At 42.8% G+C, this 470269-nt stretch overlaps 4 protein-coding genes across 20 annotated transcripts; 1 reads left to right on the top strand and 3 right to left on the bottom strand.

The window, feature by feature from the left end:
- Positions 1 to 46042: 46042 nt before the first annotated feature.
- LOC129823984 (vasoactive intestinal polypeptide receptor 2-like) lies at positions 46043 to 99209 on the bottom strand. Of its 3 annotated transcripts, none has more exons than XM_055883202.1 (14): positions 99121 to 99209; positions 68730 to 68835; positions 67149 to 67201; positions 66666 to 66779; positions 61198 to 61289; positions 53273 to 53370; positions 52912 to 53044; positions 52413 to 52563; positions 51828 to 51888; positions 51478 to 51547; positions 50750 to 50841; positions 49161 to 49287; positions 48984 to 49025; positions 46043 to 48566 (listed from the first exon to the last, which is right to left on the bottom strand). In XM_055883202.1, exons 2-14 carry the CDS (start codon positions 68774 to 68776, stop codon positions 48393 to 48395), a joined length of 1254 nt encoding a protein of 417 aa, XP_055739177.1. In that variant the 5' UTR covers positions 68777 to 68835; positions 99121 to 99209; the 3' UTR covers positions 46043 to 48392. The 3 variants fall into 3 exon arrangements, with proteins under 3 accessions (XP_055739177.1, XP_055739175.1, XP_055739174.1); XM_055883200.1 differs by lacking the exon at positions 99121 to 99209 and adding an exon at positions 84427 to 84965; XM_055883199.1 differs by lacking the exons at positions 67149 to 67201; positions 99121 to 99209 and adding an exon at positions 84427 to 84965.
- LOC129823983 (zinc finger MYND domain-containing protein 11-like) lies at positions 97884 to 119099 on the top strand. 5 transcript variants are annotated; one of them, XM_055883195.1, is made up of 17 exons: positions 97884 to 98067; positions 101715 to 101850; positions 102977 to 103136; positions 103650 to 103673; positions 107981 to 108004; positions 108349 to 108510; positions 108991 to 109068; positions 109427 to 109519; positions 112593 to 112680; positions 113027 to 113082; positions 113234 to 113311; positions 113456 to 113574; positions 113720 to 113984; positions 114243 to 114347; positions 114488 to 114763; positions 115560 to 115745; positions 116223 to 119099. In XM_055883195.1, exons 2-17 carry the CDS (start codon positions 101720 to 101722, stop codon positions 116343 to 116345), a joined length of 1968 nt encoding a protein of 655 aa, XP_055739170.1. In that variant the 5' UTR covers positions 97884 to 98067; positions 101715 to 101719; the 3' UTR covers positions 116346 to 119099. The 5 variants fall into 5 exon arrangements, with proteins under 5 accessions (XP_055739170.1, XP_055739169.1, XP_055739172.1 ...); XM_055883194.1 differs by having other exon boundaries at positions 114240 to 114347; XM_055883197.1 differs by lacking the exon at positions 103650 to 103673 and having other exon boundaries at positions 114240 to 114347.
- Positions 119100 to 133358: 14259 nt separating this feature from the next.
- On the bottom strand, positions 133359 to 412914 carry LOC129823982 (disco-interacting protein 2 homolog C-like). 11 transcript variants are annotated; one of them, XM_055883182.1, is made up of 38 exons: positions 412526 to 412914; positions 255653 to 255730; positions 248331 to 248441; positions 246567 to 246719; positions 242263 to 242478; positions 233598 to 233732; positions 230406 to 230525; positions 229959 to 230156; positions 219730 to 219821; positions 211220 to 211330; positions 199499 to 199622; positions 196167 to 196276; positions 185877 to 185979; positions 184734 to 184798; positions 184173 to 184266; positions 183754 to 183873; positions 179356 to 179470; positions 176354 to 176493; positions 173289 to 173425; positions 172717 to 172925; positions 171617 to 171731; positions 170144 to 170345; positions 169265 to 169374; positions 165206 to 165286; positions 164168 to 164291; positions 163259 to 163380; positions 162875 to 162986; positions 159874 to 159983; positions 158330 to 158460; positions 157175 to 157343; positions 156773 to 156943; positions 154894 to 154923; positions 151533 to 151594; positions 148751 to 148808; positions 146296 to 146370; positions 145671 to 145845; positions 145430 to 145553; positions 133359 to 134352 (listed from the first exon to the last, which is right to left on the bottom strand). In XM_055883182.1, the coding sequence occupies exons 1-38, from the start codon at positions 412602 to 412604 to the stop codon at positions 134100 to 134102; spliced, it is 4734 nt and encodes a 1577-aa protein (XP_055739157.1). In that variant the 5' UTR covers positions 412605 to 412914; the 3' UTR covers positions 133359 to 134099. The 11 variants fall into 11 exon arrangements, with proteins under 11 accessions (XP_055739157.1, XP_055739158.1, XP_055739159.1 ...); XM_055883183.1 differs by having other exon boundaries at positions 169274 to 169374; XM_055883184.1 differs by having other exon boundaries at positions 242272 to 242478.
- A 9537-nt stretch (positions 412915 to 422451) lies between these two features.
- On the bottom strand, positions 422452 to 469264 carry LOC129823981 (la-related protein 4B-like). The gene is made up of 17 exons (XM_055883180.1): positions 468742 to 469264; positions 464441 to 464574; positions 443517 to 443670; positions 437491 to 437658; positions 436302 to 436380; positions 434846 to 434982; positions 434490 to 434593; positions 432921 to 433031; positions 432593 to 432646; positions 432067 to 432279; positions 431681 to 431790; positions 431163 to 431435; positions 430830 to 430857; positions 430291 to 430461; positions 429901 to 430064; positions 429476 to 429584; positions 422452 to 428753 (listed from the first exon to the last, which is right to left on the bottom strand). Exons 2-17 carry the CDS (start codon positions 464519 to 464521, stop codon positions 428430 to 428432), a joined length of 2280 nt encoding a protein of 759 aa, XP_055739155.1. The 5' UTR covers positions 464522 to 464574; positions 468742 to 469264; the 3' UTR covers positions 422452 to 428429.
- Between the last annotated feature and the right edge of the window lie 1005 nt (positions 469265 to 470269).

Here is a 470269-nt window from a genome sequence, read left to right as displayed (position 1 = left end):
AGGTACTCTTATCATGAGGTACTCTACAGCAACGAAAAATACAGATGAAAACTCTCTAGGTAGATAGTGTGGTCTACAGCTTATCATGAGGTACTCTACCTCAGGTGAGCAATATCTCAAGACTACCTTAATATTAGACATCGCGCATCAGCTGTTATTGACAAATAGACACAAACCCCCACCTCTTGTCTTACCGGACGTAGCTGTTCTGTCCTGCCGTTGGATGGAAAATCCAACCAACTGTATATTCGTGTAGTTGTTCAGTCACGACTCGGTGAAACATAAGATATTACAGTTTTTAATGTCTTGTTGGTAGGATAGTCTGGAAAGGAGCTCATCCAGTTAATTCTCCAGTAATTACACGTTGCCAATAGAACGGATGGTAGAGACGGGTTACCTACACGCCAACGAATTCTCACAAGGCACCCTGATCTCCGGCTCCCTGTATTTCCTTCTTTTCTTCATGTGAATGATGGGGATTTGGGCCTTGTCTGGGAGCAGCATTATATCCTTCGCTTCAGACTCATTAAAGAAATATCTTGATCCAGTTTGAGGTGAATAATCGCTGTTCTGATATCCAGAAGCTCTTTTCAGGCATAAGAGATGGTAGCATCAACATTATGTACAAAATAAGTTACAAACAATGCAAAAAAACACACAAAATAGCACAATTGGTTAGGAGTCCATAAAACGGCAGCCATCCCCTCCCGCGCCATTATGATCAAAAGGGTTCTTCGGCTGTCCCCATTGGATAACCCTTTATGGTTCCAGGTAGAACCCTTTTGGGTTCCATGTAAAACCCTCTGTCGGAAGGGTTTTACATGGGTTCTTCAAAGGGTTCTCCTATGGGGACAGCTGAAGAACCCTTTAAGTTTCTAGATAGCACCTTTTTTCTAAGAGTGTACACATGTTGGATGTAACATTAACAAGTTCGCTCATTTTGGAGTCAGTCTCCTAAAGAACATTTAAAACAATATTGTTATGAATTATGCAACCCAATGAGGGTAGCAGCGGAGCACAGCAGAAGTGTAGAGGAAAGATTCCATCTGCCTGCCTGTAGGCCTACATTTATTAGGGGTTATTTTATGGAATTATAGAATCTCTATGGGTTCTTTCCTATCCATTGAGGGTTTCCTGGTAAAACGCTGCATCCTTTTCAAAGGAAAATGTACTGTGTTCATCACTGATCTCTGTGAGCAGTTCAAGGGCCCTGTGACTGATTGAATTGGAGTTCATTTTATCATAGCTGGAGGGGTTGTCTAGTAGTGTGTGTGTGTGGGGGGTAACTTTTGTTTGGCACAATTTAATGGGGATTGTTTCCATAAATAGTAAATTAGGCTGTGGAGTGTGTGTGTGTGTTACTAGATTGCCTGTGGGATGAAGGACCCATTCTTTATTAAAGAAAATAACAATGTGATTAAATGCAATAGGACACTATTAGATCTTTCACTTCTGTGTATTAAACTGTCGATGACGAGTGAACAATTACACAAGTAGACAACACTGTTTCTCACATTGCAATTGATGAATGTGTTCTGTGCTAATTCACAGCACAATGCTCATGAGAACATGATGCTGTGGGAACCGTACTGAGCAGAAAATGCAAAAAAGTTGCCAGCAATAAAAGTAAGTTTCTAATGTAAGTAAAAGTGTTGCTACTGGAACAATGAGAGTCACATGGTATCTATATGGAGTTCTATGGAGACTCACCACGTGACAGTGAAAGACATGCTAGGCATTCCCATTCGAATTCCATTTTAGAAGATACATCACTTTTCTGTCAGTATGAGAGAGATTATCAAGCTGAATAATGAATAGAGAAGTTTTCTGAAGGACAGGCTCTGCACATAGACCATCTCATACATTTTATTTAACTGTCATAAGTGTAACAGTCCTGACCTATTTATGTTAGTTTTTATGTGTTTATGGTCAGGGCGTTAGTTTTGGGTGGGCAGTCTATGTTATCTGTTTCTATGTTGTTTTTGGTTTGCCTGGTATGGCTCTTGATTAGAGGCAGGTGGTTTGCGTTTTCCTCTAATCAAGAGTCATATTTAGGTAGGGCATTCTCACTGTTTGTTGGTGGGTGATTGTCTCCTGTGATGTCTTCGTCGTTGTCGATGTGTTATTCACTTTCGGAGCTGTTTGGCTGTTCGTGTGTTTTGATGTAACGTTCCTGTTCGTGAGTTTACGTTTGTGATGTGAGTTTATTGTTCAGGTTCCGTTCTACGTCGTTTTGTTATTTTGTAAGTTTGTTAAAGTGTTTTTTTTTTTCGTATTGCCATCTTCATCAGTTCATCGTTGTTATAAAATAAAAGATGGCTTATTTCCCTGACTCCGCATTTTGGTCTGAAGATCCTTCTCTCCTCACCTCATCCGAGGATGAGGAAAGCGACAGCCTTAACAGAATCACCCACCAACAAACAGAGACCAAGCGGTATGGGAATGCTCGACGGCGCAACAAGAACTTCTGGACTTGGGAGGAGATCTTGGACGGTAGAGGACCTTGGGCTCAACCAGGGGAATATCGCCGTCCAAAGGAGGAATTGGAAGCAGCGAAGGCTGAGCGGCGCTGGTATGAGGAGGCAGCGCGACGACGCGGTTGGGAGCCTGTGAGTCAGACCAAAAAATTTCTTGGGGGGGGGCACACGAGGAGTGTGGCAAAGCCGGGTAAGATACCCGAGCAAACTCCCCGTGCTTACCGTGGAGGTAGAAGGCGTCGTACTGGTAAGAGACCGTGTTATGCGGTAGAGCGCACGGTGTCCCCAGTACGCGTGCTTAGCCCAGTGCGGGCTATTCCACCTTGCCGCACTGGGAGGGCTAGGTTGGGCATCGAGCCGAGTGCCATGAAGCCGGCCCAACGTATCTGGTCTCCAGTACGTCTCCTCGGGCCGGTGTACATGGCACCAGCTTTACAGGTGGTGTCCCCGGTTCGCCTGCATAGCCCAGTGCGGGCTATTCCACCTCGCCGCACTGGCAGGGCTACGGGGTCCATTCAACCTGGTAAGGTTGGGGAGGCTCGGTGCTCAAGAGCACGAGTCCTCCTTCACGGTCCGGTAGACCCGGTGCCACCTCCATGTACCAGTCTTCCGGTGGCAGCCCCCCGTACCAGGCTGTCTCTCCGGGTTCTCTCTCCTGCTGTTTCCTCCTCTCCAGCGCAGCCGGTGCCTAGACCTCGCACCAGGCTGTCTCTCCTTCTCCTCCCTACAGAGCCATCCGTCTCCCCAGCGCCATCTGAGCCATCCGTCTCCCCAGCGCCATCTGAGCCATCCGTCTCCCCAGCGCCATCTGAGCCATCCGTCTCCCCAGCGCCATCTGAGCCATCCGTCTCCCCAGCGCCATCTGAGCCATCCTTCTCCCCAGCGCCATCTGAGCCATCCGTCTGCCAGGAGCCTGCAAAGCCGCCCGTCTGCCATGAGCCTGCAAAGCCGCCCGTCTGCCATGAGCCTACAGAGCCGTCAGCCAGACAGGAGCCGCTAGAGCCGTCAGCCAGACAGGAGCCGCTAGAGCCGTCAGCCAGACAGGATCTGCCAGAGCCGCCAACCAGACAGGATCTGCCAGAGCCGCCAACCAGACAGGATCTGCCAGAGCCGCCAACCAGACAGGATCTGCCAGAGCCGCCAACCAGACAGGATCTGCCAGAGCCGCCAACCAGACAGGATCTGCCAGAGCCGCCAACCAGACAGGATCTGCCAGAGCCGCCAGCGAGCCATGAGCAGCCAGAGCCGCCAGCGAGCCATGAGCAGCCAGAGCCGTCAGAGCGCCATGAGCAGCCAGAGCCGTCAGAGCGCCATGAGCAGCCAGAGCCGTCAGAGAGCCATGAGCAGCCAGAGCCGTCAGAGAGCCATGAGCAGCCAGAGCCGTCAGAGCGCCATGAGCAGCCAGAGCCGTCAGAGCGCCATGAGCAGCCAGAGCCGTCAGAGCGCCATGAGCAGCCAGAGCCGTCAGAGAGCCATGAGCAGCCAGAGCCGTCAGAGAGCCATGAGCAGCCAGAGCCGTCAGAGAGCCATGAGCAGCCAGAGCCGTCAGAGAGCCATGAGCAGCCAGAGCCGTCAGAGAGCCATGAGCAGCCAGAGCCGTCAGAGAGCCATGAGCAGCCAGAGCCGTCAGAGAGCCATGAGCAGCCAGAGCCGTCAGAGAGCCATGAGCGTCGAGAGCCGTCAGCCTGCCATGAGCGTCGAGAGCCGTCAGCCTGCCATGAGCGTCGAGAGCCGTCAGCCTGCCATGAGTGTCGAGAGCCGTCAGCCTGCCATGAGCGTAGAGAGCCGTCAGTCTGCCATGAGTGTCGAGAGCCGTCAGCCTGCATGGACCTGCCAGAGCCGTCCAGCCAGGACCTGCCAGAGCCGTCCAAACAGGACCTGCCAGAGTCCTTCAGCCGGGATCTGCCCCTTGTCCCGGTGTTGCCCCTTGTCCCGGTGCTGCCCCTTGTCCCGGTGCTGCCCCTTGTCCCGGTGCTGCCCCTTGTCCCGGTGCTGCCCCTTGTCCCGGTGCTACCCCTTGTCCCGGTGCTGCCCCTTGTCCCGGTGCTGCCCCTTGTCCCGGTGCTGCCCCTTGTCCCGGTGCTGCCCCTTGTCCCGGTGCTGGTCCTTATCCTGGTGCTGCCCCTTGTTCCGGTGCTGCCCCTTGTCCCGGTGCTACCCCTTGTCCCGGTGCTGCCCCTTGTCCCGGTGCTGGCTGTTTATTTTGGGGAAAGTAGTTTTAGGGTGGTCAGTGGAGGGGGTAGACAGAAGAGGGGAGTGACTATGGTGGTGTGGGGACAGCGTCCTGAGCCGGAACCACCACCGTGGTCAACTGCCCACCCGGACCCTCCCCTGGACTTTGTGCTGGTGCGCCCGGCGTTCGCACCTTGAGGGGGGGGTACTGTAACAGTCCTGACCTATTTATGTTAGTTTTTATGTGTTTATGGTCAGGGCGTTAGTTTTGGGTGGGCAGTCTATGTTATCTGTTTCTATGTTGTTTTTGGTTTGCCTGGTATGGCTCTTGATTAGAGGCAGGTGGTTTGCGTTTTCCTCTAATCAAGAGTCATATTTAGGTAGGGCATTCTCACTGTTTGTTGGTGGGTGATTGTCTCCTGTGATGTCTTCGTCGTTGTCGATGTGTTATTCACTTTCGGAGCTGTTTGGCTGTTCGTGTGTTTTGATGTAACGTTCCTGTTCGTGAGTTTACGTTTGTGATGTGAGTTTATTGTTCAGGTTCCGTTCTACGTCGTTTTGTTATTTTGTAAGTTTGTTAAAGTGTTTTTTTTTTTTCGTATTGCCATCTTCATCAGTTCATCGTTGTTATAAAATAAAAGATGGCTTATTTCCCTGACTCCGCATTTTGGTCTGAAGATCCTTCTCTCCTCACCTCATCCGAGGATGAGGAAAGCGACAGCCTTAACAATAAGTCCTGTACAAAATACATGAATGCATTACTTTTGAATGCACTACACTTTATCTTTGTATTTTTGATGACAAAATTGTTATCTTTACATTGACTGTAGCCTACATTGATCACCGACAGTATTACTTTACTAATTATATATGTATAACATAAAAGGAGGAACATCAGAGTATAAAGTACATAGTCCTGAATAGGGTTGCAAAATTGGTTTTCCAGAAATCCTGGTTGGATGATTCCGGATTTCCTGTTTATTCCCTCAGTGTAGGATAAGGGCTTGTAAGTAACCAATTAACTGTAATAACATTTGATTTGATTTAGATTTGATTTAACTCCAGGAACATGCAACCAGGATTTCGGGAAAACCAGGGAAGTTATTGAAAGTTCCAGGAATTTTGCAACCCTAGTCCTTTACATTGGTTATTCTAAAACCAACTCATCTCTCCATTACGTATTCATCTTTCTACCAAAGAACAATGCCAATGTAAAAGTCAACATTGGAGATTCAGTCTTGCAAACTGCATGTATGATAATGGTGAATGGGAAGCTTTTCAAGAATACAGAGTAGCATGACGAGCATTCAGACCTCATGGGGACAGTAATGGACCGTATGAGTTTTAAAGGTGCAATCTCTGATCTGGGAATCTGTCCAATGCTCATTTAAATTATTGATATACTCATTGATTATTGAAGAATATAACTTCAACTGCCCCATGCTTACGCAATCATGAAGCCAAAATATAAGGTTGTTTACCTTTACGGTTTGTAAACAATGTATTTAAAACCAATGTACAGTATATCTTCATATTATGAAACTAGGATACTTAGAAACTACTGTATAATGTTGATGTATTTGGCAATCAGTCCTTGAATTCATAACTCCTTCGGTTTCCCTAGCAACTGCATGTTTTGGGCTCCCTGTTCATGAGACTCGTTAGCTAGCTACTTTTTCGCTGCCTGCCCAGCTGATAAAGGCCTAATAAAACATTTTCAATAGTAATTGAAGACTGAAGGGCGCATGTTACTGTTGGGAGAAGGAGTGGAAGGGGAGAAAAACATTCAAAAACATACAGTGGGAGGAAAAAGTATGTGAACCCTTTAGAATTACCTGGATTTCTGCATAAATTGGTCATAAAATGTTATCTGATCTTCATCTAAGTCACAACAATAGAGAAACACAGTCTGCTTAAACTAATAACACACAAACTGTAAGGATTGACGCAGGAGATGAGAAGCAGGTACAGGGAGTGAAGGTTTAATAGCTGACGGACATGAAACAGAACAGGAACAGGTACAGGTACAGGAGATGAGAAGCAGGTACAGGAGATGAGAAGCAGGTACAGGGAGTGAAGGTTTAATAGCTGACGGACATGAAACAGAACAGGAACAGGTACAGGTACAGGAGATGAGAAGCAGGTACAGGAGATGAGAAGCAGGTACAGGAAGTGAAGGTTTAATAGCTGACGGACATGAAACAGAACAGGAACAGGTACAGGTACAGGAGATGAGAAGCAGGTACAGGAGATGAGAAGCAGGTACAGGAGATGAGAAGCAGGTACAGGAAGTGAAGGTTTAATAGCTGACGGACAGATATATACAGGGGGTAATCAACAATGTGATGGAGTCCAGGTGAGTCCTATGAGCGCTGCTGTGCGTAATGATGGTGACAGGTGCGTGTAAAGAAGGGTAGCCTGGCGCCCTCGAGTGCCAGAGAGGGGGAACGGGTGCAGGCGTGACAGTACCCTCCCCCCTCTAGGGGCACCACCCGGCGTCCCACCTGAGCAAGCCTGGCAAGACAGTTGAGGCGTGGGAGCCTGACAATCCGGCTGAGGTGTGAAAGCCTGACAATCCCGCTGTCGCGGAGAAGCCCGATGGGCCGGCTGAAGCATGACGTGATGTGGGAACCTGCCGAGCCAACCGAGGCAAGGAAACCTCTCGAGCCAGCTATGGCGTGACAGCCAGACGAGCCAGCTTAGGCACCCCCGGTTCCATCGGCGGCGGAATCCAAGCCCGACGTCACCAACGAAACAAAAAACTCATGGGCAGGCTGAGGCATAGGAGCCCAACAAGCCGGCTGAAGCATGACGTAGGATGGGAACCTGCCGAACCAACCGGGGCAAGGAAACCTCTTGAGGCAGCTAGGGCATGACAGCCCAATGAGCCAGTTTAGGCACCCCCGGTTCCATCAGCGGTGGCCCCCAGGTCCGACATCACCAACAAAACAAAACAACAAAAAAACAAAAAAACTCCCTGATGCTTCTTGTAATGGTGTCCGCATTCTGTAAGGAAGCAGGTACAGGGAGTGAAGGTTTAATAGCTGACGGACATGAAACAGAACAGGAACAGTGTCTAGACAGGAACACATAACAACAACTAATGCAGACACAGGGAACACCAGCGAGTAACAGACAGATATATACAGGGGGTAATCAACAATGTGATGGAGTCCAGGTGAGTCCTATGAGCGCTGCTGTGCGTAATGATGGTGACAGGTGCGTGTAAAGAAGGGCAGCCTGGCGCCTTCGAGCATCAGGGAGGGGGAGCAGGAGCAGGTGTGACACAAACAATTATAATGTTTCATGTCTTTATTGAACACACCATGTACACATTCACAGTGCAGGTTGGAAAAAGTATGTGAACCCTTGGATTTAATAACTGGTTGACCCTCCTTTGGCAACAATAACCTCAACCAAACGTTTTTGTAGTTGCGGAACAGACCTGCGCAACGGTCAGGAGGAATTTTAGACCATTCCTCTTTACAAAACTGTTTCAGTTCCTCAATATTCTTGGGATGTCAGGTATGAACTGCTCTCTTGAGGTCATGCCACAGCATCTCAATCAGGTTGAGGTCAGAACTGACTGGGCCACTCCAGAAGGTGTATTTTCTTCTGTTCAAGCCATTCTGTCTTTTGGGTCGTTGTCCTGTTGCATCACCTAACTTCTGTTGAGCTTCAATTGGCGGACAGATAGCCTTACATTGTCCTGCAAAATGTCTCGATAAACTTGGGAATTCATTTTTCCGTCGATGATAGCGAGCAGCAAAGCAGCCCCAAACCATGATGCTCCCTCCACCATAGTTTACAGTTGGGATGATGTTTTGATGTTGGTGTGCTGTGCCTTTTTTTCTCCACACATAGTGTTGTGTGTTCCTTCCAAACAACACAACTTTAGTTTCACCTGTCCACAGAATATTTTGTCAGTAGCGCTGTGGAACATGCAGGTGCTCTTTTGCGAACTTCAGACATGCAGCATGTTTTTTTGGACAGCAGTGGCTTCTTCCATGGTGTCCTCCCATGAACACCATTCTTGTTTAGTGTTTTACGTATTGCAGTCACATCAACAGAGATGTTAGCATCTTCCAAAGATTTCTGTAAGTCTTTAGCTGACACTCTAGGATTCTTCTTAACCTCATGGAACATTCTGCGCTGTGCTCTTGCAGTCATCTTTGCAGGACGGCCACTCCTAGGGAGAGTAGCAACAGTGCTGAAATATTTCCATTTATAGACAATTTGTCTTACAGTGGACTGACTTTTAGAGATACTTTTGTAACCCTTTCCAGCTTTATGTAAGGCAACAATTCTTAATCTTAGGTCTTCTGAGATCTCTTTTGTTTGAGGCATTGTGAATGGAATTTATAAGTTTAAATTAATGATTAGAATATTCCACCCCGAAACCATATAATTGTATGAAATTGATTAGAATCATAAAAGTATTATTAATGATGTGTGTAGTCTTAGTCAGTAAAATTATAATAAAGGATGTGTGTAGTTTTAGTCAGAATTAGGGTGAAACAATATATCTGTACAATATGTCTTTACAGTATCTTAAACACAGACTGTCTGAGCAAAATTTGGTGCCAACCTTGGCTAGGGGCCACTGAGAGATTTGGGAGAGGGCAGTGAGTACTCCCTAATCTTGAGGGAGGACAGGGAGTGCTTCCCACGGTCTCCCTAATCTTTGTCGGCTGGGTAGTGATACAGTATGTGCGTAGGATACCTACTGTTCGTGTGTATGTATGTGCGTATGATATCTGCTGTTTGTGTGGAAGTATGTGCGCCGCTATAAAATGGATGTCTTTGTATTGTGGACTTGAGAACGTTCTCGTGAATAAACTGTACTAACCTTTTGCATAAGCTGAGTCTTTGACTAATTATTATTAAATCCATGGTCTTACAAACCTCGGGGATTGGTCAAAGCTATTGATTGATTGTTATTATCATTGGGATTGAAAATTCTTGTGACAGGCATGGATCACATCAGGCAATGCTTCTTGTGAATAGCAAACTCCAATTTTGTGAGTGTTTTTTATGGGGCAGGGCAGCTCTAACCAAAATCTCCAATCTCGTCTCATTGATTCGACTCCAGGTTAGTTGACACCTGACTCCAATTAGTCATTAGGCTAGGGGTTCACATACTTTTTCCAACCTACACTGTGAATGTTTAAATGATGTATTCAATATAGACAAGAAAAATACAATAACGTGTGTGTTATTAGTTTAAGCACACTGTGTTTGTCTATTGTTGTAACTTAGATGAAGATCAGATCAAATTTTATGTAAAATGTATGCAGAAATCCAGGTAATTCCAAAGGGTTCACATTATTTTTCTTGCCACTGTATGTCCTCCTAAAACTGCTTATAACTAAAATAACTCAGATTAAAATAATTATTGTACTGCCCTTTCCTGTGGACTGTTGCTCGTGTCCGGTCCTGTTCCGAACTTGACTTTCACTCCTGTTCCTGCAGGAATCCTGTGGGACCCACAAGACCTGTGGGAGTCCTGTTCCCATGTCAACCTTTAGTGGTTACCTTTCTCCAGCCTCAACCCTCAGCTTCATTCAATATAAAACCAAGTTGTGGGGCTGCAGTTTGGCTGCAGATTGTGCCTTTAAAGTTGGTTTCCATCCTGCTATAATCAGTGCTTCCCCCCTGCAGAGTGATGTCTGGAAAGGCACCCTGGAAGATGATTGAGAGGAGGAGTGCACACTATGATCTTTACCTGATTTGAAATTCAGTATTCAGATTTGGACCTACAGTACTACTGCAAACCTAGAGGTCCATATATGTAAATGCTTCTGGATATAAAAAAAAATGTCATATTGTTTTATTCTACATGCTATATCCTAGGCTGAAATAGCAAGCTGGAGCTATTCCACTGGTTGCTGATGCTGCCCCCCCCCCCCCCCCTCCCCTCCGCTGCCATCTGCGATCAGCAATATTATCCAGAACAGCCCCCTGCTGCTTATGAGATCCAAATCCCTTGGGATTTAGGGCCCTGGCTGCATCACAGTCTACGTCCCAAATGGCACCCTATTCCCTATGTAGTGCACTACTTTTGACCAGAGCCCTATGGGCCCTGATCAAAGTAGTGGTCTATATAAGGAATAGGGTGCTATTTAGAACCAATGGCAGCGTTATCTATCACAGAAACCAGGAGTCTCTCTGACTGTTGAAGAGTCTGAGAAGGAAACGTCTGAAAAGTCTCTCAAAGTTCTATTCCCATTTGGAATCTAACAAAGTGGTTGGATCTCATGTTATCATGAACTGGAAGATGTCTCAGACATTGTTCCTCTTTGTCAGTCCAAATTGTGTCAGACAGTGTTCCTCTTTGTCAGTCCAAATTGTCCAAATTGTTTTGGCAAACAGTTTTTGGCACTTTGAAATTCTGTAACATGGCCAAAGCCTAGCCAACAATAGTGGCAAGTGTATACTACAACATGTTAACATCATCAAAGTCATAATGGGTTGCACCAGTAAAAAAGTTGGTCTTAAATGGTTTGCATAGATTCTAGAATTTACACTTCCATGAAATTGGCAGCAATGTCTGTGTGCAGCGAACTGTGTAGACACAAAGGAACACACTCTCATTAGTTCATAACATATTTTCACAACAAAGAATGGCCTAGTTAGGAAACACACTCAATGTGTACATTATTACATGATAGAACAACATGTACACTGTCACAGCGTAGCTCTTCCTTCATCATGCCCAAAAGTAATTTTCAAAAGTAATTTCTCCCCCAAATGTTATTCAAGTTATTAAATGTACACAACCAGGTAGTTTTCAACTGCCATCTGAAAAGGAAAGGAAAGTAAAAGTGTAGATAACCATAGCTAATTGAAAGTCCATTATCCAAAAGTGCTGTTATGTGTGCTGTAACTGTGACCCATGTGCATGACCAAAACGACCTCTTTTGTATCACTGTTAAACCACTTAGGTTAATGGAACTTGCTTTTGTTCCGGAACTTGATTTTTTCTTTTGTAGTTTAGTCTTTTGTTGCTGTTTGTGAAACACATGACAATTTAATTGAAGTCCAATTTCACACATTTTCCAGTTGAGTGGAAAATATCTTGCAAGTTTATTACCAAAACATTACATTTTGGGAAACAAAAGTTCCTCCCACAAAGCATGACATGGGCTTTCAATAGATCATTTTTTAGGTCATCATGTTCAACGCAGAACCATTTTATTACATTTTATGTTAAATTAATTTCCTGTTTGAACCACTTACCATTTCAAGCAGCTATGGTCTATGCAAGCTTACACAGCACATGGTGATTATGTTAACTAACCCAGTCAATTGTGTGAAAAAATGTCTTCAGCAAATTCAGAGTGAATACATTCCATGTGTTAAGTGTTTCTTTAGAGCAAAGCACTCAATATAGAGTAGGGCTGTAGGTTTCCATCAGGGTACTACTTTCAGCCTCATGCTGAGCATTGATTTCTTGTGAAGATAACCACATTTTTTTTATATTTGATGATACAGTATATAATGTCTACTGCTCAGCATGACTGAAGAAAAGTCGATGTGAGTGACGTTCATGATGAAGGATAGTTTTCTCAATTTCAGTTTCTCAATATCTGCAGGAGATTTCTCAATGTCAACTGAGCTACCCACAACCCACAACAATACCCGAGGGACGGTATTCTGTTACACTTTAATCTCAGGCTCAACACCCAGAACCAAATCCACTAGTTACAAATAAAAGTTCCCTCCAGGAAAATAAAGTTATTCTAGTCTATAAGGGACAAAGATTTTTCCACCTTGTATGATATACTGATTCTATTTCACAATGTTCCCTCCAGGAAAATAATGTTATTCTATTCTCCACAGAATAAAGAGTTGTTAAACATGCACAGTAAATATTAACATTTTAGTCATTTTGTCAGGATTGTGTGCGGAGAAGTATCGGAGTCAAGCGCAGGACACAGGTGTTGAGCGAAACCACAGTGTTTTACTCAAAATATAGGCAAAAGTTCCACAAATGGAAATAATCACAAACACACACGTAATCATCACAACCACTAATGCACAAACAATCACAGACAAAACAGAAATGAAAGCCAGAGGGTTAAATAGGGAACATGATGGGGGAATTGAAACCAGGTGTGTATAATACAGACAAAACTAAACTAAACTGAAAAATGGATCGATGGTGACTAGAAAGTCGTGACAGTACCCTTCCCTTGACGCGCGGCTCCAGCAGCGCGACGACACCGGCCTCGGGGACGACCCGGAGGGCGAGGTGCAGGGCAATCCGGGTGGAGATGGTGAAACTCTTGTAACATGGACGGATCTAGAATGTCCTCCACCGGTACCCAGCATCTCTCCTCCGGACCGTACCCCTCCCACTCCACGAGGTACTGAAGGCCCCTCGCCCGACGTCTAGAATCCATGATGGCCCTTACGATATACGCTGGGACCCCTTCGATGTCAAGAGGGGGCGGAGGGACCTCCCGCACCTCAGACTGCTGGAGCGGACCAGCCACCACCGGCCTGAGGAGAGACACATGGAACGAGGGATTAATACGGTAATCAGGGGGGAGTTGTAACCTATAACAAACCTCGTTCAGTCTCCTCAGGACTTTAAATGGCCCCACAAACCGCGGACCCAGCTTCCGGCAGGGCAGGTGAAGGGGTAGGTTTCGGGTCGAGAGCCAGACCCGATCCCCCGGTGCATACACCGGGGCCTCACTGCGGTGGCGGTCGGTACTCGCCTTTTGTCTCCTGATGGCCCGTTGTTACCGCACATGGGCAGCGTTCCAAGTCTCCTCTGAGTGCCGAAACCATTCATCCACCGCAGGAGCCTCAATCTGGCTCTGATGCCATGGTGCCAGGATGGCTGGTAACCTAGCACACACTGAAATGGTGATAGGTTGGTAGAGGAGTGGTGGAGGGAGTTTTGGGCCATCTCCGCCCAGGGGATGTAAGCTGCCCACTCCCCCGGCCGGTCCTGGCAATAGGACCTCAGAAACCTACCCACATCCTGGTTGACTCTTTCCACCTGCCCGTTGCTCTCGGGGTGGAAACCTGAGGTAAGGCTGACCGAGATCCCCAGGCGTTCCATAAACGCCCTCCAGACTCTAGATGTAAATTGGGGACCCCGATCAGAAACTATATCCTCAGGCACCCCGTAGTGCCGGAATACTTGGGTGAACAGAGCCTCCGCAGTTTGTAGAGCCGTAGGGAGACCGGGCAAAGGAAGGAGACGGCAGGACTTAGAAAACAGATCCACAACGACCAGGATCGTGGTGTTACCCTGCGACGGGGGAACAACCGTCACAAAATCGACCGATAGGTGTGACCACGGTCGCTGTGGAACGGGAAGGGGTTGTAATTTCCCTCTGGGCAGATGTCTAGGTGCCTTGCACTGTGCACATACCGAACAGGAGGAAACATAAACCCGCATGTCCTTAGCTAAAGTGGGCCATCAGTACTTCCCAGCAAGGCAGCGCACTGTCTGACCGATACCAGGATGACCAGAGGAGGGTGACGTATGAGCCCAACAGATCAAACGATCGCGGACATCAAACGGAACGTACATACGCCCAGATGGACAGTCAGGTGGAATGGGCTCTGAACGTGACGCCCGTTCGATGTCCGCGTCCACCTCCCATACCACCGGTGCCACCAGGCGAGAGGCTGGAAGTATGGGAGTGGGATCTGAGGACCTCTCCTCTGTATCATACAGCCGGGACAGTGCGTCTGCCTTAACGTTCTGGGAACCTGGTTTGTAGGAAAGGGTGAAATCGAAACGGGTGAAAAACATGGCCCACCTTGCCTGGCGAGGGTTCATTCTCCTCGCCGCCCGGATGTACTCCAGATTGCGGTGGTCAGTCCAAATGAGAAAAGGGTGTCTAGCCCCCTCAAGCCAATGTCTCCACGCTTTCAGAGCCCTGACAACAGCCAGCAACTCCCGGTCCCCCACATCATAGTTTCGCTCCGCCGGGCTGAGCTTCTTCGAAAAGAATGCACAGGGGCGGAGCTTTAGTGGCGTACCCGAGCGCTGAGACAGCACAGCCCCTATCCCTGCCTCGGACGCGTCCACCTCAACTATGAATGCTAAGGAAGGATCAGGATGAGCCAGCACGGGAGCTGAGGTAAACAGAGCCTTCAGGTGACCAAACGCCCTGTCCGCCCCAGCTGTCCACTGCAGTCGCACCGGTCCTCCCTTCAGCAGTGAGGTAATGGGAGCCGCTACCTGACCAAAGCCCCGGATAAATCTCTGGTAGTAGTTGGCAAACCCTAAAAAAACGCTGCACTTCCTTTACCGTGGTTGGAGTCGGCCAATTACACACGGCTGAATGCGGTCATTCTCCATCTCTACCCCTGACGCTGAAAAGCGGTACCCTAGGAAGGAGATGGACTGTTGTGAAGAACAGACATTTCTCTGCCTTGACGTACAGGTCATGCTCCAACAGTCGACCAAGCATCCTGCGCACTAGGGATACATGCTCGGCGCGTGTAGCGGAGTATATTAGAATGTCATCTATATACACCACTACACCCTGCCCGTGCAGGTCCCTGAAGATCTCATCCACAAAGGATTGGAAGACTGATGGAGCATTCATTAACCCGTACGGCATGACGAGGTACTCATAATGCCCAGAAGTGGTGTTAAATGCTGTCTTCCACTCATCTCCCCCCTTGATACGCACCAGGTTGTAAGCGCTCCTGAGGTCCAATTTTGTGAAGAAGCGCGCCCCGTGTAATGACTCGGTCATACTGGCTATAAGTGGTAGCGGGTAACTGTATTTTACCGTAATCTTATTTAATCCGCGATAATCAATACACGGGCGCAAACCTCCATCTTTCTTCTTCACAAAAAAGAAACTCGAGGAGACAGGTGAGATGGAAGGCCGAATGTATCCCTGTCCCAGAGATTCAGTGACATATGTCTCCATAGCCACCGTCTCCTCCTGTGACAGAGGATACACGTGACTCCTGGGAAGTGTAGTGTCTACCAAGAGATCTATCGCATAATCCCCCGGTCGATGGGGTGGTAATTGAGTCGCCTTCTTCTTACAGAAGGCGAGTGCCAAATCGGCATATTCGGGAGGAATGTGCATGGTGGAAACCTGGTTTGGACTTTCCACCGTAGTGGCACCTAAGGAAACACCTACACACCTCCCTAAACACTGACGGGACCATCCCTTGAGAGCCCTCTGTTGCCACGAAATAATCGGATCATGAGAGGCCAACCAGGGAAGACCCAACACAACAGGAAACGCAGGAGAGTCGATCAGGAAGAGACTAATTCTCTCCTCGTGATCCCCCTGCATTCTCATAGCGATGGGCGCTGTGACCTCCCCAATCAGCCCAAACCCCAAAGGACGACTATCTAAGGCATGTACAGGGAAGGGAACATCAACAGGAATAATAGGGATCCCTAAGCTATGAGCCAAAGAGCGGTCAATAAAGTTCCCAGCTGCGCCTGAATCTACTAGCGCCTTATGCTGGGGATGCGGGGAAAACTCAGGAAATTCTATAGGTAACCACATGAGTGCAACAGAAGGCTCTGGGTGAGTTCTGTGCCTACTCACCTGAGACGACCCATCAGTGCTCCGCCTGCTACCTCGACTTCCAGGAGAAACACCCCAGCACCGGACAGCAGTGTGCCCTCTGCGTCCACAGTTGGTACATGGAGTGGTTCCCCCTCTGGTCTCCCTCCTATCAGCCCCTCCCAACTCCATAGGGGTTGGATCCAAGGAGCTGGGTAATGGAATGGACGGACCCCGATCTAGACGCCCGCGGGAGGCCAACAGGTTATCCAGCCGGATAGATAAATCCACCAGCTGGTCCAGGTTGAGAGTGGTGTCCCTGCAGGCTAGCTCCCTACGAACGTCCTCTCGTAGACTACACCTGTAATGATCGATCAGGGCCCGCTCATTCCATCCCGCACCAGCGGCCAGAGTACGGAAGTCCAGGGCGAATTCTTGAGCGCTCCTCATCCCCTGTCTTAGATGGAACAATCGCTCTCCCGCCGCTCTCCCTTCAGGTGGATGATCAAAGACTGCCCGGAGCGGCGAGAGAAGTCATCATAGTTATCCCGGGTAGAACCTTCTCTTCCCCAGATGGCGTTGGCCCACTCCAGGGCTTTACCAGTCAGACAGGAGATGAGGGCGCCCACCTTCTCGTGTCCCGAAGGGGACGGATGAACAGATGCCAGGTAGAGCCCCTGGCACCCGGCTGCTGTTCCGTCATACGCTCCTGGGAGCGAAAGCCGAATCTCACTGGGTCCGTACGATGGAGGGATGGACGGTGGTGTAGGTAGAGGTGCGGGTGGAGGTGCTGGGGTATGATATACTGGGAGACCTCCTCTCTCCCATCTGTCCATTGTTTGCAGCACGCGATCCATGGCTGTCCCTAAACTATGCAACATGGTCGCGTGCTGTTGAACCTGCTCTCCTACTGGGAGAGAAGGGCTGGCTGCGCCTGCTGACTCCATTTGAGGTCCAAGATTCTGTCAGGATTGTGTGCGGAGAAGTATCGGAGTCAAGCGCAGGACACAGGTGTTGAGCGAAACCACAGTGTTTTACTCAAAATATAGGCAAAAGTTCCACAAATGGAAATAATCACAAACACACACGTAATCATCACAACCACTAACGCACAAACAATCACGGACAGAACAGAAATGAAAGCCAGAGGGTTAAATAGGGAACATGATGGGGGAATTGAAACCAGGTGTGTATAATACAGACAAAACAAAATGAAACTGAAAAATAGATCGATGGTGACTAGAAAGCCGGTGACGTCGACCACCGAACACCACTCGAACAAGGAGAAGGGCCGACTTCGGAAGAAGTCGTGACACATTTAGCTGACTCTCTTATCCAGAGGGTCTGACAATAGTGAGTGCATACATTTTCCTATTTGTTTCATAGTGGTCCCCCATGGGAATCAAACCCACTATCCTGGCGTTGCAAGCACCGTGCACTACCAACAGAACTACACAGGACTATTTAAACTTTTGCACTTGTCTTTATTTTGCTGATCTGTAGCTGCTTTATTGAGGAAAGTTTTACTGTAACTGTGATATCTGGTTGTCATACCTTGCTACCTTAAGATGAACGCACTAACTAACCATAAGTGGCTCTGGATACGAGCAACTGCTAAATGACCGAAATGTAAATGTATACTGTTCCTTTAGGAGAAAATACAGTTATTCTATTATAAACCGAATAAAGAGTTGTTCACCATGTATGATATACCATTGGCAGTCGGTGCCTTTTAAGATGAGGGAGGACGTTATTTTTTATGATCATGGCCTTATTTCTATTACAGGATTTTGGATGACTGTCATTTATATCCCATTCACCCAGTTCAATGTAACAGTGATAGGTTTAGGCTACTATACGATACTCAAATTTTCCCTATACCCATCATGAGGTTGCTACAACCTAGCTTATGAATGAAAGTTTACAATGTAAGTGCACACAGGTCGAGATAACATTTTTAGTTGACAGACAGTGACACATGGACAGACAATGACACATTCAATACCACCTTGCACACTCTTGCCTGCATCTAGCTGATCTAGGGTGTAATCATTAGTCCAACAGTTACAAACAAGAGTTTCTATTGGAAAAATGCAGGTATGTTTATCCCCGTTTCGTTCCGTTTGCTTCCGTTTAAGAATTTATTTTCAACAGAATCAGCTAAATGAATACTCCCTGATCATGCACAGTTCACTTTCATGGCAGCCACATTGTATTCCTACGTTGTATCTATGTGCTCTCCTCCTCTCACCTTTTCCGTTCGTTTTGGACTTCAATGCACAACACATCAGCTGTATGTGACCAAGAGAAAAAAACATTTCCAAGCCAAACCATATCATAACTGCTACAGACAGCCTACATCATTGTCACCATATTAGCTAAAGTCAGTCAATATAGCTAATAGAACTAACGAGTTAGTAAACCCGCTACAATAATGCAGTAACGTTACAGTGTACAGTCAGTAAGCAGTTTAGCACTTACACAGGCGGGCCCCGGTGGCAATACATTTGTTCATTTTGGAAGAAATTAATTTGTTAAAAACTTTTAAACTACTGTCCTTCTCTCTCTTTGAGTCAACTACTCACCACATTGTATGCACTGCAGTGCTAGCTAGTTGCAGCTTATGCTTTCAGTACTAGATTAATTCTCTGATCCTTTGATTGGGTGGACAACATGTCAGTTCACGCTGCAAGAGTTCTGATAGGTTGGAGGACTTCCTACAGAAATTGTGATAATCACTGTGTAAGTCTATGGATGGGAGTGAGAACCATGAGCTTCCTAGGTTTTGTATTGAAGTCAATGTACCCAAGGGAGGACAGAAGCTATCTGTCCTCCAGCTACACCATGGTGGTACCCTACAGAGTTCTGTTGAGGCTACTGTAGACCTTCATTTTAAAACAGTGTGGTTTAATCAATTATTTGGTGACATATGAATATATTTTGTATAGTTTTATCTAAAAAGTATAACTTTTGAAATGTTTTACAATTTTTATTTCTATTAAATTTACTGAGGAAGATGGTCCTCCCCTTCCTCATCTGAGGAGCCTCCACTGTGATATACTGATTCTATTCCATAGGTCAACCAGGGGTGAAGGTAGCTATTTGGGTGGCAGGTAGCCTAGTGGTTAGAGAGTTGGGCCAGTAACCGAAAGGTTGCTAGATTGAATCCCCGAACTGACAAGTTAAAAATCTGTCGTTCTACTCCTGCACAAGGCAGTTAACCCACTGTCCCTAGGTTGTCATTGTAGATAACAATTTGTTCTTAACTGGCTTGCCTAGTTTAATGAAGGTTACATAAAATATATATTTTTTAAAAGGTGCTTACAATATAAGCCATGGTCTATACAATCTTATGCATTCAATAATTATACTTTTTTTTTGATTGGCATGACTGATGGATATTCTACAGATATAGAAAAACATACTTTTGACAATAAGATTTCCAAGAGGAAATTTTGCAACTGAACTGCCCACAATCCACAACAATGCTTCAGGGAAGGGCATTAGTTACACATAAAGAATAGACTTGTTCACCATGTCATTTCGTTCCATTCCATAGGTCATTGTGGGATGAAGCAGTAGTGATCTGTCCCCCCCTGTGTTCAGTTGCTGTATGTGTGCGTCCCAAATTACACTATTCCCTATGGCCACTGGTCAAAAGCAGTGCACTATATACGTAGGGGAAATAATGCCATTTGGGACGCAAGCTATGTGGGTGACAGGGTTGAGTTAGTGTAGCTGCAGGGGCCAGTACAATGGGATAATCAATGGCCATGGGCTGGTCACATAGACACATAGAGAGTGATTATATTGACCCTTCACACTTTCAATGACATACATCATCTACATTAGCCCTCATTTGGAAGTCTTTATCCTGCTACAGTATATTTTTCTGAGAAAGTCATATTTCTGGCTGATGTATGATTATCTGGTAAGATCATGTGACTCAAAATCAGTAGAACTGTGGGTTATTTAGTGTAGCAATGGGGTAAGGGGACACATCCCCACCACTCTACCCCCTATTTGATGAAATTGTCAGTTGTCCCAACTTTTATTTATAGCCAGCACAATTAAGTCAATGAATTCCTGTGGAAAATCCAATAGGCGTCCCCCAGCCACTGAAGCCTCTCATGCAAGGTGACCTGTGCATCAAATGGCATATAATCTAAATCAAAATCTGACACTTAACCGACAGCAGTTAGACAAGATTGACCTCTGTTACTGTTAAATCGCACTGAGAGATGTTCACCAATGTTTTCATGTTTTTTATTTTACACATACTGTTCAGAATTCATTACAGTTAAAATGCTATTTTTAAAACCCCACCTAAAGAATCAGTCAGTTTACTTTCATTAATGCATGTTTCTTGATGACTTCATTTTGGACCAAAAGAGAAGCTAACTAAATGCCCTAGATTTTAAATGCCCTAGGTCAACGTATCCATTGACCTCTGACTATGGTTGCAAAGGGAGGGTATATTACTGGTAACTTTCAAATGTTAACAGTAAACTACCAGAATTATTCGTATCTTTCAAGTTTAGGGGGGGAATTTATCACAAGACAACTAGTGGCCTTTTGGGGTACTCTGGCCCTCACATGTAAAATATATAAAATAATCAAATAAGATGAGTTTAAAATAAAAAATTGAATGTAAAATCTGTAAAACATTATCCTAAATATTAACCATCAACTTAGTGAATACCATTGGTGTTTAATATAAGGGTTTCAGCATGCGATATCTTTAGCATTTTTTAGCACACTTATTTATTTACTTTCATATGTTTTTGTTGTTAATGTTTTGGCGCCAAACTGGTGGCAGTTGTAAAAAAAAAGTTAATCATTGGAAGAGTTGCAGTGTTAATTGAAAATAATGCATTGTTGATTAAATGCTTTTTTTTATTAAGCTACTGTATTTTCTCTTAAACCATATCGTCTATTGTCACTAGAAACCCATGAACAATATAGACACAGATATAAAAATGTAATACTATATATTAATAAACATTTTTTAGTTATTCAAGTATAAATGACCAAAGTTACAATAGGTTGCCATAGATAACATGATAATTAACAAAATTACTGAATGCTCTGGTAGCTTTTGCAACCCTACATCTGACCACTAATTTATCCAACAGCACTCTGTGACTGTGTCACAAATGGCATCCTATCCCCCCATAGGGCTCTGGTCAGAAGTAGTGCACTATATAGGGAATAGGGAGCCATTTGGGACACAATCTATCTGAACACTGCAGCAGGTCCCCCTATTCACTAGAACATATTCATCACAAGAAGCAACCCTGATGGGAACCATCCTTTCTCTGGCTCAGCCACAGGGATAAATTGCTCAATAGAAATTAAAAAGAAGGTACACACAAAATACACTGGTTGAGCATTCACTCATCTGGAACCACTCTGGAGCCTGCTTAGAGAGCATCCTGCTCAATTGAAGTCTAGGGCTTTCATTCTGACGACAAGGGGGCACAGAAATGATTTTAGATAAAGGAGGAAAACAGATTCTAATTCCTTATGGTTAAAGTAATTGAACACAGCATTACGTAAGAAGTTCCCTAGATAGTGCACTACTTTTGACCAGAGGCCTGTGGGTAGTGCACTAATAGTAGTGCACTATATAGGAAACAAGGTGCCATTTGGGACGCAGACAATATCTCATTGTATACATTACTGTTAGGTTCTACACTGTATAGTCATGTGTGTATGTTAAAGTGTTGTGGACGAGACTGATAAAGGAGGATGAGTATACATAAATAGGTTTATTCACACTTTCCATTACACAAATACACTAGAGCAGTTCATGACATGTCAAGCTATGAATATGAACTGTGTTCCTGTCTATTTGTCTTGTCTGAATTGTATATTGTACACGTTAGAGGCAGAGTCGGTTAGTATGTGGTTCTCCTCACCCACGCTGTATCTAATCATTGCATCCTCTGCTGTATAGCTTAGCATTATTTATCTGATTATAAATACAACCCCTCGTGTTGTTGTGCCCTGGTGGGCAGGTATGCAGATCCAGCTGAAGAACAAGTGAAACAATTCCGAAAGGAGATTAATAATATTGCTTTGAAATTTGTATGCTTCCATCCTTAGATGCTCACGTGGTATCTCAACAGAATGGACCTGCTTGTTTGCCAATCATTACGTATGTCCTTTAGAGTTTGACATGTAATGTGCTTTATATTCTTATGTCCTCCAAAGATACTGTACGTTACAGCATTTCAATGACATATTAATAAGTATTTTCAGCTTCAGCAACAAATGATCACTAATGTCTTTGTCGATTGGTGTCTGAACCTAACCCTAACCTTAACCCCAATTTTAACCACACTACTAACTACTATTTATCTTTTTACAATGTGATTTTAAACCTAACCCTAACCTAACCTAACCATAACCTTAAGTTTAGGGCTTCTGAGTGGCGCAGTGGTCTAAGGCAATGCATGTACATACTACCTCAATCAGCCCGACTAACCGATGCCTGTATATAGCCTTGCTACTGTATATAGCCTCGCTACTGTATATAGCCTCGCTACTGTACATAGCTTCGCTACTGTTATTTTTCACTGTCTTTTTTACTGTTGTTTTTATTTCTTTACTTACCTATTGTTCACCTAATAACTTTTTTTGCACTGTTGGTCAGAGGCTGTAAGTAGGCTGTAAGTAATTTCACTGTAAGGTCTACACCTGTTGTATTCGGGCGCACGTGACCAATAAACTTTGATTTGATTTGATCTCAGTGCTATAGACATCACTATAAGACCCTGCTCAGATGAGGAAGGGGAGAACCATCTTCCTCAGTAAATGTAATATAAATAAAAATTGTAAAACATTTCAAAAGTTATACTTTTAGTTATACAAAATATATTCATATGTTACCAAACAATTGATTAAAACACACTGTTTTAAAATGAAGGTCTACAGTAGCCTCAACAGAACTCTGTAGGGTACCACCATGGTGTAGCTGGAGGACAGATAGCTTCTGTCCTCCCTTGGGTACATTGACTTCAATACAAAACCTAGGAAGCTCATGGTTCTCACTCCCATCCATAGACTTACACAGTGATTATGCAATTGCTGGAGTAATTCCGCAAATTATCTATTAGGCAGCAAGCCACAACGGTAACCTTCCAGATGCTCAGTAACCCTGCTACCAGCGGCGCTTCTCCCCAGCCTACCCCGGCTTCACAAGAACCCTGCTTACTTCCCCCGGAGCGCCACGCTGGTGATCCAAGAATCTGCCAGGCATTTCTCTCCCAGTGCTCCCTCGTCTTCGAGCTGCAGCCTCTTCGTTTCCCTCGGAGGGCACTCGCCTGGGTTACGGTGCTGTGGGAGCAACAATCCACCGTTTGCCTCAGTCAGGAGGACTTTGTGGTGGAGGTAAGAAAGGTGTTCAATCTCCTGATCGACTGGGCTACTGGTTCTATCTTGGGTCGACGCCTGTTCTGCCACACGCATTGTCTGAAGTCAGTGCAGTCTGCCCTGGGACATCTTCCTGTGGGCTTGGGAAAATCCTCAGAACGGTGGAGTACCAGGACCTCCGGGAGGTTTCCACAAGGCCCGCACCACATCTCTTCCTCCGCATAAACCCTATGACTGCACTATCGACCTTCTCCCGGGCACAACACCGCCCGTGTATTGACTACCGGGCCTTAATAACATCACGGTTAAAAAAACGTTACCCACTACCACTTATATACTCGGCTTTCGAGTCTCTCCAGGGGATGACTATCTTCTCGAAGTTGGACCTTCGGGAATGCCTACCATCTGGTTCGGATATGGGAAGGAGACAAATGGAAGACAGCCTTTAACATGTCTAGCGGGCACTACGAGTACCTTGTGATGCCATTGTTCCAGGCCCTGGTCAACAATGTGCTCCGTGACATTGAACCGGTTTGTGTTTATCTACCTCGATGACATGCTCGTTTTTTCCCGTTCAGCTCAAGAGCACATCCTCCACGTCCAACAGGTCCTCCAACGTCTCCTGGAGAACCAGCTTTTTGTGAAAGCAGAGAAATATGAATTTCATTGCTCCACCATCTCCTTCCTAGGATACATCATAGCTGCAGGAAATATTCAGATGGATTCTGACAAGGTGAGAGTGGTGGTGAATTGGCCTCAACCCATGTTAGTCAGTCGCCGTACCTGGAAGGGAGACCCGGTCCGCTCTTCTCAAGACCCCCTCCTGGTATTGACGACAGGCGGACCGCCACTGGACCCCTGCTCCCCGTTACCCTCTGCCCAACACGATATGGCTTTCCACTCAGAATCTGCTGTTCGCCTTCTGTTACCCCGCACCCTCCATATACATCCCACTTTTCATGTGTCTAGGATTAAACCTCTGTCTCACAGCCCTTTATCTCACTGCCCCCTGTGTTATAATAAATATCTGAGATTCAAACTATCTGCCGCCTGTGTCTGCATCTGGGTCTTATCCTGAACCATGATAGACTAAATAATTGCATGTCTCTTATGCCCCTGCAAACCAGTCGGCATATGCGTCATCACACTCCCTCATCTGATTGGTCGAGTAGGTGGGCCTTCTGACTTTCACTTTGATGCTTGGACTAGTTTTATTGGGGTTAGTTAACGTCTTTGGGGTAGGGGGCAGTATTTTCACGTCCGGATGAAAAGCATGCCCAGAGTAAACGGCCTGCTACAAAGCCATAAAAGCTAGAATATGCATATTATTAGTATATTTGGATAGAAAACAATCTGAAGTTTCTAAAACTGTTTGAATGATGTCTGTGAAAATAACAAAACTCATATGGCAGGCAAAAACCTGAGAAGAAATCCAACCAGGAAGTGGGAAATCTGAGGTTGGTCGATTTTCAACTCAGCTCCTATTGAAGATACAGTGGGATATTGGTAATGTTGCACTTCCTAAGGCTTCCACTAGATGTCAACAGTCGTTAGAACCTTGTCTGATGCCTCTACTGTGAAGTGGGGCCGAAGGAGAGAGGAATGAGTCAGGTCTATCATGACCTGAACATGCCCTGACCATGCGCGTTCACGTGAGTGCGAGCTCTGTACCATCGCACTTCTGAAGACAATGGAATACTCCGGTTGGAACATTATTGAAGAATTATGTTAAAATTATTCTAAAGATTGATTCAATACTTCGTTTGTCATGTTTTTACGGACTGTAATATAACTTTTTTTACTTTTCATCCGTACTTTCCGCTGGACCTGCCCGCGCGTCGTGAGTTTGGAGAGTGTACTAAACGCTAGAACAACAAGGAGGAATTTGGACAAAAATGATGGACATTATCGAACAAAACAAACATTTATTGTGGAACTGGGATTCCTGGGAGTGCATTCTGATGAAGATCATCAAAGGTAAGTGAATGTTTATAATGTTACTTCTGACTTCTGTTGACTGCGTAATATGGCGGATATATTTGTGTCTTGATTGGCCTCTGAGCGCCGACTCAGATTATTGCATGGTTAGCTTTTTTCGTAAAGCTTTTTTGAAATCTATCTTTAAATCTATCGGTTGCATTAAGGAGAAGTGCATCTAAAATTCCATGCATAACAGTTGTATCTTTTAGCAATGTTTATTATGAATATTTCTGTAAATTGATGTGACTCTCTGCAAAATCAAAGGATGTTTTGGAACTTCTGAACGTAAGGTGCCAATGTAAACTCAGATTTTTGGATATAAATATGACCTTTACCGAACAAAACATACATGTATTGTGTAACATGAAGTCCTATGAGTGTCATTTGATGAAGATCATCAAAGGTTAGTGATTAATTTGATCTATATTTCTGCTTTTTGTGAATCCTCTCTTTGGCTGGAAAAATGGCTGTGTTATTCTGTGAATAGACACTCACCTAACATAATCGTTTGGTTTGGTTTGCTTTCGTCGTAAAGCCTTTTTGAAATCGGACACTGTGGCTGGATTTACAACAAGTGTATCTTTAAAATGGTGTAAATACATGTATGTTTGAGGAATTTTAATTATGGGATTTAACAAATCAAAATATATTTTATTGTCACGACTTCCGCCGAAGTCGGCTCCTTGTTCGGGCAGCGTTCGGCGGTCGACGTCACCGGCTTTCTAGCTACCGCCAATCCACTTTTCATGTTCCATTTGTTTTGTCTTTGTTTCACACACCTGTTTTCAATCCCACAATCACCTGTTCATTATTTAACCCTCTGTTCCCCCCCATGGTTTTTGTGAGTGATTGTTTATTTGTATTTTCAGTCGGTCATGGTGTGCGTGTATTTGTTACTTTGTATATTTTAATTTTTGAGTAAAGTGCGTTTGATTACTCATATCTGTTGTCCTGCGCCTGACTCTCTACACCAGCTACACCTAGGACCCATTACATTTATATTTGCCATTCTTCAAAGTAGCCACCCTTTGTCTTGATGACAACTGTCACGCTGGTATAAAGAATTTGGAGACAGGTGCAGAAATACATCATCTGGGTTTTTAATACACCCAAAACAAACACGTATACAAAACACTGTGATGTACCCAAACAAAAGAGCGAGGGTAAACCTCGTAGAACGACACGGGACGAGACCCGTAATACACAATGCACAAAACATGCAGCACAGGCTGAGACAACAAATAGGTACTCACACCACCAAGGGACATGGGAACAATAATCAACAGCCCAAAGGGAAATAAAGGGCACATTTATACAAACACAATCAGTGAGGAATTGGAACCAGGTGTGCGTAATGACACAGTTCGGTGCAGCCTAGAATGCCGTTGACGTCGACCTACGGAACTGGTGAACAGAATGAGCAGCAGTACCGGGGGGATCCGTGACAACAGCTTTGCACACTCTTGGCATTCTCTCAACCAGCTTCAGAATGTAGTCACCTGGAAAGCGTTTCAATTAACAGGTGTGCCTTGTTAAAAGTTAATTTGTGGAATTTCTTTCCTTCTTAATGTGTTTGAGCTAATCAGTTGTGTTCTGACAAGGTAGGGGTGGTATACAGAAGATAGCCCTATTTGGTAAAAGACCAAGTCCATATTATGGCAAGAACAGCTCAAATAAGCAAAGTGAAATGATAGTCCATCATTACTTTTTTGTATTTTTTATTTTTATTTCACCTTTATTTAACCAGGTAAGCTAGTTGAGAACAAGTTCTCATTTACAACTGCGACCTGGCCAAGATAAAGCAAAGCAGTGTGATACAAACAACAACACAGAGTTACACATGGAATAAACAAGCGTACAGTCAATAACACAATAGAAAAAGAAATAGGGAAAAAAAGTCTATATACAGTGTGTACAAATGGCGTGAGGAGGTAAGCAATAAATAGGCCATAGTAGTGAAGTAATTACAATTTAGCAAATTAACACTGGAGTGATAGATGAGCAGATGGTGATGTGCAAGTAGAAATACTGGTGTGCAAAAGAGCAGAAAAGTAAATAAAAAGAGTATGGGGATGAGGTAGGTAGATTGGGTGGGTTATTTACAGATGGACTATGTACAGCTGCAGCGATCGGTTAGCTTCTCAGATAGCTGATGTTTAAAGTTAGTGAGGGAAATATAAGTCTCCAGCTTCAGCGATTTTTGCAATTCGTTCCAGTCATTGGCAGCAGAGAACTGGAAGGAAAGGCGGCCAAAGAGGTGTTTGCTTTGGGGATGACCAGTGAGATATACCTGCTGGAGTGCGTGCTACGGGTGGGTGTTGTTATGGTGACCAGTGAGCTGAGATAAGGCGGAGCTTTACCTAGCATAGAATTATAGATGACCTGGATGAATATGTAGCGAGGGCCAGCCGACTAGAGCATACAGGTCGCAGTGGTGGGTAGTATCAGGGTCTTTGGTGACAAAACGGATGGCACTGTGATAGACTGCATCCAGTTTGCTGAGTAGAGTATTGGAAGCTATTTTGTAAATGACATTGCCAAAGTTGAGGATCGGTAGGATAGTCAGTTTTACGAGGGTATGTTTGGCGGCGTGAGTGACTTTAATACATAAAGGTCAGTCAATCAGGAAAATTTCAAGAACTTTGAAAGTTTCTTCAAGTGCAGTCTCATATACCATCAAGCACTATGATGAAACGGGTTCTCATGAGAACCGCCACAGGAAAGGAAGACCCAGAGTCACCTCTGCTGCAGAGGATAAGTTCATTAGAGTTTCCAGCCTCAGAAATTGCAGTTCAAATAAATGCTTCACAGAGTTCAAGTAACAGACATATCTCAACATCAACTGTTCAGAGGAGACTGCGTGAATAAGGCCTTCATTGTCGAATTGCTGCAAAGAAACCACTACTAAAGGACACCAATAAGAAGAAGATACTTTCTTGGGCCAAGAAACACGAGCAATGGAAATTAGACCGGTGGAAAACTGGCCTTTGGTTTGATGAGTCAAATTGGAGATTTTTGGTTCCAACCGCCGTGTCATTGTGAGACACAGAGTAGGTGAACGGATGATCTCCGCATGTGTGGTTCCCACCGTGAAGCATGGAGGAGGTGGTGTGATGGTGTGAGGGTGCTTTGCTGGTGACATTGTCAGGGATTTTCACTTAACCTCTCTTGGGCACGTGAGACGGTAGCGTCCCACCTCTTCAACAGCCAGTGAAACTGCTGGGCACCAAATTCAAATATAGAAATACTCATTATAAAAATTCAGAAAATAAAACATATTTTACATATGTTTAAAGATTAACTTCTTGTGAATCCAACCACGGTGTCAGATTTAAAAAATGCTTTACGGCGAAAGCATACCTTACGATTATTTGAGAACATAGCCCACTAGACAAATCATTACAAACAGTAGCCAGCCAAGTAGAACAGTTACACATGTCAGAAATAGAGATAAAATGAACCCCTTAACTTTGATGATCTTCATATGGTTGCACTCAGCAGACATTAATTTACTCAATATATGTTCCTTTTGTTCGATAAAGTCTCTTTATATCCAAAAACCTCTGTTTTGTTTGCGCGATTTCTTCAGTAATCCACAGGCTCAAACACAGTCAAAACAGGAAGACAAAAAAATCCAAATTGTATCCGTAACAATCATAGAAACATGTCAAACAATGTTTATATTCAAATCTCAGGTTGTTTTAGCCTAAATAATCGATAATATTTCAACCGGACAATAATGTCGTCAATTTAAAAGGTAAACAAGAAACGCACTCTCAGTCGCGCGCATGAAAAAGCTCTGTGACACTTTAGGGTCCACTCATTCAGACTGCTCTTACTTCTTCATTTTTCAGAATACAAGCCTGAAACAATTTTAAAGACTGTTGACATCTACTGGAAGGCATAGAAACTGCAATTTGAGTCCTAAGTCAATGGATACTGTAATGGCATTGAATAGAAAACTACAAAACCAAAAAAAAAACTACTTCCTGAATGGATTTCTCCCAGGTTTTCGCCTGCCAAATCAGTTAAGTTATACTCACAGACACTATTTTAACAGTTTTGTAAACTTTAGAGTGTTTTCTATCCAGATCTACCAGTTATATGCATATCATATCTTCTGGGCCCGAGAAGCAGGCAGTTTAATTTGGGCATGCATTACATCCAAAATTCTGAATGCTGCCCCCTACCCTGGTGAAGTGAACCAGCATGGCTACCACATCATTCTGCAGCGATACGCCATCCCATCTGGTTTGCGCTTAGTGCGACTATAATTTGTTTTTCAACACGACAATGACCCAGCACACCTCCAGGCTGTGTAAGGGCTATTTGTCCAAGAAGGAGAGTGATGGAGTGCTGCATCAGATGACCTGGAATCCACAATCACCCGAACTCAACCCAATTGAGATGTGTTGGGATGAGATGGACTGCAGAGATGAGGAAAAGCAACCAACAAGTGCTCAGCATATGTGGGAACTCCTTGGAAATGCATTCCTCATGAAGCTGGTTGAGAGAATGCTAAGAGTGTGCAAAACTGTCATCAAGGCAAAGGGTGGCTACGTTGAAGAATCTCAAATAAAAAATACATTTTGATATGTTTAACACTTTTTTGGTTACTACATGATTCCATATGTGTTATTTCATAGTTTTGATGTCTTCACTGTTATTCTACAATGTAGAAAATAGTAAAAATTAAGAAAAACCCTTGAATGAGTAGGTGTGTCCAAACTTTTGACTGGTACTGTAATAATCTATTTCTGTTACAGTTTAAGAAATAGCCTACTACATACTATCCAGTTGCAAGTGTTTTGGTGTAATGTAATCCCGGACCAAAACCCATGAAAATGTAGAGATAAATCAAACTGATGTGGGATGTGTTCCATTGTGTAATCGATCATGATAGAAGGGAACAGGGCGTGCTGACCGGTACTGTATAGGGAGTAGGGTGCCATTGTTGATAACAGGATGATGGGCTGCCTCTTTCTCTGCTGTGTTGTGTGTGGGTGGTCAAGTAGGAGGGCGGGGGGGGGGGGGGTTGCTGGGCAACATGGATACTTCTATTACCTTATGATAGGGAAGAGATTATGGTTGATTCCCAAATGGTACCCTATTTCCCTAAATAGTGCACTACTTTTGACCCGAGTCCATTGTGCTTTGGTTAAAAGTAATGCACGATATGGGGAATAGGGTGCCATTTTGGACATGTTTGTCACAGTATTCTGCCAACCTTGTCAACCTTGACACAAAGGCATGATGTGTTGTGCTGTGCCCACCACAAAAATAACCTTATCCTACACAGTGAATGAATGAGGACACTGTGTAGTAGAAAGCTCTCACTAAAGGTCTTACGAAATGTCAAATTAAATCAGAGTGTTTATACAGTTCATTTGATTTGACTGTAGACTGAAACCACAACTATAAGCAACAGCCTTCCAGAAACCTTCACAGAACATTTTCACGGAATATGGTTACTGTGGATTTAACCATTCACACACAGAAGATAATGGATCTGGCTGCAGAATTAATGCTGTCATATGCAGTAACTGTCATTGTTTTTTTATTTAGATAGGTAAATGCATAGCATTATCCTCAACAGTAGGTTTATTCTTTAATTTCACTTAATAATTTTTCATTGTTTCAAGTGGGATCTGAAGCCCGGTCCTGCTCGGGAAGAATAACCAACTCTGTGGCAGGAAATACACTCTCTGCCCAGAAGAGACACAATTGTGTTATATTTAGTAACATGGTAACAAAACAGCACAGGTTGTATACAAACTTTTACAGATGCACCATTGAGAGCATCCTGTCGGGCTGCATGACCGCCTGGTACGGAAACTGCACCGTCCGCAACCGCAGGGCTCTCCAGAGGGTGGTACGGTCTGACCAACGTGTCACCGGGGGCACACTGCCTGCCCTCCAGGATATCTACAGCACCCGAAGTCACAGGAAGGCCAAGAAGATCATCAAGGACGTCAGCCACCAGAGCCACGGCCTGTTCACTCTGCTACCATCCAGAAGGCGAGGTCAGTACAGGTGCATCAAAGCTCGGACCGAGAGACTGAAAAACAGCTTCTATCTCAAGGCCATCAGGCTGTTAAAATAGGCACCACTAGCTGGCCCTCGCCCAGTACCCTGCCCTGAACTTTAGTCAATGTCACTAGACAGCTACAACCCGGTTGCTCTACCATGCACCTTAGAGGCTGCTGCCCCATGTACATAGTCATGGAACACTGGTCATTTTAATAATGGAACACTGGTCACTTTAAATAATGTTTACAAACTGTTTTACCCACTTCAAATGTATATACTGTATTTTAGTCAAGGCCTATCCTTTTTAACTATTGCTGTACATACTATTCTTCAGATATACTACAGTATGTATTCTATCCATGTACTGTCCATATTGTCTACACATAGCATCACATAAAAAATATATATATATATATACTGTATTCTCCGGACTTCAACATTGCTCCTTCTAACATTTCTATGTTTCTTAATTCCATTCTTTTACTTTTTAGATTTTCGTGTATTGTTGTATATTGTTAGATATTACTGCACTGTTGGAGCTAGGAACACAAGCATTTTGCTGCACCCACAATAACAACAGATAAATATGTGTAATTGACCAATAAAAGTTGATTTGATTTGATAACATTAGGCATACATCTCCATTCAGAGAGGTGAGGAGAGGAGTCCCTTAAAACGTCCATACGTACTGTACCATCCAGAAAAGGACTGGCCATAAGGCATTTTGGGCAAATGCCAGATAGGTTGGTCCATCTTTAGCCCTTTGGGCATGTCCTTTGTAGCTCAGTTGGTAGAGCATGGCGTGTGTAACGCTAGGGTAGTGGGTTTGATTCCCGCAACAACCTATATGTAAAAAATAATAATAATAATATGCATGCATGACTGTAAGTCGCTTTGGATGTCAGTGTCTGCTAAATGGCATATAAAATAAATTGGGTGTTTGGTGCAGAATGTATGGCTAATAATAGGGGCCATGTTCCCAGTCTGTCCCTGCCACCCACCCATAGAATACTGTCCCACAAAGACATATACATTTCAAAGCAATGTCAGAATGTCCCAGGTAGGTAACCACATACTTGCATAATTAGTGTGTGATTGCATGGTTGCTATCGTTTATCTTCCCTTACAATTACCCCGTTTTAGAGCTTTGAAAAGGTACAAATGTGGACCCTTATATGTTCTACAGCATGTGCCTGGCAAGACAAATGTTCAGACCAATTATTTTCAGTGAAAAAATATTTTCCCTGGAGATACCAACAATGTTATTTCTGAATGAAAACCACTGAACTGTTCACTCCCCGAAGAGCACACACTGTGCAGAATTATCAAAACCAAACAAGGTACAAAATATGTTCCATTTTAAATTATAACCAGGGACAGAAATAATTGTCCATGTACAGTATGTATAGACTGAATAATGTAAGACGTTTGAATTAAAACACTCTACATGTTTAATGACTCAGGACTTGGATGAGGGACTAATGTTTCGATGGGGTACAAAATAAAGACATTTCTGACTGAAATGATGCTAATAAATGTGCAGGTAAAATTGTGTGTAGGATTTGGGGATGTAACTCCCTGCACCACAAGTGAGAAAAGCATGCTAGTGGGCTTGTTAACCCTTAATTTTCTAATAACTGACGTTTCTCTCCCTATCTTATGTGGGGGTAAAGTTCCAATGAAGAGGAATGAGAGGAAGGATAGCAGAGTCTACTCCCTCCACCTCAACCCCCTCCATCCCTCGGCCTCATTGGATTATATGGATTAGAAGAGAACAGATGTTGATCAGAAATCAATGCGGTGTAGAGCTCAATCCATCATTGTGGAGGCAGATGGTCTGGCATGGACACTGCCATCTGGGACAGCAGTGGCCAAAAATAAAACGTAATACCTTGAATATAAAGTCACAATGACATAACGAGCATCAGTCAAAATGTACGCATGTACTGTATGTCAGCTCGTGGACGATACGATAAAGTATAGCTTGTACACTGCCCGAACAATACCAAAAAACGGTCACATTTGGGCTCAACTTTTGTGCTAAGGGAAGGGAACACTACAACATCTTTGTTCTCCAACCAAGATGCATGGATTGAGGAGCAAACTGAAGTAAAGAGGAAATTCAGCGACTCTTGGAGTACAGTGGAAGTTGATAAAATAGCTTATTTATCATCCATGGCACCACTGGGCTCCCCTCAGTTTAACTAGCAACACAATGATTGATAATAAATAATAATCGTTTGGTGGGTGCTTATTTGTCCTATTTCATTGGAATTTGAAAATGTGTTTTTTTGCATATCCAACTCCCACTGAGACACCCTCAGAGAGTATGATTGACAATTTAACCTCTTAGGGTGCTTGGATACTTGTGAGCCCAAAAGATGTACCCAAACGTTGAGTGGAAGTTAATTGAATATATCATAGTAAAGACTGGAATGAAATGAATGAAACAGTATGAAATACATGACTTAATACCATTCCATTTGTTCCACTCCAGCCATTACTATGAGCCTTAATTCCATTCCATTTGTTCCACCTCAGCCATTACTATGAGCCTTAATTCCATTCCATTTGTTCCACCTCAGCCATTACTATGAGCCTTAATACCATTCCATTTGTTCCACTCCAGCCATTACTATGAGCCTTAATACCATTCAATTTGTTCCACTCCAGCCATTACTATGAGCCTTAATACCATTCCATTTGTTCCACTCCAGCCATTACTATGAGCCTTAATACCATTCCATGTGTTCCACTCCAGCCATTACTATGAGCCTTAATACCATTCCATTTGTTCCACTCCAGCCATTACTATGAGCCTTAATACCATTCCATTTGTTCCACCTCAGCCATTACTATGAGCCTTAATACCATTCCATTTGTTCCACCTCAGCCATTACTATGAGCCTTACTACCATTCCATGTGTTCCACTCCAGCCATTACTATGAGCCTTAATACCATTCCATTTGTTCCACTCCAGCCATTACTATGAGCCTTAATACCATTCCATTTGTTCCACCTCAGCCATTACTATGAGCCTTAATACCATTCCATTTGTTCCACCTCAGCCATTACTATGAGGCTTAATACCATTCCATTTGTTCCACTCCAGCCATTACTATGAGCCTTAATACCATTCCATTTGTTCCACTCCAGCCATTACTATGAGCCTTAATACCATTCCATTTGTTCCACCTCAGCCATTACTATGAGCCTTAATACCATTTCATTTGTTCCACCTCAGCCATTACTATGAGCCTTAATACCATTACATTTGTTCCACTCCAACCATTACTATGAGCCTTAATACCATTCCATTTGTTCCACTCCAACCATTACTATGAGCCTTAATACCATTCCATTTGTTCCACTCCAGCCATTACTATGAGCCCATCCTCTGATGTAGCCCTTTCCTGCAGTCAAATGACCTAGTGGCCTCATGAGTGGAATGTTATTCATATTTTTCATAATTTCATAATACATAGATAAAATAAAATAAAAGTGTTTGTTATATTTCAGTCTTCTGTGATATATATAAAGTGTAATATTGGGATGCAAACTCAAAATGTTATATATTTGAACTCTATATCTGACATGGTACAGGTGTCATGTGTACATGTGTGTGGTGTATACTTTCGTTTCAATGTAGATTTGTTTAAGACTACCAAGAAACACCCTGTGTGACCCTGATTTCGGTTTAAAGTAACTGTCCAGTGTTTCCAGATTTCTCTGAAATATTACCTATAATTAATTACAATATGAATTAAATCGTTTTTCTTCCCCAAAAAATGTAATTCATTATGTTAAAAAGCTGCTTTTCTGTGTTGGAATGGTTTTCGCGTACCCCATCATCAGAATGGTGTGGACATAAACTAGTCATTACAAATATTAATGCGAGTAGACTGCTGACTGGCCAACTCAGCCAATGAGCCAACATGACATTATTTGGGTATGAGTTAACACTACATGAACTTTACATTAAAAGTCATATTTTCACTGGAAAGTTACTTTAGCGTGCCAACAACCACCACTACGGGGAACATTGTATGCGTGGTAACAATGTTCAGGGCAGATTAGACTTAGTTACAAACAGACATTGATCTATTATGCTGAAACGTAGCAGACACATGGTGTTCTATCTAGGGTTAATCCCATAAACGAAAGGAGAGCTCCAACTAAATATAACAATTAGCATTTTTATATTTTAGTCAGTTAGAGCAGATGCTACTTTTGGAGCAATTAGCTACATATACAATCAATGCATTCAATGTTGATATTTTCAACACATAAAATGTAGAATAGTTTAGTTTTACCATAATGGTATCTATCAACTAAATAGGAATACATCCTATACATCCTGTACCTATGATTTGCATTATGTGTGTGGGTGAGGGAGTAAAAGGTAAACTCCTTATGCTGGTTGCATCCCAAATGGCACCCTATTCCCTAAATAATGCACTACTTTTGACCAGGGCCCATGCCTTGGTCAAAAGTAGTCCACAATATAGGGAATAGGGTGCAATTTGAAACACATCGACTGTATATGATTAATCAGAGAGCATCTATGTATACACTGAGTATACAAAACATTATGAACACCTGCTCTTTCCATGACACAGACTGACCAGGTGAATCCAGGTGAAAGCTATGATCCCTTATTGATGTCACTTGTTAAATCCACTTCAATCAGTGTAGATGAAGGGGAAGAGACAGGTTAAAGAAGGATTTTTAAGCCTTGAGACATGAATTGTGTATGTGTGCTATACAGAGGGTGAATGGGCAAGACAAAATATTGAAGTGCCTTTGAATGAGGAATGGTAGTAGGGGAATGGTAGTAGGTGCAATGCAATATTAGGAAGGTGTTCCTAATGTTTGGTATACTTTTGTTTCTTTTGTATTACAAAATTGAAGTTGAAAACAACTGGTTCATGTCACGTTCCTGACCTGTTTTCTGTTGTTTTTGTATGTGTTTATGTAACGGATGTGAAATGGCTAGCTAGTTAGCGGGTGCGCGCTAGTAGCATTTCAATCAGTTACGTCACTTGCTCTGAGACATTAAGTAGGGTTGCCCCTTGCTCTGCAAGGGCCGCGGCCTTTGTGGAGCGATGGGTAGCGATGCTTCGTGGGCGACCGTTGTTGATGTGTGCAGAAGGTCCCAGGTTCGCGCCCGTGTAGGGGCGAGGGGACGACGGTTTAAAGTAATACTGTTACATTTAGTTGGTCAGGCCATTAGTTGGGGTGGGCATTCTATGTTATGTGTTTCTATGTTGGGTCAAATGTGTTGCCTGATATGGTTCTCAATTAGAGGCAGGTGTTTGACGTTTCCTCTGATTGAGAACCATATTAAGGTAGGCTGTTCTCACTGTTTGTTTGTGGGTGATTGTCTTCCGTGTCTGTGTATGTCGCACCACACGGGACTGTTTCGTTTTCGTTCGTGTATGTAGTCTGTTCCTGTTCGTGCGTTCTTCGTGTTTATGTAAGTTCACATGTTCAGGTCTGTCTACGTCGTTTTGTTGTTTTGTAATTTTCCAAGTGTTTTTCGTGTTTGTCTTCGTCTTTCAATAAATCATCATGTATTCATCACCCGCTGCGCCTTGGTCCGCTCATTCACCACAAGACGACCGTTACAGTTCAATTGTCCAATACTCAATCTTCCCTATAATTTTGAATGCTCTCTGGAATTGGAACGATAACAACATAATCAATATGTCGTTATCTCTCATTCCCAGAGACCTCCATCCAAAACCATCCATCCAAAACAATTGAAAATACCCAATATTTATATATATACTGTATATATATAGATGAAAATGACAGCAAGAAGAGATGCTGTCTGGAGGATTGAGACTCCGTGGCAGTTAAAGACCTATTGAGGTTAATGCCGTGTGGCATACTACATGTCCAATGCGGCCATGCTGATGTGACAATACCATGTCGTGGTCTGCATCCCAAATGGCACCATTCTCCCTATATAGTGCACTACTTAAAAACATTTTTTTGGGTTATTTAGCAGACATTCTTATCTAGAACGACTTGCATGAGCATTTTTTTATGTGCACTATATAGGGAATAGAGTGCCATTTGGGATGCAGACATGGTCTCTGCAGTGATAGGCAGAGAATGGAGATATCCACCACCAAGGCTATAACTATTGTACATATGATGACACAGAGGTCCGCACCGCTGTCCTTATTATAAGGGGTCTCAACTTACTGTTGAGAGTTAGAATAGTAGAATACACAAGGTGCAATTTCGAAACTGCAGTTTTACTCTTGTTACTGTATATGTCACTGAATTAGCCCATGTCAGTTAAAGCATTTAGATTGGTAAATTAGTGTACTTAGTTTAGCCAGCTATCTAAACTTGTAGTAATCATGGCTGAATTACCGACCGGACCACGCAGGGCATGTACCCAAGGGCCCGCCTTTCATTCTCACTCAGATATCATATTAACATGGCATAAGTTATTGGAAAATGTGTAGAATTGCAGGAAATTTGCTGTGAAACTGAAACAAAAAATAAAAAATTGTTATGTAAAGCAAACTTATTTGTTTGCCATACGTTAATAAAATACTTTTCTGCCATCAGATCCCTCAGTATGTATTAAATTATAGTTTTTAATTCTGGTGTTGAGTTAATGTGTAGCGACTTATTGTATAGCTAATAGGCGATGTGTTTGTAGATTGGCTGAGGTGAATGAAGCTACATTTTTGCATGTTTTTCTATTCTCCAAATAGCATTTTAGTTTTTAAATGTATAGAAATGCAGTAAATGGGGCCACCCGGGTGGCGCAGTGGTCCCCTGTGGGCCCTGGTCAAAAGTAGTGCACTACATAGGAAATAGGGTGGTATTTGAAATGCAGACTACATCCCCTTGGTATCAGCAGTGTTAAAGAAAGCAGCAATAAAGGCAGAGGGAGTTCATTTTCTCCTCTTTGCTGAAGACATCAAAGTCAGCAATGGCACGAACACAAAAACCATTGCCCTTTAATTGAATTAATCCTAGTGCTGAGGGAAACTCACCCAACCCAACTCCAGGTGTGTGTGATGTATTACATAGATCTGAATAAGCATTACTTCTCCATGATTCTACGTTCAGCTTGTCCCCCAGTGATTATTAGCAAAGCAAACATCACACAGTACAGAGGACTCCCGCAGTGTAGCATTGGCACATGTGAATTCCAAGAATTTCCCCTACCCCCCAGATATATTGTCTGTGTCCCATATGGCACACTATTATCTACCTAGTTCAGAATCCTTTGGGCCCTGGTCAAAAGTAGTGCACTACATAGGGAGTAGGGTGTCATTTTAGCCTCAACCACAGTGTCTGATGAAATCCCTCTTTGGCTCAGTATCTATGAAGTATACTCAACTGGTATAAAGGGACATCATAGCTCTGTACACCCCACCTCTTTCTGCTCTTGGATAAATAGATTGTGGGGGTGTAATGGAAGCCAATTAACTCATACAGATGTTGGATCTTAATTTGATCACCCTGTTGCAGGAGAACTTTCCTGCATAAAGGACATTTTCAACTTGCAGTGTATTTTAGGTTTAAAAAGGATTCTGAAGTTTGTAATTTCCACTTTGAAATTTCAGACTTGATTTTCCCTGCGAAAAATGTATCAATCGCTACAAAAATGTCCTTTAATTATAATCCACATAATAATTCACATTTCCTGGATTATTTTCCTGCAGTAGAAAACTGGCTCAAATTAAGATCCTACACATGTATATGTAAATTAGATTTACATTAGTATATTCAATCCAAAAGGATCAGAGCCATATTTAAAAGGACCATATGAGTCACTCACTAAAAGGTGTTAAGAAATATGAAATGTATTTTCAATAATTCAACCATTAGGACCAGAACTAATTTAAACCTTGTGTAGTTTGTCATGCACAATTATACTTCTAAATGATCAATGTAGTACAGTAATATTTCACGTTATCAACTTTGTACTGTAAGGCATATATTTAAAATCAAAGGCATCAACATCAGAGATTCCTTAATGTTCTGAAAGCACTTTTCAGAATTACAATTTATTTTAGCTTGTTTGTCTGATACATGAGAAGGAAATGCAGGGGACAGCTCTTTAATAGTTCTGTGATAAGCTGTGTTGATATGTTCACTTAATTTACTCTGTGTGTTTGCAACAAACCCACAGCACAGATTATAGGCTAGGCTTCCTTCCCTTATGTGGAAAGAGATTGTCTGCATCCCAAATCCTAATCACTACATTGTGCACTACGTTTGACGAGAGCCTTATGGGCCCTGATCAAGTGCACTTTGTTAAGGAATAGGTTGCCATTTGGGACTTAGACATTCTAATCTGCTTTTTGACTGAACCCATCAATATGTAAACACTTCCCGTCGCTATGGCCTAATCAGGAGGATTGTAATACTATAAATAAATATGAATCTGTCCATCAGGGCAATCAGCCACGTTTGTGTCAGCAGCAGCTAAAAAGGCTTGGAGTGTGAAATGAATGAAGTCACTTGCCCATTTCTCATTACCTGGCCCATGAGTAAAGCCTAATTCCAATTTCTTGACATAATAGTATACTGTATATTGTTAATTGGGTGGTTTGAGCCCTGAATGCTGATTGGCTGACAGCTGTGGTATATCAGACCGTATACCATCGATATGACAAAACCTTTATTTTTACTGCTCTAATTATGTTGGTAACCAGTTTATAATAGCAATAAGGCACCTCAGGGGTTTTTGATATATGGGCAATATACCACGGCTAAGGGCTGTATCCAGGCACTCCGCTTTGCGTCGCGCTTAAGAACAGCTCTTAGCCGTGGTATATTGGCCATATAGCACACCCTCTCTGGCCTTATTGCTTAGTTATACTGTAGATGCAGGGATGATATTTAAGGGTTTTGCTGGATTCCTGGTGTTTTACAGTGATTTTTCTCAACTTCCACCTCTGCATAAGCAAATTGGGCAGATATATTGTTATGCAATGATATTTCCATAAAGTCTCCACAATTGCACAGGGATGCTTATTTTCCTGCTCATTTCTATAGAACGAATGGAGGGAATGGACTGGTATAATGTGTTGAGTTCCATTGCATAGTATGCGTCCCAAAATGGCAACCTATTCCCTACGTAGTGCATTACTTTTGACCAGAGCCCTATCAAATCAAATCAAATTAGATTTGTCGCATGCGCTGAATACAACAGGTGTAGACCTTACAGTGAAATGCTTACTTACAAGCCCTTAACCAACAATGCAGTTTTAAGAAAATAGAGAGATAAGAATCACAAACGATTAAAGAGCAGCAGTAAATAACAATTGCGGGGCTATATACAGGGGGTACCGGCACAGAGTCAATGTGCAGGGGAGACAGTGTCGAGATAATATGTACATGTAGGTAGAGTTATTAAAGTGAATATGCATAGATATAACAGTGAGTAGCAGCAGTGTTCCGGGGGGGGGGGGGGGGGGGGGCAATGCAAATAGTATGGATAGCCACTGGCGCTCCGGTACTGCTTGCCGTGCGGTAGCAGAGAGAACAGTATATGACTAGGGTGGCTGGAGTCTTAGACCATTTTTAGGGCCTTCTTCCGACACCGCCTGGTATAGAGGTACTGGATGGCAGGAAGCTTGGCTCCGGTGATGTACTGGGCCATACGAACTACCCTCTGTAGTGGCTTGCGGTCGCAGGCAGTGATGCAACCTGTCAGGATGCTCTCGATGGTGCAGCTGTAAAACCTTTTGATGATCTGAGGACCCATGCCAAATCTTTTCAGTCTTCTGAGGGGGAATAAGTTTTGTCATTCCCTCTTCACGACTGTCTTTGTGTGCTTGGACCATATTAGTTTGTTGGTGATGTGGACGTCAAGGAAATTGAAGCTTTCAACCTGCTCCACTGCAGCCCAGTTGATGAGAATAGGGGTCCTCCATTTCCTGTAGTCCACAATAATTTTGTCTTGATCACGTTGAGGGAGAGGTTGTTGTCCTTGCACCACACTGTCAGGTCTCTGACCTCCGCCCTATAGGCTGTCTCATCGTTGCTGGTGATCAGGCCTACCACTGTTGTGTCATCAGCAAACTTAATGATGGTGTTGGAGTCGTGCCTGGCCGTGCAGTCATGAGTGAACAGGGAGTACAGTAGGGGATTGAGCATGCACCCCTGAGAGGCCCCTGTGTTGAGGATTAGCGTGGTGGATGTGTTGTTACCTACCCTTACCACCTGGGGACGGCCCGTCAGGAAGTCCAGGATCCAGTTGAAGAGGGAGGTGTTTCGTCCCAGGGTCCTTAGCTTAGTGATGAGGCGGCAAGGTAGCCTAGTGGTTAGAGTGTTGGACTAGTGACTGAATGTTGCAAGATCGAATCCCTGAGCTGACAAGGTAAAATCTGTCATTCTGCCCCTGAACAAGGCAGTTAACTCACTGTTCCTAAGCCTTCATTGAAAATAAGAATTTGTTCTTAACTGACTTGCCTAGTTAAATGAAGGTAAAATAAAAAGTGATGAGCTTTGAGGGCACTATGGTGTTGAATGCTGAGCTGTATTAAATGAATAGCATTCTCACATAGGTTACTTTTGTCCAGGTGTGAAAGGGCAGTGTGGAGTGCAATAGAGATTGTATCATCTGTGGATCTGTTGGTGCGGTATCCAAATTGGAGTGGGTCTAGGGTTTCTGGGATAATGGTGTTGATGTGAGCCATGACCAGCCTTTCAAAGTATTTCATAGCTACAGACGTGAGTGCTACAGGTCGGTAGTCATTTAGGCAGGTTACCTTAGTGTTCTTGGGCACAGGTACTATGGTGGTCTGCTTGAAACATGATGATATTACAGGCTCAGACAGGGAAATGTCAGCTAAGACACTGGCCAGTTGGTCGACGCATGCTCGGAGTACACATCCTCGTAATCCATCTGGCCCTGCCACCTTGTGAATTTTTACCTGTTTAAAGGTCTTACTCACATCGGCTGCGGAGAGCGTGATCACACAGTTGTCCGGAACAGCTGATGCTCTCATGCATGTTTCAGTGTTACTTGCCTCGAAGCGAGCATAGAAGTTATTTAGCTCGTCTGGTAGGCTCGTGTCACTGGGCAGCTCTCGGCTGTGCTTCTCTTTGTAGTCTGTAATAGTTTGCAGGCCCTGCCACATCCGACGATCGTCGGAGCCGGTGTAGTACGAGTCCCCAGCCACTAGGAGCACCGCCTCTGGATGAGCGTTTTCCTGTTTGCTTATGGCGGTATACAACTCATTGAGTGTGGTTTTAGTGCCAACATCGGTCTGTGGTGGTATGTAGACAGCTACGACAAATACAGATGAAAACTCTCTAGGTAGATAGAGTATCTCATGATAAGCTGTAGACCACACTACCTCAGGTGAAAATAGCATGGTTGGTTAAGAGCCGATAAGACGGCAGCCTTCCAGCGCCAACACATTGGCGCACCTGTGGACATCCAACCCTCTGTTGCATTATATCCGTTTCAGAAATGTTGGTTGCCATGATCAAAATATGTTCTAAATGTCAGCAGTGAACTCATTGGCTGGTGTTTTTCCAAGATATTAACTGACCCCTCAAGCATGTTGGGACTGAGTCAGAGACTACAGCCGGCAAGTTGTGGGGAATCAATTACCTAGACAGGTCCAGGTGAATACTACCTAACAGATGGTCTTCTGCAGTGGCGTTCATCTGTTCATTCATGTCATGTTTAAGAATAGTTTTACAACTAATTAAATTGGGCAATTCCATCTGTAATACAGTAATATTTTCCCTTTGGAGTAACCAAAATACACACATTTTTGTCAATGACCCAAATGCAGGTAATTAAACAACATTCATATACATTTAATGATGTATCTTATTTAACATAAAACATCTATTTGGGAACTATGAACAGCACAGTACTTTCTAAGTGAAGGGAACTTGTGCCTCTGCATTTGAGAATCAACTTTCTAAGTGAGGGGAATTTGTCTGTGAATTTGAGTTTGTTTGAAGAGGATGAAATAAACATGCGTATTTGTGGTAATCCCTAAAGCATTTTTCCTCAAGTGCAGATAAGCTTGAGTGATGGTATTTGCCACCTCCCCCTCTTACAGTTGAATTCTGAAGTTTACATACACTTAGGTTGGAGTCATTAAAACTCATTTTTCAACCACGACACAAATTTCTTTTAACAAGGTAGAGTTTTGGCAAGTCGGTCAGGACATCTACTTTGTGCATGACACAAGTCCTTTTTCCAACAATTGTTTACATTCAGATTATTTCACTTATAACTCACTGTATCACAATTCCAGTGGGTGTGAAGTTTACATACACTAAGTTGACTGTGCCTTTGAACAGCTTGGAAAATTCCAGAAAATTATGTCATGGCTTTAGAAGCTTCTGATAGGCAAATTGACATAATTTGAGTCAATTGGAGGTGTACCTGTGGATGTATTTCGAGGCCTACCTTCAAACTCGGTGCCTCTTTGCTTGACATCATGGGAAAATCAAAATAAATCAGTCAAGACCTCATAAAAAAATTGTAGACCTCCACAAGTTTGGTTCATCCTTGGAAGCAATTTCCAAACGCCTGAAGGTACCACGTTCATCTGTACAAACAATAGTACGCAAGTATAAACACCATGGGACCATGCAGCCGTCATACCGCTCAGGAAGGAAACACATTCTGAAGGAGACGCGTTCAGCAAAGGACCTTGTGAAGATGCTGAAGGAAACAGGTACAAAAGTATCTATATCCAGAGCAAAACGAGTCCTATGTCAACATAACCTGAAAGGCCACTCAGCAACGAAGAAGCCACTGCTCCAAAACCGCCATAACAAGCCGGACTACGGTTTGCAACTGCACATGGGGACAAAGATCGTACTTTTTGGAGAAATGTTCTCTGGTCTGATGAAACAAAAATAGAACTGTTTGGCCATAATGACCATCGTTATGTTTGGAGGAATAAGGGGAGGCTTGCAAGCCGAAGAACTCCATTCCAACCATGAAGCACGGGAGCGGCAGCATCATTTTGTGGGGGTGCTTTGCTGCAGGAGGGACTGGTGCACTTCAAAAAGAGATGGCAACATGAGGATGGAAAATGATGTGGAAGCAACATCTCAGGACATCAGTCAGGAAGATGAAGCTTGGTCGCAAATGGGTCTTTCAAATGGACAATGACCCCAAGCATACTTCCAAAGTTGTGGCAAAATGGCTTAAGGACAACAAAGTCAAGGTATTGGAGTGGCCATCACAAAGCCCTGACCTTAATCCTATAGAACATCTGAGGGCAGAACTGAAAGTGTGTGCGAGTAAGGAGGCCTACAAACCTGACTCAGTTACACTAGCTCTGTCAGGAGGAATGGGCCAAAATTCACCCAACTTATTGTGGGAAGCATGTGGAAGGCTACCTGAAACGTTTGACCCAAGTTAAAGAATTTAAAGGCAATGCTACCAAATACTAGTTGAGTGTATGTAAACTTCTGACCCACTGGGAATGTGATGAAAGAAATTAAAGCAGTGGTAAATAAATAAAGTGGTGATCCTAACTGACCTAAGACTGGACATTTTTACTAGGATTAAATGTCAGGAATTGTGAAAAACTGAGTTTAAATGTATTTGGCTATTGTCTATGCAAACTTCAAAATCCAACTGTACATTACCTGTTTGCAATCATTCCTGAGGAGCCTCTTGTTTTGTCTCTGCTGCTCGACATCCTTGAGTGTAGCCAGTAATGTGGGAGGTTCACTCAAGCTGTAAGGAGGCTTCTCAACAGCTTTGAGGATGAAGTACAACAAGATAACTTTTAGACTGACGGTCACAACGGAAAAAGAGCAGAAAAGTGCTCCGCTCCACCCATTACATTTTCTCTATCCAATTTCTCCAGTATGAGTTCACTGTTATGAGTTTACATTTTACCTTTAAGGTTAGAGGTCTCCATATGTGGCTCAAATGTATGCTTAATAATGATATTTGGCCTGAGGCCTCTCATTCTTCATCAAAGCTTTGATACAGATATTTTGCCATAATATTTTCCCATAATGAACCCCTTCTCCTTTTGAAGAAATTAAACACACTCATTCATATATCCCATCCTCTCATATCCCAAATGCAAGAATACAATCAGGAAGTGTAGAGAAATAGTGACTCCAGTGTGGATCAGTGGTTGTTTCTTTCTTGGACAGCATCTTCTCTTCCAATTAGTGCTGCTGCCTCCGCCCCGGAGCAGCTCTGTCATCTCAGATCATCACAGCTCCTCATCTCAGAGTCAGCGACACGTTCAGCTAGCATCCCCGAATCCTGGCTTGCGTCCGAATTGGCACCCTGTTCCAAAAATAGAGCACTACCTTGACGCACAATAAAGGGAATAGGGTTCTATTTGGGATACAGTCCTGGAAACTAAAGTAAGCTAGAGCTCTGACAGTACACCGTCTATGAACCAGCAAAAAGGCCAATGTTTAATCAGAGAACATTTCTACTGTACAATAATAACAACGTTTATTTCAGAACTAGTCTCATCAATATGTAAGTCATAAAAAGGTTAAATATTGAAGGTCAAGTTTATTTATCATGTGCTCATAACATACATACCCAGACATTAAACAAAGCATCATTCAAAAGCATGTTGCTAATACATAAAACTGTTTGTTATGCAACCTTAGAACATGTCCACTGTATAGCGGTGAGAATTCAGCTAATGGAAATATCTCTTGACCATAAAGGCAAAAATACATTTTGTTCTCATAAGGACATCAATACATAGCCTGGTTCCAGATCTGTTTGTGCTCTTGCCAACTCCATGGCGGTCCATGTAAAGCCAATGACAATGCGTATGACACTTGGCATGACAAGGAGTTGGCATGAAAACACAAACAGACCGGTGTTCAGGCTCATCAATACAAGGATACATCACTAATGTTCACAAAATGAACACATTAACTGTGGTAGCTATGACATTACAGATATTACTCCACTTCTCCATCTCCTTGGATCTTTAATATACACACATGATGCACCCTAAATGGCATCCTATTCCCTATATTGTCTACTACTTTTGACCAGAGATGGTCAAAGTGGTGCACTATGTAGGGGATATTGTGCCATTTGGGAAGGAGACAGCAACAGAATGTAGAATAAAATAACTCTAAGATGAAATAGCAAGTATTAGGCACTGTTAACATTTTGATTGACTACATCAATGACAAACATGCAAAAAACACAATCCCGGCAGATTTCTACATGGCAAATACATGAGTTCGCTCAACATTTGAAATCTCTTCGGAGATCAGGGAATAATAGTACATCTGGGAGGATTTTTCTACGAAATACAAAAGATGACCGTGTTGGAGCCTAGGTCTCCTTCTAGTATGACCTCAAGTCTAAACATTGTCACCTTGTCAGTGGAAACACCTTTGTGAGGGAAATGCCAAGGTAATCAGCAGTCATTTCCTGTCTGTCTTCCATATCTACACGAAGCACCTGAAATCACAGTCTGGTTCAGGGTCAGTTTGTTCAGCCGGATGGATGTGTGTATAGCAGTCCAGACAGGAGCATGGATCTACCACAGAACTCATACCTTGAGTTCAAATTGAAATAGACAGCATAGGTATATAACTTACAACAGAGATAGCTTTGGTTGGTTGTCTTAGTGAGGAATTAACACACACAAAAGCATAACATACTGTAAAAGATAAAGAGGAAAATTACATTCACATGATACAATACTAACAAGAGATTGTTCATCAATCATGTTGTGGTATGACATTCATGGTGTCTTTGCAGAAAATAATGCTGAGTAATATCTTACAAAATGACATACCAGTACTTTAGACTTTGCGGTATACAATGGTCCTTTACAATTCATCTCCTCTCCTACCTGCTCATATTGTACTTGTTCTCAACTATCTCATTTAAGTATCTATATCCATTTTAATCCTCTCGACGGTAATACAAAGCAACATGTCAAATGTACGTACTGTATATCTATCTATACATCTTTGTCATGACAATCCTAGTCTTCTTGTAATCATGTTTGACAAAATTACATCTACTAGAACCCCAGTTCAGTTCGACAACACATTGCTTAATTGTTTAAACAGCAAATGAACCATGAAGAAAACTAAATCTATGCTACAGTTATTTTACATTTACGAAAGTAGATACAATGTTTGACAGTCAAAATGAAACTATTGTTCATTTGATTCCATAAATCGCTCTTACCATTTAGTTCTTTTCACTCTGAAAGTCATCACAAATGACTCAAACGATATTATCAATGTCCCAAATGGCACCCTATTCCCTGTTTAGTGCGCTACTTTTGACCAGGACCCATAGGGCTTTGGTCAAAAGTAGTGCACTATATAGGAAATAGGGTGCCATTTGAAACTCAAATATTAGCTTGAAAGACATTGTTCATTTAGACTAGTTTCAGAACACATGGGTGGAGGGCTGCATGAGGTCATTAAGCACAGTGTGAAATCCATTTCACCACAGAGGGAGAGGGAAAGAGAGAGGGATAGGGAGAGGGAGAGGTATACTAGCCATGCACAGCACTTCTCCCTGGCATCCATTAATGAAAGGTGTATTTAAACTAACCAATGAATTAAAAACATTGACATTACTGCAGACAGACCAATTTATTCATATCTGTTAAAAATACCCTGTTACGACATCTGCCAAAAGTTGCAGGCACAATAAAGGGTACAGGTTTAATAGACAAACTCGTTAGAAGATCCTAGAGCCATTTCAATAATTGTTCTGCCAATACTGTGGGCCAACCTAACTATTTAGTGCCCACAACTGTAGCCTTTGCTTGCTGTAGTGTGTATTTAGGCCAATACCAGAGTTTTGTAGGGTTTTAATGGAGACAGATGCCTCTTTACCCACAGCCCTCACAGTACAGTAGTCTCTGTCTGCAGGAAGGACTGGGTACGACAGTTACGTTGGAACTGAGCCATGTTTTCTGAGCCGTTTCTGGAGGCATAAGTGTTGTGCTGGGTGTAGTTTCTGGCCATATGGCAGTTGAGGCATATACTCTGCCATTTTCTCTTCAGTTCCCCTTGAACCTGAAGTAGGAAGATAAATATCTTAGCACAAAGGGAAAACTAGTCGACATCTGTCAATTCATAGCTATACTATATAATGTTTCAATATAATTCTGTCCTCGTCGATTTACTACAATGAAAAGGAAGCAGACAACATTTAAAATGTCAATGTTTATCAACTGCTAATAAAAGACATCCCTAATTAGACTGTAAACATTTCTTTTAATCAGTTAAAACCTTGTTTTCCAAAATAGCTTTCATAAAAGCCCCCACTTTTCTTCCCAAATTGACCCAAGGAAGACACTGTCAACACTGATTCACTATTCATTTACACTGCTATTTGTCTTCTTCATTGAGCCATTAGTCCCAAGGCAACCCTTTAATTCCAGAAAAAAAAGAAGCAACAATTAATTCAAGAGCTTAAAGACAATGGCTTACCTCACTGTTTAAGAAACAGTACAGGATGACAACCACCAGGCCCTGCCAATAGAACATCAACAGAAAATCCTCGTAAATGAGAGACAACCAAAACCACAAACAATTCCCAACAAAACTGCCAAATATAGCCAGAAGATATTAATTCTGATTAAATGATGCAAAAATGATCAGTTTTACCTGAAAGGATCCGATAGCGAGGTCAAAGAAGATTTTGTAATCTGCCATGGATTCATTGAGAGACACAAAGACAACGTAATGGATGCCAAACAGAGGGATCAACAGGAGAGTGGATTTGGCCAACCTCCTGAAAACACACACAATATTACAGAGATACCGTATGCAGGGGACCTAGAGACTACACACTGTTATATTCAATAATATACTGTATAATAGAATAATAATTGCTGGTTATACGTCCACAAAACGTTGGTACCGAAACGTTGGTGTTTACTCATTTAAATTATTGGGAGCATATAGTGTATGCGACTTTCTTACATTTTTTGTTGAGTTGGAATTTCTCTCACTATTTTGGGTGTGCGTCCTCATGCTTTTTTTGTACATATACACATCAATGGAATACGTAAGGGATAATCAACAAGGGGCTGTGCCAGTGCATGTCAGGCAGTGGAGGCTGGTGAGAGGAGGACGGCTCATAATAATGGTGTGTAACAGCTGGAATGGAGTGAATGGAATGGTATCAAACACGTGGTTGATGCCATTCCATTCATTCCATTCCAGCCATTATTATGAACCGTCCTCCCCTCACCAGCCTCCACTGATGTCAGGTCAACATCACACCTGGCATCATGGTTCATTTCCACACTCCCATGTTGATGATCTCTTTACATAAAGCATGTCTGGAGTTTCTCTAGAAACCATAAATATGCAGCTCAATAACGTGCAATGTGTATAGAGCGGCATAGAGAATATCCTACCAACAAAAGGACACCCAAAATAATCCGTAGTCTTTATCTAAGTTTTTACCCAGCATTCCACAGCCACAAGAGCGGTCATTTAGATTTACATATATTCTTAGGGATATATTTCTCTGAAGAGGCAGCATCTAGCCTTTCTAAAACCTCAACAGACTGCACAGATTACAGAGTGTATTACTCCCTTTTGGTGACACTACCCATCTGGCCGCTGAGAATTTCCTCAGAAGATTTTCAGGGAAGCAGATAGTCATCAGCAGACTGGTCTGAACTCAGGGATGGCTTTGTGCTGCAGTGAGAGTAAAGGCTGCATCTCAAATGGCCCCATTTTCCCTATATAGTGCACTACTTCTTACCAGAGCCCTTTGGGCCCTGTAAGGAATAGGGTGCCATTTGAAATACCTCCTAAATCGTTAAAGGATACTGACTGCCAAGTGCCAACCTGTGATTCTTAGCACTAAGGTGGATTATGCTGTACCAGTAGACACCAGCTCATCCAGTCTTAGCATCACCACCCGCCACTTATCCCTTAAATCCCCTCGCTGACGAGATGGGAATATTTCTCCCTGAAGGCAAAGGCGTACTGTGATGACCACCTCTATAGCTTAGCCTGAATCTTGTGTCACTCTGCAGTCTGCACTATAGAACACCTTCAGGCTGCATGTCTTTGGCCTGAGAAGGCAACTAAAATACTACATGTCAGTGGCATGCAATTGTATACTGTGGCATTTAAGTGTTGTGACATAGGAATGTCGATACACTCCATTGTTGAGTACTCATTGTCTTTTGCCTGAGTGCAGTAACACATGCCTACTTGGGTACAACGGCACATACCTGTATTGTGACTGGTCATTGCCACCCACATCAGGACACCTCAGTTTCTGAACCAGGATTCTTATAATACTGATGAACAGGAGGAAGTTCACCTGGAAGCCAGTCAACAGACATGATATATAATATCATATATTATCATATAAATATGACACATATTTGTATATTTAGTCGAATGTGTTCACTGCATTTGAAGGGCATTTAGGTCATCTATAACCAGTAATGGTATACATTTGAGGGAAATGTGATGTAATCAGATGAGAGGAAACAGTAGAAGCCGTTACATATAAATCACTTGCTGTAAATAAGTATGTTTGGACAGGAGAAATGTCAAAAAAGCCAGGATCAACCTTGAATTATATCCAGGAACTGCATTAATTCACATGCATGCAAAGTAACTACATAAATGTAGCATGCTCTTGCTATTACAGTCCTATCAGCTCCCAGTATGCGCTAGATTGACAGATCTGAATATTCTCTGTCTGCATCCCAAATGGAAACCTATTCCCTTTTCAGTGCACTACCTTTGAGCAGGGCCCATAAGGCTCTGGTCAATAGTAGTGCACTGTATAGGGAATGGGTGCCATTTGGGACGCATCCTCTGTATGACATTTACTTATCTGGTGGACACCTGTTTAGTTAATGCCGGGATATAGCAGCAGTTGGATCCTGCATGTGGTAAAGGGAATTACAGCAGCAGCAATGGGTCAGGATAGATGTTGGATACCCACCATGATGGAGATTCCTATGGGCACATTGATCACCCACATTGGGATTGGGTTATCATTCTGTTCCCAGCAGCTGAAGAAATAGGAAAAACCTATATGAGAATGTTAGTGAACACGTTCCATGCATCCCTGCCCATACTAACCTAAGCACAGCACGTTGTACTGGTCAAAATGATTTGAGCATTAAATCAAAATGAAAAAGGTTGCCAAATGCTTGATTAATTTGATAATCACATGAATCTGAAGTCACAAATTATAACATGCAAACCAAGACAAACATCAGTCTGGCAATCACATAGGAAAATAATCCAACACATCAATCATGTACATTTATGATTTCCAAGGTAACTCACCCAGTATCCTCATAATAAACCCTTGCAATAGCCCATGCAGAAACAAACACTGTTGGGATTCCTGAAACAGAGAGGAGAATACATCTGAAAGTATAAATGGATTGAATGTACTGTATGTTCCTCACTGTTGTTGATACATTGCACACAGTATATATTAATGATTATAAACTGGGTGGTTTGAGCCCTGAATGCTGATAGGCTGAAAGCTGTTGTATATCAGACCATATACCACGTTGCGTTGTGCATAAGAACAGCCCTTAGCCGTGGTATATTGGCCATACAACACAACCCCTCGTGCCTTATTGCTTAATTATAAACTGCGTGGTTCGAGCTCTGAATTCTGATTGGCTGACAGCCGTTGTATATCAGACCGTATACCAAGGGTATGACAAAACATTTATTTTTACTGCTCTAATTACGTTGATAACCAGTTTATAATAGCAATAAGGTACATCGGGGGTTTGTGATATATGGCCAATATACCACGGCTAAGGGCTGTGTCCAGGCACTCGCGTTGCGTCGTGCAGAGAGCAGTTCTTGGCCATATACCACACCCCCTCGGGACTTTTTGCTTAAGTAGCTTACCCCAGCCAATGAGAAGATAAACAATGAAGTGCCTACTTTCAGAGAAGATGACAATCAGCAGCATATGGAGGTAGAGGCCCTCAACCAGCAACCAGAAGAAGTTGGCCATGATAAAGTAGTGAAAAATCACCAGGCTCGCCTTGCATCCAATCTGGAACAACATTGTAGTACATCACTTGTGCTGCTATACAAAGACAAATTACCAGACACTCAACACAAAGAACAAACGTGTGTGTCTATATGGAAACTAAATTCCATGTCCTTATTCTGATACACGAAGAAGTGGAAAACCCACATTTCTAAAGTATACCCACACAAGTGAACTGAAGGTACAATAACCAAAATGTGTGTCCAATGGAAACTGAATTCTGTACCTCAATCTTTAAGAAGAAGTGAAAGAAACATGTTTCCAACAAATCTATACAAATACTTATCAGTCTGAATTGTGAATTAACTATAAGAACCAGAGATATGCAGGCTGATAAACATCCTGGCTCACCAGTGAAGGCAGCTCAGAACACTGATTGCTGCGAGAGAAGAGGATGTCGTCCTTCACAAGGACCGCCACCGCCCTCAGGATGAAGGAAAAGAACAGGTTGAGGTGAATGTAGTTCCTCGTGCAGTGGAGTTTTCTATAGAGGAGGTGGCAGAGGTAATTATTAATCAGAGGATCTCTGGTGTGTCGATCCAATACCCTGCTGCTCTGAACAGAGGGTGTTCTCTACTGTACGTAACTAAGTCTGTGTCCCAAATGCCACCCTATTTCGTATATTAAGAACTAATTATGACCAGGGCCCTTGGTAAAAGTAGTGCGCTATATAGGGAACAGGGTGCCATTTGGGATGCATCCTAACTCTCACCTGAATACACAGAGGATGGCGCTCCCGGTTGTGAGGGCGATCAAAGACAAACTGTGGCCCAGGGTGTACAGAGTCTTCACCACCATAAAGAAGACCAGCTATAGGAGAGAGAACAAACAGTACAGTTATTGGCAGTATCAAAGCTGTATATATTCAATTCAATTAAATGTAAAAAAAACTATGGGCAATTACTTCACCAACATATATAGAAGACAAGTTAGAATAAAGAACATGTGCAAGTCATGTGCAATATCAACATTGTGTGTACTTTCAGAATGTACTTGATCCTAACATCAAATGAATAACAAGGAAGGACAGATTATAGGTTGTAATAGTTTTTAAACATCCTCAGCAGGTAAACATATCATTACAAATACTAAAACATTCTTCCATGAGACTGGCATGCGTCAGCACATCCAAGACCTTCAATTTTATCAATCAATCAAATGTATTTAATAAAGCACATCAGCAGTTGTCACAAAGTGCTTTACAGATACCCAGACTAAAATCCCAAAGAGCAAGCAAGCAATGCAGAGGCAGAGGCAGAAGCACAGTGGCTAGGAAAAATCCCCTAGAAGGCAGGGAAAAAACCTAGAGTGGAACCAGGCCCAAGGGGTTGCCAGTCCTGTTCTGTCACGCCCTGATCCGTTTCACCTGTCTTTGTGATTGTCTCCACCCCCTCCAGGTGTCGCTTATTTTCCCCGGTGTATTTATCCCTGTGTTTCCGGTCTCTCTGTTGCCAGTTCGTCTTGTCAAGTCAACCAGCGTGGGTTTTCCCGTGCTCCTGCTTTTTCTTATCTCTCTTTTGCTAGTCCTCGCTGTTTTGACCCTTACCTGCCTGTCTCTGAACCCGCCTGCTGGACCTTTCTGCCTGCCCTGACCTCGAGCCTGCCTGCCACTCTGTACCTCCTGGACTCTGACCTGGTTTTGATCTTTTGCCTGTCCACGACCATTCTCTTGCCTACCCCTTGGATTATAATAAATATCAGAGACTCAAACCATCTGCCTCCCATGTCTGCATCTGGGTCTCGCCTTGGGCCCTAATATCTTCTGGCTGTATAGCGTAGAGATTTGAGTGGTCATTTAAGGCCAAATTGTTTAATAGATTAATAGATGAACAGTAGGGTTAGATAATAACTATGATGGCTATAGAGGGTGCAACCCTTCAACGCTTCAAGATTCCACGTCAGTTGGCTTTTCATAGTCAGGGATTCAAAGTTTCAAAAGCAGCTTTCTATCTTTAGAGAAATTAAGATAAACATTTGGGAGAAAAACATGTACCAAGCATTACTGTCAGAAATAGCCTTCCCCTGAGAGGTGGCACTGAGTGCAGTCATGTCAACCCACTCAAAGAAAGATTTACACGTTGATTCAAAGGGATTTACTATGTCATTAAAAGGACCTGCGTGAGCAGAGGTAGGAAAAGCAGAATCATTGAGACATTTACAGACTCCTTTTCAGAATCACAAAAGTGTATTGTAGAGATGGGCGAAAAAAGTGCTTCTACTGCTAAATCATTTCAACTCGCTCAAAGAGTGATTCACAGGTTGATTCAAAGAGATTGAAATCTGTTAAAAGGTCCTGTGTGAATCTGCTCTCTAATATTGTTTCCCCAGGAAATGTGTCAAATGTTTGATTTCCACCCTTTTACCACTGTCTAATGAAAAACAAAGTGACTTTCTTGAAAACGTCAGACAAGGACCCTACCAACCTACCAACACTCCCAGTTTGATGCAGGGCCAAATGTACATTATCTTACTAAAACAATTATTCTCTCTAAAAGCATGGAGAGAGCTCCTGTTCTGCAGCGACCTCTTCTACACCTGCACTTCACACTATCCATTGCTCATTGTTCTTCAAAACGTGCATGCACGCACACATGACATTTGATATCACATCAGTCCTTGTTTTAAGTATTCTAAAATATACAGCACATTTGAACATCACATCATAAGTGGCCTTCAAATATAACTATAAGAAAAAGTTATCCAGCCAAAGTTGAGGTTACAAAGCCTGGTCCCAGATCTGTTTGTGCTCCTGCCAACTCCACTGCTGCCATTTTGAATTTGTATTTATTATGGATCCCCATTAACTGCTGCCAAGGCAACAACTACTCTTCGTAGGGTCCAGCAAAATTAAGGCTGTTACAATAAATATACAGTGCATTAGGAAAGTATTCAGACCCATTCCCTTTTTCCACATTTTGTTACATTACATCCTTATTCTAAAATTGATTAAATAAACAAATTTCCCTCATCAATCTACACACAATACCCCATAATGTGAAGGTGAAAACTGTTTTTATTTCATTTTTACAAATGCATTAAAAATAAAGAACAGAAATACCTTATTTATATAAGTATTCAGACCCTTTGCTATGTGACTCGAAATTGAACACAGGTGCATCCTGTTTCCATTGATCATCCGTGAGATGTTTTTACAACTTGATTGGATTCCACTTGTGGTAAATTCAATTGATTGAACATGATTTGGAAAAGCACACACCTGTCTATATTAGATCCCACAGTCGACAGTGTATGTCAGGAATTGTCCGTAGAGCTCTGAGACAGAATCGTGTCGAGGCACAGATCTGAGGAAGGGTACAAAAACATTTCTGCAGCATTGAAGGTCCTCAAGAACACAGTGGCCTCCATCATTCTTAAATGGAAGACGTTTGGAACCACCAAGACTCTTCCTAGAGCTGGCCACCCGGCCAAACTGAGCAATCGGGGAGAAGGGCCTTGGTCGGGGAGGTGACCAAGAACCTGATGGCCACTCTGACAGAGCTTCAGAGTTCCTCTGTGGAGATTGAAGAACATTCCAGAAGGACAACCATCTCTGAAGAACTCCACCAATCAAGCCTTTATGGTAAAGTAGCCAGACGGAAGCCACTCCTCTGTAAAAGGCACATGACAGCCTACTTGGAGTTTGCCAAAAGGCATCTAAAGGACTCTCAGACATTGAGAAACAATATTCTTTGGTCTGATGAAACCAAGATTGAACTCTTTGGCCTAAATGCCAAGCGGAAGTTAGGCATCATGCTGTGGGGATGTTTTTCAGCGGCAGGGACATGGAGACTAGTCAGGCTTGAGGGAAAGATTAACGGAACTAAGTATAGAGACATCCTTGATGAAAACTTGCACCAGAGCGCTCAGGACCTCAGACTGGGGCGAAGGTTCACCTTCCAACAGGACAATGACCCTAAGCACACAGCCAAGGCAACGCAGGAGTAGCTTCGGGACAAGTCTCTGAACGTCCTTGAGTGGCTCAGCCAAAACCCGATCAAACATCTCTGGAGAGACCTGAAAATAGCTGTGCAGCAACACTCCCCATCCAACCTGACTGAGCTTAGGAGGATCTGTCAAGAAGAATGGGAGAAACTCTGTAAACACAGGTGTTCCAAGCTTGTAGCGTCATACCCAAGAAGACTCTGTAATCGCTGCCAAAGGTGCTTTAATAAAGTACTGAGTAAAGGGTCTGAATACTTATGTAAATGTGATATTTCTAAAAACCTGTTTTTGCTTTGTCATTATGGGGTATTGTGTGTAGATTGATGAGGGAAAAAACAAACAAATATATCCATTTTAGAATAAGTGGTCTAAAAACTTTCCTAATGCACAGTATATACAATAAAATGTCACAATACATTAAGTGTGTGCCCTCAGGTCACTACTCTACTACCAAACAACACAATCTCTATGTGGAAGTGTGTGTATGGTGCATATATTATCATGTGCGCGTGTCTGTGTCTCTTCACGTATCTATGCCCGTCATGAAACGAGAGATTTCAACCTCTGTGAATACCGGTGAACCTCGTAAAATTGCATGTTTTCTGTTTCATATGTTCAAAACCCGAGCCCTCCCTTAGGCCTACTATGATGAAGGCTGGTTCAACAGCAATGCTTGTCTTTTTTATCCTGACGATTTTATGATATCATTACATTTTACATAGTTTTTATAAAACCTGCTTGTTTTTCGTTTAATTTTATTACAACCTAACTTATTAGAATATTTCACCTTCCTGGTTTAATGGTGACAACGTCCGCGGCGCGCTTGCAACGCAACTTCTGGAGATGTGTGAATGCGATCTGATCTGTAAAATGGTTCTGATTATGTTCATTAAACAGGCCTTTTTGGGAGCAGCATAACGGTGAGTGGACATTCCCCCTATCTATATATATTGGATCTTTGTCCAGCAACTGTGAAAAGTTTGGAGGTGCATAAAACCCTCCATAATCTGCGTTGTTTTAATATTATATGCCCAGAGGGAGAAATGATGGTGACATACTATAGCCTATTTAAAACTAGTTGTTATTTTGTTTAGAATTTGATTCAAATTATTTGTTCTCTTTTTAGGCCTTATCAATCATTAATTTAATCTTGCTTATTGCCAATGTTTTTCATGTCCATGCTCAGCCATAATCAAATTTACAGTAGGCTTAGCCCTTATATCAGTGTGAATGCTATTGAAGCCATGTAATTACTTAGAACAGTGTGGTCTGCAAATGGATTCAAGTTAATGTATTTAGCAAAAATAGGTCTACCTTTAGTTTTTTTGTGTCTGTAAGCCATTTAACAAACTATAACAGACTAACATTGGAATTGGAGCTGATTCCAAGGCAATACATAAAAGACTAAGTACACAACTTGAAGCAACCACATATTTTGCCATGGAGCACTTTCTGATTGGTCAGTGAGGGGCCCTTCCTCGACAAACCCACAAATTCATCAAAACCCACCCCTTTCACGCCAATGCCAGCAAATTAGCCTATTATTGTGAAAGTAGCAAAAATACATTTGACTCACCCCTGAACCTATAACGCTACCTCCTGTGCTTAGATTTACCATTGTGTTAGTTTTGTTAAAATAGAGCCCTTTATATCTTGTATGTTTGTTACATAGTACAGTTTCTCCTTTTTGTTCAGTTTAGTAACATGATTTCTCAGTTTACAGTACATTTACCAATCGGTTGTGCATTTTCTTAATGGGTGCATGCTTATTAGTAACTGAAATAAGAGATTTCATAAACATGTCACGTGCAGTGTCTTGTTGCTCCTTATTACACACCACAGACCAGCAAATATTCTTTACATCTTCAACGTAGGAATCACTACAAAACGTATTGTATGACCTCTTATACATTATATTAAGCCCAGCCTTTGGAACTTAGTTTTTTCTAGATATGACTACAATATTATGATCACTACTGTACATCCAATGGATTTGGATACTGCTTTGGAGCAGATTTCTGCAGCATTGGTAATGATGTGATCAATTTAATTCCTGTGCTGTTTAAAAATACCCTGGTAGGTTGACTGATAACCTGAACCATGTTACAGCTTTTTCTTGAGTGGATGGCTTGATGAAAGCCAATTAATATTTAGGTGATCTCTCTCAATGTCAAGCCAAACACAAGGAGTGACAAGGAGTTGGCATTATAGCATAAACAGACTGGCACTCGGACTAGAGGTTACATCCCAGAAGAGGGTTCCCAAAGAGCTTGCACTGTATTGGTAATGTCAGGGGCATCGTTTGGTACTTCTTGCCCCTCCACCAATTTCAAGAATTCCTGGCTTCACTACAGTATTGCAGGCATTGCAAAAGTTCTGAACTCTCTGTGTGAAACAAGTCATAGAGGAAACATGTGTTCCTATCTATTTTTCATAGTGAGAGAAGATGAATTTTCCATTCCGAAAGATTGGACATCGCCTTAACATGGGCAAACAGGGGGAAAGGCTTGGGTGAGAGTACAGTTGGTGAATTTCACAGATTAATGGCCACTCGGTTAGAGAAAAACATTTTAGTGCATTAAATATTTAAGAAAGTAGGAGTTTTATTGTCATTTGGAGATCAGTAGAGTGCCACCGGTGGCTCTGTGATCCAGACCAGTGGGGCCTCTTAGATAACCTCCAAGAGAATAGAGCGCAGAGAGCACAATAGGCTGTTCGAGGTCATTCCTCAATCTGAATGAAGCAAGTGAATCGTAGGGAATTGTGGCTAGCAATTTAACTACAGTCAGTTTGCCAAACAAGAATTACTGTTGGTAGTATTTTTTAAATTACCTTAAATTAATGGGTCATTTGTGAGTTTGATTGCTCTTTTTTGGGGGCTTATCTCTGGTTCAGCTTTCTTCAAAGAAGATTGCTCTGATCAAATGCTGGGCAGTGGAATAGCAGTATGAATCATCAGTCTTCTTAATTTTTCCTCCTGGAACATTGCTGCTACTTGGCCTCTTATTAACATCTGCTGTATTGGGCCAACCAGGAGGACAGTAATTTGGAGTCCGTGTCCCAGATGGCATCCTATTCCCCACAGGGCTCTGGTAAAAAGCAATGCACTATATAGGAAATATCAGGGTGCCATTTGAGACACACGTGGTACAATGTTCAGATTGAGGAGACAGCTGGGTGCCACGGTGAACAGGATTTTTTATTTAGCTTTTAAGGCGCCTGTGTTTCATCTGTATTTCAAGGCATCAGGTGTAATTGAGCACACGCACGCACACACACACACACACACATAGAAAAACACACTACACCAGACCGAGGACAGAATTTCCATGCACTTAGCAAAGGGTTATACGGCTAGTTTTCATTATCAGCATGAGGGCCTTCACACCCAGAAATCAGAACAAACTAAATCAAATGTTATATTACATAAAAACAATCGAAAATCACTCACACAAGAACATTGTCATGTTCTTCTCTTTAATGTACAATGTACCAATACCTTGATTAAAATATCTGATATATGATAGACTACAGTGTTGTATTTCCAAACACAGCTACTTGCATGTCATATCATGTAATGTTTCTTGCTCAAACTTTGAACAATGATACAACACCAGAGACCAGACCTAGAGATCTAGAACACCAGAGAGGCCAGAGACCTAGAGATCTAGAACACCAGAGAGACCAAAGACCTAGAGATCTAAAACACCAGAGAGACCAGAGACCTAGAGATCTAGAACACCAGAGAGACCAAAGACCTAGAGATCTAGAACACCAGAGAGACCAGAGACCTAGAGATCTAGAACACCAGAGAGACGAAAGACCTAGAGATCTAGAACACCAGAGAGACCAAAGACCTAGAGATCTAGAACACCATAGAGACCAGATACGTAGAGATCTAGAACACCATAGAGACCAGATGCTTAGAGATCTAGAACACCAGAGAGACCAAAGACCTAGAGATCTAGAACACCAGAGAGACCAAAGACCTAGAGATCTAGAACACCAGAGAGACCAAAGACCTAGAGATCTAGAACACCATAGAGACCAGATGCTTAGAGATCTAGAACACCATAGAGACCAGATACCTAGAGATCTAGAACACCAGAGACCTAGAGATTTAGAACACCAGAGACCAGATGCCTAGAGATCTAGAACACCAGAGAGACCAGATGCCTAGAGATCTAGAACACCAGAGAGACCAGAGACCTAGAGATCTAGAACACCAGAGAGACCAAAGACCTAGAGATCTAGAACACCAGAGAGACGAAAGACCTAGAGATCTAGAACACCAGAGAGACGAAAGACCTAGAGATCTAGAACACCAGAGAGACCAAAGACCTAGAGATCTAGAACACCATAGAGACCAGATACGTAGAGATCTAGAACACCATAGAGACCAGATGCTTAGAGATCTAGAACACCAGAGAGACCAAAGACCTAGAGATCTAGAACACCAGAGAGACCAAAGACCTAGAGATCTAGAACACCAGAGAGACCAGAGACCTAGAGATCTAGAACACCAGAGAGACCAGAGACCTAGAGATCTAGAACACCAGAGAGACCAAAGACCTAGAACACCAGAGAGACCAGAGACCTAGAGATCTAGAACACCAGAGAGACCAGAGACCTAGAGATCTAGAACACCAGAGAGACCAGAGACCTAGAACTCTCAGAGAACATCACCCTGGTTACCTTATCATGCTTTTCCTCTGCCCCACACACACGGGTTATTTGGGGAAAAACTTCAGACCATCCGTCCTCTGTACAGTTCTTACTTATGTTTCCTGTGGGTAGGAGAAAAACATTGCTTTTGTCAGTTAAATGTTTGTATTGCCTCATCTCTAAAATACTTATAAATGGTTATTCCTTTCATAAATCATAGTCAAAGAAAATGTTTTTTTTGTAGACACAATTATTTGATTTCTTTGGTAAGTGAGTCTGATGAATGATATTTATTCTGCTAAGATGATCCTCCTTTGTATGCCCACTCAAGTCAACCAAAAAAGTTTGTGTGATTTGCTACACATGGCTTCACACACAACCCTAAGTGGTTGCTCAGTGGCTGTGATTCCATTTTGAGCAGGACGCATGGTGGCTTCCATTAAAGTTTCATTCAACTGGTTCTTGTTTACAGTGTTGTCAAATTATTCTAAAAAAACATTCAGACAGTCTTCTCAAGAGCAAATAGATAACATTTTCAGAGTTTTTTCACAAAAACTTCTCTCTCTCTCTCTGGGAAGCGAAAGGGTTCCATGTTTAATTCAAAGAAGCCTTTGACTTCGTCAGTTGTGTACTGAATGAACCCAGATTCTAATGTCATGTAATGTACTTTGCCACACACTATTTAGGACTACAACCACAGGCCTCTTTCTTTCTCCACTCCTTTGAATGTCACACTCCATCAGTCTACTCTACACAGACCCTGCCACAGCAGCCTACCTACTTGTAGGCTTGACGGGTGCTATAGGGATCCCAGAGTTTTCTGTTACAAATACATCTTCCAAGCCAATTTACATGCCCAACTCATCCTCTCCAATTCAATTTCACACAGCTACATTTAGTCGGAGGTATCTTGAATGTGGGGCGTTCATCATAAGACTGGAACCTGTCTTAATGTAAATACAATGATCTTACAGTAATCTATCATACTCTTTGTCTGGGTAATTAGTTTATAATGAATGAAGTGTCAGTACAGATTCGTCTAGACTGTCACCAGTAGTGATGGGTAGGACGAGAGCTCCACAGAATCCTAGGCTGACACATGGGCCATTGGAGATTGTGGAGTGAGCAGACATGATTAATTTTGCCTCTAGTCCATGCAGTGCAGAACATACTGTATCATTCTTGGCTTGGTGCAATTTGGCTTGGTGTAATTCACCATGATTCAATTAAGAATTTTGCCATAGTATATAGGCTACAAAAGAACGATAGACAGTGCATTTGGAAAGTATTCATACCCCTTGACTTTTTTACAGCCTTATTCTAAAATTGATTACATTGTGTGTCGATTGATGAGGGAGAAAAAACAATCTACACACAGCGGCAGGTAGCCTAGTGGTTAGAGCATTGGGCCAGTAACCGAAAGGTTGCTAGATCAAATCCCCGAGCTGACAAGGTAAAAATCTGTTGTTCTGCCCCTGAGCAAGGCAGTTAACCCACTGTTTCTAGGCCGTCATTGTAAATAAGAATTTGATCTTAACTGATTTGCCTAGTTAAATACATTTAAAAAACCACACAATAACCCATAACAACAAAGCAAAAACAGGTTTTTAGAAATGTTAGCTAAAAGACTCAAATATCACATTTACTGAAGTATTCAGACCCTTTACTCAGTACTTGTTTGAAGCACCTTTGGCAGCAATTACAGCCTCGAGTCTTCTTGGGTATGATGCTACAAGCTTGACACACCTATATTTGGGGAGTTTCTCCCATTGTTCTCTGCAGATCCTCTCAAGCTCTGTCAGGTTGGACGCACAGCTATTTTCAGGTCTCTCCAGAGATGTTAGATCGGATTCAAGTCCAGGCTCTGGCTGGGCCACTCAAGGACATTCAGAGACTTGTCCCGAAGCCCCTCCTGCATTGTCTTGGCTGTGTGCTTAGGGTCGTTGTCCTGTTGGAAGGTGAACCTTCGCCCCAGTCTGAGGTCCTGAGCGCTCTGGAGCAGGTTTTCATCAAGGATCTCTCGATACTTTGCTCCATTCATCTTTCCCTCGATCCTGACTAGTCACCCAGTCCCTGCCGCTGAAAAACATCCCCACAGGATGATACTGCCACCACCATGCTTCATCGCAGGGATTGAGCCAGGTTTCCTCTAGAAGTGACGCTCGGCATTCAGGCCAAAGAGTTCAATCTTGGTTTCATCAGACCAAAGAATATTGTTTCTCATGGTCTGGGAGTCATTTAGGTGCTGTCATGTACCATTAACTGAGGAGTGGCTTCAGTCTGGCCACTCTACCATAAAGGCCTAATTGGTGGAGTGCTGCAGAGATGGTTGTCCTTCTGGAAGGTTCTCCCATCTCCACAGAGGAACTCTATAGCTCTGTCACAGTGACCATTGGGTTCTTGGTCACCTCCCTGACCAAGGGCCTTCTCCCCGATTGCTCAGTTTGGCCGGGTGGCCAGCTCTAGGAAAAGTCTTGGTGATTCCAAACTTCTTCCATTTAAGAATGATGGAGATCACTGGGTTCTTGAGAACCTTCAATGCTACAGACATGTTTTGGTATCCTTTCCCAGATATGTGCCTCGACACAATCCTGTCTCGGAGCTCTACGGACAATTCCTTCGACCTCATGGCTTGGTTTTTGCTCTGACATCCACTGTCATCTGTGGGACCTTATATAGACAGGTGTGTGCCTTACCAAATCATGTATAATCAATGGAATTTACCACAGGTAGACTCCAATCAAGTTGTAGAAACATCTCAAGGATAATTCATGGAAACACGATGCACCTGAGCTCAATTTCGAGTCTCATAGCAAAGGGGCTGAATACTTATGCAAATAAGGTATTTCTGTTTTTATATTTGGAATATTTTCAAAAAACTTGTTTTCATTTTGTCATTATGGGGTATTGTGTGTAGATTGCTGAGGATTTTTATTTTATTTAATACATTTTAGAATAAGGCTGTAAAGTAACAAAATGTGGATAAAGTCAAGGGTTCTGAATACTTTCCGAATGCACTGTATACTTGGGGCCCATTTTTGTTTCTGGCTTTCAATGCGCTCCAACTGTAGAAAATCTACATTACACTGGTCTGTGCACCTCTGTAATTCTGTGAAATTAGGAACATTGGTCTGGTGTGAATCCAAATCCTGAAAATGGTGAGAGCTCTACCTGGAAAGATGCACACATAACATTGTAGTGTAGCTGTAGCAGTGGCTTGTATTCATGGAAAAAAAAACATACATAATAATTTATCTTTCATCTCGCTGTGTTTCATAAATGTACTTCAACTCGCAAGAGTTGAAGTACACATAAATCAGTACTATGGACAGCCACATCATATTTAGCTTGATTGGACTAAATTGTTTTTGGTATCTTTTAGTAGTCACTGTATTAGACTAAGCAGAGGTGATTAGATGATGTTGAAGTGGTGCTGGAATAGCGGTTCTATATCAGTAGTTGTTAAGTAGTCCAAAAATGTTGGAAACATTAACTTGCTTGACCACACTGTAGGTCATGTAACTGTTTGTTTCATGCAATATGCTTTGTGGACTTCACCGGTTTTGTGATTAAAACAAAGGTGTGGTTGAATATATTCTTCCACTGTGTCTTCTTATTGTCTTGGCCTTAGGCATATATATCACGGTCACAAAGCATATGAACTAACAGGTTATAGAGCAAACAACGCAATTATCACAACACATACAGTACTAGTCAAAAGTTTGGACACACCTACTCATTCAAGGGTTTTTCTTTATTTTTACTATTTTCTACATTGTAGAATAATAGTGAAGACATCAAAACTATGAAATAACACATATGGAATCATGTAGTAATCAAAAAAAGCATTAAACAAATAAAAATATATTTTAGATTCTTCAAGGTAGCCACCCTTTGCCTTAATGACAGCTTTGCACACTCTTGGCAATCTCTCAACCAGCTTCACCTGGAATGCTTTTCCAACAGTCTTGAAGGAGTTCCCACATATGCTGAGCACTTGTTGGCTGCTTTTCCTTCACTCTGCGAACCAACTCATCCCAACTCATCTCAATTGGGTTGAGGTCGGGTGATTGTGGAGGCCAGGCTATCTGATGCAGCACTCCATCACTCTCCTTCTTGGTCAAATAGCCCTGGAGGTGTGTTGGGTCATTGTCCTGTTGAAAAACAAATGATTATCCCACTAGGCGCAAACCAGATGGGATGGTGTATCGCTGCAGAATGCTGTGGTAGCCATGCTGGTTAAGTGTGCCTTGAACTCTAAATAAATCACTGAGAGTGTCACCAACAAAGCACCATCACACCTCCTCCATGCGTCACGGTGGGAACCACACATGCGGTGATCATCAGTTCACCTACTCTGCGTCTCACAAAGACACGGCAGTTGGAACCAAAAATCTCAAATTTGGACTCATCAGACCAAAGGACAGATTTTCACCAGTCTAATCGCTCGTGTTCCTTGGCCCAAGCAAGTCTCTTCTTCGTATTGGTGTCTTTAGTAGTGGTTTCTTTGCAGCAATTCGACAATGGCCTGATTCAAGCAGTCTCCTCTGAACAGTTGATGTTGAGATGTGTCTGTTATTTTAACTCTGTGAAGCATTTATTTGGGCTGCAATTTCTGAGGCTGGTAACTCTAATGAACTTATCCTCTGCAGCAGAGGTGACACTGGATCTTCCTTTCCTGTGGCGGTCCTAATGAGAGCCAGTTTCATCACAGCGCTTGATGGTTTTTGCGACTGCACTTGAAGAAACTTTCAAAGTTCTTGAAATGTTCTGCATTGACTGACCTTTATGTCTTAAAGTAATGATGGACTGTTGTTTCTCTTTGCTTATTGTAGCTGTTCTTGCCATAATATGGACTTGGTCTTTTACCAAATAGGGCTATCTTCTGTATACCACCCCTACCTTGTCACAACTGACTAGCTCAAATGCATTAAGAAGGAAAGACATTCCACAAATTAACTTTTAAGAAGGCACACCGGTTAATTGAAATGCATTCCAGGTCACTACTTCATGAAGCTGGTTGACAGAATGCCAAGAGTGTGCAAAGCTGTCATCATGGCAACGGGTGGCTACTTTGAAGATTCTCAAATATAAAATATATTTTGATTTGTTTAACAATTTTTTAGTTACTACATGATTCCATATGTGTTATTACATAGTTTTGATGTCTTCACTATTATTCTACAATGTAGAAAATAGTAGAAATAAAGAAAAACCCTGGAATGAGTAGGTGTCCAAACTTTTGACTGGTACTGTATGTTGTAATATGGCTTTTTTTCTGGCTTGGCTTCCCCGGTGATTTTACTCACGCGCCGCTACTGAGCTGTAGTCATTACAGACAATATGAGAACATTGCTTGAGGAAAATCTCAAACATCTCTAACATTTGCATGATGTGGGACACAACACTTACAGAAATCCACCCAGAAATGTGACTTTGACATTGATATTGAAATTGGAATTCATATATGAAGAAAACTATAGGCTACAATACTGTACCATTTCTGCCAAAGAATGTCTTGAGCACTCTGGGGCATTCTCTAGATACTGTCTCTCCAACCTCTGCACGGCCCCAACATGCTATGTTATCCCAGATAGCTTTGCATCCCGCTCCTGTCAAGAGATTATGCAGCAGAGTTTTAATATAAATACAACGATTCAAGACAGTTGTTTGTTTGTCTCATCTTTGTGAAATTTGTAGTTGCCTACCTCATGCAACAATTTCCCAAAGCAAATCTACTTTGCCATAGGGGATTCAAGACCATACCCTCACCCTACAAGTTGTTCATTATGGATAGCATCATACTGTAGCAGTATTGAATATGATAAATGCCTCACATACATAGTGTTTGCACAGCATACAGTGCAATAGGCTCTTTCAGAATGAATGATAGTCCATTAGGCTACTGGTACTATGAAACTCTATGATAGACTCTCCGTGTGGGGGTGAAGTGGCTAAATGTGTGAATCTATTTGTCTCACCAATGTCAGGAGGAAGGCCAAGGCTGAGAAAGCCTTTCTCTGAAACTTGACTCCTGAAATATTTTGTTATTAATTAAACAAAAGGGTGTACAAAGGAAAATGGCATACAAAGGAAAAGTCCACAAAATACGATATTTATGTGTTTTTTTTCATTAGTCCACTTTTGATACAGTCCCAAAATGTTTTGCATGTCAGCAGTCAAGTTTTCAAGATATTGGACATTCAAAAAGCAAAGTGTCACTTGCCACATCTTAGTTGTAAAAATCGAGCGCTTAGCCTTAGCCCAGTAAAACATAGCTCGCTCCCTTCCAGAGATAGAGACAGAAGAGAAAGCCTCCATCTGTAAATAACATAGCTAGCTCTATAAAAAGAAAGCTATTAACATCAGATAGAATTAATGACATTAAAACACATTGTGAAAAACGGACAAAATAAATACATATTCACGATGTGACCCACATGAGTATCTCTGCACTCTCTTAGTGGTATAATATGTGTCTCTCAGTGTCTCAAATGGCACCCTATTCCATTTATCGTGCATAGGGCTCTGGTGATATTATTTCAAGTGCAGCTCCTGCTTTTTGGTATCTCCATATCGGTGATACAGTGTATGACAATGGCAGTGCAATACCACACTATAAGATAAAAATGTTGAGCATATTGCCACCCACAGTGTTTACTGGCGCTAACAAACACCGATTTTTAATGCAAAATGTTTCATAATTATATTAGCCTAGGGCAACTGATGCATGAAAACCCTGCTCCCTTTAATGTTGACCTGGATGCTCTCTATGCTTTCGAAGCACAGTTGACTTAATTGGTAAGAGTACGACGCTAGCAACGTCAGGGTTGTGGCTTCGATTCCCGCTGGGGCCATCCATACGCTTTGGATAAGGTGTCTGCTAGACAGCGAATATTAAATTAATATTACACAAACACAAGCTCAGAAATATACACATTGTTTTTGTGTCGGGACTCAGAAAGAAAGCCAAAGACTGAGTGTATTGTCTTTGTAACGTACACTAATTCCCTTGACAATTAACATTATTTCTCTACCCAATTAGTTTAATTTATGTAGCACAGCCTAGGCTATAACTCACAGTAAAGTTTCAACATAGTAAGTCTGCAGCATGGTGGGGCTTGCAGGCATAACGTTTTGTAGAATGATCATAGGCATGAGTTGTAGAACCTTCAACATGTTCAGCATCTACTTCAAGATAGGTAAAGTGCAAGCTATTCAGATTTGAAAGGAAAGTGACAATACATCAAAGTTTGTGGTCACAATCTGAGTTGTGATGCTAATCTGGACTAAGAAACGATTGAGTCTTCATTTCATTTGACAGAGGCATTGGGGAGTAGCACATGGGATTCACTTTCCATTACTTTCAAAGGCACTTGAAAAGATGAGATTTCACATATTCTTTTAAAAGTTTCATAAAAATAATCTTGCACCATTCACCAAAATATGCAGTCTGTTTCCAATCCCGGAATATTCGGAAAATCTATTCACAAACCACGGTTTATCTTAACTGTCAGATGAGGAGATAAATGTGAAATCAAAATATGCCGTGATGGTGTCACCTTTGGAGGCATTTGAAGATTCTTGTTCCCTCAGCTTCACAAGACATTCCTCCTGGTCTTTCTCAAGCTCCAGAAGGAAGTTACATGTTGGATGTCTTCCACTCACCTAATTAAAAAGAAATTCAATGTTTGATTAACTTGAATTAACTCATCCTTAGATGTTAGTATTTTAATTGGTCAGTTGTGTAGTAGAAAGAAAGGTGTACAGTGATTACATTCATGCACATTCATATTCTGAATTCAATGAATTATTCAAAGGACATCGTATCTTATAGGCTTGCAGAATGGCACGCAAAGACCAGTGAACAAGACATTAATCTAACTGGCGTGCCGCGGGACAAATCTGGCCGGGGGCATAAAAGACTGTAAAAATGTCATCAAATCAGCTCCAAGTGATTTTCATTTTGGGAATCTGTTCCAAAGTATTCCGACGTATAATAGAGAGAGATTTCGTGATTGTATACAAATGTAAGCAAGGTTTGAAATGATTATGTTTCAGTCAAATATTATATCTGTTTGGGCTACTTGCGGTCTACAAATGATTTGTAATTATATTCCGGCCCCCCTGACCATCCACTCGGCCCGCGGCTGAATCTAGTGGATGATCCCTGGTCTACAGCATCACGTATCATGTTTAAGATGCTTTGACACTGTATCTTGTTTTAAATTGTTTCAAAAATCATGGCTTCTGAGCACTGAATTTCCGCCTTCCTAACTATGTGCGAAGTTGAGACAAGGAATAAATTAATAAAATAATGAGTAGGTTTACTGGAGAGGAAAGATTCCCCTTATATTACAGATATAATCAAATTGATGTGATTTTTTCCATGAGTAAATAAAGGTTAAATAAAAAATAAAGTAAATGGAGAGATGGATAGAATAACCAACATAATGGCCTCCTGAGTGGTGTAGCGGTCTACAGACCCGGGTTTGATCCCAGGCTGTGTCACAACCGGCCGTGACCTGGAGTCCCATTGGGCGGCTCAAAATTGACCCAGCGTCATCCGTGTTAGGGGAGGGTTTGTGTCGTCAGTTGAACGGTGTTTCCTCAGACACATTGGTGCAGCTGGCTTCCGGGTTAAACGAGCTGGTGTTAAAGAATGTGTATTGGCGGGTCATGTTTCGGGGGACGCATGACTCGACCCCGAGCCTGTTGGGGAGTTTCAGCGATGAGACAAGAGCCTAATTGAAATTCTGAGAAAGAAGGGGATAAAAAAGAATAACCAATGTATTTACACGTCATGAATTTGCACTCTAAATATTCTGTGTAGGTTGGTGGTTATGGAACATAGTGTAGTAGAGAATTCCTCGACAAACACCTTGTAACGGCAGATTTCCTCCTCTTCGTCTGAAGAGGAGGTGTAGCAGGGATCGGACCAAGACGCAGCGTAGTTAGTGTCCATGTTTTAATAATAATCAACTGAACAAGACACAAACAAAATAATAAAAGTGAATCTAACCGAAACAGTCCTATCTGGTGCAATGAACACAAAGACAGAAGACAACCACCCACAAAACAAGCCACCTAAATATGGTTCCCAATCAGAGACAATGACAAACACCTGCCTCTGATTGAGAACCATATTAGGCCAAACAACAAACCCAATATAGAAACACAATATATAGATAACCCACCCAACTCACGCCCTGACCACACTAAAACAAAGAAAACACAAAAGAACTATGGTCAGAACGTGACACACCTTCAGCACCCTAAATGGGAACTGTATACATTCCATAGATCCCCAAGGGTCTCAGACGTCTGTGTGAGAGAGTGTGTAAGTATGTTACCGACATGTTAGTCTCTTCAGGAGGAGTCAAGTGCAATACAAAGGTGATGATGGACTGAGTGTGAAGAACATAATAGTCAAACTGGTCAGTGTGCTGCAGGAAGAGAGTGGCTTGAAAACAAACTGTATGTCAGAATTAACTTTTGTTTCCCGTTAGTCTTTTTCTGCTAAACGCACCCAATCCCTGCCAGGAGAAACAAGTGGCATGTGTCAGAAAGGGTGAGAGCCACACAGTATGACACAGAGAGCGTGCCTCAGGGGGAACACACACACACAGTACGGCATCAGGCAGCAATGTCTATAAAAAGGCTACAGAAGCGTTAACAAACAATCAGGGGCACCAAGCGGAAGAGAACTCGCACTGGGTCAATGGGCCCTTAATGCTTTATCCCAAATGGCACCTTATGCCGAACATAGTGCACTACTTTTGATAGTACACTATACGGGGAATATGGGTCCATTTGGGACAGAAATAATGACTGATATGACCCCTGGCCTCTGTTAAGGCAAACACACCTACTGTATCTACACTGACAGTCCAAAACGCATCCAAAGAAACTACATCGCACTGTGGAACTGACTGGCAACTGGTCCTTCTGATCGTGTCCCAAATGGTACCCTATTCCCTACATAGTGCACTACTTTTGCCCAGAGCCTTAAGGGCCCTGACCAAAAGTAGTGCACTACAAAGGGAATAGGATGTCATTTGGGACGTACATCCCCTTTCTCTCCTCTCCCTTCAGGCCGAGAGAAACCTTAAAGTCAGTGTCGTCATTTTAAACAGAATGTTTCCCCTGGCTAGCTAGGATGGGCACTGAGGACACTGCTACCTTTCGTGAGTATACGGTCTCGTGTGAGCAGAAATAATCACTCTGACTTGGGACTCTCACAGCGTTGCCCAAAATGGAAGAGATTGCCAGGTCAGTGGCTGGGGCATGCATCTCTGTGAGAGTTAGTGACTCACTCCTAGCATGCTAAAGGGCCTTTTAAATGAGGTTGCACTCAGCACTCAACCACTAATTACTGGTTTCACCCAGCGTCAACTCGGCTGTCACTACTAATGTGTGTGGCCTTAGTTATGTTAATGCAGCAATCCTATCTATTTTTTGCAAAACCAAATATTTTTTTTAAACGCTTCTTTGCTAAAGCAAATTGTGGCAGACAGACATATTCATTGAAAGGCCATTGGCGTTGTAGGATATTGCTATGATTAATTTCTAGTATTCTGTCAGAGAAAGGAGATGCAGAGTAGATACATTCCAAATGTAATATATCTTAGTAAATGCAACTCAACGCAGACTTTCAGGCTAAAATGTGAAAGCCTAAACTTCTAATATTACTACTGTGTATCCCACAGCTGATTTTGTAACTAATGTTAAAAACACAAACACTGGGGACACACAGTAAGCCTCTGTAGCTTTTTATTTGATTATCCTTTATCCAATATTGTTATGAATCGAATTGCAGCATAATATGTTCCATACAATAATATCAAATAAAACCCTAATATTTACCTCTTTCTCCTAACAGATAAATCAGTGTCCAGTGATCCTGTTTAAAACGGTTTATATCTGTCTATAACCAGATGGACTTGTGAACCCAAGACTGGTATATAATATATAATAATATATGCCATTTAGTAGACGCTTTTATCCAAAGCGACTTACAGTCATGCATGCATTTTACGTATGGGTGGTCACTAACCCACTAACTCACTACCCACATACCGTATTCAATCTGTTATAATTTGATGAAAGGCAGTGTCTAGACCTTACTATTTTCAGGGCCAGATTAACAAACAGGCTCGCAGATCACGTGCCTCTACCTCCAGGGGTCTGCCAACCAAATGTTTTTTCGGGGGTTGTGGGCCTCATGGAGGTCGGGGACCCTCAGGTAGCAATATGATAGCAAATTAACTATAATCGCAGGAAACTAGCTTAAAAAATTCTAGATTTTCTCAGCCTCATGGCAAAATATGAACAATGCATGAGATGAGTGATAAAACAGACCATTTTTCTCTCTGAATCACAGCAAAAAGTGTAGAATAGCATGATAAAACTTTAACATTTTTTTCAACATAAATTGTCTTGAAATGCAGGAAGTTAGCTGTTTTCCTGAAAAAAATCCCTCTCATCAATGAGATAACAGCGCACTGACTATTGAATGAGACAGAATTACTGTGTGTGTGACGGATCCAATGTACTTTATACTTGGGAGTCAGGAACATATCATTGCAATAAGCAACCACTTCAATGTCATATACAGGTTAATTGCGCATATGAGGCAGCTGTTGATCTTGATCTGTTGATTGAGTTACAAGATAATTATGAGCTTTTGCTAATGACCTGAAAAGAGTCCACTTGGAAATGAAAAGAGAAGGCCTATTACCACATCTGTTTTGGCAACAGTCTCTGTAGATGCCTACAGACAGTGCATACAAATTATGCTCAGATAGGTATTTCTGTACAGTACCATATGTCCTTCTTTTCATGTATTACAAAGGAAGCACTGCGTTGTATTAAACATTAATACCTACTGTATAGACAGCCTATATTATACATTTTATTTAACGAGGCAAGTAGTTAAGAAAAAAATATTATTTACAATGACAGCCTACCCCAGACCAATTGTGCGCCACCCTATGGGACTCACAGTCACAGCTGGATGTGATACAGCCTGGATTTGAACCAGTGACTGTAGTGACACCTCTTTCACTGAGATGCAGTGCCTTAGACCGCTGTGCAACTCGGGAGCCCAAGAGCTTATCAAGAGCTTCCATACTTGGCTCAACATACAGTGCTTAAGTATTTCTAAGACATTACTCTACTGTATACAGATGGGGTGTACACACAAAATATGTATAGCTAGACAGACTCCATCTCTTATCTAGAGGTTCTGAAACTTTCCTCAAGTTTGTTCCTGCTTAGTCATTACATTTATTGAATTCAATGTATTAAATATATTGAATTCAATGTATTTCAGACAGTCCCACTCATCAAAATTCTCAGTAGCTACTGAAATTGTTGAATCTCTATAACCCATATTAATATGGGATAAATGAATGATTATTCACTCTGCTCTGCTCATATCTGGTTGATGGAGAAGAAAAGTTATTACACATCAAATATTCAACCTATTTTGAGAGAAGGGGTTCATTTGCCCTGGCAAAAAGTCCTCTAGCACTTTCATGATACAGTACAGTTTCTTTCCCATGTTGCCCTAATTGCACCATAACAAACCAACAGTGATTAGGCTGGGGCACATAGGCTGTGTTTACACAGCCAGCCCAATTCTGATATTTTTTCCACTAATTGGTCTTTTCACATCAGATCTTTTTCAGAGCTACTCTGATTCATGAAAAGACCAATTAATAAACATGAAACATAACATTAATAGACAAGAACAGCTCAAGGACAGAACTACATATAATTTAAAAACGGCACACATATCTATACATACACACAATATCTAGGTCAAATACGGGAGAATCTGTTTTTTGAAACTCGGTTTGATGTTTATTTGAGCAATATGAGATGGAAGGAAGTTCATTGCAATAATAGCTCTATATAATAATGTACACTTTCTTGAATTTGTTCTGGATTTGGGGACTGTGAAAAGACCCCTGGTGGCATGTCTGGTGGGGTAAGTGTGTGTCAGAGCTGTGTGTAAGTTGACTATGCAAACAATTTTTATATTTCAGCACATTAATGTTTCTTATAAAAAGAAGAAGCGATGGAGTCAGTCTCTCCTCAACTCTTAGCCAAGAGAGCCTAGCATGCATAGTATTTATATCATGATTACAATGAAGAGCAAGACCTGCCGCTCTGTTCTGGGCCAGCTGCAGCTTAATTAGGTCTTTCTTTGCAGCACTTGATCACATGACATGACAATAATCAAGATAAGACAAAACTAGAGCCTGCAGGACTTGCTTTTGGAGTGTGGTGTCAAAAAAGAAGAGTAACTCTATGGACAGACCTCTCCCCATCGTTACAACCATTGAATCTATATGTTTTTACCATGGCAGTTTACAATATAAGGTAACACCAAGTAATTTAGTCTCCTCAACTTGTTCAACAGCCACACCATTCATTACAAGATTCAGCTGAGGTCTAGAGCTTAGGGAACGATTTGTAGCAAATACAATGCTCTTAGTTTTAGAGATGTTCAGGACCAGTTTGTTACTGGCCACCCATTCCAAAACTGACTGCACCTCCTTGTTAAGGGTTTCAGTGACTTCATTAACTGTGGTTTCTGACATGCATATGGTTGAATCATCAGCATACATGGACACACAGGCTTTGTTTAATGCCAGTGTTAGAACCAGTAAATTACTTTGGCTTCCCTCCAGGCCTGAGGACAAAGACATTCCTCTAGGCTTTGATATGACAGATAGGAGTGGCTATAGAGTCAGCTACCATCCAAGTTGTCAATGCCAGGAAGTTTGTCATTATTGATCAATATCAATAATTTTTCCACCTCTCCCACACTAACTTTACAAAATTCCAAGGTGCAATGCTTTTTGTTCATTATTCATTTTTTTATGCATAAATATGATGGCTCACTGTTCATTGTTGGCATTTCCTGCCTAATTTTGCCCACTTTGCCAATGAAGTAATCATTAAAATAATTGGCAACATCAAATGGTTTTGTGATGAATAAGCCATCTGATTCGATTAAAGATTGAGTTGAATTCGTCTTTCTGCCCATAATATAAATTTAAAGTACTCCAAAGTTTTTTCCATCATTCATTATATCATTGATCTTGGCTTAATACATAATACCGTTTCTTCTTCTTTTTGTTGAGTTTAGTCACATAATTTCTCAACTTGCATTAAGTCAGCCAGTCAGATGTGCAGCCAGATTCCTTTGCCCCAACTCTTTCAACCATATAGTTTTTCAATTCCTCATCAATCCATGGAGCCGTAACTGTTCTAACAGTCCGTTTCTTAACAGGTGCATGTTTATCAATAATTGGAAGAAGCAATTTAATAAATTCATCAAGTAAAGCTTCTGGATGCTCCTTATTAATCACATCAGACCAACAAATATTTTTAACATCATCCACATAAGAGTCGCAGCAAAATATTCTGTATGATCTCTTATACACTATTTTAGGCACAGCTTTTGTAACTTTTGATTTCCGGGCAGTGGTGTGTATTCATGGATGCCAAGGGAAGCCAGGCTTCCCCAAATATTTCACCAATTGTAACGGTCGTCATAGTCGTTCTCCTCTTCAGACGAGGAGGAGCATGGATCGGACCAACACGCAGAGTGGGTAGTGCTCATGATAATTTATTAAATCGAAACTGAACACTAACATGAAACAAAATAACAAAATGAATACAACCGACAACAGTCCCGTGTGGCACGAATACAAACACGGAAACAAACACACACAAAACACACGTGAAACCCCGGCTGCCTTAGTATGATTCTCAATCAGGGACAACGATTGACAGCTGCCTCTGATTGAGAATCATACCAGGCCGAACACAAAATCCCAACATAGAAAATCACACATAGACAAACCCACCCAACTCACGCCCTGACCAACTAACTATAAATACAAGTCAAAAGAAAACAGGTCAGGAACGTGACACCAATAAATAAATACAATTATAATTAATTTCTCTTAGTATCTCTCTGTTTTCATAATATTCCGTCAATTCGCAAGTGGCTGAAATCATCTGAGCAAGGGAAACAGCGCCCGTCTGTCTCAGTATGGGAACCCATGTATCTGATAGAGTTATCTGATATAACTTTTTGCAGCCGTAGCATTTGATTGATTGATGCCAGCAAGCATTTGGCTCCCCTTGAAAAAACATTTTATAAAATAATTAGCTGAACTCAACTGTGAGTTGGGGGGTGTTTTGCTGCACCAGCACAAGGGAGGCCAGTTTGGATTTGGCTTCAGACCAATCAAATGACTTCCTTTGCAAAACGTCATTTTCAGAAAAAAGTTTCTGGTCTGCTTGTGTTGATGTCCTACAGTAGCTAGCCTGCCAAATCGTCCCTTTCCTAAGCCATGGATGGAGATTGGGATTTTAACTTGTGTTTTTGACTTAATTCTCTGTACAGGCCAATGCCGATTCTGATCTACCTTTAACTAAATATGTTGTGCCACTGGCCTGAGATGATTGAAGTTCAATGCGTAGCCTAGATGTAGCCTGGTTGGCTCACATAAACTAGCTAGCTATCTAACATAGCTGGTTCATTGTTGCCCATGCAAGGAAGTCAGGCTAGCAAGCATTTTAGCTATGACAACAAAAACTAAAAGTGTACTGTTTGACAGAGCCAGTGGCGACCCGCCATTCAGGGCAGGTGGGGTAGAGCCCACCTGTTTAGCATGTTTTGCATGTTATTTTCGCATTAATACGTGTCACATATCAGTTTGCAAACAATGAAAAAAAGAAAATAATTGAGTTAAAAAAGCTGCATGCAAACATGGTATTTTCTTGAGTAAGGCAACTCCAAAATGCTGGCGTTTCAGCCTAGCTCAGTGCTTTCCGTGGGAGTGGGGCAGCCAGAGGAAAATATTGAGTGTATGGTTTGGTAATGTTCTCTAGTTTCGCCATGATTGGCTCAGTGGTCTGTCACTCATGAGGACATTACGTCACCGCCAAATCTATGGGGAGAGCTCAAAAATTCAAACCCCTTGGGTGCTGCCATGGAGTTACATTAGAAGTGCCCATCCAAGAAGCCTCAAAGTCATTGGCCACAGATAAAAAGACATCAAATCACGTTAAATACAGTGCCTTCGGAAAGTATTCAGACCCTTTGACTTTTCCACATTTTGTTACGTTACAGCTTTATTCTAAACACATTTTTTTTTAAATCTCTCAATCTACACACAATACCCCACAATGACAAAGCAAAAACGGATTTTTAGTATAAATAAAAAAATATCACATTCACGTAAGTATTCAGACCCTTTACTCAGTACTTTGTTGAAGCACCTTTGGTAGCGATTACAGCCTCGGGTATAATACCTTGGGTATGACGCTACAAGCTTGGCGCACCTGTATTTTGGGAGTTTCACCCATTTTTCTCTGCAGATCCTCTCAAGCACTGTCAGGTTGGATGGGGAGTGTTGCTGCAAAGCTATTTTCAGGTATCTCCAGAGATAGATCAGGTTCAAGTCTGGGCTCTGGCTGGGCCACTCAAGGATATTCAGAGACTTGTCCCGAAGCCACTCCTGCATTGTCCTAGCTGTGTGCTTAGGGTCATTGTCCTGTTGGAAGGTAAAACTTCACCCCAGTCTGAGGTCCTGAGTGCTATGGAGCAGGTTTTCATTAAGGATCTCTCTGTACTTTGCTCTGTTCATCTTTGCCTTGATCCTGACTAGTCTCCCAGTCCATGCCACTGAAAAACATCCTCAGAGCATGATGCTGCCACCACCATAGGGATGGTGCCAGGTTTCCTCCAGACGTGACACTTGGCATTCAGGCCAAATAGTTCAATCTTGGTTTCATCAGACCAGAGAATTGTGTTTCTCGTGGTCTGGGAGTCTTTAGCTGCCTTTTGGCAAACTCCAAGCGGGCTGTCATGTGCCTTTTACTGAGGAGTGGCTTCCATCTGGCCACTCTACCATAAAGGCCTGATTGGTGGAGTGCTGCAGAGATGGTTCTCCCATCTCCACAAAGGAACTCTAGAGCTCTGTCAGAGTGACCATTGGGTTCTTGGTCACCTCCCTGACCAAGGCCCTTCTCCCCGGTTGCTCAGTTTGGCCAGGTGGCCAGCTCTAGAAAGAGTCTTAGTGGTTCCAAATGTCTTCCATTAAAGAATGATGGAGGCCACTGTGTTCTTGGGGACCTTCGATGCTGCAGAAATGTTTGAGTACCCTTCCCCAGATCTGTGCCTTGACACAATTCTGTCTTGGAGCTCTACGGACAATTCCTTCAACCTCATGGCTTTGTTTTTGCTCTGACATGCACTGTCAACTGTGGGACCTTATATAGACAAGTGTGTGCATTTCCAAATTATGTCCAATCAATTGAATTTACCACAGGTGAACTCCAATCAAGTTGTAGAAACATCTAAAGGATGATCAATGGAAACAGGATGCACCTGAGCTCAATTTTGGATCTCATAGAAAGGGTCTGAAAAATTATGTCAATAATGTATTTCAGTTTTTTCTGCTCATCGGCCATTAGACATAAACATTACACAACAAGTTGGAAATCGCAAATTCAACAATGAGGGGTTTGGAAGGAATCAATGGCTAACTGCAAGCATTGCAAAGCTATCACAAGCCTGCTATTCAGTGGAGTGCATGTGTGGTCCATGTCTGGGTTTAAGGGTCTCTTTTCCAAGCTTAAAAAGGATAAACTTTCAACATTGGCCACGCTTTCAATCCAGCATGACTTCTGCCACAACTGGAAACTCGGAACTGGGAAATCTCAGACTTTAGTGAGTTCAAGACAACAAAAAACGAGCTCCGACTGGGAAAATAAGTTTTGAAAGAATTCCAAGTCTAGAGCTCCGACCTGAAGATTACTAACATCATAATTCGACATTGTTTTTTTGTTGTTGTTCCCAGTTGTCTTGAAAGCACAATAAATCCAGAGAATGACAGACTTTGATGTCAAAGTTTGCCCTCAAATTACCACTGTGTCACCTTCCTGTTGAAGTGAGCACTGCAAAACAATGTGAGTCCAAAAATATATTGTATGCTGATGCATGTAATATGCCAGGGAGATATGTATAATGTACCTTAGAAAGAAATGCTCAGTGTATGTTGTGTAGTATGCTGTTAGTAGCCCATGTGCCTCACCCTAATAATTCAGTCCCTTTTCCCCTCATCATTTAGCCTACTGTTCTGACTTAATGGTACACATGTAGCCTATAGCCTGTTTTAGAGAAATGTCATCATCAAATATTGTAAGAGCTTTCATTGTCAGCTTATATGCCCCCTTTAGTTATCCTGCAGTTCTGACTTGGTGTACAGGGAGAATACTGGAAGAACAGCCCATTCTATCACTGTGCATTTCAAAAGTGCTGAACAAAGTTATATTGACTACGTCTGTCCTAGCTCATGTCTTAATCGAAAATACGGATTGCCTCTTATCCGCTGAACGTCCTGTTATGTCATAGTTTGTACATCTCAATTGTCAATAGGAACCACATTTGTTTAAACAAGTCAGCCATATCAGCTATGTTTTTTTTAGAGGCTGAATTAACTGTTTCACTGCCAGACAAGGCTACGCTGATAGCCATGTGTTGCGACGGTTGTTGGGACTCTGCTGTTGGGACAGCTTTATGTAGGCCCTAACAGTTTTTGGGCACCGTTTGTCACCATTATACTCCAACAAATGTATTGTAAATGTTGTGTTGTGTAGTGGCTTTGCTGGCATGCATCTAAAAAAAATTGAGTTTGCCCCACAAAGATTTACATACTAAAATCTCCACTGGACAGAGCCATAGACCATTTTGCCAACATGAAGAGAGGAGGATGGCATTGACGTTGAACTAGTCTACAAATACTGTAGGGTGAGTCAACATTTTTTGCTTTACTTGAGGGCGAACACACCCACACACAGACATACATACAGTTGAAGTCGGAAGTTTACATACACCTTAGCCAAATACATTTAAACTCAGTTTTTCACAATTCCTGACATTTAATCCAAGTAAAAATGTCATTTTATGTCCGTTAGGATCACCACTTTATTTTAAGAATGTGAAATGTCAGAATAATAGTAGAGAGAATGATTTATTTCAGCTTTTATTTCTTTCATCACATTCCCAGTGGATCAGAAGTTTACATACACTCAATTAATATTTGGTAGCATTGCCTTTGTTTAACTTGGGTCAAACATTTTGGGTAGCCTTCCACAAGCTTCTCACAATTAGTTGGGTGAGATTTGATTTGGCCCATTCCTCCTGACAGAGCTGGTGTAACCGAGTCAGGTTTGTAGGACTCCTTGCTCGCACATGCTTTTTCAGTTCTGCACACAAATTTTCTACAGGATTGAGGTCAGGGCTTTGTGATGGCCATTCCAATACCTTGACTCTGTTGTCCTTAAGCCATTTTGTTACAACTTTGGAAGTACGCTTGGGGTCATTGTCCATTTGGAAGTGTAACGGTGGTCCTCCTCCTCTTCAACCGAAAAGGAGGAGTAGTGATGGAACCAAGGCGCAGCGGGTTGTGAACACATAATTTATTTAAAGAAAACACGAAAACACGAACTCGACTATAAACTAACAAAACAACAAACGGTGTAGACAGACCTGGAAGACGAACTCACATAAACACGAAGAACGCACGAACAGGGAAAAATAGACTACACAAAATGATGATGTACAAAACAAACCGAACAGTCCCGTATGGTGCGACAAACACTGACACAGGAGACAACCACCCACAACGAACACTGTGAAACAACCTACCTAAATATGACTCTCAATTAGAGGAACGCCAAACACCTGCCTCTAATTAAGAGCCATACCAGGCAACCCATAAACCAACATAGAAACAGAAAACATAGAATGCCCACCCAAACTCACGTCCTGACCAACTAACACATACAACAAACTAACAGAAATAGGTCAGGAACGTGACAGGAAGACCCATTTGCGACCAAGCTTTAACTTCCTGACTGATGTCTTGAGATGTTGCTTCAATATATCCACATCATTTTCCATCTTCATGATGCCATCTATTTTGTCAGTGCACCAGTCCCTCCTGCAGCAAAGCACCCCCACAACATGATGCTGCCACCCCCGTGCTTCACGGTTGGAATGGTGTTCTTCGGCTTGCAAGCGTCCCCCTTTTTCCTCTAACAATAATGATGGTCATTATGACCAAACAGTTCTATTTTTGTTTCATCAGACCAGAGGATATTTCTCCAAAAAATACGGTCTTTGCCCCCATGTGCAGTTGCAAACTGTTTTGGAGCAGTTCCTTGCTGAGCGGACTTTCAGGTTATGTCGATATAGGACTAGTTTACCTGTGGATGTAGATACTTTTGTACCCGTTTCCTCCAGCATCTTCACAGGGTCCTTTGCTGTTGTTCTGGGATTGATTTGCACTTTTTGCACCAAAGTACATTCATCTCTAGGAGACAGAACGCGTCTCCTCCCTGAGCGGTATGACGGCTGCGTGGTCTCATGGAGTTTATACTTGCGTACTATTGTTTGTACAGATGAACGTGGTACCTTCAGGCATTTGGAAATTGCTCCCAAGGATGAACCAGCCTTGTGGAGGTCTACAATTGGTTTTCTGAGGTCTTGGCTGATTTCTTTTGATTTTCCCATGATGTCAAGCAAAGAGGCACTGAGTTTGAAGGTAGGCCTTGAAATACATCCACAGGTACACCTCCAATTGAATCAATTGATGTCAATTAGCCTATCAGAAGCATGATATTTAGCAACATTGATTGGACTAAATAGTTTTGTTGTATCTTTAAGTTTGTTTTCAGTGTATTAAACTAAACATATATAGCCTTGTTGATTTGATGTTTAAATGATTAAGTTGAAATGGTGCTGGAATAGCGGAGGCAGCGCTCCTGTTGTCTTTGTGCTGACTTGCAGTAACTCCTTGGTTCTAAATCAGTAGTTGTTTAGTAAACTGTCGAAAACATTAACTTGCTTGACCATATAACTGTTTGAATGCAATATTTGCTTTGTGGACTTCAGCGGACAGATGAGGCTTTCCGGTTTTGTGATCAAACAAACGTGTAGTTGAATTTATTCGGCCACTGTATGACTGTTGTCTTTTTGTTGTCATGGCCTTATTGTATATCATGGTGGCGTATGAATTTATGGTTGTAGAGCAAACAATGCAATTATCACAACATAGGTTGCATATGGCTTTTTTAATGGCTTGGCTTCCTTAGTGATTTTACCCACACACCGCTACCGTTTCCTGGATATAGCCCCTTTGTGATCACTGCACCAATGGGTACGGATACAGCTCTAGAACAAAGTTCTACAGTATTAGTAAAAATGTAATCAATACATGTGGATGATCTTGTCCCTGTAGTGTCTGTAAACACCATGGTAGGTTGATTAATAACCTGAACCAGATTATAGGCACTGGTTACTGTGAAACGCTTCCTCTTGAGCGGACAGATATTCAGGTCCCCAAGATAGTAAACATCTGTGTTTGCATCGTATATACTATCAAGCATTTCACACACATTACTTAGATACTGACTGTTAGCACTTGGTGGCCTATAGCAACACCCCAAAATAATAGGCTTTAGATGAGGCAGGTGAACCTGCAACCACAGCACTTCAATAACACTTGACGTGAGATCTTTCTAAGCATTACAGGGATATGGCTCTGAACATATAGAGCAACACCTCCCCAATAAGCATTCCTGTCTCTTCTATAGATGTTATATCCTTGTATTGATACTGCTGTATCATCAAACGAATTATCTAAGTCTCAGAAATGGCTAATATATAAATGTTATCTAATGTTACCAAGTTATTGATTTCTTTAACCTTATTTCTAAGGCTACATATATTAATATGGGCTATTTTCAGCCCTTTCCTGGGTAGCTCCGAGATAGACATAGTCTGGAGCGTTTCAGGTGACCCATATTATTTGTGCCTCCAAACAATGTAAAAATCGAAGTCTATACCTATAAAAGTCTGTAAGACCATGCAGACAGTAGAGTCAGACTGTCCTATTTAACAAATTGTTCAGAGGTTAACAACATCCTGTGTGAAAGGCATTCTATCATAGAGTTGCATATAGAATCTGTTTGGGTTCTACTTTCTACGTTGTTGCAGAATATGGTTAAAAATAGCTGTATTTCACTCTCACGAGTCAAATCATTACATCAGAATCCACTGCATCATAGCTCACACCGAACGGTTGTTATATCTTGTTCTGATGGGTATAAGCTTATTATATGCACTATAGGACCAGGCATCCATTCACACCTGTGTCCCATTTACACTGCCACACATTGGGGGCACAGGCAACATAAGCACAGCAATGGGGAAATTCAGAGCATCCCGTGAGGGGAGGATGATGAGGATGCTATTTAGCGGAAATATGAAATTCCCTAGACTATCATTTGCCCTGTAAAGAGCACTCCAATGACAGATTCATGGCAAAATGAGATCTTGATGCTTTGAATAGCACAAGCCTATTCATTACTGCTACAGCTGTAGGATCTTAATGTGATCACCTTGTTGAAGAACTTTTCTGCAGTGCAGGAATTGTAAAAGTTGTAGTCTATTTGAGGTTTAAAAAGGCTTCTGACGTTTGGAATTTCCACTGACATTTTTTACTTGATTTTCTCTTAAGAAAAATATATCAACCCCTATAAAAATGTCTATTAACTAGACTCCACATAATAATTAAAATGTTCTGTTGCTGCAGGATTATTTTCCTGCTGTAGCAAACTGGCTCAAATTAAGATCCTACATCTGCCTGTGTTTATACCATATCTCTTTGACTGTGAAAAATGCTGCATGCTTAAATCAAGAGTTCAACTTCTGTAAACTGCAGAGAGCAAATTGGTGTAATAAATGAGAGTAAACAAGTAGAACATTGTACCCTAGGCTACCCTATATGGACAAAAACCTCTTCTTACCAAATCCATCGTAATGCCACACATTTGTTAGTTTATATTTTCAAGCAATAGAAAGCCCTTCTCTTCATCCTTGTGCACATTTTATAATCATGCATTTTTTTAACCTTTATTTAACTAGGCAAGGCAGTTAATATTAAGAAAAAAAATCGTTTTTTCAATGACGGCCTAGGAACAGTGGGTTAACTGCCTGTTCAGCGGCAGAACGACAGATTTGTACCTTGTCAGCTCGGGGATTCAAACTTTCAACCTTTAGTTTACTAGTCCAACGCTCTAACCACTAGACTACCCTGCCGCACCAGGGGATAGGCTTAAACAAAACGAAATATACAGTAAAAGTACTGTTGTATTACTTACCACTGACAGACACGTTGATAAAGACAGAGTAAAAACAATCAAACTTCTCATATTTAATTCATTGGTCGCCTGCCGGACTTCATTGACGAGAGGTCACAATCCCATTCAAGTGACTAAAAGGGTTTTTATGAAGAAGAAAATAATCCAATATTCCAAGTTAAAAATAATTAAAACCAACTATGAAGTTAGTTGAAGGAATGAACCTTGAAAGGCTTTGATTTGCCAAATCCAAATACTTGATAAAGAGAGAAACACGCACTGCTTGGTTGTCCGCGCGCAATGTTTTGGCATCACTTGGCACTTCGTCTGGTCTTTGGGAAGAAGTCACAGGTCTGCAGCAGCGGTGTCAAATATTACATTGAAAGCTTTACTAAGTCCCGAATCACCGAACTGAGGCTCAAATGCAGAAATTCCGTTTCCTTGAAGCCATCGAACCAGAGTACCATCTGCACGTACGGAACAATTGTGTGCTGGTAGGCTACAGCAGCACTGGCGTCCGTGGAGTAATGCTTTCTCCTTATGAACTTTGAAATGACTGAAGCCAGCTCTGTGCTGTTACGCAAGTCAAAAAACCCGTGAATTATATTGACCTATTGGAGCACATGTTACGCTATTACCGTGTTAGTATGGAGGGTGATCCGTGCCATTTCGAAAATGCTTAAATGCTCAATTGAAATGTAAAATTATAAATGCATTTATATGTTCATATCAGTATGCATGATTCATGACAATGAAATTCTAATGTTAAAAAGAAAATTGAAAATGGCTAATTTAATATTGGAAATGGTTCATGGAAATTCTAAATTAAAATGGGAAATGGAAAACAGAAAATGGTTAACAGAAAATGGTAAAAAGAATTTGCAAAGTGAAATGGAAAATGGCTATTTTCATTTTCAAATTGCCCAATTTAGCATTTTCTCTTTTTATTTTAAACGTTAATTTAAATTGCTTCCTGGAGGCCTTAACCAGAGAGCAACAGGACACCACCATGCAGTAATGCATCCTATGTGCATTGATTTTAGACTAGTGTAACTGACATGTTTCAAACCTGGTGTGCTGTACACCAGAAGAACATTTTAGCCTGCCAAGCCAAAACCTAGGCAATTTAGCTTGGGGAGCTAATGCAATTTGTCTGGTCCCTGGCAAAGTTACTCAACATTAGGCAAAGTTACTCATCACATGGTCACAAATCACTTCTTCCTGGTTACTTGTTTGCATGATGAGTAACCTTGCTTGATACCTGAAGAGTTGCATTGGCTATAGGCTTTGGTTTAGCAGGCTAATGTGCTCTTCTGATGTGCAGAATAGCCTTGTTTGAACCCTGTCAGTCATATTTGTTTCGTGGCTCAGCTGGGTCTCTGAGGAAGAGGTCAAAAGATGGTGAATCTTGACTGAGGTGGTTCAGTTACCACACATGCATGATGAGTAGGCCCTACCTTGTCTGAGACCTGAAGAGTTGCATTGGCTCCGTGAGTCAATTGCTAGGCTTCAGTTTAACAGGCCTATGCTTTTCTGGTACACAGGAGACCTGTTTACACTAGTCTAAAATCAATGTACAGAGAGCCCGCCATGGCTAGGATGTACTATTACATAGGGGTGTGTTGCTCTCTGGGTTCACGCCTCCAAGAAGCAATTTGTATACACTTTTGAAAATGAGAAAATGCTTAATTGGGTAGTTGGAAAATGAAAACAGACACTTTAAATTTCATTTGTAAATGCACATTGCATTGTAAATGCACATTGCATTTACAATTTTCTGTTTACCATTTGGCTTTTCAATTAACCATTTTCTATTTTCATTTTAACTTTGCAATTTAATTGTGGCATGACTCATGCACACTAATATGAAAAGAAAAATCAATTTCTCATTTTCTCATTCAGCATTTAAGGCAATGCTTTTTCAAACTGGCACTGTTAACCCTCAATATGCCAGATCATATGTGAGAATAAAATTTGATATTTTCAAATATAAAAGCCATCATATTTATTCACAGAGGAGGATGCATTTCATTGCTCAATTTCATAGCGTCGATGAAATGTATCCCCATATTTTGCAATCGATTCCACTCCACAGAGGCAGATGAGTGTTCTGTTTGTGTGACCTGGACTAATCTCTAATATGATTGGTTTGACCCAGGTGGAGAACCTGGAAATCAGAAGATGCACACATTTTCTCCAGTGGTAAAGGATGCAGTACAAAGGGAGGTTATTTCATTTGAAGGCTTGTCAACAGTCAGCACATCTAGACACCAGGGGGACATTTCAGTCATTTCAAAAGTTTGTTTCTTTGAAGTGGAGCGCTTCTCATTGAAAAACTCCAAAAGAGCTGAACAGGTAGACAAGACACTAACCTTACATCAGTCACCATAAAAAAAAGGAATCCTAAATGCCTGACCAACCACCTTGCATTGGTTGAATTTCAATTTGAAGACTTTGTTGGCATTCGATTCAATGCTCTAATTTACACACCTGTCTGTCAATTGCATGGGGACTCTGGAATGGCTCCATTAACTGTGCTGTGTTTGTAATGTCCAAAATAGTCCCCCCCACAAAAAAGACAAGATGTGAGCATGAAAGAGAACATTCAATCAACTAAAGGTTAGCCAGTCTGTAACCCACTGAAGGCTCAAACATAGAACTACACAAATTCTCCAAACTGTGTGTGTTATCTAATGTTTATTTTATACACGTAATTAAGCAAGGATAAGTTATAAATCACAGGAGGCCCAAAAAGTAAGATAGAGTAAGTTCAGTGAGTGGAATCAAATAAACTGCTGTTATTCTGTTGGATGGCATTTCACCACTGAAAAACAAGAAAGAAACAAAATACAAAACCATAAGAAGGAGCTCAATGCCATAATGACAAATAAATAATTAGTTGTAGTGCTTGATGGGACAACATTAAATCCAACAACATACAGTGGGGTCCAAAATTATTGACACCCTTAATAAATATGAGCAATAATGACTGTATAAAATAAATAATTTAAATACTGAGGTATATTGTATGCTCCAAAACATTTTGAAATTGTATTATTTTATAAGCCTACTAAGAAAATTGCTCAGAGAAAGAGATTGTAACGTTCTTCGTCGGGAGAAAGTGTGGAGAACCAAGATGCAGCGTGGTAAGCATCCATTTTAATAAGGATACTTGAAACAACAAACAAAAACAATAAAACGACAAATGAACGAAAACGAAACAGTCCCATATAGTTAACACGAACACAGTAATAGGAACAATCACCCACAACCCAAAACAGGCTACCTAAATATGGTTCCCAATCAGAGACAACGACTAACACCTGCCTCTGATTGAGAACCATATCAGACCAAACACATAGAAATAGACAAACTAGACATACAACATAGAATGCCCACTCAGATCACACCCTGACCAAACAAAACATAGAAACATACAAAGCAAACTATGGTCAGGACGTGACAGAGATTTTGTGTAACAATAAATGTTTTTTGTTTTTTTTTCATAAAAAGGTAGGGGTCAAAATTATTGACACCCCTAAAGATTCTTAAAAATTACTTGGATGCATTTGCTGTTTTGTTTTTTCAGATAATTTTGTGCCAAATAGAAATTAGTGGTTAAAAATGTATTGTCATTTTGGAGTCACTTTTATTGTAAATAAGAGTATGATATGTTTCTAAACACTTCTACATTAATGTGGATGCTACCATGATTACTGATAATCCTGAATGTATCGTGAATAAAGAAGTTACAACGAGTAAAGAAGGGTCAAAGATCATATCCCCAAGACATACTAACCTCCCCTGTTATTGGTAATGGTGAGAAATTAGTATGTCTTGGGGGTATGATCCTTGAAAAAATATTACTTGTTTAACAAAATATTTCTCTGAGCAATTGTATTAGCATAAACTCATAATTTCCCCATGTATTTATTTTGTATACAATATAGCTCAGTATTTGAATGATTTATTTATACAGTCATTATTGCTTATCTTTATCAAGGGTGTCAATAATTTTGAACCCCACTGTAAGAACTGCGTTTTACTCATATAACCCTTCCTTAAAAAGGAGGAAAACTTGACCCATTTATGGAAGTAATATCTTCCCCTGGGAAGAGAGGCAGCTCAGGGAACGTTGATCCTTTCCTCTCTGTACCATCTGGTGTCATGGCTGGAAGGAGTTCTTTGCTGTCTTCCCTTGTTCCTAAAGTTGAACACTTTCCCCCAAATCTAAGGATTTTTTCTCAAATCTGTGTGAGTGCTGTTTAGTGGTCCTGAGACAAAAATACTATGGCATTAGACTAAACGTTTTGTCGACTTGTCATTGTCATTTCATATCACATGACTAATGTATTTTGTTGCTTTGCATTATTCACTGCCTTGAAAAGCTTTGTCAGTTAGTTCAACAATATCTTCCCATGATGAGGTACAGTGTATGAACATATTCACCTCTCCAAAATGTACTTAAAATAACTTTTCAGGTTTCTAGACTAAACATTCGAATTAACCCTCCTCCAAGTCAGGCAAACTTCCAATTCAGACTCCTCTCATTTTAGAATGTATCCATTTTATATCAAGCTGCCATTTACGTACAAGCTGTATACTATTCTCATCAATTGAGTCTCGGTACCTTGGAAGCAGATTCACAAAATGAGCTAGCGCAAAATGTAATAATAAATGGCTAAGTATGTAGCTAACAGAGCTAACATTCCAAGCTGGTTAAATGTTTATTTAAGCAAAGTACTAAACCATAACACCCTTTAATCATGTATTTAGACAGTTCTCTTGCATGATATTGAGTAAGTATACCAGAAGTCTGGGAGAACACTATATTATCTACTAAGTTAGGTCCACTAAGGCAATGACCAGTCCCCCTGTTAATGTAGGAAGATTGATGATTCCCTGCCATGGTAAACATAGTACCATTTGTAACTGTATGACGTCTCTCACCTTCTCTAAATGTGTTTTGATGTAAATATAGTAACTAAATATTACTATACAGTCAGATGTTTTAATTTACTGCATAAAACACACCTGGGTGGTGACCAAAAATGTCTGATAAGTTCCAGCATCCAGACAATAGTTTGAAATAGAGCAATGTAGACAGGTGACTAATATGAGACCTTTGTCTGCACTGATAAAGAGTTGAAAGATTACTTTAAAATATGCAGCTGGGCTATATCCCAAACCATTACACTTTGGAATGAGGAGGTTTCACTCATGATATGTGTTTTGTTTAACTTTTAGTAATTAATCGCAAACCTCACAGAGTGAATGCTGGATCATGTGTGATCCAGGGGCTCCTGAGTGGCACAGTGGTCTAAGATTCTGCATCTCAGTGCAAGAGACGTCACCTGGTTTGAATCCAAGCTGCATCACATCCGGCTGTGATTGGGGGTCCCATAGGGCGGTGCACAATTGGCCCAGCGTCGTCCGGGTTTGGCCGGGGTAGGCCGTCATTGTAAATAAGAGTTTGTTCTTAACTGACTTGTCTGGTTAAATAAAGGTCAAATAAAATAACTGTGTGAATACTCCACCTGGGCTATAAATATTTGGAGCCATACCTTCATAAAACTATAGCTAATTTAACTAGTGTATTTAGCTTGCTGTAAAGGGGAATGAAAGACTTTTGTACACCAGGGAAAGAAAAATTATATTCTGAGTCTATCACATTGAGATAAATTGTGAAAGGTCCTTGCAAGGGTCAAGAAATGTTAAAAGTTTTAAAGTCACATGAATTGTAAATATTATGTAAAATAATGAGCTGTACTACAGGGATTCAACCATCCCAAATAAAACAATGCTGAGTGATTTTTATATCATCATGATAAAATTAATTTCCATTGCGTCCCTCGTACTTAGGCTTATTGTTACGAGAGCAAGCAATGAAGGCCTGCTATTCATGTTGGGAAATATAATGAATGTGCTTTTTCCTCTACGAAAAAAGAAAACAAAGAACATTTCCTTTATTTCAAAGCAGTGCAGACATAGCTACAGTATCAGAGGCCATGGAAATAAAATACTTCTGAAGAAACCTTGAGAAAGGAGTAGGTACGTAGCTGCCCTTCAACATAGGAGGTATTCATCTGAAATGGTCAGACAAACATAGTGACCATCATGAACAGACATGTGGGCTATGTAGAGCACTGACCGTATAAATACATACACAATTTACATAATGGATAAAAAAAAAAACTGGCCAAAATCCTAAATTCAATTAATTTTCACTTAGTCATGCATTGATGTAAATGGGAGATATCTATGGTAGTGAAAATAAGATTGCCACTGAATAGCTCAAATACTCCCAAAGTTTGTGACTATTGCCTGTGTAAGCACTGATCGCTATAGCTTGTAGTGGTGTGAAATTATTTGCAGACTTTCTCTACAATGCAATAGATTTTGGAACATAGAGGTTGTGGAATGAGCAATACAGACCTCTAATGTGTTAACCTAGTGAAGTGCAGAGGATGTCATCACCACCACAGGAGGTTGGTGGCCCCTTAGTTGTGGAGAACGGGCTCGTGGTAATGGCCGGAGTAAAATAGGGGAATGGTATCAAATACATGGTACCATTCCATTTGCTCTGTTCCGTCCATTATTATGAGCTGTTCTCCTCTCAGCAGCCTCCTGTGTGTCAGTCTGACTTTTGAATGAAGTCAAATTCTTCAAAAAACAGATACTGTGTCTCCTGCTTAGTGCTTTGTTTACACCCTCTAACATCAATGTTAAAAATGATTTGCATGTTTCCTAAGTGCTATACACCTTGTTTAGAGAGCGAGGTAGTGGCAGTGTTCTGACCCTAAGTGCTATGATAGAGCATGCCCATGACCCTAACTCGTACAATAAATTCCCTGGTTTTCCCCAAATCCCGGTTGGAGTATACTCTGAATCAGGAGGGATTAAGCAGAAAATCCGGAATCCTACAACCAGGATTACTGGAAAATGTTGCAACCCTAACCTTGATGCTTCAGCTACACTACACCCATCGCATTGCATTTCCATCAGCATCATGTCAATGGGACGTTCTACCTGCTACACCAGAAACCAACCAAAACCAACCTCATTATTTCAATTCCCAAGATAGAATGAACGTCCCATCGAGAATCGAGAATTGACGATTCTTATAGATAGTATAGATAGAAGCTTTCATTGATTTCAAAGGAAGCATTCCCTCAATGGCTGATGACTGTAGTGTAGCAGGGCCGTTATACTGTCACTCCAAATGGAGTGCCATGACAGTCTGAATAGTATTACACTATTCCGTAAAACTATGATGACTTCGCAATGTGAACTGACCAAACGGCTTATATGAAATTCATTGTTCATTATCAAATTATAAACTTTGAAACTCTGCACTGCAGAATACAAATGACTTGACTTGTCAGCCAACAGAATAATTTAACACTCCAGTATGACTTACTACAGGGTTCAGTGTTTACTGAAACACAGAGCCTTTTTCATTTTCTATTGTCCTGTAAGAAAAGTGTTGTGACAAGTTTCGTTTAACATGTCTTTCTCACAAACGAGCTGAGCACAAAGTGTAGCACTATGTCAAGTAATACTTGTTTCCTTGTAAGGATAGAGGGCTTCTGAAAGACCCATAAATACTAAACAGACTGGGTTACCATTTAAGCTGTGTGTTAGCGTGTGCGTGTGTGTATATTTGTGTGCGCCTCAGTCAGACATCTCTGAATAGTATAAGGGGACACAACTGAAACACAGACATATGAATGTCAAAGAGATTACTTGAACTGAGTGGTAACCCCCCTCCCCCCCAAAATAGCTTTTGAATCAAATGCTATTGATGAATATGTCAGTGTTAATATGAAAACTGTGTACTAAAGACTCTGTATGAGTTGAATTTTCCTATCTATTTAGTCTGTTCAAATTGCTTCACTTTCTGCCCTCACCCACCTGCCATGTGAATGAGAACGTGTTCTCAATTTGCCTACCTGGTTAAATAAAGGTGAAATAAATAAAAATAAAATAAAATATGTGGCTGTGTGAATTAGAATATACTGCAGTTCACCATACCTCTAAGTATACAGTTTTATGTTGTTTGTTTTCATGTATACAGTATCAAGCTGATGAGAGCATGATTCATGATGAGTTAATGCAGGCTTTAGGATGTCAGTCTGTTTAAAATGCTTTCTATTTTTTTTTTACAAACTAGTATTTGAAACGTTCTTAAGCGTAAACATAAACATTCTGTTCATCCCATCCTCGATGGAAATAAAAAAGACATACATGCTTCCCAAATGAGTTAGGAGATTAACAGCAACGGTCTTTACTGGAATATACATAGTAACACTAATACTTATTATCTTGAAAGATAAATTCAAGTTTGTGTTTTGTGTTATGAACGCAAGCAAAATAACAGAAGTGGCCATAGCATTCCTAATCAGTGATATGGGGGGGGGGGGGGGGGGGGGGGCTGTTCAAAGAGCACAAACATGGGGATAGAACAGAACATGCTTTTACAAGCTGTGTTGCCAGAGGAAGACACTTCCACCAATAATGGGCCTGACCATGGAGGCAGGAACCTATAATTAAAATAAGGGAACTCTGTTCTATTAATTCTAATTCTATGGGTATGACCAGAAAGAATGTCAGGGATGGGGTTGCCATGGGATCAAAGAAAACAAAGTGAGTAGATAATCTACTCACCACCAATGGTTTTACGTCAAATAGCTCATACAATAGCACAACGATTCTGCCTGCACATATTTTATTTTCACAATGTCCTTTCCAGCACAGTTATGCATAATCGGGCCAGCCCAGTGCAGCTCAGCTTGGCCCTACAGTGTGAGTCAGGCTAAAGACTGGCTGGATAATGTCTTCACCAACTGCAGGGAGAGAAAGAAGATGTTCACCTCACTGCCAGGCCAGGCACATGAATCTGAGACTGGGCACTTGAATCTGACATACTGTAAGCATTAGAGTGAATATATATTCACCAGAAGAGGTTGGTAGCACCTTAATTGGGGAGGACGGGCTTATGACACTAGCTGGAGCGGAATGGGTGGAATGGTATCAAATACATCAAACACATGGTTTGCCATTATAATGAGCCATCCTCCCCTCAGCAGCCTCCCATTTATGATGACTGGGCCCAATCACCCAGTTTCACATTGATGTCAAACTCATTGATGGCAGATTTAAGTATTCAATCTATTACAAGTTGTCTGGAGTAAACGGTTCCTGTTGCAAAATGTTTTTGACTAATAATTACACCCCAGGAGTTTATTCAGTCGGATCCCGTTGCAAAACGTTTGGTAACAGACATTTACATTTTTACAACTTAGCAGACACTCTTATCCAGAACAACTTACAGTTAGTGCATTAATCTTAAAATAGCTAGCTGGGACAACCACATATCACAGGCATAGTAAGTGCATTCTTCCTCAATAAAGTAGCAAAGTCAGAGCTGGAAATGGGGGGGGGGGGGGGGGGGGGGGGGGGGTTAAATGTGGAAGACACATTTCAGTTGAATGCATTCAGTTGTACAACTAACTAGGTATCCCCCTTTGCCTTTCCTTTTATTTCTATCTGAACATTCCAAAACGTTGTGTCCTGCTGAACGTGCCCCATGTGCAGTGTAATGTATGTCATTCAGTGTTACTATATCGCCGCCCAGTGGTGATTGATTATTGCATGAGAACCCCCGTTAGTTTCGTTTTGAAATAGAAGGGCAATTCCATGATAACAGAGTGATGCTAGGACAGATCTTCCACATGTATGTCTATCTTTGCATCTGAGCTGTTCTTCAAGTAAATGTGTTTTTGTAAAATATTGAGTGGAAATTAATTGTGCGCCGCCCTATGGGACTCCCAATCACAGACGCAACAACTGGACTGAACAATATAACTAATATGGCTGAGCTTGCTTTATGCATGGTTGCATTGTGTAGGCCTTTGCATCTGCAATTTAAAAGTTACTCAGACAGTATGTCATCCTGCTTGTGTTGATCAATTAATTCAGTCAATCATTTTGTATTGAAGATGTCTAGGTAGCTTAGCCAACTGAAGTTTTAATATAAACCAAATTTGTGCTGTAGTCCAGTAGATCAGCTCGACAATTGTTCGATTAGGTATAGAAGAGTGAGATTTGGCACAATTGTATAATTGTTCGTGCTGAACAAAACATGATATAGTGCCAGTTTGAGATACTTGGCATAGAAACAATGTTATTTACCATGTTTGTACGTTAAAATTATTATAATAAAAAGTTTGGTTGTTTTTATTTAATAAAGCAATAAGGTTGCTTTGACATTAAACACAATACAGAGGGTTGCAAATTACTCTCATATTACATCAGTCTTCCTTTCCAATTTACATTTCACCCAGAGTTTGGCACTTTTAAACTCATGCAGTTGAAGAAAGGATCTCCTTTAGGGTCATAAACAAAATGTGAGGACATACAGTTCTATTATGTCTCTTCTGGTATTTAAAAGGACATTGTGGCTGTTGTGAACTTACTCTGTTGGCTCTTATTATTTCTCATATCACATCTCAGTTGAAATCAGCAGTTGAAACAATAATAAAGCGTCCTCCCTGCCACTGTTTTGTTAAAAAGCTGAGGGATGGGGTTGGAGAAATGTAACCACTCTCAAATTGATAGACATGTAGTTTTAAGGCTATACAGTGTTTGTTAACATTTACTGTCCTGATCTATGCAACATGAATAGATGGAAATCATTTCCTATATATGATCTACTATCTTGAAATATCGACTTAGTATCCAAGATGTTTGACTTACAGTACCAGTACACATATGGCAAAGGGTGTCTACTTTGAAGAATCTCAAATATAAAATGTATTTAGATTTTTTTAACCCTTTTTTGGTTACTACATGATTCTGTGTTATTCCATAGTTTTGATGTCTTCACTATTATTCTACAATGTAGAAAATAGTCAAAATAAAGAAAAACCCTGGAATGAGTAGGTTTGTTCAAACTTTTGACTGGTACTGTATGTATCTTGAAATGTCGACTTACAATCTCAAAATTCTTAGATACACTAACAAAATATTGAGATTGTTCTATCTGTGGAGATACAGTACTATGAGACATACATTTCCCCAGATGTATAAATATGAAGCATCTGTTTGGCGTTTCCACTCACAACCAAATATGGTAGTGAGAGGAAGCCCTCCTCTTGCTGGCATTGGGAGAAGATGGAACGAGATGGATATTGGCCAACATTCTCCAAATGTTCTCATCGATGATACATTTGATCTCAATACAGTTTTCTGTTCCCAAAACTAGAACTAGTTATGAACAGATGGAACGAGGTTTTATAGATTTTATCCTTTGCAAAAGTTTTTTTTAAATCGCGTTGTTTAGGAGTGCAAAAGAGAATTTTGTTATTGCACACGCGCACTTCACAGAGGAGGCGTTCCCTAACGGAAATATACAGATGTTTGCTAGAACGAGCCAATATGATCTCGCTATCTCGTGCTTGGCTCTGCCCACCTCCATGCCTATGACTCATTTGTTCCCATCGGAAACGGCTGGCTGTGGTGTATCTTGGTTTAGTTATACAAATCTTCGTTATCTCATATTTTGGGGGGTGGCGAGAATAAGCTTCCATAGTTTTTGCATAATATCTTTAATACCATTTGTATGTAATTATTTCCTGATACGTTGCAATGTACACTGCTCAAAAAAATAAAGGGAACACTTAAATAACACAATGTAACTCCAAGTCAATCACACTTCTGTGAAATCAAACTGTCCACTTAGGAAGCAACACTGATTGACAATAAATTTCACATGCTGTTGTGCAAATGGAATAGACAAAAGGTGGAAATTATAGGCAATTAGCAAGACACCCCCCAAAACAGGAGTGATTCTGCAGGTGGTGACCACAGACCACTTCTCAGTTCCTATGCTTCCTGGCTGATGTTTTGGTCACTTTTGAATGCTGGCGGTGCTTTCACTCTAGTGGTAGCATGAGACGGAGTCTACAACCCACACAAGTGGCTCAGGTAGTGCAGTTCATCCAGGATGGCACATCAATGCGAGCTGTGGCAAAAAGGTTTGCTGTGTCTGTCAGCGTAGTGTTCAGAGCATGGAGGCGCTACCAGGAGACAGGCCAGTACAACAGGAGACGTGGAGGAGGCCGTAGGAGGGCAACAACCCAGCAGCAGGACCGCTACCTCCGCCTTTGTGCAAGGAGGAGCAGGAGGTGCACTGCCAGAGCCCTGCAAAATGACCTCCAGCAGGCCACAAATGTGCATGTGTCTGCTCAAACGGTCAGAAACAGACTCAATGAGGGTGGTGAGGGCCCGACGTCCACAGTTGGGGGTTGTGCTTACAGCCCAACACCGTGCAGGACGTTTGGCATTTGCCAGAGAACACCAAGATTGGCAAATTCGCCACTGGCGCCCTGTGCTCTTCAGACGAAAGCAGGTTCACACTGAGCACATGAGCACATGTGACAGAGTCTGGAGACGCCGTGGAGAACGTTCTGCTGCCTGCAACATCCTCCAGCATGACCGGTTTGGCGATGGGTCAGTCATGGTGTGGGGTGGCATTTCTTTGTGGGGCCGCACAGCCCTCCATGTGCTCGCCAGAGGTAGCCTGACTGCCATTAGGTACCGAGATGAGATCCTCAGACCCCTTGTGAGACCATATGCTGATATTTGCACATTTGTGGCCTGCTGGAGGTCATTTTGCAGGGCTCTGGCAGTGCACCTCCTTGCACTAAGGCGGAGGTAGCGGTCCTGCTGCTGGGTTGTTTCCCTCCTACGGCCTCCTCCACGTCTCCTGATGTACTGGCCTGTCTCCTGGTAGCGCCTGCATGCTCTGGACACTACGCTGACAGACACAGTAAACCTTTTTGCCACAGTTCGCATTGATGTGCTATCCTGGGTGAACTGCACTACCTGAGCCACTTGTGTGGGTTGTAGACTCCGTCTCATGCTACCACTAGAGTGAGAGCACCGCCAGCATTCAAAAGTGACCAAAACATCAGCCAGGAAGCATAGGAACTGAGAAGTGGTCTGTGGTCACCACCTGCAGAATCACTCCTGTTTTGGGGGGTGTCTTGCTAATTGCCTATAATTTCCACCTTTTGTCTATTCCATTTACACAACAGCATGTGACATTTATTGTCAATCAGTGTTGCTTCCTAAGTGGACAGTTTGATTTCACAGAAGTGTGATTGACTTGGAGTTACATTGTGTTGTTTAAGTGTTCCCTTTATTTTTTTGAGCAGTGTATAAAGCACTTGCCATTGCTATGTAATCTATTGAGAAGTATTGATAATGTGACATAAAATGTTAATTGGTACCTGTACAATACCTGTACAGGTGGATATTATATATTTCTTTCAACATTTGGCCAGATGCCCGTTCTAATACTAAAAAAAAGTGTACTCTCAAAAATTGCCTCACAAAAATAACAAAAACAAAAGAGGACGTGTCAAATCGTAATTCCACCACTAGAGTTCTCCTGTGTAAAAATCTGTCCTGCTATTTTAATGTTGGCGCTGTGTTTACCTCTCCCCAATCCTGTGCTGTGTGGCCAGGCCAGCTGGACGTAAACCTGACCATAATTCAGACAGTCTAAACTATCCCGGAAATACTAATGTAAAGTATCTTACATTGAATCCTTCGCGGATTTATACAGTGACGTATATTATTAATACTGTAGTGACGGTAAGTTGGACATTTATTTAATATAAAATGTATTACTTAAATTAACATATTACGGTTAGCTAACCGCTAGCTATCTACTGTAGCTGTACCTGTTATGAACATGGCGCGTTCTGAAAACAACGATTCTAACTAACATTCATTTTCTGTAGTTGCTTTGTTACTGTCTAACAACTATATTTTATTTGTCTACGTGGCTAATAAATGCATGTTTGAAAGCTTACGTTAAATAGCTAGGTAGCTCCCACAAAACTGCTTTGCTTTCCAGATCCTACTAACTAACGTTAGCTAGCTTGCTAACAATTATGTTGTCGAACCATCTTTAGGTTGATAGCTTCAGCAGTTTATAACAAACCATGATTATTTAGGTATTTTAACTAACGTTTTGACAAGCTTTCTTTGACACACGCTTTGGAGATTACTCTAACCAAACGTTAACTAGCTAGTTAGCTCCCTAGTACTAGCTAACTATCAAGCTGACAACATTAGCCAGCTAGCGGATTGGGAACTACCAGTTAGCTAGTTTGGTCGTGTGGCCTTGGACGCCTTTGTTGAAATATCCACGGACTGTGTTGAATACCTAATCCGGATATCAGGCCAGGGATTGGTCTGGGGAAGAGAAGGCACATTTACCCGCTGGCCCCAACTACACTATCAATGTGCGAATAGTTGGTCAGATAAAATGAAACCACAGCCACGACAAAGCTCATTAATGCATTCATGTATCCAATAAGATAATCCTTTTTTTTTTTTTTTTTTTTTTTTACATCTTCAAAATAGTATTTATTAACAAAGTTTTAGCTAGCTCATCAGCATTTTCATTCACAGGACCTCTCCTTTAGGATGTCTCTCGCATACTATTATTCATGTTGAGTTTGACACGCGTATTAGTGGATTGATTGTTTGGCTAATTTGCCCATACTATATACACAGTAGATATAATTTATGTCTGCCTCTGTTGAGCACTGATTCAGTGGAATGCATGATTCATAGCTCCATTTGATAAACAAAGGCTCTAAATAATAAAGTTGATCTTATTGCCACTACTAGACCTACCTTGTATGATTTATAAGCTCTGGATTTGATGATGGGAGTGTTGTGCTCCTGGACACCTAGCAGCCTAATTGATTGGGGGGTGTAGAACCTCTGTAGTCATGACATTATGTAGTGTCAGTCCCTAGACGGAGGTGTGTTCAGGTAGCAGCTGTGAGCAGTTGCTGTTACCTCTGGTTGCATCCCAAATGGCACCCTATTCCATATTTAGTGATCTACTTTTAACCAGGGCTTTGGGTTAAAGTAGTGCACTATATGGGGAATATGGTATTATTTGGGACGCTACCTTTGTAAGGTGGCAGCGGATGTAGAGTTGGAGCACAAAGTAGTGCCCTGGCACCAAGGCACAGGTGACTCTTATTAACACCTACTCTGGTTTGCATTGCATGGGATATCACATCGCTCACTGTCACCTCTACTCCTCTCAGTTCTTATTCACCTTCTCTCAGCAGGCTGCAAGTCAGACATTGGAAGAGACATGATATTACAGTGATTTAGAGTCTGTCGTCAATCCTCAGGTTTGCAAGGAAATGTGATTTTCTTTTTGTGAAATTTTTGCCCCAAGATAAGCCTACTGCGGGAGTGGTATAGGCCTGATATTGAACTGTCTTGCTAAGGCGTACGCATTTAATTAAATGTTTAACAGATGCCCCTCTTAATTTAAAAGAAATATATATATTTAAACGTTGGTGTGATTATAGGAAACATAATGTTTTCAAGCTTCCTGTAAAGAGATACTCAACCATTAGGTGGTGGATAAATGAAGACGTCTTCCTAAGGCCGTTTACACCATTGGAAAAAATGGTCAGTTCCGGTCTTAACGGGGTGTCTCTCCCATAGGCACCAATGCGATAGCAGGTTGGTCTGGTCTGCTTAGTTTATTGATTCTATATGAACCATAAAAAATGTGCAAGTGGGATGTCTCGCTTCCTCTTCAACTTCCTCTTGGATTATAGCTGAACTATGCCTCTTTGAGCCTCCAATAGGCTAAAATCTCTTGATTAGGTTGTTAAGTGTTGAACTAAGATTGCTATAGTTTTTTTAACAAGAAGGTCTACATTTTTAGAGAAGTGATTCACTCGCTTAAATCACTTTAAAAAGATATATATATAAACGTAAACTCTATGTATGCTTCACGTACAAGATGACATGATTATTGTAAGCAGTGGATGTGCGGGGCCTTAATTTGTGAAATTTGGCTCACATTTCAATATCACATGCTTTTTAATTTGACTATGACCAATTGAAGCGAAATATGAAGTAGGCTACATGATATCTATTTAGGCTATTTCCTCCTGTCTGGCCCAATGAGGTGCCAAAATGTTCAGTAAACTGGTGTGAACAGTTAGTAAACCGTGCACATAATTTTGTGCTTTGGTCTTTAAATGTTAGTTGAATAATTTTTTTTATGGATTTGCATTCTGTTTGTGAAGTCTGTGGACTAACATTAGCATATGGTTAGCTTGGAACAGAAGTTTTTTTAAATTGACATTTTACATTTCAAAGTAACTTTCAGTGTAAAAAACAAACCGCTGGAGGGCGTCTTTAAGAAGAATAAAGTGTAAAATTCTCTGTATCTTTTGCAATAAATTTTTTTTTTGGGGGGGGGGTATGTTTTTCTTCCACTGAATAGCCTAGAATATGGGTAGGCAACCCTGTTCCTGGAGTGCCGCTAGGCACCACACCTGACCAACTGAGCTAATTGCGGCACTCCAGGACTAGGGTTGCCTACCCCTGGCCTAGAATCTAGATGTTGGCCATTTCTACTACAGCTCCCTAAGCGCTGATTCTTGTTACATTGCAGTGTTTAAGGGAATGATAAACAAAGCCCAATAGAACTAGACTTGGCCATACATAATAGTGTATTTTAGGATTACATTTAGCAGAAACTCTTATCCATAGCTACTTACAGGAGCAATTAGGGTTATGTGCCTTGCTCAAGGGCACAGCAGCAGATTTTTCACCTAGTTGGCTTGGGGTGTCTAACCAGCAAATTCTTGGTTACTGGGCCAACGGTCTTAACCGCTAGGCTACCTGCTGACCATGGGAAGCCCCCTGTGTCACTCGCATGATCATTGGAGCTATGTTGTGTCATGGACAACGGACATCTATTAGGCCAGTCAAAGCGCGTTTCTGGGGTCAGGCCTTTCTGACATGGGAATAGACATAATTTTTGTTGTCTTGATTGGGTTGACCAATCCTGGTCCTGGAAGGCTTTGGAACCTGCATATTCTTGTTGTTTCTTATCCTGAATAAATTCTTATCCTGGCTGTTTAAGCTTGGAAGATGGCTAAAGGTAGCGTGATGGAACCATCCTGATCGCTGCGTTCACCGTTCTGTTTTCGTCAGTGAAATAGAATGGTGAACGCAGCGATCAGGATGGTTCCACCAGGCTAGGCTGGAGGTGTAGTTTACCCATGCTCTCTATAGGTGGTGCGCCTTGATGAGGATTTCTTCACTTGAGCTGAGAGGGGGAAGAAAAACAACTTTCGCTGTTCATTTCCTGATCTGAAATTAATGCATTCCAAGTATGTTCCGCAGTGTTTTTAGAAGTAGCCTAATGGTTTGAAACATTACTTCTCTCCCATTCCTTGCAGGTGTCATGAATAAAGAGATCATGTCGCGTGTGGTGAAGAAGAGGCAGGCGGATCCAAAGGTGGTCCAGTACGTGTGGGCTGCCATTGAGGTCATCCGCAACCAGAAACAAATTGCCAACATGGACAGGATCTCAAAGTAAGTATTCCAGTCATTCTAGTTCTGTTCCAAGATGCTTAGAAAGTGGAGACGTCACAAACGCCCCCAAAAATAGTCTGAAATATTAGTGGAGACACCTTGCCGTTTTGTAGACAAAATGATGAGGTGTGTCCAGTTGTTTACATTTGTGATGCACCTTCTATGCATATTCACTTTCAATACGTATTGAGTTTGGATTGATGGATGAATGGTGGTGGGTCTCAGCCACTCTGCTTTCAGGGTCATGCTTGATCAATAGGTGAAATGGTTTCATCGTTCAATACTTGACATTAAATTCCTTTTGCTTAATGCCATTCAGACCATAAATTATTTCAACCAACCTATATTGCAGCTTCCATTGTAGCACCTATATTAATATTTTATTTATTTAGACTGATTTAGGTCCTATTATATTGTTTTATGATATGTGATTGTCATGTAATATTCTTACAGTCTAATCTAAATTCATTCATGCTGAAACCTATGCCTGATCAGTCCTTATTTTCAGTTAATGGAATAGGAATATGGCTAATTGGGATCCTCTGGCAAACAGAGAGCCTTGGGAGTTGTCCACGAGCAGAATGAATGACACAGAGTGGCTGTTGTCATGGAGATAAAGCGATGAAATTCAATGGCAGGCACTGCTGAACTGTCTTAATGTCTTAAAATACATTTTGTATTTGAATGGATGAGGTGGTGACAGAGAGAGTCCAGGAAAATACAGTTTAATATGAAAATGAAGGCAGTTGGTACAGGAGGGGAGGTTGTGTTATCTCTTTACATTAGATGTGGAAAGGCTTTGTCTGTCTGCAGAACATAAAACGGTTGGCGGCACAGTCATTTGTGGTTTTGTCCCAACTAGTCCATGTAATGGGTTGCACTGTGATGATGTGGTGGTCCCAATGCAGGTAGCAATATTTTTCTGGGGGCTAGGCCCTACTTCAAGATTCAAAATTGGATATCTTTGGCACTCTTGTCTGCTTCTGTTTTGTTCTATTCTCACCCATTTCCTTGTGAATTGCATATTTGGCTGCTCCTTCTGAGGTGAATGGGTTTCTCCTTGGTTGAGTTGTTAGAGAATGCAGGCAGGCAGAGGCAGTGATGTTGGTGTGTTGTGCCTATGCAGGTACCTGAGCCGTGTGTTTGGCATGCACCCCAAGGAGACAGCCAGGCAGCTGAGTCTGGCAGTGAAGGATGGCCTGGTGGTGGAGACTCTCACTGTGGGCTGTAAGGGCACCAAGGCCGGCATTGAGCAGGAGGGCTACTGGCTGCCTGGAGACGAGCAGGTAAGAGAGGGGTTTTACCCTGTAGTGATAACCCAAACCCCAGCAGTCCTTGCTGGTTTCTTCATCATCAACACCTATTTCTCCTATCTCCCTCAGCAACACCTCTATGGTTCAGAAGAAAATGTACTTAGTTCAAGGAATTATCCCCTTTATTCAATGTTTTTACGTATTTTATTTGTAAGGTGTTGTTTGTATATCTGCTATGCTAGACAACTTAATAATACTTCAGTCATTCAGAGGTGCTGTGAACTATAACGCTGAATTCAGCATTGATTATAACGACCTGGTGATTCAAGTCATGCTGCTCCCTTACCAATTTGTATGTGAGGCTGACTCGTTAAAGTCATAGGTATGATGACCATGCACACATTCCTTTAGTACTGTAGCTCTGCTATGCACCAAACACACTGGCCCCACACAGTACAGTCAAATTTGCACTACTCAAAGAGAACTCAATTGACTAGAGCAGCAGGACTTTAAACACTGCTTTCTGGATCACTTGCAATCACACAGGAGCCGAAGGCCGAAGGAAGCAAGGTAAGGATGCATCGTTGTTTTCTAAATTTTTTATCTCAAATTTATTTTACTAACATCATTCCGCTTCAAATCACTTCTGCCACTTCTGCAGCGCAATCTGGGATTTGATGGAATCTTTTTAGAGCTGCATACTCTTTAACATAAAATCAGAGAATAAAAGACTAATTTAATTATCTGTTTAAAAATATGATTTCTAAAGTATTTTCAGTTGTAATGGTTAAACATTTACGTCACAGCCAATAGTTTTAACACAAGAGATGCTGAAAAGCTTCCAGAAAGCCCAGTGTAGCGCTGTGTCTCGGTGGCCCAATTTCTTGCGGAATGGATCAGTCACTTCCTTTAAATATTTGCTCGCTACTTATCTACACATGTAACGTTGCTTTAAAAATAGCGAAAAAAACTAATAAACATTGCCAGGGTTCCACACAGTGAAAGCTGTTGTCTTCATGGCTTTGTTTGACACATACTTCAAAATAATTCTCCAAAGAGAGAGTCTCTGAAGAAAAAGTTTCAGAATCATAGTAGCACATTTCAATGTCCTGTCTTTTGTGTGAAATGACCAGCAATGCCAACATAGCCGCAGGTTTGTAGCAAGCATATATGATGTATGTAGTAGATGTAGTTTTGCTGATGGTGGTAGCAGTAGTAACTCCTCAGGGAGGGGTGTGTACCTTCATTCCTCTGTGTGTTATGATCTCTGTGACTCCAGCATGACTTTGGTTTGATGAACAGGGGGTATGGTGGTGTGTTGTCTATACTATAGCTACATCCCAAATGGACTCATATTCCCTATGTAGTGCACTACTTTTGACCAGGGCCTATGGGGGTCCCTGGTCAAAAGTAGTGCACTATAGAGAATAGGGGGCCTTTGGGATATAGCCTATTTATGCCTGACTGTCCTTAGAAATGTTAGCTGACTGATTTCATAGGTCAGCATCGCTGATGTATTGTGTATCTGAAGAATGGTGACGTAATTACAGTACATTATGAAGTTCTGTTGTCTCAAGTGCCTGGATTCAATCCAACTGTCATGTTTGTGTCCTTGGAAGTGACCAGGGCTTGCATCCCAAATGGCACCCTATTCCCTATATAGTGCACTACTTTTGACCCGGTCCCATAGGGGGATAGGGTGCCATTTTAGACGCAATAAATTTCTTTCCTCCGCAACAGCAGCAGTATTTGTTGATATTCCTCACCATTGATCATAAACTTACATGCTGACCAAACCGGCACCGCGCGTGTGTCTGTGTACGCATGCTGGTTTTGTCTATCCACACCAGATGTGTTCATGATGCGCAGGTTAAAATACCAAAACCAACTATATTCATTTGGGGACAGATCAAAACACAAATGAAACATTCATGACCATTTAGGTAGCTTGCTGTTGCCAGTTAATTTGTCTTGGGAGACTTTGGGTTGTTATTTTAACTGAAATTCATATGGTCCTTTTTTGTTGTTGCTGGATCTTTGTAGAATTTTGACCCATTTTGAGTGTTACAAAATTGTGTGTTTTCTACTCTGATAATTAATCCACAGATGAAAAGGAGAAACCTAGTTTGTTTTTGGTAAATTTTCTTGTTCAGATTTTAGATGGAGGTTGGCAACCAAATTTAAGGTACATTACCGCCACCAACTGGACTGGAGTGTGGACCTCGTTCATACAGTAATGAGTAGATGAGAGTGGTGGAAAAACCAATGAGTAGATGAGAGTGGTGGAACTTGCAGCACGTCAAGCGCCTAAAATAGAACCAAATTCTATTTTAGCGCCTGGTTACGCAGACGCGCCCAAGCAGTTTGGAGGAAATGATTGAATAACATATTTGTGTAAATTTATCTTGCAACACTCGCTCACGCAACATGTCCGGTTTGGTCAGCATGTTAGAGGATCAACCCTTGATTAATACGTTCCAAAGTAAATAGATAATGGACCAAAGTCAGAGTGGATTTAATCCAGGCACGCCCATTATTATTATTATTTAGACTCTTCTTGTTTACGATATTCCATATCCTGAACGGTGCATCTTATCTCTTGTTTGGTCAGTTAATCAGAAAAGAGTGGCAGAATGGCTTGTTGATGGATGTGTTTGAGGTGAAGCTCAGTGGGGAAAGCCAAATAGCACCATTTTCCCTAGTTAAAGCACGACAAGGGCCCATACCACTCTGATCAAAAGTAGTGTACTTTTATATATGGAATAGGGTGCCATTTGGGACACATACAGTGTCTTCATGTCTGGCCTTAGCTAGTAGCTTCATGGTTATGTATTGTGAATGCAGGGAGGGCAGTGTGGCCTGTATTTGTAATAATCTCTACAGCTTTCCTGAGAGGAATGGGTATGTGGTGTGTCTATAGGGAGGTTGGCTCAGCTAGCCTGCTGCAGTGCAGAGTGCTGGTGCCTGCATAATGTCACCCTATTCCCTATATAGTTCACAAATTTTGACCCGGGCCCATAAGGTTCTGGTAAAAAAGTAGTGCACTATGTAAGGAGTAGGGTGCTATTTAAGATGGATCCCTGGGCTGGCTTATGTAATAGATGGACCTGTGCTTCCAGGCACATCTCTGCTCAGCCTGCTTTCTTTCTGCCTGGCGTGTCCCAGCTTGAGACTCTTGACAGTGTTATTGGGGTTGGGAGACAGCATGAGCCAAACTGGGTCGGCCCTACGGGTTCTAGCTAGCACCTCCCCTCACAACCCCTCTGCTTTTGTTGACCATTTTAGACAAAACTCATTCTCCCTCCTAAAAGTTCCCCCTCTGTTGTTTTAGGGAGTCAATTATAACAATTCTACAAAATAGATATAATTGCTTTGGTTAATAATGTCAATAACGTATGATATATGTGTATAAAAAATGATATAACTGTCCCTTGTGTTATTATACATGTGCAACAGCCTTATGTTTTCTTACATGAGGATGTTGGATGTCCTTCACTTGATTTCATCTCTGCAATAACCACCACACTGTAACATCAGGCCAGTATGGTGGGGATATTTAACACTCCAAGTGAGGTAGGCAATGTTACACTGTAGGAAGCATCATCAGACAGTGCTTCCCCATAGGCCTCACCTTTTTGAAGTCACAACCTTTTCATTCAGAATACAATAGGACAGGGACACAGCATGGACAGTGAAGTGCCCTTCTACACTTGACTTGACTGTGCAGTGGGACTGGGCCAGGCGCATCTAGCAGGGCTGAACACCACCAACAGACTAGGTCTCAACTGGAAAGAGACATCCAAAATAGCCCTGGACAGGAAAATATATGGAGGGACCTTGTGGAGGCCTTGGTGGGGTGAGGCCTAAATAAAAACGAATTGCCTCTGGCAGAGCTTGCTTCACATCAGGCCCTCATAGCCCTCTAGGCTGGCAATGGCACTGCTGCCGTTTATGCACTCTCCTTTTGTCCTTTATGACTATTTATGGCGCTGTGTGTTAGTTTGGGCTCCTCTCTGCTCCCCTGTGATGGAGTGCTCTCCAGCTCACTGGGTTTAAACAGAGCATGTGCAACAGAGGCTGGATAGAGTTGGAGGGAAGGACACTAGGATTCTGCACTGATGGAGTGTAGTAGGTTAGGTTGTCCTGAGTTAACCACCTCAACTAGGATGTTTTTATTCCTTCATCTGAAAGAATGGGTTTTGTGGGAAGGTGTAGGCTAGTTGTTGACATTTTGCAATAAAAAGTCCTTATTCACTTCCTTTACCACTCCAGACTATGAGGAGGTTGTTGGTTTGAATCCCAGGCAGGCAGATGTTTTCTAGCTCTATGCGTCTTAGTGAAACCTGTAACAAGACTATAGTAAATCATGAGTAATGCTTTGAGCAGCAGGTTCAGGTTGGCAGGAATTTCCCCCACCCTTCCCTAGCTTCCATCAACTTTTCATGCATGCACGACCACATCAGGGTTTAATATGAACTTTGGTTACTTCCTAAATGGCACCCTATTCCCTTTATAGTGCACTACTTTAGACCACAGCCCACCAGGGCTCTTGTCAAAAGTTGGGCACTATATAGGGAATAGGGTGCCATTTGGGATGCACTCTTCACCTAGCCTCAGAACACAGAGGGGGAACTTTAGTTGATGTGAAATATCACAGATATGTGTGCTAATAATTACATTCCAGTAAGCAATCGTTTCCGCAATGGTCACACATTAGCCTTAGGCCTGTATACTCTCATCCTTCCTTCCAAAGAGGTTTATTTAAGAGATTGCCCTTTAAATAATTGGATTGCACGGGGGTTATGCTACACAATCCACTGTACACACACTGTTTATTTGCTAGTTAATTAATCAATGATGGGGGTGTTTAATTGCAGACGGAGAGCGAGCCACAGGAGGAGGTCAGTCAGAATTCACTAACTAAACATTCAATAACTGTTGTTGTCAGATAATGTTTGTATAGGCTACCAGTAAAAACTTGATTGTGATTTTGAAAAGTTTTTATTTAACATTTATTTATACAGGAAGTCCAATTGAGGTCAGAAGACCTCTTTTCCAAGGGCGACCTGGATATAAGATAAATATGCATAGATCAAAGAACTATGATGTGATGTGTGTTGTGGAACAGCTGGTGAAGTGGGTCCAGGAGTGGCCCCCTGGCTGGGGGTGTAGACTAGTCTCCAGCAGCCCAGCCGTCAGGTCGGTGCGGAGGGGGGCACCGATCACTGTGCTCCGTATGTTTCAGGAATGGGAGGCAGAGAGCCACGACTGGTATTGCTTCGAGTGCCACCTGCCCGGAGACGTGCTGGTGTGTGACAACTGCTTCCGTGTCTATCACCTCAAATGCCTGTCTGACGAGTACAAGCCCCGGGACAGCGGATCCAACTGGCAGTGTGTGGTGTGCAGGGTAGGTACTCCATGTTAGGCTAGACAGCACCAGCAGACCATGTCTGGGTGTAAGCCAGACATATAGTACCTTTTATCAAATTACTCAAATGTATTATCTAGGCCCATAATTGATCATGCTGTTTTTCACTTATTAGATAAATATTATTATTTTCATGGGACCAGTACCATCCCTGTGTCTTGTCTCCTGTCTTGTCTTGTCTGCTCTGTCTCCTGTCTTGTCTGCTCTGTCTCCTATCTTGTCCGCTCTGTCTCCTGTCTTGTCTGCTCTCGCTCTCTCTTCTCTCTCTCCACTGTGCTGCAGGTGGTCTATTTAATCCTTTTATTGTTGGGATAATTTATGATATGCAATATACTGTACACAGTCAGCTCTCATCAGTTATAACCACTGCTGGTTTGAATAGAGCGCTGGATGGGTTACAGCATCATGCTGAGCTCTCTCTTGCTCTCTCTGTCTTTTGCTCTCTCTCTCATTCTGCAGGGTAGTAAAAAGAAGAACCTGAACAAGCAGGAGATGTGCAAATACCTGCGTTTTATCATTCAGCGCATGAAAGAGAGGGTGAGTGTTCCATGGAACAGCTAGTTTTGTGTTCAGCGTAGGTATGTAGGGCCAGGCTGTGGCACTGGTTCCATCCCAAATGGCACCATATTCCCTGTATTATGCACTACTTTTGACCAGCCTTCCCATAGGTCTCTGGTCAAAAGTAGTGCACTATGTAGGGTATAGAGTGCCATTTGGGACTTACACACCATATTGAATCAGAGCACTGCCATGTTTTATATCACTTTATATCACTCAAGGCCAGTATAATCTTCAACCACAATGGCCTGGGTTGACTCCAGCCCCCCGCCTCTTCCTCCTCCTTTTCGTCCATAAAAGTGATATTAAATCTTTTTTTGGGGGGGGGGGCTTGCAGGCCGTGGACTTGAACAAGAAAGGCAAAGACACTAGACACCCGATGTACAGAAGGCTCATCCACACCGCGCTGGACGTCACCAACATTCAGGAGGTAACTAAGTGGCCTTAATACACTGCTGAACACAGGGTTTCACACTGTGGATCTGTCCCAAATGGTACCATATTCCCTGTGTAGTGCACTTCTTTTGACCAGAGTCATTTGGGAGGCATTGCGGATTTCACACTATTATTTAGTTATGGAAGACCGAGCCAAGACCGAGACTAAAAAACAGCTTCTATCACCAGGCCATCAGACTGTTGAACAGCCATCACTAGCCGCCTACCAAGTGACGCAGAAACTCACTCACACAAAGCACACACACAAGCTATCAATAACATGCATACCTCACTCACAAACACGCACTCGCGCACACACACAGCCGACGCTGCTGTCCCATGTTATAGAGGAATTATACCACTGGACACTTCCCGTTTCACACTATTTAAATCCTGTATTCTCCACATGGTTCATTCTAACATTTCTACTACTGTACATTGGATTTTAGTTACACTGTTTATGCACACTGCATTTGTATGTTTATGCTGGATTCTTGACAGCTCACTCTCATATATTTACTGCTGTACATATCATTCCTAGTATATCTAGTGTAATTGAATCGGTGTATAAATTGCATTTTGATTAGTTTTACACTGCTATTTGGGTTGTTAATTAGATTCGTTACGATGTTTCTTGAGTGACATTTTAAAAATGTTTAATTATTTGTGTGCTTGATTTGACATTTTTACTGCATTGTTAGGAGCTAGTAACATAAGCATTTCACTGCACCCGCTATAACATCTACCTAACTGTATATGCGACCAATAAACTTTGATTTGAATTCCCTGCCCTTTGAACCTTTCATGATATATTGTATACTGTTGAATCCTTTAGTTTATCCAATGTCGAATGTAGGTTACTGTCCGAAAAAAACAATGTCCACTGACGTCTTCTGCCATCCGATCTTCCTCATGTTGTTCATAATGTAGTAAGGATCCCATAGTTGTCTCAAATGGCACCCTATTCCTTCATAGTGCACTATTTTTGACCAGGTCAAAAGTAGTGCACTACAGTGCATTCGGAAAGTATTCATACCCCATGGCTTTTTCCACATTTTGTTACATTACAGCCTAATTCTAAAATGGATTAAATAGTTTTCCCCCTCATCAATCTACACACAATAACCCATAATGACATAGCAAAAAATGTTTTTTTAGAAATGTTTGCACATAGAATGGAAATATCACACTTACATAACTATTCAGACCCTTTACTCAGTATTTTGTTGATGTACCGTTGTTGGCGATTACAGCCTCGAGTCTTCTTGGGTATAATGTTAAAAGCTTGGCACACCTGTATTTGGGGAGTTTCTCCCATTCTTCTCTGCAGAGCTTCTCAAGCTCTGTCAGGTTGGATGGGGAGCGTCGCTGTACAGCTTTTTTCAGGTCTCCAGAGTTGTTCGATTGGGTTCTGGTTGGGCCACTCAAGGACATTCAAAGAATTGTCCCGAGGCCACTCCTGTGTTGTCTTGGCTGTGTGCTTAGGGTCGTTGTCCTGTTGGTCCTGAGCGCTCTGGAGCAGGTTTTCATTAAGGATCTCTCTGTACTTTGGTCCGTTCATCTTTCCCTCAATCCTGACTAGTCTCCCAGTCCCTGCAGCTGAAAAACATCCCCACAGCATGATGCTGCCACCACCATGCTTCACCGTAGGGATGGTATTGGCCAGGTAATGAGTGGTGCCTGATTTCCTCCAGATGTGACGCTTGGCATTCAGGACAAAGAGTTCAATCTTGGTTTCATCAGATCAGAGAATCTTGTTTCTCGTGGTCTGAGAGTCCTTTAGGTGCCTTTTGGCAAACTCCAAGTGGGCTGTCATGTGCCTTTTACTGAGGATTGGCTTCCATCTGGCCACTCTACCATAAAGGCCTGATTGGTGGAGTGCTGCAGAGATGGTTGTCCTGGGAGGGGAACAGAGGAACTCTGGAGCTCCATCGGGTTCTTGGTCACGTCCCTGACCAAGGCCTTTCTCCGATTGCTCCATTTGGCCGGGTGGCCAGCTCTAGGAAGAGTCATGGGGATTCCAAACTTCTTCCATTTAAGAATGATGGAGGACACTGTGTTCTTGGGGACCTTAATGCTGCAGACATTTTTTGGTACCCTTCCACAGATCTGTGCTTCGGAGCTCTACGGACAATTCCTTCGACCTCATTGCTTGGTTTTTGCTCTAACATGCACTGTCAACTGTGGGACCTTGTATAGACAGGTGTGTGCCTTTCCAAATCATGTCCAATCAATTGAATTTACCACAAGTGGACTCCAATCAAGCTGTACAAACATCTCAAGGGTGATCAATGGAAACAGGATGCAACCGAGCTCAATTTCAAGTCTCATAGCAAAGGGTCTGAATAATTGTGTAAATAAGGTACCGGTACATTTGTGTAAATTTCTAAATACCTGTTTTCACTTTGTCATTGTGTGTAGATTGATGAGGAAAACATGTAGTAATTGAATCCATTTTAGAAAAAGGCTGTCACGTAACAAAATTTGGAAAAATTTAAGAGGTCTGAATACTTTCCGAATGCACTGTATATAGGGAATAGGGTGCTATTTGGGACTCGGGCCCCCCATGTTGTTTAGTAAGGGTCTGTGTAAGGGCATGTCAGATGTAGCCCCAGTATAAAGCTGTGATTGTGTAGCCGAGGCTACAGGCTATCAGATTGCCTCTCCTCACAGCGAGGGGGTCAGTGAGGTCTCCTCTGCACTGTGATCACTGGTGCATTCCGCCGGCCAAGCCCTGCCTGCCAAATAGGCTGGAAAACAGCAGAGCACTCCCTGCCACTGGCCAGGGATGTATTGATTAGTGCACAATGTATCAAAACGTTTTGCAACAAAACAAAAAATAGTGTTTCTTATTGGAGATGTTTAGTTCCTCCATGTTTCACTCCTTTTGGTGTCTAGTGAATACGATCTAGGCCTCTGGAAAACAGCACTTGGGTCTGCCCTGGATGTGTGGTGCACTGCCCTCCTCTGATCTCTTATGGTACTGCAACCACACCACAGCCGCCTCTGCCCTGCCCAGTGTGAATAGGCCTCTTTGTGCTCTCTCTCTCGCTCTCTCTCTTTTGCAGAACCTCACCGAGGGGAAATACAAGAGCTTCGACGAGTTCAAGGCAGATGCCCAGCTGATCGTGCACAATACCGCCATTTTGTTTGGAGGTGGGGGGGCATTCACAACCACTCTGTTATCATGGCTGCATCCCAAATTGCACCCTGTTCTCTTTATAGTGGACCATAGGGCTCTGGTCAAAAGTAGGGAATAAGGTGCCATTTGGGACATATCCATGAAGAGCATATTGCTATCAGATTTCTCTCCTATTATTAATTGCAGCTGTAACATAAGACTGTATAGTTGTTGCAGAAATGTAATTTTAGTAGGACCAGGTCTGTTATTGGACAACCAAGGCTCTCTTCATGTAGTTGAAATGCTGTTCTTGTGATGGCATTTTCAATAGAACAAAGTCTTTTTAAATGTACTTGTTAACAAAACCTGTTTTTGCTGCAGTGCATAGTGACCAGGCTGAAATAGCACGGTTGCTCTACAGTGACACATGCCATGAGGTAAACAGTAAAAAAAAAAAATCCGCACTAGATATCATTTTCAGCACACAATGACATTTGTATTGCAGTATTCTAGGTGGTTGTGTCTGAGTGGCACGGAAGCTGTTATTGCTCTCTATTCTCTTAATTTAATCTCTCTCTCTCTCCCCAGTTAAACGAGTTAATGCTATGTAAGAACTGTTTCTACCTGTCCAACGCTCGACCTGACAACTGGTTCTGCTACCCCTGTGTGAGTATGAAACTGTATTGGCTTCAATGCCCCTGTGGATTTGATTGTTGAAGCACCACTATAGCCCCAATAGAATTGCCCTGAGGGGATAAAGAAAGTTGATTGAATTGTATGTATTATCTTTGCTTGTGCTTGTTGTTGCAGACTCCTAATCACGAGGTGGTGTGGGCTAAGATGAAGGGCTTTGGCTACTGGCCAGCCAAGATCCTGCAGAGAGAGGACAATCAGGTGGACGTCCGCTTCTTTGGCCACCAACACCAGAGGTCATTCATCACACTGGGCACTGAGCTGTATACAGAAACACAGTCGATCATCTTGCGCTTCTTATCCAGAATCTCTAGTTGTAATATCCCCATGGAGCTATGAGGGAGGCCCTGGCTGCTCTGACCCTTGTCTCCTCGTCTCCAGAGCGTGGATCCCGGCAGACAACATCCAGGACATCAAGGTTTCGGTGCAACAGCTGCAGGTGAAGCGCAGCGCGGGCTGGAAGAAGGCCTGTGATGAGCTGGAGCTATCCCAGCGTTTCCAGAGGGAGGGCCGCTTCTGGAAGACCAAGATGGTGGAGAGGCTGGAGGAGAGGACAGGAGACGGAGAGGAGAGGCTGACAGAGAGGCCGGAGGAGGCCGAGTCCTCCATCTCCTCCACCAGCAACACCAACGAGCAGGTCAAACATGTACGTATGCTGCGCTGCATTTGCCCCTCTCTCTCTCACACTCACACACACATTGCGGTTTGCATATAGGCCCACAGCTCACTAACGGCTACTCTGGTATGTATGTTTAGCAGCGCCACCTAGTGGCTGATTGATATTACAGGGCCTGTATTTTAATGGCTCTAGCTCTGATCGTTGCCGTAGTGACAGAAACAGTGTATCTAACAGAGGTGTTAGAAATCTGTTAGATACTGCAGTTCTGTAATTTCTCCACAGCAGAAAGCAGACAGACAGGCAGACCGAGACCGACAGACAGACAGTCAGGAGCCTAAAGCAAAGAAGAGCCGTCGCGGTCAAGCTCCGGATCCCAAAGAGGAAGTCAATGTAAGTATCCTTACACACTGCTGTTGTATGGTCACCTCAGCCATTGTATTGCTATAGTGTGGGTTTTATTGTGTTTGTTTTAATGTGTGTGTGTCCATTTCTCTATCTCTCACCCCATCTCCGTCCCCTCTCTCCCCCAGGACCCGGAGCCTGAGATAGAGGCTGTGAGCAGCAGCCAGGAGATCCCCGTGACGACTCCTCACCAGCCAGAGAAGCTGTCTGTCTCCACGCAGACCAAGAAGGCCTCAGCTGCCTCGCCACGCTGCCTGCACCGCAGCACCCAGACCACCTCTGACGGAGCCTGCCAGAACATGTGCCACGAGAAGTACACCAAGATCTTCAACGACGTCAAGGACATGATGAAGGCCGACAACAAGAGGGAGACTGAGCGTGTGGTTCGAGAGGCCCTGGAGAAGGTGAGGGACTGGGGGATTGAGACCGACGGGGGTTTTGAGAGGCCCTGGAGAAGGTGAGGGACTGGGGGATTGAGACCGACGGGGGGTTTGAGAGGCCCTGGAGAAGGTGAGGGACTGGGGGATTGAGACCGACGGGGGGTTTGAGAGGCCCTGGAGAAGGTGAGGGACTGGGGGATTGAGACCGACGGGGGGTTTGAGAGGCCCTGGAGAAGGTGAGGGACTGGGGGATTGAGACCGACGGGGGGTTTGAGAGGCCCTGGAGAAGGTGAGGGACTGGGGGATTGAGACCGACGGGGGGTTTGAGAGGCCCTGGAGAAGGTGAGGGACTGGGGGATTGAGACCGACGGGGGGTTTGAGAGGCCCTGGAGAAGGTGAGGGACTGGGGGATTGAGACCGACGGGGGGTTTGAGAGGCCCTGGAGAAGGTGAGGGACTGGGGGATTGAGACCGACGGGGGGTTTGAGAGGCCCTGGAGAAGGTGAGGGACTGGGGGATTGAGACCGACGGGGGGTTTGAGAGGCCCTGGAGAAGGTGAGGGACTGGGGGATTGAGACGTGGGGTCTGAGTGAAGCTGGGGTTGTACCAGGAGTGGCGAGGGAACCTGGAGACTGACACCTAGAAAAGCTTTTATTGAATTATTCTTCAAGAAACGAAACCAGCTAAAACATGAGTATACGACATGTATCAAGGTTTTAACCTGCACTAAAATGACAGTAATAACCTCTGATCCAACCCCCCTACAGTAAGTTCAGAATATGCTCCTGAGCTGAGGGTCATTCTCTGTGGTGTGTCTCCAGTTGCGTTCTGAGATGGAGGAAGAGAAGAGGCAGGCGGTCAGCAAGGCGGTGTCGGGGGCCCAGGCTGAGATGGAAAGAAAGTGTAAGATGGTGAAGGAGAAGTGTAAGGAGGAACTGGTGGAGGAGGTGAAGAAGATGGTGGCCCAGCACAAACAGCTACTCTCCACCACCAAGAAGAAGCAGTGGGTGAGTGAGACCTTTCTCTTTCCCTCGTTCTCTACCACACACAGCTCAGTCTGTTAAAACCAGTGTCTCACTCATTGAGACCTAATGGGCTAAATCCATAATATATTTGGACATGCAAAGTTTTTACATTGTGTTAGCTACATTCAGGGCAGGGCAAAGGACACCACTATCTAGCTAAGATTTGCCCCACACCCCACTACCAAACTAAGCACATCCTTGACCTTTTCGGATTCTTAACTCCATAACCACAAGTACATAATTAGAGCAGTACTAAACATAGTAAAATATAATGTATCAATTGAATATGACAATGACTGAACAACAGCAAGTTAGTTATTGTAATATTTGCATTCACAAACTCTCATGGTAATTTAAAAAAAATCAAAACCTAAGGAGGTACTATGTCAGTTCTGAGTCTGACTGTGTGTGTGTGTGTGTGTGTGTGTGTGTGTGTGTGTGTGTGTGTGGATTGTCCAGTGTTATAACTGTGAGGAGGAAGCCATGTACCACTGCTGCTGGAACACCTCCTACTGCTCCATCAAGTGTCAACAGGAGCACTGGCACGCTGACCACAAACGCACCTGCCGTAGGAAGAGATGAACAACCGCGCCCCCTATCCTAGCTCGCCTTCCCATTGGCTCGCCCCACTGTCACTCACCCAACCACACCCCTACCTGCCTTCCTGAACACTTTGTGGACCAAATCTTTGCGCAACGTCTGAAAATATGGTCTCTTCATTTTATTTCATTACATTATTATTTAATATACCCAGTGTATTGATTTGCTTAGTTTTTTTCCGAATCAAGACCATGACTCGAATGCATAGCATGGTATGATTTTTTTTTATTGTGCTAATTTGACCTATGTTGGAGAATGTGTTATTTAAGTTTGTAATAACCAATGAGCATTAACTGAATACATTTTATTACCTGAATTTTTTAATCACTTTTCTTACTGTAAATGTTTAACAATTAATATTACAGTTTTAAACCGTAAGTACTATTGCAATGTTGAATAAGCTCTGCTTTCATACAGAAAATATTTAAAAAATGCTATAAAAAAAACATGAGGACAAGAAACTGCAAAACGGTAAATGTAGATGACCCATGAACATTTAGCGTGATTTTATCACGAACATAGTATGGTGAACAGCACCTTTTTATTGTTTTTACATGCATCTATCATCTTCAAGTCACTTAAAACATCATTGGGAACAGGGTTATGAAGTCGGCTATAAAGAAGCTGACAAAAATCTTCCGTTTGTTATTATGCACATTTTGGGTTGACTTTTTGAATACATTGTAATTTTTATGAATCAAAGAAAAAGTAAAACATTTCTTGGGGGAATATAAAGCAATCTTTACTGAGCTGGATCTTAGAGAGGTTCCTTCCTAATTTGACAGTTTGCACATTTAATTTCTTTTCATAACCCAAATGCTTGTAATATTGCCAAAAACAACATTTGTTGAACCTTATCTTAACAGAGAAACTATGTTGAGTGCTGTTTTTTCCCCCCTCGTTAGATTTTTTTGGTTGGCATCAGCGTCATGGTTATTGTGATGTTCACTGTAAGTACGCTTTTAGAATACTCAGTGACTAGTTATGAGACTTTTCACTGCATATGCTGTAGTTGGTGGTTAGTTTCTGTTTTTTCAACACCATCCTCATATTCTGATTAAAGAGATGTGCATGTTTGATAGTTTCACATTTTTATTACTAGAAAAAAAGCTTGCAGAGTATTTTGGTTTCCCATAGACAATGAATACGGATGGACCAATATAAAATATATGCAAATATGAATGATCAGGCTTATCTTTTAGTCATTTTTATTTTCCTCTTACTGGAGTCTGAATGGTGTGCAATGTTATTATCCTTTTCTTGACTTGTCTTGGATCATTTATTAAAGGGTAATGTAATTGCCAATTTTATTTAGAACAGAAGTACTAACCAAGAGGCTACTTGGGAAGTCAGACAATATTGGAAGTCCATGTGACTGTTTCCTTAGTTATGAAGAGCCGACTGAACAGAGGAAATGTCATCACCTGCATTCATTCATTTTATTGCCTAGTTTTGGACACTCGGTTTTCAATGATGGCAACTCTCTTTTCCGTTAGCTCTGACAAGTGCATCACTTTTCAGAACTAACACAATTATTTGTATTAGTTAGAACAATATGATTTATTTTTCTTTTTTTCAATTTATTTTTATTTTTCCTTAACCATATTCTATGTTTTGTCATTTTTCAATCAGAGAAGCAGTGTAATGTTTAGAAGTAATTACCAAACTGCTTGATTTGGGACATGTTTTAATTATGTTCTCAGTTTAACCCTGATGCACTCCCTCAGGAGACCATGAACAGAATCACGCATGCCCAGCACGAATGCCACAATCTCTTTCTCTCAATCTCTCATGGCGTTCTTAACAAAATCATATTCTGTTTGTCATGGTTGCACTACATGTAAATAAACTTGTTCTCTTACACCATGTAATTCTCATGAGATTATAAACTACATACACACTGATGGTACAGTCTAATGGAAGTTATTTACATGGCTGAGGTTTGCAACTCTAGTTCCCCACTGGCGCGCTGCCCTCTAAGTGTAAGGCTAAGAGAGAGGACTAATGTAATTGGGAAATTAAGCTATTTATAAACATGTTAAGTTGAAAACCAGCAGAACCCTGCAGTTGTCCCCTCACATATGGCCAACTGTCTATCTATTACTGCAGTGACGGACTGTCCAGACCTCAACCACTGCTCTTAAAAACATACACGTTTGGTCTTCATTCTTACAAACACTTCTTTGTCTGCACTTTGGAAAGTGTTACATAGCGGGTTAAATCTAATTTGTGAATTTTATCGGCTTACTTCTACTACAGTATGTATTTTATATTTGTCCATCCCTGTATGATGATCATTTGTGATATTTTCCCTATGTGGAAATATTTTGATGTCATTCCAATTTGTGTAAAGTATTTCTGGTAACTTGCATGAGTAAGATGTGTGTATTACAGTCCTTTTTTCATGTTAAAAGACAGTTGCACTTCCTGAAAATGATGCAATATGACAATGATATTTCCTTTTCCTCTGAAATTGCAGTCTAGCAAATTTTCTCACCATTTAATTGATTAAACACTAACTTTTTTGGTGAGGAAAAGTAAAGTTTACTGTCTCACCCATGACTACATCTATAAGATTCTTTGACCTGGTCAACTTTTTCCCTGTCCATATGCACACTATTAATAGTGGCTTAACATTTTTTTATACTCCCGGCATTTTGTTTTACGCTTTAGCTAGCAATATGTATATACATATATTCTATGTGCTAACATGGAGAAATAAATGTATCAACAAGTTCATGTAGTTCGAGTATTCGTTTTGATGTCCATCGGGGGATAACTCGGTAACTATGGGCCCCGGTCAAAAGTAATGCATTTTGGGACTCAGACAATATACTCAATGAAACCTTGAAAAGGTTTGAATGTTTACAGGGTAAGACATACTTTTTTTTTTTTTTGGAACTAAGAAAGTACTTTTTTTGATCAGTAGAACAATGTTCACTGTGCAATAAAAATAAACTCAATTTCAGATCTTTTCAAACATACTTTCTCATATTGTTGGCCTTACCATTGAACAGGATTCAATCCGATCAGTGGTAGATCCCCGTAAAGGCGCCTTTGATATTTTAAATTAGATTGAGCCAACATACAGTGGCTTGCGTAAGTATTCTATTTTGTTGCCTTACAACCTGGAATTAAAATAGATTTTTGGGGGGGGTTGTATCATTTGATTTACACAACATTCCTACCACTTTGAAGATGCAAAATATTTTTTATTGTGAAACACAAAATCGGAACTTGAGCATGCATAACTATTCACCCCACCAAAGTCAATAATTTGTAGAGCCATCTTTTGCAGCAATTACAGCTGCAAGTCTCTTGGGGTATGTCTCTATAAGCTTGACACATCTAGCCACTGGGATTTTTGCCCATTCTTCAAGGCAAAACTGCTCCAGCTCCTGCAAGTTGGATGGGTTCCGCTGGTGTACAGCAATCTTTGTAATGCCACAGATTCTCAATTGGATTGAGGTCTGGGCTTTGACTTGACCATTCCAAGACATTTAAATGTTTCCCCTTAAACCACTCAAGTGTTGCTTTAGCAGTATGCTTAGGGTCATTGTCCTGCTGGAAGGTGAACCTCCATCCCAGTCTCAAATCTCTGGAAGACTGAAACAGGTTTCTGTCAAGAATTTCCCTGTATTTAGTGCCATCCTTCAATTTTGACCAGTTTCCCAGTCCCTGCTGATGGAAAAACATCCCCACAGCATGATGCTGCCACCACCATGCTTCACTGTGGGGATTACATTTTTACATTTTAGTCATTTAGCAGACGCTCTTATCCAGAGCGACTTACAGTAAGTAGAGTGCATACATTTTATTAAATTTCTTACATACTGAGACAAGGATATCCCTACCGGCCAAACCCTCCCTAACCCGGACGACGCTATGCCAATTGTGCGTCGCCCCACGGATCTCCCGGTTGCGGCCGGCTGCGACAGAGCCTGGGCGCAAACCCAGCCCAGCCTGGGCGCGAACCCAGAGACTCTGGTGGCGCAGCTAGCACTGCGATGCAGTGCCCTAGACCACTGCGCCAGCCGGGAGGCCCAGTGGGATGATGTTCTCGGGGTGATGAGAGGTGTTGGGTTTGCGCCAGACAAAGCGTTTTCCTTGATGGCCAAAAAGCTACATTTTAGTCTCATCTGACCAGTGTACCTTCTTCCATATGTTTGGGGAGTCTCCCACATGCCTTTTGGTAAACACCAAATGTGTTTGCTTATTTTTTTCTGAAAGCAATGGCTTTTTTCTGGCCACCTCCGTAAAGCCCAGCTCTGTGGAGTGTACGGCTTAAAGTGGTCCTATGGACATATGCTCCAATCTCTGCTGTGGAGCTTTGCATCTCCTTCAGGGTTATCTGTCATCTCTTTGTTGCCTCAATGATTAATGCCCTCCTTCTGTTTGGAGAGCTCCTTGGTCTTCATGGTGCCGCTTGCTTAGTGGTGCCCCTTGCTTAGTGGTGTTGCAGATTCTGGGGCCTTTCAGAACAGGTTTGTGTATATATACTGAGAGCATGTGACAGATCATGTGACACTTAGATAGCACACAGTTAGACTTTAACTAATTATGTGACTTCTGAAGGTAATTGATTGCACCAAATCTTATTTAGGGGCTTCATAACGAAGGGGGTGAATACTAATGCACGCACCATTTTCCTTTTTTTTTTAAACAAGTTATTTTTTAATTTCACTGTGAAAGGGTGTGTGAAGGGAATTACGTTCCGTTTACGCGCACAAAATCTGGGCCATATTGTACAATCCAGGTGTGCAAAGCTCTTTAGACTTAACCAGAAAGACTCAGCTGTAATCGCTGCCAAAGATGATTCTAACATGGATTGACTCAGGGGTATGATTACTTTTGTAAATTAGAAATGTATGTACAGTTGCAGTCGGAAGTTTACATACATTTAGGTTGGAGTCATTAAATCTTGTTTTTCAACCACTCCACAAATGTCTTGTTAACAAACTATAGTATTGGCAAGTTGGTTAGGACATCTACTTTGTGCATGACACAACTAATTTTCCCACCAATTGTTTACAGACAGAATATTTCACTTATAATTCACTGTATCACAATTCCAGTGGGTCAGAAGTTTACATACACTAAGTTGACTGTGCCTTTAAACAGCTTGGAAAATTCCAGAAAATGATGGCATGGCTTTAGAAGCTTCTGATAGGCTAATTGACATCATTTGAGTCAATTGGAGGTGTACCTGTGGATGTATTTCAAGGCCTACCTTCAAACTCAGTGCCTCATTGCTTGACATCATGGGAAATCAGCCAAGACCTCGACAAGACAAAACTTGTAGACCTCGACAAGTCTGGTTCATCCTTGGGTGCAATTTCCAAACGCCTGAAGGTACCACTTTCATCTGTACAAACAATAGTACGCAAGTATAAACACCACGGGCCCACACAGCCGTCATACCGCTCAGGAAGGAGACGCGTTCTCTCCTAGAGATGAACTTACTTTAGTGCGAAAAATGCAAATCAATCCCAGAACAACATCAAAGGACCTTGTGAAGATGCTGGAGGAAACGGGTACAAAAGTATCTATATCCACAGTAAAACGAGTCCTATATCAACATAACTTGAAAGGCCGCTCAGCAAGGAAGAAGCCAATGCTCCAAAACCGCCATAAAAAAGCCAGACTACGGTTTGCAACTGAACATGGGCACAAAGATCGTACTTTTTGGAGAAATGTCCTCTGGTCTAATGAAAAAAATCTAACTGGCCATAATGACCATTGTTATGTTTGGAGGAAAAAAGGGGGATGCTTGCAAGCCGAAGAACACCATCCCAACCGTGAAGCACGGGGGTGGCAGCATCATGTTGTGGGGGTGCTTTGCTGCAGGAGGGACTGGTGCACTTCACAAAATAGATGGCATCATGAGGATGGAAAATTATGTGGATATATTGAAGCAACATCTCAAGACATCAGTCAGGAAGTTAAAGCTTGATCGCAAATGGGTCTTCCAAATGGACAATGACCCCAAGCATACTTCCAAAGTTGTGGCAAAATGGCTTAAGGACAACAAAGTCAAGGTATTGGAGTGTCCATCACAAAGGCCTGACCTCAGTCCCATAGAAAATGTGGGCAGAACTGAAAATGCGTGTGCGTGCAAGGAGGCCTACAAACCTGACTCAGTTACACCAGCTCTGTCAGAAGGAATGGGCCAAAATTCACCCAACTTATTGTGCGAAGCTTGTGAAAGGATACCCAAAACGTTTGACCCAATTTAAACAATTTAAAGGCAATACACTCAATTCGTATTTGGTAGCATGTAAACTTCTGACCCACTGGGAATGTGATGAAAGAAATAAAAGCTGAAATTAATCATTCTTTCTACAATTATTCTGACATTTCACATTCTTAAAATAAGGTGGTGATCCTAACTGACCTAAAACAGGACATTTTTACTCTGATTAAATGTCAGGAATTGTGAAATCTGAGTTTAAATGTATTTGGCTAAGGTATATGTAAACTTCTGACTTCAACTGTATTTTATTATGGGGTATTGTATGTAGGAAGGTGAGGAAAAATAATCTATTGAATCCATTTTGAATTCAGGCTGTAAGACAAAATGTGGAAAAGTCAGGGGATATGAATACTTTCTGAAGGCACATATGAACGTTGTTATAGTTGATGCATTTTGTAATACATTGACATATTGAAAACAATTTACATATCTTCAGATTAGATGTTCAGGTTTCATTTATTTTATTTTTATTTTATTTAACTAGGCAAGTCAGGTATGAACAAATTCTTATTTACAATGACGGCCTACCAAAAGGCAAAATACGTCCTGTGGGGACGGGGGCTGGGATTTAAAAAAAACATAAAATATAGTACAAAACACACATCATGACAATAGAGACAGCACAACACTACATGAAGAGAGACCTAAGACAACAACATAGCAAGGCAGCAACACCACAACATGACAACAACATGGTAGCAACACAACATGGTAGAAGCCCAAAACATGGTACAAACATTATTGGGCACAGACAACAGCACAAAGGGCAAGAAGGTAGACAACAATGCATCACACAAAGCAGCCACAACTGTCAGTAAGAGTGTCCATGATTGAGTCTTTGAATGAAGAGATTGAGATAAAACTGTCCAGTTTGAGTGTTTGTTGCAGCTTGTTCCAGTCGCTAGCTGCAGCGAACTGAAAAGACAAGGGATGTGTGTGCTTTGGGGACCTTTAACAGAATGTGACTGACAACATGTGTTGTATGTGGAGGATGAGGGCTACAGTAGATATCTCAGATAGGGGGGAGTGAGGCCTAAGAGGGTTTTATAAATAAGCATCAACCAGTGGGTCTTGCGACAGGTATACAGAGATGACTAGTTTACAGAGCAGTATAAAGTGCAGTGATGTGTCCTATAAGGAGCATTGGTGGCAAATCTAATGGCCGAATGGTAAAGAACATCTAGCCGCTCGAAAGCACCCTTACCTGCTGATCTATAATTTATTTCTCCGTAATCTAGTACCGGTAGGATGTTCATCTGAATCCGGGTTAGTTCGGCAGCTGGGGTGAAAGAGGAGTGATTACGATAGAGTAAACCAAATCTAGATTTAACTGCTGCTTTGTTATGTGCTGAGAGAAGGACAGTGTACCGTCTAGCCATACTCCCAAGTACTTGTATGAGGTGATTACCTCAAGCTCTAAACCCTCAGAGTTAGTAATCACACCTGTGGGGAGAGGGGCATTCTTCTTACCAAACCACATTACCTTTGTTTTGGAGGTGTTCAGAACAACGTCAAGGGTAGAGAAAGCTTGTTGGACACTAAGGAAGCTTTGTTGTAGAGCATTTAACACAAAATCTGGGGAGGGGCCAGCTGAGTATAAGACTGTATCATCTGCATATACATGGATGAGAGCGCTTCCTACTGCCTGAGCTATAATGGTGATGTAAATTGAGAAGATCTTGGGGACAGGAATGAGCCTAGGGATACTCCCTTGGTGACAAGCAGTGGCTGAGACAGCAGATTTTCTGACTTAAAACCTCTTTGGGCTGCAGGGGCAGTATTGAGTAGCCTGGATAAAAGGTGCCCATTTCAAACGGTCTCGTACTCAATTCTTGCTCGTGCAATATGCATATTATTATTACTATTGGATAGAAAACACTCTCTAGTTTCTAAAACCGTTTGAATTATATCTGTGAGTAAAACAGAACTCATTTTGCAGCAAACTTCCTGACAGAAAGTGGAAAATCTGAAATCGATGCTCTGTTCTAGGGCCTGCCTATAAATGTCCTTGATATTTATTAGTATACATGCACTTCATACGTCTTCCACTAGATGTCGACAGGCAGTGAGAGAAGAAATGGAGTGTATAACATGATCTGAGGTCGAATAAAAGCTCTTGGAATGACGTGACCGCAATTTCCTGTTTTCTGGAACGCGCGAGAAGTGACCTGGTATTGCCTTCTGTAAAGCTGTCGTTATAGACGACTAATATCTCCGGCTTTGATTTTATTTGATACATGTGACAATATCATCGTAAAGTATGTTTTTTCAATATCGTTTTATTAGATTATTTAAATTTTTTCGGGACGTTAGGCGTGTTGCTTTGCGTATGTTCAGGAAGGAGAGCTTCGCGCCACTTTGCTAGCTTTCCGTGCTAATTGACTGGAGAAGAGGACATTCTAAATCCAAACAACGATTGTTCTGGACAAAGGACCCCTTGTACAACATTCTGATGGAAGATCATCAAAAGTAGGACCCATTTTATGATGTTATTTCATATATCTGTCGTACATGTGTACTAGTAGTTTGCGGCCAGGTTTTGGGCACGCTCTCGCCATAACGTAAACTGCGTATCGTAATGAAGTTATTTTTAGAATTCTAACACTGCGATTGCATTAAGAACTAGTGTATCTATCATTTCCTATACAACATGTATTTTTTAGTAATGTTTATGAATAGTTATTTGGTCAGAATATGTGAGTGTCAGAAAAATATCCGGACGTTGTGGGAAAAAGATGCTACGTTAGCGCAATGTATAACCACTGATTTCAGCTCTAAATATGCACATTTTCGAACAAAACATAAGTGTATGTATAACCTGATGTTATAGGACTGTCATCTTATTAAGCTTATCAAGGTTAGTCAAACATTATATATCTTTTGCTGGTTTGTTACGATCGCTAACTTTTGCTGCTGGGGAATGGCTTGTGTTTCTGGCTATTGTGGTAAGCTAATATAATTCTATATTGTGTTTTCGCTGTAAAACACTTAAGAAATCGGAAATATTGGCTGGAATCACAAGATGCCTGTCTTTCATTTGCTGTACACCATGTATTTTTCAGAAATGTTTTATGATGAGTATTTAGGTATTTGACGTTGGTGTCTGTAATTACTCTGGCTGCTTCGGTGCTATTTCTGATGGTAGCTGTGATGGTAGCTGCAATGTAAAACTGATTTATAGCTCAAATATGCACATTTTTCGAACAAAACATAGATTTATTGAATAACATGTTATAAGACTGTCATCTGATGAAGTTGTTTCTTGGTTAGTTTGGTGGTTCTTGGTTAGTTAGGTTGGTTTTGTGCATGCTACCTGTGCTGTGAAAAATGTCTGTCCTTTTTTGTATTTGGTGGTGAGCTAACATAAATATACGTGGTGTTTTCGCTGTAAAACATGTAAAAAATCGGACATGTTGGCTGGATTCACAAGATGTTTATCTTTCAAATGCTGTATTGGACTTGTTAATGTGTGAAAGTTAAATATTTCTAAAAAATATATTTTGAATTTCGCGCCCTGCACTTGAGCTGGCTGTTGTCATAAGTGTACCGACGTCGGGCTTGCAGCCAGAAGAAGTTATTAATACACTGCAGTCTTTGAGAGAGGTAGTTATCAAACCAGGCCAAAGACCCCTCAGAGACACCAATACTCCTTAGCCGGCCCACAAGAATGGAATGGTCTACTGTATCAAAAGCTTTGGCCAAGTCAATAAAATAGCAGCATAACATTGCTTAGAATCAAGGGCAATGGTGACGTCACTGAGGACCTTTAAGGTTGCAGTGACACATCCATAACCTGAGTGGAATCCAGATTGCATACCAGAGAGAATACTATAGACATCAAGAAAGCCAGTCAGTTGATTATTGACAAGTTTTTCCAACACTTTTGATAAACAGGGCAAAATAGAAATAGGCTTATAACAGTTAGGATCAGCTTGATCTCCCCCCTTAAATAAAGGACAAACCGTGGCTGCCTTCCAAGCAATGGGAACCTCCCCAGAAAGGAGAGACAGAATAAAGAGGTCGGATGATAGGGGCAACAACCTTAAAGAAGAACGGGTCTAAACCATCTGACCCAGATGTTTTTGGGGGTCAATTTTCAGGTGCTCTTCTAGCACCTGGGACTCAGTGACTGCCTGCAGGGAGAAACTTTGTAGCGGGGCAGGGGGAAAAGAGGGAGAAGCATCGGGGATAGTCATATTATAAGGGGTGGGAGATGAGGAAATGTAGGACGGGCAAGGAGGCATGGCTGAGTCAAAAAGGAATCCTGACTTAATGAAGTGGTGATTAAAGAGCTCAGCCATGTGCTTCTTGTCAGTAACAACCACATCAACTTTAAGGGACATGGGCAGCTGTGAGGAGGAGTGTTTATTCTCCAGGTCTTTAACCGTTTTCCAGAACTTCTTGGGGTTAGACCCACAGAGAGAGAACTGCTCCTTAAAGTAACTAACTTTGGCCTTCCGGATAGCCTGAGTGCACGTATTTCTCATTTGCCTGAACGAGAGCCAGTCAGCCTGAGTATGCGTGTGCCAAGCCTTTCGCCAAATGCAATTCTTGAGGTGGAGTAACTCTGCAAGATCACGGTAGAACCAAGGGCTGAACCTGTTTTTAATTATAATTTTCTTTATAGGGGTGTGCTTGTTAACAATACCACTGAAAATATATAAAAAAGAAGGTTCTATACCATTTTACAGAGACCAGTTCATAAAGTTTTTTATCAAGTCTCTATGACAAATCAGGACAGGTCGTTTCACTGAGCAGCCATTACGAACACAGGCTGTAAAACAGTGATCACTAAGGTCATTACAGAAAACACAAGACTGATACCTATGAGGATTATTTGTGAGGATAACATCAAGAAGAGTAGCCTTTTCTGGGTGTTTGGAGTCATACGTTGTGGGATTGGTAATAGTCTGAGAAAGGGAGTCCCATTGCTTTAGGACTTGGTCAGGTGGTTTAAGCATGTCCCAGTTTAGGTCACCAAGCAGGACACATTCAGACTTAGTGTAAGGGGCCAGGAGAGAGCTTAAGGCAGGTAGGGTACAGGCCGGTGCTGATGAAGGACGATAGCACCCAGCAACAGTCAACAAAGAGCTATTTGAATGTTCAATACTTAAAACCAGCAAATCAAATTGTTTGGGAACAGACTTGGTGGAGACAACCGAGCACTGAAGGTGATCCTTGGTAAAGATTGCCACTCCCCCACCTTTGGAAGATCTGTCTTCCCGAAAAAGGTTATAACCAGAAAGGTTAACATCAGTATTCAAAACACTCTTCCTTAACCATGTCTCAGTAATGACCAACACATCTGGATTGGAGCTGTGAACCCACAGTTTCAATTGATCTATTTTAGGTAATAAGCTTCTAGTGTTAATGTGCAGAAACACAGGCTTTTACGAGAGCAGAAATCAATGAATCAGATATCAGAGCAGAAGTCAGAATTGGGGCTAGCAACAGTAGATGGGCCAGGGTGTACATGCACATTTCCAGATATCATCAACAGTAATACAATCAAGGCACGGCAGAGGACAGGGAGAGCTCTGCAGTGCTGATTTATGACATCTGAATGTGCATCAGATGGCAACAAGATCATATTGTACAGCAATTTCATCAGGTAACATGACTACAGAGCCGGCGAGAGGTGTTTAGAATGGGATAGGAGGCCAAAAGTCTGTGTAACCAATAGAGAGTTAAACAAACATAGTCTGTCCCACGGTTGGGTAAAGAAAGTTCGTAGTCAACAAAGCATGATGCAGGAGTCATGAGGCAAAGAGCAAAAAAAACAACAATTTAACGACTTGGGGCTAGCCATTGTAAGTTCAGAGTCACTCGCCCCAACAGTGCATGTGTGCTAGAGGCGAGTGAAAGTTCGGGAGAGAGGGAAGGGGGGGGGGAGGGGGGGTCAGACAGGTTGGAGACAGGCCAGGGCAGACGGTGAACAGATCGCCAGGTGGAATCCAAGCAGCAGTGCAGCAGGTGATGGGAGTAGGTGTATTTTTTTTCAGGAGGCAGATTTCTTGTAGAAAATACCAGTGGGTGGTCTTTTAACAGCAGGAGGGGGCTTCAAGGCCTCTGGATCTGGGTGGCGTAGCCTGCCATTTGATGGGCTCAAAGGCTTTGACACCTCTCGCTTCAGTGCTAACTGAAGTTGTAACTCTTTGTCCTAGCAAAGCTTGGTAGCCTGAGCATTCAGTTCTTATTAAGTAAAATATATCATTGTAATTGGCTTTTGAAAGTAATAAAAAAGAGCTTCAGACTAAGCATTACTCACTCAGCTGCAGGTTGGATGGTGTTTTCAGGTCTCTGCTTGTTTGCCAGAGCGTTTGATGTACAGTTTGGGAATAATAATCATTGGGTGTAGGAAGCATTCCAGGTAATTCCAAGTAAATTCCATCCAAAAAATCAGGTTGTAGGTTTGGAGTTTTGATTTGGAGTGAAGGTTATGTTGCTTAGGGTAGCATCCTGTATATGTCTCTGACAAAAAATCGAAGTTTGTCTAACTCTAAATCTATCTATTTTTTAAAACATGCTGAACAATGTGGGAGGTCATCTGATCATGACCTCTCTCTCCTCTCTCTCTCTCTCTCTCTCTCTCTCAACACTTTACTTGACAGTGTCATAATATGGCCATAACACTGCCATGACCTGTATTTACACCTGTTGTGACATATATTGTGTTGTTTTATGGCACCTACATAAGTGTCAAAACCAACATTTATTCAAATATTTTTTTCCCCGCCAAGAAGTTTCCTTTCGTTTGAAAGTTTGTTTCTTAAAACCTTAGTTGTAATTATTTACAGTCATGTTTTTTTCATTATATTTTAAGTAACTTTCATGAAGGATTATGACCCTCCTATGTCATTTAAATTGAACTTAGACCAAGAAAATACACTTTATGACACTGTCACGAAGCATTATGACCATCCTGTGTCACTTTACTTGGACTAAGAAAATACACTTTATGACACCGTCATGACCATCATAATCATATAAGACAGGCCTATAATTTATATGCCCTTGTATCAGTCATCAGTCAAAAAAAGGGTGTCTTGTCCTGCTCCTGAAATCGACTCCTGCATTCATCCCAGTCATCAGCAACAGGGCATTTGGGTAGGTACAATTACAATGGTCATTGAATATGGTCAATAAAATATAACAATCATACTGTTGACACAAAAGCTATGGTGTAAAGGAACCTTTTTCCTTGTGTGGTGGGTTTTAACACTCTTATGTAGGTGTCATAACCAGCCATAAAATAACTACCGTGGTACTGTTGTTCTTTTTTTACACTCTTATGTAGGTGTCATAACCAGCCACAAAATAATGCAATATATGTCACAACCGATCTAAATATATGTGTGCATGACAGTGTTATGACCATATTATGACAAGTTATGTCAGCTGTTATGACATGACATGGTTAAGATCGTGTCATATACCATGTTATGACACTGGGTGTCAAGTGTTACCGATGTTCATATGGGTAGACCTGTGTCCAGCTTTCATAATAGGAATGGCTCAGATATATACCTCTTCAATGAAAGCCACCGAATAACAGCAGTGTACCAGATGGATTTGAGACAAGTAGATTTACAGCACTGTGATGAGTATTGGATGGGAAAATGATACTTTTTCAATGAGCAGATACGATAACCACTTTATTTATTTCTTTAGCCCTTTTTCCTCCCCAATTTTGTGGTATCCAATTGGTAGTTACAGTCTTGTCCCATCGTTGCAACTCCCTTACGGACTCGGGAGGCGAAGGTCGAGAGCCATGCGTCCTCCGAAACACAACCCTGCCAAGCCGCACTGCTTCTTGACACACTGTTTGCATAACCCTTAAGCCAGCACCGTACAAGTTGCGACCGTGTCAGCATACATGCGCCCGACCCGCCACATGAGTCGCTATAGCGCAATGGGACAAGGACGGCCGGCCAATCCCTCCCCTAACCCGGACTACGCTGGGCCAATTGTGCGCCACCTCGTGTCTCCCTGTCGCAGCCGGCTGCGATGCAGTGCCTTACCGCTGTGCCACTCGGGAGGCCGGTTAACCAGTTTAAAGTGTATCTGAGCAAAGCACATACTCATCTCACAGTTACTTTGTAAATATCCACAAACTGTACCCTGTTCACTGTGACGATTGTTAAATAAAATTCACTGACTTTGATGAGATAAGCCTTTCACAATCTAAATATACTACACGTGTTAATCCTCAGAAAAGTGGCAAAACAGAACAAAGTTCAGATGTGCACAGAATGCTCTATTGAAACAATGACTGACTCAGTATGTTATTTTGCTTCAACCATTCTTGGCTACATAGCTTTTTAAAAGTCATAAATCGTAACAGAGCAACCTGATAGATGTATTCATTAATCTAGCTGTTTATACCTTGGTGTTATTGAATACTAATTTCTGATTGGCTTGAAGGGCATTCGAGAGCGTGCATTATTTAAGTGATAAGTGATTTTATTGGGCCGGAAAACCATGCCAATATATCAACCAAACACAGGCTTCGACGGCATTATCCCTTTTATACAACAGGTTACCAACCTATTCAAATAATGATTGATATATTTTCATTAGCGTTATTTGGATGAGTTTATTCATACCATCTCATCCTTCCACTGGATATAGTCCAAACACACATCTAGGGTTGCTACTCAAGCCAACTGGTCATTCTTTCTATTGGTTCGGTTGCCAGAGTGGACCCAGTCGTTAAGTCTTTTTGTTCTGCATCTATGGACACGACCCGGTCGTTTGTTCTAAATATGTCGCTGCCATGATGATTGGCAACATTATTATCCCTTGCTTGCCAGCTAGCCAACTTTTGCTAACAGTTATGTCAAACAGTGCTGCCAGAATAACAGCAAAGTAGCAGCATTTCCATAAGCTGTTTTCTAGTGATGTTTATTTGGATACATCCATAACCTTCATTACTATGGGACAGCTGGAGATATTGAATGTCAGAGACAGACAGCAAGGTTCATACAAATTTCCGCTATTGAAAACCAACTGCTAGTTTAAAAGAAATGGGAGATAATGTCTAGATGCTTTTTACAGTGGAGATAAAAGTAAAAAAAATTGTCTGGCTGGGCTGATGAAACAGTGGTTGCGCAGTCATAGCTTTAGCAGGTGGTAGATTGTGTATTATAAACTGGGTGGCTCGAGCCCTGAATGCTGATTGGCTGACAGCCTTGGTATATCAGACCTTACACCATAGGTATGACAAAACATTTATTTTTACTGCTCTAATTACGTTGGTAACCAGTTTATAATAACAATAAGGCACCTTGAGGGTTTGTGATATATGGCCAATATACCACAGCTAAGTGCTGTGTCCAGGCACTCCGCTTTGCATCGTGCTTGCGAACAGCCCTTAGCCATGGTATATTGGCCATATATCACAAACCCTCGAGGTGCCTTATTGCTTAAATAGACACTGGCTGGAATGCAGTTTTAACCAATCAGCGTCAAGGATTAGACCCACCCGTTGTATAATTCCCTATAATGTATGGTATAATTCAATTAAAAGGGATCATAGCTTTCACCTGGTCAGTCTGTCATTGAAAGAGCAGGTGTTCTTAATGTTTTGTATACTCAGTGTATGTAACATATCTAATATGCTTGAGCATACAATAAAATTACATTGAGATGAAACCTCAGTGAAACAACGTGTACTGCTGCAAAAATAAACAAACAAATGTCATTTTATAGTCAAAATCATTGAAATATTTATTTAACTGAAAGACTTATGCCAACTCAGTTAAGACATTTAATCTTTAAAAACATGTCAGGGTCATCCTTGCCAATAAAAAAAAATGCTGTGTAGAAAGTGCATTTAATGATTCTAACGTTTTTAACTAAAACATTCTTAGCCTTGAACTTTAACCTTAAATCATGTATGATTCCCCACAGATGAGGTTTCATGCTCCCCCAAATCTGTTAATCCACCTTGAGTTGCTCCAACATGGATTCCTTTAAAGGGTTTCTGTCAAATTATTTTTTTCCCTTGAACTTTTTCATAATTTTTCCCTCTGTGACATCAATATAGGAGCCCTGATTGATCTCTCAATGCAAAAATATGAAGGACTAAACTTTCTATTTACAATTCTGGTGACCATCTACAACCTGTTGTTTCAGATACAAGTGTGACACGCCAGCACAGACATATTCATTATCATCATTCCCACCAGAGGTGTTTGTACCATCCTCCACACACACACACACACACACACACACACACACACACACACACACACACACACACACACACACACACACACACACACACACACACACACACACACACACACACACACACACACACACACACACACACACACACACACACACACACACACACACACACACACACACACACACATAATTTCTCCAAAATTGCTTTAGATCCTTTCAGAGCTCTTATTTGTCTGCGTGCAGTTATTGAGAGAACAGTCTGAATCCTTATATTCCTCCCCTTTATGTCCTTCAAACAACGCAACAACTTCAGCTCTGTCTACACCATGCAAGTGAGAAGTACTGCATTTCAAATGTTTTCATTGGTGAATCCTAGGTCTTTTAATTAATATAGATCTATATTTGATATACTTGATGTGATACTATTCACTCAAGGTAATACAATGCTTTGTTTTATATTAGCAAATATTCAAGATTAAAACATTCTTGAATGTCTTCTCTCATACTTCTAAAGAGAACAAAATAAATTAAATCCGTTTTGTACATACTTACATGATATGAAATAACGTGTTTTCCTTTAATTGATGTATAATGATATTGAACAGAACAGAGTAAAAGATTGCCTAGTTAAAATAATCACACTGGTTCCCCTTGTAGTCGGGACAGTTGTTACAGAAAAATAAATGTTTGCGCAGAATTAAAAACTTGGTTGAAAAAATGAACCAACAAACATAAAACAACTTATTGTACTTCATATTGTAAAGTTCAAGAACAACATTGATATGTCCTGTATCAAAACATATCTGTATTTGTAATGATTGATATCATTAAAAAAGGTAAACATAAAATACCATTTGCCACAGTTTGTAAATATTCTTAAAAAATACCCAAACCTCTTAGAGGGCAGATTAAAAAAACAAGCGACTTCAGCAATACTCAACATGAAAATATATACACACTTACTTCAAAAGCAATAACCAAAAAAGCAAGAATCTGAACTAGACTGGGACTCTGCTATCTCATCATCTACACATGGAGGTCCTCCCATTCCAATCCAACACTTCACTAACCCGTCACCTGACAATTTTAGGTGCTTTTGTTTTTAGCAACAACGTCACACAAAATCAGCGAGCGCCTGGGTCTAGGGACTCACGTCCTCTTCTCATCTCTCTCCCTGCTCTTGTCAGAGACCAGAGGTCCTGTTGCATTGCAGTATGTACATAAAGCACTGTCTGTCCATACAAGGCCTTGTCTATGGTCTAGTAGGTCTACAGATGGCAGGTTATAGGCTACATGTTATAGGCCACATATATGGGGTCCAGCTGGTCAGCCAGGAAGCCATCCCGGAGGTGCATTCTCTGCTTCTCTCCCCGAGAGTTGATGGGGATGACCCCAATGTCCACCACCACCACCACTCCCACGATCAGGTAGTGTTCCTCCAGAACCACGTTGGTCACCAGGGGAACCAGGTCCAGAGCCTCCTGCTCCGAACCATCCAACTCCACCACCACCACCAGGAGGTTGGTCCAGGTGAACACCGCACTGAAACAGAGTACTTAGTCAACATGATACTGAAACAACATACAGTACTTAGTCAACACCACACTGAAACAACATACAGTACTTAGTCAACATGATACTGAAACAACATACAGTACTTAGTCAACACCACACTGAAACAACATACAGTACTTAGTCAACACCACACTGAACAACATACAGTACTTAGTCAACACCACACTGAACAACAACATACAGTACTTAGTCAACACCACACTGAACAACAACATACAGTACTTAGTCAACACCACACTGAAACAACATACAGTACTTAGTCAACACCACACTGAACAACATACAGTACTTAGTCAACACCACACTGAACAACAACATACAGTACTTAGTCAACACCACACTGAAACAACATACAGTACTTAGTCAACACCACACTGAACAACAACATACAGTACTTAGTCAACACCACACTGAAACAACATACAGTACTTAGTCAACACCACACTGAACAACATACAGTACTTAGTCAACACCACACTGAACAACAACATACAGTACTTAGTCAACACCACACTGAAACAACATACAGTACTGAGTCAACACCACACTGAAACAACAACATACAGTACTGAGTCAACACCAAACTGAAACAACATACAGTACTTAGTCAACACCGCACTGAAACAACATACAGTACTGAGTCAACACCACACTGAAACAACATACAGTACTTAGTCAACACCACACTGAAACAACAACATACAGTACTGAGTCAACACCACACTGAAACAACATACAGTACTTAGTCAACACCACACTGAAACAACATACAGTACTGAGTCAACACCACACTGAAACAACAACATACAGTACTTAGTCAACACCAAACTGAAACAACATACAGTACTTAGTCAACACCACACTGAAACAACAACATACAGTACTTAGTCAACACCAAACTGAAACAACATACAGTACTTAGTCAACACCACACTGAACAACAACATACAGTACTTAGTCAACACCACACTGAAACAACAACATACAGTACTTAGTCAACACCACACTGAAACAACATACAGTACTTAGTCAACACCACACTGAAACAACAACATACAGTACTTAGTCAACACCACACTGAAACAACAACATACAGTACTTAGTCAACACCACACTGAAACAACATACAGTACTGAGTCAACACCACACTGAAACAACAACATACAGTACTTAGTCAACACCACACTGAAACAACAACATACAGTACTTAGTCAACACCACACTGAAACAACAACATACAGTACTTAGTCAACACCACACTGAAACAACAACATACAGTACTTAGTCAACACCACACTGAAACAACATACAGTACTGAGTCAACACCACACTGAAACAACAACATACAGTACTGAGTCAACACCACACTGAAACAACATACAGTACTGAGTCAACACCACACTGAAACAACATACAGTACTTAGTCAACACCACACTGAAACAACAACATACAGTACTTAGTCAACACCACACTGAAACAACATACAGTACTGAGTCAACACCACACTGAAACAACATACAGTACTTAGTCAACAACACACTGAAACAACATACAGTACTGAGTCAACACCACACTGAAACAACATACAGTACTGAGTCAACACCACACTGAAACAACATACAGTACTTAGTCAACACCACACTGAAACAACAACATACAGTACTTAGTCAACACCACACTGAAACAACATACAGTACTGAGTCAACACCACACTGAAACAACATACAGTACTTAGTCAACACCACACTGAAACAACATACAGTACTGAGTCAACACCACACTGAAACAACATACAGTACTTAGTCAACACCACACTGAAACAACATACAGTACTTAGTCAACACCACACTGAAACAACAACATACAGTACTTAGTCAACACCATACTGAAACAACATACAGTACTGAGTCAACACCACACTGAAACAACATACAGTACTTAGTCAACACCACACTGAAACAACATACAGTACTTAGTCAACACCACACTGAAACAACAACATACAGTACTTAGTCAACACCACACTGAAACAACATACAGTACTGAGTTAACACCACACTGAAACAACATACAGTACTTAGTCAACACCACACTGAAACAACATACAGTACTGAGTCAACACCACACTGAAACAACATACAGTACTGAGTCAACACCACACTGAAACAACATACAGTACTGAGTCAACACCACACTGAAACAACAACATACAGTACTTAGTCAACACTACACTGAAACAACATACAGTACTGAGTCAACACCACACTGAACAACATACAGTACTTAGTCAACACCACACTGAACAACAACATACAGTACTGAGTCAACACCAAACTGAAACAACATACAGTACTTAGTCAACACCACACTGAACAACAACATACAGTACTTAGTCAACACCACACTGAAACAACAACATACAGTACTTAGTCAACACCACACTGAAACAACAACATACAGTACTTAGTCAACACCACACTGAAACAACATACAGTACTTAGTCAACACCACACTGAACAACAATAAAGTACTTAGTCAACACCACACTGAACAAAAATAAAGTACTGAGTCAACACCACACTGAAACAACAACATACAGTACTTAGTCAACACTACACTGAACAACAACATACAGTACTTAGTCAACACCACACTGAAACAACAACATACAGTACTTAGTCAACACCACACTGAAACAACAACATACAGTACTTAGTCAACACCACACTGAAACAACATACAGTACTTAGTCAACACCACACTGAAACAACATACAGTACTTAGTCAACAACACACTGAAACACCAACATACAGTACTTAGTCAACACCACACTGAAACAACAACATACAGTACTTAGTCAACACCACACTGAAACAACATACAGTACTTAGTCAACACCACACTGAAACAACAACATACAGTACTTAGTCAACACCACACTGAAACAACATACAGTACTTAGTCAACACCACACTGAAACAACAACATACAGTACTTAGTCAACACTACACTGAAACAACATACAGTACTTAGTCAACACCACACTGAAACAACAACATACAGTACTTAGTCAACACTACACTGAAACAACATACAGTACTGAGTCAACACTACACTGAAACAACACATACAGTACTTAGTCAACACCACACTGAAACAACAACATACAGTACTTAGTCAACACCACACTGAAACAACAACATACAGTACTTAGTCAACACTACACTGAAACAACAACATACAGTACTGAGTCAACACCACACTGAAACAACATACAGTACTTAGTCAACACCACACTGAACAACATACAGTACTGAGTCAACACCACACTGAAACAACATACAGTACTTAGTCAACACCACACTGAAACAACAACATACAGTACTTAGTCAACACCAAACTGAAACAACAACATACAGTACTTAGTCAACACCACACTGAAACAACATACAGTACTTAGTCAACACCACACTGAAACAACATACAGTACTTAGTCAACACCACACTGAAACAACAACATACAGTACTTAGTCAACACCAAACTGAAACAACAACATACAGTACTTAGTCAACACCACACTGAAACAACATACAGTACTTAGTCAACACCACACTGAAACAACATACAGTACTTAGTCAACACCACACTGAAACAACAACATACAGTACTGAGTCAACACCACACTGAAACAACAACATACAGTACTTAGTCAACACCAAACTGAAACTACACATACAGTACTTAGTCAACGCCACACTGAAACAACAACATACAGTACTTAGTCAATACCACACTGAAACAACAACATACAGTACTTAGTCAACACCACACTGAAACACCTACATACAGTACTTAGTCAACACCAAACTGAAACAACATACAGTACTTAGTCAACACCACACTGAAACAACATGCAGTACTGAGTCAACACCACACTGAAACAACAACATACAGTACTGAGTCAACACCACACTGAAACAACATGCAGTACTTAGTCAACACCACACTGAAACAACATACAGTACTTAGTCAACACTACACTGAAACAACATACAGTACTTAGTCAACACCACACTGAAACAACAACATACAGTACTTAGTCAACACCACACTGAAACAACATACAGTACTGAGTCAACACCACACTGAAACAACATACAGTACTTAGTCAACACCACACTGAAACAACAACATACAGTACTGAGTCAACACCACACTGAAACAACATACAGTACTTAGTCAACACCACACTGAAACAACATACAGTACTTAGTCAACACCACACTGAAACAACAACATACAGTACTGAGTCAACACCACACTGAAACAACAACATACAGTACTGAGTCAACACCACACTGAAACAACATACAGTACTTAGTCAACACCACACTGAAACAACATACAGTACTTAGTCAACACCACACTGAAACAACAACATACAGTACTTAGTCAACACCACACTGAAACAACAACATACAGTACTGAGTCAACACCACACTGAAACAACATACAGTACTGAGTCAACACCACACTGAAACAACAACATACAGTACTTAGTCAACACCACACTGAAACAACATACAGTACTGAGTCAACACCACACTGAAACAACAACATACAGTACTTAGTCAACACCACACTGAAACAACAACATACAGTACTGAGTCAACACCACACTGAAACAACAACATACAGTACTGAGTCAACACCACACTGAAACAACAACATACAGTACTTAGTCAACACCACACTGAAACAACATACAGTACTTAGTCAACACCACACTGAAACAACATACAGTACTTAGTCAACACCACACTGAAACAACAACATACAGTACTTAGTCAACACTACACTGAAACAACATACAGTACTTAGTCAACACCACACTGAAACAACATACAGTACTGAGTCAACACCACACTGAAACAACAACTTACAGTACTTAGTCAACACTACACTGAAACAACAACATACAGTACTTAGTCAACACCACACTGAAACAACATACAGTACTTAGTCAACACCACACTGAAACAACATACAGTACTGAGTCAACACCACACTGAAACAACATACAGTACTGAGTCAACACCACACTGAAACAACATACAGTACTTAGTCAACACCACACTGAAACATCAACATACAGTACTTAGTCAACACCACACTGAAACAACAACATACAGTACTTAGTCAACACCACACTGAAACAACATACAGTACTTAGTCAACACCACACTGAAACAACATACAGTACTTAGTCAACACCACACTGAAACAACAACATACAGTACTTAGTCAACACCACACTGAAACAACATACAGTACTGAGTCAACACCACACTGAAACAACAACATACAGTACTTAGTCAACACCACACTGAAACAACAACATACAGTACTTAGTCAACACCACACTGAAACAACATACAGTACTTAGTCAACACCACACTGAAACAACATACAGTACTTAGTCAACACCACACTGAAACAACATACAGTACTGAGTCAACACCACACTGAAACAACATACAGTACTTAGTCAACACCACACTGAAACAACATACAGTACTTAGTCAACACCACACTGAAACAACAACATACAGTACTTAGTCAACACCACACTGAAACAACATACAGTACTTAGTCAACACCACACTGAAACAACAACATACAGTACTTAGTCAACACCACACTGAAACAACATACAGTACTTAGTCAACACCACACTGAACAACATACAGTACTTAGTCAATACCACACTGAAACAACATACAGTACTTAGTCAACACCACACTGAACAACATACAGTACTTAGTCAATACCACACTGAAACAACATACAGTACTTAGTCAACACCACACTGAACAACATACAGTACTTATTCAACACCACACTGAACAACATACAGTACTTAGTCAATACCACACTGAAACAACAACATACAGTACTTAGTCAACACCACACTGAAACAACATACAGTACTTATTCAACACCACACTGAACAACATACAGTACTTAGTCAACACCACACTGAAACAACAACATACAGTACTTAGTCAACACTACACTGAACAACAACATACAGTACTTAGTCAACACCACACTGAAACAACAACATACAGTACTTAGTCAACACCACACTGAAACAACAACATACAGTACTTAGTCAACACCACACTGAAACAACATACAGTACTTAGTCAACACCACACTGAAACAACATACAGTACTTAGTCAACAACACACTGAAACACCAACATACAGTACTTAGTCAACACCACACTGAAACAACAACATACAGTACTTAGTCAACACCACACTGAAACAACATACAGTACTTAGTCAACACCACACTGAAACAACAACATACAGTACTTAGTCAACACCACACTGAAACAACATACAGTACTTAGTCAACACCACACTGAAACAACAACATACAGTACTTAGTCAACACTACACTGAAACAACATACAGTACTTAGTCAACACCACACTGAAACAACAACATACAGTACTTAGTCAACACTACACTGAAACAACATACAGTACTGAGTCAACACTACACTGAAACAACACATACAGTACTTAGTCAACACCACACTGAAACAACAACATACAGTACTTAGTCAACACCACACTGAAACAACAACATACAGTACTTAGTCAACACTACACTGAAACAACAACATACAGTACTGAGTCAACACCACACTGAAACAACATACAGTACTTAGTCAACACCACACTGAACAACATACAGTACTGAGTCAACACCACACTGAAACAACATACAGTACTTAGTCAACACCACACTGAAACAACAACATACAGTACTTAGTCAACACCAAACTGAAACAACAACATACAGTACTTAGTCAACACCACACTGAAACAACATACAGTACTTAGTCAACACCACACTGAAACAACATACAGTACTTAGTCAACACCACACTGAAACAACAACATACAGTACTTAGTCAACACCAAACTGAAACAACAACATACAGTACTTAGTCAACACCACACTGAAACAACATACAGTACTTAGTCAACACCACACTGAAACAACATACAGTACTTAGTCAACACCACACTGAAACAACAACATACAGTACTGAGTCAACACCACACTGAAACAACAACATACAGTACTTAGTCAACACCAAACTGAAACTACACATACAGTACTTAGTCAACGCCACACTGAAACAACAACATACAGTACTTAGTCAATACCACACTGAAACAACAACATACAGTACTTAGTCAACACCACACTGAAACACCTACATACAGTACTTAGTCAACACCAAACTGAAACAACATACAGTACTTAGTCAACACCACACTGAAACAACATGCAGTACTGAGTCAACACCACACTGAAACAACAACATACAGTACTGAGTCAACACCACACTGAAACAACATGCAGTACTTAGTCAACACCACACTGAAACAACATACAGTACTTAGTCAACACTACACTGAAACAACATACAGTACTTAGTCAACACCACACTGAAACAACAACATACAGTACTTAGTCAACACCACACTGAAACAACATACAGTACTGAGTCAACACCACACTGAAACAACATACAGTACTTAGTCAACACCACACTGAAACAACAACATACAGTACTGAGTCAACACCACACTGAAACAACATACAGTACTTAGTCAACACCACACTGAAACAACATACAGTACTTAGTCAACACCACACTGAAACAACAACATACAGTACTGAGTCAACACCACACTGAAACAACAACATACAGTACTGAGTCAACACCACACTGAAACAACATACAGTACTTAGTCAACACCACACTGAAACAACATACAGTACTTAGTCAACACCACACTGAAACAACAACATACAGTACTTAGTCAACACCACACTGAAACAACAACATACAGTACTGAGTCAACACCACACTGAAACAACATACAGTACTGAGTCAACACCACACTGAAACAACAACATACAGTACTTAGTCAACACCACACTGAAACAACATACAGTACTGAGTCAACACCACACTGAAACAACAACATACAGTACTTAGTCAACACCACACTGAAACAACAACATACAGTACTGAGTCAACACCACACTGAAACAACAACATACAGTACTGAGTCAACACCACACTGAAACAACAACATACAGTACTTAGTCAACACCACACTGAAACAACATACAGTACTTAGTCAACACCACACTGAAACAACATACAGTACTTAGTCAACACCACACTGAAACAACAACATACAGTACTTAGTCAACACTACACTGAAACAACATACAGTACTTAGTCAACACCACACTGAAACAACATACAGTACTGAGTCAACACCACACTGAAACAACAACTTACAGTACTTAGTCAACACTACACTGAAACAACAACATACAGTACTTAGTCAACACCACACTGAAACAACATACAGTACTTAGTCAACACCACACTGAAACAACATACAGTACTGAGTCAACACCACACTGAAACAACATACAGTACTGAGTCAACACCACACTGAAACAACATACAGTACTTAGTCAACACCACACTGAAACATCAACATACAGTACTTAGTCAACACCACACTGAAACAACAACATACAGTACTTAGTCAACACCACACTGAAACAACATACAGTACTTAGTCAACACCACACTGAAACAACATACAGTACTTAGTCAACACCACACTGAAACAACAACATACAGTACTTAGTCAACACCACACTGAAACAACATACAGTACTGAGTCAACACCACACTGAAACAACAACATACAGTACTTAGTCAACACCACACTGAAACAACAACATACAGTACTTAGTCAACACCACACTGAAACAACATACAGTACTTAGTCAACACCACACTGAAACAACATACAGTACTTAGTCAACACCACACTGAAACAACATACAGTACTGAGTCAACACCACACTGAAACAACATACAGTACTTAGTCAACACCACACTGAAACAACATACAGTACTTAGTCAACACCACACTGAAACAACAACATACAGTACTTAGTCAACAACACACTGAAACAACATACAGTACTTAGTCAACACCACACTGAAACAACAACATACAGTACTTAGTCAACACCACACTGAAACAACATACAGTACTTAGTCAACACCACACTGAACAACATACAGTACTTAGTCAATACCACACTGAAACAACATACAGTACTTAGTCAACACCACACTGAACAACATACAGTACTTAGTCAATACCACACTGAAACAACATACAGTACTTAGTCAACACCACACTGAACAACATACAGTACTTATTCAACACCACACTGAACAACATACAGTACTTAGTCAATACCACACTGAAACAACAACATACAGTACTTAGTCAACACCACACTGAAACAACATACAGTACTTATTCAACACCACACTGAACAACATACAGTACTTAGTCAATACCACACTGAAACAACAACGTACAGTACTTAGTCAACACCACACTGAAACAACATACAGTACAGTAAGTACTTAGCTAGCTACTCACATGTCAACAAACATTCAGTACAGTACTTAGTTTATCTACGGCATTTTAATTGGTCAACATTAACAATTTGAAATTGGACAAAATCAGCATGATATTTGAACAGAAATTACATTTGTTTAGATAGAATGCCCATAAAGTGGTGAGCTACGCCATCCACCCACCAGAACTACAAATCCTCAAGCAATTTTTCATGGTGCTGAAACACGGGATACAGGCAATACACTAATTACAGTACATTCGGACAGTATTCATACCCCTTGACTTTAACCACATTCTGTTACGTTACAACCTTATTCTAAAATTGATTAAATCGTTTTTCCCCCTTAATCTACCCACAATACCCCACAATGACAAAGCAAAAACTGTTTTTAGACAAAAAATAAAAAGAGAAATATCATATTTACATGAGTATTCAGCCCCTTTACTCAGTACTTTGTTAAAGCACCTTTGGCAGCAATTACAGCCTCGAGTCTTCTTGGGAATAACACTACAAGCTTGGCACACCTGTATTTGGAGAGTTTCTCCCATTCTTCTCTGCAGATCCTCTAAAGCTCTGTCAGGTTGGATGGGGAGCGTCGCAGCACAGCTATTTCCAGGTCTCTCAGAGATGTTGGATCGGGTTCAAGTCCGGGCTCTGGCTGAGCCACAAGGACTTTCAGAGACTTTTCCCGAAGCCACTCCTGCATTGTCTTGGCTGTGTGCTTAGGGTCGTTGTTCTGTTGGAAGGTGAACCTTCACCCTAGTCTGAGGTCCTGAGCGCTCTGGAGCAGGTTTTCATCAAGGACCTCTCTGTACTTTGCGCCGTTCATCTTTCCCTCGATCCTGACTAGTCTCCCAGTCCCTGCAGCTGAAAAACATCCCCACAGCATGATGCTGCCACCACCATGCTTCACCGTAGGGATGGTATTGGCCAGGTGATGAGTGGTGCCTGATTTCCTCCAGATGTGACGCTTGGCATTCAGGACAAAGAGTTCAATCTTGGTTTCATCAGACCAGAGAATCTTGTTTCTCATGGTCGGAGAGTCCTTTAGGTGCCGTTTGGAAAACTCCAAGTGGGCTGTCAGGTGCCTTTTACTGAGGAGTGGCTTCCGTCTGGCCACTCTACCATAAAGGCATGCGCTGTCAACTGTGGGACATTATATAGACAGGTCTGTGCCTTTACAAATCATGTCAAATCAATTGAATTTACCACAGGTGGACTCCATTCAAGTTGTAGAAACATCTCAAGGATGATCAACGGAAACAGGATGCTCCTGAACTCAATTTCGATTCTCATAGCAAAGGGTCTGAATACTTATGTAAATAAGGTATTTGTTTTTGCTTTGTCATTAGGGGTATTGTGTGTAAATTGATGAGGAAAATGTTTTATTTAATCCATTTTAGAATAAGGTTGTAACGTAACAAAATGTGTAAAACACTTTCTGAATGAACTGCCTTATGAAATTAGTTACAGTTCTCACCATTCTGTGATGCTCTTGTGTGTCCTGATGACGGAGGTCTCAATGTCGATGGGGTGATACCTCATTCCCCTCAGCTCCATGGCCTCATCCAGTGCCCCCACAACATACAAGGCATCGTGTCGCTCTACGCGCGCACACGCAAATACAAACACTTCAGACAATGTATGTTGACCTCGCCAGTAAAACAGTGAAAGTATGCAGTAATAAGTACATTTGGTAGTGAAGGGCACAGTTAACGTACCCCCACTGGCATCGGTCAGTTCGGTCCTCCTGAGGAAGCCCAGGTAGCCGGTGCGGGCCCAGATTGTCTGTGTGTCTCCAAAGCTCAGACGGGAATTAAAGTGATCTGACTGCAGTGCCTCGTCTCCATACACCGTGAAGTAGCCGCTGGCATTGTGTCCACTGCATACCCAGATCTGTGAACAACAACAATTCCATTTTTTTCTCCCATTGAGGACAACTTTTGAAACAAGTGTTTTAATGTTGTCATGTGCTATCCTCTGGGATCCATTACACGTCTAGTTGTATTATTTTTACCCAAATCAATTCAGCCAACTCTGCTCTGGACTTCTATTGTAGTGCATCTGTCCACAGACCAATCCAGCGATAACTGTGTACTTTTAGACCAATTACATAACACTTACTGAACTTAGCATTAGACTGGATAGACCGAAGATATTAATGTGTGTTGAAGTTATGTGGACTGGCTCTTTCAGTACACAGAGAGATACTATTGTAGTTTAGTCTAATGAGAGAGTACACATCCAATGAGGTATGACACAAAGTAAAGAGAGAGACTGTTTTGTAGCCTGATGTATTGTAGTTTGTATGGATTCTAATGAGAGCGTGATTATGTCTGAGCCGACCTCTCCAAGGTGCGAGTCTCCCAGTGGTCCCTTGGTCTCCGGGTTGGCGATGATAATTCGAACACCAGGTAGAATCTGATGGCAATAAGGATGAGACAATTAGTGATTTCATCTCTCCACTCCTCTCTCCCTTTCACTCCTCTCTCTTTCTCTCCCTTCAGCGAGGCCATTTATATAACAAATTTACCGCCGAGCCCTGAGTAGAGTGGACTGAAATGGCCCACTCGCTCTCGCACAGTATGTGGCCCTAATTCCCTTAATAGTGCCTATGGCTCTGGTCATAAGTAGTGCACTATATAGTGCCATTTGGAATACAGATAGAAATAAAAGCCTTATTATTGAGTGACAGATCTCCTGGCTGGTCCTTTTGAAAGATAGAGCAGAACGCTGTTCGGGAACGGAGCACAATTAACCCTCACATAGGGCGGTCACAAAATTTTGTCAGCCAGTGTTTGTTAAGCAAATGACTGCCGGTCTCATGGTAATTGACCGTTAATTGATTAACAAACACATTTAGCATCTCCTGGCATCCACGCATGCCACTGATGCAGACATTTGGAACATCTACATTTATTAGACAAAAAGTCTAATAAATCCATGTAATATAGCCTATACCTTCACAATAAATACATGATTTAGACGGGTTTAAAGAAACATGATATGAAGAAAATCTAGTAAATTTCAGAAGAACAGAATAGCATACTCAGGATGAGTAGTAACAGACATCTCAACATCAACTGTTCAGAGGAAACTGCGTGAATCAGGCCTTCATGGTCAAATTGCTGCAAAGAAACAACTACTAAAGGACACCAATAAGAAGAAGAGACTTGCTTGGGTCAAGAAACACGAGCAATGGACATTAGATCGGTGGAAATCTGTCCTTTGGTCTGATGAGTCAAAATTTGCGATTTTTGGTTCCAACCGCAGTGTCTTTGTGAGACGCAGAGTAGGTGAACGGATGATCTCCACATGTGTGGTTCCCACCGTGAAGCATGGAGGTGGTGGTGTGATGGTGCTTTGCTGGTGACACTGTCAGTGATCTATTTAGAATTCAAGGCAAACTTAACCAGCATGGCTACCACAGTATTATGCAGTGATACGCCATCCCATCTGGTTTGCGCTTAGTGGGACTATCATTTGTTTTTCAACACGACAATGACCTAAAACACACCTCCAGGCTGTGTAAGGGCCATTTGACCAAGCAGGAGAGTGAGGAGGTGCTGCATCATATGACCCGGCTTCCACAATCACCCGACCTCAACCCAATTGAGATGGTTTGGGATGAGTTGGAGCAGAGTGAAGGATTTTATTTTATTTTAAACTAGGCAAGTCAGTTAAGAACAAATTCTTATTTACAATGATGGCCTACCCCGGCCAAACCCTAACTCGGACGACGCTGGTCCAATTGTGCGCCGCCCTATGGGAGTCCCAATCACGGCCGGTTGTGATACAGCCTGGAATCGAACCAGGGTCTGTAGTGCCGCCTCTAGCACTGAGATGCAGTGCCTTAGACCGATGCGCCACTCGGGAGAAGCGGAAAAGCAGCCAACAAGTGCTCAGCATATGTGGGAACTCCTTCAAGACTGTTGAAAAAGCATTACTCATGAAGCTGGTTGAGAGAATCCCAAGAGTGTGCAAAGCTGTCGTCAAGACAAAGGGTGGCTACTTTGAAGAATCTAAAATCTATAATATATTTTGATTTGTTTAATACTTTTTTGCTTATGATATGATTCCATATTTGTTATTATTCTACAATGTAGAATTGACTGGTATACTAAAAATGATCTGTGACATTTGTTTTGATTTAGAATGGACCATTATCATACACCTCTCTCGAAACAGGGGCAGGGGAATTGTTTTTATCTATGCACTTAAATAGCGAAAGTTGTGAAATAAATATAATAGGCCTAGCCTATAGAAAGCTGATGGGATCCTCCTTTTTTAAATAGAGGCCATCACCCTGTTTTCTCACGCAATTGCATAGCCTATAGAAATGTTGTCCAATATGAGCTCATGGGCTCTCATGAAGTGTTTGATTCGATTTTTGATTACATTTGCATTGATGTCAGAGTCATTAGAGGGATAATAGATTGCTGAGTACCAGACAGTTAGCAAGTTTGGTAGGCTACTAATGAACATCAATAATATCAGAGCTTGGATAAAACAAATTTCTGTGACTAAACGGTCATGTGGAATTTGACTGCCTTCATGACACGCGACCGCCGGTGTGGCGGTAATACGGTCACCATAACAGTCCTACTCTCACCTACACTTCCTCAATTATGGGGACGGGTTGCTGTGGAAACTAACTACACGATTAGACTAATCAAAGCACAGCACAAACAAACAGTTTACACTAGTTTAGTCTCAGTGATATAAATACTTCATTGTATAGTTTGTCTATGCAAATGACTACCATTTGTTTATTCATTCAGCTAGACAGGCAGGGACTCACCTTTCCAGATTCCATGAGTGGTAAGCTGTGTGGAGACCCTCTCTCTACCAGACGAACCCTGTGAGGGAGGAAGGGATGAAGTGAAGAGTTACTGGGCTGCTGAGTCAATGCTGTGTTTCTGTCCCAAATGGCATGCTATTCCCTATATAGTGCCCTACTTTGACCAGAACCCTATGGTAATAGGGAGCCATTTGAGACAAGCTCTAAGAGTACAAGACAATTCCTTTTAGTATACAAATTATACTGAACTTTCAACACAAACACAATAGCTACATCCCAGGGAGGAGAGCAGTGGTGGAAACAAAAATGACTGTCTAGAATTGCACAGTGTGTATGTGAATAGCTGTGGGCTGTATATTTGGAAGCTGTGGGCCCAGTGTGAAGCATGTTGTTATGTGTCCCTGCCAGGGCAGGACGGGCATTTGTTTTCTGTAAGGTGACACGTTTTTTCCCCACAGGCCCTCTTATTAGTGCACGCACACACATTTTTTTAATACTATAACCGCTGGGCCTCGAGGCTAATGAGCAGTCATTTCAATTGCAATATTCTAGCAGTGGAACTACTACATTTCATACATGCTATCGCAAAAATGATTTGGTTGCGTTTACGAATGTCTTAGGTAACAGAATACAAAAACAAATATTTCAAATAAAACAAAAGCATTTATTAGTTTACTGTAGGATATATATATATATATATATATTTATCACTATCGGCTGCAGGCTGGGGCCTATTGATCTGTTGATTGGGTGTGGGATGTTCTAGGATGATACACTACCCAGACTCACTATTCTAACCCCGGGCCGTCTTTCTAATCTTAAAGTCAAACATTGTACACTCACTATTCTAACCCCGGGCCGTCTTTCTAATCTTAAAGTCAAACATTGTACACGCGTGTCACAAGGAATGTGTCTGGCTCCAACTTTTATGCATTGTGAAACTATGAAATGTAAATGGCCACCGCAGAGGTAATGGGTCTTCAATGTCATGTCAGCATGGTCTAAGATATTGTTCTTGTTTGTGAGCAACATTTCGTTGGCATAGATGACATACTTATGATTCTGAAGAGCTTCTATTTATCATATTTAGGCAACTGACGGATAATATACTATGGAAAATTCACCACCAACTTGATTTACTATATACAGTTGAAGTCTGAAGTTTACATACACCTTATCCAAATACATTTAAACTCCGTTTTTCACAATTCCTGACAGTTAGGATCACCACTTTACTTTAAGAATGTGAAATGTCAGAATAATAGAGAGAATGATTTATTTCAGCCTTTATTTCTTTCATCACATTCCCAGTGGGTCAGAAGTTTACATACACTCAATTAGTATTTGGTAGCATTGCCTTTAAATTGTTTAACTTGGGTCAAACATTTTGGGTAGCCTTCCACAAGCTTCCCACAAAGTTGGGTGAATTTTGGCCCATTCCTCCTGACAGAGCTGGTGTAACTTAGTCAGGTTTGTAGGCCTCCTTGCGCGCACACGCTTTTTCAGTTCTACCCACACATTTTCTATGGGATTGAGGACAGGGCTTTGTGATGGCCACTCCAATACCTTGACTGTGTTGTCCTTAAGCCATTTTGCCAGAACTTTGGAAGTATGCTTGGGGTCATTGTCCACTTGGAAGACCCATTTGCAACCAAGCTTTAACTTCCTGACTGAAGATGTTGCTTCAAAATATCCACATAATTTTCCATCTTCATGATGCCATCTATTTTGTGAAGTGCACCAGTCCCTCCTGCAGCAAAGCACCCCCAGAACATGATGCTGCCACCCCCGTGCTTCACAGTTGGGATGGTGTTCTTCGGCTTGCAAGCCTCCCTCTTTCTCCTCCAAACATAACGATCGTCATTATGGCCAAACAGTTATATTTTTGTTTCATCAGACCAGAGGACAATCTTTGTGCAGTTAAAAACCGTAGTCAGGCTTTTTTATGGCGGTTTTGGAGCAGTGGCTTTTTCCTTGCTGAGCGGTGTTTCAAGTTATGTTGATATAGGACTCGTTTTACTGTGGATATAGATACTTTTGTACCTGTTTCCTCCAGCATCTTCACAAGGTCCTTTGCTGTTGTTCTGGGATTGATTTGCACTTTCGCACCAAAGTACGTTCATCTCTAGGAGACAGAATGCGTCTCCTTCCTGAGCGGTGTGACGGCTGCGTGGTCCCATGGTGTTTATACTTGCGCACTATTGTTTGTACAGATGAAGGTGGTACCTTCAGGCGTTTGGAAATTGCTCCCAAGGATGAACCAGACTAGTGGAGGTCTACAATTTCTTTTTCTGAGGTCTTGACTGATTTCTTTTGATTTTCCCATGATGTCAAGCAAAGAGGCACTGAGTTTGAAGGTAGGCCTCGAAATACATCCACAGGTACACCTCCAATTGACTCAAATGATGTCAATTAGCCTATCAGAAGCTTCTAAAGCCATGACATAATTTTCTGGAATTTTCCAAGCTGTTTAAAGGCACAGTAAACATCGTGTATGTAAACTTCTGACCCACTGAAATTGTGATACAGTGAATTATAAGTGAAATAATCTGTCTGTAAACAATTATTGGAAAAATTACTTGTCATGCACAAAGTAGATGTCCTAACCGACTTGCCAAAACTATAGTTTGTTAACAAGAAATTTGTGGAGTGGTTGAAAAATGAGTTTTAATGACTCCAACCTAAGTGTATGTAAACTTCCGACTTCAACTGTAGCTAAGTTTTTTAATAATTGATGATAACATAGTTAAACATGGATGTTCTGATAGGAGCATGCCCTTACCTGTCGTGCCTCAGTGCCCTCATGTCCACATACACAGTAGTTGGGTCTGGTCCTGAAGTACCCTGCAGAATGACAACATGCCAGGGTTAGTGTCCGAGCTAAGATGTCTGTTACACTACATTACCACTAACACAGTACTATTAGATGCTACTAGCATGTTAGTGGTCAACAAAAAGCCTACAGTTCACACCGGTTGCAAATGGAAGCTTTGAGACAAGTCCAACAAACAATACAATGAAGAAACTATTCTACAAAAGATTCATACTGGGCTACTAGCTACAACACTCAAACTGAGATCACGGTGGTGGAAGACAACGATGAAGAAGCATGAAGGCATTAAAACTCAACCAAAAGAACAGGACAGAGCAGAAGTCAAATGACAAAGTGCATCACAAAACAGTCAGAGGTCATATCCAGTATGATCCACATCATGCAAACAGAAGGAAACCACAAAACGAAACAAAAAAATATTTAGTTTTTTTAAAGAGGAAAGGGGGGGAGGGAGGTGTGAAATCCACTGAGGGGGGAGAAGAGAATACAGAACCAGATGGAAGGAGCAAGAGAATAGAGTGGAGGTGGGCATGGTGATATACTGAATCATGTCTGAATGGACACTTCAAATACATGAGCATACACAATCTGCATTTGTCCCTTTCAATAGAACGTAGAAGGCTTTGAAACCTGATAGTTCTGTAGAGGCTTGACTGGCCAGACACGAGACACCAAGCCCACAGTAGAAAACCCACAGGCAGACAAAACAACCTAACGTCAACATACATTACACCAGGCACATAGGCACCAACTTGAACAGTAGTGTGTGTGTGTGTGATAGCAATAGTATATTTATATCTTATAGGTTATTGAACAACTAAATAACTAATTGGAAGAATAAAGAGAAAACAAACGCAGAATCTCAATTGCATTTCCTTGATTCCCCTTTTCCCAGCCCTCCCCAGCCTAGCTCTGGTCCAAGGCATTACGTGCGGCTTGCTGATGCTGAGCCTTCCTCAACACACTGGACCAGACCTATCCCCAATCCAGCCCCCTCCCCTCCCCAGGCAGATTGCATTACACCCGTGATTCAGTAGCATGTATTAATAGTGTGGCAAAGGCTTCGGCAGAGGAAGCAGCACCACCCAACACCCACCACCATAGCAGAGACAACCATAGAGCTGCACATGCTAGACTGATTCAGACCAGCCATAGACAGCCAGCCATAGAGCTACACATGCTAGATACGGACTCAGCCCAGAGCACAAGGCATCATCATAAAGCAGTATGGCAGTCACTCAAATAATACTCACTTCAAAAGTCACTAGTCACACCAAAAGTCACTACAGTCACTCCAACCTATACCCAGTCCTACTAATGTAGGACAATACTAAAATACTTATTATATAGCAAATACTGCAATCATACTACTACTAAACTTGTCCAGATGTGCTTTAGCCAACTATACTGAACAAAAATATAAATGCAACATGCAACAATTTCAAAGATTTTACTGAGTTACAGGTGCCGTGCATTATCATGCTGAAACATGAGGTGATGGCGACGGATGAATGGCACAACATTGGGCTTCAGGATCACATCACGGTATCTCTGTGCATTCAAATTGCCATCAATAAAATGCAATTGTGTTCATTGTCTGTAGCTTATGCCTGCCCATATCATAACCTCATAACCCTCTGTTCACAACATTGACATCAGCAAACCGCTAGCCCACATGACGCGATACGGGTGGTCTGCGGTTGTGAGGCCGGTTGGACATACTGCCAAATTCTTTAAAACGACATTAGAGGAGGCTTATAGTAGAGAAATTAACATTACATTCTCTGGCAACAGCTCTGTTTGGACATTCCTGCAGTCAGAATTCCAATTGCACGCTCCCTTAAACTTGAGACATCTGTGGCATTGTGTTGTATGACAAAACTGCACATTTTAGAGTGGCCATTTATTGTCCCCAGCACAAGGTGCACCTGTGTAGTGATCATGCTGTTTAATCAGCTTCTTGATATGCCACACCTGTCAGGTGGATGGATTATCTTGGCAATCGAGAAATGCTCACTAACAGGGACGTAAACACATTTGAGAGAAATAAGCTTTTTGTGCATTTGGAACATTTCTGGGATATTTTATTTCAGTTCATGAAGCATGGCACCAATACTTTACATGTTGCGTTTATATTTATGTTCAGTGTACATGGCAGTACAACACCAGTTAGAAGAGTTGGCTAAAGCACATACCGATTTGGACCAGGCTAGTACTACACTACAATAGTTCCACAAGGCTAGAGTCGTATGGTGTTGCTTAACAGTTCCTCCGTAGTTAAGAAGTTGTATCCCCTCTCCAGCTCTCTAGGTCTCAGACAGACAGTCCCTTAATGCAGGATTTCCCAACCCTCTTCTGGGGCCCCCACAGACGTTTCACATGTTTGGTTTAACCATAAACTGACACACCTGATTCAATTAGTCAAAGGCTTGATGATTAGTTGACTAATTGAATCAGGTTTGACAGTTTAGGATTAAAACAAAAATGTGAAACATTGAGGGGGCCCAAGGAGAGGGTTGGGAAACCCTGCCTTTATGTGTAATATTGAGAAGCAGTCCGAATGAGCTGTGGCAGTATTTATCCCAAACTAGAGGCCACAATTGACAGTTGCCTCAGCACAGGTTAATGTTTCTGTACGGCAGAGTTTTAATATTAATGAGCTGACCTTTTCTAAGTGCTAAGTGCTTTGCTAAGAGTCTCAGATGGCACCTTTAGACAATAGAACAGGAGTAGGCAACCCTGGTCCTGGAGTGCCACAGCACTTCATGTTTTTGATTTAACCAACTTTGAAGACCAGGTGTGTTGAATTTAGGCAATCACTGAACTATTCAAATTAGCTCAGTTGGTCTGGTGTAGTGCCTACCGCTGCAGTAGAACAACTTGCTGCTACACAAAGCCTGCATCACAAATGGTACCCTATTTCCTATATATTGCACTACTTTTGACCAGAGCCCATTGTGCCCTGGTCAAAAGTAATGTGTCATAGGGTGCCATTTGGGACTCAATCTATTATAGCTCCCCAGAATGGCCACGGTTTTCTTTTCCTATCCAATTAAATTAGTCAACATCACCATACAGAGAAGCTCTCAATCAAACCCTGTGAGCACAGTCTTTCTCTTACAAATCCTGACCCCTCATAAGCGGCTAAGGAGACTTGACCATAGCTGTGCCTGGCTATGCTACTGGTCCTGTCCCCTACCCGATCCCCCCTGCCCTGTCCCTCCTACCCTGTCCACCCTATCCCTCCTGTCTCCTGCCTGCTTGCAACACCTGATGAAGAGGGTGATTAGGGAACATGAAAATCCCCTACCTGGTCAGCAAGCTTCCCCAGCCTGTGAGGCTATAGCAGCAGCAGGAGGAGAAGAGTGAAGAGGAGGTAGGAAGGAGAAATTAGGGGGTGGAGGGAGGGGGGGTGAAGACAAAACCAAGTATGAGATATGTGGGTGGGGTTATGCAAAATAACAGAGGGGGACGAAAATGTCAAATATAGAAATGGAAAACATATTTTTTTGAGAAGCAGTCTTAACTAATAAGAAGCTATGTTACAAACTTGGCTTATTAATAGCCAATAGATCAATGTTAGGTTAGAACATTTAAAATACAATAACAGTTACATTTACATGATTACATCCATGTATTCTCAAGTTAAGAAGCATGTGTCAGAGGTAGCCTAATACCTTATTTACAATAAAGTTTAAAAGGGAAAAATCTATACATTTTAAATAATTATGTTAAATACAACAAACATTTTAAACAGGCTTCTCGATTGGGCTTTTTATCGATCCATTCAGATTTCATTGGTTGATGGAACAGATATGTACACCTGAAACAGGTGCAAATGGTATACTTATCACTATCTCATTGACATTTGAATAGTAAAGCTTACAATTTGATACTATTTAAATAATAAAGCTTGCAAAATAAGTTGAATCATGTAAAAGAATGAGCAGGCCAAAATGAAAGCATGACATAGCAGCATGTGCAATGCTTATGGACAGCGGTGGTCCAGAGACATAGGGTACGTCCCAAAAGGCACTCTATTCCCTATATAGTGCACTACCTTTGACCAGGACCCATAGTCATGCACTATTTAGGTAATAGGTATACGCTGGGCTGTGTCTGGTAATTGGCTGTTGTTTTTATGAAAAGCAGAGCAGTAGAGAGGGTGAGATATGTACAGGATATCTATGTATGTTGGCTTTTCATCATGTAAACCCTGACAGGAGGATTATTACTGTAGGCCCTATGGCGTGTAGCCAAATACCTGCTGGGAAAATCTCAACACTCCAAGATGCAGAGGAAATCTCAGACATCCCCATTTTCAGCTAGATCAACTAGCATTATTGTACAACCCACTTTGTGCATACCAAATAGAACCCTATTCCCTATATAGTGCACTACTTTTGACTAGAGCACTATGGGCTCTGTGTATGTAGGGAATCGGGTGCCATTTGGAACTCACTGAAGCCAGTGTAGAGAAACATGGAATTCCCAAGCCCCCCAAAAATACAATTCTGCCTGCATCATGACCAGATGTGGAGAAGACTTATCTTGGAGAAATAACCTGTGTTGTGTTTCCAAGGTATCATGTTTCTCATCAGAACCGCATGGCTGTGCGTGTGTGTGTGTAGGCTCACAGAGAATACTGTTGCTTCTCAGGTTAAGTCACACAAATACAGACTAATGACTATACTCCATTAAATTAAATCAGATTATTTTCTCCTACCCCAAAAAACAAACAAACCGCAAAGCAACTAGTGAGTTAACAATGTCTCTAAATAAAACAAACAACTAATTTCCAACCTGAGGAATAGGCTATGCAAACGATACTGAAGGCAGAGAGAATGACAAGAAACAGTAGCAAGCCTTTCAACTAACACAAGACTACAACAGAGCCACAATAGACACCCACTGGCTAACATGTATGAAAGAGCATGTCGTCTACTGTGGGTAGAAACATTGATAATAATATCCATTCAAATGTGGGATGCAGACAGAGCTTTCCTTTTTATTCAGTCTATCAGAGTTCCACTGGCGACAGAGTGGGGGACAGACAGAGACGGCACCCAAAGACTCAATGCCAAATACTGAGCTAAGTAAGAGTTGCACATTTTATACAACTTTTTGAGGGACAGAGAGGGCATGGGGTTTGTGGACTAGAGCAGAGAGGTGGAAGGGACTGACTGTACCTGCAGACAGATGGCCAGATTGACTCTGCAGCCGAACGAGGTGCTGACTGCTCGTGGGTGAAGGCCCAGGTCTTTGAAGAGCTTGGAAAAGGACTGAGTCAGAGCTATCCTGGGTCTCTCCTCTGCCACCACCACACACGTCCTGACCCGCGACAGGTCCAGACCTCGAGACTGATGAAGGGTGAGGGACAAAACAAAATGCATTAAATTGGATCAAACCAGAACTAACCAGGTAAGATGAGTCTGGGCTGATGGACTAGATTGTAATCAATCAATAAGTCAATCAATATTTTTACATTAGAGGTTGTCACAAAGTGTTTTACTTTCAGATCGTCACATTGCAATAACATTTGATCTTATCTAAGTATCCTTGTTGTGGTGATTTGGCGGATGGATACTAACCTTGAGGGATTCGGTCTGCAGGCCCAGGCCCTTGGTGCACAGCTCCATGACACTGTAAGAACAGAAAGTGTCCCTGACTTTGTATTGGCTGACAGCCAGCAGCCACAGAGCAGGGTTCACCTCCAACTCTGAAGGCGGGATCAGGATGGACTGGTGGCCGGAGTACACACTACAAAGTACACACAGGAGACAGAAAATATGAGCTTACAAATACACATACAGAGAGTGAATACACAAAGGTTACACAGAGTGAGTACACACTACACACAGGAGATGGAAACGGAGTTCTACACTGAGCTTCTACACATAGCCTGTGTGCACATAAACTTAACATAAAAACGTTACTCTTCACACCAGTGACATGAGCCATTATGTACTTCCGACCACTACCAATCTAAACAACACACTTCACTACATTATGTATTCAGTGGCACCATTTACAATGCAGGGCAGTGCCATTTCATCAAGGCCGAACCAACCTCTGTAGTGCAGCTAGCCAGTAGCTAGTGCATTATACAAAATATAACAACTAGGGCTAGCTTTGCATAGGCATCAATCAGAAACACTCCCAATCTGAAACACACGCCCGCCATATAAAACAGCTTTGTTCTTCAGCAAGGGCCTGGTTTCTGTACAGCCCCCCACTGATCATATTTCCATATGAAGATTTCACAAGTTGAGTGACGCCATGCGTCAGAGAGCTTCCACTGGGAAGGCAAATAGAGAGCCAGTGGAGAGTGGAGCAAAGCAGCGTGTTGATACATCATCACAAGGAGACGGACGGCGGGCTAGGCTAAACACAGCAGAATAATGATACATCATCACAAGGAGACGGATGGCAGGCTAGGTAAAACACAGCAGAATAATGCATAAGGCTGCATTGGGTCCCCCCCTCCACCAGGGTGAACATAGCAGGGTTTCTTCAGATCAGAGAGGTACAGGGGTAGCTGTGTGTGTGTATGTGTGTGTGTGTGTGTGTGTGTGTGTGTGTGTGTGTGTGTGTGTGTGTGTGTGTGTGTGTGTGTGTGTGTGTGTGTGTGTGTGTGTGTGTGTGTGTGTGTGTGTGTGTGGACAAAGCAGAGCTAGATGTGTGTGTGTGAGGTGATGAGTGGGCAGTGAAGAGGTTAGGAGGGTCCATCTCTCTCTCTGTCTCACCTGCAAAGGCACCAGATGACGAAGCCCAGGCCGCAGTAGGGGTCCAGACAGATAGCCACCTCACGGGAGGGGTACAGCTCACACTGCAGCTTGATAGAACGGCAGAAGGCACTGGTGGCAGTGTGAGACATCTACACAGTCGGGAAGACAAGAACAATCACATACGGATTACAAATGTAGTTTTATCATTCTACTTGGCAAGAGTTGGGGTCCTAGCCGATCGCTGTCCTTGTCAAGCCAAACATGACAACCAGTGACAAGGAGCTGGCATGATGGCTCATACAGACTGGTACTCTGACTAACTTGGGTACGACACAAACCAACAAAGACAGGCTACATATTGGTATCATTTGTACCCATGCTGTCATCTCATGTGCTTTACTAAATAATAGCCATGTAAACAAATGAAGTACAACAGGACCGTGTTTCAGTCATTCATTAAAAAAGTTTCAATTGAACCGCATGAGAATTAGGAAACGCATTCTAGGAAACAATTCATCCAAATATTGTCATGAGCTGCTACTGTGAGTACCACTGCCTGAATCCTTCATCTTAATGAATTAAATGGCAAAACAATGACTCAACACAAGCGGCTGTATATACGGTGGGTTAATGCTGTCAGAACTGTGTGTGTGTGTGTATCCTCTCTAGTAGATATAAAGCTGTTATTGTCCATTTATTAAACAGTAGTTCCACTCCAGCCTGAGACCTTGTTAAAGTGCAATCCCAGCTGCATCCCAAATGACACCCTATTCCCTATATAGTGCTCTGGTCAAAACTAGTAGGGAACAGGGTGCTATTTGGGACCCAGACCAGTGGTAGGAGCAAACATATATTCACAGAGGCCCAGATTCAGGGTTTTGTTATGGTAATTGGTGTACAGCACGAAATACATTGTTATTTAGCATTGCTGAACATACCAACATCCCAAAGATGCTATTTTGTTTTAGTAAACTACATAAGAGAGCCCCACACACCATAACAATTCTCACCCACCACCTAAGGCAACATTATTCTTCAATGTGTTTATAGCAGGGGGAGGAACAGAATAGACAATCGCCTCTTGTTGAAGATTAATACTCGCTTACAAAACAGGGAGAAAATCCACTCAGCCTTAGTCCACTGAGGAACTGATAGCAAATGTCTTCCCTTATTGACCAGTGAAAAGATAAATCTTTCACAAGATGCTGTTTCACAGGATTTCCTACTGAGCTTCGTCAGACAGTCAAAGGTTTCAACAAGGCCAGATTAACTGTGAACAAGACCTTCCATTGTATGTGTTTGGATCTGTGGCGCCAAGGAGAATAGGCATTCTGAGTGAGCACTGTGCAGTACAGTGAGAGATTCAGCTATTCATCCACAGCAGAGGGGGGCTGGGATCAATAACTGCTTTCATGTTTTTGAAATGTCACCACTATCTTTTCACTCAGATGATCACGTTCAAAGTGTTTTGTAACACAGCTTGTTCCTGTTCCACTTCATATGCTTTTAGAGATATCAGCCTCCCTGATAGGAGAACCACATTCTGGTTAGAAGTGGTTTACCTTCACTCCTGCTAGCATCCCTGTGGTGGACACACTGAAGTCCAGGTAGGCCAGTGTGTCTGGATTGGAGGGCTTGTACAACAGAGGAGGTTTCTTCTTTGGCAAATCATCTAGAGGAGCGAGAGAAAGGAAAAGACCACTGTTATCACCAATACCATCATACAGTACATTTGGAAAGTATTCAAACCCCTGGACTTTTCCCACGTTTTGTTACATTACAGTCTTATTCTAAAAACTATTTCATTAAATTGTTGTATTTTTTTCAATCTACACACAATAACAAAGAAAAACTGTTTTTTAGAAAGTTTTGCAAATATATATATATATATATATATATACATATATATATATATATATATATATACACAGTGGGGAGAACAAGTATTTGATACACTGCCGATTTTGCAGGTTTTCCTACTTACAAAGCATGTAGAGGTCTGTAATTTTTATCATAGGTACACTTCAACTGTGAGAGACAGTTGAAGTTACAGTTAAAACAAAAATCCAGAAAATCACATTGTATGATTTTTAAGTAGTTAATTAGCATTTTATTGCATGACGTAAGTATTTGATACATCAGAAAAGCAGAACTTAATATTTGGTACAGAAGCCTTTGTTTGCAATTACAGAGATCATACGTTTCCTGTAGTTATTGACCAGGTTTGCACACACTGCAGCAGGGATTTTGGCCCACTCCTCCATACAGACCTTCTCCAGATCCTTCAGGTTTCGGGGCTATCGCTGGGCAATACGGACTTTCAGTTCCCTCCAAAGAGTTTCTATTGGGTTCAGGTCTGGAGACTGCCTAGGCCACTCCAGGACCTTGAGATGCTTCTTACGGAGCCACTCCTTAGTTGCCCTGGCTGTGTGTTTCGGGTCGTTGTCATGCTGGAAGACCCAGCCATGACCCATCTTCAATGCTCTTACTGAGGGAAGGAGGTTGTTGGCCAAGATCTCACGATACATGGCCCCATCCATCCTCCCCTCAATACGGTGCAGTCGTCCTGTCCCCTTTGCAGAAAAGCATCCCCAAAGAATGATGTTTCCACCTCCATGCTTCACGGTTGGGATGGTGTTCTTGGGGTTGTACTCATCCTTCTTCTTCCTCCAAACACGGCGAGTGGAGTTTAGACCAAAAAGCTCTATTTTTGTCTCATCAGACCACATGTCATTCTCCCATTCCTCCTCTGGATCATTCAGATGGTCATTGGCAAACTTCAGACGGGCCTGGACCTTGCGTGCGCTGCAGGATTTTAATCCATGACGGCGTAGTGTGTTACTAATGGTTTTCTTTGAGACTGTGGTCCCAGCTCTCTTCAGGTCATTGACCAGGTCCTGCCGTGTAGTTCTGGGCTGATCCCTCACCTTCCTCATGATCATTGATGCCCCACGAGGTGAGATCTTGCATGGAGCCCAGACCGAGGGTGATTGACCGTCATCTTGAACTTCTTCCATTTTCTAATAATTGCGCCAACAGTTGTTGCCTTCTCACCAAGCTGCTTGGCTATTGTCCTGTAGCCCATCCCAGCCTTGTGCAGGTCTACAATTTTAGCCCTGATGTCCTTACACAGCTCTCTGGTCTTGGCCATTGTGGAAAGGTTGGAGTCTGTTTGATTGAGTGTGTGGACAGGTGTCTTTTATACAGGTAACGAGTTCAAACAGGTGCAGTTAATACAGGTAATGAGTGGAGAACAGGAGGGCTTCTTAAAGAAAAACTAACAGGTCTGTTAGAGCCGGAATTCTTACTGGTTGGTAGGTGATCAAATACTTATGTCATGCAATAAAATGCAAATTAATTACTTAAAAATCATACAATGTGATTTTCTGGATTTTTGTTTTAGATTCCGTCTCTCACAGTTGAAGTGTACCTATGATAAAAAATTACAGACCTCTACATGCTTTGTAAGTAGGAAAACATGCAAAATCAGCAGTATATTAAATACTTGTTCTCCCCACTGTATAAATAAAAACGAAAATATTACATTTCCGTAAGTAATCAGACCCTTTACTCAGCACTTTGATGAAGCACCTTTGGCAGCTATTACAGCCTTGAGTCTTCTTGGGTATGATGCTACAAGCTTGGCACACCTGTATTTGGGGAGTTTCTCCCATCTCTGCAGATCCTCTCAAGCCCTGTCAGGTTGGATGGCGCTTGGCATTCAGGCCAAAGAGTTCAATCTTGGTTTCATCAGACCAGAAAATGTTGTTTCTCATGGTCTGAGAATCCTTTAGGTGCCATTTCGCAAACTCCAAGCAGGCTGTCATGTACCTTTTACTCAGGAGTGGCTTCCATCTGGTTCAAGAGTGACCATCGGGTTCTTGGTCACCTCCCTGACCAAGGCACTTCTCCCCGATCGCTCAGTTTGGCCGGGTGGCCAGCTCTAGGAAGAGTCTTAGTGGTTCTAAACTTCTTCCATTTAAGAATGATGGAGGCCACTGTGTTCTTTGCCTCAAAACAATCCTGTCTCAGAACTCTACGGACAATTCCTTCAACCTTGTGGCTTGGTTTTTGCTCTAACATGCACTGTCAACTGTGGGACATTTTATAGACAGGTGTGTGCCTTTCCAAATCATGTCCAATCAATTTAATTTACCACAGGTGGACTCCAAACAAGTTGTAGAAACATCTCAAGGATGATCAATGGAATCAGGATGCACCTGAGCTCAATTTCGAGTCTCATAGATTTGTAATAAATGTGCCAAAATGTCAAAAAATATGTTTTCGCTTTGTCATTCTGGGGTATTGTGTGTAGATTGATGATGAGCATTTTTTATTTAATCCATTTTAAAATAAGGCTGTAACGTAACAAAATATGGAAAAAGTTAAGGGGTCTGAATACTTTCCTAATGCACTTTAAGTAGATGATAAATTATATTTATGACATTGTCATTTGTCTCGATTGGTCGCAAGATCTTTGAATCGGTGTCTGTTGTAAAGAAGTTGTGAGGAAAAAGTATTTCTTAAGACCGTGATGCAGAGTGGGTAAATGTAGTCTCTTACCTGTGTCCAGGACAGGAGGCCAGGTTCTGACGTCCACTGCTGCCGACGCCTCCTTCGACCTCAGCAATTTACAGATCACCGCTGTGGTCATCATACACGCCGAGCGGCTCACCTGGGGGCACACACACGTTAGGAAAGACACACACGTTGTGACACAAACCTGTTAAGACACCCAAGCACATGTTCAAACACACACGCATGTACGCACCTGCACACGTGCACGGTAAAATGCTCCAGAAATGGCTTATAAGTGAGAGGGGAAACTCCTGCTCTAATATCACCTCCTACATGGTGCGTCTCCATCTACATTTTCATTTCCCTTCTCCAAATAAAGGTCAGTTGTGATGCGATGACTTGATACATGGATGTCAACGAGGCACTTACCTCTACGATCATCTTCACCGTGGGCAGAGTGGTGGCGATGTTCTGGGGGTGCGGAGGTCGCACGGTGATTGGCACACAGCCCGCGTACAGGCACCCGTAGAACGCTGCTATCAGGTCAATCCCTGCATGAAGGACACAGAGAGAGGAGAGGAGAGGAGTGAAGGGGAGGGAAGACGAGTCAAAAGGCGTAAAAAATATTAGTCCCCGTCCCTCTGTCCATGAGACCCCGTGCTGAATCAGAGCCAGCTTTCAGACAGACAGACAGCTGCACTCTCAGGACAAGGTGTAGAATTGAGCTGGCTGTCCTAGAGACAGTTAATTGAATGGCTCTCAGGCAATCACCCTTGTCGGGATTTGTCCTCCTTGACTGAGTTTCTTCATTATGGACCTATGGTTCACTCTGAACGCTTGAATGTCTCTGGCTCCCAAATGCTGATGGAGTTCCAAATTAGAGTTCTACCTTTTAAAACCTGGAACATTCAGTCCTGTCTCTCGCCAAAGGCCTTAAAGATGGATTTGTTTGCGTCACACTGTGTGTGCCATTAAAGATCAGCACAATCTTGCTGGAAGTACTATTCTATCATAGTGGGATGTGGCTCAGGCCCTCTTGTCTTGTCAGCACTGAATGCTTCTAGGTTGATGAATGATAACAAGAAAACAGAACCTATCCCATTTGCGCACCAGTGGGGTGTAGATGTTTAGATGTGTTTTTATTGTAGCGACATGATGGGACGGAAATCTTAGCTTAGTTTATCATCGCTAATTTATGCTGTATGGATGAGGTAGGCAGCTAACCGAAAGGTGGGAATGGACAGGGACATGTTGATGTGATGCACAATAACTGACAACACACAAACCCAGTGACAGACATGTCGTGTGTGTGTGTGTGTGTTTGTGCACCAGACATACCAGGGGGGTAGACGAGCGCAACGTGATCCCCGTCCTGCAGGTGTCCTCGTTCCGCCAGCATGGTAGCAATCTTCTCTGCTCTCTTATGCAACTGGACACATGACAGCGAGCTGGCTATCGTCCCCTGTAGTCACACACACACACACACACACACACACACACACACACACACACACACACACACACACACACACACACACACACACACACACACACACACACACACACACACGAAAATACACACACAGAGAGAGAGAAAGAAAGAGTGACAGAGAGATACAGAGAGAGAAACAGAGAGAGAGAGAGAGAGATAAAGAGACACAGAGAGAGAAAGAGATAAAGAGACACAGAGAGAGAGAGATAAAGAGAAACAGAGAGAGAAACAGAGAGAGAGAGAGATAAAGAGACAGAGAGAGAAACAGAGAGAGAAACAGAGAGAGAGATAAAGAGACACAGAGAGAGAAACACAGAGATACAGAGAGAGAAACAGAGAGAGAGAGAGATAAAGAGACACAGAGAGATACAGAGAGAGAAACGGAGAGAGAAACAGAGAGAGAGAGAGATAAAGAGACACAGAGAGAGAAAGAGATAAAGAGACACAGAGAGAGAGAGATAAAGAGAAACAGAGAGAGAAACAGAGAGAGAGAGATAAAGAGACACAGAGAGAGAAACAGAGAGAGAGATAAAGAGACACAGAGAGAGAAACACAGAGATACAGAGAGAGAAACAGAGAGAGAGAGAGAGATAAAGAGACACAGATAGAGATACAGAAAGAGAAACGGAGAGAGACAGGCAATCAGAAATGACCACAGATACAGTGTCATGCAAAACTGCTGAATCAATACTAGATAGCAAGAAAATTATGATTTACAGTCAACATTTTCAATGGGTCTTTGATAGGGCTACTTCAAATAAAATCCTGATGTGTTTCTCTAACAGCCGGCAACAATGCCGACTATTTCAGTTGCTACTGCTATGTTTACAAAACATGTTAGGAGTCAGATGTGAACAATCACAATACAGACAGGCCACACCTACCCTTGAGTTGAGCAGTGTGTAAAGCACATGGTCTGGAGTGGTCTGGGCCCTCCATTGTAACACTTCAGAGAGAAAGAGGAACTAAAAAAATAGAAAGAAAGAGGAAAGTAAGCCTGTCGCTGGATGGCCAGGTCACACCAAGAGGGGACATTCTGTCTCCGTGTTAAAATCAGACAGGAGGACAACCAGGTGTCACAAATCACACCCTATTCCCCGTTTGGAGTGCACTACGTTCGCCCAGGGCATGCATAGGGCTCTGGTAAAAAGCAGTGCACTGTATAGGGAATAGGGTACCATTTCAGCCTAGGAGAAAGGTACAGTAATTATAACCAGTGCCGGGGTTGAAACTTGTCTGCCATTTCACAAAACCTGTTAGCCTTTTGAGGAGAAGATGTTACAGTCCTTTTCATATTAGAAGGTGACACGCTGAGTTCTTAATAAAACATAGCATTCTTGCAGCACAATGAACTGCACTCATAATATTTCAACACTGAGGGAGAGAGAGACAGAGAGAGAGAGACAGAAAGATAGAGGGAGAGAGAAAGGCTAGTCAGCACACAACACATGAGCTCCATATTGGTGCAGCAGATATAAAAGACAGTGTGAGGAGTGAGAGAAGGGGACAAGCGTGTCTCAGCTTATGCATTTTTCAAAGTTTCATCCGTGCGGGCAGTGGAGGAGTAAATAGAGGTAGTGTAATTCATACCAATTGCAGTTTGGATCTGTGGGAGGCACCGAGCAGGACAGTTAGGAGTCTGTAGTGTAATGCCTGTCTTCAGGCCTGGTTTTATATATTTATTATTTATTTAAATTTAATATGCACCGTTTTAATCCACCGGTCCAACTGCTACAGATAGAAGATCACAGACAACAGGACTTACAGTACTTCGCTGCTCTGAACACCAGGGCCTGAGCAAAATCCACCCACCAACAACAGTCATCTTAGCATGTGTGTCTAGTTCTTGAAAAAGGCTGTGAAAATTAGAGCTGTTGAAAGTGTTTAGTTTTACACTAGGGCTCTTGTCATTAAGTAGGGACAGATGTTGTCCTGTTGAAACACAGTCATTTGATATTTCCTGTCTAATTCCATAGGAAAGCCTATTTTCAACAGACACACAGAACAGACTACTTCCTGTGAACCCCGGCAATGTTCCAAATCGCACCCTATTCCCTATATAGTGTACTAATTTTGACCTGGGCACATAGGGCTCTGGTCAAAAGTAGTGCATTACAAGTGAGGGGCTGCCTGAGACTAAGTGAATCCCTCTCTGCACCCACACAAACATTAAGACAGGAACTTATTCCAGTCTGCCAACGCCTCAACAACATTAGGAAAATATGAACACTTTCCTGATGAAAACATCACTCAGGAACTTGCTATTAGCCCAGTGGATAATTTAATAAAACCAATGTATTCTGTTCGCTCTGGTCACAGGAAACCGTCCCACTACTGTAGAGGGGAAACTACATATCTCTGGATCAGTAGGTGACCGAGAGGCCCAAGATTCATCCCAATTGGCACCCTATTCGGTATATAGTGCACTACATTTGACAAGAGCCTATAGGCTTGGGTAGTGCTCTACATAGGGAATAGGGTGCCATTTGGGATGCAAACCCGGTATTGTCAGAGCTGCGACAGCTAGAAGACAGAGACTGATAGAAAGTGCTGAGCTTTGTATTGAACTGTGACGACCCACCCTCTCCTCTGAGATTCCCCCAGTGCTCCAGTGAAGCCTGGCCTTCCGCTCAGTACAGAATAGTACAAAGACCTTTTGTCTTTAATCAGCCCAGGCAGTCAGTGTCTGTCTGTAACTCAGATTCCAGGGCCTAGATTAGAATCAGCAGAGAAGAGCTTCATCTGTTAGTTAAAAGAGTCTGTGACTCCAGAGTTTAAGAGGATCCGCTGTCATGATCAAAGTGGATAGCTTAAGAGTCTTTAGTGTTATGTGACGAGGTGGTCAGTGGTGTACGTTTTCAGCAACATGAAGTTTACCACAAAGTATTAGTTACCCTAGCAACGCTCATGTTGCATACATTGTTAAAACATGCTAGAGCAGCAACCATTACCTACCACACATGGCTAGACCCCCCCCAAAAATCACAACATTTTATATAAGGGACATTGAGCTACGGAGAATAAGAAAAACCCATTCACACAGAGGGCCTGATTTTCAGATGGATGAGCATACAGATAGACAGAAAGGTGATGACGAGAGAGAAGCAGCAGAGATAGTATTATGGTTTGGTTGGCATGCTGAACAGAACAGAGGAAGGGATACAGACTGATGGTTGCTAGGGGGATTAGATCATATGAAAGGGTACATGAACAGTCTGAGTCAGAGGAATCCAAGCCACACCACAAACAATGTCTGTGTCCCAAATGGCACTGTATTCCCTATATATATTGCACTACTTTTAACCAGAGCGCTATGGGCCCTGGTCATTAGTAGTGCACTATATAGGGAATAGTGTGCTGTTTGGGATACAGACAATGTGCCCTGTCCTCCTGAGGGAAAGTACAAACAGAAGAAATCTGTGTGTGTTGTGTTGTCACAGTCGTTTGCCTTGTCACTTCACATTAGAGAGCATACTGCCCAGCGGCAGCCAGATGGGGTAATTGATGAGATTTTTCTGAATTAGAGGAAGTAGAAATCAATTCTCTCTCCGCTACGGCTACCCTCACCGTCGTTCAGCGCCACCAGCCAGGCACTACACATTCCTTTATTAATAATGACTTTCCACACCACTGCCATGGTAAAAGAAAGTGCTATCAAATCTAGTCTGACAAATCACATAGCTACACACCCTTACGGTTTGTACACCTCTGTATTGACAGGGGTTTCGTCCTAAATGGCAGCCTAATCCCTTTGTAGTGCACTACTTTTGACCAAAGCCGTATGGAACCTAATCAAAAGTAGTGCACTATATAGGGAGCCATTTCAGATGCACTCAGGTTAGTCCTAAAACCCTGAGGGAAATGTTCTGTTTGAAGGTAAAGTGAATGAAAACAACCAACCAAGACAACACAATCCTTCACCCAGACTCCGTTTACTAGTCTGATCTGCCATCCACTATGTGGCCTGTCTTGGGAAAACCTGACCTAAATATGAAGTCAGGGCTTAGAGAAGCCCAGACCACATCCCAGTCTGTGGGATGTTGATGAAGGGATTGTTCAAACACTCCGTAGAAATAGAGGGGAAGCAATGGAGACAAGAAACCTGGAAGCCTAGTGTCAATACATAGAACCTCTGCGAGAACACACCAAACTGTGTACCAAATGGCTCCTTATTCCCTATATAGTTAGTGCACTACTTTTGACCAGGGCCCATAAGGATAGGGTGTCATTTGGGGTGCAGTTAATGGGTACACTTAAACACCCTAATATTAGGTATCTCTGCGACAGAGAGGCTATGAAATCGAAGTGAAATGTCTTACTGTGCCTACGAAATATATCTTAAAGTGGCCTATCTCTGTGCTGCTTTTAAAGGATTTGTTCCATATTAGTCCTGTAACCACATCCGTCTACTGTTACCAGTACAGTTTTAGCCTTTAAATTGAGTCTAACTCAGAGTGGATCTCAAACAATACATCTGACTGGACTGCAGAGCTATGGGGCTGTTGTCGGTATTGCTCCGTCCATATAAATGCTTAGGTATTATGAATGAAAGAATAGAATTAGAGAGATCATTTATAGAAAACAGAGGATGTGACATTCAAATGACTTGAGGAGACTACAGATGAACAATGGTTTAACTACCACTACACTTGTGTATAAGGGGTCAAACGAGCGTAGACGGTCAAATGAAACATGAAGAACGTGCCAGATTAAACCGGGCCAGGATGTGTCCCAAATGGCACCCTATTCTCTATACAGCGCACTACTTTTGACCAGGGACCATAGGGCTCTTGTCAAAAGTATTGTACTATGTAGGGAAAAAAATGCCATTTGGGATGCATCATCAGATTCAGCTAGTGGCACACAGTCGATGGTTTAATGAGTGTGTTGATGTAGATGAGTGTGTTGATGAAAACCAAGCCCTCAGAGAGCCACACACACACCTTTCTTGCCTGATCATTGTCTTCCATCTGGCCCAAGTCCCTGCCACTAGCCTGGGCAATCCTCTTCCCCGATACCAGGTTCCCCACCATCACAGAGGCAGGCCCGATCTCTGAGGACAGAGGCATAGGGGTCAGACATACATAACTACACACACACACACACACACACACACACACACACACACACACACACACACACACACACACACACACACACACACACACACACACACACACACACACACACACACACACACACACACACACACACACACAGGTGGTCTATATCCCTGGCTGTGATCTGTAGTGATATACACTGGCTCACATTGTGTGTGTGCAGTGAATTCCCCAGAAGACATTTACAGTGACAGGGTGGGCTGAGATTGACCTTGTGTTCAGAGGCAAGTGGAACTGAATGGGTGGGTCAATTGACTGGAGGATTCTACTCTGACAGAGTGCCTTTCAGACAGAAATGGCCAGAGAAACTTGTGCTGTAAAGGAAGATCTATCTAGGAGGAACACAGTCCAGAAACTAATGGAGAGAGGTGACAGCTGAGATACGGAATGGAATGTGTTGGATCAGATGGGAAACATGTTACAATAGTCATCGGACCAGATTACAATACACTCCCTGTACAGTTCTCAATCTGCATGATCTTAGTTGTACACCTCATCCAGCGTAATAAACACATATGAAGAAGTTGAAATAAATGAATGTAGATATCTCTATCTCCCTATCAGTACAGGTTTTTAAAATAGAAATCTAATATACATCTAAGTGAATCTACTTGCAAGTTCTGCACTGACTTCATTGCACCCAATAAAACCACACAAACTAACGATTTCTATGTTGTGCTATGTTGTAACATAGTGTCTCACCTGGTTGTTTCTGCCGGGGCTTGGGCAGGTTGGTGACACAGGTATGAGGGCACATGAGGACGTTGCAGGGGTGCAGGGAGCCCTCCAGGAACAGCTGCTTGCTCTCTGACAGGTGGATTCCCCCCAGAGGGGTTTTAGGAAGGGTGTTGGAGGGGACCAGTGCCAGGCAATACACCCCCACCTGGTGGATCCCATCTATGGCCTGTATGGGGAGGGAATGCATGGGAGTGAATGAGAGAAAACCCACGGGCCACGAGCGTCAACGGCGCGTCAAATGAGTCTATTTGTCTTGCATCACCGCAGAGCAATGCTGGTAAAATGACCTGATAAACTGTCAGAAAATAGACTGTTTGTGCATTGTTACGTCTGGAGTTGTGAAATGTGTCTATTTAGTGTTGATACGTTTAACTGCCAGTGCCAATATTATGTTTAGGCTAGTGCTTATGATACACGGTGTAGCAATGCAACGACATTGTATAATTTATCAACTGGATTGTGTTTCGGAATTATAGATCATGTTGTCAATTTCATTTCTTGACAGTCGGCTATCACTGTTTTAGCTTACAGCCGATTTGGTTGATGACGTTCAAACAGGGTGCATGGTTAGTGAGTGCCTTAGAATAATTGTTATGATCTCCGCTATGCTAAGTAGACTAAAGATGTACTTGAAAATGTATTGGACTGTAAGATATGGTTTATCAGTCAAATAGGATACATATGAAAACAACTGCCTACCTGTGTTGATGTCAACCATAGGCATATAGCCTAGGCAGGCTACGGCTGGAAAACTCAAGGAACTCCCGTTTCGAGAAAGACTACAACTGTTTACTATGGATGTTCAAGACAATTACAGTGGCATATGCTACGCACTGTATCTGAATTGACACTGTCACACAAATGTTGATGGACATCTTCCTGTGTGGTCTGGGATTTAGGGTGATGTGTGCCCCATAGGCCTCTGGTCAAAAGGAGTGCATTATATAGGGAATAGTGTGCCATTTGTGACACAATCAGATAGACCTACAGCAGTAAAGACATACCATATATCGCCTGTATGTGGAGGAACAGTGATTGTTAGTGTTTGAGACATTCAAAGTACGGCTAATGGGCAAATCCTAACTGCCACTTAAGTTAAATTCTCACTTGGTCTCCCATTGACATCAATACATGAATAAATGAATATCCGACTTAAGTGGAACTAGGTGATTAGATTTGGCTACATAAAAGTCGTAAAGAAAGTACAGACATCAAGGCCATGTGTAACTGGATCAAGAGAGAGAGAAAATGTCTTTGTTTTTACTGCAATTATAAAGCTGCAGAAAGCTTTAATAGTGAACCACAGTCTCTTTAGCAATGGACAAGAACATAGAGGGCTGGGTTACAGTACAGGGCTTTAAATCAGTCTACTGGTGTGTGTGTGTGTGTGTGTGAGTGTGTGTGTGTGTGTGTGTGTGTGTGTGTGAGTGTGCATACCTGCAACACTCTACTCATCCACTGAAAGCTGTCCTCCTCTGTAGAATCAGGTCTCTGCTCTGCCACCACCACAATCCTCTCATCATGTAACACAGTGATGGAGAACACTGCTATCCTGGAGCACAGAGAGACAGGAGACCGACCATATAATTACATATAGAATGACTTATATGATCTCTATGAGACCAACACTGTTAAAACACTGCTATCCTGGAGCACAGAAAAACAGTGAAACAGACCAATACTGTTACCAACACAGCATTAGCAGAGACACACATCATCAGTCAATCAGCTACAATCACCATACTGTATTCATTAAGTAGTGTCAGGAGTTTTACCACTCCATTTGACTTGATCAAGAAATATAATCTATATCTAGGGCCCAGAGTCTATTCTATAACCTATATCTAGGTCCCAGAGTCTATTCTATAACCTATATCTAGGGCCCAGAGTCTATTCTATAACCTATATCTAGGTCCCAGAGTCTATTCTATAACCTATATCTAGGTCCCAGAGTCTATTCTATAACCTATATCTAGGTCCCAGAGTCTATTCTATAACCTATATCTAGGGCCCAGAGTCTATTCTATAACCTATATCTAGGTCCCAGAGTCTATTCTATAACCTATATCTAGGTCCCAGAGTCTATTCTATAACCTATATCTAGGGCCCAGAGTCTATTCTATAACCTATATCTAGGTCCCAGAGTCTATTCTATAACCTATATCTAGGTCCCAGAGTCTATTCTATAACCTATATCTAGGGCCCAGAGTCTATTCTATAACCTATATCTAGGTCCCAGAGTCTATTCTATAACCTATGTCTAGGGCCCAGAGTCTATTCTATAACCTATATCTAGGTCCCAGAGTCTATTCTATAACCTATATCTAGGGCCCAGAGTCTATTCTATAACCTATATCTCGGTCCCAGAGTCTATTCTATAACCTATATCTAGGGCCCAGAGTCTATTCTATAACCTATATCTAGGGCCCAGAGTCTATTCTATAACCTATATCTAAGGCCCAGAGGCTTACCTGGTTAGGTCACATGTTCAGAAAAACTCCTGTCGCTATATACACAACAAATGGATTAGAACCCACCTCCCCCTGTAGACAAACTTCATGGGCTCCACAGCCAGGGCTGTAGCCACGATGTCATCAGCGTTGTGCCGCCTTCCCCCCACCACCATGAGGCCGTCCATCTTGCCAGCGATGAAGCACAGCCCCCCAGGACCCACAAAGCCCAGTAAGCCTGTCCTGGTGAAGGGGTACTCACTGATGGGAGCCCCAACACTGTTCATGGGGAACACCTAGAGTACACAGACACACACACATACACACACATTCGTTTATCACACTCATAAAAACCTGCAATACACACACAAGCATCACACACAATCCCTGAAATTCAGGTGGATAAAGTGATGGTTAAATTAGCCCAATGGCTAAATAAAACAAATGAATGAATGAACTAACAAATCACATAAGGGTGCAATTCCATTAAATGAGTCTCTCTCCACTAATGGATTAAAGTGCACTTGAGGAATTGTGAATGTGTTTTTCAGACTACGGAAGCAACAGCAGTTTTTAGAGTCAATCCCCAGGAGCTTCATTCGTCCCTAGCCAGGACCCAGGGGTAGCTCAACCCATAGCCCCATGCTGTTATACCTTACCTCAAAGGTGTTCTTGGTCATGCCTGAGAGACCGTAGTACGACGTCCCCGTGGCGACAGAACACACACACAGCTCCCCGATCTCATCTGTTTTGCATAACTGCGGAACCCCATCTGGTTTCACGACGCACACGAGAGCTGCAAAAAATTCAAAAGAGGGAAAAAAGAGGGGAGAGATTGAGGCCAACAGTTTATTAGCAAATAGCAGAGAGAGAGAGAAGAGAGTTTGGAGAAGTGGACCAGCTACCTCCCCTGATCCTGATCAAGCCAAGTGCACTTCATTATATAGTCACTGTATTACTCTGCAGCACATAGCTGAGGAAACTGAGGGTGCGTCCAAAATGGCACCCTTTCCTGATTAAGTGCACTACTTTTGACCAGAGCCTTATAGTGCCCTATATAGGAATAGGGTGGCATTTGTGACGCAAGCCTGGTGTGTTCAGAGGTGGAGAGGACAGTAGAAAGGTGTTGGGTGCTTCATGACCACATCAACACACTTCCAGGAAGCCCTTAACAGACGGTAGGTGAAGTGGTTACGTTCCCCCTTATCTGTCGCTGGTAGGAGACAGGTTAAGACAGGGTTAGGGAGGTGGTAGGGAGGGCCTGGGCCCCTGGGTCATGGCTGCAGGGTCTCTGTGTGGGTGTAGAGGTCCTATATAGACTACTATTAGAGCAGTCAGACACTCATCTGGGCACCACATGCAGGGGAAGATGTGACCCTCTGGTCTCTAGAAACCACGACACACCCTATTTCCTTATACACAGTTGAAGTCGGAAGTTTACATACACTTAGGTTGGAGCCATTAAAACTCGTTTTTCAGCCACTCCACACATTTCTTGTTAACAAACTATAGTTTTGGCAAGTCTGTTAGGACATTTACTTTGTGCATGACACAAGTCATTTTTCCAACAATTGTTTACTGACAATTTCTGACAATACTTCCAAAGTTGTGGCAAAATGGCTTAAGGACAACAAAGTCAAGGTATTGGAGTGGCCATCACAAAGCCCTGACCTCAATCCCATAGAAAGTTTGTGGGCAGAACTGAAAAAGCGTGTGCGAGCAAGGATCCTACAAACTTGATTCAGTTATACCAGCTCTGTCAAGAGGAATGGGCCAAAATTCACCCAAATTATTGTGGGAGCTTGTGGAAGGCTACCCGAAACGTTTGACCCACGTTAAACAATTTAAAGGCAATGCTCATAAACACTAATTGAGTGCATGTAAACTTCTGACCCACTGGAAATGTGATGAAAGAAATAAAAGCTGAAATAAATCCTTCTCTCTACTATTACTCTGACATTTCACATTCTTAAAATAAAGTGGTGATCCTAACTGACCTAAAACAGGCAATTTAAACTGAGTTTAAATGTATTTGGCTAAGGTGTAAGTAAACTTCCGACTTCAACCGTAGAGCCCAAAGTGCTCTGGTCAAAAGTAGTGCACTATGTAGGGAATAGGGGGCAATTTGGGAGTCCCCCTTTGTATCCAACCCTCCCACTAAGTCAGATCACAATAAAAACACTCCTAGAAAAGTAGGCTGCTCTTCGCTGTGGAAAGCTCAGATTAAGCTTTATTATACTTTTACTTTGTATGGGTCAATATATTTACTTTATACGTGGTCTTGCCGGTCACTTATGAGGCTTCTGTGTGTAATGCCAGGATTTTTGAATGGAAAACAAGATTCCATTAAATGGAAATGGAAACTCATTATCGGAATAAATAATAACTTCTGCTGTATAACAAAATGTGGATATCAAAGGAGTCATTTTTGGCTGAATCAGGCATACATCAAGTTATTGTGTGTGTTGGTGTCTGGTAAATTCAAAGCATCTACGCACATTCTGTTGTTTGTTATAATGCTTTCTATCCTTGTTAGGGGCAAAAGTCAGACATAAATCTGTGTTAGGGGCATAAATCAGACATAAAGCTGTGTTAGGGGCATAAATCAGACATAAAGCTGTGTTAGGGGCATAAATCAGACATAAAGCTGTGTTAGGGGCATAAGGCGGACATAAAGCTGTGTTAGGGGCATAAGTCGGACATAAAGCTGTGTTAGGGGCATAAGTCGGACATGAAGCTGTGTTAGGGGCATAAGTGTCACGTTCCTGACCTTATTTTCCTTTATTTTGTCTTTGTTTAGTATGGTCAGGACGTGAGCTGGGTGGGCATTCTATGTTATGTGTTTCTATGTTGGGTTCTTTTCAATTAGCCTGATATGGTTCTCAATCAGGGGCAGGTGTTTTACGTTTCCTCTGATTGAGAACCATATTAAGGTAGGCTGTTCACACTGTTTGTTTGTGGGTGATTGTTGCTGTGTCTGTGTTTGTTGCACCACACGGTACTGTTTCGTTTAGTTCGTTCTTTCCTGTTCGTGTGTTCATTGTTATATGTTCTCAAGTTCAGGTCTGTTAACGTCGGTTTGTTGTTTTGTCATTTATCAAGTGTGCTTCGTGTTCGTCTTTCTTCAAATAAATCATTATGTCGTCATACCTCGCTGCATATTGGTCCGATCCTTGCTCCTCCTCAGACGAGGAGGAGAACGACCGTTACAATAAGGCAGACATAAAGCTGTGTTAGTGGCATAAAACAGACATTAAACTGTGTTAGGGGCATAAGGCAGACATTAAGCTGTGTTAGGGGCATAAGGCAGACATTAAGCTGTGTTAGGGGCATAAGTCGGACATAAAGCTGTGTTAGGGGCATAAGGCAGACATTAAGCTGTGTTAGGGGCATAAGGCAGACATTAAGCTGTGTTAGGGGCATAAGGCAGACATTAAGCTGTGTTAGGGGAATAAGGCAGACATTAAGCTGTGTTAGGGGCATAAGGCAGACATTAAGCTGTGTTAGGGGCATAAGGCAGACATTAAGCTGTGTTAGGGGCATAAGGCAGACATTAAGCTGTGTTTGTTATACGGTTGCATAATCTCTAGTAACTTTCCAGAAATTCCCAGGTTTTCCAGAAATACATGTTGCAGGTTACCGGATTTCCTTCCTATTCCCATCTGATGCTGGGAATCTACCAACCAGGATTTCTGGAAACCTTGGCATTTCTACCCTTGCTTACCTCCTGGCATGGCGGTGCCCACGTCCTGCAGGGTGAGAACAGACAGCTTCTCCTCAGAGTCCACCCTGATGACCCCGTGACTCAGACCCTGCATGGACAGTACTCCTCTCCCCGGGGGCTGGTTACTGTCGTCTGTCGGCCTATTAAGAAGATGATTACTTTATTGTCCATTTACTTAATGAGCAACAGAAATGTGTCTTCTGCATATCTCATTGACCCTGGTAGACATACGCATTCAGTAGATACCTATATGGTCGTTCTATATGAATTTAGTACATACCTATATGGTCGTTCTATATGAATGCAGTACATACCTACATGGTCGTTCTATATGAATGCAGTACATACCTACATGGTCGTTCTATATGAATGCAGTACAAACCTACATGGTCGTTCTATATGAATTTAGTAGATACCTACATGGTCGTTCTATATGAATGCAGTACATACCTACATGGTCGTTCTATATGAATTTAGTAGATACCTACATGGTCGTTCTATATGAATGCAGTAGATACCTATATGGTCGTTCTATATGAATGCAGTAGATACCTACATGGTTGTTCTATATGAATGCAGTACATACCTACATGGTCGTTCTATATGAATTCAGTACATACCTATATGGTCGTTCTATTTGAATGCAGTACATACATACATGGTCGTTCTATATGAATTCAGTACATACCTATATGGTCGTTCTATATGAATTCAGTAGATACCTACATGGTCGTTCTATATGAATGCAGTACATACCTACATGGTCGTTCTATATGAATGCAGTACATACCTACATGGTCGTTCTATATGAATTTAGTACATACCTATATGGTCGTTCTATATGAATGCAGTACATACCAACATGGTTGTTCTATATGAATGCAGTACATACCTACATGGTCGTTCTATATGAATTTAGTACATACCTACATGGTCGTTCTATATGAATGCAGTACATACCTATATGGTTGTTCTATATGAATGCAGTACATACCTACATGGTCATTCTATATGAATTTAGTACATACCTACATGGTCGTTCTATATGAATGCAGTACATACATATATGGTCGTTCTATATGAATTTAGTACATACCTACATGGTCGTTCTATATGAATGCAGTACATACATATATGGTCGTTCTATATGAATGCAGTACATACCTACATGGTCATTCTATATGAATTTAGTACATACCTACATGGTCGTTCTATATGAATGCAGTACATACATATATGGTCGTTCTATATGAATTTAGTACATACCTACATGGTCGTTCTATATGAATGCAATACATACCTATATGGTCGTTCTATATGAATGCAGTACATACCTACAAGTTCGTTCTATATGAATTCAGTACATACCTATATGGTCATTCTATATGAATTCAGTAGATACCTATATGGTCATTCTATATGAATGCAGTACATACCTACATGGTCGTTCTATATGAATTCAGTACATACCTACATGTTCGTTCTATATGAATTCAGTAGATACATATATGGTCATTCTATATGAATTCAGTAGATACCTATATGGTCGTTCTATATGAATTCAGTAGATACCTATAGGGTCGTTCTATATGAATTCAGTAGATACCTATAGGGTCGTTCTATATGAATTCAGTAGATACCTATAGGGTCGTTCTATATGAATTCAGTAGATACCTACATGGTCGTTCTATATAAATTCAGTAGATACCTATATGGTCGTTCTATATGAATTCAGTACATACCTACATGGTCGTTCTATATGAATTCAGTAGATACCTATATGGTCGTTCTATATAAATTCAGTAGATACCTATAGGGTCGTTCTATATGAATTCAGTAGATACCTATAGGGTCGTTCTATATGAATTCAGTAGATACCTATATGGTCGTTCTATATGAATTCAGTACATACCTATAGGGTCGTTCCATATGAATTCATTCACTTTTTGACCGCACTCTTTTTATTTCAACAAAACCTTCCATACATGTTTGCCCATGGTAGAAGTGGTCAGAAAAGGGGTGTGGTCAAAAAGTGATTCATCTAGAAGGTCAATATACACAGAGAGCTTGGGTTCAGAACCAGGGTCAGCCACAGTGTAGTGTCACTATCACCAAGTCCAAAAATACACATCCACCAATCAAAACCTTCATCCCATTCAAACAACAGCCAATTAGAGGGCTAGAGCTGTGGCTGTTCCCGGAGCTCAATGCCCATGGGACAACGGAGGGTCATCAAAAAAAACAGGACAACGCCACAATGGGGGTGCTTTCATTAGAGTTACTGCGTGTGTGTCCGCGCGTGTGTGTCCGCGCGTGTGGGTCCGCGCGTGTGTGTCCGCGCGTGTGTCCGCGCATGTGTGTTCGTGCATGTGTGTTCGTGCATGTACTTCTGTATGTGTGTTCGTGCATGTGTGTTCGTGCATGTACTTCTGTATGTGTGTTCGTGCATGTACTTCTGTATGTGTGTTCACGCATGTACTTCTGTATGTGTGTTCACGCATGTACTTCTGTATGTGTGTTCGTGCATGTACTTCTGTATGTGTGTTCGTGCATGTACTTCTGTATGTGTGTTCGTGCATGTACTTCTGTATGTGTGTTCGTGCATGTACTTCTGTATGTGTGTCTGGGCAACAGAAGAGAAACTGCCATATGTTTTATTGGCATGACGTTTATTAGATGTGTGAGTTTGAAACTGTGTTTGCTGGAAATAAAATAATGTAATTGCCACAGTACCCGTAATGGCAAGATGCATGTGGCGCACACAGTGAACATTTTACAGTGTCATAATCAAAAGCAGGGAGTGAAATCTCAAATTACAGGAAAAAGTTAATTACACTTGCCCTCGTTTGTGTAAGCAGTGGCTATTTGAAGTTGAGCTACACTATGTAACAGATGGAAGAAAAAACACTGACCTTGAAATACCACAGGACAGCAAACGTAAGAGTTTTTGTTTTAAGAGCATATAAGTTAATACCAACGAGAGTGTGTGTGTGTGTGTGTACCTCCTGATGGCTACAGTGAGGGCCTCTGGAGAGCTGGCACAGGGACAGATCACCTCCGGCTTCAGCCCCTTACTCTGGAAGACATTGAGGAAAGCATCACACGACGAGATGGACCCTGAGAGAGAGGAAGAGAGAGGGGAGAGACAAAGAGAGAGGGGGATGAGAGAGAGAAGACAGAGAAAGATAAGTTAAGAGTCAATGTTGAAGAACAAACAGATACCCTAATCCTGACACTACAGACTGACTTATTGACAGACTAGCTCATTCAAATTTAAGTTGTGCGGTTTTCCAGTGGGTTGGAAGCAATAGATTTAGCTCCTGTGCGAGAGGAGGAAAACTCCATTATACCAATCTAACATGTCAGCATTGTTTGATTATATGGACAACTGTTGCAGCAGGTTAATTGCAGGTTAATTGCTGTAGCACAGTTGATTTGCTCCATGCTTGCACTGCTTGTCAGCGCCACCAGAACCCTGTCAGGCTGAGCTCAGATGCTGAGCACACATACTGTTCATTATCAAATGACGTTATCGGATTTCACTGCCTTCCGTTACCAGATCTCACTGCCTCTACACCATTCTAACCCATTTGTTCCTTTCAATTATATTCTTTAGATTCACATTTATAAGGCTGGCAAAGAACAGCATTACTCAACCCTTACCCTCCCATAGCTACAGTTGAAGTCGGAAGTTTACACACACCTTAGCCAAATACATTTAAACTCAGTTTTTCACAATTCCTGACATTTAATCCCAGTAAAATTACCTGTTTTAGGTCAGTCACCACTTTATTTTAAGAATGTGAAATGTCAGAATAATTGTAGAGATAAGGATTTATTTCAGCTTTTATTTCTTTCATCACATTCCCAGTGGGTCAGAAGTTTACATACACTCAATTAGTATTTGGTAGCATTGCCTTTAAATTGTTTAACTTGGGTCAAACGTTTCAGGTAGCCTTCCACAAGCTTCCCACAATAAGTTGGGTAAATTTTGGCCCATTCCTCCAGACAGAGCTGGTGGAACTGAGTCAAGTTTGTAGGATCCTTGCTCGCACATGCTTTTTCAGTTCTGCCCACAAATTTTCTATGGGATTGAGGTCAGGGCTTTGTGATGGCCATTCCAATACCTTGACTTTGTTGTCCTTAAGCCATTTTGCCACAACTTTGGAAGTATGCTTGGGGTCATTGTCCATTTGGAAGACCCATTTGCGACCAAGCTTTAACTTCCTGACTGATGTCTTGAGATGTTGCTTTAATATATCCACATCATTTCCATCCTCATGATGCCATCTATTTTGTGAAGTGCACCAGTCCCTCCTGCAGCAAAGCACTCCCACAACATGATGCTGCCACCCCCGTGCTTCACGGTTGGGATGATGTTCCTCGGCTTGCAAGACTCCCCCTTTTTCCTCCAAACGTAACAATGGTCATTATGGCCAAACAGTTCTACTTTTGTTTCATCAGACCAGAGGACATTTCTCCAAAAAGTACGATCTTTTTCCCCATGTGCAGTTGCAAACCGTAGTCTGCCTTTTTTAATGGCGGTTCTGGAGCAGTGGCTTCTTCCTTGCTGAGCGGCCTTTCAGGTTATGTCGATATAGGACTCGTTTTACTGTGGATATAGATACGTTTGTACCTGTTTCCTCCAGCATCTTCACAAGGTCCTTTGCTGTTGTTCTGGGATTGATTTGTACTTTCGCACCAAAGTACGTTCATCTCTAGGAGACAGAACGTGTCTCCTTCCTAAGCGGTATGACGGCTGCGTGGTCCCATGGTGTTTATACTTGCGTACTATTGCTTGTACAGATGAACGTGGTACCTTCAGGCGTTTAGAAATTGCTCCCAAGGATGAAACAGACTTGTGGAGGTCTACAATTTTAGCTGATTTCTTTTGATTTTCCCATGATGTCAAGCAAAGATGCACTGAGTTAGAAGGTAGGCATTGAAATACATCCACATGTACACCTCCAATTGACTCAAATTATGTCAATTAGCCTATCAGAAGCTTCTAAAGCCATGACATAAACAGCTTGGAAAATTCCAGAAAATTATAGGCACAGTCAACTTAGTGTATGTAAACGTCTGACCCATTGAAATAGTGATACAGTGAATTATAAGTGAAATAATCTGTCTGTAAACAATTTTTTGAAAAATTACTTGTGTCATGCACAAAGTAGATGTCCTAACCGACTTGCCAAAACTATAGTTTGTTAACAAGAAATTGGTGAAGTGGTTGAAAAACGAGTTTTAATGACTCCAACCTAAGTGTATGTAAACTTCCGACTTCAACTGTATCTTAAGCTATACAAATGTAGCAGTGGTACGTAGTGTTAGTTTTTACAGCACCAGTGGTAGATTACTGTAATGGTTCCATGGCAGGTGCTTGGTCAATTATATATTGGTTACATTATACTTCATTACAAGTCCCTGTAGTCGGAATCAAGACTAGAGTTATAAGACTACTTAGCCTAGGTGACAAAGGGACATTCTATGAGACCTGCATCATGAACATGGACAGAGTTACAGTACTATAGTTCTACACAATATTTTACCCCATCTGATATATTTCTAGAATTCATTTTTAGAGAGAGAGAGAGAGACAGAGAGAGAGAGAGAGAGCGAGACAGAGAGAGACAGAGAGACAGAGCGAGACAGAGAGGCAGAGAGAGAGAGCGAGACAGAGAGAGACAGAGCGAGACAGAGAGACAGAGCGAGACAGAGAGAGAGAGAGAGGCAGAGCGAGACAGAGAAAGGCAGAGCGAGCCAGAGAAAGACAGAGAGGCAGAGCGAGACAGAGAAAGACAGAGAGACAGAGAGAGACAGAGAAAGACAGAGCGAGACAGAGAGACAGAGTGAGACAGAGAAAGACAGAGCGAGACAGAGCGAGACAGAGAAAGACAGAGCGAGACAGAGAGGCAGAGAAAGACAGAGAGGCAGAGCAAGTCAGAGAAAGACAGAGAGGCAGAGCGAGACAGAGAAAGACAGAGCGAGACAGAGAGACAGAGTGAGACAGAGAAAGACAGAGCGAGACAGAGCGAGACAGAGGAAGACAGAGAGGCAGAGAAAGACAGAGAGGCAGAGAAAGACAGAGGGTCAGAGCGAGACAGAGAAAGACAGAGCGAGACAGAGAAAGACAGAGCGAGACAGAGAGCCAGAGCGAGTCAGAGAAAGACAGAGATGCAGAGCGAGACAGAGAAAGACAGAGCGAGACAGAGAGAGACAGAGCGAGACAGAAAAAGACAGAGTGAGACAGAGAAAGACAGAGCGAGACAGAGAAAGACAGAGCAAGACAGAGAAAGACAGAGAGGCAGAGCGAGACAGAGAAAGACAGAGCGAGACAGAGAGAGACAGAGCGAGACAGAGAAAGACAGAGCGAGACAGAGAAAGACAGAGCGAGACAGAGACAGAAAGAGACAGAGAAAGACAGAGAGGCAGAGAAAGACAGAGAGGCAGAGAAAGACAGAGCGAGACAGAGAGGCAGAGCGAGTCAGAGAAAGACAGAGAGGCAGAGCGAGACAGAGAAAGACAGAGCGAGACAGAGAAAGACAGAGCGAGACAGAGAGAGAAAGAGCGAGACAGAGCGAGACAGAGAGAGACAGAGAGGCAGAGAGAGGCAGAGAGAGGCAGAGCGAGACAGAGAAAGACAGAGCAAGACAGAGAAAGACAGAGAGGCAGAGAAAGACAGAGATGCAGAGAAAGACAGCGAGGCAGAGAAAGACAGAGCGAGACAGAGCGAGACAGAAAAAGACAGAGTGAGACAGAGAAAGACAGAGCGAGACAGAGAAAGACAGAGCGAGACAGAGAAAGACAGAGCGAGACAGAGAAAGACAGAGAAAGACAGAGAGGCAGAGCGAGACAGAGAAAGACAGAGCGAGACAGAGAGAGACAGAGCGAGACAGAGAAAGACAGAGCGAGACAGAGAAAGACAGAGCGAGACAGAGAGACAGAGTGAGACAGAGAAAGACAGAGAGGCAGAGAAAGACAGAGAGACAGAGAAAGACAGAGTGAGACCGAGAGAGACATAGCGAGACAGAGAGAGACAGAGAGGCAGAGCGAGACAAAGACAGAGCGAGACAGAGAGAGACAGAGCGAGACAGAGCGAGACAGAGCGAGACAGAGAAAGACAGAGCGAGACAGAGAGAGACAGAGCGAGACAGAGAAAGACAGAGAAAGACAGAGCGAGACAGAGAAAGACAGAGAGGCAGAGAAAGACAGAGAGGCAGAGAAAGACAGCGAGGCAGAGCGAGACAGAGAAAGACAGAGAGAGAGGCAGAGAGAGACAGAGAGAGACAGAGAAGCAGAGAGAGACAGAAAAAGACAGAGAGACAGAGAGAGCAAGAGAGATGCAGAGCGAGAGAGAAAGACAGAGAGAGACAGAGAATAAAGTAGTGTGGTCTTACAGGGGTTGGATCCATCGGCCACCACCAGCATGCGTAGTGAGCTCAGGTTGATGTCCCTCTGGTCCTTGTGGGCCACCAAGGCCCAGTGCATGTCCCTGGACTTCACACATGCCACCTTTGCTGTGGGATGGATCACATCATGGGAAGGGTTAAGGACAGACCACATGAAGAAAAAAAAGAAGTCAATCAGTGTGGTCAAAATGCAAGTTCAATATTATTCAGAAGATATCCCTTTTGATGTTACTCCAATGTTATCGGTCAACATGCTAACAGTGAAGTAACACTTTCAACTGTACATGAAACCATCCTTACAACCAAGTAAAATGCAATATTATTAAACAGTATCAATTGTCAAATACACATGTATCTACAGTATATTAGCTGAAGCTTGAGTGAATGGAGAGATGGTGAATCCAGACCTTTGTATTGGCACACTTTCTGGATCCAGGACAGTGGGTTGACCTTCATCAGTGAGTAGGGTATACTGATAACATGCATCATGTTCATCACACTCTGCAACAGGAGAGACACATTCATCAGAGCCGTTATTACATGTAAGTCAAGACTCAATCAAGACTGGTAATTATCAGGATTTTTCTAGGCTAATTAGGAAAACTGATATGAGATCTCATTGGTTAAAACACTGATTAATTAGTGTATGCACTATGCATCCCAAACAGCACCCTTTCACCTTTATAGTACAGAGCCTTATGGGCCCTCGTAAAAAGTAGTGCACCCTATAGGTAATAGGATGCCATTTGGGATGCAGACTGTATTGCTCTAACACAACAGAGACTAAAGTCCCCGTGGCTACACATTAGAATATATTCACTGTTCGTTAGAATTGGATTTGGGAGAACACATTTAAACAGTGGTAAAAATCCCCTCTGATAATATAATTCCCATTTCAAAATGGTGCTCAAAGAAAACATAGTAAGAATATAATCATCTTTAACGAGCCCTCTAAGCCCTGTCCTCACCGTGAGAATACCATGCCACAGCCCCACGTCCTTCTTAAAGTCTAATACATTCACTATGGTCTCAGCTGCAGGGGAGAGAGAGGCACAGAGAGAGAGAGGCACAGAGAGAGAGAGAGGCACAGAGAGAGGCACAGAGAGAGAGAGACACAGAGAGAGAGAGGCACATAGAGAGAGAGGCACAGAGAGAGAGAGAGGCACAGAGAGAGAGAGGCACATAGAGAGAGAGGCACATAGAGAGAGGCACAGAGAGAGAGAGGCACAGAGAGAGAGAGAGGCACAGAGAGAGAGAGGCACAGAGAGAGAGAGGCACAGAGAGAGAGGCACAGAGAGAAAGAGGCACAGAGAGAGAGAGGCACAGAGAGAGAGAGAGGCACAGAGAGAGAGAGGCACAGAGAGAGAGAGGCACAGAGAGAGAGAGAGGCACAGAGAGAGAGAGGCACAGAGAGAGAGAGGCACAGAGAGAGAGAGAGAGAGAGAGAGAGGGGCACAGAGAGAGAGAGAGGGGCACAGAGAGAGAGAGGGGCACAGAGAGAGAGAGGGGCACAGAGAGAGAGAGAGAGGGGCACAGAGAGAGAGAGAGGGGCACAGAGAGAGAGAGAGGGGCACAGAGAGAGAGGGGCACAGAGAGAGAGGCACAGAGAGAGAGGCACAGAGAGAGAGAGGCAAATAGAGAGAGGCACAGAGAGAGAGGCACAGAGAGAGAGAGAGAGAGAGAGAGAGAGAGAGAGAGAGAGAGAGAGAGAGAGAGAGAGAGAGACACACACAGAAACAGAGACACAGAGAGAGACACAGAGATAGAGAGAGAGACAGAGAGAGAGACACAGACAGACACAGAGAGAGAGAGCGAGACAGACATAACAGAGCACATCAGAGTTTAATCCAACATAGACATATCAAACAGTAACCCTGATACATGACATGTTAGATTCTATGTACGCAATGCATGATCATTACTGTGAGAGATGGGGTTTAGATCAATGACTGTTGTGAGAAGCACAACACCCAGACAAGTGAAAGATGGAGAGAGAATCCAATTGTAATGAAAAAGTGTATCTCTAATGCATGTTCTATGTCTCCCATAGCAGAGTGTTAGTGCTATGACTTCTGTAGAATGTCTTATCGGAGAGGGCTGCAGAGTCCCACCTTCTGTGTATCCACAGGACTGGGTGAGGGCCTGACAGTGAGTCAGCAGAGCTATCCTCATCACCGTCACTCCCAGCACACTGCCATCCTTACACGTCTTATACTGCAAGTGAGCAGGGAAGAGGTGAGGAGAGAGAGAGACAGAGCGAGAGAGTGACAGACACACACAGAGAGAGAGACAGAGAGCAGGCGTTAGGGTGCTGTGTATCACAGTCACAAAGCAGCAACACAGACCATCATTACACATATGATGTATTGCCCATTATTTCCCCTACCTACTGTACGGTCATGTTGCTAGACGCCACCTGCTAATTACAGTACAGACAAACCATGGCTCATTTCAAACACTGCTTATAAAGCCACTCTACTGTTATATATCTGATTCATTATCAGTCACTACTATTGAGAATACCCATAATGCCTCTTAGCAGATGATGTTGTTCTGCCTACTTTTTACACACATCCTGGGGTAGGGCAGTGCTACTGCCATGTTGTGAAACTCAAATTCTGCCTTTAACAATCAGGCAGTAACATCCTGTCTCTCAGACCAGACACATCCCAGTCTTAATAGACACACCCAGTACTAGATCTGAGGACGGGAATGACAGTCTTCCCTCTAATAAAGCCATGGTGCTGTCTAGGCTAGGCCTCCTCCAGTCAGTCTGGTGAACGACCACAGGGCTAGCTTAGAAACACACAACATAAACACTGTCAAGACTACACAGAGGTCCAAGAGAGTGGCGTAGGCAGTCAGTGTCTTGGTATGGGACACAGGCTTGGTTCCATTTCTCACCCTAGCTACTTCTCCTAGCACCTGTCAGCATCAGCCACTGCCTGACTGAGCACAGAGAGAGAGAAACATATTTGTTTATTTATTTTTCCTTCTGTACTTGAACTATTTGCATATCATTACAACACTGTTATTATTCTCATAATATGACATTTATAATGTCTTTATTCTTTTAGAACTTTTGTGAGTGTACTTTTGTGAGTTATTGTTTATTTCACTTTTGTTTATTATCTAGTTCACTTGCTTTGGCAATGTAAACATGTTTCCCATGCCAATAAAGTCCTTAAATCTAATTGAAATTGAATTGATAGAGACAGAGAGCGAGCATTCTATCTGTCTGTTTGAGGGTACCTCCCAAAATGCATCCTATTCCCTACATAGTACACTACAGTAAAAGGCAGGGCTGTTCAAATCTGGTCCTGGAGGGCCAAAACACTTCTGGTTTTTGTTTCTACCTGGTAGTTAATTGCACTCACCTGGTGTCCCACCTGGTGTCCCTTGATTGAATCAGTCCCTGATTAGAAGTTGAGGATGAAAACCAGAAGTGTTTTGTTCCTCCAGGACCAACATTGAACAGCCCTGCTATATAGGAAATAGGGGACCATTTGGGACACTCTGGAATGAATAGTTGCAACTTTCAATATTCACAGTATATTTTATCTCAACCTAACTAATGGGAGAACAGCACTCGACATTTAGATGGATTATACCATTGATTTTCTAATCTGCTCTAAGAGACAGGGAGATGGAACAAAATTATTTAAGGTGGACTGCACTTCCTGATCTCGCCTCATTTTAGACTTGGTTCATTAAGAAATGCTAGCAGCCATGACTGAATAAAAACGTGAGTTGGTTTCGAGGTGTGGTTTGATGTGGGTGTCTCGAGTGTGTTCGCAGGTGGGAAGAGTTAGCCAAATTATTTAGGCAATTAGCTTCAGTCGGCTGGTGTGCGACCATGGCAAAGTTAGTTTGACTTTGGATAGCCTATCTCTGGGGATAGTTAGGGACCATCAAATTACACAATGTAAATGGGACAATATTTTCATGTTGCACATCTTTTAGTTGTCTGATTAAATGCTTTCAATATTTGTATAAGAATTTCTACAATTTATAATTGGTTTGAGGTTTTTAAGTCATTGACATTTTTAGCTATTGACCTTTTAAAGTATTGTCCCTTGTGCATTGGTCCCTAACTAGCCCCATAGGGATATCATATGTCAAATCAATTTTACCATGGGCATTACGATAGGGTCACGTGCAGCTGCGCTACGAATGTATGACTACTTGGGTGCTGCCAGCTGTGGGCAGGATTAAAATAAACCCAACACAAGAAACCTGTTGTGTTACCCTTCATTCCGTGACACCATTTTCCCCCCTATCATCTCGCAAATCTCAGTTTTGGACGAGACTAACTTTATGATCAAAATGATTCTATTTACACTTTGTAGTCAATTTTTGAACGATAATAAATGTTTACGACTCATATCAATGCCACATAGGCGATTTTCAAAACAAGAAGTTGCTTTTTAGGGGCAGTCGCTCTTTAAAAGTTAGACAGTCATTAGGCTAAGTCATTATAACAGACCTTCATGCTCTATATCTTACAGACTATCTGAAGTAGTATTACATTGAGAAGAGTGCTAAATAGCATATCCAGATATCTGCTCAGCCTTACATATGTCTAGTGATGCACGACTACGAAAACAACCATGTCTAAAAGATTAAGTCCAGAACAAAATATTTCTGGAGACATTTTCCTTTGTAGAATTGACGAGGAAATTTCTTGTAAGCCATTGCTGAACATTTTTCTTGTAAATGTCCATTTGACTAAGGAGAGGACTAGACAAATGTGGGGACTGAGTAGGAAAGTACCTTGAGTAAGCCAAAAGTACCAAAAAGGTCAATACCCATTACTGCAATTTTGGATTCTGTCTAGACAAACAATGGACCCATCCCAAATGGCAACCTATTCCCTATAAAGTGCACTACTTTTGACTAGGGCTTTGGTCATATGTAGTGCACTATATAATACTGTAGAAAGACACTTTATTGTCCATCCAGGATAGACATTTTTCTTTGGCATCACCTTCCATTAAAAGGATCACATACACATACATTCTCACATCATACACATTTAAACCAGTCATGTTGCATACACTAAAAACAGAGGACATTGATACATTCACTCACAACTGACCGCTGTCCCAACTGCACTGGATAGATAAGTACATATGCTGTCAAAATGTACTTTGCATTTAGTAGTCCAACAGCACAAGGAACAAATGAATGTTTGAACATGTTCTTCTTGAGCATGCGCATTCTGAAGCGCCGGCCAGAGGGAAGACCCTTTAACTGAGGGTGTAGAGGGTGTGAGGGGTCACCAATGACAGCCAGTGTCTTCTTTTTGGTTGCCTTGCGGAACAGACTGCTCAAATGTGCCTGTGGTCAACTAATTACTTTGCTGGCTGTGTTTACTATTCTGGTCAGTTTTCTTTTGCTCCTCACACTCAGATTACCATACCAGACTATCATATTGAACGTGAGGATGCTCTCCACCAAGCTGCTGTACACCCCCTCCAGAACATCCTGACTGACCCCAAACTCCTTAAATTTCCTACAATACTATAAAAATAGTATGCACTCTCTGTAAAACTCAGCTTGTTCAATCAATTTGTGTCCTTAGGTATTTGAAACACTCAACCACCTCCACTGGTTGGTCATTCAGAGAGAGTGGTTGGGACACTGGCAAGTTGTTGCCATTGATGATCAGCTCCTTTGTTTATTCCACATTGATGTGGAGGCCACTTGACCGGCACCATTCTTGAAGGTTGTTGGTCTGTTTAAAATAGCGGTCCCCATCTGATGTAGCACCTTTAAAAAAAGAGTCCTACCAGAGCCATGTCATCCGCGTACTTGAAAAGGCTCACATTGTTTCCTTGGATCTTCATCTCATTAGTGTAGATAGAGAACAACAACGGTAAAAGGACACACCCCTGGGTGTGTTCAGGGTCAGTTCATCAGAGAGGGCCCCATTCATGAGGACCCTCTGTGGGAGGTCAGTTAAAAAGTCCTTGATCCAACCTGCGAGGCCTCCGTTAACATTCAGGTCCAGTAGTCGTTTCAGCAGTGTGTGTATTTGTATTGTCTTCAAAGCTGAACTAAAATCAATAAATTAAATGTGTGCATATGATTTAGCATGTTGAAGGTGACTAGCCACCATGTTCACCAAGGTCAGGGTACCTTACAGGGTAAGGTGCTTACTAACAACCCTGTCCATGCATTTGGCCAGAAGGGGCGTGAGGGCCACAGTTCGAAAGTAATTTGGTGATTTGGCCCCTGACTTCTTAGGGACTGGTACAATGGTCAACACCTTCAGGAGTTTGGCACTGTGCAGGTGCTCAGCAGGAGTTTAGCACTGTGCAGGTGCTCAGCAGGAGTTTGGCACTGTGCAGATGCTCAGCAGGAGTTTGGCACTGTGCAGGTGCTCAGCAGGAGTTTGGCACTGTGCAGGTGCTCAGCAGGAGTTTGGCACTGTGCAGGTGCTCAGCAGGAGTTTGGCACTGTGCAGGTGCTCAGCAGGAGTTTGGCACTGTGCAGGTGCTCAGCAGGAGTTTGGCACTGTGCAGGTGCTCAGCAGGAGTTTGGCACTGTGCAGGTTCTCAGCAGGAGTTTGGCACTGTGCAGGTGCTCAGCAGGAGTTTGGCACTGTGCAGGTGCTCAGCAGGAGTTTAGCACTGTGCAGGTGCTCAGCAGGAGTTGAAACAGTCATGTGAAGACTCCCTTGAGCTGGTCGGCGCAGACCTTCAGTACCTTGCCCTGTAGACCGTCTGGGCCCGTTGCTTTGTGTGGCTCAATATGTGACAAGCATGAGGCCACCTCGCTCTTTGTTATGTGAACAGGAGAGGATTTGGGGATGCTCTCACATATTTGTTTACATTCATCTTTGAAATCCACGGTGGCAAATCTTTCATAGAAACAGTTAAGGTCATTTACTAAGGATGAAAAGTCTGCAGTTGTATTGTTCCCTCTTTTCCTTTCCATTGCATTAAGCCCTTCCCATGCTTGTCTTGGATTGGCTGGACAGAACCTCTGCTCCACTTCATCCTTGAAGTCCTTTTTAGCTTTACACATTTTTTACCTGAATTCAGTTTCTTTCCCCGTTACAGCATCAGTATCTCCTTTCAGGAAAGCAAAATTCCTTTCATTGATGCACATTTTCAAGTCCTTAGCTACCCAGGGCTTGTTTTTGGGAAATACTCAGAAAGTTTTAATGTTAATGACAGTATCCTCACAGAACTGGATGTATGATGTGATGCTGTCAGTCATCTCGTGGGGATCCCTGCACGAGTCAAAGAACACCCCACAGTGTGATGTTAAAGCAATCCTTGAGCTCCTCCCTACTCTCCTCTGTTCACACCTGAATGGATTTCTCTACAGGTTATTCAAATTTCACCTGCTGACTGTATCTCGTTATGGTCGGATTTCCTGATGGGTGCTCCGCACACTGCCTTGTATGCGTCCTCTATGTTGCCATAACACTGGTCCAGGATGTGAGTTGAGCGAGTTAGACAGGTGACATACTGTACTGTTGCAGAGTGGGGAGGTGCCCAGAAAGGGAGAGCATATTAAAATCCCCAAGCACAACTACTGTCTGGTCAGCTGATCGTAAAAGAGCAGCATTGAAACAGTCTGTAATCCTGTCAGCAGCTTCCTTATTGTTAGGTCCAGGCACATAGACCAGAGTAATGGTAATCTGTCCAAACTCGCGTGGACGATAGAATGGCCTGAATGATACAACAAGAATGTGTCTCTGGTGCACACTTGTTCAATCACATTACACTGCGTGGCCCAAGTATTATCTACAAAGATACATAGCCCCCCGCCTATTAATTTATGTGACGTTGTTTTGTCTCCATCTGCTCTAATGACAGTGTATCCATCAATGTTCACATCAATATTGTCCTCCTTGAGCCACGTTTCTGTAAAGCAGATTCAATTACTTCTCCTAAAGTCCCCTTCAAATTTAGCCCTTGCCGCTAACTCATCCAGGTTATTATTTAGTGACCGCATATCTGACAGGGTGGTCACCGGGAGCGGGTGACAGCTTCCCCGCCTCCGTAGTCTGTTCCTAACACCACCTCTTGAGCCTCACCTTTGCTTGGTTTCCCTTTTTGACTTTGTAGAACAACCATCAGGCAATGCAATGCTGTTTTGGAGAAAGTGAGTTTTATCTCAGAAAGAGAGCAGAAACGCAGGGGAGTAGGTGATGGTGGTTGATTTACTAATGGAATCCATACAACCTCCGGTAGGGATTGGAAAGTTTTCCTCATATTACACCGATTAGGATTAAGAAGGTCACACATGCCATGTACAATCCACTTTCAAACTTGCAACTCACTTGGATTTAGACAAAACAAAATTGAGCGATATAACTATAAACAAATAATTCACACAGATGAGCTCAGGGTCTGGCTCAGTGCCGCGTCCCCAATGGTATAGGGAATAAGGTGCCATTTTGGATGCAGACAATCCTGGTTTTCTGCTCTAATGATGTTCCATCATCTTCTTCTCTCTATTTAATTCTGATGTTTTCACTCACTTCACAATCAACATAGAATATCTACGCCTCTGGTTTAATTACCGCCTGGCTGCATAAAAAGAGCCAAAGTAAATGAAGACAAAATCACATTATCTGACTGGATTGACTGGTCTCGGGCTTCTTGCTAAATGGCACCCTATTACGTTTATAGTGCACTTGTCACGCCCTGGCCTTAGTATTCTTTGTTTTCTTTATTATTTTAGTTAGGTCAGGGTGTGACATGGGGAATGTTTGTGTTTTGTTGGTTTTGGGTGTTTTTATGGTAAAGGGGTTGTTGGGTATAGTATATGGGTTTGTGTGGAGTACATGTGTCTAGTGTTGTCTATGTATGTTTAGTTATCTAGGAGAGTCTATGGTTACCTGAATGAGTTCCCAATTAGAGACAGCTGATTTCGGTTGTCTCTGATTGGGAGCCTTATTTAGGGTAGCCATAGGCTCTCATTGGTTGTGAGTAATTGTCTATGTCAGAACGTTTGTAGCCTGTGTGTGTAAGTGGACAACGTTATTTAGCTTCACGGTCGTTTGTTGTTTTTGTTCGTTTTGTTAAAGTGTTTCGTGTCGTGTTTATTTTTTCGTCATCTTTAAAAAAATAAAAGAAGATGGCTTACTTTCCAAAAGCTGCGTTTTGGTCCATCAATCCGCCACACGATCGTGACAGAATTTCTCACCATTATAGGACCAAGCGGCATGGAAAGCGGCAACAGGACCTACCTACACAGGATTCATGGACATGGGAGGAGATACTGGATGGTAAGGGGCCGTGGGCTCAACCGGGAGAATATCGCCTTCCTCGTGAAGAGCTGGAGGCAGCTAAAGCCGAGAGGAGGCGATATGAGGAGGCAGCACTGAGACAAGGCTGGAAACCCGTGAGTACAACCCAAAAATTTCTTGGGGGGGGCCTTAAAGGGAGTGTGGCGAAGTCAGGTAGGAAACCTGCGCCTACTCCCTGTACTTACCGTGGAGAGCGAGAGTACGGGCAGACACCGTGTTACGCAGTAGAGCGCACGGTGTCTCCTGTACACGTGCATAGCCCGGTTCGGTACATTTCAGCTCCACGTATCGGCCGGGCTAGACTGAGCGTTGAGCCGTATGTCATGAAGCCGGCCCAACGCATCTGGTCACCAGTGCGTCTCCTCGGGCCGGCGTACATGGCACCAGCCTTGCGCATGGTGTCCCCGGTTCGCCTACATAGGCCGGTGCGGGTTATTCCACCTCCCCGCACTGGTCAGGCGACGGGGAGCATACAACCAGGTAAGGTTGGGCAGGCTCGGCGTTCAAGGGAGCCAGTACGCCTGCACGGTCCGGTATTTCCGGCGCCACCTCCCCGCCCCAACCCAGTACCACCAGTGCCTCCTCCACGCACTAGCTATATGGTGCGTGTCTCCAGCCCTTTACCACCAGTGTCTAAACCACGCACCAAGCCTCCTGTGTGTCCCCAGAGTCCTGTGCGTCCTGTTGCTGCTCCTCGCACTAGCCCTGAGATGCGTGTCCCCAGCCCGGTGCCACCAGTCCCGGCACCACGCACCAGGCCTACAGTGCGCCTCAGCCGGCAGGAGTCTGCCGTCTGCACAGCGATGACTGAACTGCCCGTCTCCCCAGCGCCATCTGAGCCATCCGTCTCCCCAGCGCCATCTGAGCCATCCGTCTCCCCAGCGCCATCTGAGCCATCCGTCTCCCCAGCGCCATCTGAGCCATCCGTCTGCAATGAGCCTGCAAAGCCGCCCGTCTGCCATGAGCCTGCAAAGCCGCCCGTCTGCCATGAGCCCACTGAGCCGCCAGCCAGACAGGAGCCGCTAGAGCCGCCAGCCAGACAGGAGCCGCTAGAGCCGTCCGTCAGACAGGATCTGCCAGAGCCGCCAACCAGACAGGATCTGCCAGAGCCGCCAACCAGACAGGATCTGCCAGAGCCGCCAACCAGACAGGAGCAGCCAGATCAGTCAGCCAGCCATGAGCAGCCAGATCAGTCAGCCAGCCATGAGCAGCCAGATCCGTAAGCTAGCCATGAGCAGCCAGATCCGTCAGCCAGCCATGAGCAGCCAGATCCGTCAGCCAGCCATGAGCAGCCAGATCCGTCAGCCAGCCATGAGCAGCCAGATCCGTCAGCCAGCCATGAGCAGCCAGATCCGTCAGCCAGCCATGAGCAGCCAGATCCGTCAGCCAGCCATGAGCAGCCAGATCCGTCAGCCAGCCATGAGCAGCCAGATCCGTCAGCCAGCCATGAGCAGCCAGATCCGTCAGCCAGCCATGAGCAGCCAGATCCGTCAGCCAGCCATGAGCAGCCAGATCCGTCAGCCAGCCATGAGCAGCCAGATCCGTTAGCCAGCCATGAGCAGCCAGATCTGTCAGCCAGCCATGGGCCGTCCCTCAGTCCGGAGCTGCAGTCCCTCAGTCCGGAGCTGCAGTCCCTCAGTCCGGAGCTGCAGTCCCTCAGTCCGGAGCTGCCATTCCTCAGTCCGGAGCTGCCATTCCTCAGTCCGGAGCTGCCATTCCTCAGTCCGGAGCTGCCCCTTATCCTGGTGCTGCCCCTTACCCTGGTGCTGCCCCTTACCCTGGTGCTGCCCCTGACCCTGGTACTGCCCCTGACCCTGGTACTGCCCCTGACCCTGGTACTGCCCCTTACCCTGGTACTGCCCCTTAGTCCGGAGCTGCCCCTTAGTCCGGAACTGCCCCTTCATGCAATGGGGTTAATGTGGAGGGGGGTCGTTTGGAGGAAGCCTAGGAGGTGGTTAGGTACTGTGGTGACGTGGGGACCACAACCAGAGCCGGAGCCGCCACCGTGGATGGAAGCCCACCCAGACCCTCCCCTAGACTGTGTAATGGTGCGCCCGGAGTTCGCACCTTAAGGGGGGGGTTATGTCACGCCCTGGCCTTAGTATTCTTTGTTTTCTTTATTATTTTAGTTAGGTCAGGGTGTGACATGGGGAATGTTTGTGTTTTGTTGGTTTTGGGTGTTTTTATGGTAAAGGGGTTGTTGGGTATAGTATATGGGTTTGTGTGGAGTACATGTGTCTAGTGTTGTCTATGTATGTTTAGTTATCTAGGAGAGTCTATGGTTACCTGAATGAGTTCCCAATTAGAGACAGCTGATTTCGGTTGTCTCTGATTGGGAGCCTTATTTAGGGTAGCCATAGGCTCTCATTGGTTGTGAGTAATTGTCTATGTCAGAACGTTTGTAGCCTGTGTGTGTAAGTGCACAACGTTATTTAGCTTCACGGTCGTTTGTTGTTTTTGTTCGTTTTGTTAAAGTGTGTCGTGTTTATTTTTTCGTCATCTTTAAAAAAATAAAAGAAGATGGCTTACTTTCCAAAAGCTGCGTTTTGGTCCATCAATCCGCCACACGATCGTGACAGCACTACCTTTGACCAGGGCCCAGGTCAAAAGTAGTGCACTATATAGGGGAAAGGGTGTCATTTGGGAAATACATTTTGTCTCCCATACAGAAGAAACAACTGAATATCCAATCGCCAGACAGACAATGATAATCAAACCCCATGAAGCATGTTGATCGGCAATCACAAGCAGATCGATTGACAACTACACCAAACAAGTGCTGTCTGCAGTTAGCCTAGACATCCCTATGAGAGCTGTGCACTTAGCAGAGCATATAATACATGATCTAGCTGTAGTTAACCAATAACAGCAACACCTTTCTTCGTATTATGAATGATTCATATAATCAATATAGACTTCAGTCAATCCAATCACTCTGTGTTGTCAAGAGTGAGATACTTGTTAAACAGACCCAGGGGAATAGCAGTCAAAATCAATGGGAGAAGAAACCAGACAGCAAAAACAACATTATTGTGGTGATGAACTTTATCTTGGTACAAGGTGGGAACATCTTGAAAAACATTCACGTCGTTGCACAAGCAGTCAAAGACATAACAGATCTGTGTGTTACCTCAATATAGGCTGTGTCGTTATTTGCATCCTTGATATGGGGGAACCAGTCTCTGGGGGGTTTGGATAAGTGCTTAGATTCAGTCACAAACCACAGTAGCTTTGGCCAGCCTGGACGGAGAGACAGACAGATCAAAGAGAGGTATTAGGACCAAGACAAAAGAAAAGACAATCAAGGCATTAGAGAGCCAGTCACAATCTGCCATTTAATGTGATGTGATTTTGATTTGATTTATTAGGATCCCCATTAGCCGAAGCCATTGGAGACAGCTAGTCTAGTGATTACCCTGAAGCGATCAATGAGCACTCATCCCGATTGATGCTGGGTTTTGTGTCCCTACTTTATGTAGTGCACTACTTTTGACCAGGGCCCATTTTTGGGAGGCATCCTGGGCCTGACCCTGGCTGTGTCCCAGTACAGTATGTAGGGTTTCCATAGCCAGCCCTCTACTCAGCCCCGACTTATGTCATCAATGCTAAAATAATAGCTTTAAATCCACTGGTTGGCATCATGTTTCTATTTATAAAGCCAATACTGAGGAATATGCACAATGGGGCTCCCGAGTGGTGCAGCGGTCTAAGGCACTGCATCTCAGTACTAGAGGCGTCACTACAGACCCTGGTTTGATTCCAGGCTGTATCACAACCGGCCGTGATTGGGAGTCCCATAGGGCGGCGCACAATTAGCCCAACGTCGTCCGGGTTAGGGTTTGGCTGGGGTAGACCGTCATTGTAAATAAGAATTTGTTCTAACTGACCTGCCTAAAATGAAAAAAATGAATTACACTGAGCTCTCGCTCCCTCCCTCATCTCTCTTTCTCTCATCCCTCTCTATCTGACTTCTCTGTTCCCCACACAGTGGGCCATTCTATATGCAGCTACTGTGTACTAAACCATTCTACATTACATGTAGCTACTGTGTACTAAACCATTCTACATGACATGCAGCTCCTGTGTACTAAACCATTCTACATGCAGCTCCTTTGTACTAAGCCATTCTATATGCAGTCTGTGTACTAAACCATTCTATATGCAGCTACCGTGTACTAAACCATTCTATATGCAGCTACCGTGTACTAAACCATTCTATATGCAGCTACCGTGTACTAAACCATTCTATATGCAGCTACTGTGTACTAAACCATTCTATATGCAGCTACCGTGTACTAAACCATTCTATATGCAGCTACCGTGTACTAAACCATTCTATATGCAGCTACCGTGTACTAAACCATTCTATATGCAGCTACCGTGTACTAAACCATTCTATATGCAGCTACCGTGTACTAAACCATTCTATATGCAGCTACCATGTACTAAACCATCCTATATGCAGCTACCGTGTACTAAACCATCCTATATGCAGTCTGTGTACTAAACTATTCTAAATACAGTATGTGTATCTCCAAAATATCTTTATTTTTTAAACAAGCCTTAGAAAGTTGGTTGCAATTTCAGTTTAATCCACCAGAAAGGACGGAACAAATAGTACAACAAATATTGTGGTTAAATTCAAATATAGTAATTGATTAAAAAAAATGTATTTATCGAAGAAATAAAAAAAATAAAAAAAGGTATAATTTTTGTGAATGATATCATAAATAGAACTGGTGGAGTAATGTCACACATGCAGCTAACACAGACATATGGAAATGTCTGCTCTACCCAAAATTACAACCAATTAATTGCAGCATTACCACAAAAATGGAAGAGGCAAGTAGAATAGGAAAAAAGTAAGGAACTTGTATGTCGGCCCTATATTAAAGAACATAAATGGTTAAAGAAAAGTGTGATAAATAAAAACATATACCAATTTCATTTAAGGACCAAAAAACTGACAGGTGTGCCATATAAATTGCAAAATAGTTGGGAAGAGATTTGATGTACCCATTCCATGGCACATGGTTTATGAATTGATACGCAAAACAACGCCGGATTCAAAACTTCGAATTTTTCAATTTAAATTACTATACAAAATTCTTGCAACTAATAGAATGTTATATATATGGGGGATACAATCTTCCCAGCTCTGCAGATTCTGCTGTGAGGAGGCAGAGTCATTAGATCATTTATTTTGGTATTGTCCATATGTAGCTCGTTTTTGGTCACAGGTCCAGGAATGGCTGAAGAATTGCAACATTTGCCTAGAACTAACGCTACAGATAGCAATACTGGGGGAGTTGAAAAGCCATAGTCAATCAATCAATAATATAATAATTATATTAATTAATAATTTAGCAAAAACATTTATTTTTAATTTACAATCTATAGAATCTATGAGAATAGGAAGGTTCAAATCTTTTGTGAAGCATCACAGCACAGTTGAAAAATATATGGCAAATAAAAATCCGAAATGGATGATGTTGGAAGATAGATGGGAAGGGTTGAGTGGAGCTGAAGGGTGGGACTAATAACAAGATAAACAATGTAAAGCATATGGGATCTGTGAAATGTATATAGGTTCGGAGCTTTTGTGAAAAAGCACAGTTACAAGAGGAAATCAAATCAGAAATAGAGGAAGGACTAAGAACAAACAAGAGAGAACTATTGTAAAGTAGACTGTGTCTGTAAAATGGGTATAAGATGTATAAATTGAAGGTAAAAGCAGAAGTGTTTATCAGTTTACTCCAATTGGGGGATCGTGGTAGGGTTTGAGTGGAATAATAATAAAGGTATATTCTTTAAAAAAGTATGTGTATGTGTATAGTATAGGTATGTGTATGTATATATGTGTATATGTATGCATACGTGTATGGATATATATATTTACCCCAAAAAATATGGGGGATTGGAAATGATGCAGACAATTACATTGGAAGCAACATTCTTTCCGCAATATTAAGCTGATCCACCCCTAAATTTTTATTTTATTTTTTAAATAATAATAAAAAAATACAGTATGTGTACTAAACCATTCTATATGCAGTCTGTGTACTAAGCCATTCTATATGCAGTCTGTGTACTAAAACAAACCTGCCCTCATATTTAATCACATGTCTCTTCTGCCTGCTTATCCTTCCATTCCAAGTCTCTCTATTTGTTTTGGAGAGGAGCAATAAAATCACCAAACTAAAAACCTGTTTGATATCAGTGTTTCATTTCAATAAACCCTGGTACTACAGAACCTTGTGCCGCTTTAGACACAATAAAATATAATTCCTAGAATGGTTATCCCTATTCAAGTCAATGAGTCTGTGATGGGTGACCAGACAGCAATATTGGAATTCTGTTTTTGTGGATGTAGTATCTTATGAAAACCATCTGACACAGAATCATATATGACAGGACCACATCATGCGGTGGTGCGTCACATGCTTTGACACAGTTGCTGACCTTTGAACTGTGGGATCTCCCCTGTGGTGCTCTTGGGAAGGCCTTTATGGCAGGCGTCACTCGTCAAGGCAACCGTCACCCCACAGCTCCCCAGCAAAAAGCCTATCTGCTGGCTCCCTGCATCCTGTAGAGGAAGAGAGAGAGAGAGAGAGAGAGAGAGAGAGAGAGAGAGAGAGGAGAGAGAGAGAGAGAGAGAGAGAGAGAGAGAGAGAGAGAGAGAGAGAGAGAGAGAGAGAGAGAGAGAGAGAAAATGGTCAAAAGAGGAAAGTCTCAGGCAATATTGCTTTTGCTTTCATATTGCACATTAATTATCCTACCGTTCACACACATTACGTGGTCCCCCCCCTCTCTGACAGTGTGTGTGGGCGGAGGAGTGAGCCCACACCAGCTCATATGGAGGAGATAACCCTGCAGCCCTGAGCTAGGGGGTTTCCTATTCTACACTACAGTATGCAGCCTTTCTGTCTCAGATCCCATCTCTCTGCTTAAACTGGGCCCATAGGCCTGCCTGCCTGCCTGCCTGTCTTCCTGCCTTACGGTCTTCCTGTATGCCGGTCTTCCTGCCTGCCGGTCTTCCTGCCTGCCGGTCTTCCTGCCTGCCGGTCTTCCTGTCTGCCGGTCTTCCTGTCTGCCTGCATCAGCTGAACCTGAGTCAGCAGAATATCTAATTGAGCCGGGATGAAGGGAAACAGACGGAGATGGGAAGAGACAGTAGAGAGAAAGCAGAGAGGGATGTGTGAATGTGTGTGAGTAAGCAAGATGGGGAAAAGGTAAAGAGGGGAGGGAAGGGTGAAGGGTAAAGGGGGGAGGGAAGGGTGAAGGGTAAAGGGGGGAGAGAAGGGTGAAGGGTAAAGGGGGGAGGGAAGGGTGAAGGGTAAAGGGGGGAGAGAAGGGTGAAGGGTAAAGGGGAGAGGGAAGGGAACGGTAAAGGGGAGAGGGAAGGGAACGGAACGGTGAAGGGTAAAGGGGGGAGAGAAGGGTGAAGGGTAAAGGGGGGAGGGAAGGGTGAAGGGTAAAGGGGAGAGGGAAGGGAACGGTAAAGGGGAGAGGGAAGGGAACGGTGAAGGGTAAAGGGGGGAGGGAAGGGAATGGAACGGTGAAGGGTAAAGGGGAGAGGGAAGGGAACGGTAAAGGGGGGAGGGAAGGGAACGGTAAAGGGTAAAGGAAGGGAATGGTGAAGGGTAAAGGGAATTGTGAGGGAAGTAGTGAAGGGTAAAAGGGGAGGGAAAGCTGAGGGAAGCGGTGAAGGGTAAAAGGGGGAGAGAAGGGAAGGGTGAAGTGTAAAGGGGGGAGGGAAGGGTAAAGAGGGGAGGGAAGGGTAAAGGGGGGGAGGGAAAGGTGAAGGGTAAAGGGGGAGGGAAGGGTGAATGGTAAAGGGGGGAGGGAAGGGTGAAGGGTAAAGGGGGGAGGGAAGGGTAAAGGGAAGGGTGAAGGGTAAAGCGGGGAGGGAAGGGTGAAGGGTGAAGGGTAAAGGGGGGAGGGAAGGGTAAAGAGGGGAGGGAAGGGTAAAGGGGGGAGGGAAAGGTGAAGGGTAAAGGGGGAGGGAAGGGTGAATGGTAAAGGGGGGAGGGAAGGGTGAAGGGTAAAGGGGGGAGGGAAGGGTAAAGGGAAGGGTGAAGGGTAAAGCGGGGAGGGAAGGGTGAAGGGTGAAGGGTAAAGGGGGGAGGGACGGAAAGGGGAAAGGGAAGGGTGAAGGGTAAAGCGGGGAGGGAAGGGTGAAGGGTAAAGGGGGGAGGGAAGGGTAAAGAGGGGAGGGAAGGGTAAAGGGGGGAGGGAAAGGTGAAGGGTAAAAGGGGGAGGGAAGGGTGAATGGTAAAGGGGGGAGGGAAGCAATGAATGGTAAAGGGGGGAGGGAAGGGAAGCGGTGAATGGTAGGGGGGAGGGAAGGGTGAGGGAAGCGGTAAAGGGGAGGGAAGGGTGAGGGAAGCGGTGAAGGGTAAAAGGGGAGGGAAGGGTGAAGGCTGAAGGGGGAGGCTAGTTACTCCTCAACTGGTGATTTTCCTTCTCTTGAGTTCCATCACAGTCGAGTGTGTGTGTGGGACGACTATGTGTGAGCTACTGGCTGCATGCAGACTTGAGAGGCAGTGTAGTCTTATAGGCATAATTTATAATATATGCTATTTAGCAGACCCTATTATCCATCTTTCCATTCTACTGTTACTTCAATATCTAGAATTATTCAAACTGTTTTGTTGAGACAAATGTTAATACACCCTGTTAAAGTGAATGCTTTAAAGCAGGGGTACTACTATTTGAGAAGGTCCAATGACACAAATTTCCTAGGTGGCAAAGGTCCGGATGGATATCGTCCTTTATCGGCGCTGTGGTACAGCGTAGTAACAAAAATAGTCATCTATGACTGAGGAAACATGTTGTTTTATCAAATGTACATTAAATACATTAAATGAGATTAAGAATTTGAAGTAATTACAATTTATTTTGAATGTAAACATATGTAACATCGCATCAACATAGCTGAAGTACAAAAGTGGTTGCATAATTGTCTATGCACTGTGAACCAGTGTACATGACCTTTGAATAAAAAAATTATATATATATTTAAATGAAATAAAGTGCATGTTTTCTGGAGAACAAAGGAGAGGTGAGCAAAAATAATAATCTGATTAATCCACATGTCACGTTCTGACCTTAGTTCCTTTGTTTTGTCTTTTGTTTTAGTATGGTCAGGGCGTGAGTTGGGTGGGTTGTCTATGTTAGTTTTTCTAGGATTTTCTATTTCTGTGTTTGGCCTGATATGGTTCTCAATCAGAGGCAGCTGTCAATCGTTGTCCCTGATTGGGAACCATATTTAGGTAGCCTGTTTTCTGTTGGGTTTTGTGGGTGGTTATTTTCAGTCTTTGTGTGTCTGCACCAGATAGAACTGTTTCGGTTTTCACTTTGTTGTTTTGTATTTTGAAGTGTTCACTTTCATTAAATAAGATGAACACTTACGACGCTGCACCTTGGTCCTCTCTTTCTCCCGACGACAACCGTTACAGAACCACCCACCAAAAAAGGACCAAGCAGCGTGGTAACAGGCAGCAGCAGCAGGAGCAGCGCTATAAGGAGGAATGGACATGGGAGGACATTCTGGACGGCAAGGGTTGCCACACATGGGAGGAGATCCTGGCTGGAAGGGATCGCCTCTCATGGGAACAGCTGGAGGCAGCCAGGAGAGTGGAGGCAGCAGCTTTCCAGAGGCGTCCCTCAGTCCTGTGGGCCCATTTATTAGGGTTCCCAGGCCAAGGTCGGCGGCGAGGGTCGCAGCTCAAAAAACGCTACTGAAGAGGTCTAAGACAATGGTGGAGTGGGGTCCATGTCCAGTGCCAGAGCCGCCACCGCGGACAGATGCCCACCCAGACCCTCCCCTATAGGTTCAGGTTTTGCGGCCGGAGTCCGCACCTTGGGGGGGGGGGGGGGGGGGGGGGGAGGTTTACTGTCACGTTCTGACCTTAGTTCCTTTGTTTTGTCTTTTGTTTTAGTATGGTCAGGGCGTGAGTTGGGTGGGTTGTCTATGACAACCGTTACACCACAGAACGTCACTGTGGGCCATGTAATATTCATGTAGAAGTCACTCTGGGTCTTGCCCTGCATTAATGAGAGGAATTACCCTTTGTCTCCTGCCAATGCTTTGAACTTTGGCAAAAATGGTGTGAGAGCAACTCAGACACTGGTGCAGGTGTTCATTGGTGAGCCTGGTGCGGTATTTGATTGTAAGGGAGCTGCCCTACTTGTGGAGAAGGCTGATTCACAGCTGTATGTGGAGTCAAACATGGTCAGGATGTACAGTACCAGGAAAAAGTTTGGACACAGCTATATATCAAAACTATGAAATAACACATACAAAATCATGTAGTAACCAAAAAAGTGTTAATCAAATCAAAATATATTTTATATTTGAGATTCTTTAAAGTAGCCACCCTCTTGGCATTCTCTCAACCAGCTTCAATTGGAATGTTTTTCCAACAGTCTTGAAGGAGTTCCCACATTTGCTGAGCACTTGTTCGCTGCTTTGCCTTCACTCTGCCAAAACCATCTCAATTGGGTTGAGGTCGGGTGATTGTGGAGGCCAGGTCATCTGATGCAGCACTCCGTCACTCTCCTTCTTGGTGAAACACAGCCTGGTGGTGTGTTTTGAGTCATTGTCCTGTCCTTAGTGGGACTGTCCAAATGATAGTCCCACTAAGCGCACACCAGATGAGATGGTAAATCTCTGTGGTAACCATTTTGGTTAAGTGTGCTTTGAATTCTAAATAAATCACAGACAGTGTCACCAGCAAAGCACCCCCACACCAATCAAACCACGTCCTACATGCTTCACGGTGGGAACCACACATACGGAGATCATCTGTTCACCTACTCTGCGTCTCACAAAGACATGCAGGTTGGAACCATGAATATCAAATTTCCCAAAGGAATCCCAAAGGAGAGAATTCTACCGGTATAATGTCCATTGCTCGTGTTTCTTGGCCCAAGCAAGTCTGTTGTTATTGGTGTCCTTTAGTAGTGGTTTCTTTGCATCAATTAGACCATGAAGACCTGATTCACGCAGTCTCCTCTGAACAATTGATGTTGAGATGTGTCTGTTACTTGAACTCTGTGAAGCATTTATTTGGGCTGCAATTTCTGAGGCTGGTAACTCTAATGAACTTGTCCTCTGCAGCAGAGGTAACAATGGGTCTTCCTTTCCTGTTACGGTCCTCATGAGAGCCAGTTTCATCATAGTGCTTGATGGTTTTTGCGACTACAAATGTTCAGTATTGGCTGACCTTCATGTCCTAAAGTAATGATGGACTGTCATTTATCTTTGCTTAATTATGCCATAATATGGACTTTAACCAAATAGGGCTATCTTCTGTATACCACCCCTACCTTGTCACAACATAATTGTTTGGCTCAAACACAATTAAAAAGGAAATAAATTCCACAAATTATTTTTTTAAAGCACACCTGTTAATTTAAATGCATTCCAGGTGAAGCTGGTTGAGAGAATGACAAGAGTGTGCAAAGCTGTCAAGGCAAAGGTTGGCTACTTTGAAGAATCTCAAAAAAAGTGTCCAAATGTTTGAGTGGTACTGTATATTACCAGTTTCTGGAGAACAGGGACAGCTGCAGGCACCATCTTTCCCCAGAAAGTGACAGGGCCACAATCACTAGCCTGCGCCTTCAAAGACACATTTTTTTCCAGCTCAATCAACTCCATTTGCAGTGATGCAACATCTACCCATCTGAAGATCTGTTTTGCTTCTTTGTGACCAAGAAGGGGGTTTGGATGTTCTCTTCCAACAGTGAAGTCATTAAATCGAGCCTTGAAGTTATCCATCAGCTTCTGGATGAAATCAACATGGTTGGGAACATCTTTGTCTCCCTGCGTTTGCACCAGAAGATTGGGGAAGTGGACAAGTTCTCCCTGGAGATCATTCTTGAAAAGCTCTAATTTCTTCTGGAAGGCCTGTACTGCTGTTAACATATCACACACCCTACATACAAAATGCCTCGTAGCAGATGGTGTTGTAGGGATGATGCTGCGCTCAAAAAGTTGATCAGTTTCATAATCGCTGTCATGACTGTCTATCGCTGTCTGTTTTCCCAGGCACACAGGACAGGGCAGGGTGGTCCTCTTTCAAACGTGCAACCAGTCCCCTCCCTCTTCCCATCATGGTTGGAGTGCCATCTGTGGTGATGGAGACCACGGACTTCAGATTTCTCCCCCTTTTTGTCAGCATCCCTTTGATGACCTCATGGATATCCCCACCCCGTGTATGTGCTTCTAGATTTGCTAAGCCCAACAGCTCCTCACAACATTTCTTCATTGTTTCGTTATAAAATCTGACAAACACCAGAAGCTGGGCATCAGTGTTATCGGTTGATTCATCCACAGCTAATGAAATGCATGGTGCATTCTGAATGGTCTCATCAAGTTGTGAAGTTAAATCTTCAGCTAATATTTCAGTTCTCCTCATTGCTGTGGAATGTGACAGTGCGGATCTGTTTCATCTTTTCCCTGAGCTCATCTTTTTGTTTACCTTTAAGCAAGGTGTCAGCAACTTCTCATATGCATTCTTTTACCAACTCATCGTCTGAACATGTATCCACAGTGAACACTCCATTGCATGTTGTTGGCCTGTCAGGGAATTGACAGGGACTTTAGTAGACCATTCATATTGGGAATTGAGTTGGTGAATCTTGTTTGTTCTCACCTCCGTGTTCAGGGGATACATCTGATCAAATTTACTATGCCTCGTGTTATAATGGCACTTAATATTGTCACTTTTCACAAGAGCTACGGACTCAGTGCACATTGGTTTTGTGCTAGTTGCAGGGAGAATGAATAAATACTGTTCTGTCCACTCATCTTTAAATATACGATTTTCAGAGTTTTTATTTTTTATTTTTAACAAGCCATATTAACAAAGATGCTGGTAACTAAGCTCCTATCTGTGACATGTACAGTAAACTGCGCTCAAATCTTTCTGATTCTTTTTGTCTGCTTGTCCCAAGGTTCCTCTGAGGATATTTGGATTAATGTGATTGGGTAAGATGCGGCCTCTTGTATTTGCATATAACCACACGATTGGATTAGACGGGTCACTAGTAGAGGTGGGCGTTGCTTCGAGAGAGAGCAATAAAGAGAAGTTGCTGAGTTAAAGAGGCCACTGCGCCCGGTAGATTTTTTAAAGCTGTCTAAAAAATTATGTACTGACTTTTATAACAAATGCGATGTTGTCCGATCCGAATAGACCCTTCTCTGGGTCCGGACACGGACCGCCAGTTGAGTTTAGCTGCATTAACTTAAGAATCTGCCCCTTTTCCCCCCAATTTTAGCCTAAAATGACATACCCAAATCTAACTGCTTGTAGCTCAGGCCCTGAAGCAAGGATATGCATATTCTTGGTACCATTTGAAAGGAAATACATTTTTTGTGGAAATGTGAAAGGAATGTAGGAGAATATAACAACAACCGTTCTTTTGTATTTTTTTGTAAAATCATCTTTAAAATGCAAGAGAAAGGCCATAATATATTATTCTAGCCCAGGTGCAATTTAGATTTTGGCGATATTATTCCAAAACTAGATGGCAGCAGTGTATGTGCAAAGTTTTAGACTGATCCAACGAACCATATGTTAAAAATGTTCTATCAAGACTGCTCAAATGTGCCTAATTAGTTTATTAATAACTTTTCAAGTTCATAACTATGCACTCTCCTCAAACAATAGCGTGGTATTATTTCACTGTAATAGCTACTCTAAATTGGACAGTGCAGTTAGATTAAAGGTTGTTTCCTTTTTGTTATGCAGCTTATTTTAGAACATTTGATCCCACAGAGGGGCTGATATCCGTCTGATTTGTACAATTCAGAGCCTTTGGTGTACTGTATGGCTCCTATCTCTGTATAGTACTCAGATATCTGATACCTCCACATACTGTAAAAGCAAGACAATTGTGTCAAGTTGGCTGGATGTCCTTTGGCTGATTGGACCATTCTTAATACACGGGAAACTGTTGAGCATGAACAACCCAGCTGCCTTGCATTTCTTGACACCAACCGGTGCGCCTAGCACCTACTACCATACTCTGTTGAAAGGCACTTCAATCTTTTGTCTTGCCCATTCACCCTCTGACTGGCACACATACACAATCCATGTCTCATTTGGCTCAAGGCTTAAAACTCATTCTTTAACCTGTCTCCTCCCCTTCAGCTACGATGATTGAAGTGGATTTAACAAGAGACATCAATAAGGGATCATAGCATTCACCTGGTCAGTCTATGTCACGGAAAGAGCAGGTGTTCTTAATGTTTTGTACACAGTGTATACAGTGCCTGTAAATTGCTGAAATGCAATTGCTTGCTATATTTTCCCATAATTACTGCAGCATAACATAATACAATGTTATGAGAACATTTTACATTTACATTTTTGTCATTTAGCAGACACTCTTATCCAGAGCAACTTACAGGAGCAATTAGGGTTAAGTGCCTTGCTAAAGGGCACGTCGACAGATTTCTTACCTAGTTGGCTCAGAGATTTGAACCGCCGACCTTTCAGTTACTGACCCAGCGCTCTTAACCACTAGGATACCTGCCGCCCGTAACACTAATAACCACTAGTATCTGAGCATGATACCAGTGATGTTCTCCCACAGAGAGTGGAACTGCAAAGTCTTGTTTAATAATCCTATTGGATCCAGCTGCTGTGGAGACATCATGGCCGTCCTGGTTTCTCTATGGCCCCCTCCAGAAATATTACCCTATGATAACTGTAGGTAAATTAAGCCTTGTCCAAGCCAGAACAGCCCATAGTGCAGGAGCCTCTCTCTCCTGTTTCTGTAGCTTGAGGAAGCTTTGATGTAAAAGTACACCCCTGGAAGAGGACACTTGCCCACAACTGTGTTAATAAGCCAAGTTACTCCCCCTCAGCACAGAGCTGTCACGTTCGTCGTATGAATCGGACCAAGGCGCAGCGTTGTATGCGTACATTCTAGAGGTCGACCGATTAATCGCAATGGCTGATTAATTAGGTTTCAAGTTTTCATAACAATCGTAAATCGGTCATTTTGGACGCCGATTTTTTATTTATTTTATTTAATTGAACTTTTTTTAAACATTATTATTTAACTAGGCAAGTCAGTTAAGAACACATTCTTATTTTCAATGACGGCCTAGGAACGGTGGGTTAACTGCCTTGTTCAGGGGCAGAACGACAGATTTTTACCTTGTCAGCTCAGGGATTCAATCTTGCAACCTTACGGTTAACTAGACCAACGCTCTAACCACCTGCTTTACATTGCACTCCACGAGGAGCCTGCCTGTTACGCAAATGCAGTAAGCCAAGGTAAGTTGCTAGCTAGCATTAAACTTATCTTATAAAAAACAATCAATCAATCATAATCACTAGTTATAACTACACATGGTTGATGATATTACTAGTTTATCTAGCGTGTCCTGCGTTGCATATAATCGATGCAGTGCGCATTCGCGAAAAAGTGTTGTTGCTCCAACGTGTACCTAACCATAAACATCAATGCCTTTCTTAAAATCAATACACAGAAGTATACATTTTTAAACCTGCATATTTAGCTAAAAGAAATCCAGGTTAGCAGGCAATATTAACCAGGTGAAATTGTGTCACTTCTCTTGCGTTCATTGCACGCAGAGTCAGGGTATATGCAACAGTTTGGGCCGCCTGGCTCATTGCGAACTAATTTGCCAGAATTTTACGTAATTATGACATAACATTGAAAGTTGTGCAATGTAACAGGAATATTTAGACTGATGGATGCCACCCGTTAGATAAAATACGGAATGGTTCCGTATTTCACTGAAAGAATAAATGTTTTGTTTTTGAGATGATAGTTTCCGGATTCGACCATATTAATGACCTAAGGCTCGTATTTCTCTGTGTTATTATGTTATAATTAAGTCTATGATTTGATAGAGCAGTCTGACTGAGCGATGGTGGGCACCAGCAGGCTCGTAAGCATTCATTCAAACAGCACTTTCGTGCGTTTTGCCAGCAGCTCTGCTGATTATGAATTCAAGCCTATCAACTCCTGAGATTAGGCTGGTGTTACCGATGTGAAATGGCTAGCTAGTTAGCAGGGTGCGCGCTAATAGCGTTTCAAACGTCACTCGCTCTGAGACTTGGAGTAGTTGTTACCCTTGCTCTGCATGGGTAACGCTGCTTCGAGGGTGGCTGTTGTCGATGTGTTCCTGGTTCGAGCCCAGGTAGCGGCGAGGAGAGGGATGGAAGCTATGCTGTTACACTGGCAATACTAAAGTGCCTATAAGAACATCCAATAGTCAAAGGTATATGAAATACAAATCGTATAGAGACAATATAGTCCTATAATTCCTATAATAACTATAACCTAAAACTTCTTACCTGGGAATATTGAAGACTCATGTTAAAAGGAACCACCACCTTTCATATGTTCTCATGTTCTGCGCAAGGAACTTAAACTTTAGCTTTCTTACATGGCACATATTGCACTTTTACTTTCTTCTCCAACACTTTGTTTTTGCATTATTTAAACCAAAATGAACATGTTTCATTATTTATTTGAGGCTAAATTGATTTTATTGATGTATTATATTAAGTTAAAATAAGTGTTCATTCAGTATTGTTGTAATTGTCATTATTACCAAATAAAAAAAAATATATATTATTATTATTATTTTTTTTTTTTTAAATCGGCTGATTAATCGGTATCGGCTTTTTTGGGTCCTCCAATAATCGGTATCGGCGTTGAAAATCATAATCGGTCGACCTCTAGTACATTCTTTATTTTAATAAGAATGAACAAACTAACCAAAATAACAAAACGACACGTGAAGCTATACAAATGAGTGCTGACAGGCAACTACACATAGACAAGAACCCACGAACACCAAAGGGAAATGGCTACCTAAATACAGTATGATCCCCAATCAGAGACAACGATAAACAGCTGCCTCTGATTGGGAACCATATCAGGCCACCATAGACATACAAATCACCTAGACCTACAAATACCCTAGACATACAAAAAAAACCTAGACAATACAAAAACTAACATACCCACCCTAGTCACACCCTGACCTAACCAAAATATAAAGAAACAGAGATATCTCAGGTCAGGGCGTGACAAGAGCGGGGACATATCTTTAGTCCTCCTCTATGAATAAAAATCTGAATGTGTCCTAAATAGCACCATATTCCTGTGGGACCTGGTCAAAAGTAGTGCACTACATAGGGAATAGGGTGACTATTTGGAAAACAGCTTCATCCAGAGAGAACCAAATGCTCCCAAATCACTTCCCCCTGTTGATCACCCTCCAGTTACCAGGATGACTTCAGCTCCAGCCTCACTGCCCAAGTCTGCCTCTGTCTGACTGGCCCTGTTGGAGAGAGTGGCTACATCCCAAATGGCATCCTATTCCCTATATAGGACAGAACCTGTGCTCTGTTTGTCCCTGTAGCATAGGACACATCAATGTGCTACTGACTGCTATCTCTCTGGATGTTCTCCACCTCCCCCAGACCTCCTCTACCCCAGACCTCCTCTACCCCAGACCTCCTCCCTATGGCCAGGATTACATGAACCACAGAGCCAGAACTGGTCAGGGCAGGCAGGCAGACTGAGTCACATTAGGACGTGAGCTGCATCATAACAGAAGAACACACCACCAACTTCCAGGAGCCTCCATTCTTTAGTATTTTCACTATTTTTATTTAACCTTTATTTACATCGATTTATTCTTATTGAGATCAAATCTCTTTTACAAGACTGACCTGTTCACTAGTCAAAAACGCCCCCTAGTCTTCTGGTTCTACACACTGTGCGGCCAACAGCTATTCTCCACTCTGACCTCCAACTTCATCAACTTCACTAGAGAAGGGAGCTCCTGACTGATCTCCTGACTGCATGGGCCCAGATTTACATGGCTACGGTATCTCTGCTCTTTCTCTGTGTGACGACATGACTGTTGGACAGCCTACTGTAATTCTGGACACTGATATGAAGAGAATGAGTCCTATCACCGCCGACCTGGGCTCTGGTCAAAAGTAGTGCACTACATAGGGGATAGGGTACCATTTGGGACACACTTTATGTACTAAAAGGGGAACTCCACCTGTCCTTCCTGTCATGCGGCTGGCCTCAATGACCGAGGAGGACACACACATACACAAGTGTGTGTGTGGTGTGTGCGCGCTTGTGTGCACGTGTGTGCGGCCATACCTTTCTCGTAAGTGGCACTTCAATTGGCACAGGGACAAGTTCGGCCAGTAGGCATCCGTAAAAGGCAACCATGAAGGCAGCCGGGTCGTTGTTGGGAAAGACCAGAGCTACCTGTGGACAGATAAATCACATCAAGGTTAGACAAGTGGTCATTATATAACAGTAATGGGAAATCACCCACTAACCCACCCATATACAATTGGTTAGGTTACCAATAGATATCCTCTATATGCATTCTGACTTTAAAGGTGGTAGGTTTATGGAAAAAGTGGAAAAAGCTCAAACATGGTTTGCTTTCTGACTTGAAAGAAAGGAGATTTTAGTAAAGTGGAAACACTGTAAATTTGTTCTTATCGGTTAAGAAGCAGCAGAAAATCTGTATGTCTGTCACGTTCCTGACCTATTTCTGTTAGTTTGTTGTATGTGTTAGTTGGTCAGGACGTGAGTTTGGGTGGGCATTCTATGTTTTCTGTTTCTATGTTGGTTTATGGGTTGCCTGGTATGGCTCTTAATTCCGCATACCACCCTGCATACCACTGCTGGCTTGCTTCTGAAGCTAAGCAGGGTTGGTCCTGGTCAGTCCCTGGATGGGAGACCAGATGCTGCTGGAAGTGGTATTGGAGGGCCAGTAGGAGGCACTCTTTCCTCTGGTCTAATAAAATATCCCAATGCCCCAGGGCAGTGATTGGGGACACTGCACTGTGTGTAGGGTGCCGTCTTTCGGATGGGACGTTAAACGGGTGTCCTGACTCTCTGAGGTCATTAAAGATCCCATGGCACTTATCGTAAGAGTAGGGGTGTTAACCCCGGTGTCCTGGCTAAATTCCCAATCTGGCCCTCAAACCATCACGGTCACCTAATAATCCCCAGTTTACAATTGGCTCATTCATCCCCCTCCTCTCCCCTGTAACTATTCCCCAGGTCGTTGCTGCAAATGAGAACGTGTTCTCAGTCAACTTACCTGGTAAAATAACGGTAAAAAAAAAAAAAAAAAAAAAAAAAAATTGAGGCAGGTGTTTGGCGTTCCTCTAATTAAGAGTCATATTTAGGTAGGTTGTTTCACAGTTTTCGTTGTGGGTGGTTGTCTCCTGTGTCTGTGTTTGTTCGCACCATACGGGACTGTTCGGTTTGTTTTGTTATTCGTCATTTTTATGTGTAGGCTATTTTCCCTGTTCGTGCGTTCTTCGTGTTTATGGGAGTTCGTCGTCCAGGTCTGTATACACCGTTTGTTGTTTTGTTAGTTTAGTCAAGTTCGTGTTTTCGTGTTTTCTTTAATAAATCATGTCTTCAAACTCCGCTGCATTTTGGTTCAATCCCTGCTCCTCCTCTTCGGATGAAGAGGAGGAGGAAAACCGTTACAGAACCACCCACCGATCCAGAACCAAGCGGCGTGAAGTCGAGCAGTGGCCTGCTACACAGGAATCATGGACTTGGGAGGAAGTATTGGAGGGTAAAGGACACTGGGCTCACATTGGGGAATATCGCCGCGCTCGTGAGGAGATGGAAGCAGCGAGAGCCCAAGAGCGGTGGTATGAGGAGGCAGCAAGGAGACGTGGCTGGAAGCTCGAGAGGAGACCCCAAACATTTCTTGGGGGGGGGCTAAGAGGTAGTGGGCCAAGGGCAGGTAGGAGACCTGCGCCCACTACCCAGGCTTACCGTGGAGAGCGGGAGTACGGGCAGACATCGTGTTACGCAGTAGAGCGCATGATGTCTCCTGTACGTATGCATAGCCCGGTGCGGGTTATTCCACCTACCCGTACTGGTAGGGCTAGATTGGGCATTGAGCCAGGTGTCATGAGGCCGGCTCAACGCGTCTGGTCTCCAGTGCGTCTCCTCGGGCCGGCTTATATGGCACCAGCCTTACGCATGGTGTCCCCGGTTCGCCTACATAGCCCGGTGCGGGTTATTCCACCTCCCCGCACTGGTCGGGCGACGGGGAGCATTCAACCAGGTAAGGTTGGGCAGGCTCGGTGCTCAAGGGAGCCAGTACGCCTGCACGGTCCGGTATTTCCGGCACTACCTCCCCGCCCCAGCCCAGTACCACCAGTGCCTACACTACGCACCAGGCTTCCAGTGCGTTTTCAGAGCCCTGTTTCTCCTCCACGCACTCTCTCTGTAGTGCGTGTCTCCAGCCCAGTGCCTCCAGTTCCGGCACCGCGCACTAAGCCACCTGTGCGTCTCCTAGGTCCTGTGCACACTGTTGTTTCTCCCCGCACTCGTCCTGAGGTGCGTGCCCTCAGTCCGGCACCACGCACCAGGCCTATAGTGCGCTTCGAGAGGTCAGTGTGCCCTGTCCCTGCTCCCCGCACTAGGCTTGAAGTGCGTGTCCCCAGTCAGGTGCCTCCAGTTCCGGCACCACGCACCAAGCCTACAGTGCGTCTCAGCCGGCCAGAGTCTGCCGTCTGCCCAACGGCGCATGAACTGCCTGTCTGCCATGAGCCTGCAAAGCTGCCCGTCTGCCATGAGCCTACAGAGCCTTCCGCCAGACAGGAGCAGCCAAAGCCTTCCGCCAGACAGGAGCAGTCTGAGCCATCCGTCTCCGCAGCGCCATCTGAGCCATCCGTCTCCGCAGCGCCATCTGAGCCATCCGTCTCCCCAGCGCCGTCTGAGCCATCCGTCTCCCCAGCGCCGTCTGAGCCATCCGTCTCCCCAGCGCCGTCTGAGCCATCCGTCTGTCCCGAGCCATTAGAGCCGCCCGTCTGTCCCGAGCCGTCAGAGCCGATAGTCAGTCAGGAGCCGCTAGAGCCAGTCGTCAGTCAAGATCTGCCAAAGCCGCCAACCAGACAGGATCTGCCAGAGCCGCCAACCAGACAGGATCTGCCAGAGCCGCCAACCAGACAGGATCTGCCAGAGCCGCCAACCAGACAGGATCTGCCAGAGCCGTCAGTGAGCCATGAGCGCCCAGAGCCGTCAGCCAGCCATGAGCGTCCAGAGCCGTCAGCCAGCCATGAGCGTCCAGAGCCGTCAGCCAGCCATGAGCGTCCAGAGCCGTCAGCCAGCCATGAGCGTCCAGAGCCGTCAGCCAGCCATGAGCGTCCAGAGCCGTCAGCCAGCCATGAGCGTCCAGAGCCGTCAGCCAGCCATGAGCGTCCAGAGCCGTCAGCCAGTCATGAGCTGTCCCTCAGCCCAGAGCGGCTATTTATTCAGAACTGCCCCTCAGTCCAGAGCTGTCTCTCTGTCCGGAGCTGCCTTTCAGTCCGGAGTTGCCCCTCTATCCTGAGCTACCTCTCTATCCTGAGTTACCTCGCTATCCTGATCTATCCCTCTGTCCTGAGCTATCCCTCTGTCCTGAGCTATCCCTCTGTCCCGGTGCTGCCCCTGGTGTCGATGTTACCAAAAGGAGTTAGTGGATGTAAGATGAGGGTGGTCATTCATAGGGGGAAATGTAAGCTGGGATTGACTATGGTGGGGTGGGGACCTCGCCCGGTGCCTGAGCCACCACCGTGGTCAGATGCCCACCCAGACCCTCGCCTAGACTTTGTGCTGGTGCGCCCGGAGTTCGCACCTTATGGGGGGGGGGTTATGTCACGTTCCTGACCTATTTCTGTTAGTTTGTTGTATGTGTTAGTTGGTCAGGACGTGGGTTTGGGTGGGCATTCTATGTTTTCTGTTTCTATGTTGGTTTATGGGTTGCCTGGTATGGCTCTTAATTAGAGGCAGGTGTTTGGCGTTCCTCTAATTAAGAGTCATATTTAGGTAGGTTGTTTCACAGTTTTCGTTGTGGGTGGTTGTCTCCTGTGTCTGTGTTTGTTCGCACCATACGGGACTGTTCGGTTTGTTTTGTTATTCGTCATTTTTATGTGTAGGCTATTTTCCCTGTTCGTGCGTTCTTCGTGTTTATGCAAGTTTGTCGTCCAGGTCTGTATACACCGTTTGTTGTTTTGTTAGTTTAGTCAAGTTCGTATTTTCGTGTTTTCTTTAATAAATCATGTCTTCAAACTCCGCTGCATTTTGGTTCAATCCCTGCTCCTCCTCTTCGGATGAAGAGGAACCGTTACAATGTCTGAAATCTCATCAATCATTGTAAACTGAGGCGTTTTAGGTCAGTGTTGTGATGACAAGGTCCCAAATCAGCCCAAACTCCAAAATCTCATAAAATATGACAACATACTAAGATATGAAAGCATGCTGTTAACATTATCCCATGAGCCCAATGAAGTCAGCCTGTTGAGGGAGTTTCTTTTCACCCACTGACAGATGATTGGTGATGTCTAAACCTGGTTCAAAAAGAGGGCCTTTTCTCCTCAACACTGGAGTCAGAAAATGAGTTTGGTTGCTTCCCAAATGGCACCATATTCCCTATAAAGTGCACTATTTTTGAACAGAGCCCTATAGGTCTTGGTCAGAAGTAGTACACTGTAAATAGAATAGGGTGCCATTTGGGACGCATTCTTTGTCTACAAAGGGGCCGATTGAGCGTCAGCTGCAAGGCAGGCAGCCTTATCAGAACGGTGGGATGCAGACCTCTCACTGAGCATCTGGCCTCTCTCTCTCACTATCTCAATTCAATTCAAAGGGCTTTATTGGCATGGGAAACACATGTTTACATTGCAAAAGCAAGTGAAATAGATAAACAAAAGTGAAATACATTTTGTTTTTTAACAGTAAACATATCTCTCTCTCTCACACACACACCTGATGTTATCTCCTCTAGACACTTTCATCTGCCTAATGCAGCTCTCTCAGCTCCAGCAGGCCCCAACAGAGAGGAGCAGATCACACAAAATTACAATGCTTCTCAACACAAAAAAAGACAACTTCCTAGATGCTAAATCTCATGTGTGCTTAGTGCTTCGACTTGATCAATGGTGGAGTCCTTGTTATCTGGTGTTACTGCATGTTGGATCAGATGTGTACCCGGCTGCATGTCTGGCCTGGTGGTAGGACTGATAACAGTGTGTGTGTGTGTGCTCGATAACAGTAAATGTAGTCCTAAGTGCTGTTAATGGTTCCCATGTTGGACAGAGAACCATACTGTAGCCCTGACTGAACAGCATCTGGGGGTGGAAGAGTGCACCTCCCTGGATGGAACACAGTACCACATTACTGCATGTCCTTACATACAGTCTCAAATGGCACCCTATTCCCTATATAGTGCACTACTTTTGACCTGAGCCCCATGGCTTTATGTGCAATATAGGGAATAGGGTGCCATTTGAGACAGTCATTGACCAGGCCCGGTCGTGTTCAAAAGGATAAGGTTACTATAGCTAGCTACAGCAGGTAACCTTACCTGTATTTAAGAGCGTTGTCACGTGAGGAACAGTTAGTTGTTAAACAACTCCATGCTTTCCTTGAATTCCCTTTTCCATACAGACTGTGTCAATACAAACACCTGTCATTTCTGGGTGCTGTAAAATCTTTATTCAGAGCGTTCAATGTCACCCTGAAAAAAGCTTTTTCCTCTATTTCCGTGCGAGCCGTGACACATCTCATTCTGATAAACATCCACGCAGCTCTGGAGGGACTTATTATAGGCTTCAATAAACTCTTTATGGAACGTCTAGTCAATGCTACTTTGTAATTTACAGGGAGGGGGTGGGAGAAGAAACATTCTGTACAGTAATTAACCACTCCTCTAGTTAACAAGGAAACACTGGCATGACGCCAGCTTGATTGCGTCCCAAATAGCATACTATTGCCTTTATAGTGGACTACTTTTGACCAGGGCCCATATGTCCTACCAAGCAAGCAGAGGGGAATAACCCTACCTAGATGAAAGGAACAAAGCAACATCCTCATAATAGGATGGATGACGAGGAGACTTGGCGAACACAGATTGGAACAATATGGAAAGTTTATAGTTCTTCATTACAATCCTCTACTCGTAATTCAAAGCTGGCGACATGTTGTGTTAATGTATACCGTGAGTTGTAAATCATGGCAGTAGTAAAGATGGCAGTGGTAAAGATGGCAGTGGTAAATATGGCAGTGGTAAATATGGCAGTGGTAAAGATGGCAGCGGTCGAGACAACAGTAGTAAAGATGGCAGTAGTAAAGATAACAGTGGTAAAGACAACAGTAGTAAAGATAATAGTGGTAAAGATGGCAATGGTAAAGACAACAGTATTAAAGATGGCAGTAGTAAAGATGGCAGTGGTAAAGACAACAGTAGTAAAGATGGCAGTAGTAAAGATAACAGTAGTAAAGATGGCAGTAGTAAAGATAACAGTAGTAAAGATGGCAGTAGTAAAGATGGCAGTAGTAAAGATAACAGTAGTAAAGATGGCAGTAGTAAAGATGGCAGTAGTAAAGATGGCAGTAGTAAAGACAACAGTGGTAAAGATGGCAGCGGTAAAGATGGCAGCGGTCAAGACAACAGTAGTAAAGATAACAGTAGTAAAGACAACAGTAGTAAAGATGGCAATGGTAAAGCCAACAGTAGTAAAGATAACAGTAGTAAAGACAACAGTGGTAAAGATGGCAATGGTAAAGCCAACAGTAGTAAAGATAACAGTAGTAAAGACAACAGTAGTAAAGATGGCAATGGTAAAGCCAACAGTAGTAAAGATAACAGTAGTAAAGACAACAGTGGTAAAGATAACAGTGGTAAAAATGGCAATGGTAAAGACAACAGTAGTAAAGATAACAGTAGTAAAGACAACAGTGGTAAAGATGGCAGTGGTAAAGATGGCAGCGGTCAAGACAACAGTAGTAAAGATGGCAGAAGTAAAGATGGCAGTGGTAAAGCCAACAGTAGCAAAGATAACAGTGGTAAAGACAACAGTAGTAAAGATGGCAATGGTAAAGCCAACAGTAGTAAAGATAACAGTAGTAAAGACAACAGTGGTAAAGATAACAGTGGTAAAAATGGCAATGGTAAAGACAACAGTAGTAAAGACAACAGTGGTAATGATAACAGTGGTAAAAATGGCAATGGTAAAGACAACAGTAGTAAAGATGGCAGTGGTAAAGACAACAGTAGTAAAGATGGCAGTAGTAAAGATAACAGTAGTAAAGACAACAGTGGTAAAGATAACAGTGGTAAAAATGGCAATGGTAAAGACAACAGTAGTAAAGATGGCAGTGGTAAAGACAACAGTAGTAAAGATGGCAGTAGTAAAGATAACAGTAGTAAAGATGGCAGTAGTAAAGATAACAGTGGTAAAGATGGCAGTAGTAAAGATAACAGTAGTAAAGATGGCAGTAGTAAAGATAACAGTAGTAAAGATGGCAGTAGTAAAGATAACAGTAGTAAAGATGGCAGTAGTAAAGATAACAGTAGTAAAGATGGCAGTAGTAAAGATAACAGTAGTAAAGATGGCAGTAGTAAAGATAACAGTAGTAAAGATGGCAGTAGTAAAGATAACAGTAGTAAAGATAACAGTAGTAAAGATAACAGTAGTAAAGATGGCAGTAGTAAAGATAACAGTAGTAAAGATGGCAGTAGTAAAGATGGCAGTAGTCAAGATGGCAGTAGTCAAGATGGCAGTAGTAAAGATAACAGTGATAAAGATGGCAGTGATAAAGATGGCAGTGATAAAGATAACAGTGGTAAAGATGGCAATGGTAAAGCCAACAGTAGTAAAGATGGCAGTAGTAAAGATAACAGTAGTAAAGATGGCAGTAGTAAAGATAACAGTAGTAAAGATATCAGTAGTAAAGATGGCAGTAGTAAAGATGGCAGTAGTAAAGATGGCAGTAGTAAAGATGGTAGTAGTAAAGACAACAGTAGTAAAGATATCAGTAGTAAAGATGGCAGTAGTAAAGATGGCAGTAGTAAAGATAACAGTGGTAAAGATGGCAGTGGTAAAGATGGCAGTGGTAAAGATGGCAGTGGTAAAGATGGCAGTGGTAAAGACAACAGTAGTAAAGACAGCAGTAGTAAAGATGGCAGTAGTAAAGATGGCAGTAGTAAAGACAGCAGTAGTAAAGATGGCAGTAGTAAAGATGGCAGTAGTAAAGATGGCAGGAGTAAAGATGGCAGTAGTAAAGATAGCAGTGATAAAGATGGCAGCGATAAAGATGGCAGTGATAAAGATGGCAGTGGTAAAGACAACAGTAGTAAAGATGGCAGTAGTAAAGATTGTAAAGCTCTAAAAGGAGAGTGTACAGTAACTCTCAGATACAGTCATGATAGATAACATAACAGTGGCCAGAGAAGTACCTAATCCTAGGCCATGTCCTGAGCCTGAACACAGAACATTAAGCCTGATGGCTGGTGCTTATCTTGGATCCTGGGGTGGACATGATGCTGCTTGCTGCTGGGTAAGATTCACTCTGCACGTAGACAGACGCTGGAGCTCAAGCACAGGCCTCCCTTCCTCCAACTCTCCATCATTCCTTCCCCCCCTCAACCATTCCCTCTCTCCCCTCAATTCCACCCTCCCTCGCGCCTCCCTTAATCCATCCATCCCTCCATCACTCCCACCCTCCTTCACCCATTTTCTCCCTATCCTTCCTTCACTACATCCCTCTATCCATCTCTCCCCCTTCCCTCCCCACTCCCCAACTCCATCCATTCCTTCCTCTCTCCCTCTGTTATTGATTACCTCCCTCCCCGTACTCACCCGGTCTCCAGGTCTAACCATAGGTTCCTGCTTGCTCCCCAGCTTGTGGAGGATGTTATAGGCCACCTTCATACTCCGGACCCAAAGTTTTCCTACAGGGTTAAATCAAAATAAACACTGGTCATCGATCTGATTCAGAGGCTATGGACCCAGGGCAAAGATGACAGCATCACTGTTATAGACCCACTCCAAACAACCTGAGGAGGAAGAGGAAAGAGAGGGATCACATCAAAGAGCAGCATGGGAAAAAATACAATGTAGGTTGCTTGAATAGATAATGATCGAAAAGCACAAAAAACACACTGACGTTTTTCTTATTCAATCTTCAGTACATTGTGGGGATGTCTGGTTGTATTGGTTGGTAATAATAATCAAGTTCCAGGTAACTAGAACCTCCCTTTTTGGATGGTGAACTAAACGTTATTTTGAGCCAAGTACTTAACATTTCTCGGAACAGACTAAAGCTTGAAGAAAAACGTTTGTACTCATATCAGTGAGAAAGGAAACGACTTGCCAGCGTTGTATTCATTAGAGCACAACATAACAAAATGTTTTGAAATGTTATGCAATGGAAATCAAAAATGAGCATTTCTTATTGGACAAGTTCAGGTAGTTTCTCCAAGTTTCTTCCATTTGGTGCCTAATGAACACGACACAGCTCTGATCTGCCTGGTTACGGTAACAGTTCTCCAGATGCTGAGAGGAAGAGAGAGCTGAGGTTGTTCCTTTGAGGACTGAGGTAGCGTGGTGACAGTGTGTCTGGTCCTGTTTGCATCTCAAATGGCACCCTATTCCCTTTATAGTGCACTACTATTAAGGGGCCCTATGGACCCTGGTCAAAAGCAGTGCACTATTAGGATATAGGGTGCCATTTGAAAGAGACAGACTTTCCTTTGAGTGCTGACTAACTGACTCAGTGGTGACATGGGGACTCCGTGACATCAGACCTGGCACCCTGAGAAGTGAAGAGTCATTTTTTGGCTGTGTCGTACCTACACTGTGTTTACACCACACCCAACTCCTGGTTTGCCTAAACATGGTCAGGTGTGTGTGTGTGTGTGTGTGCACACGCATGCAACTTCTCTTTCTGTCAGTTTGGCGTTTATTTCTTTCAGAGATTTCTAGGTGATCTCAGCTCTGCAAGCTCAGTGGATCTCTACTGATTCAATCTACTGTATGGATAGACATTTCAGCCTACAGTCCTGTGAAGGTGTACAAAAATAACATTTCAGCTAGCTTTCCCTCTGGAATAAAAAAAAACAGTACACTATTATTTTGATCTGGATTATTATATAAACTACTTAGCTTGGGAGCTTGAGTTAAACTAATGAGAGCATACAGCATGACTTAGGCATTATCACCATTATCTTTATTAATGGACCATAGACAGTGAATAATGGAGAATATTACCTTCCTAGATACGGAGCGCTATGTTTCCATGATCACTGAAGCACCCCAGTCAACAGTCATTTTATATTTAAATTACATAGGCCCAAATGGCACCATATCCCCCTACTTAGCACACTACTTAGGACACTACTTTTGACCAGGGCTCTGGTCAAAGCAGTGCACTATATAAGGAATAGGGTGCCATTTGGGATACAGACCTGGAGGGAAATGTTGTTATATCATGGGGCTGTGATCTCTAGTCGGCCCATCGTTAAATGAAATGATCCTAATCTAATCATTTATCTAAGGATGGCTTAAATGGATACCACTCTTTCTACAATACATAGTGCTCATTTGTAAAGTATGGGATAGATATTGACTACAGTCCCACTGTTTAACTGCAGTGCAGTGTGTGCATTTAACTAGCCAATTTCTGGATGATAAATTCATGTAATTAAAAATATGACATTTTTGGACCCAGCGACACTGATTAGGAGGAATGAATCTTATCTGTACTACGATAAAGCTATCATGTAGGAGTTGAGGAATGAATCCTATTTGTATTACGATAAAGCTATCATGTAGGAGTTGAGGAATGAATCCTATCTGTATTACGATAAAGCTATCATGTAGGAGTTGAGGAATGAATCCTATCTGTATTGCTATAAAGCTTTCATGTAGGAGTTGACGCTGTAAGCAAAAGGACCTTGTCCTCGTCATGAAGCCTCACAGAGAAACCAGAGAAATTAACAAGAGAGTAGAGAGAATGAGGCACAGAAAGGAGAGCGAGAGAGAAATAGTAGAGAGAGTAGAGATAGTAGAGAGAGTAAAGATAGTAGAGATTAGAGCATGTAGACAGAGAGAGAAGAGAGTAGAGAGTGGAGAGAGTAGACATAGTAGAGAGAGAGTAAAGATAGTAGAGAGATTAGAGCGTGTAAACAGAGAGCAGATAGAGAGTAAAGATAGTAGAGATAGTAGAGAGTAGAGCATGTAGATAGAGAGAGAAGAGAGTAGAGAGTGGAGAGAGTAGACATAGTAGAGAGAGAGTAAAGATAGTAGAGAGAGTAGAGCGTGTAAACAGAGAGCAGATAGAGAGTAAAGATAGTAGAGATAGTAGAGAGTAGAGCATGTAGATAGAGAGAGAAGAGAGTAGAGAGTGGAGAGAGTAGACATAGTAGAGAGAGAGTAAAGATAGTAGAGAGTAGAGCATGTAGATAGAGAGAGAAGAGAGTAGAGAGTGGAGAGAGTAGACATAGTAGAGAGAGAGTAAAGATAGTAGAGAGATTAGAGCGTGTTGTGACGGCCCTGAATTTTTCTGAACCGTCTCAGTGCTCTCCTTCCAATAGGGCGCTTCCCCTTTAATTCCCAATTAAATAGTGCTTCTCCTTCCAATAGGGCGCTTCCCCTTTAATTCCCAATTAAATATCCAGCATCAGCTGCGCAAAAGTGGGGGTTGTGATGGAGACGTGAATGAGGATGTGTTCAAAGCTTCTCTATTCCGTTTGTTTTGTTGCCTTTAAAAGTGTGTTTTGTAGCCTAATAGCAAGTCTACCCAGGATCAGATCCACTCTTTGCGTCCGTGGACTACACCTCTCGGTTGTTCTTCGTGGCCTTTCTCCGCTGGAGATCTGTTGGCAGATTGGATTGTCTGACTGACCAACTGACTACAACCTTTTTGTATACGGTATTTCATTTGTTTTGGTGTGATGTATACCGTGATGATTTATGTAGTTAGTTGTAGTTGAGGACTTATTAAGAGTTGATACGCTAGATGGTTGTGTGGTAAAATAATTGTTATTTTGATTGTATGATTTGATACTGGGTTTACACTACACTTGTATGAACGGACAAACATTGCGTGACTAAGGTCACTTGAATTCCCTGAACTTCTTTACCGGACTGGACTCTTTTTAGGCCCGAGGTACAGGACATTTCTGGAGGAACCAGAGCTCATTATTTGTTATGTGTGTGTGATCATTTATGTTGGTAATACAACCCACACAAAAGAATACAGTTGTTTTTTAAGTTCTTTCCAAAGTTAAGGGTTTATGAAAAGTGTATTTCCATCCTGACTTTTACATAAGTCCTTTTGTATTGGTGTAGACTTGACGGACCAGATGGGACTCATTCCCTCCCAAACCAAAAGGAGAAACCAATGTTTTCTCTGGTAGGCACAACCTACCTGGCACCCCTATAAATAAAGAGAGTAAAGATAGTAGAGTGAGGAGAGAGAGTAAAGAGAGCAGATATAGTAGAGTGTAGAGAGAGATAGTAGACAAAGATAGTAAAGACAGTAGAGACAGAAAGTGAGAGAGAGAATAGAGATGGTAGAGAGTGTAGACAGAGAGAGAGAGCGAAAGGGGTATTCCCAACTTTACGCTGGGAATTATTCTGGGTGAGGGAGAACCCGCAAATATTACTGCCAGATATGTATATGATTGCCATAGCCTGAGGGACATCCCATGACCACTCATTCCCTGAAGTATTTATATTGTATATAACTGACAAGTAATACATAGTGGAACCATCATCCATGTTGTTATTTATTTTCCATTCTTTATTTTAATTTATTTAATTACATTTATTGACCAAAGATTACACACCAGCAGTACTGCTGTACCAGTATACATGATTATACTGTATGTACTATTATTATTACTACTAAAATGAACTGTATTTCAATATCCTCATTTCATTTTACTGAATTGCTGTACCACTATACTGCTTTGGCAATATCTACGAATTGTATTTCATGCCAATAAAGCAATCTGACTTTGAGTAGAGAGAGAAATAGATGTAGAGAGAGGTGTAGAGAGAGAGAGAGAGAGAGATGTAGAGAGAGAGAGAGATGTAGAGAGAGAGAGATGTAGAGAGAGAGAGAGAGATGTAGAGAGAGAGAGAGAGAGAGAGAGAGATGTAGAGAGAGAGAGAGATGTAGAGAGAGAGAGATGTAGAGAGAGAGAGATGTAGAGAGAGAGAGAGAGAGAGAGATGTAGAGAGAGAGAGAGAGAGAGATGTAGAGAGAGAGAGAGAGATGTAGAGAGAGAGAGAGAGAGAGAGAGAGATGTAGAGAGAGAGAGAGAGATGTAGAGAGAGAGAGATGTAGAGAGAGATGTAGAGAGAGATGTAGAGAGAGATGTAGAGAGAGAGATGTAGAGAGAGAGATGTAGAGAGAGATGTAGAGAGAGATGTAGAGAGAGAGAAAGAGATGTAGAGAGAGAGAGAGAGAGAGGTGTAGAGAGAGAGAGAGGTGTAGAGAGAGAGAGGTGTAGAGAGAGAGAGAGAGAGAGGTGTAGAGAAAGGTAGAGGTAGAGAGCGAGAGAAAGTCCTGTTGGGGGAGGACGCAGAGAGCTGTGGGTTGGCAGCGCACTACATTGCTGCCTGCCATAAGTTGAGGGACAGTGTCTGACAGACCAATCAACCAGCACATGTCCTCTACTGTATGCTTATTGTTATTGTTCAATGTATGGTTATTTTGAACCTTGGTTATTGTTGTTACTGACAATTTTGATTCTCAATCTTGATTCTTATTTTCATATTGTAAATATCCAAAGTAAGCTTTGGCAATACGTACATTGTTGCATCATGCCAATAAAGCAAATTGAATTGAATATAAAACATTTTTTGAGAGAGAGTAGAAAGAGAAATGGGTAAGGTAAGAAGAGCACGAGAGAGAGTAGAAAGAGACTACAGACAGAGCGAGAAAGAGAGAGAGACGACAGAGACTCACTCAAAGTTCACTTCAGAGAGTCAGATTAAGATTCAGCACTGCACACTGAAGACAGAGTTGTTCACACAGCACAGGGCCCAGTAGCCCTCTCTCACTCGACCAACCGTCTCCTCCCTCCCAGAGAGCTGGGCCTCGAAGCTAGGCTCCTGACACCGGGTATGCTGGCTGCAGACATTTCACAGTCTGGTGAGCACTGTCCAATCAGCCACCTCACTTTATAAATCAATATGTTCACAGCGACAGCCATACAGACAGAGCAGACTGACAGACACTGCACTAGTTCCATTGAGGCCTGATTTGGGCTGCATGATGGTGCTAACTGACTGGGGTTTTATGGCTACATCCCAAATGGCACACTATTTTCAATATACTCAATATACACTCAATATACACTACTTTTAACCAGGGCCTTAGTTCAAATTATTGCACTTTAATAGGAAATAGGGTGCCATTTGGGAAGCAGCCTATGTTATTCCTGTGGGGGATGCTGCCTATCTGCCAGTCATGTCTCCATGACTCAGTTAGCAGCAGGTGGGGAGCTGGGACATGGTGTGCAGGATAGTCTACGGTTACGCCCCAAATGGCACACTATTCCCTATGTAGTGCTCTACTTTTGACTACGACCCATAGAGATCTGGTCAAAAGTAGAGCACTATATAAAGAATAGGGTGCCATTCGGGACTGAACCTACATGTCATTTCATTCTCACAGCTTCACAGGGGTCCCTCCCCAGAAGTTCTAAATTCATAAAAGTTAGTGTACTGAGGCAGAGCTTGTCTCTCCAAATAATTGTACACCCCTCGACCACAAACAATTTTTTTTAAGTGGGACTTGGGAGAATAACTTGAATCTAAGTAAGCAGAGAGGAATAGTCTGAGTGTCTAGTGTCACAGTATTACAATGCAGGGCTGCAAACATAATGCGATACATTTCTCGATTGCCACTGATTTACTAACAAGAGTGGATTTAACTTTTCATATTTTAAATATATTACAATACACTTAACTTAAAGACCTCTAAGTGAGAGACGAAGTATTATACCACTGAACTAAATAGCTATGTAAATGTGTGGGTCCAGTGTGGCTCCGTTGGTAGAGCATGACGTTTGCAACACCAGGGTTGTGGGTTGGATTCTCACGGGGACCAGTACAGAAAAAAGTATGAAAATGTATGCTCTGGACAAGAGCATCTGCTAAATGACAAAAATGTAAAATGCACAGTACCAGTCAATAGTTTGGACACACCTACTCATTCAAGGGTTTTTCCTTATTTTTACTATTTTCTACATTGTAGAATAATAGTGAAGACATCAAAGATATATAATAACACATATGGGATCATGTAGAAAACAAATCAAAATATATTTTAAATGATTCAAAGGAGCCACCCTTTGCCTTGATGATGTATTATACCACTGACCTACTGAGCTAAATTATCCAAAATGGCGTAGCAGTCAGACGTCTTTGTCCTTATTGTCGTGTCCCATGTATATATCTTTTTATATTTTTATATTTTTCTTTGCATATCTTTTTATATTTAAAAAAAAACTCAACTTCAAAATACTCTCCTGCAACCCGCCTCACCCAATGGGGTGTGGATCTGTTTTTTTCTAAAGTATTTTGATTTACCTCGGAACCGGACTACCCCAACAGAAGCTAGCCAGCTCACTAGCTAGTAGTCAGCTAACCACTGCTAGCGGTCATCAGCTAACCTTTAGCTTGGAAAGCTCTTGCCAGTTTGTACAACGCGATTCAAACCAGAGCATACCAGACCTATTTTCTCTCCATATCCCCAGATTCCTACCGCAAGCTCTGAACCTTTTCACTTGGATCATCGCAGCTAGCTAGCTGCAATCCGAGTGACTACTCCTGGCTAACGTCTGTCCCGAAGCATGCACCAATTAGCCTGGAGCTAGCCCATGCTAGGCCCATCTCTCGGCTAGCTGAAGAGGCCCATCAGCCACTCCTGGGCTACAATTCCCAGACCCCTTCTACTGCCAGTACGGGGTATGGAACCCCGCTGATCCTTCACGACTGGACTACTGACGTAATCTGCTCGAGGGGGTTCTCAACTGGCCCCTCCGTCGTGACGTCCCCTGAATGCCCATCTGCTAGCCTGCTAGCCACGGCCCGCTAGCTGTCTAGATGATATTGGACTGTTAGCTGAATAGATCCATCGGACAATTTCTTGGGCCACTATACCTATTTTGCCAATTGCACTTGGACCCGTGCTACTTGGAACCCTACTAATCCATCAAGACTGGTCTATCGACGTCACCGCACGTGGAGGCTAAAACAGAATTTCCTCCGTCGCGACGTCCCTCTAAGGCTCTTCTGCTAGCTTGCTAGCCCCGGCCTGCTAGCTGTCTGAATCGCGTGTTTCCAGCCAGCCCAACCAGTCACTGGACTCCTATGATCACTCGGCTACGCATGCCTCTCCCTAATATCAATATGCCTTGTCCATTACTGTCCTGGTTAGTGATTGTCTTATTTCACTGTAGAGCCTCTAGCCCTGCTCAATATGCCATAACCACCAATGTAGTTCCACCTCCCACATATGCGGTGACATCACCTGGTTTAAACGTCTCTAAAGACAATATATCTCTCATCATTACTCAATGCCTAGGTTTACCTCCAATGTACTCACATACTACCATACCTTTGTCTGTATATTATGCCTTGAATTATTATGCCTTGAACATCCTGTGGCGTTCTGCATTAGCATCGAATAGCCCCCGTGATATGCAACTTTTCAGGGAAGTTAGGAACCAAAATACACAGGCAGTTAGGAAAGCTAAGGCTAGATTTTTCAAGCAGAAATGTGCATCCTGTAGCACAAACTCAAAAAGTTCTGGGACACTGTAAAGTCCATGGAGAATAAGAGCACCTCCTCCCAGCTGCCACACATGCACTTGTGGCCTGCTGGAGGTCATTTTGCAGGGCTCTGGCAGTGCACCTCCTTGCACAAAGGCGGAGGTAGCGGTCCTGCTGCTGGGTTGTTGCCCTCCTACGGCCTCCTCCACGTCTCCTGATGTACTGGCCTGTCTCCTGGTAGCGCCTGCATGCTCTGGACACTACGCTGACAGACACAGCAAACCTTTTTGCCACAGTTCGCATTGATGTGCCATCCTGGATGAACTGCACTACCTGAGCCACTTGTGTGGGTTGTAGACTCCGTCTCATGCTACCACTAGAGTGAGAGCACCGCCAGCATTCAAAAGTGACCAAAACATCAGCCAGGAAGCATAGGAACTGAGAAATGGTCTGTGGTCACCACCTGCAGAATCACTCCTGTTTTGGGGGGTGTCTTGCTAATTGCCTATAATTTCCACCTTTTGTCTATTCCATTTGCACAACAGCATGTGAAATTTATTGTCAATCAGTGTTGCTTCCTAAGTGGACAGTTTGATTTCACAGAAGTGTGATTGACTTGGAGTTACATTGTGTTGTTTAAGTGTTCCCTTTATTTTTATGAGCAGTGTATATATATTTTTTTTTAAATGACAGCTTTGCACACTCTTGGCATTCTCTCAACCAGCTTCGCCTGGAATGCATTTCAATTAACAGGTGTGCCTTGGTAAAAGTACATTTGTGGAATGTCTTTCCTTCTTAATAAATTTGAGCCAATCAGTTGTGTTGTGACAAGGTTGGGGTGGTATACAGAAGATAGCCCTATTTGGTAAAAGACCAAGTCCAGCTAAAATAAGCAAAGAGAAATGACAGTTCATCATTACTTTAAGACATGAAGGTCAGTCAATCTAGAAGATCAAGAACTTTGAAAGTTTCTTTAAGTGCAGTCGCAAAAACCATCAAGCGCTATGATGAAACTGGCTCTCATGAGGACCGCCACAGGAAAGAAAGAGCCAGAGTTACCTCTGCTGCAACGGATAAGTTCATTAGAGTTAACTGCACCTCAGAAATTGCAGCCTAAATAGATGTTTTACAGAGTTCAAGTAACAGACATATCTCAACATCAATTGTTCAGATGAGACTGCGTGAATCAGGTCTTCATGGTTGAATTGCTGCAAAGAAACCACTACTAAAGGACAACAATAATAAGAAGACACTTGCTTGGGACAACAAACATGAGAAATGGACATTAGACCAGTGGAAATCTGTCCTTTGTTCTGATGAGTCCAAATTTAAGATTTTGGGTTCCAACCGTCGTGTCTTCGCGAGACGCAGAGTAGGTGAACGGATGATCTCTGCATGTGTGGTTCCCATCGTGAAGCATGGAGGATGACGTGTGATGGTGTGGGGGTGCTTTGCTGGTGACACTGTCTGTGATTTATTTAGAATCCAAACTTTTGACTGGTACTGTATATGTCAATGAAAAAACTACAGTAAAGTCACTGCACCCGTGTTGTGCCACAGTACAGTACATTTACTTCAACAAGTATTTTTCCACATAAAGTACTTTACGTTCCTCGTGTGGCTGTCATTAATAGCATTAATATGCTTAAGCAGCAGGTAGCAGTATTGTTTGGTGCCTGTCTGTACTTAATAAGGTTGGTGGGAAGGCTGAGCATGAAGCAGCACCGAATAAAGGAAAACCTCCTGAGTACTCCACTGCAGCACTCATGGCTTTGTGTCCCAAATGACAATCTCTATTCAGTGCAAAACTTTTGACCAGGGCACATAGGGTTCTTGTCAAAAATAGTGCACAATATAGGGACTATGGTGCCATTTGGAATGTACCCATGGAATCAATCACAGTTATGGAGTCTCTCAGTGGATTGTTAACATATCCAACAGTAAAAGTGTTGCTGCTTCACTCACAGAATAAATAAACAGTCCTGGATGGCTGGGTCATGGTATTATTATGGAAGGCAAAGCTATAGGTCAACATTATAGAAGAGAATAGGACACTTTCATTACTGTTATAGAACACACTTTCATTGCCGTCTCTCTGGTGATTTGTCTTTAGTGTTTCAATAGCAATCATGTGCCGTACTATCCAATTCTTTAGATGAGTGTAGCGGGCTGTGTCCTTACTGTTAAGTTTGAATGATAGACGTGACCACTGATGTCAATAACCCGAGAGTCAAACACTAACAATAACATATCATGTGAGTGACGCACTGCACGTACTGTGTGGACATAACACCTACCGTAGGTTAAAATGTACAGTGGTTTTCCGTTGGTGTCCATAGTGGTGAGGCATGGGGCTTTGGGAGAGATGGTGCCCCACCTCTGCAGGGCAGCCTCCAACGACGGGGGCCAGTTAGTGACCACCCCTAGCTGCTCCCCCCTCATCGCCAGCATCTGAGCCCCCTCCGCTTTGGGCTGGTTGGGGTCAGGCTGTTGCACTGGAGCATCACAGGAACAACGCAATGTTTTAGATTTTAACGTGGCAAAGAGGTTTTCAATTAATAACAACTTTGCTTATAACCTGTAATAATATAATAACATTCTGTATTGTAACAGCAAATTCATTGAGTTTTTACACATTCAGAAAATCAACCTTCAGAGGTCTTGGGTGCGTCCAAAATGACTCCCTGTGCCCTATATAGTGCATTACCTTTGACCAGAGCACTATGGGATGGATGCCTTCTTACCCTCTAGAAGTTCTTCAAAATCGTCGACAAAGAATTCTCTTAAGGGAGGCCGTTTGGGTCTCTTCAATGTGTTGACTAGCTGCTGGATTTTGGCTGACACTCGGCCACCTACTGGAACGCCTGTAAGGGTCACACACACACACACACACACACACACACACACACACACACACACACAGATCAATACACACACGTAGAAAGTTCTATACTTCATGGAAACTTCTATACGTCTAATTGGACTGGCAAGGCCACTTTTCCAAGTCTTCAGAGAGTAGACAGCCACACTTCACTGGGCAATATCCAAATTGTCTTCTCTACTGTCTCAAACCCCTGCTTAAGTTTCAATGACACTATCCCCCTGGCCATTTCTCTTATCATATGAGGTCCAGAGGCTGCTGGTTTTCTGTTCTACGTGAAAATTAATTGCACACACCTGGTGTTCCAGGTCTAAATCAGTCCCTGATTAGAAGGGAACAATGGAAAAATGCAGTGGAACTGGCTTCGAGGTCCAGAGTTGAGTTGGAGGGGATAAACCTTCATACGCAGCGGAGAGTGTCAAAGTTAAGGGTTAAACCGTGGATAGAAAGCAATACAGATGAACACACAGTAAAAATCAGTCCTGACCAAAGCTGATTTCACAAAGAAACTAAATCTGTGTAAAGCACGATCACTGCGTAACCTGTGTTAGGCTATATATATCAAGTAAAAAGAAAAAAAAAGAAAAACGAAACATTTTGAATCTCTAAAACACAAGTTTGGCCTTGGTACTGAGGGAGAAAGGTGCAGTTCTTTTCAGAGCCTCCATGAGCGTTGTAGTCCAGTAAACCCCATCTGTAAAGCTTGGGACTTGATCTATCAAGCAGACACTCGACGACGTGTGCTCTGTGCGCTCAACAAATCTATTCCTCAGCACTATTGACTGGAGCATCTGATGAACAGATTTGTCTGCGCGATGCCGTATGCCTCAGGAGAACAAATTAAAATAGCAGAGAGGCCCACATTGGCATACTCCATGATCTGACCGCAGCTCATTCATAACAAATGTCAGAATCCATTTTGGGTTTGCTTTTCAAGCGTCAGATGCATTTTATTCTACTTCCTCAAAGGATTTGAATCACCTCTGATATGTAAAAGAAAGCTTCCGAAAGTGAGCCATCAAAAGTAATGTACTGAAAGAGAGAATAGTAAATAAATATATGTGAGTGATGCGTCTGTGTAAAAAGCGGAGTTTGAATTTCACTGCTCATATTTAAGTAATTTCTGGTGTCTGTTGCAGATCTAACTGAAAAGTTATGTGACGCCAAAAATCAAATCAAAGACGATGAAAATAGTTATTCTTGTGTCGTTCCATTCACAACCAAATTGAACTGTAAAAGGCATAAAACTGTAAAACATTATGTATCAGTTGTTGTTTTCTTAAATGCTGCTCCCAAATCAAACTGACATGACACCATGACACAGACATATCAAATCAAACTGACATGACACCATGACACAGACATATCAAATCAAACTGACATGACACCATGACACAGACATATCAAATCAAACTGACATGACACCATGACACAGACGTATCAGAACAAACTGACATGACACCATGACACAGACGTATCAGAACAAACTGACATGACACCATGACACAGACATATCAGAACAACCTGACATGACACCATGACACAGACATATCAGAACAAACTGACATGACACCATGACACAGACATATCAGAACAAACCGACATGACACCATGACACAGACATATCAAATCAAACTGACATGACACAGACATATCAGAACAAACTGACATGGCACAGACATATCAGAACAAACTGACATGACACCATGACACAGACATATCAGAACAAACTGACATGACACCATGACACAGACATATCAGAACAAACTGACATGACACCATGACACAGACATATCAGAACAAACTGACATGACATAGACATATCAGAACAAACTGACATGACACCATGACACAGACATATCAGAACAAACTGACATGACACCATGACACAGACATATCAGAACAAACTGACATGACACCATGACACAAACATATCAGAACAACCTGACATGACACAGACATATCAGAACAAACTGACATGACACCATGACACAGACATATCAGAACAACCTGACATGACACAGACATATCAGAACAAACTGACATGACACAGACATATCAGAACAAACTGACATGACACCATGACACAGACATATCAGAACAAACTGACATGACACCATGACACAGACATATCAGAAGAAACTGACATGACACAGACATATCAGAAGAAACTGACATGACACAGACATATCAGAAGAAACTGACATGACACAGACATATCAGAACAACCTGACATGACACCATGACACAGACATATCAGAACAAACTGACATGACACCATGACACAGACATATCAGAACAAACTGACATGACATAGACATATGAGAACAACCTGACATGACACCATGACACAGACATATCAGAACAAACTGACATGACACCATGACACAGACATATCAGAACAAACTGACATGACACCATGACACAGACATATCAGAAGAAACTGACATGACACAGACATATCAGAACAAACTGACATGACACCATGACACAGACATATCAGAAGAAACTGACATGACACAGACATATCAGAAGAAACTGACATGACACAGACATATCAGAACAACCTGACATGACACCATGACATAGACATATGAGAACAACCTGACATGACACCATGACACAGACATATCAGAACAAACTGACATGACACCATGACACAGACGTATCAGAACAAACTGACATGACATAGACATATGAGAACAACCTGACATGACACCATGACACAGACATATCAGAACAAACTGACATGACACCATGACACAGACATATCAGAACAAACTGACATGACACAGACATATCGGAACAAAGAAGGGCTCAGAGCATGATAAATACAAACATGACCCCAAAATACCCTTCACTGTCAAGAAAGACATGCACCATGAAAACAAATTTAGGTCACACACACACGGTCATGAACACACACACACGCATGCACGCACACACACACACACACACACACACACACACACACACACACACACACACACACACACACACACACACACACACACATACACATACACACACTACCCCAACCCCTGTATATACTCACCATCTCCGGTCTCCATGAGCTCTGCGTTGCCGTACTTGGGCGTGGCCCTGGATGCTGTCGTGGAGCCCTGGGGTCTCTCCACCTGTATGGAGTCTGTGGTGTAGCTGGTGACATCTGGAGGGGTAGAGTGGTTCTCTGGATGTGAGGAGAGGCAAGGTGAAGGAAGCCTGTTACTGTTAGTCCCCCCAGCCCTCAGCCCTATAGCTAAACAAGGGCCACAGGCTGCCACAGCTAAGCCAGCACAACAGTGAGGAGAGGAGGGAAGAGAAGGACTGCCTCTCAAATGGTACCCTACTCCTTATATGGTGGACTACTGTTGGACACGGCTCATACATACCGGATCCGTATACGCCCTGGTCAAAAGTAGTGCACTATATAGGGAATATGGTTCCATTTGGGATGCAACCTAGGATGGGAGGAGGCAAGGGTCCAAGGACACAGGGCACACAGACGGACAGACGGCGGGAGGCCACAGGGGTTAGTCAGGTCAGGAGGCGCAGGCATCCAAACAGGTGTCACCGGGTGCAGAATAGACAGACATAGACAATGGTTAACTCCAGTAAAAGTCGATCTGAGGAAGGAGAGTGATTGATATGCTGCTGTGCTGGGTTTCCCTTGGTACTTCTACAGTTCAATAGACCTCAGCCCTTATCAATTGATCTGTTTTAAAATCATAGAGAAAAGTGTTTCATGTCACCTCATTTTTCATTCAAGGAGCCCTCTTGCTAGTTTTCCTTTGAACTCTGATTTGAGGTGTATGAAAACAGTCAAAATCCATCCACTCCACAAGGGATGTAACTCTGCAACCACCCAAACACTATGTTCATCTTTATGAAAATGTCATCTAACTTTATCTAAGATGATAGATGATTGAGATCGCTTGGGCCATTAACCAAAAGGCCGGTGAGCAAGGCAGTTAACCCCCAACAACAACTGCTCCCCGGGCGCCGATGATGTGGACGTAAATTAAGGCATCCCTCCGTACCTCTCTGATTCAGGGGTTAAATGCCCGAGACACATTTCGGTTAAATGCATTCAGTTGTGCAACTGACTAGGTATCCCTATACCCTTTCCAAATATTTTGTCAATGTTACACTTGTGAACTAGGCCTTTAGCTTCACATACGTCTCTGCTACGTGTGTGAGGTTGAATGTGTGGGAGCACACTGTAACATATACAAATATCTATGACAACCGTGTCAAATACTAATGCTGTGAATTAAGTTGTCCAAGCTGACACTTGCATGTCCCCAGGCCACCGGCCTCTCAGTCAGATTGTGATAAAAGGGGAAATATGGGATTAAAACAACAAAACAAAGCGGCCACCCGCTAGGTTTTTGGTAAACAGCTGAGAGACGGAGTAAAACAAGCTTATAGTTTGGGTTACAATGGGGTAAACAAATTGAACTAAGCTCATGATCATTAAAGCATTTACAAGTGATATTCTTGTCCAAAAATATATGTACCAATCCAAGATTGTCCCAGTACTGGAGCTGCAGGAAATTTGATGCACTTCATGAAACTATGTTTGTAATCATTACCGCTCCTTCTTCAATCCCCTGGTCATAACATAAATGCTTCAACATTACATCATTGATGCAACACTTCCGCCTCTCCCTCTCTCTGAGACATCCCACATGTGACATCTATCCTTAAATTCACTGTAAAAAATAAATCATTTTTACTCTCCATCTCCCACTCGACATGTATCACTTTTCAGATTCTTTGAAGTGCCAGACGTTTTTGAAAGTCTAATCATGCCGTGAATTCTCATTTTCTTCCCATCATACCGCCTGGACAATGTCGAAAAGCATCAGCCGTTACTTTTCCCCTGCTAGATTTAGATTCTGATTGAAGTGGATGAGCGTGTGAAATCATTCCAGACACAATTTGTGAAGAGAAACCACAAGGAACTTCCTTCATTGTCTTTCCTTTACATTCCTAGTGCTCCGGCTCAATCGCTCAGCTTTCCACTGTAAAACACTAGAGCCCCAGTCAAGGACCATACATAAGCTAAAGTGGATCAAACACCGGTACTAGCTAGCCATAGCACTCATCTATAAGGGCCAGTAACCACAAGTATGTGAGAGCAATATCATTCATAGACCATCATACTGTCTGCTATGAGTAATCTTCCTTTCAGTGATAATTCATCATGTTAGATGAAGATGTCTATGGGTGTGTCCCAAACAGCACTGAATTCCCTATTTAGTGCACTATTGAGCACATAGGCCTTTATGATAAGAGCTTCCCAAAGCTGATTTAACTTTATTTATTTATGGACAAAGAATGTGTCATCACCTTACATCAATTCCCATAGGGCTCTGTTCAAAACTAGTACACTATATAGGGAATAGGATGCAAGTATATATTCTTACCACCAGTGTCCGTGTGAGGTTAGATAAAGAGATAAATGAGAGAGGGAAAGCGCTCTAGAGCCCACTAGGTTAAACAAGGCTCGCATTGACAATGTTAGACCAAGGACAACATTACTGCCGCCCCCACTTAGCCTCTTCCTTTCTCTCTTTACCTGTCTTTACCCTCTCCCCCTCTTTCCCATCCTCCCTCCCCATCTCCCTCCCTTTCTCTCACTCCCTTTCTCAACCTCCCACTCTCTGACTGTTTCAAACCTGGCGAAATTGCCTCCCGAGTGGCGCAGCGGTCCAAAGCACTGCCTCACTACAGATCTGGGCGTCACTACAGGCCCTGGTTCGATCCCGGGCTGTAGTGACGGCCGCGACTGGGAGACACATGATACGGCACCCAATTGGCCCAGCGTCATCTGGGTTAGGGGAGGGTTTGGCCAGCCAGGATGTTCTTGTCGCTACAATGCGATGGGACTCCTGTGGCGGGCCGGGCGCATGCACGCTGACTATGGCCGCCACTTGTACGGTGATTCCTCCGACACATTGGTGCGGCTGGCTTCCGGGATAAGCAAACAGTGTGTCAAGCTACCAGCTGCAATAACAGAGGTTATTGACACTTACATGCGACTTCTGCTATCAGAATATGAAGTTAGCATTGAAAAGTCGCCTTGTTGTCTGATTGTGTTCAGATCTGGCTGACCACTTCAGGAGGTGGTCAGGGATGCATTGTGTGCGGATTTCTAAAAGCTCACACAGTGGTGACGTCATCAGCACTCCTCTCACAAGTCACCAGAAAACTTGTGTTTTGAGACGAGAGGCATCTTTTCATTATAACGTTGGAGGAAATACGTTCCTACCGTGTGAGGAACATCTTTGCTGGCCTCATAAATGCTAGCTAATATTAAGAAAACATGTTTTTGTTTGGCTAGAGTTATGCTAACCTGTTTGCAATCCCTTTAGCGTAGCTTCAGAGGTTAGCTGGCTAGTTAGCTACAGTAGTTAGCAACTGCCATTGTTGTTGTGTTATCTTATTTAGCCTATTTCACTGTTTGCATACTGGCATTTGAATATAGCGCGGGAATAGGGAATCCGGACACAGTAGACACATTTAAATGTAGGTGTAGATGCATGACACTTTTGGAATTCCATGATCAGACCTCAATGATCAGAGCTAAAGCTGCATGATCAGAACTCAATGATCAGAGCTAAAGCTGCATGATCAGAACTCTATGATCAGAGCTAAAGCTGCATGATCAGACCTCAATGATCAGAGCTAAAGCTGCATGATCAGAACTCAATGATCAGAGCTAAAGCTGCATGATCAGAACTCTATGATCAGAGCTAAAGCTGCATGATCAGAACTCTATGATCAGAGCTAAAGCTGCATGATCAGAACTCTATGATCAGAGCTAAAGCTGCATGATCAGAACTCTATGATCAGAGCTAAAGCTGCATGATCAGAACTCAATGATCAGAGCTAAAGCTGCATGATCAGAACTCTATGATCAGAGCTAAAGCTGCATGATCAGAACTCAATGATCAGAGCTAAAGCTGCATGATCAGAACTCTATGATCAGAGCTAAAGCTGCATGATCAGAACTCAATGATCAGAGCTAAAGCTGCATGATCAGAACTCAATGCTAAAAGCTAGATGAACTGTCAAGCCTAGACACGGCCAGAATGCTTTCTCCAGACATATTGATATTGCATTTCCTACCAGCAGCTCAAGCATGCTAATGATATAGGAAGGGGTGCTCCCTGTACATAACAGCTGTTTACCTGAGCCAGAGTGAACAGACAGACACTGGCCAGCAGTACTAAGCAGGCAGTGAGAGACTAAGGCTGTTTCCCAAATGGAACCCTATTCCACTACTTTTGACCAGCGCAATATAGTGGACTATATAGGGAATAGGGTGTTATTTGGGATTATAAACAGTGTACAAAACACCTTCCTAAAATTGACTTGCCCCCCTCTCCTTTTTTAGCTTAACACCTACAGAAACAATAATGAGCTATAGGGAATCCAGTGACAGCTAGACTACAGTACACTACGGCAGGCAGAGAGAGAAACGCTGAACTGCAATGGAATCTATGGGTCGTCACATAGGCTGCGTTCCAGGCTGACTACATTGCGGACGCATGCCATATTTCACAATGCATGGAAAGGTGCATCGTCTGCAATATAGAACGCAACCATAGACTGCAAAACGTCATTCCATTAGGAGTGGGAACCCCTTCCAGAATGATGTTAATGGTTGCTGTGGTGTTCTCAGACGTTGATCAATGGTTGATTATAGTCTGTTTGTTTTCAAGAAATTCATCTACTTCTACCTGGGGGATTGTAGAATCCTTTTCTTTTCTCTAGTTGTTACATACGGAGGGATAACTCATTTCACTAATTCACTCTCACCGCCAAATAGTGCTGTTGGAATAATTGATGTGTTCAATCAAGGCATTCTTCAATGCTGGTTCAGTGGGTTCTTTAAGCATCGAACAAAGTTTTGGCACTGAAAAATACAACTCAAAGGGCATTTTAAACAGACTACTTAAAACAATGTGGCACCTGCCTAAAGCTCAGATTCAAAGTGTACCCTCCCGACTACCCAATAAAAAACTCAGGGATTGGGAGAGCAGGGAGTGTCTAAAATCAAACAGAACATACATGTCAACAAGCACCACCTCCACATAACTGGAGCAACCATCCATCTGCTTTGTGTCAAAGACAAAAAGCATTCTTGAACATGTAGTCTCTTATCTTGCCCAGCAAATAAATACATGTATTTCTCACCATTAGATCAATAAATATTTCACAGCCATGAAAGCAACCAAAACTGCTTTCTAGACCTTACCTGTTTCCTGCAATATTGATGTTGATTTTCCATCAACACCGTGGCTCTCATTCACAAAGGGTAACCCACACACTCAGATTCATACGATCACAGTACTCATTAGCCAAAGCTATCCATGGGTTAGCATCACTTCTCTTCTCCCAACTTTTCACACAACTGTAGCTAGAGCAAGACACCACTTTGACATTGAACGCCACACTTGATCATCAGAAAGCAAATGGGTGCGGGGCAGTGGCTAGAGCAGGGCAGGGAGGGGTTGACTGCCCCCTTGCACGGTCTGGGATAGTGGGATACTGACCCTGCTTCTCCAGGGGGGGCTGCTGCCAGACGAGCTCCGATCCACCTGATCCAAACTCACAGGACCGCCTCACCACAGGACCAGGACCTAAATTCCCATTCTCTACTGTGACTGGGGCTGGTGTGCCCAGGAGACCTGGGGCCTTCCTAGTTTTTCTCTTCAGAGAGAGGTGAGTAATGGGCCCTGCGTGTGAGGGGAAAACCTGAACCTTAAATCCAGACTACGGCAACCACACAAGGCCAAACCAAGTCACTACTGTAGCCAGATGGAGGGAAGACACTCTGCAGGGTCTCTCTACAGGAGGCATCAGCCATATGGAGGGGAAATATAATATGTGTTTCAAATGGCACCCTATTGACTTTATAGTGCACTAGTTTTGACCGGCTCTGGTCAAAAGTAGTGAACTAAAAATGAAATAGGGTGCAATTTAAGACACATCCATAGATGAGGGTGGGGGCGAGGGGTATGGAGAAAAGCAACTTATCTACACGGGCAGGCAGAACCACACTGATGGGAAGGGAGGGAGGGAGAGGGGATGAAGGGAAGAAGGAAAATGCTTTTTCTTTAGCCTTTTAAAAAGCCAACACACACACACACACGGGAGTTGGTTTGTTTTGGCCTCTAATGGGAGCCAAGAGGGAAAACAGATCTGTAACCTTCACACACACAGGAAAGGATATCCTCCTCTGAAATACACACCTAGCGGAGAGAGACACACAAACATCATGCTATGTTGTGACAACAAAACGCTATTTGATTGTCATGGAAACACCTCTGAAAACCAAGGATTTAGAGTTACTCATAAAGGAGTTACTCATAAAGTTACTAATACACAACTATACAGTTTGATGGAATTAAATCTAACTATCAGAACGACTGGATGTTGACAAGTGTTTTGATTGACAGATTGCCAAAATAATCTAGTGATTGATTGACTAACTCTTAACTGTCTTACTGACAGGCTGTCATAGTACACATCAGGACTGTAAGTGGTGTTCCATTACATGTCAACTATACCTAATAACTGATACATGATATCACATTTCCTAGTTCAGTGAAAGTCTACATCTACCACAGCACGAGTCCCCAGTTCTTCCAGTGCTGCTTCAAAGTGTCCCCAAACACCAGATAAACATCACATCTCAGTGTTTAAAATGTCTCTTCACTGAGTACAAGAAGCCAATCAGCAGTTGGCTACTAGCGGTGTCTGCAACCCAACTGTCATGGCACCCTACTCCCAACACTGTGCATTACTTCAGGCTGTCTGCTAGCTGTGTCTACCTGACGGGAGCCTCTGTGTGGTGTCTGTTCTGTGCTTTGTCTCTGGTAGCCATCAAACCTGTGTCAGCAGCATGAAAACAAACGAGCCACTAGAACAGTTTACACAGACAACATTGGAGAACAGTAGTTCGTGGTCATAGCTCTTCTAAGTATGGTTGTTTTGTTATTTTGTCCTTCAATTGACATGTATTATGCAGTGACTACAACTAAGGGGTTAACTAAATCTAGGGTATAAGAAGATAAACAAAAGTGAGAGCTTCTCTTCGTGAGGAGGATGGGCTGCATGCAAGTAAAAAGAAAGCAAATATTTCCACACAGGAAGCATTGCAGGCTAGTGTTGTGTGCATGCCTTAGGGGTTGGAACATTAAAGGGAGGTACAGGATAGGTGAGGGGTGATGTCAGCAGCACACACACATAAATATACACACACGAGTGTACACGCACACACACGTGCACACATACATACCGTGGGGGTGTTGATAGAGCCAACAACAGGGATACTTTTTCCACATTTTGTCATGTTACAGCCTGAATTTTTATTTATTAAATTGAGATTTTGTGTCACTGGCCTACACACACAATACCCCATAATGTGAAAATGGAATTATGTTTTTTTTAAAGTAAAAAATTACTTAAAAATGAAAGGCTGAAATGTCTTGAGTCAATAAGTATTCAACCCCTTTGTTATGGCAAAAAAATGGCTTCACAAGTCACATAAGTTGCATGGACACACTGTCTGCAATAATAGTGTTTAACATGATTTTTGAATGACTACCTCGTCTTTGTACACCACACATACAATTATTTGTAAGGTCCTTCAGTCGAGCAGTGAATTTCAAACACAGATTCAACCACAAAGACCAGGGAGGTTTTCCAATGCCTCGCAAAGAAGGGCACCTATTGGTAGATAGCTGACATTTGAATATCCCTTTGAGCATGGTGAAGTTATTAATGACACTTTGGATGGTGTATCAATACACCCAGTCACTACAAAGATACAGGTGTCCTTCCTAACTCAGTTGCCGGAAAGGAAGGAAACCGCTCAGGGATTTCACCATGAGGCCAATGGTGACTTTAAAACCGTTACAGAGTTGAATGGCTCTGACAGAAGAAAACTGAGGATGGCTCAATTACATTGTAGTTACTCTAGAATACTAACCTAAATGACAGTGAAAAGAAGGAAGCCTTTACAGAATACAAATTTTCCAAAACATGGATCCTGTTCACAATAAGGCACTAAAGTAAAACTGCAAAAAATGTGGTGAAGATATTAACTTTATGTCCAGAATATAAAGACCTATTGTTCGGGGAAAATCCAACACATCACTGAGTACCACTCTTCAAATTTACAAGCATGGTGGTGGCTGCATCATTTTATGGGTATGCTTGTCATCGGCAAGGACTATGGATTTGTTTTAGGGTAAAAACAGAATAGAGCTTGGCAGAGGCAAACATCTGAGAAGAAAACCTGGAATGTTTAAAGAATAATGTGCAAATATTGTACAATCCAAGTGTGAAAAGCTTAGACTTATCCAGAAAGACTCACAGCAGTAATTGCTGCCAAATGTGATTCCAACATGTATTGTTGTGAATACTTATGTAAATTAGATATTTCTGTATTTCATTTTCAATAAATTTGCAAACATTTCTAAAAACATGTTTTCACTTTGTCATTATGGATTATTGTGTGTAGATGGGTAAGAAAATAAATACATTTGATCCATTTTGAATTCAGGTTTTAAAAATTAGGAATAAGTCAAAGGGTATAAATACTTTCTGCAGGCACTGTAAGTAAGACAAACATACCCTAACACACAGCGGTAGATACAAGCAGGTAAGTAAGTTTATAGTTGAAGGGTGGGTTTGTTTACCTGACTTACCGAGGTGTGTCTGGCCCATGACGTCTGCTAGCCGGCTGGCCGCCCCGCTCCCTCCGCTCTGCGTGGAGGAGGAGGAGGTGGTGGAGGAGGTTGTGGAGCCGTGGATGGCCCTGCTGATCCAGTTCTCCATGTTGATGCTGCCCTGGCTGGAGGTGGGCGTGCCCTCACCCTGCATGGAGCCCTCTTCCTCCGAGCCTGACGACGTGTCTGGAGAGAGGGGGGAGTGGAGCAGAGAGGAAGAGAGGGTTTACGACAGCAGGGAAAAACACACACGAACATACATACGCACGCGCACGCACGCACGTGCACACACACACACACACACACACACACATACACACACATACACACACATCTGCATGTCACTGTCGGACATTTGCACAACAAATAGAGACTAAACTCTGTCATGGCACTGAGGGGATGTCCCCTCCCCCCTAACATACCCCCTCCACACCTGATTCAGAGGGGTTGGGTTAAATACGGAATACACATTTGGGTTGAATGCATTCAGTTGCTTAACTGTCTAGGTATCCTCTTTCCTATTCCCCTCCTCCCCACCTATACAGTGGATACAGGTGTGTCCACAGAAGGCATGCCAATCAGAGAGTTGACAGACACCTGATCCTGACTGAGGGGGAGAATGGCTTCCTTCCACAGTATCAGAGTCAGACTGAAGGAACACTACAGCCCCTACAGCCCCCTACTGCCCTACATAACCCTACACCCCCCTACTGCCCTACAGAACCCTACATAACCCTACAGCCCCCTACTGCCCTACAGAACCCTACAGAACCCTACTGCCAGCTACAGAACTCCACTGCCCCCTACAGAACCCTACTGCCCCCTACAGAACCTTACAGAACCCACAGCCCTAGAACCTCTCACCATTAGGCTGATTCACTGCCATGCACCCAAATCCACTGCAACACACAGACATAGTCTCAGCACAAACACTGTTAGCTCATCCACTCTGTTCTGTTACTATCACAACTCCTCACCCAGGGATGTTTTTAGCTCTACTCTGTCGTAGTGGCTCAGTCTGGGGATGAGTGAGTGGGATTCTTTGTGTGCTTTATTTTGCATATGTTTTGCATACTGTGTCAAGACAGGGCTGTCTGCCTGTGGGCCGGGCCAAGGGAGGGGAGGATGTCTGTCTGAGGGATGACGACTCATTTCTGAACGAGCTACTGAGAGAGATAAACAACAGAGGTGTGTGTGTGTGTGTGTGTGTGTGTGTGTGTGTGTGTGTGTGTGTGTGTGTGTGTGTGTGTGTGTGTGTGTGTGTGTGTGTGAGATACAGTGGCCTCAAACCTGAAACATTATTGACCTTTTCTAAAAAAGAAAATCTGCATGGACTAACTTTGTAAAAGGTGTAAATTTACTTAATGGGTTTTATGAGTGGACATAAAATATAAGTTTGTCTTTTCTTGGCCAGACTAAACCTACACAGTAAATGTTCAAGATAAATGCTAGTATAGATTGCTCTAATATGCCCACTGTCTTTCCTTGTGACAGCAGTGAGACAGACGGTAACCTTTGCTGGGCTGAGGGAGGTCTCCTCCAGCATGCAGCATACTGTATGCTAGCTCAAACTATAGAATTACATACAAATTATAGGATCTCTATGGCTCCAACACCCTGCAGGCCACTGGGGTTTCATCTGCCCTCCCTCTCCATCTGCCCACAGGGATGTCTGCTGCAACCAGTGAAATTAAGCCAAAAGGGGGTAGACTAGGGCAACAACACTGGCAGCTCTGCCCCGCCATTGTCCATTTGCCACATAGAACGCTGTCTGATTGGCCAGCGCTATGTAGAGTGCTGCCTGATAGGCCAGAGGTGTTGGTCAGTATGCAGTGTCAGTCCCATTGGTGACAGCTGTCAGTCAGCAGAGCTCACACCTGGGCTCTCCTATGTTGTTGACACTGGGACAGATAAGAGTGTGTGTGTATATCCTATATAGCACAGGTGTCAAACTCATTCCACGGAGGGCCGAGCGTCTGCGGGTTTTCGCTCCACCCTTGTACTTGATTGATGAATTAACATCACTAATTAGTTAGGAACTCCCCACACCTGGTTGTCTAGGGCTTTATTGAAAGGAAAGACCAAAAACCTGCAGACACAAGGCCCTCCGTGGAATGAGTTTGACACCCCTGCTATATAGCATCCTGTTTTGAAAAAAACTACCCATGTATACAGTATGGTCTTAATACAGTACTGGACGTCAGCATTTGATTCGCCGGTCCCGTGCGCCTTCAATGTTAATTACTTTGATTATGCTTCTTCTGCTGAGGCTGATAAGGTGTTGTGGTGTTGTGATACTGTGCGCACACACACACACACACACACACACACACACACACACACACACACACACACACACACACACACACACACACACACACACACACACACACACACACACACACACACACACACTTAGATGGGAATAGAGGCAGTGGCTTTTGACAAGCTGGTCAAAACTGGTGCACTATATAGGGAATAGGGAGCTATTTTGGGACACAGGCATGTACAAAAAAAAGCGCAATACTAATTACTTACAAAGACAGACAAGAAAACAAATAAGGAGTGGAGTCCATATCGGAGTTGGCAGGTTGTGGAGGAATAGTGTGCTCCAACGGAATACTGCTGCTTGCCTTGCTTGGTATGATGGGTGTGTGTGTGGGAATTTTTCCCCACATGCACCCAGCCTTACAGGCAGTCAGGCACAAACAACGCCAGCGCTCTGTCACTGTTCATTCTCCCTCAAGGGGCTGTTCGCTCTGCATAGAACAATTGTGCTTCCTTATAAGAACTGTGCCTGCCCTGCTCACTTGGAATCATGTGAAAATGTGCTTGTGGCGATTCCTAAACGCATGTCAATCGTGTGTGTGTTCAGTAAATGAATCCCTGTAGAAGCCTCACTCCCAGCCTTCAGCACTAATGCAAATAAGATGGTCTCATATCGCTGTCACACACACACACACACACCTCTGTCCACGCCACTCCATAACACAGCCCTCTCTCAAAGACACTGTCCACTCCCTAAACCCCTGGCTGGGTGGTGGTATGCCGTGTTACATTACTATAGCTATACAGTACAAGACAGGCGATGATGTCAACACCTTATTGCTGTTGTCAGTGATTTAGCACACAGCCAGATGTTGGTTAGTGGGATACGGCAAAGGGAGAAATGAGCTCTAGCATCTAACTTGCTAGTATTATTAACCATATACTCCTTCTATAAGCTGAGCATAAGAGTGATGGAGCAAAAGAGTCCCCTATTCTCTATTTAGTGCACTATGCGCCCTCCGGAGCCCTGGTCAAAATTAGTGCACTATATAGGGAATAGGGTAGAATTTGAGATGCAACTGAAGTCTGTAGTTCAGCTCTTATTTTCGCCAAGGGTCTGAAAGAGGTGACTGAAATTGATGGCAATCATAATTATCCTATGGAAGAAGGTCAAAATGGCGGCTCATCAATCAACTGTTTTTAGCCAGCATGAGCAACAGCTTCAAGTCGAGTGAACCACTCCCATGGTCATCTATGACATCATGTCAGTACTAGCTTCTTTCTGCCCTTAAATCATGTGGTCCTGTCACTGACAGACTGGGGACGTTTTATCTATGATGTCTCTGGAGTGCCATCAACTCTGGTGGTAAAATACTACTGAACTGAAGCGTTAAATTGCTGTTGTATCTAAACGGATGCTATCCTAAAAAACACACATACACTGAGTATAACAAAAATGAGCAACACCTTCCTAATATTAAGTTGCACACATACACAATCCATGTCTTAACTGTCTCAAGGCTTCAAAATCATTATTTAACCTGTCTCCTCCTCTTCATCTACACTGATTGACGTGGATTTAACAAGTGACATCGATAAGGGATCATAACTTTCAGCTGGTTTCACCTGGTCAGTCTCATGGAAAGAGCAGGTGTTCTTCATGTTTTGTACACACAGTGTATACTTTTCTACTCTTCCTGATTGACTAGACATCAGATTAAACACACACATTGGTGACACTGAATGAGTGAGTTAGTGAGGGGGAGGAGCAGGGACAGAGACAGGCTGGAGGCATATTCACGCCTCCGGGATGAAGATTCCCCTAGGTACAGATCTAGGATCAGTTTCCGCTCCCCCAATCCTAACCTAAACCATAAGTGGGAAAAATGCAAAACTGACTAAAGATCACGACCAAGGACAATGTCACCCTACATCAATATTCAGGCGTACACACAAGCCACACACATACACAGTGCAGTGGAGCAGTCCCAGGCTGCTATGATTACCTTGGTGTCCTATATGTTCCTCACCTGGGGGAGTGTAGGCATCCATTGAGGACTGCACGACCAGGGAGCGACGCTTGGAGGGCATGGGTACTGCCATTTTACCACGCTCCTTCTGTTTGGCAAGAGCCGCCTGCACAGCCTCTGTGTGGACATCTGCAAAACACACAGCGCAGGACAGACTTGTTGGAAGACCTGGCACGAAGATCAGGTTTATTGCGGGACAAATGAAATGAGTCTGTGGAATGTATATTTCACTAAACAATATATACTGTATATAATTAGAACAAGGACAACAATTACAGTATATATTGTAGCTAAAGTATATTATTTTAGAAAAACATAGGCTTAGAAGATTAGGATGAGATAATCACTGTGAATGTAGCCGAAATACCACTTCAGAAGTTCCACAGTGTATGTACAGTAACAAGCAACGTTGTTCATTTTCGATACTCTCAAGGTGGTAGTTGTCTTCTTCTACACTGGGGACTTCACCGCTGTTGGCTTCTCACAAAAGCAAGACGACATCTCACTCTAAGTGGACTAATCTAACCAAACAAGAGGCTGATAAAACATTGTGCCATAATGTAACTTATAAAAGATCATAAAGAAAGAGTTCGGTTTTAGTGAGGAAAAACTTTTGCCAGTAACCTATGCCCTTTATGTCTCGATGCTTTAGTGGCCCTGTTTAGTAATGGCCATTGAGAACAGACTCTGGCTGTATCCCAAATGGCAACCCATTCCCCTTATAGTGCACCACTTTGACCGGAGCCCTATGTACTCTGGTCAAAAGTAGTACACTACAAAGGGAATAGGGTGCCATTTGGGATGCACACAACGACTTTGTGGTTGTCATGTATTCTTTAATTCAACATGAATCCTGTTTTATAGGGCTGTACCCTAGGAACTTGCATTGGCTGCTCCCTCTATGTCTGGGTCTGAATAATGTCTCCAGACAACTGAGGTTTGATGGGAGATCATTGTGTCCAGCCGTATAATAGGCTATTCATAAGAGCACCAATAGCTGTGTGTAAGGCTAAGCACTGGTAAAATACTACAAAAACCATGATGCAAACCAACAGGAAGTATGGTGCCATTTGGGGCACAGAAATGTGTTTCTAAGACAAAGCTAGAACACAGTGCCAGAATCTGTGGCTGGTATGTTGAAGCTGTCTGCAGACCACAGAAATGATTAGCCTTTTGATATATATACTGTATATGAATATATATAAAAAGAGAGGTAGATAAATATATAGAGAGAGAGAGAAAGAGAGAGCGAGAGTGAAATAGAAAAAGAGAAAGAACCTGGGGGTGAGGGGGGAGACAGAGATGGGTGGGTGGGTGGGTGGGTTGGTGGGTAATGAAGCAAGTGGTTCATTGGTCTAAATAGGAGTGATAAACAGCATTGGGGTGGTAAATAAAAAAGCTTTTTTTTTATGCATTTAGCATTAATAGTGAGACTAATAAAAATCAAAGCTTTTGATAATCCAAATGACTTATGTTACCACAAACCAAATGTAATTTAGTGTTTAAAATGCAGTTCTCCATTAGTGCTCCTGTACTGTCCTACAGTAACTGCCAAGTTGCTAACTGTACTTCAGGAAGACAACTCACAGAGCTTAATGTACAACCAGGTGCATGGTGAAAAAACTACAGCACACTGGTAATATTGGGTTTTTCTAATTTGTATTAAGTTTCCAACTGTATACCATGAGCTTGAGGTTTGTGTTACTGTTTGTGATGTGTTGAAAGGTGTTTCTGGCGTACCTGATCTGTAGCGTTCGTCCCGGGAGCCAGAGGAGCGGCGGCGGTGGTAGCGAGAGGAGGAGCCGGGGGTGACAGGAGTTCTCCTCTCGTGGGGCACAGAAGGGTCCATCCCTTGGGGGGAGAGGGAGAAGACAGCGTTAACTACAGTACAGCCTGACCACCATCAGCACTCTACCTGGTACTACAGTACAGCCTGACCACCATCAGCACTGTACCTGGTACTACAGTACAGCCTGATCACCATCAGCACTCTACCTGGTACTACAGTACAGCCTGACCACCATCAGCACTGTACCTGGTACTACAGTACAGCCTGACCACCATAAGCACTGTACCTGGTACTACAGTACAGCCTGACCACCATCAGCACTGTACCTGGTACTACAGTACAGCCTGATCACCATCAGCACTCTACCTGGTACTACAGTACAGCCTGACCACCATCAGCACTGTACCTGGTACTACAGTACAGCCTGACCACCATAAGCACTGTACCTGGTACTACAGTACAGCCTGACCACCATCAGCACTGTACCTGGTACTACAGTACAGCCTGATCACCATCAGCACTCTACCTGGTACTACAGTATAGCCTGACCACCATCAGCACTGTACCTGGTACTACAGTACAGCCTGACCACCATCAGCACTGTACCTGGTACTACAGTACAGCATGACCACCATCAGCACTGTACCTGGTACTACAGTACAGCATGACCACCATCAGCACTGTACCTGGTATTACAGTACAGCATGACCACCATCAGCACTGTACCTGGTACTACAGTACAGCCTGACCACCATAAGCACTGTACCTGGTACTACAGATCAGCCTGACCACCATCAGCACTGTACCTGGTACTACAGTACAGCCTGACCACCATCAGCACTGTACCTGGTACTACAGTACAGCCTGACCACCATCAGCACTGTACCTGGTACTACAGTACAGCCTGACCACCATCAGCACTGTACCTGGTACTACAGTACAGCCTGACCACCATCAGCACTGTACCTGGTACTACAGTATAGCCTGACCACCATCAGCACTCTACCTGGTACTACAGTACAGCCTGACCACCATCAGCACTGTACCTGGTACTACAGTACAGCATGACCACCATCCGCACTGTACCTGGTACTACAGTACAGCCTGACCACCATCAGCACTGTACCTGGTACTACAGTACAGCCTGACCACCATCAACACTGTACCTGGTACTACAGTACAGCCTGACCACCATCCGCACTGTACCTGGTACTACAGTACAGCCTGACCACCATCAGCACTCTACCTGGTACTACAGTACAGCCTGACCACCATCAACACTGTACCTGGTACTACAGTACAGCCTGACCACCATCAGCACTCTACCTGGTACTACAGTACAGCCTGACCACCATCCGCACTGTACCTGGTACTACAGTACAGCCTGACCACCATCCGCACTGTACCTGGTACTACAGTACAGCCTGACCACCATCAACACTGTACCTGGTACTACAGTACAGCCTGACCACCATCAACACTGTACCTGGTACTACAGTACAGCCTGACCACCATCAACACTGTACCTGGTACTACAGTACAGCCTGACCACCATCAGCACTGTACCTGGTACTACAGTACAGCCTGACCACCATCAGCACTCTACCTGGTACTACAGTACAGCCTGACCACCATCAGCACTGTACCTGGTACTACAGTACAGCATGACCACCATCCGCACTGTACCTGGTACTACAGTACAGCCTGACCACCATCAGCACTCTACCTGGTACTACAGTACAGCCTGACCACCATCAACACTGTACCTGGTACGACAGTACAGCCTGACCACCATCAGCACTCTACCTGGTACTACAGTACAGCCTGACCACCATCAACACTGTACCTGGTACTACAGTACAGCCTGACCACCATCAGCACTGTACCTGGTACTACAGTACAGCCTGACCACCATCAGCACTCTACCTGGTACTACAGTACAGCCTGACCACCATCAGCACTGCAGTTTTTACACTTGTTTTTGGATACTATTTGTTCCTGCCAAAACCAGCACCTGGATCTATATACACTGCTGTGCACAGAGGTTTCTCTTTCTTTTGTGCACGACAGATACTAGCCTATCATAGATGGAATTACTAGCATATAGTGGTGTAGTATATAGTAAAAGGATCAAATGAATAGATGGACAAGGAAAATGAATTCATTATACTGTCTGCATCAAACCAAGTATGAGTATTATTTATTCTGACGGGCACCCAAACTCAACTTAATTTCACAATAGACTGTGAAATAACTGGCATTATTGGACATTATTCTATTTTGTCTGGCAAGGGATTGTTAGGCTCAGTTTAAACGGAGGGTCCCAGCAATTAACCCTGTTTCCTATTCAATCTATCAGGGGACTGGTTCCCTCAGCCTCTCATTCTAAGTCCCAAATGGCATCCTATTCTCTACATAGTGCACTACGTTTGAGCAGAGCCCTATGGGCCCTGGTCAAAAGTAGTGCACTATATATGGAATGGGATGCCATTTGGGACACAACCAGCCTCTCATTGTCAATTACAGCACAGTGGCAATCAGCCCCTAAACCTGAACCTCGGCATGGAGCTCTTGGGATGAGATGATTTTCAGTGTAAATCCTAGGCTGTGGACACACAGAAACCAAACAAACACTCACCAGTTACTTTAATTTACAAACTGTTTGCAATTGTTCCAGTCTTAAAGACAGTCTGCTAGCTAGACAACACAAGCTAGTGATCTATGACTGAAGCTATAACGGTACATTACAGCACAACCACAGAAGGTAAATCTCAAGTTCACAACAAAGAAACACTGAGCCACTCACTTCCCAGTCCTCAACACCACAGTCCTCAGCACCACAGTCCTCAACACCACAGTCCTCAACACCACAGTCCTCAACACCACAGTCCTCAACACCACAGTCCTCAACTGCTCCAAGCAGCAGTCTGAGCAATGCAGCTTGTTATACTGTAGGTAAGTGCCCCATAAAGTGGATTACTTTCTGTTGGGCTATAACAGCCATTGGTTTAGAACTGAGAGACATGATAGATGCAGGATACCATTCCCTCTTTCTCCCTGTCGATCGAGAACACTCAGCCCCCCCCCCCCCCCCCCCCCCTACACACACACCTTGAAGGAAATCAATCTCAGTCTCATCTGTTCTCCATCTGCCTTACACAGGGATGCTACATTCAATAAGACGCTCGATGGAGGAGTCTGATCTCAATAGTGCTGCACTCGTCTTCTCCACTGACAGTGTTATTCAGGAGGACTATCTACTGCGATGCTGAAATAACAACATACGTAGATTGGGAAAGATTTACAAAAGGTGTTTTACGCACAGAAATCCAAGCCTGAAGAATTTTCTAAAGCCAATGTGCAATGTAACATTGTAACCCTTAAGGGAGTCACCTATAATAGGGTTTGAATTAGAGCTACCTGTAATACACAGAGATACTGGGTGTTAGATAATGGTTTACTGCCAGACAACACTCCATAAACCTAGAATGGCTTGAGTCGAGGCTAGATAGAGAAAGTTTGTTGCTGGTGGTGTTCTAAATGGCAATACACATGCATGTACAGAAACACGCTCTCTGATACAGTAGTACTAACTTAACCTCGTTTTTGGGAAATCCCTGATGAGTGTACATCTTACAACCCCATTAAGTCCGTTTGTAATGGGCCTTCCCTTCCCAATCAATATTGGATTTCCATTTGAGACCAGTACAGTATCGGTTTTATGTATGTGCTCAGACTTTTCAGACTCACTGTGGTGCACTGGGCTAGAGACGAAACAACCCTTACACTACTGGTGTAACAGTCTGCTGTCTCAGCCTTTTATCGACTTCAGACAAGCGTGATGCGAATGCCTGGTCTCATGGGAGGGTTGCAAAATTCCGGTAACTATGCCAACATTTCCAGGTTTTCCAGAAATCCTGGTTGGAGTCTTCCGGATTTCCTGTTTATTCCCTTCTGAATTCGTGATTTTTCCAAGTGGGAATTTGGGGAAAGTTACTGGAATTTGTAATCCTAATCCTAGTTCGCTTCACATTACACTGACCTTTCTAACTGTTCTGCAGTGGGAGTGTGGACTAGTGGTTATTACAATCCTGAGTAACGTTTCATCTTCCAATGGATTAATAGTCAGCGGCCAAAATGGCCCCCTATTCCCTATATAGTGCACTTCTTTTGACTAAAGCCCTATGAGCCCTGGTTAAAATCAATGCACTCAGAATAAGTGCACTATAAAAGGAACATGGTGCCATTTTAGACAAAGCCATGGACAGATCCGCCTGAATACTAAGACCCACAGCCTTTGGAAGGCATGAACAGCACTGAAATGAATGTGCTATCTGCTGCTGTTACACCTGTAACACTACGGTATGTTTACAGGGAATGTGATGGCTCTGTTTTAGATGAGAGATTTTACAGCACTTAGCTATCATAGAAAACTTAATGGGGCATAGCTCTTTAGTGAGCAGGTCTTGTGTTCAGAGGGCCATAATGTGACGAGCTACAGGAGGTAATGTGTAATGGAGGGCCTCATGTTCATTATCCATGTATTTTTATGGGCACAATGAGTGGACATGGGGGCATCTTTTACACTAGCCATTTTTTTTACACTCTCGGCTAATTTAAGACATAGTATGCGTCCCAAATGACACCTTATTGCATTACATTTTACTTATTATATTCAATGGGATATAAAGCAGGAATCCGCATGTCGTGGGCGACCCTATGCCACCCCACTTCTTGTATGCCGTTTTCACTTTGAATGAAAACAAGGGGGCTGAGGCCTGAGATGCCTTGGGATGGCCTTCTGGGCAAGGTGTGTCTTTGCGTTAAATCCGGCCTACTCGAATGACCTTGTTGCAATGGCCTCGGAGCAATAGCAAAAGTAAATTGCTTGCTAACAAACACAGAGCCGACAAAGCCAACAAGCTAGATAACTTGTTTGCAGATAAGCTGTCTTTGTAGCAAGAACCAAATAAACAAGTATCATTATTGGTTCTTGGAATTGAATCAACTCGACACCAAAAGAGAAAAAGACTGCTCATGACCAATCCAGAAACATTGGAATTCATTTTGAAAGGTGGAAGAGTGACACCAAAATGACTACCGTTCTCATTGACTGGTAACGTTAGGTACCGGTAAGTGTTGGGTTGCGTCTTTAACTTGCTAGCTACATTAGCGGTTAACCTTGGTATGTTCAGTGTTCAAGCTGATCGGTGAAACCCGCATGATGTAAAAAGTGTCTAGGTTAGGCTATTTGATCAGAGAAACCCGCATGATGTAAAAAGTGTCTAGGTTAGGCTATTTGATCAGAGAAACCCGCATGATGTAAAAAGTGTCTAGGTTAGGCTATTTGATCAGAGAAACCCGCATGATGTAAAAAGTGTCTAGGTTAGGCTATTTGATCAGAGAAACCCGCATGATGTAAAAAGTGTCTAGGTTAGGCTATTTGATCAGAGAAACCCGCATGATGTAAAAAGTGTCTAGGTTAGGCTATTTGATCAGAGAAACCCGCATGATGTAAAAAGTGTCTAGGTTAGGCTATTTGATCAGAGAAACCCGCATGATGTAAAACGTGTCTAGGTTAGGCTATTTGATCAGAGAAACCCACATGATGTAAAAGGTGTCTAGGTTAGGCTATTTGATCAGAGAAACCCGCATGATGTAAAAACGTGTCTAGGTTAGGCTATTTGATCAGAGAAACCCGCATGATGTAAAAAGTGTCTAGGTTAGGCTATTTGATCAGAGAAACCCGCATGATGTAAAAAGTGTCTAGGTTAGGCTATTTGATCAGAGAAACCCACATGATTTAAAAAGTGTCCGTCTCATTACATCGTCATACATTTTATCTCCAGCCTGTAGGCTACAGAAAAGGCCACATACTCTTTCTACCATATTCTATATCTGCTACATTATTTATGTTCGATTTCTTTTTGGCAGAACGTTGGTGGAGCTCCAGCAGCACCCTGGAGAGGTGCCTGGGAATGGACAAGCAAAATATTTTGTGCCCCTGCCTTTGAGAAAATGGGCACTGCTTATCAGTGTGCCATCAACGCTCACCTAAAAAGCCCTTATCTTATGCCACCGGTTGAGAGATACTGTCATTGTTTTGGGGCAGAATTCTGTGAGGCTTTATGTGTTGTTTTTGGAGGTGCGTCTCGGTCAGTTTAACTCCGAAAATGACGCCCTCGTCAATCTGCTGCCGCAGGCGGCCACATAATCCTGCCTAATGAGCGGGCCGGCCGTGTGTAGACACCATACAGCATGATATTCAATTACACTCACACTTAATCTAAGCGGTCTGCTGCCATACCTGCTTACCGTTCATGCCAAGTGGCCTAGATCTGCTTGGATTCAATGTATGGGCAGTTAAAATACATATTTAAGACACATTTCACAGAATAACAAATGGGTCAGCCTCTCCCCTTCCATCAGTGGGTGTTTGTCCCAAATTGCACCATATTCATATAACACTCTGGTCAAAAAGTAGTGCATTATAGGGAATAGGTACCATTTGGGACACAGACCCTCATTTGATCATTTAAATAGATGTTGGGGAAACAACAATTCACAAAGCATTCACAGAAAATGCAGTTGAGGCCATTTTTATACAGTACTCTGTGAGAATGTACACATATACGCTTTGTCACTGGTGTCTTCTGGGTCAATAATGAGCCATTCTTCTGACAGGATTTATTTTCCAAAATGGCCGATTGGATAACAACATTTTGACACTGTAGAACATCCCAGACATCAGTTAGAGGAATATAGTTGAGCTGAACTGCAACCCACACATTCACTAAAGTAAAGTTCTGTTTAATTTGGTGCAAATGGGATGAAATGGAAAATGAATGAAAACAAATTGAAAACTGAAAGAATGTCACATCCACTGTTCCTCTGTCTTTTGTTAACTTGCATTACCTCCAAGTGAAAACATGATTAGTTAGGCTAGGTCTGTAAGATTGTATTAGTTAAGTTTAACTATGACTAAAATACATAAGCAAGAGTTAGGCCCTTGTATATTTCAACTAATAACAAATACATCAGTCATTTCTCCCACTAGACTTGAATCTATATACACCCAGGGAGGGCAGAGAATCTGAGATTATTGTTGTGTTAGACATCAATCTTTTGGTTTGAGGTATGCAGTCTATATCACAAAACAAAGACCTCTATTCCAGAGTCAGATTAGCCCAGAACTCTATTCCAGAATCCATCACTGTTTCAGATTAGTTGAGACAGACACGGTTAGTGTTTTGATAGGAGGAGTGGTATTTACCTTTACCTGGTGCCTTAGGGAGGAAGGCCCCAATTAATTTGGACCTCTTCTTTTCATAGCCTTTCTGTGTGATGTCACCTGCCAAAGGAGGAGAGGAAAACTACCGTTAGTGAAACTGAAGTGCGTTCTTATTTCTTTCTCTATGGCTCTTATTCAGATCTGCATGCTGTTACTGCTACTGAACCACAATATCCATGGCATCAGCAGATGACAGTATACAACATGTTAAGCTGTTTGGTTAATCGCTGCTACGCTTTGTCTTTTTTTATGCTGAACAAGGAGCAGATGGTTGTTCAGAGCTAGGTTGGACAAACAGGAAGCGACAGGGATAGGGAGGAGGGGGTGAGAAACAAGGAAGGAGAGAAGTACAGGTTGGGAAGTAGCTAGACAGCTAGCTGGAATATGCAGTGCATGCAGTGACTTTAGTGAGTGTCAGTAATGAATGAGACAGAGACCCAGCTGCCAGCATGTATACCCATCAAGGCCTGGCGCCCTCACTGCCCTGGCCATCACACAGGTAATTAGGAGGGGATTGGCTGGGGGCAGGAAAGAGGGGGATAGGAGAGGGCCTGGCTGGGGGACGGAAAGATGGAGAGAGGAGGATAGGAGAGGGCCTGGCTGGGGGACGGAGAGAGGGAGAGGGGGATAGGAGAGGGCCTGGCTGGAAGACGGAAAGATGGAGAGAGGAGGATAGGAGAGGGCCTGGCTGGGGGACGGAGAGAGGGAGAGAGGAGGATAGGAGAGGGCCTGGCTGGGGGACGGAGAGAGGGAGAGAGGAGGATAGGAGAGGGCCTGGCTGGGGGACGGAGAGAGGGAGAGAGGAGGATAGGAGAGGGCCTGGCTGGGGGACGGAGAGAGGGAGAGAGGAGGATAGGAGAGGGCCTGGCTGGGGGACGGAGAGAGGGAGAGAGGGGGATAGGAGAGGGCCTGGCTGGGGGACGGAGAGAGGGAGAGAGGAGGATAGGAGAGGGCCTGGCTGGGGGATGGAGAGAGGGAGAGCGGGGGATAGGAGAGGGCCTGGCTGGGGGATGGAGAGAGGGAGAGAGGAGGATAGGAGAGGGCCTGGCTGGGGGACGGATTCTACGTATGTCACAACGATTTATCGATACATATGCTATGATGCTGGTAAAATTGTCTCCCGCACCGACAGTGCTGGTCATAAAAAAAGCCAGCTAGCTCATGGATGCAAACAATGTTCTTCCCCAAATACGTAGCAAAACGACCATCTGTTTCAGTAGCTATAGTTAGCTAGCTAAATAATTGCTAAGAATAGCTAGCTAACTATATAGCTAGGTGTCATCATCTAAAATAATCCAGATTTTTAAGACAAAAGACCATTTGTTAATTTGACAAAAAATCTGTTGAAATCACACTGGATGTATAATACTTCAGAATTGCATTGGGGGCATACACATTTCACTGCACAGCCTTACCTATGGATTGTGGATCAATGACATCTGGGTATCAGTCTACTCAGTGACACCCAGAGAACATTTGCGTCGTAGCTCTTATTGCAGGACTCTGAAACAACTGTGATTTGAGTCATATTTATTGTCAACCTATGTGTATTGAACACTATTCCTGAGGAAAAACAATACTGCATGGATGTTGGAGTCTGATAACTCTGAGGAGGAAGTTGGGAAAAAATATCTTGGGTATGGACTAGACGGATACCCCATTTCATTGATCCCCAACCTTAGGTAAAGCTGTTCAGTGCAATATGAATGTCATTGCACACAATAGGCTGACTGGGGAGGTGATTTCACACAGTCACAGTCCCGTGATAAGAGCTACAACGCTAATATTTGTGTAAACTCTTCACAGTTGTGTTCTGTGGGTGTCACTGAGTAGACTGATACCCCATTTCATTGCTTTTTCCAACCTTGTTTAACATGATCTAGTCTAAATATGGCATGATTCCACCAATAGTAACCTTCTGCATCACCTTCAAAGAGGTTATTTTATTTTGAAGGCAAATCGCAAAATCCACTTGCGCCTAATCCTTATTGTGGCTAGCTTCACAACACATAACCCGGTCCGGTCGAGCCTCACTAGCCAGATGAAGCTAGCTGGCTGCTCATAACGTTAGCTTTGGGCAACAGGGTTAAGTAGCTGGCTAGTTATTTATTTTCATGAACTGAAGTTCAATTTCAATAGGCAACTAACAAGTGGCTACCTAGCTAATACGTACTCACAAGGATTCCTAAATAATTGCTAAGAATAATGAAAATGACTGCAGTTCCTACTGGTCATTGTTTTCAGGCTGGTTGTATTGGTGCTAACTAGGTACCAAGCTAAAGCTAGCTAGCTACCCCAGATGTTGTGATCGAACAAATAAAGCATTATTACCAACGCGGTATTGTAAACACATCGTTCATGGCCGTTGTTTGCTTGCTTGCAGACTTTTTGTACAGCTTTGACAGCGCTACTGAGAGTAGTGGTGGAGCTTGGCTTGCATGTGCAATTCAGAACACACAACATTCTACAGTATGTTATTGACGTGTCTTAAAAGCCTATTTTTTTTTGACACGCAAAGACCCAAACGGCGTTCCATAGTATGTCATGAAGCTAATAGCAGTGAAAAATAGTGCACTTCGTAGTGTGTACCGGTGTTCGAACATTTGCGAAAGTCAAGTGCAATGAATTCCATTATCTTGGCGTTAATGGATTTCACCTTTAAGTTGTCTTACTCTTTAAGTTGTCTTATTCTTACTCTTTCAAATGACTTCTCGACTTGTTGACTGCTCGATCCACACAGCAGACATTGTGGGCTAGGTTAGGAATGCTGTGTTGCACATATAGCACAACATTTGTACCTACGTTATATAGGTATGCACGTCAGCTTTGACATCGGTTTTGCACACCGGTATTGAACTAGACATCGGGCCGATACCGATGTTGGCATTTTTAGCTAATATCGGCCGATTGCAATATGATAATCGATATATCGTGCATTCCTTATGATATATACAATGCATTTGGAAAGTATTCAGACCCCTTGACTTATTACATATTTTGTTACATCATAGCTTTATTCTAAAATGTATTAAATCACCCCCCCCCCCCCCCCCCCCCTCAATCTACACACAATACCCCATAATGACAAAGCAAGAGAGGGGGAGGGGTTATAAAAATAAAACTCTACAAACTTGGCACACCAGTATATGGAGAGTGTCTCCCATTCTTCTCTGTAGATCCTCACAAGCTCTGTCAGCTTAAATGAGTAGCATTGCTGCACAGTTATTTTCAGGTCTCTCCAGAGATGTTCGATCGGGTTCAAGTCCGGCCTCTGGCTGGGCCACTCAAGGACATTCAGAGACTTGTCCCAAAACCACTCCTGCATTGGGTGCTTAGTGTGCTTAGTGTCGTTGTCTTGTTGGAAGGTGAACCGTCACCCCCAGTCTGAGGATCTGAGCGCTCTGGAGCAGGTTTTCATCAAGGATCTCTTTTCCGTTCGTCTTTCCCTCAATCCCGACTAGTCTCCCAGTCCCTGCCGCTGAAAAACATCCCTACAGCATGATGCTGCCACCACCATACTTCACTGTAGGGATGGTGCCAAGTTTCCTCCAGACATGACGATTGGCATTCAGGCCAAAGAATTCAATCTTGGATTCATCAGACCAGAGTTTCTCATGGTCTGAGAGTCCTTTAGGTGCTTTTTGGCAAACTCCAAGTGCGCTGTCATGTGCCTTTTACTGAGGAGTGGCTTCCATCTGGCCACTCTACCATAAAGGCCTGATTGGTGGAGTGCTGTAGAGATGGTTGTCCTTCTAGATCACATATGTCAGAGTCAAGGCCCGCGGGCCACATCCGGCCCGCGAGAAGGTTTTTTACGGCCCCTGGGATGATCTTGATTTATTATTAGAACCGGCCCGCAGACCGCAGCAAGCCGGCAGCCCGCAGATCTTTTACACGCACCAATACTACATTTCCCACAATGCAACGGTGACGCACCGAGCAGTAGGCTGCTTCATTTCAATATTTATTGGCACAGCAGTCGTCAGCATCACAGTAAAATTAACTTTCAGATACCCATCAAAAATGGCAAAACGGAAGGTGGACACTGAGAACCGGGGGTTTCAAACAAGGTGGGAGTCGGAGTATATGTTCACGGAGGTAGCTGGAAAACCTGTGTGTCTTCTGTGTGGAGAAAGTGTGGCGGTACTGAAAGAGTATAATCTGAGACGACATTATGAAACGAAACACGCGGACAAAAACAAGAATATGGACATGGAACAAAGGCTACAAAAGGCAGAGGAATTAAAACGAGGCCTCAAATCTCGACAGGCTCTGTTCAAAAAAGCCAAATCACAAGGCCAGGCTGCTGTCAAGGCCAGTTTTATTTTGGCAGAAGAGATCGCTAAATCAGCCCGGCCATTTACGGAGGGGGATTTCATCAAAAACTGCATGATTAAAGTTTGTGACGAAGTTTGCCCAGAAAAAAGGCAACTCTTTTTAAATGTGAGTCTGAGCAGAAACACCATTGCCGAGAGAGTAGACCAGTTGTCCATCAATCTAAAAGAGCAGCTTGTGAAAAAGGTAAAAGATTTCATTGCATATTCCTTGGCTGTGGATGAGAGCACCGACATTTCTGACATTGCCCAGTTGTCAATTTTCATCCGCGGAGTGGACTCCAGCCTAAGCGTGACAGAGGAGTTTTTGGCTTTACGTCCTATGCATGGCACAACTACGGGGCATGATTTGTATGAAGAGGTGTCAAGATGTGTAAATGAGATGGAGCTGCCTTGGGAAAAACTTGTGGGTTTGAAAACCGACGGAGCACCTGCGATGTGTGGACACAGGAGCGGACTGGTGGCGAAGATACGGGAAAAGATGCAAGAGGAAAACGCGACAGGTGAGCTGACAGCTTATCATTGTATCATACACCAGGAAGCGTTGTGCGGTAAAGCCTTGAAAATGGAGCATGTAATGAGCATCATCACGCGCACAGTTAACTTTATCAGAGCCAAAGGTTTGAATCACCGCCAGTTCAAGGCATTTCTGACGGAGTTAGAAACGGAGCATGGTGATTTGCCTTATCACACAGAGGTGCGATGGCTAAGCCAGGGAAAGGTGCTTCAAAGATGTTTCGAGCTTCGTGAGGAGATTTGTCTGTTCTTGGACAGCAAAGGGAAAGACACAACACAACTCCGAGACGAAATGTTTCTGTGTGAAATGGCTTTTCTGTGTGACATTACGAGTCATCTGAATGCAATGAACTTGCAGCTGCAGGGTCGGGATCATGTCATCTCTGATATGTACAGTACAGTGAAGGCATTTAAAACCAAACTGACTCTGTGGGAGACGCAGATGCGGAAAGAAAATTTGAGCCACTTTCCCAGCTGCCAGACCATGAAAGAGAAGCTCTCTACCAGTGCGTTCCCGAGCGCACAGTTGGCTGATAAAATAGGTATGCTTGCCGCTGACTTTCGACGCCGATTTGCTGACTTTGAAGCACAAAAAAGCAGGTTGGAACTGCTCGGTAACCCATTTGCTGTTGACGTGGAAAGCTCACCACCAAACCTCCAAATGGAGTTGATTGACCTCCAATGCAATGATGCACTGAGGGCAAAATATGCGGCAGTGGGTGCTGCGGAGTTCGCCCGTTTCCTCCCCGACACAATGCCCCAGCTGCGCATCCAGGCTGCTCAAACGTTGTCTATGTTTGGCAGCACATACCTGTGTGAACAACTGTTTTCTTTGATGAACCTGAACAAAACATCACACAGAAGTCGACTTACTGCTGAACACCTCCACTCAATTCTGAGGATTTCCTCAGCTCAGAGCCTTACCCCGAACATTGATGAACTTGTGGAAAAGATGGGACACCACCAAGTATCACCCTCAACCTCAAACAAGTGAACATTACTGTGCAATCACATATTTAGAGTTTTTACTCAGTTCAAGTTTAAAAGTTAAAGTTTAATATTTGTTTTCACTGCATGTTACTTCTCCTTAAACAAAGTGTTGTTTTTGATTAATAGATTTTTGCACTTTATTTTATTGTATTTCAATCCAATTATATTTTAAAAATATTTCAGTTGAGTGGATGATAGAAAATTGCTATTATTGTTTTTTTCTTTGAAGTAAATTTAGCCCACTTTTGCTAAAATAGAAAATATAGGCTACTGATGGTGCCTTGAATACCGGTTTCTTTCATTTAATGTTCATGTTATGGGGATTTTTATATAAAGGAAATTTGTCTTTTGTGTCTGTTGAAAATTAAAGATTACTGACAGAGCCATAAGAAAATATTGCTTTATTTATCTGATCATATTGGAATATATTTGTTAGGTTTTCAGTAGGTTCAATTAGGTTCACTAGACTATATGCGTCATTTAAAAATTTTTCAATGAACATTCGAACAGTCCGGCCCTCGGCTTGTAGCTAAATTTTTTATTTGGCCCTCCGTCCATTTGACTTTGACACCCCTGTTCTAGATGGTTCTCCTATCTCCACAGAAAAACTCTGGAGCTCTGTCAGAGGGACCATCTTGTTCTTGGTCACCTTCCTGACCAAGGCCCTTCTCACCTGACTGCTCTAGGAAAAGTCTTGGTGGTTCCAAACTTCTTCCATTTGAGAATGATGGAGACCACTGGGTTCTTGCAGAACTTGCAGAAATTTGTTGATGCCCTTCTGAAGATCTATGCCTCGACACAATCCTGTCTCGGAGCTCTATGGGCAATTCCTTCGTCATGGCTTGGTTTTTGCTCTAACATGTACTGTCAAATGTGGGACATTATATAGACAGGTCTGTGCCTTTCCAAATCATGTCCAATCAATTGAATTTACCACAGGTGTACTCCAATCAAGTTGTAGAAACATCTCAAGGATGATCAATGGAAACAGGATGCATCTGAGCTCAATTAAGAGTCTCATAGCAAAGGGTCTCAATACTTATGTAAATAACGTATTTTTGTTTTTATTTTTTCATAAATTTGCTAACATTTCTAAACACCTGTTTTCACTTTGTCATTATGGGGTATTGTGTGTAGATTGATGAGGTAAAAAAAACGGTACTGAATCCATTTCAGAATAAGGCTGTAACGTAAGAAAATGTTGAAAAAGTCATGGGGTCTGAATACTTTCCGAATGCACTGTATTTCTGATAACATCTACCAGAAAAAGTATTAAAAGGTTTCTAAAGGCCCCTCTTCCATCTGTTTATCCAGAAATCAAAGCCTTTATTTATACCTATCTTTTAAGATGGAAAATGGCTGAAAAATGCATCTATGCCTTAATTTCCCGAAAAGAAAGACTCCTAGCATTCATTTGACATGCACCTATGAACATCACATGTTGGTGCTCATGGGTCCTTTTCGATGGAAATGCCCATAGGCTACACTGCAAAACAACCACATACAACAAAACCCACTTTGCAGCCTCTCACTCACTCACTCACTCACTCTCTCACTCTCTCACTCTCTCACTCTCTCACTCTCACACACACACACACACACACACACACACACACACACACACACACACACACACACACACACACACACACACACACACACACACACCCTTCTTGGCACGAGGCACTGATATTCGGGGAAGTGATCCAAGGCGAACTGAAATTAACTTCTTCTCCAGCTCTGGATTTGAGATTTCCTGATGATCTGCCTGATGCAGGAAAACAGGCAGACAGAGACACAGATCGAAAGACAGGCAGACACAGACAGACCTGAGATTACGGGGGTGTCTGTCTGTCTGTCTGTCTGTGTGGAATGGAGCTTGTTTGATGGCTTTAGTACATTTACACAGCCAGCTTTGGGGCGAAGCTCTGTTTAAGCCAGTGAGAGAGAGCTCAGTCTCAAACGGCTTTCAAATGGCACCATATTCCCCTATGTAGTGCATTACTTTTGACAATGGCCCATAGGGAATAGGGTGCCATTTGGACCACAGACTCAGTCGTGTCCTCCAGAGTAGGAGAGAAGACAGCAGGAGACAACGAACATGAGGCGGTCAGAAGTTTACATACACTCAATTAGTATTTGGTAGCATTGCCTTTAAATTGTTTCACTTGGGTCAAACGCTTTCGGTAGCATTCCACAAGCTTCCCACAATAAGTTGAGTGAATTTTGGACCAATCCTCCTGACAGAGCTGGTGGAACTGAGTCAAGTTTGTAGGATCCTTGCTCGCACACGCATTTTCAGTTCTGCGCACACATTTTCTATAGGATTGAGGTCAGGGCTTTGTGATGGCCACTCCAATACCTTGACTGTGTTGTCCTTAAGCCATTTTGCCACAACTTTGGAATTATGCTTGGGGTCATTGTCCATTTGGAAGACCCATTTGCGACCAAGCTTTAACTTCCTGACTGATGTCTTGAGATGTTGCTTCAATATATCCACATCATTTTTTCCCCTCATGATGCCATCTATTTTGTGAAGTGCACCAGTCCCTCCTGCAGCTAAGCACCCCCACAACATGATGCTGCCAACCCCGTGCTTCACGGTTGGGATGGTGTTCTTCGGCTTGCAAGCCTCCCCTTTTATCCTCCAAACATAACGATGGTCATTATGGCCAAACAGTTCTATCAGACCAGAGGACATTTCTCCAAAAAGTACGATCTTTGTCCCCATGTGCAGTTGCAAACCATAGTCTGGCTTTTTTATGTCGGTTTTGCAGCAGTGGCTTCTTCCTTGCTGAGCAGCCTTTCAGGTTATGTCGATATAGGACTCGTTTTACTGTGGCTATAGATACTTTTGTACCTGTTTTCTCCAGTATCTTCACAAGGTCCTTTACTGTTGTTCTTGGATTGATTTGCACTTTTTCGCACCAAAGGACGTTCATCTCTAGGAGACAGAACGTCTCCTTCCTGAGCAGTATGACGGCTGCGTGGTCCCATGGTGTTGATACTTGCGTACTATTGTTTGTACAGATGAACGTGGTACCTTCAGGTGTCTGGAAATTGCTCCCAAGGATGAACCAGACTTGTGGAGGTCTACACTTTTTTTCTGAGGTCTTAGGCTGATTTCTTTTTATTTTCCCATGATGTCAAGCAAAGATGCACTGAGTTTGAAGTTAGGCCTTGAAATACATCCACAGGTACACCTCCAATTGACTGAAATTATGTCAATTAGCCTATCAGAAGCTTCTAAAGCCATGACATCATTTTCGGGAATTTTCCAAGCTGTTTAAAGGCAGAGTCAACTTATTGTATGTAAACTTCTGACCCACTGGAATTGTGATACAGTGAATTATAAGTGAAATAATCTGTCTGTAAACAATTGTTGGAAAAATGACTTGTGTCCTGCACAAAGTAGATGTCCTAACCAACTTGCCAAATCTATAGTTTGTTAAGAAATTTGTGGAGTGGTTGAAAAACAAGTTTTAATGACTCCAACCTAAGTGTATGTAAACTTCCGACTTCAACTGAATATTGCTAATTTCCTCTTTCTGCAATTGCTGGATTTTATGGATCTTAACTCCAACTCGCCGATGTCCACAGATTAACCCATCTTTCCCAGCATTATACTATTTAGCTATTTATTTTTGCTATAGATCCCTTCATGACTGATGCCTTACGAAGGTCTTTAACCTCCCTATTTGTAACATTGGCCTAAAAATGTATACTTTTCCCAATAGTATAATGCTGATTGACTGATCATGGTTTATCAGATCCTCTAACAATAACTTGAACCCAAATGTGAGCCACCGATGGACAATAACAGAAAATAGGCTCTATTGATTCTTTCTCCTGCTACAGCTGTTTGTCAGAACCCATCTGAGAGACATCTTTAGCTCAAGCCTCTGAGCTGAGAACCAACAGCACAATGAAGAGGTCCCTTGTCCATAGAAAAACATGACTAAGCTGTTCTTTTGACAGAAAGAAGACAATGACATAGATGGTGACAATTGACATATACACTTAGTGGTTTACTAGGCACACCACCCCATTCAAGAAAATGGTTCGCTCCTACAGACAGTGAGTGACATTGCCGTGGTTTCTATATAAAGCAGGCAGATAGGCATCGAAGCATTCAGTTACTGTTCGATTGAATATTAGACTGGGCAAAACGAGTGACCTAAGCAACTATGAGTTTGGTATGATCGTCGCTGCCAGGCGCGCCTGTTCCAGTATCTCAGAAACTGCAGGCTTCCGGGGCTTTTCATGCACAAAATGGTCTAAGGTTTACCGAGAATGGCGCGACAAACTAAAAACATCCAGTCAGCGTCAGTCCTGTGGGCAAAAACAGCTTGTTGATGAGGTCAAAGGATAATTGCAAGCTAACTGGCGGGCCACAAACAGGAAAATAACGGTGCAGGAAAACAGTGGTGTGCAGAACAGCATCTTGGAATTGAAAACTCGTCGGTCCTGGTCACGGATGGGCTATTGCAGCAGACGACCACACCGAGTTCCACTCCTATCAGCTAAAAACAAGAAGCAGCTCCAGCGGGCACATGACCAACAGGTGTGGAACATCGCCTGGTCTGATGAATCCCGGTTCCTGTTGCATCATGCTGATGGCAGAGGATTTGGCGTAAGCAGTATGAGTCAACGGTACAGGCTGGTGGCGGTGGTGTAATGGTGTGGGGAATGTTTTCTGGGCACAAGTTAAGTCCCTTGATACCAATTGAGCAACACACACAGGCCACCCTACTACATAATTACTTTATAAACCCTCTATGCATATGGTTTTAATCACAACTTACTTTTGGAAAGAATAATTTGAAATAATTAGCGGCAAGTTTAAGTACAACAGAGACTGAAATACTTAACACTAAAATATGCATACAGTTCCCTACAGTGTACAGTACAGTGACTCACTCTGCTGATTTTTATATTTAGTAAGCTGCTTCATGCTATGAATAATTTAAGATATATACTGCACTATGACTCAATCCATCCAATCCTTATATTTCATATTTCCTTTCAGAGACTCTCACTTTCAGATAGATGTTCCTTTGGTTTCTAAAATACTATGCACCAAAGTGGTCATATAAGAGCAAGAACATATAAGTATGCTAGCATCCTCAGAGTCAATTGCAGGGTGAGGCCAGAGTAGCCACCATACTCACAGTGCTAGTTTTGGCTCCAACACATGAAATACTTATTGCAGAGGAAATGGTGAGTTGGCTAAAGAAGCCCTACCTGCGTTTTAGTGCTGACAAAGGTTGTAACCCACACCGCTACGCTAAACACACCCATTATACCTGCTTTCTTTGCCCAGGTTCTTAAAATTAAAGCTCACTTAGTTTATTTTCATAGGAGACCCACAACATGTGTAGAAAACAGTAAAATACTATTTGAACAGAGTGTAGGAGGAAGAGGAGGAGGAGCAGGAGGAAGAAGATGAAGGGGAGGAGGAAGGGGAGGAGCAGGAGTAGAAATGGCATGGTCAGCCTGCCTCCCAGAATCCAGTCCTCTCCCAGGAATGTTTATGTAATGCTTTTATAGCACAACGGGAAGAACTCATTTCTCTCTCCCTCGGTCTCTCTCCCTCCCCATCACGATGATTATCTACACTGGATGTAATGGGGGAACAATAAAATCAGCACCATTTCCCTTTTTTTATTTTGTGAGAATGTTGCTGGCATGTAAAGTGGCTGTTTTACTTGCTCCTGACCAATTATGCTATTTTGTGTTTTTTTTTCATGCTAATTATACTATTTTGCCTCTACCCTCTCTTCTAATGGCAAATGTACTAGAGAACAAACTAGACGAGCTCCGTTCGAGATTATCGTATCAATGGGACCTGAAGAACGGTAATATCCTATGCTTCATGGAGTCGTTTAAGAAGGAGGACATGGTTAATATAAATCTGGTTTCTCTATGCATCAGCAGAACAGAAAGGCAGTGTCTCGTAAACTCAAGGGTGGGGGTGTGTGTCTCTTTGTTAACAACAGCTGATGCGTGATCTCTAACATTAAGGGAGTCTCTAGGTTCTACTCGCCTGAGTTACAATACATCATGATAAGCTGTAGACCATACTATTCACCAAGAGTTTTCATCTGTATTTTTCGTTGCTGTCTACTTACCACCACAAACTGATGCTGGCACTAAAACCGCACTCAACGAGCTATATTTTTTTTTCAAATTGTTAATTACTTTGTTTTACCTTTATTTAACTAGGCAAGTCAATTCAGAACAAATTCTTATTTACAACGACGGCCTACCCCGGCCAAACTTGAACGACACTGGGCCAATTGTGTGCCGCCATATGGGACTCCCAATCACGGCTGAATGTGATACAGCCTGGAATTGAACCAGGTACTGTAGTGATGCCTCTTGCACTGAGATGCAGTGCTTAGACAACTGCGCCACTTGGGAGCCAATTGCAGGGCCATATAACAACAAGAAAATGCTCATCAGAGGCAGCTCTCCTATTGGCGGGTGATTTTAATGCAGGGAAACTGCATGTTACCTGTGCAACTAGAGGGACGCATACAAAGAGGGACGCATACCTGTTCACACAGAGACGCATACAAAGCTCTCCCTCCATTTGGCGAATCCATAACTCTATCCTTCGGATTCCTGCTTACAAGCAAAAACTCAAACAGGAAGTACAAGTGACACACTCAATTCGGAAGCGGTCAGATGAAGCAGATGCTAAGCTACAGGACTGTTTTGCTGTCACAGATTGTAATATGTTGTGGAATTCATTCGATAACATTGAGGAGTGTACCACATCAGTTACTGGCTTCATTAATAACGTACAGTACATATCACAACCAGAAGCCATGAATTACAGGCAACATCCGCAGTGAGCAAAAGGTTAGAGCTCCGCTTTCAAGAAGGATTTGTCATGACACACCAACACAGTCGTGAAGAGGGAACAACAATGTATATTCCCCCTCAGGAGGTTGAAAAGATTTGGCACTCAGATCCTCAAAAATGTCTATAGCTGCACCATTGAGAGCATCTTGACTGGCTACATCACCACTTGGTATGGCAACTGCTTGGCATCTGACCCGAGGACGCTACAGAGAGTAGTGCGTATGGCCCAGTACATCACTGGGGCCAAGCTCCCTGCCATCCAGGACCTCTATACCAGGAGGTGCCAGAGACAGGAGCAACAAAAATTGTCAAAGACTCCAGCCACCCAAGCCAGAGACTGTTCTCTCTGCTACTGCACAGCAAGTGGTACCAATGCACCAAGTCTGAAACCAACACGACCCTGAACAGCTTCTACCACCAAGCCGTGGGACTTCTAAACAAGACAACTAAATAGCTAATCAAATGGCTACCCGGAGTAGCTGCATCAACCCTTTTTTGCACTAACTCTCTATGCACACACACACACACACACACACACACACACACACACACACACACACACACACACACACACACACACACACACACACACACACACACACACACACACACACTTAAACTAACACCCCAACACACATAACATGCACACATGCATACTGACGCCGCACACACACACACGCTGCTGCTATTGTCTATGATCTATCCTGTTGCCTAGTCACTTTACCCCTACCTATATGTACAGTACATAGCTACCTCAATTACTGGTACTCCCTGTATATAGCCATGTTATTTTTACTCTTTATTTGGATTTCTTATTCACTGTGTATTTATTCTTCGTACCACTATTTAAATGTTTTATTACATTTTTTATCTTGTCTTTAACTCTGCATTGTTGTAAATGTACCCATAATTAAGCATTTCACTGTTAGTCTACACCTGCTGTCTACGAAGCATGTGACAAATAACATTTGATTTGATTGATTTGATTAGGCGCTGCTAACTGCTGTTGCCTTTGCTGCCTGAGCCTCACTAACACCCCTTCCCTTCAGCTCCCCGGCCAACCCAGGCTTATATCATATGTACAGTACAGAGGCTTACTGTACAATAGATTAGGTCCCTTAGTCTGCGTCCCAAATGGCACCCTATTCCCTAGTGCACTACTTTTGACACCGTCTGTCTGTATGATTACAGCAGACAGGCAGACTTAGATAAGAGAAGTGCAGGTACACAGTCCACACAGCTGGAGCCCCTCGCATAGGGTCTCTCACCGCAAGGGGCCAGGGCCCCAGAATCCCATTAAAGACCCTAGGCTGGCCCATCCTTTACCCATCCAGACTGTGCATATACCCAAACACACACACACACACACACACACACACACACACACACACACACACACACACACACACACACACACACACACACACACACACACACACACACACTACAGTCACACAAAAGCGGGACCAACTAAAAAGTGAAAAAGCTAAGCCACCAAAAGGAGAAACACCAGTTCAAGAATGCCTGCTTAGCTGCAATATTGTGGCAATAAAAATATCAAAAGATGCAGAGGACTACAAGTACCATGCTAATCACAGTGTTAGCACTCAGTTATATGATTAAATATTCATGTTGTTGTTGCACAGCATACACCTCGGTGATGGTTGATATTTGAAACCCACAATAAATTATACTCACCAAGCATATGCATATCCAGCCCAAAAAAATGGGACACAGGTGTTGGTAGTGTAAAATATATGTAGATATTAGGACTAACTAATAACTATCTATAGCTCCGTTTACAAAGCGCCATGCTGCCCTGTACAGCAGAGCTCCTCTGTCTCTCTGTATTCCTACCTGAAGCACACAGCCACTCCACAGGGACAATGAAAATACTAATCTAGCGCTCAGGCAGGCAACGCAGGAAAACAATCCCCTTATTTGCATTTCACAATACATGTAAACATTTCAAAAGGAATCCCCTTCTGCCTTGTGTGTGTGGCGCAGCGGTCTAAGGCACTGCATCTCAGTGCAAGAGGTGTCACTGCAGTCCCTGGTTTGAATCCAGGCTGCATCACATCCGGACGTGATTGGAAGTCTCATAGGGCAGCGCACAGCGTCGTCCGGGTTTGGCCGGGGTATGCCGTCATTGTAAATAAGAATTTGTTCTTAACTGACTTGCCTAGTTAAATTACTATTTAAAAAAATGAAGTGCCTTTGCAACTAGTCACACTACACCAAAGATTATCTATTATATTGACAAGATAGCAGAGTGACTAAGGCTGGGCGATTTGACCCCAAAAAATCGGATCTAGATTTGTTTTCAAATGTATGTATTAGAGATTTTAAAAAAAAGAAGTTTTCTCTAAATAAGCATTGTCATACAATTAAAGTTAAAACACACTGCATTTCAAACAGTCAGCAATAATCTCATGAATTTAAGGCTTCCACAACTACGAGACCCACTAATAATTTACTGATTTTATCAAAATAATTTAATCTGCATGTTTTTGTTGTTGCAAGAAACCACTGATCTGGCTTTCAAGTCTGCCTATGAAAATGCCCTTTTTTGTTACAAATTTAACTAGAACCATGCATAATGCACAACAAGAGAAGAGACAGCTAGTATAACAGTCTTTGGCTAGAATGCTGCTAGCAGTACGTGGTACCCCGATGCCGCATTGTGAACCAATGTTCCTTGATACTCTCGTTTTAGTAGTGTCTGCTCTGTGTGCAATTTGAGTAGTTGAGACATACAAAGGGTATCGTTAGAATAGTTAACTTCTCTATTACAGTAAAATAATGTCTCAATGTGTTTGTGTCCATATGAACCATTCTGTTGGACCAAAAATGGGAAGGTGCACACAGCGCAGAAGGAGCGAAAGAGACGAGACCAAAAATACAACATGAGTGGACATAAACGCCCATAAAAACAAAAAATAACAAAACCTTGATTCTTGCGATACAGGCATTTGGAATATACCGCAAAAACACATTCAAATTAATTCAATATATCGCCCAGCCCTAAGAGTGACCGCTTTAACGATGGAAATGCATGTCCTGAATGAGTGAAGGCACATGAGATCAGGTGGGTCCATTCTAGCCAATGAGAGGGCTGATACGCGTGTGAACAACAGGCACAACAAAGTTGTTTTTCTCAAAGTTGCTGAAATGCCACATGCATCCATTTATATCAGTGCATTTGTTAGAGCCTAAACATCATGAAACTTCTGTTGGATCAAATAAGCCTCACTTAATTAAACACTCTCATAGACCTCAATACAAAAAGGGCTTATCTCACAGGACAGATGTTGGGCGGAGTAAATCATCTCGCTTCGCCTCTTCCTCGCTGATTACACACACACTGTTTGAGCCAGATGATTGGTTGTCAATTAGCTTTCCCTTCTTTGCTTTACATTCAAACCACTTTTTCTTGAGGGGGTTTAATCCAATCATTAAAGAGTCAGTCTGCACCCCTCTAAACCTTTCCAGTTGGAACAGTCCAACCCCAACCTGCATGCCCAAACATGCTATACCAGCAACATCAGCAAAAACAAACAAATTGGTATTTGTTGGCGCAGGCCATGGCACCATGGCGACAGAGATCCTATAGCTTGCCCCTGGGGAGGCCTGGGGAAATGAGGACAGGGCACTGCTGGAGCTCTCTGGTGGCTTGGATTAACAACAATGCATACAGCAATTCAGTTTTTAGCTGCAGATGTGTACAATATCAAATAAACATTATTATTGAACAAACTACGGGCAACTATGCTAGAGGGCAGTTTTTTTCCATCTTTGTAACATTGCAAAAATCTGAAACTTTTTGTCCAACAATTATGCAGAAAAACTAATCCATGCTTTTGTCAATTCTAGATTAGACTACTGCAATGCTCTACTCTCCGGCAACCTGGATAAAGCACTTAATAAACTTCAGTTAGTGCTAAACACGGCTGCTAGAATCTGGACTAGAAACCAAATTTTTTATCATATTACTCCAGTTCTAGCCTCTGGCTTCCTGTTAAGGCTAGGGCTGAATTCAATGTTTTTCTGCTAATCTAAAAAGCATTACATGGATTTGCTCCTACCCATCTCTCCGATTTGGTCCTGCCATACATACCTACACGTACACTACGGTCACAAGATGCAGGCCTCCTTGTTGTCCCTAGAACTTCTAAGCAAACAGCTGGAAGGAAGGGATTTCTCCTATAGAGCTACATTTGTATGTAATGGTCTGCCTATAAATGTGAAAGACACGCACTTGGTCTCGACCTTTAAGTCTTTACTGAAGACTCATCTCTTCAGTAGGTCCTATGATTAAGTGTAGTCTGGCCCATGGGTGCGAAGGTGAACTTTCGAAGACGTTCTGCATTGACCGTAAGATGGATGAATTCCTAGTGAGGTTGAGCTTGTAAGTACAGTGAAAGACTGTTATTTGATATAATAATACTGATTTCCTGACTTCAAGATTTTCCTGATTTCCCAGGCTTTATTTTAGCCATTTCAGATTGCATCCCAAATGGCACCCTATTCCATTTATAGTGTACTACTTTTGATCAGAGCCCATAGTAGTGCACTCTAAAGGGAATAGGCTGCCATTTGGGACGTAGCCTGAGTGTTAATAGTTATTATTTTCAGGACATCGTTGGGATACAATGGGCTTTGGTAGTGGTGGTGGGAGAGGGGAACCAACATACGGAGAGAAATTCATTCCATTATTAAAGTCCAATTCATTCCATTATTAAAGTCCATGCATTACGAACATACCCATTCTGTCAGATCTCAGTCAGCACAGTGTGATCAGTGAAATCGCACAGTGTGATCAGTGAAATCCAGAGAAAAGACACATTTCAAATTGGTGCACACTTCACTTACTACATTTACAATTCAGGGGTCAGGAAAGTCCCATGGGGGAAAATGTATGAGTCAGCAGACAATAAGCCAATAAATTAGGTCAAGAGGTCAACTCTTCCCCAGACAGAAAAAGATGCCATCTATCTTCGTAACTGAAGAACGAATATACACTGAACAAAAATATAAACGTAAAGTGTTGTTACCATGTTTCATGAGCTGAAATACACAAAAAGCACAAAAAGCTTATTTCTCTAAAATGTTGTGCACAAATATTTTTACATCCCTGTTTAGTGAGCCATTATTATTTTCCAAAATAATCCATCCACCTGACAGGTGTGGCATATCAAGAAGCTGATTAAACAGCATGACCATTACACAAGTGCACCTTGTGCTGGAGACAACAAAAGGTCAGTCTAAAATGTGCAGTTTTGTCCCACAACACAATGCCACAGATGTCTCAAGTTGAGGGAGCGTGAGATTGGCAAGCTGACTGCAGGAATGTCCACCAGAGCTGTTGGCAGAGAATGTAATGTTAATTTCTCTATCATAACCCACCTCGAACATCGTTTTAATGGACTTGGCAGTACATCCAACCGGCCTCACAACCGCAGACCACGTGTAACCACGCCAGCACAGGACCTACACATCTGGCTTCTTCACCTGTGGGGTCGTCTGAGACCAGCCACCCAGACAGCTGATGAAACTGTGGGTTTGCACAACCGAATAATTTCTGAGCAAAATGTCTGAAACCGTCTCAGGGAAGCTCATCTGCGTGCTCGTCATCCTCACCAGGGTCTTGACCTGACTGCAGTTTGGCGACGTAACCAACTTAAGTGTGAAAATGCTCACCTTCGATGGCCACTAGCACACTGAAGAAGTGTGCTCTTCATGGATTAATCCCGGTTTCAACTGTACCGGGCAGATGGCAGACAATTCATATGGCATTGTGTAGGTGACCGTTTTGCTGATGTCAACATTGTGAACAGAGTGCTCCATGGTGGAGGTGGGGTTATGGTATGAGCAGGCATAAGCTACAAACAATGAACACAATTGCAATTTAAATGCACAGAGATACCATGACAATATCCTGAGGCCCATTGTCGTGCCATTCATCCGCCGCCATCACCTCATGTTTCAGCGTGATAATTCACGGCCCCATGTCGTAAGGATCTGTACGCAATACCTGGAAGCTGAAAATGTCCCAGTTCTTCCATGGCCTGCATACTCACCAGACATTTCACCCATTGAGCATGTTTGGCATGCTCTGGGTCTACATGTACAACAGCGTGTTCTAGAGGTCGACCGATTAATTGGAATGGCCGATTAATTAGGGCCGATTTCAAGTTTTCATAACAATCGGTAATCTGCATTTTTGGACACCGATTATGGCCGATTACATTGCACTCCACGAGGAGACTGTGTGGCAGGCTGACTACCTGTTATGCGAGTGCAGCAAGGAGCCATGGTAAGGTGCTAGCTAGCATTAAACGTATCTTATAAAAAATAATCAATCTTAACATAATCACTAGTTAACTACACATGGTTGATGATATAACTAGTTTATCTAAATAGGCCTGCGTTGCATATAATCGATGCGGTACCTGCTAATTTATCATTGAATCATACCCTACTTCTCCAAACGGGTGATTTAACAAGCGCATTCGCGAAAAAAGCACTGTCGTTGCACCAATGTGTACCTAACCATAAACATCAATGCCTTTCTTAAGATCAATACACAAGTATATATATTTTAAACCTGCATATTTAGTTAATATTGCCTGCTAACATGCATTTCTTTGTGTCACTTCTCTTGCAACAGAGTCAGGGTATATGAAGCAGTTTGGGCCACATGACTCGATGCGAACTGTGTGAAGACTAACAAAGACAGCCAACTTCGCCAAATGGGGGATAATTGAACAAAAGCACAATTGTTGCACAAATGTACCTAACCATAAACATCAATGCATTTCTTAAAATCAATACACAGAAGTATATATTTTTTAAACTTGCATATTTAGTTAAAAGAAATCCAGGTTAGCAGGCAATATTAAACTAGGGAAATTGTGTCACTTCTCTTGCGTTCATTGCACGCAGTCAAGGTATATGCAACGGTTTGGGCCACCTGGCTCGTTGCTAACTAATTTACCAGAATTTTACGTAATTATGACATAACATTGAAGGTTGTGCAATGTAACAGGAATATTTAGGATGCCACCCGTTAGATAAAATACGGAACGGTTCCGTATTTCACTGAAAAAATAAACGTTTTGTTTTCAAAATGATAGTTTCCGGATTTGACCATATTAATGACTTAAGGCTCATATTTCTGTGTGTTATTATGTTATAATTAAGTCTATGATTTGATATTTGGTAGAGCAGTCTGATTGAGCAGTGGTAGGCAGCAGCAGGCTCGTAAGCATTCATTCAAACAGCACTTTCATGCGTTTGCCAGCAGATTTTCGCTCTGCTTCTAGCATTGGGCTGTTTATGACTTCAAGTCTATCAACTCCCGAGATTAGGCTGGTGTAACCGATGTGAAATGGCTAGCTAGTTAGCAGGGTGCGCGCTAATAGCGTTTCAATCGGTGACGTCACTCGCTCTGAGACCTTGAAGTAGTTGTTCCCCTTGCTCTGCAAGGGCCGCGGCTTTTGTAGAGCGATGGGTAACGATGCTTCGAGGGTGGCTGTTGTCGATGTGTTCCTGGTTCGAGCCCAGGTAGGGGCGAGGAGAGGGACGGAAGCTATACTGTTACACTGGCAATACTAAAGTGCCTATAAGAACATCCAATAGTCAAAGGTATATGAAATACAAATGGTATAGAGAAAAACAGTCCAATAATTCCTATAATAACTACAACCTAAAACTTCTTACCTGGGAATATTGAAGACTCATGTTAAAAGGAACCACCAGCTTTCATATGTTCTCATGTTCTGAGCAAGGAACTTAAACATTAGCTTTCTTACATGGCACATATTGCACTTTTACTTTCTTCTCCAACACTTTGTTTTTGCATTATATAAACCAAATTAAACATGCTTCCTTATTTATTTGAGGCTAAATTGATTTTTATTGATGTATTATATTAAGTTAAAATAAAAGTGTTCATTCAGTATTGTTGGAATTGTCATTATTACAAATATATATATTTTAAAATCGTACGATTAATCGGTATCGGCCTTTCTTGGTCCTCCAATAATCGGTATCGGCGTTGAAAAATCATAATCGGTCGACCTCTAGTTTGCATGCTTCCCTGACAAGACTATTTTTTTCTAGATCATTGTCAAGTAATTCATATCTAACTGATGAATGTAGGATGAGAACACGAGTTATGGTTAATCCACAACGTTGTCATCATAGTAAAATATTAAAAGTGTGTCTGTTCCTGTTGACATTGAGACGAAAACTTTGGTGCCTCAATTTGAGTGGTCACCTGTCAGTGAGTGGAGGTGGTAGTCTGGGTTTAGGCTGAAGGGTTAACCAGAATTCAGCCACAGCAAAAAATTGTTAACTCACAATGGTTTCATTGCTTGTTATTAGTGGTTCTGTTCAGTCAGTCAATCAATGCTGCTGTCCCCTTAAAGGTTCTCCATCAACATGACTGCTGCCTGTGAATAGAAAGATGAGCCATCATTACAAACTGGGCCATATCCATTAGGGTACACCTTAGAAAAACAGAGTTGTTCTTATTGAGGTAGTCCCTGCCCGTATCGGTCCTGTCATGATGTTGCCTGCTTGGGTACTGCAAACCCCATCCCCCTCTCCCTGCCTCTCCCTATCCACCACAACCCATGCGGTGATCACAGAGAGATGTCGTAAATTCCTGAGAATCCCCCCACCACAAACAGTATTAAGAGAGAGGGTAAACTTTCAGGACAAAGGAATTCTCTTCCACCTCACAGAACTTGGGGTACGAACATATTTCATATTCCTGCAAAAGTATGAAAGATCGGTGGACAGTCCAGCTATGAACCGGTCCATTTGTCACCACGTGGGAAACTCATGTGAGACTGTGGGACCACATTACCATACCGCTGTTTATATAATAACCTCAGATATGAGGTTTACATCTGTGTGTTGTATAAAATGAATGAGTGAGTATGATACTGTTTGTATAATTGTGTAATATGATTTTGAACTGTTTAATGAAGGAAAATACAACTCCCTGTTGTATTTGAACTAAATCCAAGGACCGCCCCTGAGCCAGTTGGGTCAGAGACCATGGTACCACCCCTCTCTGCTATCTGAATAAAAGTCAACTTTAAGAAATTACCATGGAGACCATGCTTTTCTCCATTAGGAGGAGAACGAAGGTTAAAGTACCATTGGTGCATCTTTAACCATACCACGTGGTTAAACTCTTAAGACGAATGAGAACGAGTCTTTGATATTGACTACTAGTCTGCAGCTAGGAATTCGGTATCATTGAACGCGAAGAAAGACGACCGCCGAAACATCCATTCTATAACGAATGTGACTCTGAACTCTCCACAATAACTCCGACAGAAGGAACTCCAACAAAACGAACTTCTCTCCAACGATCAAGACAACACACCGAGCGTAAATATATATATATATTGATTGCAATTGTTCCCTAATGAGTGAGCGTTCATGTGTAAGGATTAGCATGTCAATTGTTATAATTATGGACTCTGTAGTGAATTCTTAGTCGAACGCCATTTTCCCTTTGTCTAACAGCCGCCATGCCGGTTCAGCCCACTAGGGCATATTTTCTCCTATCATTTCATGTAACTATTTTAAGTTTGTTTGTTTGTTTATGCATTTCTGTGAATTAATTAGTTAGTAATAAATAAATGATTTAAGACAATTGATGTATGGATGACTCATAGTGAAGACTGGGTTTGTGCAGATCAACGATTTACGACGTTTGGAATGAGACTGACGTGAGGTAGAGTAAATAAATCATTAATTAGAAGACTATTGATCAGATATGAAAATATCTGAAAGGTTATATTGGGAAATTATAACTTTGTAATCTAATAACTTTACCTGGTGCCCTCGAATTCATAGTTAATTAGTTACGTTATTACTCAAGTGATAGCGTAATCCCTAATTACAGGAATCTTTTAGTCTTCAATTTAACGATAGCAAAGACACGACAGTCCACTTTCTTACGTTTGGTGCCTAATGATTATGACCCCCATATATTAGGTAATGTGTGTCCAAAGCCAAGGCTGAAAAGCAGAATGGTGATTTCCTTTATAGTTGACGAAGCAGAGAGTTGAGTAATGCTGAGGTTGAAAGACCGGTCAGAGTAGCTCATAGGTTACATCCCAAATAGCACCATATTCCCTACATAGTGCACTACTTTGGACCAGATGCCTAGTCAAAAGTTGTGCACTATACAGGCAATAGGGTGTCATTATGGCCCTGGTCAAAAGTATGGGCTGTGGTCAAAAGTAGTGCACTATATAGGGAATAGGGTGCAATTTGGGATGTATAATAGTTTGCTGTACAGACAGGGCAGGTAAGGTGAACTAAGTGAATGAACCCTGCTCGACTCAATCAGCTGTGTGACTGACTGTGTTGAACTGCAGTAGAGGTCAGGGAAGGAGAAACTCAAGACACAGCTGCACTGTAAGAACCTTGGTTAGGGGGGGCCATACAGTCTGACTGACACAACTCTGTGTGTGTGTGTGTGTTATGAGAAAGAGCATGCACACGAGAGCGAAAGAAACAGAGAAGGGGCAATGTTGGTGCATCCAGATCCCCAGTAAAAGATCAGCCGTCTTGCCAAGGCAAAGATCTGGTGCTTTGCCAGGGCCACATAGCAACTGACAACGCACGCACGCACGCACACACGCACGCACGCGCGCGGAGACACACACGACCCAGAGGCCAAAGTCACTGCTACAAGTCACAAGAGAGATGCCTCACGTCACCAACTGCCAACAGCCTATGAATTACAGCAGCACTATCCAAAAGTAGCATAGCTGTGGTAGCACCTTCCAAATGGAGCAGAAGGTAACACCCTAATAATGGCCGTTGGGGTCCTGCTGTGGCTTTGTATTCACATTCAACACAAACACACGCTGCTCCTATCGGAGGGCAGGATGGCACCCGATTCCCGATATAATGCACTACTCTATGGGTCCTGGTCAAAATCAGTGCACTAAAGGGAATAAGGTACTATTTAGGATGAGCCCAGGTCTCCTGTACTGTTACAGGCCGTAAACATTAATGGAGTCGGAGCATAGTGCTCTGGTGTTAGTGCTATCTGGAGAGGAGACAGGACTGTGCAGACAGGACTCTGCTGGTGACTGCTGCACACTGCACACTGAACCAGCCCAACTGAATAGCTCAGCCATGGTTAGTGTCCCAAATTACACCGTTTTCCCTATTTAGTTCAGAGTTGAGGCAGTTGCATCCCAAATGGCACCCTATTCCTTTTATAGTGCACTATCGGTGGCTCTGGTCAAAAATAGTGCACTATATAGGAAATAGGGTGCGATTGGGAATGTAGACATTGCCAGAGAGGGGAGGTTACAGACGAGAGGACATTGTTATATAGCCAATAACATCATCCCCAGGCTCATGTGCTACCATATACACCGTATACACAAACAGAGAACTGGCTGGGTGGATGACATTATACAGGAAATGACCGCCAACAGTGCAACATGTGACTGCTCCATGGCATTTTGTGTCACTGGACTGTGATAGAATAGGTACTTAGGTAGAATCAAAATACAAACTAATCACCATTCAGTATTTGAGAGGAGTGGTGGTGGGCTTTATTGCGAGAAGTACTTTTTAGACTGATGCTATGAACGAAAGCTACTTTAGTGAAAATGAAAATGTGTGGTAATACCCTGTAAGGGCTCTAACACACCGACAGTGTTTACCTGCCGAGAGTACTTGTGAACTGAGTGCAAACTGATTTGACATGTAGCTATCACGCAAAATTGTCGGCAGTAAGACATCAACAGCGCGCTCGGTAGACAAACGGGAGAATGTCTATGATGTGTGCAACCCTTTAGACCATTGGGCTTAACCATGGGGGTCAAACAGGCTCCAAGCTCAAACTCAGATTCAACAGACAATGGTGATACTTAAAGAGACAGGCATGGCAACACAGCAAACTGAAACGTTCACTCAAAATGACCATTGTACTAAAACAGCATGGACAACATGACATTGGACAACAGGACAAAACTACAGTAACCAAGATCAGAGCCACTAAAGGATTAGGGTGCACTTACAGTGCAGCCTGCATCAACTCTCAGGAGAGCCTCTCCAACTGTGGGTTGGACTATGGTTCATATTCAGTTGTTTCAGTATACAGCATGGAAGAGCACCTGGTGCATCTAGTGACTGTAGTACTATATCTGCTAGACAAGTAGGCTTGTCCTACATGATGCATGATACCTTCCCACCCAGAACACCAAATACAAACCTCTTAAGAGGCTAAATATATGGAAACAATTGAATGGTGGACATATAATCGAATAGTCCAAGATGAGTATATCTGCCAGCTCATTGATTTCATTTCATGGCTGAAGAAGGAGGGTTAGAGTTCTGCAGATGTAAGCAGAGTTACCATCTCTCTCCTCTATGTGTATTTGTGTGTGTGGTGTGTCTGTGGCGTGGTTTGTGGTGTCTGTGTGTACACTACAGGCCTAAGGAGTAGCCCCACTGGGTAATGAAGTTGGCTAGCATGGCATGAAACCTCGTCAGGAGTGGCTAACTCCCTCAGCTTATGCTGCTTTGTAATATTCCTTTAGCGGACCGCGCTAGCTCCACACACAGAGAGAGAATCAGAGGCTGCATGCCAAATGGCACCCTTTACCTTACATGGTGCACTACTTTTCACCAGAGCCCAATGGACCCTGGTTTAAAGTAGTGTACTACATAGGGAATAGGGTGCCATTTGGAACAGAATCAGAGAAAAGCCTCTGTTAGTAATCCCGTCAGTAAAGCGGCGTGTGGCATTAGTTATATAGACCCAGGGGTTCTCTCTAGGCCTCTACTACTTTATATAAAACATCTATCTGTCCACATCCAAAATGTTCCCTTGCACACAGAGAGCAACGCAGAGAAAAGAGCAAAACTTATTTTTCCTCCTTGTGGGAAATAAAGCCAAAGTAATCACTGAGTCTGTGATGACACTGGATTCTATGTGACAGTCTTTATATGGAAAGTCTGAGTTATTTTGTTAAGCGCCATCGAGTGCAGCGCTGTTGTTTCATACCGTCAAAAAGAATCCGCTGTTTGTTTTTATTCTAGGGCAGCGTTTCCTGAACTCGGTCTCCAGGACTCCAAGGGGTGCATGTTACCTGTTTTGCTACACAGCTGATTCAAATGATCAAAGCTTGATGGTTAGTTGATCATTTGAATGAGTTGTGTAATGCTAGGGCAAAAACCAAAACATGCACCCTTTGGGGTCCGAGGACCAACTTTGGGAAACCCTGTTCTAGGGAATGTTGCATCAGGCACAGATTTGGAGGTCAGTATTAGTTTGGGATGGAAGATGCGTTTTGACAAAGTGGTAGCACTACACATTCATACACCATTAAACATCTGTGACAGGGTTCCATCTCACTTCGCTCTGTATAGTGTGTGTTTAGGCGCAGTGCTGAAAGTGCTTAGAGAAAGAGCGAACTGACAGACAGTCCCACCCATGTGGTGTGTGTTTGATTGATGGTAGAGAACCAAGGCATTGAACTGTGGAGCAGCGCTCTGCCACAAATTGGCCAGCGCAGTCAGCTGTAAACAAACAGCATCAACACAGGATGCTAACACAATGTGTTAATACATGGAACTAAGTGCATACAGTGCCTTAGGAAAGTATTCATACCCCTTGACTTATTCCAAATGTTTTTGTGTTACAGCCTGAATTCAAAATGGATTAAATGTGATTTTTTTCTCACCCATCTACACATAATACCCCATAATAACAAAGTGAAAACATGTTATTAGAAATTGTTGCAAATGTATTTTAAATGAAATTCAGAAATACCTCAATTATATAAGTATTCACACCCCTTTGCTATGACACTCCAAATGGAGCTCAGGTGAATCCAATTTTCTTTGATCATCCTTGAGATGTCACTACAACTTGGAGTCCAGCTGTGACCAATTCAATTATTTGGAGATTTAGAACGAAACCCGCCTGTCTATATAAGATCCCACAGTTGACAGTGCATGTCAGAGCAGAAATTATACCATGAAGTACAAAAAAACTGTCTGTAAGATCGTTGAGATATAATTGTGATGAGTCATAGATCTGGGGAAGGGTACAAAACAATTTCTAGGAGTGTTGAAAGTTTCCAAACGCACAGCAACCGGGCAAAAAGGACTTTAGTCAGGGAGGTGACCAAGAACCTAATGACCACTGACAGCACTACATAGTTATTTGGCTGAGATGGGAGAAACTGCCAGAAGGACAAAAGTCTCTACAGCACTTCACCAATCTGGTCACGACAGCACGCCTGGAGATTCTGTGGTCTGATGTGACAAAAATTGTACTCTTTGGCCTGATGGCAAAGTGCTATGTCTAGAGAAAACCAGGCACAGCTCATCATCCGTCTAACGCCATCCCTACCGTGAAACAGGGTAGCGGTAGCATCATGCTATGGGGACTGGGACTGGGAGACTGGTAAGGATAGAGGGAACAATGAATGGTGCCAAATACAGGCAAATCCTTGATGGGAACCTGCTTCAGACCTTAGACTGGGGCGAAGATTTATGTTCCAACAGGACAATGACCCCAAACATACAACCAAAGCAACGCTGGAATGGCTTCAGAACAAGAATGTGAAAGTCATTGAGTGGCCCAGCCTAAGCACAGCCTTGAATCCCATTGAAAATCTGTGCAAAGACATGAAGATTGCTGTCCACCACCCCTCCCGATCTAATTTAACAGAGTTTGTGAAAATCTGCAAGGAAGAATGGTAGAAAATCCCCAAATCCAGATGAATCAAAACTGAAACCAATATACCCAAGACAACTCAAAGCTGTAATCGCCACCAAAGGTGCTTCTAAAAGCATTTCATTTTCAATACATTTGCTAAAAAAATGCGGACTTTGTCATTATGGGTCATTGTGTGTAGATCGGTACGAACATAATCTACTTAATCCATTTTTAATTCTGGCTGTAACACAAAATGTGGAATAAGTCAAGGCGTATGAATGAGTTTGTGCCCCAAATAGCACCCTATTCCCTATATAGTGCACTACTTTTGACAAGATCCCTTTAGACACTGGTCAAATGTAGTGCACTAACTAGGGAACATGGTGCCTTTTATGATACACTCGGAGGCTTCAACCACAGCAGGCCAGATTAGCTAGTTCCAGAGGTAATAGCCTCACGCCCATCACTGCTACAGTGACCTGTGAGTGGGCCATTCCAGCCTGTATGGGGATTCATTTAAACCTTGACTGGAGATGTAGGGCAGGTTGGGTTTCTCTGAAACAAGGTAGCTCACTATGCAGCTTTCCGTCTTTGAGCTCTCCCAGCAGCCATTTTACACTCCACAGTTGCGGTCCAAACCAGTGTATTGTAATACTTTCCAGTCAGTTTGGTTGAGAAATGTAGAAGGAACAACACCAGTAGACCATTGATCCCTCCTGCCCCAGGTTTCATAGCTAGCTAGGTCTTCATACATAGGCACACTATAGCATAGGCACAATATGGTTACGTCCCAAATGGCACCCTATTCCCTATATGGTGCACAACATGTTCAAAAGTAGTGCACTAAACAGGGAATAGGGTGCAATTTGGGACGCATACACCTCTAGACTAATACCAAACATATTTTCATAAAAGAGTTGGTAAGATTTTCTGCAGTGCTTGGTAAGGCCTCGTCTCCTGCCTCCACCCAACATAGGGCTCTGTCTTAAATGGCACCCTGTTCCCTACATAGTGCACTACCTTTGACCAGGGCCCACAGGGTTCTGGTCCAAAGTAGTGTACTATATAGGGAATACGGAGTCATTTGGGATATAGCCCAGGTTTCAAGAGAAGAAGAAATACCACTTCGAAACAATGTGGTTTTAATTCGTTAAGATGGAGGCCCCTGGCACCAAAAAAAAACTCTTCACTGACCGACGGCAAGCGTTTCAGATTGGTGAAGACTTGTTTATTAATGTTTTATCCCTCTTCTTTTTCTCATCTCTTCTTATCGCGTCTTGTTGCGTTTTCCTCGGGGTGCACTTTGAAGTGCCTGGCTGGGACTGTGAGATGTGATGCGAGATGATGTGCCATGAAGTAATGGAGGTCTGATATGTCTGCGTCCCAAATGGCACCCTATTCCCATTTCTACTGCACTACTTTGAACATAGCCCTATGTCTGTCGTGCACTACAGTGCCCACCACTAATATTGGCACCCTTGGTAAATATGAGCAAAATGGGCTGTGATTTTTCTTTTCTTTGCTGTTTATCCCTCTTGGTCTTTCATTCACAATATTCACAAAAATCGAACCTTTAACTCAAGTAAAATGATTGAAAAAAATAAAAGTGAAAAATATATATATTTTTTTCTCTGAAACGTGTGGCACAATTATTGGCACCCCTAGAAATTCTTAAATCTAACTGAAGTATATTCCCATTCATATTTTATGTTTTTAAATTCACCTGAGTGATTAGGAACACTTAGGTGGTAAACCATGACTTCCTGTTTCACTGGGGTATAAATATGAGGTGACACACAGGCCAAGTTAGCATAGTCATCCATCACTATGGGAAAGACCCTTGGAATGCTGTAATGATAGTGACAAAAGGTTGTTGAGCTGCATAAATCAGCAAATGGCTATAAGAAAATAGCTCAACAGTTGACAATACCCATTTCAAATCAAATCAAATCTTATTGGTCACATACACATGGTTAACAGATGTTAATGCGAGTGTAGCGAAATGCTTGTGCTTCTAGTTCCGACCATGCAGTAATATCTAACAAGTAATCTAACAATTTCACAACAACTACCTTATACACACAAGTGTAAAGGGATGAATAAGAATATGTACATATAAATATATGGATGAGCGATGGCCGAAAAGCATAGGCAAGATGCAGTAGATGGTATAGAGTACAGTATATACATATAAGATGAGTAATGTAGGGTATGTAAACATTATATAAAGTGGCATTGTTAAAAGTGACTAGTGATACAATTATTACATCCAATTTTTTATTATTAAGTGGCCAGAGATTTGAGTCAGTATGTTGGCAGCAGCCACTCAATGTTAGTGATGGCTGTTTAACAGTCTGAGGGCCTTGAGATAGAAGCTGTTTTTCAGTCTCTCGGTCCCAGGTTTGATGCACCTGTACTGACCTTGCCTTCTAGATGATAGCGGGGTGAACAGGCAGTGGCTCGGGTGGTTTTTGTCCTTGATTATCTTTTTGGCCTTCCTGTGACATCGGGTGGTGTAGGTGTCCTGGAGGGCAGGTAGTTTGCCCCCGGTGATGCGTTGTGCAGACCGCACTACCCTCTGGAGAGCCTTACGGTTGTGGGCGGAGCAGTTGCCATACCAGGTGGTTATACAGCCCGACAGGATGCTCTTGATTGTGCATCTGTAAAAGTTTGTGAGTGTTTTAGGTGACAAGCCAAATTTCTTCAGCCTCCTGAGGTTGAAGATGCTCTGTTGCTCCTTCTTCACCACGCTGTCTGTTTGGGTGGACCATTTCAGTATGTCCGTGATGTGTATGCTGAGGAACTTAAAACGTTACACCTTCTCCACTACTGTCCTGTCAATGTGAATGGGGGGGTGCTCCCTCTGCTGTTTCCTGAAGTCCACGATCATCTCCTTTGTTTTGTTGAGGTTGAGTGTGAGGTTATTTTCCTGACATCACATTCCGAGGGCCCTCACCTCCTCCCTGTAGGCCGTCTCGTCGTTGTTGGTAATCAAGCCTACCACTGTAGTGTCGTCTGCAAACTTGATGATTGAGTTGGAGGCGTGCATGGCCACGCAGTCATGGGTGAACAGGGAGTACAGGAGAAGGCTGAGAACACACCCTTTTGGTAGCGGGCCGTGTCGGTGTCACTGTATTGTCCTCAAAGCGAGCAAAGAAGCTGTTTAGTTTGTCTGGGAGCAAGACATCGGGGTCCGCAACGGGGCTGTTTTATTTTTGTAGTCCGTGATTGACTGTAAACCCTGCCACATATCTCTCGTGTCTCAGCCGTTGAATTGCGACTCTACTTTGTCTCTATACTGACGCTTAGCTTGTTTGATTGCCTTGCGGAGGGAATTGCTACACTGTTTGTATTCGGCCATGTTCCCAGTCGCCTTGCCCTGATTAAAAGCAGTAGTTCGCGCGTTCAGTTTTGCGCGAATGCTGCCATCCATCCACGGTTTCTGGTTGGGAAAGGTTTTAATAGTCGCCGTGGGTACAACATCACCGATGCACTTGCTAATAAACTCGCTCACCGAATCAGCGTATACATCAATGTTGTTGTTCGACGCTATCCGGAACATATCCCAGTCCACGTGATTTAAGCAATCTTGAAGCGTGGAATCAGATTGGACGGACCAGTGTTGAACAGACCTGAGCATGGGCGTTTCCTGTTTTAGTTTCTGTCTATAGGCTGGGAGCAACAAAATGGAGTCGTGGTCAGATTTGCCGAAAAGATTAGTCTTGTTAAAATCCCCAGCTACAATAAATGCTGCCTCGGGATATGTGGTTTCCAGTTTACATAGAGTCCAATGAAGTTCTTTCAGGGCCGTCGAGGTGTCTGCTTGGGGGGTGATATACACGACTGTGATTATAATCTAAGAGAATTCTCTTGGTAGATATTGCAGTTGGCATTTGATTGTAAGGAATTCTAGGTCAGGTGAACAAAAGGACTTGAGTTCCTGTATGTTGTTATGATCACACCACGACTTGTCAATCATAAGGCATACACCCCCGCCCTTCCTCTTACCAGAGAGATGTTTGTTTCTGTCAGCGCGATGCGTGAAGAAACCAGGTGGCTGTATTGACTCTGATAACGTATTCCGAGTGAGCCATGTTTCCGTGAAGCAGAAAATGTTGCAATCTCTGATGTCTTTCTGGAAGGCAACCCTTGCTCGGATTTCATCTACCATGTTGTCAAGAGACTGGACATTGGCAAGTAGTATACTCGGGAGCGGTGCCCGATGTGCCCGTCTACGGAGCCTGACCAGAAGACCGCTCCATCTGCCCCTTCTGCAGTTGTTTTGGGTCGCCGGCTGGGATCCGATCCATTGTCCTGGGTGGTGAACCAAACAGAGGATCCGCTTCGGGAAAGTCGTATTCCTGGTCATAATGTTGGTAAGTTGATGTTGCTCTTATATCCAATAGTTCATCCAGGCTGTATGTAATGAGACTTAAGATTTCCTGGGGTAACAGTGTAAGAAATAATACATAAAAAAAAAAAAAATACTGCATAGTTTCCTAAGACCGCGAAGCGAGGCGGCCATCTCTGTCGGCGGCGCCGCCGGATTTCCACTATCAGGGAAATAATTAAGAAGTTTAAAGCAACTGGAGAGGTTAACAATCGGCCTGGAAGAGGACCTGTGTCTATATTGACCCCACACACAATGAGGAGGATGGTTTACGTGGCCCAAAGATCTCCAAGGACAGAAAAATAGCCATGCAGAAAAGTACCTCATCCCCACTGTGAAGTACGGTGGTGGATCTTTGATGTTGTGGGGCTGTTTTTCTTCCAAAGGCCCTGGACAACTTGTTAGGATTAATGGTATTATGGACTCCAAGTACCAGCAGATATTAAATCTAAACCTGACTGCCTCTGCTAAGAAGCTTAAACTGGGCCATGGTTGGATCTTCCAGCAGGACAATGATCAAAGCACCTTAAAATCAACACAAAAATGGTTTACTGAACACAGAATCAAGGTTTTGCCATGGCCATCCCAGTCCCCTGACCTAAACCCCATAGAAAACCTGTGGGATGAGCTGAAGAGGAGAGTCCACAAGTGTGGACCTCGGGAATCTGAAGGATCTGGAGAGATTCTGTAAAGAGGAATGGTCTCAGATCCCTTGCCGAAACTAGAAGCACAATCATTTCGCTACGCTCGCATTAACATCTGCTAACCATGTGTATGTGACCAATACAATTTGATTTGATGTGTTCTCCAACCTCATTACACATTATAGGAAAAGACTCAGAGCTGTTATCTTGGAAAAGGGAGGTTGCACAAAGTATTGAATGAAGGGGTACCAATAATTGTGGCACACATATATTTGAGAAAAATATTTGTTTTATGATAATAATGAATTTATTATTTTACTTTAATTAAATGTTCAATTTTTGTGAATATTTTGAATGAAAGACAGAGAGGATAAACAATAAAGCAATTTTTTTCTTCAGCGCGTTTTGCTCATATTTACCAAGGGTGCCAATATTAGTGGAGGGCAATATATATATGGAATAGGATACCATTTGTGACGCAGACATAAAAAGGCTGATGAACAGCCTCCAGAGCCACAGAACCTTATAGCTGAAGAGGGAAACACTGAAACTCCCTCAAACTCCCTGTTCACACTCTGCCTGATCCATAATAAGACATGACCCTGTACCACCATGAATATATAAAAATGGAGGGACATGGAAAGAGGAAAGTTTAATCTCCAGCTTAACCATGATACAAATCCAACAGACATAACTGTGAAGTAAATAAATATTTAAAAAAGCCAACAAGAGCACAGAAACATGTTGAAGATTTTCTCATGACTTTATAAAGACATTCATTTCTGTGTCTTGGAAGACGAGGGAGGGAAACGTGTGAACTGGAGAGAATGTGCCTCTCTCTGCTCACCACAGCATCATCTACAGGGGTGCCAACATTCTTCAGCAGCCATTTTACTGCTCAACCATAGCGATCAGGCCAAGGCAATGTTGTAAATTCAGCTGTATCTGATTTCTGTCACTGTGGAATACAGAAGTATTGGAGGCAGAGTATAATAACATCAAACGTCTAACACCCATACCATCAGGGTATGTGACACCCATACCAACAGGGTGTTTAACCACAGTAGAGCACTATTCCGTTGTCCTGATCATCAATGCTGTCTAAAGTGGGACTTATCTACCCATCCCTCTGCTCAAAGACAGAGACGGAGTGAAAACAGGATCTCTAGTTAATTCACAGAGTTGAAGAATGAGCAGCTATTCCGTTCTCCTGATCATCAAATGCTGTCCAAAGTCCAACTTATGAAATTAAATTAAATGTTTTGCCACGAACACAGTTTACAGCAGGTATAAAAAGTGCAGTGAAATGCTTATAGGCTAGCTGCCTCAACATTGCAGTACAATAATCAAATATCCATATTAAAGAGTCAAATAAAAAGATAACAGGTTATAGAATTAAGCAATACGCCACGAGGGGCTGTGGTATATGGCCAATATACCACGCCTAAGGGCTGTTCTTAGGCCCGGCGCATCACGGGCTCAAACTGGGTGGTTTGAGCCATGAATGCGGATTGGCTGACAGCTAAGCTAAGGACCCTGGGACTAAACACCTCTCTGCAACTGGATCTTGGATTTCTTGACGGGCCGCCCCCAGGTGATAAGGGTAGGCAACAACACATGTGCCAAGCTGATCCCCAACACGGGGGCCCGTCAGGGGTGCGTGCTTAGTCCCCTCCTGTACTCCATGTTTACCCACAAATGCGTGGCCAAGCATGTCTCCAACACCATCATTAAAACTCTATTTCTTGAACTGCATTGTTGGTTAAGGGCTTGTAAGTAAGCATTTAACGGTTGTATTGGGCACATGTGACATATACAATTTGATTTGAAGTGTGATTCATCACTTCAGAGAATGCATTTCCACTGCTCCAGAGTCCAATGGCGGAGAGCTTTACACCACTCCAGCTGATGCTTGGCGTTGTGCATGGTGGTCTTAAGCTTGTGTGCGGCTGCTCAGCCATGGAAACCCATTTCATGAAGCTCCCGACGAAAAGTTATTGTGCTGACATTGCTTCCAGAGGCAGTTTGGAACTCAGTAATGAGTGTTGCAACCGAAGACAGACCATTTTTACACGCTACTCGCTCAGCACTCGGTAGTCCCCTTCTTTGAGCTTGTGTGGTCTAACACTTCACGGCTGTTGTTGCTCCTAGACATTTCCACTTCACAATAACAGTGCTTGCAGTTGACCAGGGCAGCTCCAGCAGGGCAGAAATTTGACAAACTGACTTGTTGGAAAGACAGAAGGTGGCATCCTATGACGTTGCCATGTTGAAAGTCACTGAGCTCATCAGTAATGCCCTTCTACTGCCAATGTCTATGGAGATTGCATGGCTGTGTGCTCAATTTTATACACCTGTCAGCAACGGGTTTGGCTGAAATAGCCGAATCCACTAATTTGAAGGGGTGTCCACATACTTTTGTATATACAGTATAGTGAATGACTGCTACAACTGTATTGCCAAATATAAAGTGGGTAGTGTATTGGTCACGCTGTTGAATAAATTGTTTATTTAATAGAACAGCAGCATTGACTGTGTGTGTGTGTGTGTGTGTTGGATGTGTGGAGTGTAGATAGCAGATAGTCTCTAAGGTGCAAACCGGTCTGTCCAACTCAGGGACAGAAAAGACAAACAGAAGGACCTCTAGTGATTCACAGGACTGAAGAACATTGAGCATCTTGACAGGACTGTGCTGATGAAATAAACACACATGGCCTCGCCCTCTGGAGTGGAGACCTGTTGTGGCACGTGCCGGGTCAGGCAGGGTGGAGCAGGATGCATTCTGGGGCCATGTCCCAAATGAAACCCTATTGCCTATGGGATGCAGCCTGGAGCTCTGGATTCCTGAGGTTGGATGCCGTCCACTGCTCTGGACCCCAGAGGCTTCCTTCCTGGGCTCCACTGACTGACTCGACCAGAGCTGGTGCCGAGCGAGCCGAACCTACATCAATCTCCCTCTCCAACTCCCCTGATTGAGTTACTGTGGCACCTGGGGGTGCATGTGTCCAACACTGCCCTCTGTCATTGGAGGGACAGAGAGTGTGAACGCTTAAGGATGGAATGGGTGTTTGGATATGGCTGTACAGGCTTGAACGAGAGGGCTGCAATAGATTGAGGTATTTCTTGCTACCTTGATAATGAAGTGTCTTAAGCTAAGACGAATTATACATTTTTGCACAAAAGATGACCAATGTGTGTACCTTATTAAAATAACTGAGACCAGTGTCTGAGACCATTTCACTGACCCAAAACATTCTCACTCAATCCAAACTGTGTACCCCACCCAGAAACTTTACACCAGACCTCCTTTACCCTCCATAAAGACGAATTGCTTCTCCTCCTCCTTCCCAGCAACAGGACAGAACCCATCATCTCACTGATCATTTACATATAGATGAGTCCATTAGAAGGTTCTCTCAGAAGAGACCCGGAACCTTCCAATCGGTTTCACTTAAAATAAATATGGATGACACAAATTTAGTCAAGGTAAATAAAATAAGACGGGGGAAGGGATGAGGTTGTGGGTGAGGGATGAGATGGAGGGTATATATGTTGCAATGCTAGCCAGGCAGGCAGACAGACAGACAGGTTAGTTAAGCTGTGAGGGCATGGGGGCAACAGGAGGGAGTAGGAGGTGAAAGGTCATCAATAGTCATAGAACCAGTGCTAATGGAAACTGAGACTGGCTGAAGCTCTAGTCTGAAGGCAGGGCTGAACCTCTAGTCTGAAGGCAGGGCTGAACCTCTAGTCTGAAGGCAGGGCTGAACCTCTAGTCTGAAGGCAGGGCTGAAGCTCTAGTCTGAAGGCAGGGCTGAACCTCTAGTCTGAAGGCAGGGCTGAACCTCTAGTCTGAAGGCAGGGCTGAACCTCTAGTCTGAAGGCAGGGCTGAACCTCTAGTCTGAAGGCAGGGCTGAAGCTCTAGTCTGAAGGCAGGGCTGCAGCTGCCATGTTCAGTTATGCTTCCTCCAACGCTGTGACTCGAACCCTGTCAGCTGCTCTCTCCAAATGTGGCAGCTCTAATCTCACTCTGATGACCCACACACACAAGCATCACGTTACAGTACACTCACTCCTCAGAGGAGGGGCAAGAGGAGAATACTAATGAAGATAAACAAAAAAGAGGGAAAAGTTATTTCTAGAAATTTTTACATTCCAAATGGGACCTTATTCCCTATATAGGGTGCCATTTTAAAAGCATCCCGAGTATGGGAGTTGAAGCCGTCAGAACGGACGTTGATGCATGAGGAGTGGGTTAGGAGGCAGACTATAGGTATTGATGTAAATGGCAAATGAAGAATGATTAATGAAGAATGAACGAATGTTTTAGCCAACAGGAAGCAGCTGAAATTCAGTCCATTGATAACGTTTCACAGGTATGTCAGTTGGGATAAAATGTCAGTTGGGATATTCAAATGCACAGTAGACGGAAAAACAAACAACCAATCTGTCTCTCTCTCTCTCTGCGTACAAGATTAGACATTATTCTGGCTGAAAGAAAGCCTCTAATTGTCTGTGATGCCTGGCAAAGCCAGAGTTCACCTATTCGTGGTGAGGATATGCAAAAGATGCACCTTGTCTGCGTACAATACTGTATGGTGTATGAGGTGTGACTTACACTATAACATTGAATGATCAAGTTTCATTCACATAATGATAAACCAATATTAGAATCTACCATATATTATCATGTCATCAATATCAATCAGCGTTATGAATCCGATTGAAATGAGTTAGTCGCACCTACGGAAAAAGAGACTGATCCTTTATCACAGGGCCTGGGTAATCACTTTAAGTGTAGTACAAATCATATCGCAGAAGAACTCAGCAATATATTTTCCTCACTGAAACAATCGCCTCTGATGGCTGGGCACTCTAAATCAAGAGATGCCAATATCAGTTATGTCTCAGAGTCTGACAGAGGAAGCCTTGCCCGCTATTCCATCGGGTCTGAAATACAGAGAATCGATTAGGGGCCGAGTCTCAAATGGCACCCTATTCCCTAATAGTGCACTACTTTGACCAGAGCCCTACGGGTCCTGGTCAAAAGTGGTGCACTATGTGGTGAATAGGGTGACATTTGGGATGCATCCCCCGGTCTGGCCTGGCAGCCCTTTACACAATGCTCTCCATTAAGGGACCCACTGGCACACAATGGACTAAGCAGTTTCAGAAGGCCAAGATAAAGTGGGCTGGTGATTTAAACAGTAGCGGGGAAACGGAGCGAGTGTCGTAAAGCTAGGGACTAGGGGACGAGCAGGCAATGAACTGGGCTCTAGGCCCACTGTGTAGGTAAGACTCATAGGCTTCATTCCAAATGACACCCTATTTCCTATTATAGTGTACTTCTTTTGACCCTATGAGCCCTGGACAAAAGTAGTGCACAAATAGGGTGCCATTTGGGATAGAGACCTCATCTTCAATCCTGGTTAGACAACGGGACCGCTGGACAGTCTGCTCTTTCCCTGACACATTATACGGCTTCCGCAACAAGGAACAGGAAAGGCTTTGGTGAGAGATCCTTACACAAGGATTGATGTGACTCGTTGCTTTGCAATATCCATGCATCTGTGTACAATAACACCCCTGCAGAAGATTTGGCGGAGGAGGGGAAAAAGAGCAATAAAATGGAATTATAAAGACAAGCTTCCTTCCAGGCAGGAAGTGAGAGGAGATTTGATGGCAGGGGAACACATAAACCTGTAGAGGAGAGAGAGGGAGAGAGCGAGAGAAATAGAGAGAGAAAGAGACTCTAGTCACAGAAACAGGCCCTGGGACAGATGATAACGATGACGTGGAAGCACATTTTCAGATGACTCCTCGGGCCAGCAGGCAGCCAGGCAGCAAGGCAAGCAGCCAGGCAGCGAGGCAAGCAGCCAGGCAGCAAGGCAAGCAGCCAGGCAGCGAGGCAAGCAGCTCCAGCTTGAGCAGTAAATACAGCCAGAAACCAAACCCCCAGCGAACACACTCACAGCCAGAACGCCTGGGTTCTCTCTCCTCTTCCTATCAACCTCCCAACGGTTTTAATATAAGTTTCCCATTCTGTGGGTACAAGCATCCCACGCACCCCCGGCCCAAGTGGGACAGATCCCTTTTCATGTTGTCGTTTTAATTTGATGTGCGATGTCAGAAGGAGAGCGGGGGAGCCGGGCGTCACAGGAGTGTTTCAGGTTTCATTCTCTACGTGTAAAATGCCTGGGAGTGTCTCTCCCTCCGCAGTAGGGGACAGAAAAACAGAACACTGTGCCCGGACTCTTGGATGGTTTTGGTGGAGATTTTTGGTTTTGCTTCACCGATCCATCTGGCAGGGGCTTGTCCCATGGGGCTCTGCAGTGTAAATTTATTTTTACAGCTCTGCTACACTCACCCAACCAACCCCCCGCTGAGGATCAATATGCACATTTGCTACCAGGGGAGGGAGCGAGACGGGAAGGGTGACACAGCAGAGAAATAAAGAGTCAAAGAGAGAGAGAGAATGGCCTGGTATGTCAGAAAATGCAAGCTCACAGTGACACACAAATTATGCAGAGCTCTGAGCATCACAGTCTTTCTAACCACAGTCAGATATCCTCCTACAGACTATTGATCTTAGGAAAGGCATGTCTAGTGGGCAAAGCCTGCATGCTCCCTGTTAGAGAGCTGTACTGTAGATTCATGTGAAAATACAATTCCCTGCTACCAGCTTCCTCTATAAGGGAGAAAACAGACTGTGCCAAAGAACAGTTCTTAGCAGCGAATGGCCATCCGATCGTCTTTGAACACAGAACATTGGCTGTCATTTTCTGTTCATTTCCCAACGATTCTACATATTAATAAAATCGCCAACACCCAGCAAGTGATCTACGTGCCATGGCTGAAGATGGGTTGGTCTGACTGTGCTAAAAAAAACCTGGCTCACAGGAGGGGCTCTATGTCAGGTTCAGAAACAAACAGCTTTATCGATTCCACTGAACAATGGCGATGTTTTGGTGCATTATTCACAAGCCGAATGATTTCTAAACCCCTGTTTCGGAGTCTGACAGATATTTATAACCAAAAACAAACACAATCACACACAGCTAAACTCCACTGGCCAAAGAATCGCTGTCATAGTAACCATAGGGCTCTGGTCAAAAGTAGTGCACTATATTTTGGAATAGGGTGCCATTTGGGACACACTCATAATGTGACTGGCTGGCAGACCCCGGGGCTATTTCTGTTGCCTCTGGGATAAGGGTGGAGAGAAAACAACAAAACAAGTCATTAGTCAGAATTAAACAGAAGAGGCTTTTATCAAAGCACATGAAGGAGATCGGAGACAAGACTAGCGTGTTAACATATCATTGTCATCACAACATGCTAATGACGAACAACATACAGCGTCAGCCTGTGTTTGTGCTCCCTCTCTAAAACAGATACTACAATAATACATGCACCTTAGCTGGAGCTCATTGTTCAGCTCCAGATCCACTATGAGAGGGTCCCAAATGGCACACTATTCTCTATATAGTACATCACTTTTTACCATGGGCCCTGATCCAAAGTAGTGCACTATATAGGGAATAGAGTGCCATTTGAGATAAAGCCCGAATGAGCACATTGTTAAGCACAACTCTGCATTTCCTCTCAGGCGTTAAGCTGAGCCTCACAGAGCCACTCACTGTTAACCTACTCTGGTAAGGCTTATACAGCAGTAGGGGACTAATGAGGGAGTGATGGAGACGTAGCTACATAGCTCCAGCAGGTGTATCTCACTGATCATCCCTAAAGCCAAAACCTCATTTGGACGCCTTTCCTTCCAGTTCTCTGCTGCCTGCGACTGGAACGAATTGCAAAAATCTCTGAAGTTGGAGACTTTTATCTCCCTCAACAACTTTAAAAATCTGCTATCCGAGCAGCTAACCGATCGCTGCAGCTGTACATAGTCCATCTGTAAACTACCCACCCAATTTACCTACCTCACCCCCCATACTGCTTTTATTTATTTACTTTTCTGCTCTTTTGCACACCAGTATCTCTTCTTGCACATGATCATCTGATGATTTATCACTCCAGTGTTAATCTGCTAAATTGTAATTATTCGATTTATTGCCTACCTCATGCCTTTTGCACACATTGTATATAGATTCTCTTTTTTTCTACCATGTTATTGACTTGTTTATTGTTTACTCCATGTGTAACTCTGTGTTGTTGTCTGTTCACACTGCTATGCTTTATCTTGGCCAGGTCGCAGTTGCAAATGAGAACTTGTTCTCAACTAGCCTACCTGGTTAAATAAAGGTGAAATAAAAAATAAAAAAAATAAAATAGAGGCAATAGAGAAAGTGGCCAATAATTATCCAACTGCAAGAGTCAATGACTGCTTCCAAAATGGAACCCTATCCCCTACATAGTGCACTACTTTCACATCTCCAATCCAAAATCAAATCTAGAATCGGCTTTCTATTTCGCAACAAAGCTCCTTCACTCACGCCGCCAAACTTACCCTAGTGAAACTGACTATCCTACCAATCCTCGACTTCGGCGATGTCATCTACAAAATAGCTTCCAATACTCTATTCAGCAAACTGGCTGCAGTCTATCACATTGCAATCCGTTTGGTTAGCAAAGCCCCTTATACCACCCACCACTGCAACCTGTATGTTCTAGTCGCCTGGCCCTCGCTACATATTCGTCGCCAGACCCACTGGCTCCAGGTCATCTATAAGTCTATGTTAGGTAAAGCCCCGCCTTATCTCAGCTCACTGGTCATGATAACAACATCCACCCGTAGCACGCGCTCCGGCAGGTATATCGCACTGGTCAACCAAAAGGCCAACACCTTCTTTGGCCGCCTTTCCTTCCAGTTCTCTGCTGCCAGTGACTGGAACGAATTGCAAAAATCGCTGAAGCTGGAGACTTATATTTCCCTCACTAACTTTAAACATCAGCTATCTGAGCAGCTAACCGATCGCTGCAACTGTACATAGTCCATCAGTAAATAACCCACCCAATCTACCTACCTCATCCTCATACTGTTTTAATTTACTTTCTACTCTTTGCACACTAGTATCTCTACTTGCACATCATCATCTGCTCATTTATCACTCCAGTGTTAATCAGCTAAATTGTAATTACTTCGCTACTATGGCCTATTTATTGCCATACCTCCTGTAACGTCCTGACCAGAGTTCTTATGTGTTTTGCTTGTTTAGTGTTGGTCAGGACGTGAGCTGGGTGGGAATTCTATGTTGTGTGTCTAGTTAATCTGTTTCTGTGTTCAGCCTAATATAATTCTCAATCAGAGACAGCTGTCAATCATTGTCCCTGATTGAGAATCATATATAGGTGGCTTGTTTTGTGTTGGGGATTGTGGGTGGTTGTTTCCTGTCTTTGGGTTTTGTCTGCACCAGCTAGGACTGTGACGGTTAGTTTGTTTTGTCATTTTGTATAGTGTCTTGTTTTTGTGTTAATTAAATCATGGAAAATTACCACGCTGCACATTGGTCCTCAGATCCTTCTCGCCTCTCCTCGTCTGAGGAGGACGACGACGACTTAGACTGCCGTTACAGAACCACCCACCAAACTCGGACCAAGCAGCGTGAGTACGAGCAGCAGCGGCCCACTACACAGGAATCCTGGACATGGGAGGAAATTCTGGAGGGTAAAGGACACTGGGCTCACATTGGAGAATATCGCCGCTCTCGGGAAGAGATGGAGGCAGCTAAAGCCCAGGAGCGGTGGTATGAGGAGGCAGCACGGAAGCGTGGCTGGAAGCCCGTGAAGAAAAGCCAAACATTTATTGGGGGGGGGGGGGGCTAAAGGGTAGTGTGGCGAAGGTAGGTAGGAAACCTGCGCCCACTTCCCATGCTTACCGTGGAGAGCGGGAGTACGGGCAGACACCATGTTATGCGGAAGAGCGCACGGTGTCTCCTGTACGTGTGCATAGCCCGGTGCGGGTTATTCCACCTCCCCGCACTGGGCGGGCTAGATTGAGCATTGAGCCAAGTGCCATGAAGCCGGCTCAACATATCTGGCCTCCAGTACATCTCCTCAGGCCGGTGTACATGGCACCAGCCTTACGTATGGTGTCCCCGGTTTGCCAACACAGCCAAGTGCGGGTTATTCCACCTCCCCACACTGGACGGGCTACGGGGAGCATTCAACCAGGTAAGGTTGGGCAGGCTCGGTGCTCAAGGGAGCCAGTACGCCTGCACGGTCCGGTATATCCGGCGCCACCTTCCCGCCCCAGCCCAGTACCACCAGTGCCTACACCACGCACCAGGCTTCTCCAGAGCCCTGTTCCTCCTCCACGCACTCTCCCTGTGGTTCGTGTCTCCAGCCCAGTGCCTCCAGTTCCGGCACCACGCATCAAGCATCCTGTGCGTCTCCAGAGCCCTGTACGCACTGTTCCTTCTCCCCGCACTCGCCCTGAGGTGCGTGCCCTCAGCCCGGTACCACCAGTGCCGGTACCACGCACCAGGCCTATAGTGCGCTTTGAGAGTCCAGTGTGCCCTGTTCCTGCTCCCCGCACTAGCCTTGAGGTGCGTGTCTCCAGTCCGGTACCACCAGTCCCGGCACCACGCACCAGGCCTACTGTGCGCCTCAGCAGGTCAGAGTCGGCCGTCTGCCCAACGCTGCCTGCACTGCTCGTCTGCCCAGCGCCGTCTGAGCTGCCTGCACTGCTCGTCTGCCCAGCGCCATCTGAGCCATCCATCTGCCCAGCGCCATCTGAGCCATCCGTCTGCCCAGCGCCATCTGAGCCATCCGTCTGCCCAGCGCCATCTGAGCCATCCGTCTGCCCAGCGCCATCTCAGCCATCTGTCTGCCCAGCGCCATCTGAGCCATCCGTCTGCCCAGCGCCATCTGAGCCGCCCGTCTGTCCCGAGCCATTAGAGCCGTTCGTCTGTCCCGAGCCATTAGAGCCGTCCGTCAGTCAGGAGCCGCTAGAGCCGTCCGTCAGTCAGGAGCCGCCAGAGCCGCCAGCCAGTCAGGAGCCACAAGAGCCAGTCAGGAGCCGCCAGAGCCGCCAGCCAGTCAGGAGCCGCCAGAGCCGCCAGCCAGTCAGGAGCCGCCAGAGCCGCCAGCCAGTCAGGAGCCGCCAGAGCCGCCAGCCAGTCAGGAGCCGCCAGAGCCGCCAGCCAGTCAGGAGCCGCCAGCCAGTCAGGAGCCGCCAGAGCCGCCAGCCAGTCAGGAGCTGCCAGAGCTGCCTTCCAGTCATGAGCTGCCTTCCAGTCATGAGCTGCACTCCAGTCATGAGCTGCCCTACAGTCATGAGCTGCCCTACAGTCATGAGCTGCCCTACAGTCATGAGCTGCCCTACAGTCATGAGCTGCCTTCCAGTCATGAGCTGCCTTCCAGTCATGAGCTGCCTTCCAGTCATGAGCTGCCTTCCAGTCATGAGCTGCCCTACAGTCATGAGCTGCCACTCAGTCCGGAGCTGCCACTCAGTCCGGAGCTGCCATTCAGTCCGGAGCTGCCAGTCAGTCCGGAGCTGCCATTCAGTCCGGAGCTGCCATTAGTCCAGAGCTGCCTCTCTGTCCGGAGTTGACTCTCTGTCTTGAGCTACCTCTCTGTCCTGAGCTACCTCTCTGTCCTGAGCTACCTCTCTGTCCTGAGCTACCTCTCTGTCCTGAGCTACCTCTCTGTCCTGAGCTACCTCTCTGTCCTGAGCTACCTCCTAAATTATGTGGGGGCCTTGGGGAAGATTCTTAGGCCGAGGTCGTGGGCGAGGGTCGCAACTCAAAGGACGCTAAGGAGGGGGACAAAGACAGTGGTGGAGTGGTGTCCTCGTCCTGTGCCGGAGCCACCACCGCGGACAGATGCCCACCCAGGCCCTCCTCTTGAGTTTTAGGGGTGCGTTCGGAGTCCGCACCTCAGGAGGGGGGTACTGTAACGTCCTGACCAGAGTTCTTATGTGTTTTGCTTGTTTAGTGTTGGTCAGGACGTGAGCTGGGTGGGAATTCTATGTTGTGTGTCTAGTTCGTCTGTTTCTGTGTTCAGCCTAATATGGTTCTCAATCAGAGACAGCTGTCAATCGTTGTCCCTGATTGAGAATCATATATAGGTGGCTTGTTTTGTGTTGGGGATTGTGGGTGGTTGTTTCCTGTCTTTGGGTTTTGTTTGCACCAGCTAGGACTGTGACGGTTAGTTTGTTTTGTCATTTTGTATAGTGTCTTGTTTTTGTGTTAATTAAATCATGGAAAATTACCACGCTGCACATTGGTCCTCAGATCCTCCTCGCCTCTCCTCGTCTGAGGAGGACGACTTAGACTGCCGTTACACCTCCTCACGCCATTTGCACACACTGTATATTGACTTTCTTTTTTTTCTATTGTGTTATTGACTGTACGCTTGTTTATTCCATGTGTAACTCTGTGTTTTTGTTTGTGTCTCACTGCTTTGCTTTATCTTGGCCAGGTCGCAGTTGTAAATGAGAACTTGTTCTCAACTAGCTTACCTGGTTAAATAAAGGTGAAATAAAATAAAAAATTAAAACTTTTGATCAAGGTCAATAGGCATCTGGTCAAAAGTAGTGCGCTACATAGGAGATAGGGAGCCATTTGGAACACAGTCCATTGACATAATCAGGAGGTGAAAATTAGGCTAATTTGTCAAGTTACTAGGTGAGAACTTGACCCTGCTAGGAACTTACAACAAAGAAAGGAAACGGGGGTTAGCTGTTAGCACACTGCTATGTACACTTGTACTGTATATGGTATGTGTACCTCTGTGTTCCTGATGATTATGTAACACAGGAACACGCCTGTAACCCAAGGCAGGAAATAATGTAAGAGTCCATCTGCTGGCCTGTGGGGTCTCGCAGTTAGTGCGGTAGGCCCCGGCACACATGCTAGAGTCGGCATTGGGTTTGAATCCGACTCAGTCAGACAGACAGAACCCAGACGAACAGATGTGCACTGATGTGTACATTAGTATTTGTAGGCCTCTTTATTCATGATGATAAGGCTATGTAACCTGAGACAAGAAATCCTATAGGAATCCGTCTGTTTGAACAGACAGACAGGTGCGGGGCAGGGGGTTGGGGGGTCCTGCTGTGTGTATGGATAAAAACAGGATGCTCAGACAGAACACAGAGGGAGAGGGACTGAGGAGTCTGCAGTCAAGACATCCTGCCAGAGACTGACACTCCGAAACACACACACCACCGACAAATACACACGCAAGCAAGCATAAACACACGCACGTTTTTGTGGTCACAGTCTCTGCTGAGAGAATGTTATTCTCTCTCGCTGCATCCCTTTTTTGGGCCAGAGTGGAAATACCAAAGGCAGCAGGGGTTAGAGACTAATAAATTACTCCACTACTGTACATACACAACATGTTGTGTTGAAACAGTTCACAGCAGGAATCTATGGAGTCTATGAACCAACTCTCCGCATGAGCTGGGGAGTAGGGAAGCGTTCCAAAAGGCACCTTATTCCCCATGTAGTGCACTACTTTTGACCAGAACCCCTGGTCAAAAGTAGTGCACTACATAGGAATAGGGTGCCATTTGGGATATGAACTAGGTTTAATAGCACAGCCGAAGCACCACATTTCCAAGTGAGATGACTATCAGACCCCTGAACCCACCTATGTGAAATAAACCCATTAACACCCTTTAGTCTCATGTTAATGTCAACTCAGCCAAGGGCTAAAACAACTGAGCTATTGTGATCCCACAGCACTGCAGACAGTGTCACTATCAAACACAGAACAAAATATACAGAAACACACACACTATGTTAACCGTTAACGTCACTGCTTAATCTCAGTAAAAAGACAGGGTAGTTTAGGATGTGTAGCAGCGTGTCAAAAGGGCCTATTATCCTATCCTAGAGATAAAGGGTCTGCAGAGGACCGTAGTTAACTGCATTCTTCTAAGCATATCACTAAATGCAGCTAGGGGGTGTTGACACAAAAGTCCTACAGTACCGGGGGAAATACTGTAGAGCAAAACACTGTTTGAGCTCTGTCAGCATTCCAGCACTTTGTCGCAGCGCTCAGGGGTAAACCTAGATTTCCTTCCCTGCCTGCAGTGGCTAGATGTTCCTCCCCCTTACTGTTAAACTCAACCCCACACTTTCTACGTCCCAAATGGCATCTAATTCCTTACATAGATCGCTACTTTTCACCAAGGGCTCTGGTCAACAGTAGAGCACTATGTAGGGAATGGGGTGCCATTTGGGATGCAGTCCCCACACGTCTGCACTGCCTCAATTTCCCCTTGAGAATTCCTGAGCCATGGCAACAGAGCCATACAGTATCATAATACATGCAGAGAGCAGCCGCATCACAACTGGCTACTTCACAAGTTCAGACCACTTTGATTGGAACACTTTTACATAAACATGAGTATAAGCAGTGTCCTTGTGACATACCGTATAACTGCTTTACAAATGGCACCCTATTCCTTATATAGGGCTCTGGTAAAATGTAGTGCACTTATTAACTGCATCCAGAAATGACATGCAGTTAAGTGCTTTGCAGTTAGTCCCTGCACTATCTATTCACTGTGACCTCCACACTCCACAGTCACAGAGGCTGTTATCTCCATACTGCTCCTGGGCAGCAGAATAGAGTGCTGGCCACACTTCAACTGTCAGCATAACTGATAATGAAAGATCAGATGAAGGCTGGTTCATGTGGAAACACTATAGATATTCAACACTGTGAACAATGTTACTTACAGTGTTATAACACTGTTAAAAGTCACATCGACTGACAAGCCACAGCAAAGATGATGGTCTTCTGCATCTCAGAGCTAGGCCTGTGTGTGTGTGTGTGTGTGTGTGTGTGTGTGTGTGTGTGTGTGTGTGTGTGTGTGTGTGTGTGTGTGTGTGTGTGTGTGTGTGTGTGTGTGTGTGTGTGTGTGTGTGTGTGTGTGTGTGTGTGTGTGTGTGCGTGCGTGCGTGCGTGCGTGCGTGCGTGCGTGCGTGCGTGCGTGCGTGCGTGCGTGTGTGTGTCAGAACGAGGCGGCTATAGAGATCCATAGGGCCTGCCATGTCAGTGTTTCTCCTGTCTTACCTCTGGTGTCTCGGCCACACCACAAACTGCAGCACCTTCTAATCTCATCTGGTGTGACCGCCTGACCCCCGTGCCTGGAGACACCGCCAAAAAAAGGGGGAACTCAACTAATCATCAAGCCCTCGATGAGCTGAATGAGGTGTGTTTGTCGAGGGCTACAACAGAAATGTGTTCGGTTGGGAGCACTAGGAGGACCAGGGTTGGGAAACACTGTCCTAGTGAACCTTGGCCTGCAGGCGGAAGCCAAGGCCAGCAATTTCACATTTATATGTGCCTCTGGTAAATAAACCTGCATGCTAATAACTGTCTAACTTGTGAGTCATCCTTCAGGTGACTCCATTGCGGCTGGTTGACCTTGGTGGCTGGCTGCTGGTGTAATTTATTTTATGATCTCCTCTCCACCATGACTCCTGGTCCATAAGGTACCAGGGATAAAGCAGCTCCAAACCCCCTCAGACCTAGGCTAATCTCAGAACCGCCCTCATATCTCCCTCTCCCTTTCTTCCTTCTCCCAAACAATACAGAAGGGTAGGCGAGGACAGGGACTACTCCACTGTTTCATATTACTCTACGTATATGAAGTCTCTTTACCAGTTTCATTATGGAGATCTCACTGGAGCAGTGCTGCCAAGGTATTATCATTATGGTCTGTCTAACAGTGTAATAAGCCCAAATGAGAGGGCAGGTAATAACAGTTGACAGGAGTAACTTGTCAATGTGGAGGCAGACGAGGCCACAGAACCATGTCTGAGAACACTGTGAAGGATGTAGTTAACCCTTGGCAAACCATTGAGTTGGGCAAAGCTTCTGAGCGAACAGAGAACAGTGTCAACGTGTAAGCTATAAAGGTTTCAGCTCTACTCTAACCAAAGCAGTGAGACCTGCCATTGAGAAGTGTACTGTTGTAGTCTGCTGCAGAGTCTTGGGTACGTTTTGGCCGTCAGATAAAATATGGTCTGAGGTAAGATAGACGGACTGGAAAAATGCTGTTGGAACTGCTGTCCCTCAGCACATTCTCCCTGAGTGAAATGTCAACAACACCAACTAGTATAAACAATAGACTGGTGTATAAAGTGCTCCAGTGAAAGATGGATGGCTGGATAGGGAAGGGTAACAAACATTACCTCAGCATGTAGCCGGGTCCAGCAGGTGGTCTGCAGTGGTGTACGTGAGGAGAAACTGGGGTTGCGTCCCAAATGGTACCTTATTTCCTATGTAGTGCATTACTTTTGACCAAAGCCCTATGTGCCCCTAGTCAAAAGTACTGCACTATATAGGGAATAGGGTGCCATTTGGGACAGACCCTAGAGAAGACCAGAGGCATGCCAGCACAGCGAAACTAGCGGTCCATGCTTTTAACAGGGCTTTATCCATGCTGACAGACCCAGTAGGAGTACCAAATGGCACCCTATTCCTGAAATAGTGCATTACTTTGGACCAGGGCCCATAGGTACTACAGGGAATAGGGTGCCATTTGTGAAGAAACCCCAGACCTCTAGGCCAACGTTTACATTCTGCATTTCTACAGCTGACTACCCTCTCCATAGCAACACTGCCTTGCCCTTAAATCCTCCACTGCCTATCTAAGCAACAGAGTACAGATTCTTTCTACTTCAACAGGAAAGATCAGAGTCAAGATTTTTGTTTTGACGGTCCAGGAGCAGTGACACCAATGGAATGTACTTTTCTGACCTTAGAATAATCTGATGTTGGACTAAATTTAGATGGGAAAGTATGTTGACTTTAGACACATTCTTAGACGACAATAAGTAAATAAATCCATATAAGGGATCACTTAAATGTCCTGTGATGATGTCCCATTTAGTGAAGAGGACACCATTCAACTTGAAGCTCTATAATTTACAAGCTGATTTTCACCAATGTTCCTTCATTCTGTGTCCATATCACTGACTGAGTGATTTGATTTCAGAGGATTCTCCATGATATTGACAGGCTCAATAAATCTTCCACAGAACCTCTATAATAAATATATCACTTTATAGCAATATCCGGCTTCATATTTTCTTCTCAGCTGATAAGGCTGCTGGAGTCTGATTATTTGCTGCTCTCAACGATTTATCATAAAGGAAATAAAGACTATTTCCTTTATGTTAAAATCGTTGAGAGCAGCAAATAACTAGGGAGCCAATTGGGATGCTAATAATCCTAGTTATTATGAGACACAGACTAAACTGTGGTCCTGGATTGTTGAATTCCATACATTAAATCAAACAAAACCTATCCTGTAGTAAAGATGCTGATGACATGGAATTTGAATAAAGAAGACTGTAGCCTAAATACTGTGATTCATATAATGAAGATACATTTTCTCATGGATAAGACCACATTACATGAGATCTCTATATTAAAGGACTATCACCAATTCCACAGACTAAGCTATCTGTAGTCACTCAGTAGACCAGATATAGAACAAAGAAGTCTGTAAAACATCACATTTCTAAGAGCCTCTTTGTATCCCAGAGGCAGTTGTGTGTGTGTGTGTGCATCTAACTGCTGGAGTAGCAGCATGTCCACCCACAGTCACTTGCTCCCTGGCCTACTGTACCATGATGCACATCTGCCAAGGGTGCTTCACCAGCCAGCCAGCCAGCCCAGCCCAGCAAGCCTATGAATCTTTCATGGAGGATAAAACACTATTAAATGTATTGGAAAGAACACATCTCCTTCAGTTCAGCCCTCCCCTTGGTATGAAATGGGTCCACCTCCATCTTTCTCTACACTGGGGGCCTGTCCCTCCTTCCTGACCGTCTGCAGAGTAGACTCCTCTCGTCTCACCATGTGCTGCTCGGTCTCTCTCTGCTCTCTCTGCTCTCCAGAGTCTCGTCTCTCTGTCTGACCTCAATGTCTGACAGACGTTCCCCCCACCACCACCTCCAACCACCCAGGGCTCACAGGAGTGGAAGGCAGGCCAGGCACTACTCCCCTCCTCACAGAAACTGACAGACTGGTGTCTGTCCCAAATGGCACCCTATTCCCTTTATAGTGCACTACTTTGGACCAGTCTCTGGTCAAAAGAAGTGCAATATAAAGAGAACATGATGCCATTTGGGATGCAGAGGGAGCTTGTTCCCCAGTCTGTCTATCTGAGCCCCGCTGAGGAAAATAGGTGGAGAAAGGGGTTCTAGTTTGACATGTCAGGTCCTCACGAAACCACACCTAAACACTGTGTAAAAGTTGAAAGTAAAAAGCTGTAGAGATGAAAAAGCACTTTATCTATAGGTGTAAACATTAAAATGGTGTGGTCAGAATGGCTGGCATGCCACATTAGGAGGTGCTGGGTGTTACTGAGCGACTACTCAATGATTACCATGGTGCGCGACTCACCTTCTGCCATCGGCAGATTCCAGCTATTAGGTGTCTGTCAAGAGACACTCCAAACAAGTCTACACTCCAAACTTACACCCGAAAGTTAAACATGCATCAATCCAGTACACTACCGTTCAAAAGTTTGGGGTCACTTAGAAATGTCTTGTTTTTGAAAGAAAAGCACATTTTTTGTCCATTAAAATAACATCAAATTGATCAGAAATACAGTGTAGACATTGTTAATGTAGTAAATTATTATTGTAGCTGGAATCGGCTGTTTTTTTATGGAATATCGACAAAGGCCCGTTATCAGCAACCATCAATCCTGTGTTCCAATGTCACGTTGTGTTAGTTAATCCAAGTTTATAATTTTAAAAGGTTAATTGATCATCAGAAAACCCTTTCGCAATTAGAAGCAATAAGAAGCAATAAAACTGGCCTTGAAGTTCCCTGAAGGCCGTCGTGGTGTCTGCTTGAGGGGGTATATACACAACTGTGACAATAACTGACGAGAATTCTCTTGGGAGATAATATGGCCGGCATTTGATTGTAAGGAATTCTTGGTCAGTTGAGCAGAGGGACTTGAGTTCCTGTATGTTGTTATGATTACACCATGATTCGTTAATCATGAAGCATACACCCCTGCTCTCCTTCTCTGTCGGCGCGACGTATGAAGAAGCCCGGTGGCTGAACCGACTCTGACAACGTATCCCGAGAGCCATGAAACAGAAACTGTTACAATTTCTGATGTCTCTCTGAAAGGCAACCTTTGCTCTAAGTTTGTCTACCTTGTTGTCAAGAGACTGGACATTGGTGAGTAGTATACTCGGAAGCGGTGGGTGGTGTGCACGCCTACAAAGCCTGACCAGGAGGCCGCTCCATCTGCCTCTTCTGCGGCGATGTTGTTTTGGGTCGGCTTCTGAGAATAGATCCACTGTCCTGGGTGGTGGTCCGAACAAAAGATCCGCTTTGGGAAAGTCGTATTCCTGGTCGTAATGTTGGTAAGTTGAAGTCGCTCTTATAACCAATAGTTCTTCCCGGCTGTACGTAATAACGCTTAAGATTTTCTGGGCTAACAATGTAAGAAATAATACATTAAAAAAAGAAATACTATAGTTTCCTAAGGACTCGATGGGAGGCAACCATCTCTGTTGACTCTTCAGAACAGGTGCTGACAACAGACACAGATCAAATGGGTTATATTCACACCTTCAACGGACAATACCCTACACTCATCCCCCAACACTGACACTCCCAGATAAGTGCTCTAAGAGACCTCTGTGTGTTATCTGAGCGGCTGATATGCAGACATCACACCCCTGTAATACACCAGCCTTATTAAAATAACAGCCTGCTATGATGATGCCTCCCATCTTTAATTACACCATGCTAATTGGGCAAATGGAACACTGATTCAGCAGCACTCCATCTTAGTTTATTGTGTGTAAACACACACACACACCTCTGTTACACACACACACACACACACACACACACACACACACACACACACACACACACACACACACACACACACACACACACACACACACACACACACACACACACACACACACACACACACACACACACACACACACACACACACACACACACACACACACACCTAACTCTGCTACAGACACACTGCAATTGATACGTCCAATACAGTGATGCACCGATATTGCATTTTTGGCCGATACCGATATCTGATATTTTCCTTGCCCCCCAAAAAAACAATACCGATAACCGATATTTACAATTTTAGCAGCCTTTTAAGCATTCTAGTACAGTTAAATAGTTAACACATACACACACATGGACACAGCTGTTTAAGGCACTGCATCTCAGTGCAAGAGGAGTCACTACAGTCCCTGGTTTGAATCCAGGCTGTATCACATCCAGCCGTGATTGGGAGTCCCATAACGCGGCGCACAATTGGCCCAATTGGACTTTGCGGTTAACCTTCAAAATAAACGTATGGTAATTTGTATTAATTTGCATTACTGTCAATGACATACTTTTATTTTGAAGGCAAACCTCAAATTCCACTATTGTGCCTAAACCTTATTGTGGCTAGCTTCACAACACATAACCCGGTGCCTCGAGCCTCACTAGCCAGATGAAGCTAGCTGGCTGCTTATAACGTTAGCTTTGGGCAACAGGGTTAAGTTGCTGACAAACCATTTATTTTCATGAACTGAAGTTCAATTTCAATAGGCGAACAACAAGTGGCAACCAAGCTAATACTTACAAGGATTTCTAAATCATTGCTAAGAATAATGAAAATTACCTGTTTCTACTGGTCATTGTTTTCAAGCTGGTTGTATTGGTGCTAGCTAGGTACCAAGCTAAAGCTAGCTACCTCAGAAGTTACGGTCGAACAAATAGTTTTATTATCAACGCGGTATTGTAAACACATCGTTCGTGGCCGGTGTTTGCTTTGAGAGTGCTACTGTAACTTTTTTGTCACACAAAGACCCAAACGGCGTTCCATAGTATGTATGTCATGAAGCTAATAGCAGTGACGTTACTGTGTAACTCCGGTAGGGCAACATCTGAAAAATAGCGCAGTTGGTAGTGTGTACCGGTGCTCGACCAGTTGGCGAAAGCCAACATCACACATGACAGAGAACGGTTGTGTAACGGGTGTCATCGTCGGATGAGGAAGAATCGGACCAAGGCGCAGCGTGGTAAGTGTTCATGACCTTTATTGAACTGAACACTGAACAAAATAACAAAGTGCAAAAACGAAACCGAAACAGTCCTGTCAGGTGCAGAAAACACTAAACAGAAAACAACTGTTTACAGACAGATTATTTCACTTATAATTCAATGTATCACAATTCCAGTGGGTCAGAAGTTTACATACACAAAGTTGACTGTGCCATTAAACAGCTTGTAAAATTCCAGAAAATGATGTCATGGCTTCAGAAGATTCTGATAGGCTAATTGACATCATTTGAGTCAATTGGAGGTATTCCAAGGCCTACCTTCAAACTCATTGCCTCTTTGCTTGACATCATGGGAAAATCAAAAGAAATCAGCCAAGACCTCAGAAAAGAAATGTAGACCTCCACAAGTCTGGTTCATCCTTGGGAGCAATTTCCAAACGCCTGAAGGTACCCCGTTCATCTGTACAAACAATAGTACGCAAGTATAAACACCATGGGACCACGCAGCCGTCATACTGCTCAGGAAGGAGACGTGTTCTGTCTCCTAGAGATGAACGTACTTTGGTGCAAAAGTGCAAATCAATCCCAGAACAACAGCAAAGGATCATGTGAAGATGCTGGAGGAAACAGGTACAAAAGTATCTATATCCACAGTAAAACGAGCGCTATATCGACATAACCTGAAAGGCCGCTCAGCAAGGAAGAAGCTACTGCTCCAAAACCGCCATAAAAAAGACAGACTACGGTTTGCAACTGCACATGGGGACAAAAATGTCCTCTGGTCTGATGAAACAAAAATAGAACTGTTTGGCCATAATGACCATCGTTATGTTTGGAGGAAAAAGGGGGAGGCTTGCAAGCCGAAGAACATCATCCCAACCGTGAAGCACGGGGTGGCAGCATCATGTTGTGGGGGTGCTTTGCTGCAGGAAGGACTGGTGCACTTCAAACTTCACATTCCATCATGAGGATGGAAAATTATGTGGGTATATTGAAGCAACATCTCAAGACATCAGTCAGGAAGTTAAAGCTTGGTCGTAAATGGGTCTTCCAAATGGACAATGAACCCAAGCATACTTCCAAAGTATGGCTTAAGGACTTAAGGACAACAAATTCAAGGTATTGGAGTGGCCATTACAAAGCCCTGACCTCAATCCTATAGAAAATTTGTGGGCAGAACTGAAAAAGCCTTGTGCGAGCAAGGAGGTCTACAAACCTGACTCAGTTACACCAGCTCTGTCAGGAGGAATGGGCCAAAATTCACCCAACTTATTGTGGGAGCTTGTGGAAGGCTACCTGAAATGTTTGACCCAAGTTAAACAATTTAAAGGCAATGCTACCAAATACTAATTGAGTGTATGTAAACTTCTGACCCACTGGGAATGTGATGAAAAAAATAAAAGCTGAAATAAATATCTCTCTATTATTATTCAGACATTTCACATTCTTAAATGTCAGGAATTGTGAAAAACGTAGTTTAAATGTGTTTGGCTAAGGTGTATGTAAACTTCCGACTTCAACTGTATGCAGGTCAGCTTTGACATCGGGGAGTTAAACTAGACATCGGCCAATAACAATGTTGGCATTTTTAGCTAATATGTTCACCGATATACCTTTATTTAACTAGGCAAGTCAGTTAAGAACAAATTCTTATTTTCAATGACAGCCTAGGAACAGATTTGTACCTTGCAGCGCAGGGATTTGAACTTGCAACCTTTCAGTTACTAGTCCAACACTCTAACCACTAGGCTACCCTACCACCGCAATATATTATAATATATTATATATTATATAAAAATATAAATATATATATATATTATAATATATTGTGCAATATATTGTGCATCCCAAAAAGCAGCCATTTTGCCATTGGGGTGACATTGGCAGCCATTAGTCTCATTAGCACTATCCATAAGCCTCCTCATTGTTAATCTGCTGCCAACGGCTGATAAGACTGGAGCACAGAGGGACATGGCTGTGAACGAAATGGCACCCTTTTCCCAAATTAGTGCACTACCTAGTAATGCACTATGTAAGGAAAAGAGTGTCATTAAAGATGCAGCCTGGGATTCTGCAAAGAAAAAAATAAAAATAAAATATAAACTATTTTAAAAGGAGAGGAGGAGAGTGCCATGTTGTCTGGAGACAACAGTCCAGTTCTCATCACCATGTCTGTCAGTGAGCCTCTGAGGACTCTAATCTAAATGGGGGAACAGATCAGAGATCTCCATCTGTGGGACACTCATTGGTCCATCACAGCCTGTCTAGCAGAACAATGTACAGGTGGCCTGCTGTCTTCATGCGATCTGATCAAACTATTACAGTACCTCCATAGACCTGGAACGGCTGCAGATTTTAGTTTTTGGCCTAGCACTAACACACCTGATTCAAATAATTAAAGACTGGAGTTGAATCAAGTGGGTACTGCTAGGTCAAAAAACAACAACATGCACCCCTTTGGGTCCCCCAGGACCAGGATTAGGAAAACTGTCTTAAAGTATAGGCAAAATAATGTCATCAAACTGTCCATTGTTCGCTGATGTGATAATGCTAATTATAAACCATGATCAGATGTCTTATCTGCCCTGTTGCTACACTATGTGAACCCACATAGACAGCCAGTCAGATCCCTGTCTCTGGGCAGTGTTCTCCTGACTTCCCATAGGCTACCTCTCATTCTGATTCATTCATAATTCAGGCCTGAATTAGACCCGTTGGATTATTTAAACGTGAAATATTTCTGGGCCCAGTGATCCCAATCTGTCACTTCACCTCCTGTATGCTCCATGTGACAGAGAGGGCCGGCCAGCCGGACACACACACACACACACCAGACACATTCCTCGCTGCTTTTAGGGACCCAGTCTCACAGGAAAACTATCCAACGTAACCCAGTGTCACGACTCCCACCAAAGGTGGCTCCTCTTCCTGTTCGTGCGGCGCTCGGCGGTCGTCGTCACCGGTCTACTAGCTGCCACCGATCCCCTTTTCCTTTTCTGTTAGTTTTGTCTTATTGGTTACACCTGTTTCTTGTTTGGGTTTTGGTTAGGGCTATTTAAGCCGGTTATGTCCGCCTGCTTTTGTGCTGGCTTGTTCATCTGTTAGTTTGTGGATGTGCATTTATATCTTATTTTCTCAGGACTGTTTGGGTTCTGTTTTTGGCCCGGTCAGTTTGTATGCGCCTGATGTTTTTGGCGTGACCGTTTCTGTACCGGAATAAATACGATTGTCCTTACCCTCTGCTCTCTGCGCCTGACTCCAAACCCACTACTCCTAGAAGTCCTGACACCCAGTTTAGTTTAAAAGGGAGATTTAATGCACATAGAATGCAGCCATCTTTCCAAGACTTACTGATTCACTTACGCCATTTAATTTGTTTTTATTAATTTATGTGATTGAATGGAACTCTGTCTGGGTTAAATATTACATTCTGTGATAAAGTTTGAGGACTTGTTCGGCTAGTCTAGTCTGAGTGAAGCACAAGGTCATGCTTGAATGGTCTGGTCTGAGATCACTCTCCTGCTGTAATCCTTGCTAATAAACGAAGGAACACATCCAAGTGCTATCTGCATAAATCGATTTCTTAAACGCCCTTATTATATGATTATTAAAGAGCTGGAATAGGTTTACACTATTTAGAGTTCAATCAAGGATACAGCAGCTAAGCAGTTTCTGCAGGCTGAGCCATAGCTATTCAGACAAGCTATGTTTCCTTTATACTTCACTTTCTTCCAGGTTAATTTATCCTGTGTGCTTGTGTTGCTAGGCCTCCCCCCTCTCTCCCCTTGTAAAAACTCATGTGGACATCTGCTCGCTGCATGCATTTTGGCCATGTATGGCAGTGCAGCCACAGCCACGTAAGCCAGTTTGAAGCCTGAATAGGATTGCAGAGCACAGCTAAATCTCTCTCTCTCTACTAAGTCAAATAACACTGAGATATCAAATGAACCTGAACATACAGGAAAGCAACATTCTGACACAGAATGAGTAAGGCTGTACTATCTTGATGGGTTCTGTAAAAAGGTTCAACCGTTTAGACAGTAACCCCAGAAAGAGTAGCTGATGATTCTGCAAAAGTTCATGCTGATCCAAATAAACAAATAACCTACACGTCATTCACATTCAAATGGGAATGACAGAGGATACATCCCAAATGGCACCCTAGTCCCTATGTAGTGCACTACTTGGTCATTAGTAGTGCATTAGGTAGGGAATAGGGTGCCATTTGGGATGCATTTAGAAAACCACAGCCACTCTAAATCCTTATTTACATGACGGCCTGTGCCTTCTTGTCATTGTCCATGAGCCTACTGCATACATCCAGGCAGATTTATAGATTAACTGAGGTAGAGACCACAACATGCCTCCAAGGATGATCCTGAGCAGAAGTGTGACAATGTGACTCAGGGAAGACTAAACATATGGCCCATGTGAATTTCCACAGTTATGGAGCACGTGTTGTTGACAGCATGCAATACATCATGCAATGATTTTTCCACAACGTGTGTGTGTGACTGTACAGTATATATGAGACTGCTAACCCTGAGGTTTCCTGTGAGAAGGAACATCATTATGAGTTATTTAAACATGGGTCCTAATAGGCCTACTTGAGGGGTCTGAACATAGGTCCTACTAGGCCTACTTGAGGGGTCTGAGCATGGGTTCCAATAGGCCTACTTGAGGGGTCTGAGCATGGGTTCTAATAGGCCTACTTGAGGGGTCTGAACATAGGTCCTACTAGGCCTACTTGAGGGGTCTGAGCATGGGTTCTAATAGGCCTACTTGAGGGGTGTGAGCATGGGTCCTAATAGGCCTACTTGAGGGGTCTGAACATGGGTCCTAATAGGCCTACTTGAAGGGTCTGAACATGGCAAGGTTCAGGTTTATATTGCACTTATTTACACAGTAAAGTGATGCCTCACACCCGTGTCCACCATGCTGAACCATCTTTATGGCACTAAGAGGAGCTGGTGGATTTGGCAACCAATCGGAGGCTCTACGCAGCTCTACACAAAGGCAGTTTCCTTAAAACTGCTCTTTCAAACCTGCAACCAAACTTCTGTGTCAACAACAAAACAAAGACACTAGATGCAGTCAAAGGAACACAGCGTCGCATTAGTGGAAACCAAGACTCTTCTCAGGGCAGACCTGGTTGTAGCTAGATATGTTCGAGTCATGACGGGGACAATTGTAGTATTTTAGCTAACCCTAAACCTTTTCCTTATCCTAATCTACCACATTAATTCTCCTAACCTGCCACGTTAATTCTCCTAACCCTGCTTAAGGTCTCCTAACCTGCTACGAAAAGTCACTTCTGCTAGTCAAAACAGAAAGATTGAAAAACAGCTTCTATCTCAAGGCCATCAGATTGTTAAACAGCCACCACTAGCACAAAGAGGTGGCTGCCTACCTACAGACTTGATATCATTGGCCACTTTAATAAATGGAACACTAGTCACGTTAATAATGCCACTTTAAGAATGTTAACATATCTCACATTACCCTTCTCATATGTATATACTGTATACTGTATCCTTCACTATCTATTCTTTACAATCTATTGCATGTTGTCACGTTCCTGACCGGTTTTCTGTTATTTTGTATGTGTTTGACGGTCAGGGCGTGAGTTTGGGTGGGTAGTCTATGTTATGTGTTTCTATGTTGGTATTAGGGTGACCTGAAATGGCTCTCAATTAGAGGCAGGTGGTTTTCATTTCCTCTGATTGAGAGCCATATTAAGGTAGGTGTTTTCACACTGTTTGTTTGTGGGTGGTTGTCTCCTGTGTCTGTGTCTATGTACGTTGCGCCACACGGGACTGTTTTCGGTTTGTTTGTTTGTTTGTTCGGTTTATGTAGTCTGTTCCTGTTTCATGCGTTCTACGTGTCATGTAAGTTCTTATGTTCAGGTGCGTCTACGTCGTTTGTTGTTTTGTAGTTTGTTAAAGTGTTTTTGTGTTTATTTATCTTTAATTTAATAAATCATGTCGTATCACACCGCTGCGTCTTGGTTCAATCAATGCTCCTCCTCTTCGGATGAAGAGGAAGAGGAAAGCCGTTACAGAACCACCCACCACACCAGAACCAAGCGGCGTGAATTCGAGCAGTGGCCTGCTACACAGGAATCCTGGACATGGGATGAAATATTGTAGGGAAAAGGACACTGGGCTCACATTGGGGAATATCGCCGCGCTCGTGAGGAGATGGAAGCAGCGAGAGCCCAGGAGCGGTGGTATGAGGAGGCAGCAAAGAGACGTGGCTGGAAGCCGGAGGATCAAGCTCAAAACCGCAGATATGAAGGTACGCGGCTAGCAAGGAAGCCCGAGAAGAAACCCCAAAAATTTCTTGGGGGGGGGGGGGGGGGGGGGGGGGGCGTGGGATAAGAGGTAGTGGGTCTAGGGCAGGTAGGAGACCTGCGCCCACTTCCCAGGCTAACCGTGGAGAGCGGGAGTACGGGCAGACACCGTGTTACGCAGTACAGCGCACGGTGTCTCCTGTACGTGTGCATAGCCCGGTGCGGGTTATTCCACCTCCCCGCACTGGGCGGGCTAGATTGAGCATTGAGCCAAGTGCCATGAAGCCGGCTCTACATATCTGGCCACCAGTACGTCTCCTTGGGCCGGCTTACATGGCACCAGCCTTACGCATGGTGTCCCCGGTTCGCCTACATTGCCCGGTGCGGGTTATTCCACCTCCCCGCACTGGTCAGGCGACGGGGAGCATACAACCAGGTAAGGTTGGGCAGGCTCAGTGCTCAAGGGAGCCAGTACGCCTACACGGTCCGGTATTTCCGGCGCCACCTTCCCCCCCAGCCTAGTACCACCAGTGCCTACACCACGCACCAGGCTTCCAGTGCGTTTTCAGAGCCCTGTTCCTCCTCCACGCACTCTCCCTATGGTGCGTGTCTCCAGCCCAGTGCCTCCAGTTCCGGCACCACGCACTAAGCCACCTGTGCGTCTCCAGAGCCCTGTACGCACTGTTCCTTCTCCCCGCACTCGCCCTGAGGTGCGTGCCCTTAGCCCGGTACCACCAGTGCCGGTACCACGCACCAGGCCTATAGTGCGCTTCGAGAGGTCAGTGTGCCCTGTCCCTGCTCCCCGCACTAGCCTGAAGGTGCGTGTCCTTAGCCCGGTGCCTCCAGTTCCGGCACCACGCACCAGGCCTACAGTGCGCCTCATCCGGCCAGAGCCATCCGTCTTCCCAGCGCCATCTGAGCCATCCGTCTCCCCAGCGCCATCTGAGCCATCCGTCTCCCCAGTGCCATCTGAGCCATCCGTCTCCCAAGCGCCATCTGAGCCATCCGTCTCCCCAGCGCCATCTGAGCCATCCGTCTCCCCAGCGCCATCTGAGCCATCCGTCTCCCCAGCGCCATCTGAGCCATCCGTCTCCCCAGCGCCATCTGAGCCATCCGTCTGCCCAGTGCCGTCTGAGCCATCCGTCTGTCCCGAGCCATTAGAGCCACCCGTCTGTCCCGAGCCATCAGAGCCGTTAGTCAGTCAGGAGCCGCTAGAGCCATTTGTCAGTCAGGATCTGCCAGAGCCGCCAACCAGACAGGATCTGCCAGAGCCGCCAACCAGACAGGATCTGCCAGAGCCGCCAACCAGACAGGATCTGCCAGAGCCGCCAACCAGACAGGATCTGCCAGAGCCGCCAACCAGACAGGATCTGTCAGAGCCGCCAACCAGACAGGATCTGCCAGAGCCGCCAACCAGACAGGATCTGCCAGAGCCGCCAACCAGACAGGATCTGCCAGAGCCGCCAGCGAGCCAGGATCTGCCAGAGCCACCAATGAGCCATGAGCGTCCAGTGCCGTCAGCCAGCCATGAGCGTCCAGAGCCGTCAGCCAGCCATGAGCGTCCAGAGCCGTCAGCCAGCCATGAGCGTCCAGAGCCGTCAGCCAGCCATGAGCGTCCAGAGCCGTCAGCCAGCCATGAGCGTCCAGAGCCGTCAGCCAGCCATGAGCGTCCAGAGCCGTCAGCCAGCCATGAGCGTCCAGAGCCGTCAGCCAGCCATGAGCGTCCAGAGCCGTCAGCCAGCCATGAGCAGCCCCTCAGCCCGGAGCTGTTATTTATCCAGAACTGCCCCTCAGTCCAGAGCTGTCTCTCTGTCCGGAGCTGCCCTTCAGTCCGGAGTTGCCCCTCTATCCTGAGCTACCCCTCTATCCTGAGCTACCTCTCTATCCTGAGCTACCTCTCTATCCTGAGCTATCCCTCTGTCCTGAGCTACCTCTCTGTCCTGAGCTACCTCTCTGTCCTGAGCTACCTTGTCCCGGAGCTGTCCTTTATCTTGGTGTTGCCCCTTAAATTAGGTGGGTGGAGTAAGAGGGTGGTCATTCGGAGGGGGAGACGTAAGCTGGGATTGACTATGGTGGGGTGGGGACCTCGCCCAGAGCCTGAGCCACCACCGTGGTCAGACGCCCACCCAGACCCTCCCCTAGACTTTTAGTGGTGCGTTCGGAGTACGCACCTTGAGGGGGGGGTTATGTCACGTTCCTGACCGGTTTTCTGTCATTTTGTATGTGTTTGACGGTCAGGGCGTGAGTTTGGGTGGGTAGTCTATGTTATGTGTTTCTATGTTGGTATTAGGGTGACCTGATATGGCTCTCAATTAGAGGCAGGTGGTTTTCATTTCCTCTGATTGAGAGCCATATTAAGGTAGGTGTTTTCACACTGTTTATTTGTGGGTGGTTGTCTCCTGTGTCTGTGTCTATGTACGTTGCGCCACATGGGACTGTTTTCGGTTTGTTTGTTCGTTTGTTCGGTTTATGTAGTCTGTTCCTGTTTCATGCGTTCTTCGTGTCATGTAAGTTCTTATGTTCAGGTGCGTCTACGTCGTTTGTTGTTTTGTAGTTTGTTAAAGTGTTTTCGTGTTTTTTCGTCTTTATTTTAATAAATCATGTCGTATCACACCGCTACGTCTTGGTTCAATCCATGCTCCTCCTCTTCGGATGAAGAGGAAGAGGAAAGCCGTTACACATATTAGCCGCTCTGTCACTGCTCATTCATATATTTTATACTTAGATATTCTTATCCCATTCCTTTACTAGATTGTGTGTATTAGGTTTTGTTGTGGAATTTGTTAGATATTAGGTTTTGTTGTGGAATTGTTTGATATTTCCTGTTAGATACTGCAGCACTGTCGGATCTAGAAGCATAAGCATTTCGCTACACGCACAATAACATCTGCTTACCATGTGCATGTGACCAATAAAATATGAATGATATGAATTGATATGAATATGAATTGATTGAAACCGGCAGACCTGCCCTGAGAACAGTCTTGGTTTTCACTAATGCGATACAGCCAATATAGAAAGAAACTGGTGTATTTGAATGCCATTTTAGGGATCTATAATGCTCTACACAGACACACTTTCAAACTGCTCTATAAACTCTGCAACTGAACTCCTATGTCAACAGCAGACCAGGAACAGCGTAGACACAGGAGAACAGAACACAATGATAAGCTGGTTGCAATTAAGTCCAGTGGACAGGAGAATGGGAGGATCTGCTCACCTCAAGGCAGAACTAAACAGTGTTGACACTCACAGGCTGCAGAATACTTCATTATGGCCTCAGTGAAAAACAAATCAATAGCAGAGCAGCGCATTAAGACCTAGTCTGCAGTCTCTCAGCTTGTCCGCCTGCTTCACTCTGACACACGCATCAATCTGCTGAGCTTCTTCTGAAAGACAATACCAGCCTAACATCAAGGAGAAACGGCTGTGCTGCTTCAATTCACTATTGTATTGTAATTTACTATTACCAAGACTGATTTATAAAACAATGGTAGAAATAAATCAAGTAATTCTCATTTTTAACACTTAGAAGAACTTCAAGAAATGTACTGGTCTGATTAGTATTCCCTGTTTGTCCCAGTGTATATAGTATAGGAAAGGGTTCATTCCTTATCTTTAGCTTATAGCTGTAAAGTGTGACATCGTCATGTCAACAAGCTATATATTCCTTTTCAAAGGGGAGAAGACAAACAGTAGGCCTTTGCACCTGGCTCTCCATTGTGGACTAGTCAAACACTGGAGGGGAGGACCTGACTCACAATAGAACAGCCCGGCCAGGGAGAGCAGGCCACATCACCACCATGTATGCATTCCAAATGGCACTCTATTCCCTGCATAGTCCACTACTTTTGACCAGGGCCCATAGGGCATTATATAGGGAATAGGGTGTCATTTAGGATGCAACCCTGAAATAGATGTGAAGAGCTGCTGCGTTGTCGAGAACTTGAACCATGGAAACTTAGAAAACCACTCCTTTTCATAGAGAGAAGAGTAGGGGAGGCAAGCTCGAAAAGAAATTACAAATAAAAGTAAGTAATTTAGCAGACACTTTTATCCAAAGCGACTAACGGTCATGCATGCATACATTTCACATATGGGTGGTCCCGGGAATCGAACCCACAATCCTGGCGTTGCAAGCACCATGATCTACCAACTGAGCTACAGAGGACCATGTAACCCTCCTATTCTGTCTGTGCAACAGTTGCCTAGGCAACAGGCTGTGGTTGTGCTCCCTCCCTGGGGGTAGGGGGTTGGAGTGTCCTCGTCAGACAGACAGAGAGACAGGAGGGCGAGTGGGCAGACCGGCAGAATCGTGTTCAGTCGGGAAGGCAACACTGCTTCAGACTAAAGCACTGATATCTAGCTCCCAAGTTCCTTAGTCATCAGAAGGAGAAAACATCACTTGTACTACTTGGTACCACGCATTAATAACATTGCAATGTTTTTATGTACAACTAATGGTGACCCCGATGTATTGACCCGTGCACTGGCATGCATTTTAAGCCCGAGCCCTACGCATGCCCGCAACGTTTACGCCCTACCCAGGCCTGATTGCTTCTGCCAAATGTAAGGCCTACCCGAAACCCGAAATCAGAAAGAACTTCCTCCATTAGCAAATTCATTAACTGCTCCTCTCTGCCTGTCACTCAATCGCTCTGCTTGAACTGCTCTGCCAGAAATAGAGAAAGAGGAGAAAGGAATCCCATTGGACAATGAATGGAGGAACATATAACGCCCCACCCAGCAGACTGTCGACCAATCCCGTTCACGTTGTCATGCTGCGTCACGTGGTTCCTAAGCTAATAGTCATACAATAACTTCTCAAAGTCAGGGTATGAGTCGAGAACCGTGCCTATCTTCCTCAAAAGTATGTAATGTCACGATTCCAAAGCTACACAATATCACAGATAGCAAGTTAATTATCTCACATCTTGGAAAAGATTTGTAATGTTGTACTTCTTATTGATGAAATACATGCTAATGTTGGGTTTTTGAGCTAGAGCCTATTTGACTCCCATTAACTCCTTGAAGGAGAGCTCTCCTTGTCCCAGAATGCAACACGCTGCCCACTGACGTAGCATGGGCAACATACACAATGGGCGTTAATAGATTCCAATGGAGTTTCCCTATCTCCTCAAAAGTATCTCTGGCTCTGCTCAAAGAATGAAGAGATATGAGAAAGCAGAAAGCAGAAATCTCTCCTGTCGTACATTTGATGAAGTTGAGGGACTTCTGACACCATGTTATGATCTTAGTCAGATATGACTATACAGCGCAGCAGAGCACAAGCAACTGGCTCAGCTTCAAATTGTTATTGATCAATTTAGTGATACCCAAGCCCTACCCGTACCATTTTTATTGATGAAAAAAAATGTCCCTACCCATCCCTAACCTGCTTCTAGCTCCTAAGCAACTTTGCAGTATTTAGTTTTTTTGTGTGTCATTTCTTACATTATTAGCCCAGGAAATGTTTTGTGTTATTACATACAGCAGGAAATAACTTTTGGATATCAGAGGGACGATAACTCACCAGCCTTATGACCGGGAATAAGACTTTCCCGAATTGGATACTTAGTTAGTACCCCCCCAGGGCTACTGAACTGATTCCAGAGGCTGATCCAAAACACCGCCGGCGGAGAAGAGGTATTCGGAGTGGACTATAAGTCCGACGCAGGACGCGCGCACACCGCCACGTGTTCCGAGTATATTACCCGCTAATGTTTATGGATAATAAAGAAGACAAGCTCAGGGAGAGAATCTCCTTCCAGAGAGACATCAGGGATTGTAACACACACTGTTTCACGGAAACATGGCTCTCTCGGGATGTACTGTTTTTGTCCATACAGCCACGTGTTCTCAATATATTGCGCCGACAGGAATTAAGAACTCTCCGGGAAGAAGAAAGGCGGGGATGTACAGTTGAAGTCGGAAGTTTACATACACCTAGGTTGTCAAAAGGTTGAGTCATTAAAACTAGTTTTTCAACCACTCCACATATTTTTTGTTAACAAACTATAGTTTTGGCAAGTCGGTTAGGACATCTACTTTGTGCATGACACAAGTAATTTTTCCAACAATTGTTTACAGACAGGTTATTTCACTTATAATTCACTGTATGACAATTCCAGTGGGTCAAAGGTTTACATACACTAAGTTGAATGTGCCTTTAAACAGCTTGGAAAATTCCAAGAAAATAATGTTATGGCTTTAGAAGCTTCTGATAGGCTAATTGACATAATTTGAGTCAATTGGAGGTGTACCTGTAGATGTATTCCAAGGCCTACCTTCAAACTCAGTGCCTCTTTGCTTGACATCATGGGAAAATAAAAAGAAATCAGCCAAGACCTCAGAAAAAGAATGTAGACCTCCACAAGTCTGGTCAATCCTTGGGAGCAATTTCCAAACGCCTGAAGGTACCACGTTCATCTGTACAAACAATAGTACGCACGTATAAACATCATGGGACCACGCAGCCGTCATACCGCTCAGGAAGGAGACGCGTTCTGTCTCCTAGAGATGAACGTACTTTGGTGTGAAAAGTGCAAATCAATCCAAGAACAATAGAAAAGGACCATGTGAAGATACTGGAGGACACAGGAACAAAAGTATCTATATCCACAGTAAAACGGGTCCTATATCGACATAACCTGAAAGGCCGCTCAGCAAGGAAGAAGTCACTGCTCCAAAACCGCCATAAAAAAGACAGACTACGGTTTGCAACTGCATATGGGGACAAAGATCGTACTTTTTGGAGAAATGTCCTCTGGTCTAATTAAACAAAAATAGAACTGTTTGGCCATAATGACCATCGTTATGTTTGGAGGAAAAAGGGGGAGGCTTGCAAGCCGAAGAACACCATCCCAATCGTGAAGCACGGGGGTGGCAGCATCGTGTTGTGGGGGTGCTTTGCTGCAGGACGGACTGGTGCACTTCACAAAATAGATGGCATCATGAGGTAGGAAACTTATGTGGATATATTGAAGCAACATCTCAAGACATCAGTCAGGAAGTTAAAGCTTGGTTGCAAATGGGTCTTCTAAATGGACAATGAACCCAAGCATACTTCCAAAGTTGTGGCAAAATGGCTTAAGACAACAAAGTCAACTTATTGGAGTGGCCATCACAAAGCCCTGACCTCAATCCCATAGAAAGTTTATGGGCAGAACTGAAAAAGCGAGTGCGAGCAAGGAGGCCTACAAACCTGACTAAGTTACACCAGCTCTGTCAGGAAGAATGGGCCAAAATTCACCCAACTTATTGTGGGACGCTTGTGGAAGGCTACCCAAAATGTTTGACCCAAGTTAAACAATTTACAGGCAATGCTATCAAATACTAATTGAGTGTATGTAAACTTCTGACCCACTGGGAATGTTATCAAAGAAATAAAAGCTGAAATAAATAATTCTCTCAACTATTATTCTGACATTTCACATTCTTAAAATAACTGACCTAAGACAGGGAATTTTTACAAGGAATAAATGTCAGGAATTATGAAAAAACTGAGTTTAAATGTATTTGGCTAAAGTGAACTTCCGACTTCAACAGTATGTTTCATGATTAATTAACCACTTATGGTGTGATTGTTCACCCGACCTAGTGAACCTCACAATCAAATGCCGACCGTATTACCTCCCAAGAGAATTCTCTTCGGTTATAGTCATATATATTATATATTATATATTATATTCCCCCTCAAGCTGATACTACGACGGCCTTCAAAACACTTCACTGGACTTCATGCAAACTACATATCCTGAAGCAACATTTATTGTAGCTGGGGATTTTAACAAAGCAATTGATTTATTTTTTTCCCCCTTTTCTCCCCAATTTCGTGGTATCCAATTGGTAGTTACAGTCTTGTCTCATTGCTGCAACTCCCGTATGGAGTCGGGAGAGGCGAATGTCGAGAGCCGTGCATCCTCCGAATCAACCCCACACTGCTGCTTGACACAATGCCCTCCTAACCCAGAAGCCAGCCGCACCAATGTGTCGAAGGAAACACTTGCATTGCGTCCGGCCCGCCACAGGAGTTGTTAGAGTGCGATGGGACAAGAACATCCCTGCCGCCAAACCCTTCCCTAACCATGCTGGGCCAATTGTGCACCGCCCCATGTGTCTCCCAGTTGCGGCCGGCTGCGTTAGAGCCTGGACTCGAACCAGGATCTCTAGTGGCATGGCTAGCACTGCAATGCAGTGCCTTAGACCACTGCGCCACTCGGGAGTCCATTTGTAAAGCATATTTGAGTAAAACGCTACCAAAGTTCTAACAACACATTGACTGTAGTACTCACGTTGCTAAACATTCGACCACTGCTACTCCAACTTCCGGGCTGGCTACAAAGGCCTCCCCCGCCCTCCCTTCAGCAAATCTGATCAAGACTTAATTTTGCTCCTCCCTTCCTATAGCCAGAAACTCAAACAGGAAGTACCCGTGCTAAGAACTATTCAACGCTGGTCTGACCAATCGGAATTCACGCTTGAAGATTGTTTTGATCACGCGGACTAGGATATGTTCCAGGTAGCCTCTGAGAATAACATTGACGAATACACGGATATAGTGACTGAGTTTATCAGGAAGTGTATAGGAGATGTTGTACCCACTGTGACTATTAAAACCTACCCTAACCAGAAACCGTGGATAGATGGCAGCATTCGCGCAAAACTGAAAGCTCGAACCACCGCATTTAACCATGGCAATGTGACTGGGTATATGGCCAAATACAAACAGTGTAGTTATTCCCTCCGTAAGGCAAACAGACAAAACATCAGTATAGAGACAAAGTGGAGTCGCAATTCGACAGCTCAGACACGAGACTTATGTGGCAGGGTCTAAAGACTATCACGGGCTACAAAGGGAAAACCAACCACATCGCGGACACTTGCTTCCGGACAAGCTAAACACCATCTTCGCCCGCTTTGATGATAACACTGTGCCACCGACGCGGCCCGCTACCAAGGACTGTGGGCTCCTTCTCCGTGGCCGATGTGAGTAAAACATTTAAGCGTGTTAACCCTCGCAAGGCTGCCGGCCCAGGCGGCATCCATAGCCGTGTCCTCAGAGCATGTGCAGACCAGCTGGTTTTAGTGTTTACGGACATATTCAATCTCTCCCTATCCATGTCTGCTGTCCCCACATGCTTCAAGATGTCCACCATTGTTCCTGTACCCCAGAAAGCAAAAGGTAACTGAACCAAATGACTACAACACCGTAGCACTCACTTCTGTCATCATGAAGTGCTTTGAGAGGTGGATATAGGTAAGGTGGATATCTCATCCACCTTACCTGACACCCTAGAACCACTTCAATTTGATTACCACCCCCAATAGATCCACAGACGATGCAATCGGCATAGCACTGCCCTATCCCATCTGGACAAGAGGAATACCTATGTAAGAATGCTGTTCGTTGACTATAGCTCAGCATTTAACATCATAGTACCCTCCAAGCTCATCATTAAGCTCGGGGCCCTGGGTCTGAACCCCGCCCTGAGTAACTGGGTCCTGGACTTCCTGACGGGCCACCCCCCAGGTGGTGAAGGTAGAAAATAACACCTCCACTTCACTGATCCTCAACACAGGGACCCCACAAGGGTGCATGCTCAGCCCTCTCCTGTACTCTCAGTTCACCCATGACTGCGTGGCCACGCATGCCTCCAACTAAGTCGTCAAGTTTGCAGACGACAACAGTAGTAGGCCTGATTACCAACAATAACGAACAGCCTACAGGGAGGAGGTGAGGGCCCGGGGAGTGTGGTGCCAGGCATATAACCTCTCACTCAATGTCGACAAAACAAAGAAGATGATGGTCATCCACAGAGAAGGAAATCCTATTTGAACATGGACAGCAAAACAGAGGGGTAGCAATAGAGTTTACCCCATACACAGTCAGTCATTTAGATAGATATGTACAACAGTTACCAATATTAATATTCACGTTGGAAACAAAGCCTGATAGTAGAAATTATGTGCAAACTCACCTATGTAGGGGAAGGCAGGCCCAAGGAGGAATCAGGAGGCACCAAAGAAAAGAGGAGAGAGAGAGAAACATATATTGGATTATATGAGATTAACACAATATCATATCTGTAAACATATTACAAAAATGGTAGCATTGTGTGAAATTAGATCACTGACATTGTTAATCAAATGTCAGGTTTGAGATATTGTCTTTTCCACATTAGCTAGGTTCCCATCCAATTGGTGACAGATTTCCATGCTAATATTCTAAAATCTGCATAAAGAAAACATGCAGATAAAAAAACAGTGATGACGTCATCACGCACACAAAATGTACTTTCTTCGCTTACGTTTTCATATACAGAATTAAAAATATAAAAATTCAACACGACCGATAGTTTTGTCACAGAAAACTTGACTTAAATAGTCAAATGTGTCTACTCTGGTCTTGGCACGTGTTTTCTAGCCAACAGCTGGCAGATACAGTGTGGGTAGGCTGTGAGGATAGGCTAGTCTACATGATGATATTATTATGGATTAGCTAGAGAATATTTGTATTTGCCAAACGCCAGTCAAGCATCACTGAATAAGACCCTCAATGTTAATTGAAAATAGCATCAAGCTCATCAATGGGCACATTCGCCACCCTGTGAAGTTCATCATAACTTATTTAATCTGTAGCCTAATAAATTGCATAGTAAACGCTAGTAAAACCAAATGCATGCTTTTCAACCATTCGCTGCCCGCACCCGCCCACACGACTAGCATCAATACTCTGAACGGTTCTGACCTAGAGTATGTGGACAACTACAAATACCTAGGTGTCTGGCTAGACTGTAAACTCTCCTTCCAGACTCATATTAAACATCTCTAATCCAAAATCAAATCTAGAATTGGCTTTCTATTTCACAACAAAGCCTCCTTCACTCACGCCGCCAAACTTACCCTGGTAAAACTGACTATCCTACCGATCCTCGACTTCGGCGATGTCATCTACAAAATAGCTTCCAATACTCTACTCAGCAAACTGAATGCAGTCTATCACAGTGCCATCCGTTTGGTTAGCAAAGCCCCTTATACCACCCACCACTGCGACCTGTATGCTCTAGTCGGCTGGCCCTCGCTACATATTCATCGCCAGACCCACTGGCTCCAGGTCTTTGTTAGGTAAAGCTCCGCCTTAGCTCACTGGTCACGATAACAACACCCACCCGTAGCACGCGCTCCAGCAGGTATATCTCACTGGTCAACCCCAAAGCCAACACCTCCTTTGGCCGCCTTTCCTTCCAGTTCTCTGCTGCCAGTGACTGGAACGAATTGCAAAAATCGCTGAAGCTGGAGACTTATAATTCCCTCAATAACTTTAAACATCAGCTATCTGAGCAGCTAACCGATCGCTGCAGCTGTACATAGTTCATCTGTAAATAGCCCACCCAATCTACCTACCTCATCCCCATATTGTTTTTATTTATTTTTCTGCCTGCGGTTATGGAACCGCCACCTGTCCCAGACCTGTTGTTTTTCAACTCTCAATGATCGGCTATGAAAAGCCAACTGAAAATTATTCATGATTATTATTTGACCATGCTTGTCACTTATGAACATTTTGAACATCTGGGCATAGTTCTGTTATAATCTCCACCCGGCACAGCCAGAAGAGGACTGGCCACCCCTCATAGCCTGGTTCCTCTCTAGGTTTCTTCCTAGGTTTTGGCCTTTCTAGGGAGTTTTTCCAAGCCACCGTGCTTCTACACCTGCATTCTAGCTGTTTGGGGTTTTAGGCTGGGTCTCTGTACGGCACTTCGAGATATTAGCTGATGTACGAAGGGCTATATAAAATAAACTTGATTGATTGATTGATTTACTTTTCTGCACACCAGTATCTCTACTTGCACATCATCATCTGGTCATCTATCACTCCAGTGTTAATCTGCTAATTTGTGAATAACTTCGCTACTATGGCCTATTTATTGCCATACCTCCTCATTCCATTTGCACACACTGTATGTAGACTTTCTTTTTTTCTATTGTGTTATTGACTGTATGTTTGTTTATTCCATGTGTAACTCTGTGTTGTTGTTTGTATCACACTGCTTTGCTTTATCTTGGCCAGGTCGCAGTTGTAAATGAGAACTTGTTCTCAACTAGCTTAACTGGTTAAATAAAGGTGAATTAAAAAATAAAAATAAACAAACAAATGATCTGTCTGCATTTATAAAATTGTACCGAAACTTCCATCACAGCGGCCTTTTTTTATTATACAGTATGACTTTACTCGCATCAAAACTGTGGATGAAAACATGGTAACGATACATAATAGGTGGATGGATGGCATGTGAATATGTAAATTAGAAACGCTACCACTGACTACCATCTACCTCTGGCCAGTGGCCACTTTGGTAATACCATTCCTACACATTTAGCACTAAAAAGCACTCTAAATAAATAATCTCCATTGGAAGTGCTTTTTAGAGTAGGACTAGGCTTAATCTGGGTCCTGGAATTCGGCCCTTAAAGTGCATGTTTATCTGACACTGACATTCAATGGGAGTAACTAGCTTGGTAGTTATGTGCATAGCAATCATTCAGTCTACTGCTCAACATTAAAGGACTGTTTTGGTTCCTGCGGAATGTTGTTGGTTTTCACTAAAAATACTGGATATGCTGCCTGCAGCAGAAATGTCCTCCATCAGTGAAAGAGTTGCTACAGTATTAGGCTACACGTCTGAGAATGGTTCAACTCTTGAGACTGAGCTGATGTGTTGTACGTGTCCATCAGTGTTTTTTTGGGGTGACAAGTGTGGCACCTGAGAAGTGACTTGTTATTATGAATCACAAGGGGATAACACAGATCCAGGAAAATAAAGGTAGATCCCCACAGACTAATGAATGCTCCCGCAGGTTATTGCCCAACAGTCAAGCTGACAGCATTAATGCACACGCAACGCACAGAAACTTCCTGATACTCAATAAGGCAAAGTTGGTTGGCCATTTGGTCTCTACGGTTATTTTCCCCTAACCCCCAAACTAATCCCAACCCCCTCCACCTACCCCCTCAATCCAGGAAGGCCACGTTAATTAAAAAAGTGGCATTTGTAATAGATCCATATTGTTCTTCTTTCCTGGCCACCTGAACCCTATAGGCAACACAGAGGCCGACAGAGAGGGAACGGTGTCCCATAGTTAATTATGATAGAAGGAAATAACATCCTAAGGGAGGGTTCAATCTTCAATACCTAACTAAAGCCCCCCACCCAATGAAATTCAGCCCAAGGCTACATCCCTTATAGGATGCATCCCAAATTGCACCATATTCTCTATATAGTGCACTACTTTTTCGGCCCATAGCTCTGGTCAAAAGAAGTACACTATAAAGGGACTAAGGTGCCCTTTGGGACGCAACCAGAGGCTGGCCTATACGTTCAATGACTGCCATGGAATTATGTTTTAATTAAACTCTAATAACTTGGCGCATAATACAAAGGTTAGGGTGAAAAATGGAATCACTTGTAATCATAATTTATGGAATAGACTAACTGAACAAATTCCTGAAGCTGATATAGTTTCCTTTTAGCTACGATGATCTCTCCAGTCAGATATCTGAACTGGATGATGTCCAACCAGCTGTGTGTGTGTGTGTGTGTGTGTGTGTGTGTGTGTGTGTGTGTGTGTGTGTGTGTGTGTGTGTGTGTGTGTGTGTGTGTGTGTGTGTGTGTGTGTGTGTGCGCGCGCACACTCCTCTTTCTCTCCATCCAGTCAACAAGTCATCATATGCACCAGAATACAGAGTAGAGCAGGGCTTGACCATCAGCCCTCTCCTCACACATCCTTATCTAATACACACACATGCCCACTAGGAGTGGGAATTGCCAGGGACCTCACGATACGATGTTATCACTATATTAGGTGCCGATAAGATATGTGTTGCGACTCTCACAATTCTATATGTATTGCAATTTGATGTTCCAAACATATTGCTCACCATATGTCTGCTGCAGAGAGACAAGAGAGAGCCATGAGAACTAGATTTGATAAGTCAGAGAAATAAAAGTGCTGAAAGAAAGCTATTTTGGTGCAAGTACAGCCAACTAACGTTAGCTAACGCTACCAAGCAAAAACATTTCTGATAAATGACGTTTTTATGGGGGGTTTTAAAAATCGATAATTGGAATCAAAGTATCTATATAATATCGTCCAAAATAATATTGCGGTATGCAACTGCATAGAATCTTTCTTCACTAATGCACACACACACACCAATGTGCATGCACAGACACACACACACACACACACAAACACACACACAATCATTCTTGCATTAACGGCTAGCACATATGGATAGCTAAAAGTGCTGGAAGACAGATCACTTTTTTCTCAATAATAACCACCTATAACAGATTTACAGCAAATATTAATACCAATATATGTTGGATATTAATAGAATGGCTCAGTGAGATGTGTTTTGTTGTGATTCTAGCTAAGTATGATACAGTTTGAGATGTGTGTTGGGGGGGGGGGGGGGGGGGGGGGATTCTGACTGAATCACATGCCCCAGACGTTATTGTCAGGCGGTGTCTGGACCCCGGGGGCCACTGTGTCAATCCCATGAACAGTCATCAGCCCTGACCCGTGAATGAACAGTAACAGTGTGTGTGTCTGTGGGTGTCTCTCTCTGGGGCGGCAGGGCCCATTGAACAACACGGTATGACGTCTTGCTGACGCCTTATCAAGATGTCTCCCAAATGGCACAATATTCCCTATATTGTGCACTACTTTTGACAAGAGCCCTACGGGCCCTGTCTAAAGTAGTGCACTTTAAATAGAATAGGGAGCCATTTGGGATGCCTTCTCTGGGACACAGCATCGTGGTGAGGGCCAGGCGGTTAGCAGGGAAGCCTTGTGACTAGGAGGTTGAACAGTCACATTGGGGAGGAGAGGACTTCTGTAGCTACAGCCATATCTTAGATCCTTAATGTCATCATTGATCATCCAGTGGTGGATCCATACATCCCTGGCCTGCCTTGCACAGGGTGGAATGTATGCATGTATAGCCTCCTTGAAAAGATACCAGCCTTTAGTACGGCATACGGGATGACACCTAGCAAAGCAGTTTAAACCTGAGAATCAATCAAAGGCATGCAATGCTTTCCAACTTTCCTGCAAATCCCTAGGTGAGGTCAATTTAACTTGCACAAGCAATTCTTGTAAAACTCTCATTTTCAGTCAACCGGATTAAAGTGTAAGCAGCCTGTGTAGTGTGTGTGTGTGAGTGGTGAGTGTGTGTGTGTGTGTGTGTGTGTGTGTGTGTGTGTGTGTGTGTGTGTGTGTGTGTGTGTGTGTGTGTGTGTGTGTGTGTGTGTGTGGTACATGAATGAGCTAACCAAATTAAGAAATGTAATTGCCTTAAGTCAAATCAAATCAAATTGTATTGGTCATATACGTACACATGGTTAGCAGATGTTAATGCGAGTGTAGCGAAATGCTTATGCTTCTAGTTCCGACCATGCAGTAATATCTAACAAGTAATCTAACAATTTCACAACGACTACCTTATACACACAAATGTAAAGGGATGAATAAGAAAATGTACGTATAAATATATGGATGAGCGATGGCCGTGCGGCATAGGCAAGATGCAGTAGATAGTATAGAATACAGTATATACATATGAGATGAGCAATGCAGGATATGTAGACATTATTAATGTGGCGTTGTTTAAAGTGACTAGTGAAACCTTTATTAAATCCATTTATTAAATGTATTAAAGTGGCTAGAGATTTGAGTCAGTATGTTGGCAGCAGCCACTCAATGTTAGTGATGGCTGTTTAACAGTCTGAGGGCCTTGAGATAGAAGCTGTTTTTCAGTCTCTCGGTCCCTGCTTTGATGCACCTGTACTGACCTCGCCTTCTGGATGATAGCGGGGTGAACAGGCAGTGGCTCGGGTGGTTGTTGTCCTTGATGATCTTTTTGGCCTTCCTGTGACATCGTCCTTGATGATCTTTTTGGCCTTCCTGTGACATCGGGTGGTGTAGGTGTCCTGAAGGGCAGGTAGTTTGCCCCCGGTGATGCGTTGTGCCCTCTGGAGAGCCTTGCGGTTGTGGGTGGAGCAGTTGCCGTACCAGGCGGTGATACAGCCCGACAGGATGCTCTCAATTGTGCATCTGTAGAAGTTTGTGAGTGTTTTAGGTGACAAGCCAAATATCTTCAGCCTCCTGAGGTTGAAGAGGCGCTGCTGCGCCTTCTTCACAACGCTGTCTGTGTGGGTGGACCATGTCGGTTTGTCCGTGATGTGTACACCGAGGAACTTAAAATGTTCCACCTTCTCCACTACTGTTCCGTCGATGTGGATGGGGGGATGCTCCCTCTGCTGTTTCCTGAAGTCAGATCATCTCCCTTGTTTTATTGACGTTGAGGGAGAGGTTACCTGACACCACACTCCCAGGGCCTTCACCTCCTCCCTGTAGGCCGTCTCGTCGTTGTTGGTAATCAAGCCTACCACTGTAGTGTCGTCTGCAAACTTGATGATTGAGTTGGAAGTGTGCATGGCCACGCAGTCATGGGTGAACAGGGAGTACAGGAGGGGGCTGAGAACGCACCCTTGTGGGGCCCCAGTGTTGAGGACCGGCGGGGTGTGTGTGTGTGTTGTTGTTTCCTACCCTCACCACCTGGGACCACCCGTCATAAAATCCAGGACCCAGTTGCACATGGCGGGGTTGAGACCCAGGATTTCGAGCTTAATGACGAGTTTAGAGGGTACTATGGTGTTAAATGCTGAGATGTAGTCAATGAAAAGCATTTTTACATAGGTATTCCTGGTTGACATACAGTGGTTGTTTGAAAATCATGGCAATACTGTGTGTGTACACTCATCTTTGTCCCATACAGTCTTTGTCCCATACAGTGGACAGTGTGTTCTAGTAAGCCCTTTTATTGTAACTGACATGGAGATGGAACGGCTGTAGCCGTGCTGTTTCTGTCTCTGTGTTTGGGCTGGGCACATTGTGAAGTAGTACTAGAGAGAGGAGAGACAGACATGTTGGTGGAGAGGAGAGTCCTTCACATGCCTGGCATACCTGCCAACTGAAACATGCCCGATGGGCATTGACTGCATTCTTGGGCCGCTAAGGGTCCTCTTACAAATACTGCCTTAAAGTGGGGGGGCCATGCCAAATGCCTGGCTCACTAGTTGGAAGAACAGACACACGCATACTCACACTCACACATACGTGAGGAAGGGAGTGTATAAAGTGTGGAAGGTTAATGGACACTTCTCAGGTGGTCATGGAGCGATCAATGACTGATTGGAGAACAATGGAGGTCTGCTGGGAGGGTGACCGGGGCTCTGAAGACATTCACTGAACACAGACGCCACAACCTCCACTCACAGGCTCTGTGTTCTGTGGGGAACAGGGGGAGTAGAAGAGGCTTTATGGAATAATGGAACATGGAGATTTTAAAATACCCGACACTGTAGATGCAAATGCATACAAACATTCAAAACAATAGCAAGACTTTATGCAGATCTTAAATATTGCACTTCAATTCTATTTCAGATCAAGCATCCATATTCCTAGGTTTCTTCCTAGGTTCTTGCCTTCTAGGGACTTTTTCCCTAGCCACTGTGCTTCTACATCTGTTTTGCATGCTCTTTGGGGTTTTTGAATGGGTATATGTAAAACACTGTGACAACTGCTGATGTAAAAAGGGCCTTATAAAATAATTGTGATTGATTGAATTTAAAAAGGGGGCTTCCCTTCCACTTGCTGTCTCACGTCATCCACTTGACATGGGTCAGGTTTAATGTGTACTGGTGGTCGGGGTCTAATGTCTCAGTCTATTGTTGCTCTGTTGTGTGGGTGGCGGAAATGGACATAGACGACCGGGCGGTCTGCTGTGAAACAAAGACTCTATTTCTAACCACCACTCACTGTGAAGCATCCTAGGCTGCATCCCAAATGACACACCCTATACAGTGTGCTACTTCTGACCAGCGCCATAGGATGGCATTTGGGACAGCCATAAATGTAAGTGATGATTCACCATCACTCAGACAGGCTTAAGAGCCTCAGCATCATGACTCTCTTCATTTCTAATTCATGGTAAGAGAGCCTGTTTTAACACCTGGGGCCGAGTAGACTGTATTATACTGTACTGTAGCAGTGTCACCACATCAGCCCACTGTGAAATGTCATAGTGGTGTACAATTAAGGGAATAGGGTGCCATTCGGGATATGATCGATGAGTGAACTGTAGGAGTGTAGCGTAGGGTAATGTGATGAGTGTATTGTGAGAGTGTAGCGTAGGGTAATGTGATGAGTGTACTGTAGGAGTGTAGCGTAGGGTAATGTGATGAGTGAACTGTAGGAGTGTAGCGTAGGGTAATGTGATGAGTGAACTGTAGGAGTGTAGCGTATGGTAATGTGATGAGTGAACTGTAGGAGTGTAGCGTAGGGTAATGTGATGAGTGAACTGTAGGAGTGTAGCGTAGGGTAATGTGATGAGTGTACTGTAGGAGTGTAGCGTAGGGTAATGTGATGAGTGAACTGTAGGAGTGTAGCGTAGGGTAATGTGATGAGTGAACTGTAGGAGTGTAGCGTAGGGTAATGTGATGAGTGTACTGTAGGAGTGTAGCGTAGGGTAATGTGATGAGTGAACTGTAGGAGTGTAGCGTAGGGTAATGTGATGAGTGTACTGTAGGAGTGTAGCGTAGGGTAATGTGATGAGTGAACTGTAGGAGTGTAGCGTAGGGTAATGTGATGAGTGTACTGTAGGAGTGTAGCGTAGGGTAATGTGATGAGTGAACTGTAGGAGTGTAGCGTAGGGTAATGTGATGAGTGAACTGTAGGAGTGTAGCGTAGGGTAATGTGATGAGTGTATTGTGAGAGTGTAGCGTAGGGTAATGTGATGAGTGTATTGTGAGAGTGTAGCGTAGGGTAATGTGATGAGTGTATTGTGAGAGTGTAGCGTAGGGTAATGTGATGAGTGAACCTTAGGAGTGTAGCGTAGGGTAATGTGATGAGTGTACTGTAAGAGTGTAGCGTAGGGTAATGTGATGAGTGAACTGTAGGAGTGTAGCGTAGGGTAATGTGATGAGTGAACTGTAGGAGTGTAGCGTAGGGTAATGTGATGAGTGAACTGTAGGAGTGTAGCGTAGGGTAATGTGATGAGTGTATTGTGAGAGTGTAGCGTAGGGTAATGTGATGAGTGTACTGTAGGAGTGTAGCGTAGGGTAATGTGATGAGTGAACTGTAGGAGTGTAGCGTAGGGTAATGTGATGAGTGAACTGTAGGAGTGTAGCGTAGGGTAATGTGATGAGTGTACTGTAGGAGTGTAGCGTAGGGTAATGTGATGAGTGTACTGTAGGAGTGTAGCGTAGGGTAATGTGATGAGTGAACTGTAGGAGTGTAGCGTAGGGTAATGTGATGAGTGTATTGTGAGAGTGTAGCTTAGGGTAATGTGATGAGTGTATTGTGAGAGTGTAGCGTAGGGTAATGTGATGAGTGAACTGTAGGAGTGTAGCGTAGGGTAATGTGATGAGTGAACTGTAGGAGTGTAGCGTAGGGTAATGTGATGAGTGTACTGTAGGAGTGTAGCGTAGGGTAATGTGATGAGTGAACTGTAGGAGTGTAGCGTAGGGTAATGTGATGAGTGAACTGTAGAGGTGTAGCGTAGGGTAATGTGATGAGTGTATTGTGAGAGTGTAGCGTAGGGTAATGTGATGAGTGTATTGTGAGAGTGTAGCGTAGGGTAATGTGATGAGTGTATTGTGAGAGTGTAGCGTAGGGTAATGTGATGAGTGAACCTTAGGAGTGTAGCGTAGGGTAATGTGATGAGTGTACTGTAAGAGTGTGGCGTAGGGTAATGTGATGAGTGTACTGTAGGAGTGTAGCGTAGGGTAATGTGATGAGTGTACTGTAGGAGTGTAGCGTAGGGTAATGTGATGAGTGTACTGTAGGAGTGTAGCGTAGGGTAATGTGATGAGTGTACTGTAGGAGTGTGGCGTAGGGTAATGTGATGAGTGAACTGTAGGAGTGTAGCGTAGGGTAATGTGATGAGTGTATTGTGAGAGTGTAGCGTAGGGTAATGTGATGAGTGTATTGTAAGAGTGTAGCATAGGGTAATGTAATGTGATGTGTACTATAGCAGTGTAGCGCAGGGTAATGTAATGTGATGTGTACTATAGCGGTGTAGCGCAGGGTAATGTAATGTGATGAGTGTACTGTAGCGGTGTAGCGCAGGGTAATGTAATGTGTACTGTAGCGGTGTAGCGCATGGGTTATGTAATGTGATGAGTGTACTGTAGCGTAGGGTAATGTAATGAGTGTACTGTAACGTAGGGTAATGCAATGTGATGAGTGTACTGTAGCGTAGGGTAATGTAATGTGATGAGTGTACTGTAGCGGTGTAGTGCAGGGTAATGTAATGTAATGAGTGTACTGTAGCAGTGTTGCGCAGGGTAATGGAATGTGATAAGTGTACTGTAGCGGTTTAGTGCAGGGTAATGTGCTGTATGGCTTTAGATAGAAGTACCCCCCTTCCCTCCCCACTTCACTCACTCGCTATAAGTCTCACTGGGGCTGTAAGCTCATTAATTTCACTCCCTCGAAACATGTTTTCCCATACAACCCAAGTAGGTATTCCTTTTACAGAGGAACTCCAGGGAACCAGGCACAGAGCCACGGTGGGTCTCCTGTGTCACACACACACACTCCCATGTGAGCTGAGCTGCATACAGAGAGAGAAGTACGGTATAGATGTACCGTTCCATGTTAGAGGGTCACAATTGGTTTCTATAAATAAGGAGGAATTTCACATTGGGGGGTGGGGGTTATTTATAGCAGGTTTGAGTGGAAATACACACACACACACACACAGGACTGGTCCCTGTTGGCATGGGAGGGGCAGTGGCTGCGTGACTGAAACAGGCCGGGTGGGTGTCCCCTGAGATGTCATGGGTCTGAGCTCAGAATAAACACTTCTTGGTATGGCGATGGCATCTTACTCTCACTGGACTGCATGGAAGGAATACGTCTGCAATGCTACACCACCATCTTTACCCACACACACGCAAACGCACGCACATGCTCACTGTGTTCAAGAACTGAAAACGCTACATTTCCATACCCACAAAAGTCCACGGCAGAAAAACACGGCCAGTGAAAAATGAGAAAGAAAATATCAACTGCCACCAGCCATGTGGCGGTACGCGATCATCTGGCCATGTGATAAAATCAACTAAAACAGAATCAATTATTCCACCCAAAACATTACAGCTCAGAGGATTTTCCTCCAGGGTGGTTCAGTTGTGTAAAACTACTATTCCGTGTCCCAAATGGCACCCTTTTCCCTACACAGTAAACTACTTTTAACTAGGGTCCATAGGGCTCTGGTCAAAAGTAGTGCACTATATAGGGAATCGGGTGCCATTTGGGACACATATTGGGGTGGGCCAGGCAGACTGCAGAGATCAGCTGCTATTATTGATTCTGAAAATCTATACTGCTGACTAAAAGCTGTGGTCTGGTCCCCCTCTCCTACCCTCCCATCTCTCCTACCTTCTCCTCTCCTAGATCTAATGAGGAGGTTAGAGGGGAACCAAAGCAGAGTTCACCATTAACTACCACATATTGACACACACTAAGCCAGAAGCAGGCCGGTCTAAGTGTAAGTGTGTAAGTGTGTGTGTGTGTGTGTGGTTCAGGAACCAATGATTATATAAATGTGACCAGCAGCTGAAATGAAAGCCCGCATGGGATGACATGGCTACTCTGTGACATTGCAGAGGTGTTTGGACACAGTCAATCACAGTGAAATATCTAATGACCTCTAGAGTAAGCTGGAAAAGGGGAGGGGGACATGGCTGGTGTGTGTTTGTGCGCGGTTGGGGATAGGAGACTGGAGCTGCTATGTGATCCCATTCACCTCGACTGCAAAGTCAGAGGCAGCCGTTCCCCCTAATACACAGAGTCCTGACGGAGCACTCCCAACTCCCACACAGATCAATGAACAGAAAGGAGAGAGGCTCAGCCTAAATTAGCCATGTGTCACGCCCTGGCCTTATTATTCTTTGTTTTCTTTATTATTTTAGTTAGGTCAGGGTGTGACATGGGGAATGTTTATGTTTTGTTGGTTTTGGGTGTTTATTTGGTAAAGGGGTTATGGGGTGTAGTATATGGTTTTGTGTAGATGTCTAGCGTTGTCTATGTTGGTGAGTTATCTAGGAGAGTCTATGGTTGCCTGAATGAGTTCCCAATTAGAGACAGCTGATTTCGGTTGTCTCTGATTGGGAGCCTTATTTAGGGTAGCCATAGGCTCTCATTGGTTGTGGGTAATTGTCTATGTAAGAACGTTAGTAGCCTGTATGTTTGTGCACAACGTTTGTAGCTTCACGGTCGTTTTGTTATTTTGTTAGTTTGTAAAGTGTTTTTGTGTCGTGTTCATCTTCGTTCGTGTTTAATAAAAGAAGATGGCATATTTTCCAAATGCTGCATTTTGGTCCATTAATCCGCCACACGATCGTGATAGAATTACCCACCATCGGACCAAGCAGCGGAAAACAAAGCAACAGCAGCAATGTCAAGACTCCTGGACGTGGGAGGAAATTCTAGACGGGAGAGGACCCTGGTCACAGCCAGGGGAATATCACTGCCCCAAGGCAGAGATGGAGGCAGCACGGCGACACGGGAGGAAGCCCAAGAGACAGCACAAAATTTTTTTTGGAGGGGGGCACTTGGAGCAGTCGGCGAAGTTGAGGGGTGAGTCTGAGTGTGTCGAGGAGTTATTGGACAGATTGGAGGAGAGTGAACGAAGGGGAGATTATGAGACATTCGAAGAGTTGTTGACGAAATTGGAGGAGAGTGAAGAGAGAGAGATGTTGGTTTGGCAGAGTATGCAATGCATTCTCCCTGAGGAGCGTATTAGCTGTCCGATGCCACCTGTGTCAGTTCCTCGTACTCAGCCTGAAACTTGTGTTAAAGTTCCGGAAGATTTGATGCCGGCTATACACACCAGGTCTCCAGTACACCTTCACAACCCGGTGTGTCCTGTTCCTACTTTTTTCACTCATCCTGAGATGCATGTCCCCAGCCCTGTACCACTAGTTCCGGCACCAAGCACTAGGTCTAAGGTGCGTCTCCAGAGCCCTTTACGCACTGTTCCTGCTCCCCGCACTAGCTTTGAGGTGCGTGTTTCCAGCCCATTACCACCAGTGCTTTCACCACGCATCAAGCTTCCTGGGTGTCTCCAGAGCCCTGTTCTTCCTCCACGTACTAGCCCTGTGGTGCGTGTCTCCAGCACATTACCACCAGTGCCTACACCACGCACCAAGCCCTCTGTGTGTCTCCAGAGTCCTGTACGCACTGTTCCTTCTCCCCGTACTCGCCCTGATGTGCGGGTCCTCAGCCCGGTACCACCAGTACCGGTACCACGCACAAGGCCTATAGTACGCCTTGAGAGTCCAGTGTGCCCTGTTGTTGCTCCCCGCACTAGCCTTGAGATGCGTGTCCCTAGCCCGGTACCACCAGTTCCGGCACCACGCACTAGGCCTAATGTGCGTCTCCAGGGTCCAGTATGCCCTGTTCCTTCTCCCCGCACTAGCCCTGAGATGCGTGTTCCCAGCCCGATACCACCAGTGCCGGCACCACGCACTAGGCCTAATGTGCGTCTCCAGGGTCCAGTATGCCCTGTTCCTTCTCCCCGCACTAGCCCTGAGATGCGTGTCCCCAGCCCGGTGCTACCAGTCCCGGCACCACGCACCAGGCCTACAGTGCGCCTCAGCCGGCAGGAGTCTGCCGTCTGCACAGCAATGACTGAACTGCCCGTCTGCCAAGCGCCATCTGAGCCATCCGTCTCCCCAGCGCCATCTGAGCCATCCGTCTCCCCAGCGCCATCTGAGCCATCCGTCTGCAATGAGCCTGCAAAGCCGCCCGTCTGCCATGAGCCTGCAAAGCCGCCCGTCTGCCATGAGCCCACTGAGCCGCCAGCCAGACAGGAGCCGCTAGAGCCGCCAGCCAGACAGGAGCCGCTAGAGCCGTCCGTCAGACAGGATCTGCCAGAGCCGCCAACCAGACAGGATCTGCCAGAGCCGCCAACCAGACAGGATCTGCCAGAGCCGCCAACCAGACAGGATCTGCCAGATCAGTCAGCCAGCCATGAGCAGCCAGATCCGTCAGCCAGCCATGAGCAGCCAGATCCGTCAGCTAGCCATGAGCAGCCAGATCCGTCAGCTAGCCATGAGCAGCCAGATCCGTCAGCTAGCCATGAGCAGCCAGATCCGTCAGCTAGCCATGAGCAGCCAGATCCGTCAGCTAGCCATGAGCAGCCAGATCCGTCAGCTAGCCATGAGCAGCCAGATCCGTCAGCTAGCCATGAGCAGCCAGATCCGTCAGCTAGCCATGAGCAGCCAGATCCGTCAGCTAGCCATGAGCAGCCAGATCCGTCAGCTAGCCATGAGCAGCCAGATCCGTCAGCTAGCCATGAGCAGCCAGATCCGTCAGCCAGCCATGAGCAGCCAGATCCGTCAGCCAGCCATGAGCAGCCAGATCCGTCAGCCAGCCATGAGCAGCCAGATCCGTTAGCCAGCCATGAGCAGCCAGATCCGTTAGCCAGCCATGAGCAGCCAGATCTGTCAGCCAGCCATGGGCCGTCCCTCAGTCCGGAGCTGCAGTCCCTCAGTCCGGAGCTGCAGTCCCTCAGTCCGGAGCTGCCATTCCTCAGTCCGGAGCTGCCCCTTACCCTGGAGCTGCCCCTTACCCTGGAGCTGCCCCTTACCCTGGTGCTGCCCCTTACCCTGGTACTGCCCCTGACCCTGGTACTGCCCCTTACCCTGGTACTGGTCCTTAGTCCGGAGCTGTCCCTTAGTCCGGAACTCCCCCTTAATGCAATGGGGTTAATGTGGAGGGGGGTCGTTTGGAGGAAGCCTAGGAGGTGGTTAGGTACTGTGGTGACGTGGGGACTACGACCAGAGCCGGAGCCGCCACCGTGGAGGGGAGCCCACCCAGACCCTCCCCTAGACTGTGTATGGTGCGCCCGGAGTTCGCGCCTCAAGGGGGGGGTTATGTCACGCCCTGGCCTTATTATTCTTTGTTTTCTTTATTATTTTAGTTAGGTCAGGGTGTGACATGGGGAATGTTTATGTTTTGTTGGTTTTGGGTGTTTATTTGGTAAAGGGGTTATGGGGTGTAGTATATGGTTTTGTGTAGATGTCTAGCGTTGTCTATGTTGGTGAGTTATCTAGGAGAGTCTATGGTTGCCTGAATGAGTTCCCAATTAGAGACAGCTGATTTCGGTTGTCTCTGATTGGGAGCCTTATTTAGGGTAGCCATAGGCTCTCATTGGTTGTGGGTAATTGTCTATGTAAGAACGTTAGTAGCCTGTATGTTTGTGCACAACGTTTGTAGCTTCACGGTCGTTTTGTTATTTTGTTAGTTTGTAAAGTGTTTTTGTGTCGTGTTCATCTTCGTTCGTGTTTAATAAAAGAAGATGGCATATTTTCCAAATGCTGCATTTTGGTCCATTAATCCGCCACACGATCGTGATACCATGTCACCTTGGGCTGCAAGCTAATGCCCCTCAAAAGTTCTCTTCACAAGGAAAGTTAGTTAGATCATTTGGTGGCAAAAAAGCATTAGTAATATTATGGATGAAATCAAATAGATGAATTATGAAGGTTATGACTGAAAAACTATCAACCCTAAACACTGACTTTGTTCCAAATGGCACCCTATTCCCTAGTGTACTAACTTACGGGGCCTCAAAAGTACACCGTGAGTGTGTACCAGGTAGTGCAGCTGTGCCATGACATGTGAAAGAAGAGATTATTCAGATTCCCTTCCATTCATTCAACTAAAGGAACACTGCTTGGCTGTCGTGAATGACTGCTCTGCTCTTACTGCCACCCAGGCAGATCAGCCATGGTTTCAAATCCCCCCCGGTTTGCCTTGGAGCCACTCTCAGATTTGTGAATAACCTACATTTGATTTGACATGGTAACAATATAACCAAGTGTCTAAGAGTAGGAGTGCTGATCTACAGTAGGATCAGGTCCCCCATCCATGTCATCTTATTCATCATGATCTAAAAGGCTAAACGGATTCTGAATCAGCACTTCTATCTGAGACACATGATACATACAACCCAAGCAAACCTATCCTTTGTGAAAAGCTATATGCGTCCTAAAATTCTTATTCTGCGCTTTATACTACCCAATGGCCCAATATAGGACTGCAAACCCAATGGCACGCTATTCCCTACATAGCGCACTACTTTTGACCATTGGGACCCTCATTCTCTCAGGATGCCTCTCACTGAGTGGTGGCTGGAAATAGAGGCTTTGTTTCACAGACCACCCTTCTCTATAGCCTTTTTTACCACTCCTGGTCATAAGTAGTGCAGTATGTAAGGAATAGGATGCCACTTGGAACACAGATCAGGACTCAGTGGTTAGTGGTCACAGTGTGTAGCTAATACATGGTCGTAGTGAAATTAGTAGATGGAACAGGTCACAGTACCATTTAAAATGATCATTACTGTCCGTTTATGGTCCTGTTCCCCTCAGCAGCTTAAATGTCAAGTCTAATCAGGCTCCCCATGCATTTAACCTGTGATCTACAGCCACAGGCGGCATCCCAAATGGAACCCTATTCCCTATAAAGTGCACTGCTTTTAACCATAGGGAGGGAGGGGGCTAAGGTTGACTGGCCAGTATGTATCACAGTAGATCTGGGCCCATATTAAAGCATTCCAAAGTAAGAGTGTTGATCTAGGATCAGGTCCCCCTGTCCATTCATTATCATCTAAATGGCAAAACTGACACCAAATGAGCACTCCTACTCTGAGACACTTTATGAATACTGATCTGAATATCTATTCCCTCCTCTCACTCAACCAGTCGACAGACTTCAATCAGTCTCCAACTTTCCAAACTGCACTCCAAAGAAAATAGCAGCTGGATAAGGTTACCTAGCAACCACACTCTTCTGGAGACAGGAGAAGCCATTTTTCCCCGTGGCGATTGATCAACACATACAACATTGGTCGTTGGGTGCAGTGCTTGTTTATGTAATTACACAAGGTATTTACTTAAGAGATAATCAACGAGAGGCTGTGCTTTCTATGGAAAATAATGAATGACGTGGAAGGTGTGTTCTACGACGGGCTAGCGGAGTGGAACTCACCTCCCATGGAGTTGCATTATTTTCAAGAGAACGCATATAGCCCTGAGTTGATTATCTCTTAAGTAAATACCTTGTGTAATTACATAACAAGCACTGCACCCAACGACCAGTGTGGTATGTGGTGATCAAATGCAACAGACCTCTGCCAGGGAGGAAAGGAAACCACTGAGTAAGGTTAAATGCACATAATAATACAAATATTGTGGATAGTCAGAATAATATAATAGTTAGTTTAAAATGTTTACATGCTTTGCACATCTGAAATCCTGCTACCTGATAGGACTTACAGATGCACAATGTAGAAATAGCTTCACAATAACCTTGCTTTCTAAAATTCTAATAATTTGTCTAATTTCAGTTTGTAACAAAACAAGCAAGTATAGTGTCGATAATCATTGTACCATCTAAACCGCTGTGAAATATATTTTTCATAACCAAAAATATGGTATTTTCAGCTGGTGTACAAAACCAAAAGTAAAAGACGCAAAAACAAAACGTAACAGGAAGCATAGAAATAGCGCACATAGAACAGATCTACCGCTTCTTAGACTTGCTTTCAATGAGAATTATAGTTCGATAACACACATTTCTATGTGAATTTGGACGGGTCGGCCAAAAAGTTATACTGAACCAAAAAAAACAACATGCAACAATTTCAAAGATTTTACTGAGTTACAGTTCATATAAGGAAATCAGTCAATTTAAATAAATAAATTAGCCCCTAATCTATGGATTTCACATGACTGGGAATACAGATATGCATATGTTGGTCATGCCTTAAAAAAAAGAGGAGGAATGGATCAGAAAACCAGTCAGTATCTGGTGTGACCAACATTTGACTCAAGCTGCGCGACATGTTCTTCCCATAGATGTTGCTTGTGGAATGTTGTCCCACTCCTCTTCAATGGCTGTGCGAAGTTGCTGGATATTGGTGGGAACTGGAACATGCTGTCGTACACGTAGATCCAGAGCATCCCAAACATGCTCAATGGGTGACATGTCTGGTGAGTATGCAGAACTGGGACATTTTCGGTTTCCAATAATTGTGTACAGATCCTTGCGGCATGGGGCTGTGCATTAGCACTCTGAAACATGAGGTGATGGAGGCGGAAGTCGTCACGGTAATGAGAAAATGCAATTGTGTTCGTTGTCAGTAGCTTATGCCTGCCCATACCATAACCCCACCTCCACCATGGAGCACTCTTTTCACAACGTTGACATCAGCAAACCGCTCGCCCACACGACGCAACATGCACTGTCTGTCATCTGCCAAGTACTGTTGAAACCGGGATTAATCTGTGAAAGCACACTTCTCCAGTGTAAGTGGCCATCGAAAGTGAGCATTTTCCCACTGAAGTTGGTTGACACTGAACTGCAGACCCTGGTGAGGCCCATGAGCACACAGATGAGCTTCCCTAAGACGGTTTTAGACAGTTTGCGCAGAAATGATTAGGTTGTGCAAACCCACAGTTTCATCAGCTGTCTGGGGGGCTGGTCTCAGACGATTGTGCAGGTGAAGAGGCCAGAAGTGGAGGTCCTGGGCTGGCGTGGTTACACATGGTCTGCGGTTGTGAGGCCAGTTGTATGTACTAACAAATTCTCTAAAATGACATTGGAGGCAGTTCATGGTAGAGAAATTAACATTAAATTCTCTAGCAGCAGCTCGTGGACATACTTGCAGTCAGCAATTGCACGCTCCCTCAAAACTTCAGACATCTGTGGCATTGCGTTGTGTGACAAATCTGCACATTTTACTGTGGCCTTGTGTCCCCAACACAAGGTGCACCCGTGTAATGATCATCCTGTCAGATGGATTATCTTGTCAAAGGAGAAATGCTCACTAACAGGGATGCAAACAAATTTGTGCACACATTTTCGTGCTTATGGAACATTTCTGGGATCTTTCATTTCATTTCAGCTCATGAAACATGGGACCCACACTTTACATGTTGTGTTTATATTTTTGTTAAGTGTATATAGGATATCAAGAATGAATTTTTTGTTGCATGAATTTACAATGGAAATACAATGAAATCGATTTTAATGTTTTTTCAACATATATTTTTCCCATTTTACACTTGACAAGCATTTCCCTTATTCCACCACTTGGCACTGTGCATAGGCATGTTCATGGCTGTGCGTAAATATACGTACAATCTCAAGCAAACGTTCATATTGATAAAGCTCACACTTTGCGTGGAAAGGAACCCACGCATGGTTTACGCACAGATTTGTGCCTATGCATGATTGATAAATGAGGCCACAGGTGTTTTAATCGGCGTATGGTTCCTTAGATTTTTATTTTATTTAGATCCCTCTTCAAACAAAGGAACACATTTGCCTCTCGGACCAATAAGAATTTTTTTAAAAACAGTTACCTCTTGACGGTAGGGGTCAGATTATTTTTTATTTTTTTAAATAACGTTCCCAAGGTAAACGGACATTTCTCAGGTCCAGATCGTAGAATATGCATATAATTTACAGATTAGGATAGAAAACACTCCAACGTTTCCAAAACTGTCAAAATATTGTCTGTGAGTATAACAAAACTGATTCTGCAGGCGAAAACCTGAGGAAATCTAACCCGGAAGTGATTTTTTATTTTTTAAATCTGTGTTTCCTTGCCCGTCTTTCTTCCATTTAAAGGGGTATCAACCAGATTCCCTTTCCAATGGCTTCATCAGGCTGTGACCAGGCTTTAGACATAGTTTCAGGCTTATATTTTGAAAAATGAGCGAGATTTTTCAAAAGTAGTCAGGTGTCCTTTGATTAGTTCCTGCGCGCGAGAGGGGTAGCTCTCCATTTCTTTCTCTCTTTTATTGAATAGGTTACAATCCGGTTGAAATATTATCGATTATGTTTGTTAAAAACAACCTGAGGATTGATTATAAAAATCATTTGACATGTTTCTACGAACATTACGGATACTTTTGGGAATTTTCGTCGAACAGAACGAGGTTTTGGTTTTCTGAACATAATGCGCAACCCAAATGGCGTTTTTTTGTTATAAAAGTAATATTTATCAAACAAAAATAACATTTATTGTGTAACTGGTAGTCTCGTGAGTGCAAACATCCGAAGATTATCGAAGGTAAGCGATTAATTTTATTGCTTTTCTGACTTTCGTGACCATGCTAATTTGGGGCAAACTGTTCTAGCATTGATTGATACACTCACAAAAGCTTGGATTTCTTTCGCTGTAAAGCATATTTAACAACAAGCTAAGCTGTGTTTTGGTATATTTCACTTGTGATTGCATGATTATAAATATTTTTAGTAATATTTTGCGCCCTGCAATTCAGCGGCTGTTTAGGAAAATGATCCCGCTAAAGGGATCCGTAGTGCAGAGAAGTTAACCGCTACTCTTCTGGCACTGAATGACCGATTTGCACCAAAACTGCCCGATTTACACTGATTGGCCCAAGTGTCACGACTTCCACTGAAGGTGGCTCCTCTCTCTGTTCTGGCGGCACTCGGCGGTCGTCGTCGCCGGCCTACTAGCTGCCACCGATCCCTTTTCGTTTGGTTTTGTCTGTCTTGTGTTCACCTGTGTCTCGTTTAGGCTAATCAGTGGGGTATTTAATCTCGCCCTACCCGCTAGGTTTTGTGCGGGATTGTTTGTGCTACTGTCATTGGCTTGGGTTGCGTTTTTCCCTGTTAAGCAGGTTTATTTTCATGGGACTGTTTTTCCCGCACGTTAGTTTAGTAGAGGAGTGTGTTCCTCCGTTTTTGACTAGACTGCGTTCCTGTTTTCTAGTGGCTGCTTTTGTGGTCCTGTACCTGTTTTGTGGACCAGTAAATAAAACGCCCTTCTTGAAATGCTTGCTCTCCTGAGCCTGACTCCACACCCACCTCTCCTAGGGAGATATTGACACCAAGGGAGGCTGCTGCATCATTCGTAGGGAACGACATTTTTACTGTTGCCTTGTTTCACTTGCAATAAGTAACACAAAATAGACTCTGAACAGCAATATTATTGACCTGTAATTCAAATTTCCCATAGGGCTCTGGTTAAAAATAGTGCACTATGTAGGGAATAGGCAACCATCCCATATCCTAAGCACCCCTCTCCAGTGGGCCGTTCCAATAACACCACAGATTGCTATGACTGGGTCAAGGACATTGTTGACCTATGGGTTTCCCGCATGGTCGAAAGTAGAGCACTACGTAGGTAATAGGGTACCATTTTGGACGTAACCCAGGAGTGCACAAGGCCCAAGTTTTGATTGATCATTACTGGAATGCGTTAAAGGGTCAGGCAAATTGATTCATTAACCCAGCGTTTCTGGGGATCGGAAGAGGTGCACGTTTTGGTTTTTGTCCAGGCACTACAGAGCTGATTCAAATAATCAACTAATCATCAAGCTTTGATTAATTGAATCAGCTGTGTAGTGCTAGAACAAAAAACTAAATGTTCACCCCTTGGGGTCCCCAGGACCAAGTTTGGGAAACACTGTATTAACCCTATAACTGCTTGTACCTTTCACTAAGTCTCTTCATTAACGCTGAGGTATTTCCACACAAAGCTGTCTTTAAACACGCCAGGCAGACGTCTTTAATGGACACGGCTTACGCACACGCACACTAAATGGGTCAATATTACAAAACAGTACCATTTGGACCATGCAACATTTTACATTTTTATCCAGCGTTTGTATTCCTTTTATGTTTTACTATAAAAAGGAAATATTAGACTTGGACTTATTAAACATGTTGGCCAAGTTCCAGCACTTAAGAGTTAGAGAATTATAAAAACATTTTCAGTGAATCAGCCATATGATATGTCCACCCTGTTACAGACATGCACTTAACTGTCTTTAATTACTTTCATTGGACTATTTTAATAATATTTCATCTTCATAAAGCTATTGTGTCCCTTTCTTAACCCTGTCCATTTGCTCTGGTCAAATTATAAAGAAATAACAGATTTTGTATACAATGTGTGGTTTTATACAGAACTTAATCTCATTTGCACCTTATCTTTCTAAATTGAGACTGGTATTAATTATATTTTATCCAAGTTTATAATTGTGTGGTGTTGGCCGTGTCTTACTCTTTAAAATACATGACACAAATTCTTGATATTTGACAATGTAACTGAATGAATTTGAAAAAGATACCAAGGTATAACAGGGTGGACCGCTATAACGGGACAGAACATAAATTAAACCCTGAATAGACATCTACATAGTAATACATATAGTAACAACATTGGAACTGCTATTTAGTTACATATTCATTGTGAAAAAACAACACAAAAATACATTGCTGGTACAAAATCATTGGAATTAGCATTAAAACACATTCCTGTCCCTCTTCCTCTCCCACTCTCTCCATCTCTCCCCCCTTTCACCCCAAATGCTCTTCTACATACTTCCAGGTGGATTTTTACATTTATTAACAGCCTGTGGCTCTGGCATCAGATAAATTATCTGTCCATCAGAGTACAAACAAATATCTTCCTTTGGACATGGCCAGAAGAATTTGTTGATGCCATTCCAGTGCATGGACTTCACCTTAATGTTATGTTCCTCTATATCCATGATGATGCCAGGGTATCCTTCATGGTCATAATTGACAAAACACCACTCCCCTACGTGATTTAGTTCAATGGTGCCAGGTCACCATGTGGTGTCAGCCTTGTCATGAGATGCAGGGAGCTGGTTAGACGCTGCAGAGTCACCCAGAATTGCCTCTTTGAGCTGAAAACAAGGACCGTCCAACATGCCACTATCCTTCTTGCAAAGACAAGTAATGTCCCTGTATTTTATCTGGCCTGGTGAGACACTGATAACCTGATGAATCTTCATCTTTTCTTTAATGGTATCTAAGGCAGGCATCTGAGGTGAGAAGAGATAGCATATGATAAGATATAAAGAGTAACGAACACCTTATACAGTTCAATACTCAACCAGCTACTGTACAAGAACAATGTATGTTTGTGTGTATGGGGAAGGAGGGTTACCTCTGCTCTTGCCTCAACATCACTAATGAAGAACATCTCCACAGAGGAGTTAAGACCCTTTAGGACATTGTACAGGCCCTGTGCATCTGGGATATCCTTTCCATGGTGCACTGCTGTGTCTGCAGATCTCTTGAGGGCCCCTCCAACACTATCTGGTGCCCCCTTGCCATGGCTGGCCTCAAAGAAATTCCAGTTGACCTCTTGAAAGCCTTGTTTGTGTGGTTCTGTGGCAAGTAGGTAGAAGTTTACTTTTTGCTTGTATTGTGTAGCCGGCCCGTCACTAAAGAAATGAAGCCAGCTGACTTTAGGGTACTTCTGCTTCAACAGAGCAAGAACCGGCTCAAGGTGGTCCCAAATGGCGGGTGGATCATGTCTCCGTGATGGTGAAATGGAGCAAAAAGCAATTGGTGGTTGGTCTGCAGCAGTGTGGAGCACTCCAGTGTGGGGAGTGGCTTGCTGGTGAGATCCTCCAAAATGTACGGACTGGATCTCGACTGTATTTGCATGAATAGGTTTCACTGAAGTCAATGTGCAGCAATCATTCATTGTTCTTCAGACTCTCCCTAAGCTCCCTATAGGCCCTGTATTGCCACTTGATATTAAAGATGTGTTGCCTAAACTCGGCGAGCCTATCTTGAAACTGACTGACAAGTTCAGTTTCTGTTATTGTGACCTCCCTCTTCACGGTTATCATGGAGCACTTCTCTTCATGTCTTTGGATCTTCTCCAAGGTCTATTGTGTCAGAGGAACTTCTACATTCCCAGGAGGTTTCAGAGTTGGATGAGTCGTGAGTTAGTAATCCTTACATTCACCATAAGCACATAGCTTTGATTTCAGGTCACACATACTTGAGTCGACCATGTCCTCAAGGTTTTTGGTGGACAAAAGTCCAAGGCTGTGAAGAGAATTTGCCATGAACTGTAAATTCTCATGGGTTTTGTACTGCAAGATATCCATTTGTCCACCCTGTTGAGTGCATGTCCACCCTGTTATGTGTACATGGATAACAGGGTGGTGTCACACCCTGATCTGTTTCACCCGTCTCTGTGATTGTCTCCATTATCCCCTCTGTATTTATACCTGTGTTATCTGTTTGTCTGTTGCCAGTTCATTTTGTTTCGTCAAGCCTACCAGCGTTTTCCCTCTGCTGCCGTCTCTCGATTGTTCCGGTTTCTTAGTTTTCCCGGTGCTAACCATTCTGCCTGCCCTGACCCTGCCTGCCGTTCTGTACCTTTGCCCCACCTATCTGGATTACCGACCTCTGCCTGCCCTTGACCTGCTTTTTGCCTGCCCCTGTTCGATTAATAAACTGTTGTTACTTCGATGTTGTCTGCATCTGGGTCTTACCGGAACGTGATCGTACGAACTGGCCATGACTGACCCAGCAGACTCGGACCAGCTGCGCAACGCCATCTCCTCCCAATGAGTCACCATTGGTAGATGAATTGAATCATGGCATTATGGAGGAGGTCCACACCTTGGCCAAAAGCCATGACCGGGCGTTGGACATCTTGCTGGAGCAATTCCCGCAAGTTGGCTGGGAGGCAGCCTACTACGACGGTAACCTCACAGCCCCTCAGCAACTCGGTTGTTAGCAGCGCCACCTCACCGGTCACTCTGCCATATGTGTCAGTCTGGAGGAGTTCAAAGGAGAGGTCAAGAAGGTGTTTGATGCCCCATTCTCCAGGAGAGAGGCTGCCTGGAAGCTACTCCAGCTTCGGCAGGACTCCTGCAGTGTGGCAGACTATGTGGTGGACTTCCGTACGTTGGCAGCTGAAAGTGCATGGAACAAGGAAGCGCTGTTCGACATGTTCCTACACAGAGTCTCGGAGGTGGTTCAAGGACGAGCTTGCAGCCCGGGAATTACCGAGGGATCTCGATTCCCTCATTGCCTTGACCATCAGGATCAATGGGTGACTACGGGAACGTCGGAAAGAGAGGAGATGAGATTTCACTCGCCCGTCCAAGGATTCCACCTCGCCTCAGAGGCATCCTGGAAGTCCCCAACGGCACCGTTGCCGAGAGAATTCGAGCCTACCTGAGGTTCCCCAAGAACGGCTATACAGGCATAACACTAAGAGTTGCCTGTATTGCGGGACTCGTGGTCATTTTGTGTCCTCTTGTCCGTTAAAAGACCAGGCTCACCGGTAGGAGCGAGTACTCTGGTGGGTCATATGGAGAACTTTTCTGCTTCCCTTACTCGCACTCTGTTTCATGCCATTCTGCTGTGGGGAAACCAGTCGAAATCTCTCCGGTCCTCATCGACTCTGGGGCCGATGATAGCTTTTTGGACTCTATCCTGGCTTCCGAGCTGGGCATCCCCACTCAACCCCTCTCCATTCCCATGGACGTTAGAGGGCTGGAAGGGCGCTCTATAGGCCGGATCACCCACAACACCACTCCCATCAACCTATGTGTGTCAGGGAACCACAGCAAGGCTATCCAGTTCCTGCTCATTAAGGCTCCTCAGATTCCATTGGTATTGGGATTCTCCTGGCTCCAGCGACACAATCCCCTCATTAACTGGCCTACTGGTGCCATCATGGGCTGGAGCACATTCTGCCACCTCTACGCCATTCCCGCGGAGTACTATGACCTCCGGGAGGTATTCAACAAGGCCCGGGCCACTTCGCTTCCGCTGCACCGACCATATGACTGCGGGATTGACTTTCTCCCTAGCAATAATTTGCCCCCGGGGACGATTGTAGTCTCTGTCGGGACCAGAGACCAAGGCGATGGAAACTTACATTGGGGACTCCCTAGCCACAGGATTCATCCGTCCTTCTTCCTCTCCCGCCGGTGCAGAGGAAGGACAAGACTATGCGCCCGTGCATCAACTACCAGGGTCTCAACAACATTACGGTGAAGAACCGCTACCCGCTACCCCTCGTCCTTCGAGCCGCTCCAGAGGGCCACCGTGTTTTCCAAGCTGGGTCTACGGAACGCCTAGCACCTGGTGCGGATACGGGAAGGGGATGAGTGGAAGACCGCCTTCAACACGGCAAGCAGTCACTACGAGTATCTGGTCACGCCATTTGGCCTTACCAACACCCCTTCTGTGTTCCAGGCTCTGGTTAATGATGTTTTCCGTGACATGATGAACCGGTTCCTCGTCTTCTCCCGCTCCACCTAAGAACATGTGCTCCACGTCTGACAGGTTCTCCAACGCCTCCTGGAGAACCAGCTGTTTGTAAAAGCAGAGAAGTGCAAGTTCCATCGCTCCACCATCCCTTTTCTGGGTTACATCATCGCTGCAGGGACTGTACAAATGGATCCCGGGAATTTCCTGTTTGTGATGTCATTGTTGAAAATATATATTTTCTTAGTGCCAGTAACCACAATGTAACAGGGTGGCCAACGACTTTGAGGAAGTACATAATATAGTCAATATTCTTATAAAAAGTGCAGCATTTAACATACATAAGAACATTTAATGAAGAAAATAAAATTAAGATATTTCTTTGTATGTATAATTTTATTCCTAATTAATCTCATTGAAGTTGATTGAGCAGTACTTGGGACATTGAAAAATTGCCTCCTTCCACTGAAATAAAATTGTCTTTATGCTTCTATTATCATGAAGGCATACACACACGGATCCTTTTGAAATTTGATCCAGTGTATATTTTTGATTTACAACTTTGAATGATTTATCTTGAGGACAAAAAAAAGAACACTTTTAGTGATATTGACCCAAATCCTGCCCCCATGACGTCACCATTATTCCCCTGAGGAACAGAGAGTACATGTGGATTGCATCTCTTGATTTCTGCTAGTTGTTTAAAGTGTTCAAATGAACTTAAAATGACCAGCGGGCGTAACAGCGTTGGAAAGACGGATAAATGATTACTGATTCCTCCATATACAGTGCATTCAGAAAGTATTCAGATCCCTGGACTTTTTCCACATTTTGTTACGTTACAGCCTTTTTCTAAAATTTCTTAAATGTTATTTTTTTCTTCTCAATCCACACACACACACTATTTAATTAATAAAAATCAAAAATAGTTTGATTTTTATGCAATTAATTAAAATAATAAACTGAAATATCACATTTACATAAGTATTCAGACCCTTTAATCAGCACTTTGCTGAAACACCTTTGGCAGCTTACTTACAGCCTTGAGTCTTCTTGGGTATGATGCTACAAGCTTGGCACACCTGCATTTGGGGAGTTTCTCCCATTCTTTTCTGCAAATCCTCTCAAGCCCTGTCAGGTTGGATGGGGAGCGTCACTGCACAGCTATCTTCAGGTCTCTCCAGAGATGTTCAATTGGGTTCAAACCTGGGCTCTGGCTGGGCCACTCAAGGACATTCAGAGACTTGTCCCGAAGCCACTCCTATATTGTCTTGGCTGTGTGCTTAGGGTTGTTGTCCTGTTGGAAGGTGAACCTTCCCCCCAGTCTGAGATCCTGAGCACTCTGGAGCAGGTTTTCATCAAGGATCTCTCTGTACTTTGCTCCATTCATCTTTCCCTCGATCCTGATTAGTCTCCCAGTCCCTGCCGCTGAAAAACATCCCCACAGCATGATGCTGCCACCACCATGCTTCACTGTAGAGATGGTGCCATATTTCCTCCAGACGTGACGCTTGGCATTCAGGCCAAAGAGTTATATCTAGGTCTTATTAGACCGAATACATCTTGTTTATCATGTTCTGAGAGTCCTTTAGGTGCCTTTTGGCAAACTCCAAATCAGGCTGTCATGTGCCTTTTACTGAGGAGTGGCTTCCATCTGGCCACTCTACCATAAAGGCCTGATTTGGTGTAGTGCTACAGAGATGGTTGTCCTTCTGGAAGGTTCTCCCATCTCCACAGAGGAACTCTAGAGCTCTGTCAGGTTGACCATTGGGTTCTTGGTCACCTCCCTGACCAATTGCTCAGTTTGGCCGGGTGGGCAGCTCAAGGAAGAGTCTTGGTGGTTCCAAACTTCTTCCATTTAAGAATTATGAAGGTCACTGTGTTCTTGGGGACCTTCAATGCTGCAGAAATATTTTGGTACCCTTCTCCAGATCTGCCCTCGATACTATCCTGTCTCAGGAGCTTTACGGACAACTCCTTCAATCTCATGGCTTGGCTTTTGCTCTGACATGCACTGTCAACTGTGGGACTGTCAACTGCGGGACCTTATATAGACAGATGTGTGCCTTTTCAAATTATGTCCAATCAATTGAAATTACCACAGGTGGACTACAATCAATTTGTAGAAACATCTCAAGGATGATCAATGTAAACAGGATGCACCTGAGCTCAATTTTGAGTCTCATAGCAAAGAGTCTGAATACTTATGTAAATAATGCATTTGTATAAATTTTTTATGAATTTATCCCCCCCAAAAAATCAATAAACCTGTTTTCGCTTTGTCATTATGGGGTATTGTGTGTAGATTTAGGGCTCCTGAGTGGCGCATCATTCTAAGGAACTGCATCTCAGTGCAAGATGCATCACTACAGTCTCTGGTTCAAATCCAGGCTGAATCACAACAGGCCATGATTTGAAGTCCCAAAGGGCGGCGCACCATTGGCCTAGCGTCGTGCGGGTTTGGCCGGGGTAGGCCGTCATTGTAAATAAGAATTTGTTCTTAACTGACTTGCCTAGTTAAATAAAGGTTAAATAAAAAATAACTAAAATATTGAGGAAAAATAGTAACTAAAGTTGAAGGGAAACTACTTCCACCTTCTCATCTATTGGCCGAACTGAAGAATATTAATCTTCTAAAAATCCATTTGTGAGTTGAGTCTTTTCAGGAAAGTACAGGCAATATCAAAGTCTGCCAAAAAAGATGTCATAACGGGTGTCATTCAATTTGAGACTACTTGAGCATCAGAGGAGGATGATAGGATGAGCTCTAGGAGGGCGGGCTCATTGTAAAGACTGGAATGGAATTAATGGAACGGTATCAAACATATCAAAACCACGTGTTTCACGCTGTAATGGCTGGAATGGAATTAATGGAACAATGAGGCCATCCTCCTATAGCTCATCCCACCAGCCTCCTCTGTTGAGAATACACAGGAAACTGCTCTAACGGAAGGTCCAATTGACCACGGTCCCCAAAAAAATGAAACAAATGGAACAGAATTGGTAAATCAATATTATATTAAAAACCCCATCTCATGTTAAAAGTACTTTTGACAGAAATATTTTTTCGCTATTCTCTACAAAACAATCAGTGTGTATTGTACTCAAGTGACACTATTCCTGCAACGGTCAAGAAAGGTCAAGTAAGCAAAGTGTATCAGACCTCCAGGAGCCACTACAACATAACTATTAAGAATGTCTATGTTTACACATCCTTGAAAAAGTCCCAGAGCTTTTGGCCAAACGGATGGTAAATGGGGGAAAGTCTGGGGGTGAGGGGTGAGATTGGGGGTGTTGTTGGCCATGATCTGAATGCCTTTGAGGTGCTCCCCTTTGGACGTCCCAGTCAGTCTGTCACCTGACACAGCTGGGTGAGGAGGGAGACTGTTGGGTTGAGTCCCAAATGGCACCCAATTCCCTATATAGTGCACTACTTTTGACCAGGACCCATTCCACTATAGGAAATAGGTGCCATATGGGACTCAACCTTGGGTTGGGGTCATGAGAATATGCACTGTGCTGCCCCTCTGTACTAAATAAACCCTAAACAGATGTCTACAGTTGTCCCGGCCTCCTCTCTAACACTCACAGAGAGAGGCCTCAACGGTTTCACAGGGGCCTAACATGTTACTATTTCTGGAGGGAAGCTAATAACTCCTCAGATCCCCACTCTGAGGAGTAGTCCGTCCCCCTCTGCCTTGGCCAGAGAATAGTCTGTCCCCTCTCTCCTACCTGCCCCCCTTGTCCTCTCTGCACGATCTCCATGATCCACACGGTCTTGGCCAGAGGGCCAGAGAAGCCCCCCCTCTCGCTCCCACTCTGTCCCCCCTCTCCCTGAGCCACACTAATCACACAGGGCTATACGAGTGGACATGAGTCTTTACCAGATCATTCTTCAAAAGAGCATGAATGCCATGAGCCATGAAATGATAGCATATATAAAGCATTACAGGAAAAGTAGAGAAATAATTGCTACCGTAGATTTCGACGAGGACAAAGATATGATTGATACATCAACGTTACTCCTCCCTCTCCCTTGAACATCCTTTTGCAGTTCTCTCCTACTCCAATGTCATATGCAATGGCCAAATATTCTATGTTCTCATCGGTTCTGATAACTGGGGGAACCTATGCCATATGTTGAAATGAAAACAGACTCCAAACATAGCTAGAACGTCATGTAGACTTCTTGGCTAAACAACGTTATAGAAGTCCTAGTCCAGTTCTAAAAAGACAACCAGGACGGAATGAAACAGGGCCGTAATTCATTCATTCATTTATTTACAGATCCTCCCCTCATCAAGAGAGTAAACATTGGCAGAAATACAGAAAAGTAAATATAAACACAGCTTAAAGCTCCTGAAAATAACAAAAATAGAACAATTCAATAGTCTACAATACAGTACAATATTGGTTTACACTAGTCTACATGTGACTGGAGTTTAGATGCATGGCATTCTATGGAAAGAAAAGTAATTTTTCTACGGTTGTCATTAGTGATGCAACGATATGACATTTTTCGGCCGATCCCGATTTCCAATATTTAAACTTTGTGGCCCTATAAGCATTCTAGTACAGTTAAATAGTTAAAACACACACATGGACGCAGCGGTCTAAGGCACTGCATCTCAGTGCAAGAAGAGTCACTACAGTCCCTGGTTCGAATCCAGGCTGTATCACATCCGGCCGTGATTGGGAGTCCCATAATTGGCCCTGCTTCGTCCGGGCCGTCATTGTGAATAAGAATTTGTTCTTAACTTCTTTGGGACTGAGGGGCAGTATTGAGTAGCTTGGATAAAAAGGTGCCCAGAGAAAACTGCCTCCTATTCAGTCCTAAAAGCTAGAATATGCATATATTTAGTATATTTGGATAGAAAACTCTGAAGTTTCTAAAACTGAATGATGTCTGTGAGTATAACAGAACTCATATGGCAGGCAAAAACCTGAGAAAAAATCCAACCAGGAAGTGGGAAATCTGAGGTTTGTAGTTTTTAAGTTATTGCCTATCGAATATACAGTCTACGAATATATGTCTATGGGGTCATATTGCACTTCCTAAGGCTTCCACTAGATGTCAACAGTCTTTAGAACCTTGTTTGATGCTTCTACTGTGAAGGAGGGGGGAATGAGAGCTGATTGAGTCAGGGGTCTGGCAGAGTGCCACGAGCTCAGTCTTGCGCGCACCCATGAGCGTTAGCTACGTTCCATTGCATTTCTACAGACAAAGGAATTCTCCGGTTGAAACATTATTGAAGATTTATCATCAAAACATCCTAAAGATTGATTCTATACTTCGTTTTGACATGTTTCCATGAACTGTAATATGACTTTTCGTCTGAACTTTCGTCTGAACTTTCGTCTGAACTTTCGCCTGGACTTGCCCGCGCCTCCTGAGTTTGGATTTGTGTACTAAACGTGCGAACAAAAAGGAGGTATTTGGACATAAATTATGGACTTCATCGAACAAAACAAACATTTATTGTGGAACTGGGATTCCTGGGAGTGCATTCTGATGAAGATCATCAAAGGTAAGTGAATATTTATAATGCTATTTCTGACTTCTGTTGACTCCACAACATGGCAGGTATCTGTATGGCTTGTTTTTGTGTCTGAGCGCCGTACTCAGATTATTGCATGGTGTGCTTTTTCCGAAAAGTTTTTTTGAAATATGACAGCGGTTGCATTAAGGAGAAGTTTATCTATAATTCCATGCATAACAATTGTATCTTTTAGCAATGTTTATTATGAGTATTTCTGTAAATTGACGAGGCTCTCTGCAAAATCACCAGATGTTTTGGAGGCAAAACATTACTGAACATAACAAACAAAACGTACATGTATTGTGTAACATGAAGTCCTATGAGTGTCATCTGATGAAGATCATCAAAGGTTAGTGATTAATTTTATCTCTATTTCTGCTTTTTGTGACTCCTCTCTTTGGCTGGAAAAATGGCAGTGTTTTTCTGTGACTAGGTACTGACTAAACATAATCGTTTGGTGTGCTTTCGTCGTAAAGCCTGTTTGAAATCGGACACTGTGGCTGGATTTACAACAAGTTTATCTTTAAAATGGTGTAAAATACTTGTATGTTTGAGGAATTTTAATTATGGGATTTCTGTTGTTTTGAATTTGGCGCCCTGCAATTTCACTAGCTGTTGTTGAGGTGGGACGCTAGCGTCCCGAATATCCCAGAGAGGTTAACCTGTCTAGCCCCCCACATTCCACTGAAAAGGCAGCACGCGAAATTCAAAAAATATTTTTACGAAATATTTAACTTTCACACATTAAGAAGTCCAATACAGCAAATGAAAGAAAAACATCTTGTGAATCCAGCCAACATGTCCGAATTTTTTAAATGTTTTACAGCGAAAACACCACGTATATTTATGTTAGCTCACCACCAAATACAAAAAGGCACAGACATTTCTTTCACAGCACAGGTAGCTTGCACAAAATCCCCAAATAGAGATATAATTAGTCACTAACCAAGAAACAACTTCATCAGATGACAGTCTTATAACATGTTATACAATAAATCTATGTTTTGTTCGAAAAATGTACATATTTCAGGTATAAATCTTAGTTTTACATTGCAGCTACAATCACAAATATCCCCAAAGCAGCTAGAACAATTACAGAGACCAACGTGAAATACCTAAATACTCATCATAAAACATTTATGAAAAATACATGGTGTACAGCAAATGGAAGATAAACATCTTGTGAATCCAGCCAATATTTCAGATTATTTTTTAAGTGTTTTACAGCGAAAACACAATATAGCATTATATTAGCTTACCACAATAGCCAAAAACACAACCCATTTATCAGCAGCAAAAGTTAGCGATCGCAAAAAAACAGCAAAAGTTATATAATTTTTCACTAACCTTGACAAACTTCATCAGATGACAGTCCTATAACATCAGGTTATACAATAAACTTATGTTTTGTTCGAAAATGTGCATATTTAGAGCTGAAATCCGTGGTTATACATTGTGAAAACGTAGCAACTTTTTCCCAGAATCTCCGGATATATTTCTGACACTCACCTAATCTGACCAAATAACTCATCATAAACTTTACTAAAAAATATATGTTGTACAGCAAATGAAAGATACACTAGTTCTTAATGCAATCGCCGTGTTAGAATTCTAAAATAACTTTAGTACGACTTACAGCTTACGTTATAGCGTGACAGCGCCTACAATGAGGGCGGAAAATAGTACTAAACATTTTCCACAGAAATACAAAATAACTTTTGCTGAGCTTCCATCAGAATCTTGTACAAGTGGTCCTTTGTCCAGAACAATTGTTGTTTGGTTTTAGAATGTCCTTTTCTCCTGTTGAATTAGCAACCAAAGCTAGCCAAGTGGCGCGAAGCTGTCCATCTTCACCAAACGCAGAGAACGGAAAACGCCAAAACTCCCGATAAACTTTCAATAATCTGATAAAACTATATTGAAAAAACATACTTTACGATGATATTATCACATGTATCAAATAAGATCAAAGCCGGAGATATTAGCCGTCTATAACGAAAGCTTTTCAGAAGGCAATCCAGGGTTCCTTCCCGCGCCTTGCTGAACAAAGGAAATTTGGGGTCACGTCATTCCAAGAGCTCTTATTCGACCTCAGATCTAGCTAGACACCCCATTCCACCTCTCACTGCCTATTGACATCTAGTGGAAGGCGTATGAAGTGCATGTATATCCATAGATTTCAAGCAAATGAATAGGAAGGCCCTGGAACAGAGCCTCGATTTCAGATTTTTCACTTCCTGACAGGAAGTTTGCTGCAAAATGAGTTCTGTTTTACTCACAGATATAATTCAAACGGTTTTAGAAACTTGAGAGTGTTTTCTATCCAATAGTAATAATAATATGCATATTGTACGATCTAGAATAGAGTACGAGGCCGTTTAAATTGGGCACGATTGTGAAAACACAAAGTGAAAACAGCGCCCCCCTATCCCAAAGAAGTTAACTGACTTGCCTAGTTAAATAAACGTTACACACACACACACACACACACACACACACACACACACACACACACACACACACACACACACACACACACACACACACACACACACACACACACACACACACACACACACACACACACACACACACCACTGACCAAAAATTTATTTTGTTGGCATTTACGTATGTCCCCATTACCAGTAAAACATTATCAAAACCTATTTCTTTCACTTACTTCCTGTGCCGTTTTGTTGTTCATTTGTTCAGTCGTTTCATTCTCAACCAGGATTTCTATGGAACGCCATTTGGGTCTTTACGTGTCAAAAAAGATAGTGATGCAAATGAACACAAACAGTAGATAACACTATTTGACGTGTCAAATAAGCTTGTTGACCAATCAAGACCTGAATATGACTGCATGTCACATAATAAGAAAACTTCTTATGGCTGCATCCCTTCTTCTCAATTTCTGCCTGAAGACATACCCTAATCTAACTGCCTGTAGCTCAGGCCCAGAAGCAAGGATATGCATATTCTTGGTATCATTTGAATGGAAACATTCTGAAGTTTGTGGAAATGTTAATTGAATGTAGGAGAATATAACACAATAGATCTGGTAGAAGAAAAGAGAAAGAAAGAGCAAACGTTTTCAGTTTTTTTTTATTGTTGTAGCATCATCTTTCACATGTACTAGAATAGCCAAACAGCCAGGTAGGATGCTGGGGACAATTTAGATGGAGAACACAAGAAGGCAACTGTAGTTGTGCAAAGTTTTAGACTGATAACTTCAGGAATGGGTGAGCTACATGACATTTAGCATGAAGTCCCCCAGGTTTCCCAAATGTACCCAAGTACATATATATAATATAATTATTGAAATTATATATAACTATATACAACAGTGCAACTAACTATATACAACATATCAAAAATAAATTCTAACACACCAAAAAAAATATAAAAATGTTTTTTTTTTAATTGAAAAAATATATATACTAAAAAAACAGGGGTAGACCCTTTGGAAGACCCTCAGTCCTCTACACAATATTTTGCTGCTGACGCCATGTCCCATAGCAGTCTCTTTCTCCTGTAAAGCAGAGGCAAACCGAACAAATGGTGCAGGTGATGGGGGACTTCATGTGGCAAAGAACACAATGACGCCTCCATGCTGTGCCCTTTTGGCCCTGAGGCACATTCATGCCTGCAGTTATGAACTTTGGCATGTGAACAACACTGGTGGCAGGAGTAGAGGGGGCAGAGGTAGAGGGGGCAGAGGTAGAGGGAGCAGAAGTTGATGCAGTGGATGAGCTGACTGAAGGCTAGCTGTGAGATGGGGGACCGTCCACAGCTCTTCGCCGTTTCCTTCTGCAGGATGAAGGAATTCACCACAGCAATGTCAATGAAATGATAAAATAATGTCTTGTACCATTTCTTTGTCTTGTGCAGAACATTGTAGTAACCTATCAGTGCGTCTGATAGGTCTACACCTCCCATGCCCTTGTTGTTGTCCTTGATAGCTGCAGGAATGGGGACATTTTTGGTGGTCCATGCCCCAGTAGCGTCCTTCACACGCCTGATGACGTGATCGCCACTGAAGGACTTGTGGATAATGGAGCACATGACCACCTCTCTGGTATCCATCCACTTCACAAACAGCAGGCCATCTCCACGGATCCATCGCATGGTCCCCCGCTCAGCCCGCTTAGGCATGTCGTTTACCTTTGTCTTCGGAAAGCCCACTCTGTTGGTCCGAATAATGCCACAAGCCCACAAATCCAGCTTCCTCAGGTCTGCAAACAGGGTAGGGCTTGTGTAGAAGTTGTCCACAAAAAGTTTGTAGCCCTTCCCCAGCAGTTGAAAATCCAATAACTCCATTACAGAATCATAGCTAAGTCCCTTACCGGTCGGACAAGTGTTCTTCCCCTCATAGACAAAAAAATTGCACGTGTATGCACACACAGAATCAGCCAAAACAAACAGCTTGTAACCACATTTGGTTGGTTTGTTACGCATGTATTGTTTTAGGACAATTCTGGCTTTTGAGGCTACCATCCTCTCATCTATGGACAAGTTCTGGGCGGGCTGAAAATGGGTCTTGCAGAACTCAACCATGCTGGCGTAGAGAGGTTTGACTTTGCAGAGCCTGTCAAACCGTGCGGTGCCTCTCCTCCTGTCATTCTCCTCATCAACTTCTGGGTCACTGATGTGAAGCGCCCGTGAGATATTTAGAAACCTTGTAGAGGACATGACAGTGGGGGGAAAGGCAGTTGACAGATTGGGGATGTTTTCCAGTAATCCTTGAGGGTTTTTAACTTCACCAGCCCCATGTAAATGACCAGTGAAAGGTAGCAGAAAAGGTCTGACATGGAAATGGGCTTCCATGCCTCTTTCTTTCCTGCTTGTTTCTTAGCCCCATATTTGTTTGTGTTACACACCAGGGAATCAACAACTGACGGGGTGAAAAACAGTTTAAAAAGTTGCATGGGGCTGTATTTTGAGGTCATGTCCAGCTGAGGTCCTGGTGGCCTTTTTGGTCTGAATATTGGAGGACGTGGCTCCACATCCTCCTCCAGCACAGAGTGCCATTGCCCCTCTACCTCTCTGCCAGCAGGTTCCACACTTCCCTTCCTCCGCTTCTTTGTTTGTGTCTTCACACCTCTAGATGGCCGGGCGGGGGTAGGTGTGGAGCCGGAGACAGCAGGGGTCTGGCTGGATGAACCCGCTTCAGTGGGGGATGGGCACCTTGGCACCGGGGGCTCCCAGTCGGAGTCGCTATCACTGTGAAAGAAAACATTAAAAAATATATTTGTTATGTATGAGCCTTGTATCATCACGTAAAATAAACAGATATGTATTGTATAGAGCAGAGGGAACACAGTCACTATGGTGAAGTGCTGTTCCATTCAACTCCGGCCATTGTTGTGGGCCTGCCCTCCCCCCAACAGCATCCAATGGCTATTTCATATGGGGGGAAAAATTGAAATTCTAATTATATTTCAAACAACGGCATTAGCACTTACCAGTCCAGAATTATGTCCTCTCCTTGCAGAAACATCTCTTCAGTCTTTGAGTCAAAACTATGCTCACTCAAAGATTCTTCAAGCAAAAAATCTGTCTCACTTTCCCTATCTAGTTCTTCTATAATTTAGTGCAAATCTGTATACTTAGATTTTGACTTCGCTATTCCTGATTTATTCGCCATGATGTTTTCTATGAAATGGTTGAAAATACTCTTCACAAAATACTGCTGTGCGTAACGCGTGTGTCTGCAAAAAGTCTGATCGTCAATGGTGGAATGAAGTTCGTTACGCGTGCGTTTACTAACAAGGGCTGGTGGTTCAACCCATAACCATCACATACTGGCGTTTACCTCAGCTCATTGGCTATGTACCAAGCTAGATTTCAAGAAGATCAGTGGTCATTGGGCAGAAATACAGTCAATCAACGAAACTTCGCTAGAATTATTGGTGTGCAATGAGGTCAGTGCTCGTTGTCTTCAAATCAGTTCCTTTCAGTCAATACGCCCCGCAAAAAGAATCATCAGGTATTACTGTGTTACAAACATCCAGAGGATTGCAATGAAACCAACCATGACTAGATAAACGATTGTTTAGTGTGTGTAATTACGTCGAATGCTTCGTCAAAAGTTAATAGAGACGGAATTCACGACACAAGCGGTTTACAAAATGTTTCGTGTTTGGCTATAAAAATTTATTTTTATCAAAGAAAACGGAACTTCATTTGATAACTGGGACCCTCAGGAGGAGAAATAAGAGCAAGATATCAGAATGTAAGTCATAATTTTACCTTCAGATGTGAATGTGTCAAACCTGTCATGGCGGGAAAAGTTTGTTGTTGTTGATCGCTCTTCTCAAACAAAAGCATGTATTTTTTTCTCTGTAATAGCTATTTTAAATCGGAAAACGCAGTTTGATTACCAAGATCCTAATCTTTTGAAGGATGTAAGACACTTGAATTTTCAAGAATGTTTAATGTCACGATGTTGTATTTTTAGTTTGTCGCTCTGAAATTTCCCGGATGTTGATCCCGTTAACGGGATTGCATCCATAAGAAGTAAGAAACCCTGAAGCTTAAGTCAGTGGAAGCTGAAATGTGAGCGCCTCTTTATTGGGTGATTTTTTTTAAATTGCCCTAGCATATATCCAGTAGGTTTACACTGACAGTGCTCATGTTAATAGCCCCGGCCGGCAGCAATGACACACGTTGCCCTTTGCGACCTCCGGAGGATATAATCTAGCGTTTGACAGGCCTTGACTGGAACACAAAGGCCTCTATGCGTGTTTATAAAGAGTGCTGCTACGGTCTCCTCCGTATGTCTCTGTCCATCGATCTGACCTTCAGACACAGCTGAGGACCGAGTGCCTGCTCAACCATTCAGATGACAGGAATGTGTGACTGAACGAATGCTATCCACAGCAAACATGGCTATGCTAGCCAGGGTGAAGACAAGGCACACATTTAGATGTTACAGGATAATTAGATATATAACTGCTTTTAACGGGGACAAATGAGATGGGAAGAAACTCGATATGGATGTTTGTATGGTTATAAGTGTGTGTGTGTGTGTGTGTGTGTGTGTGTGTGTGTGTGTGTGTGTGTGTGTGTGTGTGTGTGTGTGTGTGTGTGTGTGTGTGTGTGTGTGTGTGTGTGTGTGTGGGTGTGTGTGGGTGTGTGTACATGTGTCTGTACATGCTTGTCTGTGGCCACAGGACAAAGAGAGCAGTATTCTACTGCTCCAACAGACACTTGGTCCTTATGAGATGACAGAGCCACAGTCAGACTTGATAAGTGATGGAGAACAAAGGCAATCAGACAGACCAATGGAAATGTCAGCAAGACCAAACCAGGCTCTGGACATCATCATGGGATGCGTCTCAAATGGCACCCGATTCCCTATGTGCTGCACTACTTTTGACCAGGACCCATGGGGAATAGGGTACCATTTGGGACGCAGACCATGTCTGGAATTTCATTTCATATTCAGCCTCATTGTTTCCAGCATCTCATAAAATCTAATTCAAGATGACGGCCATTCCCCCAGGCTGAAGGTCCCTCTTTAAAGCTAGTCCTTGTACAGTACAGTACAGTACCAGTCTCATTGTTTTATCACAACAGTACAGCGTTCAATCCATTATGTTTGGCAACTGGTTTGTTATTACATACTAAACAAACAGTATGGAGACAAGCACCCCCATAACTCTCAATGACAAGCCAAACTATAGCAGAACCTCAGATATTAGCTAAAAATGCCAACATCGGTATCGGCCGATGTCTAGTTTAACACCCTGATGTGCAAAACAGATGTCAAAGCTGACGTGCATACCTAAATAATGTAGGTACATGACGTTATGAAGCCACGTAAAATGTTGCACGTGTACAGCATTCCTAAACTAGCCAACAATGTCTGCTGTGTGGATCAAGCAGTCAACAAGTCGAGCAGTCATTTGAAAGAGTAACAAAATTTTAACGAGACAACTCAAAGGCGAAATCCATTAAAGGCAAGATAATGGAATTCATTGCCCCATGACAAACCGTTATCTGTCGTGGGTGATGTTGGCTTTCGCCGACTGAGCAAGTGTGCTATTTTTCAGATATTGCCCAACCGGAGTTACACAGTAATATCGTCACTGCTATTACCTTCACGACATACATACTATGGAACGTCGATTAGGTCTTTGCGTAACAAAAAAGATACAGTGGCACTCTCAAAGCTGTACAAAAAAAGTCTGCAAAGAAGCAAACACCGGTCATGAACGATGTGTTTACAATACCGCGTTGGTAATAAAGCATAATTTGTTCGACCACAACTTCTGGGGTAGCTAGCTTTAGCTTGGTAACCACCTAGCACCAATACAACCAGCCACTTGTTTTTCGCCTATTGAAATTCAACTTCAGTTCATGAAAATAAATAGCTAGCCAACTACTTAACCCTGTTGCCCAAAGCTAACGTTATAAGCAGCCAGCTAGCTTCATCTGGCTAGTGAGGCTCGATCGCACCGGGTTATGTGTTGTGAAGTTAGCCACAATAAGGATTAGGCACAATAGTGAAATTTGCAGTTTTCCTTCAAAATAAAAGTATGTAATTGACAGAAATGCAAATGAATACAAATAGTAGAATTATGCCATACTTTTATTTTGAACGCTAACCGCAAAGTCCACTATTGTGGCTAATCCTCATTGTGGCTAGCATCACATAGATGGGTCCGACCACCATTAATCAAATAAGAACTGTCTTATAAATTAGGGTTATTTTAGATGATGACTTCTAGCTAAATAGTTAGCTAGTTAACAATAGCTAATGAAACAGATGTCATTTTGCTATGTTTTTGGGGCAGAACATTATTTGCATCCATGAGATAGCTAGCTTTTTTTATGACCAGCACTGTAGGTGCGCGAGACAACTTTACCTGCATTATAGCATACATATCGATGAATCGTTGTGACATATGAAATACGAGTGATAGTGTAATCAATGTGTAATAATTACGTAAAAAATGTATGCACTCGTTAAATTATTATGTAACGTGCAGTCATATTCAGGTCCTCATTTGGCAAACAGTGTTATTTGACACGTCAAACAGTGTTATTTGACACGTCAAACAGTGTTAAATACTATTTTTGACACGGAAAGACCCAAACGGCGTTCCATAGAAATTCTGGTTGAGAATGAAACGACTGAAAAAATGAACAACGAAACAGCACAGCAAGTAAGTGAAAGAAATAGGTTTTGATTATGTTTTACTGGTAATGGGGACATACGTAAATGCCAACAAAATAACTTTTTGGTCAGTGGTGTGTGTGTGTGTGTGTGTGAGAGTGTGTGTGTGTGTAACCTTTATTTAACTAGGCAAGTCCGTTAAGACCAAATTCTTATTTACAATGACGGCCTACCGCGGCTAAACCCGGACGACGCTGGGCCAATTATGCGCCGCCCTATGGGACTCCCAATCCCGGCCGGAAGTGATACAGCCTGGATTCGAAACAGGGACTGTAGTGACACCTCTTGCACTGAGATGCAGTGCCTTAGACCACTGCGTCCATGTGTGTGTGTTAACTATTTAACTGTACTAGAATGCTTAAAAGGCCATAAAAAATGTAAATATCGATATCAGGTTTTTTGGCAAGGAAAATATCAGATATCAGTCAAAATTACCGGCAAGTAGCCTAGTGGTTAAGAGCATTGGAATTGTAACCGAAAGGTTGCAAGATTGAATCCCCGAGCTGACAAGCTATGAATCTGTCATTCTGCCACCGAACAAGGCAGTTAACCCACTGTTCCTAGGCCATCATTGAAAATAAGAATTTGTTCTTAACTGACTTGCCTAGTTAAATAAAAAGTACAAAAATTAGAAATACATAAAAAGTAAAAAAGTAATATCGGTACATCACTAGTCCAAATTGAGACCCTATTCCCTATGGACCGTTGTCAAAAGTAGTGTAGTAAATAGGGAATAGGGTGCCATTTGGGGCACAGATACTGTTCTAATGTATTTAACTTTGACAAAGAAGATTAAAGAGCATTGTTAGGGATGTTTCACTGGGTGGGCGTATATAGTTGAACCAGTATTTTCACTGTATTATAGATTCGCTATTCATTTTTTATTTGACTGTTTGTGTACATTCCTAACTTCACTGTTTCCATGGTTAGGCCTTGATGTCCTTCCTGCTTTCGCTCTCCTTCTTTCAGACCTGAGTTTTATAACAAACACTGCAACTATAAACAGAAATCCATGGAAGCTATCTCTTTGAGTTTGTCAGCTTTAAGCTTCAGTCAGCTTTGAGTTAGCCAACCAAACTCTGCTGTGGGGCAGTCAGCCATAGTCACGGTTCAAGGGGGGGGGGGTCAGAAATCCGCACACTGCGTTGCTGCTGCCCAAAGTGAGTTTTACACAGTCGGAGACAGACAAATGCTTCCACTATGGGCCACTCTGGAACCGGCACCACACACAGTCTAGTTTAACGTCCTTGGACGCTTCTAGGGCTATGCATATTATTACAGTTAGACTAAGACGGACCACGCACACACACAGACCGTAGCACGTACTAACCAACCGGAGGACTCACAAAACACAATCTGTGTTACGGGTTGGCTTCTCTACACCATTAAGATCATGTGTCTGTCATGTTTTTATTCCACGAGCACATGTCCACACTTCACAAAGAGCTGCAGTTAGTTTCAGAACAGCTGGCAAGGAATAAGTTAGCCCTAAATATTTCAAAAACTAAAAGCATTGTATTTGGGACAAATCATTCACTAAACCATGAACCTCAACTAAATATTGTAATGAATAATGTGGAAATTGAGCAGGTTGAGGTGACTAAACTGCTTGTTGTAAACCTGGATTGTAAACTGTCATGGTCAAAACATGTTGAAACAACAGTAGCTAAGATGAGGCGATGTCTGTTCATAATAAAGTGTTACTCTGCCTTCTTAACAACACTATCAACAAGACAGGTCCTACTGGCCCTAGTTTGACGCACCTTAACTACTGTTCAGTTGTGTGGTCAGGTGCCACAAAGAGGGACTTAGGAAAATTACAATTTGTTCAGAACAGGGCAGCATGGCTGGCCCTTAAAATGCTCACGGAGAGCTAACAATAACATGCATGTCAATCTCTCATGGCTCAAAGTGGAGGAGAGATTGACTTGGCCCTGTCCGGGGGTATCGCCGGATGGGGCCACAGTGTCTCCTGACCCCTCCTGTCTCAGCCTCCAGTATTTACGCTGCAGTAGTTTATGTGTCGGGGGGCTAGGGTCAGTCTGTTATATCTGGAGTATTTCTCCTGTCTTATCCAGTGTCCTGTGTGAATTTAAGTATGCTCTCTAATTCTCTGTCTTTCAATCTTTCTTTCTCTCTCGGAGGACCTTGTCACACCCTGGCCTTAATATCTTTGTGTTCAGTATTAATTTAGTTAGGTCAGGGTGTGACATGGGGAAGTTTGTGTGTTTTTGTATTGTATAGGGTGTTGTATGGTTTAGAGGGTTAAGCTATATAGATGGTTTAATGTTGTGTGTAGTTGTCTAGGAAAGTCTATGGTTGCCTGAATGGGTTCCCAATTAGAGACAGCTGGTTTCTGTTGTCTCTGATTGGGAGCCATATTTAAGGTAGCCATAGGCTTTAGTTTGTTGTGGGTAATTGTCTATGGTGAACGTTTGTAGCCTGTGTGTGTGCACTACGTTTATAGCTTCACGGTCATTTGTTGTTTTGTTAGTTTGTAAGTGTTTTGTTTCGTTTTTCCTTCTTCAAAATAAAAGAAGATGGCTTATTTTCCAAATGCTGCGTTTTGGTCCGTCTCTCCCCCACACGATCGTGACAGACCTGAACCCTTGGACCATGCCTCAGGACTACCTAGCCTAATGACTCCTTGCTGTCCCCAGTCCACCTGACCGTGCTGCTGCTCCAGTTTCAACTGTTCTGCCTGCGGCTATGAAACCCTGACCTGTTCACCGGACGTGCTACCTGTCCCAGACCTGCTGTTTTCAACTCTCTAGAGACAGCAGGATCGGTAGAGATACTCTGAATGATCGGCTATGAAAAGCCAACTGACATTTACTACTGAGGTGCTGACCTGTTGCACCCTCGACAACCACTGTGATTATTATTATTTGACCCTGCTGATCATCTATGAACATTTGAACATCTTGGCCATGTTCTGTTATAATCTCCACCCGGAACAGCCAGAAGAGGACTGGCCACCCCTCATAGCCTGGTTCCTCTCTAGGTTTCTTCCTAGATTCTGGCCTTTCTAGGGAGTTTTTCCTAGCCACCGTGCTTCTACACCTGCATTGCTTGCTGTTTGGGGTTTTAGGCTGGGTTTCTGTACAGCACTTTGTAACATCAGCTGATGTAAGAAGGGCTTTATAAATAAAGACATTTGATTGACTTCATCACTACATGTTTTTGTAAGATGTGTTGACAAGCTGTTTGTTTAAACTACTAGCACACAGCTCGGACACCCATGCATACCCCACAAGACATGCAGAATATGGTAGGAACACAGTACTACATAGAGCCATGACCACATGGAACTCTATCCACATCAGGTAACTGATGCAAGCAGTAGAATCAGATTGAAAAAAAGAGATCAAAATACACCTAATGGAACCACAGGGACCGTGAAGAGACACACACATACGCTAGCATGCGCACTCTACACACGTACATTGTAATATTGTTGTTCGGTGGTATTATACATTTTGTATTGTAGATATGTAATGGTGATAATGTTATTTGATGTACTGTTTTATCTTTCATGTGTAATGTAAATGCCTTAATGTGTTTGGACCCCAGGAAGCTTAGCTGGGGATCCCTAATAAATACAAATATCCTCCTGATCAGCAGTCCCAATGTCTGCATCCCAAATGGCACCCTATTCCCTATTTAGTGCACTACCTTTGACCAGGGTGCATAGGACTCTGGTCAAAGGTAATAAACTAGGTAGGGAACAGGGTGTAATTTGGGACGCAGACAATATCATTAACAGTAGCGCAGAGGCAGGGACTCATCTCATGTCTGGATTAACCACTGTTGGGGTAAACAAACAAAAAAAGAGCCCGACAAATGGTTTCAGAGCCTCTGTGTCTGTTTCACCTTACCATTGTCACATTGGCAGGAGAAAGTTAACAAAAATATAGAATCCGACAAATGATGTCTGCCCGTTTTGACACTGTCAGTCTGTCACATCAAACACATGTATGAGAGGATTACCTTTTTCCCTCTCAATTAACATGTTTTCATCATCCAGAGAAAGAGGCTACTGAATAATATATTCCATTTAGTAGACGCACTTATATAAAGCAACTTACAGTCTTGCATGCATACATTTTTTGTATGGAAAGGCTCCAACAGGAATCGAACCCAGGATCCTTGGCGTTGGACGCCCCATACTCTACCAACTAAGCCACACAGGACCAAAACCTTTGGTGTCACGTGTGAGGACCTAGTAGGAACAACACACTACTGTCCATAAACAGTACCTTGCAAGGGTATTAGAGCTGGATCAAGAAACAGCAGGAGAGGAACATTTTACAAAATGTATCTGATCTAGGATCAGTTTTGCCTTTTAGATCAAAATTAATAAAATAGACGGTGGGGCCTGATCCTAGATCAGGACTCTTACTGTGAGATACTTTATTAATACGGGCCCTAATCAACTGATCTTGGGTCTTGTTACAAATGGACAGAACTTTAATGATGGTTTTCAAACCCAATCTCAGCATGGAGCAGGCTAACCAGACTGGTAAATATTCATAACCTCGCTGGCATTTTCTTATAAGATTATACAATTAAAACTTTGAAAAGAGGCAATTACATCACATCAATAACTGAGCCAATTTTCCTTGTGATTGTTTTTTTTGTTGCCAAAAGGTCACCCTCTCACTTGAAATTGAACATGCTTTTGAAGGTCATTTGACAAATCACATATCATCATAACTTAGTTCTGAAAAAATAGAAATAGAAAGCGGCATAAGACGGTACCTATGATGACCAGGAGTCTCCTCCTCTCTCCCTCTCTCCGGCAGATCTGACTAACTAATTAAACGAAGCGGACAGCTTCCATTGGAGAAGCTTTTTAGGCTTGGGCCAGTTCCATCACTCATGCTCTTTATTCTGTATTTATGAGAGCTAGACTGCATTGGAAATGGCAACCTATTCCCTATATGGGCTCTGGTCAAAAGTAGTGCATTATATAGGGAATAGGGTGGCATTTCAGATGGAGCACTAGCTAGTTGCTGTTCTCCTCCACAACAGGGCCAGAATTTCACCGTCAACGTCAGTGAGTCAGCCAGCTGACACACACCCCAGTGAGTCTCTGGGGCCGGTGGCTGCATTCTGTGGCATTCTTTGGCTAGAACACAGCTGGCTGAGGGGCTAGGCAGCATGGACCCGGAGGGCATCTGTCACTGACCATCAGAGGCAGAGTATTCCTCTCCTCGCCTTCTAACAACACGCACTACACCAACGTTACACACACACACACAGAGAGTGAGAGAGTGAGAGAGTGAAATAGAGAGCACAATAGAGAGACAGAGCGACAGAGGGCAACAGAGCGAGCAAGAGAGACAGAGAAGGGTGGAGAACTCAGAACTGCTAACAGCTCTAGATTTAACATCTCTCAACCTGTATCCAAAAACAAAGAGAAAACACATTCTTCCCATGCTGCAGGTATAACATTTTTTTAAAGCCCAACTGCCAAGCGTTCTCTCCTCTCCTCTGCTTTTCATGTGCATTCTTGCCAAGCCTATTATAGAGAGACACAGGCAGCAGTTTACCAGGAGAGCAGATGAAGATGTTTACCATTAGTGAACAGAGATCATAAGGAACTTGTTAAGAGGCTGCATTACATTCATGAAGTTTGGTTCGGTTTCCCAGTAGGCTTTTATCTACTCCATTAAAAACCTCTTCAGATTCACCATGTTAAATCCAGGGCTTTAGGTGTACATAGGGACTGTGTTCGCTTGAACTGAGAAAAAAAAAAATCTATCCATTATGAATGGTTGGTTATTTTCACTAGGGTAATAGAGAGCCTAAATTGAGGGACATGTCTGTGTGGACTACTTGCACCTGTTGTTCATTGGGTCACTTACTGAAGAGGCGATTGTTCCTCTGCACATTCACATTCCATAGTCATAACAAGCAGCCGTTGCTCTACTGAGTACCAGTCATACTACGTCATAGACACACTCTTCCTCTCCTCTAGGAGTTGGAGAGGTCTTCAAGGCACAGGCACAGTGTGAGGCCATGTGGCTTACACTTCTCTTCTTTTCCAAGAAGTGGGCAACTAACCAACTCTCGTCCTCCTGGCACTGAAATATGAGCCAGTCTCCCCTTAATGGCAGGCCTGCTGCCCCTGCCCAGCCCAGAGCAGAGTGAAACTGCAGTACTGTAGCCATGTTCAGAGGATGGGCCAGGACTTCAGCAGTCAGCACACAGCTCAGAGCAGAGCAGGCAGCCTGAGACAGGCCCATTTTTCCATGAGAGGCTAGGAGATGCTAGGGTTGATGGGTGAGGTAAACAGGGAGAGAGGGAGGCACATGACCGCATTCCTGTGAGTGGCTGCAGAAGCACAAATGGCCGAGTGGAGGGGAGAGGAACGGAGAGAGGGATTAAGACGGGAGGAACTGCTGCCTGCCTTCCAGCTGTGCTGCCCACCAGAGAGGAGAGAGCAAGAGCGCGAGAGAGAGAAAGACAGAGAGACAGACCAACTCAGGGCCAGCCAGGCAAGCTAGTTCTGTCCTCCTGGCCTCAGCTCCCCTCTCTGTGTCATGCACTAAAACAGTTCAGAGTTAGCTTTGAAGCTCTACACAAGACAAATATATACTCCCCTCCATATGTATTTGGACAGTGAAGCTAAAATTCTTTAGTCCAACATTTTGGATTTGAGATTAAATGTTTCATGAGGTGACGGTACAGAATGTCACCTTTTATTTCAGGCTATTTTCATACATATCGTATTTACTGTTTAGAAATTAAAGCACTTTATATATATCTAGTCCCCCCATTTGAATATAAGTATTTGGACAAAATTCATTATGGTATTAAAGTAGTCAAAAGTTTAGTATTTGGTCCCATATTCCTAGCACGCAATGACAACATCAAGAGTGTGACTCTACACACTCGTTGGATGCATTTGCAGCTTGTTTTGGTTGTGTTTTGAATTGTGTTTTGCACAATAGGAAGTGGAAGGTGAATAACAACGACGGGAGTAATTTCCTTTCTAAGTGAATAGATAAGATGTTTCTGAACATGTGTAAATGAATCATGATAATGCCATGATTAAGAAAAATAATGAGTGAGAACATTGAGGCTACAAAACATGCTAACCTCTCACCATTACCAATAACGTACTACAACAAAACATGCTAACCTCTCACCATTACCAATAACGTACTACAACAAAACATGCTAACCTCTCACCATTACCAATAACGTACTACAACAAAACATGCTAACCTCTCACCATTACCAATAACGTACTACAACAAAACATGCTAACCTCTCACCATTACCAATAACGTACTACAACAAAACATGCTAACCTCTCACCATTACCAATAACAGAGACTACAACAAAACATGCTAACCTCTCACCATTACCAATAACGTACTACAACAAAACATGCTAACCTCTCACCATTACCAATAACGTACTACAACAAAACATGCTAACCTCTCACCATTACCAATAACGTACTACAACAAAACATGCTAACCTCTCACCATTACCAATAACGTACTACAACAAAACATGCTAACCTCTCACCATTACCAATTACGGGAGATGAGCATTTCTGAGGGGATATGATGTTTGTCCCTCTGTACCTTTCTCACAATCATTGTACCTTTCACATTAAAGTAGACATGTTAACAAAACCTATTATTAACAATAAAAGTGACTCCAAAATGACAAAATACATAATTCACGTCCTATTGGGCAACAAATAACCCGGAAACACAACCAAAACAAGCTGTAAATGATCCAACAAGTTTGTAAAGTCACAAGCTTGATATGGTCACTGTGTGCATTAATATGGGACCAAATACTACACTTTTGACTACACTATGAGTGAATTTGTCCAAACACTTATGACATCTTCAAATGGAGAGACTAGGTAAGTGCTTTCACGGTAAAACAAATATGTATGAAAATACCCTAAAACAAAAAGATGTCATTCTGTACTGTCACATCATATGAAACATTTGATCTCAAATCCAAAATGCTGGATAGAGCGTCATATTTAAAAATGTTACTTCACCGTCCAAATAGATACGGAGGAAAGTGAACATACACAAAGGACTATCGACACACTGGAATTGATCACAACTCTGGTGTTTATGGAGAAAGAGAGCTCCAATGATTGTCCCAAGTTTTAGTGTCAAGGAAGGAAACCCTTCATTACTAGTGAAGAAGAGGGTGAGTGGACACTGTTTTAAATCAACTACATGTCCAATTAAAACACAGAGCAAGGTTTCCTGCCTGGCTACAAGAAACCTGACATGTTGGATATGACCGGGGGGTCATATCCAGCATGTCATATCTGATAGGGTCAAAAGTATTACACTAAATACGGAATAGGGTGCCATTTGGGGCAGAGCCTATTTCTATGGGGTCAGTCACAGGAGCCCAAACAGAGCCACTTAGAACAATGAGGATGTAGGAACTCTGCGGTTCTATAGGGAGTTTAACCCCTGACCTCCTGGGGAACATGGGAACCAGCGCCCAGCGGGAAACAAAACCCTGAGGAACTAAGGGTCAACACAACGGTTGGTGAACTCCATGTTAACCACAGACGGTGTGAGCATAATAGACATAACACTCACAGCTAAAATACTTTGAAGGAAAGAAAGGTGGATGCAGAGATGAATGTTCATACGTAGAGCTGCATACAAATGGCAATATTCATTACTCAATTGTGCCCTAGAAAATTATCCTGAAAAACAAGCAGTCAAGGGGTGGGGGGGTGCTCACGGCATTTCAAACAACAACATTAACCAGTATTTAAAAAGGGATTCTCCAGCGCTTTTGTATACTTTTTAGCCAGTAGTTCTGAAAGTAGAGCTCACGAGCCACAAGTGCACCCTGAAAATTGTGTACTACGTCACGCACTGATATGTGCACCACTTCATTGCTCCCTCTCTCTCACGCTCTGCTGTGAGTGCATCTAGCTGTCACCCAAATAGGAGGGTCTGAAGCTCATTGGCTAGAACTCGAATAGCTAGGGGGCTGGCCCACGTGGGGGTAAATGTAGGGAAAATGGCGCTGCACAGCTTCCAGAAAACAGCTTGGGATTTCATATCAATTCAAATGTTGTGACATGCGCCAAATATAACAGGTGTAGACCTTACCGTTAAATGCTTACTTACACAAGCCCTTAACCAACAATGCAGTTCAAGAAATAGAGTTAGGAAAATATTTACTAAATAGATTGAAAAAAAATGAATAAAAAGTAACAAAATAACGAGGCTATATACAGGGGGTACCGGTAACGAGTCAATGTGCGGGGGTACAGGTTAGTCGAGGTAATTTGTACATGATAAAGTGACTATGCATAGATAATAAACAGCGAGTAGCAGCCGTAGGTGGGGTGGGGGGTGTCAATGTAAATAGTCCGGGTGGCCATTTGATTAATTGTTCAGCAGTCTTATGGCTTGGGTGTAGAAGCTGTTAAGGAGCTTTATGGAACTAGATTTGGCACTCCGGTACCGCTTGCCGTGCGGTAGTAGAGAGAACAGTCTATGACTTGGGCCTTCCTCTGAAACCGCCTAGTATATAGGTCCTGGATGGCAGGAAGCTTGGCCCCAGTGATGCACTGGGCCGTACGCACTACCCTCTGTAGTGCCTTACGGTCGGATGCCAAGCAGTTGCCGTACCAGGCGGTAATGCAAACGGTCAGTATACTCTCGACGGTGCAGCTGTAGAACCTTTTGAGGATCTGGGGACCCATGCCAAATCTTTTCAGTCTCCTGAGAGGGAAAAGGTGTTGTCGTTTCCTCTTCATGACTGTCTTGGTGTGTTTGGACCATGATAGTTTTTTGGTGATGTTGTTTCCGGCATGATGGTGTTGATGTGAGCCATGACCAGCCTTTCAAAGCACTTCATGGCTACCAACGTGAGTGCTATGTGGCGGTAGTGATTTAGGCAGGTTAGCTTCGCTTTCTGTGGCACAGGGAATATGGTGGTCTGCTTGAAACATGTAGATTTTGTGGCTAATTGAGGTAATTCTGCATGTATGAACTACACACTGACACTTCCAGCCCAAAGCGGGAGGTTAAAAAAAAATTGTCATCAAAGTTCCGCAGCATAGCTTTAAGAAAGATTGTGCATCCAAATACTCAGAGAAACATTAGGATCAAGATATTGAAGCTTGATGAATTGTGAATGGAAAACCACGGCAGCCAAATAATTGGCCAGGTTCTCCGAATATAAACAAAACAAGTCATAAAAACATCAGGGGAAAATCCCTATTGGACGACTAGAAAAAGGTCATATGACACCAATTCTAAAAAATAGTCCCATATTATGTGTGGGCTTTTGTGAAGAATTAGCTAATTAAGATTTCCTAATTTGCTGGATGGGTATGTGTCTCTTTCCCCCTCACTAGACATTTTCCACTCTGATGAAGTAATACGGCTCATTTGCCAACAACGCTGCTTATGTAGGATACGTCCCAAATGGCACCTTTATCCCTACATAGTGCACTACTTTTGACCAGAGCTCTATGAGCCTTGGCCAAAGTAGTGGACTATGTAGGGAATAGGCTGTCATCTGGGACACATACTTAAACTGGCTGTTATGAGGTGCTTCAGAAATGTTGACAGACAGCAATATTGAGGTCCTCACACAGTAGGACAGTGTTACAGAAGTCAACACGTGGGACAACAGCAGAGGCCGGGCAGGCGGCCACAACATGCCAAGGGGTCTATGTACAATGTCACAGCAGATGAAAAGAGAAGTGAGTAGGGGTTGGAGATGGGGCACAGCCACCAAACACCAACTGGTAGAGATGTGGGCAGCATCCCAAATGGCAACCTACCTTTGGCCAGAGCCCTATGCACTACATAGGGAATAGGGTGCCATTTGGGATTTAGCCGTGATGATTCACTACTTGGACTGCCTCACAGCCAAATGGCTGAGCCCAATTCAAGGGTCTGTCATATACGTAGCCCACTGCGTCATCCTCTGATAACACAGAATATAAACAAAGCTTGTGAGTTGAGCGTATACTGTTACTGTACTATTGCCCCTCAGTAATGCTGCTTTTTTTTCAGTTATTCACTGCAGTGAGACATGGGATCATATTCAGCTAAACTGTGTTTCTGGGCTAAACAGAAGCAGCTGGCCATGTTGGAATACTATTTGCATGATTTAGCTAGTTTCTCTTTGTTGGAAACAGTGTTTAATTGATTAGGCTGCTATATGAATGTCAACATGCTTACTCCACTCAGCAGCCCCGGAAACCTAGTTTAGTGGTTTTGATTGAATAGGCCTTACTACAGTATTATTCAGATATATTTTTTCCCTTCAGGATGAGAATGTCATTAAGAGAGTTAAAGGTGGCGTTGCAGTCACATTTACAGAGGCACAGCTTCCTGCAGCAGTATGTGAGTGTGTGTGAAGGGGAACAACACATCTCCCAGCTGCACCTCTTCAAATAATTACCATGATTGCAGACAGAGAGAGACACACACAGACGGAGACAGTGACAGTGTTTCCCATATATTAAACTGTGGCCATCACGCCACCAAAAATATGCACATTTTTATTTTATGTATTTTTATTAAAACAAATAATAAATTGGGATTGTAAATCGTTTTCAATATCATCTTAGACGACTAAAACCGGATATAAACTATAAAGAAACGAGAATGGAGCTATATACATATTTGAGAACTAACAATGACCAGAACAAAAACAAGACAGTCAGGGAGAATCTAAAATTCCCAAAATGTCATGGCATGGGGCCCCTATTGATTTTGTTGTAATGTTTGTATCACTCAGATAGCATAGGAACACAGTATAAGCCATGGAAGAATTTGTGGAATTGCAGGAAATAAGCTTAAAAATCAGCTACATTTTTGTCTCTGCGGCCAAGAGGGTCATGCCACTACCACACCACCTCTGCTCAAAAAAATCCAAGTGGAAACACTGGAGAGAGAGGGAGAGAGACAGGTTGAAGGTCATAATAAAGAGGTTCTTCCTCCACCCTCCTCGTCACTGTTATGACGAGCAAAGGCAGAATCACAACAGCGTTCCTCTGTAGGGTCTGAATCCTGAATAGAGAGCACTTGTTCACCTTAAAAGCCCCTCTGGCTCCGAGGTTGTGTCCAAAATGACACCCTGTTCCCTATATAGCGCACAACTTTCCACCAGGGTCCTATACTGTAGGTACAGGTAGTAGGAAGTGGGTATTAGTGCATTATATAGAGACTAGGGTTCCATTTGGGATACAACCTGGTGACAACTCCTCAGTGACACGGTCTGTCCCTTTGTGGTGGCCTCCTCAAGCCGGATCCATCCACACGGAGATGACACGCTGCTGCCATCCTGCCATGCCATCAAGGATGTTTTGCTTAAATGTAGGTCAAATTCAGCCTGCCCTGTACACATCTACTTGCCTCTTCCTGCTTTGTGGCCATTTCTATTGTGGGATGGTGGGACTGGGACTGGGAGCAGCCTCTGCCCCAAGGGCACCCGTCCCCCACGTGTGCCCAGTTTTACCTCCCCTCGTACTGTGACCCTAAAACGCTGAGTGTAACAGAGACAGAAGGGCAGCCATAAGGTGTCTATCTGTGCCTGCAGCTGAAAGAGGAGGATTATGGGTTGGGGTGCTGGAGAGCAGAAATAAAACAAATTCTACTCAGTTAGTCAGCCATATAAGTTACAGAGAGCTGGTTTCAGATCATATAAAGTGGACTGATTTTGCGGGATGATGGTGCGGGATGATGGTGCGGGATGATGGTGCGGGATGATGGTGCGGGATGATGCATATTGAACATAGTCTAAGTCCCAAATGGTACCCTATACTACTTTTGACAAGGGGTCCATAGGGCACTAATGGGAATAGGGTGTAATTTGAGACATCCATTAAGTGGTGTGAAAGGTGGCATAATGGAGTGGATGAGGATGATACCATGGCTACTCTACTCTAAGACCTGAGTAGGCATGACCAAATAGCCATTTGGGACACAAGCCATTTAAGTTATGTACATAATACAAAGAGGATGGTTGATGCTGGTTTCAGAGCATAGTGGAATGAAGGTGTCACGAAGTGGATAAGACCATGGCTGCTTTCTCTATGCCCTGAGCAGAGGAGCAGATGCTGCATTGTTTTATGACCTAATTCTCATCTAACTGTCATCCCTATACGGCATGCATTACATACAGTAGAATATAAAACCACCAGGGATTCCTCACATAACAGAGCTAGCTACAACCATAGAATTACACATACAATCCTTAGTGAATTACAAGATCTCTATGACCACAACTTGATTTCTCTAATGTACTGGTGGAGCTGGTAAAGAACCACTGCACATAATGCAGATGTGATAATAAACATGTAAGTATTTACAATGAAAGCATATAACAATATGAATAGATAAGGCATATTGATGATAAGGCTATTGATTTAAGACTGCACAGCATTTCCAGATGCAGAGAGCACATTTCTCAGTCTAAAACACATTGCAGGGTCAGTCTCATCTACGTAGACATATATAAACTCAGCAAAAAAAGAAAACGGCCCTTTTTCAGGACCCTGTCTTTCAAAGATAATTCGTAAAAATCCAAGTAACTTCACAGATTTTCATTGTAAAGGGTTTAAACACTGTTTCCCATGCTTGTGCAATGAACCATAAACAATGAATGAACATGGATGAACCTGTGGAACGGTCATTAACTTCTACTTGGTACTCATCCCGGATCCGGGAGCACCCTCATCAGTAAAAAAGCTGACTAGCATAGCCTAGCATAGCGCCTCAAGTAAATACTAGCATCTAAATATCATGAAATCACAAGTCCAAGATACCAGATGAAAGATACACATCTTGTGAATCCAGCCATCATTTCCGATTTTTAAAATGTTTTACAGGGAAAACACAATATGTATTTCTATTAGCTAACCACGATAGCAAAAGACCCAACCGCATATTTTCAAATTTTTTTTACTGCACAGGTAGCTTTCACAAATTCGACCAAATAAAGATATAAATAGTCACTAACCAAGAAACAACTTCATCAGATGACAGTCTTATAACAGATTTATTGTATAACATATGTTTTGTTCGAAAAATGTGCATATTTCAGGTATAAATCATAGTTTTACATTGCAGCCACCATCACAAGTCTCACCAAAGCAGCTAGAATAACTACAGAAACCAACGTGAAATACCTAAATACTCATCATAAAACATTTATGAAAATACACGGTGACCAGCAAATGAAAGACAAACATCGTGTGAATCCAGCCAATATTTCAGATTTTTTAAGTGTTTTACAGCGAAAACACAATATAGCATTATATTAGCTTAGCCTACCACACAACCGCATTCATTCAAGGCACGTTAGCGATAGCGAATAAACCAGCAAAAGATATTAATTTTTTCACTAACCTTCTCAAACTTAATCAGATGACAGTCCTATAACATCATATTACACAATACATATATGGTTTGTTCGAAAATTTGCATATTTAGCGGTACAATTCGTGGTTGAACAATGTGAATAGTAGTCAAAATACAAACAAATTGTCCGGAGAAATCTTGGAGAGGCACCTAATCGAATCAAATAACTAATCATAAGCTTTACTAAAAAATACAGGTTGGACAGCAAATGAAAGATACACTAGTTCTTAATGCAACCGCTGTGTTAGATTTTTTAAAATAACGTTAGTACGACATACAGCTTCTGTTATAGCGAGAGAGCGCCCAAAATAATGGCGGAATATAAGTCTAAACATTTTTGACAGAAATACGAATTAACATCATAAATGGTTCCTACTATTTGATGAGCTTCCATCAGAATCTTGTACAAGTTGTCCTTTGTCCAGAATAATCGTTGTTCGGTTGTAGAATGTCGTCTTCATCTGTCGAATTAGCTAACAAAGCTGGCCATGCGCCACAGAATTGTCCAACTCACAATAACGCATAACAAATAAAATACCGAAAATCGCAATATACTGATATAAACTGATATAAGTCGGTTTAATATAACTAGTTGATGATGTTTTTAACACATATATCAAATAAAATCAGAGCCAGATATATCCTCGCAGTGGCAGACCACGAGCAAAACACCTGCACAGGATCGGTACATCTGAACGTCACACCTACGGGACAGGTACAGGGTGACAACAACAACTGCCAGAGTTACACCAGGAATGCACAATCCCTCCATCAGTGCTCAGACTGTCCACAATAGGCTGGACTGAGGGCTTGTAGGCCTGTTCTAAGGCATGTCCTCACCAGACATCACCGACAACAACGTCACCTATGGGTTTTGTCTCACCAGGGGTGATGGTTGGATTCGCATTTATCATTGAAGGAATGAGCGTTACACAAGGCCTGTACTCTGGAGCGGGATCGATTCGGAGGTGGAGGGTCCGTCATGGTCTGGGGCGGACTGAGCTTGTTGTCATCGCAGGCAATCTCAACGCTGTGCGTTACAGGGAAGACATCATCCTCCCTCATGTGGTACCCTTCCTGAAGGCTCATCCTGACATGACCCTCCAGCATGACAATGCCACCAGACATACTGCTCGTTCTGTGCGTGATTTCCTGCAAGACAGGAATGTCAGTGTTCTGCCATGGCCAGCGAAAAGCCCGGATCTCAATCCCATTGAGCACGTCTGGGACCTGTTGGATCAGAGGGTGAAGGCTAGGGCCATTCCCCCCAGAAATGTCCGGGAACTTGCAGGTGCCTTAGAGGAAGAGTGGGGTAACATCTCACAGCAAGAACTGGCAAATCTGGTGCAGTCCATGAGGAGGAGATGCACTGCAGTACTTAAGGCAACTGGTGGCAACACCAGATACTGACTGTTACTTTTGATTTTGACCCCCCCCCTTTGTTCAGGGACACATTATTCCATTTCTGTTAGTCACATGTCTGTAGAACTTGTTCAGTTTGTGTCTCAGTTGTTGAATCTTATGTTCATTCAAATATTTACACATGTTAAGTTTGCTGAAAATAAACGCAGTTGACAGTGAGGACGTTTCTTTTTTTGCTGAGTTATATATTTATTTAATTTTTTATTAAATGTAACCTTATTAACTAGTCAAGAACACAATCTAATTTACATTGGACAGCCTACCCCGGCCAAATCCAGACGACACTGGGCCAATTGTGCACCGCCCTATGGGACTCCCAATCACAGCCGGATGTGATACAGCCTGGATTTGAACCAGGGACTGTAGTGACAACTCTTGCACTGAGATGCAGTGTCTTAGACCGCTGCACCACTCGGGAGCCCAGTATGTGGACAACCCCTTCAAAAATGGTGGATTCGCCTCCTCTGGGCAGCACGTGCTGGCACCGCCACCCGAGCAGTAGGGAGGGGAATAAAGGGAAGGGATAAAGGGGGGGAGGGATAAAGGGGGGGAATAAGTGACACCCACCCTCTTTCTTTCTCCCTGTCCTTGTTCTGTATGTCTTGTTTTGTAATAATTGTTTTGTACCCAGAACTCTGGATCTTTTTATTTCTGCCTGCTCTTTTATGTTTAGTTAAAAATTGTATACCTGCCTTTCATACCTATACACCATTCCTGTGTGTGTTCATTAAAAAATATTTGAACAAAAAATGGTGGATTCGGCTATTTCAGCCACACCCGTTGCTGATAGGTATAAAAATCAAGTACACAGCAATGCAATCTCCATAGACAAACATTGGCAGTCGAATGGCCTTACTGAAGTGACTCAGTGACTTTCAACGTGGCACCGCTATAGGATGCTACCTTTCCAACAAGTCAGTTTGTCAAATTTCTGCCCTGGTCAACTGTAAGTGGTGTTACCGTTACTGTTTAGTGGAAACTTCTTGGAGCAACAACAGCTCAGCCGCTAAGTGGTAGGCCACACAAGCTCACAGATTGGGACCGCCGAGTGCTTAAGCGTCTAGCACGTAACAATCGTCTGTCCTCGGTTGCAACACTCACTACTGAGTTCCAAATTGCCTCTGGAAGAAACGTCAGCACAAGAACTGTTAGTCGGGAGCTTCATGGCCGAGCAGCCACACACAAGCCTAAGATCACCATGTGCCATGCCCAGCGTCGGCTTGAGTAGTGTAGAGCTTGCCGCCTTTGGACTCTGGAAACTCTCTTTAGCTCTCGAGTGATCAATCACGCTTCTGGCAGTCCAACAGACAAATCTGGGTTTGGCGGATGCCAGGAGAATGCTACCTGCCCCAATGCATAATGCCAACTGTAAAGTTTGGTGGAAAAGGAATAATGGTCTGGGTCTGGAAGTGAAAGGAAATCGTAACGCTACAGCATACAATGACATTCTAGACCATTCTGTGCTTTGGGGAAGGCCCTTTCCTGTTTCAGCATGACAATGCCCCGTCCATACAGAAATGGTTTGTCGAGATCAGTGTCGAAGAACTTGACTGGCCTGCACAGAGCACTGACCTCAACCCCATCGAACACCTTTGGGATGAATTGCAACGCCGACTGTCAGCCATGCCTAAAACACCCAACATCAGTGCCTGACCTCACTAATGCTCTTGTGGCTGGATGGAAGCAAGTCCCCGTATAATTGTTCCAAAATCTAGTGGAAAGCATTCCCAGAAGAGTGGAGACTGTTATAGCAGCAAAGGGGTGACCAACTCCATATTAATGCCCATGATTTTGGAGCATACTTTTGGACATTTAGTGTAGCTTCAGTTTGCCATGTCAGTCCCATTAAATATTTACCATAAAGTGGCTGGATTAAAAAGTGATTTCAAAAGGTCATTAAAAAGAGAGGGACCAGAAGCACAGACTCTTATAAATAATTAGAACTCAAATCTCATCGAGCAGATGGAATTTAACAGTGCGAGCCCCAAAAAAGTTCATATTTTTCTTCAATCGTCCTCAGTTCTAAGGATGAAGTTAACAGAAAGACAGAGGCCAGAGAGAGAAAGAGATAAGGGAGAGAAAGAAAAAGGGAGAGAGAACAGTCCTTTACAAAAGAGGGATATTGGAGATGTGGTGGTTGTCCCTGTCGAAAAGGCCACCACCCCACAGAAAGCACCCTGCCCTGAGATCTGATGGCCTGAGTCCCAAATGGCACCCTATTGCCTATATAACCCCAGTGGGCTCTGGTCAAAAGTAGAGCACCAAACGGGGAACAGGGTGCTATTTGGGACGCTACCCCTTGGATTCTGTGATTAATGACACAGCACATGCCAAACACTTAATACCCTATTGTTATGGCGATAAAGGAGATCAAAACCAGCTTGTTAATTGTGTGGTAAAGATATTTCTATTGCCAAACTCCATCCCAGTAACCATCAGTAATGCATCGACCTTGAGTATAATATCACAGCATTTTTTAGCAGCTGCTGAAGATGAGCTGCATAAAAGGCTCTAATGATTTTTGCATCAAGATCTCAATATGAGAAAAACTCACTTCAATAAACATAACTTACAAATAAACTCAAACTGATGTAAATAGCAGTCGCAAAAGTCAAACTGTAGAAGATGTGGGAATTTCCAGATGTATCAACAAAAGTCATCATATATCATCATAACTTCACTCAGTGAGTGATGCATGGGCCAATACACTTATGAGTGAAAGCAAAATACGTCGCACTTGAATTGGAAGAATGTTTACATTTTCACATTGAGGTCACGTTCAGCCTTGTAATAAGCTGAACAATGAAAACGCTGCAGTAACCCATGACGACTTCACTCTATCAAATTGAGCCCTGGTTTCCTAGGGTTAAGGTTTACATGTTGAGAGACTGAATCAAGTAGGATAGAGAGCTGCATGGCTATTAATACACACAAGATTTCCTAAAAGTACAGACTCTTCATCCCAAATTGCATCCTATTCCCTACATATAGTGCACTAATTTTGACCAGAGACCCATGGGCCCTGGTCAAAAGTCGTACACTAAATAGGGAATACGGTTGCCATTTGGGAGACATATTTGGTCTGTGGAGAACACTGAGTGGAGAACACTGAGTTCATATCAGAAAGTTCCTTTCTACTGTACCTTACAGTGCATTCTCCATCCATTGTACATGGATAATCAATGAAATGTGCAGTGAGATAAAGGCTTTTTTCTCTGGTCCTTATAACTACTTAGAGAGAGATGTGATGTAACCTTTGAGACCCCATGCCTCAATGACTGAAAGAACCAAACTCTCTTCCGGTCGGTCGGTCGGTGTGTGTGTCTGTCGGTCGGTGTGTGTCTGTCGGTCGGTGTGTGTGTCTGTCGGTCGGTGTGTGTGTCTGTCGGTCGGTGTGTGTCTGTCGGTCGGTGTCTGTCTGTCTGTCTGTCTGTCTGTCTGTCTGTCTGTCTGTCTGTCTGTCTGTCTGTCTGTCTGTCTGTCTGTCTGTCTGTCTGTCTGTCTGTCTGTCTGTCGGTCGGTCGGTGTCTGTCTGTCTGTCTGTCTGTCTGTCTGTCTGTCTGTCTGTCTGTCTGTCTGCCTGCCTGCCTGCCTGCCTGCCTGCCTGCCTGCCTGCCTGCCTGCCTGCCTGCCTGCCTGCCTGCCTGCCTGCCTGCCTGCCTGCCTGCCTGCCTGCCTGCCTGCCTGCCTGCCTGCCTGCCTGCCTGCCTGCCTGCCTGCCTGCCTGCCTGCCTGCCTGCCTGCCTGCCTGCCTGCCTGCCTGCCTGCCTGCCTGCCTGCCTGCCTGCCTGCCTGCCTGCCTGCCTGCCTGCCTGCCTGCCTGCCTGCCTGCCTGCCTGCCTGCCTGCCTGCCTGCCTGCCTGCCTGCCTGCCTGCCTGCCTGCCTGCCTGCCTGCCTGCCTGCCTGCCTGCCTGCCTGCCTGCCTGCCTGCCTGCCTGCCTGCCTGCCTGCCTGCCTGCCTGCCTGCCTGCCTGCCTGCCTGCCTGCCTGCCTGCCTGCCTGCCTGCCTGCCTGCCTGCCTGCCTGCCTGCCTGCCTGCCTGCCTGCCTGCCTGCCTGCCTGCCTGCCTGCCTGCCTGCCTGCCTGCCTGCCTGCCTGCCTGCCTGCCTGCCTGCCTGCCTGCCTGCCTGCCTGCCTGCCTGCCTGCCTGCCTGCCTGCCTGCCTGCCTGCCTGCCTGCCTGCCTGCCTGCCTGCCTGCCTGCCTGCCTGCCTGCCTGCCTGCCTGCCTGCCTGCCTGCCTGCCTGCCTGCCTGCCTGCCTGTCTGTCTGTCTGTCTGTCTGTCTGTCTGTCTGTCTGTCTGTCTGTCTGTCTGTCTGTCTGTCTGTGTGTGTGTGTGTGTGTGTGTGTGTGTGTGTGTGTGTGTGTGTGTGTGTGTGTGTGTGTGTGCGTAGCCATACACCCAAGCCATTGTATATGTAAAACTAATGGTGCAACACAAATAAATCGTTTTAAAATATTCAAATGCGCTCTCCCCGCATTGGATACGGTCGCTGTCCTCAGTTCTGAAACAATCTTCAGTGTGCCGTAGAATTGGCGCCCTTTTACTTAGGCCTAAATTTCAATATATGGGCTACTGTACCAATCAAACATTCATTCGTTCATGCCATCACACATCAAACGAGACATTCATGTTTTGAGAAGCAATCAAGCATTTTAGTTAAAATTTTATAACAAATTCGATTCATGAATGCATGCAACTGTTTTTAGACTGCTGTAATAAAGGCTTTATATATATATATATATATATAAATAAAAAAAATCTTCGTTAGAACATACTCTCTGGTACAATTATATATTTAGTGTTGATTACACTGTTCCAAGTGGTCCGGGAAAAAATTATAATATTGTAATCTAACAGCAATTGTTTGACACACATAATACCCACCCAAAGCTTTCTCCTATACCATCCTCTTTCTTGCTCTTCAGTAGTTTCCACAACTAAGTCAAATATCTTCCAAAGATCTGTCTTCCCCTTTCCCTCTTGAACAACTAGTAAACATTTGCCCGTTTCGAGTTTCCATTTTGCTGTCACGTGTCACTGTGTTCGGAGTTTATAAACAATTTATTGATGTGATGATAGGCTATAGGTCAGGCCCTATTGTTCACATGCATGCGATTCGTACACGTTTCATATAAAGAGAACAAAGGTTGAGGGAATAGGGAATGTTATTCCTAAACAAATTAGGGATTTCAGTAACAGAACTTCTCAGTCAGAAAAGTAAGAAACTAAATGGCTGACAGCTTCAGCACGGACAGCGCAATAAACATTTGCTGTGCTGTGGTACTTTTTCACTGCAGCACCCTGCAGAGCAAAACAACGTGTGCCAGTCACACAGGCACTCACTGTAATAATTTTTTTTTTTTTTACACAGTGTGACCATCAGGCTCCTTCTTGAATCATTTGTGTGCTTAAAGCATCAGACAAGCTCAGAGCATATGTAGTTGATTTTATTCAAACACATAGAAAAATAATTTTAAACAATTAGACCAATCGATTGGTCAAAAGAACAGGATGACTGTCGACAAAACAATAAATAAAATTGTCAGGGACAGCGCTACTTTGGCGCCATTCTAACTACTGACACTTCGTTGTTTCAATAAACATTTTCAGCAGCTTCACTTGTTGTTTACATTCTTTGCTGTAACAAAATAATTGCATGATACTTATTCTGCCTCTAATTTGTTACTCGACCTGATAACACTGACAGTAAATCTATTAAAGCTGTCGCATTATACTTATGTCTGTCACGAACGTCGTCGGGAGAAAGAGAGGAGGACCAAGGTGCAGCGTGGTAAGTGTCCATATTAATAATTTAATCAAAACTGAACACTAAACAAAATAACAACGAGGAAAAAACGAAAACGAAACAGTTCTGCAAAGTGACATACACTAAACAGAAAACAACCACCCACAAACAAAAGTGGGAAAACAGGCTACCTAAGTATGGCTCCCAATCAGAGAACGATAGACAGCTGACTCTGATTGGGAACCACACCAGGCAGAAAACACAGAAACAGAAAACCTAGACATACAACATAGAATACCCACCCACATCACACCCTGACCAAAACAAAAATAGAAACATACAAAGGTCAGGGCGCGACAATGTCACTGTTTGTTTACCCCTTAGTTTTTCGCTGGCTAGCTGACGTTAGTTGTAGGGCTAGCGAGATAAATTTGCTAGTCTTAGATATGTCAAGCAACTAATTCCAGTCTTTGGTTGCCCTTGAACGGTCTAGGTATTTACAAAAGTTGAATCTTGTTGACTTGCATTTATGTGGTTTCAACTGGGGAGACAAGCTGGGGAGACAACCCTACCAAAATGGCACAAAGTAGCCTGTAGCAATATCTACACCTACTTGGTGGAATGTCCAGGTTTGAATAAATATCCAAATGCATATTAAAGCACATAGGCCTACTTAGTCTATAGGGTTAACGTTAGCAAATAATTCTCCCTGGCTGAACTCTGGTTAGGTACTACGGTTATTTGAACGTATACAGCTCACTAGTCCTTATTACAAGCTAACTAGCAATCTTTATGCAAAACACATTGCTAGTTAGATACAAACAAGCATTAGCTAGCGTGCATCGAACACACAAAAGTATCGAGTAACCGGAGCCCACAGCTTTCCATCAGCATCATCATCATCGCGGCGTATAGCCTGAAACATGAGGTTCATCTAACCTGGTCCTTGGACAGTTGATCAAACTTCATTTTAATTTGGTGGTCTTTTCTCCGAACTATTGTTAAAACAAAATAATACGCAACAACTTTTTAGCATCTTATGGATTGATAGCAGGGCTAGTTAGCTAGCAAAATATTTGATTTTTTAGCAATGGGCTTTTTGTCTGATAATCGTGACGTACATTACATGCAACAGTCTATCTGTTCATGCAAAAGTAGGTGAATAGCAGTTATGGGCAGTCACTACCATTATGTGACATTTATTATTTGTTTTATTCTGCGTTGTTACAGCATTCAACCAACATAAGTGCATAGTGCATTTAATGTAAAACAATTATCAAAACCGAAAACTGTGATATGCTTTTATAATCGAACCGGCCTCAAAAAGCACTAATCGCTCAGCACTAGGGGCCACAAAAGATCTGAACTCGTTATGAGGGGCAGCAGTGGCTCTCGGGTCTGTATTCCCACACCCATATCCACACATGCAGCCTTTTGGGGGCCCTTAGTGAAATCGTGTTGGGGGGCTCACCACCTTGTGAGCAAAAAAATGTAAAAGCCTACCTCTTTACAGCGGACAGAAAACAATATGTTTTAAGAGTTCATTTCCTGCAATTCTACTCACTTACAGTTTACAGCTAATTTCCTGCAATGGCGAAGATGCATAAAGATGTCGGAATTTAGATATGGAGTCATTGTTTTAGCACTACGGACTGAGTTTTCTAACTACACCACGCGGCATGTTTCAACACGCCAATAAAACAACAATCTACTTTTGGGTTTTTCAAATTGCCTATGTCTTGGAGCTAGAATTAGGGTAATGTATGCTGTGCCAATGACGACAGAAAAAAAGAGTGAAGAAGAGCAATGTGCAATACAGCGAAATTAACAAACAAGGCATTTGTGGTAAGTGCATGGGGCCGCCATATTTATGCACCTCCGTTATTCTACCCATTTTGCCATAGGGTGGAGAGAAATGTTTGCCATTTTTAATATGATATCTGAGTGAGAGTGACTAACAAAATCAATTTGCCCCCCAGGCGGTAATTCGACCATGATTACTACAATTAGTAGTTATCTGGCTAGACTAATTTACAATAAAAAAAATGTTTAGCTGACATGGGCTAATTGAGTGATATTCAGTGATTGACATAACAAGAGAAAAACTCCTGATGCACAATCACATTTGGAAATTGCATCTTATGTTTTCTATCTCTCAACAGTAAGTTTAGACCCTGTTCCAAATGTTTTTAGTTTTTATTAAAATCAAATCAAATTTTATTGGTCACATACACATGGTTAGCAGATGTTAATGCAAGTGTAGCGAAATGCTTGTGCTTCTAGTTCCGACCATGCAGTAATATCTAACAAGTAATCTAACAATTTCACAATTTATCGGTAGGCCTACAAATGGGGGGCCGTTAGTTGGCCAACCATGCCTTAGACACTACTCAATCGTTTCACTTACTTGTGCTTTGGCAGTAGCTCTCTTTGGAATTGCTGAAAATCAGACTGTTTAGAATTCTAAAAAGGAGTTTGTGTAGAAAGATGTCATTTCTTGATAGCCCAATTTAAAGATGGAATAATATATCAATCACTTTACATTTCAGCAAAAAGACAACCAGAGAAAACATGCTAATCTGCATGAAAAACAGCAAAATTGTTTAAAATGAGCCTCACCTGACAATATGAGCAGTCTGGGTTTTAGCTACTCTGACAGGGTTCATTCCCAGCCCTCCCTCGAAACATTGAGCAAGGAGGATGTCCACAAAACATCCATCCTCATGACCCAGTCACCATGTCCATATATAATCATTTCCATGTTCAGCACACAGACAGTTCTAACCAACCCTTACGCCAGCCAACTCTAGCCCGGCGAAACCGGCCAAGTTCACATTAAGACCAGATGTGGGTCACTAACGTTTCCCCTAACTTGAGGGGTCAAAAGATCTGGTTCACAGAGTAGCCTCAGTTATTCAATAGGGTATGAATGAGAGGCCTTCTGTGAAAGGGTTATCACTTGTTTTGAGACACTTTAGACATAGGAGCTGAGTAGAAACATGCTTCAAAGGGAGGATATGACTCAAGTGTTAATCAATGACTCAATGGGGTCTGATATGCAACAACACTATTGCAAGTGAGTTCCTCAAGTTTCCCAGTCTGTTGCACAAGACTTGGTCAAAGATATCAAGTTAAAAAAATGCAAATCAAAATGTTTAAATTGTGCATTTATTATCACTGAAGATGCAGGAAAGGGATATGTTTTGAGATTAAAACAGATTAAAACACCTTTCCTGAACATGTTGCCACTGTCAGATCCGAAAGTAGTTTCTCAATGTGCACTGAATGTGCAGTCATTTTCATAGCTCTATAACCATTTACACATTTTATTTCATGTTGGAATTGATTACATTTAGGGGAAATGCGCCTTCTGGTTAGGGAGCCGAAGCAATGACAGAAATATGCAAATAAGCCTCATTCAGTAATGCAAAGCATCAAGAGTAAATGGCAGCAGCAGCGTTTCACTTCACTGTGTGCTGATTGTGCAGTTAGATTACTCAGATGAAAACCACAGAGGAGAGGGAACGCACACATTCCAAACCACCTTACAATATCAACACCAGGTACTGGAGGTTCAGAGGAAGTCGTACCTACATCTAAGAGGGCTTTTTATTTTCCGACAGCAGACCGTTTTATTTACAAATACAAAAGATGCCGTCTGGAGTTATCCTCCAACGGCCGGCGAGGCGGCTTGGCGCCTCTCCAAACTACCAATAGTCAGGTAAGATTTTGTAACATATTTTGAAAAGCAACAAGGTTCAAAGTCAAACAAAGACTGAAGCAGAGGTTTGGCTTTCAGAAAAGGCAGCTTTGCTCCATCTCTTTTCCTTGATCCAATCAGTGCTTTCAAACCTCTCCCAGAGCAAGCTGATTCAACAGTTCCAAGACAATTTGGAGACCATGCAGCTCACACGCCTGGACTTTTTGGGGCAGATGTTAGCCGCTAGCATTAGGAAAGCTTTTCAAAAAAGTGTTGGATAGCTTCCCATTGAGTTTTAACCCAACATTAGGGACGCTGTTGCTGATCTCTCATCACCACCGTTATTCAGACACCGCAATTGATGCTGTGATTTCATGCTTTGTTACTTAAGTTTATCGAGTAAGCGCTAAATGTGAAAGCATAATCAATAATGTCCAAATTTGCATTCCAGGAAGGACGACAGTCAGACAGTGTCTTTCCTTCCCACTCTCTGAGTGTGGTCTCTCTAATGGAAAACATTTAGCAGCATGTAGCCTCTATACTGCAGCTAATTTATCAGGGAGCTTTCCTGGCAGACGTTTCCATCGACTCTCCACAACATTTATTACCCAATGCACTGTGAAGCAAACAACAAGAGGCCCAACTTCTAAACCACCCAGCCCTAAATTAGTTCCAAGCAGTGAGATACAGAACCATTTATGTTTAGTACACAATACCACAGTTATCCACTCTTTTTCTCTCTTCAAGCATAATCTAAAAAGTTGTTTAGATTGGATCATATAATGTCTTCAAGAAAAAGCAGTTTTAGAGAAATTCTAAGGATAAGGCAAAGTGAGGGGCTTTATTCTGTAGAGGGACAGGTGGAACTCATAATTTCACTTGAACTCTTACATATTGCCTTGTGTTGTTCTAAAGAAGCATGATTATTCTACTGTAAACCACAGGGCTAACTTTCCTTTTGAGACATGAGATTTGCTATTATCTTTATCTTAATGTGATGTAACAATGGTGCTAGAAAAGAAGGCTGATGTTTTAAAACTGTAATAGTCGTGGCTGAACGACGACACTATCAACATACAGCTGGCTGGTTATATGCTGTACTGGAAGGATAGAACAGAGGCGTCTGGTAAGATAAGGGGCGGCGGACTATGTATATTTGTAAATAATAGCTGGTGCTCGATATCTAAGGAAGACTCAAGCTATTGCTCGCCTGAGGTAGAGTAGCTCATGATAAGCTGTAGACCACACTATCTACCTAGAGAGCTTTCATCTGTATTCCTCGTAGCTGTTTACATACCCCCACAGACTGAGGCCACAGACTCCTAGTAGCAGGGGACTTTATGCAACCAGGGGGGGGGGAATTCTAGACCACCTTTACTCCACACATAGAGACGCATACAAAGCTCTCCCTCGCCCTCCATTTGGCAAATCTGACCATAATTCTATCCTCCTGATTCCTGCTTACAAGCAAAAATTAAAGCAGGAAGCACCAGTGACTAGATCAATAAAAAAAGGTCAGATGAAGCAGATGCTAAGGTACAGGACTGTTTTGCTAGCACAGACTGGAATATGTTCCGGGATTCCGCCGATGGCATTGAGGAGTACACTACATTTTTATATAACTAGGCAAGTCAGTTATGTACATATGTTTATTTACAATGACGGCGTACCGGGGAACAATGGGTTAACTGCCTTGTTCAGAGACAGAACGACAGATTTTTACCTTGTCGGCTCCGGGATTTGATCCAGCAACTTTTCGTTACTGGCCCAACTCTCTAACCACTAGGCTACCTGCCAACCTTCATCAATAAGTGCATCGATGATGTCGTCCCCACAGTGACGACATCATCCGCACTGAGCTAAAGGCTAGAGCTGCCGCTTTCAAGGAGCGGAACTCTTACCCAGAAGCTTATAAGAAATCCCGCTATGCCCTCCGACTAACCATCAAACAGGCAAAGCATCAATACAGGACTAAGATCGAATCATACTACACCGGCTCTGACGATCTTCGAATGTGGCAGGGCTTGCAAAACATTAGACTACAAAGGAAAGCACAGCCAAGCCCTGCCAAGTGACACGAGCATACCAGATAAGCTAAAGTACTTCTATGCTCGCTTGAAGGTAAATAACACTGAAACATGCATGAGAGTACCCGATGTTCCGGAAGACTGTGTGATCAAGCTCTCCGCAGCCGATGTAAGACCTTTAAAACAGGTTAACATTCACAAGGCCGCGGGGCCAGAATGACTACTGGGACGTGTACTGCGAGCATGCGCTGACCAACTGGCAAGTGTCTTCACTGATATTTTCAACCTCTCCGAGTCTGTAATACCAACATGTTTTAAAACCTCTTGAAGCTAGGGGGCAATATTTTTACGTTTGGAAAAATAACGTTCCCAAAGTAAACGGCCTATTTCTCAGGTGTAGATGCTAGAATATGCATATAATGACAGATTAGGATAGAAAACACGCTAAAGTTTCCAAAACTGTCAAAATATTGTCTGTGAGTATAACAGAACTGATTTTGTAGGCGAAAACCTGAGGAAACCCAACCAGGAAGTGCCTCTTATTTTGAAAGATCCCTGTTCCATTGCCTGCCTTTCCTCCACTTAAAGGGATATCAACCAGATTCCTTTTCCAATGGCTTCCACAGGGTTTGAACAGTCTTTAGACATAGTTTCAAGCTTTTATTCTGAAAAATGAGTGAGATTTATCAAATCGCGTCAGTGGACTGCAAGATGGCCTTCGATTAGTTTATGCGCGCGAAAGTGGTAGCGCAACATTTTCTTTATCTCTTGTATTGAATAGTTTACCGTCCGGTTGAAATATTATCGATTATTTATGTTAAAAACAACCTGAGAATTGATTATAAAAAACGTTTGACATGTTTCTACGAACTTTACGGATACTATTTGGAATTTTTGTCTGCCCTTCATGACCACTGAGCCTGTTGATTTCTGAACATAACGCGCCAAACAAATGGAGGTTTTTGGATATAAAAATTATCTTTATCGAACAAAAGGAACATTTATTGTGTAACTGGGAGTCTCGTGAGTGCAAATATCTGAAGATCCTCAAAGGTAAGCGATTAATTTTATTGCTTTTCTGCTAGCTGTTTGTAATGTTTTGTCTAGTGATCGATAAACTCACACAAACACTTGGATTGCTTTCGCTGTAAAGCATATTTTCAAAATCTGACACGACAGGTGGATTAACCTGTTGAGGATGGGGGCGCTGTTGTCACTATTTATGCTAATCGTGTAATTTTTGAAACGGCTTCCCACAAAATTCTTGATCGTACAATATGCATATTATTATTATTGTTGGATAGAAAACAGTCTATAGTTTCTATAGGAGTTGAAATTTTGTCTCTAAGTGGAACAGAACCCATTCTACAGCAATTTCCCTGACATGGAGTCAGATTTCAGAAATGTTGGCCCCTGATCTGGAGTCAGTTAAAAGGCCGCAGTTATTGCTATGAGTATACGGACACTGCTTACGTCTTCCCCTGGATGCCTTTACGTGATGACGATTTGAATGGGGTCGATTGCGCGTTCACAGACACTACAAATTAAAAAACCCTGTAGCTAGGAACTCTTTTCTTGCTGCGTAATGCGCCTGGAGGACATCGACCCACACTTGTTCCAAGCATTAGTGGAGGGAGTAATATTACTCTGGTCATGTTTCTACTCGTTATGGGAGTTTAAAACATCATAAGGTAGTTAATTTAAAGCGTTTTATAGCAATTTATATCCGTTTAGTGCGATTTTGGGACATTTATTTCTGAAACGCTGTGAATTGCTGGGCACGCTTCCAGTTCATCCCGAACGCAGTTGGCATTTCCACATGGCAAGAGGACAGCTTTCCACCAAAAGACGATTAGACCCAAGAAAGGATCCTTTGCCCAAGATACTGATGGAAGAACAGCTCAAAGTAGGACATTTTTATTATGATGAATCGTGTTTCTGTCGAAAAATGTTAGTGGCTTAGGACGCCATGTTTTTTGACGTAGCTTCGCTTGGCGCAAACTGTATTGAAAAGTAAGGATAATTTAAAAAATGTAATTCCGCGATTGTATTAAGAATTAAATTGTCTATCAATCCCTGTCCACCCTATATTTTTTAGTCACGTTTATGAGTATTTATGTATAAGAGTAGATCACTGTCTAATATGGCGCACGGACATTTTCTCACCAGCTGGGCTACATTTCACATTGTCTAACCATGATTTTGGTGGCTAAATATAAACATTTTCGATCAAACTCTATATGGATTGTGTAATATGATGTTACAGGAGTGTCATCTGAAGAATTCTGAGAAGGTTAGTGAAAAAATTAATATATTTTGGCGATGTTGACGTTATCGCTCACTTTGGCTAGAATCAATGCTGGGCTGCTATGTGCTATGTGCTATGCTAATATAACGATTTATTGTGTTTTCGCTGTAAGACACTTAGAAAATCTGAAATATTGTCTGTATTCACAGGATCTGTGTCTTTCGATTAGTGTATGCTGTGTATTTTTACGAAATGTTTGATGATTAGTAAGTAGGTAAACACGTTGCTCTATGTAGTTATTCTAGTCCATTTGTGACGGTGGGTGCAATTGTAACCTATGCCATCTACCTGAAATATGCACTTTTTTCTAACAAAACCTATCCCATACCATAAATATGTTATCAGACTGTCATCTGATGAGTTTTTTTCTTGGTTAGGGGCTATAAATATCTTAGTTTAGCCGAATTTGTGATAGCTACTGGTGTTGGTGGACAAATAAAAGATGGTGGATTATGCTAATGTGTTTTTAGGTAATAGATGTACATCTTTACATATTGTGTCTTCCCTGTAAAACATTTTAAAAATCGGACATGTTGGCTGGATTCACAAGATCTGTGTCTTTCATTAGCTGTATTGGACTTTAATGTGTGAAAGTTAAATATTTAAAAAATATATTTTTTTTGAATTTCGCGGCACTGGTTTTTCAGTGGGGGTGGGGGGGGAGTGCCGCTAGCGGCACCCTCATCCTAGACAGGTTAACAACAAGCCAAGCTGTGTTTTGGTATAATGCACTTGTGATTTCAAGAAATGTTTAAAAAAAAATGATTTTTTTTTATTTGGCGCTCTGCAATTCAGCGGATGTTTACAAAAATGATCCCACTAAAGGGATCTGTGCGCCAAGAGGTTTTAAGCAGACCACCCTAGTGCCTGTGCCAAAGAACTCTAAGGTAACCCGCCGACCCATAGCACTGACGTCTGTAGCCATGAAGTGCTTTGAAAGGCTGGTTAAGGCTCACAACACCATTATCCCAGAAACCCTAAACCCACTCCAATTTGCATACCACCCCAACAGATCCACAGGTGATGCCATCTCTATTGCACTTCACACTGCCCTTTCCCACCTGGACAAAAGGAACACCAATGTGAGAATGCTATTCATTGACTACAGCTCAGCGTTCAACACCATACTGCCCTCAACGCTCATCAATAAGCTAAGGATCCTGGGACTAAACACCTCCCCCTCTGTAACTGGATCCTGGACTTCCTGACGGGCCGACCCCAGGTGGTAAAGGTAGGTAACAATACAATCCGCCACGCTGATCCTCAACAAGGGGACCCCTCAGGGGTGCGTGCTCAGTCCCCTCCTGTACTCCCTGTTAACTTATGACTGCACGGCCAGGCACGACTCCAACACCATCATTAAATTTGCCAATGACACAACAGTGGTAGGCCTGATCACCGACAATGACGAGACAGCCTAGAGACATGTCCGTGTGGTGCCAGCACAACAACCTCTCCCTCAACGTGATCAAGACAAAGGAGATGATTGTGGACTACAGGAAAAAGAGGACTGAGCACGCCCCCATTCTCATCGACGAGGCTGCAGTGGAGCAGGTTGAGAGCTTCAAGTTCCTTGGTGTCCACATCACCAACAAACTAACATGGTCCAAGTACACCAAGACAGACATGAAGAGGGAGACTGAAAAGATTTGGCACGGGTCCTCAGATCCTCAAAAAGTTCTACAGCTGCACAATTGAGAGCATCCTGACTAGTTGGATCACTGACTGGTATGGCAACTGCTCATCCTCCAACCGCAAGGCACTACAGAGGGTAGTGCGAACGGCCCAGTTCATCACTGGGGCCAAGCTTCCTGCCATCCAGGACCTCTATACCAGGCGGTGTCAGAGGAAGGCCCTAGGAAGGCCCAGCCACCCTTGTCATAGACTGTTCTCTCTGCTACCACACAGCAAGCGGTACGTGAGCGCCAAGTCTAGGTCCAAGAGGCTTCTAAAACAGCTTCTACCCCCAAGCCATAAGACTCCTGAACATCTAATCAAATGGCTACCCAGACTATTTGCACTGCCCCCCCTCTTTTACACTGCTGCTACTCTCTGCTGTTACCATCTATGCATAGTCACTTTAATAACTCTACCTACATGTACATATTACGTCAACTAACCAGTGCCCCCGCACATTGACTCTATATACAGGGGGGTACCGGTAATGTCTCGCTACGGTTATTTTACTGCTGCTCTTAAATTACTTGTTACTTTTATTTCTTATTCTTATCAGTATTTTTTTTAACTGCATTGTAAGGTCTACACCTGGCGCTTGTGACTATTACAATTTGATGTGGGCTGCATGGCTCCTAGAATGGCTCTGGCTTTGTGATATTACCTAATCGCTTTCTAATAGTATAGGAAAAGTAGACAATACACTAAGCACACAATGATACAATGACAACATGCCTGATGCATAGATTGGTTGAGTGAGGATATCAGATATGGGTGAAAATGACTGGTTGTTTCTTATATTTTCAATGCTCTTCAACACCCAATCAACACTGTTACCTGAGTTCAGTTCACACAACATAAGAGAACAGAATTGAGGGGAAGAAGCGATAGAGCAGCACAATAAAGGGAGTTCATCACAGTCCTCTGTCTGAGGTAACAAAGATCCACTGTTCAGTAGAAGACTAGAATGTGTTCAACAACCAGGCAGGAAAAGAATGTTTCACACAGAGACTCTATTGACATTGTGATGTCATCAGAAGAGTTAGGTTGGATATCTTCAGAAGGGTAAAAAAAATGCAGTCGGAATGCTGTGGAGTCTAGCTGTGTCCTAAATGGCATCCTATTCCCTAATAGTGCACTACTTTTGTTCAGAGCCAAAGCACTGTATTGAGAATAGGGTGCCATTTGGGATACATTCACTGTGCATCACTGAAAGGCCAGTGTGTCGTTCATCTGGTCTGAATCTAATAAACCTGATCTATTTAAACTTATTAAGTACCTTATTTTGCAATACAGCCTGCCACTGTCTGGACGGACAAAAGTTTGGGCTCATCTGTACTGAGCTCTGTGATCGCTCCCTCATGTTGGGATTGTGTCACACTTCAATATTACCAGTATATCTTGTTCTCTAGGGTCCCAGACAACAGTTAGCTAAAATGTCATTATAAACCGAGTTTTGGTTGAGTAGTGAGAGGTCTGTGGAGATTAACAAGGAAAGGAAAATATTCATCATAGCCAGGCCCAGTGGGGTTAGAGGGGAGGGTGGGGAGGCACGGTCGTCACTGGAACTGTAAACTAACCTCACCTTTAGCAGCAATAACAAATACAATGGGATGGGACCTTAAAAGGGAAACACAGCATCTGTAGCAAATATTTGTCATCTCCATGTTTTGAAAGTGGGAATAAGGCCATGGTTGCATCTCCATATCGGTTTAATTTATTTTCACAGCAGGGGAGTACTGGATTCTTTCTCACCCCAGACTTTAAATGACGAGCCCTCCAACATTCTGGCTTCAAAGCAAGCTGAGAAGGAATCAAAGGATGGGCACAAAGATACATTTTTTTGCTAAAAACTGCCTGTGAGCAGCGGGGTACTGATGCAATCCTCAAGTAACAACTTTCTGCCACAGACAGACGGCCCCGCTTTGACCGGTCCAAGAATGACATCACCCACCCATCTGAAGCTGTGGCAGCAGTTACATTCATAAGCTGCCCTCCAGAGAAATGCAAATTTCATGTGTGCCTCCCAAGTGGCACCCTATTCCGTATTAATGTGCACTACTTTTGATCAGAGTTCTATGGGCCCTGGTCGAAAGTAGTGCACCATAGGGGATAGGGTGTCATTTGGAACACAAACCATGGCTTTACTGGTGTCCATGTGGCAGTGAAGGGATTCTCCCTACATGGCCTCCACACTGTTTTAACATGAGCTGGATGTTGGTTTCCTACCAAACAAAACAAAAGGTGTTAAACATATATATTTTGAGGGGATGGAGCAGGGTGTCAAAACAGGAAGAGGGAGTTATTATGGGCTTAGTTCCACTGGAGAGAAAGATTTCCAGTACACAGAAAACACAGTCTTTTTCATTACAAGTTGAACCCAAGAAGCCTGTGAGGTTGTGAACTTGAGAAATCATGTCATTGAGCATGTTTACATGCACACTAATAATTCAATATTAAACCGATTAAAACCTGGTTTTCTGAGCAATCTTTCAAATTATTAGGACATGTAAACAGCTTAAATCTGCATTCCAGCAGTGGATTTGAACTGTGCATGTGCCAGCACCGGGTAGCGGAAGCCTCCCTCTTATGTGCGAGTGAAGTGAGTAAAGAAAAACTGAAAGTGTGTATCTTAGAAATAGTTTTTACATTAACTTGTTCGAACTCAGAATAAAAATGTATTTACCAAAAAAAAACATGTTCACTCTGGCAGAACGTTCATTTTGATTGCCGATCAAAAGATCCATCAGTAGCCGGATTTTGTGTCCATGTAAACACGATTTTGCAAAGCATGTAAACATTTAAAATTAACTATTATATTAACCTGACTATCCAAAATAGTTGCATCAAATCAAATTATATTTGTCACATGCGCCGAATACAACAGGTGTAGACCTTACAGTGAAATGCTTACTTACAAACCCTTACTTACAAACCCTTAACCAACAAAGCAGTTAAGAAAAGTAAGTGTAAAGTAAAAAATAGAAAATAAAAGTAACAAATAATTAAACAGCAGCAGTAAAATAACAATAGCGAGGCTATATACAAGGGGTACTGGTACAATGTGCGGGGGCACCGGTTAGTCGAGGTACTTGAGGTAATATGTACATGAAGGATGAATATGTATGAACTTTCCAAATTGTAAGTCGCTCTGGATAAGAGCGTCTGCTAAATGACTTAAATGTAAAATGTATGAAGGTAGAGTTAAAGTGACTATGCATAGATGGTAACAGAGAGTAGCAGCAGTGTAAAAGAGGGGTCTGGGTAGCCATTTAATTAGATGTTCAGGAGTCTTATGACTTGGGGGTAGAAGCTGTTGAGCCTCTTGGACCTAGACTTGGTGCGCCGGTACCGCTTGCCGTGCGGTAGCAGAGAGAACAGTCTATGACTAGGGTGGCTGGAGTCTTTGACCATTTTTAGGGCCTTCCTCTGACACCGCCTGGTATAGAGGTCCTGGATGGCAGGAAGCTTGACCCAGTGATGTACCGGGCTGTACGCACTACCATCTGTAGTGCCTTGCGGACGGAGGGCGAGCAGTTGCCATACCAGTCAGTGATGCAACCAGTCAGGATGCTCTCGATTGTGCAGCTGTATAACTTTTTGAGGATCAGAGGACCCATGACAAATCTTTTCAATCTCCTGAGGGGGAATAGGTTTTGTTGTGCCCTCTTCACGTCTGTCTTGGTGTGCTTGGACCATGATAGTTTGTTGGTGATGTGGACACCAAGCAACTTGAAGCTCTCAACCTGCGCCACTGCAGCCCCGTTGATGTGAATGGGGGCGTACTCGGTCCTCCTTTTCCTGTAGTCCACAATCATCTACTTTGTCTTGATCACGTTGAGGGAGAGGTTGTTGTCCTGGCACCACACGGACAGGTCTCTGACCTCCTCCTTATAGGCTGTCTCATCATTGTCGGTGATCAGGCCTACCACTATAGTGTCTTTTGCAAACTTGATGATGATGTTGGAGTCATGCCTGGCCATGCAATCATGAGTGAACAGGGAGTACAGGAGGGGACATGTAAGCGTGCTCATTAAGTTCATCTCAGAATTATGCGGTTTGTGTGTCACTGTCAACTCAGAATTGCCTCATGGAAAAACATGGAAAACTTAATAAACAATACTTTGAACAACCCTACCTTTTCCTATTATTTCAAAACTCTATTCCGCATGTTATCAGGGTGGCAAGGGAAATGTCTGCATTGAAATATGACACTGCCTGAAAAGCAAAACAGTCAAACTGCCTGCCAACAACCACCAGCTTCCCTATAGAATAGGCAATAACAAAATCAGACACACAACTACAACGAGAGAGGAATCATGGATGCATTTTAAAATGGCACCCTATTCCCTACACAGTGCACTACTTTTGACCAAATCCCTATGAGCCCTGGTTAAATGTAGTGCACTACATAGGAAATAGGTTGCCATTTGGGACATAACTCATAAATTCAGCCAATTAATAGTGGAATCAAGAATGCAATATTTATAGTTCTGTTTTGTTGTTCCTGCTAGTTTCAGCCAATTTGGCATTGAGCTGGGTATCCAACCATTCACACCATTACAGCCCTGTTGATTGGATCTACAAATGCTCACTAGCAGATGGGATGGACATAAACCACTGCATCCCAACACGGACTCTTCCAAATACAGTATCTTCACGCACGGAAGAACACCATTTTGATTTGGAAGTTGGGAGGGAATGAGATGAGGATCAAAGGCCCTACAACAAGAGTAGGCTGTGGCTACATCCAAAATGGCAACATAATCCCTGTATAGGCCAATTCTTTTGACCAGGGCCCATAATGCACTATGTAGGGAATAGAGTGACATTTTGGATGAAGCATGTAGGATGGTACATTGACTGTTAAAGACAGCATTTAGCTAGCTGTATATCCACAGAGCTAGGTAGGTAATACCAGTAATAGACCTTTCAGGATTTCCACAGCACAGAGACAGTCCAGCTAGTCTACAGTACATGTCATACTGTCATAATTCAAAAGCTTGAAGGTAGCCTTTGGAGGTAACGGTGTAAATATTCATTTCCCCTCTGTCAGGGGAGAACACAAACCTGAGGGCTCACTGAAATGTCAGACGATGAACAACAGGCATTTGTTTGGCTTTGGCAGATTTCTGGACATAGAGGACAGGTTGACATCCTCTAATACCTAAGGGGTACATCCCAAATGGTTCCCTATTCCCTACATAGTGCACTACATTTGACTAGTGCCATATCGGCTCTTGGTCAAAAGTAGTGCAATATAAAGGGAATAGGGAGTCATTTGGGACGCAGTCAGAGAGAAATCAGAAAGGCAGCAAAGGTAAAGTGGTGGTGGTGGTTATAGTGGTGGTGGGCTCCCGTAACAGTTTGGTATGTTTAGTTTGTTGTTTTTGTCAAAAGAGACATATCATACAGGTCTAAAAATACTGGACTTTCTTAGTGTCTTGTAAATTACATTTTGTCCAATTCCTGCAGTCTGGTTCAAGAACAGTAATACACTGCTCAGGCTGGCTTATTCAACATCTCACAGTGAAGAATGTAGTGATTAGGTGAAGGAAAAAAATGTTAAGGTCAATGAGGTGCTGCCAGCAGAACAGCGAATGAGTGAATACTAACAGTACCATGTCTGAAGTTTTAAATCACTGACAAGTTTTCAGAATCAATGATGCTTAAATACTGTGTGAAAAACATCTCTAAGGAGGACTAAGAGAAAGTCCTTACCTACACCCATCTGATCTGACTTACAATGGCTGTATTATGTAACCACGACTGCGAATGTGAATCAATAATTACAATTCAGAATCAACGCAAATGTCAGACTTCTCTGAAGCTGCTGAATATCCTGTTCATTCAATGGTGAGGCATGAACAGTAAAACTCAAGCCTCAAAATGTATAATTAAAGCCTCTAAAAACGTATACAGACCGGAGAATATTCTCAAGCAAAGCAGCCTCCGAGACCCTGGCATCTCATGTAGAAGTCGAAGGATTATTGGAGGACCCAAAAAAAGCCGATACCGATTAATCAGCCATTTTTTAAAATGTATTTGTAATAATGACAATTACAACAATACTGAATGAACACTTATTTTAACTTAATATAATACATAAATAAAATCAATTTAGCCTCAAATAAATAATGAAACATGTCAATTTGGTTTAAATAATGCAAAAACAAAGTGTTGGAGAAGAAAGTAAAAGTTCAATATGTGCCATGTAAGAAAGCTAATGTTTAAGTTCCTTGCTCAGAACATGAGAACATATGAAAGGTGGTGGTTCCTTTTAACATGAGTCTTCAATATTCCCAGGTAAGAAGTTTTAGGTTGTAGTTATTATAGGAATTATAGGACTATTTCTCTCTATACGATTTGTATTTCATATACCTTTGACTATTGGATGTTCTTATAGGCACTTTAGTATTGCCAGTGTAACAGCATAGCATCCGTCCCTCTCCTCGCCGCTACCTGGGCTCGAACCAGGAACACATCGACAACAGCCACCCTCGAAGCAGCGTTACCCATGCAGAGCAAGGGAAACAACTACTCCAAGTCTCAGAGCGAGTGACGCAATTAGCGCGCACCCCGCTAACTAGCTAGCCATTTCACATCGGTTACACCAGCCTAATCTCGGGAGTTGATAGGCTTGAAGTCATAAACAGCGCAATGCTTGAAGCACAGCGACGAGCTGCTGGCAAAACGCACGAAAGTGCAATTTGAATGAATGCTTACGAGCCTGCTGGTGCCTACCATCGCTCAGTCAGACTGCTCTATCAAATCATAGACTTAATTATAACATAATAACACACAGAAATACGAGCCTTAGGTCATTAATATGGTCGAATCCGGAAACTATCACCTCGAAAACAAAACGTTTATTCCTTCAGTGAAATACGGAACCGTTCCATATTTTATCTAACGGGTGGCATCCATAAGTCTAAATATTCCTGTTACATTGCACAATCTTCAATGTTATGTCATAATTACGTAAAATTCTAGCAAATTAGTTCGCAACAAGCCAGGCGGCCCAAACTGTTGTATATACCCTGACTCTGCGTGCAATGAACGCAAGAGGAGTGACACAATTTCACCTGGTTAATATTGCCTGCTAACTTGGATTTCTTTTAGCTAAATATGCAGGTTTAAAAATATATACTTCTGTGTATTGATTTTAAGAAAGGCATTGATGTTTATGGTTAGGTACAGTCGTGCAACGATTGTGCTTTTTTCACAAATGCGCTTTTGTTAAATCATCCCCCGTTTGGCGAAGTTGGCTGTCTTTGTTAGGAAGAAATAGTCTTCACACAGTTTGCAATGAGCTAGGCGGCCCAAACTGCTGCATATACCCTGACTCTGTTGCAAGAGAAGTGACACCCTTTTTCCTAGTTAAAAGAAATTCATGTTAGCAGGCAATATTAACTAAATATGCAGGTTTAAAAATATATACTTGTGTATTGATTTTAAGAAAGGCATTGATGTTTATGGTTAGGTACACGTTGGAGCAACGACAGTCCTTTTTTACGATTGCCACCGCATCGATTATATGCAACGCAGGACACGCTAGATAAACGCTAGATAAACAGTAATATCATCAACCATGTGTAGTTAACTAGTGATTATGATTGATTGATTGATTGCTTTTTTTATAAGATAAGTTTAATGCTAGCTAGCAACTTACCTTGGCTTCTTACTGCATTCGCGTAACAGGCCGGCTCCTCGTGGAGTGCAATGTAATCAGGTGGTTAGAGCATTGGTCTAGTTAACCGTAAGGTTGCAAGATTGAATCCCCGAGCTGACAAGATAAAAATCTGTCATTCTGCCCCTGAACAAGGCAGATAACCCACCGTTCCTAGGCCGTTATTGAAAATTAGAATGTGTTCTTAACTGACTTGCCTAGTTAAATAAAGGCGTAAACATTTTTTTTGCCAAATCGGTGTCCAAAAATACTGATTTCCGATTGTTATGAAAACTTGAAATCGGCCCTAATTAATCGTACATTCCGATTAATCGGTCGACCTCTAATCTCATGTAATTTTCACAAGCAAGCGTCAAATCAAGACTACATATTATCAACCTGGGACCTTAGGGTCCTCGTCATGACTATCTCTATGCCATCTTGGAACCAACAGTGTCATCACTCTCACCACAACTCACCGCCAAGGAGGGAGGAAGAGAGACATCTCTATGGCAACTGCCACTCCAAAGGTAAGAGCACCAGGCACTTGGATGGGCTGGCTGAATCACACTTTCGCAAATAACACCCTAATCCCTATATACAGTAGTACACTACTTTTGACCAGAGCACTATGAGCCCTGGTCAAAAGTAGTGCACTACACAGGGAACAGGATGCCATTTGGGACGCACACAGTGAAAGCCAAGACAGAGGGATTTGGGATGATGCAAACAAATATAGCAAGGCAAATACAGGCTGGCTACTAGAAAAGGTAGTGAAGATATCAGGTTTCTTGTGTACACCTCTACCTGCCTGTTTTCATTGACATTTTCTGTGAACCTTGACCCTGGCCTGTCATAATTAATTCTCCATGATAAACAGTAAACACTGACTCTCTTTGTATCTGAGTGACATACCTGTGACGGTCTCAGTGAATGCTGCTAGGTACGCTGAAGTGTGTGTCCTTATCATAAGAGCAAGGAAATTCTGCCCTACCAAGCAAAAAGGCAGTAACTCCTCATAGCGTCGAACTGAAAAAAAAACAGCTTATATTTACCTTGGTTTCACAGTAATCATATGCAGTTACTGCTAACATGACCTCCATTTTCTCCTTAACACAAGAGGAAGGATACTTGTCCACATGATTATGTATTTAATGTAGCAAAAATTACATTAACTCATTTGACAAAATGCCTTTTTGCTTGGTAGGGCAGAATAGAGAAGTGAGCACTTAAGTCATTATTGGCATGTTTCAAAATCCTTATATCACAAAAGCAGGAGCGGCAAGCCACCTGTCATAATCGCAATCCAAAGGTCGGCGACTACACCTCGTTTTGATCCCAACTGAAAACATTGGAGAGCGCAGAGGGTCATTATAACTCGCCCACCGGTCTGGCGTTGGGTGATTATGGCACTTTGACTCGCAACAGTGACATATTCTGTGAAATGCCACGGATAGAATTCATTAAACATTCAAACAGAGGGGGAGAGCCACAGGCTTAGTCAGAGCTAGGCTGTACGACTCATTAGGGAGGCTGCCAAAAATAAAACAAGGTTGTTTTATCAATGTACAAAATCCCCCCCACACGCCACAATATTATTCTGCTTTCAGAAGACAAAGAATCGTGAGTTGTCTGCATAAAAAAATAAAAAGAGTCAATGCACTTCACTTAGACAAAGAGTGTCTGATTTTAGCTTGAACGAAAAGTAGCAATGCACTGTTTAACGACACCTATCATATTTTCCTTGGCTACTGTATAATTTATTATTCAGGGTAATTTTCTCTGAATTCATGCATTCCAAATAAAGTGCATTAGACATATTGTAGTCTGCTGCATGTCTTCCATACAAACAATGAAGGTCAGGACACATTATATGATATTTTAATTGTAGGCCTGTAGCTTCAAAACAGAGCAGACAGAACTGTTATTAACAGTAGCTAGCTAGTACAGTGAAGATAAGTATTTATTGAGGGAGAGAATTCTTTGAGCTATATGGCTTTAAAACTACAAATGTCTGACAGAAACCGGCATCATATCAGACCCAGATGTGACCAAGGAGAGGCTGAAGTATGAAACTCCATAATGCGAGTAGGAGCATCTTATCCTTGAGTCAAAATGGTTTCTCTTCCTTATTGAAAAAATCATCTAGTCAGGGAAATGTAACATCCCTGTCTGCACATACAACAGAGGGATCAAATGAAAGATCCTACACTATGATGGATCATATTTATGCATGTGTTAGGCCCGTGTGTTGAACAACTTCCATTTGATGGAACCGAGTGAGTTAAGTTAATCAATTGAGTCTATTGACAGTTCAACATTTATGCCATAGCTATGTCAATAGGGTACTGCTGTGTGAACAGCAATGAATTAATGAAACAGAACCTGTTAAGGACACGACACAGCATAACATTGATCTCTGAGGCAGAGGTCATGACACTATTGGGCAATAGTGATAATCGAGCTCAGTGATTTGTTTTTTTTTGCATAAAAAAGGGTGGACTACATGTGTCAAGCAGTATGCTAGCCAAACATAACGGAAGCACATGTTGCACCAAATAATTGTTTTGCCAATCTGATTACTTCAGACATTTGACTAGTGATTAACCAAACCATGTATGTATAGCCCAACATCCCTACTGCCTCTAACATAATATGCCATTCAGCAGCCTCTGTCAATCGTTTCACTTATCAGGAGAAGATATTGCATGACCGTGATTTCTTTACCGATCTGATTGCTTCGGATATAGCACATTTGACTCGTGATGACACTATGTATGTATAATTAATACACCCTGGCTGAGATACACACAGTACCAGTCAAAAGTTTGGACACACCTACTCAATTAGGGGTTTTCTCTTTATTTGTACAATTTTCTACATTGTAGAATAATAGTGAAGACATCAAAACAATGAAATAACACATATGGAATCATGTAGTAATCAAAAAAGTGTTAAACAAATCAAAATATATTTTAGATTTTTCAAAGTAGCCACCCTTTGCCTTGATGACAGCTTTGCACACTCTTGGCATTCTCTCAACCAACTTCATGAGGTAGTCACCTGGAATGCATTTCAATTAACAGGTGTGCCTTGTAAAAAGTACATTTGTGGAATTTCATTCTTAATGCGTTTGAGACAATCAGTTGTGTTGTGACAAGGTAGGAGTGGTATACAGAAGATAGCCCTATTTGGTAAAAGACCAAGTCCATATTATGGCAAGAACAGCTCAAATAAGCAAAGAGAAATGACAGTCCATCATTACTTTAAGACATGAAGGTCAGTCAATCTAGAAGATCAAGAACTTTGAAAGTTTCTTCAAGTACAGTCACGAAAACCATCAAGCGCTATGATGAAACTGGCTCTCATGAAACTGGCTCACAGGAAAAAAAGACCCAGAGTTACATCTGCTGCAAACGATAAGTTCATTAGAGTTACCAGCCTCAGAAATTGCAGCCCAAATAAATGCTTCACAGAGTTAAAGTAACAGACACATTTCAACATCAACTGTTCAGAGGAGACTGCTTGAATCAGGCCTTCATTGTCGAATTGATGCAAACAAACCACTACTAAAGGACACCAATATGAAGACTTGCTTGGGCCAAGAAACACGAGCAATGGACATTAGACAAGTGGAAATCTGTCCTTTGGTCTGATCAGTCCAAATTTGAGACTTTTGGTTCCAACCGCCGTGTCTGTGAGACGCAGAGTAGGTGAACGGAGGATCTCTGCATATGTGGTTCCCACTATAACGCATGGAGGTGGTGGTGTGATGGTGCTTTGCTGGTGTCATGGTCTGATTCATTTAGAATTCAAGGCACACTTAACCAGCATGGCTACCACAGCATTCTGCAGCGATACACCATCCCATCTGGTTTGCGCTTAGTGGGACTATCATTTGTATTTCAACAGGACAATTACCCAATACACCTCCAGGCTGTGTAAAGGCTATTTGACCAAGAAGGATAGTGATGGAGTGCTGCATCAGATGACCTGGCATCCACAATAACCCGACCTCAACCCAATTGAGATGGTTCGGGATGAGTTGGAGTGCAGAGTGAAGAAAAACCAGCCAACATGTGCTCATATGTGGGAACTACTTTAAGAATGTTAGAAAAGTATTCCAGATCAAACTGGTTGAGAGAATGCCATGAGTGAGCAAAACTGTCATCAAGGCAAAGGGTGGCTACTTTGAAGAATCTCAAACAAAATATATTTTGATTTGTTTAACACCTTTTTGATTACTACATGATTCCATGTGTTATTTCATAGCTGATGTCTTCATTATTATTCTACAATGTAGAACATAGTACAAATAAAGAAAAACCCTTTGAATGAGTAGGTGTGTCCAAACTTTTGACTGTATTATATATACACAAAAGTATGTGGACACCCCTTCAAATTAGTTATTTCCGCAATTCCAGCCAACTAGCACACAGGCATGCAATATCCATAGACAAACATTGGCAGTAGAATATCCTTACTGAAGAGTTCAGTGACTTTCAACTGAGCACAGTCATAGGGTGCCACCATTCCAACAAGTCATTTGGTCAAATTTCTGCCCTGCTCGAGCTACCCGGGTAGTAGGCCGAGAAGTGCTAGGCCACACAAGCTCACAGAACAGGACCACTGAGTGCTGAAGCGTGTAGCGGATAAAAATCTGTCCTCAGGTGCAACACTCACTACCGAGTTCCAAACTGCCTCTGGAAGCAATGTCAGCACAATAACTGTTCATCAGGAGCTTAATGAAATGGGTTTCCATGGCAGAGCAGCCGAACATAAGCCTAAGATCACCATGCGCAATGCAAAGTCTCGACTGATATGGAGTACAGCTCACGGCCATTGGACTCTGGAAACGTGCTCTCTGGAGTGATGAATCACGCTTCACCATTTGGCAGTCCTGACAGATGAATCTGGGTTTGGCGGATGCCAGGAGAACACTACCTGCCCCAAAGCATAGTGCCAAATGTAAAGTTTGGTTGAGGAGGAATAATGGCCTGGGGCTGTTTTACATGGTTCGGCTCCTTAGTTCCAGTGAAGGGAAATCTTAACGCTACAGCAAAAAATGACATTGCAGATGATTCTGTGCTTCCAACTTTGATGCAACAGTTTGGGGAAGGCCCTTTCCTGTTTCAGCATGACAATGCCCCCATGCACAAAGCGAGGTCCATACAGAAAAGGTTTGTCGAGATCGGTGTGGAAGAACTTGACTGGCATGCACAGAGCCCTGACCTCAACCCCATTGAACAGCTTTGGGATCAATTGGAACACCAACTGTGAGCCAGGCCTAATCGCACAATATCAGTGCACGACCTCACTAACGCTCGTGGCTGAATGGAAGCAAGTCCCTGCAGCAATGTTCCAACATCTTGTGCAAAGCCTTCCCAGAAGAGTAGGGGCTGATATAGCAGAAAGGAGGGGACCAACTCCATATTAATGCCCATGATTTTGGAATTAGATGTTCAACGAGCAGGTGTCCACATACTTTTGGTGATGTAGTGTAAGTCAAGGGGCACTGAGAGGACAGCTGGTGGACTGGTTTAATGTTAACATTCACCTGAAAATCAGATTAGGTCGGTCCGGACACCTGTTGGAGTGCCGGGCCTTGCTGATTGACCTCTGTTAATACTCTCTATCCACATAAGAACATCACAAATCTCCTTGGTTCACAGCAGGTGGACTCAAGGCCGGGGCATGTACGTGTATCTACCGGTTTTGACCAGAATCCTATCACATTTCTTATTTCCTAAAATATAGTCTCAAATTGGACCCTATTCAATGCACACCTAGGTCGTATATATATATATATATATACATATATATATATATATATATATATATATATACAATATATATAATATATATATCAAGGTTTATTGTAATCTGAGAGGTAAAACTGATCCTAAATCAGCACTCCAGCACTGAGTTATGATCTGTTGTAGCCTATCACTATCTACCCAAGGCATTTGATCTCAGGAGCCCCAGTCAAAGAGGTTGAGCTGTGAATATAGGTCAAAGTCTGAGAGGTGAATAACTATGCATTTGATGTTGTGCTGGATAAGGACAGTCAAATATTCAAATAAATAATGCAGTAAGGCACCTACTTCCAGAAGGTGTTTACATTTGATGCTAAATAACTCTCATAATTATCTAGACTCATGGTTTTCCAAAACACAGTCTAGTGAGTTAATCTAGTTATGATGAGAACTATTCCACCATGTATAGCATGGTGTGAATTTAATTTAATTTAACTTGCATTGCTCAAAAACTCAAAGTTATTGGTTGTCTGTGCATCTCATCCCCCAAGGTTGTCCTCACAGTTATAGACTTAATTAGGCAAACACCATATATATATATATATATATATATATATATATATATGAATACACTGATGGAACTCTTTTTTTCTTTAAATAGAGGGCAATATCAACATGCCCATATATAAAATAAAATAAGTGTATAGCCTTCCTTAGCTTTTGAACATTTAATGGACCACAAAAGAGAGAATGTATGTGCATTTTGTGTTAAAATATTATTCTGAATAAATGTCTGAGCTCTGCAAATAAAAATGACAATTGCTTATGCTCACGACTCCCCATGAGAAACTAGAAAAACATTGCTAACGGCTCTTGCACCGGAAACATGACACAAAATTAAGTTAACAAATAGTGTCGGTTATAATTGTTGGCCTACCCTAACAAATTTGAAAGAACATGTCAAATTCAAGACTATGGCTATAGTTTTGTCCATCGGCAACTTTACAGCAAAATAATGTGTTCTTCGGTCTTCAAAAGCCACTTAGAAATTAACATTTCACATGATAAACGTGACGTTTAGCCAACACTAAAGAGTGGACTAGGCTACTTTGTAACAACGAAAAATGAGTTCCCAATAATACCTTGAATCAATCTAAAAATGCCATCAGTTGATAATTTAACATTGATATTGTCAAATGTGTCGTAATGATTTGTTTCAAGGTCAATCTTTCTATTTATAATAGCCAACATCGGATGAGAACACATTGCACTCTGTGGTGTGATATAAAAGTACAATGAAACTGATATGTAGCAATGTATTGTGATTTGATTCAACATGAATTTGCGGCAGTACTCTTTGCTCATTGCGCTCTAGATCCATCCATGAATTCCCACAAAGCTTTCCCTTTTCTCTGCAGCAAAGAATGTCCGTTTTTCTGCAAATTCTGCTAAATATAATAACTATAATAGGGGGACATTAAAATATTGCTTACCTTCTGATAACTCCAGTTCCAGCTCAGCAAGTCTGTCTCGCACCTCCAAAGGAAGGGGTAACGTATCACGGTCCGCCATTCTGCTTTAAAATTATTTGTCTTGCTCTTCTCTTCTTCTCCTCACTGAGTCCAATAAAGTATTTCAACACTGACTCTTCTTTCTCCGCAGAGCGCCGATGCATAAGGCAAAAGAGGAGCGAGTTGAGTGGTAAATAGAAATGCGGAAAGCGTTTGGGCGAATTCGAATATCGCTCTGCTCGCGTCCTTATTCAAGTCCAGCCATGGTTGGTTGTCCCTGTAGTATGAAAATGTACTGCTACTGTAATTCCAAGCTCTGAGTGCTGCCGAGCGATACACTAACGTTGCTGCCACACATTGAGGCACACACGAGAACCTGCCTGTGGAGGGCGCCAAATACCCACTTTCAAGAACTGTTCGAGATTTTACCTCCTCTCTCAATCCAGAGGAACGTTATGTTGGCTTAACATCCCATTGCCCCCCAACTGTTCCAATTTAAAATATTTCAGAGGCTTCATGGTGCAAAATCAGGGGTTGAAGTGAGCTGTTGTTTACGGGTTGGTTTGGAAAGGGGTTGGAGTTAAGGCTGGGCCCTTTCAGATATCACATTCATATGCATATATTGATTTTGTCATTCTACGAAAATGGTGCCTTTTGATCAGTCAATTTTAAAAAATATATTTTTTATTTTTACTTAGCAGTGTTAATCAATACAAAGGACATCTTAATGTATTTTTACTACAATAAATAGATAAAAATGCTTGTGTTGCCTTCTCACTGTATCTATATCTGTACCAATATCTGAATGACAATTCAGGCTTTCCAGAATATAATTTGACTATTTACTTTGCATATAAATCTGACAGAAAAAGGTTCATGATAATATTAAGATTAGTTTTTATTAGTAATAATTTACTTTAAACAAAACACATTTTTCTATTATAACACCAGTGACAAACCTTCAGACTATTCTATTAAAACCAGCAGGAACATTAACACCAGTGACAAATCTGAAGAAAATATAGAATATCTAAGATGGTGGCCACAGTACCTCAAACAGCACTTCTTAAATTGTAAATAAATGACTTACTCATGTGATTTGATCAATTATTTCAATCAAATTTCCTTTTCCCAAATTTCCAATAATACTTTACTTTGTTTTATGATATTTAATTATATTTCTTAACTCAAAATATGTCACAAAACCACGATTCATGAACCGAGGAACAACCATTTTCATGGTATTGACCGTGTTCTTTGAGATTATATACACACACACACACTTGAAGTCAGAAGTTTACATACACCTTAGCCAAATACATTTAAACTGAGTTTCACAATTCCTGACATTTAAACCTAGTAAAAATTTCATCTTAGGTCAGTTAGGATCACCACTTTATTTTAAGAATGTGAAATGTCAGAATAATAGTTGAGAGAATGATTTATTTCAGCTTTTATTTCTTTCATCACATTCCCAGTGGGTCAGAAGGTTACAAACACTCAATTAGTATTTGGTAGCATTGCCTTTAAATTGTTTAACTTGGGTCAAACGTTTCAAGTAGCCTTCCCACAATAAGTTGGGTGAATTTTGGCTCATTCTTCTTGACATAGCTGGTGTAACCGAGTCAGGTTTGTACACCTCCTTGCTCGCACATGCTTTTTCAGTTCTGCCCACAAATGTTCTATAGGATTGAGGTCAGGTATGTGATAGCCACTCTAATATTGTTAAAGGAATTTTGATTCCTGTTTATTAACCAATTCAATAAAAACACTCTGCCCATAAATAAGAATTTGTAAGATAATTATTTGCATAAAATGGACAGATACCAGTCTTAAAATCAATCAATCAATAGTGTTTATTCTCGAGAGTACTGATCATAATACATTTTACATCAGGTTATATAATAAGAATGATGTCATAGGTTTTAATGTCCAACCTCCTCTCGGATACAATGGCAATACAGTTCGAGTTCTCATTACTGTCTGCCACCTGTTCAACTATCTACAACCAACTCAAGGTCTTTCCCCTCCCTGGGTAGAGACATCATTCTAGCCTGTCTGAAGATAAACCCATTCTTTCTAACAAGGAACACATAGAATTATAACTCATAAATGTTGAATTATAAGTCAAATGTATACATATTTTAGTCATTAAACACAAAAATCCCGTAACAAATATCTTGACTATGTTGTCCTTAAGCCATTTTGCCACAACTTTGGAAGTATGCTTGGGGTCATTGTCCATTTGGAAGACCCATTTGCGACCAAGCTTTAACTTCCTGACTGATGTCTTAAGATGTTGATTCAATATATCCACAATTTTCTTTCTTCATGATTCCATCTATTTTGTGAAGTGCACCAGTTCCTCCTGCAGCAAAACACCACCACAACATGATGCTGCCACCCCCGTGCTTCACGGTTGGGATGGTGTTCTTCGGCTTGCAAGCTTCCCCCTTTTTCCTCCAAACATAACGATGGTCATTATGGCCAAACAGTTCTATTTTTGTTTCATCTGACCAGAGGACATTTCTCCAAAAAGTATGATCTTTGTCCCCATGTGCAGTTGCAAACCGTAGTCTGGCTTTTTGTATGGCGGTTTTGGAGCAGTGGCTTCTTCCTTGCCGAGCGGCCTTTCAGGTTTTGTCGATATAGGACTCGTTTTACTGTGGATATAGATACTTTAGTACCCGTTTCCTCCAGCATCTTCACAAGGTCCTTTGCTGTTGTTCTGGGATTGATTTGCACTTTTCGCACCAAAGTACGTTCATCTCCAGGAGACAGAACGTGTCTCCTTCTTGAGCAGTATGACGGCTGCGTGGTCCCATGGTGTTTATACTTGCGTACTATTGTTTGTACAGATGAACGTGGTACCTTCAGGCGTTTTGAAATTGGATGAACCAGACTTGTGGAGGTCTACAATTTGTTTTCTGAGGTCTTGGCTGATTTCTTTTGATTTTACCATGATATCAAGCAAAGAGGCACTGAGTTTGAAGGTAGGCCTTGAAATACATCCACAGGTACACCTCCAATTGACTAAAATGACAAATTAGCCTATCAGAAGCTTCTAAAGCCATGACATCATTTTCTGGAATTTTCCAAGCTGTTTAAAAGGCACAGTCAACTTAGTGTATGTAAACTTCTGACCCACTGGAATTGTGATACAGGGAATTATAAGTGAAATAATCTGTCTGTAAATAATTGTTGGAAAAATTACTTGCATCATGCACAAAGTAGATGTCCTGACCGACTTGCCAAAACTATAGTTTGTTAACAAGAATTTTGTGGAGTGGTTGAAAAATTTGTTTTAATGACTCCAACCTAAGTGTATGTAATTTTCCGACTTCAACTGTATATATCTCAATATAGAAAATGTTTGCAATATAACTAACTGTCTTCTAAATGTTTTAGTACTAAGCTAACATATGGAATTGTTTTAAGATGGTCATATCATTTAGCTATTTGGATTTAGAATTTTTGGACCCCTTTAGGTATCCCTAAAAAAGATGACAATATTGAGTTTGACTCTTACTACTATAGCCCATAGAAACACAATAATTTGAAGTGTCTGTCCTATATCTAGGAGATATTACAAAGCTCAATAAATATATACACTACCATTCAAAAGTTTGGGCACTGAGAAATGTCCTTGTTTTTTAAATAAAAGCACCATTTTTGTCCATTAAAATAACATCAAATTGATCAGAAATACAGTGTATACATTGTTAATGTTGTAAATGACTATTGTAGCTGTAAACAGCAGATTTTCTATGAGATATCTACATAGGCATACAGAGGCCCATTATCAGCAACCATTCCAATGGCACGTTCTGTTAGCTAATCCAAGTTTAAAATGATAAAAAGGCTAATTGATCATTAGAAAACCTTTTTGCAATTATGTTAGCACAGCTCAAAACTGTTGTTCTGATTAAAGAATTAATAAAACTGGCCTTCTTTAGACTAGTTGAGTATCTGGAGCATCAGCATTTGTGGGTTCGATTACAGGCTCAAAATGGCCAGAATCAAAGAACTTTCTTCTGAAACTCGTCAGTCTCTTCTTGTTCTGAGAAATGAAGGCTATTCCATGCGAGAAATTGCCAAGAAACTGAAGATCTCGTACAAAGCTGTGTACTACTCCCTTCACAGAACAGCGCAAATTGTCTCTAACCAGAATAGAAAGAGTGGGAGGCCCCAGTGCACAACTGAGGAAGAGGTCAAAAATGATAAACTTTGATTAGCCAACACAGCGTGCCATTGGAACACAGGAGTGATGTTTGCTGATAATGGGCCTCTGTATGCCTACGTAGATATTCCATTTAAAAAATCTGCTGTTTCCAGCTACAATAGTCATTTACAACATTAACAATGTCTAAACTGTATTTCTGATCAATTTGATGTTATTTTAAAATTGACAAAAAAAAGGTGCTTTTCTTTCGAAAACAAGGACATTTCTAAGAGACCCCAAACTTTTGAACGGTAGTGTAAATGTTTTGTTTTTACACACATTTAACCCCATAATTTTTGGGCCACAAAACTACTTCCATATTTCCATTTGTTTGTATGGGTTACCTTCAGAACGTTCGGACGGTAGAGACGTTTTTGTGAAAAGACAGATTCTTCCGGGATGTTTCATGGTCTGACAAACACCGCTGTAGCTCAACCACCTTCCACCGCAGATGCGGAAGGCCGACATAGGTGGGTGCAGTGGACTGAGACGCAGCCCACACAAAACAGCTCTCTCTAGCTTAAACTAATGGATTTTGATGGGGATTATTTTCTTATGCTACTTAGATTAATAATCCCCAGTTTACAATTGGCTAATTCATCCCCCTCCTCTCCCCTGTAACTATTCCCCAGGTCGTTGCTGCAAATGAGAACGTGTTCTCAGTCAACTTACCTGGTAAAATAACGGTAAAAAAAATAAAAATAATAAATAAATAAAAAGATTGACGAATGGGTGCACCAACAGATTTAAGGATTACAACAGAAACATTGTGTCATTATCTGACATTTTTCCTGGTGGTTAAGGCGGGGGACAGGAAAGCCACTGTTTTCGTTGAATGACCCTATTCATGCATTTATGAATACCATACATGAAAATAGTCGAGTCACACGATGGCATTGCAGTTAGTTAAGCCTACATGTACACTGGCAATTTCTTTTCGGCAATATTGCCAAGTAATGTTGCTGGAAACGGGGTGGAGTATGACTGTCACGGTCCCTGTCTTCTCACTGCCCTCTCACGTTCTCTGGTGCACAATATCTGCTTCAGAGATGTACAATATTTCACCTCCAGCTCAAAGTGTAACCTGATGAGCATTACCAGGGGTGTGTGCTTAGTCCCCTCCTGTACTCCATTTTCACCCACAACTGCGTGGCTGCGCACAACTCCAACACCATCATTTAAGTTTGCAGTTGACAACAGTGGTAGGCCTGATCACCAATGATGAGACAGCCTACAGGGAGGAGGTCAGAGACCTGGCAGTGTGGTGCCAGGACAACTTCTCGTTCAACGTCATAAAGACAAAAGGAGCTGATCGTGGACTACAAGAAACGGAGGACCGAGCACGCCCACATCAACAAAGCTGTTGTGGACCAGGTCGAGAGCTTTAAGTTCCTCGGTGTCCACACCACAGGTCCACACACATCAACACAGCCGTGAAGAGGTCATTGGACAACGCCTTTTACCCCGAGGCTGAAAAGATTTTGCATGGGCCCTCAGAGCCTACATTTTTTTCTACAGCATTAACAGCATCTTGACTGGTTGCATCACTGCTTGGTATGTTAACTGCTTGGCATCCGACCGCAAGGCGCTACAGAGGGTAGTTTGCACGCCCCAGTACATTACTGTGACAAGCTCCCTGCGATCCAGGACCTCCATACCAGGTGGTGTCAGAGGAAGGCACAAAAATTGTCAAAAACTCCAACCACCCAAGTCAGACTGTTCTCTCTGCTACCGCCTGCCAAGCAGTACAGATGCACCAAGTCTGGAATCGACAGGACCCTGAACAGCTTCTACCCCCAAGCTAAATAGTTAAATAATTAACCAATACCAACCCTGAATATCTGCATTGACCCTTCTTCCACTAACTCTGACACTGCTGTTTACTATCGATTATGTTGCCTAGTCACTTTATCCCTACCTATATGTACATGTCTACATCAATTACTTCGTACCACTGCACTGAATCGTTACTGGCACCCTGTGTATATAGCCAAGTTATTGTTACTCGTGTATTTATTCCTTGTGTTATTTCTTTCCCTATTATTTCTCTGGATTGTTTGGAATGGATTGTAATTAAGCATTTCACTGTTAGTCAACACCTGTTGTTGACAAAGCATGTGACAAATACAATTTGATTATAATTCTCCACAGGTGAGCTATTAAACCTGACACATTTAGAGCATTGCATTGACAGTGTCCCTCATCATTAGAGATAACAATAAGCCTCTGGACCTTTCAATGCATAAATTCAGATTCCAGACTTTTTGTCTCATGGCTGAACACGGCCACACCCAGGGCTTGCAAAGTGGTAGAATGCACCAGATTACATTAGGCCTACATTACCACACTGGCTCTTGTGAATGCTACCATCTTAAAACGCCACCCCCCGATGCTGTTTCTTTGCCACACACACACGCTTCTTCTGATGAATAGGCTGCCCAGTCCAAGTTCCATGCTCTCCAGCATCCTCTGGAGGAGGCAGGGAAGGTATGCATGTCCCAGTATGCCTGTACACATTAAGACAGATGGCCAGGATCGAGCCTGTCTGAGCCAGCTGACCAATGACGATGGTGCTAAAATGGCCATACACAAACTGTCAACATGAAAAGTGCATGTGCAGTAAAATGAGCTTACCTACCCACACAGCAAGAATACTCTAAGAGGGAAAGGAGTGGAAAGGCCAATGGACTGTTTTTGAGTGGGTGGGTCGGTGCATGTACTGGGCAGGCCGGGGGTCATTTCTAAACCTGACTTATTATCATGTTCCATATACATTTGTAAAGAAAGCTGTAATGCAAACATTGTGTAAAGAAAACAAACTGTAAGCCCACATCTTTATGCTGAACTCTCAGCAGCTGTACTTTAATAGGAAACAGACCAAGGCCCACCCCAAAATGTTACACTATTCCCTATATACAGTGCATTTGGAAAGTATTCAGCCCCGTTGACTTTTCTACATTGTTACGTTACAGCCTTGTTGTAAAATGTATTAAATGTAAAAAATCCTCAGCAATCTACACACACACTACCCCATAATGACAAAGCAAAAACAGGTATATAGAAATGTTTGCTCATCTATTAGCATTAAAAATATATATAAGCATTCAGACTCTTTTCTATGAGACTCGAAATTGAGCTCAGGTGCATCCTGTTTTCATTGATCATCCTTAAAATGTTTCTGCAACTTGATTGGCGTTCACCTGTGGTAAATTCAATTGATTGGACATGATTTGGAAAGGCACACGCATCTAAATAAAAAGGTCCCACAGTTGACAGTGCATGTCAGAGCAACAACCAGGCCAAACTGAGCAATCAGGGGGGTGACCAAGAACCCAATGGTCCCTCTGACAAAGCTTCAGAGTTCCTCTGTGGAGATGGGAGAACCTTCCAGAAGGACAACCATCTCTGAAGCACTCCACCAATCAGGCCTTTATGGTAGTGTCCAGACAGAAGCCACTCCTCAGTAAAAAGGCACATGATAGCCCGCTTGGAGTTTGCCAAAAGGCACCTAAAGACTCTCTCCTGAGAAACAAGATTCTCTGGTCTGATGAAACCAAGATTGAACTCTTTCGCCTGAATGCCAAGCGTCACGTCTGGAGGAAACCTGGCACCATCTCTACAGTGAAGTATGGTGGTGGCAGCATCATGCTGTAGGGATGTTTTTCAGCGGCAGGGACTGGGAGACTAGTCAGGTTCGAAGGAAAGATGAACAGAGCAAAGTACAAAGAGATCCTTGATGAAAACCTGCTCCAGAGCACTCAGGACCTCAGACCTCGGCGAAGGTTCACCTTCCAACAGGACAACAACCCTAAGCACACAGCCAAGACAAAGCAGGAGTGACTGGGGGACAAGTCTCTGAACGTCCTTGAGAGGCCCAGCCAGAGCCCAGACTTTAACCCAATCGAATATCTCTGGAGAGACCTGAAAATAGCTGTGCAGCGACGCTCCCCGTCCAACCTGACAGAGCTTGAGAGGATCTGCAAAGAATGCGAGAAACTCCCCAAATACAGATGTGCCAAGCTTGTAGCATCATACCAAAGAAGACTCAAGGCTGTAATCGCTGCCAAAAAGGTGCTTCAACAAAAAACAGAGAGTAAAAGGGTCTGAATACTTAGATAAATGCGATACTTTTTTAATATTTGCGAACACTTCTAAAAACCTGTTATTACTTTGTCATTATGGGTTGTGTGTACATTGATGGGGGGGGGGGGGGGGGACATTTATTAAGATGTTAGAATCAGGCTGTAATGTAACAAAATGTGGGTCTAAATACTTTCCAAAAGCACCTATATAGTGCACTACTTTTGACCAGAGACCTATGGTGGGGGCTCAAAAATAGTGCACTATATAGGAAATTGGGTGCCATTCGGGACTCATCCATAAAATGCAAAACAGCCATGACATGGAAAACAGAGTGGGAGGAACATGTGCTTGAATAGAAAGCCTACCACTGGAGAAGTCTTTTTATAGAGGGGTTACAAATTGCTTATGAACAGGTCTACTTGTTAACAAAATGGCTGCAGCTGCAAGACAATCGGATCAAATCAAACTGTGGACCGATGAGATGTTTGAAGAAGCCTATGGTTGTGTGTGGGGAGTGATACACTGGCTTACCCTAATAGGATTTTGGTGTGCTGTGGAACAAATCCTCCAAGATGTCCTTGTGTGAATATGTTGCCACCTTGTGGCTAGTATTTTGCATGAAAATTCAGAACAGCATTCCCGTAGGCTTGGATATGATGTGGTGGATGGACAATGGCTTTGTGTGTGTTAACTTGCCTGCTGAAAAACCAGACAAAAAAGGAATTTCTGAAACACCTTTCTAGTTTTGGACAATGGCTCATGGCATTATAACATGTGCAGTTTGAATGAGATGGCCAAAAACAACCAACCCTGGTAGAAAACAGGATTCCAGGCAATTTCTGCGAGAAAGCAAATCCAGCACTAGAAAATAAATAGAGAGAAGCTGTGGGTGTCCCAGAAAGCAGGACTAATTTAGCCAGCTACGAAAGCTGACAGTCATATGCCTATATTTTCTGGTTAATTTCAAAATATTAACTTTGATATGGGTTGTTAAGTCAATTGTACCATTTCAAGTCTACAGTGTACAAAATATTAGGAACACTTCCAAATATTGAGTTGGACCCCTTTAGCCCTCAGAACAGCCTCAATTCGTCAGGGCATGGACTCTACAAGGTGTCGAAAGCGTTCCATAGGGATGCTGGCCCATGTTGACTCCAATGCTTCCCACAGTTGTCAAGTTGGCTGGATGTCCTTTAGGTGGAGGACCATTCTTGATACATTGCAGATCTTGATACACTCAAACAGGTGCGCCTGGCACCTCTACAATACCCCGTTCAAAAGGCACTTAAATATTTTGTCTTGCCCATTCACCCTTTGAATGGCACACACAATCCATGTCTCAAGACTTAAAAATCCTTCTTTAACTCATCCACTCCCCTTCATACACAGTGATTGAAGTGGATTTAAGTGACATCAAGGGATCATAGCCATCACCTAGATTCACCTGGTCAGTCTATGTAATGGAAAGACACCTGATGTCTGGTCAGTCGATGCCCTAATGTTTTGTACACAATATTTAGGAGTTAGCTGGCTAACTCACTCATTCCTCCTGCTTTCTGGACCAACCCCCAGATTGTGTGTACCACAATCACGAGACAACTCATTAACAGTGCCTAAATCTTTATTTTTCAATAAGCTACATTTTTTTCTCTCCAAATTAGACAGTTTTACATCATTACACAAGAGAAACTTAAATTATCGATAGTTGACATGTACACTTGATTCCAGTCTTAAATGGAAGAAAAGTTAAGACAAAAATCAAAAGCCCTCAAAGAAACCTCGATGAACAAATGTTACCGTTAGGTTATTCTCCCCATCAAGTCATCGATTGTCCACTGCTGTTAGCGTAAAAATGAGTTAATTGAACACAGTGATTTGATAGTGAGACAATTGGATAGTCTCATTCCAGTCAGTTGGTGCATTATAACATCACTTTACACAGTAAATTTACAACAAGCTGCAACCTTTGCAAAAAATACATGGCACTTTCAAACTGGTGAGACGTAACAGAAAGAAGCGAACTGAGCAGGGAGAACGAGACCGCTTGATATGAGACACACTGTCTGTGCACAGTAACACAAGAACAGCCCGAACATTACAACAGGGCTTTAGTAGTGTGCGCAAAAGAAGAAAAAGTTAAACACTTTCGTACTGTAAACTGTGCCATCATCTTCAGGAGAGAAACCAATAACAGAATCATGCTGCACACACCTGGCTGGCTAATCACCCTTTGGTTTACTTTACTTCAACCGTCAGTCAATTTTGCATTCGTGTTTGGTTAACTTCCCGCAAACAAACACTTTCTCAAACAAACTCAGTGCCCAGCCCGATAACAATCTGCAAAGACAAAAGTATTAGCATTTTGCATTAGAAAGGCCTACTAGCATAGACTAGTATAGACTAGCTTAAAATGTACATACCTATACTTCATTAGCCAGATCAGATGCGGGTTGCTATGAGTACTGTGTCTAATGTCAGTGGTATCAGATTATTATTCCCAGTTATAGTTTCCAGACCAGCTACACTTCCTCAGTAACAAATATAATGTCAAGTGTTTAATTAAAGTACAAGTCAAAAACTGCCAGGTTGAAACAAATCAATGGCACAGATAAATGCAGTCCACATGTGTGATCAACTGATAAAAAGACAATGCACAGTATATGTTATACAGTATGTGCCAGAAAACTAATTTTCTTGCTGAAATGTGTACAAATATCTACACTATTATACTTGAGTCTAAACACTGGTAAAAGCCTACCAATGGAATTTTTATTTGTGAAGTTTAGTGCTGGGGGCTACGAAAGTTCAGTTGACGTACATCTTCATGAAAAACAAACCTTCAAAAAAGAAAAACAAAACAGAATATCAACAATGCTTAAATCACCTTCACCCCAAACATGTAAGGTTTTTGTCTGTTGGAATTATACAGTATGCTGCTATGGACTTGAAATTGGTTGTGTGTGAAAGATTTGATGTTCCTGTGCTTAAAAATGTGCTTTACTGTGATAAAGAATTCTTGTATGGGCTAAATCACACAGACTGCTATAAGCACAGTCCGTCAGATAATAGTACTGACTGTGCTTTCATTTAAGGATTTGTGTTTGTACGACAGGTAGGTTCTTCCCTTTTCTCACTGTGCACAGTGAAGAGGCTGGCCAACAGAAAACATTGTCTACCAGGGGTTGAAAAACACAACAAGGACATGGAATGAGAATGACATATAAAAAGTTACAATCAGACAACCTTCCCTGTCGCAAAGTGAGGGAGACGCAATTCTTCACACCAGAATAGAAAAAAAGAAAAAAAAATGAATACTTTCCCCCCCCAAATTCAAATCACAACATTTAGTTTTTATCCTACATCCAGCTCAAAAAGCCACATTAATATTTCAACAAGATCAATATATATTTTTTAAATCATGTTAAGGTACCTCTATATTTTTCAGATTATTTACAATTGTACAAGCAAAGCACACACTTCAAAGTGCACATATTTGATACAGTATTTACTATTTTGCATTTACAGGATTTATATTTCCCCAAAACAAACTGAAAATAGGAAGTAGAAACAAGGTTAATCAAATTAGATTATTTTCTTACAATTTTACACCCACCCCTCCCAAAGAATGCTGCTAGATTTGTCCTTTAAGACCTAGTAAGACCTGTGATGTTTGGTATGACTAAACATTTAGATGTGTTACCCTTAGTAACATTTTGGGGTTTGAAAAGAAATAAACTCTACATTGTCTCATATAAAAGTTAAGGCAAAGTCATTTTCAAGTTTAAATAAAATTCAAGTTTTTCAAACACTGGATGGAAAATATACAGTTGTATATTGTATATTTCTTCTTAAAATTAAAAAAAATTATGCTCTCTCATGGAATAAACAGCATTGGTTTATAAATAAGCAGATATGGTGCATCATGTCTTTTATACCAGCTCAGATTTTTTTTAAATAAATAAAAAGACTGTCCACCCAAGTGCATCCCAGTCTTTCAAAATCAAACTCTAACGGATGTTTTTTTTCTTCAAACCAAAATCAAACGCATCAAAATCAAAAGCAGCAATGACTATCAGTACAGGCCATTCTGTGACTTAGGCAATGTCTCCTCTCCAAAATGAGTCCTCTTATCTAAGCAGAGTATTCAACTCCTTGTTGCAGGAAGACGTCAATGAGACACTAAAGAAGTGCACAAGTTCCACTTATGTATGAGTTATTTTTTTCTACTTATACATTTATGCAGAGTACAGAGGGGAATTTGGAAGCTATATGGTTTTTGTATGGAGAGCCAGGAGAAATCTACAGAAGGCATTCTAAAAAGAGAAAAAGCATGCCAAAAATAAATAGAGTCCTACAGTGAACAGGGGCACTTCTACTGTATGTGAGGGGGAAGGAGTTGGAATGACCCAAGAGTGCTGCCCCCTCTGCCCAACATTTTCTTGCCCAAACTGAAAGGACTCATCTATAAGCTGCTCAGGTTCACAGTATGCAAAAAAGGTCAAAGGTCATTCATTCACTGCATTCTCACAGGGTCCAGTTTACTACTCTTTTGACTGTCACCAATGAATAAAGCAATACCTTATTTCTAAAATGGCTGCATTATGGTTTACCTTCAAATATAACATTTGTAGTGGAAAGAATATCGTACTTCTTCCTTTTAACCAATTCCACTTAATTTTCCCATTTGAGCCACCAGGTGTACACATTCTCTAAGGTGTACACCCACATTACAATTAACTACTGTAATACTGAATAAGAAGCTAAAACAGCTTCAAAAAACACCACGCACCAGTGGTTTCACAAATGACTACCTCAAAAGCAAAACAATAAAATAAAATTAGTGTGACTCCATAGGTTGTGTGCACAAAATAAAATGACTATACCAAGCCTAAAGTTGTTATTCTCAGCATGCACGGAAGTATGTCTTATAGGCATTTACATGGCATTAAACAAAAAAGTTTAACTCGTGTGTGAATTTATCACCATAGAGGTTAATACAATTAGTCAACATTTGAGAGATTCTGAAAGCTGATCATCCTGTCACAACATAATAATAATGCACAAGTCAAATGGCAAGAAGACAGTTCATTCTTTAGGGGGAAAATCTATTGGTTGTATAGCTGAAATTGTAAAGGGCTTACTTATGTGACCATCAGACCTTTCCATATTAGGTTCCCTTTTGCTTCTGTATGTAGGTAAAATATGGATTTCTTAATTAATCCAGAAACAAAACAAAGTGCAAAGTTTAGTTGACAACATGTATCAAGTATTATTATCTAAGTACAGTACCAGATTATTTGAAGTAGCAAGTACCAGGTTCATCCTCTAGCTAGCTCCATAGCTATCTAAAATAAAACATCCCACTGTTTGAATGAAGTCACTACACCCTGCCAAAACCCTACTGCCGACTCCTAGTAGCTGAGCACAGGAGGTTGGTGGCACCTCAATTGGGGAGAACGGGCTCGTGTTAATGGCTGGAGTGGAACGGTGTCAAATAGATCAAAACACATGGTTTCTAAGTGTTTGATTCCATTCGCACCGTTCCAGCCATTATTATGAGTCATCCTCCACGGAGCAGCCTCCACTGTAGCCTATCCATTGCCAACGTACGTGCCCGCTGAACTAGTCTGACATGCTTGTTTCACAGCAAAATAGTAAAGAAAGAAAATAGTCCACAAGAGGCACCAATCGACACCATGTGATGAATTTATGGGTCGTTCCACGAAATGATTAACTTTTGGACCCCTTTGATATTTAAAGTATAAATGGTGCACTAATATTGAATTTTAAAAGTGTGTTATATTAAATGAAGTGCCTTTTAATATAGACCACATGGGAATTCAATAAATCAAATTCTTTATATGAATGAAGACTTGTTAAAGTGCCTAAATTCAAAATCCCTCCGTGACTTCGAGGAATATTTTAACCTATCATTGTAAAGCCCTAGTTAATTTGTTGCATTGACAGTCATATCTGAAGATCATTTTTTATTTGTGATTTTATGTGTCCCTCAATTTAAAGGTCAAACCTGTTACGTGAACTAAACTATCATTTTAATATAGTTAAACTATTCCTTTTTAAATATGTTTTTCTCCAAAAGAAACATGAACATCTAGTCAAATCATAGTGTAAAAGCAGGTGACCTGGTTCTACTCTTTTGCCATTTTCTGGTGTTTTGTGGTAGAAAACTGTGCGAGTCAAGCATAACACGTCAACCCTGTTACCCATAGATAGACAGGCTAGAAATGTTAACTTAAAAATGCTTGTGAAGGTGCCAATTAATTGCCACTCCCTGTTACACACAACAAACTTCCATTCCATCTTTCAATATGGGATTCACGGCTGATCTAAGATGAAATTGTCAACCCTGCGACAGTCAACCGTGTAACTTATTTTGTCACTTACTATAGTAATTTTTTATTTAACGCTGAGATGGGAAAACGTGTCAATTAAGTTTTACGTGCTCTTTATGACAGAAAGTAAAAATAAAGTGAAGAAATTAAATTGGACCAAGTTACACATCTCAAAAAGGCACCGAATTGCTGGAACGACCCTCATCTGCTTTTTCCAAGATCAAAATGCATGTAGATTTCTACTGACCCTGATAGTGGCTCTCTACGAGGACTAACTAGCAATGTGCTTTACACGGCTAGGAAACAGACTTCTGCATTGGACAACAGAAAACAACTAAATGTAGTTCTTTACCACAAGAAATACCAGATAAAGAAAGTCTAAGGCGCTCTCAAAACCACCAGCACGCAACAAGTAGTACTTGTACCAACGATCAAAACCAGTATGCAAATAAATGTATTCTCCTCAAATGCTGGTGTTCTAACGAGATAAAGTGTTCCGTGTTGGCAAAAAGGTAATCTAGTTTTGATAAATGACACCGGTGGTGAAGTCCCTCAGAAAGTAAGTCATCTTCTGAGGATTTTAGTTAAGTCCGTAAAATGAGCCTGGACTAGTTGACCTTGAATATGAACACAAATATGTAAAACACATCATAGTTAAGTCCCTAATGGTACCTTATTCCATATGTAGTGCACTACTTTTGATCGAAAGTAGTGCACTACATAGATAACCATTTGGGGCACAGCCATCTTGTCTGACTGATATGGTGATCGTCACACCATGCAATGAAATCACATCACCACTTAACAGGACTGCATACAAGACATACAGACACCCCCTCACAGTCACAACAAATGACATGGCAACAGCTACTCTGTTCCTCATCTGCTTCCTTTCATTCACCCGTTGTTGGCTTCCACTGATGACCTCACAATACTTTGGACATATGAATTTATCCCACTAATCTGAACAGGAGTACCTGTTCAGATTAACAAAAATGTTAAAAAAAAGAAACCCTCCAAAAATAAATAAGTAAAAATGATTAACGGTGCTCTATATGCACACTAAAGTGCTATTGTCTGAAAGCCCTGATCCAGAAAGGCATCCTCTCTATGCTATGAATGACTGGTGATTTTGGAATAGGTTGTATTTGAATAGCCCTGACTTTTTCAGATTTCTTTCACTCTCACATTTTTGTTTTGAAATTGACTTGATTGCAGTGGGGGGGGGTTACTGCGGGGACTTTGGGGGAGTGTTGAGATCTTTGCTGCTGGCACCCTTCCCTGGGTGGTGGGGGGGTGGTGAAGTCCACCGGCCGGTCGGTCTCCGGACCTCTCGGGGTCTGCCGAGGGTGGCAGACTTGGAGGAGCATGGGTATGTCTCTCGGGTGACCTTTGGCTCACCCCTGTCCCCTGGGGCTGCGTCAGTGCACTTCTTCTCCTCTCCTGCGGAGGCAGCGCTGCTGGCTGGTTTGGCCTCTTTAGGGGCCTGTAGTATCGGAGCGTGGTCTTTAATCCTCTGGCAGATCTCAGCGTAAGAGGGCTTTCGCAGTTCCTAACAACAAACCAAAACACATACTTGTAGGTGATTCATTTCATAGGACATTGACTATGCCCACTGGTTTGACATATTAAAGTCCAGAAAACATGATTATTACCGACCACAAATCAGCATTTACAGGTAACTGCCAAAATAATGGAAACACTTGAGTAAATGAGGGATAAAAAGTATTTTAAAAGCAGGTGCTTCCGTACAACTGTGGTTCCTGAGTTAATTAAGCAATTAACATCCCATCATGCTTAGGGTCATGTATAAAAATACTGGGCAGGTCATTATTTTGGCTACCATGGCTATGCCCCCATAGGATTACAATGCCCCCATCCACAGGGCACGAGTGGTCAATGGTCAGATGAGCATGAAAACGATGTAAACCATGTGCCATGGCTGTCTCAGTCACCAGATCTCAACCCAATTAAACACTTACGGGAGATTCTGGCCCGGTGCCTAAGACCGCTTTTTCCAGCATCAACAAAACACCAAATTATGGAATTTATTGTGGAAGAATGGTGTCGCATCCCTCCAATAGAGTTCCAGACGCTTGAAGAATGAAGCTGTTTTGGCTAGTGGTAGCCCGCCTCCCTATTAAGACACTTTTTGTTGGAGTTTCCTGTATTTGGGCAGTTACCTGTATCTATGACTATCAACAAATCTTTATCAGCTAATAATATGGAAAATGGACCTGATTATGTTTAAAATGCTTTAGACAGCTTACTTACTGTAGCAGTACCATTGACTTGAACAGATTTGCTAGCGGTGTACAGAGCAGTAGTGATGCGCTCCATAGAGACCTGAGTCTCCTGATTGACCTCCAGAACCTTCACTTCCCTGAAAAACAAACATTTATTTCACACAATGATGTGAATGACATGAAATGCTTCCAAGTCAGTTATGTTCTCTCTCTCTACACAAATTCAGTTGACATCAACAACAATGGTGTTCCACGTTATCAAATGGGACACACACTGACAAGGAAATGGTGAGACAAAAGATGAGTATGAGATGTAAAGCACACTGTTCTGTTTTTCTATACAAATCATGTTAGTGGGGGTATGCTTACATATTTTGATGGAAATAGTGTGTGTGTGGGGGAGGTGGTTGGATCCAAAGTGTTACATGAAGGGAAAACATGTCCTACACTCACTCTGCAGGTTTGGAGGAAACACGGACAGGGCCAGAGGCTGGTCCTGGGTTCAGGGGAGCAGTGGGCTGGAGGTTCGGGGGCTGTGGAGAAGTGACCGTCCTTAGTGGCTCCTTGGGTCCTCCTGAGGGGAGGGCACCTGCAGAGCTGGCATCAACGCTTACATTCTGGAAGGATACAAAAAGACATGAAAAACAATACAACTAACGGCAAAGCTGAAATGTTGAGCTGAGTTATTGAGTATGCTGGCTTGGAGATAAGAGCTTGCCTGAGTCCCAATTGGCACCATATTCCCTGGTCAAAAGTAGTGCACTATATATATGGAATAGGGTGCCATTTGAGACACAATGTATGGTGGCCTGGAGATGAGCGCTTGTGTTGGTAGATACTGACCCTGTCCTCTGTGGCTCCTAATACCATGCTGGCCAGTCTGTTCTCAAACATGTCATCAGGGGTTTTGAGGTGGCCTGCGGCCCCAGGCAGAGGCGGGAAGCTGGAGAGCCCCAGCTCAAAACTGGGGGACGGGGGCTTCTGAGGAGGGGGTGGCGACTGGGTAGCCATTCTCTATACAACAGAATAGCATGAAACACCGTCAGACTGGGTAGCCACTCTCTACACAACAGAACAGCATCAAATATAGTCAGTCACAGAGTAAAGACAGCATCCCAAATGGCACCCTATTGCCTATATAGTGCACTACTTTTGACCAGGGCCTATAGGGGGTCTGGTCAAAATTAATGCACCATATAGGGAATAGGGTACCATTTGGGACACCCACAAAGCCAGCCAACTGTACGTACAAAAGACCTGCAAAATTGAAATTCAGTCAGAAGATGTCACTGCCTGAAAAGCTTGCAGCAGCACCACTGATGGCTCTTTCTCCAAGTCAAAGACAAGTCTAAGAGGAGATAAATTAAAAAATATGTACTTACTGTAAACTTGTTGTCGTCCCTCTTTTTCCTAGAACCATAAATATTTGTCCTTTAAGAGAACATTTGAAAAATTCACAGACAATTGTATTCTATTTGAAGCCTAACTTAGCATAAGAGAGATTTTAACAATTCAAAACGTGAGCACCTTGCTCACTTTGTTGTAATACTATAATCCGCTCCAAATAGCACCTTATTCAGTGCACTACTGTTGACCAGAGCACCAGGGCCTGGGACTAAAGTTGTGCACTAAATAACAAATAAGGTACCATTTGGGAAACCGCCTATGGAGGTCTATGGTGGTGATGATCATGCATATAGTGGAGGATACCTTACCTTCCCCGGCCCATGCCCAGTGAGTAGTCAGTGCTGACGGGCTCTACACGACCTGTACTGATGTCTCTCCTGGGGTAGGTCATGGTGGAGGGGGGTAACCTGGTTCTATTCTGGCTCGGGAGGCGCGTCATTTGGGGGGAACCCCGCGGTACCCCGTTCAGAATTCGCTCCGTGGGGAAGTTGAAGATGGTGGGGCTGTCCAGGAGCCCTGTGCCGCGCTGATCCATGTTGGGTATTGTGGGCCTCAGGTGAGGTTTACTGTGAGTGTGATTCCTGAAAAGAAACAATATCATATTTGAAGATCCTATCTATACAAGCACAGCAATCTAGAATTCTGGGCCCATACTCAAAGACTCAAGAGTAGGAGTGCTGATATACTGTATATACAAATCAGCTTAACCTTATATACACACACGAGGGACCAGATCCTAGATCAGCACTCCAATTGTGAGATGCTTTGTGAATACAGGCACAGGTTGGTATTGTCTACATTAGATGGTGAATCTCAGGGTACCCACCTGTTCCTGGGAGAGTAGTGCCTAACACCAGCAAGAGGAGACGTCGCTGGTTTAAAACTATGGGATGTTGTAAATCCATTGATAAATTGAGTGTTGTGAAATTGGGTAACCTGTTAGAAAAGGAAACACAAAATCATTGACTTTTACACGAGTTCTAGTAGCATATTATACAGTGAAATTAGGAATGGCCTGTATTGTAGCCTTGTGGGTGGTAGGTTGGCAAAATCCTAGAAACTTTCTAACTAAAAATGTCCAGGTTTCCCAGAAATCCCAGTTGGAAAATTCCCAAAATCAGGAGGGAAAACCAGACTTTTGGGAAAGTTACTGGAATTTTGCAACCCTAAACTAGATTTTAGGTTGTGTGTGGGCACGCCTGTTGTCCTCACCAGCGAAGGGTCTATGAAGCTGTGGGTGGCTGGCCAGGCCTGTGGAGTGATGAGGCTGTAGAGGGGGAACTGCTGCTGAGGGCTGTACACTGGAGGTATGTAGTAGGAGGTGTAACGTTGTTGCTGCTGAGCGTAAGGGTGAACCTCCACCGGGCGGTAGCCATTCTTTGGCATAAAAGTGTTGATAGCGATTGCCTTCGCCTTAATCCGTGCCTGAGATTTGAGAATAGAAAATATATTTTTTTCCTCAAACCTATCAGCAAAGTAAGCATTTCAAAGCGGTGCACAAAGATTTTGATAAAAAAGCTACATTTGTCTGAGGCCTTATGTCACATCAACACTAAATGAACCCATACAACAACTGCATATTGAATTATGTTATCCACTGGGGGGGAAAGCATTCGTTTTGGTTGCTCTGCTGACGGAAAAGGTTCTGAACCACCATACTTGGAAATACTCCAGAATTTACAGTTTATGGGTCATGTTCATATTAGTTTAATTAAAGTTCACTAATTAATTAGCTTACCTTAATAGGCTTCCCTTGGAAGGTTTTCACTTCTTCACGAAGATACTGATATGCCTGGAAAATAGGATAAATGAAAACTTCAGACAGAGCAGGATTTTTTAAATAACCACGAATGTAAGCTCATGGCCAGTATGAAACACTGTATGGTAGCAACTAGCAATAGTACACCAGACCACCAAACCCATAGCAGGGCAGTTAGTGGCAGGTAGCATGGCAGTTTCACTGACCCAGCCCTACAATCCTAAAACATGACGTGCTAGGAAAAAAAGTTGCTTCATGCACCATTACTAAATCCTACAATAGCGCAACATTCTTGAATGTTTCTGACCTGTTGTGCATCTGCTTCCGATTCAAAGGTGATGAACCAGTTGTCGTTGTAGGCAAACTCAGAATTGATGAATTTAGGTAAGTTCTCTCCTTTAAAAAGAGCCTCGACCTCCTGCAAACAAGAGCAAATGTCAAGCTTAACGTCAAAACTCCTTCGATACTGTGAACAAGTTCCTGGTGTCGACTGAATAGGCCCCAATTGTGGCTTAGGGTGGTTTTGCGGTCTAAGCTGCTGCCTCTGGAACACATTGCTGCAGCATTTGATCGAATCTAGCAAACTGCTATTTTCAGCACCTCCCTCTTATCCTATGTAATTCTATCCTATGTAATAAACAAAATACGAGAGGAGTGGGCCCTATCAACTTCAAATGTAGTCAATATTCCCCAATGGGAGTGCAGTTCAGACTGAAATAACTAACCATAACACCATTCAAATGTTTTGAACTGCTAAAAACGTCACCCTTTAATTTGTCACACTGCACGAAATGGTACTGGCACATGAGGCACAATAGATGAAACCTCTAAACACTACATAAACAAAACAACGTACCATTACTTTCTCAAAGTCCAACAACAGGGTGTCTATAACATGGCTAGGAGGAAGGTGAGCAAACGAATCATTGACGCAGAGACAGGTTTTTACACCATTCCAGGAAAACAACTCTTGGCAAATATTAGGCTAGAATAATGTGCTGCGCACTCAAAACAGGAAATGACCTTCCTTGCCATGGTTAAAACACACATATAGCGTAATCATATAAGAGCTTGTACTAGAATGACCTTATCTTGTTAAAAACCTGTTATTTTGTTCCACTTTCTACCATACTGGATACAGTCTAATGTAGTACATGGTTTCTTATGCCATAATATCAGGGGGCAGTTAGAACTGCAAACTGTATTGCTGGTGGATTTGAAGGATCAGTCAGTCAGTCAACAGGAAATATCATTGTGCTCTTGGGTAAAACTTTTTATTTGTATTTTTAATTTCGGCAGAAATGTTGCAGATGGGGAGGTTCCAGTCCCTAGTGAGACACCATGGGAGAATTGTATGACGATGATTTATAGGGAAAGATCGGTTGATCTGTGGCATGTCTGAAGGGTGGAATAGATGAGTGTTAGAATAATTATATGCACAAATGTACAGTATAAATGTTTTAGGTCCTGCAATCAGGGGTGGGGTGGGGATGGGATTATTGTATGTTTTGGTTTCACAATTTATGCTTTGGCTTTAACACTGATGCAGGTGCTGGCCCTGACAGTTAAGAGTAGCTCAATTCTATGCCCGCCCGGGCGTCGGGTGGGACTTGGTTTTTCCAAGTGCGGGGGAAAAAACCATCTGGGCCGGGGCTTTGCCTTGCCTGTGTCTCGGGGCGAGCGCACCCACTGACCACATCACCCACTGACCATTTGTTGTCAGTGTACTGCATTGTTTAAAATAAAATCATTCTAAATGCATGATTTCTTTAGCAAACTGAATCTGTGTCCCAAACAACACCCTATTCCCCATTTAGTGCACTGCTTTTGAACAGAACCCTAAGGACCCTGGCCAGAGGCTAGCCAGTGAACATACCTCTATGGGAGTGCTCTCAGGGACCTCTCTGAGGATGACAATGCAGCGGTTCTGGTTGGGTCTCACCTTCTCCCCCTTCTCATCCACCTGGACCAACGGCAGAGCTATGGAGGCAGGGAAATAAGTAAGTCCAGTGAATTTAAAATCAAAACCTTATTGCTTGTAAATTTAGCTAGGAATTTGTGTTGTACAGAGCAAGGTTAACTGATACAACTGAAATCCATAACACAAATTATCTAAGTAAAATGAAACCTCCATTCCCAACAATGTCTCTATAGTGTAAAAAAAATATGCTATAAGTAAACATTAAGTCTAGTAAAAAATAAAAAAAAAAGAAGAAAAGGACTGTCACTTACACCGTAGGATATCGACAATCAACTCCACATCCGTGCTGAGTTTCTTGACGTGGTCCAGGTTAGCTACCGTCACGATTGGCACATATTGGTCACTATCCATCTGAGAGATAAGATACATGTCGCTGGACAGATTCTCTCTGAGAGAAGACAAAAAAGTTGAGTCACTCCCTGTAGCCTAAGTCACTCCTCCCTCCCCACAGCAGCCACAAGTACATTTGACAGCATGAAATAAAGCTTTCATTTAGAGCAAGCCTTCCACAAAGGGCAGAAGATAGAACTAATGAGAATGCGACCGCTGTTCGTCATCATAGCAACAAATTTTACTGGCTGCATTCTAGAATGGGCAGCACTTAATCACCATCAACAAAATCTACAGCCCGGCCTCCCGAGTGGCTCAGTGGTCTAAGGCCCTGCATCACAGTGCTAGCTGTGCCACTAGAGATCCTGGTCCTTGTCCAGGCTCTGTGGAAGCCAGCCACGACCAGGAGACCCATGGGGCGGCACACAATTGGCCCAGCTTCGTCCGAGTTAGGGGAGGGGTTTGGCCGGCAGGGATGTTCTTGTCCCATCGCGCTCTAGCGACTCCTGTGGAGCCGCCTTCCCGAGTTCGCCAGGCGCAATGCACGCTGACACGGTTGCTAGGTGTACAGCGTTTCCTCCGACACATTGGTGCGACTGGCTTCCGGGTTAAGTGGGTATTGTGTCAAGGTTGTTGTGTTTCGGAGAACGCACGGCTCTCGCCCTTCGCCCCTCCCGAGTCAGTACGGGAGTTGCAGCGATGAGACAAGACTAACTACCAATCGGATATCACGAAATTGGGGAGAAAAGGTAAAAAATAAAAACTACAACCTGGGATCGACAATTATGGGGAAGAGCATAACAAGTGGTACAGTTGTGGTGTAAATGAATCCCCTAGCTATCTCCCCTAAGAGTCAATGAAAGTTCTGTCTGGCTGGTTCTGTGTTCTGTAATGGCAGAGCTGAGCATCCGTGCTGCTCAACTGTAGTTTATATGGTTGCTGCATTATTGGCTGTATTGTAGTAGACAATGCCTGTGTACCAAATGGCAACCTACTTCCTATATACAAGGGTTAAAGCAACAAGACAAAATCCATTGACTGACACTGACAGATCGATTCTCTGGGACCAAGTTAACCTCCCCTTTAACGTAAAAATTTCATGACCCTCATGCTTTCAGGAAAAGAGGATAATTTTGTACATGTATTAAACTGCGAGTTTGACCAATTCTAGTCCCTTTCAAAATTGGAAAAAAGATAATCCATTTGATGGAAATCCACTGCATCAAGAGACATTTATCCCCCTGTATATATAGTGCACTACTTTCACCCAGGGCCCATTGACCAGAGAACTATTGGGTCTGGTCAAATGTAGTGCACTATACAGGGAATAAGATGTAATTTGTGACACAGCCAGTGTGTAGTATGGCTGTTACTCACCGGGAAAGACAGAACTCCAGGGTCTTCTTCAGGTGTTCCCGGAGGTCCTCCTGAGGGCTCTCCTGCTGGGTCTCACTGCCTGCTCGTCACACAGCGGGAATAGACAACCCAATACTCAGTCAGTCACTTCCATGACATGAGACCATTCATTTCATTCAACTCAATGGCCAAGTCCCAAATTGCAGCTTAATCCCTATGTAGTGCACTATAGTGACATGAGACCATTCATTTCATTACACGCAGTACCGTGTCGGCTATTACCGTAAAATACCTGTTCTACAGGAAACTCCACAAAGTCAAAACAAAATCATTGATGCATGACATACATCTCTAATATTCTAAACACAATGTTGCAGTGAATTCTGTATACCATTTGTATGAGGGGTGTGCCTAGTATTCAGACAAAAAAGTATCGTAACAGATAGGCAATTTTTCATCCGCAATCTGAAAAAGTTATTTTCAGGTGCCCGTGCGCATCTTTCAATCAAGTGCGAGGTGCTACGTGGTCTAAATCAGTGTTCCCCAACTCTGGTCCACCAGTACCCCCAACAGAACACATTTATGTTGTAGCCCTGGACAAAGACCTCATTCAGTTCATTGAGGGATTGATGATTAGTTGACAAGTTGAATCAGGTGGCTTGTCCAGTGTTACAATACAAATGTGTACTGTTGAGGGTACTCGAGGACCAGGGCTGGGAAATACTGGCTAGTTTTCATGTCTGTAAAGAGAAGGGCGGGCTGTACGTTGACCCTGCTGCTCTGATTGGATAGAGCAAAGCTGTATTTCTCGTCTACTCAATTTATTACATAATTTCATCCGATCACTTCTCCTCGCATGTTATGGTCGGATCATTTAGATTGCTGCTGCCTCTTGTTAGCCTAATACTATGATAAATAAAAGGGCAAGGATGTTTGCTAGCTAGCACGCTATCAATGTGCTTAAAATCTAACAAGTAGGGCGAGGGTAAGGAAAAAAGATGAACTGGACAGAGCGCAAACTTGTCTATCCGCCCCTCTGCTAGTTGAAGATACAGACACCCCTACCCACGCAGCTCCTAATCTGCAGCTTTTTTTGGTCTATAAACATGCAGGGAGATAAGTGCATCTACTTATTTCTATAATTGTGCATCACTTTCACAGACGCTTTGCTCAACTCAAATGAATTGTCTCCAGTGGATGAAGATCCCACCTGTGCGAGTTTCCTCCTGGCCAGACTCTGGGTATTCAGCAGGGTCGGAGCCCTCCAGGGTGACAGTGGCAGCCATGGGAGCTGGCTCTGCCAGTAACACCGCCACCGGCTCATCTGGGTCAGCTAGTAGGGTCCCTTCAAACACGTCGTCTTCGCTGGCTTCACAGCCTGGAAAGAGTAACACGGAGACAACCAACCACGTGGTTAACATTAGCTAGGAGCTACTGTGAAGTCTAAACTTGGAAAAACAATACACGTTATGCAGTAGGAATCAGTTGATCGAGACAAGGTCAATATATAGATGTAAAAATGGATACCATAAAAATATGATTACTGTTAATATAAGATCTCCTAAAGTGCAATCCCTAAAAATAACTTAACATTACGAGCTGTAGATGTCTGCACAGCGCAATATCAACCCAGAGCATATCGGACTGCTTTTTCTCTACCACATTACCGGATTCCTACCGGAAGCTCTGAACCTTTAACACCGGATCATCGCAGCTAGCTAGCTGCTATCCGAGTGGCTACACCTGGCTAACGTTTCTGTCCCGAAGCAAGCACCAGTGAGCCTGGAGCTAGCCTGGAGCTAGGCCCATCTCCCAGCTAGCTGAAGAGGTCTATGAGCCAATTCTTGGGCTACAATACCTCTTTTGCCAATAGGCCTGGACTTTTTACTGCTGACACGGAGCCCCGCCGATCCATCACGACTGGTCTGCGACGTAACCGTCCGAGGGTGTTTCAACCAGCTCTTCCGTTGCGACGTCCCCCGGAGGCCCATCTGCTAGCCCCGGCCCGTTAGCTGTCTGAATCGCCCTGTCTCCAACTCGCCTAGCTAATCACTGGACCCTATGATCACTCGGCTACACATGCCTCTCCCTAATGTCAATATGCCTCCTCTATTGATGTTTTGGTTAGTGATTGTCTTCTTTCACTGTAGAGCCTCCAGCCCTGCTCAATATGCCTTAGCTATCCCTTTTGTTCCACCCCCCACACCTGCAGTGACCTCACCTGGCTTAAATGGTGCCTCTAGAGACAAAACCTCTCGTCGTCACTCAATGCCTAGGTTTACCTCCACTGTATTCACATCCTACCATACCCTTGTCTGTACATTATGCCTTGAATCTATTCTTCCGCACCCAGAAATATGCTCCTTTTACTCTGTTCCAAACGCACCTGACGACCAGTTCTTATAGCCTTTAGCCGTACCCTTATCTGTTGATGTAGAGGTTAACCCAGGCCCTGCAGGCCCCAGCACCACTGTCATAACCCAGGCGCTCTCATTTGTCGACTTCTGTAACCGTCAAAGCCTTGGTTTCATGCATGTTAACATTAGAAGCCTCCTCCCTATTTTTTTTATTCACTGCTTTAGCACACTCCACCAACCCTGATGTCCTTGCCGTGTCTGAATCCTGGCTTAGCAAGACCACCCAAAAGCTTGAATTTCCATCTCTAACTATAACATTTTCCGACAAGATGGAACTGCCAAAGGATACGGAGTTGCAATCTACTGCAGAGATAGCCTGCAGAGTTCTGTCTTACTATCCAGGTCTGTGCCCAAACAATTTGAGCTTCTAATTTTAAAAATCCACCTTTCCAGAAAAAAAGTCTCTCATCGTTTCCACTTGTTATAGACCCCCTTCAGCCCCCAGCTGTATCCTGGACACCTTATGTGAATTGATTGAAGATAGATGGGGGGGCAGAGTTTACTTTTAGGGGGCCATAATCTGGGACATGCTTAACACCCCGGAGGGCATCTATCTCACACAAATTATCAAAGAACCTACCAGGTAGAACCCTAAATCCTTAACCATGGGCACCCTCTTAGATATTATCCTGACCAACTTGCCCTCTAAATACACCTCTGCTGTATTCAACCAGGATCTCAGCGAAAACTGCCTCATTGGCTGCGTGTGTATTGTATTCGCGGTCAAACGACCACACCATCACTGTCAAATGGTCCCTAAAACACTTCGGCGAGCAGGCCTTTCTAATCGACCTGGCCCGGGTATCCTGGAAGGATATTGACCTCATCCCATCAGTAGAGGATGACTGGTTGCTCTTTAAAAAGTGCTTTCCTCTCCATCTTAAATAAGCATGCCCCATTCAAAAAATGTAGAACTAAGAACAGATATAGCTCTTGGTTCACCCCAGACTTAACTGCCCTTGAACAGCACAAAAACATCCTGTGGCGTTCTGCATTAGTATCGAATAGCCCCCACGAATAGCCCAGCTCAGTCAGTTCGAAAGGTTTTGGGACACTAAAGTCCATGGAGAATAAGAGCACCTCCTCCCAGCTGCCCACTGCACTGAGCATAGGAAACTCACCACCGATAAATCTACAACCATTTCAATAAGCATTTATCTACGGCTTGCCATGCTTTCCACCTGGCTACCCTTACCTCGGCCAACATCTCAGCACCCCCTGCAGCAATTTGCCCAACCCCCCCCCCCCCCCCCCCCTCACTTCTCCATCACCCAAATCCAGACAGCTGATGTTCTGAAAACTGCAAAATCTGGATCCGTACAAATCAGCTGGGCTAGACAATCTGGACACTCTCGTTCTAAAATTATCCGCCGAAATTGTTGCAACCCCTATTACTAGCCTGTTCAACCGCTCGTATCGTCCAAGATCCCTAAAGATTGGAAAGCTGCTGCGGTCATCCCCCTCTTCAAAGGGGGAAACACGCTCTTATAGACCTATATCCATCCTGCCCTGCCTTTCTACGGTCTTCAAAAGCCAAGTTAACAAACAGATCACAGACCATTCCGAATCCCACCGTACCTCCGCTATGCAATCTGGTTTCCGAGCTGGTCATGGGTGCACCCCAGCCACGAACAAGGTACTAAACGATATCATAACCGCCATCGATAAAAGACAGCACTGTGCAGCCGTATTGATCGACCTGGCCAATCACTGTATTCTTATCGGCAGACTCAACAGCCTTGGTTTCTCTAATGACTGCCTCCCTGGTTCACCAACTACTTCTCAGATAGAGTTCAGTGTGTCAAATCGGAGGGCCTGTTGTCCGGACCTCGCAGTCTCTATGGGGGTGCCACAGGGTTCAATTCTTGGGCTGACTCTTTTCTCTGTATATATCAACAATGTCGCTCTTGCTGCTGGTGATTCTCTGATCCACCTCAATGCAGACAACACCATTCTGTATACATCTGGCCCTTCTTTGCACACTGTTAACAAACCTCCAGACGAGCTTCAATGCCATACAACACTCCTTCTGTGGCCTCCAACTGCTTTTAAATGCCAGTAAAACTAAGTGCATGCTCTTCAACCAAATGCTGCCCGCACCCTCCCGCCTGACAAGCATCACTACTCTGAACAGTTCTGACCTAGAATATGTGGACAACTACAAACACCTAGGTGTCTGGCTAGACTGTAAACTCTACTTCGAGTCACATTAAGCATCTCCAATCCAAAAAATGTATCTATAATCAGCTTCCTATTTCGCAACAAAGCCTCCTTTACCCATGCTGCAAAACATAACCTTGTAAAACTGACTATCCTACCGATCCTTGACTTCGGCGATGTCATTTACAAAATAGCCTCCAACACTCTACTCAGCAAACTGGATGTAGTCTATCACAGTGCCACCTGTTTTGTCACCAAAGCCCCATATACTACCCACCACTGCGACCTGTATGCTCTCGTTGGCTGGCCCTCACTACATATTCGTCGCCAAACCTACTGGCTCCAGGTCATCTATAAGTTGTAAATGAGAACTTGTTCTCAACAGGCCTACCTGTTTGGGATAGGGGGCAGCATTTTCACTTTGGATGAATCACGTACCCATAGTGAACTGCCTCCTACTCTGTCCCAGATGCTAACATATGCATATTATTATTACTATTGGATAGAAAACACTCAAGTTTCTAAAACTGTTTGAATTATGTATGTGAGTATAACAGAACTCATATGGCAGGCAAACTTCCAAACAGGAAGTGAGAATTCTGAGAAGGGTCGATGTTAGTCATCGCCTATTCAATTCCCTGTAATATATGGATCAGTTTGCACTTCCTACGCCTTCCACTAGATTCCATTACTTATACAGACATGAAGAAATGCTTCGGTTGGAACGTTATTGGATATATATGATAACATCCTGAAGATTGATTCTCTACTTAATTTGACCAGTTTATTCGACCTGGAATATAACTTTAAGTTTGACTGAGTTCGCCTGGACCGGCGCCAGCGTTTGGACATGTGAACTAAATGTACTAGCAAAAGTAGTAGCTAATTGGACATTATCGAACAAAATGATTTATTGTGGAACTAGGATTCCTGGCACTGCATTCTGATGAAAGATCATCAAAGGGAATATTTATGATGTAATTTCTGTTGACTCCAACAGAAATACGAAATACACAACAGGAGAAATGTTGTGTATTTCTGAGCGCCGTCTCAGATTATTGCATGGTATATGCTTTTTCCTAAAGTTAAAAAAAATAAAATATATTTAAAAAAATAATAATAAAATCGGACACAGCAGTTGCATTAAGAACCAGTGTATCTTTAATTATATGTAAAACCTGTATCTTTCATCAAAGTTTATGATGAGTATTTCTGTTATTTGACGTGGCTCTCTGTAATTACTCCGGATATTTTGGAGGCATTTCTGAACATGGAGCCAAGCTGAGATTTGTGGATATAAATATGCACATTATCGAACAAAACATAAATGTATTGTGTAACATGATGTCCTATGAGTGTCATCTGATGAAGATTATCAAAGGTTAGTGATTCATTTCATCTCTATTTCTGCTTTTGTGTGACTATCTTTGGCTGGGAAAAATGTCTGTCTTTTTTGGATTTGGTGGTGATCTAACATAAATATATGTTGTGTTTTTGCTGTAAAACAATTTTTTTTTTTTATCGGACATGATGGGTAGATTAACAAGATGTTTATCTTTCATTTGCTGTATTGGACTTGTTAGTGTGTGAAAGTGACATATTTGTAAAAAATATTTTTGAATTTCACACGCTGCCTTTTCAGCGGAACCCCTGGGCTAGAAAGGTTAAATAAATGTGAAATAAAAATAAAGTCTTTGCTAGGTAAAGCCCCGCCTTATCTCAGCTCACTGGTCACCATAGCAACACCCAACCGTAGCACACGCTCCAGCAGGTACATTTCACTGATCATCCCCAAAGCCAACACTTACTTTGGCCGCCATTCCTTCCAGTTCTCTGCTGCCAATAACTGGAACGAATTGCAAAAAAATTATAATAATCACTGTAGCTGAAGACTTATATCTCCCTTTCTAACTTTAAGCATCAGCTGTCAGAGCAGCTTAACGATCACTGTACAAAGCCAATCTGTAAATAGCACACCCAACTACCTCATCCCCATATTGTTACTTGTCCTCTTGCCCTTTTGCACCCCGGTATTTCTACTTGCACATCACTCCAGTGTTAATGCTAAATTGCAAATATTGCACCTCTATGCCCTATTTATTGCCCTACCTCCCTACATTTGCACACACTGCACATAGATTTTTATATTGTGTTATTGACTGTACGTTTGTTTGTGTAACTCCTTGTTGTTTATGTTGCACTGCTTTGCTTTATCTTGGCCAGGTCGCAGCTGTAAATGAGAACTTGTTCAAATGGCCTACCTGGTTAAATAAAATAAATAAAAAGCTGTGTCAATCAGAATAAAACTAATTGATAATTTCCATGTCTCCACCATTCCCTTGTTAACTGCCACAGCGGCTAAACTTGGCTAATCTTAACTTCCGCACATTAAAATAAGTGATTATGCTCATGAGTTAGATGGAAGGATAGCTTGGTAATATTCATAGCTCTCCCTCTAAATTGATAACAATGATTCACCCCTGGCTGCATGTGCCGTGACGACATGGGGATGCGTCCCAAATGGCACCATATTCCCTACATAGTGCACTGTTTTGGTAAAAATTTGTCCCCATTTATAGGGAATAGGGTGCCATTTGAGACTCAGACAGGGACACGGTAACAGAAGGACTATTCTCATCCGTTCCTTAAAATGGCTGACCTTCTGGCCCAGGGTCAGCGGAGCTGCTAACACAGCCGTCCTTCCATGGCTGGAAAGCAGGTGTATCCGCAGTCCCAGTGGTGGTGTCCAGGTTAAGCATGTGATTGGCCCATGCTTTCGCATTGGGGTTCAGGTCAGAAACCTTGGCAGATTCCTGTTTCAGGAGACAAGATAGTATTATAAACATGAGTTCAGGTAGGCCTCCACACTTCAGCAGACAAAAGGAACGTAGATGGGGTAATGCTCAACAACAACACCAGAGTACAGAATTAGGCATACTGTAAGCATAGTGGAATATAGGCTAGATCAGGGAAGAATGAGAAGGTAACCTACATTAGGAGTTTGTCAGCTGCTCATTCCTATTTTAAGGCCCTGCCAGTCAACTTTGCCTGCTTGTAGTGTGACCATACAAATAGCAATGTGCAAATAGACAATGGCCACAAGTTCATCTTAGTACAGCCCCACACAAACAAAGCTGATCTCCATTATGAAGACACTACTTTGCAAGCAGACAATCCCTTCTGGGATTACTAGTTATCTAAACTGCTCAAAAAAATAAAGGGAACACTTAAACAACACAATGTAACTCCAAGTCAATCACACTTCTGTGAAATCAAACTGTCCACTTAGGAAGCAACACTGATTGACAATAAATTTCACATGCTGTTGTGCAAATGGAATAGACAAAAGGTGGAAATTATAGGCAATTAGTAAGACACCCTCAAAAAAGGAATGGTTCTGCAGGTGGTGACCACAGACCACTTCTCATATGCTTCCTGGCTGATGTTTTGGTCACTTTTGAATGCTGGCGGTGCTCTCACTCTAGTGGTAGCATGAGACGGAGTCTACAACCCACACAAGTGGCTCAGGTAGTGCAGCTCATCCAGGATGGCACATCAATGCGAGCTGTGGCAAGAAGGTTTGCTGTGTCTGTCAGCGTATTGTCCAGAGCATTGAGGAGCTACCAGGAGACCTTGCACAAAGGCGGAGGTAGCGGTCCTGCTGCTGAGTTGTTGCCCTCCTACGGCCTCCTCCACGTATCCTGATGTACTGGCCTGTCTCCTGGTAGCGCCTCCATGCTCTGGACACTACGCTGACAGACACAGCAAACCTTCTTGCCACAGCTCGCATTGATGTGCCATCCTGGATGAGCTGCACTACCTGAGCCACTTGTGTGGGTTGTAGACTCCGTCTCATGCTACCACTAGAGTGAGAGCACCGCCAGCATTCAAAAGTGACCAAAACATCAGCCAGGAAGCATAGGAACTGAGAAGTGGTCTGTGGTCACCACCTGCAGAATCACTCCTTTATTGGGGGTGTCTTGCTAATTGTCTATAATTTCCACCTTTTGTCTATTCCATTTGCACAACAGCATGTGACATTTATTGTCAATCAGTGTTGCTTCCTAATTGGACAGTTTGATTTCACAGAAGTGTGATTGACTTGGCGTTACATTGTGTTGTTTAAGTGTTCCCTTTATTTTTTTGAGCAGTGTATTAGTCCGAGGTGGCGCAACAGACTGAGAAAATGCTGGTGAAAATAGTTTGCTTTTCAGTTCCAAAGACATCATGAAAAACACAATACACACAAAACAAAATCTGTGTTTCCACTTACATACATTTATGCGCACCACCACTGCTATTGCCACCACACAAAAACATACATTTTCGGGATGGAAAAAAGCTTTGCGATTGGATTTTGTCATTTTAACAAACAGAAAGTATGTAGAAAAGCTAATTTACCTACATTTTTTGTTTAAGAATATAATCTTTGAGAACTAGAAAACCCCATAGTCAAGGAGAAAACATTTCATGGATTTGCAGGAAATTAGCAACATGTCTCTTCGCTGCTAAATCCAGACCAATTTAAAAACCGCACCAACCACGCCCATAACCACACCACCTGACAGGGCAACCACCTATGCCCCTTGTCAGGGCAATCGAAATATCGGCTCTACCCAAAATTACAATCAACTAATTGTAGCATTACTGCAAAAATATGGAAGAGACAAGTGAAAGGGGGATAAGGAACTTGTCTATCGGCCTTGCATTAAAGACTAAAATTGGATAAAGCAAATTGTGATGAATAAATTTTAAAAAAAGTAAAAGTATACCAGTTTCATTTAAGGACCAAAACATTGACAGCTGTGCCACAGATTCCAAAATAGTTTGGAAGAGATCGTCGATGTACTGATACACAAAACAAGGCTAGATTCAAAACTTAGAATTGTTAAATTATACACAATTCCTGCAAACAATAGAATGTTATAACTATATAAATATCTCCCCCTCTATATAAATCTCTCACTCTATAAATATAGGATACAACCATAACAGTTCTGAAGATTTTACTGCGAAGAGACCGAATCAGATCATTTGTTTTGGTACTGTACATACGTAGCTTGTTTTTGGTCGCAGGTCCAGGAAGGGTTGAAGAGCAACATTTACCTGGAGCTAAAACTGCTAATTTAACTACTGGTTGATTTGAGAAGTCATAGCTGATCAATAATATAATTTTTGCCAAAATGTTTAATTTATAATGTGTTGAAACTATGAGAATGGTTAAGAACGTACAGTTGAAGTCGTAAGTTTACATACACCTTAGCCAAATGCATTTAAACTCAGTTTCACAATTAATTACATTTAATACTAGTAAAATTCCCCGTGTTAGGTCAGTTAGGATCACCACTTTATTTTAAGAATGTGAAATGTCAGAATAAAAGTAGAGAATTATTGACATCAGCTTTTATTTCTTTCATCACACATTCCCAGTGGGTCAGAAGTTTACATACAATTAGTATTTGGTAGCATTGCCTTTAAATTGTTTAACTTGGGTTAAACGTTTCAGGTAGCCTTCCACGAGCTTCCCACAATAAGTTGGGTGAATTTTGGCCCATTCCTCCTGACAGAGCTGGTGTAACTGAGTCAGGTTTGTAGGCCTCCTTGCTCACACACGCCTTTTCAGCTCTGCCCACAGATGTTCTATAGGATTGAGGTCAGGGCTTTGTGATGGCCACTCCAATACATTGACTTTGTTGTCCTTAAGCCATTTTGCCACAACTTTGGAAGTATGCTTGGGGTCATTGTCCATTTGGAAGACCCATTTCCGACCAAGCTGTAACTTCCTGACTGATGTCTTGAGATGTTGCTTCAAATATATCCACAATTTTCTTTCCTCATGATGCCATCTATTTTGTGAAGTGTACAAGTCCCTCCTGCAGCAAAGCACCGCCACCCCCGTGCTTCACGGTTGTTATGGGTTTCTTTGGCTTGCAAGCTTCCCCCTTTTTCTTCCAAACATAACAATGGTCATTATGGCCAAACAGTTCTATTTGTTTCATCAGACCAGAGGACATTTCTCCAAAAAGTACGATCTTTGTCCCCATATGCAGTATCAAACCGTAGTCTGGCTTTTTATTGGCGGTTTTGGAGCAGTGGCTTCATCCTTGCTGAGCGGCCTTTCAGGTTATATGAATATAGGACTGTGGATACAGATACTTTGTACCTGTTTCCTCCAGCATCTTCACAAGGTCCTTTGCTGTTGTTCTGGGATTGATCTGCACTTTCCACACCAAAGTACGTTCATCTCTAGGAGACAGAACGTGTCTCCTTCTTGAGCAGTATGATGGCTGCATGGTCCCATGTTTGTACTTGCGTACTATTCTTTGTACAGATGAACGTGGTACCTTCAGGCGTTTTTGAAATTGCACCCAAGGATGAACCAGACTTGTGGTCTACATTTTTTTTTCTCTTCTGTGGTCTTGGCTGATTTATTTGGATTTTCCCATGATGTCAAGCAAAGAGGCACTGAGTTTGAAGGTAGGCCTTGAAATACATCCACAGGTACACCTCCAATTGACTCAAATGATGTCAATTAGCCTATCAGAAGCTTCTAAAGCCATGACATTATTTTCTGGAATTTTCCAAGCTGTTTAAAAGGCACAGTCAACATCGTGTAAGTAAACTTCTGACCCACTGGAATTGTGATACAGTGAATTATAAGTGAAATAATTGTTCGAAAAATTACTTGTGTCATGCACAAAGTATACGTCTTAACCGGCTTGCCAAAACTATAGTTTATTAACAAGAAATTTGGGGAGTGGTTGAAAAACGAGTTAATGACTCCAGCCTAAGTGTATGTAAACTTCCGACTTCAACTATGTGAAACATCACAACAAATAGAACAAAAAAAATGGATGGTGATAAGAGAGATAGATGGAGGGGTTGAGTGGAGCTGAAGGGCGGGATTAAAAACAGGGGAGGTAATAGTTAATAATAACTATCAGATAGACCACAACTGATTGGGATAAAGAGGAGACCGTACTGACATCCTCAGAGAGCAAAGTAATTGTTCTGCCAATTCCATACACAAGAAGACTCACAAGCTATAATACTGTAGTGGAGGGTTGTGGTAAAAGCTCAACTATTAGAGCCCTGAAAGTCCTGAGGTAAAGGAGCATGTCTAACAGTTACTCTCCACTGGCTGCTGTGAGAAGGGTCCAGCGCTGCATCCAACCTAGTCCTGCACGCACCGGGCTCAGTCATTCTACCTGCTTCACACAGTGACGGACCCTGTGGACCCTCAACCACAGGCAGAGTCAATGCGCAACAAATAGTTTACTATTATCACCTGGGTCCTCCAAGATCTTTCAGAAACATCACATTCAGCATGACCTCCCATCGTCTTCACTGTGAGCCCTCTGATGCTTCCGAGGCTGTGTCTGTGGTTGTCCAACTGTGCTGTCAAACTGTCTCACAAGGAGCGGATAAGCGTCAGGTTGTCAGGGAATAAGCACTCTGATGAGAAAGACATGGCTGTGTGAGCTTCTGACGTGGCGGCTGCTGATTCGTCGCCTTCACCCATTTCCATTTCATGGGCTTCGGTTTCATCACTTCTGCTGCTGGCTGCTACCCTCCGAGTCATTCTCCCTCCATCAAACCCCACGTCACGAACGAACACAGATGGACTGACGGCTAAGGAGTTACGGTTAAATCCACCTGAGCCAAAGCTTACAAACAGAGGCAGCTTGAGGAATGGATAATCCACATTGTGTAGGCTAGGCTACTCCTTTTGCAATCCACACCCAATAGGCCTTTAGGTGTGACTTAGATTAGCCTATGTTAAAGTAACACACCAAAATCCATAATCTAGTTACAAGTTTAAAGTCATAGTTGGAGCAAAACACCTTAATGGAAAACCTTAATGATTCTCAGCTGTGGACAACTCGAGGCTGTGAGTATTCAAGAGGGAGACATTTACTTTGTGTCTTTCTTCAGTTTGATACAATAATGGAACAAGCCCCTTTGCTTTGAATTGAGCGCTTCTGTCTGTTTGCACGGGTCATATTTCACAAACGCTGCATTACAAGTTCAGTGGACTCTGTCCAGTCAAGCATACACAAAAAACACACACACACACACCAAGAGCAAGTTGAAATCTGACATCAAAACCAAATGAGTGCCACTGAGACCAAGACAGGAGGAACAACAAACCCATAATCCAGTCATGCAATTCTATAATTCCCCACTCTCCCGCTCACATCTGACCTGGCTGCTATAGAAACTGGGCAGACGTCACCGACTACTGTGTCAATGCTTCAGAGGATTTCAAGTCCGCTTGACCTTTCCCAATAAAAAGCCTCGGTGCCTCCCTCCCTCCGTCACTGAGGGGAGAGATTCACTTTTCCCCAGTAGCCTGATGGGAAATGTTATTTTGGGGAGGATGTGAATCATAATTAACTATAGACGGGGGAGGAGTTTGTCACTGTCATAGTGAGTTTGTCACTGTCATAGACAGAGCACACAGCATGGTTTTATTGATCTAGTTAGGCAAACGGCCAGGGAAGCTTTCGTTTGTTGACCAGGATAGGTCAAAGTCCCTTATATACTAAACACAGTTTGGACTGATCCACCCGTCTATAGATGAGAGGCCTCTGTCACATTGAGCTCCAGACCCAGGGAAGATAAGACAGTGGACTGGAAATGTGTTGGGCTGAGCACCCAGGATTCAAATGATCCAGGGGGAAAAATCCAGGGGGATCCGGGGGGGGGGTGGATCAGATTAATATTGCGGAAAGAATGTTGCTTCCAATGTAATTGTCTGCATCATTTCCAATCCCCCATATTTTTTAGGGTAAATATATATATCCATTCACGTATGCATACATATACACATATATACATACCTACATAGACATACATACTTTTTTTTAAAGAGTATACCTTAATTATTATTCCCCGCAAACCCTACCACCGATCCCCCAATTGGAGTAAACTGATAAACATTTCTGTTTTTACCTTCAATTTATACATCTTATACACATTTTACAGACACAGTCTACTTTATAATAGTTCTCTCTTGTTTGTTCTTAGTCCTTCCTCTATTTCTGATGTTCATCCAGTTTGATTTCCACTTGTAACTGTGCTATTTCACAATAGCTCCGCACCTATACACATTTCACAGATCCCGTATGCCCTACACAGTTTATCTTGTTATTAGTCCCACCCTTCAGCTCCACTCAACCTTTCCCATCTATCTTCCAACATCATCCATTTCTGATTTTTATTTGCCATATATTTTTCAACTGTGCTGTGATGCTTCACAAAAGATTTGAATCTTCCTATTCTCATAGCTTCCACGGATTGTAAATTAAAAATAAACATTTTTGCTAAAATAATGATTATATTGTTGATTGATTGACTATGGCTTTTCAAATCCCCCAGTATTGCTATCTGTAGCGTTAGTTCTACGCAAATGTTGCAATTCTTCAACCATTCCTGGACCTGTGACCAAAAACGAGCTACATGCGGACAATACCAAAATAAATGGTCTAATGACTCTGCCTCCTCACAGCAGAATCTGCAGAGCTGGGAAGATTGTATCCCCCATATATATAACATTCTATTAGTTGCAAGAATTTAGTACAATAATTTAAATTGAAAAATTCGAAGTTTTGAATCCAGCGTTGTTTTGCGTATCAATTCATAAACCATGTGCCATGGAATGGGTACATCGAAAATCTCTTCCCAACTATTTTGCAATTTATATGGCACAGCTGTAAGTTTTTTGGTCCTTAAATGAAATTGGTATATGTTTTTATTTATCACACTTTTCTTTAACCATTTATGTTCTTTAATATAGGGCCGACATACAAGTTCCTTACTTTTATCCCCTTCTACCTGCCTCTTCCATTTTTGTGGTAATGCTGCAATTAATTGGTTGTAAATTTGGGTAGAGCAGACATTTCCATATGTCTGTGTTAGCTCCATGTGTGACATTACTCCACCAGTCCTATTTATATCATTCACAAAAATTATACCTTTTTTAAACATTTCTTCCATAAATACAGTTTTTTTTATCAATTACTATATTTGAATTTAACCACAAGATTTGTTGTACTATTTGTTCCGTCCTTTCAGGTGGATTAAACTGAAATTGCAACCAACTTTCTAAGGCTTGTTAAAAAAATAAAGATATTTTGGAAATGATTTCCTTTTCAAGCAACCGAAAGTGAGCCGGTGTAATCTGAATAAAGGGAAAAAGGCCCTTCTTGAACATAGGATGAGACATTCGTACCAATCTTCTAGAGAACCAGTTTGGATTTAAGTATAACTTTTGTATGACTGATGCCTTTAGTGAGAGGTCTAATGCTTTAATATTTAATAATTTCTGCCCTCCGAATTCATATTCGTTATATAAATAGGCCCTTTTAATTTTATCTGGCTTGCCGTTCCAAATAAAATTGAATATTTTTTGTTCATATAATTTAAAAAGCAGGTCACTAGGTGTAGGCAAAACCATAAGCAAATAGGTAAACTGTGATATGATTAAAGAGTTAATCAGGGTGATTTTCCCACAAATAGACAGGTATTTTCCTTTCCATGGTAGCAAGATCTTATCTATTTTTGCTAACTTTCTATAAAAATGTATTGGAGTGAGATCATTTATTTCTTTTGGGATTTGTATACCGAGTATGTCCACATCACCGTCAGACCATTTAATTGGTAAACTACATGGCAATGTAAAATGTGTATTTTTTAGTGATCCAATACGTAATATGGTACATTTATCATAATTTGGTTTTAATCCAGAGAGGATAGCAAATGTATCTAGATCCTCTAAGAGGCCGTGGAGAGATTCTAATTGTGGTTTTAAAAGAAAACATGAATCATCAGCGTACAATGACACCTTAGTTTTTAGGCCCTGGATTTCTAATCCCTTAATATTAATGTTTGATCTAATTTTAACAGCTAACATTTCGATGGCAATAATAAATAGATATGCCGATAGTGGACAACCTTGTTTTACTCCTCTAGATAGTTTAAAACTTTCTGAGATGTATCCATTATTTACTATTTTACACCTAGGGTTACTATACATAATTTTTACCCATTTTATAAGAGATTCCCCAAAATTGAAATATTCTAGGCATTTATATATAAACTCCAGTCGTACTTTATCAAAAGCCTTTTCAAAATCAGCTATGAAAACCAGGCCTGGTGTCCCCGATATTTCATAGTGTTCTATTGTTTCCAGTACTTGCCTTATATTATCTCCAATGTATCGTCCATGTAAAAAACCTGTCTGATTAGGATGAATAATATCGGACAAAACTTTTTTTATTCTATGCGCCAAGCATTTTGCTTGGATTTTTGCATCACAACACTGAAGTGTAAGAGGTCTCCATTTTTTTAAATGGACTGGATCTTTATATATACCACTTGGGTCCTGTTTCAGTAATAATGATATCACACCTTCTTGTTGCGTGTCTGATAATCTATCATTTATATAGGAGTGGTTAAAACAAGCTAATAATGGTCCTTTGAGTATATCAAAAAAATGTTTGTATACTTCCACTGGTATGCCATCCAGTCCTGGAGTTTTCCCATCCTTAAAGGCCCCAATTGCATCAAGTAGTTCCTCCTCTGTAATTAGGCCTTCACATGAGTCTTTCTGTACAGATGTTAATTTTACATTATTATTAGGGAAAAAATCCATACAATTAGTTTTAGTTAGTGGAGATGGAGGAGCCTGAAACGAAAACATATTCTTAAAGTACTTTAATTCCTCTTTCAAAATATCATTTGGTGAAATCATGCGTGACTCCATCATTTGTAACAAGTTTTAATACGTTTTTTTTGGTAGCATTTCTATATTGAAGATTGAAAAATAATTTGGTGCATTTTTCCCCATATTCCATCCAGTTCGCTTTATTTTTATAATATATTACACCGGATCTTTCTTGAATAAGTTCCTCCATTTCTTTTTGTTTTTCCTCTAACTTATTCTGTGCCTCTATGGTACCGTTTTTATTGTTATCTAACTGTACTGTTAGTCCTTCAATTTCCTTTGTTAATATGGACTCTTTTGATCGAAATTGCTTTTGTTTTATAGATGAGTACTGAATTGCATGGCCTCTAAAGGCACACTTAAAAGTGTCCCATACAATAAGGGGATCTGCTGTACCTATGTTATGTCTAAAAAAGTCAGTTATAAATTCTTCTGTACTAGTTCTAAACAATTTATCATCTAGTAGGCTTTGATTAAATTTCCAATATCCTCTCCCACGTGGAAATTCTGTAAAAGTAATATATATGCCAATTATGTGATGGTCCGACCGCATTCTGTCCCCTATCAAACACTTTTTAACTTTTGGTGCCAGAGAGAATGATATAAGAAAGTAGTCAAGGCGACTAGCTTGATTAAGCCTCCGCCATGTATATCTCACTAGGTCAGGGTATTTAAGTCTCCATATATCCACTAATTCCAATATATCCATGACATTCCTGATTTCATTAAGTGCCTGAGGGTGATAGTTTGTAGTGTGATTTCCTTTCCATAGAGGTATTTAAGACCGTATTAAAATCTCCCACTATAATAATAGAGTCTAGTGTTGCTTGTAGAGTTGATACATTCTTATATATATTGTCAAAGAAGCTTGGATCATCATTATTCGGACCGTATAGGTTAATAAACCATATATGTTTATTGTCCAATAACATATTTAAAATAATCCATCTACCTTGAGGATCTGTTTGGACAAGTTGCACATTTGGATCAAAGTTATTATTAATTAAAACCATCACCCCTTTTGAATTTCTTTGCCCATGGGAGAAATATATTTCGCCCCCCCAGTTCTTTTTCCACAAAACTTCATCTAAAACTGTCGAATGGGTTTCCTGTAAACAGTAGATATTATAATCCTTCTCTTTTAGCCAGGTAAATACTGATCGTCTTTTCTTATTACCTGCTAAGCCATTACAATTGTAACTGGCTATACTTATTTCACCACTTACCATAATGAGATACACCTTTCAATTATTTTTATCAAAATATATGTTTGTAAACGTCCTATTAAAAAGTAACATAATGATTGAGTGTCTATATAGCTGCACCATGACACCTGCACCTCCACTAAGCAAACCTCCAATTGGTCCCCACCACTCCACCCGCCAAAAGCCCCCATCTCGAGTTGGGTTGCCATCCCAATGCCCGGCAGACCACCCCCGACCCCCCGCACCGCACAGCCCCGGACCGACCGGGATCCATCCTTCGAAAAGTGCACACAGCGCCATCCACCGAACCGAAGCTGATCCATTGCCAAATGCATTTCCATCGCCCTCACCTCGATTTTTATTACATATTGCTGTGAATTACATTTAACATTTACATTTAAGTCATTTAGCAGACGCTCTTATCCAGAGCGACTTACAAATTGGTGCATTCACCTAATGACATCCAGTGGAACAGCCACTTTACAATAGTGCATCTAGATCTTTTAAGGGGGGGGGGGGGGGGGGGGCAGAAGGATTGCTTTATCCTATCCTAGGTATTCCTTGAAGAGGTGGGGTTTCAGGTGTCTCCGGAAGGTGGTGATTGACTCCGCTGTCCTGGCGTCGTGAGGGAGTTTGTTCCACCATTGGGGTGCCAGAGCAGCGAACAGTTTTGACTGGGCTGAGCGGGAACTGTACTTACTCAGTGGTAGGGAGGCGAGCAGGCCAGTGAATCATCCTCTATAGTCCCTAACATCTTTTACTTCTTCCTTCGCAACAGTTGTGGGATACACACATACACCCACACACATTCAGCCCTTACCCCCACACAACCATAAGCTCACCCTCTCAACAATTGCACCATCCCAGAGCCCAACTCAAGATGGGTCATGATTTACAAATGTACTTGCAGCTGCATGAGAAGGCCTGCAAGACCGCGCAAAAAATGAGCATAAATGTAGAGATTTATTTACCATTGTCACATCCTAGATGATGGAGGTCAAATGTACACCTTCTTCCTGAAACACCCACAATACGGTTATCCATTTTGACCATGTTCCCAAGCATCTCCGTGCAGTCCGACTTGATTTCGTGCCACCAGGGCCACAATAATATACCCCCTCTCTGAATGTCCGAATGTCCCCCTCCCCATGGGTTACTGCAGCTAGTGTTGCCAGCACTGCCACTGCCTGGGTGGGGGCACCCCACCGGAATCCCCACCGGCTAGGTACAAGGTCGTCAAGGTTCTCATTAGCAGCTTTGAGAATTTCCTTGTTTATTATGCTCTCCCTTTAGGGTGCTTTGGCTTTGCAGGACCAACCCTGCCAAGCAGGCTCAGAATCTTGAGGGGGCAGTGCTGCTCTTGGTCCCTGACCTCATTTTGGCTGCATACAGACCGCTTACAGCATGCACATAAAACAGTTAGGGACTTCTCCTTAGTATCTGGGCCATTCATGTGGGTGTCTAGGGTATAGGGCCATGGACCGTACCATTAAAATAGGATAATAAATAATTTGATATAATTTATTTTAAAAATGTAGTTCCCCATGATAGGACAATAAATAAATAAGACGTATAATTCATTATAAAAGTATATACATCATCTGAACAACATTGAAAGCCCTCTCATACCCGGCCCACAGCAATACACTGGCTCTGGGATATGCAACTATTTCATTACTCACTCACTCAACTTTCCAAACATAACAAATAAAAATAAACACACACCACACCACCCACATATACTGTGCCTTCTGTTTACTTAGTTTTTATCTTCACTATGTAGAAATAGTGCTTGTGTTCAATTAGTTATATGTGAAGATTTATAGAAAAGCTATATTTTGTATTGTATTGTTACAATCAATAACCGGGCTTGAATTGTGTTTATTTTCCTCATCTAGGAGAACTTTGTAATTTTTAAAATAACCATGGAGTAATCTTTGTGTCTCTGAACAACTGGTTATCAATATATAGTTTATCAACGACGAGAGCTACTCGTTTCGCTTTTAATCTATTTTCTTTGAAAATTGGATACAGAACTTTGCGCCGTTCTGCAATTTCTTTCGGAAACTGATCATTCATGCCAATTTTGGTCCCAGCAAGTCTTTTACCCAGGCTTTTAACCATTATTTTATCTTTAAATGAAGCAAATTTGGCAACGATTGGGCGTTCGTACCTCTGCCCTCTCTGTCCGAGGCGGTGTACACGTTCAAGTTGGATCTTATCGATAACTTCGCGTGGAATCTGCAGCGCTGCAAAAAGGAACTCTAACTACAGATTCAGGAACCTCTCCTTCTTTCTCTTGGATACCTGTAAGTACCAAATTCTCTCTCATGGATCTAGTTTGTATGTCCATTAAGCATTCCTTCAGAACGGTGTTCTCCTTTTTAATTTCATTCATTTCGGTTTCAATCTTATTGACTGTCCCTTTTAGCGCGTGTGTTTCCTTCTCCAATGCCGCAGCTTTTTCATCACTCATCTCTAGGCTTACCTTCAACTCTTTTATATCTTTACTAACTAATTCAAGTATACCCAGTTTGTCATTTATTGATTTTAACAGATCGGTTTCGACCTTTACCATTGCCGGTGGTGAGAATATTAGATCATCAGTGTCGGTTGAGGAGTCACGTTTTCGAATCGGTTCCCCTGTCTTACTCTCCGTCATGTTTGGGTGTTGCTTGTTTTCGTAATATTTGTCGATAAATGTCTCTAGTCTTAGGATTTGTTTTGTGTTATTATCCAGATTGAAGGTTATCACCCACCAGATTATTTAGTGCTAATATTTTAGTCTAATTTAGCAGATATTTCGAATATTATGTTTTATCTTGAGGTGCTCTACATAACTTCGTTCAGTCCGCCATTACCTTTACGTTACCTTTACGTCCGCCGTCTAGTAGGTCATCTTTACTTGCTAGCTGACGGCTTAATACCCTACCCTAAAACTTTGTTTTGTGATAATATGCAAAACATGCCGATTTCAAAAGCTGATTGTCACAACAACAAAAAACTTAATTGACTTAGTCTTCCTTTGCCTCGGCTCTGGTTTCCACTAGATTCCTTAGCCACATTCCGCCTCGCAAATGGTGTCATACATTTCTTTAAAAGACTGCACGCACTTTTATAAAAGAGATTTCTTCTTGCAAATGTTGTTGAATCAGTATAATAAAGTTATGTTCTCTTAGCAGTTGCCAATAAAATAAGTCCTAAATGGAAGGGATTGTTTGTCATCTGGAGCCCCATGAAATCAGCTGAAACAAGCTTGACTCAAATGCACACACTCCTATTGAATTATATGTATTCACCTGTATTGTGACTAGACCTAGGCTGCATCTCAATTTACCAATAGAGATACTATTAAAATACACATTTACCATTGGTAAAGCAACCTAACTACAAAACAAAGTCTAATCGATTGTATAATGGTTTCAATTAATGCATACGTGGCTGTCTAAAAATGGACATAAAAATGCTCAAATGTAATTACTTTGACTCAAAACGCCCAACGATTTAACAGAGCAGTAACTGAGTTCATCTGTCTGGATCAAGTGCCATTCTGTGACTTCGGATGATAAGTCTTTGTGATTGTATGGAGTATTGTGATACTAAACCTATTAACAGTATCAAAGTAAAAATTCTGGTATCGTGACAACACTAAATGTAAGAAACAAAAGAGCATTATGTGACTGAGTCACATTTGTTTATTTTGCAAGCTATAGCACCCACAATTTTACATAAAATAGGATTTTATAGGACCATAGAGGTTAGTCTAATTTGCGTTCTTTTTTTCCATAGTAAATCTGTTATCGTAGTATCGCGACAAGAGGTCGACTAATTATAATTTTTCAACACCAATAGCGATTATTGGAGGACCAAAAAATCCAATACTGATTACTCGGCCGAATGTAAAAAAATATATATATATTTCTTTATTTGTAATAATGACAATTACAACAATACTGAATGAACACTTATTTTAACTTAATATAATACATTTAGCCTGTTCAATTTGGTTTAAATAATGCAAAAACAAAGTGTTGGAGAAGAAAGTAAAAGTGCAATATGTGCCATGTAAGAAAGCTAATTTTTAAGTTCCTTGCTCAGAACATGAGAACATATGAAAGCTGGTGGTTCCTTTTAACATGAGTCTTCAATATTCCCAGGTAAGAAGTTTTAGGTTGTAGTTATTATAGGAATTATTGGACTGTTTCTCTCTATACCATTTGTATTTCATATACCTTTGACTATTGGATGTTCTTATAGGCACTTTAGTATTGCCAGCGTAACAGTATAGCTTCCGTCCCTCTCCTCGCCCCTACCTGTGCTCAAACCAGGAACACATCGACAACAGCCACCCTCGAAGCATCGTTACCCATCAATCCACAAAAGCCACAGCCCTTGCAGAGCAAGGGGAACAACTACTTCAAAGTCTCATAGCGAGTGAAGTCACCAATTGATACGCTATTAGTGCGCACCCCGCTAACTAGCTAGCCATTTCACATGGGTTACACCAGCCTAATCTCGGGAGTTGATAGGCTTGAAGTGAAACAGCGCAATGCTTGAAGCACAGCAAAAAGCTGCTGGCAAACGCACGAAAGTGCAATTTGAATGAATGCTTACGAGCCTGCTGGTGCCTGCCACCGCTCAGTCAGACTGCTCTATCAAATCATAATAACACGCAAAAATACAAGACTTAGGTCATCAATATGGTCAAATCCGGAAACTATCATCTCAAAAACAAAACATTTATTCTTTCAGTGAAATACGGAACCGTTACGTATTTTATCTAACGGGTGGCATCCATAAGTCTAAATATTCCTGTTACATTGCACAACCTTCAATGTTATGTCATAATTACGTAAAATTCTGGCAAATTAGTTCGCAACGAGCCAGGCGGCCCAAACTGCTGCACATACCCTGACTGTTGCACAGAATGCAAGAGAAATGACACAATTTCCCTAGTTAAAATAAATTCATGTTAGCAGGCAATATTAACTAAATATGCAGGTTTAAAAAATATATACTTGTGTATTGATTTTAAGAAAGACGTTGATGTTTATGGTTAGGTACACATTGGTGCAACGACAGTGCTTTTTTCGCAAATGCGATTGTTAAATCACCCGTTTGGCAACGTAGGCTGTGATTCAATGATAAATTTACATTTAAGTCATTTAGCAGACGCTCTTATCCAGAGCGACTTACAAATTGGTGCATTCACCTTATGATATCCAGTGGGACAGCCACTTTACAATAGTGCATCTAAATGGGGGGGTTAGAAGGATTACTTTATCCTATCCTAGGTATTCCTTAAAGAGGTGGGGTTTCAGGTGTCTCCAGAAGGTGAATGTAAATTAACAGGCACGGCATCGATTATATGCAACGCAGGACAAGCTCGATAAACTAGTAATATCATCAACCATGTGTAGTTAACTAGTGATTATGTAAATATTGATTGTTTTTTTACAAGATACGTTTAATGTTAGCTAGCACCTTACCTTGGCTTCTTGCTGAACTCGCATAACAGGTAGTCAGCCTGCCACGCATTCTCCTCGTGGAGTGCAATGCAATCTGCCATGATCGTTGTCCAAAAATGCAGATTACCGATTGTTATGAAAACTTGAAAATCGGCCCTAATTAAAATCGGCCATTCCGATTAATCGGTCGACCTCTAATCATGACAACCCTAAAAAGGCACACACCAGTAGCATTAGACTCATTAATGTAACAGCTTTCATGTTTGGATAAGATATTTTGAACACATAGCTATAAATATGTTCATGACTGTTCATTAACAGAGCATATGGCACAGTAGCGCTGTGCCGAGAAGCACATAATGAGATGTTTAACGTCACACACTACATGTTAACAAGCACATTGTAATAAAGGTTATTTAATAAGGTGAGTTGTGGGAGGCATAAATCATTTCCTAAACAGCAAAAGTCCCTGATTGAGACATGTGAATACCTTATACCTCAAGACTCCATTGGGGAATTTTACCTGCCACCAAACTTGTTTCACATCTTTCGCCATGTGTTAAATGATACTGGAAAAAGGCATCAATGTCTTTCCATTTCATAATTTTGAGGCTTTGGGTGAAAAAGCTTTCCTTTGGCCCTCCATTTAGGCTACTGTGCATTCTTTCCAACTTAAGAGATTGAAGACCCGGGGGAATGACAATGAATGTGGCCTACCTACGTCCACTTGCTTCTTGATTAAGTGGCCATTGTGCCCTTGGGCTGAACATAATTATAATTCCCTCCAAAGCACCTCACATGGCTCACACAGATATCTCAATTCTTATTAGCCAATACCCGTCACATGATCGGGTCCTTCTCAAAGGCATCACAGCGCCGAAGACAGACAACGGCACGCGTCCTTCATATTGAAGATGCTAGAACTGTCCATATTTACTTTTGTCAGCGAACAAGAGGAGTAACAGCAAAAGCAATCTACTATCAAAGTACACAAGTTGACCTATTCTATTGGTCAGCTTGTCCTTCTGTGCGAGAAAGAAACATTGCCAGCAGCATATCACCCTGCATACCACAGCTGGCTTGCTCCTTAAGCTAAGCAGGGTTGGTCCTGGTCAGTCCCTGGATGGGAGATCAGGTGCTGCTGGAAGTGGTGTTGGAGGGCCAGTAGGAGGCACTCTTTCCTCTGGTCGAAAGAATATCCCAATGCTCCAGGGCAGTGATTGGGGACACTGCCCTGTGTAGGGTGCCGTCTTTCGGATGGGATGTTAAACGAGTATCCTGACTCTTAAAAATCCCATGGCTCTTGCCGTAAGAGTAGGGGTGTTAACCCCGGTGTCCTGGCTAAATTCCCAATCTGGCCCTCATACCATCACGGTCACCTAATCATCCCCAGCTTACAATTGGCTCATTAATGCCCATCTCCCCTGTAACTATTCCCCAGGTCGTTGCTGTAAATGAGAACGTGTTCTCAGTCAACTTACCTGGTAAAATAACAGATTTTTTTTTTTTTTTTAGAACATTTTTTTATTATTCCAAACATACTGTACTCAGGGAGTTGTGGGATGCAATAGATCCCAAATTAATACAACCACTGTACATCAAAAAACATTTAAAGCAATGAGGCTGATGCAACAGATCAGAACGTTTAGTTTAAAATGTTGATAGGCAATTTCTTCACATTATAGTCGCAGCAATGAGCACACGGCAGTCGGATATAAGCGCAAGTGTTTCAAAATGCAATTAGCAGGAACACGCCGTTCTCAAAAGCGCACCAAAATGCATGCTGACAGATGACAACATCAACGAAAGAAAGTTGAGAACATGAGAGAAATACTGGTTTCAATAGCATAAAAGAGGAAGTGTTTATACAAAAGCCCTTAACATTCCTATGATCGGAACATGGTTAGAGATGCCTCATAAAAAACTAAAAAACATCCAGGTTTTAAACAATTCCATTTATGGTTAAATAATTTCAAAATGTTGACTGCCACTGCTCAGAATGCAAGGTGGGTGATGTTGCAGTGTAACAGGCACTGGCCTTTATCTGAACGAACAGTTCCTCAAATATGGTCGACACAATCAAGCCTTTAGATATTAATAATTATCCTACATTATATTTGTCAAATATGACTGGCGTTTTAGCATGCATTCATACAAAAAAAAAGAAGATAAAGTCTCCTTTAAGTTTGGCTACATTTTCAGGCGCCTCCCTCATGGCAGCATTGGTCTGTACATGACAGACAGCCTATGTGTATTGGCTACAGCCTATCACCTACACTTTGACAAGGAAGCTAATTATTTATGTACATTTTCAAACACGTGATTTTCTTAATAAAATGGCTACGGTTTTGGTTTTCAAATCAATTTAATTGGCTAATGGCCTTGGTGCCCTGGCAGGTTGGGCACCACTTGAAGGCCATTTGGCCATGCCCCTCAAATTTCAGGCCTGGATGGTTGGCTTATTGTCTTTTTTGCTGTGCCCCGCATACGCACAAATGGAACACCAAGTCAAAGCAAATTAACGTTGTCTTCAAGACAAATTGTAACTTCCCCGTTCGGGCAGCCACAACACACATTCCACCAAATAGTTTTACAGTATTTAAATGTTTTATAATCTCTGTTTAAAGATCGCGCTTTGACATCCGTTTGAGTACTCAATTATTTATTGACAGCTACAGTCGGAAGTTTACATACTCCTTAGCCAAATACATTTAAACTCAGTTTCACAATTCCTGACATTTAATCCTAGTAAAAATTCCCTTTCTTAGGTCAGTTAGGATCACCACTTAATTTTAAGAATGTGAAATGTCAGAATAGTAGAGGGAATGATTTATTTCAGTTTTTATTTCTTTCATCACATTCCCAGTGGGTCAGAAGTTTACATACACTTAATTGGTATTTGGTAGCATTGCCTTTACATTCTTTAACGTGGGTTAAACATTTTGGGTGGTTAAACATTTTGGGTACCCTTCCACAAGCTTCCCACAATAAGTTGGGTGAATTTTGGCCCATTCCTCCTGACAGAGCTGGTGTAACTGAGTCAGGTTTGTAGGCCTCCTTGCTCGCACACGCCTTTTCAGCTCTGCCCACAAATCTTCTATAAGATTGAGGTCAGGGCTTTGTGATGACCACTCCAATACCTTGACTATGTTGTCCTTAAGCCATTTTGCCACAACTTTGGAAGTATGCTTGGGGTCATTGTCCATTTGGAAGACCCATTTGCGACCAAGCTTTATCTTCCTGACTGATGTCTTGAGATGTTGCAACAATATATCCACATAATTTTGCTCACTCATGATGCCATCTATTTTGTGAAGTGCACCAGTCCCTCCTGCGGCAAAGCACCCCCACAACATGATGCTGCCACCCCTGTGCTTCATGGTTGGGATGGAGTTCTTCAGCTTGCAAGCCTCTCCCATTTCCCTCCAAACATAACAATGGTCCTTGTGGAAAAACAGTTCTATTTTTGTTTCATCAGACCAGAATACATTTCTCAAAAAAGTACGATATTTGTCCCCATGTGCAGTTGCGAACCGTAATCTGGCTTTTTCATGGCAGTTTTGGAGCAGTGGCTTCTTCCTTGCTGAGCGGCCTTTCAGGTTATGTCGATGTAGGACTCGTTTTCCTATGGATATAGGTACTTTTGTACCTGTTTCCTCCAGCATCTTCACAAGGTCCTTTGCTGCTGTTCTGGGCTTGATTTGCACTTTTCGCACCAAAGAACCTTAATCTGTAGGAGACAGAACGCATCTCCTTCCCGAGCGGTATGAGGGCTGCGTGGTCCCATAGTTGTTTATACTTGCGTACTATTGTTTATACAGATGAACGTGGTACCTTCAGGCATTTGGAAATTGCTTCCAAGGATGAACCAGACTTGGATGGTTTACAATTTGTTTTCTGAGATCTTGACTGATTTCTTTTGATTTTCCCATGATGTCAAGCAAAGAGGCACTGAGTTTGAAGGTAGGCCTTGGAATACATCCACAGGGACACCTCCAATTGACTCAAATGATGTCAATTAGCCTAACAGAAGCTTCTAAAGGCATGACATCACTTTCTGGAATGTTCCAAGCTGTTTAAAGGCACAGTCAACTTAGTGTATGTAAACTTCTGACCCACTGGAATTGTGATACAGTGAATTATAAGTGAAATAATCTGACTGTAAACAATTGTTGAAAAATGACTCGTGTCTTGGACAAAATAGATGTTTTGCTAAACTTGCTAAAACTATAAATTTGTTTACAAGAAATTTGTGGAGAGGTTGAAAAACGAGTTTTAATGACTCCAACCTTAGTGTATGTAAACTTCCGACTTCAACTGTACATAGCCTAGTTTGAGGAGTAAAATAACCATCACCTGCCAAACAGCGCGAGAGCAGCTCCTCAAAAATCTGGTACTGGAATGAAACGTGCTTTTGTAATCCATCATTGTGCAACAAATAACAATTCTAAATGTAATCGTGTGTTAAACTGTTTTGATGGCCACGATGAAAAAATAACTATTTTTATTCCTCAATCTCAACTCGTAATTAAAGCGCTCCTCCCATTCGCCATTCGAGTGCATAGGCTATAGTCAACAGTAGGCAGGCTATCAGCACGTCACCATCACTTTGCAATGTGAGCTTGAGGCAGTATAATTGTTTGAAACCTGAATGTTTTACTTTACTTCAAATAATGAGGCATGTCTTACCTTGCTTCAAAGTGTCCTAGCCGAAATCCAGCCATAGAAATGTGGTGGTAATTATTTCACAAAGACTTCCACATGGCATTACCCAGAATTTCTCTTTTGTTCTATTGGTTTTCAGATCAAACTTCTTTCTTTGTCCAGAAGCCAAAGCCACAATCCTAGTCATATTAGAAACCCATCCTAGTTATTGCTATTAGATTCCCCCTCCTAAGTCTCTAACACATGGAACCGCTCACATTAGGTGCACTGTTTAGAAGTGTGTTTCCTGCAAACTGCATCTTGGCAAATGTTTGAAAATGACAAGTCTACAAAAACTTGTATGCTTGCATAGAATGTTCTGTTGGTTACATCATTTTACTGTTTGGAAAAAATGTAATCGACAAACGGTCATTAATGAGGGTTGGTTAGTCGGTAGCAAAATTGACGAAAATGTGCATTTCTAGTTCAGATGATAGAGAGGTAGTTTTTGTTACAGGCATAAGTATTGGGTACCTACCAGATGAGAGCTCTCTTTTGGTTCTTGTACTTGCTGCACCTGTGGTTCAGCTACAACTTTTGTATCCTGGTCAGAAGTCATGAGCCGTCTACTTCTTGGCTCCTCAGGGAGAAGTCTCTTTGTCACCAAGTAAGCTGTGGATAGAGAAAAAAAATATGCTTACCAAGGTTCTATACATTAGTGCACACCATTTCAAAAAACAAAACCAAGTGTTCATTGGACAAATTCAGGTAGCTGCCTCCCAGTTTCGTCCCATTTTATTTATTGTGAATTATGCACAGAGAATACCCTACAACAACCAATGCTGTAGCTCTCCATGGAAGTCCAAATAAATATTTCCTTAAATTTAAAGTGTATTAATTACTAACAGAGATCATCAACTAGATTCCGCAAAGGGAGGCTTTTTTCTTGAGCAGATGGTCGGGGGACCGGAATATAATTACAAATAATGAATTAGTAGACTGCAAATTGACCATAAGAAGGACAAACAGGCCATAATTTTTTTAAAGATAAAATTTCAAACCTTGCTTAAATGTGTATATGATCACATGCCTTTCTCAATTATGAGTGGGAATAACATTCCCAAAATTAAAATCACTTGGAGCTGATTTCCTGGTGTGTTTTTAGTCTACAGTCCCAGTCAAAAGTTTGAAAACACCTACTCATTCAAGGATTTTTCTTTATTTTTACTATTTTCTACATTGTAGAATAATAATAATAAAGACAAAACTATGAAATAACACATGGAATCATGTAGTAACCAAAAAAAGTGAAGAATCTCATATATATTTTAAAATTTGTTTAACAAAGTAGCCACCCATTACCTAGCTAAATAAAGGTTAAATAAAAGAAAATGTGCCTTGATAAAAGCTTTGCACACTCCAATGAAAATTAAACAACTTATTTTACTCAGAAAACTTAGGGGGCCAAATAAAAGAAAGCCGCAAGATGGGGAACCCTGCTGGACATCACGATGAGTGTCAACAAAACTTAAACAATCTATAAGAAAAAAAGCATAAACACCATTGGAAATGTCCTTCTATCCAGTAGCTCCCATTTGTAAAGAAATTATAATTTCCCAACAATCAAATGCCTGTCTAACATGAGCTCTCATTGTGTTTGCAAACAAGACAGAAAAAGAAGGGCATGTCTGTAAAGCATACGACCTTTGATCTACATGCTCAATCCCACAGACAGTGCGAACTCTGCTAAACAGGCCAGTGTAATTGACTACACATCAGTATTGCACGATATACCAAAATGTAGGTACTTTTTCCATAATAGAACATTAAGAAACACTTCTGTACTAGAATTTGTTAATTCTGTAAAATGTGTCTCACGTTCTACAAATTTTTGGTTGATGACATGAACATACATGTGAGCATTATAATATGATTACACAACCCAAAAGTAATGTCAAATAACTTGACATCAATATATTTAGACTTTGCATTTGTCTGGGTTTGTTAGCAGTAGCCACTAGCCAGCCATAGACTAAAAAAATAGCAGCAAGCACCCCTGGCCAGAGCATTGCACCCAGGGAAGTTAAATGCATTCTGGGAATCGTGGTATGCCGTGTAAAATCCATTGTATTTTTAAGGTGTGTAGACAACTGCAACAAGCTTCAGAAATTAGCTTCAAAGCATTGTCATTTTGAAAGCAAACTATTCACTTAATACAGTAAAATTATTTAGCTATGAGTAATGAATGTAAATTCACACAATATTATGGCCATAGATGAGCAAATTAACCCTGTTGTATCAAATTACAAATTTGAAAACATCTTAAATGTAATTGGAAAATTATCTGCTTCGTCTCCGATATGGTTTTGCAAGGAAAATTGAAGGTATTCTGTAATTTAATATGGCTTTTTATTTTTGCAAGAAATTGAATAAAACATATTTCAGCTATCAACAATTTTCCTTATGCAAAACCATATCACTGTATATAGACTTTTCTATTGTGTTATTGACTGTACGTTTGTTTATTTGATGTTTAACTGTGTTGTTTGTGCCACACTACTTGGCTTTATCTTGGCCAGATCGCAGTTGTAAATGAGAACTTGTTCTCAACTTGCCTACCTTGTTAAATAAAAGGTCAAATATATATATATATATTTTAAATATTGTTCAACGTAAAAAAAAAGCCCAGTGGTTATTCTGTGACTAGCTAATACGCTTTATGTTTTTATTGCCATGGTATTGTTTCAGTATCAGACTATCGTTTTGGTATTGAGTATCGTTTCTGTATCAAGTATTATGATAGTAAACCTGGTATCAGTGTCGAAGTCCAAAATCTGGTATCGGGACAAAACACAGATGCTTTTCCACCAAGCAAGCCACAACAAGGCAAACTACAGTTATGAAAGCAATTGAGAGATCCTTGCCAACTGTCGCAAGATTCCCACACTATTATTTAACAACTCTCATATTGCGTCATCATGGACATATTTGGCATATATGGGCCTAACTGTTTATCGTTTTAATGTTGACCATGTCTATTACTGTCTATTAGTCTATTCCTGCTCATTCTGTAAGAAACAGAAGCTAGATGCTATCTGAAAGGTGGCCAAATACCCAAAAGTGTTTACAGAAATTGCTAACTTTGCTCTACCAACTCCCCTGTGGATTGGACAAGCCAACAGATTAAATTTAAATAAACCTGTTGCCATTCTGCTGACTGATGTGTATCTGTGTTTTAGGACTGTGCTGTTGTACAGTACGCAAGCAAGCATAGTTCTGGTCTCCACAAAAATTGCCATTTTAGCACAAATATTTTCACTACATAATTGTGGTGGTGACTGCAATACATTAAGCTTAAGATCACTTTATTGGTCAATTGCACACAAGGTCAACCGAAATGTTACTTTGGCTTTTAACCCAACCACTCCGAAAGACACTGTTGTGGAGGGGGAGGTTAAGTACCGTGGTCAAGAGCACAACAGGCAGTGGCATCTAGGATTTGATACCAGCAACCTTCTGTTTGCCAGCTCACTTACCACCAGATTTTTCACAATAGGATGCAGGATTCTAACTGGAAACTCTCAAGGTGCTGGCTCGCCTCTCTATGGGCAAGGATACCTGCTGCCCCCAAAGTGATAGATTACATGATATGTTTGGTAGAGCCTACCAGTGGTTGTCAACAGTTCACATGGAACATTCCCCACATCAGTGTACACAGACAATTTTACTATTCCATCTTTGATTGGTACTACCCAACTTGTTTGCACTATGCATTTGCACTTAGTTTTGATATTCTCAGTACATTTCAAGAAAACTCATAGGGAGACTACAGTCTAGCAGGGAGGATTTTTATTGTGTGTGTACAGGACGATGGTTAACCTAGCTACCTGACTAGTTAGGGCAATGTTTAAAAACGTGCCAATTAGACAGTGGATCATAGGGCGCGTTCGGCAGCAAACAACGTTGAGATAACATATGTCTATGTAGACCAAACATGCATCTGACATGTAGAATGAGGAAACAATTCAGCTCTTTTCGTGGTATTTATATCTGCAACGTCCGGCTACTGAACGTGGCCGTGATAACTTGGGTGGCAGTCTGCTCTCTTGCCAACTCCCCATGGAATTGTGAAAAGAACAAACAGATTTGTGAAAAGAACAGATCTGGGACCAGGCTAGAATCGTGGTGGCATGTGACTGCCAACTAGCAAATAACAATAAAGCAAAGCAGAGTCAAGCCAGTTAAACTACAAAGTTGACACAAATTGCTAGAAGAATCAGATGCCATCACCAACAATCAGTGAAAGATGTCGACCTCCGGCGTGATTCAGGTCCTCCAGCCCCCTCGCATCGTTGATGGAGACTTGTCCAACGGCAAAACGGCTAGACTTCAACTCTTAATGAACACCAGACGCTGCAGCCATGCATGAGACTTTTCAAAGCTCGCCAGTTTAGCAATAAATTATTATAATTAGTAACAATCATTATAGTAAATATTTGGCTAACTCAACCACTTCACATTAGTTTAGATAGCAACAAGATACGTGGGAAGACGTAGCTAAAGAAGGTAGTTTGCTACGTTGGCTAAGTTAGATAGTTACTGTTAGCTATGCAATGCTAAAAACAACGCACATCAAGCAACCCGTTACTGTAGATGGCTAGTAATGTAACTAACCAGACACTTCAGTTCACTGGAATTCGGCTAGTTAACGTTAGCTACGAGGCCAACGTTTTAGCCAAATATTATAGGTGTAGCTAGCTAACGTTACCAACAACATCGAGTCGACGAGCGAGCTAACAGAGATAGCAAGCTCGTTAGTTAGCAATGGGCGATACTCACCTTTCAGCTCTCACTGCACGGCGATGCAGACTGGTGGTAAGCAAGGCCTTGAACTGGCTTCCAGGATGAATACGCACAGTATTAAAGCAGCTAGTTACGAGTTAGCTATGATTAACTAATTAGCCGGCGTCTTCGAATGAGCAATAACAAACTGTTGATGGCTAAAAATAATACCCGCCCTTTTAAATCTGAGAAAACTAAATATCGTAGCTAACCTTAGCTTTCCCTAGCAATGCAAGCTAGCAAATCAACAGAAATGTAACTATTAACTTTGCACTTCAACTTGTTTTGTTCAGTCGGACTAAGATAATATTATTCTTCGAAATGTATCGAACGGCGGTTCTTCGAGTGGGAAAGTGGATATGGAACATCAACCCAGAACTCTTAAAATACTGGATTTAACTTGAAGCGTTCGCTTGCTAGCTGGATCAACGATATACCAGTGGGGAATGAAGAAATTGCAGTTTCCCTTCCCTTTGGGAGTAGTTCAGACACCATCGAACGCAAAGCCAAAGCTGTCACAAAAGCAAGGAACTCCCGCCTCCTACCACAATGAACATGCTCCTCGGTTGGTCGAAATTCAGTGGCTCACGGATCGACGGTGTGGATCATGGGCGTGGATTGGTTGAATTTAAAGGGTTGTACTGTATTATAAAGAAATCAGAAATGTTGTTTAAAAAATCTAGTCAAATTTATTGGTCACCCACAATTCCATCAATGCTAGGTATACAATGAAACTAGGAGATCAACACCCCAAATTAAAGTTGAAAGACATTCAACTTTAGAAATATTAATCCAACTGATTTACTGCCTCCTCAATTAAATAAATATCAACAAAGTAGCTGGCCTAGATAGAATGGAACCCACATTTATAAAGTGGTCTGCTAATGTTATAATGTATTCTCTAGCAGATCGATTCAACATGTCTTTAACGACTGGTGAAATACCTTTTGTTTGGAAATGTGCCTGACTGACTGAAACTCCTTAGATCTAAATAAATACAGACCAATATCAGTAATCTGTTCAATAGTAAAACATATTTGAGAAATTAATACATTCCCAAATGTATCAGTACCAAGATAGATTTTGTTGAATTTCACCTTTTTAATCAAGCTTTACACCCAACCATTCTGCCACTCCATCATTAGTGAAACGTACTGATATATACATTCTTAATCAGACCAAGGCAAACTACTTGTGTCATGTGAACATCATATTAACATCAAGGCGGTGACCCGTTCCTGTAGGTTCATGCTCTACAACATTCGCAGAGTACGACCCTGCCTCACGCAGGAAGCGGCGCAGGTCCTAATCCAGGCACTTGTCATCTCCCGTCTGGATTACTGCAACTCGCTGTTGGCTGGGCTCCCTGCCTGTGCCATTAAACCCCTACAACTCATTCAGAACGCCGCAGCCCGTCTGGTGTTCAACTTTCCCAAGTTCTCTCACGTCACCCCGCTCCTCCGCTCTCTCCACTGGCTTCCAGTTGAAGCTCGCATCCGCTACAAGACCATGGTGCTTGCTTACG

This window comes from Salvelinus fontinalis, chromosome 26 (genome assembly GCF_029448725.1).
Source record: "Salvelinus fontinalis isolate EN_2023a chromosome 26, ASM2944872v1, whole genome shotgun sequence".
Lineage (NCBI taxonomy): Eukaryota > Metazoa > Chordata > Actinopteri > Salmoniformes > Salmonidae > Salvelinus > Salvelinus fontinalis.
The sequence above is the reverse complement of the archived record's forward strand: the minus strand, read 5'-3'. Positions and strand labels throughout refer to the sequence as shown.

Coding starts and splice junctions, on each gene's coding strand:
- LOC129823981 (XM_055883180.1), bottom strand. CDS start 464,521: ATGACTTCTGACCAGGATACAAAAGTTGTAGCTGAACCACAGGTGCAG. Junction 429,585..429,900: donor GTTTCCTCCAAACCTGCAGA/GTGAGTGTAGGA, acceptor TTTGTTTTTCAG/GGAAGTGAAGGTTCTGGAGG. Junction 428,754..429,475: donor AAGTCAATGGTACTGCTACA/GTAAGTAAGCTG, acceptor GTTTGTTGTTAG/GAACTGCGAAAGCCCTCTTA.
- LOC129823982 (XM_055883182.1), bottom strand. CDS start 412,604: ATGGCGGACCGTGATACGTTACCCCTTCCTTTGGAGGTGCGAGACAGA. Junction 219,822..229,958: donor ACTGTACATTTTAACCTACG/GTAGGTGTTATG, acceptor TTAACCCTGTAG/GAAAACTTTGGGTCCGGAGT. Junction 172,926..173,288: donor TGACCAAGAACACCTTTGAG/GTAAGGTATAAC, acceptor TGTGTACTCTAG/GTGTTCCCCATGAACAGTGT.
- LOC129823984 (XM_055883199.1), bottom strand. CDS start 84,477: ATGAGAAGTTTGATTGTTTTTACTCTGTCTTTATCAACGTGTCTGTCA. Junction 61,290..66,665: donor GACATTCTTTGGCAGAAATG/GTACAGTATTGT, acceptor TCCTACCCACAG/GAAACATAAGTAAGAACTGT. Junction 51,889..52,412: donor TTATCTTCTCATTGGCTGGG/GTAAGCTACTTA, acceptor TCTCTGTTTCAG/GAATCCCAACAGTGTTTGTT.
- LOC129823983 (XM_055883194.1), top strand. CDS start 101,720: ATGAATAAAGAGATCATGTCGCGTGTGGTGAAGAAGAGGCAGGCGGAT. Junction 113,312..113,455: donor ACTGGTTCTGCTACCCCTGT/GTGAGTATGAAA, acceptor TTGTTGTTGCAG/ACTCCTAATCACGAGGTGGT. Junction 114,764..115,559: donor TTCGAGAGGCCCTGGAGAAG/GTGAGGGACTGG, acceptor GTGTGTCTCCAG/TTGCGTTCTGAGATGGAGGA.